This window comes from Mauremys reevesii, linkage group 1 (assembly GCF_016161935.1).
Source record: "Mauremys reevesii isolate NIE-2019 linkage group 1, ASM1616193v1, whole genome shotgun sequence".
NCBI classification, from domain to species: domain Eukaryota; kingdom Metazoa; phylum Chordata; order Testudines; family Geoemydidae; genus Mauremys; species Mauremys reevesii.
Genome location: NC_052623.1, coordinates 96714848 through 97291563, shown reverse-complemented (window position 1 = coordinate 97291563; position 576716 = coordinate 96714848). Strand labels below are relative to the sequence as shown.

The window sequence follows — 576716 nt, the reverse complement described above, 5'->3', positions numbered from 1 at the left end:
TTTTGACAAACATACACCAAACAGCCGCTAAACATATGTAAGGTTCCATTAGAAATCTGCATTGTTTCCTGCCTGTTCATCTTGTGGGCTGCAAGTGAGACTAGGTTTTCAGGGTCCAGAACTTCAAGGTAGCCCTGCTATGCAGTCTGTCCTAGGGCTGGGGATCCCAGGACTTCCTGCATCTAGAGACGGATTATGGTTTTGTGGGGCCTTGGGCCAGAGCAAGTTGGGGCCACTCCCCACCTCTTGCACCTGTAGTCTCCCCCGACACCCCTTGCCCCCGTGCCCCAACCCCATTTCCCTGGCAGGAGTGCCGGGTGGGTGGAGTGGGTCAGGGCATGGGGAAACCCATTTTTCCGGGACCCCCCAAATGGTTGAGGCACCTGAGCATGCACTCCGTTGGCCAAGTGGCTAATCCACCACTGCCTGTGGCCAAGGTTCTGGGGAAGCTCCAGTAACCTGGTAGCCCTTCCTTGAGCTCTCAGGACTTCCAGGCTCTCCTCTCTGTCACCCCTGAATCCCTAGACACAGAGTGAGGAGTCCCCTGGAGTTGGGGCAGTCAGCTGCTCATTTCCATTTGGGAAAACAATCTAATAAAAATATGTCGGCTTTTCCAAAATGATTTTTTTTCCAGAATTTCTTTTGTGCTGGAAATTTTGAAATATGTAGTTTTTTTTTTTGGGGGGGGGATCCAGAATTAAAATATTTTAGAAATGTTGGAATTTCCAGATTTCAACCAGCTCTGTTTTGGATAACCTGGCCCCTAACTAAGTGATTGACTATGGGATCTCTTAAGATATTATTAGGCTAATCAATTCTATTGGATGAAATGCAGGACCAGGACTTTCTAGCTACACTTTTTCATGGGAGAAAACAACAGCTTTTTGCTTTATTATATAAAAACTAGTTTTAACAGATTATATATGTTAAACTCTATATTGCTTTAACAGTGAACTGTTTTATTATGGCCAGTCTAGTAAAGTCGAAAAGGGGACTTGTTACTTAGAATCGGACCCTGCTCAGTGATCTCTCTTGCCACAGAGGGCAGGACAAGAGACAATGGGTTCAAACTACAGCACAGCAGATTTAGATGAAATCTCAGGAAAAACTTCCTAACTGTAGGAACAGTAGGACAATGGAACAGACTGCCTCGGGAAGTTGTAGTTGCAACCTTTAGTATGCAGCCTGTCAGGGAAATCTGCTGGTGAGCCAGGACGGTTTGTTTACATGCAGCGTTTGCAGATTCAGCCGATCACAGTTCTCACTGGCCACAGTTCGCCTTTCCAGGCCAATAGGGGCTGTGGGAAGCAGCGTGGGCCAAGTGATGTGCTGGCCGCCGCTTCGCACGGCCCCCATGGCCTGGAACAGTGAACTGCACCAGTGGGAGCTGCAATCCACCGAACCTGCAGACGCTGCAGGTAAACAAACTGTCCAGGCCCGCCAATGGATTTCCCTGACAGGCTGCATACCAAAGGTTGCCGATCCCTGTTGTAGAAGCTCCATCACTGGAGGTTTTCAAAAGGAGGCTTAGACACAACAAATATATTCACACACAAGAAATGCATCTTGGCAGGGGGTTAGCCTAGATGACCCTTGCGGTCCCCGCTAACCCTATTATTCTATGATTCTACAAGTACCTGTCCCAGTGTGGTGAGCACCTTCAGTTCACTAAACTGCTTGCAAGGGGCCCTCAGCACCTTTTAGGAGTATGTCTTTAAAAAGAGAATCAGAAGGATGAGGGGCTTTTTATGCAAATCCAAGCATCCACTTCAGAAAGACAAGTCTTGATGTCTTTCCTTGCAAATTCTGCATACTCATTTGCAATCAAAATATCTTCTCTTTGTTCAAAGTGCTGTCTGCTTTGGTAAAGGGTCCTGCACTTGATGTAAGGTACAATATGAATATCACTCTTGTTCTTAAAAAAGAAAAATCCAAATTATATTCCTACATTCTTGATGAGTTAGTGTCTGCATTCTAGTTAAGATTTTGGCTAAATGGTTGGAAGCTATCAAAATTTGTTTAATGATGTTTAAACAGCATTTTTTAAAAACTAACACTCATAGGATAGTATCAGAGGGGTAGCCGTGTTAGTCTGGATCTGTAAAAGCAACAAAGAATCCTGTGGCACCTTATAGACTAACAGACGTTCTGCAGCAGAGCTTTCGTGGGTGAATACCCACTTCTTCAGATGCAAGTTATCATAGGATAATGTCCACTCCTTGACAAATGTGACTAAGTTAAGTAGTCTAGCTCAGAGATACCTATCATTCCTCAAGTACTGATAGCAACATTAAGTGAAAATTCTTATTCAAGGTCACATATATGTTTTAAATTAATTAAAACCATGTTTTGACTGTTTGTTGTCAGGTTAGCCTTACCTGAATTGACTTCAGTTTCTTTTCAGGGTCCCATTACCCCATAATCTTTTGCAGTTGTTGTGGAACAGCATGAAAAGATGCTTGAGGTTGCACCCTTAATTATTTGGTAATTAACGTGTATCATTTAATCATTTATATAGCAACTTTGATACCAGTTTAGTCTTATCTACTAGACAGGGTATAAAGGATACATCCCAGGAAGGCCTTTGAATAGAAACAGCTTAATTTTCACCAAATCCTGGGAAAGTCTGGTAGCCTAAATAAAATGAGACTGGGTCTCAGTCCTAAAACATATAATTGTAGGGGGGCGGAAAAGCCCCTACCCTGTAGAAACATGAGCACACACTTAACTTTACATATGTGATAAGTCCATTTAAATCTATGGGACTACTCAAGCATGTAAATTTAAGTATAGATATACATTTTCACAGGGTCAGGGACTTATGCAATTGGGTTCCAGAGGGCTAGACAATCACCTCCCACAGAGGAACCCCTGGGACAGTTGCATAGGGGCCTACAAAAATGATCATGGAAAATTACCAGGAAATCTTCCCTTGTGATGTGAAGGATTTGGGGGAGAGGGGAAAGGGAAGAGGTAGAAAGTCTGGCCTCCAAACCTCATGGTTCCTGCGAATCCACTGTGAGGGAAGCCCCAAGATTAACAGAAACAGGAGGCACAACATGGAACAATAAGCAGGGGAAATAATTGGAGAAGAGAATCTACAACATTGACATAATTTGCTCACATGAAAAGAAATGTTCTACATTTGTGCTTAGAAGGACACATTTCAAAAATACATTGCTACGCCCTGGAAAATTAACAGTATTTTTCATTTAACCAAATGGTTTCTCACTACATTAAAAGGGATGCAGAGAAGAAAGTTATTTTTAAAAATCTGTGGTAAACAAGCTAGTCTACCATTAATAATGGGAGGGTGGGTCTTGCAAAAGCACCTAACTGTTTACAGGGGGAGTTTGCGAGGGAGACTAAGGCCTGGTCTACACTAAGGGGGGGGGTCGAACTAAGGTACGCAAGTTCAGCTACACGAATAGCGTAGCTGAACTCGAACTACCTTAGTTCGAAGCACTCACCCGTCCAGACGTCGCGGGATCGAAGTCCGCGGCTCCCCCGTCGACTCCGCCACTGCTGTTCGCGGTGGTGGAGTTCCGGAGTCGACGGGAGCGCGTTCGGAGTTCGATATATCGCGTCTAGATTAGATGCGATATATCGAACTCCGAGAAGTCGAACGCTAGCCGCCGACCCGGACGGTAAGTATAGACGTACCCTAAGAGAGCTAGGCAGAAGAACTGACAGGCTAGTGAAGGGAGTGGGTGGTGGTCTGCCAGTGTTCTGGTGCCTGTTGGGGGGTTGTTTTGGTTTGTGTTTCCTGGACTAACAGGTTTTAGGTGGGAAGGCTGTGGCTGATACAGAGGCAGCAGTGAAAGACACAATGAGGATGACTGCATGTGGAAGCTGAGGCATGTACATGATCCTGGAAGGGGTACCTGAAAAGAGTTTCGTCTGCATGAAGTGCTGCCTGATAGAGCTGATGGATGAAAAGATCCGAGGACTGGAGATGGAGGTGGAAACTCTGATCGAGTTTAGAAGGGGGTTCGAGCGGATGATGGAGCAAAGACATGATGAGGCCGAAGGGAAAAGCTCAGACTTGCAGATGGAAGCAGGACCAAAGAATTCTGAGGGGAGATTGCTGGGTGAGGAAAGTGGACGGTGGAAGCATGTGACTAAGAGAACCAGGCAGAGGAAAAGACAGGCCAGTGAAAGAGAAATAGAGCTCAGGAACAAGTTTGCAGAGTTGGAAAATGAAGAAGGGGCACAGCAGGTGGTCGCTGAAGGTGAGAGGGCAAGGAAGAAGAGAAGAGCAGCTAGTTCTATAGGAAGAGGGGAAGAGTCAATGGAGACACCAAATATGAGCCCCAGGAGGATATGGGATGGGTTGCAGAGGATTGCAAGGGACAACAGAAATCAAGAGGACTTGCAGTCAGTGGGAGCAGGAGATAGACCAGAGAATCACACTGTCACCAAGAAAAGGCAGGTCTATATGATTGGGGACTCCTTACTAAGAAGAATAGACAGGCCTGTAACTAGAGCTGATCCGGAGAACAGAAGGGTGTGCTGTCTGCCAGGGGCTAAGATACGGGATGTGGACCTGAGGCTGAAAAGGATCCTAATGGGAGTGGGAAAGAATCCGCTGATTGTCCTTCATGTGGGAACGAATGATATGGCTAGATTTTCGCTGGAACATATCAAGGGAGACCATTCCAGACTGGGGAAGATGCTTAAGGCAATCGAGGCTCAAGTGATCTTCAGTGGGATTCTGCCTGTTCCTAGAGAAGGGCAACAAAGGTGTGACAAGATTATGGCGATCAACAGATGGCTCAGGCAGTGGTGCTATAAAGAGGGCTGTGGGATGTATGGCCACTCGGAAGCATTAATGGACAGAGGACTGTTCTCTCGGGATGGACTTCACCTGAGTAAGGAGGGAAATAGACTTCTAGGATGGAGGCTGGCACAACTGATTAAGAGAGCTTTAAACTAGGAATTTGGGGGAGATGGTTGGGAGATGTCCAGGTAGTCTCCACGTCAGAATTTAACATTGAGAGGGAAGAAAACAAAGTAAGAGAGGATACAGCCGTGGGCAGAAGAATGGACATAAGGAGGAAGGGTAGTGTAGATACCAGTCTAATTGGTGATACTAGTGGTAGAATGTCTGTACCTAACCGGGTAAAGAATGTCAGTGAAGCCAAACGGCAAAAATTAAGATGTCTGTACACTAATGCAAGGAGCCTAGGTAACAAAATGGAGGAACTAGAGCTACTGGTGCAGGAACTGAAACCGCATATTATAGGGATAACAGAAACATGATGGAATAGTAGTCATGACTGGAGTACAGGTATTGAAGGCTATGTGCTGTTTAGGAAAGACAGAAATAAAGGCAAAGGTGGTGGAGCAGAATTGTATATCAATGATGAGGTTAACTGTAAAGAAATAAGAAGTGATGGAATGGATAAGACAGAGTCTGTCTGGGCAAAAATCACATTGGGAAAGAAAGCTACAAAAGCCTCCCCTGAGATAGTGCTTGGGGTGTGCTACATACCACCGGGATCTGATGTGAATATGAGTAGAGACCTCTTTAATGTTTTTAATGAAGTAAACACTAATGGGAATTGTGTGATCATGGGAGACTTTAACTTCCCAGATATAGACTGGAGGACAAGTGCTAGTAATAAATAATAATAATAGGGCTCAGATTTTTCTGGATGTGATAGCTGATGGATTTCTTCACCAAGTAATGGAAGAACTAACAAGAGGAGATGCCATTTTACATTTGGTTTTGGTGAGTAGTGAGGACCTCATAGAAGAAATGGTTGTAGGGGACAACCTTGGTTCAAATGATCATAAGCTAATTCAGTTCAAATTGGATGAAGGATAAACAAAAACAGATCTGGGACTAGGGTTTTTTAATTCAAAAGGGCTAACTTTAAAGAATTAAGGAGATTAGTTAGGGAAGTGGATTGGACTGAAGAACTTGTGGATCTAAAGGTGGAGGAGGCCTGGAATTACTTCAAGTCAAAGTTGCAGAAACTATCAGAAGCCTGCATCCCAAGAAAGGGGGAAAAAAATCATAGGCAGGAGTTGTAGACCAAGCTGGATGAGCAAGCATCTCAGAGAGGAGATTAAGAAAAGGCAGAAAGCCTAGAAGGAGTGGATTAGCAAGGAAAGCTACCTTATTGAGGTCAGAACATGTAGGGATAAAGTGAGAAAGGCCAAAAGCCATGTAGAGTTGGACCTTGCAAAGGGAATTAAAACCAATAGTAAAAGGTTCTATAGCCATATAAATAAGAAGAAAACAAAGAAAGAAGAAGTGGGACCGCTAAACACTGAGGATGGAATGGAGGTTAAGGATAATCTAGGCATGGTGCAATATCTAAACAAATACTTTGCCTCAGGCTTTAATGAGGCTAATGAGGAGCTTAGGGATAATGGTAGGATGACAAATGGGAATGAGGATATGGAGGTAGATATTACCACATCCAAGGTAGAAGCCAAACTCGAACAGCTTAATGGAACAAAATCGGAGGGCCCAGATAATCTTCATCCAAGAATATTAAAGGAACTGACACATGAAATTGCGAGCCCATTAGCAAGAATCGTTTATGAATCAGTAAACTCAGAGGTTGTACTGTACAACTGGAGAATTGCTAACATAGTTCCTATTTTTAAGAAAGGAAATAAAAGTGATCCGAGTAACTATAGGCCTATTAGTTTGACATCCGTAGTATGTAAGGTCTTGGAAAAAATTTTGAAGGAGAAAGTAGTTAAGGACATTGAGGTCAATGGTAATTGGGACAAAATACAACATGGTTTTATAAAAGGTAGATTGTGCCAAACCAACCTGATCTCCTTCTTTGAGAAGGTCACAGATTTTTTAGACAAAGGAAATGTGGATGACACAAAGCTGAGGGGTATTGCTAACACAGAGAAGGACCGGGATATCATACAGGAAGATCTGGATGACCTTGTAAACTGGAGTAATAGTAATAGGATGAAATTTAATAGTGAAAAGTGCAAGGTCATGCATTTAGGGATTAATAAATAGAATTTTGGTTATAAATTGGGGACACATCAGTTGGAAGTAACAGAGGAGGAGAAGGATCTCGGAGTATTGGTTGATCACAGGATGACTATGAGCCGCCAATGTGATATGGCCGTTAAAAAAGCTAATGCGGTTTTAGGATGCATCAGGCGAGGTATTTCCAGTAAAGATAAGGCGGTGTTAGTACCGTTATACAAAGCATTGGTGAGACCTCATCTGGAATACTGTGTGCAATTCTGGTCTCCCATGTTTAAGAAGGATGAATTCAAACTGGAACAGGTACAGAGGAGGGCTACTTGGATGATCCGAGGAATAGAAAACCTATCTTATGAAAGGAGACTCAAAGAGCTTGGCTTGTTTAGCCTAACCAAAAGAAGGTTGAGGGGGGATATGATTGCTCTTTATAAATATATCAGAGGGATAAATATTAGGGAGGGAGAGGAATTATTTAAGCTTAGTACCAATGTGGACACAAGAACAAATGGATATAAACTGGACACTAGGAAGTTTAGAATTGAAATTAGATGAAGGTTACTAACCATTAGAGGAGTGAAGTTCTGGAACAGACTTCCAAGGGGAATAGTGGGCGCAAAAGGCATATTTGGCTTTAAGACTAAGCTTGATAAGTTTATGGAGGAGATGGTATGATGGGATAGCCTAATTTGGCAATTGATCTTTGATTATCAGCAGGTAAGTATGCCCAGTGGTCTGTGATGGGATGTTAGATGGGGTGGGATCTGAGTTACTACAGAGAATTCTTTCCTGGGTGCTGGCTGGTGAGTCTTTCCCACATGCTCAGGGTTTAACTGATCGCCATATTTGGGGTCGGGAAGGAATTTTCCTCCTGGGCAGATTGGCAGAGGCCCTGGAGGTTTTTCGCCTTCCTCTGCAGCATGGGGCCTGGGTCACTTGCTGGAGGATTCTCTGCAGCTTGAGGTCTTCAAACCACAATTTGAGGACTTCAATAACTCAGACATAGGTTAGGGGTTTGTTACAGGAGTGGATGGGTGAGATTCTGTGGCCTGCATTGTGCAGGAGGTCAGATTAAATTATCATAATGGTCCCTTCTGACCTTAAAGTCTATGAGTCTATAACTGATTTATGAGCACAGCTCCCTTTGATTTAGGCACTTTTGAAAATCCAAGAAATATTTTTCTTACTAGACACAACAAACAGCCTCTATAAATGTTACCAGCATGTGATATTTTTATTCTTGTGAAAGGAGAAGATGAAGCAGTATGATGATGATGGATGATCACTCGTTACCGAGTATGATCATCTTTCATGGACGTTATGGGTCCTCAGGTGGCTAATGAGGCTAATCCTTGAACCACGAGTTCTATTACAATGAGGGCAGATGTTTTCAGGCTCAGCAGGAGGCTGTTGACCATGACTAGAGACCAGTCTCTCCTTCTTTCTGAGCCTCTTGTCCTCTTCGGCTTCCTGGTGATCAAGTTCAAAATGCAGGGGACCATCACGTAGGACTTCACTTCATTTTAAGTGATCCTGGGCAAGTGTTTCCCAAGTATCAATGTCAATATAACATTTTTTAGGTCGTCCTTCAACAAGTCCTTATAACGCTTCTGTTGTCCACCCACATTATGGTACCCTTCTTTTAGCTGAGAGAACAGGGCCTGTTTTGGGAGGCGAGGGTCTGGCATCCAGACAATGTGACCAGTCCAGTGGAATTGCTGACAGATGATCATTGCCTCGATACTGGTAGTCTTTGCCTCTTCCAGAACACCAATATTAGTGTGCCTGTCTTCCCATTTGATCTTCAAAATCTTACGAAGGTAGCATTGATGGTGCCTCTCAAGGACTTTCAAGTGGTGACTATAAGTTGTCCAAGTTTTGGACCCATACAACAGTGTTGGGAGAATAACAGCTTAGTAAACAAGAAGCTTGGTGTCTGTTCAAATGTCATGATCTTCAAAGACCTGTGCCGTAAATGAGAAAAAGCTACATTGGCACATCTCAGGCAATGTTGAATTTCTGCATCAATATCTTCCTTGGATGAAAGACGACTTCCAAGGTAGAGGAAATGGTCAACATTCTCCAGTGCCACTCCATTGATTTTGATAGATGGGTCATGTAATACCTCTTTTGGAGAGGGCTGGTGGAGCACTTTAATCTTCTTGATATTAAGAGTGAAACTAAGACATGCATAAGCATCGGCAAACACATTCAAGATAGTTTGAAGATCTTTGTCAGAGTCGGCAAAGATTGCGTTGTCATCAGCATACTGAAGTTGACAATAGATGTTGTGGAAATCTTACTCTTGGCTTTCAGTCTACTAAGCCTGAACAGCTTTCCATCCATTCTGTAAGTGATTTTAATGCCAGCTGTAAATTTCCAAGCAATTAGGTAAAGAATGACAGCGATAAAAACCGCAAACATGGTTGGAGCAATGATACAGCCCTGTTTGACCCTGTTTGTACTTTGAAAGGTTCACTCTGGGAGCCCGTGCTGATCAGAACAGTTGCTTTCATGTTATCATGAAGCAATGTTAGGACATTGATGTATTTATCAGGACATCCAATCTTAGAATTTACAGCCCAGAGGGCATGATTCACTGAATCAAAGGGCTTAGCTAGATCAATAAATCACATGCGCAGTGGTCAGTTTTGCTCCCAACACTTTTCTTGCAGATGCCGTGCTGTGAAGATCATATCCGCAGTACTGGTAAAATTTCTTCTGACAGCGGCAGAAGGTGGGTTGTAAGGATCTGCATGTGAACTTTGCCTGCTATGGCTAAGAGGGAGATACCACAATAATTTCCACAATCCACTTTATCCCCTTTTTTGAAGAGGTGACAATCAGAGCATCCCTCATTTCACTGGGTAGCTCCTTCTTTATCCAGATTTTAAGGATAAGCAAGTAAAGCTACCGAATTAGCTCTGGTCCACCGTTTTTAAAGATTTCAGGGGGGATCCCATCTAGACCTGCTGCCTTGTTGTTCTTCATCTGCTTGGTGGCATACAAATTGGGAGGGTCTCTGAGCTCATCTCTAAATGGTCGTTGAGGGATTTACCCCAGGACTTCATCTGCAACCATAGAATTATGGTTAAGGAGATCTTCAAAATGTTCTTTCGAGCAAGAATTAATGGCTTTGTTGTCCTTCAGAAGTGTCATTCCATCCTTAGAGCAAAGAGGATTCATACCATGACAAATTGGCCCATAAACAGCCTTGGTGGCACTAAAGAAACCACATGTATTGTGGATGCCCGCGAGATGTTGGAGTTATTGTGCTTTCTCAGTTCACTATTTGTTCTTAAGTTCTCTGGCTTTATGTTGTACTTCCGCCCTCGCCTTGACATGGGCTTCTCTCTTTCAATTTATATCATTCTGCCAAGCACAAAATGCTATTCTCTTCTCATTGATGAGTTGCTCAATTTCAGCATCATTCTTGTCAAACAAGTCCTGGTAGCCTATGGTTTCTTCACAGGCATTGATGATTACTGCTTTCTACTGGCTCCAATGTTCCTCAGTTTCTTCCGGAAACTCTGATGGGAGCTTTTCTTCTAAGACTGCTTGGAAGTGGTCACGCTTAATAGGGTCCTTCAAATCTTGAACCTTAAGCTTGTGCCTGACCTGCTTCTTCTGCAGCCTCCATTTGGGAGTGAACTTAATTTTCATTATGGATTGAATAAGGTGATGATCAGGCCAATAATCATCAGCACTTGTCATTGCTCTTGTGAGAAGTATGTCACTACGATCTCGGGCATGAACAATGACATAGTGAGGAGATGCCAGTGCTTTGACCCTGGGTGTCACCAAGATGTTTTGAACTTTTCCTTTTGTCGGAAAAGAGTGTTCATAATAATAAGTTCATGTTCAGCACACTTGGTCAAGAGCAGAATTACATTTGAATTGCTTTTGCCAACTCCTTCTTTCCCAATTGTTCCTTTCCACAGGTCTGAGTCTCGTCCCAAATGTGCATTGAAATCCCCCAGAAGGAGGATCTTGTCTTCTGTAGGCGTCTCACATAAAATGACAGGTTTCAGAGTAGCAGCCGTGTTAGTCTATCACTTCAAAAAGTTTTTTTCCTCCTGCTAACGATAGCTCATCTCAATTGATTAGACTCTGCCTGTTGGTATGCATACTTCCACCTTTTCATGTTCTCTGTATGTATAAATATCCCCTGTCTGTGTGTTCCATTCTATGCATCCGAAGAAGTGAGCTGCAGCTCACGAAAGCTCATGCTAAAATAAATTTGTTAGTCTTTAAGGTGCCACAAGTATTCCTGTTTTTTTTCAACTGAGAATAAAAATCTTCCTTTATATTCTCATCGGCATCCAGCATTGGTGATAGGCATTCACAATAGTTGCCTGCTGATTTTTGGTGAGCCTCAATCAGAGTGTCATAAACTGCTCATTGATGCCAACTGGTACCTCAGAGAGGCACCTTATGAGCTTGTTCTTTATAGCAAAGCCTACTCCATGCAATCAGGGTTCATCTATAGATTTTCCCTTCCAGAAATAGGTGTATCCTCCTTTCTCCTTCCCACCTGTCCTTCATCAGCTCTTCTAGTTTTGGACAAAGCAGCAATATTGATGTTAAACCAACTCAATTCACTAGCAACAATGCCTGTGCATTGCTCTGGTTGATCACTGTTTGAGTTGTCCATCAGGGTACATACATTCCAAGTTCTAAAGTTGAAAAGTTTCTTACATTTTCGATGGCGGTGGTGATCCTGCTGGATGCGGCTATCCAGCCAGGAAAAACAGAGGCAAGACTATTTTTAAGGTACCTTTTCCAACCCCCTCCACACGTGGGGTGAGCAGAGTGGATCCTGAAAAGGACTGCTCAGTCATGGGTGCAGCTGCCGAGATGCTCGACCCACCTCAATCCTCGAGCAAGACGACTGTATCATACACACACCGCCTGTGTGTTGGTCCATGACTAGGAACTTCCGGATTTCACTGTCCTGTTCCCGTCGCCACTCACCAGTCACCACTGGACTTTTGACTTGTGCAAATGTTATTTTCCCAAAAACTGGAAGATTCCTGTGCAGGACTTCTTTTAAAGTGGGGAGACTGGTGCACAACAGTCACCACACTATCCTTGACAGATAGAGGACTTGAAACCAATGTCATGGACACCAGGACAATTGGAGATTCTCTATCTGCTGCAGCCTTCATCACAGCCGTTGTAACATTACACAACAGTTTCACCTCCATTGTGCAGTTATCCTCCATCTGCTCTGCTGTTAGGGACTTCTTGGATCACACTTTGTCTGAAACTTCACCCTTGACCGTTCTGCCATGGGTGACCCTAAGGGAGTACATGACTCCAGGCAGCATTGCTCTCAGGGTCATTGAGACATGCAAGCCTGTCCACCACTACAGTGCAGGGATCTGTTCCTGGCCTAAAGTTAGTCAATATCTTTGTCAAAGATATGAAAAAAATTATATAAAATCATCACTGGTAAATTCTGCAGAAGGCATAGACATTGATGGAGTGGTTTTATAGTGATGGGGAGCAAGTCTGATACATATTGCTGTAATGGGCTTATTTCAACAATGTGCATTTTAATACAGCCATATTCAAGATCATGAATCTAGGAATAAAAAAACGTAGTGAGAATCGAGAAGACTGTGGCGACACTGAAAAGGATTTCAGGACCATAATAGATAACCAACTGAACATGAGCTCCCAGTGCAATACTGTTGATAAGGGGGTGGATGCAATGTTCAAATATAAGCAAGGGAATATTGAAGAGGAGTAGGGAAGTGGTATTACATCTGTATACCACATTAGTGAGACCATTACTGGGATACTTTGTCTTGTTCTGGTGTCCATGTTTCAAAAGAATATTGAAAAATTAGAGAGGATTCAGAACAGAGCTACAAGAATGAGTTGATGTACGGAAAATAAGCTTTATAGCAAAAGAGACCCCAGAAACTCAACCTATTTAGTTTATCCAAGGGAAAAGCTACTTACACAGGGAAGAGATTTCTGACAGTGGGCAGCTCTTTAACTTGAAAGCAAAAAAGCATAATGAGATTCAATTGTGGGAAGCTGAGGATAGACAAAGTCACAGTAGTCATAGGTATAGTAGTCATAGTATCCATTTGTGAGCATAACTAACCACTGGAACAAATTACCTAGAGATTTGGTGGATTCCCCATCACAAAAAAATCAAGACTGGATATTTTTATAAAATATATGTTATATGTAACTATGTGCTATATCACAAAATAGAAGTTATGGCTTGATGCAAAATTAATGGGTGAGGTTAATGGTCCCTTCCAGCCTTAAAATCTATATGTCAATGACCTTTGTAAAATCTAGGAATCATATAGCCAGATAAATATTGTCCTGTATTACAGGTGCTAACATGGAACTCATAGGATGGGAGGCATTCCACCTGCTGTTTGCATCCAGGAAGAAATTCCTTTTGTTTTGGTTTGATGGAGGATTTGTCTTCCACAGGAGCTAAAGGGTTTTTCTTTACTTCTCCCCCTTCCCTGTCCCCGTCATTTGCTTTCATAAAAGAATAAAATATAAAAACAGTAAATGTATACTTCAGCTGATTGTTGTCAGGAACACAGTACTCTTTAAAATCAACCACACAGAGGCCAGACCTGACCTATCTGGTAGAGAGCTAATACTGTAATGGTTATGAAATTTTCCTGAGGAGAACTGAGGCCTGGTCTACACTAAGCGTTTAAACCAGTTTTAGGAGCGTAAAACCGATTTAACGCCACACCCGTCCACACTGAGAGGCCCTTTATATCGATATAAAGGGCTCTTTAAACCGGTTTCTGTACTCCTCCCTAACGAGAGGAGTAGTGCTAGTATCGATATTACCATATCGGATTAGGGTTAGTGTGGCCGCAAATCGACAGTATTGGCCTCTGGGCGGTATCCCACAGTGTACCACTGACCGCTCTGGACAGCAATCTGAATTCGGATGCAGTGGCCAGGTAGACAGGAAAAGCCCCGCGAACTTTTGAATATTTCCTGTTTGCCCAGCGTGGAGCTCCGATCAGCACGGGTGGCGATGCAGTCCGAAATCAAAATAAAAAATGAGCTCCAGCATGGACCATGCGGATGTGATTGCAGTAAGGGAAGGCAAATCTGTTCTATCAGCGCTCCGTTACAGAAGACGAAATTCAAAATCATTTTAAAAAAATCTCCAGACAGACGCCATAGCAGGGACTCAGCGCACTACTGTGTGACAAGCGAAACGGAAAGCCAAAGAATCAAATGGACGCTCATGGACTGGAGGACTCAAGCTATCCCACAGTTCCTGCAGTATCTGAAAAGCATTTGCATTCTTGGCTGAGCTCCAAATGCTTCTAGGGTCAAAAACAGTGTCCGTGGTGGGTCAGGGCATAGATCGGCAATTTACGCACCCCCCCACCCACTCCCAGAAGTGAAAGGGAAAACAATCCTCTCTTGACTCTTTTACATGTCACCCTATCTTTACTGAATGCTGCAGATAGATGTGATGCTGCAGCACTCAACACCAACATCCTTGCTCCCCCCCCGCCAAGGGTGGCTGATGGTGCAGTAAGACTGATATCCATCGTCATCATCAGCCTATTGGCACATGGGGCAGTGCAAAAGGACTGGTAACCATGCCGACTAGCATCCGTGAGGTCGATCAAGGGTGCCTGGCCCTAATTTTTCCTGGTAGATGTTGCAGTATGGCTGGTAACCGTCCTCATCATAGCAACAGGGGGCTGAGCTCCATCAGCCCCCAACCTTCATGTGTAAAGAAAAGATTCAATTGCCCCTGGACTAGCAGAGGGATGCTGGGCTCCTCTCCTCCACACTGCTTAATGTCCTGTCTGGAGGCTGCCTTCCACTCATTTCTCACTAACAAGTCACTGTGTCTTATTCCTGCATTCTTTATTAGTTCATCACACAAGTGGGGGGACAATGCTACGGTAGCCCAGGAAGGCTGGGGGAAGAATGGAATCAACAGGTGGGGTTGTTGCAGGAGCACCCCCTGTGAATAGCATACAGCTCATAATTTCTGCTGGATCTGACACAGAGCAGCTGTGCTCTCTGGTTCTATGATACAGTGGTTCTCTAGTACACTTGCCCACATTCTAGGCAGGACTGATTCTATTTTTAGATACCAAAAAGGAGGGATTGACTCAGGGAGTCATTCCCAATTTTGGCTTTTGCGCCCCCAGCTGATCTCAGCCAGGGGCACTTATGACAGCAGCAAATGGTGCAGTGCAAAAGGACTGGTAACCATGATCATCTTATTACCCATTTATGGTATGGTAGATGGTACAGTATGGCTGGTAACCATCTCTGCTGTCATGCAAAAGCAAAAGCATGCTGCTGTGTAGTGCTGCTGAATCGCCTCTGTGAGCGGCATCTAGTACACATACGGTGACAGTCACAAAAGGCAAAACAGGCTCCATGATTGCCATGCTATGGCATCTGCCAGGGCAATCCAGGGAAAAAAGGTGCGAAAAGCTTGTCTGACATTGCTTTCCCAGAGGAAGGAGTGACTGACGACATTTACCCAGAACCACCCGCGACAATGATTTTTGCCCCATCAGGCACTGGGATCTCAACCCGGAAATTCCAAGGGGCGGGGGAGGCTGCGGGAACTATGGGATAGCTACGGAATAGCTACCCACAGTGCAACGCTCCAGAAATCGACGCTAGCCTCGGACCATGGACGCACACCACCGATTTAATGTGTTTAGTGTGGCCGCGCGCACTCGATTTTATACAATCTGTTTTGCTAAACCGGTTTATGTAAATTCGGAATAATCCCGTAGTGTAGACGTACCCTGAGGGAGGGCAAAGGTCTTTGTAGTGTATGCAGGTGGAAAATGTTCAAATTATACAACGCAGTTAGATAGCTGAGAAAAGTTTGGCTGGACATGGGGAAGGATGGAAAAAGAAAGTATTAATGCTCTGCCTTCTAAAATCATGCTACAGAAGCACACCAAAAGTACAATATGTACATCAGACATATACATATTATTTGTCACAAATGGAGTAGCTCCTAAGAAATGTGAACCTCAGGCCTTGTAAAAATGCAGTGATGACTTTAGGCCCACTTTCTAAGGGATTCTGTAAGGGAATTCAAGCTCAGGACAAGCTTAGTGGAAAGACTACCCATTTGTAAGTAGGTAGGTGTATGTTCAGAATCATCAGGTAATAACTCTCTGCTGCTTAGCTGGCTGAGGCAAGAAGGAGCACGTGGAATGTGCTAATTCTCTGTCATTCATCCTTCTGAAGCAATGACTTCAGGAAAGGTCATGAACTGATTTAACTAATTAAATGTTTGCACCTTTAATTCTGCCACCTAACGTTTCTATACAGAATTGAAAGGAATTTTGAACTAAGTTCCCCCCAAAATACTACACACACAGCCAAACCCGAGTGTCACTGAAGTAAGTGTTAAAACTCCACGTGACTTCATTGGGAACAGAATTTGACCCACAGTTTCACATGGCAGCCATACTCTTACTGGGCATTGATTCCTTCAGAGCATTTCACTTTAAATAATGTAAATATGCAGAAATTATAGAGGATGAATTGATCTTCAACATCTTAGCATTACACAAATTGAGGACAAATGTACCTAAAATGATATAAACAGGCAAAATGTCACAGTGCTATATTGCAATGCTCATTGTACACCTGAAAATCCAACACAGAAAACTGCAATTTGCTCATCCTCAGAAGATACAAGCGTCTTGCATAATGGAACAGTCTAATTCCTAATAGTTCGATCTCAAAAGCTAATTTAAACTTTTTTATGGACTTGAAAAACTGATCTTTGAAGGTCCTTAATGAGATTATGCTCATTCATAATAGCAACAGGACAGATAATCTTTTCCAATTTTCCTTTTGCATCCAATGGGTAATTATAGAGAACAGAAGGGCTTGTTCGTACTGTGCATATGGATTTGAATTTTTGTCCTGTTAGATGAAATGGAGACATTATATTCACAGCCATTCATGGAATCAATAGCAAAATAAATGCACCTGTCTTGAACCCATCATTTATACCTATGCTTACAAGGTCATATATGCACCCTCCAGCCACATATGGATACCCTACGTAAGTGATGAACACACAAGAAAATGTAAGAGATCAAAACAGGGATGAGTTTAAAGCAATCCAAGGTGAGTTAATAGAGTGAAGATTCATTTGCACATGCTGGCAACTTTCAAAAGTCTTTCTGACTATACCAGAGTAAGCAAGCAATACTACAGGATCCACTCAGGAGTCAGTGGTAGATGGGAACAACAGATTTACCCTACTGGATCAGACTCATAATCCATATACTCTAGTATCTTGTTACCAACCTGGCCAGCTTGAGAGGAAGTAGAAAAAATAAAGAGATTGGTTTACATCCTGAAGCATGAGGTTTAGTAACCCTGCTAAAAACATTTTAATCGTTATTAATTAGTGTAACTTTGGGATATTCTTGACATCCATATACATATCCAGTATCTCCTTGAATCTTTCTTGGTTCTTAGCCTCACTGTGTGGCACTGAGTTCCAAAATCTAATTCTCCACCATGTGAACAAAAATATTCATCAGTTTTTTAAATTTGCCACCTTTTCAGTTTCATTGACTGTCCTCTTATTATGTTATAAGACAGAGAGAACAGAAATTCCTGATCCGCCTTCTCTATAGCATTCATTATTTTACATACATGTTCCAACTTATTCATCTTTTTTTCTAAGATAAATTGAAAATTTGGGATTGTTTATCTTCATATGTGAGTTTTTTCATTCCCCTAGCCATCCTGGCCACCATTTTTCTGAACTCTCTCCAATCCTACAATATCTTTTTTGACATGGCTGACCAGTATGGCAGAGTATTCCAGATGAGGGAGAACCATTGATTTGTATAATATCATTAGAATATTCTCTACATTATTCTCCATCCAATTCCTTATGCAACCATTTTTTGGCTTGCTTTTTTTTGACTGCTGCTTTACATTGAGCAGAGGTCTTGATTGAGGAGTCCAAAGTGATGCTCAGGTCCTTTTCCTGAGTTGGTAATGTTAGTTTAGAACTCTGTACAGTATATGAATATTTCAGCTTTTTCCCTGCAATGTGCATTATTTTAAATGTATAAACATTGAATTTCTTCCGCCATCATATTGCGCTTTCAGCTAGCTTGGGTAGGTTCCTCTGAAGTTCCTCATTGTCCACTCTAGAACTTGACTACTCTAAATAATTTTGTGTCACCTCTAAGTTTTAGCTCTTCACTGCTTTTCGAGATCCTTAATATATGAAATGGATCTGATCTTCTCCACTGTAGCATTTTACTTAAGCATGAGTAGGTTTGAAAAATGAAATTCCTGCCCTACAGTGTATTACCCATTATCTTAATATAGGAGTCAACAGCCACAAAGTTAATGGAGGTTAAATATGACATAGTGTTGAACTATGTTTCAATTAAATTTTCTTCCACCAGACTACATCTTCAAGAATTCATGAATCTTTCACTCTTCCTTATTAAGACCTTTACCCCAGCCACAGAGAGCACCTTCCAGCAAAGAAGGGTTGGATATAACTCCCTCCAGAGACTGTCAATACTGCTTCCAGCATGGGTCAAAGGGTCTTGCTAAGAGACACCAAAGTACTTACTCGCTCCCAATCCTTATTGACCTTGACATTCGGCAATTGCATGGAGGTTTTTGGGGGCCCAGGGCAAAATCTGTAACCGAGGCTCCTCATATTTAAAAAATAAAATTACCACTGAGGGAAGGTCTCCTGTGTGTGGGGGGGGGCATGCACGCACATGGGCGTACGTGCATGTGTTGGAGTGTGAGATCACTCCCCAGATGTGGCTCCTGTCCTGCAGAGCTAGGACCAGCTCCCCACTCTGGATGATGTGACCTATTGTGTGGGGTTGCAGTGTCTCTCTTTTGACCCAACAGTCCATCCACCATCAACGGAGAGGCTGCTGGGGCAACTTGAATGATGCTGCAATCCCATGCACCAGGTCGCAACACCCAGCATGGGGAGCCAGCCAGACTAGCCTTCTTGTTTGGGGGGCTCTCTTTTGTTCTCCCCTGTAGGTGGCCCTGGCAGACCACACTTCTTAGTCTGACTTAATTAATGAGTTTCATATCAGGTTTTCTTAACTATGAAATCTTACTTGCTACTGAAATTCCTAAATTTTGCTTAAAATAAATCTTTAGTAATAGCTGGAAATATTTTCACTCCTACTGTTGATTTTTAACACACAGGCATGGCTACCTCAAATGTGCTACTTAGTATTCTTTTCATTAGGTTACACTCCGTAGAGTAATTTATGTAACATGTTGTAAGACTTAGAACAAGCAAGGATATTACTATTGAGGTAATCCCTTGATTTAAGACAAATTGTGAATTACTATAGATAGAAAGTTCAGTCATTTTGGTCAGCATCTCATTTTTGCAATTTAATGAACTACTCCCACTGGCAGGATACTTATTCACAAGCTAATAGGAATATTGCTGAAGATATTATTTACACAGGAAGTTAACAGATGAATAGAAATACGATATTATTATTGCATGTAAAACATCTGCTAGCTCTGCTTTTACATGGTGATGTGCACAACAGGAAAAAAACAAACAAACAAAAAAAACCACTCTGGTAATTTATCTCCCAGATTTTATGGAGGTCAATAAAGATATAAAAAGAAACTGTGAACTTTTCTTGGTGCTGTATTCAACAGGCATCCAGTTCACAGAATAGAAAGACAGTGCCATGGGTCCGTGGCACCCTATACTGCTGCATAAATACGTTACTATGAACAAACTGGATAATTTTTAAGGTCAGTAGTTTCATTCCTCAGAACAGCACTTTGCATGAAGCAAACCTTTAGGTCACTCATTCAGCTTTTAGTGAATGCTAGTCATATAAAAATAGCATAATTAGAGCACTGAGATCTGTATCAGTGGATACTGAGTTTTCTGTACATACTGTATGAACAAAGGAATATTTAAGGAACATGCTTGGTAGAGAAATTATAGTATACAAATGTGATTTACAGCTGATCTTGAGAATGTCAGTACTGCCCTAGTGAAGTTAATATTTTAAAGTTATATGAATCATTATAGACTTCAAATAAAATTACATGATTTAATGCCAGTGTTTGTAAAACCCCATGATTTTGTGTCATCATCAGCAGCACACATGCAGGATTTCAGTAAATTACCAAAAAGCTACATATGAAAAAGGACAGAAAAAATAAATTATTACATAATATAAACTGTACAGTAATATATATATATGTATATATATTTTACTGTACAGTTTATATTATGTATATGTATATATATGTATATATATATATACATATACATAATATATGTATAATAAGTAAAATATACATATATATATATAACTTTAAAATATTAACTTCACTAGGGCAGTACTGACATTCTCAAGATCAGCTGTAAATCACATTTGTATACTATAATTTCTCTACCAAGCATGTTCCTTAAATATTCCTTTATTCATACAGTATGTACAGAAAACTCAGTTATATATATATATATATAACATAATGAAGACTATAATATACATATAGATAATATAATGAAGAATGAAGAAGTAAAATATACATATATATAACATAACAAAGAACTCAAACCTTTCACTTCCACACAACGGACATTATTAGGAAATGATGAGGAAACAAAAAAAATCCTGCAGAAGAATACAGAATAAAATGTGAAAACTTCCAAATGAATACAAGATGTTTTAATATTTCACGTGTGGCAAAAACATTTTTCTTGTCAATGTCTGTTACAGCTTTCCCCCTATTCCATTTTGTTTCTTACAGCTGTCCCCTTACTCCATTTTGTTTTTGTTCTCTTCCTGTGGCCGCCCCTCCCTGGCCGTTAAGTTGTTTACCAGGGCCACTGCCCTTCTCAAAGGGAGGGCCCCTTAAGTCGTTTACCAAGAGCCATTGCCCTTGTCAAAGGGATGGCCACTTGTGCTGCGTGCTAAGTGGGACCACTGCCCTGTTCAAAGGATTGGTCCTGTTATCACCTTGTTGAACCTGGGCTTTGTGTAGGGTAGGCAATGTCCAGAGCTGCAAGACCTAATGTGTTTTTGAGATCCTGGGCATGAGTCATAGGCCTCATGTGCTTTTGAGTCCTGAGGTGTGAACTCACACCTATTGTCCAGGACTCTGCCCAGGCACGTCTCTGTGCTCACCTGCAGTTTTTTCCTGTGTCTCCTCCCCTGTGACAGAGGGAGCCTATCAGGATTACTGGCGGGAAACTGCCTGAGTTTGTCTATAAAAAACAGGCATTTTGAAACAAACATCAGAAAGGTTCCTGCATTGCTGCCTGGTCTGATCAGCCAGGGGTTCTGGGGGGTCCTTTCTCCACTCTCGCTTTATTTTTGAGCGTATCCCCATTTTTAACCCACCCCCCTCCCACGAAGAACGAATTGCTGCCTGGGAAACCTCCTGATTATCGAGACCATACCGAGCCCTCCTTGCTTCTTCTGATGTTGTTGCTGCTTCTGCCTTTGCTGCTGCCTTGAGGACTGGTAAGAATCGCTCTGTATAACTTTCTATACTTGTATTTTATTATTTTAGCTGCTGGCTCTGTTTCCCCAGCACACAGACTCAAGCTAAACCTTGGTCTGTATCTTAAAACCTTTCTTAAACTCCGTGGCGCTTTGCCGCTAAAAATAAGTTTCTGCCGCCGCTAAGCTCTGCTCCAGTGGGCTTTGCTCCAGGGCTCACTGCTTTCAGCCGTATCCACTGCTGCAGCCACCATCCCTTGACTTCCTTGGGGGCTGCCTTGGGAGCTGTATCCTGGGCACATACCACTCTGCCCTCTGTAACTTCCCCATAGCATAAGGTGCACCATAGGTTTTGCTTTTTAGTCTAATAAGTCATAGTTTGCTAAGATTGTAGCGCTTGTAAGTTTCACCTGCCTTGCTATAGTTTGCTGTTTTGTTACTCCATATAGTTGCTTGTTATAGTTTTGCTTAGAAGTGTGATATTTGTTGTTTTGCCTAGTCGTTGGTTAAGATAGATTTTAAAAAGCCATTGCCTGGTTGTAATCTGTACCTGTTTTGTTACTTTGTATAAGCTGATTGTCATTTTATATAAGTTTGATTAAGTTAGATGATAGATAAGGTTTTTGCTGTTTGAATTCGTCTTCCCGCTGTCCCGATCTCTCCCTGAACTTTCCCGTGTCTGTTTTTCCCCCGCTCCAATCTTCCCCTCTGTGTACTTCTCCGTGTCTCCCTGTTGTAACCCTTTGCTGCTTTTTCCCCCGTATCTGCACTCTCCCCGAACTTCTCAACTCTTTGCTGTTTTTCCCCCGCGTCTGCATCACCCTCCGAACTTCCCAAACCCCTTGCTGCTTCTCCCCCTGTGTAACTTCCCAAACCCTTTGTCGCTTCTTTCCTTTTTTGGGGGGGGTGTCCGCTTGTTGCTTAAACCTCCCTCTAGCCCTTCTTTACACTTCTCTGCTGCCTCTCCCTGTATCCCCTGTGTTCGTGCTCCCGCTTCTCCGCTGCCCCTCCCCTACCAAAAATCACCATCACAGTGCTCCGTTTGTCTTCACCCCGCTGCTCCGCAGCTTCCCTGAAGTGCTCTCCGCTGCTGCAACCTGTTTCTTCCCTCAGCCGTCTCCCCCATTCTCCACGTGCCTTCCCATCGCTTGCACGTTCAGCGCCCTCCCCTCTTGCTGCTCCCAGACTCCCCTTAAGTGCACTCCAGCTGCTCTTGTCTCCCGTGCGTCCAGCCCGCAGGCTCCTGAAAACTGCTCTGGGCTTCACCCCGCAGGGCTTCAGAGTCTCTCACTGCTTGCAGCTGCACTCTCCTCTCATCAGTTGCCACTGATCATTCACTCCCCTCCCCACTCCTGTTTCTCGACCCAGCCTTTAGGTACACTCTTGCAGCCTCACAAATTAAGTCATTAATTTTCTTTTATACTGTTACATTGCATAATGTCACTTATCACCCATATTGTATCATTGCACTGTGATTCACATTTTACTTGTGGTTATAACACCCCATTGGTTGCCTCCACTTTTCTGACACACTTTGTATTGCATTGTAGCTACCATTTTACTTTGCATTTCTTTTGGGTACATTTTGCATTCCACACTGCATCTAAAGTTGTTCCTATATAAAGTTGAGTTGCTTATTGACTGTACTGTATCCCATTGTGCTGAACCCCACTTACTGTACCCCACTGTTAGAACTCCCTACACTGTTCAATAAGAGGACCCCCGCCATCATTGTCTATTGTAAACACCCTATGCACCCCATCCGATCATATTTCATTGTTAAATTCCCACCACTTCCTTTTTCCTTTAATAAAGAAATTAATTGGCACCCCACCTGTGTGGTAATTGCTCCCCAAGATCCCATATACCTGCGGGCAGGGACAGTCAACAATTAAGGTTTTTTTGGTTTGTTTTTGGTATATCCTCACAAAAGAGTGGAGGTTATAGAGAATGGTCCACACTGTCATGCAAGATACTGCAGATTGTTTAGTTGGGACTGAGAATACAGAGTACGAAGAATAAATATTTTGTTATGATAAGCTATTTATATCTTCACAGGTGAATCTTCCTGTTCATTTGTGACTTGATCTGGCACCAATGGAACTATTTTCCTTCAACAAATTGAACTCTATCCCCATCTCTTAATTTAGTAAGTAGGGAAAGGTCACTATAGAACAAGGCAATATATGTCTTCAGAAACAGCATGTAACAAGAGATGTAAATCCAATAGATAATATCCGCTAGATTTTTTTCTTTTCAAATACATATCAATGTACGTAATTGTGAACAACAGAATAAAATTCATGGTGCTATTGTAGATTATGAATTTGTCAGAGTTCTTCCAATTTATAAAACTGAATGATCATCCTAATTAAGGACTATAATATTTATGCTGATAAGTAATGAAATATTTTATTCATTGCATATTGCATGCAAGCACTTTATAGATGAATGGTTCATTTTTCATTTTCAATGAGCACAGTATTTCCTAATTCACCTTGAGTATGTGAAGATAAGAAATATGTATGCAACACTGAGCTCAATGGTTACTCTATAACTCAAGCATTGACAACACTTATTAGGGATGCCACTTTATCCCATCATTGTCTTCTAATTATGGGCTCACATCATCACTGGTACCTAGAGACACATTTGGCACCAGTGTGGCTTATGGTGATCACCCACTTGAGACTGTCTTAAATTACACAAATCAAAACTCTCATATTTTTGACAGTGCCATCTTTATCATTCTTTTATCACAAGTTTCTTAACAGTCTCTGTGCACCTATCACTTGATCCAAATCCCACTGAAGTCAATTAAGAGACTTTAATTGATTTCAATGGGTTTTGGATCAGGTCTCTTATGGGAGCGTAAGCTATAAGACAATTTTTTTCCCCAAAAAAACTTCAGTTCAGAGGTGCTCCTAATAAGCAAATAATTTTTATAACATATTTACAATACACATAAAGCAATCAAAGGGTAGAAAACTGAGTTAATTTCTTTGTTTCAGAGTTTAGTTTTTAGTTTTTAATTATTACACGCAGAAAGGAATTGTTTGGTAGCATTCCCTTAATCAACTACTTCATCTCATGTTGTTTCAATATACTGAAACTTGGTTAACAGGTGGCTAGATCCTTCCACCATTATAGCAGTCACTAGAAAATATGCCATTGTCTCAAGACAGAATGAGATAGGGCTTAATAACAGTATGGAGTCTAGGCATGAAAGGGCAAAATCTAAGACTTAACTTTTGTTTTATGAATTACTGTTGACCACAGCCACAGTTTGCAGGCATATTAAGGGATGTGATAATGTGATCTCTCCTTTACAAGGAAAAAAAAAAGGGGAAAGTGGCCATTTCCTAGAAAGGAAGTTCAGTTGAAGAAAATGATGGATTTGCTTCAGTGGTAGCAAGATTGAACAAGGATTGCATGTACCACAAGTCAATCCTCATGATCTGGTAGGTATGAATTTGTATATAGTTATCCAGCACTATAAATGCAAATATACTCTACTACACTTATATCCTTCACTCTATAGCCTATGAATTTCATATGTTAATTGATTAATACGCACCTTTATTCATTACATTTTTATTTTGAAAGCTGAAGGAAATCTTAGTGAACAGGACCCAGAGTTTGAGCAAGCATCTATGACTGGTTTCTCAAAAGCAGGGTTACATTGGGGGAATGAGGAGCGAGAACTCCCTTCCCTTCATGCAACAGAATATATAGTTGAAAATCAAAATGCACTGGATGGCAAACTAGAGATCAAAATGAATATGACTATATTGGTGAAACATTTCAGTTGTTTTCCAAGTGCTTAGAAAAACGAAGGAGATTGTCAACAGACTCTAATTTAACAGCTGAAGGAAAAGTATTGCTGCCTAATCAACATTGTTAAATCTACACTTATTCTGCATGAAACATCTCCATTAATATCACTGAATGTTCTGGGTCAAATGTTACTCTTAATTAGGTTGGTCTAAGTGTAGATTAGAACCCCTGACTTCCATTAGGTGCTGGTTGGATCTGAGGTGGCTCAAAAGTAAGTGTGGATGGACCAGAAATGAGTAATAGGCACCTAACTTTAGGTACTCAACTTTGAAAATTGAGGTCTCAGGTCTGGATACTCAAAGATACTCAATGGGAGTTAAGCATCAAAATACCTTTGAAGATCTAGGTCTCAATTACAAAAATGACTCTTACACTGATTGGGTGAGAGGCCTGTGCCTGATTCTCTTTTGACCTCTTCCTGCTTCAACCACTGTCTTCTCCCTTGAAGTCCCTAATACTGTACAGCTGATCAGAGACCAGCACAGACAGGGAATATGGTCAGGGCACAGTCAGAAGCCAGTCCTTCCCTTTTATTATTCGCTATTTGTATTACAGTAGCACTTAGAGGCCAGGGCCTCATTGTGCTATGACATAGTGACTGACTAGGAAGAGACAGAAAAAGGTATAAGTGGCCCACCACTCTGCTTGGCACAGGGGATAAGGTGGTTTTAAGCTACATTTATGCTCTCATGATTCCCGGGGCTGCACGAAGCCAGTTCAGCTCCCAGCGTTAATTGGAACAGCCTACAGTGGTTCCAAGGGTTTGCTGTGGCAGCTGGGGATTGCTGGAGCACAGTGAACTCTGGCCATATTCCTTCATTCCCCTTGGAGACCAGAAGGGGTCAGTGTGGTGGCTGAGTGATATAAAGGAGCGTCACCAAAGCCAACATTTTGGCCCTAAATCCAGAATCAGACAGTACAATTTCTGTGATATGTTTCTTCCAATCATCCTCTTATTTCCAATTGATTTTTATATATTAGAGATATATCAGAGATATGCCTTTAAGAAATACACTCCTAGTCTGCTATTTGAAAATTTCACAACAGCACTAACAACCTTCCTTTTCATCAACAAAAATGCATTGAATTTAACACTTCAAAAGGAAAAATAAGCTCCTTAGGCAGGGCCGGTGCTACCATTAAGGCGAACTAGGCCAAGATTTGGGGGTGCCAAAAAGCGGTGCCCCCAATTTTTTTTACAGCGTTTCTCCCCGAGCGCACGGTTGCTGCTCCACTTCTCCCGCCTCCCAGGCTTGCAGCACCAATCAGCTGTTTGGCGCCGCAAGCCTGGGAGGAGAATTAGAGTGGGGGAAGTGTGCTCGGGGAGGAGGCAGAGCAGAGGTGAGCTGGGGTGGGGAGGTGCCACACGGCTCCCCAGGTGGGGGAGCTCCACAGGGAGGGGGGGGTGCCTCAGGGCCGGGGGGGGGGCAGAGGGGTGCCGCAAGGCTGGGGGGGGCGTGTAAGGTGGAAGTTTCGCCTAGGGCGCGAAACTTCCTTGCACCGGCCCTGTCCTTAGGTATTGTGTACATGTGAGTTACATGGAAACTTCTGTAGAGCATGATGACATCATTTTGTGACAGAGTAAGCAATGATGCAAGTATGACAACTGTTACACATTTCACAATCACCACTGCAGAGAGCACTTTGTACACAGACAGGCATACTGTTTGGAAAGGGACTCAATCTCAGAAGAGATAACTGATTGATTCAAGTCCCTTAATAAGAATATTTTATTTTAATGAAGCAATCTGTATTATACTTTATTCCTTATTTGATGAACATTTAGTGCTGGGTGTTCTTTGACAATGCTGATGCCTCAGTCTGACATGACTGTTAAGATACTGTGATGCTATTAGCAGCTGAGCATTTTTCATTAAATTCATTGGACCAAATTCAATCTTGGCATAGCTCCTAAAGCTTTAATAAGCAAGGGGATGAAATAGAGCATGCTACAGTCTTATTTGGGATCAGTTCAAAATTTAAGGGAAAAAGCCTTTAAATCATGGTGAGTTATAATATTGAAACCAATTGTGATACACCAAGTTATTTGTGAAAAAAAAAAAGGAATGTAAAGTTATCTTTAGCATCAAACTCATTTGGAGTTAATTATATTTCAAATCCATGTCATACCCTGAAATAAATGTTATACTTCTAATGGATGGGTATGGTTCATTAAAACAATAACTTTTTATGACTATGATCCAACTTAAAGTAAAATTAATTTGTGGATGCTGAAAGGATTGAATTCCAATAGTCTAATTTATCTTAGAGACACCATACACTTTCCAAGGGCACATCTCTCAGTATGAAGCATCTGACCTTACACAGGATCTAGCAGTCTGCCCTGGAAAGGGAAAGCTTCATTACAGCTATGACCTCATGACATTAGCCCTGATTTTCATTTATGTCCAAGCTGTGGAACAAAAAGTGGATTAAAATAAATTAAAAGGCCCCTTTATTAGCCAACCATTAGGACTTTCAAAAGGAGTAAAAAATGAACATATCAAAATTTTAACAATGGATATGTGGAACAGAATCACAGCTTAGACATGTTACTGCTCTCAGATTAACCATTCACAAAATAACTCTTATTTTGGATATTTAGGGCTAAATTATTCTGCAACGAGCAACCCTGCTCTCACTGAAGTTAACAGGAATTTTGTCATTTACCTTAATGGGAGCAGGCTACAGCCAATAGCATATCACGCTAATAGTACTGTATTAGATATTCTCTTGTTGAGCTGGTAGAAAAATATTTCTTGAAACTTGCCAGAATTTTTTTCTTCAATTTTTTAACCAAATATTTCAAAGTATTCCAATTTTGAGAAGGAAAAAAAAAGGGGGATTTTCATTTTATCCTCATCCCCTTTTCTATCCTCTTCGCTTCCTTGCTTTAACATTAACACTACCTACCCATTTTCCCGAAACATACTTTTGGACATGAATGAACCATTTTTGCCAAAACTTTCAATAAATAAATAAAAGCAAGAGGCACAGAGCAAACATGGAATAATTATGTCCAAATGGTTATAGTATGGCAAAGTTATAAGCAAATTAAAATATATTTGAAAGCATTATAGGCAGAGCTGGCAGCTCTGCCTATAACAAAATAGGACTACTAATACTAATTAATATCTTTAAGCTCCACCCTGTCCTTATCTTGAGTTTATTGTTTAAATTTGTTACCATTGACCGCAACTATACCCTTTCTTCAACTTCATGTAGATCATCCAGGGCTAAATTAATTTCTGCCTTCAACTTCACTTCAGTCCTTTTCTTCTCTGTCCCCTTTGGAAAGCTTAGGTCTGTCTCCTTAATTATTTATCCAAAATGGAATAGCTTCAACAAGTGAGACAAGAGACTTCCATAATCCAGTGGTTAGCACACTCTCCCGAGTAGAGGGAAACCCCTGTTCAAATCTTTTCTTCCTCTTAAGGCAGAAGGGGGAATTGAACCTAGGTCACCAAATCTTGGGTGGGTGTTCTATTTGCTGGGCTAAAAGTTATAAGCCTTGCACCATCATCTCCTCCTCCTCCATTTTGTATGGTGTCTGATCCATTAGGTCCCACAGGTGAGATAGGTGCTCCTCCACCTATCTTCCTGCAGTTTGTGTATTGTACTGGGAATAAGACAGGAGATGTGTGTCCAGACACTTAAAATGTATGGTATTTTGGCCAGGGGCATCAAAATACAAGTTCGCCCAGGGTGCTATTTTCCCTAAGGCCGGCCCTTCAGACCAGTATAATAATGAGAGAGCAGTTACCTCTCAGGGTGGGATGTTACAGAAGAAGGTATGTGGCAGCTCTCCAAAAAAGGGCCATATTTTTAGGAGTTTAATGTATCCATTCTACATACACCCACATCATTTGAAAGCTTATTTATGCATGCTTAGATGAGGTATAATATAGACCTGTCAAGTGATGCCATAAGCCAGGAGGTGAGGTGAAACAATGGTACCCAAAATGAGAGTGTCACTTTTTGCACAGGTCCAGAAACACTGCAACATGACTATGACTACAGTCTTTACTGTTTTAAGTCCATTTCAACACCTTAACATGGGGTTTATTGGTCAAAGCTATCCAGTATTAAGTGATTTTTATTAATTTTGCATGGGCAAATATTTTTTTTCCAAAAATGATGAAGCTGTTTAGCATGTGGCAAAAATGGAGAAGTTACACATTTTGCAATAGACTAACATGAAATGGTTTCACATTGCATATTCTTAATTGTCAAAGTATTTCACAAGTGAATGTTCTATAACTTCAGTTTAATCTGCTGACCAGATCAGTCTCACACTGAAGGATATTCACAAGTAACAGTAGATTGTGTGCCCATACTTTGTAGTGCATAGACCATTAGTCTGCCTGGTAGAAAGTTTAAAGTTGTAATTGTCCGTGTATGCAGTACTAGCCTTTGAAAATATTCCAGAAATGAGCTTTTGAATTCAGTGACACCTAAGCCCAGGTTATTATTAGGATTAGAAATGACAATATACAGCTTCATACTGGGCTCAAATCAAAGTGCTCACTAAAAAAATGGCAGTTTTGATACTAACTAATTTATATCTAATTTAGGAGAAGTCTGTATACTTGTTCAAAATGAAAAATGGTGGTAGAGGCGGTGGTAGTGTAAACAATATTCTTTGGGAATTTTACCTCTACAGGGAAGTTACAGTATATGAAGACATGGAGGAGAGAAGCCTCCATCAAAATCTTACATCAAACAGAAAAGACTCTCCAAGAACTCTAAAAAAATGTGTTATTTGTCAAGAAAAATCAAAAGACTGCAAAACTGCAAAAAGCCACCAGTGCTAGACAGAATTCTATGATGCTTGAAGCAGAAGCCAGGAGAGATTAATTGTATTGGCTGCTACTGGATGAGTTTTCTAGTATAGATGGTGTGTCACCATTACTCAGTCACAGGGAATGCTTTCAGAAATACACAAGCAAGTCAAATTTAGAACATGTCAGAGCTGTAGTGAACCCAGGAAAGAAAACAGACTCTGAATCTGATCAGAGAACATCATGTTCACCTGTAGCCACCAGAGCAAACATGTCATGCAGAGATTGAGCCTATTGCATTGCTTGCTTAAGAAAATACACACAAGAAATTTCATAAAACAGAAACATGTGAGAAAGCAACCAATCTAAGGGATACAGTACTTCAAAGAAGTGACGATGACACGTTGCACAGATTATCTATTGAAAATTTGATTGCTAAATATGCAGTTTACCATTCAACATGCCTTGCTTCCTGCTTGAATAAATGAATCTTGAAGCAAAACCATCTAGTTACACTGCAATAATATAGTTACCTTATGGCATTACATATTATCATCTAATTGAAGAGATTTTTTGTACAAAGAAGGCAGCTCTTCTCCTATCCAAGGTGCTACTATGATATAAAACCCTACTTCCATCAGATATAGAAACTGCAAGCTATTCCAGTAGCAAATTACGGCCAAGATTAGAAAAACACTATGGTTCTGCAATTTCAGGCCATGCATAGCATCGACAAGGAAAGTCTACCATTTTTCTATGGAGTGCAACAATATTAACTGACGCTATCTAAAGAGTTAGTAATCTGAAGCTGGAATTTAAGTCATCCAAATGTTTTGTGGATGTTCTTCTAGCAAGTGAGCCTGATGAACAGTTTTCAAATGAACAAGTGGTTTTGATAATGCTGCTTCAATCCTTCTGTCTGAAATAGCCAAAATGAAAGCTTCAGACTATTTTCCAAAAGCCAGGTGATTACAATTTACAGAGGTCATCTACTTTTGTGCCCCAATTGATGCAGGTGTTTGTCCTTTGGTTGATAAATGAAGAGGCATATAATTCAGCCAGTAATGAGTAACAGCCTTCAGAAGACATTAAAAGATGCCTTTCAGTTTCAGCATGCACATTTGTAATGAGGTGGATTGGCTGCCCACAGACCTGGAGGGGGAGGAGCCCCTCATTGAACCCTGGTGGGCAGAGCCATGTCATACTCAACCCTCCTGCTGGAAGTTAGTGGGCGGGACCGGAAGTACAAAAGGCGGGCCGGAGAACTTAGTTGGGACGCAGCCACTGGAGGAGCCAGAGGCCTCCTGTGAGCTCATGAGCGGGGAGGCTACTGCAGACCCCGAGGGAACCGAAGACTGGCCAGGACCTCCAGGGCCATTTACAGACCTAAGCAAGGAGATGCAAGTGCTGACAGAGGCCTTCATCCTCGATGACCAGGACGATGTTCTACAGAGCCAGGTACACCTTGAGGGGGAGTTGGGAAGTGGCCCAGGGTAGCCGACCCCTGTCTGTCAGCAACGCTGACAGAGAGTGAGTCAGCATGTTGCGGTCAGGATCCTTGCTGACCCAGTGGCAGACCACTCTGCTACTGCTAGGGCCCTGGGCTGGGACACAGTGGAGTGGGTGGGCCTGCGTCCTCCCCCCACCTCCCGCCACACCAATCCATGGGGGCAGTCTCCTCCTCTCTTAGGAAAGAGGCCTGTGCTTGTCAACCCTCCACCAGAGCTAGGAGGCCTGACTGCTTGCAGCTCAGCCTGAGTGCAGGCCTGAGCCTTTAGACTCTCTACTGCCCCGCCCTGCTGGGGCTGAGGCTGCATAACTGTGTTTGTTGTTCATCCCTGATCACAGGCCCGAGCTCACGTCTCCCATCACCCTACTGATTCCCCACATCAGGCAACTCCCAATGGATTACAACAGTATTTCTCAGTTCCAGGCCACCGCTTCCCGCAGATCCCATTGGCCGGGAACGGTGAACCACGGCCACTGCGACCTGTGAGCGTCCATACCTGCGGATGCTCAGGTAAACAAAGTGTCTCACGGACCTCAAAGGGCTTACCCTGAACAAGCCACAAACCAGTTTGGGAACCCCTGCTTTAGATTGCTGTTGTGATGCTTTGAGGTCACAAATAAATCAAATTTGATGTCTTGAAATAATACATAGTCATTAAACTAACAGAAACTACTGCAAATATTTCAAAGTGGTCATTGTAATGTGTTGATGGCATCATTGTTTACTCTCATTTCTATGGTAAAAGCAGCACATCATTCCTCATCTTAAAGTAAACATAATACGTTATCAAATGATCTCTGATGTGCATGTGTGTAAAAAATGTACATTAAGTTAACCAAATCGGTGGTGTCTGTCTCTCGCCTAAAGAGACAAAGGGGCATAAATTGTCATAGCTCCACTGAAGTCAATGGAAGTATGATGGTGTTTACCAGCTTAACATCTGCCCCAAATTCTTCAGAGATCTTCCCTACCACCATCATCGCAGTTCTGCCTGGGTTCAACTGTAGCCAGCTGTTCTTCAGCTATGTGCTAAGTTTGGCTAAGCAATGAAAAAGTTGGGAGATGTTGCTCTTTTAGTTTGACACAAAAATGGTGTATCGTCTTTACTATTAGGAAACAGCTTGATAGTTATACTTCCTCTGTTTGAGTAGTTCTGTATTTCTAATAACTAGAGAAGAGGGTTAGTATATTCACAATACAGATGAAAAATAACCATATAATTACAGTATCTAAATCCTTGTATTTTGCTTGGCTATGTGCAAGACAATTTGAGTACAGCAATTTGTATACCAACCAGATTTTACAATTCAAATAGCCAGAACAATCAGATTTTATGGAATTGTTACATAAAAGGGGAAGTGTACAGTTATAAACCACTGAATGAAAAGCATCCTTACACTCTGATTGGTGGAGAGAATTCCATTTAGTATAACAGTCTGTATATCTCATTATTTAAATTATGGTTAAAGAAATTGCTGGTTAATGGTATATCTCCCAAAAACAATGGACACTACACCTCAATTTTCCTCCTCCCTCTCCCACTTATCTACAACACAGTGATAGTTTCTATCTGAATCTGCAGTTAGTGTTGGAAATTTTAGCTTTAATAAAAGCCTAGTTCCCTCGTAGACAACAGAGTGAAGTCCTTGGGGAACCCCTGTGTGTCATCCTCAGTGTGCTTTTTGATCTGATTAAATTGAATCTTTCGTGCTTCCTGAATAAACAGGTGGTGTTTTGTGAAGTTGGCTGTTCTTTGGATTTTTCATAGCTGTTTCTATGATTTATGTTTTCACATTAACCAGTGCCTGTGGCACAGCTCTCTGGTTTAAAGTTAAAGTTTATATATTTTTATCAGCCTTCAATTGCTTGTTAGTTGTTGTGTTGTTTTTAATTAAGATAAAAACATGCATTTCATTAATATTTTCAATTAATTTAATCTGTGTAAATTTAAATTTCTATGTTAACCCCTAAACTTCTCTCGGGTCAAAATCCCTATGTTGTACCTTAAAATCTTCCTGGGGTGGGAGAGAAGACCAGTGTAAACCCAAAAGTCACTAACTCCCTAGTCAGCCTATCAGGCTTTAGGGGATAAGCACATCTAATTTATAAAAGTAGTGGCAGGAGAGTAATGCCAGTGACATGTCTGAATGTAACATGGCTGAGTTCCATTAGCAGTGTTGATTGGGAAGTGAAGGTGTAGGTACCTGCATGTATTTATGTAGAGGGGATAGATGGCGAGTTCCAAAGCAGAGGGAGGTCATGAAAAGCAAGAGGCAAGATTTCATGGGTTAAAAATTTGCTAGCCCATAAAAGGCCATTTGGATCTGAAAGTGGGGAAGACAGAGCTTGAAAAAATGTAGATCAGGGGTTGGCAATCTATGGCACGCGTGCCAAAGATGGCACGCTGCTGCCTGTCAGGGTCCCACTCAGCCCGCTGCCAAACCCCCCTGAGCCCAGCCCACCCCCCTGCCCTCTGCCCTGACCCCTGCACCCCCCTTGCACTTCATCCCCCTGCATCCCCACCACGACCCCATCCCTGATTCCTGCACCCTCCACACATACCCAGACCCCTCACACATCATGCCCTGTCTCCTGCACCCCCTCATACACCCCCAGCCCTCTGCCCTGACCCCTGCACCCTCCTTGCACCCCAGCTCCCTGCATCCCCCTCATGACCCCATCCCTGACTCCTGCACTCTCCACACATACCCAGCCCCCCCACACCCCCTGCCCTAACTCCTGCACTCTTCACACATACCCAGCCCCTCCATGCCCTGACTCTTGCATCCCCCACATCCCCCCCCCCCACCCTGAGCACCAAACAGGAGCTCCTGCACCCCCACCCCCACATTATAAGAACGTAAGAACGGCCGTACCGGGTCAGACCAAAGGTCCATCTAGCCCAGTATCTGTCTACCGACAGTGGCCAATGCCAGGTGCCCCAGAGGGAGTGAACCTAACAGGCAATGATCAAGTGATCTCTCTCCTGCCATCCATCTCCATCCTCTGACGAACAGAGGCTAGGGACACCATTCCTTACCCATCCTAGCTAATAGCTATTTATGGACTTAGCCACACATTCCCACCTGTACCCCTTGCACCAAATGGGAGCTGCCCAGGTAAGCGCTCCACACCCATACTTCCTGCCCCAACCCTGAGCAGCTCGGCCCGCTGCTGGTCTGGGGTACCGGCCCCGCTTAGCCCACTGCTGGTCTGGGGTTCTGGCTGCCGGCCCCTTGCCAGCTGGGGTCCCAGCCTCCGGCCTGCTCAGCCCACTGCCAACCTGGGGTTCTGGCCGCAGGCCCCGCTCAGTCCGCTGCTGGCCTAGGTGAACGGAACCCCAGACCAGCAGCGAGCTGAGCAGACCGGTGGCTTAAGATCAGCATTTTAATTTAATTTTAAATGAAGCTTCTTAAACATTTTGAAAACCTTGTTTACTTGACCTATAACAGTAGTTTAATTATATTATATATAGACTTATAGAGAGAAACCTAAAAAACGTTAAAATATATTACCGGCACGCGAAACCTTCAAATAAGTGAAAAAATGAAGACTCGGCACACCACTTCTGAAAGGTTGCCGACCCCTGATGTACATTGTGCTCCTTAAAACCAACATATTAGCACTTGATTTAGAAATTGCCAGTTGAAAGAAATGTTCCAATTCTTCAGGGCCGCTGTCAGTGCTAACTAACTTAGTTCTACAAACTGCCTTCACATGCTTGCATGAAGTTTGGAGTCAGGTCCTGCTACAGGCAGAGAAGGAGAAAAGCAGGATTGAACAAGAACCCTCATATTATTATCTCATCTGCTGGAGAGAGGAGTGGGGAAACAGAATTAATTTTTGTCACCTCACATTTCTGGTTCCTGAACTAATGTCTCAAGTGTACAACAAAATTTCTGAGAGTTCCATAGTTAAGGATTGCTGTCAGCTATCTCAAACAGAGCTGTTGTAACATTTTAAAAGCATAAAATCTCTAAATATTTTCTCATCTAAGTTAAGGAACTTCTTGAATGATAAGGCTTTACTATTGGGGAGGCCCACGTTCCAATGAATGACAATACAGAGCAGGGGAAATCTCTGTTATTAATGCTAAGATGTGTCATGTCTCTCTCCACATAGGTTCTTACACCTTGCCCATCACCAAGGCATCAAAGCACCACAGATGGTGTGGAAATTGTCACGAGACTTGTAAATTGAGACCATGAGAATAGTGTGATACCTAACAGAGACACCTGACTAAATCTGCTGCCTTAATGTTCTGTACTTTATTCTACTGCTATTATTAATAGTAGTGAGACATTACTTTGACTGTATATAACACTTTTGATTTAAGACTTCTATAATGCACATTAAATCAGAACTGTATGACACAGATAAATGTTGCAATACCCATTTTACAGGCAGTGAAACACTAACAAAGATAATGGCCTTGGTTCAGGAAAGTACTGAACACGTACTTAACTTAAGGCATATCCAGGACAACATTTAAGAACAAGTTTAATTTTAAAGTTAAGCATATGTTTACATGCTCTCCTGAATAGGAATGTATTTCTCAATCAAGGCCTTTTTGACTTATCCCTAGTGTAACACAATGCTGACTCAACAGCGTGGCACCTCCTGCTGCTCAATCCGGGAATTAGCTCATCCGGCTCAGGAATGCCCTCCTCTGGCCGGTTTCTCGCCCTCTGTTACCTGCCCTGTTGTCTGGTCCCGTGTCCCTCCCAGACCCTGGTGCCTCTTACCTTGCGGTGCTGCCTCCCCAGCAGCTTCCTCACACTCTGGGTCTCCCCTCCTCAGGGGAACCCTAACCCCCTATACCCACCTTGCCTCCATGGATACTGCCAGTTGTCATCTAGCCCAGGGGTTCCCAAACTTGGTTCGTGGCTTGTTCAGGGTAAGCCCCTGGTGGGCCAAGAGACACTTTTTTTACCTGACTGTCCGCACGTAGGGCCGCTCGCAGCCCCCAGTGGCTGAGATTCACTGTTCCCAGCCAATGGGAGCTGCAGGAAGTGGCGCAGGCCAGGACACCACTTCCCACAACTCCCATTGGCTGGGAACGGCAAACGGCGGCCACTGGAAGCTGCGACCTACCTGCGGATGGTCAGGTAAAGAAAGCATCTTAAAGCCTGCCAGGGGCTTACCCTGAACAAACTGTGAACCAAGTTTGGGAACTCCTGATCTAGCCCCTTCTCTCAGGGGTTGTCATAAACATACAGCTAAGGGTAGCATAAAATCCCTCTTTACTCTGTAAAGCAGGGTTTCTCAAACAGGGGTGGCAGCTTCTGTAGGGCAGTGGCAGCAGAAAGACCTGGTCTACACTACGTGTTAAACCGATTTTACGCCGCACCCATCCACACTACGAGGCCCTTTATATCGATATAAAGGCCTCTTTAAACCGGTTTCTGTACTCCTCCCTAACGAGAGGAGTAGTGCTAATATTGGTATTACCATGTCGGATTAGCATTAGTGTGGCCGCAAATCGATGGTATTGGCCTCCGGGCGGTATCCCACAGTGCACCACTGACCGCTCTGGACAGCAATCTGAACTCGGATGCAGTGGCCAGGTAGACAGGAAAAGCCCCGCGAACTTTTGAATATCATTTCCTGTTTGCCCAGCGTGGCGCGCCGATCAGCACGGGTGGCAATGCAGTCCGAAATCAAAATCCAAAAAGAGCTCCAGCATGGACCATATGGATGTGATCGCTGTATGGGCAGGCAAATCTGTTCTATCAGAGCGCCGTTACAGAAGACGAAATTCCAAAGCATTTTAAAAAAATCTCCAGACAGAGGCCACAGCAGGGACTCAGCACGCTGCTGCATGACAAACGTAACGGAAAGCCAAAGAATCAAATGGACGCTCATGGAGGGAGGGAGGGGGGACTGAGGACTCAAGCTATCCCATAGTTCCTGCAGTCTCCGAAAAGCATTTGCATTCTTGGCGGAGCTCCCAATGCCTGTAGTGTCAAACACATTGTCCGCGGTCGTTCAGGACATAGCTCGTCAATTTACCCCCCCACCCACCCACCCGCAGAAGTAAAAGGGAAAAAAATCCTCTGTTGACTCTGTTAAATGTCACCCTATGTTTACTGAATGCTGGATGCTGCAGCAGTCAACGGCAGCATCCTCGCCCTCCCTCCTTGGTGGCTGATGGTACAATATGGCTGATATCCATCGTCATCATCAGCCTTGTGGCAGATGGTGCAGTACAATAGGACTGGTATCGTCCTCATTCATCAGCCCGTGAGAGCTCCTGGCTGGCCTCCGGTGAGGTCGGCTGGGGGCGCCTGGGTAAAAAACTCCTGATCATTCCCAGTAGATGGTACAGAACGGCTAGTAACCATCTTCATCATAGCAAGAAGGGGCTGAGCTCCATCAGCCCCCGCCCTTCATGTGTAAAGAAAAGATTCTGTTCTGCCTGGACTATCATAGCAGCGGGATGCTGGGCTCCTCTCCCCCACACTGCTTAATGTCCTGTCTAGACTATCATAGCAGCTGGAGGCTGCCTTCCCCTCATTTTATCTCACTAACAAGTCACTGTTTCTTATTCCTGCATTCTTTATTATTTCATCACACAAATGGGGGGACACTGCAACGGTAGCCCAGGAAGGCTGGGGGAGGAGGGAATCAACAGGTGGGGTTGTTGCAGGGGTACCCCCTGTGAATGGCATGCAGCTCATCATTTCTGCGGGATCTGACACGGAGCGGCTGTGGTCTCTGGTTCTCTGATACACTGGTTCTCTAGTACACTTGCCCCATATTCTAGGCAGGACTGATTCTATTTTTAGATACCATAAAGGAGGGATTGACTCAGGGAGTCATTCCCATTTTTGTCTTTTGCGCCCCCGGCCGATCTCAGCCAGGCTGATCTATGACAACAGCAGATGGTACAGCACAAAAGGACTGGTAACCGTCATCTCATTGCCAATTTACAATGGCATGGTAGATGGTACAAAACGGCTGATAACCATCTCTGCTATCATGCAAAAGCAAATGAATGCTGCTGTGTAGCGCTGCTGAATCACCTCTGTCAGCAGCATCTAGTACACATACGGTGATAGTGACAAAAGGCAAAACAGGCTCCGTGGTTGCCATGCTAATGGCGTCTGCCAGGGCAATCCAGGGGAAAAGGCGCGAAATGATTGTCTGCCGTTGCTTTCCCAGAGGAAGGAGTGACTGACGACATTTACCCAGAACCACCCGTGACAATGATTTTTGCCCCATCAGGCACTGGGATCTCAACCCAGAATTCCAAGGGGCGGGGGGGAGACTGCGGGAACTATGGGATAGCTACGGAATAGCTACCCACAGTGCAACGCTCCAGAAATCGATGCTAGCCTCAGACCATGGACGCACACCGCCGAATAAATGTGCTTAGTGTGGCCGCATGCACTCAATTTTATACAATCTGTTTTACTAAACTGGTTTATGTAAAATCGGAATAATCCCGTAGTGTAGATGTACCCTAAGTCCCTCAGCCCACGCCGCTTCCAGCAGCTCCCATTGGCCCAGAGCAGCGATTCGTGGCCAGTGGGAGCCGAGATCGGCCGGACCTCTGGATGGGGCAGGTAAACACACCGGCCTGGCCTGCCAGGGGCTTTCCCTACAGAAGCGGCGACCCCTGTTTGAGAAACCCTGCTGTACAGGGTTAATTCAGCTTTAACGTATAAAGGGTTAAGAAGCTCAGGTAACCTAGCTGACACCTGACCAAAAGGACAAATAAGAGGATAAGATACTTTCAAATCGGGGTGTGGGAGAGGTGGAAAGGCTTGGTCTGTCTGTTCTGTGTGCTTGCCCGACACAGATCAAGAAGGCAAGCAATCCAACTCAATTAGAATTAGTAAATACTAATAAGGGAATGTGTTAGCTTACTTTTACTTTGGCTTGAGATTTTCTTGTCTAGAGGGAGGTTTATCCCTGGTTTTGTAACTTTAAGGTTTTGCCTAGAGGGGGGATCCTCTATGTTCTTCAGTCTTTTCTTATTCTGTAAAATACTTACCATCCCGATTTTACAGAGGTGATTCTTTTACCTTTTCTTTAATTAAAATTCTTCTTTTAAGAACCTGATTGATTTTTTCATTGTTTTAAGATCCAAGGTTTTTGGTTTGTGTTCACCTGTCCTAATTGGTGAGGATATTAGTTAAAGAGCACGGTGTTAGATAAACACTTTTTGTCAGTCCCCTCAAGCATCCACAAAAAGGCTCACTGTTAGATTAAAAAAAAATCCAATGTAAAAAAGAAACACACCTTACCTGTGTAATGAAAAAACACTTTAAATGATTAAAACTAAAATCATTTTGAAAATCTTGTTCATTTTACCATTAATGTTGTTTCACTCATTTCTTACAATGAAAACAGACTAGTCAATTTCATTATTGCTTCCAGTCAGTTTACATTGAGTTTCCTAAGCATATGTTTAATTTTAATCAGGTATTCCCACTGACATCAATGAGACACCAGACAGGCTTACAGTTAGACACATTATGTGCTTTGTTGGACTGGGGACAGAACTCATCCCTTCACAGATAAAGCCCTAGTAAAAGAAGAGAGTCTGGTATAGACTTTAAAAGTTACCATGCTTTTTAAACTGTGCAAGTTAACCATAAATCTTGAAATGAAGATAGAAACCTCCTTCCTATCCCTCCAAAAATGCAATCTATCACTGTTCCTTTTCTGCAAAGTGAACGAACATCTCAAGGAAGAGTGAAAGGGAAGACAAATAGTAATGTTCAATGTGTCACTTACATCCAAAGCACTTCTGGTAAGATCTGGTGCTGCTACATTTCTGGAATGAACGATGCAATCACATGGAGTTAGTTAACATGAAACTTAATTAGATGGAAACCGAGTGTCAGGATGGGATGTAGAGGTAAGATTTCTAGACTTCATTAATGACTGCTTCTTGGAGCAGCTAGTCCTAGAACCCACAACAGAAGAGCCAATTCTTGGTTTAGTCTTAAGTGGCTCACAGTATCTGCTCCAAGAGCTGAAGATAGCTGAACCACTATGTAATAGCAACCATAACAGTATGATTATTAAATTTAACATCCTTGTACAGGGAAAAATACCAAAGAAACCCACCACAGTAGCATTTAACTTCTAAAAACTACACAGAGATGAAGAAGCTAGTTAATAAGAACAAGCATGAAATGCCTGCAAGCTGCATGGCAACTTTTTAAAAACACCATAAAAGAAGCTCAAACTATATGTAAAAGTCTAATAATAATAATAATAATAAAAAAATAAGAACATCAAAATACACCACTATGGCTAAATAAGAGTAAAAGCAATGGTTAGAGACAAAAAGACATCCTTTAAAAATTAGAAGGAAAATAAAAAAGGAGCATAAACTGGCCAGTCAAGTGTAAAATAGTGTAATTAGGCAGGCCAAAGAAGAATTTGAACAACTAGCAAAAGACACAAAAACCTGACAGCAAGTTTGTATTTAGGCATATCAGAAACAGCCTGCCAAATAATCAGTAGGGCCCCTGGACAACCGAGGTGCTAAGGGAGCACTCATGAAGACAAGGCCATTGTAGAGAAGCTAAATGAATTCTTTGCATCAGCCTTCACTGCAGAGGATATGAGGAAGATTTCCAAAACTGAGCCATTCTTTCTAGGTGACAGATCTGAGGAATTTTTCCAGATTGAAGTGTCAGTAGAGGAGGTTTTGGAACAAACTTAATAAATTACTGATAAATTAAACAGTATTAAGTCACCAGGATCAGATGGTATTACCCCAAGAGTTTTGAAGGAATTCAAATATGAAAATTGCAGAACTACTAACTTTAGTATGTAACCTACTGCTAAAATCGGCCTCTCTACCAGATGACAGACAGATAGCTAATGTAATGCTAATTTTTTTAAAAAGCTCCAGAGGCAATTCTGGAGTTAGGTCAGTAAACCTAACTTTAGTACCTGCAAAATGGTTGAAACTAGTCAAGAACAGAATTATCAAACATATGGATGAACATGATATGTTGGGGAAGAGTCAACATGACTCTTGTGAAGGGAAATTATGCCTTACCAATGTATTAGAATTATATGAGGAGGTCAACAAACATGTGAACAAGGGTGATCAACTTGATATAGTGTGCTTGGATTTTCAGAAAGCCTTTGACAAGGCTTTGACAATTATCTGGAAAAAGGGGTAAACAGTAAAGTGGTAAAGTTTGCAGATGATACAAAATTACTCAAGATAGTTAAAGTACAAAGCAGACTGTGAAGAATTACAAAGGGATCCCACAAAACTGGATGACATGGCAATAAAGTGGCAGATGAAATTCAGTGTTGATAAATGCAAAGTAATGCACATTAGAAAACATAATCCCAATTATAGAGACAAATTGAGGAGGTCTAAATTAGCATCTACCGCTTAAGAACGAGATTTTGGTGTCATCTTGGATAGTTCTCTGAAAACATCTGCTCAATGTGCAGTGGCAGTCAAAAAAGCAAACAGAATGTTAGGAACTGTTAGGAAAAGAATACATAATAAGACAAAAATAGTATAATGCCACTATATAAATCCATAATATACCCACACCTTCAATACTGTGTGCAAAATGATATATCTGAATTGGGGAACGTACAGAGAAAGGCAACAGAAATGATTAGGGGTATGGAACAACTTCCATATGTGGAAAGATTAAGAAGACTGAGACAGTTCAGCATGGAAAAGAGGTGACTAAGAGGGGATATGACAGAGGTGTATAAAATCATAAATAGTGTGGAGATAGTGAATAAGGAAGTGTTTTTAACCCCTTCACATAATACAAGAACCAGTGGTCACCTAATGAAATTAATAGGCAGCGGTTTTAAAATAAACATAGTAAAGTACTCCTTCACACAACACACAGTCCACCTGTGGAACTCATTGCCAGGGGATGCTGTGAAGGCCAAAAGCATAAATGGGTTAAAAAAATAATTAGATAAGTTCATGGAAGATAGGTCCATCAAATGATCAGGGATGCAACCTCATGCTCCGGGTATCCCTAAAGCTCTAATTGAGAGAAGCTGGGACTGGAAGACAGGGGATGATTCACTTGACGATTGCCCTCCTCTGTTCATTGCCTTTGAAGTATCTAGCACTGTCCACTGTCAGAAGACAGGATACTAGGTTAGATGGACATTTGGTTCAAGCCAGTATGGCCGTTCTTATGTTCTTATGATGCTGTGACACATAGCCATAAAGGGTTAAGTAGCTTGCAAGCTCTATGATCCAGATCCAACTTTTAGAGACATGTTATAAAAGTATGTTAATGGTAATTAGGGCCATTCCATGCTAGATAGGCTAGAACTTTGAAATGTAAACCTGTATTGTTAAGGAATTAGAGGTAATACTAATTGTACATATTTACCTTTAACCTTTTTGATGTTAGCCATGTAAATAGATTGTTCCTGTCCATTACTATAGCTATTGATTCAGAGATCAAAAGGAAGTATTAACATTTAGATTAATCTTGGGTTAAATAATATCATTGTCTATATGACTCTTTTAAATTTTGTGGTAAACTGACTAGTGATGTTTGGGAAATAGAAGGTTACTTTAAAGTCTATAGTTCACCGAGGACTGCATGGTCAAGATGCTGATATAAAACTGTATAAAAGACTCTTGGGATCTGATCCTTTCATCTCAGATCTGCTGGATGCTTTATGCAGGGGAAGCTTGAGTCATAAGACTGAGATCTCCAGTCCCATCTGTATCACCCTGAATATGAACACTGGACTATAACCTAAGGACTAATTCTGAAAGAACTCTTTGCAACTACAAAGCTTACCCTATTATGAATCTGATCTCAGAACTGTACTCATGTCTGTTTGTATACTGATATTTTAACCAATACACTCTCTCTTTTCTTTTTTAACAATAAACATTTTAGTTTATAATTAGAATTGTCTGAAAGTGTGTATTTGGGTAATATTCATTAATCTGGGAGGTAATCCTTTGGGATTGGTAGAATTTTCCTCTATTGTGAATAAGATTTTCCGTAATCGTCATCATATTTGACTTGGGTATCTGGGTGGAGGCCTAAGGCTGGGTTGCTTTAAGGGAACTATGTTTTGGTTTTTGAGTAACCAGTAAGTTGTTCTGAGGCTAGCTTGGTGGATCTAAATACTTCAATAACCATCTTTGGGGATTGTCTGCCCCATTCTTTGCAGTTTGCTCTAACTGAGTAACCTCGGTTCGGCCCCCTGGGACTCTAGTCACAGATGCATATACATTATTCAAATTAATTCATTGACAAAGCTGACCATTTCCAAAGAACTATAGGCTGGGACACAATACTATCAGCAGCATCAACATTAGCTGGATAGAGGGTAAAGCTTTCAGAGGCACTGTTCTGAGTTGGAATTACAGCAACATGCTAGAAGAGACAGGGAGATGATATGAGGTTTAGTGTTATTAACAGGCTGATGTCATCAGGATGACACTCAACTCTATGGGTTTGCTAAGCACCCACAACTCCAAATGAAGCTAATGGAAGCTGTGGGCACTCAGCACCTCTGGAAATCAGATTCTATATGTCTCCCTTACATAATGTCCTGATGGGACAGTAGTTCTCCGTTCCTTGTCTTTAGACAACTGAGGCTTGAGTGACGACTACCTGGCTGAATCTCCATTGGATTTCAGGCTAGATAGAGATGATGCTGATTGGCTTATGGGGAAACAACCTGAGGAGATTGTGGAATTGCCATGTAGCAGATGTCACCAAGAGCACTTCTTTTTTAAAAAAAAATCTATAGTTAGTGGATTCTTTTTAAGTTGCAGATCTTTCTACTCTTATCAGTGTGTGTGATCTTTTCAAACTATTCCATCTCCTGGAGAGGTGAAAGTCCCAATTTTGCCCTGCCAAATTCATGACTATCCCTGTTCCAGTATCAGCCAAGCAACAGAGTCACCTACTAGTTAGGTTTGTAAAAGAAAGCACAAAAATATATGCAGAATTCCCATAGATTTTTCTCTAGGCATGGGCAGAATTGACATAGTCACTCTAGCAGATTCCATTACTTTGGGGGTAGATTTTCTTTTATTGACCCTGATAAGATCTTATTAAAATTCTGTTAGGCAGTTGTTTCAGGGAGCTCATTCCTTAACACTGACGTCTTGCTGCCTGATTACTAGTTCATTTGTGCTATCCTAGGAAGCATTTTTTAAGACAGCATAATTTTTGTGCAAGCCTGATTGTTATCTCATTTACTTGCAGACTGACAATTAACTCTTGATATATAGCTCCTAATGCACAGCTGCTGTCAGTTACTGAGTGAAACATTCAGCCAGTTAACTTGCATTCTATATAAAAGTCCACTAAAACTGTTAAGATTTTTTTAAAATTAAAATTAATGTAGCTACATAGTTCAGGTATTATCTGATGCAGGGCAGCCTTTGTAAATTACTTATGCATTCACAACTGCATTACTCTATCTGACACTACTGTCTTTTTCCATTTTCCCCTACTGAGAATTTCTAGAGAAATGTTTTAGTGATAAAGAGCATATGTGTATTTCATGAAGGTATTTGTTATAGAAAGTCAGCTGCTTAACATGACCAACATTTCTGAATATGCTGGTGCATTTATTTGGGAAGCCTACAAGGTAGTAAATTCCTCTGAGGAGAAAACAAAGATTTTTTTTAAATGCAATTGGAAACTCCGCATTCCAACCACTTTATTACTTATTGACATGTTTACTTAGAGATGGGTGTTGCTGTCCTTGAAGTTGGTAAGAATTTTGCCACTGACTCCAATGGGAGTGGGAGCAGGCCCGTAGGCAGAGATATCTGGGACCTGAGAGCGGGAAAACAGACATGGCAGGTTTGCTAGGTCTTTGACCAGGTTGCTAGATTGATAAACCTATCCAACAATGCACTATAGGTGAGATTTTCACCCCTGCTCTGACCCCTTTATATAAAGTAAAATGACAGGGCTGATGTAATGGGAAAAAAGCATAAAAGTCCCATTAGCGGCTGGGTAAGAATTCCCTGAGAGCAGGCTCTGGGAAGAACAGCCATAAGTCAGCCCTCCAAGGACCACCTAAAAAGGTTTGGTGTAGGTGGAGTGTTAAGCGAATGTTGAGAGTGTGGCTGATGTACACAGCCCTGTGGAGATTCCTGCAGCATTACAGTCTGTAGGGCAGGTTGGGAAGGCTCCTGGGACTTAGGCAGTTCTGCCTAAATTACCCTCGAAGCCTTTCCAGTACCAGCAACGGCCCAGAAGCAGGAGGACAGAAAGCTTAAAGCTACCTTAGCCATCCCTCCCATCCAGACTCTGAGTTCTGTGCTGGACCACTTAGAAACCAGTGGTTTATCTCCCTCTATATTTGATGTGATGACTATGAAAACAGGGAAAGAAACACCCTACCAAATATCTGTTCATGCTAAAATATTTTTTCCTATTACAAATAAATAAATAAATAAATCTTTAAGGTCTATCAAAAATATAGTAAAAGCAGCAAAGAGTCCTGTGGCACCTTATAGACTAACAGACGTATTGGAGCATGAGCTTTCGTGGGTGAATACCCACTTCGTCGGATGCATGTAGTGGAAATTTCCAGGGGTAGGTATATATATGCAAGCAAGAAGCAGGCTACAGATAACGAGGTTAGTTCAATCAGGGAGGATGAGGCCCTCTTCTAGCAGGGTCCCTGTGGCCCTCTTCTAGCAGCGTCCCTGCAACCTGCGTCGCTTCCTGTAGCGCCAATTGGCCAGGAACGGCAAACTGTGGCCACTGGGAGCTGCAGGTGGCTGTGCCTGCAGACGGTCAATATAAACACTGTCTGCTGACCCGCCAGTGGATTACCCTGATGGGCCGCATGTAGCCCTCAGGTTGCCCACCACTGCTCTAAACTCTGTACACAATCATAACTGAAAGCACAAAGTGGCAATGGTACAATAAAAAAATGGTGTGGGTACACACTCTGTATTGTACTGGACTATTTGGCATCAGTCTTTGAATTGAATAGCTTTGTTTGTTTTAAAACTTATTGTATCTCCCTTGCTTTTGGTTCCTCCTTCTCCTTAGAATAATAGAATATCAGGATTGGAAGGGACCTCAGGAGGTCATCTAGTCCAACCCCCTGCTCAAAGCAGAACCAATCCCCAACCAAATTATCCCAGCATCTTTCCCTGTTTGTCTTTCCTTAGTTCCACCTTTTTCTTTCTTCCTATTGTATATCAGCATCTTCCATCTTGTTCAGTGTCTGTTTTCCCTGTCTACTTTCTACTTAATATGTACTAACATTTTCAACTTATTTCTCTTCTATGCTTTTTTTTTCAACCCTCTTCTCACACTTTTCTCCCTTCTTCTCCCCTATCTATTCCCTGCAATCAGCCTCTTTCACATTCATTCATCTCTCTATGGCAGCCCCTCCATTCACCTCCTCTCTTCTACCAACAGTCAGTCCCTGTAATTACCTTCACTCAGCCTTTCAACTTCATACCCATCCTTAACACATATGCAATGTGTTTTTTAAGCTGTGCAAATGTTTGCTGGTTGGTGGTATATGACACAGTGTATGCACACGCACACACACACACACACACACATATATAAGCAACAAATAAAAGTTGCAAGACTAATGCAGGCTTTTCTGCAGTGGTAAGGTTCCATTTTAATATATCATCAATATGCAAAACTAGACAGGAAAAATGCTATTTTGGGAGTCAGGGAAGGAGGGATGAGTTGTTTTAATTTAAGTTCCATTTCATTCAATCAGTTTGTTTCAAACTTATTTTGGAATGTGCCCCATTGGCATTCTGTTCATACACTGCCAGATGTAGCATGTCTTGTTGATCTCAACTGTCAATAAGAACTACTGCATCATTTCATAGTCCTTTTGGTCTTTTGTTTTCTGCACAGATATCAATTTGTTAAACAACTTGAATCTTTGACGACTTACACAACAGTTCAGCTAATGGTCCATGCATTAATTCATCTTATCAAGTGCAAACGTCTGCCTAAGGATGTCTGTGCTTTCATGACTGTCAAGCTGAGGGGAGAAATGTGAATTTAGATGTCATTTTGTTGATCAGGTTTAAAACAAGGACTTCAAGATAAAAACAAGTCCTGGCTCTACGCAGCAGTTCCACATAAATAATTTATAGTCCAAAAACAATATGCCAGTGAACATTCAAAGGAAGGTGTCTTGTCTATGTATCTGTTTTATAACTGTTCCTTTAGTATGATTCCAATTAATATTCAAATATTATTTGGTTCCTATCTTTAATTGAGTTGTTTATTAATATTACACAAGCTATATTACTATTACATTACTCCTTTCTTCTATCTAGGCAGAGCACAAAGTGCTGTCAACTATATTGACAGGAAAATACATACACTGGAACTGAAAAGACGCCTTTTACTGTTCATGAAACAGTTTACAACTAAGGTTGTCTGTTTATGCAATTCACTTTATTAAACTTCAAAGAGAACTTTGCAGTCTCATGTTTTATCATTAAGATTTCAATTGGTCATTCCTGTCACATATAGAAAACCAGTGAATGACGTGGAAATTAACTCTTCTGGTATAGCTGCTGACTTTCATAAAATACAATTGTCAACACTGGGTTTCATATGCACACATAAGAATTATACCTTTTGTTTTGTAGGAAAATTCTTCAAAGAAATACTGCTTTGCAACAGGCATGCAGTAAGCACTGAACAAATAGTCATAAAAATGTATCTAGTGGCAATAGGTAGCAGTAAATAACAATAATGTCCTTCCAACAAAGTGCTTTTTTGAAAAAAATAAAAAATCAAATATTCAAATACTAGCAATGTCAAATAATTAACACCACGATAACTCAATGTCGCAAAACTGTCTAAGTAAAGGTTGCATTTCATAATGAATGTATCCCCAAAAAAAATCATTTTGTCAAAGCAGGTGAAAATAAAACACAATGGCAATAACTGCAAAGCTGTGAATGCAGCTTCATAACTACATAGTGATTATTTTGACAAGTTCAGCTGTTTAATATCATGCCTGACTGCTCCTTTATGATTGATGGTTTTCTTTTTCTAGATATGACAGGCCTAAATGAATTTGGACCCAAGTGAATTAAAACTCTTCAATTCATTTACTTTCGCTAAAATCCCTTACGCACAAACCAAATGTGTTCTTTTGCTGCTGCTAATGCATTGGAATAAATATATTATGAACGTATGAATATTTCCAATCGTTGTTATAAATTCTCTAATTTCAAGGAAGCTGTATTGAGTCACAATGGAGCCAGGATACAAAAACATCACTTCATGATATAGATAGCCAAACTCATTTAGTAAAACTTAAAAAGTGGCTCAAACTTCATAAAGTCTTACTAGAAATTCAAATCTGTTCTAGATCTGGAAACCAAAATATAAATATACAGAGCACCTGCATTCCCAAGGATACAAAATGCATACTCTGTTCATAAAAAAATTCTGCTATGTAGCTACACCTGGGATTTTGCATGCTGTAATTTACCAGCACATTAGTGGGAGGGCTGAGAAAATATGGGCTAAGGTATTTACCCTAGCTTAATTTATGAAGAATGCCAGGGAATACTTAATATCATTGCAGAGCTAATTCAAAAGACAACTAGCCCCAACATGGTAGACTGCATGATACTCATTTCATCTACCCCAAACATATAAAAATGTATTGTCTGACCCATGTATTCACAGCAAAGTGCTGAGCATAACCTGAAACAGAGGATACCCCACCAGCAGGGGCAGCTCCAGGCCCCAGCACGCCAAGCGCGTGCTTGGGGTGGCATGCCGCGGGGGGGTGCTCTGCCGGTCGCCACGCGGCTCCGGTGGACCTCCCGCAGGCGTGCCTGCGGAGGGTCCACTGGTCCCACGGCTCTGGTGGACCCACCAAAGCCATGGGACCAGTGGACCCTGCGCAGGAACGCCTGCGGGAGGTCCACCAGAGCCACGGGACCAACGACCAGCAGAGCACCCTCCGCGGCATGCTGCCGTGCTTGGGGCAGCGAAATGTCTAGAGCCGCCCCTGCTCACAGACATCTCTAGCTTAATTCTGCAAAGACTTTTGCCTTGCTCTTAGGAGGGGCCTGTTGTGTGCAGCCTGAAAGCTCACTGTGGCATCATGCCGCTTTCTATATTCACTGCAAAAAGCTAACAACAAAAATACAGTCTACAATGCAGAACAGTCAGAGTAGACTTGAACAGCTGGGAAAGACAAAGAATTGAAAGGGCAAGAGGCATCAGACTAGGAAGTGGAATGCTGTTCTGTTCTGTAAAATAAATAGGGATGAGTATTATTTCTTGGAAAAAAAACATTAAAGTGTGCACATGCTCCCACCACACACACGAAAGAAGTGCATAAAACTCATTTATTTTGATTTATAAGAGCAAATGAAGTTCTCTCTTAGAGATTCTAGGCAGCGTTGACATAAGCTAAGAACAACCATCAAGCAGCCAGCAAAATACAATCCCCCAACAACACAATTCCCACAAGTATCACCACTCCCACACACAACCTCAGATCTCAAAAGCTTTGCCTCTGAAAAAGCTTGAGTAAAGTGAGCCCTGAATGTAAACAGATTAGGCTATTTCTGATCAAGCAGGGAGATTCAGATATCTTGAATACACAAGAAGATATTGCAAACAACCACTTTCTCCCCATTCTCCTCTAGCTAACACTGTGGGAAGATTATTCATATCTATCAAAAATTCAGTGTCAGATAACTTGAAAGAAAAAAAATCTGCCATGTCAGCATAATAATGTCTTGGTTTTGCTCAGAAATCAGGTGAAGTAGTGCAGGAGGTAAGGAAGAATAAGGATAGTAATAATGTTATTAAAGTTTCTAATTAATGTTGATTTCCACCACTGAACAGTCGCCAAAAGAACCAGTGTAAACTCCAACATGACTGAATTGCAGTGAGATGGCACATCTCAGGAGCAGAGCCTTTAAGGCAGGCTGGAAAAAAACTTACTCATTTTGAGTAAACAGTTTTCCCAGGTGAGTATGACTAATGTCATTAACTTCAGTAGAAGCTGAGCTTTTTAATTAAAAAGAGTTTCCTTCCAAACACGAACCCCATGGAATTTATGCTGATTCTGTCATGAGTTGTGAGAGCAGCTGCTGCTGTAACACAGCCAAGCGTGTAGGGGGAACTCCATTCACTCTGGCTGAATTAAAACTCAGAATAAATGGAGGAGCAGCTCCAATAACCCCAATTTTCTTTCAACCAGAGGCAGTTTTTGAAGTGTTGAGGAATTACTGATAAGATGCAACAGAGTTGGTAGACAGCGAAGAGAAATGATAGTCTTCAATGAAGCCTCATCAGGTTAAGGATCTAGCTTTTCAGTGTGTTAGTAGCCTTTCTACTAGATGTTGTCAGCAGCAACAAGGGCCAGGTTCTAGTAGCTAGGAGTCTTAAAATTAACAAACACAAGTGGCTCAAGCCCTCAACTCAGAATTTCTGGGATCACTGCCTTCCATCCCTGGGATCCTTTAATAGGCAATAATTCTTCACTTGCAAGCACCGAGTTTGTGTATGAAACAAGGTCTCAGAGTGCAGCCACCAACTCTTGTTGATGGCCGCTCTCACACTTTTTCCTAAAATACTTAATTATCGTTAGGAAATACAAATAAATATGCACATATACACATCCAAAATATTGTAATTCATTAATTGCTAGCTAGTAAGTCTGCTGTGAAAAGTCACTGAGCATGTTGGCAAGACCCACCAGCCAGACACCTGGGACAGAAGTCTTTGCAGTAACTCAGAACCCTCCATATCATGTATCCCATCTCTGGACAATGGAGCTATTTGCTACTAACAATTTCATCATACCATACCCTCCACAAATGTATCAAGTTCAGTATTCCCTTGTCAAGACTAAACATGGCAAGTTTTTTTTTTTTAATTTTTTCCTCATTGGTCAGGTTTTCTAAACCTTTTTTATCATTTTTGTTGCTGTTTTCTGGACTCTATCCAATTTCTCCTCATCTTTCTTAAAGTGTAGCGTCCAGAACTGGACACAGTACTACAGCTGAGGCCTCACCAGTGTTGAGTATAGTGGTACAATAATTTCCTGTGTCGAATACTGTATATGGCATTTCTGTTAATACACGCAAGCATGATACTAGTGTTTTCTCACATTGTTGGCTCATATTCAGTTTGTGATCCTTTTCAGCACATAGCCAGTTGTTCCCCATTTTGTGATTGGGGAAGGGGGGAAGCAGCGGCTCCTCTCCCTCCCTGGTGCTCCTGGATGGACAGCATTGGCAATGGTTGCTGGAGCTTCCAGCAAGGGTTGGGTAGCTGGTGAGTTCCCCACCTTTCCAGTGGCAATGGGGCTCAGTTGTGCATTTGACATTTCCTTCCTAAGTGAAGTACTTTGCACTTGTCTTTATAGAAGTTCATCTTTTTTATTTCAGGCCAATTCTCCAGTTTGTTCATTAGCTCAAGCCTGTAACAGACTAATAAGCTTCCAGGCACAGCTGAATGCTTAACTGGTTTTCTGGTTTGCTAGCAGTTTTGGAAAATGGGTGGGGGGAAATCAGTTCCAGTTGAAACAAAACAGATTTTTTGGCAAATCAAAAAAGTGAAAAACATTTCCGTTCAGGTCAAACAAAATGTTTTGTTCAACCCAACATGAAATATTTTGATTTAGGGCATTATTGCTTTTATTAAAAAAAGGTTAGAGAAAATGAACGGCTAGATGCACAAAAATGAGGAGGAGAAGCCATGTTTCACCCCCACCCCTTATGTCCCATAGCCCAGTGGTTAGGGCACTCACCTTGTACACAAGAGAGCTAGATTTGAATCCTTGCTCTAGAGCAGGGACTTGAACCTATGTCTCTGCCTTCTGGGGAGTGCAATAGTCAGTGGACTATGGGGTATTCTGGAGTGAGTCTCTCTGAATCTCTCCTGTTGAAGCTGTTCCACACTTTGTACAAAATACTACAATAGTCACTGAGGCAGAGAGAGTGACAATGACTGAATAGCCCAACCATTCAAGTACTTACCTGGGAGAGGGAAGACCTTCATTCAAGCCCTTGCTCCAAAGCAGGGATTTGAATCTGGTTCTCCTCATCTTTAGTGAGTGACCTGACCACTTGCATAAGAGGGAACCTCCTCCTCAAGTGGTTTTGTAAATGGCACCTAAGTCCCCTGTGAATCTAGCCCCCCATTTTCTTTTGCCAAATTTATCTGCCAAAGTTCTGTTGAATTCATTAATAGTTTGGTCAACCCAAAGCTGCATTTTTCAACAAATAAACCATTTGTTCACAAAATTTCACCCATCTCTACCTCAGAGAGGGACAGAGAGCTGCATTATATAAACCTGGGTTATATACAAATGAGTTAACTCCTTTCCTCTCTTCCCCAAAGAAAGGCTGCATATACATACTGCATTAGCTCCATTTCTCCAAAGTGCTGGCCAAACCTTGCAGTGACTAAGAACATTTCAGTGATTGTGTGAAAGTTTTAATTGATGGGTTTGTGAAAGCTTTGGAGAGGTGTCATTAACAAAATTACCTGTGTTGGCTTGTGCAGCAAATCTGTGTGAAGTTTTCCCCTTCTTTGGCATAATCTATTTTTTGGGTAGGCATGAAAGAAAATTTGGGTCCCTGGACATTTTCCGTTCAAAACCAAGCAAAAAAGATCACTTGGATTAAGAATCTAATCTTATGTACATATATCTATGGAGATTACCTATCTCCTAGAACTGGAAGGGACTCTGAAAGGTCATTGACTCCAGCCCCTGTCTTCCCTAGCAGGGCCAAGTACTGATTTTGCCCCAGATACCTAAGTGGCCCCCTCAAGAATTGAACTCACAACCATGGATTTAGCAGGCCAATGCTCAAACCACTGAGCTGTTCCCCCTTTCTAGGAGGACTGACAGCCTTATAACAATGCATCTTCTTCCTCTGAGACATCTGTAGTCCAGGGGTTGGCAACCTCTGGCACGCGGCTCGCCAGGGTGAGCACCCTGGCGGGCCGGGCCAGTTTGTTTACCTGCCACGTCGGCAGGTTCGGCGGACCGAAGCTCCCACTGGCCGCAGTTCACTGTCCCAGGCCAATGCGGGAGGTGGGAAGCCGCAGACAGCACATCCCTCGGCCCACACCGCTTCCCGCTGTCCCCATTGGCCTGGGGCCATTGGCCAGTGGGAGCCACGGTTGGCCGAACCGGCCAATGCGACAGGTAAACAAACTGGCCTGTCCTGCCAGGCTGCTTACTTTGGCGAGCCGCGTGCCAGAGGTTGCCGACCCCTGCTGTAGTCTAAGGTTTGCTTTAAGAGAAGAGAAATTAGAGGGCTCCTGAAAAAATATCCTACTGGAAAAAATGTTTATTAAAAACCATTAGTACAATCATGGAAAGCTGATGCACTGAAACTTTTAGAAAGCTTTTTTTTTTAAGAAAGCTAAGAGAACACCTGGAAAAGCTAAGTTTAAGTAATCCATTGCATGCTGTTCCACATGCCAAATATACATCTGGGACAAAACAAATCACAGGAGAATGCACATCAGTTTTTGAAACACACATTTCAAATGATGACATTTCAGTGAAACGCTGGCTGGCCTTTCAAAGAAAGGTGTCCTATTCTAGCTACTGATGAGTCTGCAACAGACCCATCAGAGAAGAGGTTAAGGCTCCTACCATAGCTTGGAGAATACAGAAGGTGATCATTGTTCTGTTGTTAGAGCCATAAAGGATAAGAAAAAAATCAGTTAGGTATTTTCACTTTTAAAAAGCAACTGACTAGCTTCCCAGTCATGCTGTACACAGTTTAGGGATAGGGCTTCAGCATTATAAATAAATTAAAAAAAAAATAAACATTAGTCCATCTCTCTCTCTCTCTCACACACACACACACACACACACACACAAAACTAACAAGCTATTTGGTTATTTTGTCAGAGGGATAGAATACCAAACAGAGATTATAATGCTATTTTACTACATGTTTGTTTGACCCAATGTAATACTATTCCACATTTCATGGTTCAGTCAATAATCCTTTTGGTCCATAAAGAGCTGAAACCTGCAACAGCTTTAGTAAATTGGAGTGACGCAAACTCCACTAAAATGATTTTTAAATATGAAAAGAACAAGTGAAGAATTACAAAAACAAAACCTGTCCATAAATTTACAAGTTACCCAAACTTTGTGGATAAAGGGAAAGATGCAATGCAAATTATACAACATGGAGATTTGAGCAAGGCTGCAGGAATTAAAAATATCCATCTTCTCAGCTGCCAACAGTGAGGAAGCTGGATGTGCTTTTCATTGAGTAGGAAAAATAGTTTTATTTACCTGCATAACAGTTTCCTAAAGCACTGCAAAGGCATTAAAAGTATGGTCTTGCTCATCAATTATGTTTAGGAGTGCAGAAGGTGACAGGCTAATTGCTGCTGCATGGGTTTCATTTGTGCCTTTACAGAGCTATGAACCATCTGGTGCATATTCTTGTCATTTCCTTCTTTAACACCTTGATGAGCTGTGTCATCAACAGCACATATGCTTGTTCCTAGGTTCCAACTTTGTTTCTCCCATAGCTTGTTCCTTTATACTACAATGTATGTAAAATCATTTGAATGCATAACACAGCAACCTATGCATATTGCTTATATGGCTCCTGAGATATATCTATATTTGAACATATTTTCACTGAAAAAAATAGAGGTGAATTATTTTGGGAGTTATAGTTACAATAGATAACGCCAAAAAAAAAAAAAAGCATCTGCAGTCTTAATGGAAAAGAGCAGTGCTCTCTTACATCCTCTGCTCACCAGCCAATAAACAGAGAAATAAGTTTTCACCTCATCTTGCAAAGCTTTATTCATGCAAGTACTGTAATGAAAGTCAAAAGGTCAAATCCTGAGGTTCTCATTCAGATTTTAGCAGCAAAGAATCCTGTGGCACCTTATAGACTAACAGATGTTTTGCAGCATGAGCTTTCGTGGGTGAATACCCACTTCTTCGGATGCAAGATTTTACTTATGGAAACATCCACTGATATTAATGAAATGTTTACCGAATAAGAATTAAGGAAGGATGTCAGAGTTCGGCCTGTTGGGATTATTCACATGGATAAGGGAAGTGTGCAGGATCAGGCTCTTATACTATAATAATGATGATGATGTTGATGAAAGAGTAATTGCTGCTATGGATGACTATCTTTAACATGATTGTGACAAACTGCATTGACATTTAATAAGGTAGCATCATATATCAGGCATTTGTGTTTGTGTCTACTGGTGTGAGTGAATTTGATATATTTGTGTGTGTTTGTTTATATATAAAATATATGATGTTGTGGTATAAAAGATTTTATTGGCATGAGTTTGGGATTGCAGTGTTACTTGCAAGTCTCAAAGCCGATTGCAGCTATGCATGTTATCCCAAAGGATATCCTCATGCTTTGGAGTGTCAAGGCAGCTGTTCTACACTTTGATTCCTGTATTTTCCACACAATATAACTCATTGAATGAAAGGTTGTAAACCTAACACATTAAGAGTTTTCACACAGGCTCTTTTTTCATTCAACCGAAATATAAAATCACAGGGACAGTAGGCATTGAAGAATGCAATTCACCTATTTTCCTAACAGATTTGAGAAGCCTGAGATTTGGAAAAAAACAAAACAATCAAACCACACCAAATCAAATCAAGCCTTCTTTTAGGGCAAGAATGGTACGAATTATATTTTGAATGTATGGTCTCAATGTCCACGCTTGTGTAGAAGAAAAGGGCAAAGCTACACGATCCATATAATGTAGGCTTCCTGAAGATTTTAGGTTCAGGGTCTCAGGCTCAGTGTTGCAAAATTCCAGTTAAAAATAAAATCAATAATTAGCTGTCTCTTGCTTTGAAAGAATTAGTACTGGAGTTAAATTAAGCTATTTTTGAACTTTTTTGATTTAGAACTGTTCAAACACGAGTTAGCTCCCGCTTTTAAGGCTTCATGAAGTAAAAGATTTTCCTGCAGAGGAATTTGCTGTGTGGACCTGGAAATATGGCAGCAACTCAGAATCTGGCTTTGAGAGAACTTAGTAATTGTGATTAGAAAAAATTAGGGCTAATATAATTGGTTTTTGCACTGAAAACTACAGCTCTCATTCCTGGACAGCATTTATATATTGAGAGATAGACTTATATACTATACCATCACAATTGTGGTGGTACTTGCATAGGACGCATCTTGATATTTGCTTCTTGAATGGCTTTTTGTTTAAACAAACAAAACCCTTAATGTATGGTTCGTGTGGTTGCCATTCTGAAATGCTCACTGAATGTCAATTGTGTTCACAAACAGAAAAGATAGTTAAGACAAAAGTAGATTTCAGTGGAGTCCAACTAACCAAAACAAAAACAAAAACCAACAACCAACAACTCTATATTTTCTTTTAAATGTATATGCCTTATAAAACACCCAAGTGTTAGCAGGTCTGGAATTCAAGAATTAATGGATCCCTCGCATTTCCCCACTGCCATAAAATCTTTTATTATTCCCTGTCTCCCTGCATGATTTATACTGCCCACCCAATCTTAGTTTTCTAATCCAAAGCATTCAAGTGAATGGGAGTCTGTCTACAGACTTCAGTGAGCTTTTCTAAAAGACATCCAAAATATATATGAAAGTTCAAAATTAGAAATTGGTTGGTTATGATATTACATTTCATATTCAACAGATTTACTTTCATTATGCAGCGGTCACACTGAAAAGGATCATTTGACTTTAAAAGATACTACATGGTGAGAGAGATTCCCTGTACTTAACATGGAAAGTACTGCTAGAACCAGTAATATCTAAAAATGCAATGAATTAAGGTACAACCACTGTATAATAGCACAACATATGCTAACATATTACAATAATATGAGGAGATGTCACTTATATAAGACTGGCTTGACTAAAACATGTTTTAATTCAGCTACATGCAAGGTCATGCACACAGGAACAAAAAATGTACATCACACTTACAGGATGAAGTACTTATACTGGCACACAGACTACGACAAAGACATAGGAATCATGGTGGATAATTAGCTAACATAAGCTCCCAATATAATGCTCTGGATAAGAGGGCTAATATAATCTTTGGATGTATAATCAGGGAACATCAAGTATGAATACAAAGGAGGTATTTCCTCAGAATATGGCATTAATTTGATTATTTCTGGCATACCGTGACCAGTTTTGGTGTTCACACCTTTAAAAGGATGTCAAAAAGCATAAAGGTCTCAAAAAAGATCTACACAAATGATTTGAGGTCAGGAAAATGAGTCTTACAATGAGAGATATGAGAAGTTCAATCTATTTGGTTTATCAAAGAGAAAGTAAGAGGTGACTTGATCCTGGGCTATAAAGACCTATATGGAGAACATATGTGATGCTAGAGGGCTCTGTAATCAATCAGACAATGACAGAAAATCAAATGACTGGAGATTGACTGTCTTTTTGTTCTTTATGTGTGCTACAATGAGGTCTCAGTCCATGACTGGTGCTCCTAAGTGCTAGAATATTAATAATAGACAAATTAATTCAGGTTCTATTTACAGAATCTGGACCTACTGCACCTTGGCTTTATTACAAAAATAGAGTGAAAATGTTGTTATATGGGGTAGAAAGAGCTCCTGAGAAATCATTGATCATAAAGAAAGCTGCTTGTTACACAGAAATAGGGAAAAAGAAACATTAATGGTACCAATAGTGATCTAATTATTAAAGTAAATGAAACAGAAGAAAATGGGCAAAGAGTTGAAAATTATAGAACAGTGCAAAGTGCACAGAGTCAAACAACATGATTTTGCCAACTACAAAGCTCTTTGATAAATTCTTATTTCAAGTAAATGGGAATTTTTATTTTGGTAATATATTGCATCTTAAAAATGAACTCAGTTTTATTGATTTTGAAAGCAACACTTGCAAGTATGAAGGTAATAGCTTTTTGATTGATTCAGTCAGGATGAGTTAGGCTTTGTGAATAAAAAGGGAATTAATCAGTGAGGGTTGATTTAGGACTTCTTCCATAATATGGATTTCCATTTTTTTCTTGTCATTGTTCTGTTGTTAAGGACCTGATGGACTATTTGCACTGTGGTGAATGATTAAATGACTGTAACTGCAAGTGGCTGAGAAGTAAAGATACCTTATAAGAATCAAAGCCTTCCTGAAATTTAGCCTAGTGATCAAATTTCACCTAAGAAAGCCTGGGGACTATACGTGCAAGAAAGGCAAACAAAAATTGTCCCCTTTTCTTCAACTATGTTAGTCGCTCAGCAAAGAAACAAAACATATTTAAAACAAACCTTCAGCGAAAGAATTGTTGGAAATAATAGAAGCATGTGCACAAGGCACATAATATTATCATGGCAAACATTGTCAGGTGGCACTGTTGCACATTATCTTCCAAGTTCTTTCCCTTAGCATATGAGAAAATGTTCAGTCTCAGAAAGGCATTGTTATTTTCTGTCATGTAAGTTTCTGCATAGAAGCAGTGGCCCTTGGAGATGGAACTGTGCAAACAGAAGGAGAGCTTCCTCTCTTCCTTGGTCTTTTATATTAATACATTTGAGGCACTGGTGCTCTCTTGGAATGGGGCTGAGACTCCTGAATGCAGGGATTGCCCTGCATGCTGTTTGACCACCTCTGTTCCAGGACTGGGGTATGTCTGTCGATAAAACAAGTTACACTTGAAATATACACAAACGCCACATCCCTGGTCTCTCTTCCACTAGGAAGCAGACCAGTAAGTTCCTGAACATCCCCTACTGCTCAACAGATAATGACATACTTCAGGGACTGGAATGGAAAAATGAAATAATTTTGTTTAGAGTATTAACTGGCCATTGCGGCTTAAACAAATATCTTTTTCAAATAAATAGACACAAAGCTGCACTATGTCAGGGATCGGCAACCTTTGGCACATGGCCTGCCAGGGTAAGCCCCCTGGCGGGCTGGGCCAGTTTGTTTACCTGCCACATCAGCAGGGTCGGCCTATCACAGCTCCCACTGGCCGCAGTTCGCCACTCCAGGCCAATGGGGGCTATGGGAAGCAGCATGAGCCGAGGGATGTGCTGGCAGCCACTGGCCTGGAGTGGTGAACCGCGGCCAGTGGGAGCCGTGATCAGCCGAACCTGCGGATGCTTGCCTGCGGGAGGTCTGCCGGTCCTGTGGATTTGGTGGCAATTCAGCGGCGGGTACGCTGAAGCTGCGGGACTGACGGACCTCCCGCAGGCAAGCCGCCGAAGGCTGCCTGACTGCCATGCTTGGGGTGGCAAAAAAGCTAGAGCCACCCCTGCATGAGACTGGAGAAGGGGTTAAGGATGACAGAGCCCTGAGAAAAGGAAGTGAGGACTAGGGGGCCCAGAGTCAGGGCTAGGGTTGCCACCTGCTCAGTTGTACCCAGGATTGTCCCTTTTATGAGATAGCTGACCTGGAAAATCAGTAAGTCTTCCTGCAACATTAAAAGTCCTGGCTTTTGTCAATTGGGCTTTTCTTCCTCCTCCTCCATGGTACTGCTGCTCCTCCTCACTCTCAGCTGCTCCCAGCAGGATTCATTAAGCAGCAGCAGCTGTTGCTTCTTCCTGACAGACAAGCCACTGAGGGCAACAAAAAGTGCTCAAGGTAAAAGCTTCTCTGAGCCCTATGCCTCAACATGGTACCAGCTGTTCCTGATCAGTGGGGCCCTACTCTCCCTCCTGGGAACCATCTCCAATTTCTTCTCCCCCCCCCACCCCACTCCCCATTCTCCCCTTTCCCAGCTCAGGGATGCCCTCGGGTTTATTTGTGTCTCAAAAGTGACAACCCTACCTGAGGCTGAAGATCTGATAAAAGGTTTTGGACTTCTTGTCACCCCTGGAATGTGTGGACTTCAATCATTACTTGGCTAGAAGCTGAGACACAGGAAGAAGTAGACTAGCAGAGCAGCTGCTTGAAGGGGGTGCCAGGTTGAGGAGAGCTGCTAAACCATGCCTGGCCATGAGGAGGCCATCCAGTGGTGAGTCCATCCTTCTACATGCTCCAGTTAGAAGACTGAGAGCAGGGAATTCCTGTGTTCTAATCTCAATTCAAACACTGACTCACAGTGGGCCTTTCTCATACTACGTCACCTTTCTGCCTCAGTTTCCTCATTGAGCAAGTCTTAGCTACCTATTGTTACAGAGATATTAAGATTAATATAGATACTGGATAATATAAATACTTGATCAGACCTGTGGTCCATCTAGTCCAGTATCACGTCTCCAATGGAGGCCAGCAACTGATACTTCAGAGGAAGAGGAAAAAAATCCCAAAGCAGACAGAGTTGGGATAATCTGCGCACATGAAGTCTCATCCTAACAGTGAAGAGGTTTGCGTAAGCCCTGAAAGCATTTTGATAATGTTAGTAAAGCACCCATGAAGATGAAAAGTGTTCTATGTGTAGTTATTAACAATAAGTAATGGCCAAACCTAATTTAGCTTAGCTCATGAGATCTGACAACATCATAGCCCAAAGTTGTATGGACACAAACACTGCATAGGGTATTTTATGCATGCATTCACTTTGTCATGCATGTCACTCCCTCAACATTTTGTGAACAATTACTTAGCTGAAAGAAGATAAGGTTATTAAGCCTATTCCTCAGGGCTGCCCAGGGAATGTGTGTGGGGGGGGAAAGTGGGGCAATTTGCCCTAGGCCCCGGGCCCCACAGGGGCCCCCACAAGAATATAGCATTCTATAGTATTGCAACTTTTTTTATGGAAGGGGCCCCAAAATTGCTTTGCCCCAGGCCCCCTGAATCCTCTGGGCAGCCCTGCTATTCCTTCTCGTATGTCTACTTTCTGTTCATAAAGATGCACTCAGATTTCATTGTCTTAACTCATGCTATTATCAGGTATTCATTTAAGAAGGGCTTTGTTTATGTCTATATAATTAAAACAAATATTATTGTGCTGAATCCTACAGAAAACATTTGTGGCTTCTGGCAGCACCAGGGAAAGATCAACTTGTTTTTGAACTGGAAAATTCCTTTCTAGCCCTTAATCTAGTCCCATGTCTGAGGGGAACACAGCGCACAAACTGCCCACACAACTTATCAATTTTTCACAGCTTCTGGCTGGGACAGAGCAGACAGCCATGTGCCAAGTAAAGGGTATGCTACTTGGTACACAGAGACCTCTGATTTTTCCACCACAGTAGTTCTTTGAGACAGCCCTCAAGTGTTCCTTCTGAAGTGACTGGAAAGAGTATCATCTGTAGACCAACAGCCAAGGACATGATTTTCTCCCAGACAGGAGCCATAGTTACAACTTAACAATTTTCTTTCAACTGGACTCCTCAGAATACCAGTCTATGCAACGTGAAAGGCTGGCAGCATAGTCTAGTGATAGGCTTCAAAGTGAAAGTCAAGACCCTCTTCCTGAATTCTATTCCCCAATCTGCCACTGACTTCTGTGTCATTTGGCCAACTCACTTTCTGTGTCTGTTCCCCTGTCAAGAAAATGTTGATGCTGATGCTTATGCTCCTTTGTAAAGTGAACTGAGATCTAGCGACAAAATCCACAACAGCAGTACTAAATATTAATACAGACTACACAAATGGAAGTCAGCTAACACAAATATGCATTGTATACAAAATGTTTGATTATTGAGGAGATATTAGTGCTTTTTAATGCATAACAGTATTTTCCAGGATGTTTTAAAGTGTCTCCACATCTTGTTCATTTTGCACAGTTTGCTTTATTTTAACTGTAAATTGCTTTTCATAGTGGTAACAGACTGTGACCATTTAATAAAGGTCTCTTTTAAGGCAATGGTAAAAATTTCTCCATGTATCTGTTGGAGATATGTATTTTTTTCTCTTTATGACTGATATCTTGCTGCAGAAATAGCTGTTTTCTTGAAAAAAGAAAAATTAAGGACTACGATGGGGTAATACAGATCCCACACTGGAGAGCAAAGGGTTAAGGAACAACTCTGAGCCCACGTGTTCCCACCCACTCACAGCTGCAGGGCCTGCACAAGCTGGCGGTAGGGCTTTAAAAAGGGGAGCACAGCAGTTCAGAGTCAGGCAGTGGAAGGGAGCAGACGGCTGCTCTGAGGGGAAAGTGCTGGCCAGGCCTGACCACACGGACCTGTGCATTCCCACAAAGGAGAAGCAGGGGACAGAATGTTAATGTCAGAGACTTTATTAGAGTAGTTCTCTGGGAAGCTGAAGGAGATAGGGATAGGAAGTGGTCTGGGGTGGCCACAGCTTAGCTCCAAAGCATTGGGTGTAGTTACCCACCACTGGGCCCTGGACTGAAGCCCAGTGGAGAGGGTGGACCTGGCTCCCCAACCCACTCCAAGAGGACAGTACAACAACAATAGCCCTCTCCTTTGGGGACAGGCCCACTGGAAAAGACTGTAGTGGTTCAGGGGCCCTGACCTCAAAACCCCTGTGCTAAAGGGGAGGACTGGGAACCCCAGGGAGAGGGAATGCCAAGGGACAAGACTGCTTCAATAGCAAGATGACCTGCCAACCACCACCTGACCACTAGGCAGCGCTGTTAATGGTTGTGCACCTTCTACAGGACAATTCATTTTTTAAATAGTTCTTCTACTAAAATATTGCAAGCAAGATAAGTTCCTTTCTTAGAAAGTTTGAGCATGGGGGTGGGAAGATCCTGCTCGTTTTTCCTGCTTTGATTAATATTACATCCCAATGACCTGTTCTGAAGGTGGTTCTAGATATTCTGCCCCCCTCCTAGGGTTTGCTACATCTACATTTGCAGTTCAGAAAATGTTGCATTTTTAAATTAATTAATAATTCAGTTTATAGAGCCACATGATCATTGCCTAAGCCTGTGGATGCATGTATATTAATACAACTAAACATGCTGCCAACAAATGGCTACGAGAACATACCCCACACCCATTATTGGAGAAAGCATTAAAAATACAATGCATTACAGCTATACACATTAGCCAAAAAGCTTATATGGGATTTGCCATATTTCCTGAAGCTTAGACAACTGGGCTTTGTTGGATCAATGGAAGCCGCACACTATCGAGTTGAGGACCACTCCTCACTATCACTCTGTCACTTGACCCCAGAATCTTAAGGCTAAACACTGCTAGCAAGAGCAACTCAGTTGATTTCAACGATCTCCTCAAGATGTGGAAAGAGGGAAGGTATTGCAAATAATTACAGTCTCAGCCACTTAACACCAAATTTAATCTTTTGAATCACACCTACATGGGATTAGTATTCCCAATGGCCAGTCATCCTAAGAAAGTGTCTTCAGAGTCCACATCAACTGAAGTTGCTAAGTAGTCTTCAAAGTGTAAATAAATACAGAGTACATTACAGTAATGCAGTCGGGAGGTCAGAATGGCATGAATGACTGGCAAGGTCTTTATGTGAGCAGTACAGCCTTAGCAATTTGGGGTAAGCTTTTGAAACAATATTTTTTCTTCCAAATCACTACATTTAGTTCACTTGTGTCTGTCATGATCACATCAGTATGCACAATAGTGGCTCGAGGATTTCATGGAATCATCTTGATAATTTTCCCCATCATCCACTCAACCTCGCCTCCAGGCTCATTCCCCAATCCCCCACAAAAAAGATGTATTTTATATATAAGCAGGTGGGAAAATGTCTTTTAATTTTTGTATTGTGATAGCACCCAAAGACCCCAATGAGAATTGGGGAGCCTGTTGTGCTGGGCTGTGTACAAACTCATACTATAGGAAGACATGGTCCCTGTTTCATGAAGATTAAAACATAACATAACAACATGCACAGTGTGTAGCAAGTAATTGGACAGAATGGTAAGGGAAGCTGAGGAAAATCGTAATTCTGTAATATAGGTTATGTGTAAATCTGAAATTTAAAAAACGCACATTAATTATACCAACTGTAGATTAAAAAAAAATCTGGACACCAAAACCACCAGAGACTCCAGGAACAACTGGGGAGCCAGAAGTAACCCTAAATTGTGAACCTTATTGGCAAAACTTGGGCATGCCTCCTTTCATCCAACTAGCATCAGTTCTGTATTATCCAATTTATTAAAGTTTTCTGTAAGCTTGTTTCACTATCTAGATATCTGTGAACATTTCTTTGATTTATCAAGTTTTGTGCTCAGTCCAGAAATGCTGTATGTTCTGATTTATGTCTCTTGAACACAGGTCAGCAATAGTTTGAAACTTCAGATGCTTTTAGGAGTTCTGTCTTGAATTTTTATTTTATTATTACCCAAGTGTGATTTCTTGCTTTTCCAAAATACTTTAAATATAAATGCTTATTTTCAAGAAGGAAAATACATCTATTTCTCTGCTTTCCCAGTACCTAGCTAGATTTAGGCCTGGTCTATGCTAGGAATTTACCTGGTATAGCTACGACTCTCAGGGGTGTGAAAATCCACACCTCTGAGAGACTGACCTAATTCCTGGTGTAGACTATGCAAGGTCAACAGAAAAATTCTTCCATCAACCTAGCTGACACCTCTCGGGGGTGGGGTGGGGGTAGATTGCCTACACCAATGGGAGAATCCCTCCTGTCGGTGTGGCAGTGTCTTCATTAAAGCGCTACAGCAATGTAGCTGAAGCGGTGCCGCTGTACAGCTGTAGCATTTTAAGTGTAGACATAAACTTAGACTTTGAATGTGAGTTTGCTATTTGAAGTGTAATTGCAGTTTGTGGGCACAAAAACTTCCACTGAATCACTGCTTCAAATATCACTCGAACTTGAACTCAGACAGGATTCAAATTCACTTGAGGTTCAGATTCAACAATTTGCACTGATATAGTTGTGTAGTTTCTTATTTTTAAAGTGTTTCCTTTACTATAATGAAGAGTGCAGTGAATATGATAATGAACAGTGAGTATTTTTACTGTTGTGAAATACCCACAGAGCAATAAAAGGGTTAAAATAAATCTAGATGTATGGTAAAGCATTAGCAGGAACTCAGTTTTTAATAAGATTTTGTCTTATATTTGGCTTTACAACTTTTGGTGGAATATGGAGAGTAATCTGACTATTCTAAGTTTATTGATTCTACTAATAAAATAGGATTATTGGTTCTGTCATGGCAATAAACTCTACAATAAACTGGCTTGTCAATGGCATCTCAACAACATTCAGCAGAAAAGGGGAAGATATTCATATTTTTTTAGGTAGGGTTTTTTTTTTTGTCTTTTAGCCCAAGTCATTATCTTGTTGATTTCACCAAATGCCCCTCAAAATTATTCAGCCATTATTTCCCAAATTCCAAAAAGTTAGAAAAAATATTTTACAATTTTAACATTTAAATTATCTGTAATCTCTGATTTTCTAAAAGCATAGTGTAATAACATTACTGAAAAAATTAGAACTGTGGAATACAGCTTAATATTTGTCTTAATGGGAAACAAGTTATTGTAATATTTAAATCAAATTCACATTCCAAATTGAGTCACAATTAAACAAACATATAAATCTACTTCATGCTGGCATCTTATTTATTACTTTTGTTTCACAAAAATTCGACAATCTGAACAGAATTTATGAAAAGTTTAAAATAACTCTGTAGCTAGACTATGTTGCCCAAAGAATCAAAGATACCATATTTATCTTAAACCTTGATCATAAATCTAAAGCTCTTTTGTTCATTAAAATACAGTATCATATTTGTAATGTTATTTCCAAAGCACTTATAAACAAATAATAAAAAAAATAAAAAAGCAATGAGAAATTGATTTGGTTATAGGAAGAGAATTTATGCACATATTTAGGTATGTTATAGCTATTACTATAATTTGATTTTTAAAGTATATTCTCCAGAATCTGTTTGACCACAGAAAGAGATTAACCAAAAGACTTGTTTCTCTCATTTCTCTTTGAAGACAGACAAAATGTGTGCCCTATTAGAAATGTAATCATGATTTAAATGTATGCCTTTTTTGGCTAGACGTGGCTTACACCGTTCATAAAATAATTCATTTAATTCTTCTTTTTAATCCTGTTTTTTAAAAGTTATTAATAAACGTTTATATTTTAGTAGAATCTAAAGGCAATACCCAACTGTGCATGCAAATGAATCATAAATGACAGTTATATCTGACGTTACAGTCTAAAAAGACAAGAAGGTGGATGAGATGAACAAGAGGGAACAGGTGGAAACTGGTGCAGGCAGAGTAATAAATATAATGTAATGTACAAATTCTATGATTTGGAAGGATTTGTTGCTGATAAATCTTCAGAAAAATGTATTAAAATATGAAGTTGCAGCTAAGTAACTGGTACTTTTTTTCAGAAAATGCCCTCTTCTGACCCAGAATTTTACCTTCACTTAAAAAAATAGTCTCCAGCTCTGATAGTTGAAGATAGGATACCATGCTGTCTGCCTCAGCCTGCAGACAGCCTTTAGCAGCAACTTCCAGAGCTATGAATGGTTCCTGTTCATCTCAATAGTGTGTTAATGTAAAATGTAAAAAAATCTTGTTAAGATGATCAAAACATATAATTAAGACGTGTAATGGTGATCAGCTGATGCCACTGCAGTGCAGACCATGCGAAAAAGAAGAGGTACAAATATTTTATAAAGAACAGTACTGTGATGGGTTCGATCATAGAGCCCTCCTTGGGACTGTTACCTGATGTGCTGAAATTACCTCTGAGCCTGTTTTCCCTGCCAGCTTGGGACTTCCAGAACCCTGTTGAGCCGGACAGACTAGCCTGCTGCAACACAGACCCAGGGTCCGGGCCATGCACCCAAAGCTGCAGACTTTAACCAAAAACAGCTCTGCGGGTTACCTGACTCCAGTACCCAGACAACCAGCTCCCAATGGGATCCAAATCCCAAATAAATCTGTATTAATCTGTATAAAGCTTATACATGGTAAACTCATAAATTTTCCACCCTCTATAACATTGATAGAGAGATATGCACAGCTGTTTGCTCCCCCAGATATTAATCACTTACTCTGGGATCATTAATTAAAAAAAAGTGGTTTTATTAAGTATAAAAAGTAGGATTTAAGTGGTTTCAAGTAATAACAGACAGAACAAAGTAAGTCATCAAGCAAAATAAAGCAAAAACACGCAAGTCTACATTAAGAAAGTGATTACAGGCAATATCTCACGCTCAGGCCTTGTCTACACTACAGGGTTAGGTCGAATTTAGCCACGTTAGGTCGATTTTAAAATGAATGCATCCACACAACTAATCCCATTCCGTCGACCTAAAGGGTTCTTAAAATCAACTTCTGTACTCCTCCCTGACGAGGGGAGTAGCACTAAAATCAACTTTCCTTGGTCAAATTTGGGGTAGTGAGGATGCAAATCGACGGTATTGGCCTCTGGGAGCTATCCCAGAGTGCTCCAGTGTGACCGATTCTGGACAGCACTTTGAACTCTGATGCACTAGCCAGGTACACAGGAAAAGCCCCGGGAACTTTTGAATTTCATTTTCTCTTTGGTCAGCATGGAGAACTCAGCAGCACAGGTGACCATGCAGTCCTCCCAGAATTGTAGAGCGTAGAATGTTTCTACACTCCCCCTATCATCTCCATCCCTGAGGCTATCGCAGATTAGAAGGTGAAAAAACTGCACTCACAATGACATATTTTCCAAGCTCATGCAGTCCTCCTGCACAGATAGGGCACAGCTTAATGCATGGAGGCATTCAGTGGCAGAGGCCAGAAAAGAATTAAGTGAGCGCAAAAAGCGGAGGCAGGATGCGATGCTGAGGCTAATGGGGGAGCAAACAGACATGATGAAGCATCTGTTGGAGCTGCAGGGAAGCCAACAAGCGCACAGACCTCCACTGTATCCACTGTATAACCCCCTACCCTCCTCTCCATGTTCCATAGCCTCCTCACCCAGATGCCTAAGAACACAGTGGGGAGGCTCCGGGAACCCAGCCACTCCACTCCAGAGGATGGCCCAAGCAACAGAAAGCTTCCATTCAAACAGTTTGATTTTTAGTGTGGCTACAATAAGCAATGTGGCCTTGTCCTTCCCTCCTCCTCCACCCCACCTGGACTACTTGTCTGTTATCTCTTTTTTTTTAATTAATAAATAAAGAATGCATGGTTTCGAAACAATAGTTACTTTATTTCAAAGGTGATTGGCTTACAGGGAATTAAAATCAACAAAGGGGGCAGATTTGCATCAAGGAGAAACACAAAACTGTCACATCGAAACCTGGCCAGTCACGAAACTGGTTTTCAAAGCCTCTGTGATGTGGAACATGCCTTGCTGTGCTCTTCTAATCACCCTGGTGTCTGGCGCGAAACGATTCTCTGCCGTTGCTTTCATGGAGGTCGGGGTGACTGATGACATGTACCCAAAACCACCCGCAACAATGTTTTTTCCCCATCAGGCATTGGGAGCTTAACCCAGAATTCCAATGGGCAGCGGAGACTGTGGGATAGCTACCCACAGTGCACCGCTCCGTAAGTCAATGCTAGCTAGGGTAGTGAGGATGCACTCCGCTGACTTAATGTGCTTAGTGTGAACATACACAATCAACTGTATAAAATTGATTTCTAAAAATCAACTTCTATAAAACCGAACTAATTTTGTAGTGTAGACATACCCTCAGAGATGTTCCAATAAGCTTTTTTCACAGACAAGACTCCTTCCTAGTCTGGGCCCAATCCTTTCCCCTGGTACAGTCCTTGTTAGTTCCAGCAGACATCTCAGGTGGTAAGCAGGGGCATTCTCATGACTGACAGCTCCCTTTGTCCTGCTCCACCCCCTTTTATAGCTTTGGCACAGGGCAGAAATCTTTTGTCTCTCTGGGTCTCCACCCCTCCTTCTAAATGGAAAAATACCAGATTTAAGATAGATTTCATTATCAGGTGACATGGTCACATGTCACTGTAAGACTCCTAGTCTCCATTCCCCAGAGGCTGGCCCACACGTACACAGGAAGGCTTTCAAGTAATTAAGGCTATTTACAACTGATTGCTTCTCGAGCACCTGTAATGGCCTCCACTTAATATATTTACATCAGTGATACAAGTTTATGTTTTAGTCTCCTAACTACAGATATAGAAATAATACATGTAAACAAATAGGATGAACACACTTAGTAGATTACAAATTTCTAATGACACTATACCAAGGATATTTAGCATAAAGCATATTCCAGTTATGTCATATTCATAAGCATATATCCATAAAGCATATGGAGTGCAACATCACAGGTATAATATATTCTGAGTGGCATCTCTTCAAGTGGGCAAGGTTTTGTTTCAGGCGAGCACCATTTTTTCTGTTTCATCTCTGTCCTTAATTAAACAATTAAGGATGAGCAGTAGTGCAACAGGTTATAAATAAGGAATAAAACCATAACATTTTAAAGCTTTTTATTGTCATAGGTTTCTATAATTATTAATAACAATCACTATTTGTCAACTTCTTATCCAACAAAACACAAAAAGGATCCTGACCTATTAATGATCCAAATGTTTTCTTTTATTTTCTCTTTATGTTGTTCTTTGAGAGGGAGACAAATATATGTATATATTTATAAATTTTCAGTTAAATTATTTTGCAAATATCTTCAAAGATTTTCAGGAAACACTTATTGTTTTCTGACCAATTTCTATATTGGTCACAATTTCTCAAAAAGTTGATTTTTTATGAGAATTTTAACAAACATTTTCAAAAATATTTTGTATGTATTTTTAGCTCATTCTAGTATTTTGTAGTTTATCATTTTGTTTTCAGTATGTTAATGTTTGTACCTGTAGCATTTTGGAAGTATTTTTACAGTCATTCAAAATTATGTGACCAGTGACATCAAATCACCTAAGGTTGTTTTGAACACCTAACACGGGGGTCGGCAACCTCTGGCACGTGCTCGCCAGGGTAAGCACCCTGGCGGGCCGGGCTAGTTTGTTTACCTGCCGCGTCGGCAAGTTTGGAGGACCGCGGCTCCCACTAGCTGCAGTTCATCATCCCAGGCCAATGGGGGTGGCGGGAAGTGGCATGGGTGAAGGATGTGCTGGCCGTGGCTTCCCGCCACCCCATTGGCCTGGGATGGCGAACTGCAGCCAGTGGGAGCCGCGATTGGCCAAACCTGCTGATGCGGCAGGTAAACAAACTGGCCCGGCCTGCCAGGGTGCTTACCTTGGTGAGCCGCATGCCAGAGGTTGCCAACCCCTGACCTAACATATTAATAAATATCTCTGAAAATGCAATTGCAGAGAATGCGTATACAAAGCCCCATAGGATGTGAAAATACTTCCTAAATTCAGACATTCTCAAACATGAGCTAGAAGTCTTAAAAATAGGAAGCAAACATTATTGTAGCCTATGAGCCTATTTATTTTATCATTTTCATTGTTTTTTCCCTACTAGTAGCATTTAAAAAACCCAAACCTTTTGCCTTAGCAATCAAAACCTCAACAATTTTCAATAATTCAAACAGGACACGAGTACAGAGGTAAAGAACAAAATCGTACAATATGCAGATTACTGTCTGCTGTATCTGACCATACCAAAACATCTTGGGCTAGATTCATAGAGCGGACTTAGGCTCAACATTGAAACACCTAACTTTAGTGCACTACTGCCCAGTGGAATCCAAAGCCTCAAGTTGGGTGCCCTGGCTGCCTATATAATTTCATTACGAGAGTTATACGTGTAAGAAAGGAACTAAGAAAAGCCAGCAAGCAAATAGGAAATGCTGAGGATAGGGGTGTGGACAAAGCCTTGCTCGTCTAAAGTAGTGAGGTGCTTACTCCAGGCCACAGGAAGGTGCCTATCTCCAATTAAGTTTCGCAGCCATGAATCCTCTCCTGGAATTAGGTGTTTAAATCAGGTCAGAATTTTCTTGCAAAAAATGGAGATGGAGGAGGTATTGCTACTTCCCTTATGTCCTCTATACCAACAGTTAGAGCACTCACCTAGGATCAAATCCCCACTTGATCAGAGATGGGCAGGCACTTTAATGAGTTCTTCTAAGTCTTCCAAGAAAAAGAGGAAAAACCAAAACATTTTTTAAAAATTTGGTTTAAAAAGAAATATGAACATTTCTTACTCATTTCCTTTGAAAACTTCTAAATGAATACATTCTTGATATTTTCAATTTGTTTAGCATTTTTTATGTTTTGACCAGCTCTTCATACAAGACTGATACAAGGCAGGTCTACGTGATTGGGGATTCCATACTGCGAAGGTTGGACAGGCCTGTGACCAGGGCCGATCCGGAGAACAGAAGGGTGTGCTGTCTACCGGGTGCTAAAATACGGGATGTGGACCTGAGGTTGAAAAGGATCCTAAGAGGAGCGGGTAAGAACCCTTTGATCATCCTTCATGTGGGAACGAATGACACGGCTAGATTCTCGCTAGAGAGGATCAAGGGAGACTATGCCAGGTTGGGTAAGACGCTCAAGGAAATTGAGGCTCAGGTGAACTTCAGTGGGATTCTACCTGTCCCTAGGGAAGGGCGCCAAAGGGGTAAGAGGATCGTGATGATTAATAGTTGGCTGAGGGAGTGGTGTTACAAGGAGGGCTTTGGGATGTATGGGCACTGGGAGGCTTTTGGGGACAGACAACTGTTCTCAAGGGATGGGCTCCACCTAAGTAGGGAAGGAAGTAGACTTCTAGGAGGGAGGCTGGCTCATCTGATTAAAAGAGCTTTAAACTAGACACTGGGGGGAGACGGTCGGGAGAGGTCCTAGTGCTCTCCACGCCAAATTTTCACATTGGGAGTGAGGACAACAAGATAACAATAGATATAGCCAGAGGGGAGCAGTTACGTGTAAGGAAGAGGGGGGGACAGATTCTAGATCTACAAGTCATATTGGAAGTACTGTGTCCCTACCGAGTTGGGTGAAAAGAGTGAGAGGAGCCCAACAGGAAAAATTAGGATGTTTGTTCACCAATGCGAGAAGCTTAGGTAACAAAATGGAGGAACTGGAGCTCCTGGTCCGGGAATTGAAACCGGATATCGTAGGAATAACAGAAACATGGTGGAACAGTAGCCATGACTGGAGTACAGGTATGGAAGGGTATGTGCTGTTTAGGAAAGACCGATGCAAAGGTAAAGGTGGGGGAGTAGCACTGTATATCAATAATGAGGTAAAATGTAATGAGATAACTAGCGCTGCAATGGACAATACAGAGTCTGTTTGGGCAATGGTCACATTGGGGAAGAAAACTACCAGAGCCTCATCCAGGATAGTGATTGGGGTGTGCTATAGACCGCCAGGATCTAGCTTAGAGATGGATAGAGAGCTCTTTAATGTTTTTAAGGAGGTAAACACTAATAGGAACTGCTTGATCATGGGGGACTTTAACTTCCCGGATATAGATTGGGAAACAAATGCTAGTAATAATAATAGGGCTCAGCTTTTCCTAGACGTGATAGCTAATGAATTCCTTCATCAAGTGGTTGCTGAACCGACGAGGGGGGATGCCATTTTAGATTTGATTTTGGTGAGTAACGAGGACCTTGTTGAGGACATTGTTGTAGGGGACAACCTTGGCTCGAGTGATCATGAGCTAATTCGTTTCCAAATAAATGGGAGGATAATCAATAGTGCATCTGAGACTAGGGTGTATGATTTCAAAAGGGCTAATTTTACTAAATTAAGGCGACTAGTTAGGGAAGTGGACTGGGCTAACATATTTAGGGATCTAAGGGCAGATGACGCCTGGGGTTACTTCAAGTTGAAGTTGCAGGAGTTGTCAGAGGCATGTATCCCGAGAAGGGGGAAACGGCTCGTAGGTAGCAGTTTTAGACCGAGCTGGATGAGCAAGCGTCTTAGAGGGGTCATTAAGAAAAAGCAGAAAGCGTACCAGGAGTGGAAAATGGGAGGGATCAGCAAGGAAACCTACCTTATTGAGGTCAGAGGGTGCAGGGAAGCTGTGAGAAAGGCAAAGCGACAGTGGAGATGGATCTAGAGAAGGTGATTAAAACCAATAGCAAACGGTTTTTTAGCCATATAAATAGGAAGAAAACCAAGAAAGAAGAAGTGGGACCGCTTAAAACTTTAAATGGAGTGGAGATTAGGGATAATCTTGGAATGGCACAATATCTGAACGAATACTTTGCCTCGGTCTTTAATGAGGCTAATGAAGGGCTAAGGAATAGTGATAGAGGGACCGATGGGAATGAAGATATGTGGGTAGACATTACGGTAGCTGAGGTAGAAGCCAAACTGGAACAGCTTATCGGAAGTAAATCGGGGGGCCCGGATAATCTTCATCCTAGAATATTAAGGGAATTGGCGAGGGATATTGCTAGCCCGTTAGCAATAATCTTTAATAAATCCCTAAATTCGGGGATTGTACCGACTGACTGGAGATTAGCTAATGTAGTTCCTATATTCAAGAAGGGAAAAAAGTGACCCGGGAATTATAGGCCTGTTAGTCTAACATCTGTAGTATGCAAAGTCATGGAAAAATCTTAAAAGAGAGAGTGGTTCCGGAGCATGAGGCCGATGGCAACTGGGATAGATTACAGCATGGATTTACGAAGGTAGATCGTGCCAAACCAACTTGATCTCCTTCTTTGAGAGAGTAACAGATTTTTAGACAAGGGAAATGCGGTGGATCTCATATATCTGGATTTCAGTAAGGCGTTTGATACGGTACCGCATGAAGAATTACTGGTTAAATTGGAAAAGATGGGGATCAAGTGAAAATCCAGAGGTGGATAAGGAGCTGGTTAAAGGGGAGACTGCAGCGGGTAGCATTGCCGCGGGAACTGTCCTGTTGGAGGGGGGTTACCTGTGGAGGTCCTCTAGGCTCGGTTTTGTGTCCGAGTTTATTCAATCTATTTATTGCTGACCTGGGAACCAAGAGTAGGAGTGGGATGATAAAGTTTGCGGATGACACCAAGTTGGGGGTATTGTCAATTCGAAGAGGATCGGGATATTCTCCAGGGAGATTTAGATGACCTTGTAAACTGGAGTATTAGTAACAGGATGAAATTCAATAGTGAGAAGTGTAAGGTTATGCATTTAGGGATGTCTAACAAGAACTTTAGTTATAAGCTGGGACGCACCAGTTGGAAGTAACGGAGGAGGAGAAGGACCTAGGAGTCCTGGTTGATCGCAAGATGACTATGAGTAGGCAATGTGATGTGGCGTTAAAAAGCTAATGCGGTCTTGGGTTGCATTAGGCGAGGTATTTCTAGTAGGGATAAGGAGGTGCTAGTCCCGTTATATAAGGCGCTGGTGAGACCTCATTTGGAGTATTGTGTGCAGTTTTGGTCTCCCATGTTTAAGAAGGATGAATTCAAACTAGAACAGGTACAAAGAAGGGCCACTAGAATGATCCGAGGAATGGAAGGCCTTTCGTATGAAAGGAGACTTGAGGAGCTCGGTTTGTTTTCCTTAACCAAAAGAAGGATGAGAGGAGATATGATTACACTCTTTAAATATATCAGAGGATAAATACCAGGAAGGAGAAGAATTATTTCAGCTCAGTGCTAATGTGGACACGAGGACGAACGGATATAAACTGTCAGTCAGGAAATTCAGGCTTGAAATTAGACGAAGGTTTCTAACCATCAGGGAGTGCAATACTGGAACAGTCTACCGAGGGAAACAGTGGGGCGAAGGACCTCCATGACTTTAAGATTAAGCTAGATAAGTTTATGGAGGATGGTATGATAGGATAACGGGCTTAGTCAATAGGTCAATTATGTGCCTGGTATGATATAACCTTTTCCAGAGGGTTTGGCTGGAGAGTCTTGCCCGCATGCTCGGGGTTCAGCTGACCGCCATATTTGGGGTCGGGAAGGAATTTTCCTCCAGGGAAGATTGGCTATGGCCCTGGAGGTTTTTCGCCTTCCTCCGAAGCACGGGGCAGGGTTCACTTGCTAAGGAGTGGGTGGATCGGCTTATGTGGCCTGCATCTTGCAGGAGGTCAGACTAGATGATCATAATGGTCCCTTCTGATCTTGAATTCTATGATTCTATGATTCTATGATTCTATGATGATAAATTGCACATACCCCTATTCCCAGCTGAATGGGAACCTACAGATATAAGGAGATGTCTCTATGCACTTGTGTACATGAAATTTACTCTCCTATAACCGAAGGTCTTTGAGGTGACCTCTTCACATTTTGGTATCTACCATCAGCACCCTACTCTAGTAGTGAACAAATTTCTGATTTAAACAAGTTCTTGTGAAAAGGGATGGAGAAGAGTAGTTTGTGGGGAGGAATATTGTTGAAATGAAATGTTCAGTTGGACAGTCTCCAAGACCCATTGGTTTAGGGTGATAATATTTCAGGTATCTAGGGAATAGGAGAGAATGTTTCTAAATGAAGGTGAGAAAGTGAGTAGGTTTAATGCTGGCCTGGGGTTCTCAAGCATCCCATGAAACCTGAGGCCAAGAGATCAACACAGAAAAAAGATAATGCATCAGATCTCCCATTAGCTCATGTATTGTTGGGTTTTCATCTCTGCTGATGCTAAATAGGGGGCTGCTATTGGTATTGCTTCCTTTGGAAAGAACAGAAAATGGAAACTGGGTACAATTGTCTCTTCCTAAGGGATTGAGAAATACCAGTAGTTAATCTTTGTTTCCTTAGAACCACATTTTTCTATAGCTAATTAGCTCACCAGCATCAAATGGGAAGTCTTCTACACAAGTTCTTGTTTGGTACTTCAGAGAACTCACATGCTACAGCTCTAGACCATCGGGAGCATCAAACAGACCTTTGCTAATTGGGGCTTTGACCAGCTTTGCCTGACTGGGTAAAGAGTGCTATTTTTCTCCCATAGTTTAGATTGGTATATGAATATTACCATGTGATAGTTCACTAATACTCAATGTGAGGATGAGCACATCTTCCTACCCAAAAAATCTATCCTCTTACACTCTATCAGAAAGGACAGAGTGAACTTGAACCCCGTTTAGCTCTTTGAATGGCAGACACCACTCTTAATGAGTTCGGAGATCAGTGGGTCTGGAAGAACAATAAACACTCCAGGAGGCAGCTTTGCCTGCTTTTTTTAGAAATTGCTACTCCATATGCTTGGTTTAACCATTTTTTTCCCCTGACTTAATAAACCATCAGAGAATCTCCAGGTTATAGTCGGGAGCAGAGGAATGAGAAGTATAATGTAAGGGCCGGATCAGATGATAAACAGTCACATAAAAAAGAATCTGGCACATCAGAAAAAGGCAGGCTAATAAACAGGGACAAGTTTTTAAAGTGCTTGTACACAAATGCCAGAAGTCTAAATAATAAGATGGGTGAACTAGAGTGCCTTGTGATCAAGGAGGATATAGATATAATAGGCATCACAGAAACCTGGTGGACTGAGAGCAATCAATGGGACACAATCATTCCGGGGTACAAAATATATCGGAAGGACAGGACAGGCCGTGCAGGGGGAGGAGTGGCACTATATGTTAAAGAAAGTGTAGATTCAAATGAAGTAAAAATCTTAAGCGAATCCACAGGTTCCATAGAGTCTCTATGGATAGAAATTTCATGCTCTAGTAAAAATATAACAGTAGGGATCTATTATCGACCTCCTGACCAGGACAGTAATAGTGATGATGAAATGCTAAGGGAAATTAGAGAGGCTATCAAAATTAAGAACCCAATAATAGTGGGGGATTTCAATTATCCCCATATTGACTGGGAACATTTCACTTCAGGACAAAATGCAGAGATAAAATTTCTCGATACTTTAAATGACTGCTTCATGGAGCAGCTGGTGCGGGAACCCACAAGGGAGGCGACTCTAGATTTAATCCTGAGTGGAGTGCAGGAGCTGGTCCAAGAGGTAACTATAGCAGGACCGCTTGGAAATAGTGACCATAATACAATAGCATTCAACATCCCTGTGGTGGGAAGAACATCTCAACTGCCCAACACTGTGGCCTTTAATTTCAAAAGGGGGAACTATACAAAAATGAGGGGGTTAGTTAGACAAAAGTTACAAGGTACAGTGACTAAAGTGAAATCCCTGCAAGTTGCGTGGGCCCTTTTTAAAGACACCATAATAGAGGCCCAACTTCAATGTATACCCCAAATTAAGAAAAACAGTAAAAGAACTAAAAAAGAGCCACCGTGGCTTAACAACCATGTAAAAGAAGCAGTGAGAGATAAAAAGACTTCCTTTAAAAAGTGGAAGTCAAATCCTAGTGAGGCAAATAGAAAGGAGCACAAACACTGCCAACTTAAGTGCAAGAGTGTAATAAGAAAAGCCAAAGAGGAGTTTGAAGAACGGCTAGCCAAAAACTCCAAAGGTAAAAACAAAATGTTTTTTAAGTACATCAGAAGCAGGAAGCCTGCTAAGCAACCAGTGGGGCCCCTTGACGATGAAAATACAAAAGGAGCGCTTAAAGATGATAAAGTCATTGCGGAGAAACTAAATGGATTCTTTGCTTCAGTCTTCACGGCTGAGGATGTTAGGGAGATTCCCAAACCTGAGCTGGCTTTTGTAGGTGACAAATCTGAGGAACTGTCACAGATTGAAGTGTCACTAGAGGAGGTTTTGGAATTAATTAATAAACTCAACATTAACAAGTCACCGGAACCAGATGGCATTCACCCAAGAGTTCTGAAAGAACTCAAATGTGAAGTTGTGGAACTATTAACTAAGGTTTGTAACCTGTCCTTTAAATCGGCTTCGGTACCCAATGACTGGAAGTTAGCTAATGTATCGCCAATATTTAAAAAGGGCTCTAGGGGTGATCCCGGAAATTACAGACCGGTAAGTCTAACGTCGGTACCGGGCAAATTAGTTGAAACAATAGTAAAGAATAAAATTGTCAGACACATAGAAAAACATAAACTCTTGAGCAATAGTCAACATGGTTTCTGTAAAGGGAAATCGTGTCTTACTAATCTATTAGAGTTCTTTGAAGGGGTCAACAAACATGTGGACAAGGGGGATCCGGTGGATAGAGTGTACTTAGATTTCCAGAAAGCCTTTGACAAGGTCCCTCACCAAAGGCTCTTACGTAAATTAAGCTGTCATGGGATAAAAGGAAAGGTCCTTTCATGGATTGAGAACTGGTTAAAGGACAGGGAACAAAGGGTAGGAATTAATGGTAAATTCTCAGAATGGAGAGGGGTAACTAGTGGTGTTCCCCAAGGGTCAGTCCTGGGACCAATCCTATTCAATTTATTCATAAATGATCTGGAGAAAGGGGTAAACAGTGAGGTGGCAAAGTTTGCAGATTATACTAAACTGCTCAAGATAGTTAAGACCAAAGCAGATTGTGAAGAACTTCAAAAAGATCTCACAAAACTAAGTGATTGGGCAACAAAATGGCAAATGAAATTTAATGTGGATAAATGTAAAGTAATGCACATTGGAAAAAATAACCCCAACTATACATACAACATGATGGGGGCTAATTTAGCTACAACGAGACAGGAAAAAGATCTTGGAGTTATCGTGGATAGTTCTCTGAAGATGTCCATGCAGTGTGCAGAGGCGGTCAAAAAAGCAAACAGGATGTTAGGAATCATTTAAAAGGGGATAGAGAATAAGACTGAGAATATATTATTGCCCTTATATAAATCCATGGTACGCCCACATCTCGAATACTGTGTACAGATGTGGTCTCCTCACCTCAAAAAAGATATTCTAGCACTAGAGAAGGTTCAGAAAAGAGCAACTAAAATGATTAGGGGTTTAGAGAGGGTCCCATATGAGGAAAGATTAAAGAGGCTAGGACTCTTCAGTTTGGAAAAGAGAAGACTAAGGGGGGACATGATAGAGGTATATAAAATCATGAGTGATGTTGAGAAAGTGGATAAGGAAAAGTTATTTACTTATTCCCATAATACAAGAACTAGGGGTCACCAAATGAAATTAATAGGCAGCAGGTTTAAGACAAATAAAAGGACGTTCTTCTTCACGCAGCGCACAGTCAACTTGTGGAACTCCTTACCTGAGGAGGTTGTGAAGGCTAGGACTATAACAATGTTTAAAAGGGGACTGGATAAATTCATGGTGGCTAAGTCCATAAATGGCTATTAGCCAAGATGGGTAAGAATGGTGTCCCTAGCCTCTGTTCGTCAGAGGATGGAGATGGATGGCAGGAGAGAGATCACTTGATCATTGCCTGTTAGGTTCACTCCCTCAGGGGCACCTGGCATTGGCCACTGTCGGTAGGCAGATACTGGGCTAGATGGACCTTTGGTCTGACCCGGTACGGCCTTTCTTATGTTCTTATGTTCTTATGTTCTTATCTTGAATTGAAAAGGTAGTCTTACTCCTAAAAGGTGAAACCAGAATGTTGAAAACTGAAGGGATATTTAAAGGTAGCAGCTATTCTTTGTGCAAGTGTGTGAAATTGGAACATATCTTCTGGAATGAAGCACCTCCACTGTCATCCAGAGAAGTTTGAATATCCAGATCAATATCTATGTCCAGACGTTCAACAGGTCCCCTACTCTCCTTCAATCAGACTGTTTGGGACAAGAAAAAGACTGTTCCCTCAGTACTGATTTGACCTCTAGGCAGAGCTGTATGGCCTAGTGGCCAGTTGGGACATCACCTGGGGGAGAAGGCGGAGGTTGGCGGGCAGCATAGGAGGACCTGGGCCCTCCCTCCTCCAATGGGTCCCAGCCCAGGGCCCTGTCAGTGGCGAGGGTGCCTGGCACTGAGACAGCGGACATCTGTCCACAACACGCTGAATATTGTCGGGAGAAAGGCTAGTCCTCCCCTGGGATGCTTCCTACCGTGATACCCATGGTGCTGGTCTGTGTATCTACGGGGTCTCTGGGTTCCTCAGCTGATGCAACTCCCTTTAGCTCAGACCTCCCTGGGGCATCCACAGATAGCTGGACTTCTGATTGGTCTTGGTGCCTCTGGCTTCCTTGGTTCAGGGTTACAATTGCTCCCGGGTGCAAGGAGCATTCTTCTTCTCTGGTAGTCAGCCCAGACTGAGCTGCTCACTCATATATTGGTGCTACACCTTGAACATGCCCAGTAGGGGCGTGGCTTCTTCTGCCCACAGTGAGGAGTTAACCCTTCCCTGTCCAGTGCGGGGATGAGTTCACCCCATCACACAAGGGTTACAACAACAACATGATTACATGAAAATCCAAAAGGGATGAGATGCATTTCCCTGGGTAACAAGCAGATGTCCTGGGGGTGGATTCACATCTCTATGGGGAGGTTTGTGTAGCAAGGCAAACAGATTTAGCCTGATAAGGGGTTGTTTTCCCTCCTGTCTTTCCCATCCCCATTCCCAGTAAAGGAGAAAGATGAATGAATTTCACCACCTTAAACTTCTTTGGGTTTTTTTAACTTTAAGCACTGAGGATAAGCTGTGTGGTGCTCCATGAGGGGTCTCAATCCAAAGACAGATTGAATTGAGGGTATGCAGGGGGCTCAACACAATGAATCTGTGTCACTATGGCAATCATGGATTCAGTTGGACCTGCAAAATTATGAAGAGATTGTGAGCATGGAATTGGTAGCCTCAGATTTGGGGCAGGGTGTGAATATGTACTATGACCCTGCCCCTCAATGCCACCCTTTGCTGTCTTTCTGCCTTCTCAAATTGAAGCCTTATGGGAAAGCTTTTGCATTTCAGTTCACAGAACTGGAAGTAACAGATCCTTGGGCATTTTCTCTTGAGGCCTGGCTCTTTCAGCAGAGGCTGACACCTACAATGCCAAGAATTTATGCTTGGTCAGAACTGATCAATGCAGATTCATCATGGCCAGCACCTGAAGTCTGGGTCTAGTCAAGGAGGCACATTCCTCTGCCAGGTCTCTGCTGGGCTTTTGAATCCCTGCAGGGTCAGAGCTTAGGCTGATCTCCCAGCACTTATGGATTCTTATGCTTCAGAGCCTGAAGGTATAGCCGCTAATCTTCCTGTAATAGGAAACATCCATGTGTATCTGAAGCAGGACAAATGCCAGGTCAAGATGTAACTCTTGAACAGTGGTTTCTTTCTCTTTGATTCTGACATCATAGCCAAGGACCCATGCATGAATGCTAAGATCCTTTTTACAAAATAATAATAAATAAATGCCTAATTAAACTAAGAACTGTGGGGTACTGGGAATAATCGGGAACTTCTTTTCTCCTTGTCTCATAATAAAAGAACAAGGGGATATTCACTGAAATGAAAAGGTGACAAATTCAAAACCTATAAAAGGAAACTTTTTTTCACACAACAGATAATTGGAATTTGCTGCCACAGAAAGTCATTGAAGCCAAGAATTTAAGATTCAGAGAGGGACTGGACATGTATATGGATATCCTGTTGCAGAGAGGATACTGCACTGATTGATGCTGGGTTTGATTCAGTATGGCAATTCCTCTGTTTCTATAAAAACATTTCTATTCAGTAAGACATATCAGCATGTTATACTGGAATTTTGTGATGCATAAAAGATTCTTGTACTTTGACGCTACAGTGGAAAAAGAACACATTTAGCTTAGATATTAACAAACACTTTTTGATGGTATGGTAAAGCACAGAGCAGAACAGCTTGATTAATGAGGAAACTACAGCCAATCAGTCTGTCTTTAATATAAGGTTCCATAAGTTCCAAGACTAGCAAGAGGGCCTCCTTAGTACAAGCAGGGACTTGAACTGAGTGACCTGAGAAATCGCTTCCAACCTTATTACTATGATATTATCATTTAAGACTATTCATTATACGAACCTGTAAAAGGTCCCTCTTGCCACAATTAAGCAGAGTTTTTGACATAAGATGTAACAATTTTCTCCTTTTCTTGTTTGGCATACAGTGGTAGTAAGTGGCTCCTTAGTTGAAAGGGTGAAAATAGCATATCCTATTATAAAAGTCTGATATTTAACCTTGGTTTCCCACCCCCTTTCTGTAACAGGCTGGATCATACTCTCACACAGTTGTTTTCACATGAACAAAATGCACTAAGTATTTCAAAGTATTTTTAAATATTTATACATGAAAATTAACCTGCTACTGTACAATAGACATGTATTTGGGTGGGAAACATGGAAGGAGGAGATATGCTGAGGAGGGCAGTGGACTGGAAATCAAGAACTGAGTGGCTAAGAAAAATCTCTAAGGGACAATGGAGGGGAGGCAGTTGATTGGCAGCACATGGAAGGAAAATGAAAGGCTGAAGTGGGAGCATTGTAGTGGGATAATGGAAATGGGAACATGGGATTTTGAGAGACATTGAGAAGGTTCAGGCAACCATGGATAGGAAGATGAAGATGGAGGTAGGGTGTGTAGCAGAGGACTAGGGAAAAGAGAGACTCTTGTGCAGGGTTTCTCAAACAGGGGTCACCACTTGTGTAGGGAAAGCCCCTAGAGGGCTGGGCCAGTGTGTTTACCTGCCCCGTCTGAAGGTCCGTCCAATCGCGGCTCCCACTGGCCGCAGATCACTGCTCCCCCACTGCGGGCCCCCATTGGCCCGGAACAGCGATCTGCGGCCAGTGGGAGCTGCGATCAGACGGACCTGTTGATGGGACAGGTAAACACACCGGCCCACCCTGCCAGGGTCTTTCCCTACACAAGCGGCAACCCCTGTTTGAGAAACCTTGCTCTTGTGTAAGTTAAACTTTAAACACTTTCTAAATACAAAACAACTCCTTTTCTGAATTGCACAACCTGTGCCAATCTGCATATAGGCACATTGATCAGGCAGCCAGCTGCCACAGTGACACAAGATGTGAAGAGCTGACTTACAAGCACAACTGTTTTGCTCAGTTGAAGTGCCAAGTATCCATCATGCACCTACAGATGTTCATGCTTCTGGCTGTGCTTCCCCAATTGCACCTCAGTTAAGGCCAAGATTTTGATAGAAAGTTACCATGTTGCATCTGGGATTGGGCTCTCTGTGTTATATTTTAGGGATTAAACATTTTGGAGTGGGCCAAGGGCCTCCTTTATCAGTGTCTTAAGGAGCCAACTTTTACTTGTCCTATGACCTTTTTATGGCACTATGGAGTAAAGAGACCTCACACTGAGCTGAAATGGCCCGGGGGCAGGGAGCATAAGGTGGCTGGGGGGTTGCTCCAGCCAGAGGTGAGCTGCCAGAACAGCACTTCACCAAACCTCCTGAAGAGGAGGTGCAACTGGAGTACTTTGTGCTTCAGCCATTTTGGCTGCAGAAAAGCACATAAGGAGTCACAGACCCCAGAACACAAATTAAAGCAGGCTTGAGGCACCTAGTCAGTGGCTCTCAACCTTTCCAGACTACTGTACCGCTTTCAGGAGTCTGATTTGTCTTGCATTCCCGCAATTTCACCTCACTTAAAAACTACTTGCTTACAAAATCAGACATAAAAATACAAGATCAGAGCACACTATTACTGAAAAATCGCTTAGTTTCTCATTTTTACTATAGAATTATAAAAGAAATCAATTGGAATATAAACATTGTACTTACATTTCAGTGTGTAGTATATAGAGCAGTATAAACAAGTCATTGCCTGTATGAAATTTTAGTTTGTATTGACTTTGTTGGTGCTTTTTATGTAGCCTGTTGTAAAACTAGGAAACTATCTTGATGAGTTGATGTACCCCTGGAATACCTCTGAGTACCCCTGATTGAGAACCACTGTCCTAGATGGCCTGAGAGGCTGAGTCTTTCCAAGAACATAAGAATGATCATATAGGGTCAGACCGATGATCATCTAACCCCGTATCCTGTCTTCTGGCACTGGCCAGTGCCAAAGGCTTCAGAGGGAATGAACAGAACAGGGCAATTATCAAGAGATCCATCCCCTGACATCCAGACCCAGCTTTTGAAAGTCTGAGGTTTAAAAACACCCAGAGCATGTGGTTGCATCCCTGACCATCATGATTAACACTCACTGATGGACCTAATTCTATTTAGAACCAAGTTATAGTTTTGGCCTTCACAACATTCCTTGGCAACAAGTTTCACAGGTGGACAGTGCATTGGGTGAAGTAGTATTTCTTTATGTTTGTTTTAAATCTGCTGCCTTTTAATTTCATTGGGAGACCACAGTTTCTTGTGAAGGGGTAAATAACACTTCCTTATTCACTTTCTCCACACCATTCATGATTTTATAGACCTGTATAATATACCCCCATTAGTCATCTATTTTCTAAGATGAATAATCTCATTCTTTAATCTTTCTTCATATGAAAGTAGTTCTGTACCCTTAATCATTTTTCCACCCTTCTCTGTACCTTTACCAATTCTAATATACCTTTTTTTATATATGGAGCAACCAGAACTGCATGCAGTATTCTAAGTGTGGGCATACGATGGATTTATATAGTGGCATTGTATTTTCTGTTTTATCTACCTTTTACCCAGTGGTTCCTAACATGGTTAGCTTTTCTGACTGCCGCTGCACAAGGAACAGATGTTTTCAGGGAAATATCCATAGTGAGCTCAAGAGCTTCTTTGAGTAGTAACAGTTAATTTAGACCCCATCATTTTGCATGTACAGTTGGGATTATGTTTTCCAGTGTGCATTACTTTGCACTTATCAAAAATGAATTTCATACACCTGTTAAAGGAATAGGGTGCCAATCAACTGCAGGCAATGGTTAGGAATGGTAAGGAAGCAGCCTGAGAAAGGGAATTTCAAAAAGTATTGTGGAGCTAGTAAATTCTCTGTTTCTGAACTAACATATAAATTCAAATTAACTTACAGAATGTAAGGTATTGGAAGTTTATTTAAAAAAAACTGCATGCATTACAATAAACCTAAATGAGGTCTTACCATATGTTTAATAAAGCAGCTTCAGGCTTGGTTTGGTAATATATTTCCAGACAAACTTTAAAAAATAGATTTTTTTAAATTATTAACTGATCTCCTATAAAAAGGATATATAAACTTCTTTACTATCTATTCAGTCTCATTAGTATCCAAATCATGATTTGTTATATACCGTATATACTCGTTCATAAGCCGAATATTTTTAGTAAAAAAGGGAAGCACCAGAGAAGAGGGTCGGCTTATGAATGGGTATAGAGAGGGAGAGGTGGGACACAGCCCCTCCCCTCAACAGAGGGAGCAAGGAGAGGCAGCACAGCCAGAAGAGAAGAGGCAGGGCCAGAGTCTCTCCACTTCTGGCCACGCTGCTCTCCCCCCAGCCTCCGAAGCAGCTGCAGCTCCGGAGCTGGCAGGCTGCAGCCATGCCACTCGGCCCCGCCCCCCAAATCAGGCTGTGGCCACACCACCAGAGCACGCTGTGGCCATGCCATCTGGCCCAGCCTGCTGGAACATGCTACAGCCATGCTGCCTGGCCCAGCCTGCTGGAACCTGCTGCGGCCGCGCCGCCTGTTCTGGCCCGCCGGAGCAGGCTGCAGCCACGGTGCCCAGCCTGCCAGATCAGCTTCAGCCAGGCCAGAGACATCTTCCCCTGGCCCTCCCCAGATAAGGTAGGAAGGGATGGGATGCGGCGGGTGTGAGGGTCCCGGGCTAGGGTCATGTGGGGGGTGGTCACAGGGGTTACTCCCCTGACACCCAGCTTCTCCCCCCAAAACAATTTCCCCACCAGTTGCTGTCCTGGCCCGTCAGGGTAAGCAGCTGGCGCTCCAGGACACTTTGTTTACTTAGGTTTACCTCTGTGCCTGCGGATGCTCGAGGTAAACAAACCATCTCAGCCCACCAGCGGCTTATCCTGATGGCCTGGGAGCCAAAGTTTGCTGACCCCTGAATTATAGGGTCGGCTTACGAACGGGTTATAAAAAATTTCCATTTTTACTTATCCATCTTGGGGGGGTTGGCTTATAAATGAACTGGCTTATGATCAAGTATATACAGTACATAATAAAACAATAAATTTTTGCCATATGAATGCAAAATTTTGCTTATTTTTATGTGCATATTTTACAAGGAATTTAGAATCTGAAAAGTTATCAGGTTGTTGATTTTTTTAACTGATTCACTCATATAAACAGAAGGGAGAGCTCCTTTGCTCCCCAGAATACCTTTAGCTCAAACTTTAGAAATATTTCCTTATTCTGCCGTGAAATATTTAGATTCTTGTATGTAGCTTCTCAATTATAAAATTAAACTGTATCAAACAGGTAATTCCCCTCACCCCCCACCCCAATCCACTCTGAACACTTTTTATCAAGCAACTTCACAAAAAATCTTCTGCAAATCATGCACTTTTTCTGTTAATATGCCCTCTGTCCCAACCCCCACCCACTTGCTGCATAGCTCCCTCAGATAAGGCCAGGATTTTGATATACAGAAAGATACCAAAGTGAGTTTTATATAACAGTTTCTGTCATAACCCATTTCAAAGACACATATTTTTTGGAAACTTTCACCTTCCATGCTAAACTTGTCTACACTTGAGGCCATATTCTATGACCTGCTCTGCAGGAGGGAAAAGCAGTATGATCTACCCTGCTAGGGATTCCCTGGAGGATTTGCCAGCAGGCTTAAAGCCAGTATAGCTAGCAAATATTCCATCATCTCTGTAGCCATTCAGGTAGAGAGTGGGAAGTGGGCATGGCCAGAACATTCTATTCCCATTACAACAGCTGGCAGATGGGCTCTTTGGGGCTATGGCCAGCCATCCAGCATAGTTTACAGCAGCTCCTGGGTGTCTTGACTAGGGCCATAACCAGCGAAGAACAACGCCCAGTTTTTAGCAGGTGAACATGAATTGACACATTTTTGGACAGGAATTCAGTCCATGCAGGGCAGCTATTTTCAAACAATGCTCCACTATAAGGCCACATATTACAGCTATTTTTGTTTTCAGGATTTCGTGCTACAGTGATGCATTGTTTGGTTTTGAGCAGCAGAGTTATTTACAGTGGACTCCACAGAAATGGAATTTACCATCCACAGTAGTTAAATTTACACAGTGCTTGCATTATTTTTCATTCTAAGTATAGGGAATGCCACAACAGCATAGGTGCAGTAGCCATTCAAGTTTTAATGGCACCCACTGCAACTCCAATTTCTGCTCCTTTTTAAAAATGTTTTTCATTTATATTTTGCTTAAGTGTGGTGAATTTGACTGTATTGCCCATGAAACTGACAGATGTATATGACTGACATGTTAGGATTAATAGGAGCAGGAAGCTTTTCTTCATAGCTCTGCAAATGCTCTTAATCCTGACCCTTCTAATTAATTGCTGGATCTTTACTTAGCAGGGACTGTCAACAATGTGATACTTTCATAATATATATCAGATTCCAATCAGTTAAAACCACAACCTAATTATCACTTGTGACTACAGACTTAACTTGCTGCTTTAACTAAATTGAATTATGTCCCTGTTGGTATCCTTCCCTGCAGGGGCGGCGCCAGGCACCAGTGCACCAAGCGCGTGCCTGGGGCGGCAAGCCGCGGAGGGCAGCCTGCCGATCACCGTGAGGGCGGCTATCAGGCTGCCTTCGGCAGCATGCCTGCAGGAGGTCCGCCAGTCCCACAGTTTCAGCGGCAAATTGGCAGCGGGTAAGCCAAAGGCACGGGACCGGCAGACCTCCTGCAGGCATGCCGCCGAATCTGTGTTACCAGCAGACTGCCCACAGGCGCGCCACCGAAAGCCGCCTGCCTGCCGTGCTTAGGGCGGCAAAATACATAGAGCCGCCCCTGCTTCCCTGCCTTCCTAGCCACACATATATTCATAGAATATGCTAGTTTGGGAAAGTTCCATTGTTCCTTATTACTTTACTTTAATTCAGAGAAATAAGTGTTACCACTTGTTTGTTCGCCATCCCAGGCCAATGGGGGTGGCGGGAAGCCGCGGCCAGCACATCCCTCGCCCATGACGCTTCCCGCCGCCTCCATTGGCCTGGGACGGTGAAACGCGGCCAGTGGGAGCTGTGATCCGCCGAACCTGCCGACGCGGCAGGTAAACAAACTGGCCCGGCCTGCCAGGGTGCTTACCCTGGCGAGCTGCGTGCCAGAGGTTGCCGACTCCTGTTCTAAGGGGTCTTTGCATGGGTGCATATAGTAGATTCTGGGCTACAGCATGAATCCAAGCTTACACAACACTTGCATTAAAAGAATAAATAGCTGTGAGCACTACTAACCCAACATATCAATATAAATGTAAATATTTTTGATTAAAAAGAAAAAGAAAATCTCAGTTTTTCAAATTAAGCCAGTTTTTTAATAGCAGTGAATCAAAGTAGCTGAAGACATATAAAATATTCCTGACTGAGAATAATTTAAATACATTTTAAGGATACCACACTAACAACTTGTATAACAAATTTCAGCCCAATTCAGAATTGTTTAAAAAACAGCCGGGCTTTATAAAAAAGATGACAACTAACTAAATAATGGCACAAGCAGGTATCACTACAGATGTACTCACTTACCAGGCACTCATGTATTCCACTGTACTTAGTAGTCGTGCTGCTAAAAGAGCTGTGGCAGTTCCAAAACCTATTTGTTTCAGTGAGATTCACTGTACCATAATACAATCTTATCAGATTAATGATCACTTGATGATTACCTGTTCTGTTCATTCCCTCTGGGGCATCTAGGATTGGCCAATGTTGGAAGACAGGATACTGGGCTGGATGGACCTTTGGTATGACCCAGTATGGTCGTTTTTATGTAATGCTTATGTAATGCTACCTGTAATGCTATCTGCACTGTAAAATACAGAGGCATGTCCAGGTATATGTGCATGTAAAGTCCAATTATTATTCCACATGAGAAATTGTGCAGTTTTCCATCATAAAAACAGACACTTCCTTCGGACCAACCTAAATCCCATTAGTCAGGGCACTTTCAAGTGGAATTCCTAAACTCAATTTCCAGTTGATTATATACTAAATGGGCACAGTTGACTTTACTCGGATAATTGATTTCCTAAGTGGGAAGGCCAGTCGTGAAGGTAATCCACAATACCACATGACTCATAAAGCAATCTTCTTTTGAATGTACTCTGAGACAAACCAATTGTTAGACTGCCTGTCTACTCAAAATTATTAAAGACATTTTCCTATATCCTTTTACTTCCTCCACTTGGTACCCAATTAAAAACGTGAAAATATGCAGTGACAGTTTCTCGAGTCTACAAGGGCTTAAAAAACAGAGACAGTAATTTAAGGAGAATTTTTAGCAGTTGAAAAGAGCATGCATGCCAGAAAAATCCTAGTCTTGTTTCACTGTTATGTTCCCTGAGTTAGAAAATTAGCACTGTTCCATTGTATCACATTGCCTGAGGTAAGTCACATCCATTTATGCTAAAATGTAGCAAACAAGGAGGTGTTGCCTCTCAGGGAAAAGGGCTCTTAACATACACTTGCTCTGTTTTCTCAAGGAATAAACAAGTAATGGGGGATTTTACCCAGGGGTGGCTCTAGGGATTTTGCCGCCCCAAGCACGGCAGGCAGGCTGCCTCCGGCGGTTTGCCTGCAGAGGGTCCACTGGTCCCACGGCTCGCGGCGCCGGCAGAGCACCCCCCGCAGCTTGCCACCCCAAGCACGCGCTTGGCGTGCTGGGGCCTGGAGCCACCCCTGATTTTACCTACCCCAAGTATTTGTTTGAAAAGTAACACAGTCAGACACAAAACTTCCAGTAAGTTTTTGGAAGGTTTTAAGGAGAACTTCTTGTTTCAGAAGAAGGAGGAAGCAAGCAAGGGAGCAGTAATTTTAGGTTTCAGAGGGGCAGTAGTGTTAGTCTGTATCAGCAAAAACAACAAGGAGTTCTGGTGGCAACTTAGAGACTAACAAATTTATTAAATTTATATATATTATATATCAGGGGTAGGCAACCTATGGCACGCGTGCCAAAGGCACCACGCGAGCTGATTTTCAATGGCACACTCCCTGGCCACCAGTCCAGGGGGCTCTGCATTTTAATTTAATTTTAAATGAAGCTTCTTAAACATTTTTAAAACCTTATTTACTTTACATACAACAATAGTTTAGTTATATATTATAGACTTATATAAAGAGACCTTCTAAAAATGTTAAAATGTATTACTGGCACACAAAACCTTAAAATTAGAGTGAATAAATGAAGACTCGGCACACCGCTTCTGAAAGGTTGCTGACCCCTGTTATATATTTATATATTTTAAATTTATATATACATTTAATAAATTTGTTAGTCATTTTAGACTTGGTTCTGACTAACAGGGAGGAATTGGTTGTAAGAATCAATGTGGAAGGAAACTTTGGTGAAAGTTATCATGAAATGATAGGCTTCATGATGCTAAGGAAAGGAATGAATGAGAGCAGCAGAATAAGGCCAGTGGACTTAAAAGCAGTCTGTAAGAAACCTGGAGAATTGGTAGGTAAGGTTCCATTGGAAGAAATTATAAGGAAAAAAAGGAGTTCAGAAGAGATGACAGTTTGTCAAAGAGACCATATCAAAGGCACAACATCAAACTATCCTGATGCAAAGGAAAGATAGGAAGAATCATGAGGCCAAAATGGCTGCATCAAAAAATCTTTAGTGATCTGACAATCTAAAACGAACCCTACAAAAAGTGGAAACATAGACAAATTGCTAAGAATTAATACAAAAGAACAGTGCAAGGACGTAGGGACACACTCAGAAAGGCTAACACACAAAATGAGTTACACCTAGCAAGAAACACAAAAGGCAATGCAAAGAAGATCTATAAATACATTAGGAGCAAGTAAAACACAAAGGAAAGTGTAGGTACACTACTTAGCAGGGAAGGAGAGCAAATTACAGATGAAACCAGGAAGGCTGAGGCGTTTAATGTCTATTTTGCTTCAGTTTTCACTAAAAAAAGTTAATTGTAACAAGATGCTTAATACAATATGAACAATGAGGAGGAAGGAACACAAGCCAGAATAGGAAAAGAACTGGTTAAATAAATTTAGATAAGTAAGCTACCTAAATTAATTCTGGGGTACTTAAGGAACTAGCTGAAGCAATTTCAGAGCCTTTAACAATTATTTTCGATAACTTATGGAGGATGAGTGAGGTAGCAGAGGGTTGGAGAAGGGCAAATATAGCACCTATCTTTAAAAAGGGAAGCAAAAAGGACACAGGGAATTATAGGTCAGTCAGCCTAACTTCAATACCTGGAAAGATACTTGAACAAGTTATTAACCAGTCAATTTGTAAGAACCTAGAGGATAATAGGATGATAAGATATAGACTACATGGATTTGTCAAGAATAAATCATGAAAAACCAGCCTAATTTCCTTCTTTGACTTGCTTACTGACCTAGTAGAATGGGGGGAACTAATATATGTGATATATTTTGATTTTAGTAAGGCTTTTGACACAATCCCATATGATAGTCTCATAAATCGACTAAGGAAATGTGCTCTAGCTAAAATTACTACAGGGTAGGTGCACGACTGGTTGAAAACATACTGAAAGTCTGGTTATAAATGGTTCACTCTCAATCTGAGAGGTTGTATTTAGTGGGGTCCCTGTCCTGGCCCCAATACTATTCATTAATGACTTGGATAATGGAGAGGAGAGAGTGGCCAGCACATCGCTCACCCACGCCACTTTCCAACACCCCCATTGGCCTGGGACGGCGAATCGCGGCCAGTGGGAGCCACGATCGGTCAAACCTGCCGACGCGGCAGGTAAACAAACTGGCCCGGCCTTCCAGGGTGCTTACCCTGGCGAGCCGCGTGCCAGAGGTTGCCAACCCCTGTGCTAGCTCTTCCTGCCTTCCATGTGTAACCCCTTTGGGGTTTAGAGAGCATGGCCCCTTTAAATCTTTTTCCTAAGTGGGGAGGGGGAGCAGTAAGAGAAAGGAGGGAAGCTCCAGGGTGTGGCTCTGGAGCTCCAGAGAGAGAAGGGCTGCAGCCTGCAGGCCCTCACAAAGTGCATCAGCAGAAAAGCTGCCTGAAGCCTGGGAAGGACAGGGTGGCTGATCGGGGACGTGCCAGGGCAGAAGCCAGGAGGAACACTGTGCCGGGGGGAATCACCCGAGAAGGACAGGCCAGAGCTGGACCCAGTATCGCTGCTGCCCAGAGCTGCATGGGGCTGCGAGTACTGGGGCTCGTGAGTCTGCATTGAGAATAAGGAGGGAGGCTGTTAGCTAGTTAAGTGGGGAGGTGGTCGCTCTGTGTGGCTTTGCAGAGAGCGGCAGAAGAGGGCACTGGAAGGGTTTGTTCGGGGAAAGTTTACTGGCGCCAAAGTCGACCAGGAACACCCAAGACTCACCACTGGACTGGAACTTTGCTCAGGACTCCTGAACTCGGTGCAGACACATTGCTCAATGTCTGCCTTTTCAGACTGTGCTACCACTGGGCCTGTGGGGTCTTGGTTTGGATGCAACCCTGTTTTACCGCTCCCCCTATATTTCCCCATATTGTTTTTCTCCTCTCATCCCTCTGTAAATAAATATCTCCCTTTGTTATATCCACTGTACTTTTCCTGTGTGTGTGTGTGTTCACTCTGGGGCGTTTAGAACAGGTGCCCCGGGATGGAAGGGATTTTTCCTGCTGCATTCCTGGGCACACTTTCTCTTCGCCAGAGCTGCCTACAGAGCAGACTCTGTCTTGGCTATGAGGGCACTAAAGTTACACATGCAACCAGGCTTTGGAGGTGAATGGCCCCAGCAGACACCCTGCACCTTTGCCAAGAGCATCATGTAGGTTTGAGTTTTTTAGGAGGAGTGGTCCTTAAAGAAAGCCCCCACATCTTTCATTACTTGCAGTCCCATGGGTTAGGATGGGACTAGCCCCTCTGGATAAGCTCATTAGGGGCACATGGCCGTAGTATTTCCCCAGTACTAGGAAACATCCCCTTTACACATTCAGGAGATACACTGTATGATGCTGACAGACCTGGTCATGCTAGAGTATATTCAGGCCAATTCACTTGCGTATTAGTATAGATGAAAGTGATTGTTGAAGGTAGAAGAATGTATTTGGGGTTTAAATTTTATGAAAACTAATGGGACATTACTTACATTGTTTTCACATATCTGTATAATATTACAATGTAATAGCAAACATTTACACTGTGTATACCCCTGTAACTAAATAACCCATCAAAGAAGCCTGTGGAATGCTAATGAAGGACTTTAACAGAAAAGTGCTAATTTCAAAACAAGTGGCCATTGTGTGTGATGACAGAGGTCAAAGACCCGAAGTGCATTCCTCGCTCACTGTTATCAAAGGAAAAGCCCACTTGGATAGAGACACTGTCAGATTGTTTTCTGTCAGAAGAGGCTATAAATATGGTTTTAAGGAAAGATCGTTCATCTCTGGACTGTTTGGATTCTAACAGGGCAGAATAACTGAATGAGAAGATGGAGAACCCCAAGGTTATTCTGTATAGCCTGAGAGACTTTTGGGAAACTGGAAGATTATGACATCTCTGCTACCTCTCTGCTACCATTTGGGATTACAAACTGCGACTCACATATATATACATATATTTTACCTGCTTTAATCTCTCAATAACTCTCACTTTCTTTTCTTAGCTAATAAATCTTTATTTAGTTTACTGTAGAACTGACTGCCAGCATTGTGTTTGGTGTAAGATCTGGAGTACCAACTGATGTGGTCTCATGGGACTGGGAGCAACCTGATGTTGTGTAATTCGGTTTGTGACCTTTTATAACAAAGTCAAGTTTGTCTGGGTGGAAAGATAGACTGGAGTGTCTAAAGGGACTGTCTGTGACTCCATGGTAAGACTGGCTTAGTGACCCAGGAGTTCACATTTATCACTGGTTTGGTGAAATCAAACTAGAGAACACACCACAAGCTTGGGCTGTCTGCCCTGTTTTCTAACAGTCTGCCCTGAGGTAGGCACTCAAAGTTGTGAGCCACTCCAGACAGCATGACACAATGTCAGAAGTTCTGGATTCTGATCTGGATCTGGACTGGGAAGTTAGGAGATGGACTGTTTGGTGGTAGAAAAGGAAATAACTCAGCAAGGGTTAAGTAATGAGCAGGCCCTGACAGGCCATCTTCCCCCACTCACAATCACTTAACACGTCTATGGCAACAATGTTGGCGAGTCCTGGGGGTGTATGAATATGGGGTAGGGGGGAGTGTTGGCCTACAGCCCAGAGATGGGTTAATACAGTCCTAGATATGCCAAGTCCTATGTTCCTGTGACTTTCTCAATACTTTTGAACTGAGCACAGTTCATGATGGAGCTGTGACCCTGATTGGGAGTATCGGGGCTAACATAAATAATACAAAAATCTCTCAAAGGAATATGATAGGTACTGGTTTTAGTCCCACCTGTCGTTTGAACTTTCATCAGCTAATAGCCTCATTATTGGTTTCGGTTTAGCTTTGTCTTTTAGTAACAGTACCAGCAGCACTAACACTGCTGGATTCTGCTCTTACATATAAATCTGGTGTATCACACATCAGGACCTGTTTGGTTGTGTTTACACAGGACTTCCATTAATGGAATGTCTAGCCTCATAGGAAAGGCAAATATAAAACACTTGTACATGGCACACTCAAACCATGATCTTCATGTCTTTTAGACTAGCTGCATGAAACAACTGGACACATTATGGAAATGCCATGGCAGAAGCTTCATAAGGAAGGAACATATCTTCCATGTGTCTCACCCTCAGAGCATCAGGTAGAGAAAGCCGAGGAGAATGTGTGGTGTCACCCTATTGCCCTCACTGAAAATCTTCCCCTTATAGATTTAAACGGTGAAGTGATAGCCCATACAATCTTAAATTCTCACTTTTCCCTTTCTTCCAGTAGATACAAAGCAAGTGGCCTTATTTTCAGAACTGCATAACACACAAATGAACAGGCAACACTGCATCTGTTTTGCATGCACAATTGCTACTACATGGATATACATGAAATAGTTCCACACACAAATGAAAATTTATGCATCAAACTGTCAATTTGTGTTCACAATCATTATGACAATAGTAGTTGTGTGTTTAGATTAGGTGTACAAATGTACACACTCGTGCCTTTTTACAGACACATTTCAATATGCATAGTTCTAAAAGTCAAATCAAGTATCTTTTTTTGTTTTCAATGCTAAATTAGTCCATTAGGCTTCTCCACTGTAGTAATATAACTTGGAAACTGGACTACAGCATGCAAAGGTCTGATTTTTCTCTACTGGAAGGTACCGCCCAGTCCATTAAATCTCCCTTGTTTAATCTCTCCGGCTGGTCCAAAATGAGTTCAAAAAGTGACTCATCCTTTTTATATCACATAGGACAAAAAGATGGTCTTTTGTATTTGATTTCCTAATTCACAGTAAATGACAGAGAAGAAAGCTTTCTCAGCAGGTTCATCAGGCTTTTCATCTAGTGAAAAATAGTTACATATTGTAATCCTGAGTCCCCAAAGTATTTTCTGTTTTCTCAATTCCCCAGCCCTATTTCCATACTCAGAGCTGCACGAAAAGAAAGATGCCTCACAGAAAGGCAGTGTTTGTGCACTACGTAAATTTTTAAATCCTTCTATACAAGATCTACTCTGCTCTTGCAAGTATAGAAAGAGAAAGCACTGGAAACATAATACATTATAATAGAATTGTCCCTGTCAACCACATTAGAGCTTCAGACTAATCCTCAGGGTAGAACCTAACACATTAAACTATACAGGGCACAGTTAATATCAAAATAGGGCACTCCTGACAGATGAAAGGCCTTGAGGCTTAAACATAACTGTCTGCAACCTTTTTCCATCAGAGAGTAATTTGTAGTGCTTAATTAATTCTTGGCATTCCTTTGGAGGCAAAATAGTACTTACTTTCACACAATTTTAAGAAAAAAATAGAAAAGACTAGAGATAACAGCATGCTTCAGTTGGCAAGCAAAAAGGTTATTTTTTGTTAATGGAAAGAAAGGACTAATTTTATCTGAGCATGAATCTTTATACCACTGCAGCTACAAAACCTTGAGTAATATGGATGAAATCCTGGTCCCAAAGTCAATGGCAAAACTCCCTACATTTCAAGCAATCTTAGCACACCTCTATAGCTGCAATATCTTTAGGACACATTACAACACCACAGTTCTGCTGTGATAAAATGTAAATAACCACCATATAAAAGTTTAAATCTCCAGGGGTTACTCATACATGTGCTATGAGATCATATATATCAAATACTGTAGCAAGTATTATGCAAATTTCCCAACATTTCCAACCTTCTCTGCTGTCAGTAAAATAGAAGATCTCACAGCCAGACCTTGAGGTCTGGAAAGAGGTGGAATTTAGCAGGATGGTGGTTTGTTTGTTTTTTAATGTGTACTATCTTTTCTTATTAATGATATAACACAGTGATTAACATGTTTAAAATTCACCAACTGAGGATCAGACTCATGCTTAGAATCCCAGCACTTATTGCAATGCTGAGTTGCAATCTCAGCTCACAGGTACAGATGGCCCAACTGACAGACTCTCACTTCTAGCTCTCATCTGCCATATGCAAAAAATTTAACTAAATCATTATTAATAATTGAGGTTTAAATATTTTATGCCAGGATTTACACAGTTTCTGGTGGTAGTACTCAATTACTGAGTTCTGATTTGAATTAACAAATCAATTCTAATGTACAGCAATTCACATTTGTTCAACACCAAGATGATCTTAATTTACATGGTGATAGCTTTAACATATAATACGCACATGAAACCTTACCTGGATAATGTGTTTCAGTTTATCAATAATTTGATTTATTACAGGATCTGTTCCTTTCACTTTTACTTCTGGATTCGCAGACTGAGCTTTGATTCCATTGCCAACCACACGGTGGGTGTAGCTAATATAACAAAGAAATATGTTTTAGTATACTTCTTCAGAGAATGTATTTACCTGTAAATACTAGTGACACAAGCTCAGTTAGCACTGCCATTCCATTTTAATGACTGCATGTTTATTTTGTCCATATAGGCTTTGTTACCAGAAAGTTACATAGTATGTTAAAATTGATATATGTTACAAAGTGGTGATATGATTTTTCCTTTTTTCGTTATTTCTGAACATTTTGTAATAAGAAAAATAAACGTAAAAATAAGAATTGTGAAAGGACAAGCATGCACATTATACTATTCTGTGACCTTTTTTATTTTGTTAAGTGCATGAGACTTGGCTTTTGCTCTACATCTCTATCTCAGCAATATTCTGCCAGCTGTTAATCAAAAAGGAAAGTAAAAGAATCCTGTGGACATTCTATCACAGAGGTGTCAAATGCCCAAATTCCACCAGCTAGATGTGCATGTGGTGGGTCAGCACAGCATATTCAAATTTTGTAGAATCTGAGTTTTCATTGTAAATAATTTCTTGTCCTCTTGGTTTCAAAGAGAACTTTCCAAATATGAAGTGTGCATGAATAGGTAGTGTTGTTTGCATGAATTTGTAGACAGCCAGAAACAATAGCTTTGAGAGGTGTGGATTCCTTTTCTTTTGTTGATATAATTTGGATGTTATTAACTCTAAAGTCCCACAAGGATCCTTTAATGTCAACTGTAGCTATTTCACTGATGATCACTTTGGCAGATGGAACAGAAGACAGGTTGGGAGTGAAGCCCATGGAGGGTGAGAATTGGTGCAAAGAAAGAACAAATGACATACAAAGAGAGGGAAGATAGAAAGAAACAGTTTGGGGTTCAGGATGTGAGTGTGATGGTTAGAGTCAGAACCGGGGTCAACATCAGGTGCCAAGCCAAAGGCCACAGCCGAGATTAACAGTAGGGTTTGTATGAGCAGGGACCTGGAGCAAGGTAAGAAAGCAGGAACCAGGATGACCCACAATTCTCAGCTGTCTGCCTGGAGAAAGATCATCTGCTCATGCAGTGCCTCTTGGGGTATAGGGAACTCCGCTGGGTCCATTCTTGGCTGGGCCCACTTGAAGAAAGCAGAAACTGGTAACAGACAGGGGTCTGGGATAAAGAGCACCCGAACAAGGTGGAAGGCAGGACCAGGATGAGGCAGGAAGGCAGGGCTCAGGAGTCAGGAAAATAGACAGGGTCCACAGCAGGGGTGGGCAAACTTTTTGGGCCGAGGGCCACATCTGGGTGGGGAAATTGTATGCAGGGCCGGGGCGGGGGTTGGGGTGCAAGAGGGAGTATGGGATGTGGGAGGGGGTGTGGTGTGCAGGAAAGGGCTCAGGGCAAGGTATTGGGGCAGAGGAGGGGTGCAGGGCATATGAGGGAGCTCGGAAGGGGGTTGGCGTGCAGGAGGGGTGCCAAGTGCGAGAGGGGGCTCAGGGCAGGGGGTAGGGGTGCAGGAGGGGTGGGAGGTGCAGGCAGAGGGCTTAGGACAGGGAGTTGGGGGGCGGGGTGCAGGAGGGGTTCGGGCTCCGGCCCGTGCCACTTACCTAAAGCGGCTCTGGGGTGGCAGCGGTGCGAACCGGGGCCAGGGCAGGCTCCCTGCACGCCTGCCCTGGCCCCACGCTGCGCCGTTCCGGAAAGCGCTGTGGCCCCTGGGGGAAAGGGGGTGGAGGGCTCCGCATGCGTTGCCCTTGCCACGCCTCCAGGTACCTCCTCCAGAGCTCCCATTGGCCATGGTTCCCCGTTCCCAACCAATGGGAGCTGCGGGAGGCAGTGCCTGGCGGCAAGGGCAACACATGGAGCCCTCTGCCCCCCCGCCCCTGGGGGGCTGCAGAGAAGTGGTGCTGGCCGCTTCTGAGACCGGTGTGGGGCCTGCAGCACCACGGGGGACAATCCCACGGGCCGGATCCAAAGCCCTGAGGGGCCGGATCCAGCCCGTGGGCCGTGGTTTGCCCACCCCTGGTCCACAGGGTCCACAGTAGCACCCATTGTCTTACTAACTGGGTGAATCACCCAGTTAGTAAGACAATTCCTCTGCTTCTTTCTGGCTTAAGTGGTATGTCCTAGCCGACCAGAAGCTTCCTAGCTCTTCCTTTGTGAGCTAGAGCTTTGCTAGCTCCCTTCTCTACTAGTTTGGGTGAAGTGGTCTCCACAGTCTGAGCATTGTCTTAGGACCCATGGGGCTGGGCTTGAAGTCCATAATTCTTCACATGGTGATAGGAAGGTTAGGAAGAAAGGGTGGAAAGAGCAGAAATAGCAGTGATAAAAGCGGGCATTTTCCCACTGAATCATGCTCAGTAAGGTACTGAGCAAATAATAAATTATAACAACTAAATGTTCAATTACTACACAACAGCCATATTCCGTACTTGATATTTGTGCAAATATCCCATTGATATCCGTGCTGTGGATGGAGGGCAGTGTGTACTCCTAAATGTATACCACAGCCCAAGGACTATAATTAAAAACGGTATTTCACTTTCTCCAGAGAATGAGTTTAATACCTTTTTACTAGTGGGACCCCGAGGCCTCTTTCAATCTCAAAAAGGGATCCTTTCTGTTCATAATGGAAAATATTATACTCAAAAATAGCAACTAGGATATTTTTCTGTGAATTATGATTTCTGCAAAACATTATAAAATCTGAACTCACATAGGGGCACACTGGACTAGATTCAGTGGTATGCTCGAGCTGACTGATCCTGCAAGTCAGTGGCAAAGTGACTTGAATATGCAGGACCAAGGCTCAGCTGCTTTGCACCTGATGAATCTGGTTCATTTTGTTTCACATTGAAAGGACTGAATGAGAACTCAGGACCTACCAAATTTAGCTCTGCATGAATTATTTTTGTATGGACTCCGTCAGGTTTCAAGTTCTTTTGTATTTGTTCTAGTTCATTGTAAGTAAATATATTAAAATTACATGCATTGATAATGCTGAACAATGAGGGGAATTAAGGCTTACAGCTGCTCTACTGGAATGTGGTAGTTGTATTTCTTCTTCTTCTTTTTTACAAAAAGCAGTATTGAAGACCCTGTAAAAGTTTGATGTTCTCTATACAATGGCATTTAGGTGGGTACCAGACAGTGCTTTGTACCCAAGTAAGTACTGGGAGAAATATCTGAAACAGTCAGTTTAATGGAATGCATGTAACTTATGCAGCACATTTGCTAAGCTTGGGGGAATATCAGGATACATTATTTTAGCAATATCATAAACCTTGTAGCTGGTCCTGTGACTGGGCCTCCACCATCCTCTTCTCACATAAGACTTAAGGGAATGAGGGAAGAGGGCTGTCAACTTGCTGTTTCAGACATTAGGAAGGCCAAAGCCATTCTCCAGCAGTGTTAAAGGATGTCTTCCCCTAAGTATACTTCCAATTCAAGTTTATCAGGTAACTAGACCCCATGTGTTATGAGTACCTACTTTGGCCACCTGTCACCAGGAGGTGCCAGCAATTAGCTTGTCTGCCTCTCTCTCCCCCACTACCCTCTCCAACCACCGACAGCTGGGATCCCAGATAGTTAATTCCTTCCCTAGCATCAGCCAAACATATATCTACTCACTTAGAGGAGAGGAAAGTGATCAGGAACAGTTAGCATGGATTCACCAAGGGCAAGTCATGTCTGACTAACCTAATTGCCTTCTATGATGAGATAACTGGCTCTGTGGATGAGGGAAAGAAGTGGACGTGTTATTCCTTGACTTTAGCAAAGCTTTTGATACGGTCTCCCACAGTATTCTTGCCAGAAAGTTAAAGACGTATGGGCTGCATGAATGGACTATAAGGTGGTTAGAAAGCTGGCTAGATCATCGGGCTCAACGGGTAGTGATCAATGGCGCCACGTCCAGTTGGCAGCCGGTATCAAGCGGAGTGCCCGAAGGGTCACTCCTGGGGCTGGTTTTGTTCAATATCTTCATTAATGATCTGGAGGATGGCATGGACTGCACCCTCAGCAAGTTTGCAGATGACACTAAACTGGGAGGAGTGGTAGATACGCTGGAGGGCAGGGATAGGATACAGAGGGACCTAGACAGATTAGAGGATTGGGCCAAAAGAAATCTGATGAGGTTCAGCAAGGACAAGGGCAGAGTCTTACACTTAGGATGGAAGAATCCCATTCACTGTTACAGACTAGGGACCGAGAGGCTAGGCAGCAGTTCTGCAGAAGAGGACCTAAGGTTTAGAGTGGATAGAAGCTGGATATGAGTCAGCAGTTTGCCCTTGTTGCCAAGATGGCTAATGGCATTTTGGGCTATATAAGTAGGAGTATTGCCAGCAGATCAAGGGACATGATCATTCCCCTCTATTCAGCATTGGTGAGGCCTCATCTGGAGTACTGTGTCCAGTTTTGGGCCCCACACTACAAGGAGGATGTGGAAAAATTGGAAAGAGTCCAGCGGAGGGCAACAAAAATGATTAGGGGGCTCGAGCACATGACTTATGAAAACAGGCTGAGGGAACTGGGCTTATTTAGTCTGCAGAAGAGAAGAATGAGGGGGGGATTTGATAGCTGCTTTTAACTACCTGAAAGGGGATTCCAAAGAGGATGGATCTAGACTGTTCTCAGTGGTAGCAGATGACAGAACAAGGAGTAATACTCTCAAGTTGCAGTGGGGAGGTTTAGGTTGGATATTTTTCACTAGGAGAGTGGTGAAGCACTGGAATGGGTTACCTAGGGAGGTGGTGGAATCTCTTTCCTTAGAGGTTTTTAAGGTCAGGCTTAATAAAGCCCTGTCTGGGATGATTTAGCTGGGGATTGGTCCTGCTTTGAGCAGGGGATTGGACTAGATGACCTCCTGAGGTCCTATAGAATCATAGAATATCAGGGTTGGAAGAGATCTCAGGAGGTCATCTTGTCTGCTGCCTTCTGCCTGGGAATCAAAGTGTATGAGAGGGGCATCAACTGTCTTTCTTGCCACACCCACAGTGAAACTTCAGTGGAACTAGCAGCCTGCCTGTGGGCCAATACCCGCAGACCCTTGCATTGCTCCTCCATCTATGTCAACTCAGAGCTGCCTCTCTGGTAAACTTCCAGGGGCCACTGACCACCCTCTTGTGGGCTAAATGCACTATATGATGGCCACATATGAAGTCATAACTCCGGTGACCCATACACTTCATCCTGAAGGAAAGGATAAACAGGAAGAGTTTAGCATACAGACACACCACAGAATTATCTTTCCTGACAGGAGCCCCAATTCGGAGGCCACCACTGATAGGCATCTATTGCTGTGCTGTGGATGTAACCATTCCAATCCTGATATAATGGGATTCCAATTCACCAGGGGACCTCAACACTACACATTCTTTTACATCACCATGAACTGAAGTTTCCTTTTCTGAGGCAACTCATTTCCCCTTGAAGAAAGAGTGGTCTGGCACCAGAAGCCTCCACATTATTTAAATCTGCACTGCCTTAACAGAGCCAATCCCAGCCTTCTCACAGTCTTGCAATACTATGGCTCAGCTTGCCAGCCATTAATTGTTTTCTCCCTCTCTCCTCCCTCTTGACAATCAGAGTTACTGTTGAATCTCACCCCTCCCTCCCCCACCATCACAATGCTTAAACTCAAAAGTGCTACTTAAATCCACCCTTGGTGAATCTTTTATTAGCCCTGGGGTATCACCCCTCCACATAGGTGCTGGAACTAGGGGCACTGGGAGTGCTACTGAACACCCTGGCTTAAAGTGGTTTCCATCATATACAGGGTTTACAGTTTGGTTCAATTGCTCTCAGGACCCCCGTCATAAAAATTGTCCCAGCACCACTGCCAGCCCTCCAAAATCCAAACTAAACCCTGCTACCACACAGTAGTGGGGGCAGACAAGCCAAGACAGTGCTTTCCTCTCTGGCTCTTGCAGCTGCTGGGTTGCTGCTCCTTGCCCTGCACATGCTCTCACTCTGGAGTGGGGAAGGGAGAGCTCAGCCAGCAAATCAACCACCCCGCCCTGCACTCACGCAGGCCCACTCACCTCAGCCAAGAAGAAACCTCCACTAGGGGAAACAACTGCACTTGCTGTCAGCTGTGCATCCTGCCACTTGGCTGCCAGCCTCTACATGTGTTCTGCTGCTGCCCTGGCTGCTTCTGTTGTGACTCTAGAGTGATTTCAAGCCAATCCTTGCTGGAACCCTTCTGGTTACTTTGAGGCACCAGGGGACCCCCAACCTCACATGGAGGTCCCTGCAGGCTCCTCTGTTAATCCAGTGGTAACGGGGGCTCAGATCCTCCCTGCATGTGTAGGAGCCAATGGCTTACCTGAGTCCCACTGGCCAGCCTACCAGGTGATGCTTTCCTCTCACTCCCAGCCCAAGGGATGGGAAGAGATCCTTAAAGGAGTCACTATCCCTCTTTTCTTACCAGTCCAGACAAACATTCCATACCTTTGAGGCTGCATGTTATTTGAAGCAGTGTGAGTTTTAAACCCTTGAAGGCTTCTTGCACTGGTATGTAAAGGTAATCAGATTATCATACCAGGATTTGTATCACTCTACTAAATTTTGGATGACAATATCCCAGTGCTGACATAACTCTAAATACGGAGAAATCAAAATAAAAGAAAAAAACTCATGTGGATGGAATGAAAAGGATATTATCCAGTTTTGGCAGGCTATCAAAAAAACTATTTTTACCGATTTGACATTAAATGTAATTATCTGTGTGTGCCAGGTCACAGTGCAAGTGCTGAAAGATTCTTTTCATGTTTCGCTATATTGTTGAATGATACATGCAGGAGCTCAGAATTCAAAAATGTTCATTTATACAGCATGCTGCAGTAAAATGATCTCCACAGAACAAAATCTTTCCCACAGTGGAAGCCCTAGAACATTTAAGTTCTATTAACTGTTATTGAAAGTTGTGGTTTTGAACATTTTACACACAAACTATCCTTTCATTCTTGGACTCTTTGTAAGTAAAAATTGATAAGTTACAAGGTGCATTGAAATCTTTTGTTTCTTTCTTTCTCTGGGTGCTTACTGAGACAATTCTATAAAGCATTGTTTGATTGATACTGGCCTTAAACATAAGTTTATAAAATTTAACATTGCCCTATAATATTTACCATTGTGTTTCATGAAAAAAGGCATTTTTTCTTTGCAAAAATTACAGACTTACTTATATATTCTTCTTTTATTTTTCACACATTATTCAATTTAATTAACAAATGTCTATAAATTTAAGATCCACAGACATTTTTAATGTAGAATAAATGATCTGTCAAAAGTAAATGAGCTATTGGGAATCTTACCATGGTACATAAAACTTCATCCTGGTAAACTTTCATTTACATGCAAAATATGTTCCCCTCAAGTTGGAAAAAAATGTGAGCCATAGACTGTTGGTTGAGAGACTTCTCTCATTATAAAGTTTTAATAAGGCACTAATCACATTCTGTTGCTTGTGCTCCTAATGTGCAAATAATGGGGGAAAAAAAATAAGGAGACCCACAGAGGTAGCCTGACTTGAAAAAATGTTGCTCAGAGTTGAATCCCGGGGGGGACAGGGGAAGTGACAAATTTCTTGTTAGAGAAATAGTAGACCTGCCATCTGTGCTCATTTCTTTTGTGCAAGCATAGTAATGTATCACATCAGTTTAACAGGCAGACTTGGTCCCCAAGTACTATTCATTTTCATCAACACTGGAAAAAAGCAAGCACTGATACACTTGAAATTCTATGAACATATTTTAAAATGATGATTAACAAGTTTCCAATTCTCAGAGTTCAATATATGAATATTCATATAAAGTTATGATAAATCTCTATTGTAGATATGAAAATAGCTGGTAGGTACTTACATTTGATTGGACAAAAATCCTGGTTAGCATATAAGGTCAGACCCTATTAGCTATAACTTATTTCATGGTGTACTCAGTTTGAAAGGTTATAAAATGTATGTGAATTCTTTTAAGGATCAGACATTTTAGATGTGCTGCCACTATACCTCTGTGTTTCCTTAAGACTTCAAATTACATTCTGCATTACATTGTGATGACAGCAAAATACTGATACACCATATGCATTGTCAACTATTGGGTTTGATTTTCATTCCCTTACAGCTCTATGGATTATAGCACTGTAAAATGGATGGAACTGAGTGGAAAAATGAGACCCATTACAACTAAAGATGCATCTGAGCCATGAAGTTTTGATCCAGATTCAAACATCCCCACAGTTCATTTCCCAAAAGTGATGAGTTTTTGCTTCAGGCCCACCACTCTTCAAAGATGATGCTACATATCTAACCATTAATTTTACTTTAGTGCTAAGATTTTTGAAATTGGTGATCACTACTGGATAAACTTCTGGTATAGCTGATCTTAATTAGGATATTCTTTTAGCAGATATAGTTAATTAGGTCCTGTTTGTTATTTACAGGGTTTCCCCACCTAGTGAAAAACAAACAAAGAACTACTATATTTAAAGATTCAATGGAAACAACAAAAACAATATGCTTAGTCAGCAGAAGTCTGTAACACTGAGTGTCCATTACAAAAGTGTACATCTTTATTCCTGGCATAGAAGAGCTCCATAGGGATTTTACTAATCTGGTGCAGCCAGGTTAATCACAGACCATGACTAGGCAATGTCTTTTCCTGACCTCAAGTCTGATCTTCAGAGTTCAATGTGTGGGGACTTTGTCTCTGAGATAGGCAACATGACCAAAAAGGGCCAGCCAGAGGTCGCCAAGGATGACTTCAGTCCTCTGGAGACCAGTTCTCAATAATACAATACAATAATCCCTAATATTGATTAAGTCAAACTGTCAATAGTCACTGCCTGAAATGCATATGAAATTACTCCAGCCTTCTGATGTCTTGTTTAAGCAATGGCCATGTTTCAGATCCATATACGAGAATTGGAAGTATATAGGTTTGATAAATTCATACTTTTCTATATAGTTTCACCTTTTTTGGCTCCAAACCTTATGCAGGTCCTTCATGGCTGAAGCTGCTAAACAAGTTCCCCTTAGGACAGGGATCGGCAACCTCTGGCAAGCGGCTCGCCAGGGCAAGGCCCCTGGTGGGCTGGGCTGGTTTGTTTACCTGCTGCATCCACAGGTTTGACTGATCGTGGCTCTACTGTGTGCAGTTCACCACTCCAGGCCAATGAGGGTGGCAGAAAATGGTGACCAGCACATCCCTCATCCCGCGCTGCTTCCCGCCGCCCCCATTCGCCTGGGACAGCGAACCGCGGCCAATGGGAGCTGCAATCAGCCAAACCTGCGGACGCAGCAGGTAAACAAACCAACCCGGCCCACCGGGGGGCTTACTCTGGCGAGCAATAAGGTTGCCTTAGGATGTCTGGCTGGCTGCATTCATTTGACAGTTTGCTGCCTCTATAGATGAAGATATCCACTACTTCCATAATTTGTCCAGAAGCACAGATGTCTCATATCACAACTTTTGCACCTACACTCTGTTTTTTTTCTTTTTTTTGTTTTTTTGTTTTTGTCTTTGCTCAAGAAACCCATAGCCCAAGGGCAGTTGCCTCTTGCTGAAAGCTCTCTGGTGCATCTGTGAGACTGTTTGTGTCCTGACCAAAGAGGACAACATCATCCTCTTTATCCAGTCCCACACAGCACCCATGCTCCTGAGTCTTCATATAGATCTTGAATTGGTCTCAGGAGGATGTTGGGAACACTGATGCCACATAGGACCTTCCACAAGACAGCTCTTTCAACAGAATTGATGGCTATTTTTAGGTGTATGTGTGATCCTGTCAAATACTGGTTACATTCATGATGAATTTCAGATAAGGTATAGAAGAGTAATGTCTTCTGTTAATCTTTTTAGTTTCATCAATGCTTGTATTTAGAAGCAGCAAAACTATTTCAAATGAATCTCACTGTGCTAATACTCTAGCAGAATAGGGCAAACAAAACTAAAACAAAAAATGTTTCAAAAGTAGTACTTCCAAGCATCTTAGGAAAGTACCCAGATAAAAAACATTCCACTACTAGTCAATGCATGTGTATTTAAAAATTTTAGTGGACTTCAGGGGACACTGAGCAGCATAGAGGAGCAGATCCCTTGATCTCCAGAGCCATCTGGATATCCATTTCCCTCCAGAATCCAGGCCCCTGACTGGCCCTTCCCCCCGATAAAAGAACAGGAACCCCCAAATCTCTAGAATGTCAGTAGGCAAACATTTGTCTGTGTCGGCTCTACAAGTAGTCAAAAGACAAGTGGAATCGAGGCCCCACCAACCCCTTGGATAAGATGGGTGATGAGGGCACTGTGTCTGTGATGGAGAAACCTAATGTGTCTATCGCCTGTATCAAGGACACACTAGTCACAATACAATTACTGTTACTCAATTAACTCTTCTCTGCAAGTGCTGACAAAACAGGTGAATGAAGCAGAAGGGAGAAAGACTATCATCAGTGGAAGATCAGTAAAAGAGCTCTTTGGCCAGGTGCAGAGAAGTTTAACGGCCTTATTCTCTCTTAAATCTGAAATGGCAGACCTTGAGAGGAGGTCTTGCCACAATACTTTGAGAATTATTGGAGTACCTAAAGGAGCGGAGAAAGACAAACACTTAGAATTCACTCCTCAGCTCTCTTCAGAAGTGCTCAGCCTGCCGGGTGATTTTAAATTTGATTTAGAATAAGCACATAGGTTCTTTGCTCCCGAGCTGACCTTAAAAGCCAAACCTTGTGCATTGATTATAAAACTTTTCAGATTTACTGTAAAAGAAAAAAAATAAAATAGCTAACTCATGAGGGGGAAAAACTGTTTTGGGGGTATTCCACAAAATAAGATAATGATATTGTCAAGATTGCCAAAGATGTGGTTGACCAGAGATCAGCCTTTAGAGGATCCAGGGAACTTGCCAAGCAAAGGAAGCCCAAATATTTTATGAAGTTTCCAGTTCAGTTCCATGTCTGGGTTGATGAAGAAGTGTGTTTGCGCCAAAAGCCACAAGAAGCAGAAAGCTTTTTAAATAGCCTACAGTGAACTGAATACCTGGCCTGTTTTACATCAGAATTACTTCCCAATTTTTTATGTTTGCCCATATGGACTTACCCAGTGACTATGACTAACTAACTTACTTATTTGCGTTATTTCTTCTGCTCCATGATTATATTTTATTAACTTTGGGAACATGAATATCAATTCTCATCAAAGGGCTGAATGTGAACTGCCCTAGCAAGGTCATTACAGGAACACTTCACCTCAAATTGATATCACAGGTGCAAATGGATTACCACAACACATGTCTCATTTAGTGCACTGAGCTGTATTACTAATGCTCTGGTGTTCGGTTTGGCAAACTGAAACTATTACAATTACATACCAAGTAAAGAAATACCACGTTTGTGGAGTGTGTGCTCCATTTCTATCAACTTATAATGTGGTAGTAGTTTGTGGTATGGGAATATAAGGACGCTTGTTAAAAACTATAACTTAAATAGTGGGTATTTTCGGAGCTCCCAGTCTGGATGGTATGTCTCCCTGGTCCGCAACTTCTGGGACTTACAATTGGTATAATTTTCTTTATGACCACTGATGCTTTTTCATTGTGATTTAATTTTTAAGTGGTGAGGGTGTAGACATTACTCAGGATAGAGTGGGCCTGTTATGTCCAACACCACACAATGAAAACAGCATCTCACACTTGCCAATAGGTCAAGTTATGTATGTGCTATGTGTTTTTATGCTTTTGCTTTAACCTGTCTTTCTGTTCTCTTCCCTTCCCCTCTCTGGAGCCCTCTCCTAATCCCTTTATCATCATCATTTTTTCCTACTCCTTCCCACCTCACTCTAGACAGCAACACTCAGGAAAATTACACCTTACATAACTGTGATTTGTATCAGGCATATACAACTATGCTGATGCCTCCCCCCAATTCTCCTGAACCTACCCTACTCCCTGTAAGTCCAGCAAGTGGTGAGCATCTGGCAAAGTAACCCAAACACCATGGAGTAGATGTCTGAAGCATTTTATCCACAGTCTCCCCTTCTTATCGGAGTCAGTGTGGGGAGCAGGATAAGATGTAATAGAGCAAATGACGCAAACATTTCATCACCCTTGTCTGTAAGATCACGCATGACAAAAATCATTCTTAATACAACCAAATGGTCCTGGATCTCCATTTTATTTCCTGGAAGGTAAAGGGCCTCAACACTGTTCTTAAAAGAAAAAAAAAGTGGACTCTTTATTAAATAAAGCAAAGGCAGATGTAGTGCTTTTGCAAGAGACTTGACCACAGATTAAGCCAAATTAGAATGTGACTGGGTAGGAAAAGCACTGGGTAGTGACTGGGTAGTCTCTCAGTCAATTTCACATGATCAGGACAGATTTAAGGGATATGAACAAATTGTTGCTAATATGTGTGGACCTAACCATGATGATCCTGTAACCTTTCATAGGTGTTTTTTTATTATATCATATGGAGAACTGCATATTCCTACTGTAATTGCTGGGAATTATAATTAAGTGCCTGAGCCTTTTGTGGACAAATCTCACCTTCAGGATCATAAGCCAACTGAAACTAAAATGGACCCGGAATTACGCATTAACGACTATGTGATATCTGACAGCTCATACATCCAATGGATAGGGATTATTCATTCTTTTCCCCGGTACATGCATCCTATTCTTCTAATGATTTCTTTTTAATCTCCAGGGACTTGGTTAATTCTGTAATTGGCCCCTCCATTGATACAAGTGCTGTCTCTGAACATTCTCCTGTAACTCTTCAAATAGCAACAGATCTGGGTAAGAAACAGTCATGTAGATGGAGATTTAATTGTTCACTTTTATTAGACCATATCATAATTTAAATTGAAAAAGGTATTGGCTTGTTCCTGGAGATGAATGAATTCACAACATCTTCTAGCAGGCTATTACAGGAGACACTCAAGGCCTAAGTGAGAGGTAGCATTATTAGATTTCATCTGCCAAGAAGAGGGAACATGAAAAAAGATATGATGGTGAAAAAGAGCTTGATTTGTTTTATGTCATAGCCCCATCTCCAGATTTGTTGAAAACCCTGATCAACTATAGATATGAATTTACAAGCTGCACTTGGTGCGGGCTCAATTTGCCCTATTTCAACTCAAGAGGGATTTCTGAGAATCAGTTGTCAAAGCTGGCAAGTTGCTGGAATACAACTTGAGAAAAAAGGCCTCTGAGTGTAAAATCTCAGCAATCTGGACAAACATATAAAATTATGTACATCACCTAAAATATTAATAAAGTGTTCCTTAATTTCTATAAAGATCCATGCAAACTAGACAAACAGATGTTTTGGATCAAATTTTCTAAAATTATTCATTATTGCAAATTACTGAAGCCAAGTGTGGAAACCCTGATGCTACCCTAACAGAGGATTAATTAATTGAGGCGATTAAGAATATGAAAGTGGGGAAAGCTCCCAGGCCAGATGGCCTCCCCACTGAGTTTTAGGTACACTTCTTTGAACTTCTGTCTGACAAGATGCTTTACATGTTTAATGATTCACTTCTAGAGACCATTCTTCCTCCTATGCTGAGGGAAGCCATAACATCAATTATTTCTAAACCAGGAAGTGATGCCACAATATGTTCCAATTAAAGGCGAACTTCATTTATTAATAGTGATGTCCAAATATTGGCAAAAGTTCTGGCAATGATACCGGAGAAGGTTTTGGCCTCCGACATACACCCAATTCAAGTCGGGTTTGTCAGACGCCATCATGGTTTTGATAATCTTTAACAACTTCTTATAGCAGTGAAATATAACAGCCCTGAACCACAAGCCATTATAAGCCTGTACAGATCCAGATCCTTCACTAGCTTGAGCCAGAGGTTAAAGATCCTTTATTGACACCAGGTCTGTCCAACATGGAAAGATCCAGGCACCTTGATGGTGAGTTGATCCTTAAGCCTGTGCAGGATTTACAACCAGACAGAATTAATTGACCAGGCCTGAAGAGCTTCCTTCATCTATTGGAGTGTCCGACACTGGATATGCACATTGTCATGATTCATCAACTGGGCACGAGGAGTCTTCCCTCTTAGTCAGATCATGAGGCAGGCTTCCTGCTCCCACAAGTCTGAACAAACTGTGCCGTACAGTCATCTCCTCTTCCTTTATTTTCCTTTAAAAATTTGACTAAGTTAAAGTTAAAATGCAACAAGAGAAGCACTGAGAACATTGCAATCCAAGCTTCAACAGAAGCTTCAACAGAACTGAAAGCTATATCGAGGCACTCCTTTTATAGCCTTGAGATGGAGAGGGAGGGTGTCACCAATGGGAACTGCTCTCTAGATGATTCAGGAGACTTGTGGCATAGATGCCTTAATTCCACAAGTGGACATATGCAGAGGCCACTCGAAATATAGCGTTGGGCTATTTTATAGCACAGAAAGAGAGAGAGAGAGACCTCCTGCAGTATTTTATCCTACGGTGAAGTCTCAATGTATGACATTACAATATTTTTTTTGGCAACAGACTGACATCAAACACAAGATTAGAGCCAGATCCTCATCTGCTATGAATCAGTGTAGCTCTGTTGACTTCATTTGTTGCATTTGATATTCATTTAACTTCAACTAAGCAGCATTGATTTACACTAGATAAGGATCTCCCCTATGATTTCATTGAAGGATCAAGCAGAAGGCGCTGAACTTTGAGAGATATCTCCTGTTAAACACAACAGCAAAACAGTGGAATTTTCAAAGGGACAAAAACAAATTAGGCATCCAGTTTCCATTCAAATTCAATGGAAGTTGGATGCCTAACTTCCTTAGGCTCTTTTGAGAATCCCACCCAAAGAAGATAGTATAAATGAGTAGCCACATGAAAAAATAAATAATTGATCTATTTGTTCAAATTTTCTGTAACATGAAAGATTCCCCCTTACTATCACTGCTACAGAATAGCACAACACTACAATATGGTCTTTTCTTTCACAAATTGGATTTTCCTTTTCTCGGGTTCTGATTTGGAAAAGCAGGATTGTTTTGTTCAGCTCTTCAGTCTAATTGAGTTCTAAATTTCTTCATAATTTAGACTGTTAGTATTCACAAGTTACAAAGCAAGCACCTGGATTTATATAGTTATAGTGTGTTTAAGAGTGATATGTCAGCATAGTGCATCTACTTAATTTCAGTTTATTTAAAGCTTGGGACACTTTTCAAATAAGCTCTAGCCCAGCTCATATGCTTTTATGATTGTTAATAATTACTATTTCACATACGACATTTCTAACATCTTCATCACTGTTAGACCCTTACATACTGTAGGTAACCGTTAATTAAGAAATTAACAATTGCCTCAATACTAATAAAAAGTACACATATGCAGGAACAAATGAGTCAAAGTGTTTAATAGTACAAATCTAATTAAGAAACTGAATAAATCAAAGAACCACCATAACCACCAAAAGTGGTAGGAGCTTAAACAGGTATGTTGACTGTTTTCGCCATTCTATAGGCATTTTAAAGTTTGAAAATGATATTAATGAAAATTAAGCTTTAGAAAACAAACTTTCCAGCCTCATCAAAATATTTTAAATTCCATTTTCAAAAACAGTAATTTTAGTGCTTTCAGCAAAGAATGCAAATTAAGCACTTCAACTGCTTCCTACCAATCCAAAACATGCTTTAAAGAAAACCAAAAATTTTTCAATTACAGAATGTTTTCAGATCTGTAAGCTGGTATAAATTTGGTTGAAACAACTGATTCCCAACACATTCAGTAAATTTATGGACAAATATAGAATATGAAAACTAACTTACTGAAAATTTTTAACTGTCTTGTTTCTTGCTTTAGATTAGAAGTAATTTCCCATAATCCTTACATATAATCAATTTCTAATTTTAAAAAGAAGAGGAAGTTACGTTGCGCAGTAACAATGGTTCTTCGAGATGTATGACCCTCTCGGTGCTCCACTATAGGTGTATCTGTGCCCCTGTGCTTCAAATAGGAAATTTTAGGTAGAGTGTCTGCTGAGCCTGCACATGTCCTCCCCCTCCCTCATGGTCTGCCTCGGGCCTATCTAGCAATGTGCAGGCGAACCTCCCTCAGTTTCTTCTCTACCACAGAGCCCCTTATGGAAAACTCCAAAGTAGAGCGGAAGAGGGCAGGTTGTGGAGCACCCATAGGGACACATATCTCGAAGAACCATTGTTACTGCACAAGGTGAGTAACTTCCTCTTCTTCGAATAGTGTCCCAATGGGTGCTTCACTGTAGGTGACTTCACAGCAGTATCCCCAATGGAGGGCTGGAACTTCGAAGTGGAGTCTGTTACTACAGACAGTACTGTGAAGTCAAAGATGGCATCAGAGTCTGAACATAAGAACAGAAGAATGGCCATACTGGGTCAGACCAAAGGTCCATCCAGACCAGTATCCTGTCTACTGACAGTGGCCAATGCCAGGTGTCCCAGAGGGAGTGAACCTAACAGGTAATGATCAAGTGATCTCTCTCCTGCCATCCATATCCACCCTCTGACAAACAGAGGCTAGGAACACTATTCCTTACCCATCCTGGCTAATAGCCATTAATGGACTTAACCTCCATGAATTTATCTAGTTCTCTTTTAAACCCTGTTATAGTCCTAGCCTTCACAAGCTCCTCAGATAAGGAGTTCCACAGGTTGCCCAGGCGCTGTGTGAAGAAGAATTTCCTTTTATTTGTTTTAAACCTGCTGCCTATTAATTTCATTTGGTGGCCCCTAGTTCTTATATTATGGGAACAAGTAAATAACTTTTCCTTATTCACTTTCTCCACACCACTCATGATTTTATATACCTCTATGATATCCCCCCTTAACCTTTTCTTTTACAAGCTGAAAAGTCCTAGCCTTTTTAAATCTCTCCTCATATGGGACCCGTTCCAAACCCCTAATCATTGTAGTTTCCCTTATCTGAACCTTTTCTAATGCCAGCATATCTTTTTTGAGATGAGGAGACCACATCTGTACTCATTATTCAAGATGTGGGCATACCATGGATTTATATAAGGGCAGTAAGATACTTTCCTTCTTATTCTCTATCCATTTTTTAATGATTCCTAACATCCTGTTTGCTTTTTGGACTGCTGCTGCACACTGCATGGATGACTTCAGAGAACTATCCACGATGACTCCAAGATCTTTTTCCTGATTAGTTGTAGCTAAATTAGCTCCCATCATATTGTATGTATAGTTGGGGTTATTTTTTCCAGTGTGCATTACTTTACATTTATCCACATTAAATTTCATTTGCCATTTTATTGCCCAATCACTTAGTTATGTGAGATCTTTTTGAAGTTCTTCACAGTCTGCTTTGGTCTTAACTATCTTGAGCAGTTTCGTATCATCTGCAAACTTTGCCACTTCACTCTTTACTCCTTTCTTTAGATCATTTATGAATAAGTTGACTAGGATTGGTCCTAGGACTGACCCTTGGGGAACACCACTAGTTACCCCTCTCCATTCTGAAAATGTACCATTTATTCCTACTCTTTGTTCCTTGTCTTTTAACCAGTTCTCAGTCCATGGAAGGATCTTCCCTCCTATCCCATGACAACTTAATTTATGTAAGAGCCTTTGGTGATGGACCTTGTCAAAGGCTTTCTGGAAAGCTAAGTACACTATGTCCACTGGATCCCCCTTGTCCACATGTTTGCTGACGCCTTCAAAGAACTCTAATAGATTAGTAAGACATGATTTCCCTTTACAGAAACCATGTTGGCTTTTGCCCAACAATTTATGTTCTTCTATGTGTCTGACAATTTTATTCTTTACTATTGTTTCAATTAATTTACTCGGTACTGACGTAATTGCCAGGATCACCTCTAGAGCCCTTTTAAAATATTGGCATTACATTAGCTTTCTTCCAGTCATTGGGTACTCAGGCCCCGCAGGGGCCCCGTGAGCCCTGGCCCGGCAGCAGTCCAGGTCTTTGGCGGCGGGGGGCCCTTCAGTGCTGCCGAAGACGCAGAGCGACTGAAGGGCCCCCCACCGCTGAAATGCTGCTGAAGACCCAGACCACTGCTGGGTGAGTACAAGCGCCGCAGCTCCCCCGCTTTGCCCCAGGCCCCCTGAATCTGCTGGGCGGCCATGTTGGGTACAGAAGCTGATTTAAAGAACAGGTTACAAACCATAGTTAATAGTTCCGCAATTTCATATTTGAGTTCTTTCAGAACTCTTGGGTGAATGCCATCTGGTCCCAGTGACTTGTTACTGTTAAGTTTATCAATTAATTCCAAAACCTCCTCCAATGACACTTCAATCCATGACAATTCCTCAGATTTGTCACCTACAAAGGATGGCTCAGGTTTGGGAATCTCCCTAACATCCTCAGCCATGAAGACTGAAGCAAAAAATTAATTTAGTTTCTCTGCAATGACTTTATTGTCTTTAAGTGCTCCTTTTGTATCTCGATTGTCCAGGGACCCCACTGGCTGTTTAGCACTGAACCTCCAGTGATCTCATAATGTTCTGCAAAAGTGTGGGCAGTGGCCCAAGTTGCTGCTCTTCAGATTTCCGAGATAGGGACATCTTTAAGGAATTGACTGAGGTAGAAATTGACCTCATGGAGGGTGTATGGATTCTGGATGAAGGCAACAGGTTGCACCCTTGATAAGAGTGATTAATGCAATTTCACTCAATTTCACTATCCAAACCCATTTGGATAGTCTTTGAGATGATATCATGGATCTTTCCTCAAATGAAAGGAAGAGTATGGGGGATTTCCTGAAGCCCTTAATCCTTTCCAAGTAGAGTGCTAGGGCTTTATCTTCTAGTATATGTAGAATCACCTCCCTGTTGTCACGATGTGGCTTGGGGGGGAGAAAAAACCAGAAAGATAGATCTGTTAATTCGTATGGAAAGTGGAGGCAACTTTAGGGAGGAACTTAGGATATGGCCTCATAATTACTTTGTCTTTAAAAAAGACTCAGAATGATGGATGTGCCTTTAGGGCCACTATTTCTACTATGCGCCTAGCTGAGGTGATGGCAATTAGAAATGCTGTCTTCATGGACAAGTGTAAGAGAGAGCAAGTTGCCATGGGCTCAAAGGGAGGACTAGTCAAAGCTCTGAGAAGCAGTTTAAATCCCACATTGGAGTGGGTGGTCTCACATTCAGGAAGAGATTCCCAATGTCCATAAGGAATCTATGCTTCCATGGGTGAGCAAACACCGATTATCCATCTATCTGACAGTGGAAAGCCGTTATGGCCACTTACGTACCTTAAGGGAGCTGAGTAAGAGTTTTGACCTCTTAAGGTCTAAAATATAGTCTAAAATCAGAGGGAGGTAGGGTCTGTGTGTTTAGAATGACACCAAACTTGAAATTGTTTCCGTTTTTGTAGGTAAGTAAGTCGAGTGGCTGACTTTCAGCTGTGCGGCAGCAACATGTCTTTCACCTCATCAGAGCATTCTACCTCTAAATCTTGGAACCAAGAAGGAGACAAGCCCGGAGACAGAGGACCTGAAGGTTGGGGTGAAGGATCAAGCAGGGAATGGATTGAAGAGGAATCGGAGGACATATTGCCATCTGCTCAGATGGCAGGTAAAGGAACTAGATTTGCCTTGGCCAGGAGGCGGCAATCAGAATAACTCTCACTTTGTCTCATCGAATTTTCAACAGGACCTTGGATAGAAGAGAAAATGGGGCATACAAGAAAGGCATACAAGAAGTCCCTGTGCTATGGGAATATGAATGTTTCTCCAGGCCAGCCTTGGAGCAATAATGAGGACATTTCTTGTTCTGGTAAGTGGTGAAGAGATCTGTAGTCAGGGTTCCCCGAAGGGAGAATATGTCTCGAAGCTCCTCTGAGTTCAGTTCCCATTTGTGGTCGTGAGAAAAGTTCTGACAGAGATTGTCAGCTGTCATGTTCTGTATCCCTGATAGACAGCTGAGATGAACACATTGTGATGGATGCACCAATTCCAAAGTCTCAGTGCTTCAATGCAGATGGAGCGAGATCTGGTACCTCCCTAGTAATTTATGTAAAACACGCAGGTCATATTGTCCACCATGACCTGTGGGAGGGAGTTCTTGATGAAAGGCAGAAAATGTTTACAGGCATTCCTGGTGGCCCTTAGCTCCAAAAGATTGAATGGAAGGTTGCTTCTGTAAAAGACCACTTGTCTTCAATCTTGAAGCCACGTAGGAGAGCTCCCCAAACTCTTAGGGAAACATCAGTTGTTAGAGTCAGTGTTGGTGGTGATTGCACAAATAGAATGCCTGCACGGACATTTGATGGGTCTTTCCACCAGGGAGTGCATTACAGCAGAGGGCAGTAATAGCAGTTTGGTTAGACTGTTGCTGTTCAGGGAATAGACAGAAGTCACATCTGAAGACACTTCATGAACATCCAGGCGTTTGGGGTGACGAAGGTGCATGCTGCCATATGCAACTGCAGGGAGTTCCTGGCTGATGTTTGAGGGATGGCCCAGACTGTCTCTATGAGACCTGTAAGGGCAGGGAGTCTGTGTAGCAGGAGGAACGCTCTTACTTGTACTGCATCGAGGTTAGCACCGATAAACTCCAGTCATTGTATCAGGGTCAGTGTTGATTTCTGTAAGTTGAGCTGGAGATCCAGCTGCACAAATATGCACATGGTCATCTGGGTGGCCTGTGTGGTGTCCTGAAACAAGGGAGCCCTGAGGAGGAGTCGTCTAGGTAGGGGTAGATCACAATGTTCACAAGTGCGCTACTACAACACAGAGAACCTTGGAGAATACCCTGGGTGCGGATGAAAGGCCCAAATGGGAGCAGAGCACCCTATACAAATAATGGTTCTGCCCGAAGATAAATCATAGGCATCTCCTGTGTGATGGTCATTTCAATATGTGGAAATAGACATCTTGTAGGTAGGTTGAGGGCCAAAAAAATAATCTCCTTGCTCTAGAGATGGAATAATGGTTGCTAGCATTACCATCTTGAACTTCTGCATCTTCACATATTTGCTTAATGCCCTTAGATCTAGACTGGGCCTGCAAGCTCCCTTTGCCATTGTGATAAGAAAGTAACAGGAATAAACCCCCATTGCTCCTGAGTTATGCTGGAACTGGTTCTATGGCCCCTAGGCATAATAGATTATCTATTTCCTGGCAAAGTAGATCTTGTGAGAAGGATCCCTGAAGAGGGATGGGGAAGGAGGGTGGGAATGGGAAGGGATGTGAATTGAATGGTGTAACCCTTCAAAATAATCTCCAAGACCCATCTGTCAGAGGTAATCTTCTCCCAACTGCTGTAAAAGACCAGTTGACTTCTGAAGAGGCATGACAGGTGTGTAGATGCCAGTTTATGTTGCGAGGTGTAATTGTTCGGGTCCTTGACAAACTCGTAAAAAGTGCTTAGAAGAGGCAGTCTGAGAAGTTATGGATTAGAGTGCTAACTGCTTCCACTTTTGACCCCTGGACCTCTTACGCTATAGCTTGTAAAAATGCTGAGACAGTTGGTATTGAGGAAGTCATGGCCTGTGCTTTGGCTGAGAGCTAAATCTTCTCTTCTGTCCCACAGAGTAGATTCCCAGGAAGTGTAATGTGATCTGGGAATCCTTCAAGGTGTGAAGAGATGATTCTATCTTCTCCACAAAGAGCTTAAGCCTTTCAAATAGGAGATCTTCCACTGTCGTCTGCAGCTCTTTGGGCAACCAAGAAAGATGTAGCCAAGAAGCCTGCCTCATTACCACTGCTGTGGAGACCAAGCAGACCACTGTATCAACTACATCCAGTGCTGTCTGTAGCACTCTTCTGGCTACTAACTGACCCTCTCTGACAACTGCCAGAAACTGGTCCTTTTGTGTCTCCGATAAATGTCCCAGAAATGCACTAAGTTTCCCATCATTAATAAGATCATATTTGGCCATGACAGGTTCATTGTTTACTACTCTAAACTACAATGTGCTGACGAATACACCTTCTTCTGAAAGAGACCTAGCTTTTTCCAATCCTTATCATATGGGGTCAACTTGGCATGCTGTTGCTTGCCTCATGCATTAACCACATCCACTATGATGGAGTTGGGTTGCGGATGCTGAAACACAAAGTCTGCCTCTTTGGGAGGGATGAAGTATTTTTTTTGTTGACTATCTTGCAGGTTGGTGTAATGGAGGTTGTTGTCTACCAGTTGATTTTGGCAGGATCTAGAATCACCTCATTAATTGGGAGGGCAATTCTGAACGAGAAGGTAGTGTGCAGAATATCCACCGGCTTGTCATGTGTATCTGCCACCTCCTGTAGGAGAATCTGCAGCTCATCCAACACCCTCTTAGTAAGGTCTTGGAAGTTCTTGAAATCATCAACTAGTGATAGAGAGGGGAAAGACATTAAAGCCTCATCTGGCAAAGATGAGAAATTTGCTAGAGGGGTAGCTTCCCCTTCAAGCCCTTCCTCCTGTTACTCAAAAGTTTCCTCCTCTGGTTCAGGGGCTCTGGACAGTGGCTGGCATCTCTAGGTAGTGCAGCATAGCTCATAGCAGAGGCACTCTGATGCTTCTGGGTACCATGCTTCGGAGCCGTTGGTAGCAAGGTGGCTGATCACACCAGGAAAACCCTCTGGCTGGCCAATGATTCCGTCTAGGGGCTTGGAGCCCTTTTTCCAGAGCCTTTACAGGGGGAATCTGCTGGCCTTTTCTGTGACTCTACCCCCTTTGAAATTGAAGGCTCTGGGGATGATCCAAGGTCAGCACCAGTGTCTCCTTAACTTCAGCTCCCGGTTCTTGTGAGACCTTGGCTTTAGCTGGTAGCAGAGGGAGCACTTCCCAGACACTGGACACAGTGAGAGTGTCTGTCCATTACAGGAATTGTCTCCTTGCAGGAGAGTCACCTCTTGAAGCCAGAGGGAACTTGGCATGCCCTTGGCGGGAGGGGGAGGCTATAACCCTCTAGGCATGAGGAATGCAGAAGAAAGTACTTCTTTTCTTTTTTTTTTCTTAAACTGAAAGAACTTAGCAAGTCTTCAAAATGCCCCTGGGACGGATGGCAATTTCCCCAGGCAGGGCAGGAAACAAGCTGAAGTTCTTTTTCTTCTTTTCTTTTTTTCTTTTTCACCCCAAAATCATAAAAAGGAAACACTAACTATTAAGGAGAACAAAAGAAACAAAACCAACTCCTACTTATGCTAATGACACAGATAAGGTAGTGACAACTGCTTGCTCAGTTCCAGATCAAAGGCGGTTGAGAAGGAACTGCAGGGGGTTCATCCATGCAATGCTAGACAACCTTGAGGCAGACCAGAAGGGAGGGAAAGCACATTGCTGCGTAAAATCTCCTATTAGAGGCACAGGGGCACAGACACACCTACAGTGGAGCACTTATCAAGACAATACTCGAAGAAGAAAATAATACATCTAAAGTAGTCCATGTATTTTTGATCAGGTAACATAGCTGCCTTATTAAAGGAAATAATGGCAGTCAGCCTATGGGCTTGTCTATGCTTGGAAATTTTCTGAAATCACTATTCTGGAATAGTTATTTGAGTATAAACCCTGTGTGGACACTCTTATTTGGAAGTGGATTAAGTTAAACCAGGAAAAGGCAATCTTAGTCCAGGATAAGAGTGTCCACATGAAATGTTATACTGAAATAACAATTCCAGAAAAAAAATACTGGAATAGCTAGTTTGGCAAATTTCCAAGTGTACATGACCTCTGAGGTGCTTTGTACTGCACAGTAACCATCATCCTAGTAATTTCTATTGTGTGCCATTCTAGGCCTTGTCTACACTACCAGGGTAAGTCGACCTAAATTACACTACTCCAGCTATGTGAATAATGTAACTGGAGTCGAAGTAGTTTAAGTCAACTTACTGCAGCGTCTTCACTGTGCTGTCGTCCGTCGACTTACCTTACTCCTCTTGGGGAGATGGAGTACCAGAGTCAACAGAGAGCACTCTGCCATCAATTTAGTGGGTCTTCACTAGACCTGCTAAATCAATACCCCCTGCATTGATTGCAGCAGTGTCAATCTCCCAGATAGTGAGCACAAGCCCTTAGACACACTCGGATACAGACATACACACACAAACAAACAAACAAAAATCCAGCATGAAGAGAACCCATTAATCCTAAAATTATCTATCACCTCAATTTGTACAACTATGCTCCTAAGGAAATTATTTAAAAAAACAAAGACAATGCAACTTTTATTGAAGCAGTAGTATAACTACCTAGTTCATTGAAGGAAATAGCATATTCCAAAGGTGCTGAAAATTCATGCTTTGAGGATTGTTTCTGGCACAGTAAATAAATTCTAATCACATGTAATGCTAATGCAAAAGCACAGTTATGACAACTTTCCAATTTTACTGGATCTTCATAGCTCATTAGGGTTGCCTAGTTTCAAATCATGTTTATATTAAAAGTCTCAAAAGAAACAGTTGGCTTTACTTTAGGTCTTCCGTTGTACAATTTCTTTTTCTGAATGAGATAAACTATATTAGCTCACAGAATTCTTAAAAAATTCTACCTGTGTACCACCAGAAGCTAGAGTATGTTCCCTTATCAACTGTCACAGAGAATGTTATTTATTCTTATGATCAATATTATTTCCATACACTCTATGGTAAATTTGGGGAATTACACTTAGTTTTATCAGCTTGACAATCCAAATGGGGAAGCTGAATTTGAAGAATTCGTTTTTCTAGAAAGGTATTATGAAAACTAGTGGTTTTGACAACTAATTACGACTGCTACAACAGTTCCTTTGCTATCTCTGTGTATGTTTCTCAGAAGTACATTCCTGAATTCTGGCCACAGATTCAGCTGTTCATACACAGCAGAGGATCAGGATAAGCTAGAACAAGCAAGCCTCTTTGCAAAATGAGCCCCACAAAGAGCAAGACAATTGGCCAGGGTGATGGCACTGTTCTGTCAATATCTAGACTTTGTGCTAGTGAAAACAAGGTATGTCAAATGTCTAATGCAGTCATCTCAGAAAAAGAGGGGAAATTTATTGGCCACACAGTTCTCTCCCCTTCACCCTAGCAATCTTTGAGTTCCTATGCTGCAAAGGAAAGAAGAAATCAAGGGGAAAATAACAATTTTACAATGCACATTAAAAATGTGTTTTAGTAATTGTGGGCTCCACTGTAGGAAAAAACTAAGGTTGAGCTTTGAGACAATTTAGTTCACTTAAACTAGGTGATTTGGGTAAATGACATGTTAAAGATTGAGAAAATATTTTTACTATATTAGAAAGTAACTAAACCTCAGACAACTACAAATCTAAACTGGGTACAACATCATCTCATTCTTCTTACAATCTTCTCTAAATCTTTTAACAAGTTTAATAATTCTACTGCACCTTTAGTTAATGGTGTGATGAAACTGAGATATATTAATTAGCATAAACAAGTACTTAAGCATTTACTGACGATAACTGGGGGAAAAAGCAAATATCCTGGGAAAATAATATAAATAACTTGAAGATATAAAATTTTCAAGCCTAGTTAGTCTCACACAAGGCAGTCTGCTTCCTGTCTAGGATACTAAAAATATTTATTTCTTGAAATAAGCAAAAAGGCCATAAAAACAAAGGTCAAACAACTATGCCTTTATTTAGGACAGAAAGCCTTGGAGACACAAATCTGACATCTCGTTTATTCTTCAACATGATGCTCCAGCATACAGGCAACCCAAAGGAGCCCCTGGAGACATGGAGATTACCCGATAATTTCAGGACTGGATCCTGACACAATGCTGCTGACATGTTCAATATCTGTCCTCACATGGGATCAACTCTACCACATATCACATATCACAGGGGAGCTTTCACAATCCATGCTATATTATTTGACTGACTTGATTTTTTTCTCAGGTAATTTATGAAATATTATCACAAAATAACAGGTAGGTTATGGTGAAGGAATATGAAGCAGATGATAAACTTGAATATCAAACTTGAATATCATTACCCACAAAACAAAAGAAGGGCATTCAGCTAATAAAGGTCAAATGAAGGAATCAACATAAATTGCTGTGTAATGCCAATTTCAGCAAATGCACTGACATAGGTAGTTTGATAGAATTTTTTTTGCTTATTCTTAACATTGAAATTCCCTGCAGTAGATAATACTGAGACTGCTTTTTAATGGCCTTTTCTAGTGTCAGGATATACTACGAGATAACAAAAGAATTCTTGATTAATAATAAATCAATATAAGTGGCCTAACAATCCCAGAAGCATTAGCCTCAATTCATCATCCTAGTTTACCTAATGCTGTTTATCCTAAAGGTATCTGAATGAAGTTATTGCAGTTTTTAATTGATAACATGTGACCAATGGCTGATTCTTTCAGGCTACAATGTTTATAGTTCCTAAATGTTTAACAATAATTCCAAGGAGCTTGGATTGCCATAAGGAAAACTGTATTGTATCAACTATACATGTTTTCAACAGTATGAAGTCCTGGAAAATTTAACATTATTCCCACAAGGGGATGGGGCTATGCTCTTGTCTCATTTACACCAGTTTTACATTATGCAACTACTTTGCATCTGTGTCAGAGGAAGAATCAGACCCAAGTGACACTACTACACAAGGCTTTTATAATATTAAATATTATATTGAACGTATTTTCAGAAAATAGATGTTGCAGAGTTATTGACCCATACTGTTTTATTTCTCAGGACTGTAACTCTCAGCACTTTGACTGCTGTGTGCATGTGTCTGAAAACATGACTACTTCTCAGAGTGCAGGGAACAGTAAATATGAGGAACAAGCAAAGAGTTATGGGTCAGTTATTCTACAGTATTCCGTACTCTAAACATATTTGGCATCATACTGCGATGAAATTTTCTCAGCTAGTTAAACTACCTGTGCTATAATATTATTTGTTTTTATGGGAAATTATATGTTTTCCAAGACTTCATATTCTATCAATAACTGTGCTGTGATTAATACTTCTGTTTAGTTTTGGTCCTCATCTCTCTAGCCATATGTCAATGACAAATATGGCCACCTCAACTTTTGACCCTTTCCCCACCTGGGTAATGCATGATATTTAATACAAGTCAGTTTAAAATGGGAACATTCTTCATGGGGAAATAGAGGAACTAGGCTTTCTCTGAGTAACAAGAAGAAGATATTAAGCTGACTGGTTTTGAATGGAGTGATGTTCAAAAGTAGAGGGATATGGCTGAGGAGTTCTAATTGCAGTAGCCAATCAGAGTTCAAGGATGAGGAGTTAAAGACTGTTGCCAAATGTAAACCACAGACTTTGATTCCATGCATATTTACGAACTTTACTACCGACAGACCCTCAGATTAGCCTATTGAAAAGTATATTTCGGTCCTCAAACTTTATTAGCCATACAACAAATACAAACAAACACATTGTTAAATAGTATGTGGTTTCCTTATATTAAATGGGATGGGACAAGTAAAGTTAATATATTCAAGCTGTCAGGCTTTGAATCAAAGTTTCCCATTTCTTTCTAATTAAAGTTCCTGTGTTTCCCATTACAATATTCTATGGCAGGGGTCAGCAACCTCTGGCACGTGGCTCACCAGGGTAAGCACCCTGGCGGGTCGGACCAGCTTTTTTACCTGCTACGTCAGCAGGTTTGGCCAATCACAACTCCCACTGGCTGCAGTTCACCGTCCCAGGCCAATGGGGGCTGCAGGAAGCGGTGTGGGCCAAGAGATGTGCTGGCCGTTGGTTCCCGCCACCCCTATTGGCCTGGGACGTCGAACCGCGGCCAGTGGGAGTCACGATTGGCCAAACCTGCCGACGCAGCAGGTAAACAAGCTGGCCTGGCCCGCCAGGGTGCTTACCCTGGCGAGCCACGTGCCAGAGGTTGACGACTCCTGTTCTATGGTACTATAATGGACAACACATTAATAGTCCTCTTAAAGCAGTTTGGATTGAGACTGCTGTGAAAAGTGGTTGAATGAGTAGGGAATCCAGTTTTTGGTAGTGGATATCAAGATTTAATTTGTAGAATAAATTATATGTACCTGCCAATTGGCATAACTAAAATGTAGTATTATAAGCCCTGATTCTCTCTCATTGGATCTATGAAGGGTTGCAGTCAGAGCCAGCAAGTACAATGCATGTTGCTGAGGCTCCCTAGATCAAGTTTGCACTTACTTGAGAATAACTGTCAAGGCCAAAAATACAGAATAAAATAAGAGGCAACATAGGCAGCATGTTTAGGGATTAGCAAACCAGTCCATGCTTGTTTCACTCAATATTTTTGCATGATACTTCACTTTTGTTGAGTACAGTGTTCTTACATCATCCAAAGTTGTTTTTTCTGCACAGGACAGAATGGCAATTTGTCTGTACTTTTTAAAAGAAAAGTTGTACTTTGAATTGTGTGTTCATTCATATGAACAAAATTATGATCCAAGGACTCCTTACTGGCTAACATTAAATGTTATAAAGGCACTAATTGTAGTTGAGGGTTAGGGGAACCTAGGAGATATTTTTCCCACCCAAGAGTTCACTTTCTCCACAATCAACCATTTTCCTGCCTGTATTCTAAATTCCATTCAGTACTTTGAATTATGCTTTGTTTTGGCTGTAAATGAATGGATGACTTGAATGCATGTGTTTTCTTTAGTGTGGGATGAAATGGTTACTTGTACTACAGGAAATAGAGGATCAACCCCCAAACTCCTAATAAAGAGGTTTTGTTCAGTCTGGTTGTTAAACAGAGTCTGTTGTTCTTAGCTCCCTTTCAAGATCATATTGCAGTGATGATGAGAAAGAAACTCAAAAAAAAAAAAAAGAGGAAAAAAGTGGAATACTTAAGCAAATATTGCACCATTTTCCACTCAGAATGCCTGAGAGAGTGACAGTGTGAAGTCCAATGGGAACTTTCAATCTTTTCTGGAACATGTAGTTAAATGTATGGTTGAAAACAATGTAGCTGATTTAAAGGTTAGCTTTCCTTTGATCCTAATCAGACTGAAAGTATTTCATTTGTTGAAATATTTGGTAGTTGCTGACAAATTGAAGGACAAATCTTATGAGCAATTTATACAGATTATAATGGACTGCTGCAAGACAAAAACCTTAATAATGAAAAGAAAGATTCACACTTCATCCATTGGGATAAAAAAGAAGAGGAGTCTATTGCCTAGTGTAAGTTCAGAAATGTCCTGAGTGAAGCTTAGCGTGACCACTTAGTAGACAGTGTAAAAAGAGAAGCCATCTAGAAGATGCTGTTCTCAAAGATTTGACTTTTAATTCCACTTGTGATATGGCCCTGGTTATAGAAATTAATGTCAGTTAAGTAACAAGAGATTCAAGGGTAATGTAAATCAAACAGGCCAGCTTCTCAATGGGATAAGCTGTGAAAAGAAAAAGAAGAAAATGGGGTCAAAGAGTCACCAGAATTGTTCTTGCTGCAGGGGAAAGGCCCTGCAGAAAGTATTATACATCTGAAAATATAAAATGTAGTTTGTGTTCTGAAAAGAGACAGACATAATGCCTGTATGTACGGACTCTGTCCTAACAATATAGCAGAAAGTTTAGAAGCAAAGAACTCAGACGGGTAGGAGCTAAACCTTCTATGGAATAAGTGACTAGAAAAAAGGCAAAATAAAATGGAATTCACATACAAATGCAAAGTGATACAAGGCCCACTGTTTCAACTTTGCTGTGGTCCATCTACAGACATTCTTGAAAATCTAAGCCTAATGAAAAAAAAATGTGTTCAGGAGTAAGGGCCAGATTCAAAGCCTAAGGAAGTCACTGGAAAGACCCCTTTGCAAGAAGAAAGATGGACTAGTGTCTTGGAACACAGGAAATGAGAGTGCAATTGATTTGCCACTCATTTCATTTGTGACTTTGGGCAAGTCACTTAGGGACAGATTTTTAAAGGTATTTAGGTGCCTACCACCCACTGAAATCAATAGGTGTTAGGCATCTAGTTATGTTTAAAAATCGGGCACTTAGAGCTAAATTCTCAAAGGTACTTAGCCATTGCTCTGCTCACCATAGACCACCTAATCCCTAAATGACTTGCAGCTCAATGGAATCATCTGGCCCAAGCTAGGAGCTCAGGCTTCACATTCAATGCAGAGGGAAACCTAAGGGACTAAGAAAGGGATCCTCAGAAACCAGTGGGCTGAGCAGGGAGCAACCTAAGATAATAAGGAGTGAAATGCAGAGGAATGCCTAAGCTTTGCCCCTTGAAGTTGACAGACCAGAGGAATCCCCTTTCCTCTGCTTGGGATTCTCAGCTTTGAAGTCTCTCCTGGAGTTAGACTCCTAAATCGATGAAGCCACTTACATAGCCCATTCCCTAGCAACCAAATCTTTATAATGAAACATGAGAGAGAGACTCCCCCCACATCATTACCAATAGTAAAATGGTTAGGGCACTCCCATGTGGGGAACCTGGTTTCAAGCCCCTGATCTGTTGCAAGAACTTGCTACAGACTCAGTCTCTCTCTGGCCCAATTAATATTTATTTGTACAAAGTGGAACAGTTTCAACTGACGAGACTGAGGGAGACCCATATAAGAATGCTCAATAGCCTGGTGGTTAGAGTACTGATGTGGGAAACCCAGGTTGAAGTTCCTGCTCTAAACAGGCAGAATAGAGATTATGAACCTGGGTCTCCCACACTAGGGATACTCACAAATGCATGCTTGACTCCAGCTGTCTGCTGTGACAGGCCTTAGGTGTGCTCTGAGAATACCTATGGGATAGGGCCCTGCTAGTGAGATAGATGGGGGAATGCCTACTTTGCATTCCTCACTTCAAGGGTTTTGGCTTCATTGAGGACTTCAGGCAACTCATTAGCTGTGGGGCGGAGTCAGTGGTTAGGCGGTTTTGCACAGACCTCCTGGCAGAAACTTAGGTGCCTATGAGGTTAGGATGCAGCCAGAGTTGCAGTTTAAAGAACATCAGTGCCACCTAAATGTTGGCTGAGATGCCTAAAGAGACAGTTAGGCACACAGTACCTTTTGTGGATCATGGCCCACCATGGCTCAACTTCTCATCTGTAAAATAAGGATAACAGTACTTCCCTACTTCACGGGGGTATTGTCAGGGTAAATACATTAAAGATTGTGAGGCACTACAGTAACGACAGCCATATAATTACCTAAAATAGACAGATTGGCTCGGGGGAGAGGGGGAAAGGGGATTGGTTGGATCAAGTCCCAAATGCTTTATCAGTCATAAAACAAAAGGAACATTTTTGGGCCTGATCCAAAGCACATTGAAATCAGTTAGAGTCTTTTCATTGACTTCAGTGGTCTTTGGATAAGACCCTTAAAAGGAAGTGAGTTAAAGAGACACATCTCATATATCTATATACATGGGACAGCACAAGTAACAGATCAGCCAGGAGAGCAAATCTAAATGGAGTCGGAATCAGCTAAGAACAGTGAAGGTGACAGAGGTTGAGATTTTACTGCCCTTTTAATGTAATTCTTCCAGATGATCAAAATACACTTAACAATGTTTGGTTTGCGCCACTGGCAAATACCATTATCCATCCCTATCATCTCATACTATTAGATAAACAGTTTTACAATTTTGATCTTTATACTCTTTCAGTAATATTAACATGGCTTAGCAGCAATTTTTTAAATGCAAGAAGTATTAGATCACTGAAAGAGATGACCTTATCGTCCAACAAAATCTTGATAAGTGCCACACTTCATATTTCAAGAAGAAAATATTTGTAGCCATAATTCAAAATAACATTTTTAATCTACATTTCTAGAATTCTAAAAATGAACATAATATCATCTAATGCTTTGAGAAGCTAAATCACGATAATCTCAAGGAGCTCTCTGCCTGGGTTTTATTGACGTGAATAAATCAGATGTCTGTGGAACCCAGTGAGCTGAACCATAACAAAACAGGCATTCTATTTCAAGATTCAGTAATCTTTACGTGGTACCGCTTTAAGGTTCATTGATGAATGTTCACATATTCAGGAACATATGATTCTTGTTAATAAGCATTTAACATTAATGAGCTAATGAAGTAATATGCAATCATTCGGTATTTCTCGTTAATGTCTAATTATGGGCTTTAATTTTCACAGTGAGAGATATGAATCATTACTCTAGAGTTCTGTGGGAACTGGAATTTCCACCCTAGCAAAAGATTCACATTTCTGAAAATGTTCTGCCTTGGAATGGAATGGAAATTTTCAAAAAATTCCATTTCAGAAAAACTGAAATAGAAAAAAATTCTGAAAATTTCTGGGTCACCTAATCACAGGTGCCCAGCCAGCTTGCAAGCCAACAGGTGAAACAGGCAGCTTGGTAACCAGGGAAGCCAGCTACTCACAAAGCTGGACAACCTGCCTGCTAAACAGGTAGCCTGGGTAGCTGAATATCCTGGGGAGCCAGAGCAGCCTGGAGAGCCAGATACGTACGGAGCAGAGCAGCCCGAGAAGCCTAGGATTCTGGGGAGCCCCAGCTACCTTGCAGCCTGCCAGGTGGGTTACAGTGAGTTACAATGGGTTACAGGGTCCCAGAGAGTTGGACAGCCCTACTGCCTTGAAGACTCCTGCCTCTACAGGGAGCTGGGCAGCATCTACAGGGAGCTGTGCAGCCTGGAAGGTGAGCTCTTGTGGAACCACAGATTATGGGGATCCCAGAGAAGCAGGCAGGCTGCCAGGTGGTCTGCTGGGGATCCAAGCACCCCAGATTTTGTTAACAAAATGCACACATTGCCGCGGAATCCTTCAGTTCCATCACATCAGCATTTTTCTGATGGAAGTGTTCTGTCTCTCAATTTATGCAAGTGGATTTCACAGTGACTTACAGCTTCTCAGAACTTTGAAATATTCATAAAAATTCTAACAATGCAAATGTGAGGAAGGGAAGTCTTGTTCCCACTCAGCAGAGGGGTCTCCAACTCAGTGAAAGATGTTATGTATAACTTGCTTTGCAAGGAGGACATTTGTCCCTCTGGAGAAACTTGGCAAGGAATTCTACTCATGGTATTCTCTTGTGCACAAGAACTCCAAAGGGTTCTGACCATTATTCATTTTGATGCTATTCAACCAGCATATTCTCAGTAAAGGTGCAGGTGGAAACTCTCAGATCAATCCTTTGGTCCCTTTCCCCAGGTAACTGCTCTTTTAAGGCACATACTTGCATGCACACATCCTTCCAGCTCACTAGTGCGTTCTGCATTTCATCCTGTGGAACATATATTTCTGGTTTAACATCTGCCCTTTGGTCTTTCTTCACTCTTATGGTATTTACCAAATCCTTGAAGTATTGGTCGTCACCCTTCCATCTATCTATATCCCCATCACAAAAACAATCTCATTTGGGCACTCACTCTCCTGACTACCAGTATTCATGAGAAGGGTATTCTTTTGCCTGTCTCAGCACGGGTTCCTGGTAAACTGGAATAAATCCTACCTTTTCCCTTCCCAGAATCTTCCTTATTTGGGTGTGGTCCTGAATACTCCTCTGTGAAAAGCCTTCATTTCCCATTACAGACTTTGTTCCTTGCTCAGTGCCCTGTTGTTGTTTGCCCCTTTGCCAGTCAAGAACACTCTCAGGTAGCTGGTCCATGTTGCTCTCTGCATGGATTTGGTTCCCTAGGTCTGACTTAATCTTTGACTTTTGCAGCCTTTACTTCTACCCACATGCCATTCCTCTTTCCTGAAGGAATTCTTGTTATTCTTCTGGTGGATTGTGCCTCTAAAGTTTTTCATCCAACTCCCTTTCCTGCCTCTTCCATATCCACATTACCCATCTCTGCATCTCCACCGAAATAAGTGCCTTGGGATGATGTAATGATATTTAAAAACCTCATACTGAGCATAGGCAGAGAGGAGAGTCTTCCCCAGATAAACATGCTGACCACACCCAGTACAGCAGCCAGAACTTCCAATCAATAAGGCACACACCCAACAGCTGGGAACAATAAGAAACACAATCCCAGTGATAAAGGAAGAAAAGAGGGTGAGATGGGGAGGCAGAAAGGCCTAGGATACTAGAGCAGCAGTAGTCCATGCTGGGCAGCCTCTAAGAAACTGACAGGGAGATAAAGGAAGACTGAAAACCCAGGAATTTAAGGGCTGATTGACTATTTTTGGCTAAATTGATGGACTGGGCTAACGTGAGATGAATAGAGGGAATAGAGGGAGTCCTGTTAGGAGAAAGTTGTGACCTCTACAGAGACTTCCTCTGGAGCACTTGACAGATGGTGTGATACATCCAGGCTATCCGTCATTCTAAGGTCCTGATTCACAAAAGAATGAAGATTTAATGTCAATACCCTTGAGCTATGGGTCTCCCACCATATTTTCCTAACTGAGGAGCCCCTGTTGTCTATTGTGACAATCAAACAGTGGTGTCTGCTCCAAAGCTTGTCTCTCTCACCAACAGAAGTTGGTCCAATAAAAGATATTACCTCACCTGCCTTTTCTCTCCAAGCTGCTAGGGAGTTATTTACTCTGCTCTCATCATTTAAGACAATGCTTCTGAGAACTTGGCCAGAACCTCCTCCCTTCTCCCCTTCACACACTTTCCCTGAGTGCCATGGTAATATCTTTGCGTACTGGCATAGTCCCAAAGAGCTAAAAGAGAATGGACTATAATCCCAAAGACAACTGTCAGAATCTGGGGTGTCTTGCCTTGGACTGATTTTTTTCTAAGCAGTACTATCAGTCCCAAGTCTGGCAATAGGGCCCTTGTTAATACAACAGTATTCAGATTAGTATACTGAAGACATAGTACTTTTCTTAAAGCCTCATTTTTACAATGATGTATCTTATTTCTTCAGTAGTTTCCATACAAAATGATAATTGATTGCATAAGATATTCCTCATGGCCATGTATTTTATTTTAAGGTAGATGCATTGTCTGGAGTCTTGCATTTTCATTTAGGAATACCAAGGGTCTGCAGTCAAAATTATTATAAGATTTGGGATTATAGTAGCACTTTCATTTTATTGTAATGGTTACAGAACTGTGAAAGACCTCATGGCAAAATTTTAGTAATGTGCTCCACCATTTTGACCTTTTCATCATTTCATAATTAATTTTGAATGACTATTACAAGATATTTCTCTCCATTATGTCTTGTCCAGCCAGCGCAGAAGGAACAGCATGAATAATTCACATAAAGAACATCAAGGTCAAAGTAGTTATGGCACATTCCTATAATACATTTTAGGTCTTTGACTTGGATACTTTGTTTTCCAGAACAGAGCTGAGTAACAAATTGGCTCTTAATAATGCTTGGAGCACTAACAGGGAAGGATATTAATGCCACTTATTTTATGGCACTCTCAGGATTAATCTTGTGGTCTTTATGCCAAAGAATTTTCAATCTGATGAGTTCCATGCAGGCAGACTCTTATGGCCTAGGCCTGGATACTCAACGCCATTTAGGCACCACTGACATTTTCAAAACTGCTCAGTTGCCACCTAACCCTGTAGTGCCTAAATTGCCACCCCACAGCTAATGAGTAGCTTAGAGCCCTACCTCAAGCTGAAGTCCCAAATAAGGATTCTCAAAGGAGGAAAGGGAACACCTACCTCATCAGTGGGGCCCAAACCTGTAAGCATGCCTGAAATATGATACCTGTGAGATTGCACAGCAGGAGGGCTGGATGCAGGCCACCAATAGGTGGATGGAGAATCAGCACAGCACCTGCACAAAGGACAGCCGGATGCATATAGAAATGTAGGACAAGTGTGAGACAGATCTCAGATGTGAGGAGGAAAGAGAAGGCCCACGCCCTTCCACCCACAAAATATCTATCTAGGCACCTAAGACAGGTCAGCGGCTTAACTCCAGGAGAAGGTCTGCAGATGAGGAAACTGAGCCGGGTGAAGTGCCTACCTCTGGCCCATCAGCCTGGCATATCAGGTCAGTCAGTTAGGTTCCTAAACCCTCTCCACTCCCCGCTCTTTTCCTTGGCATTTCACTCCTGGGTAGTTTAGGCAAGTCACTGCTCATCTTGTTAGCTTCTGAGGATCCCTTTCTTAGGTGTCTAATTCTCTCAGGGCTTTGTACAGCAAACCTGAGTGCCTGGCTCAGGGTGGAGGATTCCACTAGTCGGCAGGCCATCTGGGGGTTGGGGGTTGCAACGCTGGGAGAACAATAATTAAGTACCTTTAGGATCTAGGCCAAAATTGTGAACAGACTGTCTTAAAAATCACTGTTTTGCACATAATAGACCAACAGTGATAAAATGTTGTCTGACTTATGTGCTGATTTTTCATAAGAACATAGCAACAGTAACGTAAAGTAGAGCAAAGCTGTTCAACAAAACCAATAAATATGGATGTCTTAAAAGCCATTGAAGTTTAGCTTCTCTTTATGCCTCAGAACCAAATGCAGTCGCAGATCTACTGTTCAAACCTCAGTTAAACATCAGCAGTTGGAGGATAGAGAAAAAGCCCAATAGTTAAATTACTGTTTAATTTTAACTAAATTATGTCTTGTCTTTTCAAGGCTCAAATTCACTGAACCAAAAGAAGAGATACAAATATGAATTGAACAAAAACTGATATACTTCTAAAATGTGTCGAAGTTTTTTTGCTCACTAGCAATAACTGGTTCAATCCATCAATCCCCAACTAAAATACGTATATACCCCAATCACTGCAGTATCTGAGCACCTCACAATATTGAGCATATTTATCCTCAGAACAGTTCTGTAAGGTACTATCATCCATATTTTACAGTTGGGAGAAGAGAGAGACAGAGAGATTAAGTGATTTTCCCCAAGGTTATGCAAAAAGAAATATGTGGCCAGAGTAGGTGTCCTAGCTACTGGCCCATCCTTCCTCTCTGTGTCACTGGCTGTTATTATGTTATGTTATTGCAAACAAGAAGCTCTTATCAGTAGATTAAACTATTGCAATCAGTTTCAAACATTTTCACTGAAAACATGCACATGGAGCTATTAAATTAATATATAATGACTGAAGAACAGTGCTCATTTAAAAGCATCATGTTAAAATAGATTCAGATAAAAACAAATACAGTACACCAAGTATATTAATCATTTGACAGCTCTTTATCAAATTCTCAGGCAGAGAATCAACACAGAAAACTGAAACATAAAATATGTTTATGGTCAAAGTTATGGTTTCAGTGGAGTTACTTCTGATTTATACCATTGTAGCTGAAATGAGAATTTGGCCCTAATTGTCTGAGGACTCCAAACTTTCATCCTCCTGTCTTGGGAAAACTGCCAGCACTTCCTTTTAATCTGAAGGAGACGTCATCAGTCCTTGACAGAATAAAAATCATGAATCAGGGTTTTAACAAAGTTTCCCGGACAGACTTCCTGGCACCATTGTTAAATAAGTTCCAGCTAGGTTAAAATTCTTCTGAGAGGTTTGACCTGAATTAAATCAGGGCAGCACATCATTGCTATGATATACTGACTATATATTGGCTTCTCTTTGTTGGTTACTTCCTAAAGATGACATCAGATTTATGGTTGTTATTTATACTTCAGGTTTGGCACAGGGTGTCTTTTAAATACGGAATATAACATTCAGGGTTGGTGTCTTCTTGTAGTTTCCTTCCAGTCACGGACTACTTACAATGAACAGTACAAGAGCCAAATATTCTTTTGCAGTGGTGTCAAAGGCCAAAACAAAAGCAAGAGGGGAGCAGGTGAGTGAGAGAGAGAGATTTGTCATGAGGTCAGGTACATGTGTATTTGGAAACTGCAGAGGTGACATGATCAGGTTAGAGCTATTTCTCTCCAGGGGAGTGAGGAAGGGTTTGGGTGCTGAGGAGCTGGGTTGGGGGACACTTGCCATGAGGCAATGTTCACTAAAATAAATGTTATCCCTCATTTCCACAATGACTTATTGTCCAGCCATCCTTCCCCTGAGCTTCTGTTTGTCTTCCCTGAGCCATTGATCTCCCATACTCCTTTCACATCTGCGTTTCCACTGGTTTCTCCCAGCTATTGCATTATGGAACATGCTGGAGTCTATGGCGAACCAAATCCAACAGAGCATGATAACAGGATTTTCAGCTCCATAATGTTAAAAACCTTCAACAATTCAACTGGAAGTCATTTGGGTGGACTAATTATTTAGAATCTGATCCTACAAAAAGATGAGCATTTCCTGGAAAGTGCAGAGATCCTTTAACTCCTATTGACATAATTGCCTTCAGAGGATTCGGTACTTTAGGCCATTAGAACTTTAAGGTAGGAGAGAGACACTGCAGGGGACTAGTAGCACAGGACTTGGTGGTGATGGGGGACTTGAACTACCCGGACACCTGCTGGGAAAATAATATAGCAGGGCAGATTATCCAACAAGTTCTTGGAATGTATTGGTGACATTTCTTTTTCTTTTCTTTTCTTTTCTTTTCTTTTCGGAGGTGCAGAAAGCTACTATGGGAGAGACTGTTATAGATTTGTCTTTGACGAATAGGAAAGAACAGGTTGAGAATTTGAAAGTGGAAGGTATCTTGGGTGAAAAAGATCATGAAATGATAGAGTTCATGATTCTAAGGAATAGTAGGAGGGAAACAGCACAATAAAGATAATAGATTTCAAGGAGGCAGACTTTGGCAAACTCAGAGTTGGTAGGTAAGATCCCATGGGAAGCAAGTCTAAAGGGAAGAACAGTTCTTCTGCAGCCACTGTAGGCTGCCTGGAGGACTTCTCACTGCTCTATTTTCAGGCAGGGTGATGCAGGGCCACGAGGCCTCCAGCAAGGGGCCTCCGGACCTTCTCCCCCGTGTCAAAGGGGGAAAACACAATAATAGAAATTGTGGAAATGGCAAAAATGCTAAATGTCTTTTTTGTTTCAGTTTTTACCAGAAAGGTTAGTAGCAACTGAACATCTAACATAGTAATTGCCAGTGAAAATAAGGTAGGATCAGAGGCTAAAATAGGGAAAGAACAAGTTACAAATTATTTGGACAAGTTAGATGTCTTCAGATCACCAGGGCCTGATGAAATACATCCTACACTACTCAAGAAACTGACTGAGGAGATATCTGAGCCATTAGTGATTATCTTTGAAAAGTCATGGAAGACAGGAGAGGTTCCAGAGGACTGGAAAAGGGCAAATATCTATAAAAATGAAAATATGGACAATCCAGGGAATTACAGACCAGTCAGATTAACTTCAGTACCCGGAAAGAGAATGGAGCAAATAATTAAGCAATCAATTTGCAAACACCTAAAAGATAATAAGGTGATAAGTAACAGTCAGCATGGATTTGTCAAGAACAAATTGTGTTAAATCAACCTAATAGCTTTCTTTGATGGGTAATAAACCTTGTAGATACAGGGAAGCGGTAGATATGGTGTACCTTGAATTTAGTAAGGATTTTGATATTGTCTCTCATGACCTTCTCATAAACAAACTAGGGAAATACAACCTAGATGGAGCTACTATAAGGTGGGTCCATAACTGGTTGGAAAACCATTCTCAGAAAGTAGTTATCGTGATTCACACTCAAGCCGGAAGAGCATACTATGTGTGGTCCAGCGGGGATCGGTTCTGGTTCTGTTCAATATCTTCATCAATGATTTAGATAATGGTACAGAGAGTACACTTATAAAGTTTGCAGATTATGCAAACTGGGAGGGGTTGCAAGTGCTTAGGAGGATAGGATTAAAATTCAAAATGGCAAAGTGGAGAAATGGTATGAAGTAAATAGGATGAAATTCAATAAGGACAAATGCAAAGTACTCCACTTAGGAAGGAACAATCAGTTGCACACATACAAAATGAGAAATGACTCCTTAGGAAGGAGTATTGTAGAAAGGAATATGGGGGTTGTAGTGGATAAAAAGCTAAATATGAGTCAACAGTGTAACACTGTTGCAAAAAAACCCCTCAAACATCATTCTGGAATGTATTAGCCAGAGTGTTGTAAGCAAGACACAAGAAGTAATTGGCCAGGAATGGAGAACCACGGCCACAGGGAGCTGTGCCTGTGAACGGTCAACATCCGCAAAATGTCTTATGGCCTGCAATCAGCTTACCCTGATGGGCTGCATGTGGCCCGCAGGCTGGCGGTTGTCCACCACTGCCCTAGAAGCTACTTGACTACTTGGCTATTACTATTTTGAAGGAATATAGTATCTCCCACTTGATTCCTCAGTATGACCTAAATGTTAAAAAGAAAACTTTCTAGTGAAGTCTTTTGTGAATACCATATAATGGTACCCTTCCTTTCAGTTATTTTTGCAATGGTTTTATTTCCTTAGCCATTTTGTATGTTCTGGGTGGTGCATTTTAACATATTCTCAGTAAGGCCTCAAGAGTTTAACAAGAAAATGTCTAGTAATTTTCAGTATCTCCTTTCTTGTGTTTTTCACCACTCAGGTTACTCATGCTATTCCTTGTGGTGAATTGAGAAGAAGTAGTGGAGAAGTAGCAGGGCAATGCTGAAAAATGCTGATTGGTGTTAAATTGGCCTTCCCATTTTTGCTGTTTTTCAAATTTAGAGGAAAAAATCAACAGTGAGTAAGACATAGAAATTAGAAGATATTTTCCACTGAGTTTGTAACAAATTCATCCTGGGAATAATTCTAAAGAATTACACCAGTGAGGAATTCTGACCAATGAGTTTAAACTGAAAACCTAAATTATAATATAAAACCCCTGTGTGCATTTTAAAGTATATTTGTGTATTTGCAAACACAATTTGCCAAAATTTAATTATAAAATATTTGTAATACAGTTGCAAAATTAACTATAAACTGCTGCAGCATGAAAAACTATAGTTTAGGTGATTGCTTAAATAATTGATACATGTGTTATTTTCTCCACATTCTCATTTCATGGACTTCTCTATATCAGGATGGGTACCCCAACTACATAATACTCAATTAAACTAACATTTAGAACACTAACTATAGCTAGAGGAATTAGCACTATTTCATTGCAATTGTGATTGAACACTAACATCACAGTATTCAATAATAAAGAAGCAGCCTTCATTTACAGCATGTGTAGTGCATGGGGAAGATGGTTAATTTCAGAGTGTAGATCAGGAGACTTCTCTCGTAACACTTCTACTGATGCTGCCACTTGTGATGGCTAAAGGTGCAGCTTTCCCATTCTCTGTTAGTTTTAAGTACATGTTTGCTCATTGGAAATAAAATGCATGACTATTTTTTTCTTGCGTCAAATAAGGAAAAACATACTGAAGTTCTCAAAAATTTACCCTTGATCCAGAACATTACAAAATACAGGGCCGGCTCTACTATTTTTGGCGCCCCAAGCAGTGCGCTGAATTGCTGCCACGGACGGCAGGAGCCGTCCATGTGCCGTTAGGGTGGCACGCTCGTTTCCGCGGCGGCGGCAATTCGGAGGCAGCTTCTGTCTTCAACCAGAAGACAGAAGCTGCGCTGCCGCGGACAAGTGAACATCGAAGCTGCCGCCGAATTGCCACCGCCATTGAAATGCGCGTGCCGCCCTAATGGCACACGGACTGCCCCCGCCATCCGCAGCGGCAATTCGGCGCGCTACTTGGGGGCAAAAACACACAGACTGCCACCTCTTGCAGATTGCCGCCCCAAGCACCTGTTTGGGATGCTGGTGCCTGGATCTGGCCCTGACAAAATAGAAGGTGTGCAAAAACAAAAATGAAACTGGCCTGTGGTAAAGGAGTTTTGGGAAGGAACAAAAATTAATTGTCTGAGTGGAGGAATATGTTATACATAGGGCCCTACTAAATTCGTGGCCATGAAAAACATGTCACGGACCATGAAATCTGGCCTCCCCTTGTGAAATCTGAATAGTATATGTTAAAAGTACACAAAAGGCCAGATTTCACGGGGGCAGGGGGGGAGGACAGGATCAGCATTTCTCAAACTGGGGGTCCTGACCCAAAAGAAGGTTATGGAGGGGGGAGTCTCGATGTTATTGTAGGGGAGCATAGTATGGACACCCTTACTTCTGTGCTGCTTTCAGAGCTGGGTAGCCAGAGAGCAGAGGCTGCTGGCCAGGCGCCAGCTCTGAAGGAAGTGCCCCACCAGCAGTGGTGCAGAAGTAAGGGTGGCAATACCATACCATGCCACCCTTACTTCTGCGCTGCTGCCTTCAGGGCTAGGTCAGGATCCCTACAGTTACAACACCATGGAATTTCAGATTCAAATATCTAAAATCATGAAATTTACAATTTTTAAAATCCTATGACTGGGAAATTGACCAAAATGGACCATGAAATTGGTAGGGCCCTAATTATACATCATCAGTAGCCCTATATATTGTGAGAGACTTAAAGAAATCCAGTCAAATGGAAACCCAATCGAAATCCATTCATTGGCTAAAAGACATGTTTTGTCCTTTTTTCCTTAACTACTAGTTGGAAATGAAATAGGTAGGTGCATAGCTGATGTTTGTGACAAAAACATTAGAAACTTTTTGCTAATACATTTCTTTAATATTCAAGGAGGGGGGGTAGTCTTTGATTACGTGTTCATTCTTTCCTTTGATAATTTAACTCCATAAAAATCTCAATCTACAAAACAAAAAATGTATTTTACTTTAAAAACTTGAAAATAAAGATAAATATATTAAAATCCCCTCTGACAGTTTTATCTTTGTGGCCAGGGGCTCACAGTATCCACAACAATAGAATCTTATAAAAATCCACAGACAGACAGACAGACAGAGTGGTGTAAATAGGGTGACCAGACGTCCCGATTTTATCGGGACTGTCCCGATATTTGCTTGTTTGTCCCGCGTCCCGACCAATGTTAGGTCGGGACACTGGACAAACAAGCAAAGGCTCCGGAGCCCAGAAGGGCTTGCGCCCTCCTCCCCCCCCCCCTCCCCCCATGCCCCCTCCCCCAAATCCCTCCAGCCATGCCATGCCATGAGGCGGAGGGAGGGGGGGAGGGTGGGGTGTGGTGTGGAGTCTGGCCTGGCCGGGCAGGCAGGACTCGGTACTGAAGAAGGGAGAGGGGGGGGGGCGGGGGGGGCCGCGCGGGCTTCTCCCCCTGCAGCAGCAGCCTGCAGCAGGCTGCCTGCCGCTGCTGCCCAGCGGCCAAGGGGAGCGCGGAAGCGGGCCGCGCGCTGGCCGCGGCCGCGCGGCCCCGCCCCCCGCCTCTCCGAGCCAGAGCCTGGCATGAGCAGCAGCCGCCCCCGGCCGCGCCCAGCCTGGGCTGGCCTGGGCTGGGCTGCTGGGCTGGCTGGCGCGGCAGCCCAGCCCCCCCAGCGGGCAGCCCCAGCCCAGCACCCCCTCCCGGGGGGGGGGCTGGATGGGGGGGGGGCCTGCCGCCCCCCACCCGCCCCGGGCCAGGCGCCAGCTGGCCCAGCTGGGCAGCCGCAGCAGGGACCGCGCTGGCCCGGCGCGCGCTGGGGGCCTGCAGGGCCGGGGGCTCGGGGGCGCAGCCGCTAAAGCCGCAGCCGCCGCAGCCCCGCCCAGCGGCCGCAGCCGCCCGCGGCCCAGCTCTGCCTGCCCAGGCTGCCCAGCCAGGAACCCCCCCCCCCCCCTGGCCCCGCCCGCCGCCCAGGCCGCCCCTACCCTACTCTCCAGGCCTGCGCCTCCAGCTCCTGCCTGCTTGGGGCCACCCCCCTCTCACCCACACCCCAGCCCCGCCCTCCAGCCCCCGGGAGAGAGGGAGGAGGAGGGGTTTGGGGATTTTTTTTTTTTTTTTTTTTTTTTTTTTTTTTTTTTTTTTTCTCCCCCTCCCCTCCCCCCCCCACTGTTTGATCCCTTGATGATAGATGTAAAGCTAGGTGGCACTATTCAAAATGTACATATGTAAGTTAATAAATGTTCCTCCCCTGAAAATCTTACACAGCTTCTCCAAGCTTTCTTTGGTCCAATAAAATGTTGCATAATAGAGCAGGGTGGAGTTAGGTACTTGACTACACCTTGGGGAGAAGGTAATTAAGCTAGCAAACACTGGGCCTCCTGGGAACACCAGTTTTTAAGCAGAGCTCCCTAGTGAGGGGCTTTAGCCCACAGAGCTAGCTTGAAGGTATTGTACATAGCAATAACACAAGAAACCTATAGACCTACATTCTGTCAGACATTAGCTTGAGCAGTTACCATAAGGCTTTGAGGCCTATGAGCCTGAGCATGAGTGAGTTACCTAACAGTGACTCTGAGTTACTGGGTAACTGTGAATATTATGTTTAGAGGATTTTTGTATAAAATGATACCAGGTAACCACAGGAATATGAACTGATACCAGCTTTTGGATATTTTTGGCTAGGAGCATCCACAGGTACATAACCACACATTTGCCTTGACCATGAATTGACATATATGGTCATAAACTGAGATCACTAATACACTAACCTATAGGATAAGGACACCCGAACATTAGTACAGTGAGGAAATACAAATAAGGAAGAGGAGGAAAACCCCTATTAAATATGCATTAGACATTATAAAAAAAGTTGTATCCTAGGCTGTGTGCTTAGGGAGGGAAAAATGTAGCCCTTGGGAGGTGGCAGGATGACAGCCACTGGCAATGGTGATGAGGAAGGTGATGGTGATGAGGATAATGGCTAACATCTCAGGTTGTTCTGCCAGAGATGGTGTGAGTATGGAGGCTCAGATGTACGTTCTGTATATCTCTATCTACCTTGCTGGGTTAGAGTGTTTGTGACTTTGCTAATTGTATCAATGAAACTATTACAAATGCAGAAGGGTTTTCCTAAGTGTGAGTGTTGCAACAGTACACATCGGGTTTCCCGACTGAACAGTAACTTTAATAATAATACTGGGCCTGATCTTGGGACAAGAACCTATTAGCCCTCTGAGTGTTAACTGGGAGGAGGAGACAAAGGGAGCAGTCAAGCAGTCTGGGTGGATCTTATGGACTACATGAAACCTAATATGAGATGAGAGAAGTGATGTAACTAGATATGTGATACTGCTGTACAGCTGTTAAAGGAAAAGTATAATGTGGCTCAGCTAAGGTAGCCAACTTTCTACTCACACAAAACCAACACCCTTGCCCCGCCCCCTGCCCTGCCCCTCATCTGAGGCCCTGCCCCTGCCCTGCCCCTTCTCGTAGGTCTTGCCCCCCTGCTCACTCCATCCCCCACTCCCTCTCTTGCTCACTCGCCCCACCCTCACTCACTCAGTCATTTTCACCAGGCTGGCTCAAGGAGTTGGGATGCAGGAGGGGTAAGAGCTCCAGCTGGTAGTGTGGGCTCTGGAGTGGGGTCAGAAATGAGGGATTCAGGATACAGGAGGGGGCTCTGGACTGAGGCACTGGGTTGGGATGTAGGAGGGGGTGAGGACTCTGGCTGGGGGTGTGAGCTCTGGGGCCAGGGACAAGAGGTATGGGGTACAGGAGGGTGCTCTGGGCTCGGGCTGAGAGGTTCAGAGTGCAAGAGGGTGCTCCAGGCAGGGGATGAGGGGATCGGAGTTCAGGAGGGGGAGAGGGCTCTTGGGTGGGACTGGGGATGAGGGGTTTGGGATGAAGGCTGAGGCTGAGGGGTTCGGAGGGTGGGAGGGGGATCAGGGCTGGAACAGGGGTTTGGGGTGCAGGAGGGGGGCAGTGCTTAACTCAAGCAGCTCCTGGAAGCAGTGGCATGTCCCCCCTCTGGCTACTACATAGAGGCGTGGCCAGGCAGCTCTGCATGCTATCCCGTCCACAGGTGCCACCCCCGCAGCACCCATTGGCTGCAGTTCCTGGCCAATGGGAGCTACGTAGCCAGCACTTGGGCCGTGGGCAGTATGCGGTGCCACCTGGCTGCCTCTACACATAGGAGCCAGAGCGGGGACATGCTGCTGCTTCTGAGAGCTGTGCGGAGCCACAGAAGGCAGGGAGCCTGCCTTAGCCCCGCTGTGCCGCCAATCAGACTTTTAATGGCCCGGTCAGCGGTACTGATCGGAGCTGCCAGGTTCCCTTTTCAACCAGGAGTTCTGGTCGAAAACCAGACACCTGGCAAACCTAGTGGCTCCACATCATAAGCAGCTAACATTCTGTGGCCTCAAACATTCTGTGTAAAGTAGCATAATTTTGGGAGAGTGATGCCCCACATATGACTAGCTTTTAATGAAAAGTAAATGTATTCTAAATAGGAAAAAAAACTTACTCAGAGTAATATATTGTGTTGCACTCTTATTTGAGGCCTAACTTTGGAAGTTGTATATAATTTGTCCAGATATCCCTTACAATACTTCCAAAAAACCATGAATAGGGATGTCCAGATTACTGCTCTGATTTGTGGGCAGCATGTGTTCCCTACATACTTAATTTTTGTGTTAGTCATGCCTGCTAACAAATTTGAGAGTTCAGAGTATTGGGTGAGGGGGAGGGAAGTCATGAATAGTGAAGGAGTTGCACTTCCAGTTCTCACCTCTAGTCCATGGAGACAATCATTCCTGATAACCACATGACAGTAAGAAAAGGATGTGGAACCACTCAACACATTGCTCTGGCAATGAAAATAATATGTCACCACAGTGGTTTCTGAATTGATTGCCTTGGTTTCCTGAAGTTCTCAGATCATCTGTTGTCAACCAACCAGTTCAGCCCAATATATTGCATTTACCTATAGATAAATACCACTCCAGTAATAGCCACTAAATACTTTCAGATACATAAGACGTAGCAGAAAAAAAATTACTTCCACTAGTTAATCAGAGATAAGGTCAAGAAGAACCTGGCTCTGTGTGTTCAAGTGTCTCTGGTAACTGCAGGATAATTCTGAATTTGTTTTAATTGTTAGGTGAAAAAGCAACTAAATCAGGGGTCGGCAACCTCTGGCACGCAGCTCGCTAAGGTAAGCACCCTGGCAGGCCAGGCCAGTTTGTTTACCTGCCGTGTCCGCAGGTTTGGCCGATCACGGCTCCCACTGGCCGTGGTTTGCCGTCCCAGGCCAATGGGTGCGGCGGGAAGTGGCCTGGGCGAGGGATGTGCTGGTCGTGGCTTCCCACCACCCCCATTGGCTTGGGACAGAGAACCGCAGCCAGTGGGAGCGGCGATCAGCCGAACCCACCAGAGGTTGCCGACCTCTGAACTAAATAAACATTCTTATCTGCATAAAACATTTATAGAAAGTGAATGGAGTAGACATCAGTACTTTTCTAAAGTTGTGTTTTCCACTTCTAAAATACAATTTTAAAAGCCATGAGAGGTGGAAAACAAAAGATTTGAAACACTAATGAAATGAAATAAAATAAATAATAAAAAAAGCTTTTAATCAAGATGCTGATGAACTCTAAAATCTGTAAAAACGTTGCCTATTTGGTAAGTAAGCATACTGAACTAAAAAGGTGTAATCTTTCATTGATATAGATACTGTGTGCTTACTGTATATGTATATTTCTAAACCTCAGCGCCTCTAAGATATAAATTATTTTTAGTGAGATTAGTTTTTAAAAGGTGAAAACCTGTATCGCTAGTAAAGAAAAATCTTAATTTCTCTTAATCAGATGCAGGTATCTCTTTTCTTCTGACCACCCTTTAGTGATGGCATCATGCCTACATATACAATTTATAGTTAAATCTACATTTATTTTTTTAAGTTTCTGTTCAAGCATGTTACTCAATCTGCAAGCCACCATAAGTGACTATGTATAGTGTGTGATATATGTTACAGTACAGTAGTTCTGATCAGATAGTTTATTATTACTATTAATCATTTGTTTTATAGTAGTGCATAAAGGTCCAAATGAAACTGGGGCCCTATTGTGCTAGATGATGCACATAAACATAGTAAGAGACTGTAAATTCTGGGGGAAGGACAAGATAAACAATGAGTAAAAGAAAATTACAGAGAGAAGGAGTGATTTGCCTATGGGCCACACAGAAAGGCTGCTGCTGAAAAGAAAAGACAGATCACTGATTAGGACACTATTGTGAGACTATGAAAATGTGGGTTCAATTCCCTGCTCTTCCACAGACTTCTCAAGTGATCTTGAGCAAATCATTTAATCTGTCTCCCAGTATCCCATCTGTAAACAGCGCTTCACAGTTTGGAAGGATAAAGTCCTAATGATGTGAGGTTCTCAGATTTAGTGGTAATGATACCGTACAAATGCCTAAAATAAATAACCCCTTAAGACCTTCCTTTCTTTATCTTAACAGATATGCTAATTTAAACAATTTAATTAGTTCCTTTGCTGAGCTACAAGATCCAAATTAGTATTTAGAGAAATTTCCATTGTTTTGATTTTGACAAAAAAACAGATTGTAAAGAATAAAGTTTAATAGGAAATATTGAGCAACCACTTCAGCATTTAAAGTATACAGCAAAATGTCCTGGAAATGGGCTCTCAGATGGTAGCTTTGCCATACTTTCTGTGTGGAGACTGTAGGCTATGGATTGTTATGGGAGATACCCCTGGATGCCTTGGACCACAGTACATACAACCACATGGAATGGGATGAATTACTGTAAAATCTCTTTTTAAAGCTCATTTTAGAAAAAAAACAACACGTCACTGTAAACAGCATTTTGTTTTAGTCACTCACTCTTTGGAAAACACTTAAAATAATAAAAAGTGAAGTTTAAAAAAGAAAAGTTACAAATTTCAACAAATGCTTCATTTTTTCAGATGTGACATTGCAATTTTCCAGGAAGTGAGATACTGCTGCACAGGTGTCATGATCTATAGTTCTAGAATTAAGAATGTGATTATCATAGCATTCCTCTCCCTAGAGTAACATCTATTTTTATCTCAGGCTTTGGAGGAGTTGGACAACAGCAGAGTAACTGCATAAATAAATCCGTCATTCATCTTTCAGCCGTGTTTTTAGAAAAAAAAAATGTGATAGTGAAATTGGAAGACTTAAGGAAGGCCATTTATATTACCCTAGAGAATACAAATCAATAAAAGTTCATGGCTCAGAGGTTCTCATTGATTGGAACACACCGGTAGCACAGTAATTTGAAAAGCCAATGTAGGGTTTGCCAACCACACCACATTTTCTGATTGTACACAATAAAATGTTATGACCTAGAAACAGCTCTCTGTGATATAGGCCTCTTGAATGTCTTTATGTGTTTGACTCCAACATCTCTAAGCTGACCACTGGCTGGTTGAAAGGTAGTTTCAGAGAATTATAAACCTCAAATAACATAAAATGTTTTTAATATAAAAAATCCATAAAATATTGTAGGCTGAAGCACACAGACATCACAAAGGTGAAAGAGAAAAATGGTATTTCATGGAAAATTGTGTTTTGTCAAGTGGTGTTTAAATGTTCTGCAAGATTATTCAAAGAAGTATCTAACTAAACACCTCTGTTCATTCATTAGCTGTATACTAGTATTGTCAGTCACAGCCAATTTACCCATGCTGCTATGCCAGTAATTAATTCCAAACCATGGAGAAAAAATATTCTTTAGGTCAGAGATACGTCTCAGTTCAATTCTCAGGCAAAAATGGCCCACTGTATCAATAGTTGCCATCTGTACAAAAAATGTAGTTTGATGTCTGGGCTGAACTGAAAGCAACATTCTAAATAGAATAATAAACTCTAGATGAAACTCACATAGTCCCAAACTACAGACCAAAGTTCAGTAACTATGCTTACTACTACCAAACCAAACACATGATATAAACAAGCAATATAGCATTTCTTCCATTTACATTCATTGCAGGTTTCAACCTTTTCATAAAATCTACTTCTTAGCAGTGGTATTTATATAAAAAGTTTTTATTCCTAAAAACAGACAAGTGATTAGCAAAATGCAACACACTACATTATATGTATGTATACATTAAATACTGCCTAAGCTTCCTTTAGTCTGAATTTTGAAAGAAAGGGCCATTAATTTTACATGCAGTGTAATTTTATAGTTTCTATTTATAAGGTAACAGTTTTTAAGATTTTGTTCCTAAAAGTTTCTCACAAATTTTAATTTTTCTACAGTGTCTCTTTTAACTGAAGTTGGGTAAAAAGTCTGCACTATTTTTTTTACCTAATGTAAATAAACTTAGAAAAAGCTAGCAAAACTGAAATATTTTTAGAGTGTTTTTAAAGTTTTACATTCAAAGTTTTGTTCTCTCTTTCAATCTCTCTCTCTCCCTCCTCTTCATCCACCATCCTGAGGAAACACTGTCCAAAAATCTTCATAAGAGCAAAAAGATACATTTTCCTAATGTCAGTAATATCCACAAGAAAAAGTATTATTAGATTGTGATTCATGGAAGAAAGTACTCTCAGATGTGGCTAATAACAATATAATTTTGAGATATGGAACAACAATGTTGCTTATCTCAGACAGCCCAAGATAAGTGTGAAAACCATTCAACTTCACCAATACTCTGTCTATAAGAGTTAAGAACCAAAAACAAATAATAACTGCCCACACAATTCCCAGTGCACAATTTCTGTCTGATTTTTTTTCTATTTATGACACAAATCTACAGTGGATTCTAGCCCAGATCATCACCTTGTATTTAGTATGTATGGGTACACTTGCATATAGCTATGCAACACCACATGTTTTTCAACATATTTGGATATAACAGTATTGTACCAATAGCTAGTTTACAAAAACTGAAAAATGCAACACCAAAGGTAAACATTTATCTACCCATTAACAACATTTACCAGTATAAAGCAGTCACATTTACAATGTTTCTTCCATTTTGAATGTTTCTGTCACTTTGACTAGACTCTAAGCTCCTTGAGGTAGGAGCTGTAGACTTTTATTTTACTTAAAGTGAATTTAATAATGTTGTATTATACCACCAGGGGTTTGTCTTGTTGGCTACAGTTTCAAGCTCAGAGTGAAAGTCACCTGTAGTACACCTCTACCCCCAATATAATGCAGTCCTCGGGAGCCAAAAATCCCTACTGCGTTAGAGGTGAAACCCCGTTATATCGGGGTAGCGGCAGCAGGGCTCCAGCAGTGATTTAAAGACCCCAGGGCTCTGGCCGCGGGAAGCCTTGGGCCCTTTAAATCACCACCCAAGCCCCGCTGCCAGAGCCCAGGGGTAGCGGCAGCAGGGCTCTGACGGTGATTTAAAGGGCCCGGGGCTCCCTACAGTGGCCAGAGCGCAGAGCCCTTTAAATCGCTGCCCGAGCCCCGCTGCCGGAGCCCCGGGGGTAGCAGCGGCAGAGCTCCAGTGGTGCATTAAAGGGCTCAGGGCTCCCCGCAGCGGCCGGGGCCCCGGGTCCTTTAAAGCGCCGCCCAAGCCCTGCTGCCGGAGACCCGGGGTTACTGCGCTATATGAGAACCCGTGTTATATTGGGTCGCATTATATCGAGGTAGAGGCGTACTTCCTTCAGATATAGAGTCACTAAGAACACATAAAGACCACGGACAGTAACCACACACAAATTCACAAGTACGTTTAGTTTGTTTTATCAATTTTATTAAAGTTACAATTAAGGTTATGATTACCCAAGCATACAGAAATCCTATAAAGACCAATGTACAAGTTACAAATATAGTCATACTCATATCCTTAATGATATTCTTAAGGTTTGATGGATGCCTTGCCAAATGATCATCAGTAGAAAGAGGGTTCCTGCTAGAGTTTCCCCATAGGAAACTCTTTTCACCCAATCTGGGAGCCCTCTTTTATTTTGTGATTCTCCCTATACCTACACTCTGCACATGTGCATGAAGGTGTCCATTGTCTTTTTCCTTATTTGTATTGTGTCCCCCAAGAATATTGGTGGGCCCCATTTTTCATAAGTTGGTTATAGTTCCTTTTATTCTCATTAGCATTGACACACATACTGCACCCTGTGGTTAGGGTGTGTGTTAGAAAACTGTGACTACCAGGTATCTTGTAGAAAAAAATTACTCTTATGGCAAATTTTTCACAATACTACCCATTAGCACATTTCTTCCCCATAATCTTGTAGCAGAGGGTCATTTTCTGGTCACTTACTTATGACAACGCTTTCCTAAGCCTATGGTCTAGTATGGCTAAGCTGACATCCTACAAGACTCAGCCCGTAGGCCTTGTGTTTCAGCCCTTATTTACTTAGATATCTAATACATACTTATCCTCTCTGACTACTGATCAATCTTATACTTCGATAATCCTACAGTTTAAATCTATTTAGCATACAATGATTATATATCACAAAGCATGTTAGTTAATTATAACTAAGGCTAAGATTCTGTCATGGAAGTCACTGAGGTCACGGATTCTGACTTCTGACTCCGGGACTTCTTCTGGGGCAGAACTGGAGTAGCTGTCAGTGCCAGGGCTACCAGAGCCGCAACCGTCGGAACAGCTGACAGGCTGCCAGCCCCAGGGCCATTGGAACAGCGGCTGTGGCAGCCTCTGGTCCGCCGAAGCAGCAGCGGGTGAGGGCTGCCAAAACAGCTGACTGGTGGCCAGCCCCAGGGCCACTTAACAGCTGACCAGGGGCCAGCCCTGGTTCCACCACAGCAGCAGTCCCAGCATGAGTGCCAGAATAGGGGCTAGCCAAGGGGCCATGGCCCTCCCACTTTTTGAAAGTGAGGGGGCTGGCCTGTCTACTTTTGGGCAGGGGTCCAGCTCCCATCCCTGCTGGCCAGGCTAGCAGCTGAAGCCTGGCCAGGGAGCCCGGGCAGCTGTGGGATACTGCAGACTCTCAACCTGGGGATTGAGGGCAGCCCCTAGCCTGTATTTGTACCCCCCTCCCGGGCCAGGGCAGGAGGGTCCACAGCTCCCCACTGCTCCCCGTGTGGCAGTTACCTGGATCCAGCTCCGGCTGTGGGGCCACAGCCTGGCCATGGTGAGACATTCCCCTCTGGTGTTATCCGGACCAGCGATCTGCTAGGTCACTCCAATCCTTGACTCTGGGAGCCAGCCTTAACCTGCTCTGTTGTAAGAAGCCCAACTCCTGGGCTGTTCACACACAGCCTCCGGCATGTAAGCTATTCCTTGAAGTGTGCAACAGAATGACACTAGCCAATATCTCTGGTTCCAGACACAATCTTAGGAACCTCAGTCTTGCAGTGTCCAGTTATGCCTGCTGGATGCTGCAAGCTTATATGAGTTTATCAGTTTAACAAAGAAATTGATAGATACCAGGCTTGTTATCCCAAGGGGAGTCTCTGACACACTTCAAACCAAACACACTACTTCAGGTAGAATACACAAACAAATTTATTAACTATAAAGAGAGATTTTAAGTGACTATAAGTCAAAGCACAAAAGTCAGATTGGTCAAATGAAATAAAAGCAAAACGCATTCTAAGCTAATCTTAACACTTTCAATGCCCTTACAAACTTAGATGCTTCTCACCACAGGCTAGTTGATTGCTCTTCAGCCAAGCTCTCCCCTTTGATGAGCCCTTCAAGTACTCCGTGTGATGTCTGTAGATGTAGATGGAAGAGAGAGGAAGAGCATGGCCAATGTCTCTCCCTTTTATCTTGTCCTTAATTCTTTCCTCTTGGCTTTGCCCCAAAACCCCTTCAGAGTCAGGTGAGCATTACCTCATCGCAGTTCCAAACTGACCAAAGGAAGGGGGGTGACTCACTCGAGATTCTAACAGATTCTTTTGTTGCTGCCTAGGCCTGTGCCCTTTGTTCCTTTGAGGGTGGACTGGGTTTGTCCCATACATGCCCTGATGAGGTGGGTGTTGCCTCTCAGCTCTTGGAGAGTTTTTGCCTGGGCTTATTTTAAGCCATGAGGATACATTTTCAGCCTCATAACTACATACATGAAATTATAACCTATAACCGTACTATAATATTACTGTAACAACAATGCTCAGTGCATCATGAGCCTTCTGAAGTCACCCAACATGACAAACTTTGCACTGGATACCACACAATCATTTTATAAGATGAACATGGGGGTGTAGTGTGTTCCCCCTAAATACAGAGTGTCACACATGGTAAGAGCCACGTGGGAAGCTGTGGGGGGTCCTGCCACAGACCCTCGACCTGCCCTGGGCTTGAGACCCATGGGGTGGGGACATGGGCTGGGGGCTGCTCTCGACCCACCCCACCCCAGGCAGGTGGAGAGTCCAAGGTCAGCTCTTCACACCTGCCCACACAAGTCTTACCATGGCTGGGCTGCAGCCCCCCAGCCGGAGTCGGTCCAGATAAGAGCAGCATGCAGGCAGTTGTGGGGAGCTGTGGACCCTCCCACCCTGTGTCTGCAGCTCCTGGCCTGCTCCGGCTTCCAGCTTGGCTGAGGGCAGGGCCTCAGGCGGGGGAGGGGGGTGCGGGCAGAGCCTGGCTCCTCCACTTTTGGGCAGGCTCTGCTGCCCCTGGTCCCTAGCTTGCCAGAGCAGCTGTTGGGGTTGGGTGAGCCCCCCTGGGTCTGGAGCAGAAGTGGTCAGCCCCTGCCACATGAAAAGCAATGGGGCTGGAGAAGCTGCAAGTCCTAGTAGCTCTCTGTTTGTCACCCTCCCCTCTCTTGGTAAAAGGCAAGGACAGGTTGCGAGCTTCCATGAATATTTGTTTATTGCCCATGACCTGTCCCTAAATTTGACTAGAAATATCCATGACAGAATCTTAATCTTAATCATACCATCACACAGCAATAAATGAATGATAAAATGATGCAATGGCTAAAGAGCCCTGGCTTTATAAGTGTTTTCACAGCAGATAACATAATGGGGAGCTGATCCTGATGTATCCTGATCTGGATACTGTAATGTAAATATTCACTACTAGTAACAGTTTGTGTGGAGAGTTCCACTGGAATCATTAATATCTCTCAAATGTGGGGAAAAATTGTGTGACCACTGTCTCTCTTTCTGTTGGTATGTTTAATCAATCTGTGTACCAAATTACAATTAAAGGAAGTGGTTCTGTGCCTTTCCCTACCTAAGGGTGTGTGTGTATGCATGTTTATAGACCTTTTTTACTATGGAAGACTGTCAGGTTCGTTTCAGTAGGGTATTGGTCCTCTCTGGTTGCCCTCCATAAGCATTGAACTCGCTGCTGCTATTCTGTTTGTGGTCACCAGCATCTCAGTACCTCAGCTTGGCCCTCTAACCTAGCAGACCCATCGCAAGGGGAATTTTGTGACTGCAAGGTTTTGTAGAGATCTTCTTTTTACTTCTGCTGATAGAACCAGAGTACTTACATCTTTAGGTACTTTCAGCCCCATATTCCTAGTGTGTGTCACTGTACACATTATAAAGCTGTATGAGATTTATTTTATATGTCTTCTCTATTCAATTTAAAATTTTCCAAGATGGCTACCTTGCTTCTTCCTCACAAATTTCCACGATAGATGTGGACTTTGCAAAAAGAGGTCTGTGAAAATCTTTTGGGGACTCAAGATTTTGTAGAGATCAGGTTCAAAACTGCTAAAATGAAATGGCAAAATAAAAATAAATAAAATAGTCATACCAAATTTCAAATTTTTATTACACTGCTTTACCTTGTGCACTTACCCTTGCATCACTGAGGGTCTGATCCAAAACCCATTAATTCAGTGGTCTCTTCCCATTCATTATAATGGGTTTTAATAACACAACATGCAAATTAAATACTCAGTAAAAGAATAACAACGATTAAGGAGCATAAACAATGAATAAGAAGGATAAAATGAAAACGGATGGTTCATTCTCTATCTATATTGGGTGTACTATGACCATCAAGTTTTTAAAAGAGCCATGAAATACAGGTGTTTGATAGTAAAAGCATGTGTATTCTGCTGCTGTGAACAGACCTAGTGAGCAGAAATGTTGTAAACAGTAGAACATTCACACGGCTGTTCATTAGGTAGTTCAAGCATTCCAACAATGGAGACTGTTGTAAGTGTGTGTTACATCTGACAGAAGCATTGCAATATTTAAAATTTATTAAAAAGAAAGGGAGGATATGTGGCTCCAAGGTGTCCCAAACTTTCAATCGTACTAGATGGCTTTGTTTTTGTTTTCTTTTTGTTTACAGGCTAAATTATCAGTGCATCTTATTGCAAGAAACAGCCTTCGAACAAGCAAATCTCAATTCCCCATTTTAACATGCTACACAATAATTAAGGATACCCTGATTTGCAAATATAAGCCATAAAAGGTTAAGGCTTCCTTGGTTCCCACAATCATGGCTCCAAATTACATGTACATTTCCACTCTATATATACCTACCCTTACTGATGCCAACTAGGAACATCTAAGATCAATTAACAAAATGTATGACTAAGAAAAGGCACCCAAGGAGCTAATTAAAAAAGGATGTTTCTGTATCCCATGTCATTTCTAAAACCACCCACAAATAGCACTGTTTTTATGTTTCCCATTGCTCTGCTTAATCTCATGTTCTCCTTTCAAGTCCTTTTCACAATTGCTAATAGGTTGGAGCCACTGTGCAGGGAGTAAATAACCCTCCTGCTGTTGTTCCTCCTCCTGTAGCTGTTTCTCTGTTATCTTGACAGTTCCCGGAATAAAGGCGAGAGTCTGAATGTTGCAGACATATTGCTTGACAAATATTTTTGACAATCAATAGAAGCCCTGAAGAATCGCAGTTTCCATAATGTTTGTTTGGTAATTTCCATAATAACTTCCCAGCCAGTATTTACATACATCACTGAATGCTTTTATATTTCATGGAGGCTAACCTGTCCATAGCTGTACAAATACTACAAAAAGAACAGGAGTACCTGTGGCACATTAGAGACTAACAAATTTATTTCAGCATAAGCTTTTGTGGGCTACAGCTCACTTCTTCGGATGCATAGAATGGAATACACAGACAGAAGATATTTATACATACAGAGAACATGAAAAGGTGGAAGTACCCATACCAACTAAGAGGCCAATCAATTGAGATGAGCTATCAGCAACAGGAGGAAAAAAACAAAAAACAAAAAAACCTTTGAAGTGATAATCGAGATGACCCATAGAAGGTCTGAGGAGAACTTTAACATGGGGAAATAGATTCAATTAGTGTAATGACCCAACCATTCCCAGTCTCTGTTTAAACCTAAGTTAATTGGATCTAATTTGCATATTAATTCGAGTTCAGCAGTCTCTCTTTGGAGTCTGTTTTTGAAGTTTTTTTGTTGCAAAATTGCCACCTTCAAGTCTGTCATTGAGTGGTTAGAGAGGTTGAAGTGTTATCCCACTGGTTTTTGAATGTTATGATTCCTGATGTCAGATTTGTGTCCATTTATTCTTTTGCGTGGAGACTGTCCGGTTTGGCCAATGTACATGGCAGAGGGGCATTGCCAGCACATGATGGCATGTATCACGTTGGTAGATCTGCTGATGGTGTGGCTGATGTGGTTAGGTCCTATGATGGTGTCACTTGAATACATATGTGGACAGAGCTGACATCGGGCTTTGTTGCAAGGATAGGTTCCTGGGTTAGTGTTTATGTTGTATGGTGTGCAGTTGCTGGTGAGTATTTGCTTCAGGTTGGGAGGCTGTCTGTAAGCGAGGACTGGTCTGTCTCCCAAGATCTGTGAGAGTGAGGGATCATCTTTCAGGATAGGTTGTAGATCTTTGATGGTGCGCTGGAGAGCTTTTAGTTGGGGGCTGAAGGTGACGGCTAGTGGCGTTCTGTTATTTTCTTTGTTGGGTCTGTCCTGTAGTAGGTGGCTTCTGGGTACTCTTCTGGCTCTGTCAATCTGTTTTTTCACTTCAGCAGGTGGGTATTGTAGTTTTAAGAATGCTTGATAGAGATCTTGTAGGTGTTTATCTGTGTCTGAGGGATTGGAGCAAATGCAGTTGTATCTTAGAGCTTGGCTGTAGACAACGGATCGTGTAGTGTGTCCTGGATGGAAGCTGGAGGCATGTAGGTAAGTATAGCGGTCAGTGGGTTTCCGGTATAGGGTGGTGTTTATGTGACCATCGCTTATAAGCACAGTAGTGTCTAGGAAATGGATCGCTTGGCTTAACAAGGACTGGTCTAGGCTGAGGTTGATGGTGGGATGGAAATTGTTAAAATCATGGTGGAATTCCTCGAGGGCTTCTTTTCCATGGGTCCAGATGATGAAGATGTCATCAATGTAGCACAAGTAGAGTAGGGGCGTTAAGGGACAAGAGCTAAGGAAGCGTTGTTCTAAGTCAGCCATAAAGATGTTGGCATACTGTGGGGCCATTCGGGTACCCATAGCAGTGCCGCTGACTTGAAGATATATATTGTCCCCAAATGTGAAATAGTTGTGGGTGAGGACAAAGTCACAAAGTTCAGCCACCAGATTAGACGTGATATTATCGGGGATACTATTCCTGATGGCTTGTAGTCCATCTTTTGTGGAATGTTGGTGTAGAGGGCTTCTACATCCATAGTGGCCAGGATGGTGTTTTCTGGAAGATCACTGATGGACTGTAGTTTCCTCAGGAGGTCAGTGGTGTCTCGAAGATAGCTTGGAGTGCTGGTAGCATAGGGCCTGAGGAGAGAGTCCACATAGCCAGACAATCCTGCTGTTAAGGTGCCAATGCTTGAGATGATGGGGTGTCCAGGATTTCCAGGTTTATGGATCTTGGGTAGCAAATAGAAAACACTTGGTCGGGTTTCTAGGCGTGTGTCTGTACAGATCTGTTCCTGTGCTTTCTCAGGGAGTTTCTTGAGCAGATGCAGTAAAGAGTTCTGTGGCACCTTATAGACTAACAGACGTATTGGAGCATGAGCTTTCGTGGCTGAATACCCACTTCGTCTTGAGCAGATGGTGTAGTTTTTTTTTTGTAGTGTCTTTTTGCGGATACAGACTAACACGGCAGCTACTCTGAAAAACTACAAAGAAACAGCAATAGAATATCATACACTCAAAAGGACTATATAGTTACAACAGCCCTTGTATTCCAAGACCTATTTACAATCATAGAATCATAGAATATCAGGGTTGGGAGGGACCTCAGAAGGTAATCTAGTTCAACCCTCTGCTCAAAGCAGGACCGATCCCCAGCTAAATCATCCCAGCCAGGGCTTTACTAAGCATGACCTTAAAAACCTCTAAGGAAGGAGATTCCACCAGCTCCCTAGGTAACCCATTCCAGTGCTCCTAATGAAAAAGTTTTTCCTAATATCCAACCTAAACCTCCCCACTGCAACTTGAGACCTTTACTCCTTGTTCTGTCATCTGCTACCACTGAGAACAGTCTAGATCCATCCTCTTTGGAATCCCCTTTCAGATAGTTCAAAGCAGCTATCAAATCCCCCTCATTCTTCTCTTCTGCAGACTAAATAAGCCCAGTTCCCTCAGCCTCTCTTCATAAGTCATGTGCTCGAGACCCCTAATAATTTTTGTTGCCCTCCGCTGGACTCTTTCCAATTTTTCCACATCCTTCTTGTAGTGTGGGGCCCAAAACTGGACACAGTACTCCAGATGAGGCCTCACCAATGCTGAATAGAGGGGAATGATCACGTCCCTCCCTCTGCTGGCAATGTTCCTACTTATATAGCCCAAAATTCCGTTATCCTTCTTGGCAACAAGGGCACACTGTTGACTCATATCCAGCTTCTATCCACTCTAAACCCTAGGTCCTTTTCTGCAGAACTGCTGCCTAGTTGCTCGGTCCCTAGTCTGTAGCAGTGTATGACATTCTTCCGTCCTAAGTGCAGGACTCTGCACTTGTCCTTATTGAACCTCATCAGATTTCTTTTGGCCCAATCCTCTAATTTATCTAGGTCCCTCTGTATCCTATCCCTACCCTCCAGCATATCTACCACTCCTCCCAGTTTAGTGTAATCTGCAAACTTGCCGAGGGTGCAATCTATGCCATCCTCCAGATCATTAATGAAGAAACAAAACCGGCCCCAGGACCGAACCTTGGGGCACTCTGCTTGATATCGGCTGCCAACTAGACATGAAGCCATTGATAACTACTCATTGAGCCCGATGATCTAGCCAGCTTTCTATCCACCTTATAGTCATTCATCCAATCCATACTTCTTTAAGTTTCTGGCAGAATACTGTGGGAGAGCTTCAAAAGCTTTGCTAAAGTCAACAAATAACACACCTGCTGCATTCCCCTCATCCACAGAGCCAGTTATCTCATCATAGAAGGCAATTAGGTTAGACAGGCATGACTTGCCCTTGTTGAATCCATGCTGACTGTTCCTGATCATTTTCCTCTCCTCGAAGTGCTTCAAAATTGATTCCTAGAGGACCTGCTCCATGATTTTTCCAGGGACTGAAGTGAGGCTTCCAACCTTGATATTCTATGATGGGGGCACATCTGCAACTGGAGAGTAGTTCCCTGGATCCTCCTTCTTCCCTTTTTAAATGATGGGCACTACATTAGCCTTCTTCCAGTCATCTGGGACCTCCCCCGATCGCCATGAGTTTTCAAAGATAATGGCCAATGGCTCTGCGATCACATCAGCCAACTCCTTTAGCACCCTCGGATGCAGTGCATCCGGCCCCATGGACTTGTGCTCATCCAGCTTTTCTCCCCATACTGTGCCGCCCAGTAGAGTAGTGTGGGAGCTGACCTTGTTTGTGAAGACAGAGGCAAAAAAAGCATTGAGTACATTAGCTTTTTACACATCTTCTGTTACTAGGTTGCGCCCTCTCTGCCCCCCATTCAGTAAGGGGTGCACACTTTCCCTGACCTTCTTCTTGTTGCTAACATACCTGTAGAAACCCTTCTTGTTACTCTTTACATCCCTTGCTAGCTGCAACTCCAAGTGTGATTTGGCCTTCATGATTTCAATCCTGCATGCCTGAGCAATATTTTTATACTCCTCCCTGGTCATTTGTCCAAGCTTTCACTTCTTGTAAGCTTCTTGTTTGTGTTTAAGATCAGCAAGGATTTTACTGTTAAGCCAAGCTGGTCGCCTGCCATATTTACTATTCTTTCTACACATCAGGATAGTTTCCTCCTGCAACCTCAGTAAGGATTCTTTAAAATACAGCCAGCTTTCCTGGACTCCTTTCCCCCTCATAAAAAGAACAGGAGTACTTGTGGCACCTTAAAGACTAACAAATTTATTTTAGCATGAGCTTTCGTGAGCTGCAGCTCACTTCTTCGGATGCATAGAATGGAACACACAGACAGGGGTTATTTATACATACAGAGAACATGAAAAGGTGGAAGTATGCATACCAACAGGCAGAGTCTAATCAATTGAGATGAGCTATTGTTAGCAGGAGGAAAAAAAAACTTTTTGAAGTGATAATTAAGATGGCCCATAGAAGGTGTGAGGAGAACTTAACATAGGGAAATAGATTCAATTGGTGTAATGACCCAACCATTCCCAGTCTTTGTTTAGGCCACAGTTAATAGTATCTAGTTTGCATATTAATTCAAGTTCAGCAGTTTCTCTTTGGAGTCTGTTTTTGAAGTTTTTTTGTTGCAAAATTGCCACCGTCAAGTCTGTCACTGAATGGTTAGAGAGGTTGAAGTGTTCTCCCACTGGTTTTTGAATGTTATGATTCCTGATGTCAGATTTGTGTCCATTTATTCTTTTGCGTAGAGACTGTCCGGTTTGGCCAATGTACATGGCAGAGGGGCATTGCTGGCACATGATGGCATATATCACGTTGGTAGATGTGCAGGTGTATGAGCCCCTGATGGCGTGTCTGATGTGATTAGGTCCTATGATGGTGTCACTTGAATGGATATGTGGACAGAGCTGGCATCAGGCTTTGTTGCAAGGATAGGTTCCTGGGTTAGTGTTTATGTTGTATGGTGTGCGGTTGCTGGTGAGTATTTGCTTCAGGTTGGGAGGCTGTCTATAAGCGAGGACTGGCCTGTCTCCTAAGATCTGTGAGAGTGAGGGATCATCTTTCAGGATAGGTTGTAAATCTTTGATGATGCGCTGGAGAGGTTTTAGTTGGGGGCTGTAGGTGATGGCTAGTGGTGTTCTGTTATTTTCTTTTTTAGGCCTGTCCTGTAGTAGGTGGCTTCTGGGTACTCTTCTGGCTCTGTCAATCTGTTTTTTCACTTCAGCAGGTGGGTATTGTAGGTTTAAGAATGCTTGATAGAGATCTTGTAGGTGTTTATCTCTGTCTGAGGGATTGGAGCAAATACGGTTGTATCTTAGAGCTTGGCTGTAGACAATGGATCGTGTGGTGTGTCCGGGATGAAAGCTGGAGGCATGTAAGTAAGTATAGCGGTCCCAGGGGATCCTGCCCATAAATTCCTTGAGGGAGTCAAAGTCTGCTTTCCTGAAGTCCAGGGTCTGTATTCTGCTGCTCTCCTTTCTTCCTTGTGTCAGGATCCTGAACTCGACCATCTCATGGTCACTGCCTCCCAGGTTCCCATCCACTTTTGCTTCCTCTACTAATTCTTCCCTGTTTGTGAGCAGCAAGTCAAGAAGAGATCTGCCCCTAGTTGGTTCCTCCAGCACTTGCACCAGGAAATTGTCCCCTACACGTTCCAAAAATGTCCTGGATTGTCTGTGCACCGCTGTATTGCTCTCCCAGCAGATATTGAGGTGATAGAAGTCTCCCATGAGAACCAGGGTTTGTGATCTAGTAACTTCTGTTAGTTGCCTGAAGAAAGCCTCGTCCACCTCATCCCCCAGGTCTGGTGGTCTATATCAGAGTCCCACCACGACATCACCCTTTTTGCTCACACTTCTAAACTTAATCAGAGACTCTCGGGTTTTTCTGCAGTTTCTGACCAGTCATACTGCTCTCTTACATACAATGCAACTCCCCCACCTTTTGTGCCCTGCCTGTCCTTCCTGAACAGTTTATATCCATCCATGACAGTACTCCAGTCATGTGAGTTATCCCACCAAGTCTTAGGTTTGGTTTTCACTAAAAAGTTAGGTTGACATAGCTATGGCATGCAGGGATGTGAAAAAAATCACACCCTTGTGCACTGTAGTTAAGTTGACCTTACATCCAGTGTAGATGCGGCTAGGCTGACAGAAGAATTCTTCCATCGACCTAGCTACCACCACTCAGAGAGATGGTTTGCCTACATTGACAGAAAAGAAAATCTCTATAGGAAATGCATAGATGCAGCACTGTAGCTGTGCCACTGTAGCACCCATACTGTAGACATGTCTTTTGTCTTCAACACCATGTCACAGAGAACGGGGAAATTATCTTTTTTGTCACTGTCAAGCCATATGTTGGTATATTTCAGTCAATTATAATGCAGCATTATTTAATGAGTGCTTTTGAATTATATAGACTGACCATACACTTCAGAGCACCTGGGTCTTAATGAAAAGGGGCAGGATATTTAAGGGATGTTCGTGAAAGCTGTATCTTTTGTGATGGACTCAGGCCAGAAGGATATAAGAGGGTAGTGGAAGGCAGGTATATCAGCCTCAGAATGAGCAGGTTCCAGTTCCCTGGATAGCCAAACAAGGGCTACTCCAGGCCAATCAAGACACCTGAGGCCAATTTAACCAGTTAAGGTCGTTAGGTTAATGCCGGCACCTGACCTCAATTAACTGACAAAGGGTCAGTTAAGGCTGTTAGGCTAATGGAGACAGCTGGAACCAATTAAAGTCCCACTTATACTGCTTTAAAAGCTCTCCTTGCCAGATCTCTTGAGAGGAGCCCAGGTGAAAGGAGCTGGAGTAGAGGAAGCATTACTGAGCCCTGAGGTAAGAGTGAAGCTTGGTAAAGGAGAGCACAGGGAAGTGGCCCAGGGAATCAAAGCAGCATTAGTGGAGGAGGGAAGCTGCTAACAGCTGCAATCATTAGGGTCCCTGGGCTGGAACCCAGAGTAGAGGGCGGTCCCCCCCTTCCTCTGTGCATGATCTAAAGACATCCCTTTGAGAGGGGAAACAGACTTTGGTCCAGGCAGGACACCAAACAGTGCCTATAGAGCTCTAAGGAGCAACAGAGACTGTGGGTATTCCACCTTCCCACCTCCCATACTGGCCTGTGATGAAAATAGCTCAATAAGCTGTAACCTTTGCTGCCATACTGGGAAAGGGAGGTCATATTGAGGGCCTTAGTGAGCTTCTGAGGCCACTGAATCTGCCAGGAAGCGTGGGACCCACCAATACAGACTTGGAGCTTTGTCACACTTTCTGCAAGACACAATTGCAGGGACATTCAGTGCAAGTCAGAAGGCCCGTTTTACTTGCTTAGCTAAAAACTCAGTAATGGACATTTGCCCAGCCCCAAATTTAAATTTCAGTGACTCATTTTAGCAAAGCAAAGTCATTCCAAAGCACCATCCTTTCCTCTTAATAGCAGAGGTTCCCAATACAGTCAATCATCCATATTCTTCCTGTTATAGTAACTAAACGTGTTATTAAAGGGAGTAGATAATTGTGCATATTCTGAAGTCATCTGCTCCTTATTTCAAATACTCAAAAGATTAAGACTATGAATCTAACTGGCCTTTAAGAGCTGAAGCAATTAACTGGGATACTGCCAAAACTAAAAGATATTTCTAACTTAAAATGCCACATTGGTAAATCAACCCCCTGAACAGCATTGCCCCATTGGCACATCTACACCTGAACAGCATATTTAACACAGGCCTTCTGTTTAGATGATCAAAATAAATCTCATATGTAAATTAAACTACCTGGATATTCTTTACAATGAACCACGTATAGAGGTCATGAAGATATTTGGGTTTTGCCTCATCTTTTATTGTATACTCATATCTCAGGCAGAAATCTAGATGAACATTTTACAGTCAAGATCATTACATTATGGCAGATCTCTTGAAAGCATACAATTGAAAGAGTTCCTGGGGATTAACCCTCAATTTCAACCTTTAAAAAAACAAAAAATTACAAAAAAAACCCTAGCTATAAAAAAGTAGACTCTCAGAAGTTAGAGCCAGAAAAGACCTGTCAAGTCACATCCAGCCCGTTTCCCTGTGCCAGTGTAAGACTGTTCCCTGCAATATAGTTTATTGTTCGTTGTCCAGACCAATGATACAATATCTTAAGGGATAAAGCTCCCACAGATTTGTAGAAATATTAGGAAAATAGATCTCAAAAAAAAGATTTTTCCTTTTAAAATTTTTCTTTATATTCTTTATACAACTGTGAAAATGTCCCTTCAGATACACATAGTCTGTTATCATGCACCCTATTAGTCATGACTGAACTGAATTTCCTCCAGTATGTCTGTCTTTCTGGTGTCCAGGTGTTCAAACTGAATAAAATGTTCTTGGTGGCATCTCACTGGAAGTGTGTAGAGAGGAATATAGTCTAAGCGATTTTATGCCTCCATATATGTATCCAAAAATAAATCAGTCACAATAGTCTTTTTCTTCTGCCCTGTCACATTGTAAGTTCATACCTAATTAGCCAGGTAAAAAGCACAGTAGAAAAGAGGATTTTTATAACCTGCTGGGTCACTTTACATTTTGAACTGTTCCTTATCAAGGACTTGCAGTCTGTAATCCTCCTCTCTTTAGCAGACTTCTAATTTTCCACATTTCTATTGATTTCAAACTCCCGTAGAGAACTCTTTATATCTTTAGAGAATAATTGAACCTTTCCACCTTTTATCAGGAACCTTTGATGGTACATTGATCACAATGAGCTATGGAATTGAAAATGCATCTTCTGTCCTTCTCCCACCTATTCATGAAATGAGATATCACAAAAGACATTTTTGGAACTCCTTCTGAATTTCTGAGCACATGGGAATTAGGGTCATAGAGGAGTACAGCAGCTTCCTGTCTAGATGACCCATTTTCCACCTACTATTCTCATGATTCCTTTGCATCCCTGTTATAGCTAAACAATCTCTCTGATCTCCATTTCCCCACCCCTTACCCATTACATTCCCAGATCTCAAGGCCTCACATTTCACCACTACCCTGGCTTTGTGAACCTGTTGTATTCTGCTTCAAAACAGTCATTCACATGTGAGTCAAGAATATATGATATCCTTATCTACCTTATTTTTATACATATAAAATACTCTTTAACTGAACCACCACGATGTGTACATGCCTGAACTAAATAACCACATAACATTATTGCTGTAACCATTGTCCTTCCTCACCTCAACCCCTACCTAGTATTTGGCACCATATTATGGTTACATAATAACAAAGACCTTGGCCCCCAAATCCCTATAGTTTAAATTGTATGCTGTATGTGCATCATCTAACACCCTCTGGGCATTACAAAAGTATCTTATATGATCAATATGTCTAGGCTTATATTCCACATATGTAGTACCATTCCATCCAAACTAGGTGGTAGATTGTGCCCTTCCCCTCATCATTGTTAATGAGCACCCAACTGATAACCAGGGATCCATGTATAATGTAATTTTATGGCTGCAAAATCTGTATTGAATCCATCACTTGCTGCAGAAAAGCAATCTGCAATCTAAGCTTCAATTTAAGTACAATGATGTTCCAAGCCGTTATTGCGGAAAAAAAAAATCAGACATCAAGCTAGTATAAACTGATGTGATTTTTTTGCAAACAGCCTGAAAGAGCAGTTGAGGTATGACTGTACAGTTGTTTCAATTGTAAGTTAAGACCAAATCTAAAGATGACAATTTAGAATGTCAACATTGCCAACTATTTCACTGCTGATAATTCTAGAGAAACACCCAGCTAATGTGATTATCCTACAATTCCAAAGCACTTCCCATGACTTTCTGGGTATCAAAAACTCCAATATGCCCCCTTTTGCCAGCCAAAACCCTTAGTTTCCACTGACAAGGTCTGCAATACAATAAGCATTTTCAGAAGGAGATGGTACAACACAGTGAAAACTGAAAATTATGGGGAAGCATAAAATAAATTGGATTAACTATTACAATAAACCCCACAAGGAATGCTTTATTGACTATATTACTCACTTTCATATTTAGTTCATATAAAAAAATCTCAATTTTTGAATAGCATTAAAGTACTAAAATACATCAGTTCATCGGTACTGAAGAAATTCAGGGATTTTATGGCAGAATTTGGGGCAGCTTGCAGTGGCATACCCAGGGCCTTCATAGTGATGTCAGAACTTAGTAGTAGAAGAATATCTAAATTTTTCTGTACAGCAATTTAAGATTATATCCTTTTCTACCTGAACACAGGCAAGAAAAAAAGATACTTTTTCCACTCTTTTGAATGAAGCCCTTAACTATCTTCATGGTTATTCAGCTTGTTTTATAAATGTCTTATGACGACAACATCCTAATTATAATTGGTCATATTTTATATTAATTTTCAATTTATAAACAGTTTATGAAGGGATATTAAATGTTTAATGAATTATAGATTGTGTAGAATGTAAATCAATAGAGTGCTGGTAACTAGAGCTGTATGGGAATTAGAATTTCTGTACTGCGGGAAATTCTGTGAATTTGAAATTTGTTTTCATTCTGAATTGCAACAAAACCAAAGAATTTCAAAATTTCCCACAAAACAAGCATTTAAAAAATAATTTCAGATTAAAAAGTTCCATAAAAACAATTCAAATTTCAACTTTTTTATTCTATATTATAATAGAGAATATAAAATAAATTTTTAGATGAGAAGGCCATTTTGAAATGAAAAATTGAAACATTTAGTTTCAATAAGGACAAAACTGAATGTTTTGAACTTATTAAAACACTTTGATTTGATATTTTTTCCAAAGAAATAATTAATAACTGACACATTTGTGAAGAAATTTTGATTTCAATAAATGAACATATTCTCATGGAAAATCTTTGCAATGGAAATTTTTTTGACCAGCTTCACTAATTATGTGTACTAACTTCTACTGAGTGCTCATAACACATCACGTATATTTATAACATGATTATAATATATCTATATCTATATTGATATAGATAAATTATTTAATAACCTTTTATAGTGAAACTTTTTAAATAAAATTTACCGATTATTTTTATAATTAAAACTTTGTTCTTGGACAGACACAGAGGCACACTAAATAGTCCTAAATAGAGAGACAGACAGATGGCAAGTGTATATAACTACATATATTGGCTCTGTCCTGGTATATTCTTATGCATCTCTAAATCACGAAGTATCATCCTAAAAACTCAGTAGCACCCAATGCTTAGTACATCACTGCCAGGTAAACACAGCAGGGCAGTAAAGGTCAGCATCCTCTATTAAAGATTCATACTGGTATAAAATATGCATTTAAGATACAGCTTGTATCTCTACAATTTAATTACAAAAATAGGGTTAATTGTAGCCATACAACTACAATCCTGATCCCAGTGAACCAGATTCTGATATCCCTACTCACACAACAACAATTTACTACATGAGTAGACCCATTGAAGTAATTGGCATTACCCATGGGGTAAACTGCAATTCAAAGTAAGGATACCTGATTCTTGCCCAGCTAAGTCAATGGCAAAACTTCCTCTCAATGGGAGTAGAACTTGACTCTCAGTGTTTTATTTAAATAAGGTGTTGAGCCCCCCTCAGCTAAAGACAATGAGGGTTGAAGATGCTCAGCAATTCATGCTCCCATAGAAGTGACTGACAGAATTCCAATCAATTTCCATGGTTCATCTCAGGAACTTGATACTCATCTTTCAACCATTACTACTAAGTTTGCAGATTTCTTTTGACAAGGTAGGAATGTTTTCGTAGTAAGTGCTCTTGTGCTGTACAAAGGAAAATAAATTAGATTAATGTAAAGCAGGGGTTCACAAACTTGGTTTGCGGCTTGTTCAGGGTAAACCCCTGGTGGGCCGTGAGACGCTTTGTTTACCTGAGCGTCCACAGGTATGGCTGCTCGCAGCTCCCAGTGGCTGCGGTTCGCTGTTCCCAGCCAATGGGAGCTGCAGGAAGAGGTGGCCTGGCCCGTGCCACTTCCCGCAGCTCCCATTGGCCGGGAACGGTGACCTGCGGCCACTGGGAGCTGCGAGCAGCTGTACCTGGGGACGTTCAGGTAAACAAAGCGTCTCGCAGCCCGCCAGGAGCTTACCCAGAATAATCCGCAAACCAAGTTTTGGAACCCCTGATATAAAGGAAGGTAATGGAAATGTTTAACAAGTGTCAGTTGTGCACTGTACTATAAATATTTGCCTGCATGATTTACTGATTGCATTTAATATGTTGACATGCATATGACAGCAATAAACCTCCAGAGCCGCAATTTTAAAAAGTAATTAGCTGCAAAAAGTTGCATATAGGCAGCTAGTGGGATTCACTGATTCCCACTGAAGTCAACTTACTTTGGAAACAGATGCATTTTCAATTTTCTATAGTATGACAATCACTTGCTTTTCAATATACATTTTTCAGTTTTATAACACCTCCCATCTGAGGATCTCAAAGCACTTCACAAAAATTAATGAAGTAGATTTCACAACACTCCTGTGAGGAAGGTAAAACATAACCATTAAATTTTCTACATAAAGTTCAAGAGCCCTCTTTGCTAAAATAAGGCATTTTTTTTATCTGCCATGCTTGATGTCACAGAGCCCTATTCCCACTTCACATTTTGCAAGGCATGGTTAGATTTGCTTCCCATTCAATTTTATGACACAATTTATTGAATGCTACAGCCTACTTTGGGATTTTTTAAAAATATTTCCTAGCCCTGAAGAGGAAATCCATTTTTCTGAGAAGAAATGTGTGATGACCCTGTCAGCTAACTATCCTAATTCATCTGTCTATGTGAATAAGCCCTTCCCTGTAGGCTCTTTCAGAATTCATGTATGGATTGCTCTGTATGTATCACCATCTGCAACAAAAATAGCTTTCACAGTGCTTTACAAATAAGAAATATTTTGGAATTCAACAACTAGTGGGTGATAAATTTAAAATATTATTGCTATATTTCTTTTCTCATGAATAGCCCATAGTATACAGTATGAAATAAGTTGCAATAGCTAATGCACGTTCCACTTCCTCCTCCCATTCCTCCATTTTGAGCATGGTGTCAAAGTGCCCTTGTAAATCTAGCCAGAAAAAAAATTGCTGCAACTATTTAGCAAATTCAAGTCAAATTCATGAATAGTTTTGACCAAAACTGCATTTTTTGGCAAATAAATTATTAGTCCAAAAATTTTACTCAGCTCTATTAGCAACAGAAGTAACCTATTCACCTATTCTAAATATTGCTTACAAATGTGCAATTATCCAAGCCAAAATGTGTGTATTTGTCTCGGACTACTAAAATCTCTTTCTCATTAAACTAAAAACTGGAATTAGGAATAGAAGGTGATATTAGCCAGGGAAAGGATTTTAGTCTCACAACCACAAAACAGCCCCAAATATGGGAGTAGACTGAATAAAAAATAATTTTACATTTATATAGCATCTCACGGCACAAAGTTTTGTGGAATGCCTCATAAATGTGTATATACAACTGTTTAATGTTCTTGAAACTTTACAGAATCTTTTTTTTAATTCACAGTAAGTCTGGCAATTTTACAGCCAAACTCAGTTTTTCAAACCAAAAATTTATAGGGAGATTAAAGAAGGATTTTTATGCGAGATGGTTGAAGCCTTAATTATGGGGAAGCTACTGCCTCTATGTAATAATTGTTACTAGGTTTCTACAGGCTGTGTTGCATAAGCTCCTGAAATAATTTACAAAGTGTGAATAAAACTGTAAATATCTTAAATAACGCATTACCTATTCATCTGAGACAGTGTTAATTTGTATAATATTGTGCTATGTCTTGGTGCATTTCATTTCAGATATTAAATCCTCCATTTCACACAACACATAGAAGAGATAGCCAAACAACACCTCCCTAGAACATTAAAGCATTATCATCGTAGAATATTCTGTTTCATGTATAACTCTGATGAGTTTCTGAAATGCTTGGCCTTCCCCTGAATTAATACTTTAATGTTATAACAGTATGCAGACAGCAATTACTAAAATAAATTCACTGAGTTTTGTCACCCCACCGGCCTAAAGAGATACTAAAAGAAAATAAACGGTTCTTGTTTAATATTGCAAGTTAGACTCTAAGGGTTACTTTTGCAAGCAACTATGCTGGAAGCATATGCAGGAGTCCCTCAAACAAATAATCATATTTTGTGCTATCCATATCTCCTCTTAAATATTTATCCCTAAAGTCTTCCAAAAATAAGCAAAAAGAATCAAGGCACTGCCTTCTTCCTGACAAAAATTACACAGATCCTGACTCCCATTTACATCACTGGCCCCTTTACCCATTACTGGCAGTGTAAAGTGACGTTACAATGGGTGTGGATGTAATTAATGTTGAGCTAAAACAGAAGAGTTGATCTCTCTCTGTTCTGCAGTTACAGTAATCTCAGATGAAATAACTGATTTCCAAAATGCTGTATAAACTCCATATTAAGCTTCACACCTAAACAAGTTTCTGTCTGGCCTTTAATTTATGATGTACAGTAACCTTTTCCATTGGTAAATCTGCACTTTGACCTGTTCAAATACATTAAAAAGCTGTTCATATCAGGAAGACGTTCAAAGGATGAACATCTTCCTGACAGGAATACCTGCAAAGCTTCTTTTCTTCTCAATATGTAACAAGATTACGTTTCATCAGCATATACCATTAGCACAGCTTTGTTATACGTGATCCTGTTCCTTAGCAACAATCACAGAGGGAAAAAAAGCAATTTGATACTAGATCATACCAACCACAATATTATCTAAACCAGACTATTATGCTTGGGAACTTTCTTCATGTTATCATTCCATCACCTTATTTTATTGAAGCAATTGAGCTTAACAACTGAAGAGCAAGAGAGAAAAAGTGCAACTCCTCTCTGAAAGATTAAGCTGACAATTTAAAGCAATATGTATTAACTATTTAAAAGTCTTTGTGATTGGTGAGGTAGGCCTGACTGCCTTGGTGCACCTCTGAATCACAGCCCTAGACCATGTATATACATATGAATGAACATGCCAATGGGACCTGGCTGTTAAATGGAGAGGGGCAAAAACTAAAATGGTTTTGCAAAAATAAAATTAGGGGTCATTCCAATTCAAGGGTAGCACCCGAGGACTAGGGGACAGATCTTTAAAGGTATTTAGGTGTCCAGTGAAATAAGAAGGAATTAGGCACCTAGATGCTTTTGAACATTGCATTGGTTGCCTAAATACTGTTAAAAGTCTGGCCCTATATCCACAAAGGGGACTTGGGCATTGCACTGTCTAACTCCTAGATATGCTGTCACCCAGCAGAATTCACACTCCTGAGTCAGGTGTAAAGGCTCCCCATGCATTGTATGGGGAGAGTTAGGTGCCCCAGAAAGGGATTCATAGAAGCTAGAAAGCTAAGCAGGGAGCCATCTAAGCTACCCAAGAGAAATTCAAATATAGTTAGGTGCCTAATGTCAAATTAGAGGGAGGCATCTCCCTTCAGGCAGTATTCACAGCTGTGAACACTCTCTAGAGTTAGGCGCCTAAGCAAGGTCAGTCATTTCTTCGGAAAAACCTGAGTGAGCATGTGTGCATACACATGACCCCCTCACTTCATTATAACCAGCAGTGCAGTGCACAGTGCACCTACCTGGGATGTGGAAATGGGAGGTTCAAGTCACAGCTCCCAATAAATATGTATACAAAGTGGAACAGTATCAACAGAAGATACTGAGAAAGCCACACCCCAGAATATCCAATAGCCCAGTGGTTAGGGCACTCTACAGGAGACCTGGGTTCAAGTCAATGCTCCAAATCAATCAGGGGGGATTCAAACATGGTTCTTCTCCATCACAGGTGAGTGCTAACTGCTGGGCTACAGGGTATTCTGGCTACACCCAACCCCCAACAGTTTTTTTGTGCAGGCAAGACGGGTGGGAAAACTCTGAGTCTGAGTCCATGTCTACACTACAAAATTATGTTAACCAAACTTATGTTGGCATACAGCACCTCAGTTATTAAATCACTTGTGTGTATGCACACTTGGCTCCTTGTGTTGGTGGTGCATGTCCCCACTAGAAGCACTTGTATCAATTGTATTGTCAGTGTGGGAAATTGTGGAAGAGTTCCTGTAGGCCCGTAACAGTTGACGTAAGCAACACGGTGTTTACACTGACATTGTGTCAGCCTGGAGCAAGTAGTATACATATAAGAACCCACAGAAGTTAATTGAGACACCAGCTGTTGAGTGCCTGAGCTGTGAACACCATCATTTCCCCTTATTTCATTATTAACTAAAAGAGTGCCACTTATAAACAATGGACTTTGAGGATGCTCAAAAGACCCTTACGTTTTGACTGTGAAAAGCTTTCCTTATGGGGTAATATTTTCTCTCTAACAAAGACACTTTTTAGTAAGATGTTACTTCAATGATCTGTTCTTCCCCTAAGTCCACACCTCACTGGGCCTTCCCAGTATTGTCATGCTAAAACCTAAGACATATAAATGTGCAACTACAACCCTCCAAATGCAAGGATGAAACAGTACTTTTTCTCTGCTTCAATAGTATTGTAGCCAAAAGAAAAGTTCTGAAAATCCACCTAAACCTTCTATTTATATTATATACACACAGGAACAAAATCAAACATTTAACATTTTTCTGATTATTCTAGGTCAGAGTTGGACAGTTCAGAACACGTTTGGGACTGCAAACAGTGTGGAGTCATCTTATGAGTTGTTAACCAAGGTTGGTGGAGACCAGTGGAAGTCTGTAGTATCGCAGGTAGGTTTCAGGATCCAAAGTATTGGACCAGGACTGCCCAATACATAGATACTAGAATGCATGTTCATTGCTGACTATGGGCAACCCAGGCAGAGAGTCACAGTACCAAGGCATTGTGAGGCACTCAGGATTACAGGGTAAGAGGTGAGACAACTCTTCACTGGTCTGGATTGTATCCCAGATTGTGCCAGCCCTTTATTGTGGTAAATGCAAAAGTTATGATTTCTTTTCGGAACAGCCTAAAAAAATACCTTCCTACTGTATTTCAGAAACAGTTCAAGAAAGCCATCTGGGAGCAAACAGAAGACAGCTTCATATGGAACAGAATGTAGGTTGTTATTTTTTTCTGTTTCGGACAGTCTTAAAATAATTTTTTTAAAAAGGATTCAGATCCATAATAATCAAATCCCAGATTTGTTCAACTTCAGAGATTTTTAGGGATTTTAATTTGTGTTGTCTATTCACTTGGACTAATGGAGTGGGATCTAGCAGTATTGGATGCTGTTACTGGGGTTCCTAAGCCATGGTGACAACTAGGCCCTAGGCCAGGCCACAGCCCTCACCTGGGCCTCTTCTCAGCGATGTCCGGGTGTTTCAGTATATCAGTCCTCATCAGAGGCTCAGAAGATAGTTCACACTTCCTGGGGTTTGGGTAGTGTCCTCTTCCCTCAGAGGGCTTCCAAAAAGCCATTGACCCAACTAGGCTCATGGGCTAATGTCAAAGAATATTACCATCATAAGTGGTTCCACAACAGGTCCTCCTTTCCTTCAGGAAAGGGTCACCAGACATCAGTCCATTAAGGAGTCCTTACATTTAGCCAGCCCTTGCTCCAAAAGCTAAGGACTGGAGATATGGCCTCCTCACTGGTCTTCTACCAACTCAGCTGGGTTTCTTCCTTTTTAAGCTCCTCCCTCCAATTCTGACATCTCCCACAGATATGGCATGGCAGGGCCACCTGAGCCTACATCATTTTGCTAACCTGTGTGGGATTTGTATACCCCATCACACACCCTCCCTCTTGGGAGGATGTCTGCAGAACTGGGGCCAGCTATCTGGTCTCCCCATTCCTTGAGGGTAGGAGAAGAAATCAGCTTTTTGCTGAGTCTTTTCAGCTCTTTGCTGTACTTGGAAGATCTGTGGCTGTAGAGAGCAATAACAACACATAAACCGGGGATTTGTATTTTTTCATGGCACTTAACCACCTTAGGGAGGCATGATCTGTGACCAGTTTGAATAGATTTCCATGGAGGTAATATTGGAGAGAGTCCACTATGTGTAAGTCAAGGGACATTGAGTGGATACAGAATGACAGATGGGGAAGCACAAGGAAACAGATTATATTGAGATTATATTGGTCAGCATGAAAGGCTATGGTATCAGCACACCAACTGCCTAACTGATGGCTACAACTAAATTGCACTGACAAGTTTGTGCAAGGATATCAGAGAGACAAGATGGGATCTTGCATTTACTCAGTAAGAGGATGTCACTGATAAGTTCTGTCAAAAGATAATACCTTACCTCTAACCAATGTCAAGTCTTGTATAGATATGACAGTAAAGGAGAGGTTGCAGGCGGGACTTGAAAAAGGACAATGATTGGCTTTGTGGAAGTTTACAGGGAGCTTCTCCTGTATGAATGGAGCAGCATGCGAAAAAGCTTGAAGGGGTTTGTTTGAAAATTTAACAAGTGGGTAATGAAGGCTGGTATCATGGACTGACTGGACCTCTCACCAGTGAACCAGAAATAAGTTGAGTGGGGATAGACCATGAAGAGCCTTGAAAGTCAGTATAAGTAGCTTATGTTTGATGCAATGGAGAAAGGGGAATCAATGAAGTGACACAAAGAGGGGGTTGACATGGTCAAAGTGACAGTCAAGACAAAGGATCTTTGTAGCAGCATTTTGAATAAATGTCAGGGGCAAGATGGAATTTCTAAACAAATAAATTCAACTAGTGCAACTATTTTTATTAATGTCTATGTGCCACCATCAACTCTGAGCTAATATTTATGGATGCTTCCATCTATGTCTATATTCTCAGTTGGTGTAAATCAACATAGTTCCATTGACTTCACAGAGCTATGCCAGCTTTCTCCAGGTAAGAAGCTCACCAATTAGTTACAGCAGGTTATCGCCAATCAGCTAACCTGTTTAGTTCTGTTGGGTGTATTAAAGTCTATCACATAGAATAGAAAATCTATGACATCAGCTTTTTTCCTCTCAAAAGAACCCCCTGACTCTCTTATGCTATAGAAAAGAAGTGGTGAGATGTGGACAATGTTGCTCGAGGGGAACGCTAGTGTTCAGTGAAAAATGTGAGATAAGTAATGCACTGGGAAGTCCCATGTGAACTTAACCAAATGGCAGATATGAGTGAAGACTCCAGCCTTCTGTAAAGATGACACCGGAAAGAACTGAAAACCTCAGTACATTGATTAGAACAGCCAGCTTCACTGAAGGCTCCAAATATTCACAGCATTCTGCCAGTTGAAAGTTAGTTAAAGGCTATGAACAAATTAAAACAGATTGATGTTCTCACTCAATTGCTTATTGCCTCTAATGTCTAAAATTTGTGTACAGAATACTTGTGTTTAACACTGTGTAGGTTTCTACATAGGGATTACAAAGAAGTGGTTTGTTTATTTATTTTATTATTGCTGCAATCTCTGTCCCCAAATTACTTGTTATAAATTTATAGAGCACAGCTGGTGTTCTGTATAAACCACAAGGCATTTGTGTACACTACACTGAACAGGTACAGTATTTACAGTTCTCAAGAGCAGGTGGCATGGTGCTTGTTTTCAAATCCGTCTAAAACATCTGCAAGCTACAATGAACAAAAAAAGTAAGTAGAGTCTACAACACATCAATTCAATCAGCAAATGCTGACTATTAGGAATTAATTTCCTTTCTGCTATGCCCTGACTAGATTATAGTCATTTATCTTAACTGTCAGGTAAGGGAAAAACCAGATTAGATTAAAGTTATCCCAATGATTCAGATGTTTCAAGATTTCTTTTTAAGCAAAAAGCTACATTGAAGGACAAATGAAAATGTTCTGCACTAGACAGTATTGTCTAGTAGTTGTAACTGGACAGGGAATAACATAATCCAACTCTCCAGTAGGAACAGGTGACACTACCCAGTTAGTACATGAAAAAAAATGAATAATGTGTTTAGTATCTGAAGAAATTAGTTGAAAAATGACTGCCTGAAAAAGCACCAAATGTTGTTTTATCCCCACTCAGAACCACTGATATGGCATAAACCAGTGTCATGTGCATCTAGCATTTAATAGTGAAGATTCCTAACCAAAGTCCATGTTTGCTAAGGAGGCGGTTTCATGGTTTATTTAATCAAAATAATAGAAAATTGGAGAAGCTACAAACCACAGGAAACAATACAGTAGAATTCAGTATGGCGTCAATTTTTAAGAAGACTGAACTTCTGACCAGCCAGATGAACATCAATTATGTGTGGTTTTGGATAGGTAGAGGGAAGAATCTTTGTAACTGGCTGAGAAAAGCAAATTGCTTGCTAATTGTATCAGTATTTAAAAGCAGATGCAAGGGGAAAAACAATAATTAACATAGAAATAGGGTTTAGAGAGAGGCTGGAGAGGGACAGTCTTAACTATAGTGATGAATTTCTCTTTTTACCGAGTATTCATCCTAACATATCTTAATGCTGGCAACTGGCATGCAGCACACCAAAAGGTGTAGGGGTTTTTGTTGTTCTTTTGTATTGTTTTAAGGGGCAGGATGAGGGTCATTTTTTTTAACATTCAAAGATTCTAAGGCCAGGAGAGATCTTTGTGGAAAATTATTTAAAAAAAATTGACTTAAGTGTATTCAGTATTGTAAAAAACGTGGCTGATATCTGCCTTGAGAACCATATAGTTTTGTTTGGGATGATTTCTAGAGTGGCATAAGAAGATACTAATGATCTCTTTCTATGGTATACACCGGGGTCAGCAACCTCTGGCACGTGGTACACCAGGGTAAGCACCCTGGCGGGCCGGGCCAGTTTGTTTACCTGTCACATCCGCAGGTTCAGCCGATTGCGGCTCCCACTGGCCGTGGTTCACCGCTCCAGGCCAATGGGGGTGGCGGGAAGTGGTGGCCAGCACATCCCTCAGCCCGCGCCGCTTCCCATCGACCCATTGGCCTGGAGCAGTGAACCGCGGCCAGTTGGAGTTGCAATCGGCTGAACCTGCAGACGCAGCAGGTAAACAAACTGGACCGGCCTGCCAGGGTACTTACCCTGGTGAGCCGCGTGCCAGAGGTTGCTGACCCCTGCTCTAACACATCCGTACACAACCCCAATTCCCACATACAACAAACATTGCTAATAATCCTTCCTTGAAGCATTAAATATTTGGTTAATGACAGAACTCTTATTGTTCCTCTTAGAGCACATTGATTTTTGATTCTCAAAAATGTGTTCCTTAACGTTAGCAAAACTGGACTGTGTATTTATTTCATTCTGTGGCTATCACAATTCAAGAAATGTTGAAGGTGAAATGCACATTTATTTATTATTTTTAAAAGTTACAACTTTAAGGGTTGCGTGCTGAATGCCCTGGAGAGGTTAAGCAGGATGTTTCAGCAGTTTTTAAAGCTTGCTGACTTCTGTTGTTGTATTTTGGGTCTAAAGTGCAGAAACTCAGTAATACTACTCCCACTTGATGTGAAGCGCTATCATTGCAATTTTATACCCATCATTGAAAAAGACTGAAGCCTGCCTAGAGGAGATTGACTCCCACCTAACCCCAACCTCAAATATTTCATTTTAAAAAGTAGTATTGATTTATATCTTAATCAGTATAAAATATATTAACTGATCGTGGTGGGGGAGGACAACCTTCTTTTTCTTCCTTTCCCCTACACATACACATTCTTGCAGCTTCTGGTTTTGAGCAATAAACCAGTATTCAGCTTTTGTGAATCAGAGTTTACTATTTTAAAACAACATGAAGAATCAGTAAGTTTTAAACTTCTCTCTGGGTGTCTGCTAGAGAATGTTTCTGAAAAATGCTGAGACCAACAGTACAAAATAAGTCCTTGCTTATCTGGAAAAAAATGCAGAATGCATTTCTTTTTGCATGCTGATCTGTCATTCTATTTCAGAAAGGCAGTACTATGGATGGTAGAGCACTTTCTCAATTCTCAGCGTTCGTTATGTCGGTAATGTAAATTGGGAAAGCAAGATTTACCTGCATAATTTATTATCTGTGTCTTGCATACAGTACATTGATGCCATCTATAGACATGAGTAAATGCACTTCAGAATGCAGCTTTCAAACTATGAATCTTCCTTACTGGATCTTAATTAATATTTTTATTTCAGTGTTTGTGACTAGCATAGTACCAGTGTGGGCCTGATCCAGCTCCTTTGCAGCTGAGTGAAAAGGCCCTAATTCTCATGGATTTCAGTGGGTATTGGATGAGGACTTGGGCTAGGTTTATCAACCCTATATCAATTTGCAAAGATTTCAATTTTTTCCTAGATCAATTTACTCAAAATCAAGCAAGCTACAGAACTTGTTGGAAATCTTCATGTCACTTTTAAATTTGCTCAGCCTTAGTTTTGATTCCTGTGGACCCCATGACCATCACTTTCAAACTAAACCACAAATGATTAGTCTGCCACAATGGGGAGAGAGGGGCAATGAGAAAGGGGAGAGAAAGAAACGCCATATGCTCTAGCTTTTACTATTTCTGATTTTTTGCTATGTCTGGAGTAGTAATATTGACAAGCACACAGGCAAACTAGAAAGTACCTGTTTTAATTCAGCTACATGAGCGGGAAAGCAAAAAGGTCTCTGAAGTGCATATGAAGCAGTTAGTTCGGCATGGGTTTAGAGAGAACTCTACACAAGCCTTCAGCTAAGTAAAGAATAACTAAGGCTGCGAGTCTTTCACAGATGTCACGGAAGTCACAGATTCCGTGACTTTCCGTGACCTCTGTGACTTCTGCAGCAGCTGGTGTGACTGACCCCAGGGCCATCCAAGCAGCTGGGGCCACTGCTCGGGCAGCCGGCCCTGGGTGCTGCCCCAGAGCAGCAGTCTGGGAGCAACAATGACTGGGCCCAGAGTGTCTCCCCCCGAGCTCAGGCTACGGCGGGAAGGAATCCAGGGAAGTGGTGGCAAGGTGTCTGGAAAAACAGTTCATCCTGGACTTGAACCTAGTATAAAGAGTGGCCCTGTGTTCCCCTACCAACCACTGGGAAGGTGGTGTGAAGCTGCTGATGTAAGGGGGATAAGGACAATCCAGAGCCTGAGGAGAGGGCTGTAAGGACCATTGGGCCCAGAATTGGGGCTGAAGACCTATTGTGAAGATTTTGTTGGTCTTTCTGTTTTCCCCAGAAGTGTTGGACTTAAACATGATCTCGCTGGAAGGCAAAGTCGTGGGAACAGGTGGACCACCACAGCACTGGAGCCCCAATTGGCAGGGGATGCTAACTTGAATGCCAGTGAAAATGAGGTAGGATCAGAGGCTAAAATAGTGAAAAAAACAAGTTAAAAATTACTTAGACAAGCTAGATGTTTTCATTTCACTAGGGCCTGATGAAATACATGGTAGAATACTCAAGGAGCTGACTGAGAAGATCTAAGCCATTAGCAATTATCTTTGAAAACTCGTGGAAGATGGGAGAGATTCCAGAAGACTGGAAAAGGGCAAATATAGTGCCAATCTATAAAAAGGGAATAAGGACAACATGGGGAATTACAGACCCCTCAGATTAACTTCAGTATTTGGAAAGAGAACGGAGCAAATAATTAAGCAATCATTTTGCAAACACCTAGAAGATAATAAGGTGATAAGTAACAATCAGCAGGGAGGAATAGCTCAGTGGTTTGAGCATTGGCCTGCTAAACCCAGGGTTGTGAGTTCAATCCTTGAGGGGGCCACTTAGGGATCTGGGGCAAAAATCTGTCTGAGGATGGGTCCTGCTTTGAGCAGTGGGTTAGACTAGATGAACTCCTGAGGTCTCTTTCAACCCTGATATTCTATGATTTGTCAAGAACAAATTGTGTCAAATCAACCTAATAGCTTTCTTTGACAGGGTAATAAGGATAGGGGGAAGAAGTTGACACTTGTTTTTAGTAAGGATTTTGATACTGTCTTGCATGACCTTCTCATAAACAAACTAAGCATATACAACCTAGATGGAGCCACTGTAAGTTATAAGTGGTTCATTCTCAAGCTGGAAGGGCATATTGAGTGGGGTACTGCAGGGATCAGCTCTAGGTCCAGTTCTGTTCAATATCTTTTTCAGTGATTTAGATAATGGCATAGAGAGTACACTTATAAAGTTTGCAGATGACACCACGCTGGGAAGGTTTGCAAGTGTTTTGGAGGATAGGATTAAAATTCAAAATTATCTAGACAAACTGGAGAAATGGTCTGAAGTAAACAGGATGAAATTCAATAATGCAGAGTATTCCACTTAAGAAGGAACAATCAGCTGTACACATAGAAAATGGGAAATAGCTGTGTAGGAAGGAGTACTGTAGAAAGGGATCTGGGGGTCACAATGGATCACAAGCTAATGTGGCAGAGCTCTGACCTTGCTCCCCTGGGTCCTGCGCTTCTAGGCGGTTTATGCTTAGCCTCAGTGGCTCACTGTGACCCTCCACGTAGGACCAGGGTTACAGTCTACTGAGCCCTTTTCATCATAGGCTGCAAGGAGGTTGGTGAGAGAACTCCCACAGTCTCTGTTCAGCCTCCTGTCCTGACAGGGACCTGACTTCCCCTTCCAGGAGCTGTTCCTGTAGTGGTGGGTTGGGGGGAACCTGGGCCCGCCCTCTACTCCGGGTTCCAGCCCAGGGACCCTAATGGTAGCAGTTGGCAGCCAACCTTTCACTGCCAGAGTTGCTACATTTCCCTGGGCCACTTCCCACAGCTCTCCTGCTTCTCCCTTCTTCACCCTTACCTTAGGGCTCCTTTAACGATGTTTTAGGGTGTCTTCAGTAACCAGCCCTTCAGCCGCACTTCCTCTCCTCTGGCTCCCTGGCTCTTCTGCCTGACTGGAGTGAGCCCTTTTTATAGTAACAGCAGGGCCTTAATTAGAGTCAGGTGGTCACATTAACTGAATGGCCTCACCTGACTCTTTACAGGTTAATTAGAGTCAGGTGTTCTCATTAGCCTGGAACAGCCCCTGCTCTGGTCAGTCAGGGAACAGAAAACTGTTAATCCAGTGGTCAGTATATCTGCCTTCAGCTATTCTGCTGTACCCAACTGGCCTGAGTCTATCACACTAAATATGAGTCAACAGTGCAACACTACTGTGAAGAAAAAAAAAAGCAAACATCATTCTCGGATGTATTAGCAGGAGTGTTGTAAGCAAGACACGAGAAATAATTCTACTCTACTCCGGACTAATTAGACCTCAGCTGGAGTATTGTGTCCAGTTCTGAGTACCACATTTCAGGAAAAATGTGGAAAAATTGGAGACAGTCCAGAGAAGAGCAACAGAAATGATTAATGTTCCAGAAAAACATGACCTATGAGGGAAGGTTGAAAAAAATGGCTTTAAGTCTGGAGAAGAGAAGACTGTGAGGGTACATGATAACAGTTTTCAAGTACATAAAAGGTTATTACAAGGAGGAGGGAGAAAATTGTTCTCCTTTTCTCTGAGGATAGGACAAGAAGCAATGGGCTTAAATTGCAGCAGGGATAGTTTAGATTAAACATTAGGAAAAACTTCCTGTCAGGGTAGTTAAGCACTGGAATAAATTGCCTAGGAAGGTTGTGGAATCTCCATCATTGGATATTTTTAAAAGGTTAGACAAACAACTGTCAGGGATGGTCTAGATCAGGGGTTGACAACCTCTGGCATGCAGCTCGCCAGGGTAAGCACCCTGGCGGGCTAGGCCACTTTGTTTACCTGCCGCATCGGTGGGTTCGGCAGATTGCCGAATAACAGTTACAACATTTGAAATAAAAGTGCTACTTAAAGCTTTTCTTTTAATAAGATCCCTCGTTTCATTTCCATTTAGCTGAAGAGTCTTTAAAAGAGGGAAAAAAAACCCTCTTGTTTGACAGCTTTAGGTTTGTTTGTTTATTTGTTTAAGATAGTAGTAACATTACTTTTGGGGAAAAAAGAAGGTGGTAGTTAAGCTGGGCTGGATCTGTTATTGTTGCTGTTTTTACTGACGACTGATCCTGCTTACTTTAAAACAAACAAGATGAACACATACAAAAAGGGGAGAGAAGAAAATGCTTCTGTTTGGGATGGGAGTTCTATGGCTTGTGTTATCAAGAGATCAGACTAGATGATCACAGTTGTCCCTTCTGGCCTTGGAATATATTAAGCTGTCTTAATATAGACAGACTTTTATTAGACAAAAGGAAAAAGGAGAGTGATCGAAAAGAGAAAAACAGGGTGGGGAAGAAAAAGAACACACAGGGTGTGTGGAGGGGAGGGTATGATTTAGTCAGAGCTGGTGTCATTTGGGTCACTGTCTCTCTCTGATCTGGTCTGGTCAGAACTTCTCTCAGGATTAGAATGAAGATGGTCCGGGGTCACAGGAGACTGTGGAGGTAGCACCCATGCCAGTGAAGCTCACTCCTTCCCTTCTCTTGTCTTTTAGTCAGCCAGCACTGTGGTAGCCATCTTCCCCTCCCCTCCAAACATTTCTTTTTGAGGACCCCAAAAAGAGAGTGAGGAATGGAATAGCCCATCCCCTTATTTTTTCCATCTGATTTCTGAAAAAACAATTTTCATTTACTGATGTTTTGTCCCACACTTTTTGTGTTGATCAGGCATATTTTAACATAGTCCTTGAATTATTAGTAGGTCTTTTTGTTTGGACTAATTCAGTCTCTGTCTTCCTTTTGTATCTTTTCCCACCAGCATTTATTGTTATAGGTTATTGTTACATTTTATTAAATGTTCACTAACGTTTTACAGTTGAGCTTACAATTAGGGTATATTTGTAGGCCCAATTATTAGAACAGAACCTACTGCCCCTGAATAAGAAGGTTCCTGGAGCAGGAGTTGCACTTACACCTTGGGTATGGAGGACTGGGTGTGCAAAGGGTAAATATATATAGGGACCAACTGAGTCTCCTACAATCGGAACCACAGGGATGGGATGGAGGCTCATGTCCCAAAAGGCAGTCCCTGAATACACTGTGCCTTTTAAAGTATAGTACCTCAAAAGCCTACTGAGGACAGGTAGGGGACCCTAATCTTATTCAATAGGTGTAGGGAATGTTCTCTGTAAAATAGCACAGAGAGTTACTGGGCATGCCCCTGAACTGCAACAGTCTCTCTTTTGGTGTTGCTTACACTGCTGTTCCACTCCTGTCCTGTCCTTCTCCCCAGTGCGGTGATCCAGATGATGCCTGATCCTTGTACCTGTGAGCTGCTGGAAAGGAGGGGCTCACTGCAACCTCTCCCACTTTAGTGCACCTATGCCAGGGGTGACCAACCTGAGCCTGAGAAGGAGCCAGAATTTACCAATGTATATTGCCAAAGAGCCACAGTAATACATCAGCAGTTCCCCCACCCCACTCTCGGTGCCTCCTGCCCACCAGCAGCCCTGATGATCAGCGCCTCCTCCCCACCCCCCGCACCTCCCAATCATGGCATGCTCTGAGGGGGAGGAGGAGCGAAGGCACGGCAGGTTCTGGGGAAGGAGTGGGAAGGGATGGAGTGGGAGCAGGGCCTGTGGCAGGGGCAGGGCCTGTGGCAGAGCCAGGGGGTTGAGCAGTGAGCACCCCCTGGCACATTGGAATGTTGGCATCTGTAGCTCCAGCCCCGGAGTCGGTGCCTATACAAGAAGAGCCACATGTGGTTCCAGGGCCACAGGTTGGCCACCCCTGACCTATGCAGTCACAGATATTTATGCCCTAACAGTTAAATATCACTATTCCCAAATGTTTCAGACCTGAATATTATGAAGAAATTTGGTCATTTCTTAGAGTCCTATTTATAATGTACATTTCAGCCAGAGGAAATATGGGTAATTTCTCCTGCCCGCTCAGCTAAGAAATATGGCAAACTTTCCAGGTTTGGACAATTTTGAGGGAAACTCTTTCTGGACACTGTGTATGTGACTAATATTTGTATGAAATATGAAGGGTATTAGCCTGAGCAGATGTTACACTGAAAGAAAATGTGAACACAGCTGTCAACCATCAGACTGCAGAGAGACAAGCAAATAAGTCAGAAAGTGTTCCATGTTCTAGCCCACAAGATAAATTCAAAGCAAGTAGGATGTTTTCACTGAGGTAAACAAAGTCACTCAGATGATGTATGTTTGTATAAAAATTCAGTATGTCACAAATGTCAGCTGATTGGACACATTTACTGGACAAACAGAAAGAAAAAAATCACAGAAAATAAACCAGCTAGACGGGAGAAATCTAACGTTTATGAAAAAGCAAACTGAAAAGCATTCTATATTTAGACAAGAGAGATAAGAAATTGCAGAGGAAAGGAATTCAGAACAGAGCACTGGATTGTCCATTTGTACCACAAATACTGTAAAATCAAAAAGAACATTCAGAAATTGACTGAAGTTGAAACAGAAAATCAACCTTTGGTTATGGACACAAATGCAATAGCCTTCTTGCTACCTACGTGATTATATAGGAGAAGGTTTAAGTAACTATATCTTCCAGACCCAGATTTCAAGTTTAAATCTTCTATGATTCTATAATTTCAGGATATGGTAAAGTAATAATTACTTTTTATAAAGTGGAGTACCCATGTATAATATGATTTTTCAGGCACAAACATTTCTCAAGATGCTGCACATCCAAATTCCCAACCTCCCTCTGTCCGATTCAGTGAACCCTACTTAAGCATGTACTTAATTTTGCATACGTGAGTAATCCCTCCCCTAGTCAGCAATGAATTTAGGGCCAGATTTTCAAATGTATTTAGGCACCTAAAGATGAAGAAAGGCCCCAGTGGGATTTTCAAAAGCACCTATTCAGGTTAAGTGCCTAACTTCCACTGCTTTCAATAGACTGAATGGGAATAGTGCCTATCTTCATTTTGAGCTGCCTAAATATCTTTGGAAATCTGGCCCTTCAGCATCTGCTTAAGATTAACTGAAGTGAAGGTGGACACTGCAATATTATTGAGTATTTACACTACAGATGTAGATATGTGAATGCAACTGTCCTAAAAAGGCAACATTTAGGATATCTAAAATGATCATAATACAATTCACCTCACATATTCCAGCTCAATTAATGCCAGAAAGCTTTGCTGGACAAAACCCAGACATTGTCCCTCAATATTTCTTTCTGTGAATTATTTAAAAAGGACATTGTCACACATTTCAGATAGAAATTTAATTTGCCTTAAAACTGATATAACAAGATGGAATTAAAAATGATTTGGTAGTTAAGGCACCGGCCTAGAAGTCAGGAGGCCTGCATTTAATTCACAATTCTGCTTCAGGCTCTCTCTTTGACTTCGGGCAAAACACTTCATATCTCTGTCAGTTCTGCATTTGTAAAATGGAGATAACACCTCCCATCCTCTCACTGGGGTATTGTGAGGACAAATTAATTTGTAGATATAAGGAGCTCAGATCCCACATTTAAAGGTGCCATATAAAACCCTAGGCAGGTACAAGTGCTCCTCATTCTAAGTAATGAGCTTAGTTTTAAACCTACAGCAATATCAAAGTGATATTTTCAAAAACTGCTCGTCCCTAAGGGGCAATTACAAATAAAGATGTTTTGTACTTCAGCAGTTAACATAAAAGGACTTCCTATTTCCTGTGCTGACATCACTGAAGTTGCTGGATCACATACAAGGTACTGTAGCATGCCATCTTCCAATGAACTTGGAAGAGATTATTTTTCAATCATTTGTTCTAATGCAGAAAAAAAAGACAACTACATCATCCCCTTTCTTGAGGTGAGGGTGGGAAGTGAGACAGACAAAGGAGAAGCAGACAGCTTTGGAGGGGCAGGAGGTATAGCATCCAAAACATATGGATCCCAAGCGTTAACAGAGAATTCAGTTCCTAATCCCAGTTCCTGCATATCTGAGAAGAGCTGCATGTGGAGCCTGCCCTACTCCAGAAACTCTTCTTCCTGGCAGCACAGCTAAGCGATTATCACAATAAATAAATAAATCCCCATTAACTTCTGGATGGAAAAAACAAACTAAGAATATGATTCAACAGTGTTTGTTTATTATTTTAAGGTAACACCCAGTGACCCCAGTCAAGGATTAGAGCCAAATTGTGCTAAACACAGTTCAGACAAATAACACAGATGATCCAGGCCCCAAGTTTAGCATGTAGGTGTCTGACAGAACACAACAACTAGATAAAAAAAACAAACAATTCGCATGTGAGTGACTGGGAAGATGAGAACAAACAGAATTTCCCTTTGCATCCCTCTTTTATTAGGTATATGAACATTCCTATAAGCAAGGTTTTGTTCACACAAACATTAAGGGAATCTCTTATTCAGGCAGATATACTAGTTCATGAATGAATATGCACAAGAGCAGAGGAACATATAAAAGTTTTTGCTTAGGCATCCAACACAGAAACTGAAGCAATACTATATGATTTTGACCAAACCACACAGTTCAAATAATGAATATCAAGTAGTTACTTGTCAACAAAAAAAACAAAAACAAAACATAAGTCCTACAGCAGTCCATAGGCTAAGATTTCATTTCATGGATGTGATTCATTTGATGTCTTCTACAGGCTCAAATACATGCTATATTAGTTTGACATTATTCCCCGCTCTCCAACATTCAACCCTATTTTACTGTACTTTCTGCTTATTTGATCCACACAACACATTGTCTGGGATGAAAGGTTCCAGATATTTTAATTTCAATTCCATTAAACAAAAACAACACAAGAACAAAAGGAAATCAGAGGGCAGGAACAATCAATGCAAGCTAAGCAGAAAAAGAGACCTATCAGGAAGGAAACCATAAGTCAGTTCAACAAGGGTCTTTGATTTGTCTCTTAGTTTCCGGGTGGAGTTTTAGGTGTTAGTTTTGATATGTGAAGCCCCAAATAGCCTGGAACCAGCCAGAGAGAGTGCTCTCTACCCCATTCATACTGCTGGGAGGTATTGCTAACACAGAGAAGGACCGGGATATCATACAGGAAGATCTGGATGACCTTGTAAACTGGAGTAATAGTAATAGGATGAAATTCAATAGTGAAAAGTGCAAGGTCATGCATTTAGGAATTAATAACAAGAATTTTAGTTATAAACTGGGGACACATCAGTTGGAAGTAACAGAGGAAGAGAAGGACCTCGGAGTATTGGTTGATCTCAGGATGACTATGAGCCGCCAATGTGATATGGCCGTTTAAAAAGCTAATGCGGTTTTAGGATGCATCAGGCGAGGTATTTCCAGCAAAGATAAGGAGGTGTTAGTAGCGTTATACAAGGCACTGGTGAGACCTAATGTGGAATACTGTGTGCAGTTCTGGTCTCCCATGTTTAAGAAGGATGAATTCAAACTGGAACAGGTACAGAAAAGGGCTATTAGGATGATCCGAGGAATAGAAAACCTATCTTATGAAAGGAGACTCAAAGAGCTTGGCTTGTTTAGCCTAACCAAAAGAAGGTTGAGGGGAGATATGATTGCTCTTTATAAATGTATCAGGGGGATAAATATTAGGGAGGGAGAGGAATTATTTAAGCTTAGTACCAATGTGGACACAAGAACAAATGGATATAAACTGGACACTAGGAAGTTTAGAATTGAAATTAGACGAAGGTTTCTAACCATTAGAGGAGTGAAGTTCTGGAACAGCCTTCCAAAGGGAGTAGTGGGGGCAAAAGACATATCTGGCTTTAAGACTAAGCTTGATAAGTTTATGGAAGGGATGGTATGATGGGATAGCCTAATTTTGGCAATTAATTTGGCAATTGATCTTTGATTATCAGCAAGTAAGTATGCCCAGTGGTCTGTGATGGGATGTTAGATGGGATGGGATCTGAGTTACTACAGAGAATTCTTTCCTGGGTGCTGGCTGGTGAGTCTTGCCCACATGCTCAGGGTTTAACTGATCACCATATTTGGGGTCAGGAAGGAATTTTCCTCCAGGGCAAATTGGCAGAGGCCTTGGAGGTTTTTCGCCTTCCTCTGCAGCATGGGGCACGGGTCACTTGCTGGAGGATTCTCTGTAGCTTGAGGTCTTCAAACTACAATTTGAGGACTTCAATAACTCAGACATAGGTTAGGGGTTTGTCCCAGGAGTGGGTGGGTGAGATTCTGTGGCCTGCATTGTGCAGGAGGTCAAACTAGATGATCATAATGGTCCCTTCTGAACTTAAAGTCTATGAGTCTATGAGTTTATAAAGTCACATTCATGGGACTGTGTGATGAGCTTGCACCAGCCCTGCGGTGTGGAGATTGCACTGTGGAAGCTGGCTACTCCAGACTGCTACCGATCATTCGCTAACGAGTTTGGAGTGGGAAAGTCGACCATTGGACTCGTGTTGATGGAAGTGTGCAGGGCCATTAATCTCATCCTGCTCCGAAAGACCGTGTCTCTGGGCAATATGTGTGACATTGTGGATGGCTTTGCACAAATGGGCTTCCCCTAACTGTGGAGGGGCAATAGATGGCACGTACATTCCAATTCTGGCACCAGACCACCTAGCCACGAGTACATTAATCACAAGGGGTATTTCTCAATGGTTCTCCAGGCACTTGAGGATCGCCATGGACGTTTCACTGACATTAATGCAGGCTGGTCCAGAAAGGTGCATGATGCATGCATCTTTCGGAACACTGGCCTATTCAAGAAGCTGCAAGCAGGGACTTTCTTCCCGAACCAGAAGATCACTGTAGGGGAAGTTGAAATGTCCATTGTGATCCTGGGAGACCCCACCTACCCCTCAATGCCGTGGCTTATGAAGCCATACGTGGGGCAACTTGAGAGCAGCAAGGAGCGGTTCAACAACAGGCTGAGCAAGTGCAAAATGACTGTTGAGTGTGCATTTGGCCATTTAAAAGCCTGCTGGTGATGCCTGTATGGGAAGCTGGACATGGCCGATGACACTATTCCTATGCTTATAGCTGCATGCTGTATACTCCATAATATCTGTGAAGGGAAGGGTGAAAGCTTCACTCAGGGCTGGACCACAGAGGCTCACTGCCTGGAGGCTGAGTTTGAACAGTGACCAGGGCTATTAGAGGGGCCCAGCACAGGGCCATAAGGATCAGGGATGACTTGAGGCAGCAATTTGAGGCTGAAAGCCACTAATATTTGTTGCTATGCTTGGGGTTGCAGTGTTTGTACTGCTAGGAGGTTATTGGTGCACATGATGCAAGAAGGGGCCTTAACATAATTGTATGTTGCTTTGCAGTGCTCTTTTTGCTTTCACTTAATAGAATAAAGACTGCTTTCAACCCAACACAATTCTTTTATTAAAAGACAACAACCGGAGGAGAGAGTCAAATGACAAAAATACATCAGCAGGGAGGGGGATGGAGGAAGGGAAGGTCTCCAGAGGAGGAGGGGTCCCCGGACAGCTACAGATTTGTGTATGTCCAGGGATCATACACAACCTTTTCCTTTGTAGTACAATGCAGCGGGTGCTGTACTTCAGCAGGGCCAGACTGCAGAGGGATGTGTGTTGTGTATAGTTAGTAGTGGGAGTCCACACTGCTGGACTGTGAGGAGGGAGGAGTGGAATGCTGTGTGTAGAGAATGGAACCAGGAGGTTGATAACAGTGTGCTGACAGTGGGCACATGGGAAAGAGTTTTGTGACAGCGGCTGCAGGGGAGGGCAGGTGCAGAGCTGCTCAGTTTGAAATCTAGTATCTCCTGGAGCATGTCCACTTGGCGCTCCATAATGTTTAAGAGCCACTCCATGGCTTCTTTCTGGTGTGCAGCATTCTCCTTTCAGTCCTTCTTCTTGCTGTCCCACCACTCCTTCAATTCCTGTTTCTCAGCAGCGGAGTGCATCATAATCTTATGGAGAAAGTCCTCCTAAGTTCTTCGTGGCCACTTTCTAATTCTGCGCAACAATTTTGCCACTGATAAGGGAAGCTGGCCTCCCAAGGTCATCTCTGTGAAGTTTAAATGCAACATTTTACAGAAGTAGTATTGTTTGCAACACAGACAACACTGATTCAGTGCTTTAAAACACAGCCAGTACTAACACACCTGTCACTAACTGGTTGATCCCAGGCAAGTACACATGAGCCACAGGACCCCCAAAATGGTGAGTAGCCACGGGGGCAGGGTGAATCACTATTCCTGGATCCTGCTGTACACTGGGCACATGGCTCTTGGGCACTTGGGGAGAGCCAGCACTGTAGGGGGGGGGCGCTTGATAATCATTCATTTCCCCACACTTTCCACAGGATGTGATCATTATGGAAGATATCTTGCTGCTGAGGGTGAGCAGGGAATCAAGGGAGGGTCTTCTCCAAGCCTGTGTCTTCCGCCCCAGCCCTATGCGGCTCGCCTGTGTGCAGCAATGGTCTCCCCGCCCCCATGACAGCACAGTGGTGCAGGAAAGTTACCGTTAATTAGGCAAGAAACAAAGCAGCTCTGCTGAGGAACCTGCAGCAGCGGATTGCCCAGTATCGCCACGAGAGTTTCCTGGAGATCACTGAGGGAGATTCCCGTGAAGTGAGGGAGTCTATCAACAATCTGTTCCACCGCTCAGAATAGGCATGTGGTGGGAGACAAGCCTGATTTCTGCAACCCTCCTGCCCCCAACAAATCACTCCAGCAATTCCCAAAATCAGATCCACTTACCAGGGACCTCCTGTCTTGTTTGCACTTCGCCAAGATCTGACTGCTGTGATTGGCTAGGCTCCTCCAGGGTAGAAAAGAGTTCCTGACTGCATGCATCTCTGGCCTCTGAGCCATCCTCTGCCTCTGGGTCCCCCTCCCCCTCTTCGTCCAAGATTCCTCCTCCTGGCTCGGTCCACTCTCGACTTGCATGTGAGCCAACAAAGTATCCACAGAGGCCTTCGCAGCGGAGGTAGGGTCGCCACCGAGTATCGTGTCCATCTCTTTGTAGAACCGGCAGCTTGTGGGTGCAGCATGAGTGGTGGTTTGCCTCCAGAGATGGCCTTGTGGTAGGCATTCCATAGCTCCTTCACTTTTACCCTACACTGCAATGGGTCCCGGTCATGGCCCCGTTCTATCATGCATCGTGAAATCTGTCCATAGGTATCATAATTCCTATCACTGGAGCACAGCTGGGACTGCACAGCTTCCTCTCCCCAAATGCCGATGAGGTCCAAGCATTGCTCCAAGCAGGGGATTGCCTGGTGAGTGGAGCAGGCATGGTCACCTGGAAAGATGCACTGAGACCACTGCATGCATCACCAAGCAAACAAGAAGGGACTTTCAAATTTGCAAAGGAATGTATGGGGTGGCGATCATGGTTGGCCATCTGAGGGAAGGGCAGTCAAGTTCAAACCAATGATCAGAGAGGTGAGAACAGGCATTGTGGGACACCTCCCGGAGGCCAATAGCAACGCTGTAATCGCCACGGTGTCTACACTGGCACTGCAGCGCTGTAGCACTGGTGCAGAAAGCTCTACACCTCTCATCGGGGTGGGGGTTTTAGAGCACTACAACTGTGCAGTTTCTGTGCACTAAGTGGCTTGGCAGTCTATACACCTCGGGAGTTACAGCATGGAAAGCTGCTTTACTGCACAGAAACTTGCCATTTTAGACGAGGCCTAAGAAAGCCACCTTCCATTTAGAATGCTCCCTTCAAGCCCAATCTGAAAAAGGCCAGACCTGTTGACCTTCCAGGCATGCTGCAAAGCCCATCTTCTCAAGTCAGCATTGCAGGAGGACTGAGGCAATAGGAGGTGGGAATTACATCCAATCCACTGCTGATTAATACAAGATGCGACCGCAAGGGAAGAGAAGGGCTGCTACTTTGACTGGTTTTGCTTTGTAACTCCCTTTTTACTGTGTTTTTAAAATGTGTGTGTCCAGAGCCCTTGATGAGCATTCTTTGGGAAGGAGTTTTAAATCTAAATAAATAAAGAATTGAAAGTAAAAGTAAAGAATATATAAGATAAAGGTACTTGACAGTATTCTTTTATTATAGGTGTATTTCTACTATGTGATTATATAGGAACACAAGTTACTGATACCAATATAATGTTATTCTTTCAACTAACAAAGCAGGGCAATTATATATTCTGAAGTCATCCTAGTACTCTTCAGATTAGGTAAGAGAATACTCACACATAGTTTGGTTGTCTTAGCCTGCTTTTCTTGTAAATGATGTGTTTTTCTTCATTTTTTTTTCTCCCAATGAGCAGCCATTTTAGTAATCCATGGGTTCAGCTTTAATTAATGCTCTATTGGACATTTTTTATTGTCCAACATCTGTTATACAAAAAAATTAATAATTTCATCTAGTGAAACCAGACAAATATAAAAACTAATTGAATGCTATTTACCCTCTCCAGTCCCATTATCAACTATAATATCTCCCTGTCTTCCCTACTTTTGCCTTTGAATAGTTTCCTCTACAATGAAATATAGTGCCTTTCCTTAGCTAGATAGCTCTTCTCCATCCCCACCATTCTCCAAGACATACATGTGAAACATTCTCTGTCTCTACATGTCACCATTGTGGGGTCTCTGCCTCTGATCTTGAGTCTCTGAGCAGGCAGTGGAACACACTGCTGCTGCATCACCAGGCTACAACAGCAGAAAGCCTGGCAGCTAGACAAAAGCTAACTAAACTTTCAAAGGTACAAAAGCTGTTCTTAGAACTTGAAGTAAGTGACAGGGCTGTCAATGGAATCATAACAGCAGCATCTAAGTAAATTTGGAAAACAAATAGCTTCCCTCCCCACACCCCTAGAGGTAACTAAAAGCCAAGTTTACAAACAGTGTATATGTAATTTAAAATAAAATGTTTTTTCCCAGTACACAAAGGGTGATCGCTGTTGAAAGAAGTGGCATACGCAGCAAAGTGATTTTCTTCTAAGGGCAGAAGAAATGCTTCTCACATTAAACATTTAAGTCTGTCGGGCCTGAAGAGTAAACATACAAATATAGATGACATTCTGTGTCATACAGTGTAAATGCCTTTCAAGCCTCAGACATTTAGCTGTACCACAGTCTGGCCTCCACAAGGGAAAAGGCCTAATTTCTCAGTGGGCAGATGTGAAAGGACTCAAATTAACAATAATGCAAGTTGTGTATTTAACTCCCCGTGCACTGCTCTGAACTACCACCCTGTAGTGTAATGTCACCAACTCCCATAGTCTGTGGATTGATTTCTATGTTGGCTTTGTATTTTTTACTCTATTAACCAAAGAGACTTTGACTTAATTTTTCACGGGAAAAAAACTTTCTGTACTACACTGCATGTGAAGTATTACATTAAATAAATAAATAAATAAACATTTTAGGTACTTAATACCTAAATGCAGTAAACGTTTAATTTTATAAATGAAGTTAAATGACAAATCACAACACTTTATATCTAAAGTCCTTTCAACTGAATTTATGCATGTATATTATATATAACATTTACAATATTGATTAGATTAAGGAGGGACTCCAGATGCTTAGGGAAATTTCAGTTCCATGTCTCACTCTGTTCTAATATCTGTTCTAATATCTCTGTTCTAGAATCCATGCATGCGGCTCTGACTACCAGACTAACTACCGGAGCACAGACCTAAGGGGTCAGATAGGATTGAAAGCCCGTGCTGCTGCCCAAGCCACAACTTCTGCACTGCTGTTTTTAGCATGCTAGCTCTAGTCTGTCTACCCAGTCTGGGAGACTCGCTCCCAGCTGCAGCATAGACATACCCGAGCTGGGAGTCACATGTGCACATATAAGCATTAGAGTCACGAGGAGCTGGCAGCAGGAGAGCTCACACCCACTTGCAAAACTCAGAGGGAGAATGCCCCTTCCTCCACCTGGCTTGGATAAGCAATACACTCTCTACACAGCTTTCCCACCAACTTGGCTGGGGCAGTGAGAGCTCCCCGTGGTGTTTCACTCTACTTTAATCACTGTGCACACCCCAGGAAAGAATCTAGCCCAGTAGAATGGAAAGTGATAGGCATATTACTCTCCCTCCTATCTATACTAGAGCATAGTAGTTTCCTTATTCCTCTTCACTCCCCCCAAAAGTGAATTGAAATGGCCTACATCGTATGGGAGCTCTATCTCTGTAGAAGCTTTTAGATAACTTGCCACTGCAAGCCAAGCTGGCCCACTCACATGGCGGATCGTTTAAAGTTGCTGCACCTTGTGGTCCTTGTGGCAAGGACTTCAGAAAACCTGTCTGATCTGTCAAAGTATTTTCTCCAGATCAAAAAGAGAACCTTTTTTGGGAAAAAAACAGACAGACACCTGGCATTTCTTAAAACGTCTGATATTCTCCAAGCTGCTACCACTTCACACAACAATCTGCCTCTTGGATTGAAGTGGCTATTTTTTTGAAAGCTGGTGCAGGCACTCAAAGTCCTACAGTATACAGTACTAAAATTGGTAATGTGTTTATATTCAAATACAGTGAAACTGACACAAAAGACAATAGTTCTGGAAATCTGTCCCAGGATATTATTGAGGCAAATAGCTTAATTCTCCTTTATAAAAAATAGAAGTTTAAATAAATAAGAACAGAAACTGCAGTTCCACAAGGGCTTGCAATCCTCATGCTTCAGAGCATAAAGTGATCACAACCAGGGAGAGCTATAATATTGCCCTATACTTTCTCCTGAAGCATTCAGTACTTATTACTGTTTGAGTCAGGATATAGAACTATATGGATCAGACCGTTCTAATGTGAAAATTCTTACATTATAAACATAAATAAAACTTTTGATATTACTGTAAGATATTTCAATAAAAATGGAACTCTCAAAATCAAAAGATAATGTATTTATGCAACCACACTCTTGCTAATTTACTGAATCAAATACTACTTTTTCAGTGAACTGGGCCTGATATTTCTAAAAGCTTCTGAATCATTTAGTTGTAGCTCCACTGTGTGGCTAATGTGAGAATTTGTTTTAGAAAGAAGAGCATTGTGTAATTTTTCAGTGCATTGCTTTGCAGTCTATGATATGATCCCTAATACTGCCCCAGTCGTGCACTGAAAACCACATGGGTGGGTCCTGGTACCCCCAAGGAGGGGCGCAAAGAAAGACAATGGGACTCTTGGCAGGTGCATGGGTCTGCCTGATCCCAGTGCAAGACCAGAGACTAATATCTTAAGTAAAACATCCTGTAAAATGAGTGACTTAAAAAAAAATACATCTGTGATGGAATGACAATATCCTGTAATATATGGAACAAATCTCATGGAATTAAACTTGACTGAATTAAGACTAACGTTATTGAATTAGGGTTAACACTTTTGGAATTTATTTTATTACAAATGCAAATGTCTATGTACTATTGCGAGATTGTATGGACCTTCTTTAGCAGAAAGAGATGATTAATGCAATCCCTAGAAGATTTGATTGTCTGGCGGGTCCCTCTGGGATACTGCAGCCCTCAGTGGATCACTAGATGAAGTAAACTACCACTTCTGCTGATCTGGGAAACTTGAAAATGAGCCAAGGATATACAGTGTCGGATTTGCAGTCAAGAAGTCTGTCCTCAGTGCATGTACCCCTCCGGTATTTATCAATGAGAGGATCATGTGATTGGATGTGAATATGAACATGGGAACTCTGACTCTTCTGTCCATCTACGGACCAACACTTGACTACTTCAAATAGTAAAAATATGAGTTCCCATAAGGAAGAGATTTGCTGTTCTCAGTGATTTCAGTGTTCATGTGGATAAGGACTGGGAGCATTGGGGACACATGATTGGCACAGGTAGCCTCAATGGAAATGGTCAACACATCCTTGAACTTTGTGCCTCTTGTGAGCTGATAGTCTCGAATACCTATTTTGCTGGCAACAGTGGCAGTAAGGTCGCATAGAGGCACCCCCAATCAGGACACTGGCATCAGCTAGACCTCATCCTGATCCATTGCAGAAACATTCACAATGTACTGCATGCCCATCGTCTTCTCTCTCACTCTACGGCCCCTCTCTCACTCCAGGAGTTGCAGCTTCCCTTTCATGACTTGGCCCTCCGGCCAGGTCACTATGTGATTCCCCCCCTTCTAGGGTACAGAGTCTCACTGGACCCACTGCCCAGGCAATGCCACTCCATCAGTGGCTAGTAGGGGAACCCAGGCCTGCCCACTACTCTAAGTTCCAGCCCAATGGCCCTGCAACATACAGCACTGGTCTGCTAAGAGAAACCTTGTTGCTCTTTTCCTGGGCTGCTTCCTACTCCACCTCCCACAGGCTTTCTTCTCCACCCTTCTCTCTTCTGGATATGCCCCTCCCTCAGGGCCAGGCCCCAAGGGTCCTACTCTTTCCCTGGGTTCCCTCTTTAATACACAAAAGGTAGTGGCAGACTTTCTTACTGCAGTCATTTCTGTTGCCAGCTTACTGGCTTTATACTAGCCCAGCCCACACCTGCTCAGCTGAGCTTCATCTTCCAATCAGGGGTTGCTTCTCCCCCTTAAGCCCCTCATATGTGGCCTATCACACTGACTGACCCTTTCTCAGCTTCTGTAACACTTTCAGGGCTGAGGTCAGGGGAAAACCCCATCACAATTCCACAGTCTTCACTAATAAAAATTTGCGGAAAGCAAAATTTGCAGCATAGGACAAAAACAGCTTTTGTTTTGTTCTCTTGCTCTCAAAGTTAAAGTAAGAAAATGGCTAGCTTCACTTTGCAAAAAATGTTTTCCACACCTCTTACGATCTGAGCTTGCTTTCCTATAACATAGAAAATAGAAAGCACACACAAAAGCAGGAAAATGATTTAAAAAATTAAATTTGTTTGTTAGGGAATAATTTTATATGACTAGCCACATCTGAGGGTATGCTAAAGTAAGTATACTTTGTGCAGCAAGAGATATCTCTTGGAGACCATACCACCTTGTGCAGATATCTCACCTACACTTAAAGCTGCTTATTATTTATGTGCACTGGATACTTTGTTACATCTTTTTTCCAAAGAGTAAAATCAGCATTTAGGCTTCAAGTTGGAGTGTGTGAGAAGTATACAACACAGCTTTGAGCAGCATCTGGGCTGAGGAGCAATACTGCATTTGATGTTGTTCCCCCAATACTACTACTCATTCTTTAGGACACCCCAGGGTATGTTTTGGTGCTCTGTTAATACATGTATTGGGTATGTTCAGAGACATGAGGCAACAGACCAAGTGCCTTCAACCATCCAAGACCTGTTAATAATCCACTAAACCATGCCCTGGAGTGTCTTACTGCTATTACAATATAGTCTTTTAATTTTAAGGAGAAGATTAATACAACAGGCTAGTTGTTCGAAAACATTAACATCTTTCCATTTTTTTAAAATACTTAAAAGTGCAATATTATAATTACTGACCTTTCTTTTACTATTTATGGGCTTGGTGCTTCTCCAGTGGAAACAATGTGAGATTTGCTGTTGATGTCAGCGGGAATGGGAGTACACCTTTTATATATAATAAAAACAGGCTCCGATTTTTCAGTCAGCCCTCAATATTGACTCATACCCTTTCCATGGACTCTATCCTTTATCTTTTTACATGAAACCACAATAAACAAAATTCATAAAAAGTAGTATTAATCAGATGCAACAATAAGTACAATTCAATGCTCTCTTCAGCATGCAAAAAGTTGCCACAAATATATAATTCTGAATACTGCAGTTGGACAAGTAGTATGATGGGTAAGAGGAAAATGAAGACACAGAGCCAAATTCACCCCTTGTATAAACAAGCACAAATGCAAGAGAGGTGTACGCAGAACTGAATTGGTCCATGGTGTTTCTCTCTGAAGCACAGGCAAACTGTTTTCAACAATGATTCAGATGTTCTTGGGTTATTTTAAAATTTCAGTTTCAGATTTAAAGGAAACCAAGTGATTTTTTATATTTTTAAACAAATAGTCATGTATCAAAAACAGAGGATTTTGTTTATTTTTAAATCACAGCATTATAGTTAACAAAAAAATAAAATAAAATGTACACATTCCACAGGAACTTCTATCTTCCCTGTGAACAGAAAAGAAATCTGTTGAACTGATTTCAATGGATCCTTCTATTGCAGAGGTTCTCAAACTGTGGTCTGTGGTCCGCGAGCTCCATTCAAGTTGTCCACAGATAGTTCCCTCTAAGGTGTGCGCTTTGGCAGCCACACACGAGACAATGAAAGGACACCCAACTAATTAGTGGAGCCACACGGGCATGGCTCCACTAATTATGTGCCTGGACCCTGGAAAAGATGCACATGTAAGGTGAGGTGGTGGCCTTAGGGGGAATAGGGAGTAGGTGGGAGGGAGCAGTGAGGTGAGAAGAGGGGGTGGGGGGAACTTGGGACGGGCAGGACTGCAGCAGCCTGAGAAAGAGGCGACTTTCCCCATCTCCAGGACTGCAGCTGCCGGGGAGAGACCCCCCTCTTTCCCAGCCCTGCTCGGAGAGAGGCAGGGGAGAGAGGGCACATCCATCGCATTAGAAAGGTTAAGACTACTGATATTAAAATATGAGTTGTGTGCTTTATTTTTAGAACAATTTTTTTTATTATTAAGGGTTTTTTATATAGCACTTTTATTCAAAGCACGTTACAAAAGTTAGCTAATGGTACAAATAACATTTGGAAAGATCATTAAGTGGTCCACCGAGACCCTTAGCAATTTTCAAGTGGTTCGTGAAAAAAAGTTTGAGAACCACTGTTCTAGTGCTATTTTAGGTAGGTTTCTACATGTATTTAAAAATTGGGGTAGGCTGTGCTCATGTGTGAAGTGTAAAGATAGTTTTGTTTTAAAGTAGCTTGTTTATATTTATTTACATACAGATTAAATTAAATTCACTCTTTATCATTGCCATGCACATATAGTCCTATATCGCTGTTAAGGTCTAACTGCAACCACTGTGATATGACGAATGGGCTATTTAACCACTCCTTTAAATTAAATGTAGGAATGATTCCAGGCTGAAAAGTAACCGTGTAAAAACATTATGGCAATTTTGCCACCTTGATGATTTCTACAGCAAATGCATTCGGATTACAGGGGGAGCGGAGGAGGGATCACCATATTTATACAGAACTAATAGTTCTACAGTCTCCTTGGAATTTGAAAGTCAATTTCGAATCTTTTCTACTTATGAGACAAACTTAGCCTTGGTGTATGTGTACCAGCCTATAGTCTTCAAACTATGCCCTTACTAACCCCACCTTTGTAATCCCACTGACTTCAGTGGGTTTCCACAGAGGTAACATTAGAACTTGGTAAACATTGTTCCAGGAGGAACAAAATCCACTTCACACTTGGCTGCATTCACCCTGCCCTTCTAATAAGAATAAAAAATTACTACTATAACTAAACAGGGGGAGTGACAGCCACAGTTTTTCATAAGAACATAAGAATGGCCCTACTGGATCAGACCAAAGATCCATCTAGCCCAGTATCCTGTCTTCTGACAGTGGCCAGAGCCAGGTGCCCCAGAGGGAATGAACAAAATAGGTAATCATCAAGTGATCCTCCCCCTGTCGTTCATCCCCTGTTGTTCATTTTCGGAGATGTAGCTACATTTTCTCCTTACCATCTCTCTTCAGGTCCTCCCCAAGACATAATACCTTAGCCACCATCACTCAGGTAGTACACTTCCTAACCTTCTAGCTGAACAGCAATCCTTTTAGGATACACAATTTAACCCTTTTGTTTGCTTTATTTAGCGTAAGGTATCAAAAAAGAGAAAAGAACAGAATAAGAAAAATGTCTCACCCATTGTGGCTGAAATTATAGACACTTGCACGTGCTTACCTTTGAGGAAGTGAAAAGGTGAATCGGTAGATCAGAACATAAGATTTTTGTGTTTGAAGACCTCAAGTTCAAATCTTGTACAAGCATGAAGTGAAAATGAGTTTGGCCCCTGCATATGCTGGCTCTCTAAAATGTAAAAGCTATGCAGAAAATCTATAGCAGCAGAAAATTGCCATAAAGCCCTTCTTGGGATCTGGGATTCCACTAACCCTTCAAGTGACTCTAGCATTTTTCTTCAAGCATGCCTGAGAAGTAGAACTTTTGAGTGGAATTTGAAAGCTTCCTATTTATTCCTTATTGCAAGCATCCATATGATTTTCTTTAAAGGAAAGGCTGATCAAACAACTTCTCTACCCTTTCTCCTAGTTGTTCCACACTGTAGCAAAGGTCTGTAAAACAGCTGGTTTCCTACCTAACAGAATTGACTGTGCTTTACCAGAGACTTTCCTCATGCCCTACAACTTATTTTTTTGGCAGGTAGGCTGGACTTTTCACTACACTCCTGTTAGGACACGTAATGTAGTCTCTGCAGCAGATCATAACCACTGACTCAACTGAGGGAAAATGCTTATAATGATTTTAAGCTCTTACATATTTTGTTTATAATTATTATTAACCCTATTTTATGAGGGGTGAAGTGGCCAACATTATTAGAACGTGCAGGGATATGTGCAGACTAACCAATGAAAGTTTTATTTTCCCCTTTTTGTTTGTCAAGTCTAAGACCAGCAAAAGAAATTAATCTTTCATATTTAAAAAAAAAAACCTTCTATAATCAATAAACCTCTCAAATCACAGGAAAACAAGATAAACTGAAGAAAAAAAGTTTATGTTCAAGAGGTCTGCCTTGTTTATTTCTGACCTGTTTAAGAGACTACATAGTCTCTCTTCCCATCTATTGTGGGAATAGGTACAATAAGAACATGCTTCCTAAGGATAACTTTCCCTCCTCTTTCCTCCTTTGCAGAAAGGGAATGGTGGGTAATAATATATTTTATTAAAAAGCAGTCTGCACCATCCCAAGATGGCCAGTCTAGACTTCTTGAGGGAAGAAATCTCTCAAACCATAACTGATTCAGCTCCTTGAAAAAAGTCATTTCTAATTATTCCCCTCCCCCCCACACACACACCAAGCTGAGAGTAAGTAGAGAGATAACGTGTTGTGTCTCATAGTCTTTATGCAACTACAATAATATGAAGAAACAACATGGGCACAGTTGACTTCCACATAACACTGTTTATTAACTATACACAGATGTGCAAAAAACTTAGCAATCTACATACTACAGCACTGCCTGGCTTTTAGAACATAGAACAGAGTGAACGTACAGAGGGATCACAACTATTTAAAAGGATACAACCCAATTTTGAGAGAGATTCAGCAGGACTGTCAAAGGCATAAAATGCCTGCAGGTTCAAAAAATCTGGGAAGTCTGGCCCAAAACAAAAAATTAGCTGAACTTTTGGATAACACTTGCAGGTCCTAGCTACCTACATACCATAGCACTGGCTGGTTTCTAAAATATAGAACACAATGAGACTCACTAGGGATCAGAATTACATAAAAGGATATTACTCAAATCCTGTGTATGTTTATTTTCTTTTGTGACTTCATTTTTGCATAATGTTAACTACTCTCCAGCTATTCACAGCTGGAAACTTTCCTCTAACAAAAGCCCTTTGTTAAAAAAAAACAAAAACTTAACACCTCTGCCTCTCTTCACTGTATCTCTCTTCACTGCTTCCCAAGCAGCCCAAAAGGAGAAAAAAAAATCTTATTGGCTTTTGGTTCAAAATGAATCCCACTTTGCTGTCTACCATGTCAAGGTGTCACCCCCACTCTGAACTTTAGGGTACAGATGTGGGGACCTGCATGAGATAACCCTTAAGCTTATTTACCAGCTTAGATCTAGTAGCTGCCACCACCAGTTTAAACAAATGTTTATGGGAGAGTTATTTGGAAACTCTGTCTTCCCCGCAAATATTTCCGAAGTTTTCATCCCCCTTGTCCTGGCAGGATTGAGACTGATTCACCTCCCACCAATTCCTGGTGAGCCCAGATCCAAAAAAACCTTGGATCTTAAAACAAGGAAAAATCAATCAGATTCTTTAAAAGAAGACTTTTAATTAAAGAAAAGAGGTGAAAGGAATACTTTTATGAGATTAGCATGGAAGCTACTCTCACAGACAACAGATTCAAAACACAGAGTATGTCCCTCTGGACAAAAACCTTAGTTACACAAAGACACCTAATTTGATTCTCCCACTATGCAAAAACAAAGTCACAAAACACAATAAACATAATCTAATACATTCCTTCTCTAAACACTTACTACTTTTAAGAAATGTTAGATGGCTGATTCCTGGATCCTTCACTCCGGCACAAACTTTTCTGAACAGACCAAAAGACTGATTTCCCGCCTCCCTCTTTGAAAACATCTTGTCCTCCCCGTTGGCTCCTCTGGTCAGGTGTCAGGTAGGCTATGTGACCTTCTTAACCCTTTACAGGTAAAAGACGAATTAACCGTTAACTGTCTGTTTATGTCCTGCCTGGTCTAGCAAAACATGTATGCCATGCGTTTAAAGTTAAGCATGTAAGTCTGGGCCGCCCAGAGTGGGGGGCAAGTGGGGCAATTTGCCCGAGACCCCAGGCCCCGCAGGGGCCCCCACGAGAGTTTTTCAGGGCCCCTGGAGCGGGGTCCTTCACTCGCTCCGGGGGCCCCAGAAAACTGTCGCGAGGCCCAGGCCCCCAGAGCTTCTTCTGCTCCTGGTCTTTGCCGGCGGGGGGTCCTTCCGCTCTGGGGCGGAAGGACCCCCCACCGCTGAATTACCGCCAAAGTGGGACCCGCCACCGACGTGCAGCCGGGTCTTCGGCGGTAATTCGGCGGCAGGGGGCCCTTCCGTTCTTGGTCTTGCCGCCAAAGTGCCCCGAAGACCCATGGCAGGGGCCACCCACCGCTGAATTACCGCCGAAGACCCGGCTGCACTTCGGCAGTGGGTCCCGCTTCGGCAGTAATTCGGCGGCGGGGAGGCCCCTCCGTGGGCCTCTTCGGGGCACTTCGGCGGTGGGTCCCAGAACGGAAGGGCCCCCCGCCGCCAAAGACCTCAGGCCCCCGGAATCCTCTGGGCGGCCCTGATATAAGTAGTCTCGCTAGAGTCAATGGAGTCACATGCTTAAAGCAAAAGCATATGCTTAAGTATTTTGAAGAACTGGGCAGCAGAGCTCAGCACATGGCAGGATGGAGGCCCTTACATCTTATCGAAAAGATATGCACACAGTAATATGTAGCATCATGCACTGGTCCAACACTGTCTCAGGAGAAAGCATGTCAGTGAGAAAAAAAGAGGGTCTTGAAAAACAGCAAGTGAAAAAGGAATACATGCTGATATCATATATCCTATTTTCTTTATTTTAATAAGCTGTTATTCTTCAGCAGTGAATTAAAAACACAAAATAGCATTTTCTCTAGCATTCCTAAATGACTGTGAATTTTCAGACAAAGCGTAGCTTTAAGGCATATCTTTAATTAAGAAGTGAAATAATTGTGCCAACAAACCTTGCCAAAATTTGAAACTGACGTCTATATAACCTTTGTAAAACAGCAATAAGATGTATAAAAGAGTCATGCCAAGTTTCTGTGGTTTTAATAGCTTGATTTCATCAACTGAGACAAGAAAGGATACAGTTTAGTGCCGACATATGCACTATTTATAAAGGAGTCTCTGAATTTAATCTTTATAAAAATAGAATGTATTTAAAAAGCGCTCTTTATGGGATTTTATTTCATTAAACTGTTTCTGCAAAAGGCTTTACTTGTTATTAAATTAGAGGCAGTGAAGCCAGTGGAAGAAAAAAGGAAATGTCTCACTTTCCAGGCCTTCCCATGTTGATCAATGAATCTCACACCATTTATAGTTCAGATTTAATTTTGTGTATTTATACAAATGATCTAAACATCAGAGGGCACCCCAGTGAACTCTGACCCTCCTCAGAAAACCCTCCTACCTAATTTGTTCTCTTCCTGGGAGAAAGTGGTCAGGTGCATCTTGATGTAAATTAGTACTTCTAATATTTCTCTCTAAAAGAGAATGACATTTAAATTGTATAATTTTACTTCTGAATTCACATCTCAAAAAGTTTTAGTCTCATAATTTTTTCAGCAAATGCTAATGCCAAAAGTCAAATGAGTAGTTTCCTCAGTATGTGTGTCATCGAATAGACACGGAAGTGAATGGAAAAATGTTTCATAGATTTCAGTGGGAGCATGTGCAGGCCAAACCCTGTAGTAAGTTACTACCTTATGCCCTAGCTTTCCATACTTACCATTTAATATCTACCATCTCCTTTATGCCTTATAAAATAGTGGTGAGATGTTTTTACGACACCATTTATGTCTTTATAGCACGCGTGATACTTATGACAAATCTATGATTAAAACAAGTAGCAACAGCCTTTCTCCTTGTAAAATCAAGGAGCATTATAATTAAACAGCTTGCAACAAATTGAACTACTGAAAATATTGGAATTTCTGGGGGGCATGAGGGGAGTGTTTAATGCAAAATAAACAGAAGTCATAAACTCTTCTAAAACTGGTACAACAAAATAACCAGGTCTTTTCTCTAGCTAATTTTGAAGTGTTAAGAAATTGTTTAAATGTCATTTATTTATTTTAAATTTAAAAGGGTGAATATTTACAAAAGACGGTTACTCACCGTAGTAACTGGTGTTCTTCGAGATGTGTTGCTCCTATCCATTCCATGTAGGTGTGTGCGCCGCGCGTGCACGGCTCTCCGGAACTTTTTTACCCCAGCAACTCCGGCGGGCCGGCTGGCGCCCCCTGGAGTGGCACCGCTATGGCGCCTGTTATATACCCCAGCCAGCCCATCCGCTCCTCAGTTCCTTCTTGCCGGCTACTCCGACAGTGGGGAAGGAGAGCGGGTCTGGAATGGATAGGAGCAACACATCTCGAAGAACACCAGTTACTATGGTGAGTAACCATCTTTTCTTCTTCGAGTGATTGCTCCTATGCATTCCATGTAGGTGATTCCCAAGCCTTACCTAGGTGGTGGGGTCGAAGTGAGACGTGGCGGAGTGTAAAACCGCAGAGCCGAAGGCTGCGTCGTTTCTTGACTGCTGCACCAACGTGTAGTGGGAGGCGAAGGTGTGGATAGAAGACCAGGTGGCCGCTCTACAGATGTCCTGGATGGGGACATGGGCCAGGAAGGCGGCTGACGAGGCTTGTGCTCTGGTAGAGTGGTCGTCAAGCGGCTAGGTGGTACACGAGCGAGCTCGTAGCACGTTCGAATACATGCCGTCACCCAGGAGGAAATCCGCTGCGAGGAGACCGGCTCGCCCCTCATGCGCAACCGCTACGAAGAGCTGGGTCGAACGCCGGAAGGGCTTCGTGCGCTCTATATAAAAAGCGAGGGCCCTGCGGACATCCAGGGTGTGGAGCTGTTGCTCCCGAGGCGAGGCGTGCGGCCTCGGGTAGAAGACCGGTAGGAAGATGTCCTGGTTCATATGGAAGGCCGATACCACCTTAGGGAGGAAGGCCGGGTGCGGTCGAAGTTGCACCTTGTCCGCGTGGAAGACGGTATACGGGGGCCCAACTGTTAAGGCACTGAGTTCGGATACTCGCCTCGCTGATGTTATAGCGACGAGGAAGGCTGTTTTCCACGATAGATAGAGAGCAAGTCGCCAGACGCTCGAACGGTGGTCCCATAAGCCTGGCCAGAATGAGGTTTAAATCCCAGACCGGGGTGGGGCGCCGTATCGGCGGGTACAACCGGTCCAGGCCCTTGAGGAAGCGAGAGACCATCTGGGTGGAGAAGATGGAGCGGCCTTCCACCGGTGGATGAAATGCAGACACGGCCGCCAGGTGCACCCTCAAGGTGGAGACCGCGAGGCCTTGTTCCTTGAGGGACCAGAGGTAGTCCAAGATAACAGGAATAGGGACGAGAAAGGGATTAAGGCCTTTGTGGTCGCACCAGATAGCGAAACGCTTCCATTTTGCGAGGTAGGTGGAGCATGTAGAAGGCTTCCTGCTCTCAGTTAGGACTCGCTGCACTGCCTGTGAACAGTCACGCTCCGCGCGGGTTAACCAGTCAGGTACCAGGCTGTAAGATGAAGGGAGCGGAGGTCCAGGTGGCAAAGCCGGCCGAAGTCCTGAGTGATAAGATCCGGCCATAACGGAAGAGGAATGGGTTCTCGGACGGAGAGCTCGAGCAGCAGGGTGTACCAGTGCTGCCTCGGCCAGGCCGGAGCGACCAGGATGAGGTGAGCCTTGTCCCTCCGAATCTTGAGTAGCACCCGATGAATGAGTGGGAACGGAGGGAAGGCGTAGAGGAGGTGATCCATCCAGGAGCAGAGGAACGCGTCCGACAGGGAACCGCGGGAGCGACCCTGGTAGGAGCAAAACCGGTGGCATTTCCTGTTCTCCTTGGAGGCGAATAGGTCTAGTTGGGGAACTCCCCACCTCTGGAAGATCGTAAGGGCCATGTCTGGGTGAAGGGACCACTCGTGGGTAAGGAACGACCTGCTGAGGCGGTCGGCTAGTGTGTTCTGAACGCCCGGAAGGAAGGACGCTGTCAGATGAATTGAGTGGGCTACACAAAAGTCCCACAGGCGTAGCGCTTCCATGCAAAGCAGGGAGGAGCGGGCCCCACCCTGCTTGTTGACGTAGAACATCGCCGTGGTATTGTCCGTTAGCACTGTAACATAGCGCCCGCGGAGGCGGGCTTGAAAAGCTTGGCACGCCAACCGTATCGCTCGGAGCTCCCGGACATTGATGTGTAGGGAGAGTTCTGGAGGCGACCAAAGGCCCTGGGTGTGAAGGTCGCCCAGGTGTGCACCCCATCCGAGGGCCGAGGCGTCCGTGGTCAAGGTGGCGGAGGGGCAGGGAGGGCGGAATGGGACTCCTGCACACACGACCTGAGGAGCTAGCCACCAACTGAGCATATCGAGGGACAGTGACGATCATGTCGATTGGGTCGCGATGTGGGCGGTATACGGAGGCCAGCCAAGTCTGGAACGGGCGAAGGTGTAACCTGGCGTACGCGGTCACAAACGTGCAAGATGCCATGTGGCCCAGGAGGCGAAGGCAGGACCACGCCGTCGTCGCGGGAAAGGATTGGAGATCCCGGATACAGGACACCAGCGCCTGGTGCCGAGTGTGTGGGAGGCAGGCCCTGGCCAATTGAGAATCCAGGACTGCTCCGATGAACTCCACCTTTTGAGACGGAGTTAAAATGGACTTCTCGATGTTCACGAGAAGGCCCAGGTCTCGAAATAGGGCCAAGGTATCGTTCACTTGGCCTGCTACCAGCTGTTGTGATGGGCTGCGAATCAGCCAGTCCTCGAGGTACGGATAAACGTGTACCCGATGGCGACGGAGGGCTGCGGCAACCACTGCCATGCATTTGGTGAAGACCCTCAGCGCGGTGGAGAGGCCGAAGGGAAGCACCACAAACTGGTAGTGCATGCTGTTTACCATGAAGCGGAGATACTGTTGATGCGGAGGATAGATCGCGACATGAAAATATGCGTCCTTCATGTCGAGGGCGGCAAACCAGTCTCCCGGATCCAAGGAGGGAATGATGGTCCCCAGGGTTACCATGCGGAATTTGAGTTTTAGCAGGTACCGGTTGAGCTCCCGGAGGTCTAGGATCGGACGAAGACCTCCCTTCGCCTTGGGGATGAGAAAATATCGGGAATAAAAACCCTTGCCCCACCGGTCGTGCGGCACCTCCTCTATAGCACCCAAACTCAACAGAGTCTCGACCTCCCGTGAGAGGAATTGCTCGTGCGAGGGGTCCCTGAAGAGGGACGGGGAAGGTGGGTGGGAAGGAGGGGGTGAAACAAACTGAAGGCGGTACCCGGATTGGACCGTACGCAGGACCCAGCTGTCCAACGTTATGCGGGACCATGCGGGGAAGAAGCGGGAGAGGCGGTCGGAAAATAACGGGGAAGGATCCGTTGGAGAGACTGATGAGCCGTCCTCGGGCGTCCCATCAAAATGACTGCTTAGGCCCTTGAGGGGCCTTAGAGGACACCTGGGACTGGTTGCGCCTGCTGCCTGATGGTCGGCGGCGAGTCAGGTTGTTCCGGCGGCTATTATAGGGCCAGGACCTGGCCTGAGTAAACGGCCGGGACGGCTGTCTGCGGAACGACTGCCTCTGGGTCACCGGCGTGTGCATTCCCAGGGTTCGGATAGCAACGCGACCGTCCTTGAGGGTCTGTATCCGGGAGTCAGTCTTCTCGGAAAACAGCCCGAGTGTATCAAATGGCAGATCCTGGAGGGTGTACTGCACTTCCGGGGCCAAGGTGGAGGACTGCAGCCAGGAGATGCACCGCATAGTCACCCCGGAGGCGAGAGTGCGGGCTCCAGAGTCCGCAGAGTCCAGCGCGGCCTGGATGGAGGAGCGCGCGGACTTTTTACCGTCCTCAAGGAGGACGCTGAACTCCTGGCGGGAGGCCGATGGGACGAGTTCAGTAAATTTAGAGAGCGAGAGCAGCATCTGATTGGCAATGCGGAGTTGCAGGCCACCTGCCAAATAGACCTTGCGGCCCAAGACCTTGCGACCTTGCGCTCTCGGTCGTTCACTGACTGGACGACTAGGGAGTCCGGAGCCGGATGAGTATACAAGTACTCGTATCCCGTGGGGGGGACCAAGTACTTGTGCTCTACGCCTCGGGCGGTGGGCGGGATGGACGCCGGCGTTTGCCAGATGGTAGTGGCGTTACGCTGGATCGTGCGAATGAATGGAAGGGCCACTCGCACGGGGGCCTCTGACCCAATGACATTGGTGACCGGGTCATCATTTTCCACGACCTCTGCCACCGGGAGGTCTATGGCCTGCGCGATCCGACGGAGCAGGTCCTGATGCGCTCTCAAGTCGATCGGCGGGGGGTCTGCCGTCGACGACCCTGCGACAGCCTCGTCAGGCGACGATGATGAAGAGAGACCTGGGACTGTCGGTTCCGGTGGTGGCTCGTCCAGCGGTGGAACAGTCACGTTAGAGTCCAACTGTTCTGCAGCGACCGGTAGAGAAGCCCCAGGCGTTGGCGATGGCACTGATGGTCGCTTCTGGCACGCGACGCTCAGAGCCCGGTGGCCGTGTGGGCAAGGGCGGGCCCTGTGCCTCGTGCTGCGCCCACGGAACCCAGAATCCCCACTGTTGTGGACCATAGGTTTGTCCCGGGGTGTCCGTCCTGAGACCCGCTCCGCTGCAGACCTGAGAAGCGACGGAGGGCTGGCGTTACCACTGGGGGGCAGAGGCGCTTAAAGAGTGCCCTGTCGATGGCCGATGCTTGTCCGCTGGCGGCGCCGTGGGTCGATGCCGGTCGTCGTGGTACCGGGAGCACGACCAGGACCATCGGTCGCATCGGTGCCGGGGAGGCGACCGACTGTGGCTTCGGTGCCGGGAACGGCTGCGGTCATGGCGCCTGGAGCGGCTGCGGTCACGGTGCCTGGAGCGGCTGCGGTCACGGTGCCGAGAGCAGCTACGGTCACGGTGCCGGGAGAGGCTGCGGTCGCCACGGTGCCGTGAATGGTCCCGAGAGGCGGACCTCCGCCGGTACCGTCGACTGGGGCTTTGGGATCGGTACCGCGACACCGAGCGGTACCGTGAGACCGGCGCCGAGACGGTGAACAGTCCCGAGGCGTTGATCGGCGTCGGGATCTGGGTCGGCGGAACGGTGACCGGCTGCGAGAACGGGACCGAGAGCTGAAGTCCCTTGCACGCTGATCGTCGGCGCCTGGGCGCCTCATCATGGCCGGCTTCCCCGCGGAGGGTACAGCCCGCACCGGCGGTGCCGGGGGCCGGAGGCTCGGTGCCTCTGTCATAGAGATAAGCTCCCTCGCCTGGGAGTACGTCTCGGGTGTAGTTGGGAGACCAAGCTCGACCTCGGGCGGTGCCGGGGAGCAGGGGGGTGCCAGGCTCAACGGCTCTTCAGGTGCCGGAGCTGCCGGACCCGTGCACTGCGAGTGCACTACCACAGCCGGTGCCGAAGGTGTTGGCAGTGGCTGGGTGACCGGTCCCGAGGTTGAAGTCTTAGCCGTCGCTGGAGCTTTCTTCTTGCGTGCCGGAGACGGGGAGCGGTGCCGGGACGCTGGTGCCGGTTTCGGCGGACGGGACGCTTCTGTGCCGTGTCGGCTCGGTGCCACCGGTGCGCTGCGGACCGAGGATAATTTCAGCGCCGCTGGGGTCGGTGCCGGTGGGCGAAGCGCCGACTCCATCAGGAGCTGCTTTAGCCTAGAGTCCCGCTCCTTCCGAGTCCACGGCTTTAACGCCGCACAAATGGGGCACTTATCTGTGCGATGAGATTCCCCGAGGCAGCGAAGGCAGGAATCGTGAGCATCCCCAACAGGCATCAGCCGCTGACAAGCCGAGCACGGCTTGAATCCCGGTGTCTGGGGCATGAGCTCACACCGGGTGAGGAAAAAGGAGGGGCGAACCCCCCTAATTCCTTAAACACTAACTATCTAAACTATGACTAAACTCACTAACTATATACACAAAATCAGAGAAAAACGCTAGGGGTGTGGAGGACTAAGGGAGCACTCCACAGTTCCAACTGCCGTCACGGGCGGGAAGAAGGAACTGAGGAGCGGACGGGCCGGCTGGGGTATATAACAGGCGCCATAGCGGCGCCACTCCAGGGGGCGCCAGCCGGCCCGCCGGAGTTGCTGGGGTAAAAAAGTTCCAGAGAGCCGTGCACGCGCGGCGCGCATACCTACATGGAATGCATAGGAGCAATCACTCGAAGAAGAACTTATTTTATTCTTCTTGGTTTGTCCACACTGTGGCAGATGATTATGCCTGAACCCTGTGTGGGTGATTAATGTGGGCAGACAATACAAGAAGTCTTCTCCAACTCCTTGCACGGACTGAATAAGGGCCAAACAAAATTGTAGGGGACTGCTCCATCCTTCTTTACCAAAATATACACTCCAAAGGGAGGTGGGCAGATGGCTGAGACTCACCCTTACCATCTTTAGCACAAGCACACAGAATGGGAACTGAGCAGCAGGGGAAGTAATCTGTGCCCCCATGACAGGATGTAACAGCTGGTGTACTTACCCTGAATACTAGGGACCTCAAAGAGGAACTTTGCCTCCTGGAAGGAGGAGTTATTCCTAAATAGCACAATTATAGACACCCATAACCTGGAATGCCACCAGAAACAGCAATAAGAAAACTTAATGAACCATTTGTTTCTCAAGACTGGTCAGTGATACCAATATAACTATTTCTTGCTCTAGCCTTCACACGCTAACCCTCCTCCCATTAATGGGAACATACTGATCTTGTTGGTTTCTGGTACTTTCTGGCAGCAAAATCATCACAAATGACACACATACTAATATAAAAAAGAAAAACAAACATAAGTTCAGTGTCAGAATACTGAACACAAACTGCCTGAATCTACAGTATCTTACCATTGATTTTTAAACACAACTCCCCATTGATTTCAATAGGGAGCTTTAATTAAAAAGAAAAGCAATGATATAGCTCTCATAGTATAATATTAGGATCAGGTGGTACAGGAACCCACAATGGGAGGGCTAATTCTCTTGCATATAATGACCATAATGCAAATAATAACCATAATATAAAAACATTTAACATTCCTGTGGTGGGAAGAAAACTTCAGCAGCCCAAACTGTGGCATTTAATTTCAGAAAGGGGAACTATGCAAAAATGAGAAGGTTAGTTAAACAGAAATTAAAAGGTACAGTGACTAGAGTGAAATCGCTGCAAGCTGCATGGACACTTTTCAAAGACACCATAATAAAGGCCCAACTTAAATGTATACCCCGAATTTAAAAAAAAACAACAGTAAAATAACTAAAAAAAAAGAGCCACCATGGCTTAACAACCATGTAAAAGAAGCAGAGAGAGATAAAAAGGCATCTTTTAAAAAGTGGAAGTCAAGTCCTAGTGAGGTAAATAGAAAGTAGCATAAACACTGCCAAATTCAGTGTAAAAATGTAATAAGAAAAGCCAAAAAGGAGTTTGAAGAAGAGCTAGCTAAAAATTCAAAAGATAAAAAAAAACCATGTTTGTTAAGTACATCTGAAGCAGGAAGCCTGCTAAACAACCACTGGGGCCCCTGGACAATTGAGATAAAAAAGGAGAACTTAAAGACGATAAAGTCATTGAGGAGAAACTAAATGAATTCTTTGCTTCAGTCTTCACAGCTGAGGATGTTAGGGAGATTCCCAAACCTGAGCCGTCCTTTGTAGGTGACAAATCTGAGGAACTGTCACAGATTGAAGTGTCATTAGAGGAGGTTTTAGAATTAATTAATAAACTTAACGGTAACAAGTCACTGGGACCAGATGGCATTCACCCAAGAGTTCTGAAAGAACTCAAATGTGAAATTGCGGAACTATGGTTTGTAACCTGTTCTTTAAATCAGCTTTTGTACCCAATGACTGGAAGTTAGCTAATGTAATGCCAATATTTAAAAAGGGCTCTAGAGATGATCTCGACAATTACAAACCGGTAAGTCTAACGTCAGTACCGGGCAAATTACTTGAAACAATAGTAAAGAATACAATTGTCAGACACATAGAAGAACATAAATTGTTGGGCAAAAGTCAACATGGTTTCTGTAAAGGGAAATCATGTCTTACTAATTTATTATAGTTCTTGATGGGGTCAACAAACATGTGGACAAGGGGGACCTGGTGGACATAGTGTACTTAGATTTCCAGAAAGCCTTTGACAAGGTCCCTCACCAAAAGCTCTTACATAAATTAAGTTGTCATGGGATAGGAGGGAAGATCCTTCCATGGATTGAGAACTAGTTAAAAGACAGGGAACAAAGGTTAGGAATAAATGGTACATTTTCAGAATGGAGAGGGGTAACTAATGATGTTCCCCAAGGGACAGTCCTAGGACCAATCCTATTCAACTTATTCATTAATGATCTGGAGAAAGGGGTAAACAGTGAGGTGGCAAAGTTTGCAGATAATACTAAACTGCTCAAGATAGTTAAGACCAAAGCAGATCATGAAGAACTTCAAAAAGATCTCACAAAATTAAGTGACTGGGCAACAAAATGGCAAATGAAATTTAATGTGGATAAATGTAAAGTAATGCACATTGGAAAAAATAACCCCAATTATGCATACAATATGATGTGGGCTAATTTAGCTACAACTAATTAGGAAAGATATCTTGGAGTCATCATGGATAATTCTCTGAAAATGTCCATGCAGTGTGCAGCGGCAGTCAAAAAAGCAAACAGGATGTTAGGAATCATTATAAAAGGGATAGAGAATAAGAAGGAAAATATCTTATTGCCCTTCACACAGCGCACAGTCAACTTGTGGAACTCTTTGCCTGAGGAAGTTGTGAATGCTAGGACTATAACAGGGTTTAAAAAAGAACTAGATAAATTCATGGAGGTTAAGTCCATTAATGGCTATTAGCTAGGATGGGTAATGGTGTCCCTAGCCTCTGTTTATCAGAGGGTGGAGATGGATGGCAGGAGAGAGATCACTACCTGTTAGGTTCACTCCCTCTGGGGCACCTGGCATTGACCACTGTCAGCAGTCAGGATACTGGGCTGGATGGACCTTTGGTCTGACCCAGTATGGTAATTCTTATGTTTTTATGTTCTTAAACTAACTGAGCAACTTAAAACTAAATCAGAAATAAAATGAGGCAATTTGAAGACAACACCCTATAGAAAATATTATTTGAAGGATAAGCCAAGCTAGTACATCAGCAGTGTGATTCCTGTTTGAATATTAATGCAATAAAAACAGATGTGTGGTTTTAAAACAGTCAGAGAAGAGAAAGAGTGGATGGTTGAAAAGATTTGGATTAAGGTTACAAAGCCTTTTCCCTCTTTTACCAAACTGAATGCAGTCCAGAGTCAATAGTGTCCAAAAGCCATTAATTTACCAGATGTTTTTCAGTGGCCTGTGTGAAATGATAGGGTAATGTCAATCTAGCTCTGAGAGATGTGTTCACAATATAAAAACTACCATGTTGACTGATAGTAACTTTTTCTAATTATTTACCCTCTCAGCAGGAAACCAGTGGTTGATTGGGCATAGAGACTGAACATCTCACTGCTAGTGCTGTTCCTTCTAGATGAGGCACATTGGTAGAACAGGCTAAGAAATCTTGAACTGCTAGTGCTCTCTGAATGCTGTGCATGTTCTGTTGATAGATACAGGACTTCAGTTTCCAGGGCTATGAATCTTTTCATGAACATTCAATTCACTTCAAAAATAAATCTGTCACATCAGTAAATACTCTTGACAACAAATCTTTGATTTTTGATTCTCAGGGAAGACCTGATTTTTTTTATATTGTGTCACTTGAGGATCTAATTAATAATTTTTAAAATAAATAAATGTTCCTATCTGTCTGGTAGTATGAAGGATGAATTTATAAAATAACATAGTTGATGTTATTCTAAAAATATTCTCTATTGGCTCAATCTTTGCAGTACTAATTTAGGATGGGGCCTTCTATCAAAAGATTACCACAGTAGAGCTGGCTGAGTTTTTACAAGCCTGTTTTAGGATGTCTCTGATCTTTAGTTATTTGACAATGTACCAGAAGTTTCTGTGAGAATGTTGACTTCAGCCAAGTTACACTACAGATGGGCACAGAACCTTTGTTTATATTATTTAAATAGTAGAAAATATATATTAGAAACAGCTATTATGTTATCGAAACACTTCTCCAACGTGGGGATCAACCAAGCTCTCAGTCGGGTGGGGAGCACGGCCTTCCTACAGGTAAAAATTCTGTCTCTCAAATAACCCTTTCTGACAAACTTTTTCCCAAACATCATTGTAATGATAATGGGAACTTTGAAGTGGGAACCAAAGTTACCCATAGTGTTGTATGGGGGAAACTATTATGTACTGAACCTTATTGGCAGAAGCACATTGCTACCACGCTTGGAGCCAGGCACACAAACCAGCAACACCTGTCTGTACAGGTCTCAGCCAGGGCTGGCTCACAACATTTTGGCACCTGAGGTGGGGAGCTCAAATGACACCCCATGCCCCCTTGCTTGGGCCAAAACTTTGAAAGGTCTCAGTTCTGCCTTCTTCCTGTTCTACTCCTCTCATGGTACTGCTCTGCTACCTACCCCAATAAAGGAGAACTAACAACTTAAATGCCTTGTTCAAAAATTTTAAGTAACTCTTAACTTTCAAACACCTGAGCAGCAAATGTAACTTTTCTTGTCTGCATAGTAAACACTGGCATTTTTATCTGTTTGAATAATCAAAGTGGTGCTTTCTGTGCCTTCTTGGTTGCAAAGATTTGAACTGCTTCCTGAAGGTCCACAGTCTGGGCCAGCTCAAGCTCTATTGAGATGGTTGCAAGGCCGACCAGCCTCTCCTGTGTCATTGTGGAGCATAGATGTGGACGACAAAATAAAGCCACCTTGACAAGAGGCGTAAAGCCTTTTGCCACAAAGTTAAAGCAACAAAACATCAGTGTAGATCGGGGCTCCCAAACTTGGCTCACGGCTTGTTCAGGGTAAGCCCCAGTGGTCCGCAAGACAATTTGTTTTCCTGAGCGTCCGCAGGCATGGCCACTCGCAGCTCCCAGTGGCCGTTCACAGCCAATGGGAGCTGCAGGAAGCGGTGGCCCGGCCCGCGCTGCTTACCCTGAACAAGCTGCGAACCAAGTTTGGGAACTCCTGGTGTAGATGATGGTGTTTGTTTTGTTGACAGAACTAGCTTCTGCCAGTATCCCACAATCACTGTTGTGATCACTCTGCTCACTATTTTGATCTCTGCTGCCCTGCAGGCATGTGCCCCTCCCCTTTCAAAGCTCTTGGAAGTATCTGACAGCTGAGTGTACTGCTCCATTTGGGAAACAAAGATCAAGTAATTGGCATGGAATGCTCCTGTTCTGTCCTGCATTAGGAATGCAACAGCAGGCAAACTACTGCTTCAGGGAGCAGGGCTGAGGGACTGCTGTGCTGCTTTGACATTCCTCAGCACAGAGCTGCTCAGGATGCTGGTGCCAGCAGCTGAGGCAGCTGTAGGAGAACTCAGAGGGAATCACAGAACCATAGGCAGGCAGGCAGAGTGGGCTGCTTCAGGAGAGATTGCTGTGCCGAGCAGAGCCGGGGGCTGACGTGGAGAGGGGGGTTCCCCTGCCCACTTCTTCAGGATAGGTCAGTCAGCCTGCTGTGTCCCCTGCCCCAGACACACCACTCTCCTCTCCCTCCCTCACACACTTTAATTGAAAAACAGGCTATGATTCCCATGGAATGATGGGATTGAGAAACCTTCATCGTGTGAAGCTGTACTTGCCCCATGAGGCACTGCAAACCCTTCCCAAAGCACCCTGCATCCAGATGCATAGTGGTACAGCTACCATAGTACACTGCTTTCTGTGTCGATAAAAGAGTTGTTAGTGTGGACTCTGCCGACACAAGGAACTAGTGTGGACATGCAACAGCGATTTTAAATAAGCGCTTTAATTAAAGGGGTATAACTTTTGCTGACAAAACTTTGCAGTGTAGACAAGGCCAGGAAATGCTGTTGCAAAATGTCACAGTATTATTTTTTGATAGCTGACAAACAACCTAAAATGAAATAAACCAGGGGTCAGAAACCTCTGGCACACAGCTTGCCAGGGTAAGCACTCTGGTGGGCCGGGCCAGTTTGTTTATCTGCCGCGTCGGCAGGTTCGGCCGATCGTGGCTCCCACTGGCCATGGTTCGTCGTCCCAGGCCAATGGGGGAGGCAGGAAGCTGTGGCCAGCACATCCCTCATCCGCACCGCTTCCCGCCACCCCCATTGGCCTGGGACAGCAAACCGTGGCCACTGGGAGCCGCGATCAGCTGAACCTGCTGACGCGGCAGATAAATAAACTGGCCCAGCCCACCAGGGTGCTTATTCTGGCGAGCCGCGTGCCAGAGGTTGCCGACCCCTGAAATAAACAGAGACAGTAGTTTTATCCATATGCACATGGGCATGGAGATAAGGCTGAATATTCATCCATAACTTTGACTCCACCAACTATGTAAATTTTACCTCATGTAAATCTTTTTCAGTATAAAGACCTAAATAAACAAGAGACAAAGGGTGAGAGAAAGGAAGCATTATCCTCAGATTGGGAACTGAGGTACAGAAAGAGGCATGGTAAATCTGGTGCAGCACCAGAAATTGTCTGTTACTTCTTTAAATCCCAGTCAAATGCCTTAACAACCAAACCATCCTTTCCTCTCTTTATTTATATTTTCAAAAGTAAGCAAAATTCCTTCAGATCTAGGAATCTTCAACTGGTTAAACAATGTAAGGGTATGGCTTGCTGAGATGTGCAGTTATTACACATATTCATTTTAACAAATTCTATAGGAATATTTACAGTGTACAATTAAAAGCAAAATAATTAAAGTAGCAACTGTTAAATCCAGATTTATCCCATTTATGGATTTATCCTTATTAAATTACCATTCCGGATAGACCATTCCGGATAACCAATGTTATCACAATATGGTACTTAAATTCAATTGACTGCACCTATGCAATGACAATAACTTAATGTTGCCCAATAGTTATTCAATCATATTTGAAATTAATGGTGGCTCTTTTGCATCTGATTTAATGTAATAAGGGGCTGATTTTATCCTTTTCTCTTCCTCCTCGGTCACATGGTGTAGGGTTGTGACAGGTTGCCCCCATTTAAGATGCCATCGAATGTACTGGGATACCGATGAGCTCACCCGTTCTGCCAGCCTGGGCCCAGCACTCAGGTGCCCTACTCCCTTGAATGCGGACCCAAAGGTATATTGTCTTGTGCTGTATAGAAAAATCTGCACATCACAAGCTCATAAAAATTTGCCCTCTTCCTCAATGTGAAGAGAGATATGCATGACTTCTTGCCCCCCCGCCCCCAGGTTAGAAATTACATAAAGTGGGTTTAATAATAAACACAATTTTAACAACTATAAAAGGTAGATTTTAAGTGGTTAAAGATATAGCAAACAGAACAAAGCAGATTACTTAGCAAATAAAACAAAACACACAAACTGAGCTTGATTCACTAAAGAAATTGGTAACAAATAGTAATTTCTCTCCCTACATATTGTTACAGACAGATTACAGAAAGTCTTGAAAGACAGCTGCAGTGTCCTGCAGCTTGAGACCTCAGGTATTACTCACAAGTTAGAAACCCTTCCAGCTTGGGCTCAACTTTTCTCTCCCCAGTTCAGTTCTTGCTTCAAGGTATTTTTCAGCGTCTCTTTGGGTGGGGAGGCAGAAGAGAACCACAATGATGTCACTGCCCTGCCTTATATAGCTCTTGTGTAAAGTGGGGACCCTTTGCATTCCAGTGGAAAAACACTGGCATTCCAAAAGAGATGGGGGGGGGTAGTACCAGGTGACTGGGACCCATGTCTCTGCAGGGGTATGGCAGCCATTACTCACAGGCCAACTTGAGTATTCACAGTCCATTGTCTTTGCTAATGGGCCATCAGCCGTATCTGGTTTTTTCATTGTTGTACCTGAAGGGCTAGCTAGAGGTGACATCCAAAGTAACACATTTGAAATTCACATACATAGTCAATATTCCTAACTTCAGATACAGAAATGATACAGGCATACAAACTGGATAATCATAGAATCATAGAATCATAGAATTCAAGATCAGAAGGGACCATTATGATCATCTAGTCTGACCTCCTGCAAGATGCAGGCCACATAAGCCGATCCACCCACTCCTTAGCAAGCGACCCCTGCCCCATGCTTCGGAGGAAGGCGAAAAACCTCCAGGGCCATTGCCAATCTTCCCTGGAGGAAAATTCCTTCCCAACCCCAAATATGGCGGTCAGCTGAACCCTGAGCATGCGGGCAAGACTCTCCAGCCAAACCCTCTGGACAAGATTATATCATACCATTGACCCATTGTACTATTTACCAGTGTGGCACTTAATTGACCTATTGACTAAGCCCGTTATCCTATCATACCATCTCCTCCATAAACTTATCTAGCTTAATCTTAAAGTCATGGAGGTCCTTCGCCCCCACTGTTTCCCTCGGTAGGCTGTTCCAGTATTGCACTCCCCTGATGGTTAGAAACCTTCGTCTAATTTCAAGCCTGAATTTCCTGACTGACAATTTATATCCGTTTGTCCTCGTGTCCACATTAGCACTGAGCTGAAATAATTCCTCTCCTTCCCTGGTATTTATCCCTCTGATATATTTAAAGAGTGTGATCATATCTCCTCTTATCCTTCTTTTGGTTAAGGAAAACAAACCGAGCTCCTCAAGTCTCCTTTCATACGAAAGGCCTTCCATTCCTCGGATCATTCTAGTGGCCCTTCTTTGTACCTGTTCTAGTTTGAATTCATCCTTCTTAAACATGGGAGACCAAAACTGCACACAATACTCCAAATGAGGTCTCACCAACGCCTTATATAATGGGACTAGCACCTCCTTATCCCTACTAGAAATACCTCGCCTAATGCAACCCAAGACCGCATTAGCTTTTTAACGCCACATCACATTGCCTACTCATAGTCATCCTACGATCAACCAGGACTCCTAGGTCCTTCTCCTCCTCCGTTACTTCCAACTGGTGTGTCCCCAGCTTATAACTAAAGTTCTTGTTAGTCATCCCTAAATGCATAACCTTACACTTCTCACTATTGAATTTCATCCTGTTACTCATACTCCAGTTTACAAGGTCATCTAAATCTCCCTGGAGAATATCCCGATCCTCTTCCGAATTGGCAATACCCCCCAACTTGGTGTCATCCGCAAACTTTATCAGCCCACTCCTACTCTTGGTTCCCAGGTCAGCAATAAATAGATTGAATAAAATCGGACCCAAAACCGAGCCTTGAGGAACTCCACTGGTAACCCCCCTCCAACCGGACAGTTCCCCCTTCAATACTACCCTCTGCAGTCTCCCCTTTAACCAGCTCCTTATCCACCTCTGGATTTTCATTTCGATCCCCATCTTTTCCAATTTAACCAGTAATTCTTCATGCGGTACCGTATCAAACGCCTTACTGAAATCCAGATATATTAGATCCACCGCATTTCCCTTGTCTAAAAAATCTGTTACCTTCTCAAAGAAGGAGATCAGGTTGGTTTGGCACGATCTACCTTTCTAAATCCATGCTGTAATCTATCCCAGTTGCCATCGCCTCATGCTCCGGAACCACTCTCTCTTTTAAGAGTTTTTCCATGACTTTGCATACTACAGATGTTAGACTAACAGGCCTATAGTTCCCCGGGTCACTTTTTTTCCCCTTCTTGAATATAGGAACTACATTAGCTAATCTCCAGTCAGTCGGTACAATCCCCGAATTTAGGGATTTATTAAAGATTATCGCTAACGGGCTAGCAATATCCCTCGCCAATTCCCTTAATATTCTAGGATGAAGATTATCCGGGCCCCCCGATTTACTTCCGTTAAGCTGTTCAAGTTTGGCTTCTACCTCAGATACCGTAATGTCTACCCCCATATCTTCATTCCCATCGGTCCCTCTATCACTATTCCTTAGCCCTTCATTAGCCTCATTAAAGACCGAGGCAAAGTATTCGTTCAGATATTGTGCCATTCCAAGATTATCCCTAATCTCCACCCCGTTTAAAGTTTTAAGCGGTCCCACTTCTTCTTTCTTGGTTTTCTTCCTATTTATATGGCTAAAAAACCGTTTGCTATTGGTTTTAATCCCCTTCGCTAGGTCCATCTCCACTCGTCGCTTTGCCTTTCTCACAGCTTCCCTGCACCCTCTGACCTCAATAAGGTAGGTAAATCATAACCTTTCCAATGATATCTTACATGAGCCATCCTGCATGAAATATATCTCAGTTATGCCATATCCATATCATAAGCATATTTCCATAAAGAATATGGAGTGGAGTCACAATGATCTTTTGGGTAACCCAAAGAAAAGAAAAAGTCCAGCTTTGTTTCTATTAAAAATATTTTCAGTGCATAATGAAAGCAAAACTTCATGTAATCATGAGACTGTCATATTACTCATATTCTCTAATTCAAGTTATTAGATTTGATGCATGAATTATTGAGATACATTTTATGCCGTGTGTTAGTAAAAAGATCAGGCAAGATCTTTTGGCTTTAATTGTTGGGATGAAACAAGAAGATTCCTGGGAATTATTTAGTTTAACTCCAAGCCCCAGAATTCATAAGATGGCCAATGGCCAATGCCAATTGTTTCAGAATAGGTGACAGGATGGATCACTTGATGATTACCTGTTCTGTTCATTCCTTCTGAAACAACTGGCATTGGCCATTGTTAGAAGACAGGATACTGGGCTAGATGGACCTTTGGTCTGACCCTATATAGTCATCCTTATGTTCTTATGATCATCAAGTGATCCATCCTGTCACCTATTCCCAGCTTTTGGCAAACAGAGGCTAGGGACACCATCCCTGCCCATCCTGGCTAATAGCCATTGATGGACCTATCTTCCATGAATGTATCTAGTTATTTTTTGAATCCTGTTATAGTCCTTGCCTTCACAACATCCTCTGTCAAGGAGTTCCACAGGTTGACTGTGTGTTGTGTAAAAAACTACTTCCTTTGTTTGTTTTAAACCTGCTGCCTATTAATTTAATTTGGTGACTCCTAGTTTTGGGGTTATGAGATGGAATAAATAACACTTCTTTATTTACTTTCTCCACACCAGTCATGATTTTATAGACCTCTATCATATCCCCCCTTAGTCATCTCTTTTCCAACCTGAAAAGTCACAGTATTATTAATCTCTCCTCATATGGCAGCTGTTCCATACCCCTAATCATTTTTGTGGCCCTTTTCTGAACCTTTTCCAATTCCAATGTATCTTTTTTGAGATGGGGCAATCACATCTACACTCAGTATTCAAGGTGTGGGCGTAGCATGGATTTGTATAGAGGCAATATTATATTTTTTGTCATATTATCTATCCGTTTCCTAATGATTTCCAACATTCTGTTTGCTTTTTTTGACTGTGGCTGCACATTGAGTGGATGTTTTCAGAGAACTATCAACAATGACTCCAAGGTCTCTTTCTTGAGTGGTAACAGCTAATTTAGACCCCATTGTTTTATATATATAGCTGGGATTCCATTGTCTTCTGACAGGTATACCACAATGTGCAGCACAAAAAAAAAATCCCAACTTGTTTGCAGAACAACAGCTCATATCTGAAGATATCTCACAGGTTCAGCAAGAAAACTCATTCCTTCTGATTTCTTTCTGTGAGAAACAGGCTGAGAATAAGCAGGGAGCAAAAGCTGCAAGCAATTTGTAGCATTTCACAGCTACATTAGCACCTCTAATTGTAACTGACAGAGCAATTAAGGCTGAGAAACATTCTAATATAGTGACTTGCACATGATGATTATCCCACTGAAGCAAGGAATCATCCATTCTATTTGGAGAAAAATCACTTATCTGCATTTTGTTTCACCATTAAAGAGGTTTACACCATGGAACTGTCTGAAATAATTATTTGCAAGTCTTCACATTAACCATCACATTTCACTGGTCCACTGTCAGCACAAGTATCAGGTACTTCAGATTCTTAAATCTTAATTTTTTGTGCATAGTCCACCAAGATATGCAAGCAGCTAACAGCAAAGTTTTGGTGGGAGTTTATAGGTGGGAACTTGTGCAAATTTTTTCCTCTGTTTTTCTCTGTGACTAAGAATTAGGAAGAGAAGTCGATAATGGCCACTGAGGCAACACCAGAAATTAACTTAGGAGGAGAGGAGACAAAGAAGATGGTCAGACACAGACGCTGTGGAATGTATATAATCTTTGACTGGGTATCTGAAGGAAACTAATTATGCATGAAATGTTGCCTAATAGAGCTCATGGCTGGGAAGAGCCAAGGATCAGAGATACAGCTGTAGACAATGATGGAATTCAGAAGGGGCTTTGAAGGTATAACTCCGCACAGGAGAGAAGAGAGAGTACAGACAATTAAAGATTTGCAGTCACCTGCTGAACAAAAACACCTGGAGTGCAGAATGTCAGTCAAGGAGGATGACCCATGGAAGGACATGATCAAAAGGACAAAACAGATGAAGAGACTGACCCATGGAGGTGAAATAGAGTTGTATAACACACCTGTTTCACTGGGGAACGAGGAGGAGAAATCAGGAGAAGATGCGGGGGTGAGGAGGAAAAGAAGGGATGCCACTCCCTACAGAAGAGAGACAATGGAGTTAGCTAGGGACCAGACCCTAAGGAAGAATAAAGATGATGCATGGGGGACTGCAAGAAAGATCAGATAGATTCATACCAACAACAGGAAAAGACAGATCTATGTGATTGGGGACTCAATACTAAGAAGAGTCAACAGGCCTGTCACCAGAACAGTATGGGGTACAGAATGGTGTGCTGTCTTCCAGGAGCAAAGATATATGATGTTGGCATGGGACTGAAAAGGATACTGGTGGGAGCAGGGAAAATATCCACTAATTAGCAGTGCCCAACCCAACAGGCAGCAAAGATTCATGGATCAAAGACAATTACAGTAGACTGAGTAAAATGCTCAAACAAGTGAAAGCTCTGGTTATCTTCAGTGGGATACTTCAGTCTCCAGAGAAGAAGGTGCAGCAAGATAATAAATATCAACCAATGAATCGAGGATTGGTATTATGAGGAAGGTTTTGGGTTAATCAGCATTTCAGATGCATTCACAGAAAGAAGACTTCTCAACTGATGGACTCCACTTGAGTAACTGCGGTATTAATCTTTTGGGTCAGGATGGGCACAATTAATAAAAAGGGCTTTAAACTAGGTGAGGAAGGGAGAAGGTTGGGAAAGATTTTGTGAGTTCCATGCCTGGCTTCAAAGCACATGAAGAGGAAATTCTGCTAAATGAAGATATACCAAGGGATAGAAGATCACCAGAAGATAAGAATATGGACAGCAAGGAGAATAAAGTAAGTTGACTGGGATAGTAGTCAGGTAGGCAATACAGTTAGTAAAAGGACTATAACTAATCCAGCTAGAAAACTGGGTAGTGTACCAGGGAAACAACTGAGAGGTTTGTACATAAATGCAAGGAGTCTGGGTAATAAAATGGAAGAACTATAACTACTAGTGCAGGAAAGATTACAGAAACAAATGGAATAGCACTGGAATACAGGTATTGAAGGATATTAATTGTTTAGGGTTAGTAGTAGAAGTAAAGATAAAATTGATGGGTAGCATTGTAACAACTTGTACATCAACGATGAGGTAAACTTTGAAGAAATAAGAAGTGATAATATGTATAAGACAGAGTCTGTCTGGGTCCAAATCCCTTTGGGGAATGATTGTAAAAGAGGATCTACAGGGATCGTGTTAGGGATTGCTATACACTCCAAGGGTCAGATTCAGACATGGGCAGAGATCTCTCTAACATTCTAAGAGCAATAAATACTGCTAGGAATTGTGTCATAATGAGAGACATTAACTTTTCAGATATAGATTGGTCAATGAATAATTGGACTACTAATGGATTGGACTACTACTAATGGTAATAATGGCATGATTATTTCTGGGTGTGATAGATGACAATTTTCTTTATCAAATAGTCAGTGAAACAAGAGGTGATAAAATTTTAGTCTTGGGTTTGGGTGAGGACATCATAGAAGAGCTGGTCACAGAAAACCTTGAATCAAATGATCATGAGTTGATTCACTTTAAGTTAAATGGAAGTATAATCAAAAACAGGTCATCAAACATGGGTTTTGATTTCAAAAGTGCAGATTTTGGGAAACTAAGGCAATTAGTTACAGAAGTCAACCAGACTGAAGAGCTCAAGGACTTAAAGGTGGAGTAGGCTTGGTATTTCTTTATAGTACAAAAACTATCTGCTATTTTTACACCAAGCATGAGGAAAAAACTTGTAAAATGAGGTCCAGTTGAATGAATAATCTCCTCCAAAAGGGTATCAGAAGTAAGCAGGGAGACCCTAAGTAATGGAAAAAAGATTGATTAGTACAGAAAGCTACATATTGGAGGTCATAAAATGTAAGAATAAAGTGAAATTTGCTAAAACTCAAGCTGAATTAGAGCTAGCCAAGGAAATTAAAATAAACAGGCTTTTTAGTTGTATAATAAAAAGAGAATAAGTGTCAGTGGACTGGGTCATAGGCAGTCATGCTTAAAGGTCAGAACAGGAGTCAGGCCTAGTGCTTGGAGTCCGAATGCCAGAGCCAAGGTTTGAGACAGAGTCAAAGTCAGAAGTCGGAGCTGAGAGTTGAAGCTGGGTTACCAGGAATCAGGAAAGGCAGGAGCAGGGCTGCTTCTGAGGCAGGAGAAAGGCTGAAACAGGATGGGAACAAATCTGCATGCGGGGCAGGATATGGCCTGGAGCAGTGGAAGAGCAAAGCAGCAGCAGGACTTGGAGAGAAAAGCACAGGGAGGCAGGGAGTCCGTGGGCATATGCATTGAGCAGTCAGTGAGCTACTGCTGCTGCTGAGCTTCAGAATTGGCCTGCTGGTCCAACAGGCAGCCCAACTAGCTCATTAGGGCATCAGAAATACTGAGCAAGCGCAGCTAAAGGTCTTACTCCTTGGGTGGCTGTGTAGTGTGGATGGGAAGAAGATAAAAATAATTTAGTTATGGCTCAAAAACTAAATTAACACTTCGCCTTGGTGTTCAATTAGGATGATAATATAGAATATAGGCAGGATGGCTGATAGAACCGAGTGTATACAAAAGGAAATTACCACATCCAAAGTGGAAGAAGAAAAATGTAAAGATCTTAATGCACTCTGATTGGTGGGGGGTAGGGAGAATTGGATAATTTCCATCCCAAAATACAAAAAACTGGCATGTGAGATTGCTAATCTGGTATCAATGGTTTTTAATAAATCTGTCTAATCAGGGTTGGTACCAAATTACTGTAGAATAGCTAACATAACACCTATGTTAAAAAAAAAAAGTGATCCAGGGGAAAAAGTGATCCAGGCAATTACAGATCTGTTAGTCACACCTTAGTAATTTGAAAGTCTTTAGAACAAATTTTGAAGGAAAAAAAAACATAAATTCATGAAGCTACAGGGAACTGATGATGTAATACAACACAGATTTGCCAAATGGAGATCATGCCAGACTAATCTGATCTCTTTCTGTCACAGATCCTAGTGAGCTCCCCTTCTTCGCCACCCACTACTATTCTTGTAAGGAGTATCCAGTGCTCTGCTCTCTGGAGCCCATGGGTATTTTGATTCCCTCGAGCCAGAACGGAGTCCAATCTCTGCCCCTCAGGCACAACTCCTGGGAGCAGACCACCTATTTTGCATCCCCTGCAAGTGCTGGAGCCCATTCCCCAGCCATCTACCCCTTCTCGGCACAGCACTGACTCTTCAGGCTCCCACATACTTAAATACACCCCTCTCCCAGAACTCCACCCAAAAGATGTGAAGGTTCTGGTTTACAGTTTAATTCTCTCAGGGATGTGCAGCCATTGTGAAGCATCAATGTGCATACAGTTTTTACTGTCCAATACCTTTATGCTCTTTTATTCTTAGTCATGTAAATTACAGGAGAGTACCATCATACAAAACATCCTAAATGCAGTGTCTCCTAGGGGATCAGCTGTGTTTTGGTAGTTAGACAGGGTCCTCCACCCCCTTGCTACCTTGCCCCTACAGCAGCCTCTCTCCTCTTAATAGCTCATTCCCCAGTTCCCTCCCTTAAGTCCCTTTATAAACTCCTGTTGGGGTTACCTACCTCTTTTGTTCTGCCTTTTGGCAATTTTCCATGCTTTTAAACCCCTCTTCCTTCAGATCATTAGATATCCATGGCTGGCCCGTGCTGGCTGACTGGCTCACAGGGCTCAGACTGAGTGGCGATTTAATTTTGGGACAGACATTCCGGCTTGGGCTGCGACCCATGCTCTGGATCCCGCCAACCTCATAGGGTCCAGACTCCAGCCCAAACCCGAACATCTACCTTTAAACAGCCTCTTAGCCTGAGCCCCGCAAGCCCAAGTCAGCTGGCAGAGGCCAGTCAGAGGTTTTTAATTGCAGTGTAGAGAAACCTTGTGTCATTTATGACCTTGTAGTTGGTTACCAGGATCTTGAATTTAACCCAGAAGCTGACAGAAAGTTATTGTGAAATTGTGACAGGAAGTTATTGTGAAAACAGATGTAATATGCTCTCACTAGTCCACAGTGGTGTACAGAAAACTTCAATTTGTAAGGGGCTTGCCATTCTTTGAAACCTTTAAACTATAATTAAAACTTCTTGATTTAAACAAAAATCCTATCATTAACGTAGGTAGCTGTAGGAGAAAATGCAGGCAGAAGCCCAGCAGCAGATTGGAGGCTATCATGTTTATTGCACTGAGTGCAGCATGTATGATTTCCTGCCTTGTGGGTGGGTGGCGTATGTGTGCATTCAGTGCAAGTTGCTCCTGGCCCTCAGAGACCGTGTACAGGCTTTGGAGGCGAGGGTGGAGGAACTGGAGGAGCTAAGGGAGGCAGAGAAGTATGTTGATGAGGCTTTCCGGGACACTGTAAAATTGTCCCACCTCTGGTCAGACAGCCCCTGTGCTTTTAAGGAGGATGAAAGGCTCAGGGAAGGAGAGCAGTCCACAGGAGCAGAGGGAAACCTTCCCATAGTTGGGACCTTCCTTCCAGATGATGTTGGGGTATCCTCTCGCACTGAGGTTACCTCTCCGGGGGGAGGGAACTCCAGTCATTAAGAAAAGGCCGGTGTTAGTAATGGGAGATTCGATCATTAGAAACATAGATAGCTGGGTTTGTGATGACCAGAGAACCATATGGTGACTTGCCTGCCTGGTGCGAAGGTTGCAGATCTCTCAAGGCATCTAAATAGACTTATGTGTAGCAGGGCCGCCCACGGGGGGGGGGGGGGGGAAGTGTGGTAATTTCCCCTGGGCCCCGCAGGGGTCCTGCGAGCCCTGACTGAGTATCTCTTCCCTGGCTAGAGGCGCCTTTTTAATTTTTACTCACCCGGCAGTGGTCCGGATCTTCAGCGGCACTTTGGCGGCAGGCCCTTCACTCGCTCCGGGTCTTTGGTGGCACTTCAGTGGCAGGTCCTTCAGTGCTACCGAAGATGCGGAGCAAGTGAAGGACCCACTGCCGCCGAAGACTCAGCGCGCCGCCCGGTAAGTACAAGTGCCGCAGCGGGTGGCGCCTTTTTTTAATGTCCGCTTCCCCACTTTGACCCAGGCCCCCTGAATCCTCTGGGCAGCCTTGATGTGTAGTGCTGGGGAGGAGCCAGTGGTTGTGGTACATGTAGGTACCAATGTCATAGGGAAGGGTAGGAGAGATGTCCTGGCGGCCAAATTTAGGCTGTTAGGGGAGAGACTGAAATCCAGGACCTCTATGGTGCCATTCTCAGAAATGCTTCCAGTTCCACGCACAGGGTCAGGTAGGCAGGCAGAGCTTCAGAGTCTCAATGGGTGGGTGAGATGATACTGTAGAGAGGAGGGGGTTAGATTTATTAGGAACTAGGGAAACTTTTGGGATACAGGGAGCCTATACAGGAAGGATGAGCTCCATCTAAACCAAAGGGGATCCAGACTGCTAGCACTTAACAGATGGGGGAAAGCCTCCGCTTCCAGCAGCTCCCATTGGCCCAGAGCACCGATTCGCGGCCAGTGGGAGCTGTGATCGGCCAGACCTGCGGATGGGCAGGTAAACACACCGGCCTGGCCTCCCAGGGGCTTTCCCTACACAAGCGGCGACCCCTGTTTGAGAAACCCTGAGCTAATGTAAACACCAATATTTAAAAAGGACTCTAGAGGTGATCCTGGCAATTACGGACCAATAAGTGTAACATCAGTACCAGGCAAATTAATTGAAACAATAGTAAAGAATACAATTGTCAGACACATAGAAGAACATAAATTGTTGGGCAAAAGTCAACTTGGTTTCTGTAAAGGGAAATCATGTCTTACTAATCTAGGGTGACCAGACAGCAAGTGTGAAAAATCAGGACAGGGGGTGGGGGGTAATAGGAGCCTATATAAGAAAAAGACCCCAAAATCGGGACTGTCCCTATAAAATCAGGACATCTGGTCACCCTATACTAATCCATTAGAGTTCTTTGAAGGGGTCAACAAACATGTGGACAGGGGGGATCCAGTGGACATAGTATACTTAGATTTCCAGAAAGCTTTTGACAAGGTCCCTCACCAAAGGCTCTTGCATAACTTAAGTTGCCATGGGATAGGAGGGAAGATACTTTCATGGGTTGAGAACTGGTTAAAAGACAGGGAACAAAGAGTAGGAATAAATGGTACATTTTCAGAATGGAGAGGGGTAACTAGTGTTGTTCCCCAAGGGTCAGTCCTAGGACCAATCCTATTCAATTTATTCATAAATGATCTGGAGAAAGGGGTAAACAGTGAAGTGGCAAAGTTTGCAGATGATACTAAACTGCTCAAGATAGTTAAGACCAAAGCAGACTGTGAAGAACTTCAAAAAGATCTCACATAACTAAGTGATTGGCAACAAAATGGCAAATGAAATTTAATGTGGATAAATGTAAAGTAATGCACATTGGAAGAAATAACCCCATCTATACACACACAATATGATGGGGGCTAATTTAGCTACAACTAATCAGGAAAGAGATCTTGGAGCCATCGTGGATAGTTCTCTGAAGACATGCACGCAGTGTGCAGCAGCAGTCCAAAAAGCAAACAGGATGTTAGGAATCATTGAAAAGGGGATAGAGAATAAGAAGGAAAATATATTATTGCCCTTATATAAATCCATGGTACGCCCACATCTTGAATACTGTGTACAGATGTGGTCTCCTCATCTCAAAAAAGATATAGTCGCATTAGAAAAGGTTCAGAGAAGGGCAAGTAAAATGATTAGGGGTTTCTAATGGGTCTCATCTGAAGAGAGATTAAAGAGGCTAAGAATTTTCAGCTTGGAAAAGAGGAGACTAAGGGGGAATATCATAGAGGTATATAAAATCATGAGTGGTGTGGAGAAAGTGAATAAGGAAAAGTTATTTACTTGTTCCCATAATATAAGAACTAGGGGCCACCAAATGAAATTGGCAGCAGGTTTAAAACAAATAAAAGGAAGTTCTTCTTCACACAACACATAGTCAACCTGTGGAACTCCTTGCCTGAGGAGGTTGTGAAGGCTTGGACTATAACAGGATTTAGAAGAGAACTAGATAAATTCATGGGAGGTTAAGTCCATTAACGGCTATTAGCCAGGATGGGTAAGGAATGGTGTCCCTAGACTCTGTTTTTCAGAGGGTGGAGATGGATGGCAGGAGAGAGATCACTTGATCACTACCTGTTAGGCTCACTCCCTCTGCGGCACCTGGCATTGGTCACTGTCAGCAGACAGGATACTGGGCTGGATGGACCTTTGGTCTGAGCCAGCATGGCCATTCTTATGTTCCTGGTCTCACTTGCAGGCTAGGAAGCTCTGTAGGGAATTGTCTGTCTGCAATCAGAGTCAGTCTGCAGAGAGTCATCCCAGAGTAAGGTGGGTTAAGTTGTGACACTTTTTTATGGAGCACTCTACTTTATCTCCCTCTGTTTTAGATTTCTTGTGTGTTATCATTCTAAATTCTAAGAATAAAGTAGTGTTATTTTGCAAACTTCCCACAAGAATAATTTTATGTTTTATCTAACTTCTTTCTGTGTACACCATGAACATAAAACCCACTTTGCTCAGAAGGCATGCACAGCATTCTTGTCTATATCAAGCTTCTGAGGCCCTGACTACAAAAAGCTTTTTAACTTAGATTTTCCCACATTGTTACCTTTGATTCAGTCCCACTGGTTGCAGCAAAGGTGAAGTGCCAGTATAGACAAGGTTTTGGCAGAAACCAGTGTTCAAGTACCGTCACGCAGACCTGCTTTGAACTAGCTAAGACAGTGCAGTAGTTAAACTCCAGTGACTTCCTGAAGTCCTCTTCCCACTAGAACTCTTGTTGCTACCATTGATGGTAGATACAGTGAAAAATTGGGGCCAAACTCATTACCTGATATGAAAAGCATGGTTAGCAGGGCCAGCTTTATGAACGATGGGGCCCAATTTGAATATCTGGCGGCGGTTCGGGGCTTCAGCGGCAGGGGGTGCACTCCGGGTCTTCCATGGCATCAAAGGACCCCCCGCCGCCGAAATGCCAAAGACCCACAGTGGACATCTCCTCCCCTCCCCCCCGCCACCGAAATGCCGCCAAAGACCTGGAGCAGACACCCAGCAGTGGGGAGGGGGGTGCCCTCTTAGGTGCGGGCGCGGGGCCCAATTCCGGGGAATCGAAGGAATTGGCTTAAAGCCGGCCCTGATGGTTAGTCCCATGCAAATACATACTGCTGTGTTATAGTCCAGCGTAGAAAAAATTAAGGCACTGACGGACTGTGGCAAGGCTGGCTTCCCAGAGGAAAGGTCGTGGCTTTTCTTTGTCCTGTGAATAGAACTCTTTTATTGCCACTTATGTGAGTTCATGCCTGGGACTAGTACAGAACCAGAAAGAGAAAGTGTTTGAATTATGAGAGATTTTTTTAACATTCTATGGCATAAATATAAATTTTGAACTTATATAGAAAACAAAATTTTTTTGTAAATTTCCCAAGACAATAAAACATAAATTTGGGACCTAATTCACTGCCAAGTTACTACAGTTTTATACTGATGGAGATGGAGTAACCTAGTGGTGAATCAGATCGTACATCTTTTATAATAATATGTTGATTGAAAATAAAACTACACAATGAAAGTTCAGTCAAAAATGAGCATTTTATTTTAAATTTCTGTAATTTTAAATTTTAAATTTCAGTCCTTTGAATTGAACTTAAGCTGCTTAAAGTGATAAAAGCAGGCATTAAATTTGCAAAAGGCTACCCACATATTTTGCTCTGCTTCTGTTTCTGAATCTTTAACAACTGAAATATGTACTTATATCCACTGGGTGGCAACCTAAGATGCAGCAACACCAGGAAACAACTTCTCAAAGGAAATGCTAAAAACCCTTCCAAATTTAATGACTGTCTAAAGTTTTACTTATGTTTGTGCTGCTACAGGCAGCAGAGTGAATATGTGAATAAAGCATTTAGAACAGGTCTAAAAAGTGAATGATTATGATCTAATCAGAATGGATGTGGCTCAAACAAATATTAGCATAGTGAGTTCTGAAAAAAAATCCTGTTGTGTTGTTTAACTGCTCCTCTTTGATCTATCTCAATAGGATCATGCAATGTCAACTATGATCTCCTTTAGATGTGCCTGAAACTAATGGTGATTATGATAAATTTCACCCCTACGTACATTGTGATAAAAGCCCTGCCTTTTCTGTGAGGGAATGGTTAGTTGAATTCATATTTAAGAGGATAATGAGACCGGTAGTGAAAAGACTGTTTAAGTTTCCAATTTGTTTAAAATGCAGACAACATACTCTCTCATCAAAAGCTTCTAGTACAAGAAAGGATCTTTTCTAGTATACTTGTCAACAGACCTAAAAGGTTTTCTAAAGTTATTTCTAGGGCCACCAGAGGAAAATGCAGGCACAATAAAATGGTGAAGTCCACTTTGTCAGTACTATTTCATGATTAATGTAGCTCCTTAGAGTGAAAACAAAGCAGCAGAGAGTGCAAAGAGAAAAGTGTTGAGGGACAGAGCAAGGGAAGCTAAGGAAAAGGAAATCAACATGGAGAATCTAGAAAGGAGGTGGAGAGATGTGCTAAGATGAAGAAAAATTATGAAAGGGTAGGAGAGTGAAAATATAAAGGAAACAGTACTAATAAAAGAAGAGAGAAGGATATAGAGGAGAATATACTACCAGGGTACTCTTTCAGCGAAACACTGGGGCAAGAGCACTTAAGCTTTCACCATCGTAAAGTATGAAGAACAAAGCCATTTCAGATGGAAGTGGAGAAGCCCAAAAGATTTGGAAACATTTCTGCTGAAGCCCAGGGCTCTTCATTTTGAATGTCATATGCTCCTTAGAAGGCAGTGAGCTCTGGGGTCCAGAACATGCATACTTTGAAATGAACTTACAACTTAATGATCACACATACTAAAATATCTGTTTGGCTGCATGGACAAATGAAGAACTGCTACTTATTTTCTCTAGTTCTTAGACAAGAAATTGTTCAGAAAACACTGAATGCAACATTATGCAAGAGCTCCCGGTGCAGCACAGCAGCAGTATATCCTTTAACTTGAATGCCATGCATATGGTAATGTGCGCCAAGTCTCACGCCATTTCTATGAGGTACCTTCTAGAGCAGGGATCTCAAAACACGCGGCCCACTGGTGCCAACTCCATGGGTGTTTGTTGCATAGTTCAAAAGCTGAGTTAAAAAAAACATGAGTTTTGCTTGCCTTTAATGTGAAGACTCACTATCAGGAGCGCCGCCAGCTCTTTTGCCGCCCTAGGCGGCGGAAGGTCCCGCCCCCGAAATGGCGCCCCCGACAAAGGCAATGGAAGGTCCCGCCCCCGAAATGGCCCCCCCAACAGTGGCAGCGGAAGGTCCCTCCCCCAAAATGGTGCCTCCGACAGAGGCAGCGGAAGGTTCCGCCACCCTAGTCACCGCCCCCAAATGTTAGCGCCCTAGGCGACCACCTAGGTCGCCTAATGCGTTGCGCCGGCCCTGCTCACTATATAAAAAGGAGGTGAGAGATTTTCTGTCTTGATTACTTTGTACCATATACTATGGCCAAGTAGCTCTAAACACCACAGTGAGAGCTCCTGGTTTAGCAGAACACACATTCTAAATTCTGGGGCACATTTCAGTTTCTGCAGCTGTGTAGAGTATTGTTTCAACCAGTTTGCCTGGTACTGATGTTAGGCTTACCAGCCTGAAATTGCCAGGATCACCTAGTAGCCTTTTTAAAAAATTGGTGTTACACTAGCTATCCTCCAGATATCTGGTACAGAAGCTGATTTAAGTGATATGTTACATACCATAGTTAGTAGTTCTGCAATTTCATATTTGAGTTCCTTCAGACCTTTTCCAAAACCTCTTCTATTGACACCTCAATATGGGACAATTCCTCAGATTTGTCACCTAAGAGGAATATGTAAGGTGGGAATCTCTCTCACATCTTCGGCAGTGAAAACCAATGTAAAAAATTAATTTAGCTTCTCTGAAATGGCATTAACTTCCTTGAGTGCTCCTTTAGCACCTTGATTGTCCAGTGGCCCCATTGATTGTTTGTCAGACTTCCTGCTTCTGGTGTAGTTAAAAATGTCTTTGTCCCAAACTGTATAAATATAATAGGATCAGGCTGAGGAGGGCAGCAGGCCAGTCTTAACCCTAGCACAGCAGCTTTTTGGCTGCTCAACCCATGTGCCCACAGACTCTGCCTCCCTGAATTGCTCCAGGTTAGCTCCTCTGCAGCTCCAGGACAGATCCCATCCTGAACCCCAGTGTTGTTCCCATCATGTTCCAGCCTTGTTCCTGTCTCAGAACCAGCCCTGCTCCTGTCTTTCCCTGACTCCTGGTAACCCAGCTCCAACCTCAGCTCTGATTCCTGATTCCAAGTCTGTCTCAACCCTTGGTGCTGTCATTCGGACTCTGACCACGAGGCCTGACTTCCATTCCAACCTGTTGTGCTGACAGCGTGTGTGTACACACATGCACACTTATCCACTGAAGTCAGTGGAGATGCACATCAGGTATGAATCTGGCCCATCCAGTTTAGGTGTTGTGGGCTCATACACAAAGAGTCAAATTCAGCCCAGACATAAGCAGTTGAAGTCAATGAGAAGTGAAGAGTCTCAGAGTAGAACTGACTTTGATCCTAAGTGGAGGCGGGAAGATAGGATAAATCCCTTATAGAGTGATCAGAGGCAGCATTCTCCCTTGTCACATTAATTTAAATTACATACATTTTGATTCCATTTGGTGCATTCCTAAAGACGATGTTCTGAGCCAAGTGTAAGTTGTATGAAGCAGGGATAGTTCAGCAGTACTCAAACCAGGGTTCATATTCACCATAGACAGGAAAATCATGTAATCTTTCTCCAGTTTCTACATTATACAAACACATACCTCTATTATACAGTGTACATGCATTTTCACTTCAATGTAACTAACTTTGTGAAATAAAATACAATACCTACCAGAATTTTTAATACAAGTTAATAAGTAGCCTGAGCTGGGGATGAGGTGGGGAGAAGGATGCGATTATAGTGGCAATAAAAACTTTTGTTTCTCTTTTGTCTCTCAGCTGGGAATCTACTCCCTCTGCTTCTCCATGCCAAGTTTCTTCAACCTAGTTACTTTTTTTGTGTGAACAAGTCAGCATACTTGGAAACCTGTTCTACAAACAAAAGGGGGGCATAACATTTAATGTGACTAGACCCTTGGAATTTGCATCCCTTGTTCAAGTCATTGCCCTAAAACAAGTGGCATTTACAATAAAATCATAAAAGAACTCAGTTTTAACTAGATATGCAGCATATGAGAGGGATCAAGGATAAGAGGGAAAAAGGAGATAAAGGGGATTGGGAGTTGGCGATGGGGGACAAAAACCACACACCCGTATGTCTCAAGCAGGGCTTGCTCCAGGCACCAGTGGAGGAAGCACGTGTCTGGGATGGCACATGCTGAGGAGCAACATTCCGTCCATTCTTGGGGCGGCACCGTTCGGGTGGCTTTTTTTTTTTGCGCTTGGGGCGGCAAAAATGGTAGATCTGGCCCTGGTCTCAAGCAAAGTCATCTCTACCATCAGAGGGAAATGCGTGGACTCAGGAAGTACATCAGGGATTTCATCATACAATGCTCCAACAGAACGCTACACACATTTTACATAATGTTAAAAAATTAGAGTTTGGCTTTATTACTAAAAGTAACAAACTATTACAAACTCCAACCCTACCCTTCTCTCTATACTTGGCTGCCTGAGGGTTCCTACATTAGGATTCCTCTGTCACAGATCCGACTTTCCACTCTACGGCCCCAGTTCAGGGAAGCAATTAAGCACATGCTTAATTTTAGGCATGTGCTTAAATTGCATGTGCTTAACTACCATTTACTTCGGTGAAAATTAAGCATGTACTTACAGTTAAGCATGGGCTTAAATGCTTTGCTGAATAGTGACAGAACCCTTAATCAGGGCCTATAATAGGGGTCAGCAATCTCTGGCACGCAGCTCACCAGGTTAACGTATTTAAAGATACAAGTACTGTAGAGTATACCACACATTATCAATTATCTCTGACTTCTTACTGTCTTATAATGTGACCTGGGAGGGAGAGGGGGGTCCCCTCAATGACAACTGACAGAGGGCATACCATAACTCACATCAGGCCTGACACACACATTGCACCAACACACGTTGTCATAATCTATATCTAAAAGGTGTCATGTCCGTTATAATATGCAAACTGATAACACACTTGTCATTAATACTATTGCATGATGTACTACAAAAGATTATAGTTGTGTGCTGGAAATTAAAAGGTATTTTGCAAGCAGGCAGCCCAGCCTGTTCTAGACAAAGGAATGTTGTTTCACCTATTTTCCTGTGTCTCCAATGTAAACGAACCAGGTAATACCTCAGAGGACAATGAAAAGTACATCTACATGTAAGGTAAATGAGGCCATCAAGCTAAAAAACATGGAGGGAGGAAGACCACTTAACACTCACAGCAAGGGATGGAGCCTGCACACCCCCAAGAAGCTTTTCTGGCTCTTGAAACAGAGACAATAGACCAGGGGTAGGCAACCTATGGCACAGGTGCTGAAGGCGGCACGCGAGCTGATTTTCAGTGGCACACACTGCCTGGGTCCTGGCACTGGTCCGGAGGGCTCTGCATTTTATTTAATTTTAAATGAAGCTTCTTAAACATTTTAAAAACCTTATTTACTTTACATTCAACAACAGTTTAGTTATATATTATAGACTTATAGAAAGAGACCTTCTAAGAATGTTAAAATGTATTACTGACACACGAAACCTTAAATTAGAGTGAATGTATGATGACTCAGCACACCACTTCTGAAAGGTTGCCGACCCCTGCAATAGACTTTGGGAAATATATGCAGAAAGAGAAAGCCATTTTGGCATCCATTACCTAGGGGACAAAGGTGGGGAGCAGCGCCCTTTGAGCTCATAAAAAGTGGACCCTTTTGCCCCGAAAATGAAGAGTAGCTGGAACTGATTATAGATGAGAAAACCTGCTTAGACAAAGCCTGTAACTTGCTGAAGTTGTTTTAGTTACTAGAAAGCGTGTTTTCTGTGGTTTTACCGATAAACATGTTTCCTGTTCTTACTTATTATTACTTAAATATTTGTTCTTTGTTAATAAACTTATGCTTATTTTATTACAAAATCTTCTCAGTTCTCCTGAGCTGGCTTTTGTAGGTGACAAATCTGAGGAACTGTCACAAATTGAAGTATCAGTAGAGGAGGGTTTTTTTAATAATTAAACTCAACACAACAAACAAGTCACCAGATGGCATTCACCCAACCAGAATGTGAGATGAACTAACTATTAACTAAGGTTTGTAACCTGTCCTTTAAATCGGGGTACCCAATGACTGGAAGTTAGCTAATGCCAATATTTATAAAAAAAAAAGGGCTCTAGGGGTGCAGGCACAGAGACAGTAAGTCTAACGTCGTACCGGGCAAATTAGTTGAAACAATAGTAAAGAATAAAAAATCAGACAACACAAAAAAAACATAAACTCTTGAGCAGTAGTCAACATGGTTTGTAAAAAGGAAAATGTCTCTCTATCTAATCTTAGAGTTCTTTGAAGGTCAAAACACATGTGGAACAAACATGTGTGGAAGGGGTGTGTAGTGACATAGTGTACTTAGATTTCCAGGTCCCTTCCTCAAGGTCCTCACCAAAGGCTTGTCATGGGATAAAAGAAGGAAAGGATAGGAGGATTGAGAACTGGTTAGGATTAGGGAACAAAGGGTAGGAAAATTAATAATAGGAAAAAATGGTAGATGGTCAGAATGTAGATGGGTCAACTAGTCAGTCCTATCAGGATCTATTCCAATAAATGATCTGGAGAAAGGGTAAACAGTGAGGGCAAAGTTTGTTTGATGATACTACTACTCTAAGAGAGATAGTTAAGACCAAAGCAGATTGAAGAACTTCAAAAAAAGACAAAAAAAAAAGTGATTGGGCAAAAAAAAAAATAAATGAAATTTAATGGATAAAAGTAAAAAAATGTGCAAAAAAAAAAAACTACAACTATACATACAACATGATGGGGGGCTAATTTTACTACTAGTCAGGAAAAAAAAAAGATCTTTATCGTGGATAGTTCTCTGAAGATGTCTAGTGTGTGCAGAGTGAAGCAAAAAAAAAACAGGATGTTAGGAATCATTAAAAGGGAAGGAGAATAAGACTGAGATATATTTATTATATTATATATATATAAATATATCCATCATATCATACACATCTCGTACAGTGTGTACATCCTCAAAAGATCAAAAAGAAAAGATATTCTAGCAAAAGAAAAGAAAAAAAAAAGATTAAGAGGTTTAGAGGGTCCATTAGAGAAGGGAGAAGAAGAAAGAGAGGAGGAGGACTCTTCAAAAAGAGAAAGAGAAGAAGGGGGACAGGATGAGGTATATAAAAGTATATAATGATGTGAAGAAAGTGGATAAAAGAAAGTTATTTACTTATTCAACAAATACAAGAACTAGAATCAATGAAATTAAATTAAAGCAGGTTAACAAAAAAAAAAAGGTTAAGGTTCTTCTTTCTTGTCAGCACAGTTCAACTTGTGGAACTGACCTGAGGAGAGGTGAAGGCTAGGACTATATGAAAAATTAGGACTAGGATAAATAAATTCATAAATGCTAAGCTAATAAATGGCTATGGATGATGATGGGTATGGATGCCCCTAGCCTCTGTTCGTCAGAATGGAGATGGAGATGAGAGGAGAGGGAGATGATCATTGCATTTGATCATTTCCTCCTCAGTTCACACTCTTGCACCACTGTGGGCAGACAGATCAGATGATGGACAGATGGGGGGCTGGTCTGACCCCCGACCTTTCTCTGGTATTAAACTGAAGGGTGAATTCCTCAGCTGAGCTAACAGGCTGGTGAGTGCTCCATCTCTTTGGAGACAAGGAACTTAATGTCTGTGAGCATCCAGTGAGAGGCCTGGGCACTGTAGAAAGACGTATCTGAGGAACGCAGGAATTGGGGCTCACTGACTGTTACCTGCAAGGCCAGGTTGGGACTGGCAAAGGCCTGAGGAGTTTGCTGGCAAGACAGACATGCTCATTTGTTGGGATGCTGACACACAGCTTAGCAGCAGCAAAGCTCACTCTTGCTGAAGAAGAGAGGTAACACCGTTCTGGGTGACCTAAACAATACATCACATATAGACTTTGGATATATAGATACAAAGCTAATGTCACTCTATTTTGTACTAGCTCAGTTTGGTATGAAAAACAGAAGATACTGACAAACATTAGTTATAATGAATTAGCTAGTGCTGTGGTCCCAATCTCCCCCAAGTATTCCTGTTCAAAATTATGCCTGTTTTGGGAACTGAACGAATAGCGCACAAGGAATTAACTATAGCTTCCTGAAAACCTTCTTGTCATCCAAAATGCCTTTGTTTTGTGAACTGTAAAATATATTGGTTCCAAAGATTTACTTCCAGGAGCTTGGTAGTTTGCTAAGATCAGTTCTGTAACATTGCTAGTGAATGACTGCTCCCAAGCCACTGTTCAATCATTTATTTGTTTCACCTTTACAACAGTTTATCTTAGTATCTTAACTTTTAGCACTCTCATGAGAAACCACATTCATTAAGAATTATTTTATTCCTTACAGTCAGATAAAGTTTTAAATAAATGATTGAAGTTTGTTGCCGTGCTGTAAATACTAGAGGGAGCATTTAAACATACCAGCTTTGAACTTCCATGGTGTCAAACAAAAATCCTGTTCCCCTGCTTCTGACTTAATTTTGCAAATGTTAAACCTACCTTTTCTCAATAGCCAACACAAATGCCAGCCAGGTGAGCTTTAGAAATGGGTAGCTCAAAACGCTGGAGGACCACTAAGCTTCATATTTCCTCAAAACAAAGACGTGGACAGATTTTAATATTTTAAGCTTGATAGAGGGGAAGATTTGCCTAAAGCAATGGTTCTTAACCAAAATACAAATATTTACTGTTACTCCATCCGGAAATAATTTTGGAGAAAAAATAAATATGGAAAAATATTTTTAAAAGTGTTCTTATAGATCACAGAGTGAAAAAGTACCTTTTTACGACATCTTCACCATTCCAACATGCTAGCCCATCAGCAGCTGCTAACTCATTGATACACAGCTGATCAGCCAGGCCTCCATAGAATGTCTTGTACAGCTGTAGATTTTTCATAAATTCTCTACCAAAAACAAACACACACAGGTAAAATTAGCAATCAATTAATAATCATGAGCAATCAAACTGCTACACATTGTAAAAAGAAATCGAAGAATGTGCCACTTTGTCACTCTGTCTATTGGCTCTCATTTATTAATCAATTCGTCAACATACTTTCAGTCAGTGAAAGTCAAACCAAATCACAGACTGCTGCTCTGGGAGGCAACACTACCTGTGTAGCAATAAGCTAATATTTCCAAAAATGCATGTCTAAAGGTAGGCTCCTAACTCCAATACTTAGCCACCTACACAAGTGGCCTGATTTTCAGAAGTGCTGAATATCCAGTAGCTCTTTACTGACTTTAAACTATTATACAAAGACTATCTATTGGTTATGGTTTATGGGGGAGATGAAGTTTTGGGTAAGACAGGTTTAGGGTGGAGATGGTATTTTTTTGGCTGTTTAAATTACTGTTTGGATAATTTATTTCAATTTTTGTGGCATGTTCTGCTGTTGGAGTATTATTTTATGTATTTATTTTAAATAATTGTCAAGATACCTAAAACTGGAGAGACATTCTGTACTGAAATAAATAAAAAAAACTATTAAGTTACTGGACTTAATTGGTAACTGGACTATGATATTCATTTTTATAAACTATTTGCTAGTGTAATGAAAATCTCCCAATGGAAGACCCAGACCTGCTGTGAAACTATAAATAAGTATTTATTATGATTCAACATTTCACAATATGTAGGATTATCTATGACCTACAGATATGTAGAAAGTCATCAATGCCCTGCAAATCAACAGGCATCACTCTGTTAACTTCTACACAGTGGTTGGAGACAGACAAAATTATGCTACAAATGTATGTTTGAACAAGATGATACTTAAAAAGAGTATGAAGAATAAGTTCTATTAAGTGTTATCCATTTGAAATTAAAACAAATGAAAGTTTATATATAGTCAGTCATTTAAAAATCAATGTTTTTATCTAGAGACACAAGGTGGACGAGGTACACCTTTCCCCCTTGGGAGCCAAAAATCTCTACTGCATTATAGGTGAAATCCCATTACATCAGGGTAGCGGCGGCAGAGCTCCAGTGGTGATTTGAAGCCCGGGATTCCGGCCGCGGGGAGCCTCGGGCCCTTTAAATCGACACTCGAGCCCTGTTGCCGGAGCCCCGGGGTAGCAGCGGCATGGCTCAAGAGGTGATTTTAAAAGCTCCAGGCTCTGGCCTCTGCGGGGAGCCCAGGCCCTTTAAATCAATGGCCGAGCCCCACTGCTGCAGCTCCGAGGTAGCGGCAGCAGGGCTCCAGTGGTGATTTATAGGGCCCGGGACTCCCCGCAACAGCTGGAGCCCCGGGCCCTTTAAAGCGCTGCCCGAACCCCGCTGCCAGAACCCCGGGGTTACCGCGCTATATGCGAACCTGTGTTATATCAGGTCGCGTTATTATCGAGGTAGAGGTGTAATATCTTTTATTGAACCAACTTCTGCTGGTGAAAGAGACAAACTTTCAAGCTACACAGAGCTCTTCATCAGGTCTGGGAAAGGTACTCAGAGTGTCACAAGGTGGAACAGATTGTTTAGCATAAAGTAGTTAACACATATTCTAAGAGACCATTCAAGGTGAAGTGGCCTGCTAACACCTCAGCAGTCATAGGACTAACACCTCAGCAGTCATAGGGGGTTAGTGGGTTCAGATTGGTTCTGGTAAACCATAAATCCAGTATCTTTATTAAAAGTCTGGTAATGTTAAGTGTGCGATCAATGTTGGGGCACAGCCAAGGACAGTCAGTATTCCAAGAAGTTCAGCTTATGACTGGTGTGTTGCTGGGCAAATATGGGCTGAGGTTAGGTAAAGGTCACTCCAAAACTGTTGGGAAGGGTCAGTCAGGCATATTCAGTCCAAAAACATGTGAGGGTCACCATAGATTTAGCAGATATGATTGGTCTATAAGAATGGACCAATCAGAGGTGGTCTGAAGGTGATTGGCTTATTTTTCAATCCTAGCATTAGCATATTTATCCTCCAATCAGAACAGGCCAAAAACTCTATATAAGGCAGAGAGTAGGCAGGCAAAAGTTAGTCAAGATAAGTGCAGGAGACAAAAAATACACAGAAGAGATCAGAAAAAAACTAAAAGAGCAAAGAAATCAGAAACAGCAGCAGATGCAACCACAGAGTGACAGCAATAGCCATGGAATGCAGGGACAGAACAGAAAAGGATCCTTAAGACATAGCAGATGGAAGACAACTGGAGAGTAAGCATGCCTGCCATAGTATAGTATATAGAATAGAAATACGGTTAATGAATGTGTATGCTTCGGATAATAAAGATGAGTGTCTGTGGTGGGTATGTTCATGTTACTTATGTATAAAGCTTAGAGTTTATTACGATTGCTGTCTGTGTCCTACATATGACTGGTCAACATGTGCAGAACATAATCACTTGAGCCTTTCCAACTGTATGACATTATAGTCTTGGGTACTTAACTTGTATACCTGTGCTAACGGATTTATGATTATGTTTTAATTCAGGTTTAGATTAACTGTACTAGGGAAGATTAGTTACATTAAATAAAGAAAAACACTTCGTTTTGGAAAATAACTGCCTGGGTGTCAATCTTTTGAGTGGAGGGTTGTCTCCATTTTCTCCCAAGAGTGAACAGATCTAGTTTGTTCTGAAAGATTTCCTGAAAGGCATAGAGAAATCTCTGGTAAACCTTGGCAATTTCACTGGGGTGGCCCCCCTCCTTTCACCTTGCAGAAAGAGATAATATAGGTTAACATTTGGGGAATCCAGAAGTAAGCAACAGAAGGGCTATTCTGGGACCCTGGGTCTGTTCTTGGGGTAACAAGACCAATAGCAAAAACAACAAAGAGTCCTTGTGGCACCTTAGACCCTAACAAATTTATTTGGGCATAAGCTTTCATGGGCTAAAACCCACTTCATCAGATGCATGAAGTGAAAAACAGTAAGCAGAATATATATTATAGCACATGAAAAGATGAGAGTTGCCTTACCAAGGGCGGGAGGGGAGGGGAGGGGTCAGTGCTAATGAGCCAATTCAATTAAGGTGGAAGTGGCCTAGTCTCAACAGTTGACAAGAAGGGCATACCAAGGGAGAGAAAATTACTTTTGTAGCGCTAACGAGGCCAATGGAGTTAAGGTGGCTCATTTCCAACAGTTGACAAGAAGGTGTAAGTATCAGCACAGGGAAAATTACTTTTTGTAGTGACCCAGCCACTCCCAGTCTTTATTCAGGCCTAATTTGATGGTGTCCAGTTTGAAAATTAATCCCAGTTCTGCAGTTTCTCATTGGAATCTGTTTTTGAAGTTTTTGTTGTTGAAGAATTGCCACTTTTAAGTCTGCTATTGAGTGTCCAGGACCCCCAACCTGAAGCAAATACTCATCAGCAAATACACACCACACAACAAAAACACTAATGCAGGAACCAATCCCTGCAACAAACCCCATTGCCAACTCTGTCCACATATCTATTCAAGGGACACCATCATAGGACCTAACCACACCAGCCACACCATCATGGGCTTGTTCACCTGCACATCTACCAATGTGATATATGCCATCATGTGCCTGCAATGCCCCTCTGCCATGTACATTGGCCAAACCAGACGGTCTCTACACAAAAGAATAAATGGACACAAATCAGACATCAAGAATTGTAACTTTCAAAAACCAGTTGGAGAACACTTCAACCTCTCTGGAGACTCAATAACAGAAAAAAACACCTCCCTGAGCGCAGGAAGTTTCAGTGCTGTAAAGTGCCAATGTAGACACTGTACCAGCACTGGTAGCTACGTTCATTGTTCTGAACTCGGCTGCCCTGGAGATAGGTGCCCCTCCCCTTTCACAGCTCCGTTTTTGACAGCCCTTGTATGCTGTGCTGATCTGCTCCGGTTCACAAAGCATTAATGTGGAATGCTTGTGCTGTTGAACACAGAGGCAGGTGTGTGTTTGTGTGGAGAGAGAGAGAGAGAGACAGACAGATTGCTGTGCAGAAAGCTGGGGAGGGAGACAGGCTGATGTCAGGGTTTCCCCCGCACCCTTCCTAAGGACTGGTTGCCTCCTGCTGCTGTCTGAACTTACAAGACAGCATGCTGACATACTCTCTGTCCCCCAAAACACACTGTCTCTCCCCATACACAGACACACTCCCTATCAGATACTCTGCCCTGCCCCACCCCACACACTTCAGTTGAAAAGCAGTTGGCAATGGAATAATGGGATTGGGAAACCTGTATCATGTGACGCTGTGCCTTCCCCATGAGGCATTGCAAACCCTTCCCAAAGCACCTTGCGTCCAGTTGCACAGTGGGATAGCTACCACAATGCACTGCTCTCTTTGCTGTTGCAAGAGCTGCTAATGTGGATGCACTCCACCGTCACAAGGAGCAGAGTGTGGACACGCAACAGCGGTTTAATTCCATCACTTTAATAAAAGTGGTATAACTTGTGTGCAAAAACTTGCCCATGTAGACATACCCTTAGACTCTCGAGGGAGTCACCCCGCCCTTCCTTTGGTCAGTTTGGAACTGTGATGAGGTAATGCTCATCTGAGTCTGCAGGTGGGGTGGCAAAGCCAAGAGGGAAGAAAGGACATGATAAAAGGGAGAGACGTTTGCCATGCTCTCTCTCTCTTCCACCTACATCTTCAGACATCAAACCAAGCGAGTGAAGTGCTGATCAAAGGGGAGAGCCTGGCTGAAGAGCACTCAGCAAGCCTATGGTGAGAAGCATCTAAGTTTGTAAGGGCATTGAAAGTGTTAAGATCAGCTTAGAATGCATTTTGCTTTTATTTCATTTGACCAAATCTGATTTGTTATGCTTTGACTTATAATCACTTAAAATCTATCTTTATAGTTGATAAATGTTTGTTTATTCTACCTGAAGCAATGTGTTTGGTTTGAAGCATGTCAGAGGCTCCCCTTGGGATAACAAGCCTGATACATATCAATTTCTTTGTTAAATTGACAAACTAATATGCTTGCAGCATCCAGAGGGCATTACTGGACAGTGCAAGATGGAGGTTCCTAGGGTTGTGTCTGGAACTGGAGATATTGGCTAGTGTCATTTGGTTGCAAGTAGCTGGGAGCAGCTTACATGCCAGAGGCTGTGCGTGAACAGCCCGGGCGTGGGGGTTCTCATAGCAGAGCAGGTTAAGGCTGGCTCCCAGAGTCAAGGACTGGAGTGACCTAGCATATCACTGGTCCAGATAACACCAGAGGGGAACATCATTGTATGCATGCCAGTGTTAAGAATATTTAAGAACAGAGCACATGCTTGTGAGAACTGGTTGGAAGCAGCTAGGACCATATGGCTCCTCTTCATCTTATGTATCAGTTTACTTCTAATAAAACCTTACTCCTTAGACTCCAGACACTGTCTCCTTCTTATGAACCCACAAGATAAGACAGACAGTAGTAGGGGTTGTCCATCTACCTACTGCTACATTTACAGACTGTAAGCTTTTTAGGGGAGGAGCTGTGGGGTTTTTGTGTGTTTGTGTAAAGCCATGCACAATGGGGCTCCTCCTGTGATACTCTGATATCCTGACTGTGGCCTCCAGGTGCTACTGCAATACTACTGCTACTCTTTGCAGGAGGAAGAGGAGTAATAATTCTGCACCAGTCATAATTAAGGGTCAAATCCTGAAGTCTCTACTTTATTTTAACTTAGTGTTACATAGGCATAAGCCCAATACTCATAAATAGGACTTTAGCCTGAAAAAGGACTTCCAGATTTAGCCCTAGATGCTCAGTAGTTGCATTTAGCGCACTAGAAAGGAGAGTATATGAGAACAAACCCATTCACTCTCCTATTTCTGATCAATTCAGCACTAGCCTCATCATACAAATAGGCTACTGATAAAAGGGACAATCACTTTTTTGACACATTTGGTAATCTACATTGCTATGCCAATTAACTATATTATGCAGGCTCTCTCTCTCACACACACACACCCCTGATGTTTTAGCAGCACTGTCAATTCTTCTAAATGCTTTAAACCACAGTAAATGTCCCTGCTCATTCATCCATTATGTCAGTAAACAAAAATCTAGGTCTTCTAAAATGACTATATTTAAAAAATGTAGTAGAGCATGTAGTACCATTGAAATGTAAAGACGCATTCCTTTCAATCTCTTATTCTCTACTAATGCATTTCATTGTACTGAATACAATCTATTCTGTTGTAAAATTAATGGCTTACTTTCTTCTTTCTTTCTGGCTGTAAAACTAATGTCTTACTTTCTTCTGTTGGCCAGTGTTTCTTCATTGTCTCTTGCAGACATCTTCATCCCTTGATTATGTTTGTTCTGATCAGAATAACCTGGCGACAATGTCGGCTTTCTCACAGGATGACCACATATCTTGTTTACCTAAAGATAAGAAAGGCATATGGGGGAAAATAAATAAATAATGCCACCAGTTTAGAATAGTACAATACCCTACCTCTTAGTTTAACTTTGATTTTAGCTCTGATTTTATTAAGAATGAAGGCCAGACTCCAGGGCCATATTAGAAAGGTTGGCCAGAGTTGCAATGAGTATGGGACTGATCAAATCTACTATCCATATTTCATGTACCCAATTCAGCAAACAAGGTTGTTAGCTGCTTCCACTATAAATACAAATGGTGAGACATAAAGAAGGAATGAGATACCAGAGTGTCCTCAAGAAGGCAGGACTCACCAATATGTATTTAATTAACTGCAGTTTTCCAGAGAGACATTCATATCTGGGAGTTTCAGTGTTAAACAGATAGTTAAAGTAATTCAGAAACCCGCTGAATGCTGGAGACAGCAACTTAATCTTATTTTTCCATTATGTACATCAAGTAAAAATTTGGAATGTGTAAAAACTTTGCGATTCCTTTATGATTGGATCAATGTAGCATGTTCAGTGCAGTTACTATATCATATTCTGAACAGCTATCATCATGGAGACTTGCATTGCTGTCATGCAAAATGTAAGTTTAATTACAAATAATCTATTTCAAATAATAAATTATATTAACACCAAGAAACTTATATATCTGTCTCTCTGACATAAACAGATATAAATACATATGCTGTGACAACTGCCTATCATACTGGCCAATATTGTCTCATTGTCCTCGACCCTCTGTCTTTATTCACCTGTTGTCTTTTGTCTTACAGTTAGATTGTAAAGTTCTTGGGGTAAAGACCATCTTTTTTTTGTTTGCTTGTTCTGTGTACAGTGCCTGGCACAATGGGTCCTTGACTAGGGCTCCTAGGTGCTATAGCAGTGCAAATATAAAATAATAATATGAACCCACATTTTCATTTAGTAATATTTGGCACTATGTTATAAATTTTGTATGAAAGAGGCTATCATTATAGCCTCTTTATATCTCATTATTCCTATTAGTCACTGAGATACAAATCATCAATATATATATATATTAAATAGGAGATGCTCCATACTAAGGGTCACATTCGAGACAGGATATTAATTGGATCATGGTCCTGTACCTTGTGTGCACCAATGTATTACTGAAAGACTAATATCATATGTGAATTATTTTAGAAATATATTTCCTATAAACACTCAATTTCATAAAAGAAGAGGGAAGGAAAGGAAGGGGACAGGAAGCCCCACTTCTCAGGATCCAACCTCCAAAGCTGGGACACCAGCCAATGGGAGCTGCAGAGCCGGTGCTGGGAGCTTCCCTGATTGCCCCTTCCCTTAGGGGCCACAGGGACATGCCATCCACTTCCAGAAGCTGCACAGAGCCAGGGCAAGCAGGGAGCCTGCCTTAGCCCTGCTACGTCACCAACCAGACTTTTAACAGCCCGGTCAGCAGTGTTGACCGGATCCCTTTTTGACCAGGCATTCCGGTCCAAAACTGGATGTCTGACAACCCTAGTCTTGCTACCAGAGTCGGTCTATAAAGTTAACTCTTCTTATTTGCTTGTTATCTGAGAAACTCAGACTTGCATACTCATATCATGCAGTCCACTGCATCCAATCTGTCTTTTCTAAATGTTCACTGGTGGCTGTCATTTTTGAACCATTAATTTTACATTGTGTTGAATCTACTACTGCCTTTCCTCACTAGCTCATTCCTTGTTGTCACTCTGTTGCTTCATTAAACTGTTGTGCACATGAAAAATTCATGTCTCCAGCGGCCTATTCTACATTATCTTGTCTCCAGCGGCCTATTCTGCATATAAGTAATATGATTTTAAGACAAAAAGGCCTGCATTCCATTTTCCTTAAACATATCCTGGCAGGCTAGGTACCATGGGGAGGAGGGTTGGGGCGGGGGAATATTTTCCCCCTTCCAAAACAATCTTCAAGGGGCCCCAAATTATTATCAGAAAGTCCAAAATATGTACAAAGTTATACTGTTTTAAGCAGTGGAAAAGCAGGAGATTGGAGAGTCTTCATCCTCTATATAAAGTTATACAACATAGCAAAATACTGACACGGTAGTTACATTTTAATTTTTTAAAATCTTATAATCCAACATTTTCCAGGAGTATAACTAGCCCCTGGAATCTTGGAATGTTGTTTGTTTTTTTTAAAATAGCAACATCCAAAAGCTGCAAAACACCCACTTGCGCCCCACTCCAGTAATAGGACTCTAGAACCAACCCTGTACTCTGATAGAGAAGGGAAAGTCAGAATTTAGATCTCTGAAAGGTCTCTGATGAGTTGGTGATTTACAAATCTGTGGGGGGAAGATGTCAAAGAGTGAATGAAATATCTCAGGTATGTGGAAGGAGGAGGGCTAAAATCTTCTACAGAAATTAAACTAAACAAGATTAAAAAGTGTTTTCATGTGTTTGGACTGAATTTGCTTAAACAAATACTGCAGAATATTTAGGGTTGGGGGACTCTCAAAAGCTGGTAGAATTACAATTCTCACAGTTCAGTCAACCCTATTGTCATATAGTCAGCATGCTGTTATGCACAATTTGTATGATGATTGTGTTAATTAAAATATCTTGTAATGACCATGCAGTTAAATTGCAATTATCACCACACACAAACTTTATGGTAGTTTAATTCTGCTTCATATAATACCATAAAACATCTACAGTTATTTATAATTGATAAAAAACAGAAGCATATCAAATCTTCACATTTATAGTGCTGTGGGAGGGATAATTAGGAATGCAATTCTCCATCAACAATATTAGAAATTAGTTTCTAATTTAACCTGTCCTATAATGGAAATGTATCCCATTGTTTAATTTTCCCATGCTAACACTTTAGGATTATCATTAAAATTCTTAAACTTAAACTTTGTCCAAGTATGAACTGGTTTGGATTTAATTTAAAAAAATCAAGAAAAAAAGAAGTGAGGTTGCCCATTTAAAAAGATGAGAACAAAACTATCATTGTCCCTTAAAAATAGGGGATGGGGTAAAATGGAATGGAATAAAATGAACAAGCAAGACCTTTCTGGTGAGTGCTAATCAAGTGGCAAAAGGAATTACATTGACTGATGGAACTACTTGGTAAGCAAATATAGTAGCTAAGTAAATAAACAAAATTGGAAGATGTCTTATTGAAGATAAAGCAGCCATATACATAGATTCATGTCATATCTGCTTGTATATAGGATTAGGGGAGGATGAGAGCCATTGAAGCCTAGGAAAAGATTCCCTGGGATGGGAGCCAGCAGATGAAACCAAATTCACCTGCCTAATATGGGGTTTCTTGCACCATACTGTGTAGCATCTGGTACTAGCTGCTCTCAGAGATGGGATACCTGGCTAGATGAACCATAGGTCTGATCCGCTATGGCAGGCAATTCCTAAATTTAATTTCTACTGATTTGTGTTACTATGTGAGTATTTTACAGCCATTAATATTTACCGAGGCCCATCATCCTTACCCGAGGACGCAAGAAATTATATGTAAATTGGAGGAATGATAAGTGAAAGTACAAGGTCATTTCAGGAAAAGATGGGAAAAGAACCCAGGCAATTAATATGGCTGAACCAAATTGCATGCACTTTGTCATGGTACATTTCAGAATAAAAGTGTCTAATCTATGTGCTTGGTTATATTGTCTGTAAACACTTCTCTAGCCCCTAGACTACACCACTTTGCCAGAAATAGAACCTAAGAATTCTGATACTCAATATTCCACTTATGGATAACAAACAGTTGTGTAACCCACTAAGAGTTGTTTTCCTCTTGGAGCTTGTCCACAGAGGATAACAGTCTACTTCTACTAGTAATTACTCCTCTAGTTCCAGGAGAAGAAGGGCTGTGGATGTGAAGCTGTTAGGTTCAAACCCTGCTTCAGAAGGGGAGCAATATTGAGATTCTATAGGCAACCTTTCTTTTGGCATTTCCTAACTTTTGCTTTGCAAGCATATTGGCTTGACTTTGCAAGCTTTTTGTTCTTTTCAACATAGTGTTTTGATATGGACTATATTTATGTAATCTTATTTTAAGTTGGTGCTAATTGGGTGACTGGCTACCTTAGAACATTGCCAATAGCCTACAGAGCCTTTCAGCTGTAGGCCACTAGCTTGAAGAGAGTCCAGCTCCATATAGGGATTAAAAGTTGTTCCCATTTAATGGATGTTTGGTAGCCTTTAGATGAGATAAATTTGGTTAGTCTCAGGTCCATCTCCCACATTACAAACTCACCACCACACTTTGCAGTAAATAAAAAAAACAACAACAACAAATACTCATAAATGATTTGACTATTGAGGTCACTACAGTCTAAAAACAAAGCAAGAAAGGGAACTGGGAAGGGCTGGATGAAATGTGTTTATTTGTTTAAAAGTTTGTGGTGAACTGAGTTTTAATTTCTAGCATTGCACACAAACTATATTTCCTTTTCATATTCACAATTCTTCCCTGTAAAAATATAAACAAAAAAATCCCAACAATTATTTCCAGGGCACAATGAACTTTATTCTTCATGGAGCCAAGATGTACACATAATATTTTCAGATATCGGTAAAAGAGAGAGAGAAGGATAACCAACATAAACGTTCCTTCTATAACATCAATAGTGCAATCAGTTTTAGAGAGTAGAAATAGTACTGTATAGCATCTTTCCTCCATTGCCAACCAGTATAAGTTCTTGGCCATTTCTGATCACCTACCTATTGAAAACAAAGATTTCTGATATCAAGATTTACTGCTCTTTTACACTTGCAATAATCTCCAACTGAGCTAGTACTGGGGAGTGCAATACTTCCCAGTGTTTGGCTCTAGTTAACTAACTTTTCTCTTCTTTCTTAAGCCACAAGAGGGAGCATCAGTATTTAAATAATTCTTGCAACCACTGACCATGCTTTTACAGTTTGTGGATTTACAATAAAGTATTTGACATTAAACTTCTGTTTACAAGCCCAGCTCAGGGGGGAAGGGGAAGATGGGGAAGGTGAGGGAGAGAAACAGTGTAAAGAAGAAAGAAAGAGAGACTGACTGACTATGTAGGTGTCTGGGTGTGTGAATGAGAGACTTTAACTTTTAAAAAACATTTTCACTGTTCCTGTACTGATTTTTATTAAAAAAGAAAAATTACAAATTCAAAAATAATTACCCACCTTGAATAGTACAAAATGCATTTCAAATAGGCAATTGCTGAATAAATTGATCCAAATTGCTTATAATAGTAGAATATCTAAACCTCAAATGAAGGCATAAAACCACTATGAAATCTAAAAAAACACAAAGAATATTGGAAACCCCAGTAACCAATAATTTACACCGTCTATTTTTAAAAATGGCCATATTTGCATGACCCAAAATAAAATTTGCAAAGTATAACACAGATCTGTTTGTGACTCTATACTTAACAGTAACAACAAATACAGTAGGAGAAAAATCAAAGGACAATAACCAAAAAATACCCTGACGTAAGACAAATAGCTGTAACCTGAAACAAGAAACAGATGTAAAACAGCATCCTTTGTATAGCAAAAAGGACACAAGATGGACACTTCCAGAATCAAATGATGCACATACACATTTGCAGAGATAGCCCAATGAAGAATTCCCCACTGGAGATCACCCATTCTTTTCGCAATCCGAGGCTTGTATACAGTTTACTTGATTGGCTGGCGTCCATCATCAAAAGCTGGCTTCCATACCATATCAGGATAATCAACCAGTATTTGAAAATGACAAATCTTTACCACAAGCATATACAATGACTTATGGCCTTAGCTAGTAAAAGTAAAGACCCACTGAAGGCAAGCAAGCTGCCAGGCTTGTCAACATCCCAAACCACAGCAGGAGCAACAGGCAAGAAAATAGAAACATGAATATAATCAAGAATGGCTCACTGAAGAAGGTAACTGTCTAGCCTGACGATACTGCCCTTAGGAAGGGCTGATTTCACCTTTGATAAAAACTGAGACACCCAGTGAACAGAATGAAAACCAAGCCAAGACATTTGCTGAGGCCAATATAAAATTATTAAAATCAATTAAATGAATCAGTTTCATTACAGCTGTTGCAGTAAAGAAAGAGACAAGACTCCTAGAAATAAGACTAGGAATCCTCATAGCAGGGGTATAAACAAAAGGTTCTGTAGGCAGAGCTAAGAACTCCAGCCACTTATCCTGTGCACACAGCTTAAAAAGTCTCCAACCATTAAAAGTTGTTGATAAAAATCAGATAACACTTCAAAATTGAGGCATCCAGGGCCAAACAAATAAAATTCCTGCGCATAAAGGTGAAAATATCACTACATATCAGTCAGGTCAGATGCCTGTAAGAGTTGTACATTGCTGAGCAGACAGTAGCTGTTGTTCCAAATGATTCCTATCCAATCTCTCATTAAGAGTACAATTAAAATCACCCTCCAAAATTAAAACATTAGTCAAACAGTCTGTTCAAAGAGAATCCAAACTTTAAAAAAAAAATCCACCATCTTCCCTGCCAGTAGGAGAATAGAAATTATTTTTTTTAAAAAGATGATATTGCTCAGAAATAGCTCAAACTGTCAATAAATGGCCTGGAATAACTTCCTGCATAACCACCAAATCAGGATTTACCTTGTCCACAAAAAAAAACAAAACAGGCAAACACTGCACCTCCAGTGGACCCACAACTCTGAAAAAACCTCACTATCACAGGGTTCACTCACCGCCAGGGGCAGCGCCTGCTATCCGCTAGGGATTGGTTCCTTCTAGGTGTTGCATCCTCCTCTGATGGTTTCTCCACCCATCTTTGCAACTCCAGGTGCCTCTTCCAGGCCATCAAAGTCTTTCAGGGGAAACTGTCCCAGGCAATCCACGCTCCACTGCATGGTCTGTGCCACTTCCTTAGTGGCTGATAGGGAAACCCTGGCCTGCCCTTTATTCCGGGTTCCAGCTCAGGGGTCCTCACTTCAGCACCCACAATCCATGCTATCCCATGCCTTTCTGCTTTTCCCTGAGCCCTTTCTACCTTTCTGGCTCTCCCCTTCTCTAGGTTTGCTAAGCTAAACTCTCTCCTCCCAGGGAGTAACTGTAGGATAATTGCTTCTATAACCCCCAACACACCTTCCTTCTCCCAGGGAGTGACTGCAGACTCCCTCCCAGAAGCCCCTGGCTGCTCTCAGCTACAGAGTTTCATACAGGCCCCTCTGTTCCTATCCAGCTGAACCTCATCTAATTAATCCCTGCTCCTTGGTTACTCCTCTAGGTGCAGCCTAGGGAGTTAACTGGCCTAGCTAGCTACCTTAACAGACCTCGTGTGGTGTGGGTACACCAACGCACACCCCTGTCCAATCAGCAAGCCAATCAGTTTGGTTGCCTGCATCTGTAGGGTGAGTCTCTTGCAAAAATGAAACCTCTACCTTTTTCTGTGACAGGTACTCAAGAAGAACCATACATTTTTTTAATGTTCCTGCATGCATTTACATTCAGAGATCCACAAAATTGTCCATCAGACCAATACACATCAGAAAAAAGTAAGAAAAAGACAAAGAAAAAACCTATAAAAACAAAAACACCAACTTCAGACACGAAGACACATCTCTTAGTACTGAGCAGACCACAAAAACAGGTTAAGGTCTGGAAACCAATCTGCCATCTCGACTCCATGTTTCCCCTTAGTCTCATCCAGAAACCTACCAATAGCACCCAGAGTGTATCCCCGTGCAGGGAGCACAGGTCCCAAAGAATCTGTGAGTTCATCATCCCTCACACCAACTTCGAGATGGGATCCTCAGAGAGGCTGGAGGACTTCTGGAAGTGAAGGGGCAATACCTGAAATTCTCCACATCCCCAACCAAAGAACCACCCTCAGAATTGTGCTTCCAACTGCACTGACCAAATTAGCCTGCTTTGCATCACCCTCAGAAAGTGGAGCCTTTTTTTGCTTTCAGGCTTTCCCAGCAAGCCAGAATCCTCTGCCAAGGCCACAGATTCCACATCAATAGGCTCAGCCTCCATTTTGCCGTCAGGTTCAATAGCCACAACCAGTAATGCCATCTCCTCTGTGTTGTAAAGGGGGCACAACTCCCAAGAATCGATATCTGGAGCTTGTTGGGACCCAGCCTCTGCAACAGCCACCCCACCCTGTGTTTTACTCTTAGAAACCCCCACGTTCCCAGGCAAGAGGTCACCATTCCCCTGGGCAGCCTGCCTCTTTTTAGAGCACTGATTAAACATATGTGTCAGACACTCACAATGACAACAGACCATGTCCTCAGTGGCAACAAACACAATGTAGTCAGACTCCTCAATCCTACACTTCAGGGAAACTTAAATTCAGAAGCTTTGTTTAATATCACATAAACCTGCCAATGAAAGGACAAGATATGCCAAACTTCTGGGGATTTGCAGCCCAAAGGATCCTCCTAATAGGTCTAGTGATTGTACCATAACTCCCCAGGTCTCTAGCTAGCTGTCCATTTCCTTACAAAGGAGGAATGTTAGAGATAGAGACTTTAACAGCAGGTTTCCAAAGTGGTACTATAATGACAAAAACACCTCACAGTGCCCTCCACAACCACCTGCTTAACAAGGCGAAGCATGGCAACAAACACAACAGCCTCTCTCATGCAGGAGGGATACCTCACATTTTTAAACCCAGTCACCTTCCTCACAACTAGAACACACTTCTCCACAGAACCAGAGTCTGGAGGCAAAATCTGCAACTCATGGTGATGGGTTAAACCAGGGGTCAGCAACCTCTGGCACGTGGTTCACCAGGGTAAGCACCCTGGCGGGCCGGGCCAGTTTGTTTACCTGCCACGTCGGCAGGTTCGATCTGTGCATATCTCTCTAGCCGCATTATAAAGGGTGAACAATTTATGAGTATACTCTGTATACGCTTTACACACTTCTGTGAGCTGCTTTCAGTTAAGTCTGCAGCTTTGGGGCTGTAATTACTGGGGCAAGTAATTCAGACCCTGGGTCTGTGTTGGAGCAGACAGGCATGTCTGGCTCAGCAAGACAGGGTGCTGGGGTCCCAAGCTGGCAAGGAAAGCAGGGGCAGAAGTAGTCTTGGCACATCAGGTAGCAGCTCCCAGGGGGTTTCTGTGATCTAACCCATCACACTAGCATATTGGGGCAACAAGATTTTATTGCAATGTGCTGGTTTTCTCTCAAAAAGAGTAAGGAGAGAGAGACTGAAACTGTACTGTGAAAAAGCAAGTGCAACAGCATTGCATTACCGTTGGAGCAGAGTGAATCCTCCAAACTACAGATATTTGAAAGGGCAGAGAGAAAGATGTGTGTAGGATCTAGGAAAAGGGGGAAGAAAATCGAAATGGAAAAATGTCAGAAGTGTAAGAATATTCATAACAGAAAAGATATAGGCAGAAAGAAAAAAGAATAAGAGAATACATTGGAAGACAGAATGAGTGAAAGAAGAACCAAAGAAACAGAAAATGTTAATAAAAAGAGAAAGGAAGGAAAGAAAAACAAGAACACAGACAATTTAATTTTAGATAATTTTGTTTGATTAAGTTTATTTACAATGTATTTTCTTACATTTTCCTTGTAAGAGGTAAATTGAAAGGAGAGAAAGGCAAAATAAAGTAAATGGTGCTGGAATCTTCAAGCTACTCTTTGCCTGATGACTTTTAGTGTTGAGTCTCGCTCTGCATCATGTCACCTGGCACTAGGGTGACCAGACAGCAAGTGTGAAAAATCGGGACAGGGGTTGGGGGGTAATAGAGCTATAAAAAAAAAAAAAAAAAAATGGGCATGTGGATCAGAGCTTCCAGCAGGAGGACCTCTCTCTAATGGGACCATTCAGAATGTTTTTTCCTCTACAGTCTAGGACAAAAAGGGGGTTAGTGTGTTACAGATTTCTGCAATAAGCCATAAATCCAGTGTCTTTATTAAGGCCATGATTTTTTTTTTTTGGTCTAGTTATTTTATTAATTTAAATCCTTTCTTCGTCTTTTGTTTGTTGTGTGTGTTGTTGTGAGCTGCCTGGGATTCAAACTTCACACTGGATCAGAGCTTCCCCTTGCAGGAGCTGGACCTCTAATGGGACCATTCAGAATGTTTTTTCCTCTACAGTCTAGGACAAAAAGGGGGTTAGTGTGTTACAGATTTCTGCAATAAGCCATAAATCCAGTGTCTTTATTAAGGATTTGATTTTTGGGTGTCTTGCACATTAAAACTATTAAACTCTTTTGAAAGTGTTGTGTTGTTGTTGTTGTTGTTTCCTGAGCCTGTGAGCTAAATTCAAAAATCATGGTCTTAATAAAGACACTGAATTTATGGCTTATTACAACAATTTGTAACCCACTAACCCCCCTCTTTGTCTTATGACTACAGAGGTGTTAATAGGCCCACTTCACCTTGAATGGTCCCTTAGAACAGGGATCGGCTGTTCTAAGGGGCTGTGGGGAGCAGTGCAGGCCGAGGGATGTGCTGGCTGCCACATCCCGCAGCTCCCATTGGCCTGGAACGGCGAACTGCGGCCAGAGGGAGCCATTATCGGCCGAACCTGTGGATGCTGCCTGATGGGCCATGAGCCAAAGGTTGCCGATCTGGCACCAACAGAAGGTGGTGAAATAAAATGTATTACCTCACCCACTTTGTCTCACACAATGAGAGAGTTATTTTTATATGGAAAATGATATATTTCTTACCTTGATTTTTCCTAGTAATTTCTTTGTTCTACACACTTGACTAGTTGTTTCCTTTTCTCCAGTATTTCCTTATATGAAGGAATCTTAAAAGTAGGTTCTAGAATTCCAGTAGGATATAGTTTTACAGGATTTCACATATGAACATTTTCTTTAGTTTTACAGTAATTTCCTAGATTTCATTTCCATAAGGCTAATGAGACCTAACTGTACTCCTTGACAGAGCTATTATAACTGTGAACTGAAAACTTCTGAATGCTAAAAGCACATATTCAACATCACAAGTTCGTTATGAGCAGTGATATTGCTGTGATGTGGTCTCACATTTTGCTTCTCTTTTAATCACCTTTAATTTCCCTCATTGAATTAAATAAAATAGTCCATTAAATATGAATTACCTAACAAGGTTAATTTGTGTCTTCTGCTCTTTAATTAAAACGTCTTCAGTGTTTCTGATTCATTTTGTTACAGTTTCTATAGTTTTGTCTGGTTGGGACTCTTATTGGTATGCTGAAGCCTCAACTACTCTCAGAGCAGAAAAATGGTTTCATGTTCTGAATCTTCTTTCCCAAATGGGGGGCGGAGAGGATTTATTTTTTCTTATAGCTTAAAAGTGAAGGGAAATCCTGATGTACCAAGCCAAGTTTCCCTGCTGCCAGAATATAGCACTACCAGTTCAAACTGTTCAAAGGCTGTTCAACAAAACTGCTTCCTGTGAAGCCTGCCAACTCTCCCTCTCAGGGTACGTCCAGACTACCCGCCGAATCGGCGGGTAGCGATCGATTTTGCGGGGATCGATATATCGTGTCTCATCTAGACGCGATATATCGATCCCTGAACGCGCTCCCGTCGACTCCGGAACTCCACTGGAGCGAGTGGTGGTAGCGGAGTCGATGGGGGAGCCACAGACGTCGATCCCGAGCGGTGAGGATGGGAGGTAAGTCAGGATAAGATACTTCGACTTCAGCTACGGTATTCCCGTAGCTGAAGTTGCATATCTTACCTCGATACTGCCCCCCAGTGTGGACCAGGCCTCAGAGGCGGCTTCAATATATGCCAAGGATTTCATTTATGTTCACTGTATCATCAATGAGGTTCTACTCTGAAAAGTAATTATATAAAAACACCGTTCCTATTCCACAGATCCTCTCCTAATGTATATTTAGACAGTCATATCTTCTCACTCCAGTGGCTAACATACCTTTTACTGCTTATTCCTGTTAGCTCTGCACATTCAATACAGCTATGAGGGACTGAGCTCATTCTGTGTTTTCTTGTCCATCATCAACAGAATTGTTTATTAAATTCCAAATACAGAGCTAGTCAGGTACATGTGTGCGAACCTAGCGAAATGCAGTGGCGTTGTATGGGTCTAACTGAAAGCAGCAACCTGGCTATCAAACTTTTATCACTAGTGTCACCCACTTAAAATATGTAATCTTAGGCTATGTCTTCACTGCACTTTTGTCTTTAAAACTTTTGTCAGTCAGGGATGTGAAAAAACCACACCCCAGACCAACAAAAGTTTTACAGACGAAAAGCAATGGTGTGGACAGTGCTTTGTCGGTAGGAGACACTGTCGCACCGACAAAGCTACCGCCCCTTGTTGGGGGTGATTTTATTTTGTGGGCAGAGAGCTCTCCTGCCAACAAAGAGTGGCTACAGCTGTGCCACAATAAGGTGTGCAATGTAGCTTTAAGGTAACTTAGCTTAGCTTAATAGTTTGCTGAAGCAAATTGACCTGTTTCAGTATGTCTGCACAATGTGTGTACATACGTCCTATCAAGCTGCAACTTATGTTCCAAAACTGTGAAGGAGAAAGCAATTTTGTAAGTAAAGCCTATATGTCAGTAAAATCATGCACACTTACAACAACAGTCATAATGCATTATTTCACTTTCCCTAACACATTGTAAACAACTACTTAAATAGCCTGATGGTCACCTTTTCCTGTTAATAAAGGAGCAAAAGCCACTGAAAGAGGTGGAGATGGGAATAGACATACCATATAAACAGCCTCACACTTGGGAGAAGCCATGATTTTGTTCAAAGCTAGAGTCTCTTTTTACCTCATGTTTAGATGAGAATGCACTGCAGATGATTATATTAACTCTGGCAAGATGTTGGCAACATCTTTAGTGCCCCTATTCCCACCCCCGCCCCCCAGTTAGTTCTCTTTCACCTTATTCACTGAAACAGTGATTCAAACATACCAAACTTTAGCTAGTCTCAGGAAGGGGCAGAGTTTCATACTTGCGACACTTCAGGAAGAAATTATTACTTATCTCACACAGAGCAACTACAGCCCTAAGTGAAGTTCTCTTTCCCATCCTTCCTGTTGTATTCATTGTGGGCAAAATTCACTTCTGTGGCACATACACCACTGAAATCCCATATAAACACTATTTTGAAAGTTAGGTAGAAATTGAATGGTTGAAAAGCCTTGTGCTGAGCCTCTGATTAGGCATGAATTTCACCCATGGCTTTCATTCTTTGTACTGTAGGCATTGTCTTGGATATGGTTTATTCTCTGCTTTTCATTTAATTTCCCTCTCTTGAAAATACCATAATTAGTTGCCGGTTTCAGAGTAGCACCGTGTTAGTCTGTATCTGCAAAAAGAACAGGAGTACTTGTGGCACCTTAGAGACTAACAAATTTATTTGAGCATAAGCTTTTGTGGGCTACATAATTAGTTAGGTTTTTTCCTCACCTATTTCTGGGGTCTATTAATTTATCAGATCATAGGAGTTTCCAGCTGTTTTGGGAACCTTCTTGTGTGGGCAAGAGGATAACTAAGTTATCTGAATAAAGTAGGTCTAAAATAGGAACAGGAGTACTTGTGGCACCTTAGAGACTAACAAATTTATTTGAGCATAAGCTTTTGTGGGCTACATAATTAGTTAGGTTTTTTCCTCACCTATTTCTGGGGTCTATTAATTTATCAGATCATAGGAGTTTCCAGCTGTTTTGGGAACCTTCTTGTGTGGGCAAGAGGATAACTAAGTTATCTGAATAAAGTAGGTCTAAAATAATAGAGCTGCATTTCTGGGTCTGGAGATTGCTGAAGTAGAGTGTGCAGCAGCTTTTAATACAGATGATAAAAAAGGTAGATCTGAGGCTGCACACCTGTTGCCTATTAACAGGCATCTCAGTGCATGCTGCATCTCTTTACTCTATAAATGACTAATAAGTCCATGAATTTCATTGGACCATATTTTTATTCAGCACTATCATAGAAACATAGAAATTTAGGGCTGGAAGGGACCTCAAGAAGTCATCTAATCTAGCACCATGCTCTGAAGCAGGACTAAGTATACCTAGACTATCCCAACAGGCATTTGTCTAACCTGTTTCTAAAACCCTTCAATGATGGGGATTCCACAACCTCTCTTGGAAACCTATTTGAGTTTTAACTATTTCTTATAGCGATACTTTTTTTTCTAAAAACTAACCTAAATCTCCTTTGATCCAGATTAAGCCTATTACTTCTTGTCCTACCTTCAATGGGCCTGGAAAACAACTGATCAAAATACTCTTTATAACAGCCCTTAACATATCTGAAGACTATTCTTAGGTCCTCCTTCCATCTTCTTTTCTCAAATTAAGCATACCCATTTTTTTAAAAACTTTCCCTCATAGGTCAGATTTTCTAAATCTTGTATAATTTTTGTTGCTTTCCTCTGGACTCTCTCCAGTTTGACCACATCTTTCCCAAAGTGTCACACCCAGAACCAGACACAATACTCCAGGGGAAGCATAGGTGTAGTTTGACTTCTATATTTGGGGGGGCTGGGAGTGGGTCCTGTCAGGCCACGGGGCCACATGTGTGGGGAGGGACAAATTCTGTGCCTGACCAAAGGGGTGCCATTTTAGATGGGGGTGGGGGAGGACAACTTTAACCATGATTCCAGGGGCTACTTAGGCAACTGAAAACGCTAGAGTTTTCGCAGATAATAACTTAGAAATAACTGACAGGAGCACTGCATCTAATTCCTAGATCAAGAAAAAAAATGAAATAAATATTTAGACCCATTCAGCTCTAATATTACATGTTCTGACATCTTGTGGCAAGTCACTGTTGGGACACTGGTTAGGTTTAAAATTGTGATGTATAGTCTTACTCGGATACTCTTACTGAAGTCAGAAGGGACCATCATGATCATCTAATCTGACCTCCTGCACACAGGCCACAGAACCTCACCCACTCACTCCTGTAACAGACCCATAACCTTGGCTGAGTTACTGAAGTCCTCACATCATGGTTTAAAGACTTCACGTTACAGAAAATTCACCATTTACACTAGTTTAAACCTGCAAGGGACCCCATGCCTCATTCTGCAGAAGAAAGTGAAAACACCTCGCGGTCTCTGCCAATCAGACTGGGAGGAAAATTCCTTCCTGACCCCAAATATGGTGATCAGTTAGACCCTGAGCACGTGGGCAAGACCCACCAGGCAGATACCCGGGAAATAATTTTCTATAGTAACTCAGAGCTTTCCCTATCTTGTGTCCCATCTCCAGCCGTTGGGGATTTTTGCTGCAGGCAGTCGCTGATGTGCCACGTACCACTGTAGGCAGTCATGTCATACCATCCTCTCCATAGACTTATCAAGCTCAGTATTGAAGCCAGTTAGATTTTTTGCCCTCACTGCTCCCCTTGGGAGCCTGCTCCAGAATTTCACTCCTCTGATAGTTACAAACCTTTGCCTAATTTCAAGCCTAAACTTGTTGATGGCAAGTTTAGATGTATTTGTTCTGGGATACACATTGATGCTTATCTTAAATAATGCCTCTCCCTCCATGGTATTAATCCCTCTGATGTATTTATACAGAACAATCATATCTCCTCTCAGCCATCTATCGGTTAGACTAAACAAGCAAAGCTCTTTGAGTCTCCTCTCATAGGATAGGTTTTCCATTCTTGATCATCCTAGTAGCCCTTCTGTGCACCTGTTCCAGTTTGAATTCATCTTTCTTAAACGTGGGAAACCAGAATTTCACATAATACTCCAGATGAGGTCTCACCATGCATTGTATAATGGTACTAAATACTTCCCTGATTCTGCTGGAAATACCTCACCTGATATGTGATAGGATTGCATTAGCCTCTTTCACAGTCGCATCACACTGATGGCTGATAGTCATCCTATGATCAACCAATACAGACAGCTTTTTCTCCTCTACTATCACTTCCAACTGATAAGTCCCCAGCTTATAGCAAAAATTCTTGTTATTAGTCCCTAAAAGCATGACTTTGCACTATTAAATATAAATTCAGTTTCTATTACTCCAGTTTATGACATCATCCAGATATTGTATGGTATTCCAGTCCTCTTTGATATTGGCAATACCTCCCAGCTTTGTGTCATCTGCAAATTTCATGTGCACACTCCCACTTTCTGTGACAAGGTCAGTAATAAAAATGTTAAATAAGTCTGGTCCCAAGACTGATCCCTGAGGAACTCCACTAGTAACCTCCCTCTAGCCTGACAATTCACCTTTCAGTATGACCTGTTGTAGTCTTCCCTTTAACCAGTTCCTTATTCACCTTTCAATTATCATATTAATCCCCATCTTCTCCAATCTAACTAATAATTTCTCACGTGGAACTATATCAAATGCCTTGCTGACATCCAGGTAGATTTGATTTACTGCATTTCTTTTGTCTAAAATATCAGTTATCTTCTCAAAGGAATATATTAGTAACTTTGTTACCACCTCTTGAATACAATTGAAACAATTGTAGAAAAATCTACAATTACATTCTATCATTAGGCTACTTACTTTTTGCAGTTTACCAAGCTTGGAACAGATTATTTAACTTTATGGCTTGGCTACACTTGCAATTTAGGGCACATTAAATCAGCCCTGGGTGCCCTAACTCCTGAGGTGTCCACACTGGCAAGGCGCTTAGAGCACTGGATTCTGCAGCTGGATTGCTCCTGGTAATCCACCTCCATGAGAAGCTTAAAGCTGAAGTACCCAGGTGTCGGTGTGGATGACTTGTTACATTACTGCACTGTGATTGGCCTCTGGAAAAATCACATAATCCCCTGAAGTCAAGTGGCCACTCTGGTCATTGTTTTGAACTCAGCTGCAGGCATGTGGATATCCCCTTTCAAAGCTCCATTTCTGACAGCTGGCATGCTTATCTGCTCCAGGACACAAAGCAAACCATTATTGTGGAATGCTGCTGCCACTGAGGCTGGCATTTGTGCCTGTGTGTGTGAGAGAGAGAGGCAGGGGGAGGGGTCTTCTGCTGTCTGAACTTACAAGACAGCATGCTGACACACTCTCTGCCCCCCTAAAACACCCACATGTACACAACACACTCCCTGTCACACTCCACCCCCCCCCATTTGAAAAGCACGCTGCAGCCACTTGCACACTGGGATAGCTACCACAATGCACTGCTCTCTGTGGCATTGCAAGAGCTGCTAATGTGGCCACGCCACTGCGCTTGCAGCTGACAGTGTAAACACATGGCAGTGTTTTCCCTGCTGCTGTCTCCGAAGGCTGGTTTAACTTCCAGTGCTCTACATCTGCAAGTGTAGCCAAGCCTTTAGGAAACATTCTAACAGCCCTTTCTTATCTTAATCACCTGTTAATCACTCTGTTTATAAACAAAATTCTGACTCCCTGCCTCAAGAGCCCAAGCTGAGAGCAGCAGGTCTCCTGACTCCTCTGCAGAACTCATTACATGGCACACTCAGACTGCCTGCCTGAGGCTTGCAGTTTGGGGTGGCTACACCCCCCCTGCCCTCCCAAACTCCACCTATGCCCCTGTCCTGTGATACCCGCCACCCAGGAGTAGGTAAAGAACAACAAGAGTCAAGCATTGTGGATTCAGCGGCAACATATTCCCTCATACAGAGCGCCCTGGTTAGGCCTCAGTAGTGACAGGAGTGGGCAATGATAATGATCTATTGTATACACGGGAAAAGAGCACTTGTCCTGTGGTGGTTATTCCCTTGGAAGTAGAAGGAAAGTTTAGATGGCAGTGAGTAGAGATGATAAAGTCTTTGCCTTATTTGGTAATGTTAGGAACAGACTGGGCCCCACTCCCCTTATGTAATAGAAAGATGATAGGGGAATGGACCCCAACTGGTGCAAAAAGCTCACCCATTTGGAACCTCCAGGGAGTCCTCCAGGTGCAGTGTGTAACAAGCTTGGAAAAGATGCATCACACTGGAGGACTTGAGGGGAGAAGGAAAAAACAAGAAGTGGGTAATGAAGCGGGAAGTGCTAAATCAGGGACTCCTAGAGGAGAAGGATGGCGGAGGCTTAGCCAACTCCCAAGAGGAACAAGACTTGGGCAAGGCACAGGATGGAGAACAAGCTGAAGAGAAATAGAGAGGTCCTGACAAGGAAGCCTTAATGGGTGAACCTACCCTAAGAGTCCCAAACCAGAGCAAGATAAGCCAGGGAAAGAGAGGGACCCTGATATTCACGTGAGTAGATATGTACCAAGAGGTAAATAAACTGGAGGAAAGATCAGAGGGGCGTGATCAGTGGAATGACCTATGAGGCTGAGGCAGAGATGTGGGGAAAACCTCTACCCTCCAAGTGTACTTTTCTGTGGATGGAAGGCAGGAGACCCTCATCGGTAGTACACAGAAGGCCAGCCCTAAAAATAACAGGAATCCCTAGTACAGCGGTTCCCAAACTTTAACAACCTATGAACCCCTTTCACTAAAATGTCAAGTCTCGTGAACTGTCTCCTAAAAATGAAGATTTCCGGGGATTTTCTCTTTTACCGGAGTATAAATTATAAAAGCAGTAAAATTTTATTGCATTATGAAAATGGCAACACGCTTCCAAGATCTCACTTTCATAGCTTGTATCACTTTGAATAAGCCTGTTATAAGACAAGGCTCCTATGTTTCATCAGGGAGTAACAGATGTGAAACAGCATGAAGGTATTTAAGAAGCCAACTTAAAGAGTTCCTCCTACACAAGCATTTAGGTCTTGAGCAGTCCAGGCAAACAACGCATGTTACAACAAAGCTTAAACTTGTTCTTCATAATAATTTTTAAAACAATACTAGCTGTCTATTTAATTTTAAAAACAGCAAAAAATATCCACCTCCCTTTCCATTTCTTATGAGGAGTCTTGAAGTTTAAATCTCCTCAGTGTGATAGATATGCTTGGTTTGATCTGCTTAACTCTTGGAAGTCCAGGGGCTCTGAGCTGCTGGCCCCATGCTGCCCAGGGTCCCTAGGGACAGCTCTGTCCACCATTAGGGAATTTTTTTCCCCGAGAACCCCAGTTTGGGAACCACTGCCCTAGTAGAATCCCAATCCCATAAAGAGGATAGAGCACTGGCAGCAAAGATGACCGACCTCTTCTGGAGGCAAGAAAAGGCCTGATATGAAATAAGTGGGGGTGGTGTGTGATAGGGTACTATTAGTAGCACTGTGGGGTCTGTGGGTTTGTTGCAGCATTGGGAAGAGTGCAGGGTTAATTAAAGTCAATTATACACTTTCTGTTGGGAGATTATGAGCACCTGGGTGGTAATCACTAGGCTAATGAGGTAATTGGCCAGATATTAGGGAGGATATTAGTCAGAGGAACAGGAAGCAAGGGTTAGCTCAGAAGAGAAGCTGAGAAGGGGAGCCTGGACTGAGGAATGAAGGTGGCACGGAAGCTTCCCCTTGCTGTAAGCCTGCATTACACTGTTACTTTATAAGAAAAGAATAAATACACATCTCAGTGTGTGTTTGTGACCATGAAACCACATGAACTAGCCAGGCAGTGGAGTATACCAGGTAGTGACAGAGACACCCTGTGACATCCTCCTACTCAACCACTGGAGTCTGATCCTCCTCTTCTTCTGTTGCCAGTACAGAATAACTGTTCTTTACCTGGTGGACAGGGAACCTAGGGGAGGGATAAGCACTTTCAATTGCCCAAAATGGCCAGCAGCCAGTCTCTTCCCCACAGAGCAGGAAGTTCTCCTACCTCCTCTGCTGCCACTGTAGTCCATCCCACGCATTGCCATATGCATCTTGTCAATGAAGTTCTTCTGCTCCTGGATGCAATGAAGACAAGCCACGTCCTCCGGCAGCATTCTTACCTACTACCTGTTGGACTGCACCAACAGACACCTCTCACGCTGTATGGGTACCCTTCCCTGGCTTCCATTGGCAGCTAGATGCAGGCTGCATTTCTAGCAAATCAAGACTAGGACCTGGGTAGAAGCTTCAAGGTTCAGGATGCCTGTTTGGCCAGGGACCCCACAGGTGTAGGCAGTGGAAGAGTTAGCAGTGATGTTTTCCTCCCATTGCTGATTTTTCCTTATAGAGTATCTGAAAATTAAGTGAGGGGGACCCTAACTCTCTGCCTTCTTCCACTGCCAAACTCAGTTGGTTAACTCCGTTAGTCTTCCAGCTGCCTTCATCTCACTAGCCATGCATCTATATAGCAGAAGTTTAAATTCCGTCCACATTGAAATATTTTATGAACCACATTAAAATTGTCTTTGTATTGATATTTTTACAGACTTATTAACCAACATTAGGAGACAAATAAAGATGTAGAGTCAGACCTTCAGCTGCTGTAAATTGGTGTCGTTTTACAGACTTCATTAGAGCTATGCCTGTTTACACTACCTGAGGCTGTGTAGTCCATAGTGTGGAGTTCAGTGCTCTGAGAGGAAGCCAATCCAAGTCTTGCACAGACTGTTGTTGCTAGTCAGAAAATGCAGCATGTTTGTATTAATGATCTTACTGAGCTGATAAAGCTCTTGACTCTGACAAGTCTGTTGTTGCTTGTACCAAAAACACCTCCATGTTTACATAGGACAGACTTAGTCTTTTGACCACATCTCAGGGGAAAATTGCAGTATTATCACACAAAATAGCTTGTAGAGGGTTTTCTATATCTATGAATGAGGTGCTTTAATGTTCCATTGTTATCTTATGCAAGCCATTAGTTAGTATATCCATTAGTAGATAGATTTCACTCTCTGAAGATCCATTATGGTGTCCTGGTTGTCACAGATTTGACCAGTGTGATTGAGGGTGCTGGTGTGTTCTGAAATTCTCACTCTCCTAAAATCCTTTGGATTTGCCCCTTATTTCTTCTTTCCACGCATGAACTATCTTGAGGAACCTGATGGTCTTACACTGATAAAGACCCCCCAAAAACACTCCTCTTCCACTTCTCAGCTCTACAATGAAACAGGCAGAACAGAGGAGACACAGACAGGCTACAAAAAGGGGTTTTCAACAGCTGCCAGGCAGGTGAGAGATCTTAAACACCATTAGCCCTTCCTGGAAGTGCACTTGGGGACTCTGGCCCAACCTGACTGCATTATCTTTTGGCCTCCTGGAGCACCCTCCTTACACAGTTCTCAATGTCTCTCTACAGAAATTAATAGGAGCCCTTGTTCTCATGCTGGCTGCACAGAACCTGAACAAGAGCTAAGGAGTTATTGAGTTAGTGTTCAAGGATATCCGGTATGTCCTGTATGCAAAAAGTGTTTGTTAGCAGGGCATAGTCATCCACTTAGCAGGGTGTACTTTGTTGCAAAATTGAGATGATTTCTGTGGCAATACGATGTGGCACACTGAAAAATTCTGCAGCAGATTCAAGTCATTTCAAAACATGATGGATTTTTTAAAAATTAAATATAAGAATAAATAATGTATGCGATGTCATATTCCTCCGTTATTTACGTTGCAGTTGCATACAATTTACTCGAGCTGTCCTTCAGTATTCAATGTGCTCCACTGTAGGTGACTTCACAGCAGTTTCCCTACTGGAGAGCTGGAGCTTTGGAGTCAGGTCAGTTACAAATGACAGTTCTGTGGAGCCGAAAACAGCACTGGAAGCAGAGTCCCTAGTAATAACATAGTGTTCTGAGAAGTCTGTTGCCCACATTGCTGCTCTACAGATTTCTGAGATAGGGACATTCTTGAAGAAGGCGATGGATGAGGAGATCGATCTCATGGAGTGCAAACAAATACTATCTGGAGGTATCATGTTAACATTGATACCTGATAACATTGTCTCCATTTGGAGAGTCTCTGGGCTGACATTACTGAGCCCTTGGATCTCTCCACAACAGAGAGGAAAAGCTTCGGAGACTTCCTAAAAGCTCTTGTCCTAGCCAGGTAAAAGGCCAAGGCTCTCCTGACATCTAGCATATGTAGTACAGCCTTCCTGTTGTCGTGGTGAGGCTTAGGGTAAAAAGTCAAAAGGTGGTTCATGTGGCACAGGGAGGTTACCTTAGGAATGAATTTTGGGTGTAGCCTGAGCATAATCTTGCCCCACAAGAATACTGTGTATGGGGGGGACGTGGCATCAGAACTGCTATTTCTCCTATTCTCCTAGCCAAGGTGATTGCTAACAGGAAGGACGTTTTCACTGACAGGGATGTAAGTGAACAGGTGACCATGAGGTTCAAAGGGAGGTCTAGTCAGGCCTTTCAATACCAGGTTTAGATCCCATGTAGGGATGGGATGTCAGGGTTATGGAGAAAGGCTTATTATACACCTGAGGAATCTTTTTGTGGGTGAGTGTGATAGCACTGAGTATCCTTCTACTTGTCAATGGAAGGCCACTATAGGCATTAGCTGAACTGACAGATAGTCCTCATTTTTTTAAGAGTCTGTACATAGTCTAGCGTGTTTGGAAGAGTTGTGGATGATAGAGAGATTTGTTGGGAATCTCAAACCTAGGTAAGTACGGCATGTTGAGGATGGTCTGCTGCTCTTTACCTCCTTTGAGCAGGAGTTTTCTATGCATTAGAACCATGAAGGAGCCAAACCCTGAGTCGGAGACTCCCAGATTGGGACATAGAGTGCATCCTTTGTTCTGTGAGAGGAGATTTAGAGTGCATTGGTGACAGCTTGGGTGGGCATGTTGTGAGCTGTGACAGGTAAGGGTACCAAGTCTGTCTCAGCCAAGTGGGAGCAATCAGGATGATGTGTGGACCCTCCCTTTTGATTTTCAATCGGACGTTTGACAGTAGGGCTAAATGAAGGAAAGGCATAGAGAAAGCTCTGGCCCAGGGAAGAATAAGAGCATCGCCCCAATCCCTGCTCTGGAGCAATAGTGTGAACATTTCTTGTCCAGGTAAGTAGCAAACAAGTCTATGGTCAGTGTCCCCCAGCATCCAAATAGGTCGTGAAGTACTGCTGGGTTTATTTCCCATTCATGGTGATATGGGAATGTGCAACTGAGACTGTCAGCTATCGAGTTTTGTGAGCCCAGAAGGTAAGCCACTGCTAGTGTAATATCATGAAAGATGCACCAGTTCCACAGCTTTATCACTTCTGCACAGCTGGATGGCGACCTGGCTCCACCTTGTCAATTTATATGACCATAAGAACGGCCATACTGGGTCAAACCAAAGGTCCATCTAGCCCAGTATCCTGTCTTCCAACAGTGGCAAATGTCAGGTGCCCCAGAGGGAATGAACAGGTAATTATCAAGTGATCCATTCCCTGTCATTCATCCCCATCTTCTGGCAAACAGAGGCTAGGGACACTATCCCTGCCCACCCTGGCTAATAGACATTGATGGACCTTATCCTCCATGAATTTATCTAGTTCTTTTTTGAACCCTGTTACAGCGCTGGCCTTCACAACAGCCTCTGGCAAAGAGTTCCACAGGTTCACTGTGTGTTGTATGAATAAATACTTCCTTTTGTTTGTTTTTAATCCTGCTGTCTATTAATTTCATAGAGTAACCCCTAGTTCTTGTGTTATGAGAAGGAGTAAATAACACTTCCTTATTTACTTTCTCCATACCAGTCATATCCCTCTATAGACCTCTATCATATCCCCCCTGAGTCGTCTCTTTTCCAAGCCAAAAAGTTCCAGTCTTATTAATCACTCCCCATATGGAAGTTGTTCCATACCCCTAATCATTTTTGTGACCCTTTTCTGAACCTTTTCCAATTCCAATATACTTTTTTGAGATGGAGTGACCACATCTGCACGCAGTATTCAAGATTTGGGCGTACCATGGATTTATATAGAGGCAATATGATATTTTCTGCCTTATTATGTATCCCTTTCCTAATGATTCCCAACATTCTGTTTCCTTTTTTGACTGCCACTGCACATTGAGTGGATGTTTTCAAAGAACTATCCACAATGACTCCAAGATCTTTCATGAGTTGTAACAGCGAATTTAGACCCCATCATTTTATATGTATAGTTGGGATTATGTTTTCCAAAGTGCATTACTTTGCATTTATCAACACTGAATTTCATCTGCCATTTTGTTGCCCAGTCACCCAGTTTTGAGAGATCCTTTTGTAGCTCTTTGCAGTCTGCCTGGGATTTAACTATCTTGAGTAGTTTTCTATCATCTGCAAATTTTGCCACCTCACTTTTTATCCCTTTTTCCAGATCATTTATGAATATGTTGAATACGACTGGTCCCAGAACAGACCACTGGGGGACACCACTATTTACCTCTCTCCATTCAGAAAACTGACCATTTATTCCTACCCTTTGTTTCCTATCTTTTAACCATTGACTGATCCAGGAGAAGACCTTCCCTCTTATCCCATAACTACTTACTTTGCTTAAGAGCATTTGGTGAGGGACCTTGTCAAAGGCTTTCTGAAAATCTAAGTACACTATATCCACTGGATCCCTCTTGTCCACATGCTTGTTGACTCCCTCAAAAATTCTAGCAGATTGGCGAGGCATGATTTCCCTTAACAAAAACCATGCTGAATCTTCCCCAACAAATTATGTTTGTCTATGTGTATGACAATTTTTTTCTTGACTATAGTTTCTAACAGTTTGTGCAGCACTGAAATCAGGCTTACCGGCCTGTAATTGCTGGGATCACCTCTCGAGCCCTTTTTAAAAATTGGTGTCATATTACCTATCCTCCAGTCATTTGGTACAGAAGTTGATTTAAATAATAGGTTACAGATTACAGTTAGTAGTTCTGCAATTTCACATTTGAGATTCATAGCGGAGATTGTGAGCTTCGTAGTTGCAAAGAGTTCCTTTAGAATTCAGTTCATAGGTCATAGTCCATTGTTCAAATCTCATATTCAGGACATAATTGGGACCTCGGTCTTACGACTCCAGCTTCCCCTGTTGAAGTGTGAGCAGATCTGAGATGACAGAATCAGGACCCAAGGATCTTTTATACAATTTCATGTCTTTTGACAAGTTGGAATTCCTCAGGGAATAAAAGGTAATTAGGATGACTTTGAAGGAGGTCAACCACCGGTACTTAGCTATACGAATTACTGTAAGACCATTTGCTTGTTCCTCCATCATTCATAGTACATTTCAAAGAGAGATGAATACTGAGATATCCCGTGTTTACAATTCATTTACATGATAGGATGTTCTTTTGACCTCTGAAATATCAGAATACAGCACAGACAGGGATTGTTGACTACATTGTCCACCCTACTCATACATATGTAAATACACAAAAACACAAACATTACCTCTCTACATGTCTTCTGTGGGCTATTTATTTTGTGGGCCATGTGTCACAACCACTCCATTGCCGGATGGGGCATCAATGATTGTGCCAATAGTATAGTGCATACCAATAACGTCTTCTTACTGGACTGCTGGCTCCTATCTTTGTCTGTCAGTATTGTCGACTGTGCCCATCGGGTCCTTAAGCGCGTCATTCCAGATCTTTGTGAGCTGTGGATACTGTGCTGGGATTGTCTCGGTACTGACAGTACTCACAATACCGAGTAAGCAAAGATCTTTTATGGCTAGCTCAGCGTTTGCTCTGAGGATGCAACACTTTTTTTTTTTTTACGACTTATGAGAGGGATCCGCGGCTGATTTTTTTGATCCACAGTCCTTGAATGTTGAGGGCTGTAGGGAAGATTCATGCCTGCCAGGTGTCTCTTGGCAAGGATCCAGGGTGAGCTGGAGGGCTGCCTACATGAAGATGATCTTCTGTCTTAGCTCCCTGTCCTTTTGAGACCTGAGACTACGTTGTTGGCAGACCACACTTTTGAGGAATGTGGCCTTCCTCAAGGCACCATATGCAACGAGAGTGCTTGTCTGCCACAGAGATGGCCTCTTTTCAGGAGAGGCACTTCTTGAAGCCAAGTGAGCTGAGCATTTCCCATTGGGGGAAAGGGTCCCTGACAAAAGAGGGGGAAAATAGTCTTTTTGTTGTTGTTGTTGTTGTTGGGAAGAGAAAATAAAGAAAAAAACTACAACTAAGACTAAGGAGACTGACTAACTACTGGAAATGCTAAAGAAACTAATAATCACAAACAGACTGCTAATGGCTCCATCTCTAGTCAGGGGAAGTTTAGAAGGAACTGAGGGAGGTTAGCCTGCATGCTCTGGCTAACCTTGTGGTAGGGCACGAGACGAGACCGTGCATGTGTGGGCCTAATGGACACTGCTACCAAAGTTCTCTGGTCAGCACCCAAAAAAGCAAGAGCAACTACAGTGGGGCACCCATAGGGACACTACTCGAAGAAGAACAAGCCTTATAAATCAATTTTCCCTATCACTTTTTACTGTCAGTATTATTGACTTACTCAGCAATTTTGGATGCCATCTCCAGATTTTTATTTCTATTATATTTGCTTTGGAGTTTAAAGTTGTCTACTGTATCATTTGTGCACATGCTAGTAATTCAGCTTCTGTAAGTGCTTTGCAACAATACACTGTTTCAACAAAGAATCCCCCAATATTGGTATCACTTTATTCATCTATAACTATGAACATAAGAATGGCCATACTGCGTCAGACCAATGGTCTATTTAGCCCAACGGTGGGTAATGGCAGTTGCTTCAGAGGGAATGAGCAGAACAGGCAATCATTGAGTGATCCGTCCCCTGTCGTCAACCCCCTGCTTCTGCCAGTCAGAGGGTAGGGACACCCAAAACATGGGGTTGCATACCTGATCACCTTGGCTAATAACCATTAATAGATCTATCCTCCCTGAAATTATCTAGTTCTTATTTGAACCCCATTATAGTTTTGGTCTTCAGAATATTCCCTGGCAACTAGTTCTACAGCTTGACTGTGTGTTATATGAAGAAGTATTTCCTCATGTTTCAATTTCATTGGGTGACCAGTGGTTCTTGTGTTGTGTGAAGGAGTAAATAACACATCCTTATTCACTTTCTCCACAATGTTATAGACCTCTGTCATATCCCCTCTTAATCATCTCTTTTCCAAGATGAAAAGTCCCAGTCTTTTTAATCTCTCCTCATGTGGAAGCTGTTCCATACCCTTAATAATGTTTGTTGCCCTTCTTTGTACCTTTTACAATTCCAATATATCTTTTTTGAGATGGGGTGACCAGATCTGCTCACAGTATTCAAAGTGTGGGCATACAATGGATTTATATAGTGGCATTATGATATTTTCTATCTTATTATCTACCCCTTTCCTAATAGTTCCTAACATTCTATTAGCTTTTTTGGACTGCCACTGCACATTTAGCAGATGTTTTCAGAGAACTATCCACAGTAACTCCAAGATCTCTTTCCTGAGTGGTAACAGCTTATTTAGACCCCACCAGTTTGTATGTATAGTTGGGATTTTGTTTTCCATTGTGCATTACTTTGCATTTATTAACATTGAATTTCATCTGCCATTTTGTTATTCAGACACACAGTTTTGTGAGATTCTTTTGGAACTCTTCACAGTCTGCTTTGGACTTAACTATCTCGAGTAATTTTGTATCATCTGCAAATTTTGCTACTTCACTGTTTGCCCCTTTTTCCAAATTATTTATGAATATGTTGAATAGTACTGGTCCCAATACCAGTTCATGCCTGCCAGGTGTCCCCTTGAGGGACACCACTATTTACCTCTCTCCATTATGAAAACTGACCATTTATTTCTACCCTTTGTTTCCTATCTTTTAACCATTGACTGATCCAGGAGAAGACCTTTCCTCTTATCCCATGACTACTTACTTTACTTAAGAGCCTTTGGTGAGGGACCTTGTCAAAGGTTTTCTGAAAGTCTAAGTATACTATATCCACTGGATCCCCTTGTCCATGTTTGCTGATGCCATCAAAGAATTGTAATAGATTGCTGAGGCATGATTTACCTTTATAAAAGCCATGTTGACTCTTCCCCATCAAATCGTGTTCATCTATGTGTCTGATAATTCTGTTCTTTACTACAGCCTGTTACTGAAGTTAGGCTTACCAGCCTGTCATAGTCAAGATCACCTCTGGAGCCTTTTTAAAAAATTGGTGACTAGAGGATAGCTAATGTGACATCTGGTACAGAAGCTGATTTAAATGATAGTTACATACCACAGTTAGTAGTTCTGCCATTTCATATTTGAGTTCCCACAGAACTCTTGGATGAATACCATCTGGTCCCTGACTTTTTGTTATACATACATGCACTATGAAGTGTATGTGTATATATATATATATATATATATTAGACAAATGCCACTTTTGTACATATGATGTGTACTTTCTGTAGGAATGTCTGTCCATACGTGCTGAACTTTACATGCATTGTGTCTGTATACTTTGTTCCCCTCTTTGTGGCTTCTGACTCACTTTCTTCATCAGATGCTGATTTCGTGTAACATTCTTGCCAGCTGCATACATGACATACTTGCTTATGCTGATTGATGAGTTTTGTCTGCTGCCTGGCAAATTTTCAGGATGTGCTACAGAGTTAATAAGTTCCCATTAAAAGTTTTCTCTTTTCCAAATGATATTGTAACCTAAAGTTCTAAAGTTGAAATAATGACTTTTATTCCTTAGATCAGTTACAAACTTTTTTTGTTGACAAGTAGTTTTTGCATTCTCACCTTGAAAGCCTCAGTCATTAAGTTTTTCTTTTTTCCTCTAGGTTCAAAAAATCCCATAGGCTTCAAAATTCTCTGATGCTAGCTGAAAAGAGTTTATATACTTATAGTATTTTTATGCCTGTGATGGTAAGAAATAAAGCTTCTGATCACCTGGCTAGTTAATGACTCCTACTGCTTTCATGTAAAACATGAAACATTTAAAACACTCCTTCCCTCTTACAGATTGCCTGTGAACTTCATCACTGGTGGTTGTGACAGCTGTTCCAGTCTCTGTGGTACTGTCTTCCCCTTGGATTTCTCCACTGATCTCTTTTTAAGCCCCCATGCCGCTCAAGTAATATGAGCCTCTTTACAACACCAAATTCTCTCTCTCTCTCTCTCTCTCTCTCTCTGTGTTTGGGTGCTTTTATTAAAGGATTGAATCTCTCCAGAAAGTACTGGAATTTATCAGACCACTACTAAAACCACATACACTAGCTGTAACTATCAGAGGGTAGCCGTGTTAGTCTGGATCTGTAAAAGCAGCAAAGAGTCCTGTGACACGTTATAGACTAACAGACGTATTGGAGCATGAGCTTTTGTGGGTGAATACCCACTTCGTCGGATGAGTGCATCACCCACGAAAGCTCATGCTCCAATAAGTCTGTTAGTCTATAAGGTGCCACAGGACTCTTTGCTGCTTTTAGCTGTAACTAGACTTTTTACCCACAGCAGATTGCTGTGCCTCCACCAAACAGCCTCAATTCATGGCAGGGGTTGGGGCAGGATTAAGAGATAGTATCCCTCCTTGGAGAATCTGGATTGATGGTCCCAACACCATACACCAGGCCAACAAACAGTCCTCCAATATCAAAGTCTTGTGATCCTATTTCATACATTATTTTGGTTCACTAAACAGTGTGTAGGCAAAAAGAGATTCACATGTTTGATCTCACATTTAAGGATACTTTACCCATAAATGATCCGCAATAACCAGATACAAATAGGAGTCTTGCATTAGTGTCTCATTTCAAGGACTGTATAATGCCACATTAAGCCACAATATAGCAAACTGGTAAGGTCATATCAGCTTTAATTTTGTTTGCCTGGCTCTTTGTCATTTTGTTTCATGGTCTTAGTAGTATTCAAATGGACGATATATTTGCACCTTAATACTATTAAAATAGAGTTTACATTTTTCCAAGCTACTTTAGCTTTATCAAGAAGCTTAACTAACAATGAAAGAAAGACATATTATTTGGAAATTGTGTGTTCAAGTTTCTCTTTTCGTAAAGTAATATATGAACAATATTTGTCCAATACTCTTTCCATGTAGTACAGATCAAAAATTGGAGCCCTGGTAAGAACAAAAGCTGCACACATTAAGAGAATGAATCATCTGATAACATAATTTAAGAGCCTCAATTTCTTCTGCATATGCTAGGAAAAGATCCTCAATTATTATATATGACTAATCATTTATTGTTTCAAAAATTAAGTGTCTGATAACATTTTAAATCTTATGCTTGGTCATATTTAAAAGTATATCATATATTGCCTATAATTATTCTTATAATTAAGCTTCCTCTATCACATACTTTAAGTGCTAAGTGTCTACTTAAACTTCATTGGTGTGAGGATTCTGCTAAGAAGGACATCTTAAATGTGAGAGCTATGATTCTCTCCTCCTACCCCTATTAATTTAGACTCCTTTCAGCAATGTACTTAAGTACTGGCCTAACTTTAAACATGTTAGTAGAATTTGTACAACACAACCCTCTTACAAGGTTCCACTGCTATATTCCCGCTTTTTTCTTTTAAAATCAGAGACGAAAGGGGAGGTGGGGGAGGGACAGCTTTGAAATGTATAATTGTTGACAAACCAGAGATTCCAATAAGATATTACAGTTTTGACTGAAGCTTTTTCTGTATGTCTCCATCATTAATTTGTTTAGTGCATACAAACCCTACAATATCCAGGAAAAACAATGGGCTTGCTTAATAAAATAAGGCATCTTTCCAGATGTCAATTTCAAGCACTTTTGAATTTAGCATGGAGCAAGCCAAAATCAGCCATTCATTTTAACTCCTATCCCTCTGCTTCTATATTCTGTTATTCAAGTGTTACAAAAGGGAAAGGTTATTTCAGTCTGTCAAAAGCTTTTTCTCCGGAGACTAATTTGAGTTATCCCCACCAGAAAGTACTCTACTTAGGAAGTTGCATAAATACAAAACGGCAAATGACTGCCAAGGACAGGGGTCGGCAGCCTCTGGCATGCGGCTCACCAGGGTAAGCACCCTGGCGGGCCGGGACAGTTTGTTTATCTGCTGCATTGGCAAGTTCAGTGGACTGCGGCTCCCACTGGCCGCGGTTTGCCGTCCCAGGCCAATGTGGGAGGCGGGAAGCCGCGGCCAGCACATCCCTCGGCGCTTCCCACTGCCCCTACTGTGGGAACAGGCAATCTTTTTTGCTGAAAGGGATCTGGGGGTCATAGTAGACCAAAAGCTAAATATGAGTCAACAGTGTAACACTGTTGCAAAAAAAGCAAACATCATTCTGGGATGTATTTGCAGGAGGGTGATAAGCAGGACATTCTCATGTTCTTCCACTCTACTCCATGCTGATTAGGCCTCAACTGGAATATTGTGTCCAGTTCTGGGTGCCAAATACTAGGAAAGATGTGGAAAAATTGGAGAAAGTCCAGAGAACAGCAACAAAAATGATTAAAGATCTAGAAAACATGACGTATGAGGGAAGATTGAAAAAAATGGATTTGTTTGGTCTGGAAAAGAGAAGATTGAGAGGGGACTGTTATCAGGTACATAAAACATTGTTACAAGGAGGAGGGAGAAAAAAATGTTCTTTTTAACTTCTGAGGATAGGACAAGAAGCAATGGGCTTAAATTGCAGCAAGGGCAGTTTAGGTTGAACATTAGGAAAAACTTCCTAACTGTCATGATGGTTAAACATTGGAATAAATTGCCTAGGGAGGTTGTGGAATCTCCATCAATGGAGATTTTTAAAAGCAAGTTAGACAAACACCTGTCAGGAATGGTCTAGATAATACGTTGTCCTGCCATGAGTGCAGGAGACTGGACTAGATGACTTCTTGAGGTCCCTTCCAGTCCTATGATTCTATAAAAGAGTGGAGAATATTTAAAATGAAATAAATTAACAGAGGGGTTTGTGATTTCTGAGAAAGCCATTTTTGACTTTGCTGACTAGTAGGTTTTGTTCATTGGCTGTAATCCTCATCCAAACCATCTAGTAGTTTAACTATCTACCATCATTCTTTTTCTGATTTGATTAATTGCTGCCATATTTCTGGCACTGCACCAAACCCATTGCAGGAGGAACCAATGCAGATAAGGAAAAGGGGAACTATTTACAAAGGAAAAGGCCCTGCTTGACTCTTACTAGGTAAAATACTCAGCCTGGTTCCAAAACAAGGTCACTCTTCCCAAATGCACCATTAGAATCTGCGGAGAACCTGGCATGGATTCTATGGAGAAGCATGTCAGAAAGAGCTGGTACAAAAGCATCCCCTTTGATGCCATATCAGTGAAATTGCTTGCCCCACACTGAATCTCAGCAATGATCCATTTCTTCTACAGACTTTCTACTCTATTTCACTACCAACGATGAGAGGGTAAATATTATAGATATACATGTGGGAGTACAATTTTGATTTCCCCCCCATAGAAAAAACATTTTATAGTGAACTATTTGGTTTCTTTGGTTATTTATCAGGCCATTTGCTAACAAACCACTGAATCTGCCACTAACTTCTCTTGCTATTTAAGTGATTATCTTGTGTGTAATATTATGTGTACTTTCTGCGTGCCAAGGCATTATGGCCATTTTGTAGGCTGTGGAGACAAAAAGATGACTTAAGCCAAGATTTTCCAGAAATAACTAATCATTTTGGATTACTCCATTTCTAGGTGTTCAGTTTCAGATACTTTAAAGGAGCCTGATTTCCAGAGGAGGATGTGCAAATAAGACAAATAAGATCCCTTTAAGGTGTCTCAGGTTAGGCACCTAAAATTAGTAATCTGCTAAAAACCATACATACAGTCAGATACATATGGATCTACAAAGCCTAATGCTAATATTGGCCTTTTCTTCACATTCAAATCTGCTCCTTCCCAGGAGCGGAGGTTCCAATTCCATCCGACGTTGCTGGCATAAATACCATTTGGACTCATAAAAATGAGTTCTTTCCACCTCTCTCAGAGCATCTTCCCAACTCCTGAACATTTTGATAAATTATCTCCTGAGTTGGCTGGGTCAGTGCATTTTTACTATATTTGGCCTTCTGGGGTGTGCATGGCCCATAAGGCTGTACAAATTTAGGCTAGAAAGGACCTGATAAAAAGATCTACATAAAACAGACATGTGACAGAGGGAACCAAGAATGCAAGTCTTCCATTTATAACCTAACTCCACATGAACATGCTATACTCTTTGTGGCTCATCAATGAAATATTAAATTTTATGTGCAAATGTGTTATAGCAATTCAAACTATGTGTTTTATAGCTAGTCATCTTGGGTAATAATGATCAATAAAGAAATAAAATTATTGTATTGCCCATTAACTCATCCTTTCTGCTAACATTTAATGACACAAGGAAGCTTTTTAATATCAATGACAGTAACAACAAATCTTCACATAAATTGTAAATCCACAGATTGAGACTACTTAAGAGAACTTAAATCTTCTTGCAGCTCTAAGCAAATATTTTATTGGTTAGAACTCTTGCTGCAGTTAAAATGCTTAAGAATTTCTCAGAAAATATGGATGGGATTTTCAAAAGCATTCAGTGTTGGACTAACTTTAATACCATTGAAGTCAAAGGGAGTTGGAAAAGATTTAGACCAAAGTTGACTGTTTTTTGAAAATCCCACTTCATATTACTATACTTTTACTCTTATTTCACACAAAATAACTACATTAAAAAGCATTATTAAGGTTGCAAAGTGAGGCACTTAAAAAGTAGGAAATGAAGGTTGCCCATATAACCTTAATTCGGCCTCCTTGTGTATGCACATTATGATACAGTCTTTGATTACATGATCACATACTGTTCTTTTCATAGGACCCTTACTTCACTCAGTGCACAGAATGGATGGTTGTTCACTGAATGAGCAGCTATTCTATATTTCTTTTTCCCTAATCATTCAATTTGTGGTCCCATATATTATTTACTTACAGCACACCATCCAAACCCTGCTCTGAAGACAGAATTATTAATTTCCTCATATACTTTAATATTGTTCTGTCATCATAATATCTTAATTGCTTTCTGTCACTACCTCTGCCACAGAATTCCTGTGATATTCTGGGCAAGTCACATAAACCAAAATTTTCACAGATGGCCACAGTGTGATCCTCATTTTCTGGTTACCCAACTTGAGACATTCAAGTCTGATTTGCAGAAGTGTTGAGCACTCAAAACTGCAGCTGAGCTCATGGAAACTGTGTTTTGAACATATAAAATTCTATATAATGCTGACACTCAGGAATAATATTTTCAATTCTAGGCTTCTTCCTGCCCTTCTGCTTCTTTCCACCACATCCTCCCCTTGTGCATTCCCTTGCTACTATTCCCCCCACTCTTATTCAATTTCTGCCCCTGTCCCCGCATAATCCCTTATCATCTGCCCTGACCCTGACCTCCTCTCCCCGCAGCTTCTGTCCATGTTTCCCTACCACTTCTATCCTCCACATTCCACAGCTTCTGCCCTTTCCCACCCCTGGCTCCTGTCCCTCTCTTCCCTAGTCCTGCCACTCTTGCATCTTCTGACCTCCCCCTGCTTCTGCCCATCCTGTCCTACACCACTCCTGCCAGCTCCTGCTCTTAACCCCTCTCCTGTGCACTGCATCATTTCTTAACCCTTTGCATTTTTTTTCACCCCTTCCCCTCCATACTACCTGGGTGCCAGCAGGGCAAATTTAAAGAGACATTCTTCCTGCTTTCTGTTTTGGTACACAGTGGCACAGCGGACCTGGGCAGCTAATAGTAGCAATCACAGGGAGAATGTCAGTCAGCCCCTGCACCTCTGGGCTGGGGCATGGTCAGTCACTGTGTGAGGATGTTGCATGTGCAGTCTGGTTATGTATAGGATCTGTGGGGGACACAGAAGGCTCAGTGCAGATGGAATCTTCAAAGTATATAGCTGCCAAACCCTAGCAAGCCTCTGATTATGTTCAAACTGAGATTTTTCAGAAGTTTATAACCTGGCCAAAATAGGGTAATTTTTCACAGGGACACACCCCGTCACCAAAGCAATCCTACTGACAAATTTTAAGCCATTGCTCCAAAGCATGGAGGCACTAGAGCAGTAGTCCCCAACCTTTTCTGTGAGACAGGCGCCGGACGACTAGCCGACGATGACTGTGCTTCTTGATGTTGCCATTTCTCAGTGGCATTTAGGCGGCTGCTTGTCCGGTAGCCAGTAGGCGGGGACACATGAATGCCCTGGCAGGCACCATGACACCCGCGGGCACCGCGTTGGGGACCCCTGCACTAGAGCTTCTCAACAAAATGGTTTGAGAGGTGTGACAAAACATAGGAAAAAACATTTAGCCCTAAGCTCATTCTTGGAAATGGCTGAACTGTTTTAGATGACCTTTCAAAAAAAAGTTAGCCAGAGGTAGACACCCAACATGGAAAATTTTCAGCCCATCTGATTGCAATTTGGCAAAGTTGTAAGCAACTGAAAACGGGGTCTTATGATGGAGAACCTTAATGGTAGGCATAGCAATGTGTACCGCATACAATATGATAGCGTCTGAATATACATTCATATATGTATATAAAACACACATGAATATTAGAAAAACAATGTACGTTTATATATACGCATACACATGTACACACACACATGCACACACACACACACATATATCTACCATTATACTCAGAGCACATAGTGGAATCTATATTACGATTTGTGTATAGCATATACATATAATAAAACACTTCCAAATTTCACCTTTCAGCATTTGTTTTTCTCCTTACTTCTTAAAAGCACAAACAGTTACTGCTAAAGAGACTCTGTTCTAACTCTGCAGAGATTGCTTTGAGAGCATGAGACAGTCATTATTTGCTGACTCACAATCATTTATTCTGAATTTGTTAGAACCACTGATGCATGAACTGCTTATCAAAGTGTGATAAACAGTTCATGAGTCTCTCTGGTAAATTAATATTAATGAGCCAATTTTCAAAGGCTTCAGGACCCCTTCCCTCTAAAACCAAATTAATTATTTTACGTGGAGAAACATTTATTGCCTATCTGAATTAACTATTTCTAAGCAAAAATTGCCTGGACCATTTAACCCACAGATATAAAACACATTTACAAAAGCTACACTAATTTACTAGACCATTATATCTCAAAGAGTCATAGGCCTGGTCTACACTAGGACTTTAATTCGAATTTAGCAGCGTTAATTCGAATTAACCGTGCACCCGTCCACACCACGAAGATATTTAATTCGACATAGAGGGCTCTTTAGTTCGACTTCTGTACTCCTCCCCGACGAGGGGAGTAGCGCTAAATTCGACATGGCTATGTCGAATTAGGCTAGGTGTGGATGCAAATCGACCTTAGGAGCTCCGGGAGCTATCCCACAGTGCACCACTCTGTTGATGCTCTGAACAGCAGTCCGAGCTTGGATGCTCTGACCAGCCACACAGGAAAAGCCCCGGGAAAATTTGAATTCCTTTTCCTGTCTGGCCAGTTTGAATCTCATTTCCTGCGTGGATGTCGTGGCGAGCTCAGCAGCACTGGCAAAGATGCAGAGCTCTCCAGCAGAGGAGTCCAGGCAATCTCAGAGTAGAAAGAGGTCCCCAGCAAGGACTGACCAGGAAGTCTTGGATCTCATTGCTGTGTGGGGCGATGAGTCTGTGCTTTCGGAGCTGTGCTCCAACAAACTTAATGCCAAGACCTACGAGAAAGTCTCCAAAGCCATGGCACTCAGAGGATACAGCCGGGATACAACGCAGTGCCACGTGAAAGTCAAGGAGCTGAGACAAGGCTACAAGAAGACCAAAGCGGCAAATGGACGCTCCGGAGCCCAGCCCCAGACATGCTGCTTCTACGAGGCACTGCATGCCATTCTCGGTGGGTCTGCCACCACTGCCCCACCAGTGTCCGTGGACTCTGAGGATGGGATAGTGTCAACAGCCAGTTCCTCGGCGATGTTCGCAGACAGGGAAGATGAGGAAGGAGATGGGGGGGGGGCAGTCGACAGCGCTTACAACGCTGATTTTCCAGACAGCCAGGATCTCTTCATCATCCTCACTGAGATCCCCTACCAACCCTCCCCAGCCATTACCCCGGACCCTGAATCAGGGGAAGGATCAGTCTGTAAGTGCTTTAAACATGTTAACATTTATTTTTAATGGAGCAAGAATAGTTACTAGTTGAAAAGAAGGTCAATATATATGGGGATAGAACTGAAATCCTCTTGGGAGATCTCCGAGAAGCTCTCCTGGAGGTAATCGAAAAGCCTCTGCATGAGGTTCCTGGGGAGAGCTGCCTTATTCGGTGCTCCGAAGTAGCACATTTTTCCGCGCCAGGCTTTCATCTGGTACTCCGGGACCATTGCCTCAACGAGCATGGCAGCATAGGCCCCTGGTTTGTGCTCGCTTTCACGCAGCATGCGCTCTCTATCTCTTTCTGTGACCCTCCTCAGGTGATCTCGCTCGGAGACTCCTGCATTTAATTAGAGTAATTTGTTTACTATTAGTATTGGGAATGCTTCACTGTTCCTTTGCATAACAAGAAGCGTCACTTTACAGCCAAGTGGTGGAGGCTGCAGAGTGGCAGCGGCTGCAGAGTGGCAGCATACAGGGATCTTTCCCAGTGAACAGACGCGAGGGGGTGGAACAGGGGCAGAGTTTATGCTTTCAGGATTGCCTGCAGCAAGAGGACAGTGGTATACATTCACTTTTAAGCAGCCAAAAGTCTTTGGCTTACCATGCCTGGCTGCTCCACGGATTCTGCTGTCCTGTCCCACTTGTCTGATCTGCAGTGCAATCCCCCAGGCAATGAAAGCGAATACCGAAAATTCAAACTTTCCCCGAGTGACTGCGCATGAGATAGGTGCTGTGCATGATCTTGTTCACAGACACTGACTAGACTATGTTTCTTCTTTGCAAAAATGTATCTTTGTAAGGAATTCACTCCCTTTTTCCCATCACACAGCTGCAACTGTATTCCGACCTGCTCCAGCATGCCCCTCACAGAGGCTGGCGCAGATTAGGCGGCGCAAGAAAAAGACACGGGACGAGATGTTCGCAGAACTTATGGGCTGCTTATGTGTTGGAAGGGGGGATACGTGGTGAACAGGGTATGTAACCGCAAAAGAAAGTCAACAGTAACTGAAACAGGGGCAGGTTCAGCTTCTCTGTAAAGAAACTGAACAGTCACAGGTTACCCTGCAACCTGAGGAACCTATCTTTCAAAGCCTCTCGGATGCGCAGCACTTCCCGCTGGGCTCTTCTAATTGCACGGGTGTCTGGCTGAGCGTAATCAGCAGCCAGGCGATTTGCCTCAACCTCCCATCCCGCCATAAAGGTCTCCCCCTTGCTCTCACAGAGATTGTGGAGCACACAGCAAACAGCAATAACAATGGGTATATTGGTTTCACTGAGATCTGAGCGAGTCAGTAAGCTCCTCCATCTCCCCTTGAGACGTCCGAAAGCACACTCCACCACCATTCTGCACTTGCTCAGCCGGTAGTTGAAGAGTTCCTTGTCACTGTCCAAGGCGCCTGTATAGGGCTTCATGAGCCAGGGCATTAGCGGGTAGGCTGGGTCGCCGAGGATCACTGTAGGCATCTGCACATCCCCAACAGTTATTTTGTGGTCCGGGAAGAAACTACCTTCCTGCAGGCGTCTAAACAGACCAGAGTTCCTGAACACACGCGCGTCATGAACCTTGCCTGGCCACCCGACGTTGATGTTGGTAAAGCGTCCCCTATGGTCCACCAGTGCTTGCAGCACCATTGAAAAGTAGCCCTTTCTGTTAATATACTGGCTGGCCTGGTGGGCCAGTCCCAGGATAGGGATGTGAGTCCCATCTATAGCCCCACCGCAGTTTGGGAATCCCATCGCGGCGAAGCCATCTATGACGACCTGGACGTTTCCCAGGGCCACTACCTTTGAGAGCAGGAGCTCAACGATTGCGTTGGCTACTTGCATCACAGCAACCCCCACGGTAGATTTGCCCACGCCAAAGTGGTTTGCTACTGACCAGTAGCTGTCTGGCGTGGCAAGTTTCCACAGGGCTATGGCCACTCGCTTCTGCACACTCAGGGCTGCTCGCATCCGGGTGTCCTTGCGCTTCAGGGCAGGGGACAGCAAGTCACACAGTTCAAGGAAAGTGCCCTTACGCATGCGGAAGTTTCGCAGCCACTGTGATTCATCCCAGACCTGCAGCACTATGCGGTCCCACCAGTCCGTGCTTGTTTCCCGGGCCCAGAATCGCCGTTCCATAGCATGAACATGACCCATTGCCACCATGATCTCCACGGCACGGCGTACCGTGCTTTCTGAGAGGTCTGTGCCACTCTGTGACTTCATGTCCTCACCGCGCTGCCGGAGCCTCCTCGACCGATTTCTCAGCATCTGACTGTTGAAGAGGTGTACAATAAGGTGCGAGTAGTTGACAACGGCCATAAGTGCAGCAATGATCGCAGCAGGCTCCATGATCGCAGTGGAGTGCTGTGGCGTCCGCGCTGTCACTAACAGGAAAAGTGCGCGAACTGATTTCCCGCCGGCAGAAGTGACGGTTCAATGATGACAGTTACCCAAAAGCACCCTCGACACATTTTTTCCCCCAGCAGGCATTGGGGGCTCTACCCAGCATTCAAATGGGCAGCGGGGACTGCGGGAACTGTGGGATAGCTGCCCACAGTGCACCGCTTCCAAAGTTGACGCTTGCCCTGTTAGTGTGGACTCACAAAGTCGAATTAGTGTCCTTAGTGTGGACACACAAATTCGACTTTGTAAGGTCGATTCCACAAATTTGACTTAAGTTAAATCGAACTACTCTTGTAGTGTAGACATACCCATAGTCTATTGTGTTAAAGACCAAAAAAATCCAAACTATAACCTTGAGAGACTATTTGTGCCAGGTTATTGTTACTGATCTGCATTACAGTCGAGACCTGATCCAAAGCCCAATAAAGTGAATGGAAAGACTCCCACTGATTTTTAGGTTTTGGAACTGGTCCTATCTGAGAAGGCCTTAATACAGCAGCAGTACTCTCAATACCAGGCATTCAAAAACTAGACTCTGGAACAAAAAAAAATAAGAAATTTTAAAATATAAAAATTGATTGAATTTTATAGGTCTTATTTTTTGAGCCTTTATGTTTACACTCCAGTCACATGTGCAAGCTTTTCTTCGCAACACTGAGGGCTAGAATCTTAGGACAGGTGTACGCTTGAAAACACTGCATCGGCACAGCTGCACCACTGTAGCGCTTAAGTGAAGATATTCCTACACTGAGAGTGCTTCTTCCGTCAGCTTAATTAATCCACCTCTGCGAGAGGTAGTAGCTATGTCAACAGGAACTCTCCCGCTGACCTACCATTGTCTACACCAGGGGTTAGGTCGGTATAGGTATGTCACTCAACCCTCAGAGCAACGTAGTTATACCAATATAAGTCTGTAGTATAGACCTAGCCTTACTTTTATTTATTTATTTTACATGAAAGCTGATATTCTTGTATACTCATTTGTGTCCAAGAGCTGGGGCTTTCACAAGAATACTAAATACAGTGAGACTTGTGATAAAAGTGTGAGAGTTGGTAAATAAATAAATAGTAATGACTCCTTTTTAGAGTTGTTAGGCACTATTGGGTGAATTAAAGAGTCACCAGGAAAACATGAGAAAATTTAATGGTAATTGTGTTTACCGTAAGGGGACCATGCCAACACACTGTCAGGTAATAACAGAGGAATTTTCTTAATCAGATGTCAGTTCTGACATGAGGTTCCTAATACAATGTCCTTTATACAAGTAATAAGTGCCACAGAGCCATTACAATGCGTACTTCAGAGTGCTTGGAGTTTGGAGGTAAAATCAATTCTATGCGGGGGAGGGAGTGGTTTGAGCCTGCTAGCCCCAGGGTTGTGAGTTCAATCCTTGAGGGCACCACTTAGGGATTTGAGGCAAAAATCAGTACTTGGTCCTGCTAGTGAAGGCAGGGGGCTGGACTCAATGACCCTTCAGAGTCCCTTCCAGTTCTTTGAGATATAGATACATCTCCATATATTTTTATTTATTTTATCAGTCACTGACAACAGGGACATGTCCCACCCTGAACTTCTCTCCAACTGAGACAAGTTCCACAGTGAGCTTAATTCAATTGTACTTTCCTAAATTACAGATTGTGTTAAAATAATACCTGAGAAAAAGCATATCCCTGTGCTGAGCATTCATTCCCCATAATGAAAGAAACTCAAATATTTGGATGTGCGTTTCCATCTCTATTCTTGATTATATATTTGTCTTCAATGTGGGCCAGATCTCTGGAGCTTATTAGTTGAAGTAAGGACATTTTCAGTTAAGCACAGATACCTTATCCTATTCTTCACTGTGCTCAGGTACACAGATCCATTATAATGGGGTTTTCACAGCAGTGGGAACGAGGACTTTTGGACATCCAAAATATTATTGTTGTGCTGGAGGGTATCTGTGGCTGCTCACAAGTGTGTCTTTGATCCCTTTGTCAACCACTGACTGTACTGAAGCCAATGTGCATGCTTACCAATTTTCATTCAGGCTAAATGGAAGAAGCGAATCATAGAATCATAGACTTTAAGGTCAGAAGGGACCATTATGATCATCCATTTGATGTCCAAAAGTCCAGGGTTTCTCAAAAAGGGGTTGCCGGCCGAACCGGTGTGTTTACCTGCCCCATCCACAGGTCTGGCCGATCGCAGCTCCCACTGGCGGCGGATCACTAGTCCGGGCCAATGGGAGCTGCTGGAAGCAGTGCGGAGCCAGGGCAGGCAGGGAGCCTGCCTTAGCCCTGCTGCACTTCTGGACAAGAGCCGCCTGAGGTAAGCACCGCCTAGCCGGAGCCTGCATCCCGAGCTCCCTGCCCCAGGTCAGAACCCCCTTGTGCACCCAAATTCCCTCCCAGGGCTCACACCCCAAACCCCTGCCCCAGGTCAGAACTCCCTCCTGCACTCTAACTCTCTTCCAGACCCCGCACCCCCTCCTGCACCCCAATCCCCTCGCCAGCCCTGAGCCCCCTCCTGGAGCCTGCCCTCCCCACCCCAACCCCCCGCCCCAGGCCCTACCCCAGAGTCCACAGCCCCGCTGGAGCCCTCAACCACTCCTGCATCCTAACCCCCTGCCCCAGCCCAGTGAAAGTGAGTGAGTTTGGGGAAGAGCGAGCGATGGAGGAAGGGGGACTGGAGTGAGTGGGGGGAAGGGCCTTAGAGAAGGGGTGGGGGAGAAGCAGGGTCTTGGTGCAGGGGGCGGGGCAAGGGTATTCAGTTTTGTGCAGTTAGAAAGTTGGCAACCATAACTGGAGATGTTTGATACTTGGTTGCTGCTGCAACAGTAGCTCACCTAACTGACTCTTCATTTTTGAAAATGCAAGTCTATGATGCTTACAGCTGCTAATGGTGAAAACTGTTTTCCTATCTATGCTCCTTAGGATAATGCCCTTTCTTACCTACTTCTCCCACTTACTCTAAATGTTCTTATTTTGTAACATTATCAACAGTCACAACTGCTGCAAGTTGTACGATTTATATAAACTGATTACATTTAAAACAAACTGAAAGAATAATATGTCTGCAAAGTCAAGAACTCAGAAACTAAAAAATGGTAGTATTAAGTTTGCCAATGAAGCCTCGATTTCCTTAAGTGTCTTCCCCAGCCTGGCATAGTTTCCTTTGATATGTTCCAGCGAAAATCTAGCCATATCATTCATTCCCACATGAAGGACAATCAGTGGATTCTTTCCCGTTCACATTAGGATCCTCTTCAGCCTCAGGTCCACATCCCATATCTTAGCACCCGGCAGACAGCACACCCTTCTGTTCTCTGGATCAGCTCTGGTTACAGGCCTGTCTATTCTTCTCAGTAAGGAATCCCCAGTCACGTAGACCTGCCTTTTCCTTGTGACAGTGCGATTCTCCAGTCTATCCCCTGTTCCCTCTGGCTGCAAGTCCTCTCGATTCCTATTCACCCTTGCAGTCCTCTGCAACCCATCCCGTGTCCTTCTGGGGCTCATGTTTGGTGTCATCTCCATTGACTCTTCCCCTCTCCTTATAGGGCTAGCTGCTCTTCTCTTCTTCCTTGCCCTCTCACCTTCGGTGGGCACCTACTGCGCCCTTTCTTCACTTTCCAACTCTGCAAACCTGTTCCTGAGCTCTATTGCTCCTTCATCTTTTCCTCTGCCCATCTTTTCCTCTGCCTGGTTCTCTTAGTCACATGCTTCCACCATCCACTTTCTTCACCCAGCTGTCTCCCCTCAGAATTCTTTGGTCCTGCTTCCATCTGCAAGTCTGAGCTTTTCCCTTCAGCCTCATCATGTCTTTGCTCCATCATCTGCTCGAACCCCCTTCTAAGCTCGACCAGAGTTTCCACCTGCATCTCCAATCCTCGGATCTTTTCTTCCATCAGCTCCATAAAGTGGCACTTCATGCAGACAAAACTCTTTTCAGGTACCCCCTCCAGGATCATGTACATGCCGCAGCTTCCACATCCTGTCATCCTCACTGTGTCTTCCACTGCTTGGGTCACTACAACTGCTGCCTCTGTCTCTGTCATAGGCTTTCCACCTAAATCCTGTAAATCTGGGAAACACAAACCAACCCAAAACACCACCACTCACAGCAAAACAAACCCCCAACAAGCACCAAGACACTGCTAGAACACTGCACACTCCCTTCAGTAGCCTGTGTGTTCCTCTGCCTGCCTCTTAGTCTTCCCCCAAACTCCCACTCAAACTCCCCTGTTTACAGCTCTGTTTGCTGGCTCCTGTGCTGCTGCAGCTGTCTATGCCGCTGCCCGACTGGCTGGCTACCTTTATAGGACCCCTAGTCAGAGAAGCCCCACCCCCTAATCAGGGCTCAGTGTGTCTCCCAGCACCCTGCCCCTACCAGCCTCCACACATACAAATACAAATAGCTACAAATACCTTCTCCTCCAACAGAAGTCCCACTCAAACTCCCCTGTTTACAGCTCTGTTTGCTGGCTCCTGTGCCGCTGCAGCTCCTTAATGGAATAAGATAGCGGATACAACAGAATCCACTGCCCACGGCATTGGATCAGATTGGAAAGCCTGAGCAAGAACTAACTCAGAGAGAATAAGAGGAGTTCCCTGGGACTGAATGAAAATGAAGAGTCTAGGGCATTGATTGGTGGAGCTGTGTGTGTCTGTATGTGTCAGAAGTAGAAAGCAAACAGAAAAGCCAACAGAAAGCCAGATAAGCAATGTGAGTGTGGCCCCGGAAGGAAGCCAATAAAGAGTTTCATTTACACAAAGGACTGACTGGAAAGACATTCTTGAAAATTGAGAGCAAGGAAACTGCCTCCTGTTGTTTGTTCCTACTGTGTTCAGGGAAACAGGACTTTGTGTATAACAGGGGTTGGCAACCTCTGGCACGTGGCTCACCAGGGTAAGCACCCTGGCGGGCCGGGCCAGTTTGTTTACTTACCGCGTCAGCAGGTTAGGCCGATCGCGGATCCCATTGGCTGCGATTTGCCATCCCAGGCCAATGCGGGAGGCGGGAAGCCGCGGCCAGCACATCCCTCAGCCCGCAGCGCTTCCTGCTGCCCCCATTGGCCTGGGACAGCGAACCGCGGCCAGTGGGAGCCACGGTCCACTGAACCTGCCGATGTGGCAAATAAACAAACTGGCCCGGCCCACCAGGGTGCTTACCCTGATGAGCCGCGTGCCAGAGGTTGCCGACCACCAAAGAAATACCTGACTCAATTAATTTCTTCTCCTTAAGAAAACAACTTATCAATAACTATTGGCTAACAGCTCAAGTCAACAGACAATATTATGCAGTATATATCGTCCTTCGTGTGGGCACTTTGGAGTGGAAAAGACTTCTGCTAATAAAAAAGGCACTGGCTAAAGACTGGATAACTAATACGTAGAATTTGGTGAATGTATATTTTGATGACCAGGTGGCCACCTATCACATCTTAATGCATTACTTCTCTGCCCTGAGACTGTCATTGCTCCTAAGGACTGTCATTGCTCCTAAGGACTGGAGTTTGATGTTTAATAGAATGAAGAGTACGCCTTTAATTTATTTTGGGAGTAAATGCTATGACAGTTTTGAGGACTATTTGTCTGACTTAATCGGTAAAATGAAAATGAAATTTTCATCTGACAGGAGACAGTAGCTATAAGGAAGTCTGCTTTAATGGATAGGAAAAATAATGACACCTCCTGCAGTGGTTCAATCTGGGTAATATTGTAAGGAGTAGAATGAGATTTCAAGGTTGTGTTCTATGAACTTGTCTGACTACAGTAAATGCTGTTGCTCTAAGAAAACAGTTCATGCTGGAATTTATTTAAAACTTCCTTTTATTTCATATATAATATTGATTATTTTGCTTGAACTCTTGTGCTTACACATACACAAGAAGACGAGGAACTTAAGGCTCTGTTTAACTTGTTTAACATGGTAGTTATTCTGCTGGCTGGTGCAAAGTTCATGGAATATCTGTTCACTTCTTAAGGTCTATGCGAAGGGTGATCACTTCATCTAAGTATCCATTTTCAATAAGTCTGGTGATGGATGGAAAACTGACTTTTTGTAATTGCAGACCTACTCTGAGAGACAGACACACCAAAAGGTTCAATGGTAGGTTAGAGCAGAGACTCTTCAGCCAAAATGGCATCAGTATTGCTGTCACTCTCACCTTCCTATCTTTGGTATGGTCCTGGGAGCAGTGGAAAAGGTGAACAGCCACCAAATTAATTGAGGTAAGTGAGGATATGTCTTGGTAATGGTAGTGATTGCAGTTGGGAGGAGTGGGAGAGCTATCATCCACAAGGAAAATAGAGGAATTGTCTTTGTGATAATAAAATGAGAGAAGATAAATCTCTTTGAGGAATCTATTCAGATAGAGCTCTGCTCTGTCTGTTCCCAAGTTTCTGAGGCTAGAAATAGGATGGGGAACAGACTGCATGGCTAAGATCTGAAGTAGGTGATGGATGATTTCATTTATGTCCTATCATTTCCATGGACTGTTTGAGATTAGGAATGGGACAAAGTTGTTCCCACAGCTCAGTAGAGAACCCCCTCTTGACGATGTCTAGCGACTGATTTTGACCAAAGCTGTTGAGAGCCATTTGTTTCCAAGATGAAGGAGCCTGACACCAGTCAGGGGTCTAACTTCAGAGAGAGCTGGATGGGAATCATGAAGATAGCTCTAGGGTAACTGTGGGCAGCCACTAACCTCATCTCAGAAATCTACACATGTTCTAGCTACCACTTTCAAAGTAATATTTCCTCCAGTTGTACTTCAGGGACTAATTCAACTGGCCATATTATCTGTGTTCCTTCTATATTGCCGGGTAGGGGCCAGGTTTGTAAGTCAGCTCTTCCAAGGACTCTGAATAGCCTCAACTTCCCATAAAGTTTCCCTTTGTAGTACTAACATACCTACAGTGGCATCTGGGAATGACAGCCCAGTAGTTAGGGCACAGCAATCTGCAGTCAATGACAACAGACCACTATTTCCCCCTCTTTAGATGTGTCAGCCCATTATTTCCCCCTCTATTCCATGGAAGTAAGCAGGAGAACCAGGCACTAGTCTATTAGATAAGGCTTTGTTGTGGGCAGAGGCCAGTTCAGCAGCAGGTAAACCAAGTGAGAAGGAGTTTGTGATAGTCCTAGCATTATTATGGGCACCTGAGGTGATACCACACCATACCACAGTCACATCCAACCAAAAATTGATCTGCACATCCTCTAAAAAAAAACAAAAAAACCCCACTTTCTATTCTAGGTTCTTATGCTACTCACATCACCATGGTAGTTGAGCAGAGTATGATGGAAGCACCCATGAAAGTTATAGGTGAAAGTGTACTTACACAACATACTATGGAATAAGTATAACAGAGTAAGAGTTAACATTTGTTGGCATAGATATGCCTCATACATTTGCAGCTACATTAGCTTTAACTAATGCCCTGGTATATTAAAAAAAAAAAAAAAAAAAAAACCTCTTCACTTTTCATGAGTTCACAGCTAAGTTAGCTTCTCATGCAAGTTACTCTTCCCCTGAAACGTCCTCAAGGAAGAATGTGCTACTCGTTGCAAATGAAATGTACACTCTATTGATGCTAACAAAAATATTCAAATAAATCTACCTACAGCCATAGGTGTTGAAGACAAACCATTGGCATCTAAAGGGAAGGGATGTTTATTACTTGTCATCTTTATAGTTAGATATATATTAAACATCAGATCTTATATTTCTAGTTCATGAAAATAAGGGGCTTTGATCATGGTATAAAGTCCATGAGATTTCCAAACCTGTTACAATGAATGTGATAGAGTAATAAACATCTTCACCGGTCTGGCAATTCATTTAATATTATGAACCAAATCTGGCAGTCATTTGCCTAACCCCTAGCATTTTTTACAAAAGCAGAAAGTCTCTGGTATTAGCTTTCAGCATGCAACTTAGTTTTTGCTTATTAGTATTTTAAAACACCAAACTTAATTCAGCACTCACTCTTATTCAACAGTTGTAGAATTCTCAGTAAAGGCCATTCAGTGAAGGCACTGAAAAGTATAACGGCTAAATGGACAAAATGACAAAAAGCAAAAAGTAGAAAACTCTATTTTACTGATTCTCACATAATTGATTACAAAAAATCAGGCTGTGGTTTCATGAGTGTGAAATATTTTTCATCATCACTTCAACTGTTTAGATGGTTCTGGTAAACATTACAAGTTCATTCTGCAACTGGAAAACTAGCTTTTCACCCTGAAAAAAAAAATCTGCAAATGCTAAAAAATGGTGACTCCTCATTCTGTTATAGTTGTGAATACAGTATTTGAGAAAATAGCAAGTCATGTGAATAACTAAAGAAAAAACTGACAATTTTGTACAACTGTTTTGCTATATGAAGCCCTTTTTGGACACAAACATTGTGTTAATTTGTATAACAATGATCAAAACATCCAACAATTTTCCAAGTTAGTTTCCATGTGCTGTGTTTCCAATAAGCATGGAAGAAAATAGGTAGGTGCTTACCTGTTCAGTTACTTTTGGTCCATTGATACTAGCATGTGTCAGAGCATCATTAACAAGTGAGTGAAAGTTCAGAAGTACGTGCTCAATGTCATATGTCCCATGCATTGTACTGGATAACTCTTCCAATGACTGAATATATCTCCGCCAGTGAAGGTCAATTTCTGCCATGTTAGCCAAGCAGCCTCTGAGTACATTCAGGCAGTACCCCATACATGGCTTACTTAAAGTCATTCCTTGGCAGTGGGGGCAATATTGCATTCGTAGTAAGGCTCTGCTACAGTCTTTAGAGAACTGCAAATGATCTGTTGTATTGATCACTTCAATCCCTAAATTGAGGGCCTGCAAAAAAGTACGACTGGATAAAAATGATCTCCCCATTTGTCCCATGACTACTTTTGGAACATTACCAAAAGGACTGAAATCTCTTTGTGACATTCGAATGCATTCTGAATATTCCAGTGAAATGTCAGTCAGACCAGGATTAATCAGATGGTTATAGACTAGTGGGAACAGGGTGTCAAAAAATCTGTTCACCAGTTCTTCTGTACTAATGTCTATGCCAAATACAAAGAGTCCCACATCTGTAAAAAACTCTTGAACGGCCATAGCAGCCTCGACAGCCATGTTTCTGTATGTGTTGCAGAAAAGTATGCTTGTGTAATTCTCAGCCTGTCTGATAAGCATTTCAAAGGTTTCTGTAATAAAAAAAAGAGGTGAATATTTTAGAGTAAAATAGGATTACACATTTCAGCAAAAACTTAAGAATCTAACAAGGATTATATTACTTTAATTTGTGTTTCACTTATATGACAGATATCTTTGCATTGCAACAATTAATGGCTAAAATTTAAGAAGATACATTCTAAATGACATATAAACCCTCTTTCTTAGTGTTTTGACAGTACCTAGCACATTGTGGATCCTACTAAAATATACAATAATAAACACCAACTTTTCTGATATAATGTATTTTATAAACAAATGCAAAGGGAAAATGAATGGTAACTAACTTGCAGAATAAATCAGACACCAGCAGTAGCTGTCTTGATACATTAGATCACCCACTCCATTAATTCAATAGACCTTTCACAATTTGTAATGTAAGTGAAATATTATCACTCATTCCACTTCGAATAATGAAATAAAGTCTCTACCCTTTAGAATGGGGTGTTAAAGATGGCAATGAACACTTGAAACAGCTCTTCTGTTTTATTCATTAATATGTAACTTTTACAGAGCAAACAAATGTGGCTTCTTTTTGAAAGAGAGCAGTTGCAGCACATACAATCTGTAGCATACTTTTAAACTGTGCTGATAAATCCAACAATAGCAATGGTCAATGAGAACTGAGAGCACTCGGAACTTTGCAGAACCTGGCTCAATGCTAGCAAAAAGATGGTTGCTATGGGAACAAATGCTAATGTTGTGCATGTTATGCCTTACTGATGTATAAGCACCCCGGATAAAATGAGTTAAAATACCCACACATAACCTAATTCTGAAAGTAGGTAAGAAGATTATGTAGGTTAAAATATTTTCCTGTGAATGGGAAGTCAAACCCTTTCTGAGGTTCAGTGGGTTCACAAAAGGAGGGTTAATGCTCCCACCACCTTTCAAAACACTTGAACCTATGTGAGGAGCCTTGGACTAGGAGTTTGCCAGGTGAAAAGTCCATGGGCTGTGACTGGAAAAGAGAGCAGTGTGTTTAAGCAGTTAGATTATAAGAGTTGCTTCTTGGTGATTGGGCAGTGATGCCATAAGATTTCTGCAAGAAAATAGCATGTGTACAGTTTGTAACCACCTCTGTTCAATAGAACAGAAGTCATATACATTTTGTAAATAAGCAAATTACACTAAATACCCTAACTCTGCATCACTGATTTCTACTTTGTTAGCACAGAGTTAAAGTTGCACAGACATGTACCTTAACTCTCTTTCCTGATTTTCAAAGTTTCAAGTTTTACTGAACTTGATGTTTGGAAGGACACAAGATACCACTGGGCAATCTTAACTCCTTGTTAATGGGAAGGTTTGGGAGGGGGGGGTTGTTGGTCAGTGAATGTAGCTTGTGATAAATTTGAAACAGTAAAACATGCCCTCATACCCACAAAACTCAGTTGGTGAATTCTCCCTTTATGAGCTCTTTGTGGTGTCACTCAATCATTTGCAATTTGTTCAGAGTACAGTGGCATAATTGCTCACTGTCTTGAGCTGCTCTGCAAGATTTGCACTGACTGCCTAGAAACTGGCAGATTAACTTTAAACTGACACACTTGCTTTTAAAAGCCCTTTACAGTTGGCTTTCCAAACTCTGGGGCCTACTACTCATGCCTTTTAATGATGGATTTCTGTACTCACACAGTACCCAGTGCTTAGAATTTTGCCACTATATCTGACATTGACAGGGAATCAAGGTTTTTACTGCATTGGGACCTGTAACATGTAATTTCCTTCCCCCAAAATCCACCTCCATTTTATCCCATTTTAAAAAACATCTTAAAGTTTTAATTTCTCCCCAAAGGTGTTTAGAATAGCCACTCTTGACCTTTTATTTATCACATTCCTGTTCTTGTATGTGTATTTATTCTGCAGTACAGCACCCTCACCATTTTGAGAAAAGGGTGGTATATAAGTAAAGTTATTACATAGGCATCACTAATGGCACAATACATAATATGTGAAACTGACGGCTCCAAGCCATCACACCGAATAACTGGCCCTATGGGAGGTTTCAAGCTGTCAACTACCCAGGGCCTATCTTTCTCTGTACCTAACATTATGTATCCCAACCAATGACAACTCTGCCCTCCTCCCCCCCGCATACCAGAGCTCTCTACACTAGGAAAGTAGCATTTTACTGAAGACAGTGGTCTGCCTTAGGGCCAAGTGAACAAGTATTGACTATGCTTTAATTGCTTGAACAGTGAGGGAAAAAATCTATTAGTACCATAGCATAAACCATTCTTAAAATCAGAACACTTGATATTGGAGTTTTTTTCTTATTTGCTTTTTCAAAATACAGTCTATATTTTTCTAATTGCAATAAAATATCACATCCATGTCTCTGCCTAACAAATAACCTTGGGAATTGAAGAAAGGAGGCTTCCCTCTACTGGAATGAGGAAGCAATCTCACTGCCAATCTCTGGTGTCAATTTATAGAATGGAAAGAGATATCAGGCTCTCCTAGTTCATATTCTTAGCCAATCGAATGAAATATGCTTGCATACACAGCAGTATATATAATCACACAAGGCCATCTAGCCCAGGGACACAACATACCTCCATAATAGTTTCAACAATATCTGACCCTTTAGAACAGGAAGTCTCCATTATATGAATAACCTATAGGGTAAAATGATAAGCCTCTTTGATCTATGTCTGTCAAGGCTGAATCCCCACTCTGTCACTCCAAGTGCAGAAGTGGGGCCCACAAGAATTTTAAAAATTAATACTTGCCACCCCAGGCTTGTATTAAACTCCCAAAGTTACAGTTTTTCTCTGACCTTGGCTTGGAAAACGCTGCCACCACCCAAATGCAAAAACCTCCTTTGAACCCAGGAAGGAGCACTTGGGAATTCCTCCCTGTGGGGTACCCTCAAGCCCTTTCAGCCTCCCCTCTGGGGAAGAGCTGAGAAAGAAAACAAAGGAAATTAGCTGTGACTACCAGCTAATCAAACAACATGCACAAACCTCTTAGGACACCAAAATCCAATCCTGTTCTTAAAAAAGGTAAATTTTATTAAAAAGAAAAAGAAAGAGAATACATCTGGAACATAGGCTTTTGCTAGATTTTAAAAGAGCAATTCCAAAAATCAAGCACCCAAAATAGCTTTTTTGAGGATTCAGCTTAAAGATCACAAGCAAACAAAAGCATCTGGGGTTAGCACAGAGGAGTCCACAGGCCAATAAGAAATAAAAGAAATAACCCTAATCACGTCTTTTTAGACATTCCCTAATTTTACTTGCATATCTGAGGCTCCAGGTAAGTAGGTTCAAGGTATGAATTGATAATCTATAATCATACCTGGCTTAAAGCTGGTTACAGTATTAAGGCCTATGTCCCTGCATCCCAGAGAGCAACAGACAAAGGGAAAGTTTCTTTCCCAATTTTAAAAAAGTTCTATCTTTCCATTGGCTCTTTTGGTCAGGTGCCAATTTTTTTTTCTTTACCTGGGGGACTTTTTAACACTTTACAGATAAAGCAAGTAAAGAACAGCTACCAAGAGGGATTTTACAGCTAACTGGCTGTACAGCTAACTCCCCCTTTATTTACCACAACGTGTTCCGGGACATAACCTTTAAGGTTTTAAATAAGGAGATTGGTTTCTTATTGCTGTTTCTACCACGACCCTTTCATATAATGTATCATTTTTGCATTAGTGGACATGAACAGTTACAAAACAAACTATTCAGTCCCATCTTGCTTTGTGATTTGCAGGTAAGGAGAATGAAAACTTGGTTCTTTCAAAAACAAATACCATTGGTGTGTTGTGGTCTACCCCCCACCCTCCAGATCTGCATAAAAAACTCAGTTCAGGAAATACAAATGAGGGGTTTACAAACCCATGGGAACCTTGGCTAAAATGTACAGAAGTGAAAGAACATTAGTAGACAACCCATTTTACCTACTGAGGAACTAACTAAATGTTAACATCTGAAATGACTGGGTTTTTATTCAATAAGAAAGCTAGAATCTTGCTACTAAATATTCCATGTAGCCACAAAAGAAAAGTCTTAGGGCAGGTCCATACTCACCGCGCGGGTCGACACAGTGAGTTCGACTTCTTCGAGTTCGAACTATCGCGTCTAATCAAGACGTGATAGTTCGAACTCCCCGCACGCTCCGGTCGACTCCAGAACTCCACCACCGCGAACGGCGGTGGCGGAGTCGACCTTGGAGCCGCGGAGTTCGACCCCGCCGCGTCTGGACGGGTAAGTAAGTCGAACTAGGGTTGAACTTGCGTACCCTAGTTCGACCCCCCCCCCCTTAGTGTAGACCAGGCCTTAGAAAGGAACTTGATTTGCCCCACATATTTCAATGTAGCCCAGAAAATCCTTATTTATAGTTTTCTTTTATCATATTTATTTTTTAAACTGGCTCTCTCTAAAAATAAAGACAGGTTTCAGAGTAGCAGCCGCGTTAGTCTGTATCCGCAAAAAGAACAGCTTCAGAAACAGACTCCAACGAGCAACTGCAGAACTTGAAATAATATGCAAACTAGATACCATCATTTATGCTTGAATAGAGCCTGGGAATGGCTGAGCATTACACACACTGAATCTATTTCCCCACCTTAAGTATCCTCACACCTTGTCATTATCACGACAAAATATTTTTTTCTCCTGATGATAATTACTCATCTTATTAGGTAGGGGAACTCCCACCTTTTCATGTTCTCTGTATGTGCATATATATCTCCTTACTATATGTCCCATTCTATGCATCCGATGAAGTGGGCTGTAGCCCACAAAAGCTTATGCTCAAATAAATCTGTTAGTCTCTAAGGTGCCACAAGTACTCCTGTTCTTTTTGCCTAAAAATAAAGAAAAGGAAAATATGCAGATCAAATCAATAGTTGTAAAACCACCCACATTAAAAACTATAAGAATCAGATCTTGCCAAATTATGTCTGACAGTTATTGTGAGGAGTATTTTTAATTTAGTCAGTGACTCACCACCATAAAAACCCAAGAAATTATAGAGTAATCAGCCTAAATTGGACCTGAAGCCCAAGATTGTCTGCAGCACATCTGAGAATTAATTATTTATGTATAGAAATAAAGGGGACTGGAACCTGGTCCAAAGTCCATTAAAGTCAATGGAATTTTTTTTTAACTTCAGTTGGCTTTGGATCAAGTCCTTAATAAAAAGAAGACGATTACAGAGAAGATGTATTAATACATTCCATATGAACTGATCATTATTGTACAAGCCACCTTCCTTTTCCCATTAAAAATGTGTCAAAAGTTTCCCTTAATTTAAGGTTTGATTATAGTACAGGTCTAGTATTTCTGGTCAGCTTAATCTCTCTGATCATTCTCCAGAAGACTGAGGAAAGATGTGTTAATTCTACCTTTTTTCTTTAACCCTCCCATAAAAACTAGACAGATTGCCTACTTCAGACAGAGGAAATTTCATCCACTGCCTTTTCTATTCAGTTTTATATGTGAATAATACCCATCTTTCTCTCTAAAAATGCATTCAACTACACTAAGATATGTTCTCTACACTCACTGAACTATGATCTTTAAATTTAAAGTGCATAACAGACACACTGATGAGGGGAGGGGGGAATCAAGCTGATTCCTATTTCAGGCTGTTTAAATAAAACAAACCATAAGATATACTGAAGTCTTCTGAGAAGGTGGCTATTTTCAAAAGTTCAGATTCTCAGTCTTTTACAGGAACCTTACCAATACTTTAGATAAAATTCATATCAGTAGGTAATGTTAGTAAAATGATGATGTAATAGTAACCTCTTTAGAATGACATAGAACAGGGATTTTATGACCCATTTAAAAATTTTCATTATTATTCTTTCATAGATAAAAACCATAAAATACATAATCTAAAATGGCTATGACAATTCAAGGCTGCAGTACTCTAATGCTAAAAGCAGAAACATTAGATAAAAGAATAAATCATGCTGTACATGGATAATCAATAGATTTTTTACAATGTAGTTCTAAACAATAAACTTTCAAGACTGAATTACATTTCTAGTGCCCCTGCAATCCACAAGTGATTGAATGCACAAACCTGCATGACTTATTGACCATTTGCCCTTTTCTAAGCAGCATGTGATACCTGACACATGAAGAATGGAGAAGTAGAAGACCTACGTTTACCTGTGATATGGAACAGTACCTGTGAACATTTCACAATGACAATCTGTGTCGTTCATGACACTTTCAGAGGCAAGACGACAATTAAGTCAATTTATTCCTGATCAATACTGTGAGTATATCAGATCTATAGTAATGGGGTTCTGCATATTATAATACTCTGCATTCTGATTTACATCTAACTTCAGAAATTATTCACCCACATAAAATAATTGGTGAGTATATAGTCCATATAAATCCAAATGTACATAAAAAACATCACTAATATAACAAAGATTATCATGAAAAGCTACCTTTTTACAGTTATTAAATGTATTTTTTCAAAAGAACTTACTTTATGATTTTCACATTTGTACCTACCATAACAAGATCAACTTTAATACAAAGATTTTATTAGCTGTTTAAACTGTTGGAAAGCATATCAATTTCTCATTTTATATCTGTGCCAGGAAGCAACAGAAAATAGAAGACTAGACAAAACATATAATACAAACAGGACAAAATTAAGTAATTCAGTAAATTGTTTTATTGTTTATTATGGGTGGATTCTAATAATTTTGAATTGATTGTTCATGTTAACGCATGAAGATAAGTTATGTTCTTGTTAATATCTGCACATGTGATTAGTATATACCATTAAAAAATGGTTTATCATTTTACAATTATTTGTTTTACAGTAAGTGTAACCTCTCATTTATTCTTTTTAATTTGTTTATCCCAGAGAGCTACTTACAATTGCAAGAATTACAAAGAAACTATAATAGCATGTTTCTTCTCTCTCCCTAAAGAAGTAATCAAACCATAGCTTTAAAAACAAATGTCTTTATTGATTTTAAAACTAGATACAAAACTAAATATGAGAACTACAAGCTATTGACAAGCAACAAAAAACAAATACTTACAAAAACAGCGTTCTGGACTGCTACATCACTTCACCACCTCTCATTTGCACTTCTTTTTAAGATAATGTAAGAAATAATCCCTCCAGTTTTACCATTAATAGTACAAATGATATGCTCATATGAAGCAATTTCTGCTTTGTCTATATATAAAACAAACTTTTACAAATAGGGCATGAGACCACCCTGGCTCCTCTTCCTGGGCTCAATCCAACTTTCATGAAATATTCACATAGATTACGCTGGAAGTTGCATTTGGCCCTAAATGGGCACTGAAAGTCTTTAAATATTTGGACCTCTAATACCCATCCCAACAGGTTGTGTTTTCCAATTGTACATCTTGGGGTAGGAGTTGAGGACAGATTTTTGGAGCAAATTTCTTCTCCTTATGTTTAATAGAACGGGACATTAAAATGATGACTACATTTCTCAAAATTCTTGCACCTTTTTCAAAGCTTACCCATTCTTTTGCTTAATAGAGTTTAATCCACTGCACTTGTTATTAAATAAAGTGATCTATGCTCTAAATATTGAGACTTTACACTGGAAAAAATAATATTACACAAAGGTGCCCTGATAGATTCCAGTTTCATTATTACTAATGGGCCAGTCAGTTACATTGTATTGCAATTTGGCACCAGTCCAACGTCTAATTTTGTACACAGCAAATGAATAAGCACTCAGCTATTCTCCAATATATAACTAATGCAAGTTACAGCCACAAAGACTGGGTTAAAGCTCTCCCAGAAACCATTAAGAACACTCTGAGCCTTTGACAAAAGAATTTACAGTGTATACAAAAAATCAAAATTAACCCATTAGACCTAACCCAAATACCACACCTTAAAGAAGAGCATTAAAAAATCAACTAAATTCTAATATCTAAATAGTGCTGTGGATGTTTTCAGATTTGAAACCTCAAACTGATCATATGGAACAGCCTGAGTCTAGTAGTGTTTCACTAGAGACATTTGCTGCTGAGTACTCTAATATGTTTTACTTCTGCTTATGGACAGTCCAAATAATGTTGGATGTCAAGCTGTCATCTAGAGATATGGTCCAATCATGCATGCCTGGCATACACATAACTCCTACTGGTCAAAGGGAATTTTGAGTACACAAATCTCAGCTCAAGTTTGCAGCTTAGGAAAACAAAAGCCTGTAATAAATGCCAGATCTGTCCAAAATAATGCATTTAGAATTTTTAAAATACATGTTACAGGAAAATTACTCTTGGAAAAAACCTAAACTGCATAAATATTCCCAGCCATGAAGTAGTATGAGGTGCCATATCTAGTGTGTGAGCCTCATATCATTTATCAAAGCAGCAAAGATGAGTTGGAAGAATATTATTCCCAAGACACATAAATGATCATAACTAATTAACTCACTCAGGCATTGCCTGTGAACGTTAGATGAGACAGGGATCTAAAGGATAAGTGCCAGCAGAAAATCCGTGGGATTCACTAAAATTAATCTCCATTAACATACACTTCAAATTGATCCAGTTCAACACTATTGATTCAGCAGATACCACAACATTTCTGTGGAGTGAAATCTACTAGGAGGAACTAACAGATTGACCCAAATGACACATATTTGGTCCTTCTTTATCTGGAATTGCTGTTGGTAACTTCTCCTGCTTTGATGTTTTTATTTGCCAAGATATCAAAAATTAATTGAACATGCAATTTACTTACCAAAATTGAGAGAAAAACTGAAAACTTTGAAACTGAAAACTTAGCTCAATATTATTTACACAAAGATCTACATTACTGAGTAATGACAGAACATCTCCTACAATTTTTTTCCTTGATCAGAAAAATAATATAGCTTATTATAGAAAATAAAAATTGAGGGAGGAAAATATTAGGTGTAAATTCAAGAAAATTTATTAAAGGCAACAGTATCTTTGCTAACACAGATGAATTAATCAAACAGCCTTGCTAAATACCTAAATGCCATAATGTTTGTATTATTCCATTATTAAATTTAAATTGTCATTTTAATTTTTTGAACATGGGAAGCTGTTTCAGAATTACTAATTATAAATAGTGGTTCATGAGTTTACACACAAACTCAAGGATATTAAACGATTAATGATTTGTAAAATGCATAAATAGTTATGTAATCCCTTGTGGAAGTTGAATTGTCTCAAATCTTATCACTGAATGATGACTAAAAAGGCATGGATCCTCTGATCAAAATGGACATCCACTGATCTTACTATAAGACAATAAATTATAAATCCCTTGTGGTTTCTGCAGGGGAAAAACAGCTTTACATTTCATTTTAACCCACAGATAGAGACCGGAGTAAGGAATATGATGAGTCAGTGTAACTCATGGCCATCTATCTTACCCAGCCAGCAACTCCCCATTTGGGGCTGCTCTGACTCATTACAGGCTTCCCAGAGTAGAGGAGGCTGTGTTCACTTTCCACCATAGCAACCCTCTCCCAATATTCAAGGCGTCTGTCAGACTCTCTCTTCCCATCCTAGCTAAAGAGGAGCCATTTGTATCACTCTCATAATATGGGGAGGATTCAGGCCATCACAGATGTGTGAATGGGGGTATCTTTGGAAAACAAGTTTGGGAGAATTGAGCAAAATGGGGAGGAATTGGTGGGGGGATAAAATTATTTTTTTAATCTGATTTTTTATTTAACTTGGATTACTTAAATTAAATACAGGCATATTTTCAAAGAATTTGATTTAAAATTAAAATTGAAAATCTATGATAAGGTTTAAATGATTATAATTCCCTAAAATCAATTAAGTTAGATTTAAAAAAAATATTAAGCAGTACATTGAACGTATTACAGGCTTCCCAGTATATTGGCTGAGCATGATGAGGTTACCATGCTAGTTCATGTAAAGAGCAAGTGCCAGGAAATTTCAACAAACTCCATCAATTTGCATAGTAATTACATATGAAAACAATTAGAAGTGTAGAAAGGCTTCAGTGGGGTCATCACAATTAATACTGTTAAGATCTGCTACTCTAAGCAAGGACATTTGAGAGTCTACCATATTTAAGACACAACTTTGGGTCAGAGGCTTCTAAATTCCATGGTAGTCTGGTGTGGGATGATATATATTCATTAGATTATGATTTTTTTTTTTGCACTTGAAAAGAAAACAGAGAGGTTGTTTCTTCTGCAATTCTTGCATTTCTTGTTCAGGCAAAACTTCCATGCATGCCAGTGGGACTTTTATCTGAAAAAGGGGTTCTATGTAAGAGCCTGCCAGCACCTAGATTTAGCCCTGTATTCAGATATGATTATTAGGCAGCAATACAAGAATGAGTTTAAATATCTGCCTCTCTGCAGAGCTTTAGCCTAGGTCTATCTGTTACTGACATAAGTACAATATTCTGTAAGATATGGATGATAGCAAAAATCATATTGTTTTATGCCACATCTTACAGTTCTTGTACTATGGAATGCTAAATAGAGCAAGAGCTGAATTTGAAGTATGTACTTTCAAGATATAGACAGGTAAATAAATACACTGTTTCTAACTTGACAAGGGAGAAGCTCTCAGGAGGTAGATAATAATATAGACCATTACACTCTTTCCAATTACAAGAGAAAAATAGCACCCGTCAGTGATAAAAAAAAAAAAAGATTCTCTAAATCTGTTATAAAAAAATAATACAAGAAATTCCGTTTTACTACCATAGTCATACCATATATCACTGAAATTATGAAGAATGTTTCTACACTGAGGTAGCCTCAAGAAGGCTGAAACAATGGAAAATGTTGATGATAGCTGAACAAAATTAATTGTCTAGCTACTTTTCACAGTAACATTTTAGGGCCAGATACTGATACCCTTACTCATGTTGAGTAATACATTTTTGGAAGCAGTCCGCTGAGTTCAACAGAACTCACGTATGGAGCAAAAGCAGCAAAGAATCCTGTGGCACCTTATAGACTAACAGACGTTTTGGAGCATGAGCTTTCGTAGGTGAATACCCACTTCGTCGGATGCAAGTAGTGGAAATTTCCAGGGGCAGGTATATATATGCAAGCATGGAGCAAAGTACTACTATAAGGGTAGTGGCATCTGGCCCTTACAATCTAAGATTTAAACAAAGCATTTTAAGTGAGCTACTGTAGTATCCCTCTTCCTGAAAACTGGAGCATGGCCAGAGTTACTATGTCCTGGGTCGCAGCTAGTGCAAATTAGGATACTCCTCAAACTGCTCCGATTTACAATCTGGTGACAAGAAGGCCTAAAAAACAGATCAGGCTTGCAGTGGGTACCTTTTGCCCCACTTCTCCTGAGCTTCATGGAGCACTGGTTGTCTGCAGCTGAACATTGGGCTTAGTATTTTTCTCAAAAGTTAATTACTCTTCAGGTTCCATAAGTTACTTATGGCACACAACAGGAGTTTTCGCATACTTTTTTACACCACAGCTTATTCACTATTTTGTGCAGTTCCAAAAAATTAACCTTCTGTGTGGTACAGGCAAGTTGTCACTAGACATTTATGAGCCACAAAAGGAAATGTCTTTGCAAGAACTAGCAGGGATCAGCTGGAAAATATAGCACTCACGGAAATTCCATTTACATTAAAAAAGACACCCACACCTAATTTTTGCACAAAAATGCACCATAACATAAACCACTCCAGTGAGCTGATTCACAGGCCCGTGGACACTCATATTATAGTTATATTTCTCTATACATAGCATGTGCAATAGAAGGTGCTGAGGGATAATGAAAATGGGCAAAGAAAATCCTTAGATTAAGATATAATGTTTTTGTTTGTTTGTTTTTAAAGTAGAATCCTCTGTGCTTGCTGGGTTTCCCTGGTGCTCTCTGAACTAAATATACAACAACAGACAATCACTACAGTGCTATTAACTTCTGATGCAGGATTTTATATTTCATACATCATTAATAACTTCCTGCTGTGAACCCATAAAATATGTAGTCTTCAAAAGTTAATGAGGGGGCTTTTTTTTAATTGTCATTGTTTTTAAAGTTTTGTAGTATCTATGGCTCGGTTTAAGGTAGGCACATAGGGCAAGGCCACAGATTTAATTTCCCAATGAAGGCATTTTAAGATTGAGAAAAAAATAAAGTGGAGAAAAAAGATCTTTTTTCCCCTATTTGTTTCAAAACTATAATGTCTAGGGCCACAAGAAGACATGTCTGCCACAGTTTCACAGAACCTAGAGATTTTCAAACATAAATTCTATTTCTCATTTAAGATAAAACATAATGAGAATTTATGGCCAAAGTCTGCCATGGTGTAAGTGGGCACAACTCAGCTGATGTCAATTAACTTGTGACCACTTACACCAGGTCTGAACTCAGCCATAAGTGAGTGAAAATCCATCCTGTCTAGTACTAGGTACATTTAACATTGTGATTGCTAACTTCACATCTCTTCAATGTGCACTTCAAGAGCAGCAAAGTAATTCCCTTTAAATTAATATATATGAAAGAAAACACAGAACAATATTTTTGCTAAAAATTCTATGTTGTCGGGGAACATTTGGGTAATAACTTAATTTCACAGGATCCCTCAAGAGCAAGTCACTGCCACAAAGATGAAATTTCAATTTGCCACACATTTTATTGTGTTTTATATCTCAGCTAAGCCGTACCATATTAGCCCATGGCCATAAATTAATACTTTGCAGCAAAGTTCTCCATTAAAGTGTGCGTGTTGAAAACATGAAAATAACATAGCAAAACCCATTCATTGGGGAAAAACAAAAACAAAAAAAAACCCCTCTGTTCTTGCTTTGTCTAGCACTGGTTCTGCATGCTGCCATTAGTCATCTGTCCAGCAGTAGAGAGGCATTATCCATCTCCCCTATCAAATAGATACAGCCTGCAGGACCAGCTGGGGACCAGATGCTTACATTTCACAGACAGACATTCTGGTCTCATCTTCTCTGAAGCTGAATATTGTGCACCAGTATAGTCATGTAGCATACATACAAAACTCATCAACATGCAATTGAACACTGCTATGAGAATTGTCAAAGGAGTACAGAAACCAATACCAACAGTCTGGCTCCCCGTCCTCCCACATATTTTGCCACCATCCTTCTGAAAAGAAGCAGCAATAATACAAGAATAGAACCACACAATAATAAACACCGACTTGCCCATCTAAGAAGATCTCAACACCCAGCACGCCTGAAATGCAACCTTAAGTCTAGGAACCTCTGATTAGTGGCCAAAGCTCTCGAAATGGGACTGTCACCAAAACTGTGAAAAAACTTATGGGAACACAGCAGTATCAAGAATCAAAACCTGATTATGGATCCTACATCTCAACCAACTAGTTTCACCATACCAGATAACAGTGAACTGAAGCAGAAACTTACATGGGTGTTGCAATTACCTACCACACAAATTTAAAATGTGGAGAGAATGTCCAAACTACTGAATTCCTAGTGAACCACTGGGCTCTAAGATCCTTCTCTGGAGGGACAGCCTTGATTCATTCCACATCACCGGAAGCCATAAAGTGGATGAGAAACTTGGACATCAATCTTTAATGTGCTTTTCAAATTGCCATAGGAAAGAAGGAGAAGTCTGCAGGACAGCATAATGTCTTTTGCCAGCTAGCAATCAGCAGTCATATCAAAAACAGTCACAGGACCAGACACAGCCTAGTTAACTGATGGCCAAACCTGGCCTAATGCACAGCACCTAGGTAGTGGACAGACAACCAGGGAACAAGGACTTTCAGTGGCAGAAAGCAGCTAAACCTCCTCTTCACTGAGAGATTCATAGGTGGTGTCGAAGAAAAACTCAGTTCTCACTTTTTGTTTGGATGCAGCAAAATCAAATACTTTATTATTTCTCCAGTAATTACCATGGAGGGAGAGAGTGCCATAGGACACAGGGTCCTGGACAGGTCTCTCAACTGGTAAAACAATCACAGCAAGCCTTTATACCTTTTACAGACAATTTCTAGCAATAATACAGACAGTAAAAACAACAACTACATTTTGTTTATACATAGCAAAAAGGCTTATCTTATTTGTCTCAATCCTAAGAAAAGCAAGCCTGCATTTTGGTTAGTGATTGCAAGGTCATAATAACTTTGTACACAGTTCCTGTCCTGTCGCCTCGCACTATCTTTGCTCCTACAAGTCTTACGTCATTAAGGTTACAGTATGGCCTGACTCTTGCTAACTAACATTCATTAAGATCTCTTCAAATCCTTGTTAATTATTTACTGGCTTCCACACTCCTTTTGTACTTCTAGTACAACAAACAATTTCAAATCTCAATTCGCATGAAACCATGGACTTCAGATTCCACAGCAAACATGTCAACCATCATGGGACGTAATGACAATGCATAATTAGCATGAACATGAAAGGTATTGCTATTCTTACAATATTTACAACAACAACAATAATATAATCCTAAATTAACTAACAACATTACAAACAATAACAATCCCATAGGAATAATATAATGGGGCTGTTGTACAATTGCGAACACAAAGCACAAAACATCATACCTAGTACATAAAATAAACACTCTATAAGCTGTATGATAGGCATTCCTTCCATCTTGATATATATTCTAAAGCATGGGAATTTGCCCTTGCAATTCAGAGATTCTTTGAACCTTTGGTAACAATGAAAGCAAATTTTGAAACTGATCAGGCATTATTCTAGTCCAATCAAAATATACCTAAAATCCAAGAGCTACTTACAATATTCTATCTGCATTCTATCTGCAGGCCAGTAAATGATATAATTGTCTGCAGCAGTGGTAAGATCAATATGTATATCTTGTAAAGTGGTGGCATTAACGCATACACAGCTATCATTAGGTTGAAAAAAAATGGGTGTCCGTCAGGTGGTTCCTTGACCTCCACCCTCTCAACAAATATTGTCATAAACAGTGACAACTTCCCTAGCTTCAGTTTATAGATACACTGAGCTGTGGTGGTTCTAACCAAAATGTCCATTGACTCTCTATTCTCATCCAAAATGTCAGGTGTCATTCTAGGGGTACTGTCTAGAAATCAGTTGGAGATACCAGGTGGTCTAATTTCCCCAGATGTCTCGGTAAACAATTACAGTCCCACAGGCATCCTCCCCATGGACCCAGTAGGATTCGGTATGTCCTAACCGGTCCATATGCTTGGAAGGAGCACTGTGAATGTCCACACTTCCATCCAGAAAGTGTCCAAGTATGTCTTCATGACCACAGATCAGATGGTACTCCTGACGTCTGTAAGGGCAGTGGGCCAAGTCTAGTCCAGATCCCACTGCAATGCCTTCCCAGCCTCAGTGATATTCAATACCATCTCTGTCAGTAACTTCTGGGTCATAGAACTAAGGGTGGAAATTACATGTAACTCAGCAACTCCAGCCTGTACTGAAGATAGCTGAGCTTCAAAAATAAGACTAGTGGCCTTTTCTAGTTGCCCCAATTTCTTATCATGTTCTTGGCCTGGAAGAATAGTCCAAATGGCTACTACACTATTGGCCAGATGAAATAACCCAGCCCACAGGGATCTGGTCAATTCGTCCAGAGGAAATAACCCAGGCCTTTTTGTTGTGCTAATCTAATGGTAGCCCCTTGTGAGCAATCTGGGTATGTAGAAAACTGGATAAGGGCAATGTCAGGTAAAATCCAATTAGGGAGGGAAATACATACTGAAGGATTTATCCAAAACACAGGGCGCAGCCTGTAGAATAAACCCCAAAATCCAATTAATACCACAGTCCCAAGCATGGGTCCCACAAAGTTCTTCCTGCCAGTATGTAATTCTTTGTGTCTTCACCAGGGTCAGTTCTCAGTGTCCTTTTCAGTCAGGAATTCCTGGACTTTGGCAATGTCAGTGGAGTGAGTGTGTCTTCTTCTTTCCCAAAACAATCGAGGTTTAGCATCCTACAGGGGAGAGGTTTCCAGCACATATCACCCTGTAATAGCTGTGCTCTTTTCTAGAACAGTCTAAAGGCACAGTTGGTCTGTCAGTGGTCAAGGGAGCTCTTTCCCTGCTGTCCAGAAGCACAGTAGAACTAGAAGAAAGAATAGGCTAATCATCAATAGGAAAATTCTTCTGATGTGGAGGGTCTTTTGCAGTGAGAATCCTGGGTCCAAGCAGTCAGTTTGTGGCACTTCACAGCGGTGTCGGTAGTCAGCAGGACTGGGAAAGGGCCTTTCCAGCATGGAGCCAAGGCAGTCTTTCGCTGATGGATCTTTATGTAGACCCAGGCTCCTGGTTCCAACGAGTGGCAAGGTTGCACATGATCCTTTGGTAGTGCTTCCATCACCTGTGTATAAAAAGACTTAACACATTTCATTAGTGCCTGACAATATTTAAGCATTATGTTACCCAGCAAATGAATGTCCATCTGAGCTGCAGTTGGTAGTCAGCATTGGGTGTCCTGTCAAATTTCATGAGGGCTGAGTCCAGTCGTTCGATTGGGAATGGTTCTCATACACCTCAGTGCCAAAGAAGGGCATCCGGCCACCTTAAGTTCGTTTCAGCACAAATCTGGGCCAGTTTATTCTTTAAAATCCCGGTCTGGCGTTCCACTGTCCCAGCAGATTCTGGGTGGTGAGGGCAGTGAGTTGCACATAACTCCTGTACAATCTGTCCAGTAAAATGAATTCCACGATCACTGTTGATAGTCACAGGGATGCCAAATCTTTAAGCAAAATGTCACAACAGTCCTGACACCTGCTTTCCTGCAGGAAAAGCTTTAACCCAATTGGTAAATACATCAACTAAAACAAATACATATCCAGAACCACAACATGTAGACATCGAAATAAAATCAATCTGAATATTCACAAAAATTATCTCGTGTAACTGCAACAACCAGTTTGTGTCCTTGACTGGGGCCAGCGCATGTTAGCCATTCTCTACTTGGCTTTTTTTTTTTCCTCATTTAACCTACAAAACTTTTACTCTTCAATTATACACCTTTTTCATACCATGAACACATAAACAGTACTGTTATACAGTACAGAAGTATTATCATTCAATGTATGCCACATATACCCTTTCACTAAAATAACCTTATTACAGAACTTTGGAAGAACAAGCCAGGACAAGCACACCCACTTTGAGAAGTTCACTTAATATAACTTCTAGTCCAATAGCTATCCACCATCCCCAGCCCTCTGGCTAAAAGTCTGAGGTAGCCAGAAGGATCCCTTGTACAATATGGGGAGTGGGTTAACTTTTCATGTCCTTGCTTCCAAAGACTGTCAGTATGCAAATTTTAACAACAATTCTCAATTAAAAGATTTGGCCAATGTAGTTTCTTTCTCTTACTTAAGAAAATGTATTAGACTGTAGTATATCACATTTTTCTGATATAACTAAACACTTTGTACTCTAAGTTGAACAAAACAAGTATCTGCATTGCAATGCAACATTTTCGCTTGATGTCAAATCAGACCATCTCATGAAAATATTAAACACAACAATTTTTTTTTGGCAAAACACCACAAAACAGAACACAGAACACAGAACATAATTGTGACTGCCAGTAAATCATAGTATGTTGAATGCTGTGTAGCTGGCATTAATGTTCTTTGATTATCTTAAAATATACAAATACTCTTGTTGATTCTAGGCAAAACAGAGGAATTACCCCATATTTTCTCGTATGTGCTTCTTAGACAGCCCTGGTTCAGCGGCCTCTACCTTATCAGTTAGTTAATTTGCATTAACACAGATGCTTTTATTTCTTTTAACTCCTGCTTTTAAACACTGAAAGAAAACATCACCACTTATAGTGCCTGTAGGGCCTAATACAATGTCATTACATAGCACTGTATACATTCTTCAACTGATTTAACAAAATTGTTCATAGCCAAATGAGTGCAATCTAATAATTTCTTTGCCTGAATTCATTCACAAACATGTCAAAGACACCAAAAAACTGTTCTCTTCAGCTTTTTCACAAAGTTCAAGTGCTGTTCCCCAGCAAACACAGAGTCAATTTTTCATTTTCCCTTAAAATCAATTGCTTTCTCCTTCCAACAGCCACTTTACCAATGCAAATCACCATTCCAAATATCCTTCTGAGTATTTGAAATCCTCATGCTTATATTCACTTACTCCTTCTTTCCACACTTTCCACCTCAAAAGTTTCCAAATCTCTCTGTCTGTTGCCCGCCTGCCTGGGCTGATCCCCTTTTTTCCTCACTGAATCGTCCCGTCCATGGACACTAGCTTGTTCCACAACCAGTTCTTAGCTAGGAGGGTGGGCTCCCACCCTTCTGGTCTTGTCCCCAAAACATTTCTACTCACAAGACTACCTGAGTCCTGCCTAGTAAGGCTTGCCACCTGGGCAAAAATACATGGCCATTCACTTAACACATAATCCAAACCACCCATTTGTCTGCTGACACTTAAACAGAAAAGAAAATTACACAAAAACAAAGAAAATTACAGTCTAAGCCAAATTTTTCTACTTCTATTATATTGTGGACTGTAAAATTTCAGGACAACCCCAGAGCATGGCTTCCACCCTGAGGAATTGAAGTTCAGTTAATGAACAGAGCAGAAAAACATCAGTAACCGGTTAAACAAAACAGAGCCAAAGCTAAATAGTGCACCAAAACCAAATAGTGTTTCCTTATTCTATTAGAGCTCACCTATAATCATGCTATTCTTAACACAAAACACCAACAGTACCAAACAAAGCAAACATAAACTAACAAGGGTAAAACAGATAGATGGTGTAAATTCTGCAATTGCTCACCAAACTGTGACAAATTCCTATTACTAATTTATTCCTCATGTCAGGTGATCAAACTGACAGAGCATATAATCAAATTTTAAAGCTTCATTAAAATAATAAAACAACAATGGAGAGTGTTGGGAATGCTCCCACATCACTTGGGAAAAATATGAATGCCCCAAGCCTTAAACCACTTTAATACTTACACATATCCAGACTGGCATGTCTGTGTATAATGTTCAGAGAAGGGAAATAGGTGGACGGGAGATTATCCTGTATACAGCTTGTCCAGCATTTCCAACATGCTGCCACTCTTGGGATGGCTGTTCTTTTACACCCTGGAATCTCCTGCTCTTTCAGTTCAGGTCAGCTGCCTGTCAAAACTGTTGGATCTCACTGAACCGTTAAGCTTTGCAAATGCAATCTCAGTTTTGTAACTTATACTGCTTTTTGGTTTGCCTTTTTTTTTATTTTCCTCAACCAGTTGGAGCTGAAGCATTTTTACTTAGCACTTAGCATAGTCCACACTAATTCATGACCTTGAAGACAAAACAACTTCTCCCTTATCTCAGGGCTATTTCAAATTAACCCGTTCCTAGACAAATTGCTCACACTGTAACAGAGGTTTTCTTTGTGAATAAAGCTCCACTGAGATATATGATCTTATCTAGATTGAAGGTACCTTCTAATGGGCATTGTTTAAATGAATTTTCACGCGTATACAGATTCCAATCATTTAAATACCTGCAGGTTTTAGGACCATAATGTGTGGAATATTTAGACAGTCCCTTACCCATTTTCCACTCACACAGGAGAGACTCACAAGGAAAGGGGAGGAAGATGGGTTCACACACTCCTAGACCCAGGCAGCTTCCTGACTATGCCAGGCTGAGTCAGAAGATCCAGTAGTTACTGGGCTAGCCCGGTAACAGCCACTCACACTGGTGTACACACACACACACCAGGGCCTCTTTTTCTTCCTGTTTCTTGTTCTGGCTTTTTTTAGCCCTTTTTCAACCTTTTATCTTTTTTTTTTCAAACCATGATGCATCTTTACCTGGTCGGACCAATACCATAAACAAAACCCCTCAGCACCGGTGCATTCTAATGCATTTACCTATGCATTACCTTATGCATTACCTTATGCATTTCTCAGCAGTTCCCAGTACTGCAATAAACTAAATACCACTTTGCATCTGATCCTGCTGCACCGTCAATAACTTCAGCTGGCGTGAGCCCAACCGAGAGACAGACGTCCTCAGGAAAATCCTCCTCCGATACCCCAATAGAGATTTCAAAGGTCTCATACCTCTCATGTGGCGCCATGGGGTTGAATGATCCGTAGTAGTTGTAAAACTCAGTTCTCACTTTTTGTTTGGATGCAGCAAAATCAAATACTTTATTATTTCTCCAGTAATTACCATGGAGGGAGAGAGTGCCATAGGACACAGGGTCCTGGACAGGTCTCTCAACTGGTAAAACAATCACAGCAAGCCTTCATACCTTTTACAGACAATTTCTAGCAATAATACAGACAGTAAAAACAACAACTACATTTTGTTTATACATAGCAAAAAGGCTTATCTTATTTGTCTCAATCCTAAGAAAAGCAAGCCTGCATTTTGGTTAGTGATTGCAAGGTCATAATAACTTGGTACACAGTTCCTGTCCTGTCACTATCTCTGCTCCTACAAGTCTTACGTCATTAAGGTTACAGTATGGCCTGACTCTTGCTAACTAACATTCATTAAGATCTCTTCAAATCCTTGTTAATTATTTACTGGCTTCCACAGTGGCAAATACATCACTGAAGAAGTGTGTATAGGAAAAGGCATTGTCATGGCAGCCAGGGGGTGTGCTAACCCCCTTTATACAGACTCAACCAACATTGCTCCTATAAAGCTCTTGTACAAATTAAAGCTGCCTTCCCCCTGTGAATACAACAAGGGAGGGCAGAAGGGGGTCACATGGTGTTCTGCCACCCTCAATTAACAACTTCCAGCAGCAGCATGGATGAATCTGGTCTATAACTTAAAAAATTACTACCAACAGGAAGGATGATTGACCCATTAACATCAGTCTCCAGGGGAGAAAAATGGGAGCAGAGGAAGCCACAACCTTAATTCTAGCATCTCCTAACTTCTGAGTGCCTGACTTTGCAATCTTCATGTTCTTTTAACAGTACTTTTTGTGTGTAATATAATTTAGCTCAAACAGCATTTACTTATATCTATTAATGCCATTTTTATGTAGAAATGTGAAAGGGATGTGGGAAGAAAAATGGATATGGTACCTTTAAATTTTAATTAGAAATTCACATTAAGGGAATTCTTAGTCAGAGGAGTTCTGACTAAAAATTGATGGCACAGTGTGGCCCAGCAAGAGCTGGTGCCCCAACTTCAATATATGCCATTACAAAAGGAAATTATTACACATTACTGTCTTTTACAAAGTGTTACCTTCTGCAGGTTGAATTGGGAATGATCAGAAGCCAAGGATGTTAGAGAAAATGTCATTTATATGCATAACATCATCCTGATTTTACAGGAAAACTGAAGCAGAGGGAAATGGAATGACTTGGTCAAGATCATGCAGCCAGTCAGCGTCAGATCCAGAACTGACTGGAATTCAAGCCTGACTCCTGATCCTGTTCAATCCTCCAAACTACACAGTCTTCATGCAGTGTAATTTAATAAGGAAAATTATATTTTAGTATTGTTTCACTTATAATATTCTTTTTTATTAATGCTTGATCCTTGAAACTTTACATGTGTCTTCACCTTCACCTTGAGCTGCATACCTCACACAGCAGGCTATTAACTCCTGGTAGAGCCTACACCACCAGGGACTGACTATAGCTTACTTATAGGAGTAGGAAGCAAAGGTTCAGTAAAACAATTTTCTATTAGAGTGCTGCCTGCTGGGTTTGTTCAGGCTCTGTTTGCATTTCCATTATAAAAGTCCCTATTTTTCACAGATGACTAAAATCTGCTCCAAGCAAAACTATGTTTTAAAAGATCCCTGCTTTATCAGACAGAAATGATTACAATGTACTGTTAATTAATTTGTTTGCCACAATAATTAAGGGTTGAAATCTCAACCCTTACTCATGGTCTATAGCTCTAATTCACATGAGAAGTCTCACTTGCTAACATAGTAGGTTATTAAATGGCACTTTGAATTCTGTACTAATTAAATAGCACTTTGAATTCTGTACTAATTAAGTACAGAATTCAAAGTGTCATTTAATAAACTACTATGTTGTGCCTAGATATTTTAGGGATCTGTAAACAGTAACTGATATACTGTGTCATCCGTTCCTCCACACTAGGCACTATGAAGTTTAGAATGAGTTTCTTGATGCTTTGGAGTTTAACTCAGACTTTAATACTTGAATTTCTGTGAGATTTAGGGTCCTAAGGACTAAATTCACACAGGAAAGTAGGCTCCTAGAAAATCACTGGGATTAACAAAGCCTAAATTAGATGCCTGGGTTTCCTATACTATGAATGAGGAAGCAAATGGGATTCGCAAAAGCCAGCATGCTAGATGGCTCTGGGGCTAACCTAACCAATAGAAGATGCCAAAGCAAGGGGTGTGTCCTAAACCCCACCCTACTTTGAAGTTCAGCACCTCCCACCACTTGGTAGTCTCATCTGCATACCCTCCCTTGGGGTTAGGTGCCTACATTATTTTTGCAAGAAGCCAGGGGAGGGGACAGAAGTACTTCCTTCATAACTTTTAACCCATTGGTTATGGTACTCACCTGGGATGTGGGAGACCTCTGGTTCAAGTCTTCCTTGACCTGGGGGTGGGGGGAAGGGATTTGAACACCTCTGAGGTAAGTGCTTTACCCCCTGAACTATTGGATAATCTGATGTTGGGCTTGTCAATCTCTGCCATTAAAGATGTTCCATTGTGGATAAATAATTTTTAAACAGTCTTTGGAGCAGGGGGACTGACTCCCGGGATCTCCCACCTCAATGGTGAGTGCTCTAACCACCAGGTTACAGAGTCATAGAATCATAGAATCTCAGGGTTGGAAGGGACCTCAGGAGGTCATCTAGTCCAACCCCCTGCTCAAAGCAGGATCAAACCCAACTAAATCATCCCAGCCAGGGCTTTGTCAAGCCTGACCTTAAAAACCTCTAAGGAAGGAGATTCCACCACCTCCCTAGGTAACCCATTCCAGTGCTTCACCACCCTACTAGTGAAAAAGTTTTTCCTAATGTCCAACCTAAACCTCCCACTCTGCAACTTGAGACCATTACTCCTTGTTCTGTCATCTTCTACCACTGAGAACAGTCTAGATCCATCCTCTTTGGAACCCCCTTTCAGGTAGTTGAAAGCAGCTATCAAATCCCCCCTCATTCTTCTCTTCTGCAGGCTAAACAATCTCAGTTCCCTCAGCCTCTCCTCGTAAGTCATATGCTCCAGCCCCCTAATCATTTTTGTTGCCCTCCGCTGGACTCTCTCCAATTTATCCACATCCTTCTTGTAGTGTGGGGCCCAAAACTGGACACAGTACTCCAAATGAGGCCTCACCAGTGCTGAATAGAGGGGAATGATCACATCCCTCGATCTGCTGGAAATGCCCCTACTTATACAGCCCAAAATGCCATTAGCCTTCTTGGCAACAAGGGCACACTGTCAACTCATATCCAGCTTCTCGTCCACTGTAACCCCTAGGTCCCTTTCTGCAGAACTGCTGCCCAGCCATTCGGTCCCTAGTCTATAGCAGTGCATGGGATTCTTCCGTCCTAAATGCAGGACTCTGCACTTGTCCTTGTTGAACCTCATCATATTTCTTTTGGCCCAATCCTCTAATTTGTTTAGGTCCCTCTGTATCCTATCCCTACCCTCCAGCGTATCAACCACTCCTCCCAGTTTAGTCATTCTCATGCTCTCTTGTGCTCACTCTCTTTCTGGCACAATGACTCTTTCATTGGTTATCCAAAGTGGAAAGTTTCAACAGGAGTGATTGAAGGAGCCCCTCATCAGACTATCCAGTAGCTCAATGGTGTGGGCACTCATTTGAGTGGTAGCAGATCGCTGTTCAGATCCCTTCTTCTCTAGCAGAGGGAGGATTAAATACGGGGTCTCCTACATCCTAGGTGAGCATGCTAACCACTGGGCTGCAAGTTATGAGAGAGGTCATCCTCCTTCGCATTATTTTATACGAGCTCGCCTACTGATTCTGATCCAGCAGGCAAATTCTGAGCCGACTGACTGGATTGGGCCCTGCAGGAAGGTTAGGCAAGGGAATGCCTATCTTTCCTCTGTTTATGCATTGCTGTGGGGCTTAGGCATCCAGACTCATAGTGCAAGGCAGCAGTACATATGCTAAGAGGCAGAAATATAAATATTTAAGAAGCTTTTACTACAAAAATGTAGGCACCAAGCAAGTTTAGGTGCCTACAGGGTTTGGTGGCTGCTAAGTAGAGATTTTGTGAATCCCAATAGGGTCTGATTCTGATATTTAGGCCCCTAAAATCTTGTTGTGAATCTAGCCCTAAGTGCCAGAGTCATTGTTTAAATTAGGATTTCGTCTCCTAAGTCACTTAGGTACTTCTGAAAATTTTATTTGTAATCTTCAGCATAACTTAGTAGTCAAAGCATTTAGCAGTATCCTTTTCTGCCTCTTTCAAAAAATGGTATGAGTCCATATACAAGTAAAAGTAGATATTTCTAAGTTTTTCACAACAAAAGGAATTACATTTAAAGCTCTTCAAACATATTAGTGAGGATTATATTTGTTATCTCACAGCAAAATATAAGTATCTCTGTGTCCATACGTCACATGTAAGATCACTCAGAATTGCAAGTTAAATCTAAGTATGTATTCATGAGTGGCTTCTTGTTCCTGTTTAATTGTTTATTAAAGAAAAAAATGAAAATAAAGGCTGACTCTCATTTTGGTTACTTTACTGTATTACTTCCATCTAGGAAAAGATGAAATATCAGTTAAATCACAAGAGGAAAGATGTTCAAATAATTGCAGACTAAGCTACTTCATTTGTTAGAGCTGTCAACAGAGCTGAGATAGATAATCTTGTTGCAGACTTTGATTCCTCCTGGGATTGGAGAACAGCAACAGTGGGTATTTTATATTCTAGAGTTACACTCATAACAATGAAAGCTCAGCAACACCTCAGGAACTGATAAGAAATGTGGTACCTAAACATTCAAATTATCGATTGTGGCAAAATGTTCATGGAGAAACAATGCCTACTGATAGGTAAGCAATGGCACAGGACACAATAGAAGATGTTACAAACAATCTATATGGAATTGTAATTTTCATACACGGTATCCCAGTTAGTTCTGGGGTAAAGAAGCAGTAGATATTCCAGTTCTCATTATTCTCTATTTGAATTTGTAGGTGCAGCAGCTTGTTTAGTTCACCGTGTTACACAAAAGGTTTAACTGTTTGAAGTTTAATTGTTTGCAGTGTTGTTGTAGTCATGTTGATCCCAGGATATTAGAGAGGCAAAGCAGGTGACGTAATATTTTTTATTGAATCAACTTCTGTTGGAGAAAAAAAAGATTTCGAGCTCTTGTAGTTTAATTGTTTAATGTCCTTTTCACTGATTCTGCAACTTGCCACTCTCAAAACAAATGTGACACTAAATCTGGTTTAATAAATTAATTTTCACAGTAAAAGAATTCAAAGAATGTGTAAGTGACATTGCCCTTCCTGGGCACAGCACACACCACAGTTCTATGCAATAGATTCAAGATAAAGTTGCAAATAAGTTAATAAATATATTTTTCCTCCTGTTGCTTTTATATCTTCTGATATTAAGGGCCAAATTTTCACAGACATCTCTACCTGGCCTCCAAAATTGTGAGTGCAGTTTTCTCCATTTAAACTGTGTGCATGCACAAACGCAGTTTGCACTTAAAAAAAAAAATAGAGTTCATATGTGAGCAAAAACTTAGATGTACAAAACTGTGATTACAATCTTAGAGGCTACTTTTGAAAATCTGACCCTGTATCTTTTCTAAGTACTGTTAGATATTATCTTAAAATAATAAACAATAATAATCCATATGAGTTACAGGTCCTCATTAGTTTTGGTCTCCAGCACTGAAAATGGACATGGAATGGGTATCTGAACCCACTGCATAGGCCACTCGCACAATAAGGAAAGGATATAGAATCATAGGACTGGAAGGGACCTCAAGAGGTCATCTAGTCCAGTCCTCTGCAGTCAAGGCAGGACTAAGTATTATCTAGACCAGGGGTCGGCACCCTGGCGGGCTGGGCCAGTTTGTTTACCTGCCGCATCGGCAGGTTCAGTGGACGGCAGCTTCCACTGGCCGCAGTTCGCCGTCCTTGTCCAATGGGGGTGGTGGGAAGTGCCGAGAGATGTGCTGGCTGCAACTTCCCGCCACCCCCATTGGCCTGGGACGGTGAACTGCAGCCAGTGGGTGCTTACCCTGGCAAGCCGCATGCCAGAGCTTGCCAACCCCTGACTTAGCACAATGGAGCTTTTAGGAACTAGTGTAGGAGAAATAAATATGGTATTAATGTTTTATCATCTTTGTAGTAAGGTATTGCATTAATATAACTAACCATGATTGCATATTGATGCATGTCTAACATGACTGTGCAGTATCATATATCCGTCAATTCCCATCCCCAAGGGTCACCTGCATCTTGTTTTTCTGACTCCTGAGAGCAAAGGGCTCTCACTTTTTATTATCCCATCCTTCCCACCAGTCTAAAGAAGGGGCTTCATTCTTACTTTAGGGGAAATGGAACAGGAGCAAGGGGGGTAACAAGCAATCCATTTTCATTTTCCCAGAGGAGGAGAGGGCCACAGCATCTCTCATCAAACTAGTCTATTTGCTCAGTGCACACTGCACTGCCTGGTAGAGCAAGAAACAGCAGTTGGACAGGTACAAACCCCACAAGAGCTACACATAGGAACATGTGCCTGTAGGGTCTTAGGATTTGTATAATTGCTAAAAAGAGTGGTAAGTGTGGTGTGCAGTAGTGAGCTGAAACATAATGAGGCATGTAATGTGGGGTTAGAAATATTATAGATAGGGCTAGTAGCATAGACTATTATGAAGGTTGCCTGACACTTCCCATCATAAGCCATTGCTTATAACTTTGCCAAATTTACACCATTTGGGCTGAAATTTTCCATGCTGAGTGTCTACCTCAGACTGACATTTTTTGGAAAATTTCAGCCAAAGCAGTTTAGCTGTTTCCAAGAATGAGGTGAAGGCGGGATTTTGTTTTGCCCGTGTTAAAAAAATTTTGAGACCTTTTTACTTGAAATACATTGGAGCAGGAATATGAAATTTGGTATGGGATGGTTTTTATGTCAGAACTGTGCTTTTTGCCATCCCCATTAAAAAAAAAGACACACACACACACATTTGGACAAGTTATAAACCTTTGAAAAAATACAGTTTTTACAAACCCAGTAGACATTTGCTAGGTAAAATCTCCAAAGAGTCTGTCCTCACTGAGCATGTTTGAGACTCTTACAAATCCTAAGGCTGACCAGACTGCACATGCTGCATCCCTTCATAGCTTCTATGTGTGAACAAACTAGGCATGCATTATCCCCACTTGGTGACTGAGCATGGTCCACCTCAGGGTTATGGGGGCTCCAAAGAACTTTCTTCGTAATACATGATCCAAGCCAGACTGGGAGCCTGTCTCTCCTGTGCTCCCAATGATCCCCTGTTGGCACCCAGGATGTGTTGAGGAAGAAGCTGTCTGATTCTAATACAGAGGAGACCAAATCTGGAGCGGGGTGGGGTGGGGGGAGAGGAGTAGATTGGACAATGAATTTGGTAAGACTTGGACTTGGAGGAGGGGGACTGTGACCTAGAGTTGAGGGGGCGGGAGGTGAGATAGACTGGGAGAGGGTATTGAAGAGGGCAGACTGAGCCTGTCTGGGCTGGGCACCAGTAAGCTGAGAGAGGCAACACTGAGGAGGGAGATGGGGTGGGGGACTGGCTAGACCAGAGGACTGGGATTAGGAACTGGGGGCAGGAAAAAAGAGACAGTTCTGACAGGGAGATGGAGGGGAGTGGGGAGAAGGGAACTGGGACTGGCTGGGCAAAGAGCATGGGACATGAAGCCAGGGAGCAGGTGTGAGGGAGACTGAGATGAGATGAGGAGCCTGGCGAGGGATAGTGGGTGTCAGGGGAGAGAAGGGGAGAGGCAGATCATATGAGGACCTTGGAAGGAGAGACTAGGATTGGTTGGCCAAGGGGACTGGGACGAGAAGCCTAAGGATTAGGGATTGGGATGACAAACCAGCATGGGGAAGAGACTGGACTGATAAGGGGACAAGTTGGAGGGAACAGGGCGGAACGGGTCAAGTTTTCAGGAACAAGCAGAAGAGTCTGTGCCCACTACAGCATACTACCCTCCAGAGCCTGGAATGGAGCCCAAGATTCTTGAGTCTCACCATTCCTCTGCTGTCAGCAAATATCTGTAAAATCCACTGGCAAAGCATGGATCTTATTATCTTCTTGTGCTGGTCCACACAGAGGATGTCAGCCTAGAATTATCATCAGTTACTAATTTAGCTCAAGAGACAGAGGTCTGTGTTGTAGAGACAAAGGTTCCAACTCTACTGATGAACAATGTGGAAGCCAATATAATGCCACACATGGAATTTCTGTTTTTATAGGCTTTTGTTTTTAAAGTTAGGAAATTACACACAAAAAGCTAAATTTTAAAAAAAAACATGTTTAAGGTCGCAAAGGCAATCATTAGGATTAAGCTAGAATTAAGGTTGCCTGTACAACCTTATTTGGCAAATTTACGCACATGCATTATGATCCAGTCCTTTTTTACAGGGTCACCTACAAGGGTAACTTACAAGTCCACATCACCCCTACACCTCATTCAGTGCACAGGATGAATCTGCTCTGGGAATTATGAAGGGTGAGTAGTGAAGGAGAGGCCGGAGGACTTCAGTCTCATTTGTTACGGAAGTTGGAAGGTGTGTAGCGAATAGGGCAGGGGATTACAGGAAGAAGGGAGAGTCTCATGGTTAAAGACAGTTGAATACTACTCTAGAGAACTGGATTCTACCCCTGCCTCTGCCACAGAGTTCCTACATGATGCTGGACAAGTCACTTAAACCAAATTTTTCACATGTGACCACTAATTATCCATTCCTCCTTTTCTGGGTATCCAACTTGAAACCCTGGAGACTGATTTAGTGTAGGTGGCTTGTCAAAGAACACCTTGGATCTCTAAGTTAGTTGACTGACCAAAAAGTAAAGTTGTCTTCATTTTTTGAGTAGCAAAATACAGTCGCATATGCAAATCATATATTCTTCCCTCAAGGATCTACTGCTTATATGACATGACCTTCACTTAAACATTTGTGGTGCATTGACTAGCCAAACCAACTTTAGGAGAAGCTGACATGGCTAGTTATTATAAGAAATGTTCTTAAACTATAGTATTAGGTACAACTGCTATTTGGTCGTGTTTACAAATATATGAAACAGGTAAGTCAATTCTCAGACAGAGGCTGAATGAACTGGTCAGTCAACATATCCCGAATTTTAAGTGCCGGATCATTAGCTTGCCTAAGGTAACTAAATTTTGAGCCAGTAGTGTATGCAGGCAGTTAATCAATGTATGGAAAATGTTTTGTCATGCCACATTTCCACAGTTCTTACATATTTGTTTATTTTTCTTGTAAGAAAATTCCAAAACAATTACAGACTTTGCTTATGAAGGCCCATTGCAATATTTATTTAAGCTACTTTGTTAGAATTTTTCCATATATTACTTATTTTTGACTTCTTTTAAAATACAAACCAAAGTAACTAATGTCTTTCTTCCAAAATCAGTGCAACATATGCAAAATGTTTTAAAGGAAACATCTTGGAATTACAAAATTCTATTTCTAGAATTCTTATACATAGGACAAATCAGCATACTAACAATAGTTGCTGTTTCAAGATAACATATATAAAAGCTCACTTCTATTTTTTCCCCCACCAATGAAAATTTCTTTAAAAATGTGTGTTCTCCATTATTCATTTCCTTCTGTCTCAATACATTCATGCTTTTGATGCCCAGATATACTATAGATATAGCCATTGTGAGATATAATCCAGCAATCTGCTGAAAACACCAATACATTAATTTAAATGCATATATGTCTTACACCTTGTACTCTAATTACTTAAAATGTAATCTTTAATAATTTGACAAAATCAGCCTTTTAAATTAACTGAAATACACAGAAACATAAAAAGTTACCTATTCCCCCACTTTAAACCTGCATAGAATTCCCATTAGTTGACATGTCATTTATGTACATAAAGCCAAATTCTTTCAGGGGCTCATGTAAAAACACCTACCAGAAAATCCACCCTATTCCTGGCTACCTCCAAGGACTAGAGAAGCCAACCTGATCAGAACTGGAAACTCTGTTGTGGGGAGGTCTGCAACTTTTGCACAAACGTGACTTTTGACAAGAGCCCCTACACACACACGTAAATTCCTGTACACGTTATTTGTGCTTGTACAGGAAGAATAATCTGCATTGCAATCTGTACCTGGGGCAATTGCCATATCTATTAAAGATGCATGTTTAGAGCCTTATCCAAAGTCCACTGAAGTTTATGGAAGTCTTTCCACCGACTGCAGTGGGCTTAGGACCAAACCCCAAATCTTCTTTTATAGTACATATGCACTTAAGAAGGGGAGAACTGGTGGGAGAAAGCAGAGTTTAGGTCTTTGAGGCAAGAATATATTCCAAAACATTTGAAGATTCTAATGCAAAAACACATTACACTCTTCTTTTCAAGTTTAGAAAATATACACCTATTAATTTCACATTCAAGCTACCAGCATGGCCTTGAACCATAGTATCTCAGTGGAAGTAAATCTTCTCTTTTTGACTGATGTGGTGGTGGTTTTTTTGCTGTCAAATTCATATACCACAGCTGCTTTCTCAACATAATACTTATTCGTTTTCTTGCAAGGCTGGCTGAAGAGGATAGAGCAGCCTGATAAACAGCAACCATGAGAAAATACAAATTCATTTCCGTCTTACCTAACTGGAGCAAAGGAAAGGGGCTTATCTGATGAAAAGCAATTTAGAATCTTGGCATATAGAATTATACTGAAGAAATGGTTTATGATATGAAGTTGCTAATTTACAGGAAGCTTGTTAGGTTCATGAAAATTTGTTCAGAAATGAAGTGGATTTTTGAACATACTTGAAAAGGAATGATCAATTTAAGAAAGATTATAAATGCTGAAATATCTCATCGCAGATTGATTGCTAGAAAGTCTAATGAAATAAGAGATTTACTTAATATAATACAATAGAATACTTTTACTTTATTCTTTCTCCCAAAAGAGAAGGCAGTTGTGTAAGTATATATATTTTTACAATATTCTACCACACGCAGATAACTAATTTTGCAACACAAAAAGTACTGTAATATCCAAGCTACAATAGAAATGTTATTATCTCACTTTTTTGTGGCATGTGAAGGGGTGAACTAGACCCTAAGGCCCCTCTTGCTGGAGGGCTTGGACACACCCCCACCCCAGAAAAGGGAAGTGGAGAGAGTCCTCCAAGCTGGCTACAGTGTGGAGACGTGGGATGTAGCCAATCAGAGACAGGCTGCAGGGAGCAGCCAATCCGAACCCAGCAGGCCTATATAAAAGGACCTGCAGTGCAGAGCAGAATTCAGGTCCTTGCTGCAGCTGGAGGAGCATGCATAATGTTCCTGGCTGGCTGAGGGAGCTACAAGATGTTGGACAGAGCAGTGCTGGCAGAGACTAGTAGAAGCAAGAAGGAGCTCCTGGCTAGCGCCTGGGTCTCAACCAGGACAAGGCCCTCAGGAAAGTGTGAAGCATGTGCTGGGGCCACAGGGAAGTGACTCAGGGAATCATAGCAGGGGGACATGGCTGCTACATTTTAGGCCCCTGAGGTGGGCTCAGAGTAGAGGGCATGTCTGAGTCCCCATCATCAGCCACAGAGAAGTGAAGAGTCTCTGGGGAGGGAGCCCTTGGGGATGTGGCCCCACACTAGGGATGAGGTTGCTTGAAGAGCAGGGACAATTGGAGCATGCCCAGAAGCGGCTGAGACAGGGTACTGGGATAGGCTCTGCTGGGCAGATTGAGAGATAGGGCTACAGATAAACTGACCTTACAAAGGACACTGAGAGAGGCCCCCTATTGGACTTGTACCCCGGAAGGGATTTGATTTTATCTCACATACAGAGGGTGTGTAATTCGGTCGGGGAACTGAGTTGCTGAAGACTCCACCGCAAGCCAGCGAGAAAGTGCAGGCACATGCACTCAGACAAGGGGGTGCTCATGAGAAGTGAGTACCATCCCGTTACATGGAAGTTTTCTGAATCTCAGCAAAGGTTTCTTTACTTAACCTGCTCCAATACATCTGTTAGTCTTAAAGGTGCACCACGACCTTTTTACTTAACCTGATAACTGTTGGCCAGGCATTCAAACAGTTCAGGTGATAGTGCTTAAAAGTAATGGCTTTGGAAACAGGTGGGGGAAGAATGTATTTGGGAAGTTTGGGGTACTCACCCAGTGGGTCAGTGAATTGGAATGAACTCTAAGATGGGGAGCTTTTCCTATATGCTTTCTGATTATTCTAAATTATTTTTCTTCTTTGTTATGAATAATAACTTTTGAGGAAAAGGCCCTGCTGACCTCAACTGTATTTTTCCTGCTAGCTTACAATATTACTGCTGTGAATAATCTTCCCCCGCCCTCCATTTCCTTTATGCTGCCAACTTCTTTCTTTCTGAAAGCTTTCTTCGTTCCTTCCATCTGCCCCAGCCAACCAGAATGTTCCTTTTAAATAAATAAGATTTGTCCAACATAAAACACAACAGCACAGGTTGATCCACTTCACTCAGAGTCTGAAACAAACATGTCGCTGCACCAAAAAAAAAATTGCTAATACATCGGAAATGGCAGTCAATACATGTCATATACACATGTTACCAGAGTGGGTGGCAATCTCAGGTGTGAAATACCTAGACTTCCCAGAAGCACAGGTACTGAACTCAGTGGGTTGACCTATCCCTATATTCAATTTCTAACAAACTGCAAGGACTCTACCTTTCTCTATACTAGTATCTCAAGAAGCACAATGTCAGCATTCAATAAATAATAAAAATAATAAGAATCCAACAGAAGTAGATTAAACTAAGTTCTGTTCAATTTATTATGTAGGAATACTTCAGATGAAGATACTAGATAACTTAATAACAAGCAATCAAATATTCAAAAATGGCCACTAATTGGGGACACCCAAAAACTGAGACATCGAAAACTAGTGGCCACTTTTGAACACATTGGCTTAAGCTCCTTGAACAATAAATATCACATACCACCTTTTATCTGATTAGAGGCTTGCTCCTTCTCTCCAGGCAGTCTTTCCCCTGCCATTTACTGTTGTGTAGTGAGCCTTTCTCCTGCCACAGAAGCATCTGCATTGTACTGCCTCTGTAGATAGAGGCTTTTGAGAAGCACTTTGGGATAAAGGGTGCGACTGTATACAAATGTTAAAGTAGTATGTGCTTCGCCTGAACTTTCTTTTATTTTGATGTATTCCACCTTCCAGGATTTGTTCACACTTTGTTATGTGTGGAATACAGTGACCTTAAAAGAAACATTAGTAAAATATGAGTAACTGACATACTGCGAGACACTGATAAGTTTAAATATGGATAAAATATGGAGAAACCCAGAAAGCACTTTGTGACAATAAAGCAACTTTATTCATTTCAAATGTTATGCTACAGTAAGTTGTATGATTCTGCCAGGTGTTCCTCTTTAGATGAATTTTACTATGCCAGAGAGGGCAATTTGTTTTAATGAGAGCATTTTTTCTGAATAATATTTGTTCTGGAAAGCAGTGATTTTTAAATTTCACATTCTAATGAGAATAATTTCCTTTGATTAATTGACATTATCATTCTTCCATTGATTCAGTCAAAATACCAATTAGCTCTAGGCCTACTGTAAAAGTGGGAAGTAGGGAGAAATCCTGCAAACATTGCAGGTGCCATTGCCTTCAGTGAAGTGTGTGCAGATGATTTGCAAGATCAGACCCTTAAGCATAAAACGTTGAACAAACAATATAGAAACTCTAAAATGTATACCAAAGAATGACTGTGCTTAGGAATTAAAAGAAAACCCATCTATCTAGGTAAGGTCCATATTCTCCCCTTCGCTATCATCACCTTGGTTCTCAAGTCCCCACTCTGGCTGTGGTTTTTTTTTTCTGAATAAAGTTGGAACTCCTCATCTTCACTTTTAAGCTCAGCTCATGGCTACATAACTGCTGTAACCTTTGTCATTCTGCACACATCCATTCCCTGTTTTTCATCATTCTTTCTCATGTCATACTTAATATTTAGAAAGTAAATTATTTCAGATAGAGATCTTGCACAAAATTCAGAAGTGATGCATAAGATGGTGTAGGTTAGACTCCCTTACATTCACTTAGATCACTAGATCAACTTACACTTGTTCTTCCTGTCACTAAGGGAGTCTAAATTTGTATAAATGACATGCTGAGAAGCCACAATGTTTAAGCAAATAAAGGTAAAGTAGTTTCCACCCTACTGTAATTTGCACCTTTTTATTCCTTTTGGTGGCTGCTTACACCGACTTAGACTCCCTTAGACAAGGACAGAGAGTGTGTAAGTCTGCATGTGTCAGTTATGAACTGTGTCCCTTGTCTTTCTGTACCTTCTGTGAAGAACCTAAAACAAATTTGGATCCTATAAAATAATACGTAAACTAATACATTATGCATGCCTACACAAACAGTTTTACTGGGTGCACTTGTTAAAGACAATGTTACAAAGGAGAAAACTGACACCCATAAAACGATATTTAAAAAAAAAAAAAAAAAAAAAAAGCATGATCCTCTATCAAGTAGCAAATAGGGCTGAGGTATGGTTTTTAACTTGACTTTCCAAGTATTGTTCTTGCAACACTATTTGTAATGATATGGTGAAATCAGTGTTTCCAACATAAATCTCCTAGCACGGACCTTAAAAATCTGTTTGGGCTTAAAATTAGCAAAAGGAAGGCTGAACTGAAAGAGATGTTAGGAAGGAGAGATTTAAAAGAAAATTCATTTCTAAATTTCAGAATCACATAATAAATAAATCAAATGTATTGACTTAGTGATGCTTTTGCGCATCTTAACTACTAAAAAGCCCTATAATAATTTAAGACACTTTATGAGCTTTCTAAAAAAAATAACTATGTTATAATAATGTAAAAGAAAGCTTTGCTTTCAGACTGAAGCTGTGAAGACCTTTAATCCAGAATATTAATTAGTTTCTCTGCATTATTTTGACAAAACATTACTGGGTCACATTCATCTCTTGTGTAGCTTGGTGGACTTCAACTGACTTAAAGCTGAAATGAATATGGAGCTGAAGTCAAGGGAACTTTAGCATGTGCTTAAGTGCTTCCCAGAATCCAGGCTATGGTTGCCAACCTCTGTACTCTCCCCTTAATGATGATAATATGCTTAATTTTTAACAACCAAGACAAAACTACAAAGAAAGACATGTCTTACTTTCATCTGTATTACCCACTAATCATAGCTATTTTCTAGAGTATAACAACTGTTTTTATATGAAGATGAAGATATTACTTTTGATATATGTTTTAAAGCCATGTTATAAACTTTGATTTCAGTTTACTTTTGATTTCAGTTTACTTTTCTTTGGTTCTTTGCTAGATTAAACCTCATTATTAAAAAATGTTCTCATTTCAGCATATGCCTTATTAGAAAACTAGACTCAAAGGAAACAACATGGGATATAGGACATATTTTTAAATGGCAATATTAAGCGTGATAACGTGCAGTACAGGTACACTTCATTTAGAAATTCAACACTTTGTATTGTATGAAAATGTTACATTAAGCACTTTACTTCAAAACCAAAGTGCTTTTGAAGGAACTGTAACACCGTTATAAGTCAGACCAGGATTTTCTTGTGTGCCTGCAAAACTCTCCTTTGTAAACTGATCATATAACTACTGTATGCAATGTTGTTGTAGCCATGTTGGTCCCAAGATATGAGAGACTCAGCGTGGATGAGATAATATCTTTTATGAGACAAGCTTTCAAGCTACACAGAGCTTAATTTTGATGTGTTCTGTGTAGCTCGGCAGTTTGTCTCTCTCACCAACTGAAGTTGATCCAATAAAAGATATTACTCACCTCATGTAATTACTGACAGAAATACATTTAATCAGATGCTACCTCATATGCAGCAGCAAAATAATTACAACTTTCCAACCTGAGCTTTAAGGGCCACGTTTTATTCCCTTACTCACATTGAAACCAATGAAACTATTCATAGTGAATGGCAAGGTGAATAAGGGTAGTAGAAGTAAAAGATAGTGACTGAATTTAGAGACAGATTCTGATTTCACTTATGTTAAAGTAAAACCACAGTAACTACATTAGAGTCAAGTGAGTTACTCCAGATTTATACTGATGCAACAGAGCAGAATCAGATCTAAATGTGTCTGTTCTGTGTTCTTCTGCTGCCAATCTGCTATTTGAAAAAGAAGATTGCAAGAGAGTTAAAATCCCAGCCAACTCTCATGATTTTATCATGAGTCTCATGATTTTATTGCAAGAGTCATGATATTTGGTGGTTTTCTTAAAGCCCCTGTTCATGAAGTCTGCTGGGTGAGGAAAGTGGACAGGGGAAGCATGTGACTAAGAGAACCAGGCAGAGGAAAAGACGGGCTAGTGAAGGAGAAATAGAGCTCAGGAACAGGTTTGCAGAGTTGGAAAATGAAGAAGGGGCAGAGCAGGTGGTCGCTGAAGGTCAGAGGGCAAGGAAGAAGAGAAGAGCAGCTAGCTCTATAGGAAGAGAGGAAGAGTCAATGGAGATAACACTAAATATGAGCCCCAGGAAGATATGGGATGGGTTGCAGAGGATTGCAAGGGAGAATAGGAATCAAGAGGACTTGCAGTCAGTGGGAGCAGGAGATGGCCGGAGAATCGTACCATCACCAGGAAAAGGCAGGTCTACATGTTTGGGGACTCCTTACTGAGAAGAATAGACAGGCCTGTAACTAGAGCTGATCCGGAGAACAGAAGGGTGTGCTGTCTGCCAGGGGCTAAGATATGGGATGTGGACCTGAGGCTGAAAAGGATCCTAATGGGAGTGGGAAAGAATCCGCTGATTGTCCTTCATGTGGGGACAAATGATACAGCTAGATTCTCACTGGAACGTATCAAGGGAGACCATGCCAGGCTGGGGAAGACGTTTAAGGAAATTGAGGCTCAGGTGATCTTCAGTGGGATTCTGCCTGTTCCTAGAGAAGGGCAACACACATGTGATAAGATTATGGCGATCAACAGATGGCTCAGGCAGTAGTGTTATAAGGAGGGCTTTGGGATGTATGGCCACTGGGAAGCATTCATGGACAGAGGACTGTTGGGATGGACTTCACCTGAATAGGACGGAAATAGACTTCTAGGATGGAGGCTGGCACAACTAATTATGAGTGCTTTAAACTAGGAATTTAGGGGAAATGGTTGGGAGATGTCCAGGTAATCTCCACACCAGATTTTAACATTGAGAGGGAAGAAAATGAAGTAAGAAAGGGTACAGCCATGGGTAGGAGAATGGACATAAGGAGGAAGGGTAGTGTAGATACCAGTCTAATAGGTGATACTGGTGGTAGAACGTCTGGGCCTAATCAGGTAAAGAATGTGAGCGAAACCAAACAGCAAAAATTAAGATGTTTGTACACCAATGCGAGAAGCCTAGGTAACAAAATGGAGGAACTAGAGTTACTGGTGCAGGAAGTGAAACCAGATATTATAGGTATAACAGAAACATGGCGGAATAGTAGTCATGACCGGAGTACAGGTATTGAAGGGTATGTGCTGCTTAGGAAAGACAGAAATAAAGGCAAAGGTGGTGGAGCAGAATTGTATATCAATGATGAGGTTAACTGTAAAGAAATAAGAAGGGATGGAATGGATAAGACAGAGTCTGTCTGGGTGCTGGCTGGTGAGTCTTGCCCACATGCTCAGGATTTAATTGTTCACCATATTTGGGGTCAGGAAGGAATTTTCCTCCCGGGCAGATTGGCAGAGGCCCTGGGGGGCACAACCAATCCCTACTCTATCCCCTCCAAACCCGTGGTTGTGTGTCTAAAACTCTGAGGAATGATCGACTGATCGGGGACTCAGAGGGACATTCACTGAATCCTAATGAGACTGAGGAACCATTGGGGAATGCAATTCCTCTGAAGGGGAGATCCATCTGGTTTGAGTTGTTGTGTTTTACTTCATATGGTATATTAATACAATAATCCCAACACAAGTTTTCACTCTGTATATTTTTTCCAGAATGTTTATGTTCGTAATATCATCTTTGGGATGACCAGGTTGCGGTTCATTGCATATTTGCATTCTGACCTTGCCCCAGCTTGGAGCTGGGTTTTACATGTTTCTCTCTGTTGATGTTCAACCACATGCAGTAGCTAGACACAGTGTACAAATCTTTGTTGAAATACAATTTCTTAATACAAATGCCACAGAATGTATCCTTTCCAAAGCTCACAAACTATCACCTTGGTTCCAGAATATATCTAATTATGGTAGCTTTTTCCCACTATTTTTAAACAGCATTTACAAAGAGATTTTTTTATTATTATTATTTATTTGTTTTAATTTCTAGTGTGTGTTTCTTTATTGGTTTATGATGAGTTACTATACAGGTGTTATATAACCTGGGGACCCCAGCACCCCAGGAAAGCCTATAAGTAATTTCACACACACAGGAAATTGGTGATAATCAAGAAAGCTAACAAAGACCCAGTGCCTGGAGGCTTTTCAGTCATTCAGTTCTATTTATAGTAACCTAAGAAGCAAATGTATCACACTGTACTTTGAGGTAATAGGAGTCTGTGAAATGGTTAGTTTTATCAGCACACACATTGCAGTTTATCAGACAACCTCCCTCAGCCTGCAGAAAAGGAAGTGACTGGAATCTGCTAAAGAAGGAACATCCACAGATCCTTGGATAAGGAATATTGCTCCTTTTGCTTTTGCTGCTGCAAAAATATACTAGTGATGTACTGTGCTCAACCCATAAGTGACTGCACTGTTACTTTAGTTAGCTCTTTCCCCTGTGTGCCATATGTTTGGCATGCTTACCCAGAAAACTAGCAATGCATTCTTGTAAACCTCTCACCACCATAAATTACTCTGGAGAATTCAGTCAGGCAGTTGAATTTATAAGAATGATTTACCATGTATTTACCCCACTAAAAACATTCCACGATATTAATGGAGACTTTGAAGACAGATCTTTTACCAGCACTTACTGGAAGGAAGGCATGCATTTTAAAGCAAGGTTCTCCAACAATACAAAAATATTATAGAAAAAATATTTGTAAGTTTTCTGAAATACAGAACTTCATGACATCACTCTAGGGAAGATTATGTTGAAGAGATGGCAAAGTTCCTGTGCCAAGTTTGTGCCTGCATCCGACGAAGTGGGTATTCATCCACGAAAGCTCATGCTCCAATACGTCTGTTAGTCTGTAAGGTGCCACAGGACTCTTTGCTGCTTTTACAGATCCAGACTAACACGGCTCTGATATTTAATAAGATTGTGACTACTTTCCAAATTTCTCACTGTTGCAGATTGTTGTTATACCTACATTAACTTCTCTAGGTCCCTCTGCAGTGTTTCTATGCTTGGTAGTATACTCCCATCCTAAAGATGCAAGAGGACATCTTGAATAAAATTAATCTTAACATCAGTTTTTCATGTAGGAAGATATACATCCCCATCATTTCATATTTATATAATTTATGTTTTAAGTTCACTTACCTAAATTTCTCTTATGTGCTAAATATAACTTGATTTAAACACTTTGTAAGGGCCAGATCATGATGCTGGTTACACACCTGAACAGGGGAGTAAAGGGGCATAAGCAGCTTCCTTGCTTATTCAGAACAGACTATGAGCATTGGAGGTAGCATCATGGAGAAAGTAGCCACTACTAAACTGCCCCTTCTCTTGCCATACCGGTAGGCAAGGAGTGGGAGGAACACTGGCTCTACCACACCATGTTACCAAGTGCAATTGAAACAGTGGAGCAGGAAATGAGTTATGCCTGGAAAAAGAGTTGGTGCAGGTTACTTCCCACATGAAGTAAGAAGGAGGCAGGGATCAACTGACTCTGAGAGCCATAACTCAGTCCTTGCTCTAGAGCAGTGGTTCTCAACCAATTTACCATTGTGGGCCACATACGCAGCTCTCTGTGTTATGTGGGCTGCATCCACACAATATATATACTACCTTGAGGATGTCACATGAGCCGTAGCAATGTGCTGATTGGGCTGCAGGTTGAAAACCACTGCTCTAGAGGTACCTGAAGCAATGCAACTACACACTGTCCCTCACTCTCGGTAGAGTCCAAGGTGCCAATGCAGCCCTAATTGTCTGTGCTTTTTTCCTTATTTCTCTGTGTAAAAAGATTGATTTTTAGAAGTATCTCAGCTGCTCAGCCAGGTTAGAGGCATTAATCATTAATCGGATCTCTTCTCATATATCAATAAGCTTACCATTTCTCAAATTCATTTTCCACCAATATACTTGTAAAAACCTTTTTATTGACCCTAACCATTTTAGCTAGAATTAATTTATTCTACTCGTTGTTATTTTGCTACCCTTATCTTTTCCCTACAAGCCTTAACTGACTGTACTTTTGTTTGTTACCCTCACACCCTTTTGAAGTCACATTGGTCTGAACAGTTTTATTTCACAAGCAATACAAAAAAATAACCAAAAACATAACCATACCAACTAATTAAATAAAAATCAACAACGGGCACTTTGAGGAGACCCCCTCATTAGTTGAGGGATATGCAGAAGCTTGCAAGATCACTATCTACTGACACAGGAAAGAATGAAAAGTGAGAGATTTGGGAGAAGAATAAAAAGTTCCATGGACTGCAGCTTCATGATGTTAGATAATGCCACCACTGATTTCATATCACCACTGGGACTCAATATGCAAAATTATTATTTCAGTGACAGTGGTATGAATCCAAAGTCATTCTATTGACTTCACCATTGTCACTGACAGCAGAATCTGGTCCATTGCCTCTGAAAGTCCCTACTTAGACATTTAGATACTACTGAGCTCAAGATAGACGGAAAGACAACAACAACAGGACTCCTTGTGCTAAGAATGGAAACTTTTCTTCATTGATGTGTAAAAAGAACATTTGTTGGGAGTAAAAACAAATGGGAATGCAAACATTAAGACATGGAAAGGCTGAGCCAACAATAAAAATAAATCAATGGAAGGTACTTTCAGCTCTCTGATGGGAAAGTTAACAGCACTGCAGTTTTATTGCTAGTCCTATTATGGTTCATTTTCCAAGCAGGCTATATAAATGGGAGGCATTTTTAGGCATATAAAATGTGAAATCATATAGTGATTCTGAAAACCTTACAGGTACTATAAACTATAAAAACATATGAAAAGTGACAAATTAATTTAACCTCAATTCTGCAGGTTTAAAGCTATGCTGTGTCTAGGAAGTAAGCAATAGTTTCCACAATATTCCTCTTTTGAAGTGTATTCTTACAGCTGGAATATTTTGGGCAATTAGGCCACATCCTCATGCTAGATTAGATTTTTTTTTCACTTGTAAAATATAAATGTAAAAACTTCTCTTTATCTGAATAAAATAGTAAAATATCTATTTTCTCTTTTAAAATAATCTCAATACAGAACTGTAAATGCATGAGGGGGGAAAGGGATTTTATAAAAGTTACTTTGCTTACTTTTTTAAATGTTATATCCTCAGGCTATTTTTTTCCATTGTCAAGTTAAACTATTTCAATTTCTTTGTGTCATGCTTCCCCTTTGAATCAGGAATTATATATAATACCATGGAAATCTCTAGCATGACACAAAAAAAGACACATGATTTTGCAAAAACAGACAGCTGAAAGTTTCACAAACAGTATTTAAAAGAAAATTCTGTGGAAGAGCCTTTTAAAAGATAATATATTATCAGAACATTCTGATATCCAAGCCCCTTTCTGAATGCTGGAGCACAAGCTGGAGGAAGGAGCCCCTACTGGTCTAGGGTAAACTACTGGCATGACTGAAGTTAATAGTAAAACTCTCATTGAGTTTAGTGATGCCAAGATTTCACTCCTAATTTCACTTCTACAAAATGAGAGACATAAGGAATCATCATAACAAACATTTGAGGCCATATCCTGTAGCCCTTACTCACGTAAGTAGTTCAGGAGTAATCAATGGGAGTATTTCTGGCTTTCCATAGTCTATGCACTATGATCATGTCAAAATTCATGAAAAAACAGTGAGTTTATCCTAATGTTATCACCCTTAACAAATATCCAAACTACATGCTACTCTTCCCCAGGTAAACCTGTTAGAAGTTAAACTTGCTGACAACATGCTACTAATTAAACTTGTAGAGCTTCATCCCAATCTTCTCAAGACAAGAGCAGGAAGAGGAGTTTGTGGCAGCATGAAGAGGACCAGGGGAACAGACTGTAAACTCAAAGGAGCCTGAGCACCAATGGAGAACTTGGAGAACAGCTCCTGTATGCAGAATCCTCTGCACAAATGGCAGCATGACTCTCCAGATTAGATGGTGGATAGATGATTATGTGCTACCCCCTCACTTGTGACTGTAGCATAGAAACTGGGGGCAGGGGATCTCACAAGAGTTATTATTTCTGCTTCTGTGTTTTGTAATATTGTTTAATCATACTTTGTTTTTTAAACGATAAAGGGCTTGAATCTGATCTCACTTACACTGGTGTAACTCCATTCATGTCAGTGAAGTTACTCCTGATATATGCTGGTGTAAGGGATACAGTACATCTCACTTTTACTACTAGTACTAGGAAAAACATATATAGTTAAGTTACTTTATCAAATAGCAGATGCTGGGACATAGAAATGTTAATTATCTGAACAGAAAACTTTGTGTAATGCCTATATTGTGTGTGAGAAATTTTCAGCTAAGCTGCTTACTTACACACACTCACATATTAAGAATAAAACTCCAATGCAGGAGTAAGCAAGGACTGAATGAGCTCTCCCTGTCATCTGCTAACGTACTGGGGGCAGGACTTCAGACTTTGCCCAGACATGTTTACTCTGCCTAGGTGCACAGCATGATGGAGCTGCTTTGCCAAAATGATCAATTTTGACTGGTTTGGATTACAAATCACTCAAATATTTGAATGCAGGGGTAATGAAATATTATCCTGATTGTATGAGTAAAGGGCAGCAGAATTGTGCTTAGCAGGCCCTGATTGAGGGGGTCACCCTAAATTGAACCTCTCTTGCTAAGACAGGGGTAGAGATGCCAAATCCCAGTGGAGATGAGAGTGGGTGGGAATAGGTGTTCCTACCAGGTATGGATTCACTGTGACCTGCCCATCTCTGATAGAGCTGATTAGACTCAATTAAGAATCCTTGTTTCCAGTAGGGTGATTCCTAGAGCTATTCTCATTTCTGAGCAAGTCTAGGGGCTATGCTTTAGACTTTATGCGAGAACAGTGAAAGGCAACACAGAGACTGCACTGGCATGAAGGTTCCACACTACCCGGTGAAATCACTGAGACCTGGGTTAAATGATAGAACCTCAGAACGTGATGTTGCAGACGCAGTAGAGAGCAGCAGCAGAGAGGTGGCAGCAGAGAGACAGTGGAAGCAGAGGGCAGGATGGCAGCAGAACAGTGCCCAGTGGCAGCAGAGACAGACAGTGGTGGCAGAGGAATGGCTGCATTGGTGACCAGAGGTAGCAGAAAGACAGTGGCAGCTGTGAGCCAGTTCCAAAGCATTGCTCAATGTCCCCCGTTGCTCCCTCCCCCCACCCCGCCCCAGTGAATGCACTTCTGAACTCTGGGTCTTTGCTGACCAAAGACTGCCAACTGTGAGTGGGGTGCCACAGAGGGAAGGGGGAGTGGTGTGTTAAGGGACATTTGTCTGTTGGAGTTTCATACCACAAGGTTAGAAACTGAGGCAAAGGACACTGCCCAATGCACTGCTGTGTGGGTGTTTGCCTATGGTCACATGCTTTCAAATTATGGTTATGGCATTTCCCAAATTAATGTTGGGTCCCCTTTTCCCTTTTAATAAAAGTTTTATTTTGCTATATACAGACTCATTGCGTGCATGAGGGGAAATATTGCCTCAGAAATGCCCCAGGGTGGTGTTTAGTTTTCCCAGATTAATGGGTGGGGGCTCAAGCCAATTCTGTTTTCTGCTGTTGAGAGAAATCCCTGAACACTGAACCCAGCCCCTGTTGCTGCCAACTCTACCTGGAAGACGATTACACTACTATCTCAGAAACAACTGGCCCCTCACAGTTTATGGTCTGATTCAAATTCAGAAAGACACTGCTAGGCACCATCACAGAAATCTGTAGATTCTTGAGCCAACCAAAAGTTCAAGGAGATGAACAATGTTCTTTGTAAGAAAAACAACTTGAAATTTAAAACAAATTAATCCTTAGTTTAACTATATAGAATTAAACCAGAGATTAAGTTAGCTCGCTGTCTTTTTATTCAGTCTCAAATAGTACTTTTATGACTGACAACCCTTCTCTTTATAATTAAATGAGTTTATATGCAGTATTCTGTATAACAATAGGGAAGTATAGGGAATGCCCTGAACACTATGGTAACATTCAGTTGCAAAGATAAAACGGAAGTATTTAAGGGTTGCTACTCTGTAGGTTTGATAATAGGATGCCAGATTTTTTACAATAAACATTTTATCAGACAAGATAAAAAGAAAAGCACAAAAATGCCCTTTGCATTCAAAACAATTGTGTATTCCCTTGCCTTGTGTAAATGATACATCTTATAGAAATGTGTAATTCACTGTGGTTTGAATAACTGATATTTGTTGCACTCCCTAAACAAGGTTTAAATGTCTGTCATGAGAAATTCTGCCACATCGTATTTCCCAAGTATCACTTTTTTTCTCTCTCACATCTATCAGTTTCCTTCAGAAATATTTTATATATAAAAAACTGGTTAAGAAATTTAAAAAGTGAATTTTAAATCTCACTGAATGCTTTTACTGACCATTCTAAACTTCCCAGGGGAAAGAAATGTATTTGTCAAATCAGCATGGTTGTAAACAAACAAACAAACAAACAAAACAAACAAACCAAAGAGTAAAATAGTAAGCTAATGGCCTTAGTCAATTCACTGGAAGATGGATTTTCTCAACTCAGAAACTGCCACCATAATTAGCAGCATTAAGAGTCTCAGTAGAGTGTCGAAAGATGCACGCTTTTATATCGTATTTTTTAAAAATGCAAAATTTAAATACTGTAGAGCTCTCCCTTTTCATCCCAAACTATTATACATATAGCATGACATCCAATATTTGCTAATGGAAATAGTACACTGACAGTTTCTGCCACTGATGTTAATGAACAGACTCCGATTAAGTTAATTGGGCTTTAGATCAGGACCTAAATATCCTTTATCGTCAACACTGGGTGATTACCCTACTGCATTTGCATATATATTAACAATGCAAAAAGAAGATAAAAATGTGTCTTTGATTATTAAACTACAATAGCCATCTGACTCTTTCAGATCAGATGCTAAGTATTAGCCTGGGACTCAAGAGTAAGTATGGTCCCTACTCCTTCCATCTTACTTCCCTCAGGTGGAACATCCTCTAGATTTCAGTGTTAGTACATAACCGTCAAAGAGAAACAATGTTTGGAGGTGAGAGTATTGATTATTCTTTTTTTTATTTGGGCTCTAGGTGAAATATATAGAGTTGAGGTGACATCACTTTATTGAGGGGGGAGAAAAATTGCTATTTAGTACTTCGATAGAATACACTCTTTATGTATTCCTAAAGAATTGACAGAAAAATCAGTGATGTAGAATGACAGCCCAAAAGGCCCAATGTCTAGGAGGCTAAAAACCACATAATTTGAATAATTTTGACAATGTACCTTGATAACATTTATGATTACTTAACTGAATTCACCCATAGGAATAAATAGTCAGCTGTCATCCTGCACACATCTTGTCACAGGTAAAATTCCTGTTGTAGTCAAGACTAATCTCTGAAGTCAGAAAATGTAGCAAAGTAAGAAAGTGACATACCCTTTCTTCTCCCCCACCTCCCCCAGCCAGGTTTCCTTAATTATCTCTTTGGGTTAGATTTCCATTGCAGTGCTCCTCCAAGCAATTAGAAAGATAATTCCCATTAGTGTTAGTGGTAACTGCATGTCTAAAATCCTTCATTTGGCACTGAAAATTCACCTTATCAAATGCAGAAGCAAAATTAAGCAAGGCTTTGACTCATTTGTGACAAATCTAAACGAATTTTTAAAAGAAAAAATATTTAACAAACAGTATTTCCATTCTTTAAGACATCCTGAAAATTAGCAAAATAAATCCACGATGCTACAGGCTTCTTGTTTTTAATGTTTGATTAATATAGAAATTAATTTGTTATTTGCTACCCAACCAACAAATTATGTTTCCAGATGTAATTATTTGCCATTAGACTTCTTTGTAGGCCTTTACATATATAGAAAGAAACCATCCTTTCCCCCTTTAGTTTTTGTTTACATTCTATGGTATTACAGAGTAAGGAACAGATTGTGCCATTTTAGGCTCAGTTAGGAAAAACAATAGTCTCCTCACATTTTTGCATCGGATTATGATTTTTTTTTTCATTTTGTTGGTGGAGGTAATTCTGGAAAACTTCTGACATGCATTCCAAATTATTACACACAATTACCACATATCAATGACTGGTTTTTAATTTAAAATAATAGTCAATTTCATTTTTTCCCAAAATTGTTTTCTATATTATCGCACCTGCCTGTCAAGGTACTCCTGCACATCCCTAAAGAACAATTCTATGACACCTCAAATAGGACTTTATATTGCACACATTTAAGTCAATAGCTAAAATCCCTTGACCTAAATTGTGCAAGATCAGGCTCATAAAGAGAAGATGCTTAAACAATCACTATGATATTTCAGTGGGTCAGTAACACTGCTGTCATAAACAGATAGTTAAGGGTTAATGCCTCTTTTACCTGTAAAGGGTTAAGAAATTCACCTAGCCTAGCTAACACCTGACCAGAGGAACCAATGGGGGAACAAGATGTTTCAAAAAGAAAGAGAGAAGTTTTCCTTTGTTTAGTCAGGTTTTCAGTTTCAGCCAGAGTGAAAAAGATCAAGGAACCAGCCTCTTATGAGAGTAGTAAGTTTTAGAAAGGAATAAATAGGTTTATGTTTATTTTCTTTGTAACTTGTCTTGGTACCATTAAGGGAATTATCAAATTTGGGTATTCTTGTGTGTATTAAAGTTTTTGCCCAGGGGAACATCCTCTGTGTTTTGAATCTGTTGTCTGTGAGAGTAGCTGGTATGCTAATCTCTCCCAGAGGGTTTTCTTTTACCTTTCTTTTCTTTAATTAAAAGCCTTTTTTCTTAATACCTGATTGATTTTTCCTTGTTTTTTAGATCCAAGGGGGTTGGATCTGGATCCACCAGGAGTTGGTGGGAGAAAGGAAGGGGGATGGTTAATTTCTCCTTGTTTTAAGATCCAAGGGGTTTGGATCTGTGTTCACCAGGGAATTGGGGAAGTTTCTCAAGGCTACCCAAGGAAGGGAGTGCTTGTGAATGGTGGCAGCAATACCAGATCTAAGATGGTAATTAAGCTTAGAAGTGTCCCTGCAGGTCCCCACATCTGTACCCTAAAGTTTAGAGTGGCATCTCCTGATTTTAATTTCTCAACACCTTGGATCCTTCTTACAACAACTCATTCACCTACCCCCTTTGGTTTTAGCTCCAAAACTAGCCACTGACATGGACTGCCACTGACAGGTTTAAATGTAGGAGAGAGATTAAAGTTTTGCAAAAAAATTGTTACTGAGCAGCAACTAACAAATCAAGCGGTGTATTATAGCATAGGATTTTTAGGAAGCTACTTGTTCCTTCTTCCAACAGTCCTTTTTAGGAAAAATAAAAGAAGGAGGGAAAAATAATTGAGAAGAAAATGATATAATCTAAGCAAAATTATTAACTGATGCTAGTTCTGTATGTAATCTTAAATCACACACACAAAAACTATTTAAAAATCACGATTAAGATTGCAAAGTCAAGCACACAAAAGGTAGGAAATGTCTGAATTAAGGTTCCAGAGACCTCTAGTCTCTGGAAGGGAGTGTGTTCCTGTGGGCACATGCCCTTCTGACTCTTCTCCTCCAAGCTTAACCTTTGCTGCTTTGTCCCATCCAACCTGATCCTGTCACAATCCTGTCTCTTTCCCTCACGTGGCTCATTGGCCCAGTCCTATTCTCCTCATGTAGCCAGTGTCAATCTCTGCTCCAAGATCCTCTCTCTTTGCCCAGTCAATCCTGTCCCTCCACTATTACTTGTTCCCCATCTTCTTGTCCACTCGGTCCCATTACCTCCCTTCTGGCTCCTCATCAGATCTTTCTCTCCCCCTATCCTGGTCTCCAGTTGCCCCCTCACCCATGTTCCCAATCCCAATCTCCCTGCCCAAAGCTCCATGTCTAATTTCAGTGTGTACCCTGGATCCTTGTCCCAGTTTCTTTGCCCAGCCAGACACAGTCACCCCCCACCCCTGCTGGCAGTCCCAGTTTTTCGCTCCACTTCTGCCAATTTCAAGGCTCTCAGTCCCAATCTACTTCCCCCCACTCCTCCCCACACACATTGAACATCTGGCTTTGTCCCCTCTGCATTCAATTCAGGCAGCTTCCTCCTCCCCGCTGCCTGTATTTATCATGGGGAACACTGAGAGCACAGGAGAGACAGTCTCCCCACTCTCAGTTCAAGTTCCTGGAATTGGACCTGGCACAACTTGCAGGAGCTCAGAGCTGCATTTGCATGGCAAGTTCTGCTCATGGAATTTAGCTATTAAAGTGTAAGAAATCTCTTACTTTGAGCCTATTCAAACTGCAATTTTTTCAAAGGCTTATATTTTGACCAAATTTGGATGGATTTTGGAGGACAGCAAAAGCACATCCTTGACTCAAAGTCTATCTCCCCTTCCCAAATTTCATGGCCCTGCTCCAAAGCATGGAAGCACTAGAATTTTACAAAGTAAAGATCACCAGAGATGCAACATATACAAAAACATCATTCTCAGAAATAATTTTGGCTGAAACTGTAAAAAAAAAATTCATCCTGGGGCAGATTCCAGCAGGGTAAATGGTCCTTGATGATAGACAATGCTACCAGATCTGCCTATAATATCATCAATAAATATAGCATCATAAATACTGATCAGAACCAGAAGGACAAAACAAACAAAAAAATTAGTTCTTGAACATCGGCAAATCTGTACCAAAAACATTGTTAATGCTCTAGTACCATTCCTCTAGCTAGAACAATTTACATTGTTATGAGTTAAGGCTTGAATCTGAAGCCCAGATATATGTAATTTCATAATTGTAATCCTCAGATCGCATATTGAGTCACTCTAGATGCGATATTAAATACAGGAACAAATATAAAACTGGCTAACATATAGCATAAATCATATCCTAACACAATATTTTTATCTCCAGCGTTAATGGAATTGCAAAACAAACAATTTGTCCCCATAATAATCCACTTCTGTGATGAAAAAGATCTTATGAAATCTTTTCCCTCCAGTAGTGTTTGTTTATACATTCAAAATAAAGAAAACGAAAGCTAATAATTTTTATGATCATCGTAACCTCCCACTCCTTTTTCACAAATTCTTATAACCCAAGACTTAGAAAAGACATATGCTCCAAAACGACACTCGAATCTGCCCCCATTATCTTTACTGTCTGTGCACTCTTGCCCACCAAAAATATCCAGAGTCTTCAGATCTGTGCAATCCTCAAAATGCTGTGGATGCCTGTTGCTTAGCAGCTGACAGTACTGGCGTGCTACTGGGCCCCCCATCCCATTGCATTTTATACCAGGGAGTTACAGCTCTACTTCGAGTTCAGGGGTTCCTGTTAATGAGGTTCCACACACATTGTTAGTTTCAGCAATTTTGTGTAAATAAAATGTCCCATTTTCATTATTTTCACAAAATATGTGATTTTTATGTAAATTTTAAAATAAAGGATATAGCCTCAAATTGTTACTAGTAATTAGAGCAGAGTAAATCCAAGACCTTTTGAAATTTTTCATGGAAAAAAAGACCCCTACCTCAGACTACCCAATAGTCTAGTGGTTAGGGATGTGGAAAGTGTGGGTTCAAATCCCTACTCCAAATCAGACAGATAAGGGATTTGAACTTCTTCCTCCATGGTTTGTGCCCTGATTACCAAGCAATGCTTGTTCAAACACACATCAGAAATTCCATTTTGGACTTGAGAACAAATCTTTCTCAACAAGTTTTATCAAAACCTTACCTTTCTTGCCAAAAGGTCTGTTTTTGCTGAACTGGCATTTTCTGACAAAAATCCATTTCATCAGAGAATTCCTGACCAGCTCTCCTAGTAATTCTCATGGTTACTTGTCTCAATGGAAATTTTTTCCTCTCTCTTGTGTATTAGACAAATGCTTATTCAAGAAAATCCATGATCAGTACAAAATCTCAAGAACAAAAGAACTGAAAAATAGCCTGACACCATTCAAAAGATGCAAAGAAACCCTTGGGATTCCACAGTATCACCAGTATGACTTCTCCGATCTACATGGAGGATGACAGGTATAATCCAAGATTCGACAGGAAAGATTAGAGAAAATCCTACTGCAAAGACATGCAAAACACCAAGCCACATTTCTATTGCAACAATCACTCTTTCATATATTTAAAAGTATTTCAAAAGAAGTAGATGCCTAAATACTTGAAGTAAGAAATCCTATAATATTTTTTGCAAAATACTATAAAAAATGTTGATAAGTAATACATAATAATATCCATTTGAGAATAATGGTAATAAAATATAACATCAGAAGTAGTGTAGTCTATTGAATAGGACACTGAACCGGGAGTCAGAAAAGCTGAGTTCTGTTCTTTGTTCTGCCGTGGACTGCCTGTGTGACCTTGAGAAAGTCACTTCACTGCTTTGTGCTTCTGTTTTCTTTCCCACTCTTTGTCTTGTTTATTTAGACTGTAAATTTTTCGTGACAGGAACTATATCTCAGAATGTGTTTGTACAGTGCCAAGCACAATGGAGCCCCAGTGTGAAATCCTGGCCCCACTGACTGACTTCATAATATACCATAATATAAATAATAATAATAATCATGGTAATTAAATACATAGTTTGCCAAACTTTTGGCAAACCTAATCCATTTGCCCTGTATCTTAACGATATTATAATCTATATTTTAGGTATGGTAAGATACAATTCCAGCATGTTTTAGACAGTTTCAGCATAGATAGAAGCAAATCCATTCAGCCAAGTCCTCCAACTCTTGCTCAGTTACACTCTGATCCAGCAGAGCACTTAAGCATATGTTTAAGTGTATGAGTAGTTCCACTGAAGTCAATGGTGCTACTCATGCTTAACATTAGTCAAGGCCTTAGCCCCAAGGCCAAACACTGGTGGAATAGAATTGTAAAAATCATCCAGTGCCCGTCTACCTTAATAAAGGAACATAGGAATAAAGCTATCAGAAAAGAATAGTGGTCTTTCTAGTCTCAGTACCCTGTCTCTATCATTGGTCTCTGGAGAATGATTCAGAGGAATGCAAAAAATATGCTTTGCTCACTTGTGTAACATGGGAGAAACTTCTTTCTGATATAAGCTGATGTCACTTTATGTCATGAAACATGAAGCCTTTGTAATTTTTATCCCAGCCACTGTAAGAGCAGATTGATTCTTTTCTATACCAGTGTTTAATTAAAAAAACAAAAACCTCTTGTTCAGCTATTGTCAAAATGATATCCTGCAGCAATGAGTTTCACAGATTAGTTATAAAGGTATGTTACTTTCAAAATTCATTTTCTTAGCTTTACAAATGATTTACATTTGTTCTCATGGCAGCTTGTTGTAGCAGATACAACACTAGACTGGGAGTCAGGAAACCTGGGATCTGTTTCTGCCTCTGCTAGTGACCTGTTAATTCCTCCTCCTGCTACAGAATTCTTAGCCTTTCCCAGTTACCTACTCAGTTACAATTTGTAAAGGTACCTGCAGAAAGTATTCCTTTATGTATTGTACTACAAATGATGATGAATAACACATGATTTCATTTAGTTGCAGGTGCAGATTATTGTAGGAAATTGGGAAAGGAATATAGTTATCTGTAAGGAAGAGGGGATTAGTAATTATATAAATAGCTTATAAGGTTTGTAAATATCCTTAAATATCTGTAAATATTCATAAAGGAGCCAGGAGGGACTGAAATATTGAATCTCTCTCATTACAGCTGCTTAAGAATTAAAACTTGAAATGTGTTTAAGAAATCTGTATGTAAAGTTTAATGGAAACACTCTGGACAAAATTTTACATAAATACAATTATTAGAATTGCTTTAATCTTAGGGACTTCTTTGTAAGCTCTTTGAGGCAGGGACCATCTTTTTGTTCTGTGTTTGTACGGCATCTAGTACAGTGGGGTCCTGATCCATAACTGGGGCTTCTAGGTGTTATGGTAATATAAATAAATAAATAGTATCAACCGTACAGGTTCTCCAGCTTCCATAGAACAAGAGACCTTCTAGTGGTTAGCATTTGATGATATACCAGATCTAACAGTGTCACTGAAGTGTTAGAGCTTTAATATGGTTTAGAAACAGAGTAAAGGCACCATCTATACTATAAATACTGTAAAATGGGTATGTGTTGTAACTGAGGTATCTGATATGATTCTATGGTTCTATAGCACGGACAAAGCCATTGAGACGAAGCCTCATATTAGGCCCCGCTAATATTGTAGGGCAGGAAATGGGGAGTAGTAGACTTAGACTCAAAGGCCAGCAAACGAAATTGCAATTGGCCTAGCTGTGTTTAAACAAAAGTACAAACTCTGAACGTTCTTTGAAAACCAAGGCTAGTATAGACAGCCTATGCGTTAATCAGTCTAGCAACAAGCCTTGATCAATTTTCAATCCAGGATGTATTGTTGCTGTTAAGTCGCACTGTATAGCAGAGGAAAATTCTGAGTACAATGTAGAATTAAAAATTAACAAGTAGCTATGCACACTTTTAAAGAACAGAAGTATTTACAACTAAACGTTACTTAACATTTGTTGTAAATCAGATTTCTGTAGAATTCTAAAAGGTAATTAAACATGGGTTAAAATCATCTGGCCAGATTCTGCTCTCATTTACACTACAGAAAATCTGAAGTAACTCCATAAGTTTCAATGGTGTTACTTCAGTTTTATACCAGTTTCACAGAGAGAATTTGGTCTGCAACATGGTGTGAGAAAACAAAGATCAGAATTAGCTATTTAGTTTGCCTGAAAGCCTACAAAACTTTCCCTCACAATGTGTGCAACAGAGGGAAACAGCCGTTGTTCTTAGAATCATAGAAAATTAGGGTTGGAAGAGACCTCAGGAGGTCATCTAGTCTAATCCTCTGCTCAAAGCAGGACCAACCCCAACTAAATCATCCCAGCCAGGGCTTTGTCAAGCCTGGCCTTAAGAACCTCAAAGGATGGAGATTCAGCCACCTCCTTAGATAACCCAAGCATGGGTTCAAGCATGGATGAGTGAGATATGGTGTTTCTGAATATATTTTTATATTAGTTGGCCTGTTTTGCTTCTGTAATTTAAAAGTTAAAATGTACATTGCACGTGAAGATCATGGGAAAGTGTTTTTTTTTCTTTTGTTTGGAAGTGGCTGTGTTTGCCACTGGCCCAAAAATCACCTCTCTGCTGCATATGGTGCAAGTGACTTTCTGTACTGGCTGTCACATGGAATCTGTACAAAGATCTTTATCTTAGGGTACAACAGAGACTACAGTTTCAGACATTGTAACACCCACAGCTCCCTTGTCATGCCATTTATTTTTCTCACTTCTCCCCTTAAAAAAACATTATAATAAATAATTCTATAAGGTGTAACATACAAACACCGAATGGCCACTTAAAATAAAAAAATGCTGAAAATGGGAAGCAAACCAATATGTGTGTGAATAATCGCAGTGTGTCACTGTCTTTCTCATCTACATATCCTCATTGGTATTTTTCAGGACAGCCACTAGCTCTGTTGTCAGTTTCCATTGGAACAGAACAAATCCATAGGCTATGCTGAGAGGTTAACCAGACTTGTGAAGTTTCTCCACACTATACTGGGTTTAAATAAACCAAACTTCGAGCAAAACTCAGTGGCTGCAGACTACACACAATAGAATCAAGTATCAGAGGGGTAGCCGTGTTAGTCTGGATCTGAAAAAGCAGCAAAGAGTCTTGTGGCACAAGACACAAATCAGATATTAGGAATGGCAACATACAAAAACCTGTAGGAGAACACTTCAACCTCCCTGGCCACACAACAGCAGATCTTAAAGTGGCCATCCTGCAGCAAAAAAACTTCAGGACCAGACTTCAGAGAGAAACTGCTGAGCTTCAGTTCATCTGCACATTTGACACCATCAGCTCAGGATTAAACAAAGACTGTGAATGGCTTGCCAGCTACAAAACCAGTTTCTCGTCTCTTGGTTTTCACATCTCAGCTGCTAGAAGAGGGCCTCATCCTCCCTGATTGAACTAACCTCATTGTCTCTAGCTTGCTTCTTGCTTGCTTATATATACCTGCCCCTGGAACTTTCCACTACATGCATCCGACGAAGTGGGTATTCACCCACGAAAGCTCATGCTCCAAAACGTCTGTTAGTCTATAAGGTGCCACAAGACTCTTTGCTGCTTTTACACAATAGAATATTGTTTAAAAAATGTTTTAAAAGTCCTATGTGAGTTGAAACCTGAAATGTTTCCACACCTGTACTTACTAGTGTGTTCCTCCTCTACTACTCAATGACTATATTTGTTGTTTTCAGGCAGTAGCTCTAGTGGATTGGTTAAAAGGGAATACATTAAAGGACACCATTCCCTTTTGATGTTGGCTCCATAGATAGATAGTTGACCTTGGCGTAATGTGCTCTTCTTCTGGCTTGGCATACAAGTCTCATTTCTGAGATCTATTATCCCACAGTAAAGCACACTATGACAGGGACTATTGCTCTAAAATGGTTTTAAAAGGAGTTGATGACAGTTGGAAATGACAAAATGAAATAAAGGGTCAGCAGAATCTGAAATATTGATAAAATGACAGATAAAGCTTTATCCACTCATTTGAACAACTAAATGATTGTGGGTTCTTTATCAGTAGCCAAATTACCCATTGCAATAACAATTAAACTTAGATACCATGCCTTTAGGCTCCTTTCGCTCTTGAAGTGCTTTTGTTTGACTTTGGCACTTTTTCCCCCTTCTATTCATTTTAATGATATCTCTTGACTGTCAGATCCCTTTATCCTTATATCTTTAATTTTAAATAATAGCAAACAATATGATAGGTACTTGATGGACAGATGTTATCTCACAAAATCTTGACAGCACCTTTACTGCTATGTCAGGAGCTCATCAATGACTTTGCAGGGATGTGCATCAGTATTCTGCCTTTCTCATCTCATGGACAGTTTCATTTCCTATACAATATTTGGTGTGGTACACAAGGGCTTTTTGATTGATTTTATTTAACCCTTCAGCCATTGCAGCTATCAGAAATATTATTTTAAAATAATACCACCAGCTTCTGAATTACAAAAGATATGAGGTTAGAATGCTATGGCTTAGCATAGTCAGTGAAAGCCCTCGTTTTTAGTTTCAGATATGTAAATTGATTAGTTCGAGAAACTGTTTTCAGTTTATTTTAAAAAATCGGTTTAAATGCTATGAATGAGCTTTTACCAATGCAGGAAGTACTATAAATGGCACATGTATCTTGCAAACATCCTACAACTTTAAAGTGAGAGCACTGTTTGGACTGGGTCATCTAGTCCATTCCCCTCCTCCTACCAAAATTGACAGATTTATTCTTAAACCATACAAAGTGTCATCGGTATTGACAACCCTAAATCATGAGCTGGATCTCAAAAATCATGAAATTAATAATGCGTTCTTTTTATCTTTTGTTTCTGTGCCTTTATGGTACACTTGGTTCATATTTTCAAGCTTTCATCTGCAACCATTCTGGCTGGAAACCTATTTCATTTTAAATAAAAGCTGAGATTCTCATATAATCACTTGATTCCATGAGCTGAGATTTTAAGTAGAACACAAAACATTGCAAGAATCATGATAAAATATTGAGAGCTGGCAACATTGTGTCATGGGTGCTGAGTCTAGCTTTTTACTAACTCCATAGTGATAGTGTAATGCTGACAGACCCCAGTCGTTGGTGGGCAGGATCGAAGCTGGGACCTCTGGAGCTTAGTGCATGAGCCTTTATCACATGAGCTAAAAGCTAAAAGCCAACTGGCTGTTAGTTAAGGCTGTAGAGCAGACTCATTTTATCTCTCTCTCTCTAAGTGGTCTCAGTTCCAGTAGATGGGATAGAACATCACACCCGGAAGGTGTGTGGGTTACAATAGCACTACCACTCTGAATCACAAAACACTTAAAACACTTGCCTTCAGTTTCATCTGCGCAACCTAAATGTTTTCAGTGGACAATGAACAGAGGAAATTGATCATGAAGTTGGATGCATGGATAATTTGCAGAGGGGTAGTCGTGTTAGTCTGGATCTGTAAAAGCAGCAAAGAGTCCTGTGGCACCTAGATAATTTGGATAATTTGGCACCATGGATAATTTGTGAACCAAAATAGAAATTAATTTACTGTCCTGTAGCTGCTGAGTGAGCTCCGCAATACTAACAGAAGCACAATTGCCCCCTTACAGCACATTCTAGTCCCCTCTAGGAATAAAAGGACCAAGAACTCTGGGTGGAATCCTGGTTCCACTAAGCAAACAGGGGCCAGGATTTCACCCTCTAAATTTGATTTAAAACCAGAGAGTGCAACCTCTAGAAACTACTTCTCTAGCTGCCTACCAGAAAATTGCAAGAGCGTTTTCCAGTTTTAATGTAATGAATGTTTTAATTTTTGTTCTTGTTTTGTAGCTAAAGGGCCTACTTGCCATTGTAATAGGTTCTGTATAAACTTGTAAAACAAATATATGGCCCAGCCCCTCCCTGTGCCCAGCTCTGCTCCAGTCCCATCCCAAGCCACATCCTTGGTTCCCAGCCCTGCACCTGGCCCAGTCCCCAGCCTCAATGTGGTTCTTCTCCCGGTCCCGCACCCAGCCCCCAGCCTTGGCCCCGGCCACGGCCCTGCTCCCAACCCCAGACTCACCCACAGCTGTGGCCCCAGCCTCCGCCCTCTTTCCCCTGGTCGCGTCCCCCATCCCTCCCACCCCATCCCCCATGAGTCACGTCCCTGCTCCTGGCTCTGGCTCCAGGAGGGTGGGAGGAGGATGCAGACAGGGGTTGGGGAGGGTGCAACCCTCAGAAGTTTGGGGACTGCTACTCTAATGCAGACAGTTCCTTTGAGGCTGCCAAGTGTGATAACAGTAGAGACAATCCCAGGATTTCTTAGTCTAGCCTGAAATGGAAAAGGATTGGGTAACTCAGGGATTTCTCATTTTTCTAAAGAATCTGATATTTAGGATAAATTAATAACACCAGCATTTAGACTTAGAAAAAAAATCAGACTTCACATACATTCAGTGTTTTTTGTTTGTTTGTTTGTTTGTTATTGAAAGCTAAAGCTGAGCTTCCTGGCTTAACTTATGACATTATCCATATATAATATGGGATTTCAATATACATATACTGCAAATCCCAGGTAAAACATTACACATTAAGGATAAACTCAGACTTCATTTTGTATGTTTTTACTTTTGTGTTGTCACATTCTTCTGGATGGCTTTTTGGATGCTGATTTGCAAGTATGTTTATCTGAATTAGTATAAATAACATCTCATTTACATATATTTTGCTTTATTTCTTTTATGTTAAGAAGATGAATCTATAATTTTTTATTCCACCCACCCCCAACATATGGCTAATTGGCTATGAGCATATTTCCTGTGTGTTTCATCTTTATTTCATAAGTGGCTTTGGCTTATTCAATTCATTATTTTTATATTATAAACAATCATCCTGAGTAAAATAATACCCAATTTACTTTAATGAGAAATGAAAATGTGGAAAAGAAAATTTAAGACTGTACTGTATTTTTGTAATGTCAGAAAAAGAGAGTTCTAGCTTTTGATTAGCACTAACTACCCTTTTTATTACAATCCAGACGGAAGAATCTCTGTAATCAAATCATGCAAAATATTTTATACCATTTCTAAACAATTCAGTGTGATAGATAATTACTGAATTGTTTAGAAAGGGTATAAAAATACCCTTTCAACACGGCTTTGATTGAAACTCTCTCTGCTGGACACGAACCAAACTGCTGTGTTTGGGTCCAACGAAAATAGAGCAGGGGTCGGCAACCTCTGGCACACAGTTCACCAGGGTAAGCACCCTGGCGGGCCGGGCCAGTTTGTTTACCCACCGCGTCCGCAGGTTCGGCCGATCGCAGCTCCCACTGGCCACAGTTTGCTGCTCCAGGCCAATGGGGGTGGCGGGAAGCTGCAGCCAGAACATCCCTCGGCCCCTGCCGCTTCCTGCAGCCCCCATTGGTCTGGGACAGTGAACTGTGGCCAGTGGGAGCTGCAGTCCGCCGAACCTGCTGACGCAGCAGGTAAACAAACTGCCCGGGCCTGCCAGGGTGCTTACCCTGGCGAGCCGCTTGCCAGACGTTGCCGACCCCTGCTAGATCCTGGATCTCAGGAGGCTGTAGCACTATTTCTCCCCTTGGCCTCTCTGGCACATTTTCTGGCCTCTCTCCTTGGCCTCTCTTGTACTCTGTTTCTACTTCATGGAAATGGGTTGTTGCAGCCCAGCTACTCAGGCACAAGGACCAGCACTGACTTCCCAAGAGGCCACAGCAGCTTCAGAACACTCTTTCTCTGAGCTCCAAACTTGTGGGCACTCTGAGTTTACAGTTCACCTTTTCAGGGACATGTGACACCAAAGCAAACCGACACACAGTCTTTGCAATGCTTTCTAAGCACAATTACTCTTTACTCAGCACAAGAAACTCAAATGTAGAGAAAACAATATTCCACCTACAGGTATTTTTTTGCCTGAGTTTCCTCACCACTCTTGAGCATCCTTGGGACTTAAGTCAGAGTCCTCTACAGACATCAGAATCCCACTCCTGCACACAGCTTCTCCTCCAAATCATGGAATCTCTCCTCTTCCTGTAGGTCAGCTGGTCCATCAGTTAAACAGACCCACCTCTCCTCTAAAAAACATGCCCCTCTATTCCTCTCTTTAGCCTAAGCTGCTTCTTTCCTGCTCTGTGAGCCCCTCAGGTTTGTACATCCTATCACCACCACCTGGTTCCTTTCTTCTGCTGCTGGGAATTTTCCACTCTCCAAACACAAGTTTCCTGCAGAGATTTGGAGAAAACTGGTTTCTCCGAGGAGGCAGTTACTATTTTATTCTCTCCAAATAAGATCTATCCAGGTGCTGATATACTTAATAATCAGACTATTGATGGATACACATGTCAGCACCACAGTCCTTTATCCTATGCACAAGGAGGCAATACATAGTAAAAGACAGTCATAAAAGATAAGGATACTGTTTATAAAATCCAACTGGAATTCATAACTTGAATATAGACAGAATCCCTGAACTGTCATGTCATCCCACATAGTATTAGACACTTTTATGTTTATGTGCATACATGTATCATGTGCATGGACCACAGACCTCTCACTTAAAAATCTAATGCACTGCATGTACACAGAAGAGACATGTCCAATACTGACAAGAAGAGGTGAAATTGCTAGGCATGGATTTTTTCACATCCCGTCAAATTCAAATGGTCCATTTTCACTGAAAAAAAATTGCTCAAAATATTGTGAATAGTAGCAGAAATGAGCTCATTTTCAAGGAAAGTTGACTTTGTAGTGGAAACATCACAATGTTGATGCAAAAGTTTCCCTTTTGCCAAAATTAATTAAAAAGAAAAAATTGATGGATATGAAACCACCCCAAAAATGGGAGAAATATTTGAGTGAAATTTAGTGAAACAATTTTTCATCTGAGGATCTCAAAATTATTTTAGATTCATTAATTTATTAATGTTAGAATTGCTGCCAAAGGCAAAAAACAAACCAACCCTACCTACCTCCTTGTGTCCCTCTGCCGTTTAATACTATGCAAATAGTGATTCTGAGCATGAAAGTCTTATAGAATGTATGTGCATGCACTTTTTGAAACTGGAATTACACAGCTCAGCGAATCACATTGTCGCATTTGAATACAAAAATGTTCACATTTTTACATGGGGTATTCCAAGTTTATTTGTTTTTGAAGAAAAGAAAAACCAAAACCAAAACAGAGATCTCTGTCACTACGGCTGCCAAGCTCCATGGAAGTACTAACATCATCCTTGAAGAATTGCAGAGCTACATAGGACTACAGCTTCAATCCTTCAGAGTTTAAGAGTTTTGCATGAACAAGACTCGAATGCAATGAACTGCCAGTGTGGCCCTGCATTCTAAGGTTCTGATGAAAATAATGTAAATATAAATCTAAACCTATGGCACATGCATGTGAAAATCCGAAAGTTTGTTAACTTCAATATTAGTAACCCAAACTTCTTTAAAAAGAGAGTTGTACTCTAGGTCTGTTCTTTGTGTAGATTGTTGTACTGAAACCTAAAGATACAAATCCCTTTATAAAAAAAATCAAAATATATTCAGCAAGGGATGGCTAACTGAACAGAATGTATGGGAAAATGTATTTCCAGTATTCTCACATACATCAAAAATGGATCAACATATTATGCTAAAGCTTTCTTTAAAATATTAATATCTAGGTTGAGTCCAGACACAGAAAAAATCAGCCCAAAGAGATTTTTGTTTGAGAAAGCTATCAATAGCTGAAAAAGTAATTTTTATAATTGAAGCAGGAACTCATCTTTAACTATAGCATTTTCTGCTGCTTCTACTATTTTTAATATGTATACACTTGTGTCCATATTATGTGTGACTCTCTCTACATTATTTTCATAATTTGTCTTCTGAGAAATGTTTACTAAATTATTTTTGCAAAGAATTTTAAAAGAACTAAAAGAACCTTGAAACATTTCTTGAAAAATACTGAAGACAAACTTTTGTTTTAATTGGTGAAAGAGGCAAGAAAGGAAAGATCTCTGGTGAAGTCAATGGAAGTTTTGCCATTAAGTTAGTATTTAAGAAAAATATTTAAATGTGCGCAAGTAAAATGTTATGACAATAACAGTGTTGTAATAATGTAGAAAAGTGCTTTAGGGATAATTCTCTTATTTTTGCTTTATTTTTGCAATTAACTTGTAGAAGAGATAAATAAGACATTACAATAAAGCTGCCAACTAAAACAAATACTTCATATGGTAAATCATGTTTCAATAGAGTACAAAAGTACTTCAAATTTGTTTAAATGTTTCACTTTTTCACTATGGTAATTATTTCTGCATCCTTCTGAATTTATTTCTGACTGGCTGGGGAATAAAATTAGCCAATATCTTGAAGGCTGCTCTGCTGCCGAGCACAAACAATATGTTGCACATGTCTCCAGCAGATGTTTCCAGTTTCTGGGATTAGGAATCATTATGCTAATGTGTTACATTGGCACGAACCACAAAAACTACAAATGTCTCAGCTTCCATGTGGTCTGAGGTCAGCAGAAGATCTATATAAAATATGATATTATATTTGAGAATCAAAAACAGGTGCCCTATGAACTTGTAGCAAACTTCGAAAGCATGACACTTCTATACCTTTCTGATATATGATACACTTTTTTAGCACAGGTGCAATGTTTTCCTCACCCACAGATATTTGGAGTATATTGTATGAAACTTAAAAAACTGATGTATCAAGTTTACACATTATATAATTACTCCTGGAGGAATTCTGTGCCAAAAAAATTAATAATTCACACAATATTTTAAAAATCTGCAAAATTCTGCATATTCTATTTGTCAAAGTAATACTATAAAACAGGGGTAGGCAACCTCTGGCACACGGCTCGCAAAGGTAAGCACCCTGGCGGGCTGGGCCAGTTTGTTTACCTGCCGTGTCGGCAGGTTCATCCGACTGCGGCTCCCACTGGCCGCGGTTTGCTGTCCCAGGCCAATGAGGGTGGTGGGATCCCTCGTCTGTGCCACTTCCCGCCACCCTGATTGGCCTGGGACGGCGAACCACAGCCAGTGGGAGCCGCAGTCAGACGAACCTGCCAATGCAGCAGGTAAACAAACTAGCCCGGCCCTCCAGGGTGCTTACCCTGGCGAGCCGCGTGCCAGAGGTTGCCACCCCTGCTATATAATCACGCCAGTTTCGATTATTTTGGTAATTTATTTCAAAATACCTATCAGCAACTATGTCTGTAACAATACAGACATAAAAAAATTCCCCCAGAGGAAAGAGTTAAAGAAACCCCTAGGACAACCCAGTTCCTGTTTCTCTACCCCCATCCCCCCCCAGAGCCCAGCAGGGGGGGGGGCAGACACCCATACCTCTTACCCCCCTAGCCCAGACACTCACAGCCCCTACCCCAAGAGCCCAGGGATCCAGAGGGAGAAACAGTCTGATGCTGGGTCCTTGGCTTGTATGGAGTTTCCTGTATGACATCTCATTCCTTCAGGACATGCCAGGAACTTCAGCTGCCGGGAATCTTCCAGCTCCCTCCCCATCCCCACGTCAGTGTCCTCTATTTGAGAGCTGAGCTCTGCCAGGTCCAACAGCCCCTAGTGGCAGCCAGCAGCTATGTTACCAATTTCTGTGGGTGGAAAGGAAAGTCTAAGCATAACATTAATTTCTGCACAAATTCTGAATTGCGCAGTGATGCAGAATTCCCCTAGGAGTATATAATGGAAAATGAAATTGAATACACAAAAGTGTTACAAAGTATAACATATTTTTAGAAACTAAAAATCTTATCAGGAAAGAAAATTGTTACATGAAACATGCTAATAAAATTACAGCCTTCCTCTCCCAAACAAAACCATGTAGCTTAAGGTACAGTTTTGGATTACATATGCAAGAAATAAAAATGCTGGTACTATAAATGTACTATAAATTAGTGTAAAAGCTCCATAAGCCAGGTGACTATGACTGTTATACCAAAAATGGCTGCACTTCAGTATGACCAATCACAAAAGAAACAATATACTCTTCTTAATACAAAGAATTTTCTGTCTAATTTCCCTGTAGCTGGGATTGATTGTTTACTCCTACGTTTACTTTCAATGTCTGGAAAGTGAGAGGAGGGGAGGGAAGAGAGACAAGGAAAGTATGGAATGTACTAAAACGTCGTTTTCCACGGTACAATTGTTGCTGGAAACAAAAAGCCGTCACTTTCTAAAAGGGTGGCCATGAATACTAACCATTTCTCACGTCAGCCAAGTTACCACCCTGAAGTAAGAATTGGCAAAGATCCTAAAAAATGTGGAATCATGCAGCCTTTTCCTGAAAATCTTTGTCAGTGTATAGCTAGATAATATACAAAATGTTTTTTCTTTCATTACTTTTTTTCTCTTCCACAATATTATTTTACGACATAAAGCTGCACACTGAGTGACCTCACATTAGTTGAAGGACATCATCAGGATTATATTACCATCACTGTAATGTAGATCAGCAGTTCAAGAATTTTCAGCAAATGTCACTTCCTTTCCCAGTATGTCTAAAGATTATATAGAGAAAGTAAACATGGAGATCTGAGCATTTTGCTTTATAAAAAGACCACACATCTGTAATATCTATATTGCAGCAGGTCAGTGCACACCAGACAGCTTTTCAGAATCTTAAATATGTGTAAGAATGATCATTACTGAGTTTGGTGTGCAAGGGGGAAGAGAATGTGCAAAGCATGGAGAAGAAATGGAGAAATCAAATTTGTCCAGTTATCAATGCCCAGTAAAACAAGGAACATATACATATTAAAATGACAAACAGGCCCAAAAATGCAATATTAAAACTATTCTATTATAAAAGAATTAAAGAAAAGCAGTTTTTAATCAAGTTCACAATTTGTACATGAAAAAGGAGGGAGATTATTAAGGAGCAACACTAAACATTTTGGGTCAGCTTCTACTTTCAGTTACTACAATTTACGTCTTCTGATTTCAGCAAAAAAAACAACCCTCCATCTTAGAGAGAGATGAGCAGACTTATAAGTCCGGATCCCATGCCCACTATCAAATGGACAGGTTTCCACTGACTTCAGTGGGAAGTAGATCAAGCTGCCAGTGATTTCTATTATGAAATATAACATACAAAGGAAAGAAGTAGGAAAATTTGGGGTAAAATGAATGGAAGGATGGATGGATAGATGGTGAGTCAACAGGGCAAGGCCACTAAAAGTTAGAAAAGAAGAATACGTAACTAGAAAGAATACTGTTCAAGCACTGAGGCTATGTCTACACTACACAGTTTGGTCATCACAAGTTATATTGGCATACAGCTGCGAAAGTTAATCTATTGCTCCTGCACGTGCATACTTGGCTGCTTATGTCAGCACCGCGTGTACTCACCAAGAGTACTTGTGTTGATGTAAAGTGCAGTGCACCACAGGTAGTAACCCAGTGTGCCATGCACTGCAGGCTGGTACAATACCTTCTGGGAAGTTTTCACAATGTGTTGCAGGAAACAAATAACTCATCAGGGATTTCTAGGAGCTCCAGGTAAAGTTTCCAGAATATAACATTCTCCATATTAAAACATAATTTTTTCATAATTAAAAAAAAAAAAAAAAGATCCCACAAACCCATGCAGCACTGGTCAGTGTCCACCAACTCTGACACAGGCATGGAGCCTGCACTGCTCGTACTGTTCTCATGAGCATTGCAAATACAGGACCTGTGATTCTCCAGTATTACCAGAGCAGCAGGAAGAATGGCAACAATGGGGGATAGGATGATAAAACAGACAGATATGTCATTGGATTTACAGTCACAATAGAAAGTGAATGATAAATTTCAAAGCCTCTTTTCCCATCCCCATAAAAATGTTTAATAAGACTTACTGATGTGACACTGGCAGACCAGGTGCTAGCTCATGCTATAGGCCCCGGTCAATTCACTTGTGTATTAACACACAAGTATTAACATAGATCAAAGTAATTGATACATGTATAAGAATGTATTTGGTGTTTCAACTTTATGAAAACCAGTGTGATATTACTTGTATTGTTATCACATATCTGTACCCAGTTATAATGTAGTAGCTAACATTTACATTGTGTATACCCCTATAACTAAATAACCCATCAATAAGCCATCAAATGAGAAAGAAGCCTTGTGGAATGCAAATGAAGAACTTTAACAGAAAAGTGCTAATTTCAAAGAAAGTGGTCATTATGTGTGATGATCAGAGCTCAAAGGCTCAAAACGCATTCTTCAGTCTCCTTCATCAAAGGAAAAGCCCATGTGGGTAGTAACACTCTCAGCTTGTTTCCTTTGAGAAGAAGCTATAAGTTGGATTCAAGGAAAGATCCAGGATCTCTGGACTGTTTAGACTTGTACAGGGAAGAGTACCAGATGCAAAGTGAAGATCCCTAGAGACAATCTGGGTACTATGAAAAGACTTTTGGGAAACTGGCAGTTGATTACATCACTGCCACCACTTGGAATTACAAACTTTGACTCACCTATGTATATATTTTACCTGCTTTAACCTCTCAATAACTCTCATTTTCTTTTCTTAGTCAATTAATTAGTTTACAATAGAACTAGCTACAAGCATTGTCTTTTGTGTAAGATCTAGAGCACCAATTGATCTGGGGTAAGTGACTGGTCTCTTGAGACTAGTAGCAATTTGACGTGGTGTGGTTTTTGGTTTAAGTGACCTTTTATCACAAAGTCCAGTTGTCTGGATGGCAAGACTGGAGAGTCTAAAGGGACTGTCTGTGACTCCATGGTAAGACTGGCATAGTGATCCAGGAGTTCACATTTGTCACTGGCTTGGGGAAATCTAATTACAGAACACACCACCCCACTACAAGCATGCTTTCAAAAGTCTCAAAAGAGCAACACTCCGAAGTGGAAACTACAGAACCTGAACCACCAAAAAAGAAAATTAACCTTCTGCTGGTGGCATCTGACTCAGATGATGAAAATTAACATGCATCGGTCCACTCTGCTTTGGATCATTATCAAGCAAAACCCATCATCAGCATGGGCGCATGTCCTCTGGAATAGTGGTTGAAGCATGGAGGGACATATGAATCTTTAGCACATCTGGCATGTAAATATCTTGCTACACCGGCTACAACAGTGCTATGCAAGTGCCCGTTCTCACATTCAGGTGACATTGTAAACAAGAAGTGGGCAACATTCTCCCCTGTAAAGTGTAACCCAACTTGTTTCTCTGAGTGATTGGCTGAACAAGAAGTGGGACTAAGTGGACTTGTAGGCGCTAAAGTTTTACTTTTTTTTATTTTTGAATGCAGTTATTTTTGTACATAGTTCTACTTTTGTAAGTTCAACTTTCATGATAAAGAGATTTCATTACAGTACTTGTATGAGGTGAATTGAAAAATACTCTCTTTTGTTTTTTACAGTGCAAATATTTGTAATAAAAATAAATATAAAGTGAGCACTGTACACTTTGTATTCTGTATTGTAACTTAAATCAATATATTCGAAAATGTAGAAAACATCCAAAAATATTTTTAAAAATGGTATTTATCATTAACAGCGCCATTAATCACAATTTTTTTTTTAATCGTGATTAATTTTTTTAATCACTTGGCAGCCCTACTTCCAAGTTGTCAGTGATTCCTAAACGGGTAATGTCATTTTTGACAGAGTGCACTCCCTATTTTATCCACTCAATCCATCCTAAGTAGGTTGTAACCAGTGATTTAACAATCCAACCATGTGAATCTTCCCATCAAGTTTCAATAATACAAACTAGCTTGATTGCATGCTAACAAATGAACAATTTCAATTCCTTTTGTTTAATACTCAGTTTTCTAGCATTGAAGAATGTATTCTCTTCATGGCCTTTCATGTCTTGATCAAATATTTCAATTATGACTTTTTTAAAGGACAAATTAAGTGAAACATCAAAACAAAAAGTTATTTTAAACTGAAAAACAAAACTTTTTTGTTTAGAAACTATTGCAATAGGATGTTTTGAAGTTGTTTAAACATTTTTTTTAAATTCTACCCAGGAGACTTGTCAAAACTGGCCCGTTTCCTGAGAACAGTTTCAGTTTTGACAAATTGGCATTTTTCAAGAAAAACAACAACAACCTCCCCCCGCACTCCAACATCACCACATTACTCAATAACTTCACCACCAGTTCTAATTTTAAGCAGAAAAGATTCAGTTAAAAACCTGATAACCATAAAGAAAATTAATATTATGGCAACACTGCCAAAAGAGATTGTGGAAGTGCCATCTATAAAAATGCTCCAGTCAAGACTGGACAACAAGCTATATTAGATTTTATTTAAATGTATTGAATTGGGCAACACAACAGATCAGATCCAACATCTTTCATTCTATGAAACCTACTGATTGTGGTATTAATCATACCTAATATCCCTTCTGATAATTATGAAGTTTATAGATCAACTTGTGGGTCAAGGGGGGGAGGGACAGCTCAGTGGTTTGAGCATTGGCCTGCTAAACCCAGGATTGTGAGTTCAATCCTTGAGGGGGCCATTTAGGGATCTGGGGCAAAAATCAGTACTTGGTCCTGCTAGTGAAGGCAGGGGGCTGGACTTGATGACCTTTCAAGGTCCCTTCCAGTTCTAGGAGATTGGTATATCTCCAATTACATTACAAGGTTAAAAGGTTAGAGATCACTCAAATATCTTCCTTGCTGGCACCCTTATCTATGAAACTCTAGTTTCATAAATCTCTTACCACTGACAGAAACCCCTACTGCAGGAATTGCCAAAGCCATAAAGCAAGAAATCAGTTTTGTAGTGATTACTTTGTAAGTAACGCATCTGTTCAATATCTTAAGATGTACAAAGAAAACCATCAGAAACATTGAAGTCATAGTTTTTTCTGCATGCAGTACTGACAGGTGCTCAGAGACAGAGGTCACAGTAACTGATCATCCTTATTTTATTCCACACCTGTTTGTTTTTAATCTCTTCACAAACTGAGGAGGAGTAGATGTATTTTATGTTAACATCTTCACAACTGGCAAGCTGTTAATTTGTTTTACTAGCAATTTTTCTTAACCAACTGTATTAATAGTCCTTATTAAAGATGCCAGACTGACATCCCTAGAAATGGAACATCTTTTATTTATCCACAGAACAAAAAGAGAATGGGGACCATCAGTGAAATTTTTGTTACACTCAGATATACCTCAAATTTCTCCAGAATGGGCCATCTCTATTAGCGACAGATTATTTCAGTCTCTTTGCCAAATCAGTCTTTGTCCAACAACTGTTCCAATTAGACTGAGCCAGTGTGTGTGTGTGTGCATGCATTTCATCCCTGTCCCCTAGGCTTTCATTAACAAATTTAATAAAATGTGTCTACTTGGTATTAAACTTATGCTTCAAATACTAACATGAATTGTTCAATATGTAGAAATACTATTAATAAAATATAAGACAGTTTAGTTAAGGTGCTCAGGTACCACAGTGAAGGGTATGATATGAAGAATCTAAGCAACAGAACAGAAAACCTAAAGCATATTGCCCATGTAGGACAAAGACATGTTAAAGTAATAGCATACTATATATTAAAGTATTTGTCTGAAGTGCCTAGGTGTAGCAGGGTGGACCCTGCTCCTGCTGTGAGGGGTTTAAAAGTGGCCTGGCAGGGCTTGAGAGCTGCTGCTTTAGGCTGGGCTGATTGGGGAAGTGGCTGCAGCTGGGGCCATGCCCCAAATTGAGCCAAGGGCCTTATAAGAAGGCCAGGGAAGCTAGAAGCACAGTCAGTCTCTCTCTGCATTCACAGGGAGAAGGGCCTGGCTGCAGGGAACTGAGATAAGGTACCTAGGGTGAAGCAGGGCTGGGGAAAGGCTGAGGAGCTGGGGAAGCTCCAGCCTAGAAAGCCCCAGGCTGCGGCCTAGCATTGGGCCAACAGGTACTAGGAGTTGTAGAGGGCAGCCCAGGGGTAGGCCAAGGCAGCAGGCCCAAACCCCTTTGCCTGTGATGAGTAGGCTGATGCTGCAGTCTGCCCCAGAGTGTGGGGCTAGACAATGACTGGCAGTAGCCAATACTGAGGCAAGGTGGGGATAGAGGGTGGGGATTCCCTTAGAGGGGAGACCCTGAGAGAAAGGGGTTACTGCCAGGGGGCAGCACCCCATGTGAAAGGGCACCGGGTCCAAGGAGGGACATGGGGGGGCCTGAAGACAGGTGGATCACCAGCCTGCAGAGGGCGCTCCATTGCCTGGAACAGAGCTAATTCCCGGAGTCACCAGCAGGAGGCGCAACAGGGGTGAGTCTGACCCGTCTACACTAGCCTATTCAGATAGGCACTTCTTGTTATTGTATATATCTAAAGAAGTTTAACACTCCATGAGGAAGTTCAAAAATCTCTCAGATTAGTGCAAAGTTTTTCAGTTCCATAGTTCTGCTTAGTTTAGGGGAGAGAGACACTTCATGCATCCACTTCTAGTGATTTTAAATAAAACACAGAACTTCATCCTACTTCAGTCATTCTAGAGGTGTGGGGAGGTGAAAATCCCCCTTAATACATAGTTTTAAAAAAGTTTACTACACTGCAGAGAGGGAAGCATGTTTTGAGACAGCCCACGCAGTGGCTATATGTCCTATGAGTGTACAGTAAGCTTAATACATATTGGCATGCAGCAGGTTCTAAGATACATGACACAAGTATCCACTCCTGTTGTCCTTCCACACTGCACTGATGGTAGAACAGTGGTAGAAGCCATTCCAGCTCTGTCTGCAGTAGCAATGGTAGAGTAACTCTTCTCCTGCTACATGAATTCCAATTTTCCCAGATGCCAATAGATCTCCCAGTTCACAGCTCATTGAAAGAGGATGTTGGACTTCAAGAACTTTTCAAAAAGGAATTCCAAACAGACACAAAATTGTTCTTAATCACTGCTAATTTTTCATTTTAAAAATGTAGTATCATTGAGCTACGCAATTATTTTTTCATAATTGTTAAAATGAAAATTGTTGAAGAGACAAGGTTGGTGAGATGATGAAGAGACAAGCTTTTGAGCCACACAGACCTCCACTGCCAGTGAAGCTACATCACTTCTGAGCTAGGGTTCAACATGCATTAAGTGGTAAACCATTTTTGTACATTCTATTACAGTAACTCCTCACTTAAAGTCGTGCCGGTTAACGTTGTTTCATTGTTACGTTGCTGATCAATTAGGGAACATGCTCATTTAAAGTTGTTCAATGCTTCCTTCTAACATCGTTTGGCAGCCGCCTGCTTTGTCCACTGCTTGCAGGAAGAGCAGCCCGCTGCAGCTAGCTGGTGGGGGCTTGGAACCAGGGTGGACCAGCAGCCCTCCTATCAGCTCCCCGCTCCCCTAAGTTCCCTGTGCTGCAGCCATCCAGCATGCTATCAATTGCTGGGCAGTTCAGCTGTCCCTCCCCCTACTGCTATGTGCTGCTCCTCTGCCTTGGAGCTGCTATGTGCTGCTCCTCTGCCTTGGAGCTGCTCCCAGACACTCCTGCTTGCTGTGCAGGGGGGAAGGGGGAGGCTAATGTCAGGGTGTCCCCCTGCCCCCTGCTCCTGCACCCTGCTTACCCCTTCTCCATATAGAGCAGGGAGGGGCCACGGACACGGAGAGAGACAGAGAGAGCTTGGGGCAGCAGCTGCTGTCTCAACTTCCTATCCACTTAAAAAGACAATGCACTTAAGAGTGGGTCAGCTGACTTAAAGGGGCAGTGTGCATCTCCTTCTGTCTCCCATACACAAGGTGTGTCTGTCTGCTATGCGGTCTCCCCTCCCTCATGTTCATGCTGCCTTGGGTGAGAGGCTACATTAACAATGTGTTAACCCTTGAGGGTTCAGCCGAGTGTTAGTTCATCATTTAGCAGCAAGGCATTCCCTGGGAAATATCCCTCCCTCTTCCACCCTCTAACTTCACCACCTCAACCAAGCTTCACAATCATCATAGCTATGAACAGTATTAAATTGTTTAAAACGTATACTGTGTGTATATCTATATAATATACAGTTTTTTTGTCTGGTGAAGAAAAATATCCCTGGAACCTTCCCCCCCCCACACACACACACACCCCATTTACATGAATTCTTATGGGGAAATTAGATTTGCTTAACATCGTTTTGCTTAAAGTCGCATTTTTCAGGAACATAACTACAATGTTAAGCGAGGAGTTACTGTACTTTGTTTACAGATTATACTTTGATTTAGTCTGGGTTTTCAAATTACACCTGTCGCAATCCGATACGAAGTTATGGCTTTGAATGGCCAATTGTCAGTCCACTGCCATCTTGTCCTGTTAAAAGGACAGGACTGCCTCCATCTTGGACCAGGCTCTTGTTGTATAGGAGAGGGCAGAGACTCAATCCTGCCCAGCAACACTGGCTGTGTATATTCTCCTGTTTTCTTTTTTTTTCTCCTCTCTCCTGCTGGGCCATCTAAAGGTCAGGCTAGTTCTGTGTGTGAAGGCCTGGTTCTGCCCAGCAACCTGTTTTTTGGGCCGGTCGTCTGGAGGTCAGGTTAATCCTGCCCAGCGACTCACTTTCCCGCTCTTTTTGGACCCAGTCATCTAAGGGTCAAGCTTGTTTACTTGTCAACTCCAGTGTGCCGTGTGCAAATCCTGCTGACGTGGGGTGGCAACTGGTCGGAGCCTGGAGGGAGGAGGGACCAGGGAGCCAATCAGATACCGATACGAGGGAGTGAGACCTCTCAATAAAACTAGGTTTCCCCCCCAAAATTTGTGTGGAGCATCCGCGTGTTAGCTGAAGGACCTGATCACCCTTTCGGCCAGGGTCTCCTCCCGGTAAAGCGCGCTCGTGTCGTATCGTTTGGATTCGTTGTCGTTTGGACCCGATCCCTGTCAGCTCATCATGCTACTGGTGTCTGTTCTGCTGGTCAGCTGCACCTGGAGTGCGGTATTTGCTTTTTGATGTCTGACAGTTTGCTTATCTAGCCTCTTATTTTTCCCCTCCCTAACTTAGTCTACTCAGGATATCAGGATTGTATTAATGAGCTCAGAATTGCACAATTGCTTAGCTGGCTTGTATAATTGTTCTAGTTGTTAGTGAATTGTTAATTGCAAACTGTTTTGTGTGTGTGAATCACTGCTCTGTCTTTGTCCAGAGTGAATGAATCTGGGAGCTGTCTCCACCTGGAGATTAGCAGACCAAGGGGTTCCCATCCCCGCGGTCTAAGTGAGTGGAATCTGCCCAGCTGCAGCCGCACCACACTCTTGGTTACCCTTAGTGTGAAAGCAAGGGTGGCTGAGGCAGTGGCCCGGGGGTCTCTGTTCTGTGTTGCACCGGGTACCACCCTGACGAACCCGATTCCTATCTTGTAAGATTGCTGTGTCTGCCTATTTGGTGTGGTGTGGTGAGCAGTATAAAGTGTATTACTGTGTTTTGGGGGGTGTTTGTAATTTTGATACCATCCCAGCCAAAGTTGTAATCATCCCACAAATAAACGCAGCCACTTGGCTTTTCACTGTTCTGGTCCTGCCTGTTTTTCCTCACTCAATACCAAGCTTAACAGACCACAATCTATTTCGGACAACACCCACTGAAAATATTTCTATTAAATAGAATGCACATGCTGTATTTTACTTCAGCACTGATTCTCGCTCCCAACTCCTTGTCCACCTTCAATAATTTGCATTTAATTGGATTTATAGGCCTTCCCTGCCACCTAAACACATTCTTTTGCAACATCTAGAAGATGTAGAAAAGCAACATCTTGGTCTCTTGTTTATCAGTCATATAGTTCAATGCTTACCAGGAAGATTAAAAAATATCTTGCACTTCACCATTCTGGTCGACCATTTATTTGGCGAGCCAAGTAAGTGGAGGAGATGAAGAGTAAATCAGCATAATAGACACAGAACTGATATTACAGCCACACTAGTACAACTTTTGATCAGATGCAGCTCATCAAAAATTCCATTTGAAAGTTTTGCGTTTTATTTATCACAGAGGAAGAAAAAACACACTTCAGTGCAATATTAAAGTATGACTTTTTAAGCCTCTGTTTAAAAACATGGTTTTAAAGAAAAATACAAAATGCAAATTTTGATGTCAAGGCTTTCCAAGAATTTTCATTATATATGAAGTGTGGTAGCATCTTATTACAGGCAGGCTTTGAACAAGATACTAGTTGGAGGAAACAGAGTCCACCTGATTGATGTTGAAATGATTTCCAGCACAGCTAATCACATTCTGCCTGTACAGAGGGCTTTGTTCTGAAAATAAGGTTTAACTGGGATTTAAGCGGAGCATAGGCAGAGGGCTAAATTTCACCTATGCAGAATTATTATTGCTTGTGGAGTAATTCTCTATGCCTCAACTGGAAGTAAAAAGGCCACATCTTGGAATTCTAAGCTTAGCTTCTCAGGGAGAAAAGGAAAGGTTTAGTGGGAAAACAAACAAAAGAACTAATTATGGGTGCCCAAACAGCACTCACTTGGCAGATAACGCATGATTTTTCAAGGCTATATTGGTATTAACATGACTCAAAGATGCTGAAAATAATCGAGATGCCCCCAGTATATAAATAGGTTATGGCCCACAATTAAGCACAACAGGGGAACACAAAATAAAACAAATCTGCCCAACACACCAAAACTAGTTATTCAAATAGAGTATGCACACAGGACATAGCCAATGAAGTGAAGCACCACTTCATTTAGTGGATAATGAGAAATGTACATGCTAAAGCACATCCAGGCACAAGTTTAGCAATCCATTTACACCCTAATTTATCAGCTTTTTTTTTTTTTACACCATTGCACAGCACTCACTGCTCTCTGACATAAACAGAGAAGTCACGCTTTGACAACTAACATTATATAACAGAAGCTCACTAATCCAGAATAATGGCTAGAAAACCTGCTGTGAATAACTAGAATTTTAAAGATTAGCAAGTAAACAAATACAAATCAAGGATAATGCGTCAAATTGTACTTTGTTCAACTGCTTGATGTGTATAGTTTAGCTTTATTTATTTAATAAGGAAGAGTGTTCTAATAAACTAAATTTTGTAAAATAAATGATGTCTTAGTAACATGGCACATGACTACAGCATTCTGCTATTAAATCTTCAATGAAAAGCAGGGAGAGACCATATTTTGACAGTGTGAATTATGGTATGTGTCCATTTGATTCAGATTACAATTAAAATCCTGATTTTATTCCCTCATCAGATAAGAATGCTAAAGTAAGTAAATTTGGTCCCAAATTTTTGCAGTGTCCTTTAAAAATGTATATGAAAGAGTGAAAATGAATTTAGCTGATTATCTCCCATTACTCAACAGGTATAACTTTGCAATATATTGGCACTGAAATTTCCCACGTAGTATATAGAACATTACCGACATTTAATTAAATTGACATAACTATTTTTCAGTGCACTTCTTCCAAGTATGAGACTTAAAGAAAAATAATAATCCTTGCAATTTAGAGTACCAGTCTTGGCATTTCCACTTTTTTCTTCCCCATTTCATAACAGCCTGGTTGGCTCCAGACACTTTCTACATTATCATAACCAAGGGTGTTTCATGGAATACGTAATTTACTAACAAAAACAGGAAAAATTGACTCTTGTTTTTGCAAATATGCTACTAAAATGCTATTTCCATCTTAAATCATTTATATAAAGATGTTGTTGGAAGCCCCGGGCTATGTGTTTTCCCGGTAGATACTAATAAATGAGATCCTGCCTGCTTAGCAGCAGATCCTCTGGCGTATGCTGCTTGGCAGATCTGGGTTAAAGGAAAAAAGCTAAATTCCTCCAGAAATTCTCTTACTCATTGTTGATCTGGGGGAAAATAGAACAATTAGAACATCTCAGCTTTTCCAAGGCAAGAGTTTTATGAGCATTAACAAATACTGCACAGATCACCAAGCAATTGCTATATTCAATTTTTGTAAGTTCAACATCTGGCATGTGATCCCTTACATAAAGCTCTGCTAACAAAAATGATCCTTTCTATAGAATAAAATATCTCTTCTCAAAGGGAATACAAAGAGAGTGTTTTTTACAGGGAGAACATTACAGATTTATGGCAGCCTTCTAGCTCTTTTCTATAGGGAAAATCTCCTTTGCATTCATTTAGGGGAAAAGGATTTAGACTGAATTAGATTTCTACAGGGACGCTATATATCTAATAGAAAACAGGAAACCCAAATTAAAACCCTACACTATTAATAAAATAAAATGAAATGAAATAGGTCTGCTAAAATGATGAGTGGTGGAATAACTGGTAGTGTTTATTTAAAATTACTATCTCTAGATTTCAAAGCTAACAGCCACATTATGATGAATAAGGCAGTTCACACCTTTTGAAGATACTAGTTTCAGTATCTTTGTGGACCCAGAAAAATAACACTGCATTGGATACACTGGGTAAAATCCTGGTCCCATTGAAATCAATGGTATGTGGACATCAATGTGGTCAGAATTTTACCCACCTTACTTACATTTTCAAGGCTTTCATCACAGCTGGGAGAGAGAGAAACTTTTTTTTTACAAATGAGATTCTGGTGCCATCCATATAGTAACAATGATATTAAAACAATGAAAACATTAAATGATCAGTGTAACATATCTGGAAATGCTTGTAACAAAATACCATGAATTCTGCTAAAAAACATACAGCCAATTTTCTAATTTCAAAATTCAAGAGTATAAAGCAAAATAAGGTAGTATACACAAAAAATCTTCAAGGGTCCTTTATAAAATGATTATAACTCAAATTAACAAATTTCTCAAACTCTCAGAAAATCCAAGAGCATGCCATAAATGTAGAGAGCTTACACGACATTATTTATTTATAGTAAAGGACATTAATCCATGTATTAAAATACAAATCTTAACAGGGCCTTAAGTGTGAAACTACTATGGAACCCTCATGATATAGGCCTGATTCCATTTCCACTGAAGTCAAGAGAAAGAGGCCCATTGACTAAGACAGTAATTGGATTGGACCTTACAGTTAAACATGAAAGTTACAAATTACATATCTTCAGATCCCTAGGACCTGATGAACTACACCCTAAAATACTCAAGGAGCTGATAGAGGAGATATCTGAGCCATTAGCAATTATCTTTGAAAAATCATGGAAGACGAGAGATCCCAGAGGACTGGAAAAAGCAAATATAGTGCCAGTCTATAAAAAAAAGGGAATAAGGACTACCCAGGGAATTACAGACCAGTCAGCTTTACTTCAGTCCCAGAAAGATAATGGAGCAAATAATTAAACAATCAATTTGCAAACACCTGTAAGATAATAAGTTGATAAATAACAATCAGCATGGATTTTTAAGAGCAGGTTAGACAAACACCTGTCAGGGATGGTCTAGATAATGTCTTGCCTTGAGTGCAGGAGCAACAACACATGAAGATGTCACCTTCTGATGTGGAAAATGTGGGCCCTACTGTGAACGTATCAGCAATATTTATGAGACAATGCGGTGAGCTAATATCTTTTATTGGACCAGCTGCTGTGGGTGTGAAAGAAAAGCTCTCAAGCTTACACAGAACTCTTCTTCAGGGAAAAGGATACTCAGATGGTCACCACTAAATACAAGATGAAACAGATTGTTTAGCATATGTAGTTAACACATATCTCAAGGGACCATTCAAAGTGAAGTGGCCAGTTAACACCACTCCCTTCATGGGCAGGAAAGAAGTGGGGAGGCAACTGTGTGTGATGGGGAGGGTTGTTAGTGGAATGTAGATGGTTATAAGAAGACATAAATCCAATGTTCCTATTCAGTCCATATTTAATGTCTAGCAAAGTTACAAATTTAAGCTTCCAGGCTCATCTTTTGAAAGTGTTATGCAGATGTCCTTTGAGAATGAGAACTTCAGATATGGAGTGATCATTTTGTGAAAAGTTCACCCACAAGTGACATGAGCATTTTTATTTTGTGGGTGGAGTCCAAAACATTTTAATGGTTATTTCTATAGTATCTATATACTTTCTAACTTTTATGATTGAATATCAATTTAATTAACCTGTGTCTGTCCAAGTGGCTGAGTAGTTGTCCATATGTTTTATAAGAAATTCATTTGGGACTTTCATTCCTTGGTCCAGCAGCAGTTAGAAGCATTGTTGAACTGGCACACTCGCTCTAGGAATAAGGTGCTTAAGTCTATTACATGCTGCAGCAACACAGGTTTTGACAGTATACATGGAATGTAGTCTAAAAGGAGGTTGCTTACTCCCGAAGTTACAGAGAGTGTTACATTATTTGTGGGAGGCAAAAAAAAGGGGGGGGAATACATGCAGAACATAAATATGATTAAAGCAAACTGTAAACACATTATGTGGATTTCAGCTAAATGTCATTGAGTATTCCACTGGGCATCCTCTGAGTCTCTGTCTTAGAGAATTGGCACAGGCCTGCCTGGCTTATTGGAAAAGTGTCAGCCTGTATGGGGCCCCTAACTATTAGAAAGAGCTATGGTAAAACCCAACAACAAAAGCCCACCCTGTTAGCATCATGTTCCTAGACCTTTCTTTGATACAATTGCATAAATCATTTGGTAAACATCTCATTCAAAGACAACAATTTTTTTATCCATCTACAAAGAAGAGAGATCTAAGGAAACCATAAAGAAACAAAATATTCAGATAAGGGAAGCATTTTCCAGTAGATTGATAAGTGTGTCTATGTAAAATATTGAAAAAGTTCACTTTACACTTTGATGTGAAGTGTTTGTTTCCTGAAAGTGTTCTGTATTGCAGAGATAACAGCATATGCCATGTGATGCAAGGTTGGCTATATAAACTGCTCTTGTTAATGAGTTGCCTTAGGCCGGATTTAATTTACACACTCATAGGCTATGTCTACACTACAGCTGTAAACTCTCCAGCGTAGCCATGCCCTTAGAAAATGTTTACATTTTAAGACATTTTATCAAAGTCAAGGGCTGAACTTGAAAGGTCAAATCAATAAATATATAGTGTATTACATTCAGAAGTCCCAGGTCATTATTAAATTACAAGTACTTTGTTCCTCACTTTAGTTTTATAGACTCAGCTCTTGGTTCTATTAGGAGATCCTAGTTGTTGGTCTGGTATAAAGTCAAGGACAATTATCTTTCACATATTATTTTATGTAGTCGAAAATATATTTCCCCAGTGAAGTATATTATTATCAACCTAAATATTAGCAGTCAACTTTTCCAAAACAGGAATATGTTTTAACAGTCTGATATTGGAATGAACTCCAACAGAAGGCAATTGTACTGTAGACTATGAGCAGAAACAGTGACACAAGAACTCTGTTGTTCTTGAATGAGCTATTCACAACAACAGAACTTTAAGTCCAGTGATATGGATTTGATGAGATCTTATGTGACTGGGATCCCAGTCGGGCCACTCAATTAGGGTGAATTGCAAAAAATGGGGCAGATAATTCCCCAAATTGGTGGATATTCTCAATACTTAGATGTACCAAGCCACCATAAAACAGCTTCTTTATTATCTCACTGGTTGCCCAGAAGCCAACACAATTCCCTTGAAGTAACCCAGCTTCAGACCTCCATCCAGGTACCCAAGTCAAATATGATGAAGACTTCTGAAAATCTTATTTCATCATATAAAAGAAAAGGTTCTACCAATCCCCAAGGATTAGACTCTACCTCCTAGGTTAATGAATATTCCAGATTGTATCCAAATACACGCTTTCAGCCAATTCTTATTAACTAAACTAAAATTTATTTAAAAAAAAAGAGAGAGTATAGTTAAAAGATCAATATACATACAGCCATGAGTTCAATTCTTGAGGTTCAGATACATAGCAGAGATGGTGAGCTTTGTAGTTGCAGAGTTCTTTCAGAAATAGTCCATAGGTTATAGCCCAATGTTTATATTTCAGGGAGGTCCAGTTAGAACTGGGATCTCAGTCCTTGTGGCTTAGGCTTCCCCTGCATGAAACCTCAAGCAGATCTGAGATGACAGTATCAGGACCGAACGGTCCTTCATACAGTTTTCTAGCAGCCACTTGACCATACGATCCTGGGTAAACAATAGGTTTTTGATTGTAACCTTCTGCTTTCTAAACACTACCAGTAATTAGTTACACAAATTAACATAGGGCAATTTATCCATTAGGCAGTCTATTACAAACTTCACGGAGACATATAGACAATGACATTATTTCTCCCAAGAGTCATCTAAATGTTAATATTCCCTTTTGATCTCTGAATGTATAGTTATAGTGACAGACAGGAACTGTCTGTTCACATGGCTAGCATCAAAGATACAAACAATTGGTATCACTTCTAACTTCTAACAATATAGGTTTGCATTTCAAGTTTTCCTCCCTTGGTGTTCACATGTTAACTGCTAGAAAAGAGCCTCATCCTCCCTCATTGAACTAACCTCGTTATCTCTAGACTGATTCTTGCCTGCATATTATACGTGCCTCTGGAAATTTCCACTACATGCATCTGACAAAGTGGGTATTCACCCACGAAAGCTTATGCTCCAATATGTCTGTTAGTTGATAAGGTATCACAGGACTCTTTGTTGTTATATTCTCAGGTAGACAGTTCCAATATCCATGGAAATGTGACCCTGCCACACTTCATTCAGTGGATCGGGGTCGGTAACCTCTGGCATGCGGCTTGCCAAGGTAAGCAACCTGGCGGGTCGGGCCAGTTGGTTTACCTGCCGTGTCGGCAGGTTTGGCCGACCGTGGCTCTCACAGTCTGCGGTTCACTGTCCCAGGCCAATGGGGGTGGTGGAAAGGGGCGTGGGCGAGGGATGTGCTGGCCGTGGCTTCCTGCCACCCCCATTGGCCTGGGATGGCGAACCGTGGCCAGTGGGAGCCGCGATTGGCCGAACCTGCCGATGCGGTAGGTAAGCAAACTGGCCCGGCCCACCAGAGTGCTTCCTTGGCGAGCCGCATGCCAGAGGTTGCCAAACCCTGCAGTAGACTCTTCAGAAACCTACCACATAATTAGGCTTATGTTTTCTATTATAAAGGTGAAATCAAATAACAGTCTTCAATCTGAATAAGAGTTCTTTTCTTCTACAACAAATCAAACTTTCTGTGTTTAGCCAAATCTTGTACCAATCATCCTTCCCAATGATCTTCTCAGCTCTTGGTTCCATATCTCAATCACTCATTTAATTCAGTGTATACATCTATATCCCTCACCACATTTGATTTCAAAATGGATTGTCTTCCCAGACAGAGAATTTTTCAAACAAAATAAAAATATTGGAAATAACCTCTTTGACCAAGCATGCTAATAAAATTCTTGACCTAACATTGAAAACTTGTATTGGGACATACAGTGCATTTAGTCCTCACTGGTTCAAAGGAATAGAACTCCCTTTCTTTGAAACACATATATTAACACAATAGCTACATGTCCACTGACACATTAAAATTCCTGTCCTATAACAAGGTATGGGGGAAAGAATCAAGATGTGCATGTATGACGGTAAGCAATCTCTCTCTCTCTCTTTCATTATGTGCCAACATTATCTGTGTCCTAGTCCATTATTTATATAGGACTAGATTCCCCCCTCTCTCCCGTTTTCATGTATTCATTATTAGCTATTCTTTGAAGTTTCCATTTATTCATGAATGAGAGGAGCCTTCATGAATAGTGCAACTACATAGTTTACTCAATTTTGCATGCATAATAATATTTCAGTTAATTCTAGAGAAACCCTATGCAAGTTATTAATAAGTGTTTATTAGCCTTTCTAAAAGATGAATGGAGTATGACTTTGAACATCTTAAAGAATTTCCCCCAGATATTCAATATATAATCACACACACCCCTAATATATGATCTTTACAAAACTATTATTCCACAAATGAATGGGATTCCTGGAAATATAAGCAATTAGGGTACTGGATATAATCCAAAAACGTAAAAACCATTTAAGAATAAGTATATATCAGTGACATCAATGAGCCTACAACCAGATTTGTTTTTAAACCATCTTTCATCTGACAAATAAATATGGCATACTAGAAAACCCAGAAGGAAATGCCTACCAGAGTGCTTTACAGACAAACATAAGCTTATTATAGGCTTGGGCATTTAAGCTGTCAGAAAGGAAACTGATCTAGCAATAGTGTAACAGAAAGAAGATTAAATTTCCCTAAAGAAGCTGGAATAGCTTTGTGAAGTAACAAAGTAACAAAGACAAGGCATTAACACTCCCACACCAGGAAAAAAAAAAAAGAAAAGGTGTCTGTCTTTGTCATGCTACTTGCAAACATAAGTGTCTTGTGTCCAAACACTTGACAGGAAGAGTAACAGCTAAGAGTAAAGGCTAACTTCTCATTTCAGATGGAAAAAAAGATATCATTGTGTGGGAATGAGCCATAAAATATGTTCCTCAGAGGAAACTTTGCTAAATGACGTCCAAGAAAGGTAGCTCTCTGCAGAATATGTGCATGCAAGACTAACAGATGTGCAAGTATTCTAATAGAGGCAGACAACTTCAAGGCACTGATTTAATCAGAATTCAGCGTGCCATACATGATGATGGAAAGTATCAGAGAGCCAGCAATGGTACAATTTTTATTTATTTACAATTTATTTTATTTATAATCTTTTTATTACTGACCTTGGCACAAAAAGTGGGAGTGTGCTAATAAAGTTTGCACATGACAAAAAGCTGGGAGGTATTGCCAATACAGAGAAGGACTGGGTTATCATGCAGGAAGATCTGGATGACCTTGTAAACTGGAGTAATAGTAATAGGATGAAATTTAATAATGAAAAATGCAAGGTCATGCATTTAGGGATTAATAAGATTTTTTGTTATAAGCTGAGGACTCATCAATTAGAAGTAACAGAGGAGGAGAAGGACCTCAGAGTATTGTTTGATCATGGGATGACTATGAGCCGCCAACGTGATATGGCCGTGAAAAAATCTAATGCGGTCTTGGGATGCATCAGGCGAGGTATTTCCAGTAGCGATAAGGAGGTGTGGAATACTGTGTGCAGTTCTGGTCTCCATCCTTTGAAAAGGATGAATTCAAATTGGAACAGGTACAGAGAAGGGCTACTAGGATGAGCCGAAGAATGGAAAACCTGTCATATGAAAGGAGAGTCAAAGAGCTTGGCTTGTTTAGCCTAACCAAGAGAAGGCTGAGGGGAGATACGATTGCTCTTTATAAATATATCAGAGAGATAAATATCAGGGAGGGAGAGGAATTATTTAAGCTCAGTGCTAATGTGGACACAAGAACAAATGGATATAAACTGGCCATCAGGAAGTTTAGACTTGAAATTAGACAAAGATTTCTAACCATTAGAGGAGTGAAGTTCTGGAACAGCCTTCCAAAAGGAGCAGTGGGGGCAAAAGACATATCTGGCTTCAAGACTAAGCTTGATAAGTTTATGGAGGGGATAGTATGATGGAATAGCCTAATTTTGGCAATTAATTTGTCTTTGACTACTAGCGGTAAATATGCCCAATAGCCTGTGATGAGATGTTAGATGGAGTGGGATCTGAGTTACTACAGAGAATTCTTTCCTGGGTGTCTGGCTGGTAAGTCTCACTTACATGCTCAGGCTTTAGCTGATCACCATATTTGGGGTCGGGAAGGAATTTTCCTCCAGGGAAGATTGGCAGAGACCCTGGGGGTTTTTCACCTTCCTCTGCAGTGTGGGGCATGGGTCACTCGCTGGAGGATTCTCTGCACCTTGAAGTCTTTAAACCATGATTTGAGGACTTCAGTGGCTCAGACATAGGTTAGGGGTTTGTTGCGGGAGTGGGTGGGTGAGATTCCGTGGTCTGCGTTGTGCAGAAGGTCAGACTAGATGATCATAATGGTCCCTTCTGACCTTAGAGTCTATGACTCTGTTAAGAAAGGTGTCCAAGAAAATGCAAAATAAAAGAAATAGACTGGTTATGTATAGCTTGTTGCAAATTGATTGGCCTCCGAGAAGTCAACATTGTCAGTATTACTCATATGTCTATAAAATCTAAAAGCTGGCAGCAAATGTCAGAATAATCAGCAACAAATGTTAGCCCAATAAAAAAGGGTACAGACATATTCGTTTCCTGGTGCATCCCACTCACTAGTGGCCTCACAAACACAGTTACAAACCATAGTGGGCAATGAGCCAGAGGATGTGTAACAGGCTGTTGTGGCTCAGTGAACCAAATGGTAGCCATGAACAACCACCATGAATGGAATACAGCAGAATAGTGGTAGGTGAAAATCCCAGCATATGAGATTAGCAGTGTTACAACAAAACAAAAACACACCTTTTGTTATACTATTAGCAAATCTGAAATAACAGTATTTCAAATAATAATATATGAGCATAAATAGCAGTGCTGAACACATTCAAAGTGTAAATGTGGGGTCAAATTCTGTTCTGAAATAACTCAAATGAAATAAAACAGGACTGTAGAATTTGACAAATGAACTAACTAAGTCTTCCACTCTGTCTATCAGGTAGGTAAATATGTTCACACTCATGGAACAGAAGGGGAAACTGAACTACAAGCAACTTGGCCAAGATGATGGGAGGAGTTTGCAAGGGAACAAGCGAGTCTGTGTACACAGAGACACCACCATCATCAGTGGGGATCAAACTCTGGACCTTAGTGAACCAATTAAACTAAAGGATAGCCCTTTTATGTGTGAAATAGCAGTGAGCTCTGTAGTCTCATGAGCAGACCCCTACAGGAAGAGATGCTCATGTGCAATAAGCCAGTACATTCCAGCCTCACTCCATGTGGTCACTCTTAATGAAGGTTCATCATCGTAACCACAGGGAAGCTTTGGTACCAGTACCATTCTCTTGTGTTTCTTGCACCTTCCCCTGAAATACCTTGTAATACCATCAGAAATAAGACGGTGAACTACATGGTCCAATGATCTGATTCACAATGGCAATTCCTATATACCTGTGGGCATGTCTAAGCTCCTACTGACAAAGCACTGAACCAATGAGGATATGGATTTGTGGATGTATTTAACTGAGCAAGTACTCTTTCCATGCCTGTTGTTTAAAGGTGTGTGCAGTCTAACGGGAGTCTCTGCCCGATTTCCACACAGAGCAGACATACTCTAACTTGACTATTAGGGACTATAAGTATGAAAAACATTTTCTCATCCTGGGTTTATGTACTGAAGTTGGAGACTGTGACGCTACTCCTTGTCCTTTTGGGTATAGCAAAGCTAATTTAAGTTACATGGGCCAGCTATGTGGCCTCTATACCTTTTCTGGAGTTCAGAATATCTATAAACTGCTTATTCCCTCATTATCTTGTTCCTTTTTCAAAAACCAAGCCTCCTTTCCCCATTCTTTGCTTACACACTGCTCTGACATGCCATACAGAAGCAGTTACACTGGTGTGGAGTGAGTGCAGAGTGCCTCCATACCCTGTTTTTCTATGGATGTCTGCATAGTCAACTTCAATGTGTACCTTCGATGGTAAGCCATTTGAGAATTTGTCCCTATACCTTTAGAGAAAGATTTGTAATACCACCTGTCACAATTGGAGAACCACGGGGGAGCAATGGGTCAAATTCAGCTGTAACAAAAAGTGGTGTAACTTTTTCATAGAGTGTTACCTGTTCTTGGGATACCAGGGTGCAGTACCCAGCCTGTCTGACTCACGAAAGACCATCCCACTCCCAGCCTCTGCTTGAACCAAATCTGCATCAGAAGAAAGACTTACACAAAGCAATAAAAAGGCAGTGAGAGACTCACCTAAACCCCTGGGATAAGGATGACCGAATTAAAGAAACTCCCCTAGCCTCATTTGCATCGAAAATGGGACAAGGAGGCATCTCCATTAACATATAGACTGGAGAACAGAGATTCCAAGGCAAGAACCGTATGGAACACTGGGACCAGAAAAGTAGGCAAGCACTGCATGATGGGGGATCTCTGCTCCAGATGTTAATGAACCCACACCTGCACTCACCCAGCTAAGTAGTTATCAGACCAATTCTAGTAATAAATCCTTTACTGGTATCCAAAATACTGAAGCTGCCTAATTGCATTCTGAGCTCCCTCCAAAGAACACCGCCCAAAGGAATGAGCAGCTCCCATGGTCTAGCCTGAACAAAACAACGTTGACACATACCAAATCTAGTGTTCTCCCTTGAACCATTGTTGTCTCGCTACACAAACCCCTAGCTATGCTCAAGTAAGTGCTCTGATGCCTGGATCCAACATCTGCATCAGTTCCATTGGGACTTCATCTTCTCCTGACTGATCGTGCTGGGGCTCTGCCTGTCTCCAGCACTCCAGACCCGCAGTTACCACCACCACCTGGGAACTACTATTGATTCAAGCTTCGCAGAGTGGTGAGAACCCATCTCTATGGGTACGTCTACACTACGGGACTATTCTGAATTTGCATAAACCGGTTTTGTAAAACAGATTGTATAAAATCGAGTGCGCGCGGCCACACTAAACACATTAAATCGGTGGTGTGCGTCCACGGTCCGAGGCTAGCATCGACTTCTGGAGCGTTGCACTGTGGGTAGCTATTCCATAGCTATCCCATAGTTCCCGCAGCCTCCCCCGCCCCTTGGAATTTCCGGGTTGAGATCCCAGTGCCTGATGGGGCAAAAATCATTGTCGCGGGTGGTTCTGGGTAAATGTCGTCAGTCACTCCTTCCTCTGGGAAAGCAACGTCAGACAAGCATTTCGCGCCTTTTTTCCCTGGATTGCCCTGGCAGATGCCATAGCATGGCAATCATGGAGCCTGTTTTGCCTTTTGTGATTGTCACCGTATGTGTACTAGATGCCGCTGACAGAGGCGATTCAGCAGCGCTACACAGCAGCATGCTTTTGCTTTTGCATGACAGCAGAGATGGTTACCAGCCATACTGCACCATCTACCAATCCATAAATTGGTAAAAAGATGATCATGGCTACCAGTTGTTTTGCATCATTTGCTGCTGTCATAAGTGCCCCTGGCTGCTCTTAGCCAGGGGCGCAAAAGCCAAAATTGGGAATGACTCCCAGAGTCAATCCCTCCTTTTTGGTATCTAAAAATAGAATCAGTCCTGCCTAGAATATGGGCAAGTGTACTAGAGAACCACTGTATCAGAGAGCACAGCTGCTCTGTGTCAGATCCTGCAGAAATTATGAGCTGTATGCTATTCACAGGGGGTGCTCCTGCAACAACGCCACTTGTTGATTCCGTTCTTCCCCCAGCCTTCCTGGGCTACTATAGCATTGTCCCCCCACTTGTGTGATGAAGTAATAAAGAATGCAGGAATAAGACACAGTGACTTGTTAGTGAGAAATGAGTGGAAGGCAGCCTCCAGCTGCTATGATAGTCCAGACAGGACAGTAAGGAGTGTGGAGGAGAGGAGCCCAACATCCCTCTGCTAGTCCAGGGGCAATTGAATCTTTTTTTTACACATGAAGGGTGGGGGCTGACAGAGCTCAGCCCCCTGTTGCTATGATGACGATGGTTATCAGCCATACTGCACCATCTACCAGGAAAAATTAGGGCCAGGCGCCCTTGATCGACCTGACTGATGCTAGTCAGCATGGTTACCAGCCCTTTTGCACTGCCCCATGTGCCAATAGGCTGATGATGAGGACGGGTACCAGTCGTTTTGCACCATCAGCCACCCATGGCGGGGGGGGAGCAAGGATGTTGGTGTTCAGTGCTGCAGCATCGCGTCTATCTGCAGCATTCAGTAAAGATAGGGTGACATGTAAAAGAGTCAAGAGAGGATTGTTTTCCCTTTCACTTCTGGGGTGGGGTGCGTAAATTGCCGAGCAATGCCCTGACCCACCGCGGACACTGTGTTTGACCCTAGAAGCATTTGGAGCTCAGCCAAGAATGCAAATGCTTTTCAGAGAGACTGCAGGAACTGTGGGATAGCTTGAGTCCTCCAGTCCATGAGCGTCCATTTGATTCCTTGGCTTTCCGTTACGCTTGTCACGCAGCAGTGCGCTGAGTCCCTGCTATGGCGTCTGTCTGGAGATTTTTTAAAAATGTTTTTTAATTCGTCTTCTGTAATGGAGCGCTGATAGAACAGATTTGCCTGCCCTTACAGCGATCACGTCCGCATGGTCCATGCGGGAGCTCTTTCTTTATTTTGATTTTTAACTGCATCGCCACACGTGCTGATCGGAGCTCCACGCTGGGCAAACAGGAAATATTCAAAAGTTCGCGGGGCTTTTCCTGTCTACCTGGCCACTGCATCCGAGTTCAGATTGCTGTCCAGAGCGGTCAGTGGTGCACTGTGGGATACCACCCGGAGGCCAATACCGTCGATCTGCGGCCACACTAACCCTAATCCGATATGGTAATACCGATATTAGCGCTACTCCTCTCGTTAGGGAGGAGTACAGAAACCGGTTTAAAGAGCCCTTTATACCGATATAAAGGGCCTCTTAGTGTGGACGGGTGTGGCGTTAAATCGGTTTAATGCTCCTAAAACCGGTTTAAACGCGTAGTGTAGACCAGGCTTCTCTCTCGGTATAGCCTTCTGACCCTGACTTGTGTGGTCAGTTATAGTTTTCTAAGCCTGATTTTTATAATCAAGTTTAAAGTTAGATTTAATATTATACCTGTTTTGTTTGGCTCCCCTGTGGTTATTACCTGGCAATAAATAACTTTCATAACTAAGCTGGTTGCTTCTCTCTCTCTCCCCCTCGTGGGTGTTTTTTTGGCTTCCTCATTCACTCTGCAGAAATGCTCCTCGTACCTAAACTAAAGATCCCTGCAGCCCCAAAAATCCTGTGGGATTTGCTCATCAAGTGGGTTGCTGCCAGAACAATTGTAACATGAAAGTGGGGCAAGAGACGTGCTGAACCTGGGACAAAGGAGGGTGGCAGATTAAAAGTGCTGCTCAACCCAGCCTGCTCAGGCGTGCTCTATTATGGTATGATACCCATGGCATACGAGGGGTCAGCTTGGGAGTGCTGATTAACCCAATCCTCTCAGATGCGCTCTGTTAGAGAGAGAGAGACTGTGTGTGTGTGTGTGTGTGTTTTCTCTCATCTGATTCTGGGGCTGGAAGAACCCAGCCCTGGGGAACCTATCTGAGGTAAGGAAGATGTAGAGCTGGGTATCATCTTCAGACGTTTTGGACCACAGTTTCTCATAGTTTCTCCCAACAGCTTAATGAAAATGTTAGAATTGGGGAGACTTGTAGGACTGAGATGCCAGAGGTAAGTACTTTGGAGGAAGAGCTACAATTGTCCATCACACCCCCTGAGAATACTGAAAGGACTAATTGGAGCTTTCCTGTCAGCCCCTGCTGTGTCTTGAAGGTGAGACAGTAGTATACTAGGGCTCAAAGTATCTGTCACAGGCAGATTCATGAGAAAGATTATGGTTCCTTCTCTCCATACTGAATGATTCCCACAGCAGAGGATGACCTGTCAATTATCCAGACACAGATGAAGAAGAAATCTAATGAAATCTAATCAAATGAAATTTAATGTGGATAAATGTAAAGTAATGCACATTGGAAAAAATAACCCCAACTATACATACAACATGATGGAGGCTAATTTTAACAACGCGAGTCAGGAAAAAATCTCTTGGCGTTATAAGTGGATTCTTCTCTGAGATGTGTCCGCAGTGTGTGCAAAAAAAAAAAAAAAAAACAGGGGATCAGAATCAAAAAAAAAAGATAAGACTAGAGAATATATATATATATATTATATATATATATATATGGCCCACCCCACCACTCACAGACTGTGTGTACTCTCTCACTCTCAAAATCAAAAAAAAAAAATTAGCAAAGAAAAGAAAAAGAAAAAAGAAGAGCAAAAAAAATGATAGGGGTTAGAGAGAGGTCAGAGGCTGGAAAGAAGAAGGAGAGGGAGAGAAGAAGTTTGGGAAAGAGAAGAGGGGGGGGGGGTATATAAATATAAATGAATGATGAGTGATGGAAAGAAAAAAGAATAAATTTACTTATATAATTTATACAAGAACTAATAAAAATAGAACTAATTAATAAATTAAATAAAAGCAAAAAAAAAAAAAAAGGAAGTTCTTCTTTCATCAGTCAACACAGTAACTCAGAACTCTGGGGAGGAGGGGAGTAGGAGGGCTAGACTATAACAATGTTTAAAAAGGGGGACTAAAAAATTCTGGGTGACTAAGTCCATAAATGGCTATTAGCCAGGAAGAATAGTGAATGGTGTCCTGTGGTCTGTCTGTCAGAGATGGATGGCAGGAGAGAGAGAAGAGATCATCATTGCCTGATTCATGTCACTCCTCAGGGGGCATTGGGCACCTGGCATTGGCCACTGCAGATAGACAGATACTGGGATGGTGTGACCTGGGGACCTACCTTCTTATGTTCTTATGTTAAGCTAAAGGACTACAGAAAGAGAAGATGCTGTTGGGCTATAGAATTGTCCTTACACTGAGGTATCCTCAGTGTAAAAGGCTTCTCTTTAAATGGAGCTGAACTCTGGCTGCAATAAAACATCACACACAATAAATACTAGGCAGCATCATGTGAAGCCACATACAGCCAAACAGATAAATCTACAGTGAAACTGAACATAATACTTTATTTACCACTAATATCAAAACCACCATGCAGTTTGCCTTCAAAAATACTTCTTTAAGATCTCTTCTGCTGGTGAGGGAAGAGAGAAATAGCACATATTGGCTAAATATAATGTAGTAACATACCACATTCTTTCTTCGTTTCCTCTTATTATACAATAGTGTAAAAGAACTTGTCCTACTTATGTCTTTTTAAAACCATTTGCTCCCATCACAAGAATATGTGGTACAGTTGTGCACATTTTCAAACAGGGAGAGTATTTATTTATAAATTTCTCATGTTCATTGTGCCCACTCATTCCCCCAAGATCTACTCAATGGCTCCTCAAAACTTAACAGTTCTTAGTTAAAGGCTGTCCACAGGCCTCTCCAGTTACTACATTGGCCAGAGTGATCTCCTGGGAGCAATGCTTGGTTATGAAGTTTATTAGTATTTCTGTAAATAGTCTGGGAACTGGTGAGAGTTGGAAAAAACAGTGTTCCATATTGGTGGTAGAGAGAAGCAAAGGCTGATCTTCAATAACTGGATTTGACTGGAATGAGTAGGTTCAGAGATTCATAGATACCAACACCAGAAAGGACCATTGTAGAACACAGGCCACAGAACTTCCCCCAATTAATTCCTAGAGGACATCTTTTAGAAAAACATCCAAATCTTCATTTAAACATTGTCAGTAAAGGAGACTCCACCATGATGTTTGGTTAATTGTTCCAATGGTTAATTACTCTCGCTGTTAAAAATTTACACCTTATTTCCAGTTGAAGTAGTCTAGTTTTATCTTCCAGCCTTTGGTTCATAATATATATTTTTCTGCTACACTGAAGAGTCCATTATGAAATATTTGTTCCATATGTGGGTTCTTGCAGACTGTGATCAAGTCATCCATTAACCTTCTTTTTATTAAACTAAACAGATTAAGCTCCTTGAGTCTAGCACTATAGGACATGTTTTCTAACCCTTGAATCATTTTGTGGCTCTTCTCTGAACTCTCTCCAATTTATCAACATCCTTCTTGAATTGTGAATACCAGAAATGACAGAGCATTCCAGCAGCAGTCACACCAATACCAAATATAGAGGTAAAATAATCTCTCTATGTCTACTTGAGATTCTCATGTTTATACATCCCAAGATCACATTAGCTCTTTCGGCCACAGTGTCACACTAGGAACTCATGTTCAGCTGATTATCCACCTAGACCCTAAAATCTGTTTCAGAGTCACTGCTTCCGAGTAGAGAGTCTCCCATCCTGTAAGTATGGCTTACATTCTTTGTTCCTAGATGTATACATTTACATTTAGCCATATTACAACACATTATTTGTTTGCACACAGTTTAACAAGTGATTCGGATCGCTCTGAATCAGTGACTTATGTTCTTCTTTTATCACTTCCCCGATTTTTGGCTCAGCTGCACACTTTATTAGTGATGATGTTATGTTTTCTTCCAGGTCATTGATAGAAAATGTTAAATAGCATAGGGCCAAGAATGGTTCCCTGGGGGACCGTACTGAAAATGCACCCTCTTGAGGGCAAGTCTCCATTTACATTTGAGACTTAGTTAGCCAGTTTTTAATTCAATTTGATGTGTGCCGTGTTAATTTTATATCGTTCTAGGTTTTGAATCAAAGTGTCATGCAGTGCCAAGTCAAAAGTTTTGTAGAAGTCTAAGTATATTATTACTCTTATCAACCAAACTTGTAATCTCATTAAATATATATGTATATGTGAAGCTAGTTTGACAGAATTTGTTTTCCATCAACCCATGTTGATTTGCATTAATTATTTTACCCTCCTTTAGTTCTTCATTAATCAAGTCCTGTATCAGCCGCTCCATTATCTTACCCAGGATCGATGTCAGGGTGACAGTCCTATAATTACACAGGTGCGCCCAAGCAGAGCTGAGCAAACAATTTATTTTTCTGTTTGATGGTGGAACCCAAACATCTGGGGGAAAAAATGGTTCATTTCAAACCAAACTGATTTTTCTCTGTTTTTTCTGTTCACTGAAGTGAAATATCAATTCAAAACAACCATTTTTTGACAGTAAATGCTGAAAAGTTTCAACATTTCTGAATTTTTTCCAATTTTTTTTTAATCTAAACTATTTGCCAAATTCAACCTGAATTCGTGAATGGTTTTGATGCCCTTCAAAAATGCACTTTTTGGTGAATTTACTATTTGCTGAAAAATATTCACCCATTTGTACATCCAGATAAGGTCTTAGAAAGTTAAACCCCTTGGTGACCAAGACCAGAGTTCATATCCTGAACACATTTTATGCTTTTGTTCAGACTTCATGTCCCATACTGCCATGATTCCTCCTGATTTCTTTATGGAAGATAAGGTGCATTCCACAGAAACTCTTGTTGGGAAGTCTCTTCAGTCCTCACAATTTGGAGTAAATAGTCCATTGTTCTATGCAATCAAGTTAACTTCTGAAGATTTTTGGTGGTTCAGACCTGATAAAATGGTTTTCTTAGAGTCTGTCAGGTCTATGATAAACCATTTTTTATGGTCTCAAGAACAGTTTATTGTCAGTGGATTTCTCCTTGGTTGGTAGCCTTCAAATTAACCCGTTCCTAGACAAATTGCTCACACTGTGACAGAGGTTTTTCTTTGTGATTAAAGCTCCACTGAGATATATGATCTTATCTAGATTGAAGGTACCTTCTAATGGGCATTGTTTAAATGAATTCACGTACAGATAGTTCAATTCCAAATACCTGCAGGTTTTAGGACCATAATGTACGTATGTGTACATGTAATATGCTGGGGGGGAGAGAGGGAGGAGGTTTAGACAGTCCCCCCTTACCTTTCCACTCACACACACAGGAGACTCACAAGGAAGGGAAGAAGGGATGGGTCACACACACAGACCCAGGCAGCTTCCTCGCGCCGCTATGCCAGGGCCAGCAGCCCACCTGGTGTTGGATCTCCTATATCCATTCAGTTACCCGGCCGGGCTAGCCCGGTAACAGCACACACACACACACACACACACACCACACTTTTTTTTGTGTGTTTTTGTTTTTTTTTTTTTGTTTATCTTTTTTTTTTTTTTTTTTTTTTTTTTTTTTTGCATCTACCTGGTCCTACACCACCCACGAGGCGGTATGACAACTTGAGACAACCCCCCTCTAACCAAACCCCACAACGCATTGCATATTATTGCATTTTTATTATGCATTACCTTATCCAACTCAGCAGTTCCCAGTAGCAGTATAAACTAACTGCATACTACTTTCCCCATTTGGGGCCTTGCACAATACCACTTTTTGCATGTCATTGCAGTGGAGTCAGCCCAACAGAGACAGAGAGACAGACGAGAGACAGACGTCCCTCCTCTCAAGAGTCCAATAGAGATTTCAAGCGAAATGGGGTTTCTCATCATGCTCCATGCTGGGGTATGATGGGTTGAGGGTTGTGATCCCTGGTGGGTTCGTAGGGCCCCATCTGTGCCCCCCCATTGTCCCCAAAAAAAAAAACTGAAAAAACTTTTTCTTGTTTTTAGCAAAATCAAATTTCTATTATTTTTCTCAGTAATTACCATGGAGGAGAGAGGTCAGGGACCAGGGCCATACTGGGAACAACTCAACAAAGCAATTACAACAATACAACTACCTTTTACAGACAATTTCAGTTCATAATACAGATAGACAGTTAAAGCAACACAAATACATTTTTTTTTTAATTTTTTTTTTACAAATTCATCTAAAAAACTGCGAAAACAAGACTGCAACTGCAACTTAATAACTCACTCTCACTTACATTATTCATATCTTGCTTCCTCCTTGTCTTAGTTTCACTACTAACTCACATAATCTAAACAATTAACATGCTAACTAACATTAATTAAGATCTCATCAAAACCTTTCTAAAAGTAATAAATAATAAGTGGAGATATACCGAGGAGGGAGAGCTCAGTGGTTTGAGCATTGGCCTGCTAAACCCAGGGTTGTGAGTTCAATCCCTGAGGGGGCCATTTAGAGATCTGGGGCAAAAATCTGTCTGGGAATTGGTCCTGCTTTGAGCAGGGGGTGGTTGGACTAGATGACCTCCTGAGGTCCTTTCCAACCCTGATATTCTATTCTATCTTCTAGAACTGGAAGGGACCTTGAAAGGTCATTGAGTCCAGCCCCTGCCTCCACTAGCAGAACCAAGTACTGATTTTTGCCCCAGATGGCCCCCTTAAGAATTGAACTCAACCCTAGATTTAGCAGGCCAATGCTCAAACCACTGAGCTATCCATCCACCCCAGTCTTCCCCTATCTGGGATGTTTCCAAGCAGCAGTTATACTGAATGGTTAAAACCACCAGGATTGGCAGGATCCAGGGTCATGCCTGAGCTTTTGCCTTTGGAAGTCTTCCTCGGAAATGTGGAAGACATACAAGGAGCAATGTTTCCTGTTGTACACATTAAACTTCCTGCTGGCACTCCAAGGAAAATGATGAGGGCAGCTTCTACTATAAAATCCTCATTGATCTTTGGTCCTTTAAAAAAAGATGGGACAAAAGAATCAGCAGAAATTCCAGAAGACTGAAAGATGGTTAGTGTTGTGTTAATATTTTTAAAAGGGTAAATATGAGGACATAGGAAAGTATAGTCTGGTTAACCTGACATCAATCCCAGGAAAAATAATGGTAAAGCTGATAGAGGATTCAACAGATAAAGAATTAAAGAACAGTAATATAATTAATGCCAGTCAACATGATTTTATGAAAAAAGTCTTGTCAAGCAATCATGATTTTATTCTTTGAGATAAATATTGTTTGATAAAGGTAACTGTGTAGACGTAATATACTTTGACTTAGCACTACATGCTAAAAGCACTACATGATTTAAAAAGAACGGCACTATACAATTTCAATAAAGCACTCATTCAATGGATTAAGAACTGGCTCACTGACAGATCTCAAAAAGTAGTTGTCAGTGGACAATCATGATCAAATGGGTGTATTTCTACTGGGATTCCACAGGGATCAGTACAAAGCCAAAAGCTATTCAACGTTCTCATTAATGACCTAAAAGACTATAAGGTCTATCTAGCCCAGTATCCTGTCTTCCGACAATGGCCAATGCCAGGTACCCCAGAGGGAATAAACAGAACAGGTAATCATCAAGTGATCCATCCCCTGTCACCCATTTCCAACTTCTGGCAAACAGAGGTTAGGAATACCATCCCTGCCCATCCTGGCTAATAGCCATTGATATCCTCCATGAACTTATCTAGTTCTTTTTTGAACCCTGTTATAGTCTTGACCTTCACAACATACTCTGGCAAAGAGTTTCACAGGTTGACTGTGCATTGTGTGAAAAAATATTTCCTTTTGTTTGTTTTAAACCTGCTGCCTATTAATTTCATTTGGTGACCTGTAGTTCTTGTTATGAGAAGAAGTAAATAACACTTCCTTCTTTACTTTCTCCACACCAGTTATGATTTTATAGATTTCAATTATATCCCCCCTTAGTCATCTCTTTCCCGAGCTGAAAAGTCCCAGTCTTATTAATCTCTCTTTATATCCCTAATAAGTTTTTGCCCTTTTCTGAATGGGGGGAGGGATAGCTCAGTGGTTTGAGCATTGGCCTGGGGCAAAAATGAGCACTTGGTCCTGCTAGTGAAGGCAGGGAGCTGGACTCAATGACCTTTCAAGGTCCCTTCCAGTTCTAGGAGATTGGTATATCTCCAATTATTATAAATTATTATGAACCTTTTCCAATTCCAATATAGAGACTTTGAACTTGACTCCATATTATATGGAAAGCCAGTGTAGAGAGCAGAAGACACGTTTGATGTGTTTGTGGTAGCCTGTGTTGCTGTGCAGACATACTGCCGTGTTCTGTACTAGCTGGAGTTTCCTAAGTGCTGAAGGCTTCATGCCCAGGTATATTGCACTGCTGAAATAGAATAACTGAGGCCAGCTACTTGTTCTCCAGGATGGAACAGAGTCTCCTAATCAACTGGAGATGGTAGAAAGCATTACTTGCGGATGCTGCATTGTGAGTGCTTATTTTCAGTGATGAATCCAGGAGCACAGCAGAGGAAGCGGCACAGGCGAGGAATGTGCTGGCCACGGCTTCCCCCATTGGCCTGGGACGGCGAACCGCGGCCAGTGGGAACCGCGATCCGCCGAACCTGCTGACACGGCAGGTAAACAAACTGGCCCGGCCCGCCAGGGTGCTTACCCTGGCCAGCCGCGTGCCAGAGGTTGCCGACCCCTGAGCTACAGACTCTGATCAATCTTTCAACCACAGGGGATTGCACCATGTCTGCAAATTCTTCAAAAAGTTTTCCTCTGACCATGAGCATAGCCTGTCTTGTTTTTGTTCAGCTTCAACCAGCTAATCTTCATCCATCAGTTGACTTTTTCCAATGTATAAGTAAGTGCCCATCCTATGACCTAAAGGTGCTACATATTGTTAATTTCATAGTATTTACAGAATATGTAACAAAACTGCTCAACCACCTCAATAATCATCTGCTCCACAGCTCAGGTACCAAATCATGACAACGGCCATAACAATAAAATAACAACATTGGAAAGACTCCCATTCACTTCACTGATTTCAGTATGTTTTGGATCTGGCTCCAAATGCTGGGTGAAAACGATGTGCCCAAAAGATTAACAAATCCAAGCTCCTTATTGTGCATCATAGAATTTAATATATTTTCTACCTACCCAAAGGAAATGGCTACAGATTAATTAAAATCTCTGGAGGTAATAAGGTACTCTCAAAGGTTGGGGTGATGTTTATGGTTTTATTTATTGAAGGCCATATTTTGGGCCCACATGAATCTGAAAATATGATTGTAAATAAGATGAATTGTGATAGACTGTCTATCTAAGGTATTCCTATGGACCCTATTACCATAGTCTCTGAGCGCCTCAAAACCTTCATTGCATTTATCTTCATAACACCCTCTTCACCTGTGAGGTAAAGAACTACTGTTATGCCCATTTACAGATGGAGAACTGAGGCTCAGATTTACTAAATTACATGGCTATGGTCACACAGAAAGTCTACGACTAAGCAGGTAACTGGAACAAAAAAGTCCCAGGCTATTGTCCTAACCATTGGACTATCTTTCTTCTCAAAGGATTGTGTCCTTTTCAGATAAATGTGTGTGTAAAATTTCATAATATGCCTAAATCAACTGAAAGCAAGATTAGACCAGTAGTACACATGATTTAACTTTGTAATCTAATGTCTCTCTTGTACTTGTCTAGCTTTCCTTGATAGTTGTTATTGATGTTCTTTCAGTTGTTTTACAAATTTCTCTGTTTTAATAAAGTTTTTTCTGTAGTGGTTTAGATTCTACTCGATATTAATCTGGATTGTGGTTAGTTGTTCAGCCAAATCATCAGTAGCTGATAGCATAAGATAAAGTGAACATTTATTGAGGATTTTAGACAACAATTATTAAATTCTGTATTCAAATTGCCTGAGATAGATGTGAAGTCCACATTGCGATTTCCTGTTTTTCCAATTATGTGTTAATTGGCAATGTGTCTAAGGCACTCAAAGTCACTCAAACTTGCATAATTATTTTGATAGAGTTAGAATTATCATTCAGTGGTGTGACATGAGCGTGCCCAATCATGTCCTCACTGATATATTACATCTGTGTTTGAGCATCTTCTCAATAGTTCACCAATGGGGCGTTTACCAAAAGCTAAAGACTAGCTGGTTAACCTGGTTATTGTAGGATGTTTGTACAGGAAACATTTTTAGAGTTCCGTAACATGTAGAATATTGGTTTACAAATCTGGTGAAGCTGAAACTTGTCACCTGTGGTAGGCAGGGCCGGCGCTTCCATTTAGGCGACCTAAGCAGTCGCCTAGGGCGCCAGGATTTGGGGGGGGGTGGCATTTTGCCTGGAGGGCGGCAGGCGGCTCCGGTGGACCTCCCGCGGGCATGTCCACCGGAGCCCCAGGACTAGCGGACCCTCTGCAGGGACGCCTGCGGGAGGTCCATTGGAGCCGCAGGACCAGCGGCGAAATGGGTAGAGCCGGCCCTGCGCCTAGAGCGCCAAAAACCCTGGCGCCGCTCCTGGTGGTAGGGTGGGTCTAACAGCTGATTTAGTCAACACTGAGAACATTTAACATCCATCAACCCAGCCCAGCCCTGTGTTTACAGTCTGGGAAGGATGCCAATCTGAGCACTGACAAAGACCAAAGGTCTGAGATTGTAGAAGAGAAGGAAATAGGGCACAAATATTTTCCATTATGGAGGTCATAGGCGCCGACTCCATGGAATATTTGCTGGAGCACCCAGGGGGAAAAATTAGCAGGTGCTCCGCACCCACCGGCAGCCAAGCTCCCCCTGCCCCCATCCCCTCCTCCTCCCCCAAGCATGCTGCATCTCCACTCCTGCCCCTCCCAGCACTTCCCACCCATATATATATTAGATAGAAGAATGAAGAAGAAAGTACTAAAAGTACACTTAAAACTGACAGATAAGGCCCTATATACTGAGGCAAAGTGAGAAGTGGGCTTTGCTGCAGATTTTGTTCTGGACCAAAGAAAGTAGAGAAGGAACTGGGGGGGCACAGAGATATTTGATTTGTGTCTGTCCTTCCTTCATGTCCCTGATTTTAAATGACTCTGTGACTCACAAAGAAAGTAGAGAAGGAACTGGGGGGGCACAGAGATATTTGATTTGTGTCTGTCCTTCCTTCATGTCCCTGATTTTAAATGACTCTGTGACTCACAATTCCCACATGACAGCTGTAGTATGACAAACTATGCAAAACAAACTCAATGGTCTAAATTAAGGCTAAAGTGGGCAAACAGAGGCTCTAATCTGCATTGGCTTCAGCATACCTAAATCTGGATATGTATTTTATCTTTATTTAAACCAGAAATTATCTTTAATTTGAAGTATGTGTTTAATTTTAAGGTTTTATGTTGTCCTAGTGTGCAAATGGGAGATTAAACATTGCGAGAAATTTTTAAATTACATAGCAGTCAAACCTTGTTTCACCACAATGCAGCTTTAATGCACCTTAAAAGTACTTCAGCAGAAATTTTAGAGTGTATTTCAGAAATCTTACCGTAATCCATTATTTAGGTTTTATTTTAGGAATTATTGATAAAATAAATAATAATTTATTTGAAACCATTGCTGTCTGTTGTCTTGATAAAAGTTCACATATTTAATCAATAAAACAAAGTTTCATGTGCAATAAATATGCAAACTAACCCATATGACACTGTGAGATTACTGTGCATGCTGCTTTTTAAACCTACTTTCATTACAAAGAACACAAAGCTTTACCTTATAGTATGGATAAATGGCTTCATCAACTCAATTAGAGTCATTTTAAAGTTAATCACATAAAGCATTTGAAACAGCAAAACACATCAAGTTCTCTCCTTCACTGAATGTAAATTGACTCTTTGTATTTATTTTCATAACACCCCTGTGAAGTAGGAATGTACTATTATCCCCATTTTACAGATTGGAAACGGAAGTACAAAGAGACTAATTATCCTACTCAAGGTCAAACACAAAGTCTGTGAAAGAGCAGGGAACTGAATCTGGGTTTTCCAGATTCCAGGCTAGTGCCGTAAACAGGGGAACATCCTTTCTTCTTCCCTACCACATTGACCAACTCCTTTTGTCCTTTACCTCCTCTTCCTTCCTATTAAATATTGCTTTCTGTAGCATTTTGCAACCATATAAAGCAACCCAACCTTAGAAATATCAACAAATATCTTAGCTTTTTAGATGAATAAATTGACAGCCCTGACCTGCTCCAAGAAAAAAAAATCTAAGCATCCAGTATTACAGTCAAAGAATAAACTCTATACATTTCAGAGGCTACACCTTTTCACGGTACCGACATAAGTACTGGGTAAAATATCTAGCCTTCCTATGAGCTAATATTTAAAAGAGACACATGCAACCTGTACGAAATCACTCTATGTTCTGAGATCTCCTCTTGCATTTTCTATACTGGGAGAAAATATAGTAATGTAGGACCTATTGAGTTATTGTGCTTGGAGATTTCAGAGCTATAGCAGGAAAAAGTGTTGACTTGTACATTATCCTCATACTAATTTTCTAGTGATTATATGCAAACAAATTGAATACAAATATTTTCTTAACATTTTAAGAATCTGCTCCCAGGATATTTATTTTTGTCAAACCACAAGAAATATTAGAGCAAAAACATAATAATAAGCTATTAAATGCAAACTACCTTTACTGGCTTTTAATGAACATGCTTTAAACAAAAACAAATACCATCAAAATTCAGTTTTCACTTTAATGTACCTAGAAGTATGAAGGGAAGGCCCTGTGAGAGGAGGACAGTTTTCCACAATGCTTTCCTGGTGAGTAACACCTTAGTAAGAAGTTTGGAAAGCAAACCAGATACTTAACCTTTGCATTGGCAGCAAAGCTTCCTTCTGAAAATGTAGTTAAACACTCCATTAGCTATTGTGTTTGATCAGTTTAGTTTTGACTGGAATTTTCTCATTGACTAAAGAGACCTGTTAATGCATACACTTTAAAGAGCTCTAAAAATACCGAGGAAAAGTGTGCTTTTATGTTAGATTCTAAAAACATTTTAGGACAGCCTACAGCTGCAAGGTTACCGTGGCCATGTCCCCTTTCAGTCAGATCAATTTAAGAAATGAGATAAAGCAGTCTCAGCTCAAGTAAGAATTACAGTGGAATGCCTGAGTCCATAATCACTGAACTATGTTACTAGTGCTTTGGATGGTCCTGTTGCTGAGCACATGACTTCCTTGTGCAAACATTGCATATCACATGTCTAATCCATCTTCAATTCAGGTCTCAGTCCTGCTCCATGATCCACACAGAGGCAGCTGTTTACCCATGGAGAGGTCCATTGAAATCAATGGGGATTCACACAGCAAGGTCAAGACCTTTCTTAATCACACTGACTTCCATGAAAGTTGGCTCTCATCCCAAAAGAGTCCTAACTAGCACTAGCAGTAAGGAGAGAGAGAGAGAGGAGATATTAGAATAATTAATCCTAATTTTAAAAAATATTTTGAAGTTTATAGTGATTATATGTGGGGGGGTTCAATTTTCTCTCTGGTTTTATTTTTATTCATGCTCATTTTTAACTATTATGAAGATAAGGAAAAACAAAGAAATGGAGACATATCAAATAAAATAAAAAATGTCATCACTACAAATATTTTAAAATATTTACTAGAAATTGGGCTGGCAGGAGTGGGGACAGTATTTAAGTGACTATAATATCTGTCTATTTTAGGGGGGTTGTACTGCCTCCTATCACTATGGTATCTCAATGCAGCCCACATAAAATAGATCAGTAGGAATTGTGCTGTTGCCAAATACTATGGTGTCTTTGGCTCTTCTCCTCCTTTGGGTTTTTTAAAAAGGGAGTAGGTGGGTATTGATACTGTGAATGACATTCTGGGTATGGTGGACAAGATTTGTCAAATAGAAAGGTTTGGTAAAATGCCCTAAAGGTAGCTTTTACAGTCATGCCATACTACTACTGCCTATCCCTCCAGTTGAGCAAATACAGAGGTGCATGAACAGCAGTGATATGATACCAAAGCAAGCTAGTGCATAGGCACTGACTCTGTGTGTGCTCCCAGGCTGGAGCACCCACCAGCAGCCCCCACAACCAGCTCCTCCCCCTCCCCCCAGAGCTCCCACCCGATATAATCAACTGGTTCATGGCTTGCAGTAGGCACGGGGGGGAAGGGAAGGGGAGAAGTGAGGGTGGGGTGCGCTCGGGGAAGGGGACAGAATGGGGCAGGAAGAGGTGGGTGGGGGTGGGAAGAGGCAGAGTGGAGGTGGGGCCTTGAGGGAAGGAATGGAGTGGAGACAGGGCCTGGGGCAGAATGGGGTTCAAGCACCCACCAAAATATGCAATGTCTCTATGCATCACATTTTGAAAGACTTTGGTGCTTTGTGCATGGAGAACACAATGAGCACTGGATTTATGGTACTACTTTAAGCTAATGGAAGAGCCAAAATAGAGAGAAAGTGTTAGGAAACATTAGAGAAACTGCAGTCAAATTCAATAGTAAAACTCCATAAATTATTATATTTGAGAAAGTTTTCTATATTCTGACTATTTAATAAAGTGTCAGGAAATGTAAAACTAGTTCTCACCCTAAACTTGGTATCTAATGAAAACATTGTCACAGTTACCCAGTGAACCGCTCACCCCATCCGGTCTTGTTGAGTGCAACCTCCTCCCACGTCTCAGGCCTCAAGGCATCACATGGCGCAGGTTGGAATTGTGTGAATCTCCAACTGGGCTCTGGGTTGCAATTTCCTCAGTGGGTCTGACTTAGGGTCAGACCCTAAAGTTCTATTCCCTCTGGGGCAAAGAGAGTGCTAATCAGTGACCAAACCCTGCTCTTTAAAGCAAAGTATTATTTGTTTAGAACAAAAGCATTTCAAGAAAATATATATTAAAAGCATTATACACATCCAGCTTATCAAGTGTTTAACCATCTTTTGTATGGGGACCTTAGCAGAAGTAGCTCCCTATAGACTTTTCTGCCTAGCCTCTCTCTGTCAGCATGTCTTCTTGTAAGAGTTCACTGACACTCTCTGGATATGCAGTGTAGTTGTATCTGTCTCAGTCCCAGGATATTAGAGAGACACAAGTTGAGTGAGGTAATAGGGTGACCAGATTTCTCAATGTTATAGGGACAGTCCCGATATTCGGGGCTTTGTCTTATATAGGTGCCTATTAACCCCAACCCCCGTCCCGATTTGTCACACTTGCTATCTGGTCACCCTATGAGGTAATATCTTTTATTGGATCAACTTCTGTTGGTCAGACCAGAGCAGCGGTGGGTAACCTGCAGCCTGCACGTGGCCCATCAGAGTGATCTGTTTGTGGGCCGCCAGTTTGTTTACATTTGCACAGCCACCCGCAGCTCCCAGTGCCCATGGGCCGCAGGCTGCCCACCACTGGACCAGAGACATTAGATATCACGTTTTGGGTGAGAACCAGTTTTAGATTTCCTGACATTTTCTTGAATAGTCAGAATATAGAAAACTTTCTCTAATATCATAACTTCTGGAGTTTGGCTGTTGGATTTGACTACAGTTTCTCTCACCAACAGAAGTTGACCCAATAAAAGATATTACCTTCACCTACCGTGTCACCCTTTGGATAGCCCCAGGTGACTCACCCACCTATGCAGGGATCAAGACTTTTTTAACGTTTATAATCCTTTTGATCACTAGCATTCCAGCCTGATAAAACAGCTGCATCACTTCTGCCTAGAACTTAGAAGGATGCCTTTGTCTTTCAAGTGCCTGCTTGGGTGTAATCTGGAAAGCCATTGTGTCACCTTCATGTACTGAGCCCATTGAATCCAAGCATTATAGGCATATAATAAACATTCCACTAACCCAAATATACAATATTTCCCTCTCATTAACCAGGTAACATACAAGTTCTTAAAATTTTACACAGCAGAATTCATAACATTACATGTATCAGCTCCATGTCTGTCACAGACATTGCCTCTATACAAATTCTGCTATAAAATCATGCTTTCTTTGCTTATCACACAGGAATAGAACAGCTTTCCCTTTAGCATTCTTTATTTTGCTCTTTTGTTCAAATGAGAACCAGTTTACTATTAAACACAAAGCATCACATGGATAAAACAAACATTCAAAAGAAAGTCAGACCTGTAAGATAAATTTTATAATTATGGCAGGAAAAGTACGGAGTATGAGCAAGTAAATGAAGAATTCAATTTATGAGAAAGGCAAGTTTCAAACAATACATGTTAATGATATACACCTGGCTTAACACCAGTCACATTTCAAATATACTGTTCCTCCCTTTTAAATTCTCTAGTGGACTCTGGACTTAATTTGCCAAGCAAATTAAAACAAACCAACAAAACTAACGATATATACAGAGCAGAACAATTTAGAATCTCATGTAAAATATAATGACCTCTTCCTGGCTTTACTACCACCAAATGATGTTGTGCGCTCAGGAGCATAGTGTGTGATTCCTAAGGTCAAATTTTCAAAGGCAGAGATTACTTTTGGATACCCAACTTGAGACACTTGCACCTGATTTTCAGAAGTCATTGGGAACTGTGTGACCAGCACCTCTGAAATTGGGCAATAAAAAAACCTGAGGTATCTAAAATTTTGAAAATTCTGGCCCTACAGCCTGGATCTACTGAGACGACACAAGTAAAAACCATGTCAGATTGGAATCTGCTATAGTGACTGAGCTAATGGTCAGCTAGAGTAACAATGGGGTCATCACTGTGGAAGTCTCTTCCCTGAACAATTCTCCAAAAGCCCGGATTTGCTGACTTTTGGTCATGTTACAAGACTCATCTTTCCTCACAGCCCTTCATTCAGGGAAAAAAGATATAAGGGATATGAATCCTGGGGAATAATTGCTGCTAGTCCCTGTTTTAAATATCAAACTTTCCATTCAACTTGGACTGCTCGTGCCCTGAATACTATGTCTCATTCAGTACTGCTGGTGACTTTCTATGTGAATTGGAAAGATGTGAACAGGAGAAGGGTAAGTGGACTGTTTGCTGTCCATTTCTGGTTGCCATCAGGGTACTTCCGGAATTCCAAGCTGAATTTGTCTTCTATTATTCTGCACCCATTGTTCTTTGTTTTATACTACCACTAAGTGTGTATAGTTCTCCTTCCTTCTGAATTATTTATGTTAAGCACACACAAAGTCAATTATAGTAGTGTAAAAGTCATTATTTTTGCTCAAAGGAGTTTTGTGCAATGTTTACATTTTATTTCATACAATTACAACTCCTCTAAATTTTGTTTCCTTTGCAGTTTCGTCAAAATGACTACTTTGTAACTGAAAACTTTCACACACAAAAGTTGATATTTGCATGTTTTGGATAAAAGAAAATAGTTTTCACTGAAAAATAAAATCCCAACAGGCACCAACCAATTTCAAGTCCAGTTTTACTTAGAAAGAAGACTTCTTTCTCAAACTGTTTTCTTGTCTCTTGAAAATGCAGTATATAATTCCATTAGTGCGGGAAAACATGACTGGCTTGCAAATGTTTAAGTTGGGCAATATTTAGGGCAAAAAGAAGCCTGTTTATGTCTGTAACAAGATAGAAAAATACTTGAAACCTATGTTTTTGCATGTCATTATGAATTTCACACATTGTTACTTATCTTTGTTTTCCCCAAGTCATGACTTTCAGGTTTAGCAGCAGTTCTATGACCACAATCCCACATTGACGTCAATGGGATTGCTTATATGCTTAATATTAGGCACATTCTCAGGTGTTTGCAAAAACTCAGATCTATGATTATAAAAGTGGACGCAGCATGGAAGTCTGGAGCCAGATCAGAGGAGTCATAGCAGTCCCATGTTATCACAGTATAGCACTGTCTTGCTATCCCTATTTTTATTTTTTTATATTCCTATTAAATGAACATTTTTGTTAGCATTTGTAGGTCAAACTTAAAACATGATTTCTTTAGGCTAAACACTTAATTCCCTTAATTCTTCTTTCTAAATAATATTTTCACATCTACGTATCATTTTGATTGCTTGTCCATCTTTTTAACTGTTAATTTTTTTTTTTTAAACTAAGGGAATCAGAATATTGAATGATATTCCAAGTACTGTATAACCTACTTTGCACTGGAAAAACAACATATTTTGCCTTGGATAGAAGACTATAGAACAGAAATGGCCTTCTATGAAACTGCACTGATTAATGGTTCAGAACAGACTGAAGTCTGCTATAACCGCGAATCCTGACTGTTTTCCACATAATACTGTCCTACTTGATATCATCGTGAGTCTCTTCAAGTGCCCTGTTTGGATCTTTATGTTAAAAGATGCATTGTATTTTTTATGACCAGTCAGCCAAATTTTCCAGGTTTCTGAGTGTAAATATGTCACTTTTGTATCTGATATAAATTAGAACCTCAAATAACCAATCCTCACTTCAAAAAAATTATCTGAAAATAAAGTCACATGCCCCACAAATTTCACATAAAGAAAGTTTAAATAATTCCTATAAGTCACACAGTGAGAGACAGTGCCTACCCCAAAGAGCTTACAACCTAAGGCTATGTCTACACTATGAATTTACAGTGGCATAGTTGTACCGCTGCACTTGTGCTGCTGTAAAGTCTCATGTGTAACCAATCTAAGCCAGCCAGGAGAGAGCTCTCCTGCCAGCATAATTAAGCCATCCCCAATGAGCAGTGGTGATAGCTATGTCGGCAGGTGAGCGTCTCCTGCTGTCATAGTGCTGTCCACACTGGCGCTTCTGTTGGTGATGTTTTTGTTGGTCAGGGGTGTGTTTTTTCACACCCTGACCAACAAAAATTTTACCAACCAAAGTGCTAGTATAGACATACCCTTAGTCACTTCACCTCTCTGCCTGAGTGTCCTCCTCTTCAAGAAGGTTGCCTACCTACCTACATCATAAAGGAGTTATGAGTATTAATTAGTTAATATCTGAAAAGTGCTATAAACATGTCAAATACTAAGTAGTATTATTGCCAATTTGCAGTTTGGAAACTGAGGCACAGACCAATTAAGTGACTAGTTCTAAGGTCACACATAAAATAAAATGTAAGAGTGACATAAGAGAGTCATAATCACTACAAATCCCTTTAAAGCCCTATACTAGCCAGAGCTGACACCTGTAGGAGGTATATATAGCACAAGATATAATGTATGCAAATGTATCCAAAAACTAAAAATAAGGTTGAATAGAAATAAAAACCCCTGGAGTACTTAAAGATTTGTTTGCAATGCAAGCACAAGTGTAAATTAATAATGAAGTTTCAAATACTCACCTAAATATTCTCGCCTTTTGACAAGCCTTCAATGCTGTGTTTTACATGAAACTAGATACAAACAAGTTGGATCTGATTCTCAGTTACACTACACCCCCTTTTCACCATTCCGATAGCATAAATCAGTCAGAACCTGCCACTTAAGAGTATCATCAGAGTAGAGGTCCTGCTCGGCTGGTGTAGAATAGTATAAGGGTACACCAGCCTTGCTCACAGTCCCCAGAGTAGGGTCAGAGCACAGGTATGGTCCGAGTGTACTGCACTATGGCTACAAAATATCTTCAATGCCAGTATATAAATGCAAGGAATATGTGTAACAAGCAGGATGAACTGGAAGTCATGGTATATGAAGAAAATTTTGACTTAATTGGCATCACGGACACTTGGTGGGACAATTCCCAGGACTGGAGTACCAGCATTCAGGGATATAGCTTGTTTCAAAAGGATAACTATGGGGAAAAAAAGAGTATGTCAAGCATGTATACACTTATGCACTGTATACAGGGGCGGCTCCAGGCACCAGCATGCCAAGCACGTGCCTGAGGCGGCAAGCCAGGGGGGGCGCTCTGCCGGTCACCGCGAGGGTGGCAGGCAGGCTGCCTTCGGCAGCATGCCTGCGGAGGGTCCGCTGGTCCTGCGGCTTCGGCAGACCTCTCGCAGGCGTGCCACCGAATCCGCGGGACCGGGAACCTCCCACAGGCAAAATACCTAGAGCCGCCTCTGATTGTATACACTTGCTCTGAGGTTCAATGGGAAGCGAGTGACAGTCCTGAGAGTCTCTGGATGAGGATAACCAAGGAAAAGAACAGTAGCAATGTTATGGTGGAGGTCTATTAGAGACCATCAAATCAGGAAGAGGAAATGGATGAGTCATTCTACAAGCAGGTAACAAGATTAGTTAACACACTTGAGCTAGTATTAATGGGGGATTTTGACTTGTCTTCCAAAAAATATCAGGCTATTGCAGTAAAACATAGTACATCCTTTCTGGTTCAGAAAGTTGAGAAAACAACTATGTGGTCATCCACTTTGGGTCTGGTTTTGACCAACAGGGATGAATTAGTTGTGAACATGAAGGTGGTCAAAAATTTAGGAGGAAGTGGTCATGATCTAATAGAATTCAAGATCCTATGGAAAACAAGGACACTGGACTTCAAAAAGGCAGATTTCAACCAACTCAGAGAAATAGTAGGCAAGATCCTATGGAAAGGCCAATCAGGAAGAAAAGGAGTCAAAGGGTCTTGGCAGTTCTTAAATGATGTAATACTAGAGGCTTAATTAACATCAAGTTATTCCAACGCAGAGGAAAGATAAGAAGAGGCACAGGAGGCCAATGTGGCTGCACAAGGAGCTTTTTAGCTATCTAAAACCAAAGGGGATACATACAGGAAATGGAAGGAGGAGCCTATTTCCAAGGAAATACACATGGGAATAGCGTGAGCATATAGGGACAAATTCAGGAAAGCCAAAGCAAAGAGTTAGTTACAGCTGGCAAGAAATATTAGTGACAACAAGAAAGTGTTCTTCAGATATGTCAGACAAAAAAGAAAGATCAAGGACAGTGTGAGTCTGCTACTCAGGGAAGAAGGTGAGCAGCTAACAGAAGATGATAGGAAGTTAGAGCTGCTCAATTTCTACTTTGCTTCAGCTTTCTCCCAAAAAATGTGACCGGGTGACTAGCGAAGTTATCATATACAATAAAGGGGAAGGGATGCAGATTGGTTAAGTAAACAACACATCAGAGATCTTTTGACCAATCTGCATTCATTCAAATCAATGGGGCCAGATGCTATTCACCCAAGGGTACTGAAGGAATTAGCTGAAGAAAGAGGTATCGAAAGACTGGAGAAGGGCTAATGCTGTGCCTGTCTTCAAAACGGGGGAAAAGAAGAAGCCTAGAAACTATAGACTATTCAGCTGACTTTGATACCTGGGAAGCTATTAGAGCAATGTATAAAACATTCAATTTGCGAATACCTAGAGAAGGAAGGGTAATCACCAGCAGCCAGCATGGATTTGCCAAGAATAAATCATGCCAAACCAGCTTGATTTCCTTAAGAACATAAGAACATAAGAAAGGCCGTACCGGGTCAGACCAAAGGTCCATCTAGCCCAGTATCTGTCTACCGACAGTGGCCAATGCCAGGTGCCCCTGAGGGAGTGAATCTAACAGGCAATGATCAAGTGATCTCTCTCCTGCCATCCATCTCCATCCTCTGACGAACAGAGGCTAGGGACACCATTCTTATCCATCCTGGCTAATAACCATTTATGGACTTAGCCACCATGAATTTATCCAGTCCCCTTTTAAACATTGTTATAGTCCTAGCCTTCACAACCTCCTCAGGTAAGGAGTTCCACAAGTTGACTGTGCGCTGCGTGAAGAAGAACTTCCTTTTATTTGTTTTAAACCTGCTGCCTATTAATTTCATTTGGTGACCCCTAGTTCTTGTATTATGGGAATAAGTAAATAACTTTTCCTTATCCACTTTCTCAACATCACTCATGATTTTATATACCTCTATCATGTCCCCCCTTAGTCTTCTCTTTTCCAAACTGAAGAGTCCTAGCCTCTTTAATCTTTCCTCATATGGGACCCTCTCTAAACCCCTAATCATTTTAGTTGCTCTTTTCTGAACCTTTTCTAGTGCTAGAATATCTTTTTTGAGGTGAGGAGACCACATCTGTACACAGTATTCGAGATGTGGGCGTACCATGGATTTATATAAGGGCAATAATATATTCTCAGTCTTATTCTCTATCCCCTTTTAATGATTCCTAACATCCTGTTTGCTTTTTGACCGCCTCTGCACACTGCGTGACATCTTCAGAGAACTATCCACGATAACTCCAAGATCTTTTTCCTGACTCGTTGTAGCTAAATTAGCCCCCATCATGTTGTATGTATAGATGGGGTTATTTTTTCCAATGTGCATTACTTTACATTTATCCACATTAAATTTCATTTGCCATTTTGTTGCCCAATCACTTAGTTTTGTGAGATCTTTTTGAATTTATTCACAATCTGCTTTGGTCTTAACTATCTTGAGTAGTTTAGTATCATCTTCAAACTTTGCCACCACACTGTTTACCCTTTCTCCAGATCATTTATGAATAAATTGAATAGGATTGGTCCTAGGACTGACCCTTGGGGAACACCACTAGTTACCCCTCTCCATTCTGAGAATTTACCATTAATTCCTACCCTTTGTTCCCTGTCCTTTAACCAGTTCTCAATCCATGAAAGGACCTTTCCTTTTATCCCATGACAGCTTAATTTACGTAAGAGCCTTTGGTGAGGGACCTTGTCAAAGGCTTTCTGGAAATCTAAGTACACTATGTCCACCGGATCCCCTTGTCCACATGATTGTTGACCCCTTCAAAGAACTCTAATAGATTAGTAAGACACGATTTCCCTTTACAGAAACCATGTTGACTATTGCTCAAGAGTTTATGTTTTTCTATGTGTCTGACAATTTTATTCTTTACTATTGTTTCAACTAATTTGCCCGATACCGACGTTAGATTTACCGGTCTGTAATTGCCGGGATCACCCCTAGAGCCCTTTTTAAATATTGGCGTTACATTAGCTAACTTCCAGTCATTGGGTACCGGCGATTTAAAGGACAGGTTACAAACCTTAGTTAATAGTTCCGCAACTTCACATTTGAGTTCTTTCAGAACTCTTGGGTGAATGCCATCTGGTCCCGGTGACTTGTTAATGTTGAGTTTATCAATTAATTCCAAAACCTCCTCTAGTGACACTTCAATCTGTGACAGTTCCTCAGATTTGTCACCTACAAAAGCCAGCTCAGGTTTGGGAATCTCCCTAACATCCTCAGCCGTGAAGACTGAAACAAAGAATCCATTTAGTTTCTCTGCAATGACTTTATCGTCTTTAAGCGCTCCTTTTGAATTTTGATCATCAAGGGGCCCCACTGATTGTTTAGCAGGCTTCCTGCTTCTGATGTACTTAAAAAACATTTTGTTATTACCTTTGGAGTTTTTGGCTAGCCGTTCTTCAAACTCCTCTTTGGCTTTTCTTATTACACTCTTGCACTTAAGTTGGCAGTGTTTGTGCTCCTTTCTATTTGCCTCACTAGGATTTGACTTCCACTTTTAAAGGAAGTCTTTTATCTCTCACTGCTTCTTTTACATGGTTGTTAAGCCACGGTGGCTCTTTTTAGTTCTTTTACTGTTTTTCTTAATTTGGGGTATACATTGAAGTTGGGCCTCTATTATGGTGTCTTTAAAAAGGGCCCACGCGACTTGCAGGGATTTCACTTTAGTCACTGTACCTTTTAACTGTTTGTCTAACTAACCCCCTCATTTTTGTATAGTTCCCCCTTTTGAAATTAAAGGCCACAGTGTTGGGCAGTTGAGATGTTCTTCCCACCACAGGGATGTTGAATGCTATTGTATTATGGTCACTATTTCCAAGCGGTCCTGCTATAGTTACCTCTTGGACCAGCTCCTGCGCTCCACTCAGGATTAAATCTAGAGTCGCCTCTCCCCTTGTGGGTTCCCGTACCAGCTGCTCCATGAAGCAGTCATTTAAAGTATCGAGAAATTTTATCTCTGCATTTCGTCCTGAAGTGAAATGTTCCCAGTCAATATGGGGATAATTGAAATCCCCCACTATTATTGGGTTCTTAATTTTGATAGCCTCTCTAATTTCCCTTAGCATTTCATCATCACTATTACTGTCCTGGTCAGGTGGTCGATAATAGATCCCTACTGTTATATTTTTACTAGAGCATGAAATTTCTATCCATAGAGACTCTATGGAACCTGTGGATTTGCTTAAGATTTTTACTTCATTTGAATCTACACTTTCTTTAACATACACATACCTTCTTTGACAGGGTAACTGATTTGGTGGATAGGGGGAATGCAGTGGACATAATATACCTGGACTTCAGCAAGGCTTTTGACACAGTCATGCATAACATTCTGATAAGTAAGCTGGAGAAATGCAGGCTTGACAGAACTACCATTAAATGGATACATAATTGGCTAAAGAACCGCAAATAAATAGTAACTATTAATGGAGGGAGGTCTCAAGTGGAGTTCTGGGTTGGTGTGGTTTAACATCTTTATTAATGACATGGATGATGGTATAGAGAACATAATGATCAAGTTCGTAGATGATACAACGCTAGGAGGGGTTGCCAATACTTTGGAAGATAGAGCTAAAATTCAGAAAGGTCTAGATAAATTGGAGAATTGGGCTATGGACAACAAAATGAAATTCAACAAAGAAAAATGTAAAGTGCTACACTTAGGAAGAAAAACCAAATGCACAAATAAAGAGTGGGAGAAAACTGGCTTGGCAGCAGCACTGCTGAAAAAGATCAGGGAGTTGTGGTGAATCACAACCTCAATATGAGTCAGAAATGCGATGCTGTTGCAAAAAAAAAAAGCAAATGCAATTTTAGATTGCATTAACAGAGGTATAGCATTCAAGTCATGGGAGGTGAATGTATCGCTCTGCTCAGCATGAGTACTGTATCCAGTTTTGGTTACCAATGTGTAGAAAAGGATGTAGAGAAATTGGAAAGTATCCAGAGGTGAGCAACAAATATGATCAGAGGGATGGAATGTAAGACATATAAGCAAAGGCTGAAGGAAATGGGTATGTTTAGTTGGGAAAAGAGATTAAAGGGGGGAAATGATAGCAGTCTTCAGATACTTGAAAGGTTGCCATAAAAAAGATGGAGAAAAGTTGTTCTCTTTTGCCACAGAGGGAAGGACAAGAGGCAATGGGTTCAAACTACATCATAGCAGATTTAGATTAAATCTCAGGAAAAACAGAAAGAATAGTAGGACAATAGAACTGCCTCAGGAGGTTGTGGAAACACTTTCACGAGAAGTTTTCAAAAGGAGGCTGGATAGCCATCTGTCTTGGATGGGTTAGACACAACAAACCCTACATCTTGACAGGTGATTAGACTAGATGACCCTGGCAGTCCCTTCTAACCCTATGATTCTCTGGAATCAGCCCATTAGTTTTTGTGCTGTTATAATCTGAACTAGAATAATTTTATCCATGTAGTCAAGGAAATGTGAAATCGTCAAGTGCTTGGATTTAATTTATGTACATATTTAATTGTGTTTTCACTATAAAGAACTACAGACTAGAAAGAGAAGGAAAAAGTTAAACCTTTGCTTTGAAGCGACTCCCTATATTACAAATTATCTATAAAGCAATGTATCACTTGAAACCAGAAGTAGGAAATGGCAGCTCCTGCTGAAAAGAGTTTTCTGGTCTTCAAATCATTCTCTAAGAAACCTTTGAAACTGAAAACATTTGAATCACTGCCACCACAGATTGCCTTTTTTTTTTTTTTTTTTTTTTTTTACACATACAGAGGGATGAACAAATGTTCATTGTACCTGATGGCCAAGTAGGCTACCAAAGAAAGCGAATTAGAAGTCTGAAACATATTTTCTTGTCCACATAATTCATTTAACTTATTTTGTTGCAACTTCATCACATTTAATAGCACTATAATCTCAAACCAATATTGCACATGTCTGTGAATCCACTTAATCCTCCTTGATTAGATTAAAGTGGGCATTGGATCTATTTTGTAGTCATAATTTTGCAACATAATATCATCATACTGTGTAATATATTTTTTTAAAAAATCACAATATCATTAAGGTTTTCTTATTTAAGAGCACTGGTGGGCCGGGCCGGTTTGTTTAGTTGCCATGTCCGAAGGTTCAGCCGATCGTGGCTCCCACTGTCCGCGTCCCAGGCCAATGAGAATGACCTTGAGAATATTTCAGCATTCGCTTATGTATTCTGTGACTTGAAAGATCCAAACACACATCAAGAACAGCATTTAGGACATCTGGAATCCATGCAAGTTTATTTCGGGATATCTGGCTGTAATGGTCATACTTGAATTTAGCAAGCACCTCAAATTTTGGGGAATACTGGTGATGATTTTCCTTTTGAACTCAATTGTACATTCAACACCCAGATTTCTACAAGTCATCTCTTTAATATCAAATAAAGTTTTAAACCTAGAGATGGCTGAGAGCTTACACATGCTACAGTATTTCCTTCTCACCTGGGTTTGAAGGGAAGTGAAGGTAGCTATAAAATTTAAAAAAAAATACAAATGAAAGAAAGAGAAAGTTGATAGTAAAGAAAGTCAAGCAGAAGGTAGGAATTGTAGAAAATTGATAAGGGAAGCAAAAGGCTACAAGGAAGCACTTTTTGGCCAGTAGAGTTAAGGAGTTTTTTAAATATATTAGAAACCAAAAGAATCCTGACCGTGATTTTGGTCCTCTACTAGATGGCAATGGTAGAACACTCAATAATAATGCAGAAAAATCAGAAGTGATCAATAAATATTCCTGTTTTGTACTTTGGTAAAAATAACAGATAACATAGTCTCATAATATGGTCATGATTATAATACTCTTTCTATTCCACTAGTATATCTGGAAGATATTAAATAGAAGCTACTAAACGCAGTAGTCGAGTGGGTGTTTCCAGTGAGGTCCCTCAAAGATCAGTTCTTAGCCCTATGCTATTTAACATTTTTATCAATGACCAAGGGGAAAATTACATAAAATGATAATTAGTAAAGTTGGCAGATGACACAGTAATTGGCATAATGGTAAATAATGAAGCAGAGAGGTCACTGATTCAGAGCAATCTCAATTGCTTGGTAAACTGGGTGCAAGCAAACAATATGCATTTTAATATCACTAAACATAAATTTACAAATCTAGGAACAACGAATGTAGGTCATACATACAGGATAGGGACTGTATCCTGGGAAGCAGTGACTCTGGAAAAAGACTTGGGGGTTGTGGTGGATAATCAATTGAAAATGAGCTGCCAGTGTGATGCTGTGACCAAAAAGCTAATGTGATCCTGGGATGCATAAACAGGGGGATCTCGAGCAGGAGTAGAGAGGTTATTTTACCTCTATATTTGGCATTGGTGTGACTGTTGCTGAAACATCCAGTTCTGGTGCCCGCAATTCAAGAAAGATATTTATAAACTGGAGACAGTGCAGAGAAGAGCCATGAGAATGATTAAAGGATTAGAAAACATGCCTTATAGTGATAGACTTAAGGAGCTCAATCTATTTAGCTTAACAAAAAGAAGGGTAAGGTGTGACTTGATTACAGTCTATAGGTATCTACCTGGGGAACAAATATTTAATAATGGTCTCTTCAATCTAGCAGAGAAAGGTATAAAATAAGTCAGTGGCTGGAAGTTGAAGCTAGAAAATCTCAGACTGGAAATAAGGCACAATTTTTTAATGTGAGAGTAATTATCCAATGGAACAATTTACCAAAAGTCATGGTGGATTCTCAGTCACTGACAATTTTAAATCAAGAATGGATGTTTTTTCTAAATGATTTATTCTAGGAACTATTTTAGGGAAGTTTTACGGCCTGTGTTATACAGGAGGTCAGACTAGATGATCACAATGGTCCCTTCTGATCTTTGAATCTATTAATCTATTCTTCCTTCTATAAAAAAGAAATTCAATATACAACTGATCATTCATTTTAAAGCCTCAATATTAAAAGCTCCTTACAAGTCAGCTAATTCAATTTTCAGAGGGGTTTTTTTTCCTATACATGAAGAGAAAACAGACACTTTTAGTTTGAATAACTTATTTCTGATTAAAAGAAAAAGAAAGGAGACCAAAGTAAAGGTCCTATCAGAAGGCACCCAGTGCATTTCTCCCCTCTGGTGACAGTCATCTCTGAAAAGAGCACAAAATGGCTGCCTGTCTCTTTAGACAGCATAGTCATTGGACGAACAAAGGCTTAGCAATTACCACCCAAAAACAGATGAAACAAGAGGCCTAACACCTGAGGTATGTACTCAGAGACCAGAAAAAGGACAGACGTGAAGCTAGTCCTGTAACTGTGACAGTGGGAATTTGGTGTTAGGGTTTATAGTTCTGGAGTGTGAATACAGTGTGGGTAGATGGGCATATTCTTGTAATCAAGTTACATGTGAGTTAATATCTGAAGCTCAGCCTATGTAGAGTTACATTTGAACAGGATGATGATGTAGTGTCAATGTTGATGGGTTATCAGTTCACTTCATTTGCTGAAAAATTATGATACAGCCAACAATAGGGGCAACTTTCCAGGGCTATATGGAGCTAACACTCACATATCATAACAATATTTCCCTACCTCACTGTGGTGTTGTAAGGATAAATTTATGAATCCTTGCAAGGCACTTTGATGATCAGGGCCACAAAAGTACCTTGAAAGACAAATGGCAAGACTCCAGTTGTCTTCAGCAAGACCAGGACTTTGCCCTAAGCGCTCTCTCTCTTTCAATTAGTTTTTTCCAGTTTATTACATATACTCACATAGCCCATGTTCCTCCCATCTTCCATGCCCCCAACTGCCCTCCACCTCAGCCTATGCACAGGACCCTTCACCAGTGTGGAGGGGCTGCAGTGAGAGAACCCGCTGAAAGGCTACTACACCACCAATCCTGCCAAGGACTAATTGATCCAAGGGCGGGCTTTGCAGTGTGCATGCGTATCAAAGTGAAATTCAGTTTTTAGATACTCAAAGGTGTAAATTCCTAAACAAAGTGCCTAATTAAACCCACTTCTTTATTTTTCTCAAAGGCCACTAGTTACCAGTCACACACTCAAGTTGCCAGTCCTCCACAATTAATACTCTCTTTGATAAAGTACAGTAAGCATTAAGAGGAACTAAAATAGATAACTTATCACAGATCAGTTTAAGCATATGATAAAGTTAAGGAAATGCTTTTTGAACAAACTTTGAAATGTACAGCAGAAAGATTTACCTTGAAAAGCAGCTGCATTATGAGATATTAAAAACTTTAAAGTAGAGCTTGATGTTTGAAGCACTTGTTGTATATCCTGCTTTACTACAATCTGGTATTTCTCCTCCATCTTTTTGGTACAACACGTTAGATTTTTAGATGTACAAACTTGAAGATCAGCCCCTAGAGAAAGAAATACACTTTTATTTTCCAAATTTATCATTATTTGTACAGTGCACTATGACAAACATGATCACAGAATCATGGAAGATCAAGGTTGGAAGAGACTTCAGGAGGTCATCTAGTCCAACCCCCTGCTCAAAGCAGGACCAAACCCAACTAAATCATCCCAGCCAAGGCTTTGTCAAGTTGGGCCTTAAAAACCATTAAGGATGGAGGTTCCACCACCTCCCTAGGTACCCATTCCAGTGCTTCACCACTCTCCTAGTGAAATAGTTTTCCCTAATATCCAACCTAGACCTTCCCCACTACAACTTGAGACCATTGCTCCTTGTTCTGTCATCTGCCACCACTGAGAACAGCTTAGCTCAGTGGTGGGCAACCTGTGGCCCCTGGGCTGTATGCAGCCCGTCAGGATAATCTGCTGGCAGGCCATGAGACAGTTTGCTTACATTGCCCGTCTGCAGCTCCCAGTGGCTGCAGATCACCGTTCCCGGCCAATGGGAGCTCCAGGAAGCGGAATGCACTGGCCACTGCTTCCTGCAGCTCCCATTGGCCAGGAACGGCAAACTGAAGCCACTCGAAGATGCGGGCGGCCGTGCCCGCGGACGGTCAATGTAAACAAACTACCTCGCGGCCCGCCAGCGGATTACCCTGACAGGCCACGTGCAGGTTTCCCACCACTGGCCTACCTCCATCCTCTTTGGAACCCCCCTTCAGGTAGCTGAAAGCTGATATCAAATCCCCCCTCACTCTTCTATTCAGCAGACTAAATATCCCCAGTTCCCTCAGCCTCATCTCATAAGTCATGTGCCCCAGCCCCCTGATAATTTCCATTGCCCTCTGCTGGACTCTTTCCAATTTGTCCACATCCTTTCTGTAGTGGCTGGCCCAAAACTAGACACAATACTCCAGATGTGGCCTCACCAGTGCTGAATAGAGGGGAATAATCACTTCCCTCAATCTGCTGCAATGCTCCTACTAATGCAGCCCAATATGCCATTGGCCTTCTTGGCAACAAGGGCACACTGTTGACTCATATCCAGTTTCTCATCCACTGTAATCCCCAGGTCCTTTTCTGCAGAACTGCCACTTAGTCGATTTCCCTTTTGTAACAAAGATGACATAGGTCAGGGGGGGCCAAACTGTGGCTCACGAGCCACATAAGGCTCTTTTACAGTTAAAGTGCGGCTCATGGACTCCCACCCCTCCAACCCTCCTGCCCCATTCTTCTTCACCCTATCAGACTTGGTGGTGGGGAGCTTGGGACTTCCACCTTGCAGCAGAGTGGTGGAATAGGGGCTTCTGCCCAGCAGGGAGGGAAAGGAGGGGCAGGGAGAGTCTTGGGCCTTCGCCCCGTGGGGCATGCCTGCTGGGGCTTGGGGCTTCAGCAGGAACAGGGCTGAAGCCCCAAGCCCTGACAGGTGCCTTCCATGGGGCAGAAGCCCCAAATCCAGACTGGTGCACCCTGCCTATCAAATTTCTGAAGATTGTCGTATGCAGCTCAGAAGGTCAGTAAGTTTGGCCACGCTTGACATAGATGAAAGCATTACCCAAAGTTCTCAAAGATGTCTGGTCCTGCTCCACAAAAAACAGATGCATGGAGAATTTTTATTTATCTTGTTTATTTGAATACCTTATATGTTTTCCCCTTTATAAAGTAATACAGAGCAATGAAAAGTGTAAAGAGCTAAGAAGAAAGAAATTCATATTTTAATAAAAAAACTGCAGTGTATCCAAATGTTCACTTCTAAAAATGGGTAAATCGACATTTCCAGAAAAAAAAAGGTATAACTTTAAACACAGCATTATTAAAAATGTCTAAGAGTTAAATTCTGTTCTCAAATACAGAACTTTTATTGATATATATCAAGAGATTTCTTAGGAATTTACATGAGAAATCCTCTTAAATCTGCTCTCTGGTTGAAAGTCTAATTCTGTTGCTAGGTTTACATGCTGGAGCCTCCTCATGACAGATGGAAGAGGAGAACAATAGGATGAGGACTGCAAGATTGAAAATGGGGAAATTGCTCAGGATAAAACTGACAAAACCTGATGTCATTTACTCTGGACTTCTAAACACGCTGCTACCCATTCTCATTCACCTTTCATTCCCCTGGCATTGAATCTACAAGAGCTTTATTTTATTTATATATATATATATATATATATATATATATATATATATATATATATATATATATATATATAAAAATAAAAATAAAATAAATGTATGCACTGGGCAACGTCAGTGGTTGTGGACACTTTTCTTTGTGAGGAGACTGAACCAGTTAAGATCCTTGTTTTGTTTACTCTTTATCCCATGTGACATTGGGGAAATGGGAACCAACTCAGCTGCATTTGGCTGTCTTCATTAATGTATATATATATATATATATAAATAAAAATTCCTTTAGCTACTTTATTATATATATATATATATATATATATATAAATTAAATAAAGTAGCTAAAGGAATTATATATATATAATTCCTTTAGCTACTTTTTAAATTCTATTTCTAATCCTCTCTGTTAAATCATTCCAAGATACTGTAAATAATATTTGAGGAATGTAGGTACACATTTTATACAATGAATATTTCATGAGAGGTCTCAGATCAGGGTGTTTAAAATGGTATTTTCATAAAATGCTATTTAACAACAATTTAAACTATTGAGGATTATATCCAAGTGTTCTGGAAACATAAGCAATGTATGACTTCACTGGGTCAAATTTATTCTCAGTTACATCAAGGTAAATCAAGAATATCTCTGCTGAAGTCCATGGAGTCATAGTGAAACAACAGATTTTTATACAAAGGCTTTAAAGCATGTATATTAAAACTATATACCAGAACATTAATGAAGACAGCCAAATGCAGCTGAGTTGGTTCCCATTTCCCCAATCAAATTAATGTCACATGGGATAAAGAGTAAACAAAACAAGGATCTTAACTGGTTCAGTCTCCTCACAAAGAAAAGTGTCCACAACCACTGACACTGCCCAGTGCATACATAAAATGTCTAGAACTCCAGCCATGCATAAACATTAAATATCCCTTGATTCATGGAGGCATTCATATTAACCCCCCAGTAAGTCAGGGATACACAATACAGTAAAGAGGGAGCGGGAAGCTCTTATAATTAGAAAAATCTTTTTGCTTGTTGCTTCAGAGACTAATCAGGTACACTTGGACCCCATTAACAATTATTTCCTAACAAGAACAGCCACCTTCCCAGTTGCCCTTAGACTTTAGAGCCTAACTATACGTGGTTTCCTCAAGCCACACACTCAGAATTTCTGTCACTCAGAACATGAAACAACTTGCAAGAGCCTACTGTTCTCCCCACCTTTTTTTTTTTTAAATCAAAATTGGCTACAAGTAGACAGCCTTTAAGGTGGTTATTGCAGGGCCAGTCTGGTCATTTCTGGGCCCAATGCAGTGTGCTTTCTTGCCTTCACATTTGCAGATGGCACCTCCATGCCTGAATCTCAACCCGGAAAGAGTCAGCTGTCTCTACAGCACTATCCCTGAACCCCATGAAGCCTCTTGTACTCTGTCCCCAACCACTCCTGAGCAGTCCCACAAAAAAGACAGTACAGTCTATGTCACCTTTCTTGTAAAGTGGGGAACCCCCAACCTTTAACCAGGGCCAGCTCCAGGGTTTTTGCCGAGCCAAGCAGCGGGAAAAAAAAAAAGCCGTGATCAGTGGCAATTCGGCGCTAGCTCCACCGTACTGCTTTCTATTTCAGCGGCAGGTCCTTCCCTCTGAGAGGGACTGAGAGACCCGCTGCCGAATTGCTGAAGAGCCCGACGTGCTGCCCCTTCCCCTTGGCTGCCCCAAGCACCCGCTTGCTGAGCTGGTGCCTGGAGCCGGCCCTGCCTTTAACGAAGTCCCTAAAGTAGCTGTGGTAAAGGGATTCCCAAGCAGCATGGATCCAGTGTAGCTATATCACCAGAGGAATCATTATTATAGCGGCATATAGGAACCCCAATCAAGGATCAGGGTTGCACTGTGCTAGGTAATGTTCAGACAAACAACAAAAAAGACAATCCTTGCCCCAGAGAGCTCACAAGCTACATAAGGGACAGGATGCAACAGCTGGATTAAAAAGACAAAGGGGACAGGGAAAGGGATAGGTTGGGAAGATGCAGTAATAAAACTAAAACAGTTTAACAGAAGTCACAACTTGCCACTTGCTTATCAAATGCCAAATGGGAGTGATTTGTTCATTCTCATGACAAATACATCTTGTGGAGAATTATCCTTGCTTTTTATTGTGTTTACTGCAAATTGTGTGGGGAAATTCTGGATGGATCTCAAAGCGGTTGGAACAGTTTGCTGCACATTTCCTTATGGCATGGGCTCTTACAGTTGTTATAAACATTTTTCCCTCGGGTACAAGATACATGTTAAGTCACAAACTGAATATTGTATGGTTCAGGAGGGGTTAAACAGGATCTTAGTCTTTTCCACACTTCGGGTCATATACAGTAGAACCTCAGAGTTACGAACACCTTTGGGAAATGGAGGTTGTTCGTAACGCTGAGATGTTCATAAGTCTGAACAAAACATTATGGTTGTTCTTACAAAAGTTTACAACTGAACACTGACTTAATATAGTTTTGAAACTTTACTATGCAGAAGAAAAATGCTGCTTCCCCTTTATTGTTTTGGTAGTTTACATATAAGACAGTACTGTACTGTATTTGCTTTTTTTTTTTTGTCTCTGCCGCTGCCTGATTGTATACTTCCGGTTACAAATGAGGTCTGTGGTTGACTAGTCAGTTCATAACTCTGAGGTTCTACTGTAGTGGCATCAGTTTTTAGGCAGAACTAATTCAGTTCATTGGCGGACTTCATTCAGAAATTGATAATACTGTATGGTCTTTCAGATTTTCACTATGTAGAAAACCATCTGACTCCATTTAAAGAAAACCAGTTATTGAGCCATACCAATAAAATGTGTTCTGCACTAAATCCCTCCTGCAAACATAAGCAGAGGTGCATCTCACTATTCCAGAGGATTTAAGCACCCCAGATGCATGCAGAAGTCACAACTTTGAAATACTCTTGTGTACTACCATAAAGGAGAATGTAACCATTGGTTTTGAAAACTGATTGATGCAAGTGACATGCCAACAAATATGTTTGCAGTAGATTTCTGAGAGATTAAGACATGCAGACAAGTACATCTACAAAAGGCTGGAAACCTTCCTTACCCCACAAACAGAAGTGCAAACGTTTAGTCTCCTAATGCTAATCTGAATTGCTGATCTTTTCCAAAATCTTACTTGTAGGGTCTGAATACAATATTATTTTCAAAGTGTTCTGACATCAGCCTTAAGATATCTTTGCCTTCAAACCATCTGATGATTTGGTGGCCTGTCACCCAGGTCATCTATTTTGACCTATGCAATTTCTGCTACCCCGGAATACAAGTTTGATAACTTTGCTGAGTAGGTCCTCCATAGATCTCTTGCCCCCTGAAAACTTAAAACATCCCACCCTCCAACGCTCTGGAGTCAGCCACAGAACCAAAACAAAACTGCATTATGCAGGTGGCAATTTGGGTATTGTTTGTAATAGGGCTGCCAGGTGTCCGTTTTTTGACTAGAACACCTGGTTGAAAGGAAGACAAAGTTGGAACTCAAAGTGGAAGTCTGCTTGCTTATATCTGTAGTGGTTACTCGTTTCTTAAATAAGTGCTACTAGATTAAGAATTGGGATTCCATATATCACAACAATGGTGAGGGCTCTCGTAAGTTGCTGGGAAGAGAGATCAGACTAATAAGTGGAATGGGTCCAGAGGATGGATTAGGGATGCATGATTCTTTTAAATCAAGAAATTCAATGTTAACAGCTATGCTCATGTTGGTGCCACTAGGCCTGAGTAAACCAAAGTTGTGACTTTGGGCCTATGTGACCCAAAGTACCTTTATGTAAAGTGCTTTTGTTAGCCTTACTAAACTTTTGTAACCTTTTGTGTTATGTGCTAATTACTGCAGTGGTAAGGTTGCTTGATACTAGATGTAGCCAATATTAAATAAGATAGGCGGAAAGCAGGTGCTGTAATTAAAGTTATATGCATGAGAACGTAGCCCCCACAGTGGGAAAGTACAGATAACTGATCACAGAAAAGTTGCTAACGAGCTAAGGTGGTTTTTTGCCAAGTATGACTTAACTGCTTCATGTGATTGCTATTGCAAAGTGTATTTGCTGCATGGGAATGAAAGGTGGGGGGAGAGGAGGAGTGTGGGGGTAATGGGAATGCGTAGCTGAAGTTCTGTATAAAGAGAGGAAAACTGCTTGTATCGGGGTGCAGGATTTGAGAATGCTTTTCTCCCTGGCACCTATTTGGGCTTAAATAAACCTGGTTTTGCTTCTCCACCCTGGTGTGATAATTAGTGCGACGCACACCGGGCAACGAACCCTACTGTTGCTCCGCCTTGGGCTCTTTGAGCCGGCAACAGTTTTGGCGTCCCTGGGTGGGCTCGAGGCAAAATTGTGCCTTGCCCGGACTCCTCCAATGGCCGGTGGACGATGGTCACAGCCGACGCCTAGCGCGCACCGGTGCCTTTACCGGGGGCCTCGGCAGAGACGCGTCAGGCTGACCTTGGAGGACACAACGGTGCAACGCGCTCAGATAGTGGAGAAGCAGCTGCGGGCGACGGTGGGGAACCGGTCTCGTGAATAAGGTAGGAACAGTCCAGTGCTGTTAACCTTTTGTTTGCCTGTTAAGACCTGGGGACGCCCAGTGTCTTCCCATAGGTATGGGGCAGGAACAGAGTACAGGCAGGGTATGGTGTACACCCTTAGAATGCATTCTGATGAATTGGAGAGTGTTTGAATCAGATCCATTGGCTAAGAGTAAACTGAAAAGGTTCTGTACAGTAGACTGGCCTCAGTATCAGCTAGAGAGCCAGGAAAGGTGGCCACCGGAAGGATCACTTAATTACAACACGATCCTTCAATTACTCCTGTTTTGTCAGCGAACAGGTAGCTTCTGAAGCTGTTTGTATGTAGAGCTCTTGTAAAAAATCCCTCATCATATGCCCCAGAGCTGCACTGGGAGGAGAACTGTCCGTGGGAATGTCTGTCTCTGCTGGGCTCATGCCATTTGAATTTATTGACTGTGCAGCAAGATAAAATGCATCGTGGTAATAGGAAATAATGGTCTTGGTGTGTGTGTGTGTGTGTGTGTATACCAGTGTGAGTGTCTCTCCTGTGTAAGTGCCCTGTAGGAAAGATCCATAGTTTATGTGCTGCTAGCAGGGACAGAGCACCCTCTGTGTGTGTGTAAGTGGAAAATGGGGGAGGGACAGTCTAAACATTTTTACCTCACCCCCTAAGGGTACCCCAGTATGTTACATGTACGTACATTATGGTCCTGAAACCTGCAGGTATTTAGAGAATTGGAATCTTTACACGTGTGAAAATCTATCTAAACAATGCCCATTAGAAGGTATCTTCAATCTAAATAAGATCATATATCTCAGAGGAGCTTTTAATCACAAAGAAAAGCCTCTGACACAGTGTGAGCAATTTGTCTAGGAATGGGTTAATTTGAAACTCGGCTAACCCCAGAGATAAGGAGAAAGCTGCTCTGTGTACAAGGTCAAAAATCAGTACAGACTATGTTAAGTACAGAAAAAAAAAAAAAAAAAAGGATCGGGCCCAGGCGGCCAGGCAACAGATAGAGAGCTTGGAGAACAGGTTGGAAACTTTTAGGTGTAGTGAAAAAACAAAGACAAAAACAGAGTAAGTAAGTATACGCATGTGGGTTCAAATACTCAGAAGAATATTTGGAATGGTGATCTGAGTTGGTAAGCGGTTGTTGAAAGGACAAGCAAGTGATTTAAGGCACAGTGAAAAGTTAACTCTATAGTTGCTGGAGGGAACAGCAGTTGAATTTTGTAAATGTACTAAAGTAAAAAGTTCTTGGTGTCTTTGAAATGTTTGTAAATAAATTCAGGCAAAGAAATTATTAGATTGCAATCATTTGGCTATGAACAATTTTGTTAAATTAGCTGAAGAATGTATCCACTGCTATGTAATTAAAATTGTATTAGGCTCTAAGAGCACTGTGAGTGATGATGTTTTCTTTCAGTGTTTACAAGCAGGAGTTACAAGTAAAAAGTGAGCCAGCAAGCATCTGTATTAATGCAAATTATCTAACTAATAAGATAGGAGCCACTAAAACAGGGGCTGCCTATAAAACACATACAAGACAATATGGGGTAATTCTCCTAAATTAACAAGAGTATTTGTATATTTTAAGTAATGATTGACTGCCCAGAAGGGGTAGACTTTTGTTTCTGTCTTTCAGATAATCAAAGAGAAAACTAATGCCAGCTGAACAGCATTCAACATATCATGCATTTACTGACAGAGTAACAATTATGTTTTGTGTTCTATGTATGTTCTGTCTTGTGGTGTTTGTCTCAAGTGGCCAGAATTGTTGTGATTAATATTTTTTATGGGATGGTCTAATTTAAAATCAAGTGGCAGTGTTAAATTGAAATGCAGATACTTGTTTTGTTTTATTTAAAATACAAAGTGTTTGAATATATCAGAAAAATGTGATATACTAAAGTCTAATACATTTTCTTAAGTAAGAGAAAGAAACTTTATTAGCCAAATCTTTTAATTTAAAGTGGTTATTAAAATTTGCATACTAACAGTTTTTGAAAGCAAGGACATGGAAAGTTAACCCACTCCCCATATTGTACATGGGATCCTTCTGGCTACCTCAGACTTCTAGCCAGAGGGCTAGGGATGGTGGAAAGCTATTGGACTAGAGGTTGTATTGAGTGAACTCATCAAAGTGGGTGTGCTTGTCCTGGCCTGTTGTTCTAAAGCTCTGTAATAAGGTTATTTTAGTGAAAGGGTATATGTGGCATACATTAAATAAGACTAATGTACTGTGTATGTGTTTATTGTTAACAAAAGGTGTATAAATAAAAGTTTCCTTTGTAGGTTAAAAAAAGAAGCCAAAAAGGAAAAAAAAATGAGTTAACTGAGAAAGTAAATAGTTAACATACTCAGTTTCAAAATAAGACACTGACTCCGTTCAAGGACACAGCCAAGTTTTAGCTGTGAGCAAACAACCAAGAAAAGGGGGACTTGAATATACCCAAGCAGATGTAAAATCTGCAAAGACACTAATGCAATGTGTTAGGTTTTTTTCTCACAGGTAAAGAAGAAACAACCCAAAGATCCTAGCAGCCCTACCACTCCTAGGAACCAGGAGCCTGGGTCTACATAAAGATCCATCAACAAAAGACTGCCTTGGCTCCACGCTGGAAAGGCCCTTTCCAAGTCCTGCTGTCTACCAACACTGCTGTGAAGTGCCAAAGACTGACTGCTTGGACCCAGGATTCTCACTGCAAAAGACCCCTCCACATCAGAAGAATTTTCCTATTGATAATTAGCCTATTCTTTCTTCTAGTTCTACTGTGCTTCTGGACAGCAGGGAAAAAGCTCCCTTGTCCACTGACAGACCAACTGTGCCTTTAGACTTTTCTAGAAAAGCACAGCTATTACAGGGTGATATGTGCTGGAAACCTCTCCCCTGTAGGATGCTAAACCACAATTGTTTTGGGAAAGAAGAAGAAACACTCACTCCACTGACATTGCCAAAGTCCAGGAATTCCTGACCAGAAAGGACATTGAGAACTGACCCTGGTGAAGAAACAAAGAATTACACACTGGCAGGAAGAAACTTGGGACCCATGTTTGGGAATGTGGTATTAATTGGATTTTGGGGTTTATTCTACAGGCTGCGCCCTGTGTTTTGGATAAATCCTTCAGTATGTATTGCCCTCCCTAATTGGATTTTAAATGACATTGCCTTTATTCAGTTTTCAGATCACTTTTACATACCCAGATTGCTCACAAGGGGCTGCCATTAGATTAGCACAACAAAGAGCCTGGGTTATTTCCTCTGGAAAAAGAGGGAATTGACCAGATCCTGTGGGCTGGGGCTAACAGTGTAACAGCCATTTGGAATATTCTTAAAGGCCAAAAACATGATAAGAAATTGGGCCGACCAGAAAGGGCCACTAGCCTTATTTCTGAAGTTCAGCTAACCCAAGTATAGGCTGAAGTTGGTGAGTTACATGTCATTTCCACCCTTAGTTCTATAACCCAGAAGTTACTGACAGAGATGGTATTGAATATCACTGAGGCTGGGAAGGTATTGCAGTGGGATCTAGTATGTTTAGAAATTCAGGATTTCCTGAATGACCAGCTGATGGCCATTCAGAGTGATCTTGAGCACCAGATTTGACCCACTGCCCTTACAGACACATCAGGAGTACCATCTGATCTGTGGTCATGGAGACATACTTGGACACTTTCTGAATGGAAGTGTGGACATTCACAGTGCTCCTTCCAAGCATATGGACCGGTTAGGGTGGGTGTGGCTTCCACATACCGAATCCTGCTGGATCCATGGGGAGGATGCATATGGGACTGAATTATTCACCGAGACATCTGGGAAATTAAACCACTTGGTATACCTACCTGATTTATAGTCAGTGCCCCAATCCCTTAGTTGTTAAATGAACATTCCACTCTTTTGTCCATGCATTCATTCCTGGGTTAGTAACTAAGCTCAAAAGAGCAGTTGTACATATATCTGTAAAGCTTCATTGTTTTTTGTTTTTAAAGTTTGAGAAAACTCGCCAAAAGTTTGTTGAGTATTCTCAAAGGGGGGGATTGTTGGTGCCACTAGGCCTGAGTAAACCAAAGTTGTGACTTTGGGCCTATGTGACCCAAAGTACCTTTATGTGAAGTGCCTTACTAAACTTTTGTAACCTTTTGTGTTATGTGCTAATTACTGCAGTGGTAAGGTTGCTTGATACTAGATGTAGCCAATATTAAATAAGATAGGCGGAAAGCAGGTGCTGTAATTAAAGTTATATGCATGAGAACGTAGCCCCCACAGTGGGAAAGTACAGATAACTGATCACAGAAAAGTTGCTAACGAGCTAAGGTGGTTTTTTGCCAAGTATGACTTAACTGCTTCATGTGATTGCTATTGCAAAGTGTATTTGCTGCATGGGAATGAAAGGTGGGGGGAGAGGAGGAGTGTGGGGGTAATGGGAATGCGTAGCTGAAGTTCTGTATAAAGAGAGGAAAACTGCTTGTATCGGGGTGCAGGATTTGAGAATGCTTTTCTCCCTGGCACCTATTTGGGCTTAAATAAACCTGGTTTTGCTTCTCCACCCTGGTGTGATAATTAGTGCGACGCACACCGGGCAACGAACCCTACTGTTGCTCCGCCTTGGGCTCTTTGAGCCGGCAACACTCATGCAATGTTAAGATTGGGAGTAAGTTTGTAAAACATTCAAATCAGGACATTTAAAAGCTACAATTCCCACACCAAGGCTGATCTCTATTACAGTGAACATATCTAAAATGCATACATTTGGGATAATTCTACATATAGTATGCTTCATGCAGAGCATATGGAAATCAATATTTTAATTTTGTCACATTTAAATCCTCAATCTTATCACTGCATACACATACTGTTGTGTTAAATACCATTTCATGTGGCTAATAATTAAACTGATTGAAAATTTAGACTATTCCTTACAAAATAACATACTGTTAAAATAGAAAGCAACAAGCTTATCTAATATACCACCCACCAACAAATAAATTACAGGAGCGATAACAGACCTGCAGCAATATTTACTAATCACAACAGGCAGGTTTATACCCATGTCCTAAGCATATAGTTTTCATTCACTTGCTTTCTTTTAATTCTCAATAAAATCATCACACAGTGAATACCACCAGGGGAGAGGAGTTGAGGCCTAGTTTGCAGCATGCCAGCTGCCAAGTACTTGACAAACACAAGAGAAAAATATGTTTACAATGTTTGCACCACTGCACTCCTACCTACCATTTTTCTTTGCTATGGAACATTACTTTGTTAGTATTATCTTATCTAACAATAACAATGTTTTCATGCTTATTGTTCAAATTAATGAATCATTTATAATGATGCTGATCTGGGGCTTTCTAAAAGTGGGAACATTGTGCTTGAGTAATTAAGACTAGATTCAATGCAACATTTATCGAAAATGTATTTTCTTGTTATTTGTTCCTCTTTGTTTGTCTTTTTTTTTAAATAAAAAGAATTTTAATTTAAAATTAAAGAAATCTGTTGATTATATGTTTGGAAAATAACATGACATGACAATATTTATTTCTTACCTCAACCACCATACCTGGACCTGTCAACATAATGCCCAATAAAACAGAACAAAAAGGTAAAATTCATAGGCCTGGTCTAATGTTGTCAACTCACATGATTACAACTCTTGTAATATTTGATATGCTTTTCAAAGCCCCAGTTCCTTGAGTCAATGATATGGAGAGAATCCCAGCTTTTATTTAAAAACAAAAGATGGGATCCAAGAAGGAACTTCAGCTTTGCTACACTGAGCATCATGGAACATTTTAGGCGCGTTGGGGAAAAAAAAATCACAGGGACAGCACTGCGACCCACAAAGCTGATTTTAAGCACGTAGGCTCCCTCTATAATGAATGGGGAAAGACAGACGCTTAAGAATGTGAGCCACAAGAGCCAGAATGATAGGCAGGGAGCCATCTAAGCTAACCAATGGGAAATGCTGACAACAAGGGTGTGTCCCCACCCCCAACCCCACTCTTGAAGATGGGCACCTAAGTCCAGGCTGCAGGGAGGCATCTATCTCTGCTTAGTGACCCAGGAATGGTAACCTGCCAACTATATTCAGGTGGCTAAGGCATTGCTTTTGGAAATAAATTAGGGGCCTGCCTCACTTCACACAAAACAACCAGAGGAGGAGGCGGTGGTGATGTCACATTATAACTTTTATCCCAATGGTTATAGCACTCACCTGGGATACAGGAGACCCAGGTTCAACTCCTCCTCTCTGGAGAGTACTCTAGCCATTGGGCTACAAGACATTCTGCTGTGGGGCTCCCTCAGTCTACAGTTGAAGCTGTTCTATGGTGGATAAATAATGAAAGTGATTGGGAACAGGAGGACTGGATCCTAGGTCTCCCAGATGGGCATGCTAACCACTGGACTAGAGTCATTCTTACTCTCTCTCTTTGGCCCAATGACTATTTAAGTATTTATCCACAGTGGAACAGTCATGAGGGGAAGGGAGAGAGAATGACTCTGTAGTCCAGCGGTTAGGGCACTCCCTGGGAGGTGGGAGATCCAGGGTCCAGTCTCCATGCTCCAAACCATTCGTTCATTATTTATCCACAGTGGAACAGCTTCAACAGGTGAGATAGAGAGACCCTCACATCAGAATACCCCATAGCTCAGTGCTGAGAGGTGGAAAGACCCTGTTCAAATCTTTTCTCCCTCTCCACCAGATGGGGGAATTGAACCTGGATCTCCCAGGATCCCAGATGAGTGCTCTAACCACTGGGCTAAAAGTTATAAGGTGGGCACTACCTCCTCCTCCTAGATTTTGAATGGGACCTGGTCTGTTATGCAGCCACAGAGCACACCTCCCAGATCAGGCCCTGCACGTGACTTAGGCAGCCAAATACCTATCTTTCTCTGGTTTGTGCATGGCTCTGGAGCTTAGGTGGGAGGTAGGTGCCCAGACACCTAGAGTTAGGCAGCAGTGCACATGCCCAGAGGCAGAAACACAGGCACCAAGGGAACTTCTAGCCTGAAAACACAGACAGTGAGTGAGTTTAGGCAACTATAAGGTTCAGTGGAGTTCTGTGTATCATAATGAAGCCAACATTGATACTTAAGCACCTAAACCTGAGACTCAGGCACCTAAAGACACTGGTTTTCAGGGGCTAGGGTAGCTGGACTACAGAGTGCCATGTCCCAAGATAGGATTTCAGAAAGGGACTGGGCTGGGTTGTGACAATGCCATTGGAGATTACACCTTTCTCTGTGTATTTTAAGAGTCACGTTCATGGCTGACAAATCCAACAAAAGGGTCTCTGCTGTGTGAACAATCACCAACACAACTACTTCAAGTTAGAGTTTATTTACTATTGTGAACATACATATCAATTTTACGCCCCCTTCCTTCTGCCTGCTTGCAATTTTTTGTCAATTTCAGTGCTATGTCGATTGTCAAGAATGGAGCAGGCAGATAAAGGAGACTGGGGATACAATATCCATTCATGTATGAAATTCAAACTCAGTACTCTAGGTTTATCAGAGGGTCACTCCACAGAGAACCTATGATTTTAGAAATATTGCAGCCTTCATTTTGGAGAGATGCTACTAGATTTTTCATTCTGCAAAAGCAAATTTAAAGACAAGTTTATCATGTTTAAGGTAGATCAAGTTTGGGAATCATCCCTTCAAATAAAATTCTTCAATTTTGTTAGACTTTTCTGTTAAGTCCCCTGTTGGGTTTTATATGCCAGTTAAGGTTTTATATGCTTCTTTGTTTACTAAGGCCATGGCTACACTTGCAAATTTGAAGTGCTGCAGCAGGGTGTGAAAACACACCCTCTCCAGCACTGCAAATTGCGGCGCTGCAAAGCGCCAGTGTGGTCAAAGCCCCAGCGCTGGGAGCGCGGCTCCCAGCGTTGTACGTTATTCCCCACAGGGAGGTGGAGTACGGACAGTGCTGGGAGACCTCTCTCTCAGCGCTGGCGCTTTGACTACACTTAGCGCTTCAAAGCGCTGCCGCGGCAGCGCTTTGAAGTGCAAGTGTAGCCATAGCCTAAGGATGTACTGATACAGCACTATTTTTTTTACTATAGGAAGTTCAGGTGGCTACACCTATATTTAGGATAGCCTGACACTTCTCATTATAAGACATTGTTTTTGGTTGCTTATAATTTTGCCAATATTAGGACTGTTTGGGCTGAAGTTTTTTGGGGGAAGTTTCAGCTAAAATGATTTAGGGGGAAATGTTTTGTCCATACTAAAAAGAATTCTTACAGCCTTTTAACAGAGAATCTGTAGAGCCTCCGTGCTTTGGAGCAAGAGCTTACATTTAGTAAAGAGGTTACCCTAATGTTAGCCTGATGACCTTTTGCAATCCCTATGAAAACTGGTCCATATTTAGCCAAGTTATAAGTCTCTGAACAACCATTGTTCCCACATGCTCAGTAGAGACTTGTTAGAGTTTGACAGCTACATTCTGCAAAGATTCCAGCTAAACTGAGAATGCTCCAGCTCCTCGCGATACCCACATACCAACTGGACTGTGCATACACCATCCCCACAGAATAACTGAGCGTGCTCCATTCTGGGACTGCAGGGGCTGAGCAGGACTTCCTTTGTAAATACTCCTACCAGATGCTGGGGCCTACTGTGGTGCCAGGCATCAGAACTGAGAGTGAACAGACTCCCTCCCTACCCCCAACAAACTGGCTCCCAGGCAATATGGAGGAAAAAGAAGAAACATCCTGACTGGAATGCAGAAGGTGAGAAATAGAGGAGGAGAAGGAAGAGATATAGTGCAGGAGGACAAGTGCAGGAACTCAGGGAGGGTGGTGGGCGAGGATAGGAGCAGAGGAAGAGGGACAGGAGCAGGTGAAGATTGGAAATGTGGGGGCAAACAGGGGCAGAAGAAAACAGGAAGACTGGGCAGAGGGATCTGTAATCACTAGAGCATACTCCCCTCCAGATTCTAGAATTGAACCCATTATTCATGAGTCTCAACATTCCTTTCCTGTCTATTTTTGAATCCCACTGCCCAAATGAATGTCTCCAGCCCCCATAGTGGAAGGGCCACATAGAAGACAACAGCTCTTTATGGTGACCAGTTACTTCATTAGCTCAAGTGGCAGAGGACTGTGCTGTGGATCTAAAGATTCCAACACTGCTGATGACCCAACATAGGGTTCAGTATGCTTCCACATGATGGAATTTCATTTTTCATTTTGCTCTTTAAAAAACCTAGGAAATTACACCCTGAAAAACTACATTAAAAGAATGTTATTAAGGTTGCAAAGAGAAACACTCAAAAGTTAGGTAACATTAATTTAGTCCTCTTGTGAGTATGAATTATGATACACTATTTAATTACATTATCAAAACTATTTTTTCCACAGAACCGTAGATGTCAATTAATCCACAGAGTAGACCTACTTTGGGAAGGTATTAAGGTTGTATAGTTAAAGAGGCTGTTGTCTGTAATATCCCAGCCTCATTTGTTGCAGAAGTTGGAAGGTGTGTAGGGAATGAAGCAGGGAAATGCAAAAAAAAAAAAAATCTCTCGTGGTTAAGGCAGCTGAATGCTACCCTGGAAAGCTGGATTCTATCCCTGCCTCTGCCACAGAGTTCCTGTGAGATACTAGGCAAGTCAGTTCCTCAAACTTTTCACACATGGCCACTGTGTGTTCTTGCTTTTGAGTACCCAACTGGAGACACTTGGAGCACTCACAACTTCAACCAAGGACAATGATAGCTCTTCTATAAACATACCAAATGTTATAAAATGCTGAGTACTCTGAAAAAAAATCAGGCCTTAGGCTTCTTAATTTGGGCACACAAAATCAATAGACATTTGACAATTTTGGCCTTAATAAAAGGCAGCCTCAGTTCTTACATTTTCTAACTTTTCAGTGCTTGATTTTGGAACTGCAGTGTTCTTTTAATGTATTTTTGGGGATGTAACATAAGTATACATTACATAAGCAGTCTGTATTGCTCTCATAAAGACTTGTCTCTTGCCTGTCATTAGTTCCAAGATGAATATCTCATGACTTGGCCAATCTAGATCTCTTGATAACCCCAGAGGCAGGGGGCATTCAGTAAATTAGGTCAAACTTACAGGATGGGGGAAATTTATCCTAGGAAACAGTGACTCTGAAAAAGATTTGAGACTTGTAGTTGGTAATCAGCTGAACACAAGCTCCCAGTGTGATGCTGTGGCCAAAAGAGTTATTTTACCTCTGTATTTGGCACTGCTGCTGTAATATTGTACCCAGTTTTGGTGCCCATAACTCAAGAAGGATGTTGTTAAATTGGAGAGGGTTCAGAGAAGAGCCATGAGAATGATTAAAGGATTAGAAAACATGCCTTATTGTGATAACCTCAAAGAGCTCAATCTATTTAATTTAACAAAGATGACAAATGGCTGACTAGACTAAGGAGTGAGTAGAAGTATCTACATGGGGAACAAATGTTTAATAATGGACTTCATTCTAGCAGAGAAAGGTATAACAAGACCCAATTGTTAGAAGTTGAAGCTAGGCAAATTCAGGCCAAATATAGCAGTAAATTTTTAACAGTGAGGATAATTAACTGTTGGAACAATTTATGAAGGGTCACTGTGGATTTTCTATCACTGAGAATTTTTAAATCAAGATTGGATGTTTTTCTAAAATCTGCTCTAGGAATTATTTTGGGGCAGTTCTATGGCCTGTGTTTTACAAGAGGTCAGATTAGGCCTTGGAATCTATGAATCTATGAACCCCGCAAAACAGTGTTTTCTAAATAACAACCAAAAAAATATTGTTTATACAGAATTTCTTTTGGATATTTTTCTTGGCTGATATTTTCCAAAGTCACCTATATTCAATTTCACATAACAAAGACATAAAACAATTCCATAGTTTTATGAGTGAGGAGAAGAAAGGACAGGGACAGGGAAAATATTCAACAGAGTCAAGATTCTGTTCACCTTACTCACCAGCTTGATAGTCTTCCACTTTCTTTTAAACCAACGGGACTATTCTCAGGAGTAAGGCAAGAAGGAATTGGCCCCAATATGAACAGAAAGTGTGCAACAGTGCAAGAATGGGATCCTGAAGGAAGAAAAGGTTTTCCTCATAATGTTTACAAACTAGCTATAGAAAATAGAGACGTTTACTACAACAAAGATCTCGTTTTGTATAGTATGCAACACAGAAAAAAGTTAGTCAATTGCAAACAAATAGAAATACAAGTAACCTTAAATGCACACAGGTTAACCTCATGCAGGTTGTTCAAATGCCACAGCGAGGCCTGTATAAAAACCTGAACAGGGTAAGTGCACACAGGCAAAGGATTCTCCTTATCCTTGATTGCCTCTCACTGTAGGCAAATTAAAGTTAAATCTTTCCTTCAGAGAAAGGATCCATCTTTCTTTCTGAATAGGAATTAATCACACAGAAAAGCTTAGCAGAGGCTCTGTACATACAATAGAACCTCAGAGTTACGAACACAAGGGTTATGAACTGATCGGTCAACCACACACCTCAATGAGAAATGGAAGTACGCACTCAGGCAGCGGCACAGACACACACACACACAAAAGGCAAATACAGTATAGTATTGTGTTATTTGTAAACTATTAAAAAATAAAGGGAAAGTTTTTTAAAAATTGACAAAACTGCTTCTGTGCTTGTTTCATTTAAATTAAGAAGGTTAAAAGCAGCATTTTTCTTCTGCATAGTAGAAATCTGTCTTAAGTCAATATTCAGCTGTAAATTTTTGAAAGAACAACCATAATGTTTTGTTCAGAGTTACGGACATTTCAGAGGTATGAACAACCTCCATTCCCGAGGTGTTCATAACTCTGAGGTTCTACTGTACTAGGAGTACAGTACACAGAGTAAATACACAGACCCCCTAGTGGACAGGGATTGAATCATTTCTGTAGGAAACTGGGTAACCCATCTCACCAAGAGAAACAGGTCACCTATAAAGAAATAAGCAACTCCCTTACCAATTAAGCTAATTAGCATAAACTTGAAATATGCCACTTTGTAACATTTAGTCTACTCGAAATTTGGCATAAATATTAATCAGCAGTTTTTCTTCCTAGATTTCTAGAACAGCAATTCTCAAATGTTAGCAACCCAAGGACCTCCATTTTTATTTTAAATGTTTCACGGACCCCCCAAATCCCCTGCTCAGCTCCAGGCCCCACCCCCATCCCACTCCACTCCACCCCTTCCCCACCTTTTGCTGCCCCTGCGCCATTCCTGCCCCTCTTGTTCCCCGCTTCTTTCTGCCCACTCCCCCGAGCCCCATCCCTGCTTCTCTCCCTCTCTCCCAGCGCGTCTTGCATGCCACTGAACAGCTGGTGTGCAGGAGGCATTGGGAGAGAGAGGGAGGAGTTGATCAGCAGGGCCAGAAGCCCCAGATATGACTCACGGACCCCCTGGGAGTACCCTCAAAGACCCCTAGGGGTCCACGGACCCCAGTTTGAGAAACCCTGTTCTAGAAGATGATCTAGTTACTGTAACTCCAGCTTGCATTACTCTCAAAAATAGTTTTCTATACTCTATCTGCATCTTGCACCTCCCTGTTTTCCCATCACAGATATTATCTCTCTCACCACTCCAATATGGAACATAGAGGAACAGACATGATGCATAGGTCTCAGAAAGTTACTGTACAAATCTAAGTACTTTGGGAGATGAAAGGAACACTGGAAAATCAACCCATTGTATTACTTAACAAATCATGGCATTAACTTCTGGACCCAGGATCTCTAACAGAAAATAGTATTAGATTTAAACTTTGTGGCACTGATTTTCAGATGCGGCCAAGTAACATGTGAGACAGCTTGGCAGAGGTGTGTGCAAATGTGATTTTAAGCACCCCAGCCCCAAATCTGGGCTGGCTACATATCGGGCTGGCTGCCTGATCTAAGTCATAACAATCTGAGTACTGCTCTAAAGTAATCCAGCTGCTAATGGTTCCAAGGGACTGTTATAATACCCAGAGATTGCCAGGGACTTTAGAAAGAGGTGAGCCTCGTGACCGGTTACACCAGCTTAGGACCACTTTGTACCAGCAGAGTAGGGGAAAGTAAAAACGCAGTGGAGGATTGAAGCCCATATTGAAGAGGAAGAAAGTCCTGTTTTATTAGATATTTTCTTTAATTGCTAGTCTCGGTTTAAAATGAATTGTGAATTTTAATATAGAAACTCTGAGTTTCATTTGACCTTCATTTTATAGATATTTTATGCTGCCGTCCATGTGATTGCCTAAACTGGCAGTTTGAAACTGTTCAAGCAAAACAAAGGTCTCACATTTTAAATCACATTATTTTTCATTCATACCACAGGAGAAAAACCTGCATCTGACTACTAATAAAAGTCACTCAGCTGATGAGTATCCAACTGGTCCCTGCATGTCACTATTAGCCCTTGGGTCCCACCCCTCACAATGAATTCCAAAGCTATTTTACTGACTGCTCCCAGCATCCATTCTCATTGTGCTCACCTATATTCAATTTCACATAACAAAGACTGAGAATCAACTTTAATCAACTCTCATCATGGGTTTTTTTTTGTTTTTTTTTTGTTTTTTTTGCTGGCTCCAGCTTTTTCCTTCCCTCCAGAAATTTACCTTGCCACTGTTTTTAAATGCAAAACACAAACTGTTCACTATTAGAAGAAGTCAAAACTTCACACTTTCAAAAAGATTTACAGTGCAACCTATGAGCCAAATACCTTCTGGTAGATAACAAAACAGCTATCAGCAAGGCAAAGGAAATTTCATTATTAATTTTAAACTGTTAAAATCCCAGTCCTATTTCACCTTCTTTTAACAATAAATACAGTAGCCATATTTTGAAATTAAACATTAAGATAAAAAGAAAAACCATTCTAGAGGTGTCCACTATGGCCAGAAGAAATTAAAAGCAGAAATAAGATTAACTCATTTAAGATTAACTCAAACGGAAAATTTTGAAAGCTGTTTTCAGATACATTATTATAATATGCATTGATTTCACATTTTTGGTAAGTGTAATATTGTTCCAATATAAATAGTCCTTTTTCCCTTTTTATCTGAAGAATAATTTTTAAACAAAGCCTGCAAGAGAGCCTTTCAAAACTTTGCAGAAAGCAACACAGGTACTACATGTTGTTTGAAATAGAGTTAAACACAAGGAGATAAAATTCACCTAAATTACTTTAGTTTAAATTTATTTTACTTAAGGCATTGTCTACACTATGGGCTTGTCCACATTTGAAATTTTTTTCAGGTTAGGTTTATCTGAGTTATGTCATCTGGAACAACTGTTGTGTGACCAATGTGTCCATACAGTCTTTTTAACCTGAGTTAAGCTACTTCCCTTTGGGATCATAGTGTCCACACAGTATTGCATTGTTTTGAAATAAGTGCTCTGTATTCTACACAGACATCCCATGGTGAAATGCTCTACTAGCCTCCAGGCATTCTGGGATTTTTCTTACTGCGGCACCGTGCATTGTGGGAAAGCTATAGAAGGCACTGGAAATCAAGGACTTCGGGTCACACTAAAAAAGTCCTGTCATTCATCTGTTGGGGGGTTTTGTTTGTTTTTTTTGGGGGGGGGGTTGTTTTTTGTTATGAGCAAGCACCACTTTCAAAGCATTGTCAGGCAGCATGGAGGAAAAACTGCTGAGCACTGCAAACCTAATAGTCATTAATGTTAACAGGCTGCTGTACTTATATCTCTAGTCATCAAATGGCTTGAGACGCAGGGTGGTGCAGGCACCTCAGGAGAAGGCAGCTGACATTGAGCTGATACTTCTCCTACATCTTTTCCTAGAGCAGCTTCACTCAGTGGACTGCTGTTTCTGGGCTCCAACAACTAGCATTGACTGGTGGGACAGGATATGGCTGGAGACCTGGGTGGTCAACAGTGGCAGCAGAACTTCAGAACACCAATAGCCATTTTCCTAGAAATCTGTGCAGAGCTCACCCTAGAGCTGTAGTGCTGGAATACCCCATGAGAGTTCTCCTTATCAAGGAGAACTCTGAAACCTTTACTATCTGGAAATTCACCATCCCTGATTGCTACTGATCAGTAGTTAACCAGATCAACTGTTGGGGCTACTGTTGTGGAGTTCTCCATTGCTAAATGGAAGCCTCCTAAATCACAAGGATAGCAATAAAGAGGAGGTTATTGATGGATTTGCATTGTACTGTGGCCATTGATGGGATCCACATGCCCATTCTTTACTCCACATACCAGACTTCAGAGTCATAAACAGAAAGGGTTGTTTCTCTATGGTGCTGCAAGGCCTGGGTGATCACCATGGAAGGTTCACCAATAATGTGGGGTGGTCTGGAAAAGTCCAGGAAACCAGGATCTTTGGAAACTCTGGTCTTTTCTATGCAATGAGAAATGGAAATTTTGCTCTTAGGACCACTATGGACAATGATGGTGTTGCAATTTCTCCTATCATTCCGGGAGACCGATTTTACCCTCTGCTTCCCTGACTTATGAAGTCTTTTACTAGACACCTGGATAGAAGAAAGGGCCTTTTCAATTACACCATGAGGAGAAGCTGCAGAATGATAGTGGAATGTGCATTTGGAAGACTGAAGGGTAGATGGAGATGCCTGATGTCAAAGCAGGAGGCTGATGAGCAATATCTGTCTGGTGTGATAACTGCTTGCTGTGCTTTGCACAACCTATGTGAGAGCAAAGGAAAGAGCCTTACTGAAGGGTGGGGGAGGGGGAAGGAAGTAGGTTGACTTGCTAACCATTAAGGACAGCCTCTACAAAATGGTGCAACTGGTCAAAGCCACAGGGTTAGAGTAACATTATGTACCTACTTTGAGGCTTAAGGCAACCTTGTGAACAATATATGTACCTTCATGTAAGGTTCATGCTTAGCCCATAAGTAATATGTTTGTGTATGGTGGTGCAAATATTTTATTAAGCTGTATTCGTGGATTTTATTTTGCTTCATGCAATACTTTTTTCCCTACAAAATTATAACATTTGAAATTAATTTTTATAAACAAATACACTAAGTTTTAAAGAGTAAAAAATTCAAAAGTATAAATTAAATAAAGTGCTATGTGAGAACAAGTTTGCACTTGCAAGATCACAAATTTGTGTGCCTAGGTTGTCAAATATGTTCTCTGTGTCTTGTGGGGCAAGATGCAATAGAAGGGGCCTGTCCCTTGCAGTCGGGGGAGTTAAGGCATTCTCCTGGTATCCACTGTTCTCCTTCTCTTGTGGTGTAAATTAAGTTGTCATGGGATAAGAGGGAAAATCCTTTCATGGACTGAGAACTGGTTAAAAGATAGGGAACAAAGGGTAGGAATAAATGGTACATTTTCAGAATGGAGAGGAGTAACTAGTGGTGTTCCCCAAGGGTGAGTGCTAGGACCAATCCTATTCAATTTATTCATAAATGATCTGGAGAAAGGGGTAAATAGTGAGGTGGCAAAGTCTGCAGATGATACTAAACTGTTCAAGATAGTTAAGACCAAAGCAGACTGTGAAGAACTTCAAAAAGATCTCACAAAACTAAGTGATTGGGCAACAAAATGGCAAATGAAATTTAATGTGGATAAATGTAAAGTAATGCACATTGGAAAAAATAACCCCATCTATACACACACAATATGATGGGGGCTAATTTAGCTACAACTAATCAGGAAAGAGATCTTGGAATCATTGTGGATAGTTCTCTGAAGTCATCCACGTGGTGTGCAGCGGCAGTCAAAAAAGCAAACAGGATGTTAGGTATCATTAAAAAGGGGGATAGAGAATAAGAGGGAGAATAGCTTATTGCCCTTATATAAATCCATGGTACGCCCACATCTTGAATACTGCATACAGATGTGGTCTCCTCATCTCAAAAAAAAGATATACTAGCATTCGAAAAAGCTCAGAAAAGGGCAACTAAAATGATTAGGGGTTTGGAACGGGTCCCATATGAGGAGAGATTAAAGAGGCTAGGACTTTTCAGCTTGGAAAAGAGAAGACTAAGGGGGGATATGATAGAGGTATATAAAATCATGAGTGGTGTGGAGAAAGAGAATAAAGAAAAGTTATTTACTTGTTCCCATAATATAAGAACTATGGACCACCAAATGAAATTAATGGGCAGCAGATTTAATACAAATAAAACGAAGTTTTTTTCACACAGCAGTCAACCTGTGTAACTCCTTGCCTGAGGAGGTTGTGTAGGCTAGGACTATAACAAGGTTTAAAAGAGAACTAGATAAATGCATGGAGATTAAGTCCATTAATGGCTATTAGCCAGGATGGGTAAGGAATGGTGTCCTTAGCCTCTGTTTGTCAGAGGATGGAGATGGATGGCAGGAGACAGATCACTTGATCATTACCTGTTAGATTCACTCCCTCTATGAAGAATATGGGGTTTAGTGTCACACCACTGTTCTCCTTGTGTTGGGGTGTGGAATGTTGAGGAAAGGGCCTGTCCCTTGGAGCTGATGAAGTGAAGGGCATATCCCAATATGCAGAGTTCTCAGCGGGAAAGAACTGTAGGACATATGCAGGTTGGCATGGTCTCCTATAACATAGTGACAGTATGCTCTCCAGCAGGGTTGTCTGCCTTTCCATCATCTCCAGCAGCTGTGCCTTAAGGGCCCCAAACAGTTTCTTGTCCTCCTCTCTCCATTGCATCATGCTTAAGGAAACCTTCCCTCCACTCTTGACTTTTTCTCCCTCCGCTGGGATGCAGCCACATTATCCCTTGTCCTCTTTCTCTGGAGATTTGCCAGATGTTCACTCAGTGATAATACCCTTGGCGGGGGGGAGGGTAGAGGGATAGGCACATGACAGGTGCTAAAGAGCGGGGAGCAAAAAGTAATTCTTGTCCAAATTCTAGTTGACAGTTGAGCAGTAATAACATGTTGCTTTTCCCTCAATTTTGTATTCTGGTTCTAAGGGCTCTTCCCCACCTGGAGTGAGTCTGGAGATGGTAAGACTTGTTCAAACAATCTTCCCCCTTTATACAGAACCCTTGAATCTGTGCTGGGATGGGGACCTGGTTCGGGAGATTATTGTTAGGACACCTAGGGAGGATGGTTATAATTACATGTGCATCTCTGCAGGTTACCAGTGGGCTCTGGAGTCGGTGGAGCAAAAAGAGCAGAGTGTTCTCACTTTAGAGAATGTTACCCTGAGGAATGCCCCTAAAAGGCATAGAAGGATCTTGTTCCGAAAGGCAAACTGGAAAGATATGCCACGCTGTTATTTTCTGGGATGGTGCCCCTAGAGCTGGTGCAGGAGTAAGGACATCTCTAGTGGAGTGCACAACCATGTCATGATTCAGCAATGGCATGTTTGCCAAAAATATGGTCCAGTTCATTATAGTCACTACAGATCATGCAAACCCTCCCAGAGGTCTCACAATCCCTGACATTCTTGTAACACAGCCAGATCCCCAGTTTGCAGTGGTTTAGATCCCAGGAGTGCCCCCTCTCCTTCATTTGTCCTAATAGCTGCTTATACACCTGTGCGTTACGGTGACTGCTGTTCAGAGGGGCCTAGGCATGCTCCTTTCCACAGAAGGCAATGAAGTCGAGGACCTCAGAATGTGAACGCTCAGAAGCACAAGGTATAGTTGCTGTATAAATCAGTATTTGACTGCAGTTGTATGAACTCGTCCCAAGCTGGAATCGCAAAGGGCCACACCTGGCTGCATACCATCATTTAAACCAGCAGGTGCTATCTGGTTAGGATTACCCTCAAGCAGTGGAGGGTACTCAGCTCAACCCAAGTAGCCAGCAAAGCAGTATAGGATAGCAGTAGGAAGACTGCCAGATACAGTACAGAACAGTTGTCATGGGATAGGGGTGCATCAATGTCCATATTGTTGCAAGAAAACTCAACCCAAATTTCAGTAAACATGTTTCCAAAGTGGAATTATTAACATAGGTTGACACAACAGCTGATTCAAAACAAAAGCTTGTGTGTGTGGATGCAAGGCCCTTTATTTCCCCAAATATCTCAAGTATAGACAAGCCTAAGGAAACTTTGTAAGTGTTTTTACTGAAGCAAGGGTGAAAGCTATACTATAGAAAAGGTGTAGATGCTTTTACAGTGTTGTGGCACTAGGCTCAGCACAATTGAGCAAGGTTAGATAACACCATGGTAAATATGCCTGTGGCCTGCCTATACTATAGATTCCACCATTGGTAGCTCTGGTAGAGCTGCATTAGTGAAGAGAAACACTTGCAAGTTTTCCCTGAGTTAGATGCACCTGGGGAGAAGAGTTAGCATATTAATATGAATTAAGTTTTCAAGATCAGAAATACAATTAAGCTAATATGGTATAGAAAGTTTTAAAACAGAAAAATATACCAAGGTATAACTTAACTTGCAGATGGACCTGGATGAGCTTTGTAGGGTTTTTTCATTTAAGATGTACCATGTTTCCCATTTCCACTGTAAAGGATTTGAGCTAGAATTGGTTTTAAACCTAAAATGATTTCAGAGTACATTGGGATGAACACACTTCAACCCCATCTTGTTCGGAGGCAGTTACTGTAGATGATTCAAGGAAGGAATCTGAAGAGTTAATATTAAGAACTTAAATGGACCATTTTTTAGGATAAAAATTAACAGACCTCTGTCTCTTCTCCTTCAATAACTGGAGTTTAGACCCTCCCATTTCATTTTATGGGGCACAGACCCAGCAATTTGAACCCTCAACAACCTATTGTGTTAGAGCATAACTGTCCTCAGACATACTCTCCTGAAAGGCATCCAGCTAAGTCTTTTCCTTTTAACCCATATTATAAGCCTTATTCAAACGTATAAATTATTGTGCTGTCAAATTAGTCTTAGTGTTTAAGGTCAGAAGGGACCATTATGATCATCTAATCTGACTTCTTTTATAATGCAGGCAATAAAAGTAGTAATACCTGTACCGAGCCCAATAACTTGTAGTGAATTAGAAGAGCATAAAGTTTAGAAAGACTTCTTATCTGATAAGAGATATCCAATATAGCACCACTTTAGTGAAATGACCCTTACTAGGGGTCATTCAAGACCTGGTCCCTGGTTGTAATGGGACACTGTGACCTACTTATCAGAGCACATCACCAGGGAAAAGGAACACCTAAATTCTAATCCTGATTGTGCCAAATATAGAGCCCAACATTACTTCCACTGAAGTGAATGAAAGTTTTGTCACTGACTTCAGTGGGAACAGGAACAAGCCCTTGCTGCGTGGCTATTGAGCAAGCCTCTGACTCTTTCATCCCCTTCTATCATCTATAAAAAAGGGACTATTTTATTTATCTTTTCAAGGGGTTGCTGTGAGATTTAGTTAATTCATATCTGTAAAGCATAAGTGCTAAGTTCAAATATTATTGTGCTATAAAGAGTTAAATAGCTTACAGCATTCAGTAGAATGTGTAAATTACTGACAGCTAGGTACACAATATGAACTGAAGTATAACATTTTAGATTTCATTGCAGAATATTTAACCAGGCACCAGGCTTTCCCCCCTGATTTTCACTTTCCTTGACCTTCATCTGAGCACATATCTATTTTAATATATCAAAGCAAGGTAGTTACTTTTAACTCAACCCTATTACTAGTGTAGGGCACAATCAGAAATGAAATATGGCCATGTTTCACTGACACCACACATCGCTGTGTAATATAAATCAATGTGTTTTACTAGCAGCTTGAAGAAAAGCTCTCTCACTCACTTTGCATGGCTGAACTGGAGTAGCTAAAATTTTAATAACTACCTTTTTATTAAAGAAACAGCTGTTGACACCACAAGTTACTTTTCTTTAGTCAGACGTGAAAATTAGATACAGCAGAGTTGAGGCAACACAGGAAAAGGTTAACAAGTATATATTTATAGTATTGATTTAAAAAAAAATCAGTTCATTGCACTTGGTTCTTGTTTCCATCAACTAGTTCAGTAGTCAATCTAATACAAGTAGTAAATCATTTAATTTTTCTTAATGTTTTCATCCTGGTCAATCACATTTTTACAGACAGCATTTGTTTTCACAGCCACGGGAATAAAATGCATTTTAGCAACTGCAGTTTCATAAACTCTACAGGGTATCTTATTTAATTTCAGTAAGTCAGTACATTTCTTGAACACCACAGTGATAAAAAGGGAGTGGAGGCAAGGTCAAGAATATAGCCTTAAAATAATTATTGTATTAATTTTCTAACATCAGATCAGAAGCCTTTCGATTTGACACAATCCCAGAAGACTGGAAGATGATTCTATGGCATTCCCTGCAGCATTTTACTGTGAATTGTGTCTAATTTGTTTTACAAGACTGTTGTAAACAAATATGAATATATGTTTACACTGAGCATTCATTCTCTTCATGAAGGATAACTAGTACTTCTTGTACTGGCTTTCAGTCCTCTAAAGAAATTTGCTGGTTCATTTCCTTTCCCCAACCTAAGCTCACATCAATATTGTCCTCTACTTAACAAAAAAACCCAAAGTGAATACAATGTACCTCTCTTATAATTTTCTTACACAGACCTCTTCTGAAGATAAATTTTATGTTGTATCCAATTTGTATGGATTTTGTCAATATCTTAACTGTAAGAATATAATAAATGTCCTGTCTCTGCTAAGTCACATTTTTGTGCTTTGGGAATTATTATATTTCAAAACTATTTACAATATCCTGCATGTCTACTGAAATTCATATAAGAAATAAGAGAAAAAGGGACACAGAGAATTAAAGCATATAAGACATTTGAAAAAAATAACTAAATAGCAAACAAAAGCTACTTTTAGTAGCAGTAATGGTTTCAGCAAGACACACTTGATCTGTCCAAAACTTTAAAAGAATGGAATTAAGGAATTAAGAGAAAAACTTGTTGCACCGGCTTTCACCTTCACATGGCAAGACAGAGTATGAAGGCATCTAATAGTGCCTTTGTATTAGTTGAATACCTTTTGAGATCTCCAGGTGAATGAACACCTGACAAGTCATAACGAAAGCATAAAAGAGCACTGGGGAAATACAGATAGGCTAATGGCCTATACAAGATGGAAATAGAGCTGACTTGAGACTGGAAATGGAGATGGAGACACATTTCCCATATGAACTACAATATATAGAAAGAGTGGCCATTTGACCTGTATCTCATTAAATTCATAGTCTGTAGCTATGGTTATAAGGAATACCTTCTTCTCAGGTATACATTACAGATGATACTCTGACCAATATCAAGAGCTTTGTCAAACAATACTCCAACCCCAAAGCAAAAAGAGATATATGCACCAGAGGGAATACACCTGAGATAGCTAAATCAAGATGTTCATCCTGTCATACTCACGACAAAACCAAGTGAATTCCTGAGAAGAAATGCAGTTTTCATAGGCACAGTCATCAAGGCAAACTAATTACCATGAGCAACCCTTCCATAAACTAGGGTCTTGTAAGGTGAGTGAGGACTGGTACCTGGACATTTGAGGGTGGATTCTGAAATCAGAATCCATGCAGACCTTTAAACCAGATCTTAAAAGTTCAAAAGTGTAATAAATAGCAATGTTAAAAACCAAGGAAGATTTTTTGATCAAAAGCTCTGGCTTTTCAGTAGGACCCACTAAACTCTTGAAGAACATCTTCAGCAATTCAGAAGTCAGGGTATCAACTCAAGAAGATTCAGGTGAAGGTGGATACTCTTACCGCAGTCTGAAGACAAAAGATCCATTAAATCGCAAAGTGGTCCTAATATCAGACCTAGGATGAAGACAAAACTGCCATGATCTGGTTAGCTCTGTAGACAACATCTTGGCTCCATTCTGGCGGGGCTGTATACAGATCTCTTAAACCAACATAATCAGAGAGAACATGTAGAGGAATTCCTGATTCCATTCCAAGAAAGAGGAGTCTGCCAATGATATTGAATCTTGTTTGATCCTGAAGCAAAACCCGAGAAAATTGGTGTTCTCCTTGGGGGTAAAGAGACCTACTTGGGACTTAACTTCCTTTGCATGTCAGATAATGCCAGAATGAGACCTAAGATAGACATTTGCATCTTAGGAAAACTTTCTTCAAAGAATCTGCCTGACATTGGGAGGGAGGCACATGGATACCTTCTCTCCCTTCAGCAGATGAATCTTTGGTCTTAATCAAAGGAAGAAAGCCTTTGAGACTGAACAATTATCTTCTCAACTCTAGAATCCTAATATAGACCCTTCTTCTCCTGCAAAGTGCAAAAATCTCCAGAAGGCAGAAGGACAAGATGAACACCCCAGTCCAGCATCTGGAAATATTACCATAGATGGTAAAAGATGTGAGACGGGAATTCCATGATGAACATTTTGCATCTTGAATGACCTGAGACAAGTGGCCCAGGTGTAAACAGTGTCAAGAAGCAGTATAATCAGTCTTATAGAGACCCCAGACATAGCCTGGATAATAAAAACACCCAGTTAAAGTGTTAAGGACAAAAAAAGTCTTAAGGAGGGATAGTTCAGTGGTTTGAGCATTGGCCTGCTAAACGTAAGGTTGTGAGTTCAATCCTTAAGGGGGCCATTTGGGGATTTAGTTGGGGATTGGTCTTGCTTTGAGCAGAGGGTTGGACTAGATGACCTCCTGAGGTCCCTTCTAACCCTATGATTCTATGATAGGACAGCTTAATCAACAATATTCTTTTTAAAATTTGTTGATCAAAGGAAAGTATCTTATGGGTATTTGTGACTAGCTGGACTGATCTAATAGGGCTGGAGTTTGTCCTGTGAGAGGAGGTGATGGAATGTCAATGCCACCTTATACATAGCAATGTTCATGTGTTGTGTAGCCGAGGAATAGCACTACATACCAACAATTCCAAGGAATTGTGATCTTGATCTCTGTTGGGAATAACAGATTCACGAGTTAAGTGCTTTCCCATTAGTCATTGAATTAGATCTCTGATAATGACGAACTTAAACAGGTAGTTTAAAACAACATGAGAATGCTTCTGAGGCACCTGTACTTGACGCAGCTTGCCTGCTATGTACACACACAGGAAACTCAAGGTCTTCCTGACAGTGCAGTAAAATAGATTCAGGGGCTAAACTTTCAGAGCCTGGGTTTCCTTTCTCTTTTGGGAGGAAGGGAGGTTACCCAGGGGAGCAAAAACAGACTTTCTGAGCCAATGTGAACTTGGAAAAGTATTTAACTTCATGTTGGGAGATAAGAATGAGCCTGCAGCTTTGCCTAAATTGCTCATAATAGTATGCCCATTCTTATGTGAACTAGATAGCTTTGTAAATTAATAAAAGGACACAGCCATTCCACTATCACTTGTTGAAATATAGCCCTATAGCAGGGGTCAGCAACCTCTGGCACGTGGCTCACCAGGGTAAGCACCCTGGTGGGCCGGGCCAGTTTGTTTACCTGCCGCTTCGGCAGGTTCAGCGGACCGCGGCTCCCATTGGCCGCGGTTCACTGCCCCAGGCCAATGGGGGTGGTGGGAAGCACCGCGGGCCGAGGGATATGCTGGCTGTGGCTTCCCACCTCCCGCATTGGCCTGGGATGGCAAACCACAGCCAGTGGGAGCTGCGGTCTGCCGAACTTGCCGACGCAGCAGGTAAACAAACTGGCCTGGCCCGCCAGGGTAAGCACCCTGTTGAGCCATGTGCCAGAGGTTGCCAACCCCTGCCCTATAGTCAGTAATGAGAAAAGGCACATCTGACATTCAGCCTTAGTCCAGTTCCTAATTATCAAGTGTCCATATCAAAAGTTATCCTCAGAACTGACAAATATGTTGATTTTCCCTAATAAATGTCAATGACTTAAGACTGAACTAGTTGGTTGCTCCAGTGCATTGGCAGCATTCCTATGCCTAGAATAGGTAGAGTACAGGCAACAGGCCTCTCTCTACAGATGCCGCCTACTGAGAACATTCCAAATCACTAAAAATTGTAAAAATATACTGTACATCTTTGAATAAAGTAATTTGCTACCTTCTTTCTTAGAAGTCTAACTAAAATATTGAGCCATCAGGGCATCTTCACTGCATCTGGGAGCGAGCCTCCCTCTTGTGCTAGTGGGAATCATGCTACTGTGTCAAAAATAATTGTGCAGATGGTGTTTTAACATTACTATTCAGGCTGAAGTTGGTGTGGACATACCCTAAAGGGCCTGTTTACCTGCAAGCAAGAACATTTTATTATTTGCTATTTGGATCCAGTATTCCCACCACTACAAACAGTATCATTTTCATTAACATGCCCAGTAAGAAGTATATTTTATCTGTTTCCCCTGCACACATTAAACAAACCCGTAAATCCCTACATAGCATGTACACATTCAGATTGATAAGGTGACAACTTCTGCCAACATTCTGTTGCTTGGGAAACCACTTCCTTGGTATTCAGTACTGTCTTCCTTAGTCTCCGGTTCTCAACAGGTATATCTATATCTAAAGGTTTTATCACTGCCTGGAATTGAAAATACAAGAGTGATGAACCTCTACAGTGTTGTCAGCTTACTTGGGAAATAAAGTGTTGCACAGCAGCACCATTTTACTCATTGGAATTATTATGCAATGCATCAGAATTTTTGACTGGGAGTGTGTGGTCCAGTTGTCAGATCAGGGGATTGGAACTTAGAACACAAGGATTCTATTCCCAGCTCTGCCACTGATTTGATATGTGACATTGGTCATATCGATAGTGGCCTGATTTTCAGAGGCACTAAGCACCAACAGCACCCACTGATTTCAACAGGTATTCAACACCTATTAAATAAAATCAGGTAAAATGAGGTACCTATCTGTAAAATACCTGCCTTGTGAGGCTTCATGTTCAGGAAGTATGATATACCATTGGTACAAACATATGTACATAATGAAGTAACCTATAACAGGGGTTCCCAAACTTGGTTCGCGGCTTGTTCAGGGTAAGCCCCTGGAAGGCCATGAGATGCTTTGTTTACCTGAGCGCCCGCAGGTACGGCCGCTCGCAGCTCCTAGTGGCCGCGGTTTGCCGTACCGGCCAATGGGAGCTGCGAGAAGCAGAGTGGACCGGGCACCGCTTCCCGCAGCACCCATTGGCCGGGAACGGCGAACCTCAGTCACTGCGAGCTGCGAGCAGCCATACCTGCGGACGCTCAGGTAAACAAAGCGTCTTGCGGCCTGCTAGGGGCTTACCCTGAACAAGCTGTCAACCAAGTTTGGGAACCCCTGGCTTATAACTATTCATATTATCCAAATTCTGCATAATTTCAAATAAATGGCAAACCTTCACCTTTTGAAACCTTCAGCCACTTTTTCAGGGAGGAGAAGGGAATAATGGTATTTTACATAGACCAAGCTTATGGACTTTGTTACAGTTACAAAAAGATCATTAGAACTCCCAGAAACGCTATAAAATAAAATAAATATTTCTTTGTGTCTGTGGTCTGTAGCTGACTCTGATATTCTCATTTCTATCATTCCTTTACTTTAATATTAAAAATTTAAAAAATAAATAGCATCTTTTTAACATGGATATCACTCCAAGTTCCTATGGGAACACTGTTTTTACTTTAAGACTGCTAATCACGTACATATAAAAGTACATTTTATTGACCTATTTCTGTTCCAGCTCATTAAACACAGCTGCTTTCAATGACTGGAGTAAAGTAACCGAATCCAACATTCAAAAGAACCCAATTGACTAAGAATAGAGTAATAGTTTGAAACCCACTACGTGGATTTGTACGTGTTTCTTAACTAGTGCTGTAGAACAAACAGCAGTTTTATTGCAGAAGTGTGTGCATGACAGTGAGAGAGAGAGAGAGAGAGAGAGAGAGAGAGTCATTCTGTTTTAGTTTCACCAATATCAAGAAAATGTCTGCATATTTTTTGTCTCCACATTGAGCCTCCTCTCTCCCCCAGAAGAAGTGTACATCAGAGGCAGATTATGTTGATTATGGAATAGTGGAAAGGACAGTTACCTGTTCTGTAACTGGCGTTCTTCGAGATGTGTTGCTCAGGTGTATTCCACAGTAGGTGTGCGTGCTTGCCACGTGCACTGGTGCCGGAAGTTTTTCCCTTAGCAGTACCCATACTAGGGGGGCGCCGCTGCGAACCCTGGAGTGGCACCTCTATACCGCGCTATAAGGGGAGCTGTGCACTTCTCCCTACACTTGGTTGCTTCTTGCCGGACCACTCCGACAGAGGGGAAGGAAGGCGGGATGTGGAATACACCTGAGCAACACATCTCGAAGAATGCCAGTTGCGGAACAGGTAACTGTCCTTTCTTCTTCAAGTGATTGCTCATGTGTATTCCACAGTAGGTGATTCCAAGCTAACCCTGTTGGAGGTCGGTAAGAGTTCACGATAGACCAGGATGGCGTACCGCCCTGTCAAACCCGGCGTCATCCCTAGACTGGGAGACGATCGTGTAATGCGAAGTGAACGTGTGAACTGAGGCCCAAGTGGCCGCTCTACAAACATCTTGGATAGGGATAGCTACGAAGGCAGCTGATGAGGCCTGAGCCCTCGTTGAGTGTGCTCTAACGATTGGTGGTGAGCGAACCCCTGCCAGGTCATAGCACATGCGTATACACGAGGTAATCCAGCAGGAAAGATGCTGGGTGGAGATAGGTTTCCCCTTCACCTGCTCAGCCGAGGCAACAAAAAGCTGTGAGGATTTCCGGAACGGTTTGGTCCGATCCAGGTAAAATGCCAGCGCTGTACGTACATCGAGCATGTGGAGGTGGCACTCCTCGTTGGTGGAATGGGACTTAGGACAGAGCACGGGGAGAAGATGCTCTGGTCCATATGGAAGGCAGAGACCACCTTCGGGAGGAATACCGGGTGTGGGCAAAGCTGGACCTTATCCCTGTGGAAGACCGTATAGGGGGGTTCTGAGGTCAAGGCCCTGAGTTCTGAGACACTGCAGGCCGATGTGATTGCTACAAGGAAGGCCACCTTCCATGAGAGGTGAGACCAGGAACATGTGGCTAGGGGTTCAAAGGGAGGACCTGTGAGTCGTGACAAAACCAGGTTCAGGTCCCATTGTGGCACGGGAGGCCTAGCGTATGGGAACGAACGGTCAAGGCCCTTCAGGAAGTGGGAGGTCAGAGTGGGAGAAGACCAAGTGCCCTTGCACCGGCGGGTGGAAGGCTGATATGGCCGCCAAACGTACCCTGACCGAGGCGGGTGCCAGTCCTTGGGTCCTAAGGGACAGGAGGTAGTCCAGGATAAGCTGGAGTGGTGCAGAGGATGGAGAGACTCCCCGCTCACTCGCCCACTTGGAGAACCTGGACCACTTTGCCATGTATGTACGGCACATGGACGGCTTCCTGCTTTCCAGGAGGACCCGCCTTACCTGCTCCGAACACCGGCCCTCCTCCTCATCTAGCCACAGAGCAACCATGCTGTCAGGTGGAGCACGGCTAGACTAGGATGGAGGAGGCGGCCCCCATTCTGGGAGAGGAGGTCCGGGCAAAGCGGCAGCGTCCTCGGGGGGGCTGCCAAGAGGCTGAGGAGGGTCCCGTACCAGTGTTGGCAGGCCCACACCGGGGCTATGAGGCTGACTCTCACCTTGTCTGCTTTTACCTTTTGCAGGACTTTGTCGACGAGGGGGAACGGTGGGAAAGCATAAAGGAGCTGGCCCGACCACTGCAGGAGGAACACATTGGAGATCACACCCCTCCCCATTCCTCCTCTGGAGCACAACTGGGGACAACGCCGGTTCTGGCAGGTTGCAAAGAGGTTGACCTGGGGAACTCCCCACTCTCAGAAGAGCCGGTGAGCGACCTCCGAGTGGAGAAGACCCTGCTGAGGCGATCTGCTTGCATATTGCGGATGCCCGGGAGGTATGCGGCCCTCAGGGAGATATCGTGGGCTATACAGAACTCCCATAGGCTCAGGGCTTCCCGGCAGAGGGCTAGGGAGCGAATCCCACGTTGCCTGTTGATGTAGTACATGGCGGAGGTGATGTCCGTGAGGACCCTGACGAGCCTGCCGTGAAGGTGCATGTGAAACGCCATGCACGCCAACCGTAGCGCCCTGAGCTCTTTGACATTTATGTGAAGGGACAAGTCCGGGATCAACCATGTCCCTTGGGTTTGCATGTTTCCTCTGTGGGCCTCCCAACCCAGGTCCAACGCGTCGGTCACCAGGCCTACAGACAGACTGGCATCCCGAAAGGGAACCCCTTGCAGCATATTGCTCTGGCAAGACCACCATTGAAGGGAAGCCAGTATTGGGGACAGAACGGTGAGAACCTTGTCCAGCCCATCCCGGGCCTGAGAGAATTGGGAGGCTAGCCAGAGTTGGAGGGGCCTCATTCAGAATCTAGCATGGTGGACCACGTATGTATATGCTGCCATGTGGCTCAGAATTCGAAGGCACGCTCTAGTCGTTATCACTGGGAAAGCCATGACTGAAGTGATGAGATCTCTCAGGGCCTCGAACCTGTCTAGGGGGAGAGAGGCTGTGGCCCTCGAGGAGTCCAGCAGCACCCCAATGAACTCTATGTGCTGAACTGGAACGAAGGTTGATTTGGTCTCCTTCACCACTAGGCCAAGACTGGCACATGTCGAGAGGAGCAGCTCCATGTGGGTCTTTACTTCGGAATGCGAGTTGCCCTTGAGAAGCCAATTGTCCAGGTATGGGAAGATCTGCATCTCCCCACCCCCGCCAGCCCCCGCCTGAGGCAGGCCGCTACCACCGCCATACACTTCGTGAAAAGCTCGGTGCCGTAGATACGCCAAACGGAAGGACTGCAAACTGGTAGTGATCCAGCCCCACTAGGAAGCGGAGGAAGTGCCTGTGCCCCTCGAAAATATGGAATGGAAGTACGCATCCTGGAGGTCCAGGACCAGTCCCCCAGGTCCAGGGAGGGTGTAGCAGGGTGGATCCTGCTCCTGCTGAGAAGGGGTTTAAAAAAAGTGGCCTGACAGGGCTTGAGAGCGGTGGCTCTCAAGGCTGAGCTGATTAGGGAAGTAGCTGCAGCTGGGGGCCATGCCCCAAACAGAGCAACAGGGCCTTATAAGAAGGCAGGGAAGCCAGGAGCCAGACAGTCTCTCTCTGGCTATAGAGAGAGATGGGCCTGGCTGCTTAAGAGCTTGAGACTGGATACCTGAGTGCAGCAGGGCTGGGGAAGGCTGAGGAGCTGGGGAGCTCCAGCCTAGAAAGCCCCAGGCTGCGGCCTAGCAGTGGGCCAACAGGTACTGTGGGTTGCAGAGGGCAACCTAGGGGTAGGCCAAGGCAGCAGGTCCAAACCCAACTTTGCCTGTGATGAGTAGGCTGATACTGCAGTCTGCCCCAGAGTGTGGGGCTAGACAATGACTGGCAGTAGCCAAATACTGAGGCAAGGTAGGGATAGAGGGTGGGGGTTCCCTGAGACAGAAGGGGAGACCCAGAGAGAAAGGGGTTACTGCTAGGGGGCAGCACCCCATGTAAAAGGGCACCGGGTCCAGGGAGGGCCACGGGGGGCCTAAGAACAGGTGGGTCACCAGCCTGCAGAGGGCGCTCAGGGCTAGACTGAGCTAATTTCAGAGAGCAACCAGTAGGAGGCGCCGCAGGGGTGAGTCGACCCGTTTACAGAGGGGATAATAGAGGCCAGGGACACCATGCAGAACTTGGAGCAGGCCAGGAAACTGTTTAGGTCCCAGAGGTCCAGGATGGGCCTGAGGCCCCCTTTGGCCTTCAGGATCAGGAAGTACCAGGAGTAGAACCCTTTGCCCTGGAATTCTACTGGTACTCTTTGCACCACCCCCAGGTGCAGTAAACGGTCCACCTCCTGCCCTAGGAGGTGGGCATGTTCCAGGTCCCCCGGGTCCACCGGGGAGGGCAGGTGGTTTGGAGGGGGTGAGGTGAACTGCAACATTTAGCCCTTGGAAATGGGTGCTGGGGACCCACTGGTCTGATGTCATACGGGACCACGCCATGTGGAAGGCAGACAAATGGTTGCAGAACACAAACTTTATTAATTAGGGGGTCTCTCTGGCAACTGGCCCGGGGCCCCCCTGCAAATAGTCAAAACTGCCTCTTTCCCTGCCTCTTGCCCTTAGAGGGCCCAGGCTGCGGGGCAGAGTGGGACTGTCGCTGAGACCAGCGTTTTTGGTCTCTCAGTCTCTTATACGGGGGCTCGTATCTGCTCCTTGTAGGTTGAGCCGATAGTTGCGGTTTGGCCTTGTCCTTAGCTGGAGGGACGTAGAGGCCCAAGGTCTGCAGGGTGGTATGGGAATCCTTCATCCCATGCAGCCGGACATCCGTCTGGTCCGCAAAGAGCCCTTTCCCATGAAAGGGGAGGTCTTGCATAAGGGATTGGGCCTCCATCAACAGTCCAGACAGGAGGAGCCACGACGCCCTGTGCATGGAAATCGCTGAAGCCATCGAGCTTGCTGCAGTGTCGGCTGCATCCGACGCCGCTTGCAGGGCCGCTTTCGCCGCTGCCGCCCCCTCTTCCACCAGGGCCTTAAAAGTCCTTCCTGTCCCGGTCTGGGAGAAGAGGCTCAAACTTAGGCAGAGACTCCCACAAGTTAAGTCATATCTGCTCAGCAAGGCCTGGTGATTGGCTACCCTGAGTTGGAAACTTGCCGAGGAATAATTTTTTCTATCAAAGGAGTCCAGTCGTCTGGCGTCCTTATTTTTGGGGGGTAGGCGCAGGCTGGCTTTGTTGCCCTCTGTGGTTTAACGACTCTACCACAAGCGAGTTAGGTGCCGGGTGGGAATAGAGGTATGCATAGTCCTTGGCCGGCACAAAGTACTTCCTTTCAGCCTTGGAGATTGGAGCCAAGGAGCCAGAAGCTTGCCACAGGGTGTTGGAAATGTTGGCTACACCCTGGTGCAGGAGCAGAGCCATGCGGCCCAGTGCCAAGGGAGACAACACGTTAAAGAGGGAATCGGAAGGGCCCTCCATTTCCTCGCCCTGCAGCTGGAGGCTGGATGCCACCCACTTTAGCAGGTCTTGGTGCACCTTAAAGTCCTCCCGAGGGATTGATGGCGGGGGAACCATTATGGTGTCGTCCGGTGCCGGGGAAAGGGCTGGCATGGAGCTGTGGGCCTCAGCCGGTACCAGTGGGTCAAGCCCCAGATCAGTGTCCGGGCGCGGGTCTGTCATATCGTGGCCTGCCGATCTGTCTCTTAGATGGCCAGACAAGGCTGATGGGGCCTGAGATGCTCCAGCGACTGAGCAGGCTCCCGTCTGTGTGGCCATCGGCAGCCACGGTGGCCACTGACACCACATTCCCTGCCACGGGGCCCCTTGCCACTGACCCGGCTGGGCCACATGTGCCAGGGATGGGAAACTGGGTGCCGAGGCCAAGGTCACTGTTGAGTGCACAGTCTCATGGGAACGGTGTGAGCAGTGGTGCCTGCGATGTCACCTCCCTCGGGACTTAGACCTCGACGTCAAGGACCAGTACCCACCTGAAGTGTTACTTCGGTACCCATGATGGCGGCGGGAGCTCCGGTGCTGAGTCATCGTGAGGGGAAACCTGAGTGCGACGTCTAGTTGAGCGGGAACTGGAACAAGAACGATGACGTCTACCTCGTCGAGAACAGCTGCGGTAGTCACTTCATGAAGGGAAATATTCCTGGTGCCTCTCTCGATGCCTGTGCTCGCTGGCAGGTGGCATAGAGGGTCCCCGACACTCCCGTGCGGGTGGTGACCGGGATGGCCTGGTCGGCGTCAAGGGAGGGCGTGAGTTGCCGGATGATCGGTCGCTGCACACTGAATGGTGCAGGGAGCAGCCCTCGGAGCGGGAACTGCGACCCGCAGGACAGGTCTGATGGGCACCCAATGGGAGCTTACCCCGAAACCAGGGAGCCATTACCGGCTGCGCACCTGGAACCGGCAGACTCAATGTCTTTCACAGCCTACATCGCCTTTAGCATCGATGGCATCAGTACCAGTGGAGATGTGCAGGCGGACGGCGCCGGGCTGCTCCACTCAACACGAGTTGGAGGCCTTGAGCCCGGGGCGGGACCATGGGCTGCCTGACGTGCGACCAGCCTCCCCTCTTTCCTTGTCTCGGCACCGCTGCGAGGTAGGGCCCTTTCCCCATTTCTTGGAGGGGGAGCAGTGCCAGCTGGTAGAGGGGTCCTCGGTACGCACCAACGATGTGGCGGGTGCTGAGTCCAGCCGGCGTGCCTGAGTTGGGGCCAACACTGATTCCATGAGGAGAGCACGGAGTCTAATGTCTCTCTCCTTCTTGGTCTGCGGCTTGAATGACCTGCAGATCTTACAACGTTTGCTGATGTGAGACTCACCCAGCAGCGTAGACACTCAGCATGCGGGTCACTCCTAAGCACAGAACGATGACAGGAGTCACATGACTTGAAGCCTGGGGCACAGGGCATGCCCTGAGCCCACTCTAACAACTGAAGTAACAATTCCAGGAATGGTACCACTAAGGTCGAGTAAAAAGGCTGCAGCAGAGCTTGAGCACAAAGTTCCGACTACCTTCACCGGTGGCAAGAAGGAACTGAGGGTGGGGGGAGTGCGCAGCTCCCCTTATAGCACAGTATAGAGGCGCCACTCTAGGGGTCGCAGCAGCACTCCCCCAGTACGGGTACTGCTAAGAGAAAAACTTTCAGCACCAGTGCACGTGGCAAGCACACACACCTACTGTGGAATATACATGAGCAATCACTCGAAGAAGAAAAAACTTTTAGCTCAAGTAACAATCAAGGAAAACGCTGTCTCTCTTTTATACAGAGCTCTGAAAGCTTCTAGATTGCAACCCATTTAAAATGATTTTTTTAGATAAATCCTACCACTAATAAGAGGAATAATCTGCTCCTGTGTGCGAAGTATTCACAAATTTGGCCTGCAATAAGTTTGGCAATGAAGAGCTATCTACATTAGCCCACTTTAAAAGTGGGCTAATTAATAAGTTGCCTTAAGTGAGCCATAGCTTTATTGAGAATGAAATTTTAACTATTCTTTTGCTTTAGGTGTCTTATTTACTAAAGGTCTGGAGTTGAATTCATACTATCATACATGGCCTCAGTCCTGCAAATCCTTGTTCCCAATAATTTGATCCACTCATATAAGTGAGAGTTTACAGAATCAGATCTTTAGCTGTAAGTGAAAGAAAATAGCATATTTGAGGCCAAATTCTGCTCACCTTACTTTGTGAATTGTCCCTCTGGGCCAAATCCAGAGACCACAAAGTCTGCTCAGAACATCTTGGCCTGGTTGAGCTCTATCCCACTGAGCACTACTTGCTTCCAGAAAGGAACAGACTCCCCCTCAGCAGAAGCTGGGAGCTGCTCCATTGCTACCAAACCCACCTTCCTCCTTTTTGTGCTTGGTGGCAACCCCCAGCATATGCCAAATGTTGCTTCCACTCAGGCCATTCTGCTGGTCTATCACAGCTGAAACACCCAGGATAATTTCTTTACATTCAGGAACAAACTCATCTTTTTAAAAGTTTACTTCAGATTCTGTCATTATATATGGAGTGACAGTCCTCCTTACACAATAGCAGGGTGGATAAAAATCAATCATTTAAAAAAAAAGGATTTTTTTTATTTTAATCGGATTTTTTTGATAAAATGCTTTTTTGGGGAAAAACACCTATCTAAAGATAGTTTTAATTAAGATACATTATAGTTCAAAATATCTCATCATGGAATAGGGATTATAAATTCTAATTCTATAGTAGGAGACAATATATTCATGTACTGTTTAAGAAAACTTTTGTAAATGAGTTCCCATAGTTCATGGGTTAGGGACCCAATCTTATGGGGTTCCAGGGGCTTCTGTATAAAAAGATTAACCTAAATAATCTATCTACCAAATGGGACTCAGTGCTCTGTCTAGAAGATACCATGGAGATGCTTAGTTTTGCAGTTCTCAAACTGTGGATTTGTGTCTCCAGAGATAACATGCTTGTTGACAGCAAAAATGTTTTAAATAAATAAATAATATATAGAGGTGAGAAATAACAGACCTCAACCCTATTGTTCCTATGCAAATTTGTGTACACAGAGTCAATCCCTTACCTCTCTCTAAAAGGGCAAAGTTTCAAAAATGTCAATGAATAGAAGATTGGGGGCGGAATAGATCTGGACAAGGAAAAGAAGTCTGGAGATAAATGTGAAAATGGAGGGACAGGCAGTAGAAACAAAAACGAAATTGTTTGAGCAGCATATTCCAGAAGTCTTGAGGCCTTTCTGAGTGTAGCCTTCATTGATTTAAGACCTACCATACCATTCTCTCACTAGAAGGGAAAACCTATAATGGCAGCAGGCCATAAAAGAGACCCAGTTTGGGAATAATTTAATGAAGTTCCTCTACCCATAGGTAAGAAAGGCATGCATGCAAAATGCAGACAGTGCAACAAAGAAATGCAAGGCCTGGTTGCCTGAAAGAAACAACATCATGAGAAGTGTTCCTTCTCAGGAGGAAGCTGCGTTGAAGATGATGAAAGAAACATGTCTGAACTTGCAGGATATTCAGGTTGGTAAACTTCTTTTTTATTTCATACTTCTTCCTGAAGGACTGCCTGTCCTCCTTCTGGACTATTCTTGAATTCTCATGTTTGAGCAAAAAAATATAGTTGTTACTCTATGGTACTATCATTTTAGATGCAGCTGTGATAAAAAAATAAATAGCTGAAATAGGCAGATCTTCCTTTTACAATTTCACCTTTAAAGTAGTACTGAGTGTCAGTTAATGCAATGAGTAATATTAAATGAGCAGTATGGTAGTAATAATTAAATAACTGCATTGACTTATTTTGTTTAGGAGAATCCATCCTCAGCATACAGATTCTGAAGACTATCTACCTTCAAGATCATTTTCTATAGTTTCAGAATTATCTGCCAATGATAGTGTTTCACTCACATCGTGTATGTCACATAGCCACAGTATATCACCTGTAGCAAAGAAAAAAAATATCTCCATCATCCATCTTTTCTGGAGCTTTTCATATACCACAAAAATACTTTTACTGATTGAACAGCATCACTGCACGTAGATATCTTTACATTGCCTGCCTCATTTACCCATTTGCCTATTATCAGGACTCCATATATTACACAGCTCTGTAGCAAAGGAGTTTGCCATGGAATTCACCACTTGGCACAGAATAGTTGTATTGCTCAATCTCAGCAGCTCTCCTTTTTTAGTTGTGTTATTAACTTATGATTGCACAGATAACCTTCAGAAGGTGAACTGAGCATAACCAATGCAATGATTCCTGTCTGACTTGAAACAATACGTCTAAGAAATATGAACTGCCCCATCAATCTCAGTCAGGACTCCCTGGACTTTGTGATTCCATGGCAGCATGGAATATGGCAGCTTTCCAATATGCCACAGAATTCAGCATTTTAAACCTGGAAGGAATTTGCCATTTTGCTGCACTCAGGTGTCACCCATTTTGTTTTCGGTCTTCCTGCCCTACCAAAAACATTTTCTCCACAAGGGGGAGGCAACTGGATTATAGTACATGCTTCTGCAACTGTAGCCTTGAACCAGGCACCAGGGAACCAGAGCTGAATCTAGTTTACAGTTACTAATAACTGAACTATTTAACAAAAATCACTTTTTAAAAATACATAAAGTGCTGGGGGAAATTTTGTGGGTGGGGTGATGGACAGCTGGTATGAAACGGGAATGGGAGCTCATTCTTTTTACATTTAACTCTGAGTTCAGCGTATATCATCTTATGAAGTCCTCAACTACCATAAGAAAGGTCTTTTAAGACAACAGAAAAATAAGAAAAAATGAGGTAATACAACTACAATAGTTTTACCATTAAGAAAATTAGGCAAATAGCCAATGAGTTCAGGCACAGACTGCAAATGTGAAAAGTTCTGAGAGCTAAAGATAAGTGTTTCATTATAATATATGATACACGATTGAACGCAGACTTACGCATCATTGAACAAATCACAGTTAAGGAGACTGAGTAAACTTAGTGAAATTTACATAGGTATAGTTCTCTTTCATGGAAAGGTTGTTTGGCTTTTAATATTATTAAAAAGAAGAGAGAGGCCTAATTCTGCAATCCTTCTCAGCAAATGGCCCCTACTCACATGAGCTGTCCCAATACAAAATTGTCCCAATGCGTGTGTGTATAAAATCTACAGTTGTCAGATGGTTACTTTTGTTATTTCAAAACATGTCACTGTCTTTCATTACAGACTAGGCCCCAATGGGAATTTCTCACAAGAGTAAAATTGCACACATGCTTAAGTGTATGCAAGATTAGGCCCAATGCCTGAGGCACCTTAGAAGTTTTAAAATTCATCTGAGTTACCCAAATACACAAAGCATTTGACAAGTGCATTAAGTTTTGAAAGATTCTTTCCCCCTAAACTCAGGGTCCTTTAAGCATCCCTCTCCACTCTCTAGAAATATTTTCCATTGGTCTGAGAACCAACATTACATTTTTAATGCAAAAGGTTATCTCAACCATAACTTTGTATACTGCTATTATTGCAATACTATAATATCCAGTGATACACGCTTCAAACTGTTCTCAATAACAGTAAAACACATTGCTGATAAGCAGTATATATTGAACATATTTCTATATATTGTCAGAAAAGCTTTACCAAAAGGCCTATTCCTAACTGCTTATCCAGAAAGTGAACCTTAAAACATTAAGACTAAAACCCATTGTATAAAGTGTGAAAGTTATGTGTCTTTTCTCTTGGCATTTTGTCCTATTAACCCACAGCTATCATTTAATGTATTTCTCATTGTTTCAAGTTCTCTCTTTTCTTGTTTGACATCTCTAATTATATATTCTCTTATCCACAGTTATTTGCCTATATACCCTTGAAAACATCATGGATACTCATCAGGGAGGTAATTATTTTAAATTTGCATTCAGTTTGTTGGATACAGGTATTTGACTATCTGAGTGTCTCTACAGTAATAAAACTCATCTTGAGAGGGAAACCCTTTGCTCACTGTAAAACTGTTTCCCACCCCCTGCTGGCCTATCACTTGTTGGGACATCATCATAAGTTCTGAAGGGAACTTTTTCCTACTTTCCTAATCCAAAGTATGTTGGATGGAGGAGACAAAGAAGATGGAGGAAGAAAATTATTAAGTACTGTGTTAGCAAAGCATTTCTACAGGCAGGGAAAAATGCGTGAGGGTAGTGGGAAAGAAACCCCTACAACAAACATCTTAATTGCACTCATTAAGAGAAAAAATGGCACTATTATGTTTAATCATATACATGAATATATTCTACAAATGAATTATGGTAGTGGAGAAGATTTACCAGTTTTGTTATTTAGGGAATGTGGAGAATATGGCTACAATTAATAAGATCTCAAAAAAAAAAAAAAACCCTGACATTCACATTTAACTAAATAAGAAATACCAGCTGCAAGGTTTGGATCTAGATCCAAATTCCCCCAGAGGGAGAGTTGTTAAGCTTTGTGGGTTTGGTTCAAGCCCATCTCTAATACTCCCTTCCAAATAATCTGTCCATCTTTTTGATCATTACATTCTGACAATACAATCTCTAGCTAAGGAAACTGTAACTGTCTAATGAGATTTAAAGAATGTGATTTATGTTTCCACTTTCATAGGAAGCTAAGATTTAAATGAAAGTACTATAATTCCATAAATATTTCAGGCGTAGCCCATTCTTAATATTACCATCAATATAGTTTACAAACTATTTTTATCGGAGTATTAAAATACTAAATATTACAATGAGATTTTAGGCATAAGTCTATGATACACCATACCACTAATTTCATTTCCTCAGTAAAGGAGAAGAAAACAAGTTCCCTTAGGCTTTGCCTGCACTTAAAATTAGCCAGTATAGATACACCTGAAGAAGTATATTGGTAAATACCCCTGGCAAAGATGCAGTAAATATTGGCAAAAGAGTCCTTTTGACAGTATAACTATATCTTAAACTACTTCCCCAAACAGAATAAGTTACATCAGCAAAAGGACTTTTTTTGTCGGTATAACTACAGTAGTGCCTTTGCCAGCATTGCTCTGTCAGTTAAGGTTTTGATTCCCCCCCCCCCCCCCCCCCACACACACACACTCTCTCTCGCTTAACTGATATAACTATGCTGGTAAAACTTTCTGGTGTAGACCAGACCTGGGAACAAGAAGAAACTATCACCATTTTAAGATAATTTTTAATCATAGCTTCCCCATTTACAGAAACATTTTCTGTGAGACTGTACCCGTGATGGTCAATCTTCATATGTCTAAGTTCCTGATCCTGCGCACACTGGCATAAGTAAGTAATTCTACCTGTGGGAGTAGTACCACTGAAATCAATGGAACTATTCACTTGAGTAAAGATACTCATACCACACTTATTTGCAAGGATGGGTCATTTCATAAATCTCATGTAATGCAAATGCAAAGTTTATTAACTTACAATTGCAGGTACCTCTGTTAACTAGCACCTTACTTACAGTGGGGATTTCCCCACCTACAGCCATTGTTGGGTAGGCCACAGCTACTATTTGCACTGACAAAGTTTAACTCTGCCTGAAATTGCTTGAGTTGCACAGATCCAAGTCATGGCTCACTGTGATTTTCCCCAGTCTACACTGGGTTTATTCATTGGTGAAGCTACATCATTTGCTAGCCACTGATGGCTGATTTTGGGCCAAATACCCCATGTAATCATGGTATTTCACCATCCATCCCCAGTGTCATAGGTTTATTCCCCACTTTGAACTTTAGTGTTCACAAGATGGGGACCTGCATGGACTCCTCTAAACTAAAATCCTAGTTTAGATCTGGTTCTCGCTGCCACCAGTTAAGTTTAAAGTGGGTAACACACTGCCTGTCCCCCAAACTTCCCCTGGGGAACCCAGATTCAAACCTGAATCTCAACCCAAAGGGAAACAAACCATTTCCCCCCCTCCCCTCTCCTAGTGCTTAGGAGAGATACCTGATTCAAACTCCTTGAATCAACCAAAGAGGGATTCACTTTTCCCCCTCCCCTTCCCCTGAAAATCCAAACAAGGGAAGAAATCAATCAAGTTCTAAAAAGAAAAGATTTTATTAAAGAAAGAAAAAAAAGGACGCTATCTCTGTATTACCAGGATGCAAAAATACAGGGTCTAACTTATAAAAACTGGAGAGACTTCCCCTCCCTCCTCCTCAGCATAATCAAAGTAACAGCAAACAGAAATAAAGAATTTCCTTCAGCAAACACACAATTGCAAATATAGAAAGCAACTCAAAAGACTAATCCGCCTTTTTAACTAATACTCACTATACTGGATAGTAGGAAATACTCCAGGAGAACTTGGAGACATGTCTGGCCTCTCTTAGATCCAAAGAGAGCACACAGAGCAAACAAGGAACACAGACAAAGCCTTCCCTCCACAGAGATTTGAAATTATCCTGTCCCTTGATTGGTCCTCTGGTCAGGTGTTCCTCAGGTTACTGAGCTTGTTAACCCTTTACAGGTAAAAGAGACTTTAACCCTTAACTATCTGTTTATGACACCCAGTAAGGGATGTTTCAGGGAAAGAGTGAGAGGGATGGAGTAAGGAGTTCTCTTGTTTCTTTCCTTTCCTTTCCTTCCAAGTTGCTGGTACCCTGTAAAGTCTCATTTCCACAAAAAAAAGCCCCGTCACTTGGATTTGGTGCAGGGTGACGATACGTTCCATTTTGTTCCCTTTTTAAGTCTAGTCCGGGACGTCCCTGATCATCAGATGGCAAGAGCAAACGGAACAAATGCCCAGTGCCGCCCCCCAAGAAACATGGGTGCCCCTCCCCTCCCGTGAGCGCACGGAGGAATGTCAGGCGAGCGGTGCTGTGGCAGGGCCCCATTGGGCCAGCCCCACACAGGGGGAGGAGGTGAGAAGGGGGCACCCCATGGGGCAGCCACACACAGGGCTTGTTTTCACTTTGGGAAATATGGTCACCCTAATTTGTTGTCAAACCCAGGAGTTCCCCGTTTATAGTTTCTCCTGGGCATTGTTTTCTCCATCCTTGATGCAGCAATGGGTCAGCTCCTACATACACCTGACCCTCTCCATTATCAACCCCTGCAGTGTTACACTGGGCAAACCTGGGATGGAATCGGCCCATGTGGAAGACTGGCCACTATCTTTCACTCATGCCTTCTGCTGAGACTGGCCCCACCTACTAACCACTAGTGGTACCATTTCAAAACCCGCAGTGGGTGAGCTGGTGCATAGGAGTCCCTTGCTCAGCATTTCCCCAAGAGAAAGGTGGTGCCACCTGCCTGAGGAAAGAATGAGAGGAGCCATCCAGCCATCCAGGAGCGCTACTGTACCATTGCTCCTGCCCATAGTGCTTCGGCCTGTTTCCCGGCCTCCCGCAGACAAGACGCCGCTGTCCAGAAAGAAAACCTTAGGAGAGCGGCCAGGTGGGCCACTTTCTTTGGGGGTAGGTCAGCAGCACTACAGAGGGAGCCCGCCCGCTCGCAGGAAGTTGCTTGCAGGCAGTGATTTCCCTACACCCCACCCCACCCCGCCCCAGTTTTGTGAACTAGTTACATGCCAAACCTGGTAGCTGAACTTTGCGACTTTGTCCTCACCACAACTATTTCACATCTGGGGACAATATATATCTTCAAGTCAGTGGCACTGCTATTGGTACCCGCATGGTACCATAGTATGCCAACATTTTTATGGCTGACTTAGCTCTCATCCCCTAATGCCCCTACTCTACTTGTGCTACATTGATGACCTCTTCATCATCTGGACCCATGGAAAAGAAGCCCTTGAGGAATTCCACCATGATTTCAACAATTTTCATCCCACCATCAACCTCAGCCTAGACCAATCCACACAAGCGGTCCATTTCCTTGACACTACTGTGCTAATAAGCATGGTCACATAAACACCACCCTATATCGGAAACCTACTGACCGCTATACTTACCTACATGCCTCCAGCTTCCATCCAGAACACACCACACAATCCATTGTCTACTGCCAAGCTCTAAGATACAACCGGATTTGCTCCAATCTCTCAGACAGAGACAAACACCTACAAGATCTCTATCAAGCAGACTTAAAACTACAATACCCACCTGCTGAAGTGAAAAAAACAGATTGACAGAGCCAGAAGAGTACCCAGAAGTCACCTACTACAAGACAGGTCCAACACAGAAAATAAGAGAATGCCACTAGCCGTTACCTTCATCCCCCAACTAAAACCTCACCATCTCATCATCAAAGATCTACAACCTATCCTGAAAGATGATCCCTCACTCTCCCAGATCTTGGGAGACAGGCCTGTCCTTGCTTACAGACAGCCCCCCAACCTGAAGCAAATACTCACCAGCAACCCCACACCACAGAACAAAAACACTAACCCAAGAACTTATCCTTGCAACAAAGCCCGATGCCAACTCTGTCCACATATCTATTCAAGTGACACCATAATAGGACCTAATCACATCAGCCACGCCATCAGGGGCTCATTCACCTGCACATCTACCAATGTGATATATGCCATCATGTGCCAGCAATGCCCCTCTGCCATGTACATTGGACAAACCGGACAGTCTCTATACAAAAGAATAAATGGACACAAATCTGACATCAGGAATCATAACATTCAAAAACCTGTAGGAGAACACTTCAACCTCTCTGGCCATTCAGTAACAGATTTAACGGTGGCAATTTTGCAAGATAAAAGCTTCAAAAACAGACTCCAACTAGAAACTGCTGAACTTGAATTAATATGCAAACTAGATACAATCAATTTAGGCTTAAATAGAGACTGGGAATGGCTGAACCATTATACAAATCGAATCTATTTCCCCATGTTAAGTATCCTCACACGTTCTTGTCAAACTGTCTTTAATGGGCTATCTTGATTATCACTAGAAAAGTTTTTTTTTCTCCTGCTGACAATAGCACATCTTAATTAATTAGCCTCTTAGAGTTGGTTGGGCAACTCTTACCTTTTCATGTTCTCTGTATGTATATATATCTCCTCACTATAAGTTCCATTCTATGCATCCGATGAAGTGGGCCCATGAAAGCTTATGCTCAAATACATTTGTTAGTCTCTAAGGTGCCACAAGTACTCCTGTTCTTTTTGCAGATACAGACTAACATGGTTGCTACTCTGACATATGCCAATTTAGCGACTGTTTGGAAATTTGAATTGAATTTGAAACATTAATACATACTTTAAAAGCATATACAGTTTATGATAAAATATGTGTATCTGAAAGTATAATAGATTTTAAAAGCATGAACATAGACTAGCTTCCTTATACAGCTGTTGTTTTTCATGACATCACTGCATTCATTTCAGTGATGTTGGCCAACCTAATAATTTCAAATGACGATTTGTAAGCAAAGTCTATATGAGCGCTCCCTGATAGCTAAGGATGAGCTGGGGGGAAAGGCTTCAGGACCAGATTGTATTTACATTCACACCTAATCTACCTAGGTATCCAGCGAAGAGAGCTGTGTTGCCCAAGTGATAGATTTTGGCTGGGGTTGGGTTACAAATCACTTGAATGTGGGGGGTGGGGGTGGGAATGAAAAGTTGTTCTTATTGTATGAGTAAAGAGCAGTAGAACTGTACTTAGCCTGTGCTGATTGAAGGCACCAAAAGAGAGGATGGGGACCTGTCCCTCTCCACTGTTTAAAGACAGAGCTGATTAGGCTCCATAGATAGTCTTTTGTTCTGTTAAGTGACCACTGCAGCTGAAATCACTGATAATCAGGTCTAAGTGCTTAGTCCTGCTGTGGGGACAGTATTCCTGTGGGGACAGTGTTTTTGCATAAAAGACAGCCCAGACTGCATTAGCAGTGAGGTTCCCCTACTGAGAGCTCAGCTGAAATCACTGAGAGCTGGGTGGAACCTCAAGAGACCAACTCGCAGAGGTCACAGTGGCAGGTGGCAGCAGAGTGACTGTGCAGGGCCATTGGCAACAGAGTGGTAGAGTGAACGGTGGGACAACAAACAGCTGTGGCGGGAGTGAACAGTGAGCAGCTGGAGGAACGAGCAAGGTGCCTTCTTGCCCCCCACCTGGGAGGTGTACTCATGTGAAAGCACCTCTGAACTCTTGAGTGTCCACTGACCAAGGACAACTCCAGTGAATGGGGTGCGGTGAAGGGAAAAGTGAGGGGCATGTTAAATAAACATTTGTTTGTTGGACTATATTTTAGTAACTTTGCTCCAGAATGCTAGATTTGTGACTGAACAGAACAGGTAACCATCAAGTGATCCATTCCCTGTTGCCCATTCCCAGCTTCTGGCAAACATGTTAGGGACACTCAGATCATGGTGTTGCATCCCTCCCCATCCTGGCTAATAGCCACTGATGGACCTATTCTCCAGGAATTTATCTAGTTCTTTTTTAATCCTGTTATAGTTTTAGTCTTCACAGCATCCCCTGGCAAAGAGTTCCACGGGTTGACTTTATGTTGTGTGAAGAAGTACTTCCTTTTGTTTGTTTTTTTAAACCTGCTGCCTATTAATTTCATTGGGTGACTGCTAGTTCTTGTGTTATGTGAAGGATTAAATATTTCCTTATTCACTTTCTTCATACCAGTCAAGATTTTATAGACCTCTATCATATCCCCCCTTAGTCGTCTCTTTTCTAAGCTGAAAATTCCCAATCATTTTAATTTCTCCTCCTGTTTCATACCTCTAATCATTTTAGTTGCCCATCTCTGTACCTTTTCTATTTCCAATATATCTTTTTTGGGATGGGGTGACCAGATCTGCACACAGTATTCAAGGTGTACATGTACCATGGATTTATATAGAGGCAATATGATATTTTCTGTCTTATTATCTATCCCTTTCTTTAAAAAGCAAAGGTTTCAGAGTAGCAGCCGTGTTAGTCTGTATTCGCAAAAAGAACAGGAGTACTTGTAGCACCTTGGAGACTAACAAATTTATCTGAGAATAAGCTTTCGTGGGCTACATCCGATGAAGTGGGCTGGAGCCCACAAAAGCTTGTGCTCAAATAAATTTGTTAGTCTCTAAGGTGCCACAAGTACTCCTGTTCTTTTTAAAAAAGCAAACCGAATGTTGGGAATCATTGACTGCTGCTGCACATTTAGTGGATGTTGTCAGAGAACTATCCACAATGACTCTAAGATCTCTTTCTTGAGTATTAACAGCTAATTCAGACTCCTTCATTCTGTATGTATAGTTTAAATTGTTCTCCAATGTGCATTACTTTCAATTTATCAACATTGAATTTCATCTGCCATTTTTGTTGCAGTCATCCAGTTTTGTGAGATCCCTTTGTAACTCTTTGCAGTTTGCCTGGGACTTTACTATCTTGAATAATTTTGTATTATCTGCAAATTTTGCCACCTCACTGTTTACCCATTTTTCCAGATCATTTATGAGTATGTTGAACAGTACTGGTCCCAGTACCTACCCACATGCATCCGACGAAGTGGGTATTCACCCACAAAAGCTCATGCTCCAAAACATCTGTTAGTCTATAAGGTGCCACAGGACTCTTTGCTGCTTCTACTCCCTTAGGGATACCACTATTTCTCTCTCTCCATTCTGAAAACTGATAATTTATTCCTACCCTTTATTTCCATCTTTTAACCAGTTACTTATCCATGAGAGGACCTTCCCTCTTATCCCATGATGGTTTACTTTTCAAAAGTCAATTTAAATTAAATACATTTAAAAAAAAAGTATACGTTTTTAGAAATCTAGACCTGTTATATGTTTTGGTGTAACTTGCATTATCCTTACGTTAAACTTGCATTATACTAACAAAACATGTACTTTATTCATCTCTTTTATATATCTTATCCGTCCACACACACACACTCACTCTGTAAATTCAAACGCCCCCCCTCCCCGCCCCATTTCAATTCCTGGGGAAACCACTGCTTGCGGGAGCCGGGGCTTTGCTAACTCCGCATTTTTCAATCAGCCAGCGCCCTACTAGGCGCGGAGCACAGCCCTGCCAGCGCCTGCAGCCCACCACCCAAAGCAGAGCCGCCCACTCGGGCCGAAAAGGGGCCCGCCCGGTACTCCTGCCCCATGCAGTTCAGACCCCTCGCCCGCTGCCAGCCCCTCCTTACACGGCCCCGAAATACTGCGTCCCGCGTGCAGGAGCCCTGGCTCTCCCGGGGGAAGGAGTGGCACGCCCTGCAGCGGTGCCCTGCAGACAGGAGCCCGCTCTTACCTGCCCGCGGGGTCTCCGGCAGCCCCTTGGCGGGGCCGATCTGCAGCAGCTGGAAAACTTTCCGAGCGTCCTCGCAGTTTGGCAGCTTCTCGCCTTTTAGAGACGCCAGAGCCGCCAACAGGAGGATGCCCGAGCGCAGGCTCTGCCTTCCCATCTCCGGGCGGCGCAGCAGCTCTCCAGCCAACTGTACAAACTCTGCCCCAAGAGCCCCCTGACCCGCAGCCGCCCGTCCCCTGCCACGCACGAAGTGGGACAAGTCGAGTCCGCCAGCAGCAGCTGCCACTCGGGAACCTGCAGCCACAGCTGCGCGCAGCAGCGGGAGCAGGATGCGTGGGGAGAATTTCTCAGAGCTGCGTTCACCTGGCGCCACCGCCGTCTCCCCGGGAGCGGGGATGCTGAGGGAATCGCCCGCTATCCCTGCCGCTGTCACATAGGCGGCACGGTCGACTTCGCACCGGGTCCGGTGCTACAGCAGGCACATCTGTGCTGCAGGAGAAAGAAACCCGAGTACTGCAGCCTGCCCCGCCTTCCCAGCAACCACCGCCCCCCGACTGACCTCATCAGCATTAGGGTGCAACACCCTCCAAACGCCCTGCTGCTCCAACAAGGCAACCTCCTTGCTGCAGTACTGTGCAACTCCCTCTCCGCCTCACAGACCTCGGCGTAGCGTTGGGAGCAAACGCCTGCCCTCCAATTTCCACCCGCAGTTTCATTAGTTGGAGTTCGTTGCAGGGCTTCAAGCAGCTTCATTAGTTGGAGTTCGTTGCAGGGCTTCAAGATTAAAAGATTTGTGTACCGACAGGAATGGAGAGCACACCTTCAACCTGCAATCTCCTAAGGCTTTAGAAAGAAAAAAAGTAGTTTCAAGGGACCTGACAGCTGCTGTGGATTTACAAATTACACTTTCTATTTAAAAAAAAAAAGTTTTCTTTGTCCTTTTTTTGCTGTGTGCCCAGTTTACTGCGTAGACAGTGTAGTACAGTGCAGTAAGGTACACAAAGAAAACAAACTTGAAAAAAACCCAAAGTATTTTCCTCTACTATCTTTGTTTGTAGTAATCATAGATTTATGTCAGTTAAAAAAAAGATAAAAATATGCTTAAATGGTTGGTTTTGATTTAAAATAGCACACAGGTTTGTTTTTAAAATCAGATTCTGCTCAGGAGCTGGGATAATAGGGAAAATCCCTACAAAATTTCAATGTTCAGAGAATGATTAAATACATTATTTTAAATCCTAATTCACTGAACAAGATCAAAATGGAAGCTGAAAAGAGACAACAATTCATATTTTAAAAGAGGGAGCATCCTTTATATCCTCCAGCACCCAGCCATGTAGTTCTTCAGTGTCCTACGGCATGACATCTTTTATCCTTAATGGTGAATTTCTTTCAAAACCTTCCTGTCTTCAATTGCTTTTCCTTACCCACACCTGTAGTTTTGAGAGAGATTTTGTATTTATGAAAGCAAGGAACTAATAGCACTGATTACAGTCAATCCTAATATGGAGTGATATTGTTCAAGGGTTACCCAAAGATTTGACTAGAATACCTCAATCATAACTTGCAATATTGTTATGATTACGGAGTAAGAAATGTAATAGGTTATTCATTGTTTACAAAGCAACCACAGATATAAACACAAGGGGAGAAGAGTTTATTCTAAGCCTGCAATTTTAGGGTTACAGCTATGTACTAAACATTTCTGTCCTAATCAAACAATTGAAAATATGTCAAGGAGAGGTATACAGAATACATTTTCTGGGTTTGAACCTCAATCAGCTAAAAATGATGTTTCTTAGGGAGAATAGGCAGATGGGGTAAAATAAAAAGCTGAAAGTAGAACTAGAAAAAAGGAATGAGTCTGAAAAAAAGCAAGAAAGTGATAAATTGGAGTCAGATTGAGAAGAAAAATAAAATGCACTAAAACTAGTATATTTTGCATTTTAAACATTACATTAAGGATAAATAATGTCATGCTGCAGGACACTGAAGAACTACATGGCTAGGAGAGATGAAGCCTCAGTTCAGCACAGTATTTAAAGCATGTGCTTAACTTTAAGCATGTGAGGAATCACATGTAAGTGGAACTACTCATATGCCTACAGTTAGGCACATATTTGACCACATTCCCGAATGAGGGCCTTTGTGAGGTTCCTTCTCCTTAAAGAGTTTTGTCTATTCTTCCTTGGGTGGAGTAGGGATTTTCCCCCATACTCAAAAGGCCTACAAATGTTTTATTACGTCATCCTTGGAAGCGCTGGACCCTCTGCACTCTGCCAGCATGACTCCCTTGGAGGTCCATTGCTATAGCCTCTCTAGCTATTACCTGCTGGTAGAACCAGGGGAGCACCTTGGGTTGTTTTAACTTTCTTCTTCTGGGTCTCTACCCTGCCCCCTCCTTTCTGTTTTACTGCTCTTCATAGAGGAAAGGATTCACATTGCCACATAGGTGGTTGGCTTCCCTTCCATGTTTGTGTGTCCCTTCATTCAGAGATCCCAAGAGTATAGTTTGGCCTGCAGTTGGAACATACATCTTGCCTTACTAACAGATCTTGAAGTTTGCTAGTACATGATAATACGGCATACTAGCACCTCTCCCAAGCTGCCTTCTTATATTCCAGTATCTTAATTTCCATTTAAAAACAAAAAATAAGTATCTTGATATTTTTGATGTGAAGACAGCCTTGGAAATGTGAACTGAGTGTAACTGAGGCAGCAATATCTGCCTGAGTCTGCAGAGAGCCTGTGAAAATAATTCAGAGATGCAAACTGTGCCATTCATCAGATGCTAGTTATGCTATTAAAATGCCAATATTGTTAATTATTTCACTGCATGTGAGAAAGACAAAATATTGTATTATCAATATCTACACAATCTATTGAATGACAACTTATTTTGGTGCCACAAATGGGCAGGCCTGGAAGAGTACCGCCTCTTATTTTTTCCCCTCCCAATCAAGAAGGCCCCAATCCCAAGAATCCAACAGGGCCTGAATCCTACAGAAGGGAAGACAAACCTGACGAGCCTATGCATGTATTCAAACCCCTCAAGTGGAGAAGCCACAACCAAGAAGCCCTACACAACCCTGAGAGCACATAGGATCATGTTTTGAACATCTGCACAATCTTCTATGACCAACGTCTCAATTTTGTGAGATAATTTTGTGAGCATAGCTTGGAAGAAGACTGCTTACTGAACAACATCAGTGATCAATCTGGTCTAGTATCCTGTGTCCAATAGGACCAGTAACCAGGGCCAGCTCTAACATTCTTGCTGCCCCAAGCAAAAAAAAAAAAAAGTGGGCATCGCCCCGCCATAACAACCCCCCAAGCGCCACCCCACCCCGAAAAAAAAAATCCTGAGCACCGCCCCGCCAAATCAAAAAAAAAAAAAAGAAACCCGAGTGCCGCCCTGCCAAAACAACCCTCCCTCCCCGAGCGCCGCCTCACCAAAACAAAAACAACCCCCCGTGAGCACCGCTTGCACTTGCAGACACTGACAGAAAAGCTTGTAAGAGACTCCAGAATAGCTCACCGGCTTTTAACTTTAGTTTTATTTTTACCTATCTTTACCGTACAACAGTTTAGAGATCGCTTGCAACTCAGAGATATCAGAAGTGCTACTCTTTACTTCTACAAGATGACCTGTTCTATGTGACATGTATTGTATTGTAAGTACCCATTGTTTAAGTATTTGAATTTGAGAATGATTTTGCATTAATCTAAAATCCCCCACAACATCTTCATAACTTTGCCTTGGAGATAGAACTATTAGTTTTGGCTTAACTGAAAGATTAGGTCCAGTTCTCCTCTCAATTTTACGGCAGCGCATCACCTGATTTCAGGGTGAGAGGATAATTTTGTGAGTAAAATGTTAGAAAGAAGCTGGGTGCCTATTTGCAGATTATGGTATATTTATACACATAAAAAGAGGGAATTCTCACATGTTTATGTCAGAGTGAACATGGTGGAGGAGAATTTAATAGGGAGACTAAAATCTGACTATAGAATGGTTAAGAATGCACTCTTCATTTGAATACTAAGTCTTCACTCTGATACTTTTCCACTTCATTCTTGCTTCATGTTAAGGAAAAAAGAAAGATTGGCACTTCATTACAAAAGTGTATTACTCTATAGATACCATAGATTATATTCAGGACTGAGACATGAGAAAATAAATAAATATTGATAATTTCTTATATTACCTAAAAGGGAAACAGAACGGTAAATAGTAAATGAATTTTTGTGTCATGTAGTTAAAAAGCAAATTTCAAAAAAGAAAAATTGCCTTCACTTCATTGTGCAGAATAAAAACCATCTCAAAAATTAAAATCAGAGAGCTATAAAACATATCAGCTCCTCACTTTTTCTGCTTCCTACTGAATCCTGTCGAAATCTAGTGCATCTGAATAGCAGTCAAGTATCAGAGGGGTAGCCGTGTTAGTCTGGATCTGTAAAAGCAACAAAGAATCCTGTGGCACCTTATAGACTAACAGACGTTTTGCAGCATGAGCTTTCGTGGGTGAATACCCACTTCTTCGGATGCAAGGATCCACTTGCATCCGAAGAAGTGGGTATTCACCCACGAAAGCTCATGCTGCAAAACATCTGTTAGTCTATAAGGTGCCACAGGATTCTTTGTTGCTTTTACTGAATAGCAGTGTTACACAAGATTACACTTGAGAGTGAGAAAAACGTGGGGACCTGACAGTTCAAATGTAAAGTTACTTTGCCTTTAAAAAAAAAAAAGAAATATGCTCCACTTAAAAGTAAGTTAGTTTTTTTAAAAAAAGTTTAAAGTAGTTTCAGGTCCTACCCCTACCCTGGAATCCCTTTGGGTTTTTTTTTTCCCCCTGTAGTTTTACAAAAAAATATTTTCCAATTTATAATGTTTCAGGTCTCAACTGTTGCCATGTGAAATACTCACAAAATGATAGGGGAAGCAGACCTACTGATGATACTGAATATTTTGGTGGGCATGGCAAGAGAGAAGGTTATTGACTATAGCCAAAGCTCTGTCTAATGCACAAAATAACACCCCTCCCTCCCGCCCCAAAATCAATCTGCCCCGATTGTTACTTGTAACTATTGTAGGTAATGTTTTTCAGACACAAGTGTGATTTTTAATTAAAGGGAATGTTTCTTTAATATTTATATTTTGTTCAGATTACTGGAAGCAGTTGCAAGGTGAACAGAGCAGAGGGATGGCAGGTCTACTATGTTGATCCCCTCCATTAGAAGGTGCTCAAATCAGAGATAAAGCTGCTGAAGAGCTGCTGACTCTTTGTGGCAGGTGTGGCTCATTAACTCTACTAGGATATAAGGAAGATAGGTGTTACTCACTAGGGAGAAAGGAACCTAGAAGAGACCTGGTCCTCAAGGCAAACCCTGATGATAGTTAAGAGGAAAAACAGAAGAAAACATTTCAAAATCAAGCTATTTTTCATTATTTGTTCAATTATTGTGATTATGTGACCCTTGGGGTAAGTTTGTTGTTTGTAGAGTGTGTGTCTGTGATTCTGTGTATACCATGTGGTCTCCTTGTTTGGGGGACTGTGGGCTGACCATGTGTGTGCTGAGCCTAGTGGCCTGGGGAGTTTTGTGAGGGAGTTTAAAGGGAGGGGGATTAATACACTTAATGTTCTTTAAACTTAAAGCCCCCCCCCCAAAATAAAAACCCTGATAAAAACAAAACAACAACAAAGGAAATAGCTTCAGGAGTAAAATGATAATGCAGGCAGAAGGCCAGTAACAGAGTGGGGACTACTCAGTTTATTGCACTCAATGCCTCATGTATGATTACCTGCCCTATGGGCAGGTGTGTGCATTCAGTGCAAGGAGCTCCTGGCCATCACAGGCCATGCGTGGGCTTTGGAGACCAGAGGGGCTGAGCTGGAGGAGCTGAGGGAGACAGAGAGGTTCATAGATGAGACTTTCCGGGACACCATAGAACAGTCCCACCCCTGGTCTGACAGCCTGTGTGCTGTTGAGGAGGATGAAAGTCTCAGGGAAGGAGAACATCCAATGGGAGCAGAGGGAAACGATCCTATACTAGGGACCCTCCTTCCAGATGGATGTTGTGGTATCCTCTCGCATTGAAGACAACTCTCCAGGGGAGAGAACTCCAGTTATTAGGAAGAGACAGGTAATAGTTATGGGGGATTTAATCATTAGAAATATAGATAGCTGGGTTTGTGATGACCAGGAGAACCCCATCATGACTTGCCTGCCTGGTGTGAAGGTTGTGGATCTCGCGAGACATCTAGATAGATTTATGTGTAGTGCTGGGGAGGAGCCACTGGTCGTGGTACATATAGGTACCAATGACATAGGGAAGGATAGAAGAGAGGTCCTGGAGGCCAAATTTAGGCTGCTAGGTAAGCGATTGAAGTCCAGGACCTCCATGGTAGCATTCTCTGAGATGCTTCCAGTTCCACACACAGGGCCCGGTAGATAGGCCAAACTGCAGGGTCTCAATGTGTGGATGAGATGATGGCATAGGGAGGAGGGGTTTAGATTTATTAGAACTGGGGAACATTTTGAGAAATGGGAAGCATACAGAGGAAGGATGGGCTCCACCTAAACCAAAATGGAACCAGATTGCTGGCACTTAAAATTGAAAAGGTCAAAGAGCAGCTTTTAAACTAAGGGCTGGGGGAAAGCCGACAGGTGTGGAAGAGTAACTGTTTCAGACAGAGACATCCCTAAGGGGAGAATCTATTAATGGAGATCTCTATGTCCTAGTAAGGAGGAAAAGATGGAAAATGATAAAATACAGGTAGGATCTGATCAGAAACAGTCAAATGAAAGAGTCCCATTCAATGACATCATGTAATGGCAAACAGCTAAAAATAAAAACTTGTTACAAGTGCTTATATACTAATGCTAAAAATCTAAATAATAAGATGGGTGAACTAGAGTGCCTCATATTCAGTGAGGATATAGATATAATAGGCATCACATAAACTTGACATGCATCTGATGAAGTGGGTTTTCAATGGGACACAGTAATTCCAGGGTACAGAATATATCAGAAGGACAGAACAGGTCCTGCTGGTGGGGGAGTGGCACTATATGTGAAAGAAAGCATAGAATCAAATGAAGTAAAAACCTTAAATGAACCAAACTGTACCATAGAATCTCTATGGATAGTAATTCCATGCTATAGCAAGAAGAAGATAGCAGTAGGGATATATTACCAACCACCTGACCAGGATGGTGATAGTGACTGTAAAATACTCAGGGAGATTAGAGAGGCTATTAAAATAAACTCAATAATAATGGGGAATTTCAATTATCCCCATATTGACTGGGTACATGTCACCTCAGGACAGGATGCAGAGAAAGTTTCTTGACACCTTAAAAAAACGGTTACTCACCTTTTTGTAACTATTGTTCTTCGAGATGTGTTGCTCATACCTATTCCAGAAGACGCTGCTCCTGATGGTTGGCATGTGGTTTTGGGTAGAAAACTGGCAGGAAAATGTACTGGCTTACATGGAAATGAGATACCACTTCCGGCAGGAAGGCTGGGTGAGGCCTCAGCTGAACTTTACCCTTGTGGAAGATGGTATAAGATGGTTCACATGTTAGAGCTTGTAGCTTGGAAACCCGGCATGCCAAAGTAATGGCCACTAGGAAGCCGACCTTCCAGGAAAGGTAGAGGAGTGAACAGGAAGCCAGTGGCTCGAAAAGAGGACCCATCAGACTGGAAAGAACCAAGTTTAGGTACCAAGCCAGCACGGGAGGTTTCGTCATGGGATGGATCTTTTCCAAACCTTTCAGGAAGCGCCGCATGACCAAGTATGCAAACACTGAGTGTCCCGCTGCTCCTGGATGGAATGCTGAAATGGCTGCGAGGTGAACCCTGAGGGAACTGACCGTGACATGCATCCGATGAAGTGGGTATTCACCCATGAAAGCTCATGCTTCAATACGTCTGTTAGTCTATAAGGTGCCACAGGACTCTTTGCTGCTTTTAGTGAGATGTTGGTCTTTCAAGTGCATTAAGTAGTCCAGGACGCAGCGTATCGGCGCTTGGAGCGGGGATACCTGCCACTGGGTGCAACACGTGGAAAACCTTTTCCATTTAGCTTCGTAAGTGAGTCTGGTAGAGGTTTTATGGCTTTCCAGGAGTATGTGCTATACCGAGTCCAAGCAGGCGCGCTCAGCCTGGTTTAACCATGGATCCTCCAGGCTGTAAGATGGAGCGACTGAAGGTCCAGGTGTAGGAGAGGTCCGTGGTTCTGTGAAATGAGGTCGAGACTGAGAGGAAGACGTTGGGGTGCCCGTATCGATAGATCCAACAGGGTGGGATACCATCACTGGCGGGCCCAGGCAGGGGCCACCAGTATGACATCCTCCTTGTCCCTGCAGACCTTGAGAAGTACTTTGTTGATCAGTGGAAATGGCGGAAAGGCGTAGAGTAGCTGGCCCAACAATGAGATCAGGAAAGCGTCCGTGATCGAGCCCGGACTGTGACCCCTGAAGGAGCAGAAGGCTGGGCACTTCCTGTTGGTCCACGAAGTGAACAGGTTGATATGGGGAAACCCCCAGGTGTGGAAGATCGAGTAGATGACATCTGGGCGAATTGACCATTCGTGCGTGAGGAAGCATCTGCTTGAGCTGTCCGCCAGCACGTTCTGAACACCCAGAAGGTACGAAGTTTGGAGAGTGATGGAATGGGCTAAACAGAATTCCCACAGAAGAAAAGCTTCGTGGCTGAGCCGCGATGACCAGGCTCTGCCTTGTTCAGATAAAACATGGCCATGGTGTTGTCGGTCAGAACTTCTATGCAATAGTCTTGTAGGTGGGGAAGGAACGCTTGATATGCAAGGCAGATCACCCTGGGTTCCTTGATATTAATATGGAGAATTAGAGGGTGTGATGGTTTACGCCATGGGTACTTGCTTCTCCTCCGGGAGAAGTCCTACCTAGGTCTGGGCGGGAAGGGGTGCTGTTGCGGGGGCTAAGGCTTAAATGGCTTTCTTTGAGTTGCCAGGGTATGCATGCCCAAGGATTTTATGGTGTTCCTTGTGTCTTTCAGGGTATGCAGGCAAGAGTTAGTTTGCTCAGTGAACAGGCCCTGGCCATCAAACGTAAGATCCTGAATGGTGTGTTGCACTTCAGGTGGGAGGCCGGATGACTGGAGCCATACGTTCTGACGCATGGCGATGTTGGAGGCCAAAGTGTGAGCTGCCATGTCCGTGGCATCAAGGGAGCCCTGGAGGGAGGTTCGGGCTACCAGCTTGCCCTCCTCGGCGATGGCCCCCAGTTCCATGCAGGACTCAGATGCAGGGCTGTCCAGAGGGAGGGGGTAAGTGGGGCAATTTGCCCCAGGCCCCGGGTCCCACAGGGGCCCCCACGAGAATATAGTATTCTATAGTATTGCAGCTTTTTTTTTTTATGGAAGGGGCCCCCAAAATTGCTTTGCCCCAGGCCCCCTGAATCCTCTGGGCAGCCCTGCTCAGATGGGAGGAGTTCCTGGAACTTAAGGATCGGACACCACGAATTATAACTGTATCTGCTGAGAATCTCAAGCTGGTTTGCGATTCAAAGTGAGAGGCCCCCTTGTAGAATAAATTTTCCTGCCAAAGAGGGCCATGCGTTTCACCTCCTTTGATTTTGGGGCAGGCCCCTATTGCCCCATTTCTCCTTTTCATTAACCGCGTCCACCACGAGAGAACATGGGGCGGGGTGAGTGGAAAAAGTATTCATATCCCTTGGTGGGGACAAAATACTTTCTCTCCACCCCCTGGGCTGTAGGGGGGCTGGAGGATGGGGTTTGCCAAAGTGTTTTGGCATTAGTTTGGATGGTCTTGTTCATCAGGAGGGCCACAGTGGAAGGTCTGTCTGGGCCCAAGATGTCTACCATGGGGTCTTCTTCCTCCACAACCTCCTCCACTTGGAGGTTCATGTTTAGGGATATGCGCCTGAGTAGCTCTTGTAAGACCCTAAAGTCCATGGGGGATGGGCTGGCCGCAGACATGCCGGCTACGGCCTCGTCAGGGGAAGACGAGGATGATGCCACCGGGAGAGCCGGATCTGATGTGGCCCCTTGATCTGTCACAACCAGGTCTTCCTGGGCATGTGGGGTAGCCTCTACTGCAGGAGGAGCTGACTCCGAGGTTTGGGGCTGGTCTGGAAGTGGGCGGTTGAGGGTTGCCTCTGGGGGTCGGTCGCCTGAGCGTGACAATGGGTGGTCAGTGGGAGGGGCACGTTGGGCTTGGTGGTATGCCCAAGGGGTCCAAAACTGCCACTGAGGTTGCCAGTGTGGTGCTGAGGGATCCTGTCCCAGGCTTCCCGGATCTGACTGAGGGATGTCCGAGCCCCCTGAGGCTCAGCCCGATCTGATGGAGGGGGACCGTGAGTGTGACTGCCAGGGGAGAGCGGTGCAGGAGTGCATGGAGGGGGGCACCAAGTCCCTCGACAGACGAGGATCGTGTGATGACCAGTGCCGGTATGGAGAGTGGCGCTGAGAGGGTGATCGGTGCCGTGCCATGGAGCGGTGCCAAGGCGGGTCCTGCTGCCGTGCCAGGGACCAGCGCCATGAAGGAGACCAGTGCCGAGAGTGGGATCGGTGTTGCGAACGGGATTGGTGCCAGGACGTGGACCAGCATTGTGAAGATGATCTGTGCCGAAACGTGGACCGGTGCTGTGATGATGATCGGTGCCACAATGGGGACCGGGGCCGGGTCAGGGATCTGCGACGGGCGTGAGAGCAGTGCCGCGATGACAAGATGTGCCATGCAGGGTATCAGTGCGCAGATTAGTGCCGGTCCAAATGGTGCCACAGGGTCGCCAAACGTGATCGGGACCACGTCCTGGCAGCTGACAACGACCTTGAGCGTAAATGGCTTCGAGGGTCAGGGCTGCAAGACCAGTGCCGCGGGTCTAACCAGCATTGTGAGTCAGACCGGGGCATGGTGCAGTGCTGGGACTCCGAACGACGCCGGGACTCAGAGCAGTGTGGGGAAGCCAGTCTGGGAACGGGCGGCCCAAACATTGCTGGTTTACCCCTCGATGGTACCGGGAGTCATGCTTGGGGTGGCACCAGGATGGGGGATACCAATGCCATCCTCTCATTAAGCCCTCTAGCGGCCTCAAAGGTGTCCGGGGTGGAGGGCAACATAGCTTCCTCCACTTGAAGAGGTCCCTGTGGCACGGAACTAGTATGAACAGATGGAGGTCTCGCAGTTTTGTCAAGCTTTGGGGCCTGGTCAGAGCTGTGCTCGGTTGGAGCTGCAGTGACTGCCTCAGGCCTTTTGGAATATCCTTCCACGGCTTGCTTCTTACAAGCGACCAGGGAGTGGGAGCGGTGCTGAGGTAGACATCTTTGGGGCCCGAGAGATCATCGGTCCCGAGGAGGGCGAGGGTCCTTGAGCAGTGCTATGGGTGGCACTGCTGGGGAGCACTGCGCACCAAGGTGCTCAGGCCCGCATCTTGAGAGGGACGCAGTGCAGACTCTATGAAGAGTTGCTTGAGGCAGATTTCCCTCTCTTTCCTCGTGCAGGGCTTGAATGCTTTACAGATTTTGCACCTGTCCGCCTGATGAGTCTCCCCCAGACACATAAGGCAGGAGTCGTGGGGGTCACACGTAGGCATGGGCTTGCTGCAAGAACTGCAGGGTTTGAAGTCCCGCAGGGCACTCATTGAAGGGGAACCCCTTCCCCCCACCACCACTATACTACATTTAACACTAAGATAACTACTAACGATTTAAATAACAAAGGGAACTATTTACAACAATAAGAGAATGCTAGGGAGTTGTGGAGCACTTGCTAGCAAGAGACCACTGTTCCAACAACCATCACAGGCGGTAAGAAGGAACTGAAGGGGGATCAGGCCAGCAGAGTCTTATATAGAGTGCCATATCGGTGCCACTCCAGGGGGCTCCACAGCCAGCCCAACAGGTTGCTGCTAGGGAAAAGTTTTCCGACTTCCGTGCATGCAGTGTGCGCTCACACCTAACTGGAATTGATATGAGCAAGAACTCGAAGAAGAATAACTGCTTCTTGGAGCAGCTGGTCCTGGAACTCACAAGAGGAGAGGCAATTCTTGATTTAATCCTAAATGGAGCACAGGATCTGGTCCAAGAGATGAATAGAGTTAGACTGCTTGTTAATAGTGACCGTAATATAATTAAATTTAATATCCCTGTGGCAGGAAAAACACCAGAGCAGCCCAACACAGTAGCATTTAATTTCAGAAAGGGGGACTGCACAAAAATGAGGAAGTTAGTTAAACAGAAATTACAAGGTACAGCGCCAAAAGTGAAATCTCTGCAAGCTGCATGGAAACTCTTTAAAGATACCATAATAGAGGTTCAACTTAAATGTATACCCCAAACTAAAAAACTTATAAGAGAACCAAAAAAGGGCCACTGTGGCTAAACAACAAAGTAAAAGAGGCAGTGAGAGGCAAAAAGGCATCCTTTAAAATGTGCAAGTTAAATCCCAGTGAGGAAAATAGAAAGGCACAAACTCTGGCAAATGAAGTGTAAAAATAGTATTAGGAAGGCCAAAAAAGAATTTGAAGAACAGCTAGTCAAAGACTCAAAGTAACAGCAAAAAATTTTTTAGTACATCAGAAGCAGGAAGCCTGCTAAACAAGTGGAGCCACTGAACAATTGAGATGCTAAAAAGGAGCACTCAAGGATGATAAGGCCACTGCAGAGAAACTAAATGAATTCTTTGCATCGGTCTTCACGGCGGAGGATGTGAGGAAGATTCCCAAATATGAGCCATTCTTTTTAGGTGACAAATCTGAGGAACTCTCCCAGATTGAGGTGTCATTAGAGGAGGTTTTGGAACAAATTGATAAACGTCACAGTAATAAGTCACCAGGACCAGGTGGTATTCACCCAAGAGTTCTGAAGGAACTCAAATGTGAAATTGCGGAACTACTAACTGTAGTCTGTAACCTATCATTTAAATCAGCTTATGTACCAAATGACTGGAAGATAGCTAATGTGACACCAATTTTTAAAAAGGGCTCCAGAGATGATCCAGCAATTATAGGCTGGTAAGCCTTTCTTCAATACCGGGCAAACTAGTTGAAACTATAGAAAAGAATATTATCAGACATATAGATGAACATAATTTGTTGGGGAAGAGTCCACAAGGTTTTTGTAAAGGGAAATCATGCTTCACCAATCTACTAGAATTCTTTGAGGGGGTCAACAAGCATGTGGACAAGAGGGATCCAGTGGATATAGTGTACTTAGATTTTCAGAAAGTCTTTGACAAGGTCCCTCACCAAAGACTCTTAAGCAAATTAAGCTGTCATGGGATAAGAGGGAAGGTCCTCTCATGGACTGGTAACTGGGTAAAAGATAGGAAACAAACGGTAAGAATAAATGGTCAGTTTTCCGAATGGAGAGAGGTAAATAGTGGTGTCCCCCAGGTGTCTGTACTGGGACCAGTCCTATTTAACATATTCATAAATGTTCTGGAAAAAGAGGTTAAACAGTAAGATGGCAAAATTTGCACGATACAAAATTACTAAAGATAGTTAATTCCCAGGCAGACTGCAAAGAGCTACAAAAGGCTCTCTCAAAACTGGGTGACTGGGCAACAAAATGGCAGATGAAATTCAATGTTGATAAATGCAAAGCAATGCACATTGGAAAACATAATACCAACTATACATATAAAATGATGTGGTCTAAATTAGCTGTTACCACTCAAGAAAGAGACCTTGGAGTCATTGTGAATAGTTCTCTGAAAACATCCACTCAATGTGCAGCGGCAGTCAAAACAGAGAACAGAATGTTGGGAACCATTAAGAAAGGGATAGATAATATTGCCTCTATAAAAATGCGTGATATATCCACATCTTGAATACTGCATGCAGATGTGGTTACCCCATCTCAAAAAAGATATATTGTAAAGGGTTCAGAAAAGGGCAACAAAAAGTATTAGGGTTATGGAATGGCTTCCATATAAGAAAAGATTAATGAAACTGGGACTTTTCAGTTTGGAAAAGAGACAACTAAGGGGGTATATGATGGAGGTCTATAAAATCATGACTGGTATAGAGAAAGTAAATAAGGAAGTATTGTTTACTCCTTCTCATAGCACAAGAACTAAGGATCACCAAACGAAATTTATTGACTGCTGGTTTAAAACAAACAAGAGGAAGTATTTCTTCACACAATGCACAGTCAACCTGTGGAACTCTTTGCCAGAGGATGTTGTGAAGGCCAAGACTATAACAGGGTTCAAAAAAGAACTAGATAAGTTCATGGAGGATAAGGTCCATCAATGGCTATTAGCCAGGATGGGCAGGGCTAGTGTTCTTAGCCTCTGTTTGCCAGAAGCTGGGCATGGGCGACAGGGGATGGATCACTTGATGATTATCTGTTCTGTTCATTCCCTCTGGGCCACCTGGCATTGGCCACTGTCAGAATACAGGACACTGGACTATATGGACCTTTGGACCCAATATGGCTATTCTTATTGTAAGCAGAGTCAGGATGAGATCTACCCTGACATCTGGTGGTACATTATGAGGAGTGGGCAAAGGAATTTTAGGAATGTGCATTTGCATTGGTAAACCCACTCCACTTAGCATAATACACAGCAGCATGGGATGGTTATTTTCACACTGTGGAATCCCCAATTTCTTTGTTATTGGGGCAGGAAGGAGAAAAAAGTGCTGTTACCTTAATTATGTGAATGAGGAACTATGAGACTGCTTTATGACAGAAATGACTCAACCTACATTAAATAGTACTTGCTAGACAAGGGACATGGGTTCCAAAACCCGGTGAAGGGAGAGAGGCTGGGGACTGGTGTGTGTACCTGATGGTATGGGCCCCTTTTGAGGGCCTGGAACACCAATTGCACATCCTCCTCTCTCCACTGTTAAAGAGCAGAGCTAATTTTGAATCCTTTAGGAGTCCATCTGGAGGCTGCTGACCTGAATTCATGTTGGGCCAAGGTGGCACTGGGGCTCAAATTGAAACCACTAAGAGCTGAAATCACTAAAAGAGCTAAGCTTACTGAGCTGAGATCACTGAGTGGGGGAGCCTGAAGATTGATTGCTAAGCAGCTGGCAGAGTGGAGCAGTCTGCAGCATGTTGGCGCAGCCTGTGGAACAGGGAGCAGTGTGGAGCGGTTCGCGGGGACGGCTGATGCGGTTCACAGGTTGGCTGGAGGAGCGGCACAGCTGATGGAGTGGAGCCAGTCGTGGTGAAGGCTGCAGCAGAACTCCACAGAGAAGCGGGGCAGTCGGCCCTGGCCCACGTAAGGTGTCCTTTAACACCCTGTGTGTGCCCCCCCACCCCATTTCCACCCAGGCTGGGGGGGGTAAAACTCTGCAGATAAACTTTTGAACTCTGGGGTGGCACTGACCAGAGACAGAGACTCTTGGGTTGTTGGACTTTGGGGTGATTGGACTTAAGACCCTAAGGGGGAAAGGACAGTGCCAAATGTACTTGGAAGTGGGTTTTTTTTGCTTATGGTTTGTGTATAGTCCTGTTTGTGGTGTCTCTCCAACGTGATGCCGCATTGTTTCCCTCCTTTATTAAAAGGATTTTGCTACACTCGGACTCTGTGCTTGCGAGTGGGGAAGTATTGCCTCCTAGAGGCGCCCGGGGGGGTGGTAGGTAATTGTCCCAGGTAACTGGGTGGGGGCTTGAGCCGGTTTTGCATTGTGTTATTGAAACGGAACCCCTAGATACTGAACGTGGCCCTTGTTGCTGCCAACTCAGAGGGGCAGAAGGGTTACATTATAATAGTCAAAATTGTAAATTTTGTCCGTTAGTTTATTTTGTTCTTGACGTTACCTCCAGGATGTGCACAAATTTAAAGTTTGCATTTGCATAGATTTTTAGTTAGTTTCCTTTAAGTTAAAACCAGTCCTGCTAAAGTGCAGTGGGGTCTTTTGCTGAAATACGTATGGTTGGAGGATTCGATATTTGAGCATATACACAATCAGAGTTCATATGGTTGGAAGGAAAGTTCCTTTCTGAAGAGATCACATGGCTGAAACGGATTTCTTTTTCACCCTAACCCTGAGTTTGCGCCAAGTTATGCCTTTGAGAATCCTCACTGGTCACTCCTGTTATTCTAACAAAATGCTCTTTTAAAGCCCAGCATTCTGCACTGGTCCTTAAGAGTTCTAAACCGTATATTTTCAGGCATTAATGTAATGTGTAACATTAACATAAATATTTGCAGAAAGGATGTATTCATTTAACAACTTTTTTTTTTGTTAACATGGCTAATAAATCAAATGTTTACTATTTGAAAAGTGTTTTTCCTTAAGAGGTATACAGTTTCCATGGAGACTGCCTCTAACATTCTTGCGTTAATATTCATAATCCCTATTTCTTTTTTATGTATACCATGTGTCATTTCCAGGCCATTTAATTCATTCCTATTTGATTAAGACACTATCAAAATTAAACATCTAAAGTATTTTACCTTATAGGGTGGGCCTGACACAGGAGACTAAGACAAGATAAGGTTCTAATTTGTACAAAACTATGTTATAGTTAGAACAGATAATTAAAGAAACTGCCATCTTCTGCAAATGTGTTTCTCATTAACTGAGTCCTCATCCTGGTTCTGACACCTGATGAAAACAAATACAGAAAGCAACAAAAAATGCACTGTTTCAATTCAGCATCGCCAAAAGCCACAGAAATAACTCTAATGCGTCAATGAGAAGATGATTTGAATAATGGGCAAAATTCACAACTGGTGTAAGCAGGCTCAGCACTATTGTCCAAAAACAGAAAAGAAAAGATCTGAAATACATTATTTTTAATGTTCTGGAAAATAGGCGGCAAAAAATAAGAGCTAGTGCACACATACAGACACACAAACCACCCTTCCCACCATGTCAGTGCGTAGTTTTGTAAACAGAGGTGAAAAAAATAATTCACTCTTTTAGAGGTGATTTAAATTTCACCACTACTAGGGCTGTGTCTACACTACAGAGTCTCTGCAGGCATAGCTATATGGCATAGCCTCCTAATGTAGACACAGCATATGCTAATAGAAGGAGTTTTTCTGTTAGTGTAGGTACACCACCTCCTGAATGTAAGCTTTGTCAGCAGAAGCACCAGTCTATTGACATAGCTTCATCTATATTGGGAGTTCAGTATTGGTCAGGGATGTGAGTTTTTCATACCCCTGATGCACATAGCTATGCCAATATGAGTTTTCTGTTAGTGAATATAGTAGTGAGTGCACCAGATCATCCAGCAGGTGGCCATTCCCAGTAGAAGGAGACCATGTACTAATGAGTATTAGGTAGGTAGCTAGGGTGTATGTATATTCATGCTTTTGCTGTATATGTAGATATGGCTCACAACTTTTGATGTAAATTTGGTACTGCTGTTACTCCCAATAGATTTAGTGAATGTTAGTGAAGTATGTATTACAGAATTACACTTGTGTGCCCAGATTTCAATTCCACACTTGGCAGAGTATATAAGAACACTTTTCCATCTTCACAGTAAACCAGGTGAATTAGTTATTTTAGCCTGTGACTAGTATAGTTGTAGCATTTTCACGTACATTGAATTTCAGGGACAGAGGGGTTGTCTATTTTTCTCACACAAACATCCAAAGAGCAGCAGCTCCCTGACCAGGAGTGGAAAAGGAAGGTAACTTTCTAGTTGTGAATGTAGGAAGTGCCTCACTTCAAACTTGTATCATTGGAAATTTATCTAATCTCAGATTTATCTAATCTATACCAAAGTTGCCACTGAGGTTGATATCAAGGGAGATGACACTTAGAATATGTTTACATTGCAAAAACAAACAACCCAGAGCAACAAGTTTCAGAGCCCAGGTCAACTGAGTGGTCTACAAATTTGCTGAGTAGACAGCCTCTCCAGCCTGGTGTTAGGGGTGCCAAGGCTTAGTGTCCTGGGTGACTCAGTTAACCTGGGCTCTGAAACTTGTTGCTCTGGGTTGTTTGTTTTTGCAGTGTAAACATATTCTAAGTGTCATCTCCCTTGATATCCACCTCAGTGGTCACTTTGGTACAGAACTGCCCTGCTGCAGTGAAGCTTGAAGGAGGAGGTTAGAATGCCAGTGGTGATAGTCATGCTCTAAATATAGCTAATTATGTCAAAAGATGAAATATATAATGGAAGCAAGTTTTCTCTCGTCAATTATATGGCCTGACTGGTACAAACTGTTCTGGGTGGTAGATATTTAGTTCTTCACTTTATTTAAAAAACAAAAAGATCTATTGCAGGATATTAACATGGCCAGTCCGGTTGGCTGAATTAAGGATAGGAGATCCACATTAGGAGAAGCAAAAGGGCTTTGGTAAGCTTAACTATGATGTTGTGGGAATGCCTACCTAGGAGTTGGAGCCATGCCCCTGTGCTGGCTAGTAAAATCTAGCAGAAGAATTTACTAGGTCCATTTTTCATAGAAATTGTCAGTGTGGTTGCAACAGGACTTTACCAGCTCAAAATGTACACAAACTCTACATGAAGCATCAGTTACGGGATATACGTGTGGCTAATTGTGCAATGTGGTCCATTGAGGGCATTAAGAGAGAAGTAGTCCCTTCCTGATCATGAGGGAACTTAGTGCCCTGAAGCATGAAGTTTTGGAATAGCTATACCATAATGGAAATATTTAAGTTATCCACCACATGAACAAATAATTGTTTGGGACAAGTAAAAGAGAAACAATGCCTATTATTCTTTATTCAGAAATATTTTCTGTTGCACAGATATTACTTATATTTTTAATTGGAAGTACACTTTGGATATGTTGAAATCCAGTATAGCATTAGGAGACAATCCAGATTACCAGTTTGAAACAGTCTTCAAGAATATTGGCTAGTTGAAAAATGCCAGATATATTCCATCCACATGTACTAACTCCTTCTGCACCAAATACAATAAAGACATTAACCCAAGTAATTTGACTAAAATAGATGGGTGTGAGAAAAGGTGACATATGAATTAAGATAGTTGTCTAGCAGCCTGAAAATTTAAGTAGTAAACTTACATTTTAAAAGTAAACTTATTAAATAAAAAATGCTGCTCTAAAATGTTTGTTTTGCTTTTGATATGAACTCCTGTGCAATTCCAAAGTGAAAGTCTTCCCCTACACCTTGTACAGCTAAAACTGAGCTAGTATATTTTGGCATTATGCACAGTTCCAGCTGCAAAGCACTGGAGCCACCAACTGTTCAAACAGGGCAACAGCTAGCTAATTTTTCCATCCTATGACTTACAGAAAAAAAAAGTACATATCAAACAAAATTCTAAAATGTATTGAGAGGACAAATAAAGTATACATAAACTGTCAACACTGAGTTTCCTCTTTGTTGCTTAGAGACAGTGTTAACATCTGTTCTTATGATCAGTCAAGTTTTCAGATGTATATTAGATTCAAATGACTATGTTGACAAAATTCAGTTGTTGATTTATCACTTATATTTAAACTAAAACGAATGTACAATTTAGATACATGAAAAACAGAAAATATGAAATTATTGATAGTAGTACAAAACAGGTATCACCTTAATACCAACTAATTCAAAATGAATTATTAGATTACTTGTTTATATCAACATAGCACGTAAACCTAAGTTGAAAATTTCATACTGATTTGCAGTACTCCGTTCATAGGTAATGGAATATTTCATGACATGACCCACGGTATGAACAATTTAAGTATTTAAAATTTTTTAAAGTAATTAATGCTATTGATGTATATAAATAAAATTCAATTGAAAATTGATCAGTCTAAAGAAAACGTTCCAGATGCAAGAACATTAATGAATATGTATTTTCTATATTTAGCTCTCTGTAATGCTCCCTCTGTTAAAGGAATAAGACTTCTTTTAGGTTTAGAAATTTTTCAAATGGGTCTCAGAGATCCAAGATGATGATACTGAGATTTTATTTTCACATTTTTTTTCCTTCCCCATTTCCTCACAGTGCCTATCTATGGATCTAGTTACAGAGGCTACTAATCTGAGTGCTTTCACTGATTTCAACAGAGTGGTACCAATTGGAGGTATGCAGTAAAGTTCCCTACCTATTTCAGGTGAGATTTGCAAAGGTATTTAATTTCAGTGGGAGTTAGATGCCTAATGGGAGTTAGATGTCTAAATACCTTTGAATCCCATGGGCGGCAGGTTATATATGTGTGCGGTGCCCGGGCTCCAGGAATATTCAGGGCCGGGTGCCCTGCTCCAGCAATATTTGGAGCTAGGTCTCTCTCCCGGCCCTGCCTGGATTGGGCCCCGGCCCCCGCGGGCCTCCCCCGCCCTGCCCCGCCGCGTCCCTGCCTGGAGCAGGTCCCAGCCCCCACCTGCCACCCCTCCCCTGCGTGTCCCCCCGTCCGCGCCACGTCCCTGCTTGACAAACAGCAGCACGCGCCTCTCCCCTGCCTGCTCTGTGCTTCCGGAGATCGAGATTGGCTCCCGGCAGAATGGCTGTCTGCTGCCGCAGGGTCCTAGCACCTGCCCTCCACTAATAGCAAGGCAGGCTGCCCTTACCCTGCCCTTCCGCCCACGCGCTGAGCCTCCCCAACACCCCAAACCCCTCATCTCCAGCCAGAGCCCGCATCCCCTGCACCCTAATCCTCAGTCCCAGCCAGAGCCCTCAACCCCGCATCCTAATCCTCAGCCCCAGCCAGAGCCCTCATCCCCCCTGCACTCTAATACTCAGCCCCAGCCCTGAGCCCCGCCACATCATGAACCCCTCATCCCCAGCCCCAACCCTCATCCCCCTGCACCCTGATCCTCTGCCCCAGCCCTGACCCCCCACAGCATGAACCCCTCATCCTCAGCCCCACAGCCCTCACCCTGCACTCCCTCCTATCCCCAAACTTCCTCCCAGAGCGTGCACCACCTCCCCCTTCCTACGCCCCAACCCCCAGCCCAGAGCCTGCACCCAAACTCCATCCCAAAGCTTGCACCCCTCCTGCACCCTAATCCCCAGCCCAGGACCTGCACCCCATACCTCCCCCCGAAACCCCGCCCAGAGCCTTAGGCAGGTGGGGGCAGAGTTTGGGGGGGTGGAGTTGGGGGGGCGAGTTCTGGGCACCACCAAAATTTCTACAAACTTGCCACCCATGTTGAATCCTACCCTTTGGGATATATGCAGCAGGTTGAAACAGACATGTTTGGCTTCAATAAACAGTGTAATGGTAATCATTGCAATTTATGGAGCACCAAAACAGCATGAACTCTGCATGGCACACTGATTATTAAGCACTGTGACCATATATTGTACTAGCTTCAATTTCCAAATAGTCTCCTAGGGCTCAATTCACAAAGGAGCATAGTAGGGGTTACTCTAATTATTGCAGTGCCTAACTTTTAGACACTTAGAAAATCACTAGGATTCACAAAGCCTGTGTTAGGCACCTAGACTCCCTACACAATGAAGGGGGTGAGGGAGGCACCTCAGAATGAAATTCACAGAAGCCAGACTACTAAGCAGCTCCTTGCCTAAGATAGCCAATGGGAGGTACGAAGACAAGTGGTGCGTCTCAAAGCCCTTCCCCTTTCTCAGAAATAGGTACCTCTCTGTTTGGGATTTTCAGTTGCAAATCCTCTCAGTGTTAGGTGCCTACACCCTGTCACAAAAAAATTGGGAGAGTGGAAGAGGATGAGCTCCCTCCTAAATTTTATCCTAGTGGTTAGTATACTCATCTAGAATGTGGGAGAGCCCTGGTTCACGTTCCTACTTTGCCTGACATGGAGAAGGGATTGAAAAGGGATCTCCCATATTTTGGTGAGTGCTCTAGCCCCTGGGTTATGGGATAGTCTGAGGTGGGGCAGGGGGAAGGGTGGAAAGGAGAGAGAGCAAGAGTGACTCTATGGCCTAGTGGTTAGAGTACTCACTTGGGAGGTGGGAGACCATGATCCAATTCCCCTGCTCCAGTTGCAGACAAGGCATGAGATGGGGTGCACTGCTTGACTTGAGCTGGGGCCCAGCTTCCCAAGAAGAATGTGGAGCTGCCCAACACGGGTCTTGGCTCGCCCCCGCCCTCTTCTTTCCCTTGTGGGACATAGGAGATCTTCCCCTCAGTCTTTTTCAGCTTCTTGACTGGAGCCATGGAGGGAGACCAGTGCCGGCTCATGGATGGTGCTGGAGGAGCACTGTGCACGGAGGCCACAGTGCTTGGCGTGGTATTGGACAGCTGGTCCGGTGCCAGAATGAGTGCCGAGTCCATTAGGAGCACTCTTAGACGCATATTGCGCTCCTTTGTCCTAGGGCTGAAGGACTTGCAGATATGGCACTTGTCACTTATGTGACTCTGACCCCCGGCTGGGTCCCATTCAGGACTAATGGAGAATTTGAGAACTACTACTAATGGTAACTAAGAAAACTACTAATTACAGATAACTATTTTACTGGATTTCAAAGTTCGCAAGAACAGAGAAGGAATCAATGCTAGCCAAAGCAGCAGACGTTCTAGCACCGTCACTGGTGGCAAGAAGGAACTGAGGGTTGGGGGGAGGCGGCAGCAACTCTTATACCGCACCATGCGGGCGCCACTCCAGAGGGCGCCAGAGCCAGTTCTGTACGGATACTGCTGAGAGAAAAACTTCCGGCATAGGTGCATGAGGTGAGCACACAAACCTTATATGGAATGGACATGAGCAGGCACTTGAAGAATCAACACTTCTCACCAAAAAATTCATTTTTGAAAAAACAGTCATTTTTCAAAGAAGAAACTTTGGGTGAAAAATTTCAACCAGCTCTAGTATACACAAATTAGTTGGAGGGGAACAATTCCAAAGTAAGAGTGTGACTCTCAGATTACAATGAATATTTAAATGCTTTAGTCAATAAGTAATATGTTCATTCTGCACTGCTTGTTTTTATTCAAAGTAATTTATATTTCCCCAATGGAAATATTTGTGTGTGTCCTCTGAAAGGCTATTTTTGTAATCGTCAAACATTTCTTAACTGAATACAAGATTCAGAAATCCATTGTCCGGGGTAACTGAGATTGTATGTGTGGAAGTCATATTCTATCAATTCAAAGCTGTTAATATATGGGGAAAGTCATCACTTGGACAAAAAAAATAGAAATAAAAAATTACCATGCTATTATGATAGCAGTCTGCAAACTATCATAAGATTAATTCAGTTACTCTGCCTTCTTGACTAGAGGAAGCAAGTACACCAATATGTTATGTATAGATGATAAACCATTTGAAGATATTGAAGTAGTGTTAAATATTAATCGATTTTAGTGAGTTAGGTCCAGCTCCACAAAGGTACTTGGCTTTTAGGCACCATTGTAATCCACAAAACAACTGCTCAGCTGCCATTTAACCAGGATACACCTAAATTTCTACTGTAAAAGCTGTGTAGGGTGGCATCTGTGTTTCCACCTCTGGACATGCACATTGCTGCCTCCTCCTAGGCATCTGGATGCCTATTCTCCAGGCTGTACCTCAAAGTGATCCATTAACTAGAAGTAGACAGGTGATCCTCCATCTATCTCACCTGTGGGCAAGGTCACCCAGGGGCAGGACAGGGACCACAGTTACCAACTTTCACGCAGTAAATAAGCACCCCAATTTTCACAATAAGCCAAAAAATATCAAGCTAATCCCATTTCAAAACAAGGCCAAAACAAGCCAATCCTTAAGAACCCCAACACTCTATGCGACTAGATCCCCCAGCATGCAGTCTCGGACTGTGGTGGGCCCGCTGTGCACCCGACTCTCTCCCCGGCTTGCCGCTGATCAAAAAAAATAAGCAACAAGCTACAACAAGCAACAAGTTACAAGCCAAACAAGCAACAAGCTACAAGCCAAAAACTAGCCAACACGCAACTCACAAGCCAATTAAGCCAAAACCAAGCCCAATTTCTGTGTTTTTTTCCTGAAGTTTGGCAGGTCTGCCGGGGATGCAAAGTGGGCAGTTTGCCCCAGACTCTGTTTGAGAGGGCTCCTAATCAAGTGGTGCTGCAACCCCACTGAACTTTGGCTCGGTGGTCCCTTTGCCACAATGGAGGGGTAGCTGAACCAAACCTGAATGACACAGCAACCCTGCATGCCAGATCACAACATACAGAGCAGTGAGCCAGGCCCAGCCCTATGGGACAGGAGTTGAGCCACTGCTACGGGTGGAACACTCTCTGGCCTCTCTTAAGTGGTAATTTTTTTGGAATGGTGTGTGTGTGGTGGGAGGCTCAATTTCAGATTTTGCCTTAGGTAGCCCAAATCTCTGGGCAGCCCTGACGGTGTGGCCTGATTTGGCAGACATGCTCAGAGGCCACCTGCTAGATTGGGTTCCATTCAAAATCTAGCTGGAGAAGGACGTGGTAGCCTTACAATTTTTATCCCACTGGTTACAGCATTCCTTTGGGATGTGAGAGACCCAGGTTCAATCCTCTCATCTGCCTAAAAGGGCAAAAAGCAATTGAACAGCAATCTCCCACCTCTCAGGAGAGTGGTCTAACTACTATGGGATAGTCTGATGTGAGGGTTTTCAATACTTCCCGTTGAAGCTGTTCCACAGTGTATAAATACTTAAAAAGTCATTGAGACAGTGAGAATGGGTTTGCAACCTGGTGGTTAGGGCACCTCCCCAAAGGAGGTGGAAGACTCCAGGTCCAGGCCCTCTGCCCCCACGACTCTCATCACTTATCCAAAGTGGAACGACTTTAACAGGAAAGAATGAGGGAGCCACATCTGTATATCCCATAGTTCAGTGGTTAGACACTCTCCTGATCAGATTAGAACACAGGTCTCCCACCTTTCTCCCTCCCCCCTGCCAAGAGAGAGGGGATAATTGAACCAGAGTCTCCACATCCTTAGTGGTGCTCTAACCACTGGGCTAAAAGTTATAAGGTCGGCACTAGCACCACCACTTCCAGCTGCCATTTTGTGTGGAGAGAACAACTTACATGCCTAAGCTACCTGATTCCAGGAGAGGAGTTCCCAGCTGAAGCTCACAAGCAGAGACAGGCTGTGCTCCAGGGAGAGTCCTATCTTCCTGAGGAGGTGGGGTAGGGACACACATCTGTCCTCTGTATCTGCTGTTGGCTAGTTTAACAGGAAGTCACCTATCTTGCTGGCTTTGTGGATCACATTCTAAGGGATCTAGCCTTCCCTGTTCATTGTACAGGAAGCCTAGGCACCTAACTCAGGCTTTGTAGATTGCAGTGTTGTTCCAGTGGTTTTCTAGGCACTTAAGTCCCTTTGTGGCTCTAGGCCTTAGCTTTTTATAATTATAAGTGGACTATTTCCAAAATTCAGCCATATATATTTGGCTTAATATGAACTTAAGTGTTACTGGAAAAATATAGTGCATTACACCATGAAGAAATGGAAACAAAAAGAAATGGTAGTTTAGGCTTCAATCCTTCAATTATTTTGTAATGTAAAGTATTTAATTAAAACTAAAGATATCAAGTGAAATGATGAAGTACATAGATCTTTGCATAATATAAAAACATTTGACACATACTACATACAAAAACTATTAAAAGAATATTAAAGTTGCAAAATAAATTTAGAAAATACCAGAAGGGGAAATAGTCTAATTACATGATCAGACACAATCATCATGCACAGTGAAATGGAGCATAATGAAGACTGCATAGGCAACAGAGGTGTTAAGGTTACCTGATTATAGGTACTGCTATACACCACCTTATAAGTTATTGCGGCTGAATTTTCAAAGGGTCTGCGTAAAAAGACGGTTACTCACCGTTGTAACTGTTGTTCTTCGAGATGTGTTGATCATATCCATTCCAGTTAGGTGTGCGCACGCTGCGTGCACGTTCGTCGGAAGATTTTTACCCTAGCAACACTCGGTGGGTTGGCTGGGCGCCCCCTGGAGTGGCGCCGCTATAGCACCGAATATATACCCCTGCCGACCCATCCGCTCCTCAGTTCCTTCTTGCTGGCTACTCCGACAGTGGGGAAGGAGGGTGGGTCTGGAATGGATATGAGCAACACATCTCGAAGAACAACAGTTACAACGGTGAGTAACCGTCTTTTCTTCTTTGAGTGATTGCTCATATGCATTCCAGTTAGGTGATTCCCAAGCCTTACGTAGGCGGTGGGGTCGGAGTGAGATGTTGCAGAATGCAAAACTGCTGAGCCAAAGGCTGCATCATCTCTGGACTGTTGAACCAATGAGGCAAAGCCCTGGTGGAATGTGCAGTAAGGTGGCTCGATGGAACATGGGCCAAGTCACAGGAGGTGCGGATGTACGACGTCACCCAAGATGAAATCCTCTGGGAAGAGACAGGTAGGCCCTTCGTCCGGTCTGCCAGTACGATGAAGAGTTGGGGCGTTACGAAAGGGCTTTGTCCGCTCGAGATAGAATGCGAGCGCCCTACGGACATCTAGGGAGGGCAAATGTGCTCCCCTCGCGATGAGTGTAGCTTCGGAAAGAAGACCGGAAGGAAGATACCCTGGTTGATATGAAAGGTCGACAGCACCTTGGGGAGGAAGGCCGGACGTGGTCACAACTGCACCGTGCCCTTGAGAAACACAGTATACCGTGGGTCCACCGTGAGAGCCTGAAGCTCGGAGACTCGTCTGGCCGATGCAAAGGCTACAAGGAAAAACTGTCTTTCAGGACAGGTATATCAGCGAGCATGTTGTCAGTGGCTCGAATGGGGCAGTCATAAGACTGGTTAGAACCAGGTTGAAGACCCAGGTTTTGGCGGGGCGGCGAACTTGGGAGTATAAACGCTCCAAGCCCTTGAGGAACCTAGAAACCACAGGGTGTGAGAATACGGTGCGGCCACTCTCCCCTGGGTGGAAGGTAGAGATGGCTGCCAAGTGTACCCTTAATGATGACCGCGCCAGGCGCTGCTGTTTGAGACACCAGAGCTAGTCGAAGATGGAATGGATCGGAACCTCGAAGCGCACCATTGTGCACTTCGTAGCAGCAGGAGAAACGCTTCCACTTGGCCAGATACGTTAATGGAGTGGAAGGTTTTCTACCACCCAGGAGAATCCTGTAGAACCGAGGCAGAACAACGTAACTCGGATCAGTTTAGCCACGCAGCAGCCATGCTGTGAGGTGCAGGGATTGCAGGTCTGAGTGGTGAAGTTTGCCGTGATCCTGCGTTATGAGGTCTGGGCAAAGAGGCAGGGGAATCGGGTTGGCTACCGACAGGTCTAGCAACATGGTGTACCAGTGCTGCCTGGGTCACGCTGGAGCAATCATTCCCTGCGGAGTTTTAGCAGGACTGTGTGAACCAGCGGGAACGGTGGAAAAGCGTACAGCAGACGGCTCGTCCACAGCATCAGAAAAGCCTCCAAGATCGAGCCCGGGGTGAGGCCCTGGAATGAGCAGAACTTCTCTCTCTTTCTGTTCTTGCGAGAGCGAAGAGGACTATGCAGGGAAAGCCCCACTTCCGGAAAACGGAATGGATAACGTCCGGAGGAATCGACCTGAGAGACAGGAAGGATCTGCTGTGGCGATCCGGCAGAGTGTTCCGGACCCCTGGGAGAAAGGACGCTATCAGGTCTATCGATTGGGCTGTGCCGAACTCCCGGAGTTGGATAGCTCCCTGCAAAGAGGGAAGGACCGTGCTCCTCCGTGCTTGTTTATGTAACACATGGCCGTTGTGTTGTCTGTGAACACCGAGACACAACGGCCTTGCAGGTGCTGCTGAAACGCCTGGTACACAAGGCAGACTGCTCTCAGCTCCCGGACATTGATGTGCAAGGCCAGCTCTTGAGCCGACCGAAGGCCTTGAGTGCGAAACTGACCCAGGTGAGCCCCCCCCAGCCGAGAGATGGGGCGTCCGTCATGAGGGACACCGAGGGGTGAGGTGGATGGAACAGCATCCCTGCACACACCAGGGAGGGCGTCGACCCCCAGTCGAGGGAGCCTAGGATGCTCGGGGGGATCGAGGCAACCATGACTATGCTGTCTCTGCCCGGGTGGTACACCGAGGTGAGCCACAATTGAAATGGACGGAGGCGAAGCCTGGCATGTTTGGTTACGAACGTGTAGGCAGCCATGTGACCCAGGAGACCTAGGCAAGTGCGAGCCAAAGTTGACGGAAAGGTCCGTAGACCTTGTATAATTGTTACCATCGCATGAAACCGAGGCTGAGGTAAGCAGGCTCTGGCGAGACTGGAGTCCAGGATGGCCCCAATGAATTCTATTCCCTGTGTGGGAATCAGAGTAGATTTCTCTATATGGATCATTAGGCCTAGACGCAGGAATAGGTCCTTGTTGACGCCCACATGACTGGTAACTTGGGCCCCGGTGGTCCCTTGAATGAGCCAATCGTCTAGAGACGGAGAACGTGTATCCGACGGTGGCGGAGAGAGGCGGCGACTACAGCCATGCACTTTGAATACACTTGGGGCTGTATAGAAGGCCAACCGGGAGAACCGTAAACTGGAAATGACGGTTGGCCACAACCTTCTGTGTGGAGGATAAATGGCGACGTGGAAATATGCGCCCTTCATATCGAGGGTGGCATACCAGTCTCCGGGATCCAAGGATGGGATGACGGTCCCCATGGATACCATGCGGAACTTCAGGTGTATCATGAACTTGTTGAGTTCCCGCAGGTCTAGGATACGTCTGAGACCTCCCTTTGCCTTGGGGATTAGGAATTAGTGGGAGTAGAACCCTTTGTCCCTTTCGTCCTTTGGTACCTCCTCTATAGCTCCGACGGTGAGGAGCGTCCGCCCCTCTTGCAAGAGGAATTGCTCGTGAGAGGGGTCCCTAAGAGGGACGAGGATGGATAGGCTTTTGCCCCATTGGTGGTTAGAAGGACCCTGATTTTGGCCCCTTCGGGGTCCTGACACCTATGACTGCCTCAGCGACGCCTGCTGGCAAAGTCCTGTCTTTGTCTAGGCACAGGGTAAGGGCAGTAAGGCTGGGGGCGGAAAGGTTGGCGCTGAGTCACCGGCGTGTGCATGCCGAGAGGGAGTGCATAGTGACCTTGCTGTCCTTTAGGCTTTGCAGCCTAGGGTCAGGTTTTTTTTGTTTTTTTTTTTTTTTTTTGGAGAACAGGCCTTTGCCATTGAAGGGCAAGTCCTGTATAGTGTGCAGCAGCTGCGAGGGAAGGCTCGATAACTGGAGCCATGAAATGCACCTCATGGCAACACCCGAGGCCAGAGTCGTGGCTGCGGAGTCAGCTACATCCAATGAGGCCTGGAGGGAAGCTCTCGCCACCTTCTTCCCTTTTTCCAGGAGGGCAGCAAACTCTTGACGGGAGTTCTGAGGAACCAACTCTGTAAATTTGCCCACCGCCGCCCATAGTAGCGGCTAAGCAGGGCTTGCTGGTTTGCTACACGAAGTTGCAGGGCCCCTGCCAAGTACATCTTACGGCCCAGTAAGTCCATTCGCCTAGCCTCCTTGGATTTAGGGGCTGATGCCAGCTGGCCATGGTGTTCCGTCTCATTGACGGACTGGACGACAAGGGAGCAGGGGGGAAGATGTACATATAGGTACCTGTAGCCCCTGGAGGATACCATGTACATGCGTTTGACTCCCGTGCCCGCAGGCGGGATAGTAGCTTGAGACTGTCAGATGGTATCCGCATTGGCCTTGATCGTCGGAATGAACGGTAGGGCCACTCTAGTGGGGGCATCAGCCGACAGAATGTCTACGACCGGATCCCGTATCTCCGAGACTTCCTCCACTTGGAGATTCATATTGAGTGCCACCCGTCTCAGGAGGTCCTGATGGGCCCCCAAGTCGATTAGAGGAGGGCCCGAGGAGTACGCTCCTGCCACCGCCTCATCTGGGGAGGAGGAAGAAGAAAGGCCGGGGACAAGCGGGTCCTGTGTGGGCTCGCGCTCCTGGACGACCTCCTGATCCAGTGGGATGTCGGAGTCCGGTGGCTGAACCGGGGCTTCCTCCGTACCGGTCGGAGGGGGGCGGCTAACTGTCACCTCTGGTGCCCAGTGCTCTGACAGAACAGAGAGAGATGGGATCACAGGTAGGCCTTTGGCCTGATGGCACGCCCAAGATGTACAGGGTGACCACTGATGAGGTCAGGGTCCTGGGCCTGGGGCACCCGGAAGACTCTGGTGTGCACATCCGAATCACAGTCCTGCGCGTATAAACTGCCTGCGCAGGACGACACTGATGCATGTCTGGATGGCCATGGAGGAGCTAAAAAGCCCTGGGCAGAGTCTCCCTCTCTAGCTGACGTCGCTCGACGCGGCACCGGGGATCGGTACCGGGAGGCATACCGGTACCGGGAGCGAGAACGGGACCTGCGACTGGAGCGGTGCCGGGAGGTCGACCGAGATCTCGAGGCTCGACGTCGGGAGTGGCGACGGGAGTCCAGTGCCTGGAGCGGTGCCGGGAGCTGGATCAGCGCCGAATGTATCGAGCCGGTGAACGGGACGCTGATCGGTGCCGTGAGTACGACTGGTACCGAAATGGAGAACGGTGCCGGGACTGCGAGCGGCGTCGGCACCTGGATTGGCGACGGGACCAAGAGCATCTGCGGGACTGTGATCGTGAACGGTGCCGCTCTGCGGTGCCGACGCAGGGTGGTCTGATCAAGGCAGGCTTGCCAATCGACTATATAACCCGCACCGGCGGTGCCGGGGGTTGAGGCAGTGCAGGCGCTGTCATTGCCATCAACTCCCTCGACGTGGAAATGTCTCCGGCGTGGAGGGAATAGTGAGCTCAACCACGGCTCGCACCGGGGAGTGTTCAGGTACCGGACTCGATGGCTCTTGCTTGGCCGGAGTCGACGGTGCTGATATTGTCGGTGCCGCGGCAGGTATCGGAGCCGGGTGGTCCAACTTAGTATAGCGCTCGGGCTCGGAGGAGCTATACTCGGACGCAGCAGGAGTCTTGTGCCTCTTCATCCTCCAGGAGAGGGATCCGTGCCGAGCGGACGTCGGTGCTGGCGACGGCCGGTGCCGAGAGGCCTTGGCAGTACCGGTGATCCGGTGCCAAGGGAGCACTTCTTGAAGACTGACCAATGCTCGGTGCCGAGAGTGGAGGAGTAAGAGCTGCCTCCCTCAGGGGCTGCTTGAGACGAAAGTCTCGCTCCCCTATTGTTCTCAGCTTAAAGGCCTTACAAATGCGGCACTTATCTGTTAGGTGAGATTCCTCGAGGCACTTAGGAGAGGATCTCTTGTCGGCATTGGATTATGGCTGGCCGAGCATGGTTTGAAACCCTGTGAACTTGGCATAGTACCCGGCACCGGGTGCGGGGAAGGGGATAATCCCCGAACCCCTGTGAACTATATACACTAACTATACTACAAACGAATAAAAGTTAACTACAACTATATAAATCTGAACTATATATACAAGAATTAACGAGAGAAACTACGAGTAGCTAGGGAAGTGGAGGTCAGCTAAGCCGCGCTCCACTGTTCCAACGACCGACATGGGCGGTAAGAAGGAACTGAGGAGCGGATGGGTCGGCAGGGGTATATATTCGGTGCTATAGCGGCGCCACTCCAGGGGGCACCCAGCCAACCCACCGAGTGTTGCTAGGGTAAAAATCTTCCGACAAACGTGCACGCGGTGCGCGCACACCTAACTGGAATGCATATGAGCACTCGAAGAAGAATTAAATGTTTATGCCTGCAATACCACAAATGAAATTTACACCTGCTAAGCATTGTAAGAGAAACACACCTAAAGTGAAAACAAGTTTACCATCTGGACACATGACATTCACAACCCTGCTGATAAACAATTGTGTATGAGGTAAACCAAGGAAGTCAAACCTGAGCCACAAAGACATTAACATATTAATGGTTAAATGAATATACCTTTGCAAATAAAAATAGAAGTAGTGGTAAAAGAGAGAGAAGGTATTCTACCTGAACATTGGTAAGGCATATTTTCTATATAGAAGAGAGTAAAAGCATAGTGTAAGTCTAACAAAATAACTAAGACAGTATTTTTTATAATTGTTATAATTGAAATAACTTATAAACAAAAACAGGTAAGTGAATCAACACAAAGAATGTATAGTTTGATCACAGGAATTTGTTTTTTAAAGTACAAACATGGAATAGTCTCTCTAAACTTACTCCAAGACCAACTCAGAAACAAGACATCATCTCACAAAAAACACACCACCACATGCGGAACTCAATTTTCAAACCTCTGCATCTCAACAGGACACCCAAACTCACATTAGGATGTTCAGTTCCGAACTTCAAATAGTTATTTGTATGTCAGACTTGGGATTTGACTTAATAAAGGTGATAAACTTTGAATGTTTGGTACATTCTCCATTGAAACATTCACATTAACAAGTTTGTTCATGCCTTTCCACTTCAGAGGACACATTTTTCTGTCATTTAATGTACTTCTGGATACTGCACTGCATCCTAAAGATAGGTCTGAAAAATGTTTGTGGTGCCATTTGTGTGGGGTTATAAAATGCAGCTTGATAGTTTAGCCTAAACATTTTCTTGAGTGTTATATTTAAGACTAAATGGTCAGCTAGCCAGGAGCAACATAGTGCCCAAGGGTACGTCTTCACTACCGGCCGTATCGGCGGGTAGCAATTGATTTCTCGGGGATCGATATATCGCGTCTCATCTAGATGTGATATATCGATCCCTGAACACGCTCCTGTTGACTCCGGAGCGAACCACCAACGCGAACGGCGGTAGCGGAGTCAACATGGGGAGCCGCGGACATCGATCCCGTGCCGTGAGGACGGAAGGTAACTCGATCTAAGATACTTTGACTTCAGCTACGCTATTCACGTAGCTGAAGTTGCGTATCTTAGATCGATTCCCCCCCCCCCCAGTGTAGACCAGCCCCTAGAGAAGCAGAAGACCTACACAAGAGGAGATGCACACTTTTCTGCATGGCCTCAGTCTATGACCAACTTCTGCACAGAGAAATATTTTAACATTGGAAGAAGTTAGAGAACAGCTTTGCCACAGAAAATCAATGCTCTGCTTAGCAGCTATGGGGGTTAGGGAAGGGAGGAGCAAAGGGCATCCTGAGATCAAGCACCTTTGTGAGAAGAGGAAGATCAGGAATATAACCATATTCAGGGTGTGTACCGATACCTGGAAGACAGTGCTGGTTAACTGCAGAACTAATGGGAAACAGGGTTGAACCTGGTGACTGGAGCAGGTGCTGTTGATGGATAACAATGGACTGGGAGTCAGGACTAATGGTGCTAAATTGGGGAGCACTCCAAAGTGAGACACAGCAGGGTCAAAAGCCTGCTGTTAATACTTGGGTAATGGAAAAGAGTAGGGTAGAAATGCATTTAAAAGGTACTAGACAAGCCACTGACCTTCTTTCTCTCATAGCATCTGTCCTTCATAACATTAACTAAAGTGGTGCAACCCTCAGTGAATGCATCACTAACCTTGGACAACCACAAAATATCACTGTTAATAAATCCTTTTTACATTTTACCTTTGTCAACTGTGGACTGGATTATTATTAGAATTGGTCAAAAATGGGTCTCTCTCCTGCTCCCTATGGAAAAATTTACATTACTGTGTTGCCTCATGCTCCCATCAACCTGTATGGGTCAGGGTCTCTGGCTGAACTAAGTCTCTCATGATGCACCATAGTCTGCCTTCTTGGTGAAGGGAGACAGTAATCATGGGAGATGAAGTCCAGGTGGGGACATCTGAACTCCTTTGAGGCATCCAATCTGAATTACAATGTCAGTTTCCAGCCAAAATATTTTAGATTCCAGGTGTTTATATTTGTGGAGGGAAAACAATCAGAATGTTTTTGCAGAGAGCAGACTTTGTAATTAAAAACTTTTCACAAAAAACACAACAGCCCCAAAGGTTTATTGTGTTACCATTAGAGTAGCACATACAGGCCTCAACTAAAGTCAGGGGTCAACGATGCAAGGAGCTGTACACATACCTAAAGAAATGTGAGTAATTTGTGAAGGAACTTCATTTTACAGGGGGAAACAGGCAGAGAGATAAGTGACTTTCCCAAGGTCAAAATGTACTATAGAACAAGGTTTCTCAACCTGTGGATCAGGACCCAATATTGGGTTGCCAGAATGTTTCAACCTAACATGCCAGCTCCTGTGGCTCCAGTCCCATGGGGCTGGCTGGGCCTGCCTCCCTGCTCCAGGCACTGCAACCTCTGGGGTCCTAGCACCACTCAGGTTTAGCCCAGCTGTCACAATGACAGGAGTCTGGGGAGGCCAAATTTGAGTGAGTGGCACTGCAACCCCATGAGCCAGGTCACAGCTCCACTCACACAAAATGCGGTCTAGGCTGGAGGGTGGGAGCAAACCTGAGTGGCGTTGTGACCCAGGAGGTTGCAACACCCAGAGTGGAGAGCCAAGCCCAGCAAGCCCCACAGCACAGGAGTTGCCACTGTGGAGTGAGGGCCAGGCAGGACTAAGCCCTCACAGAGGGCAGGATCTGACTGAAACTACTCCAGGGCCTCCAACCCCAGACTATTTACTGGGTCAGGACAGGCCATAAATATTTTCAAAAAGGTCTCAGCCCAAAAAGGTTGAGAACCACTGCCATTAGGTAAGTTGTCCAGGAAATGTAGTGATCTCATACTTCCTGTACATTCTTTAAACAATCAGTTTGTCTTCCTGCAAGGTGCTGCATGCTGGCATAGAGAAAACAAAGGAGCCCAGGACAGGCTACAGCTAGAAAACAGTAAGAAGTTTTTTACTTGATTTCTGTGCCAGTTTCCATTCTTAATAAAGGGCTTATCTTAAAGCCAGTCTGCTCATCACTAACAGACTACATCCTATGGGAAGTTTACAATAGTCAGGATGTTAACCTACATCTCCTATGTAGCCAAGAAAGCAGAAGCAACACAGACTGCAGCCTGAACAGAACGTCAAAATGGTTAAAAGTAAATTGGACATTTAGGAATGATTATACAACACACTCATCTCCACTTCCCTTTAGGAATGCAAACTATTTTAAGTACCACTTATTGAATAGATGTCATTATGCAAATATCAGCCGATACATGCAGTGGCCTACGTACACACAGAAGCACAACATATTAGGATGGGGAAGTGTGGTGCTCTATCACTAGAAGCCTAACAAGGCTCAGCAAAAGTTGTAAAGAAAGCATGGAACTGTCCAAACTCTTAATTCCTCACCATTTTCATTTCCTTGTATAGTGTATCCCCAATCTCTACCCTCCATCTGCTTGTGTTTTCAGAGTGCAAGCCTTTCATGGCAAGGGTTGTCCACAGCTGATGTCCAGGTCTTCCCTGGCTTCAAGAAGGCTCAATCAGCCTTCTCATGCACAAAGGTAAGCCACTTTGTTCCTACTCTCTTATAGATCAGTTTCTGTACTCAGGCCCTCGGGATCCATTCCTTTCTAATCAAGGAAGAACCTCTTTACCAGGGCAGATGGGGGGGGGGTGTCTTATCTGCTTCCTTCCTTTATTTCATGTTCCTCTCCTGATCTTTCCTTCCTGCTGAAGCATTTCTGAAAGGTGCTGCAGAGTAGAGAGGATTAATACCTGTTAGGTCATTTTATTAACTTCTTCCTGCACTAGCCCGACATTATACACCTCATGTGAGGACATGCTATAATATCAACACACAGCTGCTACAATTATTTTTTATTAAATAACATCTTGCTCCATGAAATCCTTGATTGGGGAACAATTGATATGGAGTGTGTCTGTGAAAACAGATGACATTTCCCAAAGGTTTGAAACAACTAGATAGGTTCAGTAGTTTATTTGTATCAGTTTTCTCAGCCCCCACAAGGACAAGGAACTAAGGTCACTTTTATATTGAGCTAGTTATTGGCCTTGTGTATTTACGTTCCAGAAAAGGTTAATATTGAAACAGTACAAAATTATCAGCGAAAACACCTGAAATGTTCAGTAGCATTTTGAAGTGACTCTCAGATATTTTTGGAACATCTGTAAAGTAAGTGCATAAGTAGAAACTCTAGAAAAAAATTGGCATACAATAATTTGAAGTTGGAATATTTAAAGTTGAACAATGATTCCAGCACATTAAAAATGTAGTCACTCTATAGAGGGTGTTTTTTTTGTTTTGTTTTTTAAATGTCTTCTTTATTTCAAATTTCAGTTAAGGACTATAAGGATTTCTACATTCACAGTAAGATAGGCAATACGTAGCACGACTTTATTATAATTAAATGTGGGTAACATGAACACTACTAGCATTTATTGCCTTCTATGATGAGCAATTCTAGCTAAGTTCCCTAGAACCTAAGAAAATGTCCTCTGGCACTCCACAGGAACAGAAATGCAAATTCTAACTGCACTTCCCCTAACAAGTCATTTATCTGTTATAAAGCTAGTTGGGCACTGGGGCATCACACATGTATCAAGATTTTAGAACTGTATTAATGGTGTCCATTAACTCACTAGGATGGTAGAATAACAGTGTGAAAGGGGCAGGACATGCTTGCTTTAAGAAATAGTTGGAATCCTAAACTGACATATATCTGACTTGGTATTTCCTAGAAAAATAAGTGCTTTTACTTATAGTTTAAAAGTTTGGTAATTGTAAGTGTGCATACAATGTTGGCACACAGAGGACAGTGACTTGGCAGTTCAGCCTATGACTGATGTGTTGGTAGGTAGGGTGTGGACTGAAGTCAGGTAAAGGTCACTTGAAAACCGCAGGGAGGAGTCAGTCTGGTATGCTCAGTCTCCAAAACTAGGTGAGGGTCACCTTAACATAACAGTAACATCCCACACTCTAAAACTTCTTCTGCAACTTGGATTGACAACAAGATTTAGCAGTTGTGATTTTTGTATAAGTATGGACCAATCAGAGAGAGTTTGAAGGTGACTGGCTTATTTTTCAATCCTATCATTAGTGTATGTATCCTCCAATCAGAACAGCCCAAAAATGGTATACAAGGCAGAAAGCAGGCAGGCAAGTCAGTTAGGTTAGGAGGAGAATATCCAAGAAACCTAAGAGCACAGAGCAGCAAGGAAGACAACTAGAAGGAAGAAGCAACTGCAGGGTGACAGTAGCAATGGGCTTTAGGGAGTGAGAAGAAAAGGATCCTAAGACAGAGCAGAAAGATCCTCAAGGCAGAGCAGAGAGAAAGAAAACTACAGCAGGTAAGCATGTCAGCCATAGTATAGAATATAGAATAGAAATAGGGTTAATGAATGTGTATGCTTGGGTTAAAGATATTTGTTTATGATAATGTTACCTTCTTCTATATGTATAAAGTTTAGGGTTAATTAAGATTGCTCTGTGTTCTGCATGTGGCTGATCACCATGTGCAGAACATAATCACTTAAGCCATACCAACTGTATGACATTAGTTTTAGGTACTCTAACTTGTATACCTGTGCTAAGGGAGCTACCTTTATTTTTGAATTTAGGTTTAGATTAATTGTATTAGGAAATACTGGTTACACTAAATAAAGAAAAGTACTGCCTGGATGCCAATCCTTTGAATGGAAGGCTGTATCTGTGTCCTCCCCTAGGTGAACAGATATTAGTCTGTTCTGAGGAGTTTCCTGAAGGGCATAGGAGGATCCTTGGTAAATCCTGGCAATTTCTCCCCCTCCTTTCATCTTGCAGGAACAGATTAAAAGGCTAACATTTGGTAAACTCAAAAGTAAGCAACAGAAGGGATACTCTGGGACTGCTGAGTCTGTTCTTGGAGTAACAAAGGAGAGTAATATAATTAATGCCAAGCAACATAGTTTATGGAAAATAGATCCTGTCAAACTTCATATTTTTGTGATGAGATTACAAGTTTGGTTGATAAAGGTAATAGTACTGATGTAATATGCTAGATTTCTGTAAGGCATTTGACTTGGTACCGCGTAACATTTTGATTAAAAAACTAGAAGATATAAAATTGACATAGCGCTCAGTAAGTGAATCAAAAGCTGGCTAACTAATTGGTCTCAATGTGTAATGGTAAATGGGGCATCTTTATGGAATAGGTATGTTTCTAGTCAGATCCTGCAGAATCAGTAATGAGCCATATGCCAGTCTGACCTTGCCTCTTCTGCAAGTCTGAGGTCTAATCAGCATTACAGGTTTAAGCAGGATCTTGTCTTCTCTCTCCAATCCCATCTCATCAGGGAGCTGTGATGGGTTGCCACCCCTGGAGTGCAGTCTGGGAGCTAAGAGAAGCCACTGCACCCCTCTAACCAGTCAGTTAGGCTGGCCCTGTCCACACTGCTTTCCTTGGCTGGTGACACAGCCAGCCTTACCAAGGCCCTGTTATCACCCAACATGACAGGAGGTGGTATTACACAACCAAACTGAGCTACCTGAGAGTGCTTTACCTAAGCCACCCACGTACAAACAGCAGACTCCAGCCAGTTTCCCAGCTCCCCAAACATGTACCCCCCTCTGTGGGAGCCGCACTCGGCCGAACCTGCGGCCGCAGCAGGTAAATAAAGCGGCCCGGCCTGACAGGGGGCTTACCCTGGCAGGCTGCATGCCAAACGTTGTTGATCCCTGGCCTATAGTTACTAGTAACATGTGAAAAATGTTGAGGTCTAATTTTTAGAAGTGGCAATTTATTAGACAAAGTTAGCTAAGTTGAAAAAATCTGAAAACAGTAAGTAACTAATTTAACTACAAATCTGAATACAACCTTAACTATACAGTGATTACCAACCCTCTATATTATTGTATTTTGTTAATGATTTTTTAGAGCCTGTATTTGACAATGGGATCGAAAGCCTACTGTATATTGAACAGCTGCAGTCCGAATTTGCAACATTTAGATATTTCATTGTAATTTTCCAGCAAGCACCCGCTGATACAAATGCTGTATCCAATACCTTGAAACGTGGTGTTGGTTGCTTTGAGATGCATCCTTGCCCCACCACTGATGTTCTGAAAATGCAAAACAAAGCACACACACAGCTCCTTAACAATATTCATGTTGAGATGAGGAAACTGCACCATATTTGAAGTACTATAGTGCAAAACCAAAAAAAAAAAAAAAAACAAACAACTTACTATGTAGTCATAAAAGCATTCTCATTGCCCCAGATCCAAGTACAATGGAATATATCAAGAAACCTATTAGGTAGTTGGTGACTAAAATCAATTAATATGTTGCTTAATTGTTGCCTACAGCAGCTAATTATCAGCAGCAAATGTCAGTTAATTGTTTTCCTCCCCATGCTGTCACAACAGCAAAATACCTTCAGAGGGGATCCTTGTGTTTCATAGCTTTTATGACAATGGCAGTGATGCCGGATTCCTGCATTAAATACAATAGCTTTTTCTGCCTCTCCTTTTTGCAGAAAACCTTAATCTTTGCTTGATAAGACATGCAAAACATAAATAAATAGCATAGGAATGTAATCAATATAATTTTCATTATGCTTTAAAAAGGCATCTCACTCCACCATCAGCATTCCAGACTCATTTGTCCAGCCTTCAACTCCTGTCAAATAGTAGTTGGAGCAACGTATGTGTTAGGTATACAAGGTTATATTTTAGTTAGCCAAGAGCGCAAAGGATAAGCAAGATCACCATCATCACTCCCATAACCGCACTGGTCTTTGGTGCACCATTGTTGATGAGCAATCAACTGTCTCCACCCTGATAAGTGTGTGTCAGTGCTTGAGTCTCCATTCCTGTCCACTCTTATGTTGTCAGTCCATCTCTTCTTCTGCTACCTCTTCTCTTCCCCGTACTGTCCCTTGAAGAATGATCTTGGATAGGCCAGATCTTGTTACAAGGCTGTACCACTTCAACTTGCGCTTCTTCAGGTTGTCAGGAGGTCTTCATATCACTCACCGCATTGGGTGGTGATGTTACGGACGTTTTCATTAGTGACATGGTCAAAGTAGGAGATACTTCTGTAAAATCCTGGGTATCTCATCTCTACTACCTGTATTTTCCGTTCAAGTTCTGCCATAAGGGTCCATGTCTCACATGCATACAGAAAAATGGAGATGACCAGTGCATGCAGCAGTTTCAGGTTGGATTCCAGGGAGATGTTCTTATTCCTCCAAATTGGCTTTAGCATTTCCGCTGCTGCTGTTTGTGCAGTTTTTGCCAGAATTTCTCCCTTTGAGCCTTCATCAGTCATGACTGCCCCCAAATACTTGAACTATTTCACTGTCCCCTGCTCTTGTCCACTGACAGTGATATGTGTGCTGATCCTGTCATATTTGTCTGTCACCAGCTTGGCTTTCTCTGCACTGATTTCCATGCCATTTGTGGATGTTTCAGCCAATTGTTTCACAAGTTGGCAAGTTCATCTTCACTGCCTGCCGGGCCGTCAATGTCATAAGCAAACCTAAGATTTTAGATTGTTTGCCCTCCAATGCTGACTGTGCATATGCATCTTATAGGGCATCAGTCATTATGCACTCTAAATAGATGTTGAACAGCATGGGCAAAAGGCAGCCTTGCCGGACTCCAACAGTGGTGCGAAACCACTCTCCTATTGTGCCATTGACGAGAACTGCGCTGCTGGCCTTGGCAGACAGTTGCTTAATGGTAAGAATAAGCTTACGACCAACATTGTACTTCTTCCTGGTTGCCCAGAGAGCTTCATGCCATACTCTGTCAAACGTCTTGTTGAAGTCTACAAAGACATGGTAGATATCCTGCTGGTGTTTGTAAGTAATTTTCACATAGAACATGAAGGTTGAAAAATCTGTTCTGTGGTACTTATTCCAGCATGAAAGCCAACCTGTTCTTCAATGATGATATTCTCCCTTTGTGGCTTCAATCTGTTTAATATGACTTTCAATGTCACTTTGCTGGGATGGCTTATGGTCTGGTAATTTTGACCAATTGCAGGTTCCTTTCTTTGGCAGAATGATGATTAGTGACTGTGTCCATGTGGACGCCCACTCACCAGTCTGCCAGATCTTGTTGCAGATCTTTGAGTATGTCTATTACTATTTCTCCTCTGAATTTCATCAGTTCGGCTGGGATGTTGTCAATACTTGTTGCCTTTCCGTTCTTGAGTGCAGGGGTGGCTCCAGGCACCAGCGCAGCAAGCACATGCCTGGGCGGCAATCCATGGGGGCGGCCTGCAAGTCCCTGTGAGGGCAGCAGTCAGGCAGCCATCGGTGGCATGCCTGTGGGAGGTCCGCCGGTCCCGTGGCTTCAGGTATGCCGAAGGCGCAGGATCGGATCACCCACAGAAACGCCGCTGAATCCGCGTGACCAGCGGACCGCCTGCAGGCATGCCGGTAAAAGCCACCTGACTGCCGTGCTTGGGGCTGTTAAAAACACAGCCGCCCTTGGTCCTCAAACACAGATTAATTTTCAGATACCAGGTTGCATTTTTTCAGGGCTGACTGTTTAAGGAACAAAGGTAACCACCTTTTTAGTTGTAAATTTAACAATGTGTCTTTATTATAACTTCTCAGATTTGAGCTGAATTTTAAATAAATATTTTAGTGGGGGTGAGGGGGGCAGAAGAGTTAAATGTTACCACTAAGCAGGACTCTAGTTTCTCTTCTTACCCATTTTTCCAACTAAAATGGACCCCAGAAACATAAGGCTAACAAAGAAGCTGTATGGTAGGTAGGAAAGACTTTCCTTACAAAAAAAAAGTCCATTTACTAAATTATTTTTACCCAGTAAGCCAATTCTGCATTTTATTGAAGAACAAGCTGCAATTCTGAGGTAACAGAAGCAAAGTGAATGTGACTGCAAAATATTTATACACGAAGTATGAACTCACATTAACACATACAAAGACTAGTAAAAGCAAACTGGAATTCAAGTAAGGGAAATGAAATCTAAACTTAGCAATCGCTGTGTAGAATGAAATTTTTGAAATATCCTATTTTAGTTAGGGATTCAGTTCAAGGGGCAGCTTCCTTTTTATGTATCATGATCTGATATAGTGTCTTTAAATTCATGTCTCTCTAATATTTGTGTTAAATTCATCACATTACAGAAAACTCAAGAATATAGATTACAAAAAGATCTCCAAGAACTATTTTTAAAGCAAGGCATTTGCTTCAGAATCTGCATCTTCACCTAGCATATGATGGAAGATGCATGGAGCCTTGTATCTCCCCACAAGTACCTACGAAACTACAGTGCAACTACTCCTGTGCTTAATGTTAAATACAGTTGAAGAGCTTTGCTGGGTCAAGGCCCTAAAGAGGTTACTGACTAGGAAAACCCAAACCAAAAAAGACCCACCCAAAACCAACACACAGATTTGGGGTAAAGGGAAGAGAGATTCAGTTTCATAGATATACAATAAGCTTGCTTCATCATGATAAACAATGCTTTTTAAATTTAGTTTGATTACAAAAAATCATTTTGAACTAATGTACAGATAATGTTATGGGTGAGGAACAGAAGAGTAATCTGCATTCTTTCTTGTTTCAAAATGTGAACTTTGGATCTTTTAACTTTATGCGTACCTTAGATGGTGTCAGTTGCCATTACCAATAGACGACTCAGCCCACCTTTTTGGTGGAACAGCCATTGAAGTATTAAACTCCATAGTCCCACTTGTAGAGTTGTTGCTTTCTTGAACTTTTCAATAAGATATGAAAAACTGCCTTAAATCAAGGAAAGAGATTGAGAGGTACTTGTAATTTACGGCTATAACACTGGATAGGAAATTACTTAAATTCCCTCCCTAACGTTAATACCCCAAATCACTCCAACAACCTTTAGAAAGGTTTACTGTAACATATAACAAATGGGGCTAGTAGCACTGCCTTCTGAGGCTGCCCAATGCTTGCCATTAGAAGACTTTTCAGTTGCTTATAACACTGGACTGAAGTTTTCTGTCTTCTATGTCTGCCTCAGGCTGATTAATTTATGGTAGAAGAGAGGGAAAAGTTCAGTCAAAATGGTTCAGCCACTTCAGAGAATTAGGTTAAGGAAATGTGTCATTTTGTGTGTGTGTGTTTTTTTGGGGAAGTGTATCTTTTCTTTGAGAAGCTCTCGTTTCCCCATGATTTGGCACAAGATCTTGCAATCTCAATGCGAAGAATAGTCCGTGTGTCATGGATTTACCTTTTTGCTGTTCCATAGAAAGTCTGCCCAAATTATAAACCAAATAGAGGGGCCTCGCTGCTGGGGGCTTCAGCTCCACAGGTGGCGGTAAGCCAGTGCTCCAGGCTTCAGCCCTGCAGGCAGAAAGGCACTGCTCAAGCAACCACCGGAAAAAAAAAAAAAAAAAAAAAGTACTGCTCAAGCCACAGGTAGGTGCATCAGTGCTTCTTGTGCCTCTTATGCGGCACCATTTTACAACAGGTTACATAAAATGCACTAACAAAGTCAGTATACACTAAAATTTCTTAAGACTTATTTACACTGCTATATACTGAAATTTCAGCATATTTATATTCCACTTGATATATTTTATAATTAGATGGTAAAAGTGAGAAAGCAATCTTTCCATAATCATGCTGTGACACTGTCTTTTTATGTCTGATTTTGTAAGCAAGCAGTTTTTAATTAAGGTGTAACTTGGGGGAGGGGGGTACACAAGACAAATCAGACTCCTGAAGGGTTGAGAGCCACAGCTTTAGAAAAATCTTTGCCAAACTTAGGGGAGTCTTATAGCAAGTAATAGAATATGCACTACTTAACTCAGTGGTGACATTATTTATACTGTGGTACGTGACTACAGTATAAATGCTATAGATGCTAATCCCTATCAACTATTAACACAATGGGGCCCCACAGTTCTACTGCAATATAAACTCAACTATTTCCATTCTATAGTCCTGTACAACAGAAAATCTGCCATGCATCCCAAAAATCAATATTTAGGTGTTCTAAATCTGGGCAACTAATTTGTGCTAGGATGTGATTCCCAGACATCACATTATTTTAGAACTACATTAATTTTGCTGATTCCTAGATCATACAACTATGCCATTAAGCAGACAAGATTATTTCTGTACTTAAAACTACCAGCTATTAAGCCAATTCTAATTTAATTAAAAGCCCAGTGCAAGAGTTTAAAAAAAAAAAAACCACACTCACAAAACTTGAGAATTATACAAGTTAGCTTGTGAAATACAAGTCAGTTTCCAAGATCTTTCAACAGGGCCGGCTCCAGGGTTTTTGCCACCCCAAGTGGCGGGGGAAAAAAAACCACCGTGATCAGCGGCAATTCGGCAGTAGCTCCACCGCACCGCTTTCTATTTCGGCGGCAGGTCCTTCCCTCTGAGAGGGACCCGCCGAATTGCTGAAGAGTCCCGATGTGCCATCCCTTCCCCTTGGCCGTCCCAAACACCTGCTTGCTGAGCTGGTGCCTGGAGCCGGCCCTGTCTTTCAAGTAATCATGTTGAAGAAAGTCCACTTATGCTCACTTACTAGAAGTTATACACAAGTAACCTGATAACTGATTAAATTGACAGCTCTAGTTAACTCACATAATTAACTCAAATTAAATGATTAAAAGTTAATTGCAATTTTAATCACACTGTTAAGCAAAACCAATTGAAATTTATTAAATTTGTGTTTTTCTACATTTTCAAATATACTGATTTCTATTACAACACAACAGTGTGCACTGCTCATTTTATATTTATTACAAATATTTGCACTGTAAAAGATAGTATTTTTCAATTCACCTCATACAAGTACTGTTGTGCAATCTTTATCATGAAAGTGTAACTTACAAATGTTGATGTTGTTACATAACTGCACTCAAACAGAATACAAAACTTTAAAGCCTACAAGTCCACTCAGTCCTACTTCTTGTTCAGCCAATCACTAAGACAAAGAAGTTTGTTTACATTTGCAGGAGATAATGCTGCACTTATTTACAAGGTCACCTGAAGTGAGAACAGGCATTTGTATGTGACTTTTGTAGCCAGCACTGCATTTACGTGCCAGATATGCTATAATTTCGTATGCGCCTTCATGCTTTGGTCACAATTCCAGAGGACATGCTTCCATGCTGATGACAAATCATAAAAAAAAGTGTTAATTAAATTTGTGACTGCACTCCTTGAGGGAGAACTGTATGCCTCCTGTTCGGTTTTACCCTCATTTCATGTTATAGCACTCACAGATGACCCAGTACATGTTCATTTTAAGAACACTTTCACAGCAGATTTGATGAAACACAAAAGGTACCAACTTGAGATTTCTAAAGATAGCTACAGCACTCAACCTAAGGTTTAAGAATCTGAAGTGCCTTCCAAAAATCTGAGAGGGATGAGGTGTGGAGCGTGCTTTCAGAAGTCTTAGAAGAGCAACCGCCGATGCGGAAACCACAGAACCCGAAACCCTCAAAAATAAAATCAGCTTTCTGCTGGTGGCATCTGACTCAGATTATGAAAATGAACGTGTTTTGGTCCACACTGCCTTGGACTGTTATCGAGCCAAATCTGTCATCAGCATGTCCTCCGGAATGGTGGTTGGAGCATGAAGGGACCTATGAATCTTCACCTCTGGCACATAAAATATCTTGCGACGCCGGCTACAACAGTGTCATATGCCTGTTCTCACTTTCAGGTAACATTGTGAACAAGAAGCAGGCAGCATTATGTCCTGTAAATGTAAACAAACTTGTTTGTCTGAGCAATTGGCGGAACAAGAAATAGGACTGAGTGGACTTGTAGGCTCTAAAATTTTAGATTTTATTTTTGTATGCAGTTTTTTTGGTACATAATTCTACATTTGTAAGTTCAACTTTCATGATAAAGAGATTGTAGTACAGTACCTGTATTAGGTAAATTGAAAATTTTTTAACGTAAATATTTGTAAAATATAAAGTGAGCACTGTACACTGCAGTGTGTTGTAATAAAAATCAATATATTTGAAATGTAGAAGACATCAAAATATTTAAATAAATTATAGTATTGTTTTATGTGTGATTATTATAGAATCATAGACAGACTCAGAAGGGATCATTATGATCATCTAGTCTGACCTGTACTACGGAGGCCACAGAATCCATCCCACCCACTCCTGTATGCAACCTATGTCTGAGCCATTGACGTCCTCAAATCATGATTTAAAGACTTCAAGGTGCAGAGAATCTTCCAGCAAGTGACCCAGGCCCCACGCTGCAGAGGAAGGTGAATCATGATTAATATTTTTAAATGCTTGATAGCCCTACAGATATTATGGAACTTGTTCCTGTCACATGCTCATATCCTGCAACATGCTGACCACCCTGAATGACAATTATCTTTTGAGTTCTGTTCCCTATGATGGTTCCACTGGTCTGGTTCTTATAGTCAAGTTTTCGCAGTGGCAAGTACCAGGTGTTTTAGTAGACGGTCTTAAAACTAAGCTCACTTGATTTACATGGCCTGCAATGCAATTTCAGATTTTGCACAAAGATCTAAAAATCTTTCTAAAACCTAAGAGCCACCATGGCTAAAGACACCAAGTGTAAGGTAACTGAGCAACGTGATCTTCCTGCCTGACAATCAAAGGTACAAACACTCCAACCCCATCTTTCATCCCATTGCAACTATTGATTCTGATGCCTAGAGAACAGTGGAATTAATATTGACTATGATTGTTAATCACGGTATTGAGGCAACAGAGTAGGATATTTGGAGAAAAGCTCACTACAAGAAATTAGGAATTGCTGCATTGAAGATGTTGAGGAAGATGAAAGAAGAAACAAGTGGCAGTGGTAGTCCTGTGATAGTAAGACATGTAATAGCTGCATTATATCCTTCATCTTTGTGCAGGCATCCCATTGACATTGCCTAAGTGCTGTGCTCTCACCCAAATCCTTGAAAAATTTAAGAGCAGATAACACAGAAATCACATCTAAGTAGAAGTCAACATGAGCACTATGCATTATTGCTTACCTAGACTTAATATTGTGTGACTGTGGTATCAGATATACATTAAGCCATGGCCTCAATCCAGTTTAAAGTACTACATAACAAAAAGTTCTCAAACTATGAACAATATATGCTGAATCCAGCAGAAACAATAAAGGGGTGGGGTGGAGAGAGCAACTTCCATTTTTGAGCAGGGACCTTGGAACTGAAGTGTTATGCTCGTATCTGAGAAGTACATGTAATATATTTAACAGTTCTAAAAAGAAAGCACAAACTAGCAAGCCAGTCTGAACAGTTGGACCTTTTATGAAAAACAAGTTTGAGAGTATTTCTATATTTTGAGGCAGGAAAATAGTAAAAGGCACAGAAAGGACTTTTGAGATGTTGTATAGAGGAAGTTTCTATAGCATTAACTGCCTATGGAGGTTGCACTCTCTTACTCATGAGTCTGTACCTACCAACCATATCTACTTACCCTTTTGAAAGTTGCTTTGTTATGGCGGATAGCACTGTAAAGCCACAGCTACAGAAGTGAGCTGGATTTTCAGACACACACACACCCACCCCCAACTGCAAAATCTTTCCAGCATACTTTCAGATGATAGGCTGAGTTTGCAAGGTAGTTTCCAGAGTTGGTAGTTAAGAACTTACTTATAAATCAGCAGGTTTGCTATAGAAGCACTGGAGACAACTATGGGTGACCAGAATACCAACTTAGTCCTAAAAGACTTAGCTTTCAACAGCTTCTCTACATCAATAAATTCACATTAAACAAACTGTAGACACCAGAAAAGGGTCTTTAAAGATACTAAATCAATAACATTCCTTTTTCTTGCCTTTCATTTTCAATCAAAAGTACTTCTTTAAAAATCATTTAATTCTAAAAAATATGAAGTCAGTTCTTAGTTATTACAATTGTGCTTCCATTGCACGAGTGGAAAGTATTAAAAAACTTGTATTACTATCAAAATATTAATCAGTTTGATTAATAAAAACTTGCATTTTCAGTTTTGCCCCCCCAATATCTATACATACAGCTATCACAAAAACCTGTAGAGGTTAATAGAAACTGAAAATACATATTGAGCACTACATTCACTCTAGAAGTTAAAGCCTGTGTGCATGGTTTCATTTATCTATGTTATTTGACAACAGTGCATTTGAGAACTTGTATTTCATTTAGAGTGAGTTTACATGTCAAACATACCTTGCACAATGAGGTCCTGGTCTGACTAGGGCCCCTAGGTATTACTGCTATTATTTGTATGACCGTGTTTTTGTAGCAAATTAGCAATATTCTTTTTTGTAAAAAAAGAACCAAACCTGTGCCGTGTTGCATGCATAGCAGCTAGAGGCCAAGTCCTCCCATGAACTTACTGCATCAATAGAAGCACCTCATGTTGTATTTTGGTGTGTCTCCAAGATGTCAATTTATTTAAAAAACAAAAACGATAGTTTTCTGGGCCTTTAAACCTCTGCTCCAAAGGCACTGAGGACCAATTTAGCTGTTCTGATTTTGTGTATCAGCTGAACAGAAGCCACCTCCTGCTTCAGTCCCCCACCTTTCCTCACTGCAAGCCGAAAGAAGTTCTCAACTAGGGGTCCGACGGCCCCTGGTGGGCTGCAAGCAGGTTTCAGGGGGGTCCACCAAGCAAAGCCAACACTAGACTCACTGAGGCCCAGGGCAGAAAGCCAAAGCCCCATCTCAAAGGCTTGAAGCTGAAATCTGAGCAGCATAGCTACGTGGCAACCCCTGTGGCATGAAGCCCCAGGCAACTGTCCTGCTTGCTATCCCCTAATGCCGGCCCTGTTTTTTAATATGCAGAAACAGTTGTTGTGGCACAGGTGGACTCTGAGGTTTTTAAGCACATTGGGGGCATTAGGCAAGATTACAACTGACTTCTTAATCTTACTGGACCAACTTGTGTGGGTGAGAGAAGTTTTTGAGCCACATAAACAAGCTTTCAAGCTCTCTCTCACCCACACAAGTTGGTCCAATAAAAGAGATTACTTCAGACACCTTCTCTACTCAATTGTTTTTCTGATCAAACATTTCTGAGACTGCAAAATGTGTTTATTTCATTTGGTGCTAGATGGAAATTTAAACTTTTAGAATTGCCTCCAAATTACAGGCAGTCCTGCAGCTGACAATGAAGCAAGTATTGTCACTATACAGCAACCATGCAAACCTTTTAGCATGTACCAGTAGGCAGAGGAATATTGATTAGTAGCACATTTAAGAAAAGCATGAATTAAAATATCTGATGTAGATGTAAATTATATAATTAAACAGAACTCAAATTGAAAAATTGGAAATAAAATTAACTGATATTAGACAATTAATATACACAAACTGCTGTGAATAAGGGCACAATTGCCTATGTGTTTAAGAGAACACATATGCTGTAATCACATTCTCTCCATAATTTGCAGAATTATGGCTCACAAATTTGCTTTATGCTTTATTGCAAAAAAGCAAATGAATGGATTCTAATTCCCACACCAGTTATATTAACAGTCTATTTTGGGATCATCAGTTAGAACTAGTAATCTTTTATCAAGGTAAAGCGGTCTTCCTGGATCACAGAATCTTGTGCTCTTGTCTATTTATCTAAACTACTAATTCTTGAATTACAATTCTACACACTTCAGAAAGCGCAAGAGTAGCAGAGCACTTCCTTGTACTCCAACAAATTAAGGGTCAGGTGCTCCACAACAAACACTACATGCGCTAACAGATAATTTAAGATTCCACCAGTATAAGTTTTGCTCCTTCAGATACTAATTGCAGTCACACTTCAGACTCAAAAACAGAACACGTTTTTGCAAATTACACATGGGCATTTTAAGTGATCCTACTGAGTTACATACAAACATTTCCTGCAATATTTCTTCCCAATTCAAACTATCTAGTTTCCAATGTCACTGAAGAATTTGGGAAGCCTTATGTGACAAAAAAGTTCCAGTTTTTTGGGGGTTTCTTTTAATTCAGGCTACAACCGTTGGATATTTAATACATAAAACAGTGCACGGAGATAGGAGGTTGATAGCAATGTTAACTATAAAGATGCAGAAAAAAAACACTAAATTGAGTTTCAAGATGTATGATAGCTGCAGTAATACCATATTTAACGCTACCCAAGATATTCATATTTCAGTATGTAATTTTCTAGGCTTGATTTGTGTATGATTTTTTTTTAATTTATTTTTTTTTTAAGAGGAGAGGAGGGATTGGTAGTGTGTAAAAATTTAAATTGTTATTTTTGAACAAAGTGAAAAACGCCACTTCCTACAGATTCTTGACCTCAACAGAACAGCAGGGATCAAAAGTTTCAAATTGAAACAATAGCTATACATGACAAATATTTACACTGGAACACAAATTGGCTTTATTCTAGTAGCTTTAAATCTCTGATAATCCTGTTTTGAAGCAGATACTGGGATGCACAACCAGGACTGTGTGAAGTTTAGGGAAAAATGTAATGGGTCAGTCTATCTATTGATAGACACATTCTCTCTGAGGTAGGTAAGTCTATTTCAATTAGCAAGCTACCATACACTTTTTCACCCAATCATCTTCCTTAGATGGGATTCAAAAGGATAAAGCATTTAATTACAAAAGGTAATTTAGATGGCCTAGGTATGCTCCACTTTCATTTTTACATATGTAATACACTGTATTCATCTTTTACTTAGTATTTGTGTGACTGAGACACATTCACAGAAATGAGATACTACACATGAATGTAAGGTTGTAGAAAGGTGTGTAATACATTACATTTGTTGTATGATCATACAAAAAGACTATTCCAGAGTATCAACGAAGGACAGATTTTGCCTTTCAGATGTAAGCTTGGTATTCTGGAACCTGTGATGGATTTTTGGATGGAATTTTAAGTTAGAATTACATATTTGTTCCATTGCCAATTTAGAACAGAGGTTTAAGCACTTAAAAATATGACAATTTTACAAGTGAACTAAAAACCTAAGACAAAACGCAGACATCTTTATGCAATTTTAGTGTCAGCTACAGACTTAGGCTAGCCTAAGTAAAGCTTGCATGAAAGATCTTTGAAAACTAAAAGCTTTTTGACCCATTTTTCCCTTTAGCATGGCTACTGAGAATTAACTGTTTTGTAAGCAGGCACTCAATACAACAGGAGGAATCCACAAAAGAAAAAACGAGACTCTGTTATTGAACATTAATTTAGTAAGCATACAATAAGACAATTTACAAATACAGAAATGTCTTTGGCATTTAATGTCCAGCCATACATTAGTTTACATGGAACAGTTCAGAAAACACGTTATTAGGTATTCAGATTTTCTGGAAAAATGCAGTGTAGCTTCCTAAAATAATCAAACTACTGAAGATGTTGCAGCCTGTGTCCCCACCAACCTCAACAGGCCGGGACAAGTGCAATACTACAGGCACACACAGCATTGCAACTGATCCCAACCTGTGTAGAAAGGGGTACAACTTTCCTCACTTATTCACTGACTTGTCACTGCCACAGTCAGTTTTGCATGGATTTGCACAGCAGAGTATCATACAGCTGGATGCAAACCTGCAAAACTAACCAGAGAACAGTGTTCAATTAAACAAAACAAGTTAGTCTGATAGGAAGGCATGCTGAAGTTGTAGTTCTACAGCTAGCAGTACTTTAAGTGCTCATAATGCAGTAGATTACTGAACACTACCTGCACTATAAGCACTTTAGTACTACAGGAGCTGTCATATTTACTAAACTGAAGGAACTGCTATGAAAGCAAGACCACCAAAATAGATAAACAAGCAGTAAAAAACATTCACTTTCTTGATGTAGACAATAACAGGCCACCATCAGTTTTGCATAGATTTGCACAACTACATTCTTCTTGTAGTGCAACTATGCAAAACTAACAGAGGACTGCAGAACAGCTATTGGAACATCTATATTCTCAATCAGCCTGAGTGACTGGATGAAGATATAACTTCTTATGCCAGAAGGAGCACTTAGGGCAGTAGATGCTAATCTACTTCACTATCTGCACTAGATGCACCTTAGAACAAAAAGCACTTAATACCACATTGTACCTTGAAAATTTCTGTAGTTCTGCAAGATATCTAGTGGCACTTGTCAATATAATGCTACAAGTGCCTTCACTGCAGTAGGTTCTTATATCACTACCTGCACTGTAAGCACTTTGACATTACTCTGACGTGACAGATCTTCAGTAGCTCCCCAAGATAAGTTGTCTAATTTGCACCTGCTGAAAAAGGAGAACAAAATGAATGCTTTGATCAGACTTTGAACAAGTCTCAAATGTAACAAGACAGCACCAACTAGCCTAAAAGCAAATGAATTAGAGTGCTCAGCATAGTACAACAATCCAAACTACAGGCTAACAAGTGGGTTCAAAAACAAACAAGGGGGGGGGGGGGGAGAGAAAGCAATACCAATACATTTTTGCTCTTCCCCATTCTCCCACCAGTTTGATGAATTCCATCAAATTTATACAAAGAACATCAAAACACTATGAAATTAATTTAACATTTAAAAATTCAAAGTAACAGGAGACAAACAAACATTTGCCTGCAATCATAAACACAACAAATTTAATAATTCAGTGGATGTCTCTGCTATAACTGTACTCAAACAATAAATACAGCAAATATGCAAAGCACAAGAAGTTACACTGTACTATTTGATGTTCAATTCAAAGGAATTGATTTCCTAGTGGTTTTAAATCTTGATTGAGATTAGCCGACAGTAATCAGCATTACACCTGAGAATTATCTATTATACAGCCAGAGCTACTAATACAAATAAAAAGTAGATATCCATTATAATCTCTTAACAGTACAGTACTAGAAGCTGCTCAAACACAGCCATGTCTCAACTGGCAATAGTTCCTTAAGTAGTCAGGTAAGATTTTAAAAGGCAATTCCAGCACAATGAAAGTGGTACTGAAGTATTTAAAGTCAGAAAGTAGGCTATAGCATAATTAATTCACAATACAATCTTCATATCAGTATGAAGACTCATTACCTATCAAGTTAATGTCTGTAGGCCATTTTGTTCTTCAAGTTGTAATGAAAGTTGTGCTTGGTATCTAAAATTTACTAGTTCTATTTGTTGAACTGAATACTGAGGTGGCATCAGTTAAAAATGTAAAAAGGGATTATTGGAGTAGCCTCAGGTTGGCTGATTTACTCTGTCATTAGACAGATAACAAGCAGTAGAGTAGCAGGTGTAAAACACAATAAACAGTTTTTATGTAATCTGGAGGCAGTACAGTAAATAAAACATCCAAAGCCTTGAAATTAAGCTAATTTTCTTCCTTTTATCAGACAATGGACTCCGAACACTACCATCTGAATTGTAGATGTCTTGTAAACCCATCTTCTGGCTCATGATGTAATTTATTATACTCTTAAATAACTGACAAACATTTCAAAGATATTACAAACTACAGGTAGCATGCAATTTGACAAACTTACCCCTTTTAACTACAAATGTTGATAGCTCCATGCAAGTTCTGCTGCAACATCCAAAGCCTTTCAATGTTTTTGCTGCATGCACTGATACTGCAAAGATATGATCAAAATGCATTTGTTTTTCGTAGAAATTGTAAACAAAGCCACAAAACTTAAGCGATTAATGTTTTCCTACCCATCCCTACCTTCAGGATAAAGAGATAGTAAACATTCTCTTCTTAAAATACATCTGCGGTTTTATCCCGTGCCCATCGATCCCAGTATATGACTGCCCCGCCTGTTCCCAACGTGTTGAAATGCTAAAGGGGGCTCTCTCCCGCTCCACCGCCAGAGACATCGGGTAAGGCTGCAGCAGGCTGACCACCACCGTTTTGGCCTTTCTGCGCGGGGCAATGGCGAGAGGGAAGCGCGCGCGCGCAGCACTGGGGTGTCTCTGCAGATCCCTGGTGCTCGGGCAGGTGCGCCCGGCTGGCGCGGAGCCCCGGCGCCATGTGCTGCAGCCCCCCGGGCCGGGCCCGCACCCCGCAGCACGTGCTCGGCGAACACAGGGCGGCCGTACCCCCTGCGCGCGCCAGGGGGCGCTGCCGGCGGCAGTGGGGAGGTCACAGCCCGGCTACGGCGGGACGCCCCCGCCTGCTCCGGGCCCGGCCTGCCCACACGGGGCGGGTGCCCGCTCTCGGGGGCCGCGCGGGGGGAAGAGGGCGAAGGAGACCGCGGCTCGTGGGGCCGACGTTGCCCCACACGCGGCTCGGGGCCTAGCAGGGAACAATCGGCCCCAGCACGCAGCCGCCATGTCCCCCGCCTCCCTCCCTCCCTCTCCGGCAACATGGCGCCGCCGAGGCCCCGCAGCTGCCGCCGATTTCGTAATTAACCGAGCGGGCGGCTGGAACGGCTGCAGCGCGGGGCTCCCGGAGCCCGCGTCCCGCCCGGGCACGAGGGGCCCGGTCCCCCCCCACCGCCCCCCCTCCGCCCGCCCGCGGGAGCGGAGCCCGCCGCCCCCGCCCCTCCTGCGAACAAAAGCCCCTGCGGAGGGGCCGGGCCCGGAGGCGCTCGCAGCCCGCCGCGCTGCCCTCTCCCCGCGACCGCCCAGCGCGCCCAATCCGCGGCCTCGCCAGCTCGCCCCGCTGTCCCGGCGCGGCGTGGGCGGCGAGCGGGGCCGCCGCGGCCCCTGCCCCACGTGCTGCTTTGTTCGCCGGCCGCCCGCTCTCCCCCGCGCCTGCCGGGCCGCGGCACAAACTTTCCCGGCCAGGCCTCCCGGGCTGGATCCCGGCCCGCTGGGGGCGGCGCGGCGGCGGCGGCCGGCGGGGCGCTGGGGGAGGCGCGGCAGCGGCGCGCGGCGCACTCGCTTTTCAAATCTCCCTCATCCCGGCCCCTCCCGCCCCGTGCGAGAGCTCGGGCGGCGCCGCGGCTGCCATGCGCCCTGCTCCCCCCGGCGCCGCGCACAACAGGTTCCCCGTCAGCGCCAGGCGCGACACTCACCCGTCAGCGGCCGCCGCCACCATCTTCCCCGCGCGCCCCAGGCCCGGCGCCCCGCTCCGCCGGCGGGGCCCCCCGCACCCGGCGCGGGACGCCGCGGCGGGGGGGTGGGGTGAAGTGGCGCGAAGGCAGGTCCGCCGCTGGCGGCCGGGCTCGCGGACCATGTGGGTGAATGAAGGGCGGCGGCTCCCGCCTCAACGTAAATATCCACAAGCCCCGCTCCGCCCTCATTAGCATAAAAAACAAAGTGCTTCCGAGCGCCGCCCAATCAGCGGCCTCGCCCCCTCCCCCTGCCGCGCTCCGGCTGCACAGCTCCCCCCCCCCCAAAAAAACTTTCTCTCTCCCCTCCCCCCGCTCTCCTCGCTGGAGCGGGGGCGCGGGATCCCCCTGCCCGCCCACCCGCCCGCGCTGCGCGGCGCGCATCCTGCCTGCGCAGGCGGTGGGTGCCGGGGGGAGGGGGCGAGGTGCACGGTGCCCCCCCCCCAGGCTCCTTGCGGCGGTGCGCGCCCCGCAGGGGCTCGTCGAGGGTTTTTGTTCGCCGAGGGCTCGCGCGGCGAGGCTGCCGAGTGCTGGGGTCCGCTCGAGGGGCGCCGTCCCGCCCTGTCCCCCCGCGCCGCACATGCTCCACGCACAGGGCTCGGCACAACTGCTGCTGCTCGCTAGTGCGCTGGTTCAGGCTGCTGCTGCTGCTGCTCCCTGGCGTGGCTTTCCTCCCATTGTGGAAGGGGGATCCCGGGTGCTCCGGGTCAGGCAGTTAAGTAGTGCGGGGGATTTAAAATAAAACGCTGTCGAAATACGAAACACGAGAATAAAGGAGAAATAGTGGTTCAAAGGCTCTTTCCCTCCCCCCCCCCGAACAAAATACATGTTTCCCACCCGTACTTACATCTTAGTCTCATTTTTTCCTGTCATTTAGCTGATTCCCAGTTTACTCCCTGCTGGACACTCAAACCGTTTTGCACCACTTGATAATTTACGTTATCATATAATTTAGAACAAGCCGATGATTAGACGGGACAAACACATAGTCGAAAAACGTGTGTCTGAGCAGAAGTTAGTAATACATCTCCTATTAAACTTTCACTTTACACTTATTTTAGAGTAAATATGGAACATTTGATTTTTTTAAAAAGCTGAAATTCTCCAAGTGGGAAACCACTGGAGATTTAATCACTTTCTTTTTAGTATTTTAATCATTTTAAAATCAGCATCTGAAATCTCTTTCTTCTCAATCCCATGCTTAATTGTTAGGAACTTTGTAGAAATTACAATTGATTTGGACTGTTAGCCTATCAGATAATCTACAGTCTCCCTTGTTGCCCTACTCTGATAACAATATGCTTTTGATTTAACAGATGTTTTTCTTCCTGAAGCCACCATTAAGTGGAAACTTTCCCTCCTCACTTTGTAGGACCAAAGGCCAGGAATGATAGAAATTTGACAACTTTTGATTCCAGGAACAAAATGTTGATGAGATAAAAAGTGCCATGATTCTAACTAGGATGCTATGTAAAAGCAAAGTTCCAAGAAGATATTGAGTATTTAATTTTTTTTAAAAAGTTTAGCAATCCTGCTATGGCACTTTTTGATTGCTTTCTTGTAATTTCTCCCGGTTTCTTATAATCCTTGTGCACTAAAAAAAGCTAGAAAATCATTGGCAGTGCTCAAAACATAATTACATTGACATATATATGTATTTACTGAACATAGTTTTATTTAACTGGATATTCTGGATCTAGAAGGTGAAAAAAGAGCTTCAGTTTCTTAGTGTGTATTTTATAGGGTAGAAATCTGTACTTTATAGAATAATATAGAGGAAAATTATTCTACTACATACCAGAAATAGATGGAGAAGTAGCTTTGTGTTCACTTATCAAAATATAGTGTGCAATTTCTGTACCTGAAACACCTTACATTTTCTGTATGATCATATAATATCACCATAATGTATTTATCTGGCAGTATAATATTTGTTTATTAGTTATTCTAGTCATCTTTGATATATAGCAAAAAAGTATGTTTGTGGCTACTTTATCCAGTTCTGTATTTGTAATAGGATACTTTTAATTTGTATATCAGTTGTTAAATTGTTTAAAAGCATATGTATTTTAAATAGTATTGCTAGGTTTGAGCTCTTCAGAAAAAAAAGAAAAGTCAAGGAAATTATTTTAGCATTTTTACACCATGCTGAAAGTTGCTTGTTGGTATTTCCCAGCATCTATGTTATATAGTTGTTTGGGTTTTTTGCTTAAATATATCTTTACTGACAAACACGCAAACTTATTTTAGAAGGTTTTACCTGACTATTAAAAATGACTATTAAAAATTAAAACTGTAACAACTTATCAAAACCATAATAATACCAAGAGAAACTGGCACAGTATTAGAATGTTTGGATGCTTGTTAGTTATAAATACTTAATGTATTTAATACTATGAGTTAAATTCTGTCCCCACTAAAATCAGTTTCCAAATGCCCATTGCTTTAAATGGAGCAGCATTTCACCCCTTATCTTTCATCCAAAGATGTCAAATCACTTTTATAAAGATAAGTATCATCTCTTTGAAAAGTGAGATTAAGTGATAAGGAAATTAAAGTCACACCATAGCTAAGACACTGGTTGGGAAATAAAGCCCAGGACAAAAGTGAAAACTAATAGAAGACATTTGGAATAAAGAGCATATCTTGAATTTAGGAAGTAGGTTTCTGTGTCCTTGCCACCATCCATGAAGAAATATGCCCCTGATATGGGAGCAAAACCATTTTGCATGATATTATGCAAGTGAGGTCAGATCCAATTCCTACTGAAGTCAGTGGACTGATTCACACCTAATTCAATGGGATTTGGATCAGTCACATGCAGCCTTATATTTGGTATTTCCTGACTTGAATTATTCACTTTACACTTCTAAAATAGTTTTTAAGTGGAATCCCCTAAGTGTTTTAGAAGGAATACTGATAAAACTAAGACATTTTTTGAAGTGGAACTATTTGCTAAACAGCAGTGTCCTGCACAAACAAGGAAGCAATGTTAATATTGCCTTCTTTTGTATTCATTTGTGTGCTGGTGCACATTTTTTGTGTATTATGGAGGTCTTTCCTATTTTAGATACATGCGCAGCCCCTTTACCATAATCTCTGAGTGTTTCCACAATCTTCAGTATATTTATCATCACATCACCCCTGTGAAGTAGGAATTATCTCTATTTTACAGATAAGGAACTGAGGCACAGAGTCTAGGTAAGTTGCACACGGTCACACAAGAAGTCTGTAGCAGAGCAGGGAACTGAACACTGCTCTCTTAAGACCTAGGCTAGAACCCTAACCTGAGGACCATTTGTCCTCTCTATCATCTGAAAAAGCACACTTTATAGACTATACAGAATGAAGGAGGACTCCATATTCCTCATGCAATACCATATGCAACAATATAGGTGTGGTGCACACACATGCACTGAGAGATAGTTGATATAATAGATTTTTGGTGTCAGTAAAAAATAAAATTAAATTAGTGAGCATCCATGAAGTAAGCCAAAGCAAAACACATTATCATTGGACCCCCAGAAGAAACAGGCAGCCTCGGCATTACTTCTTTATCAAATTTCAAGTTCCTGTCCTACCAGTGCAAGGATTGTTCAAAAAGAGTTAGCAATGTCATTTTTAATTATGTCAGGGTTTTTGTTTTCTTTTTTAATAGACAGTGCCTAGCACACTGGGGGTTCTGATGCAGCCTCTAGTTGCTACTGTAATGCTAACTTCAGGGGGGGAAATCACTGTTTTGCTCCTCAAAAATGGCCAAAACATTTTTGCTCAAAACTTCAAGGATTTTGTACCCCATGGGAGAGACCACAAACCTAAGAAATTTCGGTTTGAAAGATGAAAGCTTGAGAAGGATCTGAAAAAGGTCCTTTGGAAGGAAACACTTGGACAACCTCTGCTTTAGTTGTTGCTGCATGCTCCCGCTCAAATAAAATAAAAAAAAGTTTCTACTTAGGGCTTGGCTAAAACGGAACATGGTATTAGTTATTGAAATTTTAATGCTTATTAATTATTATTTCATTGAGTAGTTCTAGGCTGCTGAGCACAAAGTAAGATTGACCAAGCAAGAGAAAAAATATGTAAAGAGGTTGCCCTGCCCAAGATTTAAATGTACTTCCCAACCACACCATTTTTACAATAAAGACTTTAATTCCCTCACATTTGTGTCATACTCAAGAAGACTTGAATATAATTTAAAAAATGTTAATTTTAGGATTTAGCAAGCAATCTTTAGGGAGATAAACTATAAAACGGTTTAGGAACCTCTCACAGAAGGATGTGTGTCTCTATCTGATCACTGTTCTTGGGGTTTTCAGTACTATCAATGCTTACATTTATTTCCTATCATTTATAATGTTATGAAATTCATAATCCTCTCTAGAAATCACTGTTTGTATAGACTCTACACACTAACTTTTGCCTGTAGGAATTTTCCCCCAGATATGTTAGTTAATTTAATTAGAGGTGTGTTAGTTTTGAGTCCAGGATTACACCTCTGTTTCCAGTCTTTGTGGGCAGAAGGTATGAAAATTTATCAGATGCCTGCAAGTGGATGGAGGGAGGGGACATTAAGAAATGGGGATTGCTGTTTCTGCAGCATTTCCCTGGTATTCATGGTAGCTCCCCTGTAGAAAGTCACATATAGGGAAAGGATGGGGGGGGGACTGAAGCTAGGCATGATGAGCATTTTACCTATCCCACCACACTTGCCAGAATTAGCTGCCTCAATAATGCTGATAAAGTCAAAGGCAGCGGCAGGAGATTATCAATGATTTGGCTCTGGGAGAATAGGAAGTGAGAGTTGGAAGAATGAGTAATGTTGCTTTCAAGGGGTTGAGGTTTTTATAAGCTCTTCTGAAGGATACTGCTGTCACAGGTGGTGGCGCTTGAAGTCAGCTTCATGGAGTAGGGAGGATGATTTGACCAGTGACTGCTAGCTATAGTTGCCTAACCTCCAGCTTTTTTTGAGCACCCACCCTTACCTACTTTCTTGGTTCACTTGATAGATGAAACTCCCTCCCCACCTTTGGCTGCCAGCTAGTCAGTACTCTCTGTGACCTCAGCTTCTCCCCCTTTAATGAGCTGTCTAGAAGCAACTGGAGGAGGAAGCATTGAAAGCAAAGGAAGTAGAAGCAGGGGCTACTGTGACTTCTCAGCAAGGAGATGAGGTGAGAAGGAAAACAGAATGATCTGCAGGAAGAGGATAAAAGTAGGAAGGGATTAAGGGGTAGGAGAAAGGCTGGGTGGACTAGAAGAACTGAGGAGGTGTGGAGGGAGGTAAACTTTTAGATGGTAAGCCCTCTGGGGCAGGGATTGTCCTCTGGCAATTGTCCAGCACAATGGTCTTGGGGTCTTTGATTGCTACCATAGTATAAATGTTTGGTACTACTAACAACAACTGTGGGAGGATACTGCAGAAGTGGGACCGATGGATTGGAAGAGTGGGTAATAAATGAATTGAAAGATTGGGGGTAAGGATGAGTAATAGATTTTTTTTCTGGGGGAGGGGGAAATTGGTGGTGGAGAGGGAATTTGCTGTAGAGATGAAGGAGAGAAAGAAAAGAACTGGTGTGAGAAATGGGAAGATTGAGAGAGTTGCTGCACATTCCCAACTTCCCCTCCTCTCAGTCCCAACTCTGAGACTCCCCTTTGGATCTGCCGTTCAGCTTCTCCAGGCCGGATGCACTGCCTTGCCTGTTCCCGGGATCTGGGGCCTCCGGTTGGTGCTCATGCTCTCCAAGCACCTCTGCCTCCCAGCTGCCTCCTGACCTCCATGTCCCACTGCTTCTCCGTTATTCAGACCAACTGTCATGGCAACTTCTGATCCAACATTCCATTCCTCTGGTTACTAAAGGGATGTCGCCCAAATGTTTTCTACTTGCGTTACATCAGCTGGACCCCAGAGTAGAGTTAGTCAAAAGGAGAGTCATGCTCCATCTGGCTACTTCCTCCACTTTTCATGTGTTCATGAGAGCTCTACAGCTCTCTCCTACTACTTCCAACTTAACAAATTCCTTCCTGAGAAAGGACAGCGTGTTTCCTCTATTCAGATTTCACCATGAGTGGCCATGCCAGCTTCAGTATAGGATACACAAAAGTCCTCTTCTTCATGGTGCTCAAACTGTTTAATTTATGATGACTATGCCAAATTAAGGAATGGAGACCCCTGTGCAGTTGTGACTGTGCCCATCATTTTATGGAGTCTGTTTATATTATGTGTGTGTAGATGTAAGTCTCCAAAGATAATGTAAAACAATGGGAAGCAGTTTCACTCCTTGATGGGATAAAACTACTTGTATGCAGAGTGCGAGGCTTCACTGGAAAATCTTTGTCTCCGTTTTTCAGGTTCTTCACTGTCTGTGGAGTCACTAAGGCTGAGGATTCTTGGTGACTTCAATGAAGAGTCTTCTAGGCCAGTGGTTCCCAAACTGGGGTTGAAGAACCCCTGGGGGTTTGTGAAATGTTACAGGGGGTTCTCAGGGAAAAAGTCCCTAATGGCAGATAGAGCTGTCCCTAGGAACCCCAGGCAGCACGGGGCCAGTAGCCCAGAGCCCCTGGAGTTCCAAGAGCTAAGCACACTGAGGAGATTTAAACTTCGAGACTCCTTATAAGAAATGGAAAGGGAGGTGGATATTTTTTGCTGTTTTTAAAATTAAATGGGCAGCTAGTATTGTTTTTTAAAATTATTATGAAGAACAAGTTTAAGCTTTGTTGTAACGTATGTTGTTTGCCTGGACTGCTCAAGCCCTGAATGCTTGTGTAGGAGGAACCCTTTTTTGAGTTGGCTTCTTAAATATCTTCATGCTGTTTCACATCTGATACGCCTTGATGAAACATAGGAGCCTTGTCTTATAACTGGCTTATTCAAAGTGAGATCCTGGAAGAATGTTGCCATTTTCATAATGTAATAAATACTGTAATGATTAATAATTAATACTAGTGTGTAATAAGCATGGCATATAAACAAATTTTATATTTCCAAGATCACTGCTTTTATAATTTATACTCAGGTAAAGGAGAAAATACCTAGAAATATTCATTTTTAGGAGGGGGTTCACGAGACTTGACATTTTATTGAAAGGGGTTCACAGGTGGGTTAAAGTTCTAGGCTGACTCAGAAACTCATGACAACTGTTGGACCCAAGTGCTGTTTGGTGTGTATGTGTGTGTAATACATATAATTCATCTGGACAAAGATAGTGGCAGAAGAACTCTGGCAATTTCAGACTCCTGTTTGATCTCAGTTTTAGAGTAGGATATGGATCTGAAAATATTTTTATGGCCCTGGTTGATGATATCCACCTACCAACTGATCAGAATAAGTTGTCCATATACAGTATGTTTTATTATATCTGTTAGCTACCTTTGATACCATTGTTCATGAGGTCTTGTTGACATACCTGTAGTCCCTAGTAGGAGCAAGTGGAAGAATTTTGGAGTGTCTTCACAGCAAATTATGATGAACAATTGTTTGTCTGTATCGGGGCTGTTCTCTCTCTTCCTCCCCTATCCCTCCTTCCCTGTGTATTCAAAGCCACTGGGAGGATGAATAAGGAGATTTTGGATTAGATGCCTTCAGTGTGCTGATGAAACCAGCTCTGTGTCTCCATCTCTACCTATCCTGCAGCATTGGGATAATGGATTATCCAATATCTGCTAGAGATTGGGGTCTGGATAAGAACTTTCTGGCTAAAGCTCAACAAGATAATATGTGAATAACATAACATGTGAAAACACAGAAGAATTTACTAATGTCAATACCATTGATTAACAAGTGAGACTACTATCTGTTACAAAAGGTATGTAATTTAGAAGCATGTAAGTAAGTTAGAATACATTTTTCGTCTTTATTTGGTGAAATAAACAGCACCATTGTTTTCACATGCAGATCCTGCTCCAATTTTCCATCCCTTTGTTATTTCTAGATTAGATTTCTATAATGCACTCTCCATCGGGCTACCTCTTAAGACTACTTCTTTAACTAAAGCAAGTGCAGGTTGCTTGTTGAATAGAGGTTTATGCCCAGAGGACATAATGCCTGTGCTGCAAGAGTGTCACTAAATTTCAGCAGTAAACTTACTATGTAAGCAAAGCAAATTTCAGTTTCTACTGTCATTCAGACACTCCAAGTCACTTTCAAACCCAGCCTAATTATCATAAAATTAAGTTTGTAGCTGTTTGAATCTGGATTCTATTGATTTTTCAGAATAGAATAAAACCCTTCTGACTTTGTCTAAAACCCAGTCCATTAATTTGTACTGGAAGTAGCAAAGGACAGGAATGATTATAAATATGAGTTTCCTGAACTGATGAACATACAGGTTTTGGAATTGTTTTTTAATCACAACCCATTACTGTTCTGAAGAATTCAACAAATAAAATGGCTTGAAAATAAAACTAACAAATCACAATTTTCATCCACAAATTTAACAAAGGAAAGAGTATCTACTTAAGAACTGCACTGGGCTCTCTATTCAATTTTTAATCTTTTGCTTCATTAAACATACTCTTAACTATTTTGATATAAATGAACGAGTCAAAGGTAAAAATAATGGTATTAAATTACTTTTCTCATAAGTTTTTTTTTAAATTTTTATTTTCAGTATTATTTGTATGGCATCAAATAAACTTAAGTGTCCTAATTCAGCCTTGATGAGAGATGGGCAAATGTTTGGCAAATAATAAATTAATTGAAAAATGCATTTTTTGGTGAACTGCAACTATTTGTAAATTCAACACAACTATTCGCTGAGTAGCTTCAGCTAAATTTTATTTGCCCTTGGAATTAAGGTGCCATTCACACAGTGGCTGGTGGTGGTAGTGACACTGCCACTGCCCTCATAAGCTTTACATCCGTGGTTAGGGCACTCAACTGAAATAGGGAAAATCTGGGTTAAGTTATCTCCTCTGCCTGAAGTGTATAAGGGATTTGAACTTCGGTCTCTCGCATTGCAGGAGAGTCATCAACAAAACTATTAAATAAGTTCCATTTGCAAAATCCAATCACTTACGATGAGGCAAGAACTAAAAATACAGGGTGAATTTCAGAAACCATTCTAGGATCAGTTTGCAGATCTATCACTTAGAAAAAAAAATTGTAAACTGAACACCTTTGATATGAACATCACTGAATGACAACATATAACGCTATGATTCTTCCCTCCATACACCCCCCAAGAGTCACCAAAGTAAAACTACACTTTAATAAAAGTGTACTGATTTATGGCTATTATATATATGGGACAGATTGCTGAAGAAGTGCTGATTAAATAATTCTAAAGATATATTTTTGTTTTTATTTAACAAAGTTCAGCCAGAGTTGAGGCTGTTTAATTTCTGTGGTGGGGGGGGGAGGGAAAATTGCTTCATATAAAGTTTGTTGTAATTGTTATCCTTAAATACTTTACCTGGGTCTTAACTAGGAAACTACAAGTTAAAACTAATAATGATTACATAGAGCAGGTCTCACACACACACACACACACACACACACACACACACACACACACACACACACACACTTTTTTTCAAATGAGAGGCCCAGAAACTTTAGAAAACAAATTATATACAACTACCATCACAGTTTGAAAGTCATTTTTACAAGAAAACTTGCTGCTATAAATTAATTTTTAAGAATAGAGTATCACGTACCTCAGGAGTACTTAAAAAAACAACATAAAACCTCCATAGAGATTAGAGTAAGGGATATACATTAACCCAAATACACTTAAATAATATTTTCAAATAAAAGGACTTAAACAGGACCAAAGCCAAACAATTGTATAGGTGGAAAAACAGGGTTTTTTTTATAAGGAGGAAGAAATAAAATAGTTCATCCTCCTTTAAGAAATCACTATAATCACCAGTCACAACCAATTCTGATTATTAGAAATACCTTTAATAAAGGGGTTTTTTGTTTTGTTTTTGTTTTTAAATTAATTAGGCTTGTCCCCACTGAAGTCAGTGGCAAAATTCCTATGGACCTCAGCAGGATCAGGCCCTCTATAGTATGTTCTGTCTTAGCCTGTTTGACAAGATAAGCAAAATAGTAATGTATTCTGTTTTAGAATGTGGTGGAAAGCTAGCGGTCCAAGAAAATCATGTACATTTTCTAAGTTTAGGAATCAAAATGATTGTCTTGTTTGAAGGAGAATAGTGTATGAATGAAAAAAGAGTTTATCTTCATAACACCCATAAAATTCTGCTGACATCCCTCCAACATCAGATCCTCTAGATGTATTCACAGGAAGCTTTTCACAACCACCGTAACTCTTTCCACATACACTAGATTGTGATCCATCTGTTTGTGGATACAAATCTATGATAAACATTCCAACTTAAGATAACAATGAGAAAGTAACACTTAATGATAGCTAAAACATTTAGCTGTGTCCACTGATTTTGGATGACTTAATTTTTTGGGTGCCCTACAAAGCACTGAGTTCCCATAATTCCATAGGCTCCTGAGAGGTATGAAGCAGAGCAAGTGTTCAGTGCCTATCAAAAAGCAGGCCCTAAGCATCTCCAGTTGGGCAACCAAACTTAGAGGCGTTGAAAATCAGAGGACACTCTTGAAAATTACACATCTCAACCTCATACTCTCTCCTGTGTGACTCAAGGAAGATTACGTAACTTGTATACCCTGTTTTCCAGAAACAAGTACTATGTAGTCTGTGACCTATATTTGTATAGTGCATGGTGTCCAGTTGGATATCTGGATGTGTGTGAGTGATGAGTCCTAGAGCAACCCTAGGAGGAAAATGAGATAAATAATGGTGTTTTTAGTCTGTAGCACAGAGGTAGATTGTTTTGTGACTTACAGTGGAGCAGTGGTTAGAAGTGAACATTGGTTGATTAGATGCCGAGGATACTATGTGAAAGCATGTTTTTTTATTTATTTATTTATTTTATTTTTAATACCATACAGTCCCTCCTGATTGATCTGATGAGATGGGTCATATCATGAATTAAAAATGGTACTGTAGTAACTTATCTGCTTTTTTACCCACTCCACGCTGTTCTACCTCCTATGGCACTCAGAGTCTAGTTGCCTGGGCTGGACTCTGTATTACATGTGGATCACTGCTTGAAGCTCCTACCTGCTTCTTACCTGCCTAATACTGAGCTGAATCATACTTTTGTAGCTGGAGACCATGTTAGCAGCTCAGGTGGAGGAACTGGATACAGCTATCCAATGTCTGTGCGTGGCTGCTGAGTTTTGGTTGGGCAGTTGCATATGTTGCACATGCCCCCTATAGGTGACTTTTTAGCTCCTACTTCAAATGTATGAGGTATAGTTTTTAGGTACACCTGTATCAATTTGCTTATATTGTAGTCAGGGATACAGAAATGGGTTGATGAGGCTGAGTAAAGGTATTTTGTGTAACTTTGATTCTGAATTTCCCAGCCTTCAAATACCTTGTTCCAAATCCTGAGGAGAGCTTAATATTTGCCAAGTACATGGAACGGAGGACTTGAAAACAAGTGAAATTGCACTGGGTTAAGTTAAACAGGGTTCAAAATGGATACTTAAACCAGTGGGAAAAGGCTGTGTATCTTTTTTTTTGTTATTCTTAATATAAAGACTTAAGCAAATATAAACAAGCCATTCTTTAACCAAAATAAGTGTATCTTCACTGCATTTTGCACATAACTATATTCATTTAAATGTACACCTTAAATTAAACCAGCATAACTTTCTAATCTCCTCCTTTCAATGGGAATTTTGCAACACCTCTGAAGATTTAGCCCTTTACTTTTCAAACTAATGTTTGAAAGGAGTTCTTTTTGTTTAAGGTATTTTATTATAGTGCCTGCAGTCTTCATCTTCAATCAGGTCCTGTCCCTGTTGTGTTAGGCACTGTACCGACCTGTAAAAATGACAGTCCCTGCCCCAGAAACCTTACAATCTTTATATATATATTTTTAATACTATACATACATACACACATGCTTTACTTCAAAAACATTTTGTTTAGGAACTCTTCAGTTTTTCAAGTTTTGATGAAATATGATGGAAATATAAAGAACTTTTTAGTTCAGAGGTCGGCAACCTTTGGAACGTGGCCCATCAGGGTAATCCTCTGGAGGGCCGTGAGACATTTTGTTTATATTGACCATCTGCAGGCACGGCCTCCCCACACCTCCCAGTGGCTGCAGTTTTTGCCATTCCTGGCCGATGAGAGCTGTGGGAAGCAGAAAACGGTGGCCACTGGGAGCTGCGGGGGTCCATGCCTATTGACGGTCAATGTAAACAAAATGTCTCGTGGCCGACCAGTGGATTACCCTGATGGGCTGCGTGCCTACGGTTACCGATCCCTGTTTTAGATATACCGTGTGATGTATCTATTTCATATTAGTGGTTAAGTAATACAGTATCTGAGCTTGGAAGTACAAATATTTCTCTATATATTCATTGGTGCCTAATCATTCCTTTGCAGAATTTGACATAAAAAACCAAACATTCTCTACAGACCCTTTGAAAAGTTTTTGCCAGAGTGGCCTATGAATTTCTTCAAATGAACTGATGTGTCTGATGCAGTTTACAAGCTATGCTGATAAAGGCAGTGTAGCTTAGAAGTAACTTGAGCTTGATTTGTGGTTCTTGGTGTAGATGGCTTTTGGAATTTACAAGTTCTGTTATGGTGTCTTCAGAGATACTGAAGATTTTATACATTTTATAAGACTGCTCAAGAAGTTTCTATCTCTACTGAATGGTGGTCTTAAGGTTCAAATTTCTATAGTGAATAACTCCAGTATTCTGCACATGACCTTTATGAAATATAATCTTTTACACAATTAAAATAAGCAAAAAATATAAAGTTTTACTCATACAAGGAAGTCCAGCTCATCCATTCTTCTCTCTCAACAGAGATGATAGGTTGGTAGTACTTTTCAACTATCTGCTCCTTGATTATTCAGAAAACCAAAATCCTAAATATAGATGTTGTTGAAGTTGTTTGGTTTAATATGCATATTGAAGTTTTGATTTAGAGATACTAGATTTCATATTGCACGCTACATTTTTGTTACAATTGTTTCCTAGACTGTGAGGGTAATTTTTTGTCCACTTCCTCAAACTGTAAGTATATCCATAAATGAAGTTAACATTTAAAAAACTATAGATTTTTTTTTTCGAATTAATGCAAACATTTTGATCTCTGAAAACAGTCCATTATCCCACGCTTCTGGATTATTCCACTTGACTCCAAGATGTGGCAATTGTTTTCTTATTGTTTTAGATCAAATCTTCTTCTGACAAAGAAATAAATGCTAAGTTCTCTGCAAACACAGGAGTTAACACGGATCATGACCTTAAAAGTCTATATTGTTAACTGAATTGTTGTCTTCTTGTTATCTTTGTCCTCTTTCCCCTAGTCAACAAAGCCCTTTTTGTTAACACTGATAAAGACACCTTTCCTGACATCTTCATCCTGTTTATATGAATATCCTGAAACTCTTCAGTGCCATCGTGTCTTCTATCTTTTGTTCCATTACTTAATTTAAAAAAAAACATATATTTTATTTGCATAATTTTTTTTTAACTCTTGCATTTTCTTCTTATAGTCTTAGTTCTGCCTCCTGGAATTGTATGGATTTTGCCATACTAGCCTACTTTATAGCATTCCTCTGGATTTATTCTGAGGTCAGTTTAGAATTTGATGTATCAGCTATTTCTCAAACTGAATTACAGCTTAAAAAAAGGAATTTGAAATTTATGCGAGGTTGGTAACTTATAATTTTATTGCAAATCTGACAATATTTGATGGGTTCTTTTACATAGCCTCTGGAGTCTTGAGATTATGTGAGACTCTCAGCTTTCACTGAAAAAAGTAAGCTCTTAGCTCTCATGGTTGCAAAGCTTGAAAGTAGAAGGTAAATAAACAGGACCCAACATTTACTTTGAGTCAATCTCATGATTTTTGGGGACTGATTCAAGATTTTTGAATAATCAGGGTTTGCAATACTGTTTCAGTTTGGGACTTAACTTTTTTGATTCTCTCTACTTCTCTGGATTTGTAGATTGTTTATTTGTTTGTTTTTAGTACATTCCCGTTCAAATTCCACCTCCTATAAACCTTGAATTGCCACAAACAAAAAGAAAAAGAATGCCACAAAAAAATGAAAAAGAGAATATTGATTCTAGTTTTGCAGTAACAAAGTTTTTAAAAATCGCTTAACAGAATGCTAACAGCAGATAGCCACTGCAAGTTAAAGTAGAAAAAGGCTAAGGACCATCTTCTGTCCTGCCATGTAAATGGGGAACCACAATGTTCCAAATCCTAGTCTCCATAGGATGGGTCCTCTACAAACCATCAGTATATAGTGACAGTACTCTGGCAGGTTCCAAATTTTGTGCTGACATGTTGGTCCTCCTGTGGGCAAGTCCCCATTAAAAGGGTTTGTGGCCACATCCCAGAAAAAGTTGCAATAGAACTATGCTTAGGCACTCAGTACCCTCCAGGACCACCTGTATGTTAAGACACCCTGCCACCAATGCAGAGTTGCTTTTTTACTGATTTGATATTGGTCCATGCCTGGAGAGTTAAAATAGAATTTTTCACTCAGTAAAAATTCCAGGCAGTCTTCCTTTGTAGGCAAGCCTCACTCTGCCACCATTGTAACTTGCCGTCCCTGTCCAGTCACTAATCAGTTCATCTGTCACAAGACACAGAAAGATTTCTTTGGCATCAATGGAGAGTTCTTATCCTCTATGACTAGAATAACTGGTCTTTCTTCCATTCTGGTATTTGAAGCAGCACAGCATCTTTTAAGGTTTCAGCATCCTGAAAGAGGTGCAACATCATCATTATTGCAGCTATGTCTTCAAATAACTGGCTACCCCCCGTTCCTCCCCAAAATTGTTTTAGATAGTTGGAAGGTAAAATTAATTCACCATTTCTTCTCTTAGGAGAACTCCTTTAGAAAAGTTCTCAACTGGCAGAAGTTTGAAGTCCAAAATGAAAATGCAAAGGGAATAGCATTCTTTTGAAACATTTTTTTTCCTTTTTCACTTCCATCTGCGTAGAACAAGAATAAAGTTGTCTGATTCAAGGGCACTCAACTTTTTCCCCTCTGTGTGTCTACCAGAAACAAGTGCAACTGTGTTAGACTCATCAAGGGATGGCCTGGCAAGCGGGAGACTAGTCAGTGTTGGTGACAGGATTCTGAATGTGGAGTACTAAGCATCGGAGGAACAGCAATGACTTGATAACGGAGATGCATAAGGCGTGCACCAATCAATCAGAAAAGCATGTGGATCTGGAGATGTGAAGGATGGAGACTGAGGAGGAGCTGCTTTCAGAGTATCTCCACTGTGATTGTGAGATGAGGGAGTGAGATGTGGAGTTTAATAGGGATGTAATTGAGAAACTATTCAAGATTGTGTGCCGTAAGGGTGAACCCCTAGGAGCCAGGAGCCCCATGGGATCATCTCCATTTACCATGTGCTACAAAATAGGCAGTATAATTCCTGGAGGAGCCAGCCAGTGAACCATAAGGTATCACTCTCAGCTGAACTCTACACCTGATCTAATGCACCAGAAAGAGAACAGATACACTAATGAGTTGTATAGTCCTGATAAATGACAAGTTTTTATCTTGCGTCTTATGTTTACACATACTTTCACTAAGTTAGGGCATCTACTTGCCCTCTCTTTTAGTGTCAGTGAATTTCAATAAAGGTGAAAAGACAGGAACTTTTCTTCAGTGCATGCATAAGCACTACCTTTGGATACAAGGTAATTGCTTCAGTGTACCATACAACAGCTCAAATACACCATTCAGCCCCAGTGTGTGCTCCATATGGATCAAATAAGCACCCTTTATGTACAAAAGGCCTCCTATATGGCCGTTGCTGTAACCTTTCCGCACTTGCTCAGTGTATAGTTAAATTGCCTCTTGTCCAGATTACAGCTTCATCAACCAGTGCAGCAGAAGGTTCCCTGAGTCACTTAAAGTCACAGTCAGCATAGTTGCCTCCCTCCCATTAACAGGAGGGGGGTAACAACATACCATTTGCCCAAACTGAAAGAGACCTGACTTTTGGAACACCCTGGTATCCTGCATCCTTCCAGTGCATCCAATAAGGTGTCCATGTATATGCCATGAAGGTCCACAAAGATCTGCAGAATAATGGCCTGATCATGTTAAAATAATTTGCTTGCTTGAAATGGGGTGCATAGGACAGGTACATGTCTGTACCATCAATCACACCTGTGCAGTTCAAGAAGCCTATTCATTCAAACCCTGCAATTATTTCAGGAATATTTCCAGTTGTGATAAGCCTGGGCACAGCTCAGTATAAATTGCCTTGCAAACTTCCATGATTGCTGTGCCAAAAAACAGTTACCTACCTCTCGTAACTGTTGTTCTTCGAGATGTGTTGTTCATGTTGATTCCAATTAGCTGTGTGTGCACCACGTGCATAGGCACTGGAAGGTTTTTCCCCCAGCGGTACTCATCAGGTTGGCCCAGGTGCCATCTTCTCTTCCTCCAGGTGCTGATTTTGCTTAGGGAGCAAGACAACCTTCACGTGGTGCTTCTGTTAAATGTTGGTATTTTTTGTGCTTTGTGTTTTGTGCAAATTTGCCAACATACCAAGGTCATCAATTGGCTACTAGATGTCATATTACTGACCTCCCAGTGAACATAGCAACAATTATATTTTACTTAGGCATTGAGAAAGCGGGAGATCATGCTGTGTATGCTTGACTGAAAGGAGATGTAGAGTTTGGTATAGGTTGCATACTGCTTGTACCTCTGTTTGTGAGGTCTAAGCACCAATCTCAATGTTCCCCCACCCCCTCCTGAAAATTATCATGTGCTCTTTTGTTTTACTGAGCAGAAATAAAAGTAATCTAGCTTGGAACTGCATGTTTTGTCTTATGTGTATGGAAAACAAATTATTATGAGATTTTAATTACAGTACTCTATTCTGAACAATATGGTATAAACACAGTGATCAGTGGCGGCTCCAGGCACCAGCGCTCAAGTGCGTGCCTGAGGTGGCAAGCTGCAGGGGGCGCCCTGCCAGTCCCTGCAAGGGCGGCAGTCAGGCAGCCTTCGGCAGCTTGCCTGCTGGAGGTCCGCCGGTCCCGCAGATTTGGCGGCTATTTGGCGGCCGGTACGCTGAATCCACAGGACCGGCGAACCTCCTGCAGGCAAGCCGGCAAAGGCAGCCTGCCTGCCGTGCTTGGGGCAGCAAAAAAACTAAAGCCTCCCCGACAGTGATATTTCTTGTCCACGATGATTTGTTTACCTCTTCATTGTTGTTTTTGCGTTCTTCTGATTTTTCAGAACTCCTCCTCATTTTCCAAAGGTTTTATTTTAGATGGTTAAAAACTCCTAACTGTAAGAAGAAGCAACAATTCATAGTTACATCTGCAGCTTTTATTTTTAAACTACATGAGTCTCTCTCTTTTTTTGACCAAACTGAAAGTACAATGTTGCTAGATATTTGTCAGTCAAATTCTTTGACTTAATGTTTTCTCCTTAATGCTAGATTCTTTCAGGATCATGTTTATGTGGAGAACGTAACAGATTATAACACCTTGTAGTCAGCCAACCCTCACCTTGGGCTCAGCCTTAGTATCTTCAAGTCTCTTGTCCCTGGTTCACTCAGACGATCCCCCCACTCCTGGGCAATCCTTCTGCTCCCAGTGGGAGTTCAGTTCACTCCTGGGGTCTTTCCAGAGCTCAGTTTACAGTCCTTTTATCTCTAGGCACTGGCATCATTTCCCCAGAGATTGCTGGATGAAGCAGCCCTTCGGGACTTTCGCTCATGTTGAGCTTGTCTTGCGAGTCTGCCCCAAACGGGGGGATGAAGAGAAGGGTTAGAACTTCCGCAAGCTGCGCTCCCCTTGCTACAGCAGTTTACTAGCAGTCCCTTGCAGCAGAGCCAGATTATGATATTCTGAGGCCCTAAACTATGTCAAGTGTAAGAGGCCCCATACCATAAAAAAAATGAATTTATTATTTTCACAGAAAGGACGCTGAATATATAAACATGAAAGCTTTATATTTGCATATATACAAAGGCGAAATTGTAAAAATAGAATAATCTAACTAAAACATGACTTGCAATATGCCTGTTTGCATTATAAATTAGTTACAAATTAACATTTTTGTCTATGATTTCTTAATTAGTAGATATGAAATCTTTATATCTACAGCAACACAAGCAGTTACAGTTACACAAACCAGCTTACTTAATGGAAGCAGTACAACCTGCAGTATGACTGCTTGCACATCACATTAATTTTAATACTGAAATTTAAAACATTTTCTTTTGTGATTTTTGGAGAGCAAAGTCATTGATGATGTCCTCAAATGATAAGCTACAGAGTTTGTCACTTTCGATGCATGGAATGCTCAGGGCAGATAGCTTTTCTTGCAGCATTGTTGTCCACAGTTCATTCTTGATATATTTCAGTTGCAAAAATTACCTTTCTCCTGAGCAGTTTGCTACCATTAGACTAAAAAAAAAGCAGCAAAATCACTTAAAAAATAAAAAAAATAAATTTTATATTATAAATATTGAGATTTATATATCTATACAAGAACAAATATTTTTATTAATATATCTATGCCAAAAACCTGTATTTTACCAGGATATTTCTGTGAAAGTTAGTGCTATTTTTTTCTATGTTCTCATAGGAAAACGAGAGACATATAACTTTTTTTTTTAACACCATGAATAAGGAAAATTATCCTTTTCATATGAATAAATTAAAAAATGTTTGATTAATTTTGTTAGGGAAATACAAAGTTTATCCAGACTATTTGTAAAATATATTTACAAATGTTTATTCCGATTTAATTTTCGCTATGAAACAATGAATCATTGGGATTTTTCTTTTGCCATACTATTAAAAAATACAATGCATTATGCCAGTGGTCCCCAACCTTTTTGTGGCCAGTAGCACATTCATGTTTTCAGAAGGGTGTGGCGGGCGTCAGCAATTTTTCAAGGCTTATTTTGTATTTGTACATTAAATAATATGAAAAACATCATATTTAATATTACATAATATATGAATCGCTAAGATAAAAAGGGTAATTTTACATATAAAAGGTATTAAATTAAATTATTCGGCAATTACTCTTTCGCCTTACCATGTGAATTTGCTCTTTTTTTATCTACCTGTAAGAAAAATTAAGGAGTTTTTACAAAATAAATACCATAAACAGTTTTCATCTTATTTAGTTTAAAAAAGTAAAACATTGTTGAACTGCTGGTCCAAATATATTTATTATTCTTACTTTAACATAGAATGAAGCCTGCAACCCCGGAGTTCTCTGTCCCCGGCAGGGGCGGGGCTGCGTCTTCTCTCCAGCTTCGAAGCCAGAGAGAAGGGCCCGGTGCCTGCCAGGGTCCGAGAACACCGGCGCCTGCAGCCCCAGAGAAGCTGGAGAGAAGCCGCAGCCCTGCGCCTGCCAGGGTCAGAGAAAGCTGGTGCCCGGAGCCTGCAGCCCTGGAGTACTCTGTCCCCAGCAGTTGTGGGACCCCAGCTTCTCTCCCCTACTGGGCACTAGGCGGGCACACATAAATGCCCCGGCGGGCACCATGGCACCCGCAGGCACCGCGTTGGGTACCACTGCATTATGCATATGATATGTGATATATAAGTCTATATACAAATTTTTACATAGCATACTATCTATAATAAAATATTATCTTGTGCACTCCAAACCCGCCGAGCAGAAAATCCCAGTCTTTTTTTCTAGGCAAACATCCCTTTTTGCATTCGCTTCTCTATCCTCTAGCTCTCCCAGGACCACTAATTAATCTTAAGTAAACACCTCAGACACACAGAGTGACGACAAACTGATGAAGAGAAGCCAACACAAATGTATCCTCCTCAAGAGCCATTCAACCCAAGTCCATAAGATGACACCTGCAAATTCAGTCATGTGATGCACGGATAGTGCATGAAGCAGAAAGCGGCACGCACACTAAAATACACAATTGTCCTATGTACAGATCAAAAGAAGAACGAACACACTAATACTTAACAAAACGAAGAAAAACAGGAGTGAAGGCACTATAAGACTGAGCGTGCTGGACCGTAAACAAAAGATGGCAGCCTTCCGGCTATTACCAGCGAAGGGGGAACGCACATGACGTCACCCCTAGGACGAGTCCCATACGAGTATGAGCTTGGCAGGGTCGCTTCATGACACTGCCGTCTCCGACCTCACATTTTTTTTGATTTTTATCAGCAGTGAGATTTATTTAAATAATTAGGAAGGCGTGCTCAGAATTTTACCAGTAGCAGCTGGTCAAGAAAATGCTGCCTTAGGAGACTGATAGCAGACTTACTCATAGAAATACCAATTTTACAAGTGCAATTATCTTTTTTCTCAGCCCTGGCCTCCCGCCTGTCAATAATGAACAATTAGTGAAGGCTAATAGGTAATAGGACAAGGGTATTTGTGTAGCCAGATGTGTATATTTTTTTCATATTTGAACAAAAATGTCTATTTAGAGAATCTTCTTTTTCCCATATCTCCTTTATTTATCAACCGATTTTGATAAAATTTGAAATGGTGGCAGTTTTTTTCTTTTTGAGAGGCCCCTCATATTGTGAGGCCCTAAGCTGTAGCTTAGTTATCTTATGCATTATTCCGACAGTGCCTGGCAGTCTCCCTCCTCCTGGGGAAAAACACCCCCCCATTTTTGGCCAGTCCCCAATTTTAAGCTCTGCTTCTCCAGGTGCAGCATGTTCTCCAGGTATGTCTAACTGAGGGTATTTCTACACTACAAGACTATTTCGAATCAACTTAAGTCGAATTTGTGGAATCGATCTTATGAAGTCGAATGTGTGTATCCACACTAAAAACACTAATTCGACTGTGTGAGTCCACAGTAATGGGGCCAGCGTCGAATTTGGACGCGGTGCACTGTGGGAAGCTATCCCACAGTTCCCGCACTCCCCGCTGCCCACTGGAATTCTGGGATTTCCCCCCAATTCCTGCTGGGGGAAAAAATGTGTTGAGGGTGGTTTTGGGTAACTGTCATCATTGAACCGTCAATCACGCCCTTCCTCCCTCCCTCCCCGAAAGCGCCTGCGGGCAATCTGTTCGTGCACTTTTCTGCTCAGTGACAGCACGGGCACCACAGCACTGCGAGCACGGAGCCCACGGCACTTATGGCCGTTGTCAACTCCTCACACTTTATCGTCCACCTCTTCCACAGTCAGCTGCTGAGAAATCGGGCTACTTTTCAATGGTGCTGCGAGCACTGGTGGACCATGGGGGACGTTTTACCAACATCAACGTCGGGTGGCCAGGCAAAGTTCATGACGCGCGTGTTTTCAGGAACTCTGCTCTGTTTAGATGCCTGCAGGAAGGTAGTTTCTTCCCGGACCACAAAATAACTGTTGGGGATGTGCAGATGCCTATAGTGATCCTCGGGGACCCAGCCTACCCGCTAATGCCCTGCCTCGTGAAGCCCTATGCAGGCACCTTGCACAGCGACAAGGAACTCTTCAAGTACCAGCGAGCAGCGAGCAGCGTGACCTGTGACTGTTCAGTTTCTTTACAGAGAAGCTGAACCTGCCCGTTTCTTTACCAAGTTACTGTTGACCAGCATCTGCAGTTACATACCCCGTCCACCCCGCTTCCCCCACTTCCAACACACGTTTAAAAATAAAATACATGTTCCACTGTAACTTTACAAAGGTTTCTTTATTGATGACTTTGCATTAAAGGGTTGAAACTGGGATGCAGACTGTGCTGGGTAGGGTGTGCGGTGATGTAAAGACCACCTCTAAACTCGAGGAATGACAGGCTCCTGCTCCCAGAGCGGTCTGCAGTGCCGGACTGGTTGTTTCAATGGAGCCTGCCATCCCTCCTTTTTGGGACTCTGTGTGCGGGGGCTATGTGGCCTTGTGGCGGGGGAGGACGGATACAGATTCCTCTGCTGCGTGGCTCTGTGGTCCAGGACAGGGACCGTTGCATGAGATCTGTAACCCCCCTCCCCTGCTACAAAGTCATGTACCCCCCCACCCACACAGAACCTGCAAACCACCTCCCATACCGACCAGGGTGCCTACTGACTGCACTGTGTGTGTGACCTGCTGCTGATCCTGCCCCCGTCTCTGTACCCTGCTAAAGGTGACTGTCCTATGCAATACCCTACCCCCTTCCCCACCCACCCCTTCAAACGCAGTGTTGTGTAAAAAAGCATGACGGAAACAGTAATTAACAGCAAAGTATTTTTAATAATTAACCAGACAGTCAGGGGATGAAACTGGGATTGGGGCTAGGGTGAGTCAGGAAGGGAAGGAATTCTCAAAAATTACGGTATGAGAGCTTTTGGGTACTTGAGCACTCTGCTGGGGTGCAGTGACAGTTTTCACGGCCCCTGGCAAAACTCCTTCTGGTTACTTTGGGTGACGGGAGGTATGGGACTTTGTGGCGGGGGAGGGCGGTTGCAGATACACTGCGGGGGGGCTCTGTCCTCCTGGCTGCGGTCCTGCAGAACATCCACAAGGCGCCGGAGCGTGTCCGTTTGCTCCCTCATTAGTCCAAGCAGCGTTTGAGTCGCCTGCTTGTCTTCCTCACGCCACCTCTCCTCCCGTTCGCTGTGTGAGCGCTGCTGCTGAGAGAGGGTCTCCCTCCACTGGCTCTGCTGGTCCGCCTCGTCTCGGGAGCAGCCCATAACTTCAGCGATCATCTCGTCCCGTGTCTTTCTCTTTCGCCGCCTAATCTTTGCCAGCCTCTGTGAGGGGGATGCTGTGGCAGGTCTGGAGACAGTCGAAGCTGTGTGATGGGAAAGAGGGAGTGAATTCCTTGCAAAGATACATTTCTGCGAACAATGAACACAGTCTAGTCTGTGTCTGTGAACAACACCATGCACAGCACCTATCTCGTCCGCACTCCTGCAGCAGGCAATCCGGAAAGCATAAACTCTGCCCCTGTTCTACCCCATCACAGTGTCCCCCAACCCTTGCACTTCTGGGTTGAGATCCCAATGCGTGATGGTGCAAATTTCATTGTCGCGGGTGGTTCTGGGTAAATGTAGTCAGTCATTCCTTCCTCCGGGAAAGCAATGCCAGACAATCATTTCGAGCCCGTTTTCCCTGGATTGCCCTGGCATACGCCATAGCGTGGCAACCATGGAGCCTGTTTTGCCTTTTGTCACTGTCACCGTATGTGTACTAGATGCCGTGGACAGAGGCGATTCAGCAGCGCTACACAGCAGCATTCATTTGTTTTTGCATGACAGCAGAGATGGTTATCAGCCATATTGCACCATCAACCACGCCAATGTAAATTGGCAAGGTGATGACGGGTAGCTGTCCTATTGCACTACACCTTCTGCTGCTGTCATAAGTGTCCCTGGCTGAGATTGGCCGGGGGCGCAAAAGACAAAACTGGGAATGACTCCCCGAGTCAATCCCTCCTTTATGGTATCTAAAAATAGAAACAGTCCCGCCTAGAATATGGGGCAACTGTACTAGGGTTTTAGTGTATCAGAGAACTACAGAGCACAGCCGCTCTGTATCAGATCCCACAGGAATGACGAACTGCGTGCCATTCACAGGGGGTGCCCCTGCAACAACCCTACCTGTTGCTTCCCTCCTCCTCCAGCCTTCCTGGGCTACCATTGTAGTGTCCCCCCATTTGTATGCTGAAGTAATAAGGAATGCAGGAATAAGAAACAGTGACTTGTTAGGGAAATGAAATGAGGGTAAGGCAGCCTCCAGCTGCTATGATAGTCCAGGCATTACAGAATCTTTTCTTTACACATGAAGGGCGGGGGCTGATGGAGCTCAGCCCCCTGTTGCTATGATGAAGACAGTTAGCAGGCCGTCTACTTATGGGCTGATGATGAGGACAGGTAGCAGTCCTATTGCACTACATCATCTACCGCAAGGCTGATGATGAGGACGGGTACCAGTCGTTTTGCACCATCAGTCACCCATGAGGCGGGGGAGGGGGAGCGAGGATGCTACCGTAGCGTGCCGCAGCATCGCGTCTACCAGCAGCATTCAGTACACATATAGGGTGACATTTACAAGAGTCAAGAGACGATTTCTTTCCCTTTTCCTTCTGGGGGTGGGGGGTGGCTGTACATTGACGAGCTATGCCCTGAACCACCGCGGACCCTGTGTTTGACCCTAGAAGCATTTGGAGCTCAGCCAAGAATGCAAATGATTTTAGGACACAGCGGGAACTGTGGGATAGCTTGCGCCCTCAGCCCCCCCCCTCCTTCCCTCCATGAGCGTCCATTTGATTCTTTGGCTTCCCGTTACGCTTGTCACGCAGCAGCGTGCTGACTCTCTGCTACACCGTCTGTCCAGAGATTTTTTAAAAATACTTTGGACTGGGCGTAACATTACAGTAATTTTCCTAATTAGATGCAGGAGTCGCCAAGCGAGATCGCCCTGAGGAGGGTCACTGAAGGAGATAGAGAGCGCATGCTGCGTGAAAGCCAGCACAAACCAGGGGCCTATGCAGCCGTGCTCGGGGAGGCAATGCTCCCTGAGTACCTCATGAAAGCCTGGCACGGAAAGGTGTGCTACCACGGAGCACCCAATAAGGCAGCTCTCCCCAGGAACCTCCTGCGGAGGCTTTTCAATTACCTCCAGGAGAGCTTCGTGGAGATCTCCCAGGAGGATTTCTGATTTATCCCCATATATATAGAGACCTCCTTTTCACATACTTCAGATTCCTGTTATATTAAGAATAAAAGTTTACATGTTTAAAGCACTTACCGAGTGATCCTTCCCCTGATTCAGGGTCCGGGTTAACGGCCGGGGAGGGTTGGTAGGGGCTCTCCGTGAGGGTGATGAAGAGATCCTGGCTGTCAGGGAAACCAGCGTTGTAAGCGCTGTCGCCTGCCTCGTCCTCCACAAACCCTTCCTCATCTTCCCCGTCCGCGAACATCGCGGAGGAACTGGCCGTCGACACTGTCCCATCGTCAGAGTCCATGGTCACTGGTGGGGCAGTGGTGGCAGGCTCCATAGCGTCCATTTGCCGCTTTGATTTTTTGGTAGCCTTGTCTGGGGTCCTTGATTTTCACGCGGCGCTGCGTTGCATCCCGCCTGAATCCTCTGTCTCTCATGGCTTTGGAGACCTTCTCGTAGGTCTTTGCATTCTGTTTTTTGGAGCACAGCTCCGAAAGCACAGACTCCTCGCCCCACACACCGATCAGATCCAAGACTTCCCGGTCAGTCTATGCTGGGTCCCTCTTTCTATTCAGAGATTACATGAACTCCTCTGCTGGAGAGCTCTGCATTGCTGCCGGTGCTGCTGAGCTCGCCCCGATGTCCAACCACGAAATGAGATTCAAACTGTCCAGACAGGAAAAGGAATTCAAATTTTCCCGGGGCTTTTCCTGTGTGGCTGGTCAGAACATCGAAGCTCGGACTGCTGTCCAGAGCGTCAACAGAGTGGTGCACTGTGGGATAGCTCCCGGAGCTACTAAGTTCGATTTGCATGGACACCTAGCCTAATTCGACATAGCCACGTCGAATTTAGCGCTACTCCCCTCGTCGGGGAGGAGTACAGAATTCAAACTAAAGAGCCCTCTGTGTCGAATTAAATGGCTTCCTGGTGTGGACGGGTGCACGGTTAATTCGAATTAACGCTGCTAAATTCGAATTAAAGTCCTAGTGTAGACCAGGCCTGAGACTGCTTGATTTCAGGAATAGCCTTTCCACCAGTGGGATAGGAGCATGTCCCATCATAGATCTTTCCTTACATCTTTTGGGCCTTCAGTCTTATGAACAGGTAAAACCTCTGAGTGAAATTAAAAGGTTTCAGTGAAGGCCGATAACCTGGTAGTCATATTTCAGGATTTTAGTATGTTTTATGAATTGTGTGAAACATCTGTCTCTATGAAGCTTTCATCGTGCTGTTACTCTCTACCTCTTGTATGATTTCTGCTATTATTTAAGACTATTCCTATCATGTTGATCACACTTATTTATAAGCCAAACACTTGTAAATTGTCATAGCAAGAAATGTGTAATTAGTGGAAGTGTTAGTGGAAAAGCTGCAAAATCAGATACCTGACTGTGGTTTTGAGAAGTGTGCAAACTGTCTTATTATTTGCTTGATAATCTGATGGTGGTTTTATTATGGGGTTTACTAACCCAATCCTTCTCCTTCCCAGTTCCTTTCCCAACCTTCTGGAGTTGTGCTGTATGGTGGTTAATCCTTTGATTCCTTAGAGCTTTTAAAAAATATATATATATTGAGGTAAAGTGATACCCACTGGGCCCAGTTTTTTCTTTGTCCTGAATCTTGTTGATTTACACCCACTTTGGGCTCATGTAAATAACTACACAAGTTGCTGCATGGCAACAGAAAATCATTGTGTATGCTTCTTCATAAGTACTGCATACACCTTGAAGACATGCCACTTATTGCCAATATCAGATCCTGCTACCAGTGAGTATGCCATGACAAAAACAAGGCTGTCACCCCAGGCATTCTCATTCACTTTGACTAGTGTCAGAATATTTGTTATATTCCCGTGAGGTATGCCAGGGTGTGATTTTTACCTTGCAACACCATCACAAAACCACAGCCACCATAGTCTGTAACTATGACACATCACTTACTGACTATAGGTAGGGACTTTTTAAATTTCAAATCTAAAACTAATTTATTGTTATATTAAGATTTATCTTTTAAAATCTGTTATCAATCCACTTTAAACTATGTGAAAATATATACAAAAATTAAATTAAAAATTTAGGACTGGTCTAGCAAACCCTTACTCATCTGAGTAAGTCAAGTAGTAGCTCCAAGGACTTCTGCAAACCCATAGTTGACAAGAATCTACAACTCTACATAGATACACTCTTTTGAAATATGAACATTACAAAGGAAAATTCAGAACCCTAATCATTGAAACTGTTCAACTAGTTTATTTTTTAAAGAGTTGAGGACAGAAATGTTCATTGGCTGGTATCACATGTATCCAAATTAAACATTTAAATTCTGGAAATAGAACTTTATGAAGGAAAGGCGGACACAGTTTCCTATCATGAAAAGCAAATGAGAACATATCTAGTTCACCCAGCCACAGGTCACTTGTTGGTGAAGGAATCTGAAACCATGAAAAATTAAGCACTCGTAATTAACACTGTTAATTATATTATATAATTTGTACAATATCATGCAGTGTACACAAGGACAAGAGACACTATATAAATTCAGTGAAGTATTTGATTTTTCTCCCCATCATCTTAATTTTATAAAAAGCCAGAGCTGTAAAACAGGAAAAAGCATACAAATCATTCTTGGTAGTTTGGGTGGTCATTGGCCTTACATGTAAGATTTTGGGTTGAACTGGTTTTGTGTTCTTATAGATGGAAAACATTCTAATAATTATTTCTTGAAAGTAACTGTTCCTTGTTACTAAGAGGTTAGTAACATGATGTCAGTATTTGGTGTACACCAAACAACAGGAGTGTATTTTGACAGGATTAACAGATTTTTCTCCATGAAGCATCTGATAGAAATACTTTTGCACCTCATGAGGATCTAACTTGCTAAGAAAAGGGGAAATGGGAAGTGCTGCACTGTGCTGATTTTGCGAATGTTTTTTGTTTGATAGACAAATACCTAAGTGCACTCATTTCCACGTATACTAATTCATTATTCCTCAGGAACTCCTTGTTACTTACAGGAGAAGAGAAATTCATAACTGTTATGCAGTCTGGGGTGTGAAACCATATCGCAGGATATCTTTCAATTCAGTTGGAGACCATTAAAACAGGCACTGAGACAGAGTTAGTATGCTAGGGCCTGGAACACACTGCTCACAGGCCTGGAACATTCATCAGCTCCGCTTTTGAGAGGCCAGGATGTTAATAACAAGTTTATCCTCTCATGTGGGGAACAAGCAAGGTCCCACCCCCCAATAATAGGCGGAGGCACAGAACTCTTCCTGCCCAAGCTCTCTTTCTCTCCCTGCCCAGAGCCAGAGGAGTACTCTCTCCCTGTCACTGAAGCGGGGCTGGAGGATACATTCAGATGGCTCCACAGTGCTTGGATTTTCGTTGAAATGGTGAGTGTACTGTTTTTTTCTATGCATATGATGTATGTGCATTTGTTGATAGGGTCTGGTGTGTATATGTGTGTGTTTAATGTGCCCCTCCAAAAGCAGTCTAATTTAAATTCTTGTGCGTACCCCTGCTCATGTGCATGTACCACTCTGACTATTACAGTCAGGAGAGCCAGTGTACATGGAAACTGTACAATGACAACAAGTGCAATGAGTGATAAGCTCAGATCTGAGTTCATACTAAATATTTATTTTATATATTTATTTCAAAGTCCTATCCCAGGGTCTTGGCACCACACACCATACAAAACTCACACTTAGTACAGCATTTGACATTTTCTTTAAATATCCAACTGTCAACTGTTGGGGGAAAAAAAAGAAAAGAAAATCTCACCTGCTAGACCCTGAGACTCTGACTAAACCATCCACAGGATCTACAACCCAAGTTCCTGAGACTGTGCATCTTTGGCAAATTGCTCTGAAAAAAGATGGGCTTTTCAGTGGGCCAGGCAAACCCAAGAGGAAGCACATTTTGGAACCAAAGTCTCCTCAGGAAAAATGCCCTGCCAATAGCCTTCCATTTGAATTGAGGGCATGTAGGATCCTACAATATACTAGTAAACTGCAGCATTACAATAGCATGGTGCTTTCACATTTATGCTGCCACCCAGTGGCAGCTCATAGTAATTAATTTCTATTGTGCGTTGCAGGATTTTATAGTAGCAGCATTGGTCCCAGGATATTAGAGAGACAAGGTGGTGAAGTAATATCTTTTATTGGACCAAGTTCTGTTGGTGAAAGAGACGGTCTTCTGAGAGCGGAAGGAGAGCTTTATGTAGCTCAAAGCTTGTCTCTTTCACCAACAGTAGTTGTTTCAATAAAAGATATTATTATCTCACTCACCTTGTCTCTCTATTGTGCATGCACTGTGTTAATGTGAACCAATGAAGTTGTTTTTTCAAGGCTTGAAAGATAGCAGAAATTTGGATTGCTCTGGTTTTCCCCTCCATCACTTAAACAGAAACCACAGCTTTCCCAAGTGGAAAGTACTTGTAATAGAGGGAACCTAAGACCTGCCCACAAAACTAGTTGAGACAAAACATTCACTTGTACTAGAACAGATCCTTTAACCAGCACAGGAACAAATATCTGAGCCAGACCTATTCCTGACCCAAACAGAAAAACGAATTTCAGATGCTTCACTTTCAAAAGAAGAGGTTATCAGGTATTTCCAACAGCATCTCAAACAGGTTATTAAGAGAAAGCAGAAAGCCTCCAAGGTACTGAAGATGGGATGGATCAGCAAGGAAAGCTACCTCTTGGAGGTCACAAATTGTAGGGGAAAAGTGAGAACTGCCAAAAGCCAAGCAGAGTTGGACCTTGCAAAGGAAATTTAAAACCACTAGTAAAAGATTCTTTTAGCCATATAAATAAAAAAGGAAACAAGGAGAGGAGTGGGACCGCTAAGCACAGAGGATGGGATAGAGATGTAAGATTACCGAGGCATGATCTAACTGCCCAGGCCTGCACAACTCATACAGTGGCGAGGGCGATATTACTCCAAAGAAAATAGCTGAGGGCCAAAACCCCCCGGCCCCGCTGAACCCCACAACCCCCAGCGCCGCCCAGCCCCACTGAAACACCCCCCCCGCACCCAGCACTCGTGTAAGCAAGCAGGACTCACCCCAGCAGTGCCTCCTGCTGGTCTTCTCAGGAATTAGCTCATCCAGCCGTTGGAGCACCTTCTGCAGGCCGGTGTCCCGCTGCCGCTGGCCCCGTGTCCCTCCCAGACCCCAGTGCCCTTTGATCTGCAGTGCTGCTTGCTGCGTCCCTCCTAGTCAGTCCCCCACCCACCACTCGCCTCCTTTCACCTCCTCCCTCCCCTGTCAGAAACCCCAATGCCTGCCCCTAGAATCCCTGCTGGCTCACTGCTCGCCTCTTTGCCCACCCGCTGCTTGCCCACCTGCTTGCCTCCGACTCGCCACTCGTGCCCCCCCCAAGTATAAAGCCTCATTCAAAGATCCAGGGGTCACTATATTACTGCATACAGCAGTCAATCAATGCAGTTGTAGATAAGTCTCTGAATTATGCATTTTTGTATAACTTTTATATGACTTTGTATTGAACCTTGGTAATATGTTATAGCGGGTGCTGACGTAGTATAATTAAGGTAAAAGAAAAATGTCTTTTTGCTAGAAGTAGAATAAGCACTTTGTAATCGATTGTCCTGTTGAATGAATGAGGTGTGAATGAGGAAGGCGTGGAAGGCAAGCACCTCCAGACAGCTGCAACCCTTAGAGAGAGGATGGGAACCAGATCAGGCCCAATGCTGCTATAGAGACGCTCACCCGGATGTAATGGGCCAGTGGTAGCCACTCCATAGTTCAGACTGATCCTAACTTACAACTAAGATCCATTTTTAACTTCCCTGTAACTTCTCCAAAAAATTACCAGATCTCCTGAGCTCTCCTAGGCCAGGTAGGATTTGTCTGGGAGGTTTGATAACCTTCAGAAAAGGGGGTTTGCAATTAAGGTATTTCACAAATATCCATCATTCCCTTTCTGAACATTTCCCTAGCTTCCTACCCCCAAAATGGCTTGGCCCCAAACACCAGGTGTCTGGCTGTGTCGGACGGGGGCCTCTGGATGTTACTGGGGGAGAGCTGGGGAATCACAAAGACCTGTGTCATGTTTATAACACTGACTCTGGAAATTATTTAAACTGCCCTTCTGCAGAGCCCTGGCTCTAGGGCAAACGCTGCTCTGCAGAGGAAGAGGTGGGGCCCTGGATGGGGTGGGATGTGGCTAGGATTCTTGGGGGCAGGGCAGGGGGGATGGTGAGGAACAGGGAAGAATGATATGGCTGTGGGGTTGGATCCCTGAACTGTTCATTTCTAGACTGTCCTGCCTTTGGGTTTTTAGGGAAGCTGTCGAGTATTTGTAAGTGAGATTTGTTGATGGGCTAACTGGGCTCCTCTAAAATTTACAGCTTAACTCTTCAGCTAACGAAGTTGTTCGGATTTATGTGCAGTATGTCATAGTTCTCTCTTCTCTAACGCGGGGATGGACATTTGATTTGATCCTGTCCTCACTTTTCCTTTGCACTGCTGGGGACAGACTCAGCTGTACAGGTTCCCAAAGTGTGGTGGGATTGAGTCCAGAGAGCTGGGTGTGTGCACATGGGGCCAGCTTCTTCTGACTGCGAGATAGAAAGAAGCTAAATATACATTTAAGGGTCCTCCTAACGTGGCTTTTCCATGGAAGCAGTTCCTGCAGTGATGACAGCCACATTAACTCCTGATTCAAACACAGCAGCCTGTCTGGTCCTGGGATTAGCAGTGATTTTTCCCCCCCAGAGGCTGTCAAGCCTTAATGACCCAGTTTTCTTTACCACCCTGGGGCAGTTACTTGAACATTTTGGGACAGTCAGGGGCATTCTGCCATTTCCCTCTCCCAATTGCCCCCCACCACCACTGCCCCCCATGCCCGCTTGCCTCCTCAGTTGCCCGTGTAACAACAGAAAAACCTCCCTCTCCCAATTGGCCCCCCACCAATACCCGCCCCCGCTTGCCTTCTCAGCCCTCCTCCACCGCCAGCTCACTCACCTGGCCTCTTACCTTCTGCTGCTGCCCCCGCCTCCTGCCAATGGCTCACCCGCACTTTCCAGAGTCCAGCCTGACACTGGCCCCTTCACTACCCCGCCCACCCGCCGGCCAGCCAGCTGGCCGTTGGCTTCCCTACTCACCCCATGTGGGCCTCACAGTGAGCCCACCTACTCACCGCCCCCACGGGCCGCACAGTGAGCCCATGCGGGCCGCATGTTGTGCAGGCCTGATCGAACACCTAAACAAATACTTTGCCTCAGTTTTTAATAAGGGTAATGAGGAGCTTAGGGGTAGTGGCAAGATAGCTATTGAAAATGAGGATATGGGAGTAGAAATGACTAAGGCTAAGATTTTGTCATGCATAATTTTAGTAAAAGGCATGGATAGGTCATGGGCAATAAAGAAAAATTAACTGAAGCCCGTGACCTCTCTGAATTTTACTAAAAATATGCATGACAAAATGGGGAGCTGTGGGGGTCCCCACACCATCCCAGGGGGCCCTGGCTTGGAGCTGTGGGGTCCTCCCCACTGTCCATGGTTCTGAGCTTGGGGCACACCTGCAGCAGCTGAGAGCTACGGGACACCCCTACTGCTCATGGGGTCTTCGAGCTCCAGGGCACCCCTGCTGCCCACAGCAGCTGGGAGATCCCAAGGGCCCCGCTGCCTACAGTGGCCCAGAGCTGTGGGGCACCTTCATCACCTGCTGTAGCTGGGAACGTGGGGGCCTCAGTGATCCCAGCCAGCACAGGTTGTGGGGGTACCCTGCAGCTCCCAGGCACCATGGGCTGAAGTCACAGATGTCTTTGGAAGACACGGATTCTGTGACCTCCATGACCTCTGACAAAATCATAGCCCTAGAAATTACCTCATCTGAGGTGGAAGTCAAACTCCAAGAGCTTAATGGCACCATGGGAAGGGACGTGCTCTCACAGTGGTGGAAACTAACAAGTTCTTCTGGGCCTGTTCCATTCTAAGGGTATGTCTACACTATGGGATTATTCTGATTTTACAGAAACCGTTTTTTTAAAACAGATTGTATAAAGTCGAGTTCATGTGGCCACACGAAGCACATTAATTCGGTGGTGTGCGTCCATGTACCGAGGCTAGCGTCGATTTCCGGAGCGTTGCACTATCCCATAGCTATCCCATAGTTCCCGCTGTCTCCCCCGCCCATTGGAATTCTGGGTTGAGAACACAATGCATGATGGGGCAAAAACAGTGTCACGGGTGATTCTGGGTAAATGTCGTCACTCAATCCTTCCTCCGTGAAAGCAACGGCAGACAATCATTTCGCGCCCTTTTTCCCTGGATTGCCCTGGCAGATGCCATAGCATGGCAACCATGGAGCCCGTTTAGCCTTTTTTCACTGTCACCGTATGTGTACTGGATGCTACTGACAGACGCGGTACTGCAGTGTTACACAGCAGCATTCAAAGCAGAGACGGTTACCAGCCCTATTGCACCGTCTGCTGCTTTGGAAATTGGTGATGACGGTTACCAGTCATATTGTACTATCTGCTGCTGTCATGGGTGCTCCTGGCTGGCCTCACTGAGGTCGGCCGGGGGCGCATGGACAAAAATGGGAATGACTCCCTAGGTCATTCCCTTCTTTATGTTTTGTCCTGCCTAGAATATGGGGCAAGTCTACTAGAGAACCAGAGAGCACAGCCGCTCCGGGTCAGAGCCCCAGATATCTCGCAGAAATAATGAGCTGCATGCTATTCTAGGGGGTGCCCCTGCAACAACCTTACCCGTTGCTTCCCTCCTCCCACACCCCTCCTGGGCTACTGTGGCAGTTATCCCCCCATTTGTGTGATGAAGTAATAAAGAATGCAGGAATAACAAACACTGACTTTTTAGTGAGATAAAATGACGGGGAGGCAGCCTCCAGCAGCTATGATATTCCAGGCAGGACATCTCCATTATTCATTAAAGGGTGGGGGGGGGGGAGAGGAGCTCAGCCTCCAGCTGCTATGATGAGGATGGTTACCAGCCCTATTGCACTGTCTGCCAGGACTGAATCTCCAGGAGACAAAGCTTAAAGAAGGGAATGACTGGGAGTCATTCCCATTTTTGCCCAGGCACCTCCGGCCGACCTCACCGAGGCCAGCCAGGAGCACTCACGGGATGATGATGAGGATGGCTATCAATCATATTGTACCGTACCGTCTGCCACCGGGGAGGGGAGGGGATGCTGCTGTTTAGCGCTGCACCCCATCTACCAGCAGCATCCAGTAGACATACGGTGACATTGAAAAAAGGTGAGAAACGATTTTTTTCCCTTTTCTTTGAGGGGAGGGGGGGGGAAGGGGGTAAATTGACGACATATACCCTGAACCACTGGCGACAATGTTTTTGACCCTTCAGGCACTGGGAGCTCAGCCAAGAATGCAAATGCTTTTCGGAGACTGCAGGAACTGTGAGATAGCTCGAATCCTCAGTCCCCCCTCCCTCCCTCCATGAGCGTCCATTTGATTCTTTGGCTTTCCATTACAGTTGTCACGCAGCACTGTGTTGAGTCCCTGCTGTGGCCTCGGTCTATCATAGCTTGGAGATTTTTTCAAATGCTTTGGCATTTCGTCTTCTGGAATGGAGTTCTGATAGAACAGATTTGTGTCCTCATACAGCGATCAGATCCAGTATCTCCTGTACGGTCCATGCTGGAGCTCTTTTTGGATTTGGGACTGCATGACCACCCGTGCTGATCAGCGCTCCACGCTGGGCAAACAGGAAATGAAATTCAAAAGTTCGCGGGGCTTTTCCTGTCTACCTGGCCAGTGCATCCGAGTTCAGATGGCTGTCCAGAGTGGTCACAATGGTGCACCCGGAGGCCACGTCGGGGAGGAGTACAGATATCGATATTAAGAGCCCTTTATATCGAAATAAAGGACTTTGTTGTGTGGACGGGTGCAGGGTTAATTCGGTTTAACGCTGCTAAATTCGGTATAAACACGTAGTGTAGACCAGGCCTAAGGAAGCACTCCTGCAAGGCTTGTTCAACCTGGAGGAGGAGCTTAAACAGGGAAATTTACAACAGGAAGAGATGAACAGGAAGAAGGCCGCTCCACCCACAGACTGCTTGTAACAGAGATAGACTAGGTGAGGATGAGACAACTGTGAGACACTGTTCCTGAAACCATCCTAACTGACAACAAAGCAATATGCTTAGGGTGACTAGATGGCACGATTTTATAGGGACAGTCCCATTTTTGGGGTCTTTTTCTTATATAGGCTCCTATTTACCCCCCGCCCCCATCCCAATTTTTCACATTTGCTGTCTGGTCACCGTAAATATGCTTGGGGAACGGGGGTAGAAGGTAAACCCTGCAAAGGGGAAATAGACTCTGAGAGACTAAACTCATAGAAGTAAATACCCAGGGGCTGTCAAAGAGTCTGGCCCCTTTTCCAGCCAGATCCTTCTCCCTTGCAAGGGGAAGGGAAGAGGAGGAGCTAACCCCCTGCCCATGGTTGGTTGCCTCAGAGCTCCCCCAAGTGCTGCCAACTGAGGAAAAAGGAAGGGTAAACAAAAAGACAGTGGGACTGTGGGGGAGGAGGGATCCAGGTAACTCCTGCCCTCTCACAGACCAAATCAAGGAACCTGGATAATCTCTATCCAAGAATATTAAAGGAATTGGCACATGAAATTGCCAGCCCAATAGCAAGGATTTTTAATGACTCTGTAAACTTGGGAGTCATACCCTCTGACTGGAAAATTGTTAATATAGTAGCTATTGTTAAGAAAGGGGGGAAAAGGTGAGCTGTGAAACTACAGATCCAGTAGTAGTACACAAGGTCTTGGAACAAACAGAAAGTAGTTAAGGACATAAAGGTAAACAATCATTGGGATAAAATACAAGATGGTTTTAAAACAGGTAGATCATGCCAGTCCATCCTGATCTCTTTCTTTGAGAAGATAACTGATTTTTTTAGACAAAGGAAATGCAGTAGATCTAATCTACCTGGATTTCAGTGAGGCATTTGACACAGTTCCACATGGGAAATTATTAGTTAAATTGGAGAAGGTGGGGATTAATAAGAATTGAAATGTGGATAAGGAACTGATTAGACAGGGGACTATAATGGGCCATGCTGAAACGTGAACTGTCAAGCTGGAGGTTACTAATGGAACTCCTGAGGGATCCATTTTGGAACCGGTCTTATTTAACATTTTCATTAATATCCTTGGCACAAAAAGTGGGAGTGTGCTAATAAAATCTGCGGATGACACAAAGTTGGAAGGTATTGGCAGTACAGAAGAGGATCAGAATATCATACAAGAAGAGTCAGATGACCTTGAAAACTGAAATAATAGAAATGGGATGAAATTTAATAGTGCAAAGTGCAAGGTCATGCACTTAGGGACTAACAATGTGAATTTTTGCTATAAGATGAGGACGTATCAGTTGGAAGTGATAGAAGAGGATAAAGATTGGGTGCATTGACTGATCACAGGTTGGCTATGAGCGGCCAATGTGATGTGTCCATGAAAAAAGACTAATCAAATCCTAGGATGAATCAGGAAAGATATTTCTAGTAGAGATAGGGAAGTGTTAGTACCTTTGTACATGGCACTGGTGCAATCTGGAACTCTGTGTGCAATTCTGATCTCCCATGTTTAAGAAAGATGAATTCAAACTGGAACAGGTGCAGAGAAGGGCTACTAGGATGATCAGAGAATGGAGAACTTACCGTAAGAGAGAAGACTTAAGGAACTTAGCTTGTTTAGCCTACCCAGACAAAGGCTGAAGGGAGATCTGATTGCTCTCTATCATTACATCAGAGGGATAAACACCAGAGAGGGAGAGGAGTTATTTAAGTTAAGGGCCAATGCTGGCACAAAAGCAAATGGATATAAACAGTCCATCGTCAAGTTTAGGCTTGAAATTAGACAAAGATATTGTATCCGTCAGAGGAGTGACGTTCTGGAACAGCTTCCCAAGGGGAGCAGTGGGGGCAAAAAACCTAACTGGCTTCTAGATAGAACTTGATAGAGGAGATGGTTATAGTTTATAGAGGAGATGGTATGATGATACTGCCTACAATGGCATGTGGCCTATCTGCGACTGCTAGTAGCACATCGAGACACTAGATGGGGAGAGCTGTGAGTTACTACAGTAAATTCTTTCCGACATGTCTGGCTGGTGGGTCTCGCTGACATGCTCAGAGTCTAACTGATCACCGTATTTGGAGTTGGGTAGGAATGTTCCCCCAGGTCAGAATAGCAGAGACCTGGGGGAATTTCCACTTTTTTTTTTTTTGCCTTCCTTTCCAGTATGGGACATGCAGGTCACTTGCAGGTTTAAACTAGTGTAAATGGCAGAGTCTGTGTAACGTGAAGTCTTTAAATCCTGATTTGAGGACTTCAGTAACTCAGCCAGGAGTCTATTACAGGAATGGGTGGGTGAGGTTCTGTGGCCTGTGTGCAGGAGGCCAGGCTAGATGATCATGATGGTCCCTTCTGACCTTAAAGTTTCTGAGTCTAAGATTCAAAATTTTTTGTTTCTTTTTAAATTGATCCAACAATGAAGGATTTACCTGGATGAGTTAAGTACTAGTAATAATGCCAGATTCTGTGCTGGCATGACTCCACTGAAGTCAGAGTATGGGCAAAAATTTTTGCCGGTGTGACTCCACTGAAATCAATAATCTAAAAGGCAAATATTTTAAGTAAAAATCTGCAGCAGTGAAAGACTTAACTTGATTTTTGAACATTTAAAATGTAAAGTGCTAGACTGAGTGTTATTTATTTCAAAAAAAGGCTCCTGAATTTCTTTAACAGAGGACATGGTATATTGAGTACTGCCACTTTAAAATTCTGTACGTAAAAGTTAGCTGCCAGGTCCCTCGTTTTTATGAATACCAGATGCAGGAGGAAGCAGTTTGTGTTCCAGTAAGACTGCAGAGTGGATGTATGCTTTTTAGGTCTGCTAGTAAAATGCTTTCTGATTCCAGTACTTACCTTAGTTCTGTCTGGCATTGCTGATATCCTGCAGTCTGTGTTTTTAGGTGATGTCTATTTACACTTTCAAGGTTTTAGAAAAATATTTGCACATTCACTATATTAATTCCACATTACAACTTTTTGTTTCGTTTTTTCTTTCCCCCATTTGAAATCTGGAGAAAGTGTGGCATCAGAGTTGAGAACAAATGGCAGAAATCAGTTTTCTTAAAATCCTGCCTCACATTGAATAAAATACTACATGGTAAAAGCAAATTCCCATTCAGTTGTGTCACTGAAGTGCTTTTTAAGGAAGTTCACAGGAGCAGTTTTCTCTACTTCCTTCACTTTATTTCTTCTGTCACTAGTTCTTCACTTTTCTGAAGATCCTGGACAGCAAACAGATTACTACTACTACTACTACTACTACTACTACTATTATTATGTATGTTCCTTTGTAAAACAGAAGTTTGTCTTTTTTGGACTAATTGACAAATGGAAGCTGTAAACAAAGGATCTACTAATTGTCTTGTAAGGAATAATCATTTCTAACATCTCTATTACTCTCTGTATACAACCGTTTTCTAAGCTCTCTTTTTCAGTCAACTAGGCAGACTTCACCATACACTGCAGTCCCATTTGGTCGGTCTTCACTTTTCAGCACACTATCAAAGCTTTGCCTGTACCCTGCCTCTGCCTGCCCACTCTCCACCACCTGCACAGAAAGGGGAATAGTGGCCCTGCAGAGACTGCTCTCCCACAAAAAGCACATGGATAAGGGGTGGTAAATGAGTGTTGTATGTCTCCTTACTCCTTTACATTGGGGCAACTGGCAAGCCACCAACTTGTCCTAATGCCAGTACCTAAGATATGTCTCCTATTTTATGTAGAAATGTATGGATAAAATTTTAGAAGAAAGCTAATTTTCAACTGAAGAAACAAAATATGTGATTCTGGTGGAGTCTGATTTCTATGTATACACAAATCTTGGGCTTTCCTGTTTTTCCTTGTTCCCTAAATGTAACAGAAATTGTTACAATATGAGCTTGTAGAGCATTGCTTTATCAACCAGACTAGATAGTTTTTTACACCACTGATGCCAGTCTGACTCCTACCAGGCTCAACAGCACAAGGGTCCTTGCCCAAGACTGCAAAGATTTTTCTCCATTTACCAGGGCTTCCTTCCAACCTTCACTTTCACAGGGCCACAGCTTTCTTCTATGTCTTACCCTTTGTGTGGCTCACTACATTTCCCCCTCCCTCAGTGACTCACTCTCACCCCACTCTCACTCGCTTTCACTGGGGTGGGGCAGGGAGTTGGGGTGTGGGAGAGTGTGAGAGCTCAGGCTGGGGGTGCAGGCTCTGGGGTGGGGCCAGGGATGAGGGGTTTGGGGTGCAGAAGGGGGCTGCAGGTTGAGGCAGGGGGTTGGGGTGCAGGAGTGGCTATAGGCTCTGGGGTGGGGCTGGGAATCAGGGGCATGGGGTACAGAAGAGGGCTCTAGGTTTGGGGGGGCTCAGGGTTGGAGCGCAGGCTTACCTTGGTCAGCTCCTGGTCAGCATCACAGTGGGGCTAAGGCAGGCTGGTCCTTACCTGTCTGGCTCCTAGGTGGGGGGGCAGGAGGCTCCGCTCGCTGCTCTTGCCTGCAGGCACAACTCCCTCCCCTCCAGTTCCCATTGGCCACAGTTCTCAACCGATTGGAGTGCGGAGCCAGTGCTTGGGGCAGGGGCAGCACAGGGAGCCCAGTTGCCCTCCCGCCTAGGAGTCGGATCTGTTGGCCACTTCCGGGGTGCAGCATGGTGCCAGGACAGGTAGGGACTAGCCTACCTTAGGCCTGCAGCACCACCCACCGGACTTTTAATGGTGCTGACTGGAGCTTCCAGGGTCCCATTTAGACTGGGCGTTCTGGTTGAAAAACAGACCCCTGGCAACCCTAGCTGCTACTCTAAGGGCTTGTCTTCACTCCCGGGGAGATTGACTCTGCTGCAATCAGTGGGTGTCAATTTAGAGGGTCTAATGAAGACCTGCTAAATTGACAACAGAGCATTCTGTGGTTGACTCCAGTTCCCCGAGAAGAGTAAGGTAAGTCAAGGAGAGTGTCTCCTGTCGACGCAGTGCAGTGAAGACACTGGGGTAAGTCGACCTAAGCTACAATGATTCCAATTATGTTATTCACATAGCTGGAGTAGTGTAACTTAGGTCAATTTATCCCATTAGTGTGGACAAGGCCTTATTCTTTTGAGCAGCTTCTGGAATCAGATTATTTGAGAATAACTTTTTTTAAATTTTTTTTTATGAAAACTGAAAGTTTCTAGCTCTCATGGCTGCAAAGTAAATTTTGAAAATATTAGGGGGGAGGGATAGCTCAGTGTTTAAGCATTAACCTGTTAAACCTAGGGTTGGGAGTTCAATCCTTGAGGGGACCACTTAGGGATCTGGGGCAAAATCAGTACTTTGGTCCTGCTAGTGAAGGCAGGGGGCTGGACTTAATGACCTTTTGGGGTCCCTTCCAGTTCTATGAGATAGGTATATCTCCATATATATATTTTTATTTTTATTTTAATGAACCCCAAACACTTCAACATAAGAAGGCAAATAAAGAGAACCCAATATGTCAGTGGTCCCCAACCTTTTTGTGGCCAGTAGCACATTCATGTTTTCAGAAGAGTATGGCGGGCGCCAGCAATTTTTCAAGGCTTATTTTGTATTTGTACATTAAATAATATGAAAAACATCATATTTAATATTACATAATATATGAATCGCTAAGATAAAAAGGGTAATTTTACATGTAAAAGGTATTAAATTAAATTATTCGGCAATTACTCTTTCACCTTACCATGTGAATTTGCTCTTTTTTTATCTACCTGTAAGAAAAATTAAGGAGTTTTTACAAAATAAATATCATAAACAGTTCTTATTTAGTTTAAAAAAGTAAAACATTGTTGAGCTGCTGGTCCAAATATATTTATTATTCTTACTTTAACATAGAATGAAGCCTGCAGCCCTGGAGTTCTCTGTCCCCAGCAGGCGTGGGGCCACAGCTTCTCTCTGTCTTAAGCCTGCCGGGGACCGAGAACACCGGCGCCTGCAGCCCCGGAGAAGCCGGAGAGAAGCCACAGCCCCGCGCCTGCCAGGGACAGAGAAAGCTGGTGCCCACAGCCTGCAACCCTGGAGTACTCTGTCCCCAGCAGGCGTGAGATCCCAGCTTCTCTCCCCTGCTGGGCACTAGGCGGCCACACACAAATGCCCCGGCGGGCGCCATGGTGCCCGCGGGCACCACGTTGGGGACCATAGCAATATGTATTTTTTTTAAAAAAATCTCATGTTATTTGAGCCAATCACACAATTTTGGAGAGCTTAACCTTCACGATTTTTCATTATTTTTTTTCAGCACTTGGGGTTGGCAGTAATGCACTTCTGACATCTATCTGCTCACAGGTCTTCTTCAGCCAAATCCCTTGCAGGTTCCACTCTCAGCTACCTTCCCACAGGGAACCACTACCAGTCCTTCTCCATTATCTGATCACTGGAGAACCTTCCCATAAGCTACTGCCATTTCTTCCTCTTGAGTGAGTGTCTTTTATCTTGCTTCCCTTTTCCCAGCATGTCTTGGTATCAGTCTAGTTAGATGATGCCTCTGGCAGGTACAGCTCATTTCAGGGCATGTAGGTATTGAGACCCCATGGGAGGCTTGCTCTTGCCCTTAAAAGATCAATAGTGCCCTGTTTCTTTTTTTAAACTAATTAACTAATTTCTCATTAGTTTTAATCAGAGACTGTGAAGCTTAGCGTATAAGATGTCTGCTTCATGTTTTGATGTACTGAGTTCACTTTGTTACGGTAACACTTAAATAACTCCATTCCACTAGGTGGCATTAACCAATATGTATAAAGGCCTGTTACTGCTAGAAGGGGATCATAATTTTCATGGTGCCATTTGTCCACTGGTAGAAGATCCATATTCTCAGGTAGAAGTTTTGAATAGTGCCTTCAGTTCTGACAAATGCCTGTCCACAATGGGTGTGACCCTGTTAGAGAACAATTTCAGCCTGTTTAGATCCTTGTATATTTCAGTGTTCTCAATTCTGTACTGTTCCTATCAATATCAAATTTGGATTCCCATACAATGTGTACCTACTTACATACTAATTACACAGATGGTTAATAGAATAGGTTTCATTATGAGACTTGAGTGACATTTGAAGTTCAGATTTATGAAATAAGGCACACTTGAAGTGGAAAAGATTGCTTCCCACAGTATATTGTGGAGTTCAGTCTAATGTTGAGTTCTATTGGAATGAGAGTTCTATTGAGAGTTCTAGTGGATTTGACTTCCATGAATTCATGGTAGCAAGCACTTTGCCCAATAGTGCTCAAAGGAGCAGAACCATAGATAGTTACATTGTCCTGTTATGATCAGAAATCTCAAAAGTGCAACAATTTTCCCTTTTAGGTTAAAACTTTAAAGAGGAGATAAAGTTAGGGAGCCAGAAGGAAATAGGAGGCAAATAATTTGTCTCACTACAGTTAGTTGTAGCCAGCTATGATGTAGCAGTCTTTTGCCAATGGAGTGTCATTATTATTGCTCCAAAACTCCATATTCCTGATCACTGAGGAGGTAATTAGTAGAAATTTTCCACTCCAAGACTATCTTCAGCCAATCATGAGCCAGGGCTTGTTCTTGTATGTAATTCTTGCAAATTACTTTTACATTTAATTTCTTATTTAAAAATACCAAATAATTTACTTTGTACCTAATGACAACTAAATGAAATGTTAAGGCAAAAAGAACAACAGAAAAGTTTTTCCAGTATAATTCTTTTCACATGGAGACAATCTCTCATCTATATATAAACACATGCAATCAGACACACAGCTAAAATGAACATATTTCCATTTATGAAAGGAAATTTTAAGATACTTAAATCCTTATACTAAATTAGTCTCCATATGAGCAGTCAGCAATCTAGTGTAGAAATTAAAATAAGAAGACATTGAAAATATCTGGGACACATTGGTGGAAAAACAAACCAAGTTGGTAGGAATTAAATCTGTATTTCTTGTAAGACTATACATTAAAAAGATAATATGTGCATGCTTTGTCTTTCAAGCAAAAAAAAGTGCTCTTTTTTATGTTCTAGAAAAATGGAAGTGAAGTGTTTTGAAAGTGATAGCAATCATCTATGGTTACCAGCCATTCGGTCAAACCTATCCAAATTCTTACTGAACTACAGCAAGATAAAATATCACCTGAAAGAGGCTTTAATTCACACTAATAATAATCTGAACAATTTTGGAACAGATTTTTATTTGTATATGCAGTAAAGCATATGAGAGATATCTAAAGCAGATGCTGTCTTGACATTATCTCATTGTAGGCTGTTTATCAGTCACTCCAAACTCAATTTACTATACCCATGAGAAATTCCTGGCACACCAGGAAGCTGTATGGTGACTATTTAGATAGAACAAATATTGTCCTGACCTCCACTCCTTGAAATAAGACATCTGCTTTGATTATCTTTCTCCAGCCAGTCAAGAAAGTAGCTCAAAGCCAGTGTTTACAATGCAACTATAAACCAAGAGCCACCGCTTAGCAGGTATCTGGTGCTCTTTACTGAAAAACCCGAAATGAAATGGAAGCAAAAATACTCTGCTGCAATACTAGCAGGAAACCAGTTAAAAAACAAAAAATGACAGAGGGTGGGTTTCACATTGTGATCTGGATATAATCAAGCTAGGGCTGAATCTGACCTATTGTGGTAGGGAGTTGAACAGCTGATGTCTTGGCATGGAAAAAGTGACAAAGAATCCTGTGGCACCTTATTGACTAACAGAAGTATTGGAGCATAAGCTTTCATGGGTGAATACCCACTTCATCAGAGACATGCTCCAGTACTTCTGTTCGCCTATAAGGTGCCACAGGATTCTTTGTCGCTTTTTAAAGATCCAGATTAACACAGCTACCCCGTTGATACTTGGCATGGAAAGTGTCCTGTCCTGAATGCCCAATAGTCTAAAACTGGGCTTCTCCATCCAACTACATTGTATCTTTTGGAGGTATGTAAAAATGAGGTGGTTTTCAGGAAGAAAGGTCCTAATTCATTTAGGATCTCATAGATTAGTAACAGGACTTTGATTTTGACTTCAGAGAGAAGAAGGCGTCAGTCTGGAATACCAGAATGATATACTTTCCTCTTTTCCTCTTCTACTTAGGGCAGGGTTTCTCAAACAGGGGTCACCACTTGTGTAGGGAAAGCCCCTGGCGGGCCAGGTCGGTGTGTTTACCTGCCCCGTCCACAGGTCCGGCCGATTGCAGCTCCACTGGCTGTGGATCGCTGCTCCAGGCCAATGGGAGCTGCTGGAAGTGGCGGCCAGTAAGTCCCTCGGCCCGTGCCGCTTCCAGCGGCTCCCATTGGCCCAGAGGAGTGATCCGCGGCAAGTGGGAGCCGCGATCGGCCAGACCTGTGGATGAGGCAGGTAAACATATCGGCCCCGCCCACCAGGGGCTTTCCCTACACAAGCGGTGACCCCTGTTTGAGAAACCCTGGTCTAAGAGTATTGAGGAGAAAGATGTCTAGAACCCCAAGACGCCCAAAACCTTGATGACAGAGTTGTGGGCTTGCTCACTTTACACAATATATATCATGTTAGTTCTGTTGTTGTTGTTTGTTTAAAATAACTAATTTAGAAAATTGGCGTGGAAGTCGGAGTCCCAGTTGGAGAGTGTTACAGGGTCACTGACTCCAGAGCACCCACTTGTGATCTGGGGTGGCCATGCAGCAGCCCTGCCTCACTTTCTCCCACTTCAGTCACCAGCAAGTGCACCAAGACTTCTGTATATTTACACATCTAACAGAACCATCTCTCCACAAGGGTCTGATTTATTTATCAAAAATTCAACAGAAAAGACGAAGAAAGATCTTCACCCAGGCTTGCCTAATTCCCCTTTCTTCTTCTGGAACACTGGCTCTAGGGCTGCCTCCCTGGAGCCTGGCCCTTGTTCCAGGGCCAATCACAGGCTCTTTATCCCTACTACTAACCTACCATGCCTTTTTATCCTTCAAACTCCAGGTGTCTCCCCGCACCTCATTATGCCTAGCTTGGGCACCTGTTTAGTCAGCAGTGGGATTCCTTGAACTCTTTAAGCTCTTTGGCCCCAATCCTCAAAGGGACGTAAGTGCCTGAACCTCAGACATAGGTGCCTAAGTCCCAGTTTTAGGCTCCTCTGTGACCCACACAATTCCCACTGAACCCTGTAGGTGCCTAAACTCAGTGCCTAAGCTTTCAAGGTCAGAATACGTCTACAATGAATGCCTCTTTTGGCAGCATGTAAAGTACGTACCTGCATAGCCCCCCTAGCATGGGTATAAATAGCAATATAGCCAGTGAGGCATATCTTAGGCAAGTAGTGTAAAGACACACTGAAGGGCGTGGGTATGTGTGCGATTATGTACCATACACATATTTCCACTCACCCAAGCCCTGCCTCACCATCTACACTGCTATTTTCCCACAACAAAAGACTCCCCAACCAGAGAGAGGCTCTGGCAAAGGGGAGGCAATGGGGAAAGGCAGCTCCCTTCTGATGGAGCATTTCCCCTCCAGAGGGAAAAACTCCAGCAACTGGGAAAGGTTTCAGCAGTGGAGAAAGGCTATGGCAGCTCCCCATAGCTTGAGCCCTTCCTCACAGCAGGGAAAGACTCTGGCAGTGGGTTAGGAAGTGGGGGAAGGCTCAGCCTTTCCCCTCCATGTCAGAGCCTTTCCTCATCGTAATGAAAAGCTCCATCAGCAGGGAGATGCTGCCTACCCTTTGTCAGAGCTTTTCACTGATACTTGTAGCTATATACTGCACTGTGGAGGCAGCCTGCTTTTCACTGTGGTATGTAGCTACGTGTACGCTACATGCTGCCACCAGTGATGGGTAGTATAGATGTAGCCTAAAAGTTCCCTCAGGAGTTAGGTTTCTATCTCTAGGCATGCACACTGCTGCTTCACTCTAGGCATCCAGACACCTATCCCTTGCCTAAGCCTCAGAAGGATCCACAAACCCCAGGGAGGTAGGTGGATGAACATCTGTCTTGGGTGCGGGGCCTAATCTGCTGGGTGGCCTCTTAGCATGCCTACTGGATTGGGTCCCATTCAAAATCTGGCTAGAGGAGGAGGTAGTGGTGATGCTGGGAGTATGGGAGACCAAAGTTCTATTTTTTCCCCCCTGTCTGAGGGGGAGAAAGGATTTGAGTCGTCTCCCACCTTTCAGGAGAGCACTCAATAAGAATGGCCATATTGGGTGAGACCAAAGGTCCATCTAGCCCAGTATCCTGTCTTCCGACAGTGGCCAATGCTAGGAGCCCCAGAGGGAACGCACAGAACATAGTCATCAAATGATCCATCCCCTGTCGCTCATTCTCACCTTCATGCAAACAGAGACTAGGGACACCATCCCTGCCCATCCTGGACATTGATGGACATATCCTCTATGAATGAATCTAGTTCTTTTTTGAACCCTGTTATAGTCTGGGCCGTCACAATAGCCTCTGGCAAAGAGTTCCACAGGTTGACTGTGCGTTGTGTGAAGAAATACTCCCTTTTGTTTGTTTTAAGCCTGCTGCCTATTTTCACTTAGTGACCCCTAGATCTTGTGTTATGAGGAGTAAATAACACTTCCTCATTTACTTTCTCCACACCAGTCATGATTTTATAGACCTGTATCATTCCCCCTTAGTTGTCTCTTTTCCAAGTTGAAAAGTCCCAGTCTTTTTAATCTCTCCACATATGGAAGATGTTCCATAGCCCTAATAATTATTGTTGCCCTTTTCCAATTCCAATATATCTTTTTCGAGATGAGGTAACCACATCTACATACATTATTCAAGATATGGGCATACAGTGGATTTATATAGAGGCAATATGATATTTTCTATCTTATTATCTATCCCTTTCTTAATGATTCCCAACATTCTGTTAGCTTTTTTTGACTGCTGCTGTACAGTGAGTGGATGTTTTCAGAGAACTGTCCACAATGACTCTAAGATCTCTCTCTTGAGTGGTAACAGCTAATTTAGACCCCATCACTTTATATGTATGGTTGGGATTATGTTTTCCAATCTGCATTACTTTGCATTTATCAACATTGAATTTCATCTGACATTTTCTTGCCCAGTCACCCAATTTTGTGAGATCCCTTTGTAGCTCTTCACAAACTGCTTTGGACTTAACTATCTTGAGTAGTTTTGTTCATTTGCAAATTTTGCCACTTCACCGTTTACCTCTCTTTCCAGATCATTTATGAATATGTTGAATAAGACTGGTCCCAGAACACACACCTGGGGGACACAACTATTTACTTCTCTCCATTCTGAAAACTGACCATTTATTCCTACCCTTTGTTTCCTATCTTTTAACCAGATACCAATCCATGAGAGAACCTTCCCTCTTATCCCGTGACAGGTTACTTTGCTTCAGAGCCTTTGGTGAGAGACCTTGTCAAAGGTTTTCTGAAAATCTACATACACTATGTCCTCTGGATCCTCCTTGTCCACATGCTTGTTGACCCCCTCAAAGAATTCTAGTAGATTGGTGAGTCATGATTTCCCTTTACAAAAACCACGTTGACTTTTCCCCCCCAAAATTATGTTCATCTATGTGTCTGACAATTTTGTTCTTTACTATAGTTTCAACCAGTGTGCCCAGTACTGAAATCAGGCTTACTGACCTGTAATTGCCAAGATCACCTCTGGAGCCCTTTTTAAAAATTGGAGTTATATTCACTATCCTCCAGTCATTTGGTACGAAGCTGATTGAAATGATAGGTTACAAATCACATTTAATATTTCTGCAATTTCACATTTGAGTTCCTTCAAAACTTTTGGGTGAATACCATCTGGTTCTGGTGACTTATTACTGTCTAATTTATCAATTTGTTCCAAAACCACCTCTAATGATACCTCAATCTGGGACAATTCCTCAGATTTGTCATCTAAAAAGAATGGCTCAGGTTTAGGAATCTCCATCACATCCTGATGTAATTGAACGGGGACTCTTTCATTTGACTATTTCTCATCAGATCCAATCTGTATTTTATCATCTTCCATCCTCACCTCCTTACCACGACATAGAGAGTCTCCATTAATAGATCCTCCGCTAAAGGATGTATCTGTCTGAACCTGTCGGCTTTCCCCCAACCCTCAGTTTAAAAACTGGTCTATGACTTTTTTTATTTTAAGAGCCAGCAATCTGCTTCCATTTTGGTTTAGGTGAAGTCCATCCTTCCTGTATCGGCTCCCCCTTTCCCAAAAGTTTCTCCAGTTCCTAGTAAATCTAACCCCCTCCTTCCTATACTATCATCTCATCCACGCATTGAGATCCTGCAGTTCTGCCTATCTACTTGGCCCTGTGTGTGGAACTGGAAGCATTTCAGAGAATGCTACCATGGAAGTCCTGGACTTCAATCTCTTACCTAGTAGCCTAAATTTGGCTTCTAGGACCTCTCTCCTATCCTTCCCTATGTCATTGGTACCTATATGTACCATGACCAACTGCTCCCTCATAGTACTACACATAAGTCTACCTAGATGTCTCGAGAGATCCGCAACCTTCACACCAGGCAGGCAAGTCACCATGCAATGCTCCAGGTCATTGCAAACCCAGCTATCTATATTTCTAATGATCAAATTGCACATTACTAATACCCGTCTCTTCATAATAACTGGAGTTCCCTCCCCTCAGTGTGAGAAGATACCACATCATCATCTGGAAGGAGGGTTCCAATTACCGGATCATTTCCCTCTGCTCAAGTTGGATGTTCTCCTTCCCTGAGACTTTCATCCTCCTCAAAAGTACAGAAGATGTCTGACCATTCAACAGTGTCCCAGAAAGTCTTATCTATATACCTCTCTGTCTCCCTTAGCTCCTCCAGCTCAGCCCCTCTGGTCTTTAAAGCCCATACATGGTCTCGGGCCAGGAGCTCATTGCACTGAATGCACACACATGCCACCTGCCCATAGGGCAGGTAATCATACATGAGGCATTGGGTGCAATAAACTGGATAGCCCCCACTCTGTTGCTGGACTTCTGCCTGTACTCTCTTTTAACTCCTGCAGCTCGTTTCTTTGTCAATGTTTTGTTTTTATCAGGGGGTGTTTTAAGCCTTACGTTTAAAAAAGTTTTAAAGAGTGTTACATGTATCTAGCCCCCCTAACACTCCCACCTCTAAACTCCCTCGCAAAACTCTCCTGTTAGCTGCTCCTGTTCGCTAACTATGGGATATTCTGAGGTGGCGTTCCTCAGCCTCCTCTGTTGAAGCTATTTCACTGTGGACAAATAGCCATTGGAGCAGGGAAACTGGACCCTGTGTGTCCCATATCCCAGGTGAATGCTCTAATCACTCAGCTAAAAATTGGAAGGTGGATGGAACTACCACCACTTCCTCCTCCTCTGGCTGTTTTGTGCCAAGTGAGGCCGGTATGTAGCTCAGTCCTGCATGAAACAATTTAGATGTCTAAGCTGCCTGACTCCAGGAGAGGAGTTACCACTGTTCATGGATTGCTAAGCAGCGATAGGTGTGTCTCTGCAGCCTAGGAATCCTACACACCTTGTTCTGGTCACCTATAATCTCTTCACACCCTTACCTAAATGAATTATTGTCCTATGTCTTGCTTTTTTTTTTTTTGGTCTCCCTCAGGCTATGATTGGCCAAGATATTTAAGATGAGGTGGTCGGGCAGCTTGAGTCCCTCCTGTTGTGGGTCAGTAATAGGAGAATCTGGGCCCGCCTACTCCACCAGGTTCCAACCCAGCACCCTATGGGGGCCAACAGTGTCTGGCCTCCAAAGGTGCCCTCCGAGTTACCCTCCCTGGATCACTTCCCACCATCTTTTTTTCTCCCCCAGCCTCCCATCCAATATAAGATGAAAAGAGAAGCTAACCAAACCGTCAGCCCCAACCAGGCTCAGCATACAGTCTTTTTCCCTCAGGGAGGCTTCTCCAGCACCCTTGTCTGGAGCCTTCATCTGTCCTTCTCCTGCCCTCTCCCCTCCTGAGTTGGGTTACTCCTTTTTCAAAATTTTCTCCAGTTGACGCATGTTCTGCAGAGCTGAAGGGGCCAGGCTCCTAGGGTCCAGTACTGTCTTTTAACCCCATCACTTTGTACACACCATCACACACCTAAAAATTGACAAGCACTTTTGAAAATCTTGGTCTAAGCTCTTTGAGGCTGAGACCTTGTCTCAGTATATATTTTGTAAGTAGTGATTATAAACATTAACTACAGATGGCCTCAGATGAGTGTGATTTGGTTTTGGCAAAACATCAGTTGTTATGCTGAAGTTCAAAACCTAAACTAGCCCTATCTTTGCTCTTGAATTCACAGCCTATAGCAACATAAACATTCATTTTCTCATGTTTCTCCTCCTTACCTGTGATATGATCAAGTTAAAATAATAAGAGCAGATCTTCAGCTGCTGTTAACTGACCTACACCAGCTGAGCATGTCTTAACTTAGCATGTCTATACACTGTCTAAGAGTATTTAATAAACCAGGCCACTGTATTGCAAAATTTAACATAAAACTGTGCAGTTAGGGAACGCGAACATTTCCAAAACTGATGTTGAAGCATGTTAAAAACCAGTTGTTAATATTGCCCACACATATGTATACCATATAATGACAAAAATGCATGTTTCTGTTTGTCTATCCATCTTTTAGATGACTCACATCAGCCTAGCAACTGAGTACATAAATGCACATGAGAGTATGTAGGAAGCGATCCCCAACAGAGCAAAAATACATACAATTTGTAACAACTGGGGGAACCTCAAAAGGTTCTGGAACTTCCCTGACTATTTCAAAGTATGGAGCCCTCCATCAAGCCCGGATGCTCTCCATTCATACACATCACACATTCCCAGTAAGACCCCACAAGAAACTGTGCCTCCCTAACAACCTTTCAGTACCTTATGTCATGCTCTGATCTTCTACCCCTTAAAATGCCTTCTGGGGCCAGATCCATCCCCTACCTCCTTCTGTTGCCTTCTCTAATATTAATAATAAAGCTGCTTGAAATTATACAAATTTTGAGTGTTTGATAAATTATTTGTTGAAATTTTCCTGGATTTTCCTGAACTATGGGGCTGGTTGTAAAAGTTACCCATTGAAATATCTCATCAAAACATTGACAGTTTTTGAATTTTTTGGGGAAAAAAAAAGTAAAGAACTTCATTTTTTCCCCTCAAGAACTGTTTTTCTGGTTTGTGACCAGCTCTTATTAAAAATATGAATGGAACACAGATAGATCTTTAGAATTCAATATTTAACTGTTTATCCAGAGATACATAGCTGCCAAGGCCAGAAGGGACCATTGTGATCATCCAGTCTGAACTATTGTATAACACAGGCCATAAAACTTCCCCAAATAATTCCTAGAGCAGATCTTTTAGGAAAACATCACATTTTGATTTAAAAATTCTCTGATAGAGAATCTATCATGACCCTTGGTAAATTGTTCCAATGGTTAATTACTCTCACCATTAAAAATTCAGACTCTCTTCCCAGTCTGAACTTCAACTTCAGCCATTCGGTTGCATTATATCTTTCTCTGCTAGACTGAAGAGCCCATTATTAAATATTTGTTCCCTGTGTAGATACCTATAAACTGTAATAAAGTCACTCCTTAACCTTCTCTTTGGTTAAGTTAAATAGATTGAGCTCTGTGTTATAACTCTCTGGTTTGTGTCCTGCAGTACAAACGGGTCATGACAAATATGACTAGATCTCCCTAAGGTTGTTTAACTGGTGTATTATTATCTTATTTACAGGTTAATTGCTGTAACTAAGGTGAGCAGATGCCCTGGAAAACTAGGAATGCCAAAGTTTCTAGATACCATCCGAACCTCAGTCATGTTTACAATAAAATGAGTTTTCTTTGTTTAATCGTGGCTGGATTTCTGCTAGCGAAATCATTTTTTTTCCTGAATATCCTGCCCAATTACCCTTACCCACACTCCTGTGGTGTCCTGGTTTTTAAGCCTGAAAGTCCAATAATCTAGACTTCAAGGAAATGCTCCACAGGAGGAGTTTTGGCTACTGCTGCTTTTGTTCATTTGAAGCAGCTGGGTCTGCATACAGACCCCTCCTTACCCATCTGTGAATGTAAGGTTTTTTTTTCTCTCTTTTCGAGGTAATGGTAAAATTATACAGTAGGATTGCTCTGCCACACTGATACAGAATTGCATAATTTGTAAGGTACATTGGGTAGAAGGACCAGGAGTGAAAATTAATGAGTCCCGCATCCTCAGTGAGGGAGAGGCAGTGAGGATAATAAAAAAGCTATGGAGGTACATGTCTCCCTCATTTTCCCACAGTGGTTTAGTCTATATGTGTTTGAGCCTTCATGTGAAGCATGTTTTGTAGGCAACAGGATGCTCAATCACTCTGTTCAGCATGATAGTTCCTTTGTTGTTTGTTTTTTTTTCACACCAATAACTCAGATACTTGTTTCCCTGAAAACCCAAACCTAACCTCAATTCGAACCCTTTCTTTGTACATTCATAGAATTAGTAAAAGTACTTTTCAATATGTGAGGAAAAATCATGAGATAACTTAGGACTTACATACACAGATTTGTCAGCCTATATTTACTTGGACTGCAAGATATAATTTGAGGGAAAGAATACTTATTATAACTAGGTTTGCTAGACATGAGTTAGGTTGCTCTAAGTGATCTCATACTGTTTTTTTTACATGTAATTTGCTGTTTTCTGGAGTATTCTGTTGCAGTTGGTTGTATCTTTTTGTGGTTGTTTTTTAAATCTTATAAACCTTTAATACAAAGGGGAAATGTAAATCAAGTGAAGGAAAATGCTTTCAAAATTATTTCAGAACTAAATATCTTGTAGGTAACTCTATCTAGGAGTAGAACAAATGGTTGCAAATAGAGTCTTTGATCCAGCAAAGCACTTAAGCACATGTTTAACTTTAAACTCCTGAGCAGCCCCATTGAACTCAGCAGGACTACTAAAGTGCTTAAAGTGAAGCACATGCTTAAATACTTTACTGGATCACAGCCAGAGTAAATAATTCATAATTCACACCTTTAGGTACCTGGATTATATGTATGTATGCAGTTTAGCTTATTTAATTGTATGCAGATCTAGATAGCCATGCCTCTGGTACTGCCCATTTATTTCTGTGCGTCTGTTCAGGCATTCAGTAGTTTTAATACTACTTTGTGCCACCCTCTGAAAATATTACTATATGTACTCAATTAGGTATTCAATTACAATATTTGGGTGTGCAAAAAATTCATCCTTTTGAAAACAGATCACTACATCATATGTAACAGTCTGAAAGTCCTGGTAGCACATGCATATGGCTGACCCTGGATCACATGCTAGAGTTGTTATCACTATAGCTAGGTGAGGAACCTGAGAATTCAGACTTGGCATTGTGGCTGCAGACTTCAGCACGCTGAGAGACAGCATTATGGTGAGAGAGGACACAGTGAGCATCACAGCGAGAGGCAGAAGCATGGGGAGAGGTAGTGCAGAGATTTCAGCAAGGTATCTCTTCATGGAAATATGGCAAGACTTCTACCTATGTGCTGGAGATGGACCTGGCTGAGTATATTTCATAGTATGGGATGTTACTAACCACTGAGAACCCTGAGTCGGGTGTACAGGAAGGAAAGGGGAAAAGAGACATTTGTCCCTTGGATGTGCCCACTGGCAGGTGGGGAAATTGAGGCAAAGGAGTTCTGTTCAAAATTCCAGGGGGGGACGGTATTTTACTTATTTTTGGAATAAACGTATTGTTAATTGTAGCATTTTCCCCAAATAATTCTATGTTCCCTTTCCCCTTAATAAAGTTTTCCTTGTTTCATATACAGCCTCAGTGCTTGTGAGAGGGGAAGTACTGCCTGTGAAAGGCATCCAGGGAAGATTTGTAGTTTTACCCAGGTTTCTGGATAGGGGCTGGAGCTAGTGGTGTTTGTTAATTTCAAAAGGGACCCCTAGATATTTCAATCCAACCCTTTTTCCTGCTGCTCTCAGCAGAAGGGCTACAGGCACTACTTAAGACAGACATGGATTTGTGTGTGTATGCTTTCACATTTTAGTGTTGTGTTTGTGTTCATTGTGAGTTTGTATGCCCAGATAGATATGCAACACAGGTGCATCTTTCTGAGAGTTTAATCAACAGTAACTGTAAATAATGACTAAAAACGTGTAAGATATTTGCTATCTGTTTTGAAGCAACAAACATTTTCTCCTCTAGATGGCATGGTATTGCAAGAAATATTGTGAGTCTTCAAACATCCAATTTTTTGACAGTCTCCAGAAAGTATTTTAGTGTACCCTCTTTTTTTTTCTTAAAATGTTCTTTGGGTTGGTAGATGTAACTATCACAAAGTAAAGAATAATAATAATAATCATATAGAAATATTAAATCTAATCTGTACATAATAAATATACTATAAAAATACAGTAACAGTCAAAATCCAATAACCAGCTAAATACTTTTACAGAGGATGATATATAATATTTAACAATGTCTTCTTTCAGATAGTTCATTTTCTATGGCTCTGCTCCTGCAATGATCCTGTATGTAGGGTGACCACCTTTGTTGGATGGAAATCAGGGGAAACCAACATAGAAAAATAAGGGACAATGTTTTATTTTAAGGCACATGTTAGGGAAATACCATTTCTCTTATCATATCATGTATTTTTATCTCAAGTGTACATTTCTACTGCCCTCAAGTATACAATGCAATATCATAAGCATCAATTTAATGTTTAAAATTGTACTTCTTGTCAGTTTTAATGCATTTCAATACATCAGGGATCAGCAACGTTTGGCATACGGCTCGCCAGGATAAGCACGCTGGTGGGCCGGGTCGGTTTGTTTACCAGACGTATCCACAGGTTTGGCCGATCGCAGCTCCCACTGGCCGTGGTTCGCCACTCCAGGCCAATGGAGGGAGTGGGAAGTGATGTGGGCCATGTGCCAAAGGTTGCCTGATCCATGCAATACATCTTAAGGGATGGGTGGTCACCTTAAGGGATAAATCAAGGAAATAAGGGACAAGTGGTCACCTTGTCTATACAGCATATTATGATTAATCTTTATGATTTATTTGTCTTATGGTAGTCCTAGTAGTTGAAGTCATAGACTAAGACTCTATTTTGCAAAGTTCTGTACAAAAACAGAACAAAAAGATGGTCCCTTCACCAAAGAACTTACAATCTAAGAACAAGACAAGAGACAACAGGTGGACAAACAGATGGATAGATGGGGGAACACGAGGCTACAAGCCAATAAGCCCAGTATCCATGTTGAACCCCATTATAATCAACAGGGTTCCATGCAGTTGAAGGGTCCACCCATATAGAGCTCATTGCTGGTTCAAGGCCTGTGTTACTGGTTGTTTATTTCTCACTGACTTCTTACCTTGTAACTCGGCCTATTTCCATCAAAATACCTTTCTGATTAGTTTGTGCTGGTGGGGCTTCTCTTGAAGCTTTGTTTCACATTCAGTTTGGGGGTGCTTAATTATTCTCTTTTTGTCTGTAGTCAGAATCATTAGAGTGGTATCCTTGAATTTCTTATTAAATATTTCCAGGAAAAGAACAATCCCATCTTGCAAACATGAAGTTACATTTTTCATAATATTCTGTCCATGGACAGTAGCTTGATCTAGAAATTGAGCTATGGGAAATGTGCTAATGGAAAAAAAAAAGAAAGCATAGAACTTGGCATTTCCTCCTTGTCCTTCCATTTTTAAGCCTGATACAGTCTTTAGTTTGTCTTCTTTTCGAGTATTCTATTGAAGGACTTAGCACATATTCCAGGAAATGCTAGAGCCAAAAATCAGGGTTTTAGTGGTGGGAATACATCAGTATATGAAGCTATGGATACATGATTTTGGAAGCAAGTGTGTGCATACTGAGGGAAAATGAAGTGAGATTCAATAGTTGGAGTTTGGACTAAGGCCTGGTCTACACTAGGACTTTAAGTCGAATTTAGCAGCGTTAATTCGAACTAACCGGTCAACCGTCCACACCAGGAAGCCATTTAATTCGAACTAGAGGGCTCTTTAGTTCGAATTTGGTACTCCACCCCGACAGGTGGAGTAGCGCTAAATTCGACATGGCTAGCTCGAATTAGGCTAGGTGTGGATGCTAATTGAACTTAGTAGCTCCGGGAGCTATCCCACACTGCACCACTCTGTTGACGCTCTGGACAGCAGTCCGAGCTTGGATGCTCTGACCAGCCACACAGGAAACGACCCGGGAAAATTTGAATTCCTTTTCCTGTCTGGGCACTTTGAATCTGACGTCCTGGTGGGATATCGGGGCGAGCTCCGCAGCACCTGCAACGATGCAGAGCTCTCCAGCAGAGGAGTCCGGGCAATCCAAGAATAGAAAGAGGTCCCCAGCATGGACTGACCGGGAAGTCATGGATCTGATCGCTGTGTGGGGCGAGGAGTCTGTGCTCTCGGAGCTGCGCTCCAACAAGCGGAATGCAAAGACCTTCGAGAAGGTCTCCAAAGCCATGATAGACAAAGGATACAGCCAGGATGTGATGCAGTGCCGCGTGAAAGTCAAGGACCTGAGACAAGGTTACCAAAAAGTCAGAGCGGCAAACGGACGCTCCAGAGCACAGCCCCAGACATGCCGCTTCTACGAGGCACTGCATGCCATTCTCGGTGGGTCTGCCACCACTGCCCCACCAGTGACCGTGGACTCTGAGGATGGCATAGTGTACCTGGACAGTTCCTCGGTGATGTTCGCCGATGGGGAAGATGAGGAAGGGTTTGTGGAGGACGGCGCAGGCGACAGCGAACACAATACCGCTTGCCCTGACAGCCAGGATCTCTTCATCACCCTCACAGAGATCCCCTACCAACCCTCCCCGGCCGTTAACCCGGACTCAGAATCAGGGGAAGGATCAGGCGGTAAGTGCTATAAACATGGAAACATTTATTTTTTTAAAAACAGGTATAGAAAAAATAGAAATACTATATAAAAAATGTTAAATGTCAAACTATATAAAAAGTAGGTCCACACATATAGGGATAGAACAATAATCCTCTTGGGACAGTTCAACAAAGCTCTCAGAGAGCTGCTCGAAAAGCCTCCGCAGGAGGTTCCTGGGGAGAGCTGCCTTATTGGGTGCTCCGTGGAAGCACACTCTTCTGCGCCAGGACATCCTAATGTAGAGAGGAACCATCGCCTCCACCAGCATTGCTGCATATGGTCCTGGTCTGTGCAGGGCTTCCCTTAGCATCCGCTCTCTCTGACTCCGAGTGACCCGCCTCAGGGTGATGTCGTTCTGGACAGGCTGCATCTAAGTAGGGCAATTAGTGTATTGCTACTACTGTTAATGGCTTAAAATTAGGTTGCATAACAACGACCCTCGCTTAACAGCCACGTGCTGGAGGCCACAGAGAACAAGCATACATTGATCTTTCCCGGGCACTGGCAGGAGGGGCTGGAAAAGGCTCAGCCTTTCTGCTTTCCAGATTGCCTTTAGCAGGAGAGCACAGCTATCCACTAACTGATAAGCATTATCTACTTTAAGGCTTACCAGGACTGTCTGCAAGACAGATTCAGCTGTCTCTCCCCGCTTGTCCGCTCTCCTGTGCAATGGCGCCGCCAATGAGAGCGTATTCCGAAATCTCGAACTTGTCCTGAGATCTCGTGGAACTTGGTGCCCTGTATGGTCTTGTTCAGAGAAACTGACTACACTGTGTTCACTGTTCGCAAACATGTATCTGTTCAAGGAAATCACTTACTGTTTCCCATCACACAGCTTCTGCTCTTTCCCGGACTGCCCCGGCATCCCCCTCGCAGAGGCTGGCTCAGATTAGGCGGCGAAAGAAAAAGACTCGGGACGAGATGTTCGCGGAACTGATGGCCTGCTCCAGAGCCGAGGCAGCCCAGCAGAGCCAGTGGAGGGAGACCCTCTCTCAGCAGCGCTCACACAGCAAACGGGAGGACAGGTGGCGGCAGGAAGACCAGCAGGCGACTCAAACGCTGCTTGGGCTAATGAGGGAGCAAACGGACACGCTCCGGCGCCTTGTTGATGTTCTGCAGGACCGCAGGCAGGAGGAGAGAGCCCCCCTGCACTGTATCTGCAACCACCCTCCAAGGCCAGGAAGTCCTGTCCCCCCCTCACCGAAAATTACAAGACGGAGGGGCGGTAGGGGCCGTGAGAACTGTCACTGCACCACAGCTGAGCGCTAATGTACCACACACCTCTGACGCTATAACTGTGTAGAAGCGCTTCCCTTACAGGATCACCCAGTCCCAAATCCAAGTTTCATCACCCCACTATGTAGTAGATTAATAAAAGCTGTTTGCTGTTGTTCACTCTTTCCGTCACGTCTTTCGTGTCAGAAGACTGTGTGTATGTCAGGGGGCAGGGATTTATAATTGCAGGATAGTCTGTACCTGCTAATGTAGGCTATCGGGGGCAGGATCAACTGCAGGGCACACACAGACTGCAGTCAGTAGTCACCAGGGTCACTCTGTGTGGTGTATGCTGCCCCGGGTCATTCTGTGATGTGTACGCTTGTCCACGGTCCTAGCGCCTGCCACCCCCTAATGTTAAGGCATGCTGCCCTTACCATGCACTTCCACCGTAGGCGCGATCCTCTCCGCTGCCCTGAGCCCCAAGAAGAGCCCTCATCCACGGACAGATACTCACCCTTCCCCCACACCCCTCACCCCTTCCTACGCCCAAACCCACAGCCCAGAGCCTGCATCCAAATCCCTATCCAAAGACGGCACCACTCGCCCCTTCCTGCAAACCCACCCCTACATGCACAACCACTTGAAACCGTCCCCCACCCCAGAGACCTATGTAGGAGCAGGAGGCTATCCATCCTGTATTGTACAAACGGTCTGTACATCAGTGCACACCGTACCCAGCACAGTATGCGTCCATGTTTCAAACCCTGAACAGAAATGCAAAGTAAAAGAAAGATTTATTAACAATAACTGTTCCGTTTAATTTGTTTTAAAACGTGTTTGGGAAGTGGGGGAAACTTGGAGAACGGGGTATGTAACCGCAGATCTCACTCAACACATAGAGACACAGGCCCAGGATCAGCTTCTCTTAAAATCAAGTGGAGAGTCATAGGTTAGCCTGCTCTCCGAGGAAACTTGCTTTCAAAGCCTCCCGGATACACAGCGCTTCCCGCTGGGATATTCTTTCGGCACGGGTGTCTGGCTGAGCGTAAACAGCAGCCAGGCGATTTGCCTCAACCTCCCATCTGGCCAAAAAGGTCTCGCCCTTGCTCTCACAGACATTGTGGAGCACACAGCAAGCAGCAATAACTACGGGGATATTCTTTTCGCTGATGTTCGAGCGAGTCAGTAAGCTCCGCCACCTCCCCTTCAGACGTCTGAAAGCACACTCCACCACCATTCTGCACTTGCTCAGCCGGTAGTTGAAGAGTTCCTTCTCACTGTCCAAGGCGCCTGTATAGGGCTTCATGAGCCAGGGCATTAGCGGGTAGGCTGGGTCCCCGAGGATCACTGTAGGCATCTGCACATCCCCAACTGTTATTTTGTGGTCCGGGAAGAAAGTTCCTGCCTGGAGGCGTCTAAACAGACCAGAGTTCCTGAACACACGCGCGTCATGAACCTTGCCCGCCCACCCGACGAAGATGTTGGTAAAACGTCCCCTATGGTCCACCAGTGCTTGCAGCACCATTGAAAAGTAGCCCTTTCGGTTAATATATTGGCTGGCCTGGTGGGCTGGTGCCAGGATAGGGATGTGAGTCCCATCTATAGCCCCACCGCAGTTTGGGAATCCAATTGCGGCGAAGCCATCTATGACGACCTGGACGTTTCCGAGAGTCACTACCTTTGAGAGCAGTTGCTCAACGATTGCGTGGGCTACTTGAATCACAGCAACCCCCACGGTAGATTTGCCCATGCCAAAGTGGTTCGCTACTGACCGGTAGCTGTCGGTCGTGGCAAGTTTCCAGAGGGCTATGCCCACTCGCTTCTGCACACTCAGGGCTGCTCGCATCCGTGTGTCCTGGCGCTTCAGGGCAGGGGCCAGCAAGTCACAGAGTTCAAGGAAAGTGCCCTTACGCATCCTGAAGTTTCGCAGCCACTCTGTTTCATCCCAGACCTGCAGCACTATACGGTCCCACCAGTCCGTGCTTGTTTCCCGGGCCCAGAATCGCCGTTCCACACCATGAACTTGACCCATTGCCACCATGATCTCCACTGCGCGGCGTACCCTGCTTTCTGAGAGGTCTGCACCACTCTCCTCACCGCGCTGCCGGAGCCTCCTCGCCCGATTTCTCAGCAGCTGACTGTGCAAGAGGTGGACGATAAGGTGCGAGGAGTTGACAACGGCCATAAGTGCAGCGATGATCGCAGCGGGCTCCATGCTCGCAGTGCTGTGGCGTCCGCGCTGTAACCGACCAGAAAAGTGCGCGAACAGATTTCCCGCCGGCGCTTTCAGGGAGGGAGGGCGTGATTGATGGTTCGATGACGACATTTACCCAAAACGACCCTCGACACATTTTTTCCCCCACCAGGCATTGGGAGCTCTACCCAGCATTCCAATGGGCAGCGGGGACTGCGGGAACTGTGGGATAGCTTCCCACAGTGCACCGCTTCGAAAGTCGATGCCGGCCCTGTTAATGTGGACTCAGAAATTCGAATTAGTGTCTTTACTGTGGATACACAAATTCGACTTCATAAGGTCGAATCCACAAATTCGACTTAAGTAGATTCGAAATAGTCTTGTAGTGTAGACAAGGCCTAAGGTAAACAAAGATGAGTGAGGTATTCTCTCCTCTTATATAGGAGTCTGTCTTGTCTATGTTGAAACAGAATAACTTTTGCTGCTTTAGCTGGAAGTTATGTCGCTTGCCTCATTTCCATAAAAATCCTGGCCTGAAGAACCTACACTATCTACTGGAAGAAACCAATTATTTCAAAGAAATCTTTTCTGCAGCCCTGGACTATGGCTGCTGACTCTTTATTTCTATTAATAGGGTTGTTGATCTGGCAGTCTACTGAAAGTGCTTTGTGATCAGAGTTTGGGCAGGTGTGACAAGAAGAATGAGCTCCAAAGGTCATCAGAGCAGCCCTTTAGGGCTAGGTACTTCATCAGTCTAGAACAGGATTTCTCAACCAGTGCGTCATGACAAAGAAATGGGCCCATAGATGCCAAGTTTTGTGCAATAACATGTGTGATTATTTATCTAATTTGCTAACTGTAAATAATTAGCATATAACTTTAAACTCTGCCTTAAGACAATTGCATGGATGTAGTGCTGGTGAAAGATGTCAGTTTCCAGGCCTGGTAAATGAAGTCCTTTATTTATCAACAAGGGCAGCAGCAAGCCAGGCTTTCCACAGACACTGTCC

At 42.2% G+C, this 576716-nt stretch overlaps 1 protein-coding gene and 2 long non-coding RNA genes across 10 annotated transcripts; 1 reads left to right on the top strand and 2 right to left on the bottom strand.

Annotated features, from left to right (window-relative positions):
- Positions 1-236187: 236187 nt before the first annotated feature.
- GPC5 (glypican 5) lies at positions 236188-461942 on the bottom strand. Of its 5 annotated transcripts, none has more exons than XM_039520436.1 (6): positions 461151-461942; positions 408285-408446; positions 291425-292119; positions 243609-243739; positions 237223-237348; positions 236188-236314 (listed from the first exon to the last, which is right to left on the bottom strand). In XM_039520436.1, the coding sequence occupies exons 1-6, from the start codon at positions 461302-461304 to the stop codon at positions 236257-236259; spliced, it is 1326 nt and encodes a 441-aa protein (XP_039376370.1). In that variant the 5' UTR covers positions 461305-461942; the 3' UTR covers positions 236188-236256. The 5 variants fall into 5 exon arrangements, with proteins under 5 accessions (XP_039376370.1, XP_039376374.1, XP_039376373.1 ...); XM_039520440.1 differs by having other exon boundaries at positions 461511-461942; XM_039520439.1 differs by having other exon boundaries at positions 461707-461942.
- Positions 461943-466322: 4380 nt separating this feature from the next.
- Positions 466323-483901, top strand: LOC120396022. 2 transcript variants are annotated; one of them, XR_005592928.1, is made up of 3 exons: positions 466323-466443; positions 481078-481186; positions 483181-483901. It is a non-coding gene; the product is annotated as an uncharacterized LOC120396022 (long non-coding RNA). The 2 variants fall into 2 exon arrangements; XR_005592927.1 differs by lacking the exon at positions 466323-466443 and adding an exon at positions 466522-466633.
- Positions 483902-511597: 27696 nt separating this feature from the next.
- On the bottom strand, positions 511598-516734 carry LOC120396053. Of its 3 annotated transcripts, XR_005592947.1 has the most exons (4): positions 516596-516734; positions 516342-516494; positions 514237-514323; positions 511598-513005 (listed from the first exon to the last, which is right to left on the bottom strand). It is a non-coding gene; the product is annotated as an uncharacterized LOC120396053 (long non-coding RNA). The 3 variants fall into 3 exon arrangements; XR_005592946.1 differs by lacking the exons at positions 516342-516494; positions 516596-516734 and adding an exon at positions 515713-516006; XR_005592951.1 differs by lacking the exons at positions 516342-516494; positions 516596-516734 and adding an exon at positions 514419-514673.
- Between the last annotated feature and the right edge of the window lie 59982 nt (positions 516735-576716).

Excerpts from the sequence above, each read along its gene's own strand:
- GPC5 (XM_039520436.1), bottom strand. The coding sequence starts at position 461,304 with ATGGGAAGGCAGAGCCTGCGCTCGGGCATCCTCCTGTTGGCGGCTCTG. Across the intron at positions 408,447-461,150 it reads GCCGGAGACCCCGCGGGCAG|GGGCTGATCTTCAAGTTTGT; the intron begins GTAAGAGCGGGC and ends TTCTTTCTCTAG. Across the intron at positions 292,120-408,284 it reads TAATGCAGCTGCTTTTCAAG|AAACCTTTGAAATGCTTATC; the intron begins GTAAATCTTTCT and ends TTTTTATTACAG.